The sequence below is a fragment of the Elephas maximus genome, chromosome 27 (assembly GCF_024166365.1).
Source record: "Elephas maximus indicus isolate mEleMax1 chromosome 27, mEleMax1 primary haplotype, whole genome shotgun sequence".
Taxonomy (NCBI): Eukaryota; Metazoa; Chordata; class Mammalia; order Proboscidea; family Elephantidae; genus Elephas; species Elephas maximus.
In genome coordinates, this window is record NC_064845.1 from 20,108 (window position 1) to 596,823 (window position 576,716).

Here is a 576,716-nt window from a genome sequence, read left to right on the forward strand (position 1 = left end):
CTGTTGTTTTTACTGCATCTGTAAGATACAACCTTCCTTCCTGTTATACAAAGCCTCCCAGTCCCTTTTTCCAGTGGGGCAGACAAGAGCCATCAGCCCTGTTCCCATGCTCTCAAATACCTGAGGTTTCCAGCCAGGCAGCTTTACCCCAAGTGCTGATTCCATCCTCTGACTAGTTTCAGTAAAACTGCAGAAATCCAGATATCCTTAATTATGCCCTTTTCCCCACTGTGTCGCTCAAAGACAGTACGAAAGGGCATGTAGTCTACTAAAGATGGGAGCCCTACGGGTGACGAGTCTAACCAGGTCTCGGGGTTCGTAAGCTGAAGGGAAGACAAGGGCTCCTCGCAAACTCCAAAGAAGGGAGATTACTCAAGGCTTTGATCCCATCTGACACAGGATCCCATACCTGACACATGAAGACCAAGAGCTTGATCTTTTGATCAGAAGGGGCCTTTTCTTCCCAGCTAGGAAGCCTCCCTCACCCGTCAACTTTCTTTGTACAATAAATCTCATCTTAACAGATAATTTTTCTCTGGCCACTAGCTTAGCTCTCGACAGATGTATTCAGACAACATTTTAACGTACATATTAATGTAACTTTCTGCTTTACAATTTCCATGGCACCCTTCAATTAGAGGTATAATTACAACACGTTATGGGTAGAAAAGCAGGGGTTTCTAAGTAAGTTGAAGATTATCCCAAACGTCTTGATCTTTGTGATAAAATTACATCGTTATCTACCAAATTTGACACTATATTCTGTTATACTCACCTTTTATAGTCTATCTTTCTTGACTACAGGTAAGACGGAGTGGAAAAAGGAACAGAACCTATTACTTAGGACCCTGAAGAGGCAAACTCCGTAGGAGCTGTTTTGCTTTTTCCAAAAGCAGCAGCATCAGAATACAGGGAAGGACTTAGCTGGTAGAGAACGTAGTCACCCAAGTGATGGACACCATCGTTAGCTCACTGCATTAAGCTAAAGAGGACACAGTTACGGATGCCCTTCTTTACCCTGGCTAAATGGTTTTATCGGCTTGTGTAACTGAGCAAATAACTAACGTTCAGTAAGAAACGGAAGCCTGGTACACAAGAAAATGAGCTGCAGGCACCTCATTATTACGAACTACAAGTCACGTTACTACTTTTTCTCCACGTATTGTCAGCCATGGCTCTCCATCCGCTTCCCTCTGGTGAAACACGTACCAAAACCCACGGTACAGTGAATGTGGCTTTTTTATCTGGAAGCCCTGGGCTGGCACTCCAACTCTGACACTTTCTAGCACTTCTAGGGAAGTTAACCTGAACTCCAGTATATGTGAGATGGTGATAACACCTACCAGCACTAGGCAGGGCAGTTCCCGTAACTAAATTAAATACATTTTATACTAGGAGCCCAGTGTAATTACCTGGCACTTAGGGACAGATTTATGTTGGCAACACAGTAACAATCAATAAAACACAAAAAACAACTCTCTGCTAATAGTGAAGCTTAGACACACTCCTTAAAAATTAAACATGACATTCTGACACATTTGATGACAAGTTTTAGTTGGACTGCGAGGAGCAGCGGCTCTGGCTGAGTTTCTTTCTTGCTTCTATTCTTTTTAGTCAGTAAGTGAAGAACACAGGCCACTCAAGTGTACATATAACACAGGGTCTATCTTTGGGTTTACCAGCAGCTAAAGCAACTCAGAAAGAATACTTTGCAGACTGAGAATTCCAATCATGAAATACAAAACATGTACGTATATGTAACTTGCTTAGACTTGAGAGCATAACTGCTCAAAAAAGGATGCAGTTTTTTTTTTTATTGTTAAGCTGCAACATACATGGTTTAATACAACAAAAAAAACATTTAATCAAGTGAAAACTAAAACTGAACAATAAACACTCAAAACAAAATCTTTTCCATTGGAAACATGTTAAGATGAATACGGGGTTTTGTTACCATCTTACTGCAATTTTCTTATGTGTTACTAGCCTACATACCCCGTGTCTTCTGTAATCATGCAGATGTGAATGCAAGCTTGAATGATTAAATAAATGAAAAGTCCGTTTACTGCAGAGAATCATTTCACAAGGCAGCCAAACTAGGTTTAGAGAACAAAATTATTCAAGAAATTCTCCACGTGTTTAGGTTCGTTTTAGAATCCATGAACCTTAAGCTGTTCCTCCTTGACAATGCCAACCTGCAAAATAAAACCTAATTTAGCAAAATCACTCAGAGAAATAAATAAATTCATCCTTAAGACAGCACAGAGGAGTTGTTAAAAAGAATCCTTGTTCCTAACATATTCCAACACTTAGTACTTGGGGCATACGCTATTAATGACAATTCCGCACACATCTGAGAACCTTTACCTGCCAAGAAACACCCTGCACAGACATAGGAACTATCAGGTCATTCTAATGATGCAGAAAAAAACTGGATTAAAGTCTTTCTGCCTTCAAATTAAATACTATTATTTTATTTAGCTGATTCACGTCAATCACACGTTCTTTACAAAGTAGGAAATTATTAACGTTGCCTTTAAATACAACTTTAGAAGAAATCTCCAGGTTGCACATAAAGCGCCCCATCACTTACCTCCAAGAGAAACTGGCAAATATTTTTTCTTTGGTCGCCTTGAAGCTGAATGACCTCCCCGTACTCAGGATGTTCAATCACAGTACCGTTACAGGCAAACTTCTGGAGACGTACATAAATTGGACCAGATACAGTAAGTTCCACCATAAAACTAAAATTAACTATTTCAGTATGTTTGTTTTTATACACTTAATAAGCAGGTCTCGTCCCTGTAGTTCTGAAGCCCTCTAATTAACTTAAAAACAAATTGGCAGGTCACATAAAACTCTAACCGATTTATATGAAACATTAAGAACTAAATATTTCACACTGTATAAAGTTTTACTGCTTACTTAAAAGTCAGGTAAATCTCATTTTAAGATGGGACTCCCATTCTGGGAGAATAACCAAATATCTGGTTGTCAATTTCAAGAGTGAACAAAGCTTTCTTGGGTCCAGTCATTTCATACACACTGATATACTGAACTAAATATGAGAGCCGTATCCAATTCAGAGGTCTGCATCAATAACTAAATTTGTGTCTTTTTCTCTCCAACACCCTTACCTTTTTGAAAGCCTTCACCAGTTTCTTTTTGTCGTAATCATCTGCGATGCCCTGAACAGTCGTCAGTGTCTTCCTGCCGTTCCGCTGCTGGATTCTTATGTGGATGTAATCTTCAGTCCCTGCCGGGAGTAAGTCGTCACCCTTAGTTGCATCAGCAAAGGGGTCTACAAAGGGATACGAAAAAATCCAAAGCAGAAACATATCGTTTAGTGCTTTCCAGAAACAGAGTACGGTACAAATCCAGTCAGTAAGCAAGGCAGGTTCTGGTGTCTATGCTTTTTTGCAGGGGGTCTGGGGAAGAACAGAAATTCCGTTGCTGTCGAGTCCATCCCGACTCACAGCGACCCTGTATGGGAGTGGGGTATTGTCATAACCTCCCAGGTACCCCATCGCAAAGGACAGAAAAAAACAAGGAGATATACCCGTTGTAACGTGAACAGAAATAGTTATAGGTACGTGGTCCTCTAAGGAGGATAAAGAGATGTTAAAACCTTAATTCTATATGCACTATAAAAACATGCGTCATCTCGATTACATTCTCGTGTCACCAGAAAACATCCAAATGTGCCCACTGTAGTCATTTCACCCTAACTACGCCCTGGCCGCCCAGATACAGGTGGGTGGGTGTTAGACGTCCACACTTCGACCCCACAAACCACCAGACAAGCAAAGCAGACCGGACCACTGAGCCCCGCGACGGGCCAGGGGCCTGGGATCTGCATCTCGGTGACCCCAAGGCCGCTCAAACACGGCGCCCACCGCTGGTGGGGGCGCATCCCCGGGCCCCGCGGACGGGAGTCGCCGAGGCCTCCAGGGACCGGGGTCACGGGGGTCGCGGGGTCACGGGCGGCGGGGAGCCGGGGTCGCGGGGTCGCGGGCGGCAGGCGGCCGGGGTCCACGCAGCGTGGTCGGGGGGCCGGTCATTCGGTGGGGGGCCGGGGTCGCGGGGTCACGGCGGCGGGCGTCCACGGAGCAGCGTCGGGGAGCAGCGGCGGCGGCCGTTCCTGGAGCCGGTCGCCGGGGCCCCGTCGCCATCTTCCGGGCACCGAGACAAAGCCCACTCGGGGGCGGGAGGGCGGAGGCGGCCCTCGGGTGCTGCCCCGGCGGCGGCCCGGGGAGGGCGGGCGGGGGCGGCCGGACGGCCGGGCGCGCGGAGAAGGCGAGGGGCGCGGCGGCGGGGGCCCTTACCGAAAGATTGGAGGTTCTGGATAGTGGACATGCGACACTAGTGTGAGGCCGGTGAGGGGATAAAACGCCCGCGGGGCCCGCCCGGATCACCGTGTCAGGAGGCTGCAGGGGCGAGGAAACGGAAATGAGTGCGGAAAAGCTTCGCCTCGGGCTCGGACTCGGCTGCAGCGTCTGCGGCGGCGGAAGCCGGGAGGAGGCAGGAAGAGGCGAAGGAGGAGGCGGAGGAAGAGGCGGCGGCGGCGACGGAGGGAACGACGCGAGAGAAGAGGCGGCGCTGCGGCTTCTCCCACAAAATGGCCGATTGGAGACTATTTAGTCGCGCCCGCCGCCCCTCCCACGTGACCCACTGGCGCCAGGAATCTTGGGATTTGTAGTTTTCCGGAGGCGAGAGAGCCAGGAAAGCCTGCAGCCCTCGGGACTTCCGGGACCGCAATTCCCGTCAGGGAGCGCGCCCGCTGGTACCGGGCGGCCTGGGGGCTCCTGGCCGGCGGTAAAGGTCATGGCGGCTGCAGGTGCGGCCGGAACCGCAGCCTTGGCGCCGGGCTTCGTGCCCGCGCTCGGGTCCTCCCTCCGGTCCCTGTTCCTCTCCGGCGGCACAGTGGCGGCACGGAGGGGTGGGAGCTGGAGAGATAACGGCCATCCGTCGCCCTCGAAACCGCGGGTGATGCAAGTAAAATCGAGGTGTCTGGCAGGCGCAAAACAAGCCCCTGACTCGACGGCCGCCCCTCAGCACCTGCTGCCTCGAAATTTGAGCTCCCGGTTCAGGTCAGGAGCCGTGCTGGCCTCCGTTAAAGTTCGCGGTGGGAGTCTCCGCCCTCGTCGTGCTGACCTCTGGTTCCCTAGCGCAGAGGTTCTCAAACTTCAGCTGCGTCTGTTTACCGAGGCTTGATGCTGAGCCTTAACCCCCGAGTTCCAGAAGGTCCGGGGTGTGGGCTGGAAATTTGCAGTTCTAACAAGCCACCAGGTGAGGTTGACGCCGCAGTTCTAACAAGCCAGGTGAGGTTGATGCTGCAGCGCTAACAAACCACCAGGTGAGGTTGATACCGCAGTTCTAAAAAGCCACCAGGTGAGGTTGATGCCGCAGCGCTAACAAGCCACCAGGTGAGGTTGATGCCGCAGTTCTAACAAGCCGCCAGGTGAGGTTGATGCCGCAGCACTAACAAGCCACCAGGTGAGGTTGATGCCGCAGTTCTAACAAGCCACCAGGTGAGGTTGATGCCGCAGTTCTAACAAGCCACCAAGTGAGGTTGATGCCGCAGTTCTAACAAGCCAGGTGAGGTTGATGCTGCAGCGCTAACAAGCCACCAGGTGAGGTTGATGCTGCAGCGCTAACAAGCCACCAGGGTGAGGTTGATGCCGCAGTTCTAACAAGCCAGGTGAGGTTGATGCCGCAGTGCTAACAAGCCACCAGATGAGGTTGATACCGCAGTTCTAACAAGCCAGGTGAGGCTGATGCTGCAGTTCTAACAAGCCACCAGGTGAAGTTGATGCCGCAGTGCTGACAAGCCACCAGGTGAAGTTGATGCCCCTGATCAGGGATCAAGCTTGAGAACCACTGCCAGCTGGTGGGGGTCAGGCCTGTCTCAACTGAATCATACCAGAAAACTAGCCTGTCGCCTAATCTTGTGTTCCTTATATGCTTGAACACAGAGCCTTGAACTGGTTAGGTGTCAGGTATATCTAGAAGGTGACCTCAGGAAATAGGTTAATTGATAAAGAGACAGGTACTGATACTGAGGTGTCTTCATCTCAAGTCAAATGTGCTCCAACTGAGAAGAAACAAACCCAGACTTTAGGAATGGGCTCACCTAGGCAGGTACTCAACTATCAAACTTGGTTAGCTTTCTGGAAGCAAAGAAATAGACTGAAATTTAAAGATTCTTAAATTTTTTTTTTTTTTTTGCCTAGCAGTATTGTGAAGACTATGAACCCCTTTCTGTGAATGTTTTTAAGTGAATAAAATAACAGGTTTATAAAGGAAACCAATTATATTGAAATTAAAAACAACACATCTATCATATCACAATAAGTGCTTTATTAATGCATTAGTAAGATATAGCAGGTCTAAAAACTAATATCAAAAAGGTGATAAACATGAAAGATAATTTGAGATGTCTGCACCAGAAATGTAATATAAAATATCTGTGACTTTTATTGGTGCAAAGTGAGGGGTTTTTCTAATACTACTGTGATGTTGCTTACGTTCGTAATGGAAAGAAATGTTAAATTTTACTTAGAGGCTAATGAAAATGCAGAGGTAATTTTTTTTCCCATCCAGCTTTAGGAATCCCCCTCACGTTTCACCCATGGGCCAAGGGATCTGCAGGCTCCAGGTTAAACATACCTGGATCTGGTAGTCTTTTGTGTTTGCAGTGATGATATGTGCCATTTACTGTGCTTAGTATTTGCCTGTTACAGGGCTTGTTTATAATATTCATCTTCATAGCTGTTCTGTGAAGTAGATGTTTTAACTCCATTTACCAGATGTGGAAACGGAGGCTTCGCTAGGCTAAATAACCTGCCTTAAAAAACCAGACTCATAACTCTCACTAATCTAGGTACATTTTTGGTCGTCTGGTCCTGATTTAAATGAAAAACACTTTTCTTATCCAAACTAAGGTATAAGGTTCTAGAGGTGGTTCCAAAACAAGGAAAGTCAGAAGTTTTTTGTTGTCCATGTGTTGATCATGATTGCTCTGTCTCTGCTCCTTGGTCTCTCACCTTCACGTGAGTCTGAGAGTGATTTCTGATACTACTCTAGATGACGTGCAGAATTAAGTGCTTCTCTATTTTTTCATACTAGATATTCATAAGCATTTTGCATTATATTCTTAGTAGGAGCCAAAGGTGATCTAGTGAAGAAAAATAACAAACAGAGAAGTTTTTTTAAAAAATCCCAAAATTCTAGAGTTCTCACAGTTGTTATCCATGTCAGGAGAATTCATCCTTTCTTAGGGCTAGTGTTTACATCAGAAAACCCCGGAAGTTCAGAAATGTTCCACCAAAACCAATTATACATCCAGGTTAGACACAATTGTGATTACATCGTAAAGGCTGTTCTGGGTCTGTGGTCCCTCATAGCCTTTGTGTTCAGACCTGCACTGTCCGACATTGAAGCCAGTAGCCACGTGTGGCCAGTGAGCACTTGGAGTGTGGCTAGTACAAATGAGATGACCTTCCGAAGAATTAAATTGTCTTCCTTTCACCTGTTTCTTTTTACTCTTTGAAAACTTATATGTAGCTCTCATTCTGTTTCTATTAGCGCCAGTTTACAGTGAACGGATTTGAACTACGTATGAAATTATAATAAATATGAATATAAAATTATTATAAAAAGAACAAACTAAAGCATTTAAAATCTGATATTTTGGGTTCTAAATGGTACCAGGCTAGTTTAAGAAGATTATTTCTTATTTCAGAAAGTTTAGATCACTTGCAGAGAATAGTACTATTGACTGAAGGAATCAGGAAAGATAAAAGAATAGTTTAAAAAGAAAAGCCTCAAAAACGAGAGATAGACTCCAGATCTGCCTCTGAACTTCAGAGCGGTTAAAGGAAAATAATCTAGAAAATCCATATGCCTACAAGATAAAAACATACCAGTTAGGCAGGATGAATAGCTTTGCCCGGCTCTGAGCCATGAGAGATGCTTTTCTTGGACCCTCACAAAGGGGACACTGTGATGTAGTACACTACGTCCCTCGCAGTTGGCTTACAGTGACCATGATGTGGGTTCTGTGCAGCTGTTTCTTACATCTGCTAATGAACGTGCTAGCTGGTTAGAACCTGGGGTCCTCATCCATCCATAACATGAAAATGTGCCACTCAAATCTCCTGCTTCAGCTCCTGTAATTGACTGACAGCTTCAGCTGCTATACTTGGAATTTAATGCTGTGTCCTGCTGAGGCCGCACTTCCCACAGGCTGCTCCCGGGCAGTGACTGAAAGCAAGAAGGATACAAATGCAGGCCTGTTCCTGAGAGATGTGGGACTTCTCTGATGCGTGACTTTATCTCAAGGACTTGCTGTTGGCCTGCTTGAACTTTCTCACGTTTGTGCTGCAGTCTGAAATTCTTAGTCAACCTTCTTCTTTCCCTCTCCCTTTCACAGGGTCACCGTGCCTGGCTCCCTCCTCTTTCCCTCACAGGTATTTTCCCCAGTAGGTCTCTTTCACATCTCATCCTGTCTTGATGTCTGCTTTTCAAAGGACCGTGGTTTCAGGGGACATCTAAGTCAATTGGCATAATAAAATCTATTAAGAAAACATTCTGCATCCCACTTTGGAGAGTGGCATCTGGGGTCTTAAATGCTAGCAAGCAGCCATCTAAGATGCATCAATGGTCTCAACCCACAGAAAGGGCCACATAAACCAGAGACTGCATCAGCCTGAGACCAGAAGAACTAGATGGCGCCTGGCTACAACTGATGACTGCCCTGACAGGGAACACAACAGAGAACCCCTGAGGGAGCAGAAGAGCAGTGGCATGTACACCCCAAATTCTAATAAAAAGACCAGACTTAATACTCTGACGAGACTAGAAGGACCCTGGTGGTCATGGTCCCCAGACCTTCTGTTAGCCCAAGATAGGAACTGTTCCCAAAGCCAACTTTTCAAACAGGGGTTGGACTGGACGGTGGGATACAAAATGATACTGGTGAGGAATGAGCTCTTGGATCAGTTAGACACATGAGGCTATGTTGGCATCTCCTATCTGGAGGGGAGATGAGAGGGCAGAGGGGGTCAGAAGCTGGTGGAATGGAAACGAAAAGACAGCGTGGAGGAAAGGAGTATGCTGTCTCATTAGGGGGAGAGCAATTAGGAGTATATAGCAAGGTGTGTATAAATTTTTGGATGAGATACTGACTTGATATGTAAACTTTCACTTAAAGCACAATAAAAATTTAAAAATAAAAAGGTCATGCACATGGATATGTCTCACTTTTTCTTCTCTTTTCTCAAGTGACTAGGAGTGACAAGGCAGACCCAGCCAGCCTCCTGCTCCCTTTTCTCTCATGTGTCCTTGAGCCTTTTCATCTCTTCAGTTGCCTACCTCCTGTACAGCCCGTGGGTCCTATGAATTGAGTTTGGGGTCAAGGGGAGGAGTTGACCCCATAGGCCTCCACTCCTTGATTTTACGTTCCAGACCAGCTTACCTAATAGCTCTGCCTTGGGTTTCAGTCACAAGCTGGGGCTACAAGAATATTTTTTCTGACCCTTGAGAATAAATCTCCCTTGTGGGATTCTGGGGGGGAGGGGGGTGCCTTATAACTGAGTGTATGATTTAAATATACCTCGATCCAATGGATTATTATGATGTAGCATTCAAAGAGTCTGGACTAAGACTTAGATCTGGGATCATATCCCTGTTCGGCCATTACTAGCTATGTGAACATCACTTCTCTAAGTCTCAGTTTTCTCTTCTTTGAAAAGGGTACAATGTTCCTATCTCAGAGTTTTGTACTTATTGGATCAGAAAATGTATAAAAAACACTTAGTATAGTGCCAGGTACAGAAATTGAAGCTTTATTTATCCAAAGTCTTTTCCAGTAGCTGTACAATGAGAATGCTTGGAAGTAATTCCTGATATGAGATTGAGGTAGCTGATAGAGTATCACACATTGTCCTGCAGAATCTATATATGTTTCTCTCTTCATTTCCTACAGTCCTGTGCTCTTGTGAAATCGGATTTACAACCACAGTCACTTTGGTTCATTATAATCAAATTTGGTTTGGAACAATGGAAGTCCAGTTATGCAACCTGATTATACTGGGACAGAGCATGTCCGGTGCCTGTATTTACAGAAATAAAACCTCTTTGCTGTCATGAGATTTATATATACTTAAACCTTAGGAAAGGGACAAGCGTGAAAGGTACCTGAGGCAGAAAGGCCCACCCTTGACCACTCCTCATCTCTGCTCATACATCCTTCTGCTCTAGGGAGATGCTGGGCAGCATATTCTTTTTCCCCCCCCCAAGGTTAAATTGTGCATATTTCTCAATCAGACATGACCTTGACATTACCAGATCCGTTCCTGGCATTATATTTAACTCTCCATTTAAAAATAGATGCTCCTGCAATCATATCTGTCTAAATGGAAATAATTTAAATCTTTTGATTGAAACAAGCTTAGAAAGTGTTTGAATATTACTAATTGTAAGGATTTCTATGAATGAACATTGGGACTGCTGATTTGGGCTTGATTGTAATCTCAGTTGACCTGGACGTGGCTTATATGTAACAATATGCCTATCTACAGGCATACATTTCTTTAACCTTCAAACAAAGCTGCATCTTCTCCATTGCCAACGTGGGACTGAAATATTTAAGAGATGGTGTTAGGGATTGGGTTCTGTCCCTCACAAAGAAATGTGGTGTTACTAAGCCCTGAACCTGTAAATAGAACCCTGTTTGGAAATGGGAGTTTTGTTTTATGTTAACGAGCCCATAACAAAGTAAGGTGGTCCTAATCACTTCTGAGTGGTGGTTTATAAAAAGAGCAGAGTGGACACAGAGACACATGCACACAAGGGAAATATACCAAACGAAGACAGATACGTGCAGCAGATGCATATACAAGCCCACGAATGCCAAGGATTGCCAGAAGCTACTAGAAGCTGAAACAGACAAGGAAGGACTTTCCCCCTAGATCCATGCCCTGAATTCAGACTTCTAGCTTCTTGAATTATGAAAAAATAAATTTCTGTTCCTTAAAGTACCCACTTATGGTATTTTTTATTATGGCTGTGCTGGGTAACAGACAGTTGGTCACTTTAAACAAGATGCCCTACCCCACAATTTCTTTGCGAGTCACGTCAAGCAAAAAATTGATTAAGCTTCCTGAGAGAGACGAGGAGATAAACTCCTCAAGGAAAGGGATTAAGTTGTTCTAATCATTGTAACTAGTGCCCAACAATGGCTGTCCACAGCATGTGTTCAGCACATGTATTTTTTGTACCACTTTATGTGTAGTGGGGCCCTGGTGGCACCGTGGTTAAAAGCTCGGCTGCTAACCAAAAGGTCAGCAGTTGGAATCCCCTAGCTGCTCTTTGGAAACCATATGGGTCAGTTCTACTCCATCCGATAGGTTTGCTGTGAGTCTACAGGATGACAACAGGTTTATGTATAATAAGTGATATGGCCAGATACATCCATTTCTTCCCTCCCAGTCTTTGTGTTATTGTTATCATACATTTTACTTTTCTACTATTTTGTTCTTATTTTTGTTTAAAACAGCCAATTATATTTTAAGAGGTTTAAATGATAAGAAAAATATCTTGTATGTTTATCCATGGTAGTTACCATTGCCAGGGCTCTTCATTCCTCTGTGTAGATCCATGTTTTCATCTGGTATTATTTTCTTTCTGCCTAAACTGCTTCTTTTAACATTTCTTGTGTGAGTTAACTAGTGATAATTTCAATTTTTGTATGTCTATAGTGTCTTTATTTCACTTTAATTTTTTTAAAGATTATTTTTGTTACATATTAGAATTCTAGATTGGCTTCTTTCTTTCAGCACTTTAAAGATATTGTTCCAGTGTCAGCTTGTCTGCATTGTTCCCAGTGAGAAATTGCTGTCATCCTTACCTTTGTCCCCCATATGTAACTTTTTTTTTCCCCTTCTGGCTGCTTTTAAGATTTTACCTTTAAAACTAGTTTTGAGCAATTTGATTATCATGTGGCTTGATATAGGTTTCATTATGGTTCTTTTGTTTGAGGTCCACTGAGCTTCTTTGATCTGTGGGGTTGTTAAAAATTTCATTAAATTTGGACAATTTTTCATTATTTCTTCAAATATTTTTTCTATCCTACCCTTCTTCCTTTTAGCAACTCCAACTACCCATATTATTAGGCTGCTTGAATTCGTCCATGGCTCACTGATGCTCGGTTCATTTTTTCCTTTTTTCTCTCTGTGTGATGGCTTTATAATGTGTCAACTTAGCTAGACTGAACCATGTTTACCAGGATTTCCTTTCGTGTATGCTTCTGGTTTGGGTGGGACACAAGGGAGATTCTAGTGAGATTTGGAAGCTAGAAGGCATGAAGCAGCCATTTTGTAGTTGATTTCAGATCATTGGCATAAAGTAGCAACTGGGCCTAAAATTGTTCTAACATTGCCTGGATTCTGCTTTATTTTTATTTCTTTTTTACTCGCAAACCACATCTGTGTTTAGCTCCATGAAAAAGAGCTCCGGAGTCTGCAAAACACCCTTATACCAAGGTCATGGGCAGAAAGAACAGTCATAGGTTTCAGTCCATCCTTATGGGTTTCCAGCTCATGTTTGTAGGGTTCCAGCCTAATTGTCATCTTCCCTTCGAGACTTCCACTTCCTGACTTCCTGCCGTGTGGACTTCAGGTCCCAGTACTGGGTGCAGAGATTGCTTAACCAGCCCCACAATTGTGTAAGCCAATTTTGGTAACAGATTTCTTTCTATGTGTATGTGATTATATCTCTCCTACTGGTCTCTCTTCTCTGGTTGAATCCTGACTATTTTAGATAGTTTCTATTGCTCCGCCATCTCCAGAAGTTCAGTTTGGTTCTTTTTTATATCTTCCATACCTCTACTTAAGTTTTTAAACATACAGAATACAGTTACAACTTTTAATGTCCTTATCTGTTTATTCTGACATCTGTGTCAGTTCTGGGTTGCTTTAGATTGATTTTGCTTTTCATTATAGGTCATATTTTTCTGCATCTCTGCATTCCTGGTAATTTTTGCTTGGCTGTCAGACCTTGTGAATTTCATCTTGTTGGATTAAGTTCTAGTCCTGCCTAAGAAATCTTAAAGCAAGACCCAAAGGGGTGAAATAGTTTCCTAAGTAATTTAACTGTATCCCATAATAAAGCTCAAGAATATTTATAAACCCTTTTTGGGGAGAAAGTTTATAAATATCCTTGAGCTTTATTATGGAATACAGTTAAATTACTTAGAAACCATTTCACCCCTTTGAGTCTTGCTTTAAGATTTCTTAGGCAGGACTAGAGCTGTGTTTAGCCTACAACTAATTATTTTCCACTACTGAGGCAAGACCTTTCTGAGTACTCTACCCAATATTCTATGAATTATGAGGTTTTCTAGTCTGGTTGATAGGAACAGGCACTATTCCAGGCCCTGTGTGAATATTGGGTACTGTTCCCCCTAATCCTTTTGGGTAGTTCCCTCCTAGGCTTCACATACTTCCTTAAACATACGCCTTGATCAGAAATCTGCTAAATATTTGAGTGGACCAAAGAGCCTCCAGAGTACTCTTTCTTTCTCTTTGAAGCTCTCTCTTCTCCAGTATTCTGTCTGCATACTCTAGCTGCCTTGATGTCCTTGACCCTGAGCTTTTGCTACTCAAATTAGGGAGTCTGCTGGGCTCTGCTTGTGTTTTCCTTCCTGTGTTCCCTTGCCCCTTGCTATGGCCTGGAAACTCAAGGCAGTAAGATGGGGCAATCACAGGACTCACCTCATTTGTTTCCCATCTCTCAGGGATCACTGTTCTTCTTTGCCTGATGTACTATGTCTTGAAAAACTGTTTAATATGTTTTTGTTGTTTCAGGCAGCAGAGTAAATTCAGTCACTTTTACACCATCTTGGTTGAAACAAAGTCCAATACATGTGTTTCGAATGAATGAGTGAGGTTCTCCTTGGCATCTGTCATTGAATTAAACCTTGAAGTATAAATGTGTCCGACACTTAGGAAGGGAAAATTACCTTCTTCAGGGTGATGCTCCTTTATGCACCAGGGGTGTAAATGTGTGTGTATGTGTGTAAATTTTTTACCCACTGGTGGTGTAAATTCTTTTGGTACTAAAAGCCTGGACTTCAGCAGAGTTTTAGAAATGTATATTCTGTAGATATTACACATTTCTTTAGGTTGTTTTATGGCAGGGAGACAAACCAACCTGTATATTTTGTAATCGAGTTTCTGTTATATGACCATTTTAAAATTGAGACCTTGGAATTTTTAATTTTCTTAATATTTCCAAGTATTGTGTGGAGAGCTAAATATACTATGAATACTTGATAAATATGAATTGGACTACTTTTAGTTAAAAAGAAGAAAAATTCTGAACAAATTCATAACTAAGCAAAGGGAGTCATTACTAACATTCCATGTCTTCTGCTATAGGCCAGGAAATGGGCAAAGTGCTTTATATATTTACTCTTCATAACAATTTTGTGAAGTGTTTATTATTCTTGTTTTACAGGTGAGGGAAATGAGGCCCCAAGAAGTTTATCACTTGCTCAAGGACATACGTCAATAAGTGGCATAGCCAGGATTTGAACCCAAGTTTGTCTGCCTCCAAATTCCACATTCTTTCTCCAGTATTCTTACTCTTTTATGGAGGTTAAACACACAATTTGAGCCATGCTATATTTTAATGGTGGTTTCACAGGGGAAGAATAAGCAAGTTAGGCCAACTGGTGAGACGTGTAAGACTTGGACCAGTGAAATACAGATATAGCTTCAGTGATTAATGTTGTTTAAAAAAGTTGCTAAAATTTCTTGAAGTGTGCATTAAGCTACTTTTTCAAAATCACAGGGTTTTAGTTGATAAAAACCAAACCCGTTGCCGTCGAGTCGATGCCTACTCATAGTGACCCTATAGCACTGCCCCATAGAGTTTCCAAGGAACACCTGGTGGACTCAAGCTACCAACCTTTTGGTTTGCAGGTTTAGCTCTTAACCACTATGCCGCTAGGGTTTCTTTTTAGTTGATAAGTAATTATAAGACCATAGTGTTTTAATTTATTAAAAAATAGATTGGGTCTCCCTCATCAACATTATAGCTAAAGTAGTATTAACCTTACCCAAGCTCTGAAACACTCCAGAAATTCCTCCCTAAGTGAAGCATGAGTAAGTCCATTGACTTAGCTGTAGCATCATTCAAACTTTATTGAGTGCCTACAGTGTGCTGTGACAAGGTCATGTAATAATCCAATATATGCTATGGATCGAAGGTTGCAAATAGAGGCCTCCCAATGTTTTTAAAAAGGAAAACTAACTGCCATGTTTTACATGAAAATCTAGATCTCTCTCTTCTCTTGGGGGAAAAAAAAAACCTGAATTTCCAGCTTATCTTTAAAAAAACAGAGGAGCTTGTAGCAATGGCTCTACCTTAGATGAGGGACAGGTTCTTGAATTTGTCATAACACTTAGCATTTTCTATTGTCTCTCTAACACATAGGCTGAGTGTCACGTGCCATTGTCAGTTGTCTAGAACACCAGCTGGCTGACTAGCTGCTGATAGCATTTGGTTTGTAACATCTTGCTTTAGCTTTAGGGAAGGCATTATGATGTTTTTATGCATTTTCTTGAGCTCAGAGCTTCCTGAAAATCAAGAGAAAAAGAAACAGGAAAAAGAAATGTGATGGATTTTAGAATGTAGGACTGACTTTGGTAGAGAACCTATAGTTGGATATTAAAATTAGGTGTTGAGAGGGCAGTGCTGGTAAGGGGGATTTCACAAATCTGTAGGAGGACAGAAGGATAGTAGAAAGAAAATTAGTTAAGTTAGTAAAGATGGATAGATGGATGATAGATTCGAACTGCCAACCTTTTGGTTAGCAGCTGAGTTCTTAACCACTATGCCACTATGGCTCCAAATGAAGTGGAGGAAGGAAGAAAGGAAGGAAAGAAGAAAGAGGAAGACAGGGAGAAAAGGAAGGGCTTTCTGTGGGAAATACCGCGTCCACATGACAACAAAAGTAAGGTAGGCCAAGAGCACAGTGGACATTTAACCACATAGAGTTTGGGGCTTGGTCAGGGCTAGTCTGTAGATACTTCTTCACTCCTGATTGCCCAGGAAGTGGGTTTCCCCCCTTATATAAGGGAATTATGACAAGACAAACTACCAATGAATTAAGTAAACAGCAGTTAGAGGTAGAACCAAATGTGGCCTAGTTTGTTCCTCTTTATAGGGTGTCTTGGGAGGTTAGTGCCAAGTCAGAGGGTAAAGTCATGAAAGAAAGATTTGACTTTTGTATAAAAAAGTTAATTTGTACCTTCTTGTACTAGAGAGTGCACCTGGTGCTGCACAACTTTTGGTTCACCCCTGACTTGGATTAGGTTGGTGTAGGTAATAAATCATGTAGTTGCTGTTCTTGGTTGTGTTGCTATTCTCTGGAATTTGTGGCAGAGATTGCTAGTTGCTACCTAATATCCACCCTCCTCTGCTTTCTGAGTAAGACAGAGTCCCCATTTTATTCTTGGTTGCAGTATGCCCAGCTAAAGGCTGTTTGTACTACCTTTCCCAGCTTTTCTTACTAGATGTGGTCAGTGATACAAAGGCAGAAGTGTTAGGTGGGTTTTCTAAAAAGAGTGCTTAAAGGAAGCTGACTCAGGTGGGAAAGGTTGCTTTTCTTTCTTCTTTCTTCCTGCTCTGTGGAATGCAGATAAGATGCTGGAAGTCCAACAGCCATCTTTGGTCGTGAGTTGACCATGCCATATGGCTATGCTGCAGCGGGTGGGGCAAAATGATAGAGAAGCCTGGGGCCTTGGACTGCCTGTTCCTGGACTTGTTATGTGTGAGGGAAGAAACCCCAAATGTTTAGCCATCTGGTATTTTGGGTTTTCATTTAAATGAAGCTGAATCTCACTCTAGCCTGAAGACGATTGCTGTCTGAATGGAAACCCAGGATCCTGAGAAGGTGGGCCTGTCCTCTTTTAGTGCCCTGTGTTCGAGTAGTCTGTGGCTTGGATTATACTCCCTATCCTAACCGTCACCCAGGAGAGTGGGACCAGATCAATGTGGCCAGTAGGAGGACACATTAGAAATCAACAGATTTAGGACATTGTGTCTCCGCAGACGCCAGAGGCCACATGGCAGGGCAGAGGTCCATTAACTGTCTCGTGCACATCACAGCTCTTCAATAAACCATGGTGACAGTATCCTACAAGAGTCTTAAAGAAAGACAAGAATTAACCAAATTTAAAATTGTTCATTGTCTACCTTACAAACAAGGCATCACAACTCTCACCATGAAACTAGCAGTGGAGTTCATAAAACGAGTTTAAAAAGCTTCAAATCAAATAAGCATTCTCTGGCTTTTTGTAATGTGGTTAAGTACTGAAGATAGACAGGACTGACATCCAACAGGTATACAGTATTGTATCCACACCAGTTGTTAAATTATTAAAATACTTTCATACTCTGGCAAGTAGCCATAGCCCAACCTCCCCAACACCCTGACTTCTCCCTGTGGATCTCCCAGACGACTACAAGAACCGGAAACTAGAAGGTCAATGCCTGGCAGCAGGGACCCTTCTGGATTCAGTCGCTACTCATTTGCAAAATTAGGCATCTGAGCCCACAGTATTCATTTTCCGAGCCATGTGTTCATTGCTGCCCAATATTTGCCAATAGATCGATTTTAATATTCCAAAGTCCACTCCTGGATCAAATTGAATCAGCAAAGGAAGTGAGAATGTGGTGGTGGTGTTAGGTGCCGTCGAGTTGGCTCCGACTCATAGCGACCCTGTGCACAACAGAACGAAACACTGCCCGGTCCTGCGCCAGAGAACGTGTACTGCGTTTCAGTTAGCCCCTGCTGGCCTCCCACATTCTTGAGAACTGGTTTTGCTGAATCGTGTTTTGGAGCGATGTCATCAGCCTGTGCTGACACACAGGGAAGGGAACAGCAAAAATGACACTCATCACTAGTCTGTCTTATAGGGATGTTGTCACAGGTGTTTACTATATCACAGCTTCTACTTATAAGGATCCTCAGATAAATGCCTAACTGGTTTTAGCACCAAGAACAGTTGCATTACTCCTGAGAAACTGTTACCTTTTTAATCATATAAACCTGTTTATAACTGTCCAGTTTTCCATTCTTCCTGTCTTTGTAAGTGGACTTAAACCCACTTTAGAATGAAGCAGGAATAAGTCAAAGAATAAATAAAATGAAATATATGACATTTAAATAAAGTTATGAAAAATCAAAGTACCTGATTTATATTTTACTTCCTCAGTGGCATTTAAATATTAACTTATCACAGATTTATAAAGTAATAATTATGAAAATCAATTTTCAAAGCTCTGAAAAACACTAATTGAAGAGGATGTTCTCTGTAATTTTACATCTTCCCAGACTTCTAAAGTCTTTGTTTTACAACCATGGATTTATACAAATAAACACAGTTAAGACCTTGTGCAGTGCAATTTGGGAGCGTTGGTTTAATTCTAAGGTGGTGGTGGTGGTAGGTGCTGTCCAGTTGGCTGCCACTCATAGCAACCCCATGTGCAACAGAATGAAACACGGCTTGATCCTATGCCATCCTAACAATCCTTGCTATGTTTGAGCACATTTTTGCAACCACTGTGTCGGTCCATCTCATTGAAGGTCTTCCTCTTTTTTGCTGACCCTCTATTTTACCAAGCATGATGTCCTTCTCCAGGGACTGGGCCCATCCTTGCTTCTAAAGAGCATTCTAGCTGTACTTCTTCCAAGGCAGATTTTTTCATTCTTCTGGCAGTCCGTGGTATATTCAATATTATTTGCCAATACAATAATTCAAAGGCATCAGTTCTTTTTCGGTCTTCCTCATTCATTGTCCAGCTTTCACATGCATATGAGGCGATTGAAAATTCCATGGCTTGGGTCAGGCGCACCTTAGTCCTCAAAGTGACATCTTTGCTTTTCTACGGTAGATACAGAACAAGGGGATACTGATTGGTTTAAAGTCAGGAAAGGTGTGCGTCAGGGTTGTATTCTTTCACCATACCTATTTAATCTGTATGCTGAACAAATAATACAAGAAGCTGGACTATATGAAGAACAATGGGGCATCAGGATTGGAGGAAGACTCGTTAACAACCTGCATTATGCAGATGACACAACCTTGCTTGCTGAAAGTGAAGAGGACTTGAAGCACTTACTAATGAAGTTCAAAGACCACAGCCTTCAGTATGGATTACACCTCAACATAAAGAAAACAAAAATCCTCACAACTGGACCAATGAGCAACATCATGATAAACGGAGAAAAGATTGAAGTTGTCAAGGATTTCATTTGACTTGGATCCACAATCAACAGCCATGGAAGCAGTAGTCAAGAAATCAAAAGACACATTGCATTGGGCAAATCTGCTGCAAAGGACCTCTTCAAAGTGTTGAGTAAAGATGTCACCCTGAAGACTAAGGTGCGCCTGACCCAAGCCATGGTATTTTCAATTGCATCATATGCATGTGAAAGCTGAACAATGAATAAGGAAGACCGAAGAAGAATTGATGCCTTTGAATTGTGGTGTTGGTGAAGAATATTGAATATACCACGGACTGCCAAAAGAACGAACAAATCTGTCTTGGAAGAAGTGCGGCCAGAATGCTCCTTAGAGGCAAGGATGGTGAGACTGCGTCTTACATACTTTGGACATGTTGTCAGGAGGGATCAGTCCCTGGAGAAGGACATCATGCTTGGCAGAATGCAGGGTCAGTGGAAAAGAAGAAGACCCTCAACGAGTTGGATTGACACAGTGGCTGCAACAATGAGCTCAAGCATAACAACGATTGTAAGGATGGCGCAGTACCAGGCAGTGTTTCGTTCTGTTTTGCATAGGGTTGCTACGAGTCGGAACCAACTCGACAGCACCTAACAACAACAACATGAAACAGGACCTATACCTCACACCATACACAAAAACTAAGTAAAAAAGGGGTCAAAGACCTAAATACAAAACCTAAAACACTAAAAATCATGGAGAAAAAAATTAGGGACAATGCTAGAGGTCCTAATATATGGTGTAAATAGAGTACCAAACGTAACTATAATTGTACACACAACATAAAGGTTAACTAGATAAATGGGACCTCCTAAAAATTAGACACTATGCTCAACAAAAAACTTCTCCAAAAGAGCCAAAAGAGAACCTACAGACTGGGAAAAATTTTTTGGCATATCTGACAAGAGACTAGTCTCTAAATTTTATAGGAAACTTCAACATTCTCAACAATAAAAAGACAAACAATCTAATTAAGAAATGGGCAAAGGATATGAACAGATAGCTCACTAAAGAAGACATTCAGGTGTCTAACAAAAGTGTGAGGAAATGCTCATATCACTAGCTATTAAAAAAATGCAAATCACAATGAAATACCATCTCACCTTGACATTACTGGCACTAATCAAAAAAAAAAAGAACATAACAAATGTTAGTGAGGTTGTGGGGAGACTGGACTCTTATACACTGTTGGTGGGAATGTAAAATGATATAACCAATGTGGAAAATGGTATGGTGCTTCCTCAAAAAGCTAGAAATAGAAATACCTTGGGATTCAGCAATCCTATTCCTAGGTCTGACTCTAAAAAAAATAAGGGCCATGACGTGAATAGACATGCACACCCATGTTCATTGCAGCATTATTTGCAATAGCAAAAAGATGAACACAACCTAAGTGGCCATCAACAGATGAATGGATTCAGAAACTGTGGCACATACACACGATGGAATACTACACAAAAATAAAGAATAATGATTAATCTGTGAGACATGTCACAACGTGGATGAATTTGGATGACATTATGCTGAGTGAAATAAGTCCATCAGAAAAGGACAAATATTGTATGAGGCTACGAGACCACTATTATAACGTAACAACAAAAGGTTTACACTAGGAAAAAAGAAAAAGAAAAAAAATTCTTTGATGGTTACTAGGACAGGAGGTGGAGGGAGGGAAAATTACCAATTAGAAGAAACAAGTTAATATTGGTGAAGTGGAAGTCAATACATATTATGGGGGAAGTCGGCACAACATGACAAAAGCAAGAATATATGCGTATATATTCTGTATACAGAATATATAAGGAGCTCTTACAACTCAATAATAAAAGACAACCGAATTAAAAAATGGCAAAGGACCTAATAGAATATTCTCTAAAGAAGATTAAAAATGGCCATAAAAATAAGCTCCACATCATTAGTCATTAGGGAAATGCAAATCAAAACCTCAGTGAGATACCACTTCATATCCACTAGGATGGCTAGCATTAAAAAATCAGATAATAACAAATGTTAGGGAAGATGTGAAGTAATAAAAACCCTTGTACAGTGCTGGTTGTTGTTGTTATTGTCATCGCTGGGTGCCATTGAGTCAGTTCTGACTCATAGTGACCCTATGTACAACAGAACGAAACACTGCCAGGTCCTACACCATCCTCACAATCGTTGTTACGCTTAAGCCTGTTGTTGCAGCCACTGTGTCGATCCATCTCATTGAGCGTCTTCCTCTTCTTCTCTGACCCCCTACTTTACCAAGCATGATGTCCTTCTCCAGGGGCTGGTCCCTCCTGATAACATGTCCAAAGTATGTGAGACGGTCTTGCTATCCTTGCTTCTAAGGAGCATTCTGATTGTACTTCTTCCAAGACAGATTTGTTGGTTCTTTTGGCAGTCCACGGTGTGTTCAATATTATTTCTCAACACCACAGTTCAAAGGCATCACTTCTTTGGTCTTTCTTATTCATTGTCCAGCTTTGCATGCATATGAGGCGATTGAAAACACCATGGCTTGGGTCAGGTGCACCTTAGTCTTCACGGTGACATCTTTGCTTTTTAACACTTAAATCCTGGCAGTTCCTCAAGTGATTTGATATAGAGTTACCTTATGACCCAGATGTTCCATTTCATATGTCCTCAACAAAAACTTGTATGCGAATGTTCATAATAACCCAATAAAAACCCAGTGCACTCAAATCAATTCCAACTCATAGCTACCCTATAAAAAAAAAAAAACTTCTATAGGATAGCATTATTCATAATAGCAAAAAAGTGGAAACAAATGTCTATCAACAGATGAATGGGTAAAATGTAATGTATCCATACACTGAAATATTGTTTGGCAAATGAAGTACTAACACATGCTACAACACGGATGAACTTTGAAAACATTATGCTAAGTGAAAGGAGTCAATGACAAAAAACCACATATTGTATGATTTCATTTATGTGAAATGTGCAGAATAGGCAAATCTATAGAGACAATGCACTGAGGGCATTGGCAAAGAACAAGGCTCCAGGAATTGACAGAATACCAATTGAGATGTTTCAACAAGTGGAGGCAGTGCTGGAAGTGATCACTTGTCTATGCCAATAAATTTGGAAGACAGCTGCTGGGCCAACCAACTGGAAGAGATCCATATTTATGCCTATTCCCAAGAAAGGTGATCCAACCAAATGTGGAAATTACCAAACAATATCATTAATTTCACACACAAGCAAAATTTCACTGAAGATCATTCAAAAGTGGCTGCAGCAGTATATTGACAGGGAACTGCCAGAAATTCAAGCTGAATTCAGAAGAGGATGGGGAACCAGGGATATCATTGCTGATGTCAGGTGGATCCTGGCTAAAAGCAGAGAATACCAGAAAGATGTTTACCTGTGTTTTATTGACTATGCTAATGCATTCAACTTTATGGATCGTACCAAATTATGGATAACATTGCAGAGAATGGAAACTCTAGAACAGTTAATTGTGCTCATGAGGAATCTGTATATGGATCAAGAGGCAGTCTTCAAATAGAACAAGGGAATACTGCACAGTTTAAAGTCAAGAAAGGTCTACGTCTGGGTTGCATCCTATCACCATACCTATTCAATCTGTATGCTGAGAAAATAATTCGAGAAGCTGGACTATATGAAGAATGGGGCATCAGGATTGGAGAAGGACTCATTTACAACCTGTATTCATTATGCAGATGACACAACGTTGCTTGCTGAAAGTGAAGAGGACTTGAAGCACTTAATGATGAAGATCAAAGACCACAGCCTTCTGTATGGATCACACCTCAACATAAACAAAAATCCTCACAACTGGATCGATGAGCAACATCAGGATAAAGGGAGAGGAGACTGAGGTTGTCAAGGATTTTATTTTACTTAGTTCCACAATCAACACCCATGGACGCAGCAGTCAAGAAATCAAAAGACCCATTTCATCGGGCAAATCAGCTGCAAAAGGCCTCTTTAAAGGGTTGGAAAGCAAGGATGTCACCTTGAGGACTAAGGTGCACCTGACCCAAGCCATGGTGTTTTCAATCACCTCATATGCATGCCAAAGCTGGACGATGAATAAGGAAGACCGAAGAAGAAGTAATGCCTTTGAATTGTGGTGTTGAGGAAGAATTTCTTAGGCCATTGGGTCAATATTTTCAAGACTTTTGAATTTGATCTTACTTTTTGGAAACAATTTCTGTGTTTAATGAATTTACAATGTCAGAAAAGCAACTTCACCAAGATTTTTTTTCTGGAGGTGGGGGGAACAGGAGTGGATCTCATCTGAGCAAACAATATAGAAATATTCTGTAGCAAAATAATAATAGCTCACCTTTACTGAATGTGCGGTAGGAACCAGGTCAGGGCTAAGTGCTTTATGCCCATGATTTCTATTATCACTACCTAGCATTTTAAACTTGGGACCACAGAGCTCAACTGGGCAGTGAGTGGGGCACTTCCTACTGCACTTCTAGGTTGTCCTTTTCTCACTCTCCACAGTGATGATTTCATACATCTCTCTCCTGAAAGCCCCAACCCCTTCCCCTATCTTCACTCTCTGCTGATGACCTTGTTCATATTTTATTGAGAAAATAGAAGCAACCAGGTGGGAACACATCATCTAACCACCACATTTCCCAGACTCTCTGCGTTTGTACTCTTGCTCTCTGCTTTGTTACCTGCTAAAGCAGATGAAGTATCACTGTTTTCCTCTTCGGCCTGCTCAAGGAGTTGCTTCTACAAGTATCTCTTCTCTATATATAGCGTTAGTTCCACCTGGATGCAAATATTCTCTAGAATATCCCATCTTAAAAAACAAAACCAAAAATTTCGCTCGACCTTATATTCTTTTCTAGCTGGTAACCATTTCTCTGCTCTTCTTCCCAAGAATTATGTATAGTTGCTGTCTCCACTTGCCCCTCAACCCCATTACGAGACCATTCTTGCCCAAGTCTCCTTAATCTCCGTATTGCCAATCCAATGCCATTTCACTATTCTTATTTTACTTGATCCTCTCCACATCATTTGGCTTCTATGACACCACTTTCCTCTAGTTTTCTTCAATATCATTGGTCACACTATTTCCAAGTCCTTTGCTGACTCCTATTCAACCTCTGCCAGAGTGATCACTGAGACAGGAGGAAAACCAGCAGAGGGTGATGTCATTACAGCCAAGGGAAGGAAGTGTTTGTATCCCAGAGGGTGGGTTTAGGAGTGGCAGTCATCAGCAGAGGACAGTGGCAATGGCTTGGCAGCCTCACAGTTGCCCTCAATGGCATCTTGGTGTCAGGATAAGGTGTAGAAGAGGTAACTATTTCCAAGCATTCATGAGACAGAGAGAGTCTCAGACCGTTACCATCTGGGTTACATTGTTTGCATTAAGCCCCCAGCAAGAAGGAAATGTATTAGAATTTCCCCTTGAGCTAAAGAAAAATATAGGTGGAGGGGAAGCTATCCTGCATCAAAGACATCGATAGGGGAGACAGGAGGACAATTATAGAATATAATTCCAAAATAAATAATAGGTAATATAACAGACAATATCCTCAATAGCATTTTTCACAGTCAGCACAAAAAAGGATTTCGTGTGCCTTTTTCTTATGGATGAAAAAGAGTCAAGTCCTTCACTCTCTTAGAAACAGTTGTGCATCTGTCAAAATTACCCAATCACAAAAACCAAATCTGGCTTTTCAAAGTAAACACATTATTTTCTATGTAATTGCTGTAATTAGCTGTGGGGACGTCACTGACCCATCAGCAGGAAAAACAGATGGAATGAGATTTGTCTTCATGCATGAGCTAAGATGTGAAAATACTATAAATTGTTAGCCATAAACTCAGCCACCATGCTGTATAGCTAGGGCGCTAAGTTATAAGTAGTGGTGGAAATGGTACCACCAGTCCATGACTTAGGTTAGTTACTCAGAATGATAATTTTAGGTGTCTCTTGGGGTAGCTAATTAAAAAGCATGGAGATTGCAGAACGATTTCAAGCAAAAGTTTGAGCAAACTACGATTCCTGCAGTCTGTTGCCCTGTTTCAGCTAATGGAGCTACCACTGATCCAGCAACACTGGCAGGAACCCGTGGGACCTTTCCACACCCTCTTCCCCCCTCATCATTCTTTCTGTTTGGTCTCTGAGTCTGCTTCTAACTCCTAAACATTTACCTTCAGCACCCCCTCTCCCCCATTGCCCTGGGCCTGAGAGGAGGAAGAAAGGAAACAGGATTGGGTGAAATATTGGAATTTTGGAAGAGGAGTCCAGGCTGGCATGTGTATTCTTACTCTCCTACCCCCACACAGTTAAGAACCTTAGGTTATAACACAGAACTTCAATATAGAAGGGAATACAAGATCTTTCATAGCAGGAATAGACTTTCCAAGCCCCCAAATGTATCATGCAAGAGAGATAAAGGAAAAGACAGAGAAAAGCCACTATAAAGGAGACATGAAAGAACGTAGTGCAAGACAGAGATGGAATTTGAAATATTTATTACAGATCTCTGATCGCTGTTATGGATTGAATTGTGCCCCCCCAAAAGATATGTTGACATCCTAACTCCTGTACTGGTGAATATGACCTTGTTTGGAAGCAGGTTCTTTCCTTGAAGATGTTATCAGTTAACTAGGTCATACAGAAGTTGGGTGGGTCCTAATCCCTTTTGAGTGGTGTCTTATAAAAGGGGAGAATGAAGACAGAGTCACACAGCGGGGAAGACAGACACCATGGGAAGATGCATCTAAAAGCCAAGGAATTTCAAGAAATGTCTGAGACCACCAGAAGCTGGAAGGGACAGAAAGGATATTCCCCAAGAGGAGACAGGGAAAGCATCATTCTGCCGATGCCCTGTATTTGGACTTCTAGCCTCCAGAACTGTGAGACAATAAATTTCTGTTAAGGCCACTCACTTTGTGGTAACTTTTTATAGCAGCCCTAAGAAACTAAGACAACTCTGGAGCCTTTCTCTGGGCAATGTGACTGTGCGCCGTCCCGTGTATCCTCTTCTTTAGAGGACATGTGAACATTTAATTCTGAATTGTGAATTCAGTGAATGAATATTTTTTATCTGCAAATGGATATCTCTATGAACACATTCCAGAAGCTCCTTAAATGGAACATGACCTCAAGATTGATCTTGTTACCTAGATCCTACTCAATCTTGTGCTTCCACTTCTCTTATTGGATGGTGGAATCCAGCCACACAATCAGAGTCCTTGATTTTTTCAGCCTTCTATATTCACATTTTTCCTTCTTAAGCTCCTTTGTTTCCTGAAACATTATTCTCCTCTAGTTTTTCTTCTACCTTTCTGACTACCCTTCCTCTGCCAATATAGTTCCCCAGGTCCACGGCCTTCAGGCCTTTTCTTATTTTATGTGTTCCTTCAGTGATGTCATCCACATGTACTGTCCAAGGTTCATCCATTTTCTAACAACTCTCAGGTCTCTAACTCCAGCTGTGGCCTCTCTAAATATAGATCCACCTGACCTCTAGACCTGGTCACCTGGCCAGTATATCAAATTGAGCATATCAAAAAAGGAATTTGTCTTCCTTCATTATGTCCCAACTCAGTGAATAGAACCAGTGTTTTCCCTAATGTTCTGGCCAGAGACCTGAGAGCATCCTTCATACCTCAATCTTTCTCAACACCTATATCCAACCAATACCCACATCCTGCTTTTATCTTCAAATTGTCTCTTGGATCCATCAAAATTCTCCTTCCCCACTGCACTAGTCTAAGCTGTATTGATTCCTTCCTGGGCTGTATAGCAAGTCTCCTAATTAGTCTACCCGCAATCACTTTCCCCTGCTCCAGTATATTCCTTACACTAAAAATTCATAGTGGTTAAAAACAAAAACAAACAAAAAACCCTCCAAGTCTGGTCAAATCATTCCCCTCTGAACTTTTCAATGGTTTACCATTAATCAGAGATTAAAAAGTACAGTTTGTCAATCTAGACATACACAAAAATAATAAAATAAATAAATAAAACAATATACTGTGATAAATGGGATGATGATGGGTGGGCATATAAAATGTTCTCTTGGATAAGGAGATGTATCCAGCTAGGTGGAAAATGTTAACAGTGGGTCCCAGCACTCTGCTCTAGTGGAAGACTGTCTCTGGGTAAATGCCTTGGTAAGTGGTTGGGATAGAAAGTGGCATGCCAGTGCTCTGAGTTTTCACTGGGGCCAAGGCTTCAGGGAGGCCAGTGAAGTTCACCAGGGAATTCCGGAGATCAGAGACTAGGAGGCAGGGCATAGCAGGAGACTGGTGTTGTCTGCAGAACCCGTTACTGGGAGACCAAAAAAGATTTTTGAGGAACAGGAATGTCTAAATCGGATTTTCAGCTGTTAAGTGATACGCTAGTCCATCCCCTCATCCCCATCACAACCATTCCTCTGCTTTCACTAGCTCCTGCCTGTAAATCAGCTCTTCAGTGAGGTCACTACTAGGGGTGGTTGATTGTTTTCTTTGTTACTGTTTTAGTCAAGGTGGTGAAGGGGTTGAATTTCCTGTCTCAACTGATATGGTGCAAAGCAGAGGCTACACACAGAAAGCAAAAGACCAGAAATTTTGATATCATAAGCAGAAATTCACAGGTTTTTCAGAAAGGCTTTGGGTTTCACAGGGATTAGAGTTAGGGCTTTGAATTAGTGTAGGTTCGAACCTAGATTTTGAGTAGTATAGAGCCTCACCCCATCCCCAGTCATCTGGGTTACACGAGGATTCTCCTGGACTAGGGAGCGGTAAGCCACAGTCACAGAAGAGGTGATATTTGAGCTGAGTCTTCTTAAAAGATAGGGATTTTTATAGTCAGAGGGAAGCATTCCAGGGGACTGAGTGTAACGTGGGAAGGTGACAGGGTTGAGAAAGACCCTAGCTTGAATAGTTTGTGACCCGTGGTGGGTAAACGGAACTTTGTCAGGAGGTTTACAGCTCAGCTCTGACAATGCATGGAACAGGCTTTCTGAGCACATTTACATTTGCCTTTCTAGCATTGGCCAAGAAACCCATTTTTCCCTGTAATTAAGGACAGACACAGTGAAGAGCAAGGAGAGCAAAATCATAACAGTTTCAAGTCAAGAAGGAATGACTTACTCCTTTGTCATCAGACAATTCAACAAATCAATGGTCACCAGCTGATGTCTGGCTGAGTGACATCAGCAGAACTATTGTGCCTCAGACAGTCAGCATTTCAGCGCTCATGGTCAACAGGAAGAATTGTTGCTGGACATAGAGAAGATAACAGCAGTGTCATGTAAAGACAAAGAAGAACCTCATTCCTGCTAGAATGAGGACAGCATCCCATTCATCACCAGGATGATTTTACAAAGACTCAAAGTTACAAATGAGGTGGAAACACTCATTGATAGAGCTGTCCTCAGGGAAGCTTTCATTGCACTTGGTCTACATTTATCAGGTAAAGATGTTTCCATGGTCTTACTTTTTCAAAATTTGACCTTCCCGGAATACGAACATCTTTCTCTGACTTCCCAGTGGGTTTGTCATGAAAATGAATGAAATAGTAGAGAAAGATAAATCAGAAAGGACAAACTCTGAAAGTGCAAATTATTGTCATTACCAGGAAGCAGGAAAGGGCATGTTGAAGAGAGAAGTGCAAGAGAAAACATTTAATACCACTACTGCCTGCAAATCGCCCGTTTATCTTCAGTTAAGTAATTACTGAGGTACTTGGCGTATGGAGACAGCAATTACATGCCTTCTCATCTTGTCACCTCACTGCTTAACGCTTCGTGGTTGTGGCACATCATGACTCTGGGCCAGTACTACGCTTTGTCATTTGATGCGCACTAGGGGTGGTTGATGTTTTTCTTGTTATTTTAGAGAAAATGGTGAAGGGGTTGAATTTCACATCTGGACTGATATGGTGCAAAGCAGAGTCTGCACACAAGGAAGCAAAAGACCGGAAACTTTAAAAAAAAAAAAAATTTATTGTGCTTTAAGTGAAAGCTTACAAATCTAGTCAGTCTCTCATACAAAAATGTATACACCCCTTGATGTATACTCCTAATTGCTCTCCCCCTAATGAGACAGAACACGCCTTCCCTCCACTCTCTCTTTTCTAGTCCATTCAGCCAGCTTCTGACCCTCTCCGCTCCCCCATCTCCTCTCCAGACAGGAGGTGCCAACATAGTCTCATGTGTCTACTTGATCTAAGAAGCTCACTCTTCACCAGTATCATTTTCTATCCCATTGTCCAGTCCAATCCCTGTCTGAAGAGTTGGCTTAGGGAATGGTTGCTGTCTTGGGCTAATAGAAGGTCTGAGAACCATGACCACTGGGGTCCTTCTAGTCTCAATCAGACCATTAAGTCTAAAAGACCAGAAACTTTTGATATCCATAAGCAGAAAAGTCACAGGCTTTTCAGAAAGGCTTTGTGTTTCACAGGGAATAGAATTAGGACTTTAAATTAGTGTAGGTTCAAACGTAGACTTTGAATAGTATGGATCCTCCCCCAATTCCCAATCATCTGGGTTACACTAGGATTCTCCTGGACTGGGAAGGGGTAAGGGACAGTCACAGAGGAGGTGACATTTGAGCTGAGCCTTCTTAAAGTCTCATAGAGAAGGAGGCGACTCTAACAGTGTTGAGGCCATCAGGTTCCCAGTTCTGCCTCCTCAAACCTCCCTGAGCAAACACAAGGTTGAAAACTGGGCAAATTTGGTGAATCCCTGGGTGCTGTAAACAGTTAATGTGTTTAGCTATTAACTGAAAGGTTGGAGGTTCTAGTCCACCCAGAGGTGCCTTAGAAGAAAGACCTGGTGATCTACTTCCCCAAAATTAGCCACTGAAAACCCTACGCAGCACAGTTCTACTTTGACACACATGGGATCGTCATGCTTTGGGATCGTCATGCTTTAGAATCGACTCTGCAGCAGCTGGTCTTTGTGGCAGAGTGCTAAACCCACACTCACGGAAGGCCTTAATAGTTGACGGTGGGTGGGGCTCGGTGTACTTTTCCTACACAAGTAGACTCCACAGCGGGTCTCAGGTTGTTGGGCTTGTAAACTGGTGCTGTGTTTGACTGGTGGATTTGGGCCCCATGAACATGGAGGGAGGCAGAGATGGAGGCAACAGGAAGCTTTTACCTGGTTCATTTGGCTCATGATGCCATATGGCTCTTAGCTTTACTAGCAAGAGATTTAATTTTTGCCCACCTCAAAGAGCCACAAGGAAACCCAGTTGGAAATCCCTACACCTCAAGGCAGCCTGTTTGGTTGTTTGTGGGCCACAGTAATCTTACGTCCTTCAGAACTTTGGTTAAGATAGTAGAGTAGTAAGTAAACATCCCTCTCTGGGTTGGGAGGAAAGCGGGGAAGACAGATGAGACTGAAAGAAAGCTTTGCCCTGAAGGGATGGAAAAACATTCATTCCAGGGCCCTATGCCTTCTGCTAGGGCCACCAACCAGGCTGAGGCTCTCTGGATTAACTCCCAGCTCCATCCTTTTATCAGCTGCCCTTTCAGCACTGAGTCAGGCCTAGACAGTTAGCATCATCCCTGACAGGGGTGGGGTTGGGGATAAGCTAGCTAAACAGGGAATTTGAGTTAATGAGACGCTAGCTAGGTTTTCTGCCTGGTAGATGGTTTCCGAACTCTTTTGATCACATGTTAGTAAAGACTGTTTTACCGCACACCCCTAAAATATGTATATTCATTCATAAATTTTCTACATAACTGTCGTTTATCCATATAGTTAATATTGCTGAAGTCTACTTTCAGATTTAAAAACATAATTTTTTTTTAATCTTCACCTGCCCCCAATTTAACATTTTGTATATCCCATGTGTGGCCTCTACCCAACTTTGGAAACTATTGATCTAATCTTTGGGCTCCCTGTGTTCCAGCTTTTTTAGGGAAGGAGGAAGGGGAGGGCTTCACTCAGAGAAAAGATGGATTGTGGCTTGACATACGAGTTGTATTAAAAAAAATCAACAATAACAATCACCAACTTTATATGGAAAGGAAAGAGGCCCTGAATAGCCAAAGCAATATTGAAGAAGCACAAAGCAGGGGGCCTCATGCTTCCCAATCTCAAAACATATTACACACTCACAGTAATCGAAACAGGCTGGTACTGGTACAGTGACAGACACTGTGATGGTTAAGGTTGTGTGTCAGCTTTGCTGGGCCATGATTCTCAGTGGTTTGGCAGTTATGTAATGATGTAATTTGGCAGATATGTATGATGTAGTTATCCTCCATTTTGTGATATAATGTAGTCACCTCCATGATGTGATCTGATGTGATCAGCAAATCAGTTGTAAAGGGAGTTTCCTTGGGGGTGTGGCCTGAATCTGGTATGTATGGACATTCTGGCAAATCTCACTGGCTTTTGCTCACTCTGGACCCTGCATCCAGCTCATCATTGTCTGATCTGCGGTTCTTGGGACTTGAGCCAGCAGGCTGCTGTGTCACCTGCTGATCTTGGGATTCGTTGGCCTCTGCAGCCTGTGAGCCAGCGGCCTGTTGTGTCACCTGCTGATCTTGGGTTCGTCAGCCCTTGCAGCTATGTGAGTCAGGAGAGACCTCCACCCTTGTGCCTGATCTATGGACTTGGGACTTGACAACCTCTATATCCACATGAGCCATCTGCTTGAGATGAATCTCTCTCTGTATATATATATATATGCTTCACTGGGTTTGCTTCTCCAGAGAACCCAGCCTAAGACAGACACATAGACCAACGGAACAGAATTGAGAGCCCACAAGTAAATCCATCCATCTGTGGGGGTCAAAGTCCATTCAATGGGGAAGAAACAGTCTCTTTAACAAATGGTGCTGGAAAAACTGGATATCTATTTGCAGAAAAATGAAAAAGGATCCATACCTCACATTATATACACACATATGAAAAAAAACTCCAAATGGATCAAAGACCTAAATATTAAAGCTAAAACTATAAAGTTCCTGAAAGATAACATAGGGACAAAACTATGGGACCTAATTTCTTACAAAACAGGCTATCAAACACAACTATAATTGAACAAACATAAGACAAATTAGATAACTGGGACCTCCTAAAAATTAAATACTTAGGCTTATCAAAAGAGTAAAAAGAGAACCTACAGACAAGGAAAAAAATCTTTGGGAATGACATATCTGATAAGAGTCTAATCTCCAAAATATATAGAAAACTTTAACAACTAAACAATAAAGAGAAAAATAATCCCATCAAAAAATGGGCAAAGGATTGGACTGGACACTGGGTTGGAGAGGGATGCTGGTGAGGAGTAAGCTTCTTGGATCAGGTGGACACTTGAGACTATGTTGGCATCTCCTGCCTGGAGGGGAGATGAGAGGGTGGAGGGGATTAGAAGCTGGCAAAAAGGACATGAAAAGAGAGAGTGGAGGGAGAGAGCGGGCTGTCTCATTAGGGGGAGAGTAATTGGGAGTGTGTAGCAAGGTGTATATGGGTTTTTGTGTGAGAGACTGACTTGATTTGTAAACTTTCACTTAAAACACAATAAAAATTATTAAAAAAAAAAAAAGTGCCCGAATCATAAGGTCAGTGAATTTTCACAAAATGAACACATCTGAGTAGCCAGCATCCAGATGAGCAAATGAGCCCTTACGTGTCCCTTCCAAGTCATTAACCTGTTCCTCCCAAGGGGTGACATTATCCTGACTTCTAACAACTGCAGGAAACCCTGGTGGCATAGTGGTTAAGTGCTACAGCTGCTAACCAAGAGGTCAGCAGTTCAAATCAGCTGCTAACCAAGAGGTCAGCAGTTCAAATCCACCAGGCGCTCTATGGGGCAGCTCTACTCTGTCCTGTAGGGTTGCTATGAGTCGGAATTGACTCGATGGCAATGGGTTTGGTTTTATGGGTTAACAACCGCAGACTATGTTTGCCAGCTTTTGAACATTCTACAAATGGAATCATACGGTTTGCACTCTTTTTGTCTGACTTCTTTTGCTTCGTAGTATTTTTGTGAGATTCATTCTCTGTCTTAGTCAGTAGAAACCATTCATTTTCACTGCTGTATAGTGCTCCATTTTGGGAATGTGCCACAATTTACTCATTCTACTTTTGATGGGCATTTCAGTGGTGTCATAGATTAAATTGTGTCCCACCAAAAATACATGTTGTGAGTCCAAACCCCTATACCTGTGGTTATAACCCCTTTGGGAATAGGTTTTCTTTATTAGGTTAATGAGGCAGTCTTAGTGTAGCATTGGGTGTGTCTTATGCCAAATGATTTTTTGGACAAAAAGAGTTGATCAGGCACAGAAGAAGCAAGCAGAGATGGGAGAAGATAGATGCCATACTACGTGAAGATTGCCAATTTACTGAGGAATAAAGCTGAAGAGACACAAGGACCTTCCCCCAGAGCGAACAGGAGAGAGAGAGCAAGACTTCCCCTAGTGCCAGCACCCTGAATTTGGACTTCTAACCTCCTAAACTGTGAGAAAGTAAATTTCTGTTTGTTAAAGCCAAACAATAAATAAATAAAATGGGCAAAGGACATGAACAGACCTTTCTCCAAAGAGAACATTCAGGCAGCTAACACACGAAAAGATGCTCACCATAATTAAAAACAAAAAACAAACCTGTTGCCATCGAGTCGAATCTGGCTTATAATGACCCTATAGGACAGAGTAGAACTGCACCATAGAGTTTCCAAGGATTCCTGGTGGATTAGAACTGCAGACCTCTTGGTTAGCAGCTATAGCTCTTAACCACTGTGTCACCAAGGCTCCAGAGAGAGGCAAATCAAAACTACAAAGAGATACCATCTCACTCCTGCAAAAATGTCACTGATCTAAAAAACAGAAAACAAGAAATGCTGTTGAGGTTGTGGGGAGATTAGAACTCTTGCACACTGGTGGTGGGATAGTAAAATGGTACAGCCACATGGAGAGTGGTATGGTGGTTCCTCAAAGAGTTCGAAATAGAAATACCTTATGATCCAGCCACTTCTAGGTATATACCTTAGAGATATAATAGCAGTGACATGAATAGACACATGCATACTATCTTAGTTATCTAGTGCTGCCATAACAGAAATACCACAAGTGGATGGCTTTAACAAAGAGAAATTTATTGTCTCAGAGTCTAGTAGGTTACAAGTCCAAATTTAAGGTGTCGGCTCCAGGCGAAGGCTTTCTCTCTCTGTGGGATCTGGAGGAAGATTCCTTGTCATCAATCTTCCCCTGGTCAAGACACAACTCAGGCGCAGGGACCCCAGGTCCAAAGGACACGCTCTGCTCCTGTCACTGCTTTCATGGTGGTATGAGGTCCCCAACTCTCTGCTGGCCTCCTTTCCTCTTATCTCTTTAGAGATAAAAAGTGGTGCAGGCCACAACCCAGGGAAACTCCCTTTACCTTGGATCAGGGAGGTGACCTTAGTAAGGGTGGTGTTACAATCCCACCCTAATCCTGTCAACATAAAATTACAATCACAAAGTGGAGAACAACTACACAATGCTGGGAATCATGGCCTAACCAAGTTGATACACACATTTTGGAGGGGACATAATTCAATCCATGACACATACCTATGTTCACTGCAGCGTTATTTACGACAGCAAAAAGTTGGAAACAACCTAAGTACCTATCAACAGATGAATGGATAAACAAATTGCGGTACATATACAGTGGATACTAGACAGCTATAAAGAATAATGATGGGTTCCTGAAAGATTATAACCGGATGAATCTGCAGGACATTATGCTGACTGAAATAAATCAATTACAAAAGGACCAATACTGCATAGTCTCACTTTTATAAAAGACAAGATTAGGTATACACACAGAAAGCAACATTCCGTGATGGTCACTAGGGGTGGGAGGGGGAATCACTTTCTAGATAGTTGACACTGGCTATTTTTGTTGATGGGAAAGGCAATACCCAAAATAGGTGAAGTCTATACAACTTGACCAAGGTAAGTGATGACAGTAAGAAATACACAAGAATAAGGGACAATTTTGGTAAACGCTATAACATATACAATCTTGCAACAAATAAAAAACTTGTGTGTGGCTACATAAGTAGATATGTATGCATGTATGTGTATAGGAAGGCACATGTGAGCATATGGATGGGCAATACAGGTATATCTGCAGGCTGTGCTGCATATGTATTCATATATGTAATAAACAGGCACAATTGCAGATACTTCCTTGATATAACAAAACATCTTCTGGGATTGGTTTACTGGATTTGAAGGCTTAGGACCATAATCTCGGGGCACAACTCAGTCAATTGGCATAACCTAGTTCGTAAAGATATTGTTCTATAATCTAGTTTGGTGAATAGCATCTAGGGTCTTAAAAGCTTATAAGCAGCCATCTAAGATACAACTATTGGTCTATACTCGTCTGGAGTAAAAGAGAAAGAAGGAAACCAAAGACTCAAAGAAGAAGCTAGTTTACAGGACTAATAGCTCACGTGAACCATGGCCTCATCTATCCTGAGACCAGAAGAACTAGATGGTGTCTGGCTACCACCAACAACCATTCTGACCAGGGACACAATAGTTGGTCCCAGATTAAATGGAGAAGAATGTAGAAAAAACCCTCAAATTCCTAAAAAGAAAAGGTCAGACTTACTGGACCGGTAGAAACTAGAGGATCCCCCAAGACTATTGCCCTGAGATACCCTTTAAACTTGGAACTGAAGCAACTCCCAGAGGCCACCTTTCAACCAAATAATAGAGTGGCTCATAAAATAAATATCTCCCGTGAATACTGCACTCCTTTAAATAATCATCTATATGAGACCAACAGTGGTCAATATTTATCCTAAAGCAAAGATGAGAAGGTAAGGGGGAGGGGGCGCAGAGAAGCTAGATAAACGGAAACAGAACAACCAGAATGGAAATACTCATTGTGAAAAATGTAACCAACATCACCGTACAATATTTATAGAAATTGTTAAATGGGCATCTGATTTGCTGTGTAAACTTCTACCAGAAATACAATAAAGATTCAACAATAAAAGTGAATATACCAAGCTCTTCCCTGGCTTATGAATGGTGGCAGGAGTGGGTGATAGCATCTAAGAACTCTGTGTTAACACTTGTTCAGCCCAGAGACACCATTTTAGATAACACGGCTAAACTAAACCAACGTTGCTTAGCGATCAGGCTGGATTACCCAATAAGCAAGGTATGCAAGGACCCAATTTGTGCCTTCCCCCCACTCTGCAGTGCACAATTTCATCTGTCCCCCATCATGTCAAAGATGTAGTGAAAGCCGTGTGAATTCCTTGCCACAGATTAAATACAATTAAGCCCATCTATTTTATATTTTATACCTTGCTCAATGTGAGCCAGTAAATTTTTTTTTTTTTTAATATTTTATACCTTGCTCAATGCGAGCCAGTGCATTCTGTGCTTAATGGTTAATCTGCCCCTGTTAGGGACACACAAAGTGACAAAATGTGTCTCACTGGGACCATTGGGCCATAAAAACATGTGGGTACAGGGACTTGTGCTTCTGGACCAGGTGCCTGTACCGTTCATTACCACACAGTTTTCCCTACTCTTTCTGGAAGAGAGGGAGAGTAGGGTGGAGGTTTGGTGGAGCCCTCTACTCCTCCAACTTGGTGTTGGGATTCCTGCCATATATTTCAGTATTTATTAGGTGATGCTCACCCCTAACCCTGGTATGTGCATGAGAGGGATTGCTCCCCCTTTTTAAATTATCTTCAGGTCAGCCACATGGTCCTGGAGCAACCACATTCTAGAGCTAGGACCACCACTGTCACCCTATGTGAACGAAAACAGGTTTCCAGCACCTGCTCTGTGCCAGTCTCTGTGAGGGACAAATGTAACCCAGTTCCTCAAGAAGCTTTCAGGCAGTGTAGGAGAAAGATACACAAACCCGTACATGCAGTGCAGTCGGTATCTCAAAAAAGCAGACCCTGAGGCAAGTAGTTTATCTGGGAGGTGATCCCAGGATATACACTGGGAATGGGGATGTATAGAGTGAGAGAGTCAAGGCAGGAAAAACCACAAAAGAGCCATCAGTTAGCACGTTTCCATCATGAGTAGCTGGGCCTCAACCCCACAGGGGACCCCGTGAGAGACTGCTGAACCTTGCTACTACAAGTACGATCCTGCAACATCGGCATCACCTGGGAGCTTGTTAAGCCCCACCCAGACCTGCTGAATCAGAGCTAAAGTTTGAGACCCACTGCCTTAAATTTCTCATCTTTACCCAACGTGACATCTTTGGCTTAAAACATATTCTTGTATATTTTCGCATTTGGTTCTATCAGACTGGATCCTTCTGCAACACATCTTTGAGGTTTCTGATGTTTGAAGTGGACATTGAAATTCTTCAGCCCCTAGGAAGCTTTTTAAAATGCAGCTCCATTTACCTGTACTTTATCATAATTACAACTCAATTGCAGAGACAGAAGGCTCACTCAACCAATTGTTCTATAAAATGCTAATTTTGTACGGGAAATACTTCTCCTGGAGAAAATAGAACGGCTGTCATGCAAGAAGCTATTTTTGAAGGAGCACACCAAATGCCTCCTATGCGTTAATACTTTAGCAAAACTTTCATTGAATAAAAGACCCTTAATGAAGGGTCAACACACATGCACATTAAGGGAGAGATATCTTCCCAAATATATTGCAGAAGCTTCACATATAAACAGTGAAATGTCAAAAGCAAGTACCGGATAGTTTGCTAGTACAACCTTTATATTGACAAATATAAATTTATATTGATAAATATTGATACATCCTTTAAATTGACTTTGTTTTTGTTATCCACTAATCTTCATTTTGAAAGAAAGGCCTAGCGACCTACTCCTGAAAATCAGCCAACGAAACCTTATGAATCTCAACAGTCCGATCCTATTGTGCATGGGGTCATGATGAGTCAGAGGTCAACTGGTCAGCAGCTAACAACGATAACAACAATCTTCATTTTACCCCTAACATAAGGCTAAATCGAATTTTTCGGGTAGTTTATCAGTTAACTATTGCCACAGAGTTGCTGCATGATAAAGCACTCCAAAACGTAGTAGTTAAAAACAGCAATCATTTATTCCTCTTTGGCCGGGGTGGCTCTGCTGGTTTGGGCTGGGCTTAGCTGAGCTTGGCTGCAAATTGCTTGTTGGGTCTGGATCTGTTCCTTGGGCCAGAGGTCCACTTGTGCCATGTTCTTAGAGTGAACGCCAAAGTGTAAGAAGACAAGCCCAACTCAATAAACACATTCAAGCCTCTATGTATCTCTTTTGTTAACGTCTCATTGGCCAAAGCAAGTCACACAGCCAAGCCCAATTTCAGGTGCACTCCTTCCACAGAATTGGGGAGCAACGGGAGTGAATATCTGCTGAACGACAGTGTCTTCTGCCATGAGTAAGAATACTGATGCTGGGTACTTTGCTTAATAAGCCATGATGCTGATATTTGAATGACTTCCTCATTATAAGGGAAAAAGGAAACAAGCATTGAGAACTTATAATTAACAAGCATTCTGCTAAGGTTTTTCTCATGTGTTAGTTCATTTAACCTTTTAACTACATGAGGAAGACATCTGTAAGCCCATTTTAACAGATGAGGTGACAAGCCCCAGAGCTGGTAAATGGCAAATCTAAGAGTTGAGCCTAGTTTTTTTCTGGCAGTCAGTCTTCAAATACTTTGAATATTTTGTTGTTAGTTGCTGTCTTGAATATTGAGTCACTGTTTTTGTCACGGCAAACTTATTTCTTAGGGGAAACTATAATCTTCACACAGTCCCTATTTACTCCAGAAGCTGTAAGTTGAGCTGCCCATCACCCCCTCTTCTCTTGATACTGTTGATGCAAATGGGTTGCTCAACACATGCTTTGTGGGTTCCTGGGCTGTGGAGGCTGCGGGCTCCTGTGATATGGGTGTGACAGGATCCCAGTTACTGCCTTACATGTCTTGCCATCCTATGGAGGCATGGGGTAGGAGGATGGAGACGCTGCCTAGAGAAGACTTCAGAATGGTCTACTGATGTTCCCTTAACTCCCCTTCCCACCCCCAAAATGCCCCATCCATCTCTATGCTGGCTTGTTTATTATCAATGTTTATTATTGCATATCCTCTCCGTCAGGCACGTTACAGGTAGGGTAGAGAAAGGTAGACTTGGAGGATGGGATTTGGCTCATGAATCTTGTTTTCCCATAAGGAAAGTAAAATCTCCAGAAAGGAGAGATTACTGGGAATAAGAGGAGCCATTAGGGGGAAGTTTCCCTGATCTGACTGAGAGTTTATGTTAGGGAATAGGTTCAATAGAGGCCGAGGATGTTGGGATGGGGGCTTGGCAATTTCTCTTCTAGCAGCAATGGGGGCGTGGAAGCCCTGAGGTTTGTGATAGAATTAGAGTTTGGAGGTAGGGAAAAAGAGTTGAGAAAAAATCCCAGAGAAGCTAGAAAGTGTTCATCAAGAGGTGATATTTTGCAGGTCCAGGGGTGGGGTAGGGGTGGTGTGGCTCACATCATACAGGACCCTACCACATTTGGGGGATAGTCCAGGAATTCAATTCACATAGATTTAATGAGGTTTGCTGGTTGCTGGGGACACAGATTAATTGCTGAAGGTCCCTCCCTGCCTTGGGGCTAGGTGAGGAAGGTGCAGGGCTATAATGAAGATTACACCTAAAATAATTTTTTTTTTTTTTTAATACTGAGGTGAAAATGAAGAAGGTGGTGTTTCGTGGGGGAGAGGAAGGCGGAAGCATTATAGCCCAACTTAGGAAAACTACACCTACTTTGTGGCTTTCCTTCACATCTCCTTCTACTAGGAAAGCTAGCAGAACAACAGTTCATCTGAAATACCTACCAATCTGATATGCAGGCTCCTGGGAGACCCCCTTGCATATGGGGAGGAAGCCCCAGGCTGCTATGGACTAGAGAGAGGTGAGAGCTCTAGGCCCAGGTCAGCCAATTACCTTTCCAGTTGCTCAATTGATTTAAAGGTCCCTGAGAACAGGGGCTAGGTTTTTTAAGATAGAGTCATGCGAGCTATAAATGTTTAATTTTTCCTGATGTTGACCACAATAACAGTAACCAGGTTTTCACTAATTCATCTTATCTAGCTAGTGAATGAATGTCTTTCTTTAAATGCCACTGGTTAAATGCAACAGCAGTGATCCCTTCTTGTTGGTTTGTAGAAAACCAACCCCTCATATTACATCCAGCCCACCAGCCTCTGTCTTAAAGGAAGGAGGAGGTGTGTTACTAGCCAACGTCAGGGGTCAACTCCTCTGGTGTCACAGAGCATTTGCTCTCTCCAGATTCATTCTAATAGAAGGGCTCACAGTTTTTAACAAATGATTAGCTGAGTGATAAAGAGGCTCTTTTCATGTGAGACCATGTCAAGCCCTGCAAGGAGCAGCTAAGGCTTTTGGTACGCTCTTTGACTATTAACTGAACATACTGTGACTAGAGTAAGAGAATGGACTAACTAGGCAAACATATTATCAATTAATTCTTTCGATTCTCATTCTTTGGGAGAGGTCTGTAAGGGAAGAGGTGCAGTAGGTGAGGACTAAAATGTCACCTTCAGGCTATTCGTTCCTGAGCTTTGTGTATGTCCAGTGTCTTAGGGTTTATAAAACACTGCTGAGTGCTTATTTCATTAGCTCCTCACAGCAACCCTTACACTTCACTGGAGAAGCAGACCATTTGAGAGAGATGGTATTAATCTCCAGTATAAAAATATTCATTTACTTCATAGCCAATTCACTGTACAACTGCTAGAGCAGACACAGTGGGAACAGAGAAGCAAATAAGACAGACAGGCTCCTGATGCCCTGATGGACTACAGTCTGGTGGGTCAGGCAGACATTGAACAGATGTCATGGGCAATACAAAAAAGAGAAAGCAAGGGCATTTTGAGGGTGCGTATGTGTGTGAGGCACTCGGGGAAGACCCTTAACCATGGTGGGAGCTGCTTGAAGTGAGGGGGGTATGGCAAATCACCCTCAACCCCCATCACTGATGGGTCTCCAGGAATAACATTAGATGGTTGCTATACTCCATTAGAAAGGTCAGTAGTTCAAACCTACCAGCTGCTCCGTGGGAGACATATATGTCAGTCTACTTCTGTAAAGATTTACAGCCTTGGAAACCCTATGGGGCAGGATCACTATGAGCTGAAATCAACTCAATGGCAGTGGGTTTTGGGTTAATGGGGATTAATAGGTTTTGAATAGGTAGTAGGTTCCTATGGGTCAAAATTAAAATGGTACAAAAGTTACACATTTTCAGTTACACGTTTTCCTGTATATATAACCAAAAAAAAAAAAAAAAAAACCCCAAAACCAAACCTAATGCCATCAAGTTGACTCCAACTCACAGCGACCCTATAGGACACAGTAGAACTGCCCCACAGGATTTCCAAGTAGTGCATGGTGGATTTGAACTGCAGACCTTTTGGTTAGCAGCTGAACTCTTAACCACTGTGCTACCAGGGCACCCAAAACCCCCGTTGCTGTAGAGTTGACTCCGACTCGTAGCGATCTCATGCTCCGGAGTAGAGCTGCTCCGCAGGGTTCTCTGGGCTGTGATCTTTACTGAGCAGATTGCTTGCTTTCTTCTGTGGTGCTGCTGAGTGGGTTTGCACCCGTCAGCCAACCTTTAGGTGAGTAGTCAAATGTAAACTGTGCCACCCTGGGAACTGTATAACTTGTATATACATACATATATATCAAGGAGCCCTGGCGGCGCAGTAGGTAAAGCGCTCAGCTGCTAAACGAAAGGTCAGCAGTTCGAACTCACCAGCTGCTTCAAGGGAGAAAGTGTGGCAGTCGGCTTCCTTAAAGATTACACCCTCAGAAACCCTACAGGAATAGTTCTACTGTGGCCTGTAAGGTTGCTATGAGTCGAAATCAACTTGACAGCAACAGGTTATACATGTGTCGTGGATTATCAAAAGAATGAACAAATCAGTCTTAGAAGAAACACAACCAGAATGTTCCTTAGAAGCAAGGATGGCATGACTTTGGAAATGTCATCGGGAAAGACCAATTGCTGGAAGATGACATCATGTTTGGTAAAGCAGAGGGCCTGCAAAAATGAGAAAACCCTCAATGAGATGGATTGGCACAAGAGCCACAACACTGAACGCAAACATACCAACAATCATGAAGACGGGACAGTGCTGGGCAATGTTTTGATCTACTGAGTGAGATCACCGTGAGTCAGAGCCGACTCGATGGAGACTAAGATCTCCTTCCCACTACCAGTGTCTTTCTCCGGAGGCAGCCACTACATGTGGTTTTCTTTTTTTGGGGGGGGGGGCATAATCTTAGAATTTTTCTTTATATTAAATTGTGTTAAACAAAGTCCCATTTCAACCAGACATGGAAAAGACTGTGCTATTCACTAGCTCCATCTGGGGCCTCAGTTTTTTCAGGTGTTAAATGGGGCTGCTGAGACCTGCCTTGGAGAGCTGTATAAACGAGTTGATGTCTAAGGATGCAGCAGTGCCTAGCACTTGGCTGGTGTTTGGTAACTGAGATTGCCTTCCCTTGTCTTGTTATAAAATGGAATATTTTTCCAGCTTTGTCCTGGGTTTCTAATTTGAATCACAAAACTAGGGGCTCCAGCAGCCACTGGGGTTTCTGCATCTGTCTCCTGATATTCAGCCAGCAAGCTGCCCTGAGCGGGCAGAGCCCCTCAGGTATTGAGCCTGCACGCTGCACTGCTTGCCTGCAGCGAGGTCTGCAGCATGAGTTTTTATAAGTGAACATTTTCTATTACATCCTATTACTGCCCCCCTACCTTTAAAAAATATTTTTACCTTGTGCTGTGTGACATTGCTGGCTATGGTTGTCCTCAGGGAAAGACACATTCTCTCAAATTTCTTCCCCCAGCAGCACAGTGAGAGGCAGCCCTTATTTGAGGAGGAGGAAAGGGCTCTGGAGTCTGACAGCTTGGTGAGTCCCAGATCTCCTGCTCCCTAGCTGTGTGGCCAGGGACAAGTCACTCAGCTTCTCCAAGCATCCGCTGCTTTATCTGATACGTGGAATAGGATAAGTGGACTTCGCATACAGGAGAGGGTAGTTTGCTACTTTTCACTGTGTGGAATATCCCAGGTGCAGGTGGAAGTTCTTCAAATAAGTTGGCTCCCTCCCCCTTTCTCCTAGGTCGGAAGTTCTCAAAGTGTGGTCCCTGGATCAGCCATATCCACTTCACCTGAGAGCTTGTTAGACGTGTAAATTCTTGGGTCCCATTCCAGACCCACTGAATGAGATACTCTGCGGTGAGCCCCAGCAACTGCACTTTAACAAGCCCTCCAGGTGATTCTGAGGCATGCTCAAGTTGAGAACTGTGCTAGGCCAGGAGGCAGAGCAGGCTCTTGGCTTCTGTTAGTATTATTTCCTTTCACTCACGCATTTCAGGTTAGTGGGCAGTTCCTACTACTATTCGAGAATGGCAGGGGCCCGCGTCTTGCTTGGGTGCCCTGGGCAGGCCAGCCTCAGAGGCCCAACCGCTCCACTGAGGCCGCAAGACGCTGGAGGTCACAGTCCTGCTTCCTGCTCACCTATACAGTCCCCACAGAGGTGGACAGCGGCTTCTCCATGATGTCCAGGTTTACCTCCAGGGTCTAGGGTTTTCCACCCGGCACTGCTGACATTACGGGCCAGATAATTCTTGCAAATTGTTGTAGGGCTGTCCCGTGCACTGTAGGATGTGCAGCAGCACCCCGGTCCCTATCTGCTAGATGCCAGCGGCATCCCGAGAACCACTGGTCTCACCTGAGTGAAGGTACACGTACCTGCTGCTGTTGAGTGGATTCGGACTCATGGAGATCCCATGGGTTACAGGGTAAAACTGCTCCACAGGGTTTTCTTGGTTGTAGTCTTTATAGAAGCAGGTTGCCAGGGCTTCCTTCCTTGGCACTGCTGGGTGGGTTTAAACTGCCAACCTTTAGATTAGCAGCACAGTGGAAACCGTTCGCGCCACCTTGGAACATTTGAGTGGAGGTTGTTGTTTGGTGCTGTTGATTCTATTCTGACTCACAGCAACCCCACGTGACAGAGTAGAACTACTGGTACAGCAGTTAAAAGTTTACAGAGCAAATTAATTCCCCATTTGAAAGTTTATACATGAAGTATTCCACAACATTGGCCCCACTCCCCACAATGTGTCAGCACTTTCCCATCTCTGTCCTAGTTTCCCTACTTTCTTTCATCCTGATTTTCTACCCCTTCCTGCCTTTTCATCTTTGCTTTTGGGCAGATGTTGCCCTTTTGAACTTATATAATTGATTGTTCTGAGGAGTACACTCCTCCTGGATGTCATTGTTCACTTTATGGGCCTGTCTATGGTTTGGCAGAAAGGTGGTCTATGGGAATGACTTCAGTTCCAGTTCAGAAGGGTGTCTTAGGACCATAGTCTTGGGGGTTCCTCCAGTCTGTATCTGACCAGTAAGTCTGTTCTTTTTTGTAAATTAGGTTTTTTGTTCTACAATTTTTCTCCCGCTCTGTCCGGTACCCTCTGTTGTGATCCCAGTCAGAGCGGTCGGTAGTGGTAGCTGGGCACCATCTAGTTCTTCTGGTCTCGGGGTCATGTAGGCTGTGATTCGTGTGGTCCATTAGTCCTTTGGACTAATTACTCTCTGGAGCCTGGTTTTCTTCACTCTCCTTTGCTCCAGATGGGAAGACACCAATAGTTGTGTCTTAGATGGCAGCTCCCAAGCTTTTAATATCCCAGATGCTACTCACCCACCAAAGTAGGGTGCAGAGCTTTGTCTTTACGAACTATGTTGTGCCAGTTGAGGTAGATGTCCCCCCGAGCCTATGGTCCTTCACCTTCAAGCCTAGGAACTTCATCCTGTGAGGTGTTTGGCTATGTCTGGGAAGTTCCCCTGGCTGTGGCCCTTGTGTGCTCTATTGTCTATGTTGCTATGTAAGCAACACCTACATTCTAATGTGTTCTTATCATGTTGTTGTTGGTTTCCGTCAAGTTGATTCAGATTCGTGGTGACCCCATGTGTGCAGGGTAGAACTGTCCCATAGGTTTTTTTTTTTAATTATTCTTTAATGATTTTTTATTTATATATATATATCAGTTATTTTCTTAATGGTTGCTCTAGGGCTTACAATACACATCTTTTTTTTTAATTTTATTGTGTTTTAAGTGAAAGTTTACAAATCAAGTCAGTCTCTCATACAAAAATTTATACACATCTTGCTGTATACTCCTAATTGCTCTCCCCCTAATGAGACAGCACACTCCTTCCCTCCACTCTTTCTTTTCGTGTCCATTCGGCCAGCTTCTAACCCCCTCTGCCCTATTATCTCCCCTCCAGATAGGAGATGCCAACAGTCTCATGTGTCTACTTGATCCAAGAAGCTCATTCTTCACCAGTATCATTTTCTATCCCATTGTCCAGTCCAATCCCTGTCTGAAGAGTTGGCTTTGGGAATGGTTCCTGTGCTGGTATAAGAGAAGATCTGGGGACCATGAGCCCTGGGGTCCTTCTAGTCTCAGTCAGACCATTAAGTCTAGTCTTTTTATGAGAATTTGGGATCTGCATCCCACTGCTCTCCTGCTCCCTCAGGGGTTCTCTGTTGTGTTCCCTGTCAGTTGTAGCCGGGCACCATCTAGTTCTTCTGGTCTCAGGCTGATGTAGTCTCTGGTTTATGTGGCCCATTCCATTTCTTGGGCTCATAATTACCTTGTGTCTTTGGTGTTCTTCATTCTCCTTTGCTCCAGGTGGGTTGAGACCAATTGATGCACCTTAGATGGCCACTTGCTAGCATTTAAGATCCCAGATGCCACTCTCCAAAGTGGGGTGCAGAATGATTTATTCATAGATTTTATTATGCCGATTGACTTAGATGTCCCCTGAAACCATGGCCCCCAAACCCCCGCCCCTGCTATGCTTGCCTTTGAAGTGTTCAGTCTATTCAGAAAACTGCTTTGCTTTTGGTTTAGTCCAATTGTGCTGACCTCTTCTGTACTGTGTTGTCTTTCCCTTCACCTAAAATAGTAAAATAGTTCTTATCTACTTTCTAATTAGTGAAAAACACTCTCCCTCCCTCCCTCTCTCTCATAACCATCAAAGAATATTTTCTTCTCTGTTTATTTCTCAAGTTCTTACAGTAGTGGCCTTATACAATATTTGTCCTTTTGCAACTGACTAATTTCACTCAGCATAAGACCTTACAGATTCCTCCATGTTATGAAATGTTTCACAGTTTCATCATTGTTCTTTATCAATGTGTAGTATTCCACTGTGTGAATATAGCATAATTTATTTATCCATTCATCTGTTGATGGGCACCTTGGTTGCTTCCATCTTTTTGCTATTGTAAACAGTGCTGCAGTGAACATGGGTGTGCATATATCTGTTCGTGTAAAGGCTCTTATTTCTCTAGGATATATTCCAAGGAGTGGGACTGCTGGATCATATCATAGTTCTATTTCTAGCTTTTTAAGGAAGTGCCACATTGATTTCCAAAGTGATTTTTCCATTTTACATTCCCACCAGCAGTGTATAAGTGTTCCAGACTCTCCACATCCTCTCCAACATTAATTATTTTCTGTTTTTTGGATTAATGCCAGCATTGTTGGAGTAAGATGGAATCTCATTGTAGTTTTCATTTGCATTTCTCTAATGGCTAATGATTGTGAACATTTCTTCATGTATCTGTTAGCTACCTGAATGTCCTTTTTAGTGAAGTGCCTGTTCATATCTTTTGCCCATTTTTTAATTGGGTTGTTTGCCTATTTGCAGTTGAGTTTTTGCCATATCATGTAGCTATTAGAGATCAGGCGCTGATTGGAAATGTCATAGCTAAAAACTTTTTCCCAGTCTGTAGGTAATCTTTTTACTGTTTTCGCAAAGTCTTTGGATGAGTATAGGTGTTTAATTTTTAGGAGCTCCCAGTTATCTAGTTTCTCTTCTGGTGTTTGTGCATTGTTGGTAATGTTTTCTATACTTTTTATGCCATTTATTAGAGCTCCTAGCCTTGTCCCTATTTTTTCTTCTATGATCTTTACCGTTTTAGATTTGGTATTTAGGCCTTTGATCCATTTTGAGTTCATTTTTGTGCGTGGTGTGAGGTATGGGTCTTGTTTCATTTTTTTGCAGATGGATATCCAGTTATGCCAGCACCATTTGTTAAAAAGACTGTCTTTTCCCCATTTAACTCACTTTGGGCCTTTGTCAAATAACAACTGCTCATATGTGGATGGATTTATGTCTGGATTTTAATTCTGTTCCACTGGTCTATGTATCTGTTGTTGTAACAGTACCAGGCTGTTTTGACTACTGTGGCAGTATAATAGGTTCTAAAATCAGGTAGAGTGAGGCCTCCCACATTGTTCTTCTTTTTCAGTAATGCTTACCCGGGGCCTCTTTCCCTTCCATATGAAGTTGGTGATTTGTTTCTCCAACTCATTAAAAAATGTCATTAGAATTTGAATGGGAATTGCATTGTATCTGTAGATCTCTTTTGGTAGAATAGACATGTTTACAATGTTAAGTCTTCCTATCCATGAGCAAGGTATGTTTTTCCACTTATGTAGGTCTCTTTTGCTTTCTTGCAGTAGTGTCTTGTAGTTTTCTTTGTATAGGTCTTTTATGTTTCTGGTAAGATTTATTCCTAAGTGTTTTATCTTCTTGGGGGCTACTGTAAATGGTATTGATTTGGTGATTTCCTCTTTGATGTTCTTTTTGTTGGTGTAGAGAAATCCAACTGATTTTTGTAAGTTTATCTTGTATCCTGATACTCTGCTGAACTCTTCTATCAGTTTCAGTAGTTTTCTGGAGGATTCCTTAGGGTTTTCTGTGTACAAGATAATGTCATCTGCAAATAGAGATACTTTTACTTCTTCCTTGCCAATCTGGATGCCCTTTCTTTCTTTATCTACCCTAATTGCTCTGGCTAGGACCTCCAGCACAATGTTGAATAAGAGTGGTGATAAAGGGCATCCTTGTCTTGTTTCCATTCTCAAGGGGAATGCTTTCAGACTCTATACAATTAGGGTGATGGCTGTTGGCTTTGTGTAAATGCCCTTTATTATGTTGAGGAATTTTCCTTCTATTCCTATTTTGCTGAGAGTTTTTATCATGAATGGGTGTTGAACTTGGTCAAATGCCTTTTCTGCATCAATTGGTAAAATCATGTGATTCTTGTCTTTTATTTATATGATGGATTACATGAATTGTTTTTCTAATGTCGAACCATCCCTGCATACCTGGTGTGAATCCCACTTGGTCATGGTGAATTATTTTTTTGATATATTGTTGAGTTCTATTGGCTAGAATTTTGTTGAGGATTTTTACATCTAAGTTTATGAGAGATATAGGTCTGTAATTTTCTTTTTTTTTTGTGGTGTCTTTATGTGGTTTTGGTATCAGGGATATGCTGGTTTCATAGAATGAGTTTGGGAGTATTCCATCCCTTTTCTATGCTCTGAAATACCTTTACCAGTAGTGGTGTTAATTCTTCTCTGAAAGTTTGGTAGAACTCTGCAATGAAGCCGTCTGGACCAGGGCTTTTTTTTTTTTGTTGTTGGGAGTTTTTTGATTACCTTTTCAGTTTCTTCTTTCGTTATGGGTCTATTTAGTTGTTCTACCTCTGTTTGTGTTAATTTAGGTAGTCAGTGTGTTTCTAGGAAATAATCCATTTCTTCTAGGTTTTCAATTTTGTTGGAGTACAATTTTTCATAGTAATCTGATATGATTCTTTTCATTTCAGTTGGGTCTGTTGTAATATCACCCATCTCACTTCTTATTTGGGTTATTTGCTTCCTCTCCTGTTTTTCTTTGTCATTTTGGCCAATGGTTTATCAGTTTTGTTAATTTTCTCTAAGAACCAGCTTTTGGTCTTGTTAATTCTTTTGTTTGTTTTCTATTTCATTTGATTCTGCTCTAATTTTTGTTATTTGCTTTCTTCTGGTGCCTGAGAGTTTCTTTTGTTGCTCTCTTCTTATTCGTTCAAGTTGTAGGGATAATTCTTTGATTTTGGCCCTTTTTTCTTTTTGGATGTGTGCATTTATTGATGTAAATTGACCTCTGAGCACTGCTTTTGCTGTGTCCCAAAGGTTCTGATAGGATGTGTTTTCATTCTCATTGGTTTCTATGAGTTTCTTTATTCCATCCTTAATGTCTTCTATAATCCAGTCTTTTCTGAGGGGGACATTGTGTGGTTTCCAACTGTTTCTTTTCCCTGCTTTTTCTGTTATTGATTTCTACTTTTATGGCCTTATGGTCAGAGAAGATGCTTTGTAATATTTCAATGTTTTGGATTCTGCTAAGGCTTGCTTTGTCACCTAATATGTGGTCTCTTCTAGAGAATGTTCCATGTGCACTGGAAAAGAAAGTATACTTGGCTGCTGTTGGGTGGAGTGTTCTGTATATGTCTATAAGGTCAAATTGGTTGATTGTGGCATTTAGATCTTCCGTGTCTTTCTTGAGCTTCTTTCTGGATGTCCTGTCCTTCACCGAAAGTGTGTTGAAGTCTCCTACTATAATTGTGGAGCTATCTCACTTTTCAATGCTGTTAGTTTTTTTTTATATATCTTGCAGCCCTGTCACTGGACATATAAATATTTAATACGGTTATATCCTCCTGGTATATTGTCCCTTTAGTCATTATATGGTGTCCTTCCTTATCCTTTGTGGTGGATTTAACTTTAAAGTCTATTTTGTCAGAAATTAATATCGCCACTCTTGCTCTTTTTTGTTGTTTGCTTGATAATTTTTTTTTCCATTCTTTGAGTTTTATTTCATTTCTCTAAGTGTGTCTCTTGTAGGCAATGTATAGATGGATCATGTTTTTTTATCCATTCTGCCACTCTCTGTCTCTTTATTGGTGCATTTAGTCCATTTACATTCAGCGTAATTATGGATGGGTACGAATTTAGTGCTGTCATTTTTTGTGTGTTGTTGACTTTTTGTCCCACTTAATTTTTTGTGCTGAATAGTTTATATATTGTCTTTTCCTCTTATTTGTTGTTGTTGATTTATTTTCTGCTAAGTCTCTATTTTTTTCTTGTATTTTATTTTGTTGTGTAGGTTAGTTAGTCTCCTTTGTGGTTACCTTGATATTTACCCATATTTTTCTAAGTTGAAATCTAACTTTTATTTCTTTATATTGCCTTGTCTGCCTCTCCATATGAAAGATCTATGACTACATTTCTTAGTCCTTCTTTATTGTTTTAATGTTGTCTTCTTTTACATAATAACATTGCTGTTTCCCTGTTTTGAGTGTTTTTTTTTATCTTGATTTATTTCTGTGATTTCCCTGTCTGGGTTGACATCTGATTGCTGTGTCCAGTGTTCTAGTCTTGGGTTGATATCTGATATGATTGATTTTCTAACCAAAGAACTCCCTGTAGTATTTCTTGTAGTTTTGGTTTTGTTTTTATGAATTCCCTAAACTTCTGTTTATCTGGAAATGTCCTAATTTCACCTTCATATTTGAGAGACAGTTTTGCTGGATATATGATTCTTGGCTGGCAATTTTTTTCTATCAATGCTTTATATGTCATCCCATTACCTTCTTGCCTGCATGGTTTCTGCTGAGTAGTCCGAGCTTATTCTTACTGACTCTCCTTTGTAGGTGACTTTTCATTTATCCCTAGCTGCTCTTAAAATTCTTTATCTTTGGTTTTGGCAAGTTTGATTATAATATGTCTTGGTGACTTTCTTTTAAAATCTACCTTATATGGGGTCTGATGAGCATCTTGGATAGATATCTTCTCATCTTTCATAGTATCAGGGAAGTTTTCTGCCAACAAATCTTCACTAATCCTCTCTGTATTTTCTGTTATCCCTCCCTGTTCTGGCCCTCCAATCACTCGTACATTATTTCTCTTGATAGAGTCCCACATGATTCTTAAGGTTTCTTCATTTTTTTTTAATTCTTTTATCTGAGTTTTCTTCAAATATATTGGTGCCAAGTACTTTATCTTCAAGCTCATCAATTCTGCCTTCCACTTGCTCATTTCTGCTCCTCTGAATTGTTATTAAAAAAAGAGTTGTCTAATTCTGTAATTTTATTGTTAATCTGAATTTCTGATTGCTGTCTGTGGATTCTTGCAGCTTATTAAATTTTTATGTTCTTGCATAACCTTTCTAATTTCTTCAGCTGCTTTATCTGTGTGTTCCTTGGCTTGTTCTGCATATTGCCTGATCTCCTTCCTGATGTCTTGAAGCGTTCTATACGTTAATCTTTTGTATTCTGCATCTGGTAATCCCAGGAAGGCACTTTCATCTAGAAGATCCCTTCTTTGAGAGCTTGTTGAAGCAATTATGGTCTGTTTCTTTCTGTGATTTGATATTGACTGTTGTCTCCAAGCCATCTATAAATTATTATATTTTATATTTGCTTACTGTATCCTAGCTTCTGGCTTTGTTTTGATATGCCCAAATGGGTTGAGTGAGCTAGCTTATTTTCACCTTTGAAGCTCTGATGTCCTGTCACCAGATGGCTAGAGATGTTATCAGGTATATCAGTCTAGGAGTCCATTCACTTTTCTTGCATGGGTTCAACTCGGGTGTCCAGGTAGCTGCTCATCAAATGTGTGGTACAGGCTCTGTCCTACAGTCTTAGAGGGGCAGGGGTGATTGGTGTAGGTACCCGTATTTGGTTGCAGCAGGGGGTCACACTCTGAATAAGGCAGGGGGCTGAGAATCGTCCCCCAAGTGTCTCTGAGGAAAGTGTATCCCTCTTCCCTAGAGCGTACAGGTGGGTGGGTTCTGCAGATGGGCCATGGGCACCTGATGCTTTTGGCTATGAGGACTGGGAGGTAGCAGTTATTCTTAGACCCCTGTCACGGGTGGCTGGGTGGCCTGAGTGGTGCCACTAGCCCTTAGGCCCCTGATGTGGGTAGGTGAGGACCCTGTTTAATAGGCAAAGCGGTGTCAAACATCAAACACCCACCTCTTCACCGCACAGCTGAAACAGTTGCAGTCTGCCAACGAGGGCCTATTGTCCTGAAATAGGCCCACATAGGTGCATGCATGGGGGGGGGGGGAGGATATTTAAAGTCCATGGACCATTTACGCCTGGACAGGGGCCACTTCTGTCCGGAGCTCCCCAGGTTAGTAGAACTGGCAAATTATCTGTTCCCCCAATTGTGAATTTGTTCCTTTTCCAAGGCCGGGAGAATGGCTCCCGGCGCTCAACAGGGCCTATCTCAGGCCCAGGGAAATCAACAGCCTCTGAAGCCGGCTTTGGGGTGGGGGCATGGTACAATATATGCAAGTACTTAGTTTTTGCCAAGAGCATCGTTCTCTGGTTCTGGAGGTGTGAGTAGGCTGTGTGGCTGACTGCTTCTCCCTGTGGAAATTGCGGTTGAACGCTACTAGCAGCCTGCCACACTCGCTCCCAGGAATGGTACTTGAGGGATCCCTGCGATTCAGGTCCAGCAACTCCTCTCCACTTCTGAACTGTCTCTCCCTCCCCCTGACGCTCAGTCTGTTTTCTAACTTTGCCTTTGATGTTCAGGGCTCCTAGCTTGTCATAAATATGTTTCACTTGTTTTTGGGGGGTCTTTGTTGTAAGAGGGATCACCGGAAGCATCTGGCTATTCCACCATCTTGGCCCCACCTCCCATACAGTTTACTTGACTGTAATCTTTATGGGAGTGATTGCCAGGTCTTTCCCTGATGAAGCCATTGGGTGGGCTCAAACCACCAAACTTTTGCTTAGCATCAGAATGCTGAACTGTTTGTGTCACCAGGGCTCTGCTGAGTGGAGGTCCCACCCACTGATGTTGAGTTGATTCCGACTTGCAGTGACCCTACAGGACAGAGTAGAACTGCCCATAGGGTTTCCATGCTGGTAAATCTTTACGGAAGCAGACTACCACATCTTTCTACTGCAGAGCAGTTGGTGGGTTTGAATCACTAACCTTTTGATTAGCAGCAAAATGCTTTAATCACTGTGCCACCAGAGCTCCATGGAGCGGAGGTAATCACTGGGAAATTCTGGGTTTCGGGAGCAATGCAGTGGAGTGGTGAGGGGTGTGACCAGAAGGAATGTGAGTGGTGGACGTAGCAGTGGCTTTGAGTCTGGGCCCTCCAGTTACTAGCCATGTGACCTCCTTCTCTATCCCCTCCTCACTCTCAGTCTTCTCTAGGCAAAAACTCACATACCCACACACCATATTTTCATAAATGATTTTTACTTCTTTATCTTTTCTCTTGACAGTAATTCTTGGCAATGTGCATTAATATCAAGGCAAGCATAACTTTCAGAAGTCATCAAAGATATGGTTCTATTGTCTTCATTTTCTTAAACCATTAAAATATTTTCATTTATAAAAATTAATCTAAATATAAATATTGACACTAAAGATCAAAATCACTTGATGACAAAATAATTCCTCTGGAGCTATAACATATGCTTATGGTTTTTAATAGTACATTAAATCTTTGCACTTATTTGGCACAAGGAAACCTTTATAAAAATTCAAATGCCACAGAGCAGGCTTTTTTTTTCGCAAGGCTTACACAGTACACATTTTTGTCAAAGAAAATGAATATTTTAACACTGTAACACAACAATAGTTGCTTTTCATGCCTCTTAAAACGTTCTATTTGGAACTCAGAACTTTTTTTGTTGTGTTTTTTAAAAATTTGTTTTTATTTTGCTTTGAATTACACCAACAGAAAAAAAGTCAAAGATTTACTTGATTTCAAATGAGTCACTTCTGTTGGATAACACACACACAGCATAAGCAGGGAGTATTATTGGAAGACAGGTAGTCCCCGTCAGGAGTGGATCATAACACACCTGTTTTGGCAGCAACTCAAGTCTGGAAATGTGCGTAGCAGGAAAAGAACACAGAGGTCAAAAACAACACCAGGCGATGCTTTGTGAGGCAATCCAGTTATAACTAGCTTAAAGGTGTGACTTTTGACAAATTAATCTCTCTGGTTCCCAGTTTCCATATCTGAAAATGGGGATACGTACTAAGTAGGGTTGCTATAAGGATTGAAATGAGAATGGTGCCTCCGCCAGCTCAAACACCCCGCAAAGGCAGTCACACCATTCCCCTTCCTCCCACCTTTGCCTTCCTTCCTCAAATCCAGGAAATCTCACAGCAAGTATGAAAAAATGTTGCTAATGCCCAATGAAGATGGCAAAATTCCAGTTTCATTTGCTTTTATAAACACACTCTAAATAGTCATGCATTTGAAACAGACCACAGAGTTCATGTCAACTCTTGTGTCCATTACATTCATAGTTTGTCCTCACTTTGTTCACACCTGTAAGTTTTCTAAGGCTATTCCGTAGACATTGTTATTTTTAATGGCATTTGCTACTTTGCTGAGTATTTCTTGGGAAATAAATTTTGGAGGACAAATATTTTCTTATGTGGTTACCTTCTGCAATAACCCACTCACCTAGACCTAACAGATATAAACGTTGCTAAATGGCAGGATGCTGTTTTGGGACTATGTCCTAAAGGTGAACCAATGGCAGCCTTTCTCAAGCTCCTTTCCCCTTTAGGATGGGGATACTCTCAGGAACTCCCTGGAAAAACCTTAATTTCTCAACGAGCTATTGTTTCAGATAGACCTAAGGTCAGGGGAGAGGACATGGTAGATTTTAGGCATGGCATGGTGAAGTCATGGTTCTCCATTCTGTGGGTTGTGACTGCAAAACAATGGAAATGGCTGGTAGTGTGGTGGGCTAGGGGGTTAGCAGGAAGGAAGTGGCTGGAGACAGACCTGCATCCTTGATTGTTGAGGACTTTCCAAATTGGACTGTCCCTAGTCTTGCTACTAGTCTTGCTACAGGGTTTTTGTTTTTTTTTTTTAAATAAGTATTTGCAAGACAATGATGCTCATGAGTGATTAGCAAACACTGATGAATGAAAGGATAATCCTCATCTCCCCCTAGCCCTCAACAATTTCCTTTGGACAAATTGTTGACATGTAATTCTAGTTGAATCAAAGGGATTAGAAAAAAAATAAAAGATCTTAAAGACAACACACAATGGCAAAGCGAACAGGCAAAAAGATGCATCTTTCAAATATGGAGCTCTGTTGTTGGAAGCCAGCGTCTTGGTTTTCTGTCTTGGATTCCCCTGGGAGCCCTAAGGCAGAGAGCGGGCAACACTGAAATTCTGAAGTCTGGGCTGCCTTCTGGGTGAGGTATCAGGACGGCCCTGTGCAAAGGCGCACTGTGGCTTCCCCAGGCCCTCTCCTCAGGTGGAAATCCATACAGTATTCCATGGCTGTTGGGTCAAGGCACTGTCGTGTACGGCTGGAGGCAGTGGGTCACTGGCAGTGGAGTTCCATGGCATTAATACATCGCAGCAGACTCCAGAGTAGGCTCCTGAGGGGACAGACGGAGCATGCTGTGTCAGCCACTTGGCAAAGGCAAGACTGGGCAGTTACAATGTTTACTGCTTTTTATATCATAAAAGCAATGTGTGCTCACTGACCATTTATATATTTCACAACACTTAAAAGTGATGTCTTTTTTACATATATTTCTTAATTCTTCTGAAATTTGTTTTGGTATGTGGCATAAGGTAATTATTTGATTCCCTTCTACCAGTAGGCCAATTTTCCCAGTATTTTTTTTTAATAATATGTAATACACTAATGTGTAATGCTTTATAAAAAATTCATGACATGTTCTCATATCTGCTTGTATCTATTTCTGTGCCTTCTTTTGTAATCCATTAATCCATCAATTTCTTTACAGCATTTACCTTATTTTAAAATAGGTCAGGAAAATAATTTTGCAAAATGCTTTTATCTATTTTTTCCTATTTATTCTTATATGAACTTCAGTTCAACAGAAAATTCCATGGAGATTTTGATGAGAATTGGATAAAACTATAAATTAATTTGGAAAGAAATCATTTATTCATGTGATTTGTTAATCAATATTACAGCCTTGGAAACCCTATGAGGCAGTTCTACTCTGTTCTGTAAGGTTGCTATGAGTTGGAATTGAAGTTACAGAAATGAGTTTGGTTTTTCTGGTTATCCCAGTATCGAGGGTATCGTTGCATTCTTATAAAATCTACCTGATAACTTATTATTTAATGTTCTGCTAAGTTTAATTTGCTCATATTTTATTTAGTACGTTCTATCTCTCTGAACAACGGGTGTGGTTTGTATGTGTTGTGGTTTGGGTGTGTCTGCTTGTGCCTGTGTGTGTGAGTGGGCTCGGGGTCACACCAGGTTTTGGTGGCTGGGATTACAATAGCTTCACAACATGAATTTTCAGTTTTCAATTTTTTTACGTGTGGAAAATTTTCTGTGGAATGAGAATTAACTGTTCCTTAAAATCAGCAAAACCATCTGGTCCACCAGAATCTTTTTTTGTTTGTCTAAAAAAATTTGCAGTTTCTTATTTCTAAGTCTATTTTTAATAATATTCTTATTTGCTCATAATTTTACTAGAATTAATATTTTAAAATTTATTAGCATAGTCATACATCATATTATATATAAATAAATATTTTTGTATCTTTATTATAATCTCTTATTTTTATTTTTCTTGATTTGATTTATAAGGAAATTTTGATTTTATTTTTTTCCAAATAAATAACCTTGTATTTATTATCATTTTTATAGTCTTTCTGTTTTTAATTGGTTTTTGCATGTATCTTTAATGTCTTGAATTCAATGCGTAGTTCATTTGCTTTTCTTCTTCCCTGTTTAATACAAAAAGAAATGTAATACTATGAATTTGACTCAGTATAGTTTTATGTGTATCCCATTTGTTTTCTTACATATAATGTTCTCATTTTCTAAGTATACCGTGGATTCGCTTTTCTCTTGGCAACGTGAGTGTTAGAATGTGTAAATCCACAGACTGCTCAGAAAATGAAAATACCACATATATCAAAACCAATGGGATGTGATATTTAAATTTAAAATTAAGTAAAATTTAGAAATCATTTCTTTCAACCCAGTAGCCACATTTCAAGTGTTAAATAGCCACACATAGCTAGCGGCCACCATTCTCGGAATTGTGGATACAGAACATTTCCGTCACTGCAGAAAGTTCTATTGAACATTGCTGTTCTAGATTATTTTTGGCATTTTGCTCAAAGAGGGTAGTTTTTTGGAATTTGAGGTTTTCTTTGTGAGCTGGCATGAAATCAATTTTTATAAAAGATCCATTGATGCTTGTAAGAAAGTCAACCTTCTGCAAAGTATAAATTAGATAAACATTTCAATGAATGTTTAATAACCACACTATTCAAATTCTCTAATTGGTATTATTTCTGGTCTCCTTGGGCTGACAAAGGCTGACAAGGGAGTTTTAAAGTAACCTACCATGGCATGGTGGTATAGTGGTTAAGAGCTACAGCTGCCAGCTAAAACGTTGGCAGTTCGAATCTACCAGGTGCTCCCTGGAAACTCTATGGGGTGGTTCTACTCTGTCCCATAGGGTCACTATGAGTTGGAATTGACTCGATGGCAATGGGTTTGGTTTTGGTTTGCCATGGCATGATAACAACTGTGTTGCTCTATTGTTTGCCAAATCAAGAAAAGCTCATGACTTACCTATCTTCATTTCGTCAGCATTACAACATCCCCTTTCCCTGTGTTCACTCAATGCCTCTTGTTTTGCATTCAATTTTTTTTTAAAATAATATTTTTTCTACCTTCTCTTTTTTGTTTGTATTTTTTAAATAAATACTGTCCATTCTTTCATTTTTAACCTTTCTGTGTTACTTAAAGGTAATTTATCTTTGACTCTCTGTTTATAACAGATTCCTTCCCTGGCCCTAGTGGTCTGCCTTTTTAGTTTGATAATGCCTCTTTTCAGCTCTCTGAAGTAATGGCCAGGAGCAAAATAATTAGATTTTGAAAGGCCAGGGGTAATGGCTTACTAACGAAGGAGAAGTTGTCAAAAAGATATGTAAACCTGCTGCCACCAAGTCGATTTGGACTCATAGTGACACTAAAGGACAGAGTAGAACTGCCCCATAGAGTTTCGAGCACCTGGTGGATTTGAACTGCTGACCTTTTGGTTAGTAGCCATAGCACTTCACCACTGCACCACCAGGGTTTCCGAAAGAGATGTCGTAATCTGTAACTCAACAGTGCATGCCCACCTTTATCTAGTGCTTCTGTGCTCATGACAGAGACAACGGGGGGTGAGGGTGGGGAAGGAGGAATGAGTGATGCACAGAAGGCAACAGAATACATTTACCCGTGCTTAGAACTTGTCACTACAGACATGGGCTGCTCTTAGCGTAACCCGTATCACTAAGATCACCACTTCCTAGGTAAGCAGCATCAAGCATTTGCCAATCTTCTGTAGCGTATGTTGGTGTTTCAGCAAACAGTCCATTAGCCCTCTCTCTATGATCTCCAGAAACCCAGTGCCATCGAGTCGATTTGGACTCATAGTGACTCTACAGGACAGAGTAGAACTGCCCCATAGGGTTTCCATGGAGCACCTGGAGGATTCAAACTGCCCACCCTTTGGTTAGCAGCTGTAGCACTTAACCACTATGCCACCAGAGTTTCCTATGATCTCCAGAGTTTGTCCAAATTGTCTGCAGCCCCTTCCTTTGCTACATTTAGGGGCTGCTGCTGACTTTGTTTAGAAATATCGCACATAATCTATGGCTAAATAAGACATTTAAAGAAGAGTGAATATGGATCGAAACAGAATAAAAACTTACACTTCAACCGGGTCTTACACTCCGTGTACACATTTGTATTTCTCTTACATCGAGCCTGGTTTCTACAAGGAGGTGGAGATATAATAGAGTGGGTGTACCCAGACATCGAAGGGGCTGGCAATGGCAAGCAGGGGGTGAGCCACCTCCCTCAGAAGCCTCCCACCCCCAATCCGATAGATGCTTTTTTAGTTCTGCTGGCGGAGTAACATAAGAAAACCCAAAACCCAAACCCAGTGCTGTCGAGTCGATCCCGACTCATAGCGACCCTATAGGGCAGAGTAGAACTGCTCCACAGAGTTTCCAAGGAGCACCTGGCAGATTCGAACCGCCAACCCTTTGGTTAGCAGCCGTAGCACTTAACCACTACACCACCAGGGTTTCCTGAAGGGCTACCAAATGGAGGTACAACCAACAGTGACAGTGAGGTCATTAAGACAGAGATGACACTTACCATCAAATCCTTGGAGGTGCTTTTCCTTTCTTTAGTCCTGTTTGTTGAGGAGCCTTGGAGAAGGAAGTTGTGGTTAAATGTTTTAATGGTGGTCATTGAAGATGCCTCATTTTTTTCAGCTAAAAGGAAAGAAATGGCAATGAGTGTTACCCAGAAGCTAGGCTGATTATTGAGGATAAAAGACTAGGCGGCCAAATTGCCTAGAGTTTTGTGCTAGATTTGGCATCTCATTCCTGTGCGTAGGTCTGACTGTTGAACATTTTTATTCTGTATTTATTTTTACGATGGACCAAATAAGTCAAGGCATTGTTGGTGGCTTTCTGGGAAAAGGGTAGCTCAGAGATCATCCAAGACAGTCCATTACACCTTATTTGCAATCCTGATGTGTGAAAGGCCCTAAAAACTGCCAATTTTCATAACTTTGGAGCCAAACGTCATCTGATGGCAAAACTTGACCTGAACCATCATGTGGCTTTTTAAAGTCTGTGCGCGAGTGAGTGTGAACACTGCTGTCCTTTGCTGCAGGGATATTAACATGTTGATTATCAGATCCTACCTGCTATGGGCTGAATTGCGTCCCCCCAAAATATGTGTTGGAGCCCTAACCCCTACACCTGTTATGCTAATGACCCCGTATCAGCGCAGGGTGCGTCTGAAGCCACTAGCTTCTGAGATATAAAAGAAGCAGATTAGGCACAGAAGCAGGCAAGCACAAATGGGAAGATAGGTGCCAACTGGAGATCTCTAAGGAACTCTGAGACGAATGCTAGGGAGGCTGAAAAACCACTTCCCCCAAGCAGAGAGCCTTCTCCTAAAGCTGGAGCCCTCAATTCAGATCTCTAGCCTACTAAACTGTGAGGAAATAAATTTCCGTTTGTTAAAGCCACCAACCATTCCTGAAGCAGCTCGGAGATCAGCAGGACTGTTGGAAGCACAGGAAGCAGGGCTCTCTCAGTTTCAAAGGGCAGGGCCATGGTCTCTGGGATCTCAAAGGGTGGGGCAGACACTTCCTAGGAACCGACTTGGCTCCAGAGTGTGGGGCTGCAGTTAGGGTGTGCCAAGGGCATAGGGCTGCTGCCCAAAGTTGAAGAGATGGGGCTGCCACGTCCAAGCGGCAGAAGAATAGAGCCTGCCGGGGCCAAGGGGGTGGGGTCGCCACTCAGATGGACTGGGAGAACGGGGCCACCTAAAGCCAAGGGAGCACAGTTGCCATCCCAGAGGGCTTGGAAGGTAGAGCTGAAGACCAGAGCCAAGGGGCCTCCACCCAAAATCCAGACAGCATGGCCAACTCCCGGAGTCTGGAGGGCAGGGCTGTTGCCCAGGTAGTCTCAGAGAACAGAGGATTGTTTTCAAACCTTGAGAGCTAATGTAAATTGTTCTGCTGAGTTTTGGACTTGCCTGGTGCCTGTTATCCCTTCTTTCGCTCCAATTTCTCCCATTTGTAATGGAAATGTCTACTGTGTGCCTGTTCCATCATTATACTCTGGAAACAGATAACTTGTAATCTAGATTTCACAGGCTCATAGGTGAAAAGGAATTCTATCCCAGGATAGAATATGCCTGAAGTCTCACTCATATTTGGTTTAAATGATTCAGAAGATGAGATTTTGGACTTGGAGTTGATTTAGGACTTTTGGGATGATGTGATGGGGTGAATGTGCTTTCAATGTGGCTAGGACATGAATTTTGGGGGGCCAAAGGGTAGAATGTTATGGGTAGAATTGTATCCCCCAAAATATGTGTTGTAAATCCTAACCTCTATGCCTGTGGTTATAACCCCATTTGGGAATGGGTTGTCTTTTTTACGTATTGAGGCAGGATTAGTGTAGGGTGTGCTTTGAGTCAATTTCTTTTGAGATATAAAAGTGATTAAACAAGCAATCAGAGATGGAGTAAGACAGATGGCCAAAGCTACATGGAGATCTCCAAGGAACCAGGAAGCAGAAGCTGAAGAGACAAGGACCTTCCTTCAGAGCTAACAGGGAAAGTGTTCCCCTTAAGCCAGTGTTCTGGACTCAGACTTCTAGCCTCCTAAACTGTGAGAAGATAAATTTCTGTTTGTTCAAGCCACCCACTTGTGGTATTTCTGTTATAGCAGCACTAGGTAACTAAGATAGGAGGCTTTCAAGGAATGGCAGAACCAAGACTCAAATTCCCATCTTCTGACTCTTTATTACACAAATTTGTAAATCTAGATTTCTAGTTTGGCATCACCGTATGTGGCTTCTGAATCCAGGGGAACTGTTGAAAAATGTCCAGCAGATAAGAGTTACATGACTGGTATAGTTGGATTCCCTTCCAGGTTGGACACTGGCAGATGCTTTTGCTGCCCTGCCCACATGTGCCCTAATAGTCACCATTCCAGCACACGCTGCCAGTAGCCTACTACAAGCCCTGCTACTCTCTGTTCCATGTTTCTCTTGGCCTATGCATGGGACAGGTCAGAAGTACCAGGGAGTCAATGCCCCTGGGATTAAGCCTTGGCCAATGATGGACAGGAGTTGGATAAATACCCCAGCTTCTTACCCTTTGGGCAGGAACTCTGAGGTCCAGTCAACACATTCACTCAGAGGTTCCCCAGCAGGATTTAGCCTTGGTTGCCCACGGAACTAATCTATTAATTAAAGAACCCTGTATTGACTTAATTTCCTTCCCTGAATCATTTCTCTCCTTCCCTACCAGTGTGTTCTGGAATCACCTCCTGAATAAACTATTCACATTCACATCTTTGTCCCAGGATCTACTTCTGGGAACCCAAATCAAGATAGACTACCCACAATAGCAACTCTGGGTGAAACCTTCCCATGTGATCAGACTCAGACCTTTGGGTTACTCAAAGTAAATGAATTCTTTGGTGGCTTTTGATTTTCATTTAAACATACCTTTCACTGGTGGAGCAGGCAGTTTCCTCCTCTGCTGCCTTGATGTGTCTATGGTTTGTACCTACAAATAGAACACAGTCGTCAATACCCCTTCACAAAGCCAAAAGATATTTTACCTTCTGGACTTTCCAGGTTGCTTAGTATACCAACAGTGGGAGCGAGGGACAAACACACCTGGTTCCTTTGCTTCTGATCCCGTTTTCTTATGAGGTGCACACATGGTGCTATGTTTAATCCTGCAATGGTCAGGGCTGAAATCCGGCTCTCGATATCAGAAATCTTAATGAAGCAGAAAGTTAGGATTGGTGGGAAGAAAGTACAGAAGGGGAGAATCTTCATTAAATGTCTTATGAATCTATACAGAACAAATGCTTTGATATATGCTCACTCCATCCATCCATCCATCCATCCATCCATCCATCCATCCATCCATCCATCCATCCATCCATCCATCCATCCATCCATCCATCCATCCATCCACCCACCCACCCACCTTGTATCAGATACTTCTCTAGCTATTAAAATTGCTTCCAGGAAAGAACAATACATCTTCTATCAGGTACTTCTCTAGCTATTAAAATTGCTTCCAGGAAAGAATGTGGGCATCTAATACACACAGTTGTAAATGACTGATGAAAGATTAGCCTGCAACCTTTCTCAGAGGCTGGTGCAATCCATTGGTCTATAAAATAAAATACTTTCTTTGTAAGTGTATAGTTTGTACAGAGCATGTTGACAACCCTGTCAGACTATACCTAGTGATAAATGAAAGCCTGGGGCACCATGGGAACTTATTTCCAGGTCGCCTGACTCAGCGTGGGGGTGAAAGGAGTGGTCGGGGCGGCTTCCATAGCAAGCAACACTTGGATTGAGGTTTTTAGGGTGTCTTAGTTATCTAGTACTGTTATAACAGAAATACTGCATGTAATTGACTTTAACAAAGAGAAATTTACCCTCTCTCAGTCTAGGAGCCTAGAAGTCCAAATTCAGGGGGCCTGCTCCATGGGAAGGCTTTTTCTCTGTCAATTCGGGGAGGTCCTTGTCATCAATCTTCCCCTGGTCTAGGAGCTTCTGAGTGCAGGGGCCCAGGATTCAAAGGATGCACTCTGCTCCCGGTGGTTCTTTCTTGGTGGTGTGAGGTCCCTCTCCTCTCTGCCAGATTTTCTCTTTTATATCTCAAAAGATATTGACTCAAGATACAAACTAATCCTGTTTGAGTTCTGCCTCATTGACGAAATTGTCTCTAATCCTGCCTCATTAACACAGCCAAAACCCAACCGTGTTGCCGTTGAGTCGATTCTGACTCATAGCAACCTTCTAGGACAGAGTAGAGCTGCCCCATAGGGTTTCTAAGGAGTGCCTGGTGGAATCGAACTGCTGACCTTTTGGTTAGTAGTTGAACTCTTGACCACTGCACCACCAGGGTTTCCAAATAACATCATAGAGGTTAGGATTTACAACACATGGGATAATCATATCAGATCACAAAATGGAAGACAAACACACAATACTGGAAATCATGGCCTAGCCAAGTTGATACATATTTTTCGGGGACACAATCCAATCCATGACACAGGGCAAATAGGATTTATAGGTGCTGCTCCCTTCTTCTATGACTCCACTAATTCAAAACCACAGCACCAGGATTTAGGAGGGAGGTCTAGCAGCCCCCATTTCAAATCTATCGCTGCCATTAAGAGGCCAGTGGCCTCGAGAAACCCTCTCCCGTCTCCTGGCATCAGTTTCCTCATCTGTAACACAGGAAGGTCAGAGCAGAGCTCAGATTTCTTCCCAGCAGTCTGAAGGCAGATATAGAGAGCAAGAGCCTGCTCTGTGCCAGGAAAGAACCCTGTTCCCTCCTCTGTCTCTAGGGATGAGGAAGACACTGCTCTCAGAAGAGGGCCAAGCACAGAGCTAAGTGTTTTAAATATGCACACTCATTCGTGCCTCAAAATAACCCAATGAAGTAGGTACCCTCCTCTTGGTTTTGCAGATGAGGAAACTGTGGCTCAGGGGGTTAGTAATACACCCTTCTTACATCTCACATCTGTCCATCTGTGGCAGAGCTTGGCATTAACTCCAGTGCCCTTGCTCTTGCAATACTGCCACATCCTCAGAGGTCTGGACAGGGCATAGCATAAGGGACACTGGAAGGGGCAGGAAAAGGTTAGCACAGTTAAAGGGGAAAGGTGGGGTTCACAGCCATCCTCCTGAGATGGCAAACCTGAGTGTTGCTGGGCACCAAACATGTAACCTGAAGATGGGCCTAGCAGCCAATCTGTGTGTCCTCCCAACACCACCACTGGGGTCTACGTGCCTCCTCTATCCCTCCCTCAACTATATTGTGCTGCTTAGACAAGTTCTGCTGTTATTTACTGAGGGCTTCTTTGGACAAAGCCTACCGGGGTAGGTGCTATAGGGGATGCAGAGAGAAGGGAGTTGAAGGGTTATCAGATATGTGAGATGTCCCCCCACACTCCTCCTTAGAAACGGAAGGGGGTAATTGAAGGCCAAGTTGGTGGCATCTGGTGAAAGAACACAGGCTAAAGCTGCTTGGCAGCTGGCCCTCAGAAGGGGCCACTGTGCAGAGCCCCTGCCCCTTACTGGCCCCCAGATGCCTTCCTGTTCTTGACTCCTTGAGTTTCACATTGAGAGTTGCATTCCTTTAGTTTATCGACCAATGAATTGTACAAGCCTCTGAGAAAGGTTGCAGGCTGAGCTTCCATCAGTCATTTGCAACTGTGTGGATTAGCTGCCCATGTTCTTTCCTGGAAGAAAGTTTAATGGCAGGCCTTGCTCAGAGGGCCCTGGGAGACAGGCCAACGGAAAGCAAGCTGCTGACCTTCTGATTTCACTGACTGACAGGCCCTGGAATAAGAAGGGGTTAATATTTCAAAGTTCTCGCCCATAGGGCAAAGGACAAAAAAAGAGGAAAGGAAACTACAGGGGGCTGATGTTGCCCATATTTTTTGTCAATATGTGCAATTTTGTCCCACCTCATTCCTAAGACTACATGTTCAATGGCCTGTACACTTGCTGGAAGGGGATGGCTGACTTGGCTGAGTTTGGGAGCCAAAGCAAAGAGATCGAGTGAGTGTAGGACTCTATGTCTGTAAGATAAAGACTAAGTGTTCAGAAGAATAGCTTTTCCTACATGAAGAGTTAAGAGAGCCTGGAAAGCTCCTAAGAGACAACCCTGCATGATGCAGTGGACAGCATCCTTAGCGCTCTCCCCATGGGTCATCTTGCAATCTCCTTCAGCACTGGGCAATGGCATTCTGTCTGAAGGGTAAACTCCAAGTTCATAGTGCTCCTAGATCCTGGTTTCATCCAAGTCCACAATTCAGTGCATCTACCCTCCTCAGTGGGTAACTCCTACCATCCTGCAGGAAACTTCCTGTGAGATCTTTTGTGAGACTAAGCTTTGGGTAAGAACAGGCAACAGGCAACAGGCAGTCTGAGCCTTCATTCTCTGGCAGGATCTGGCAGTATGGAGGGGGGTATTCATGTTGATAAAGGTCCCCCTGTTAAGGCAATCAGGAGCCCTAGTGGCACAGTGGTTAAGCATTCGGCTGCTAACCGAAAGATCAGCAGTTGGAATTCACCAGCTGCTCCTTGGAAACCCTATGGGGCAGTTCTCTGTCCTATAGGGTCACTATGAGTTGGAATTGACACGACAGCAACAGGTTTGGTTGTCTAGTTTTAGGTGGAGGCAATCCACAAAGCTGAGAGGCTGGGTTGACAACCTTCCATGCAAATCAAGATGTCTTAAGAAGGTGAGAGTTTGAGAACCAAAGGCTTAGCCTACAGTCAATTCTGAGCCAGAGAGTCAGATGCCAAGTGAAGATCCATAAAAACTGCAAACACGTGTCTTCACAAAATTATAGAGAATAATCAGTTCTGAAATAGCCAGACTTAAATCCTGCCTGCTCTTCATGTAAAATATTGACCTGAGAAATCTAGACTTCTAATTTCATTCACTCATTCACCTCATTTTTATTGAGTGCCAAACCTGTGTCAGGTATTGTGTTAGTCACAGCTAGAGAAATACAGTCCTGTTCTTGTGGAGCTTTCAGTCTATAGTAGGGAAAAGTGACATCAAAGAAGTCGGCAACAGTGTGGTAAGGGTTGGGGAAGGATGGTCTGGGGGCAGAACTGGGGACCTAGCTAGCAGGGAAACCTACCAAGGGGTCAGGGAGGAAAGTGACACAAGGCTTTAAGGGAAGTCTGATATCCTAGCAAGACTGTAATTTTGGGGAGAAGTGCGTTGCATCTTAAAAAAGGGGAGGTTAGCTGGAATTCACCTGGAAAGACCATATCAATATAAATACATTTGAAGCAGTTCTTGTGGAAACTGGGGCTCCCTCTTCTTTTGCCCTGTGGGCCCCTATCTGAGCAGAGAGGAAGGTTCTCACCTGAACCTCAGCATGGTGAACTTGGGCTGCAGCTGTGGCTACCTGGTCCTCCAGCTCTGCCAGTTCAGTCTCATCAGTGCCACTGTGGATGGAGCGGACAGCATCCTCCAGCTCATTCAGCTGACCCTCTAGTCCATACACGGTACCTGCCGCCAGGTATACCTGCAGAGAAGAGTGCAGCCTTGGGATAGGTGTCTGTGGATCCAGTACTCGTGGGACCCCTTCAGGGGACCCTGGTAACTCAGGGGAGTGAGAGAGAACTGGCTCAACACTGGGAGAAAAAGATGAGGGTCACCCTTCCCTACTGATAAATTTTCTTTGCACTTAAACGGTAATATGAGGTCTTGCCACCCGCTATCAATCACACCCTTATCTGCAAGGAAAAAAACCATAAAATAGTACAAAATCCATGGTATCAGCTACGTAAATTGTGAGTTTTATTTATCCAGTGACTATAAAAATCACAATATCAAGACAGAAGAAACAAGGGGGAGAAAAAAAAAAAAGATTGGTTTTTTGCAATAAAAATTTCAGTTGGCATTTAGTAACTGAAAAAAATTCAGAAAATATGAAAGAGGTGAAATTAAGTTAAAATAATTACTAATTTTGAGTGAATTATTTCTGATTAATTACCTTCTGCTTGACTCAAGTAAGAGAATTAAAATGAACTTGAAGTTTGTAGTGGAAACAGTGTGAGGTTAAGAGAAGCATGTCAAATCCATTTCTGTCACTTAGGCCATTTTATTTTGAGAGCTATTGAAAATCAGGCAGCAACTCAGATAAAGGGGGAATTTGAGATAAAGGAAAAGAAATATTTTGACATATAAGTTTGTAAGGTAATTCCCATGAAAGATGGCACACAAAGTAAAGTTAGTGGAATGATTCAGACTAAGGGATGCTGGACAAGGTGAATGAAACAAACGCTTCCTTGGTTTAATCGATAACGTGATAAAAACCCGACAACACAAGGAACAAGACATATCTAAAAAAGGCAATTAACTTAAAGAGAAGTTCTTGAGGTTTAACCTATGTGTGTACAGTGGTAAACGTGTAATCGCAGCAATGCTGAGTTATCTGAATGAAATGCACGGCCAGGCCTTTAACAGTTCCTTTAACTAGAGTTAAAACCGTAACAGAGTTGAGAATGAGCCAAAGCTCATGCACCTAGGTCCTGCACGTCTTCTGCACTGAGCGACACTGAGCATCGGTGAGGAGTGGAAGGAACCCTGGGACACCCCTACTCTGTCCATCCCTTGGCACGGTGCATGTATCTGCATTAAAACTGGCAGTTTTGTGGCCTCCATGAACTACTACCTCCTCTACCATGAGACCAGAAGAAATGGATGGTGTCTGGCTGCCTTTACTGAACATTTTGATCAGGGAACCAGTAGCTGGATCTTGATCAAAAGGAGGAAAATTGAGGAACAGAACTTAAGATTTTTATTGGCAACTGACTTACTGGACGCAATGAGACTAGATGAGCCCCCAAATCTATTGTCTGGAAACAACTTTTAAACCTTGAAGTGAAACTATCCCATGACGTCATGTCTAAACTACAGTTTAGCTCAATAAATAATGTCTGCCTTGAGCACTGCACCCTTTTAAAGAATTAAATATATGAGATTAAAATCAGTATGGTCAGTGACAGTGAGAACAGTGACACAACGTGAAGAATGTAACCATTGTCAATGAACTGTACACGTAAAGACTATTGACTGGGTGTATGTTTTTTTGCGTATATTTTCACACACATACAAAATAAACACATCAATTTTACAAAACATTTCTAAGTGGAGCAAAGGCAGGTGCAGAAAGCTATATGGTCTGATGCAAATAAACCTGACTGTGGCTCACCAGGAACAATTAGTTGGGTGGTGGGAGCCTCCAGAGTGACTGACATGCTAGAAGTCACTTTAAACAATTCATCGATCGCACAGGGGCCTGGGGTCAAACCTTTGCTGGCAATGGCCATATTCCAGTTTGCCTTTTGTTTTGTATTTCTTTATTATATGCTGAGAATTACAGAAGTTCTGTTTCTAAAAATTTTCACAGTTATAGCCAGTTATTTGTTGTCTTCAAAATAAGAAACAGTTCTTTGTCATATGAAAGAAATGGTGAACATTTCAAAGCTATTCAAGTAGAGAAATTATTCCCCCGCCCCAAAAAAAATCTCTGAAGCTTTTGAAGTTGAAAAACTTCTCTTCAGGAAAGAAAAGCTGAGGTGGGAGGAAGAGCGATAAAGAGAGAGAAATAGAGAAAGGCAGTTTAGATATTACACTTCTCAGCCACACCAAAAAGGAAAAAAAAAAGGTAAAATTATTTTGATAATTTTAAATACAAACTTATAGTTTTTCATAATGAAACAAAATTTGGAATTACTATTTAAGTGAATAAGTGCGTCAATGGTTAAACATAAATTGACATCATTTTGACTTTAGAATCTTGCTTTTATCAGAAACACACAAAGTTCAGTATCATCACACCCTGATTGTATTAACCTAACAGCACCTTGCTGCTCACACTTTCAACAGGGTCATCTGCTAATGTTTCTTGCTTTTTTCTGCTAAGACAAAGCACTGTGAAATAGCTCCAAGCCCCCAGTGAGGCCAGAATGCTCATTTTACTTTGTGTTCCCTAAAAACCTACTTTCCTGGCAACAGAGGGAAGGGGAGGTTCAGTGGTTTGGCACCGACACTCGCTGAATAGGGAATACGGCCAAACAAATGGCTCCTAAAGGACTGGAGGAGGAGGGTGCTGGGTGGTGATGATGATGGTCAAGAGGGTATTTACTGAGCCAGGCCCTGAGCCAAGGGTTTTATGTGACTCATCTCATTGAAGGCTCATGGCAACCCTTGAGATAAGTACTATTAGCATCACTATGCTAAGGATAAGAACGTTATGACCTGGGCAAACTAAGTAACTGTCCCAGATTTCACAACTGGGAAGTAGTAGAGCCTGGATTTGGGCTCCCAGGGCTGATGCCAGATCCTTTTATCCACTCTGCCCTGTGATGTCATGATTCTTAACCTCAGCTGGAATGTATGATGTTTTACATTTCAAACTTTTAACTTAAGGGACTAGAATCGTTATAGATGCTCATGATATTGGCCCTGTCGTTGAGTTGAAATAACCAAAATTAACACGCTATTTAATGAAAATCTTAATCTCACCTTAAAAAAAGCGACCCATTTAAAAATGTTAACCTGGAATTGCTTGCTTAGTTAAGGTCCACTTTTGGAGAGACCTATGGTGATCATGTCTGAATAATCTGTGTCTTCCCCAGACTCTGGTCATCAATGACCATGATCCCATTGACTGGCTTCTGTTTCAACAAGTCTTTCTCAAAGTGGTTCAAGGAATAACAAGAGCTGTTTCCTTAAGAAAAGACTTTGTGGCCAAAAAGATTTCTTAACTATAGGTCTTCTTGGCACCTTTAATGTGTTAATAAGTATCTCAATTTTCCTAGAAACAGCAGATAGACATCCCAAACTTATTTGACCTTGGAGCATCTCGTTGAACTTGGGTTCCATGAAATGTACTTTAGGGGATGAAGGTTAGACAATAGCTGATAGTCTTTCTTTTCCTGCCCTCTGAGGGCTGAGAACCACCTGAGTAACCATGACCACATCCACGGGTTCTAGTGCCACTTCCCCTCCTGTGCTGTGGGGCTTGTATGAGAGCCTTGAGAAAGAGGACAAATGTCCTGTGCCAGGTCCTAGATTCTGTGGCAGAGCCCGGCTCCCCATGAGCCAGTTCCATTGTGTCTACTGGGTTGTGTACTGTGGACAAACATTTGGTGTTGCCTAGAGCTATGCGGTAGAGCTAAAAGAACTGGGACAGTCTCTCCACTGCCTCCAAAGGTGGCGATCAGGGGTACAGCAGGCTGCTTCTGTCATTTAGCAAAGATGAGAATGAGGCTGTCTTCAGAAGGAGGTCGGGAGGGAGAGGAAGCCGACTTATCCCTCCCACTCACAACCTTGTATACCCACCCGGTATTCTACCCCAGGTCTGAGAATGGTCATGCCACTTGTTCTCCATTGACCCAGGCCCACTTTCCACCTTTTCTTCCCTACTCTGTTCCCTGTGAATCTGGTCTGTATGAACTTCATCACCAGAACCCCCTTGCTGTCTGGATTCGGTGTGGCCAATGGGAGGCAGCAACAGGAGATCAAAGGCAGGAGAAGACAGAAGATAGAGTATTTGTTCCTTTGCTCTCTCCCTGCGTGGGCACCAGGGTTCTGATGGTGGCTCTACTCCCATGATTGTGGCTCCTGCTGGGTGGCCCTCTTCCAGGCTCCTGCTCTTCCTGGGCTCTGGTGCTACCCCCTAGGGCTGGTAACGGCTTCCTGCTATTACTACTCTCTGGCACTGCAGCGTCCCTTATTAACCTTGCCTACCAATGAACCAACCAACCAGCCGCTGCTATTGAGTCAACTCCAACCCACTGCAACCCCATGTGTGTTAGGGTAGGACTGTGCTTCATAGGGTTTTTCATGGCTGGTTTTTCAGAAATAGATTGCCAGGTCTTTCTTCCAAGGTGCCTCTGGGTGGACTCAAACTTCCAGGGACTTCTTAACCTTACCTACACCTCAGCCTCCAATTGCACCAGTTGCAGTTGATTCCAACTCACCTTAGCCTACACCTCAGTAATCAGTCCCTTCATGAAACAGTCTGAGCCCCACAGGTACAAGACAGCTCTGTTTCACAGCAAGAGCTTAAAATTCCCAGAGACCCAGACACTGATTCAGTCTGTAGAACTGAGCCCCCATTATGCATGGCTTGCCTCTAGCCTCGATGGGGGCTGGGATTGGCCCAGGTACTTGCTGCCTTTAGGGGAGACAAGAGCTGATTTCAAGGTGCTCACACCAAGTGGCAGGTGAGAAGTGCCAAAGCTGAGAGACAGAGGGAATTCTCAAATTCCCACACCCTCTGCTAATTAGTGGATTAACGAAGCGGTTTATGAAAACAGAAGATCAGTGTATGAATGTAACATTTCTTTATCTTGCGTAGCTCTGAAACCTTCAGAAGCATTTTTGGAGGTGAACATTCTCAATCAATGTTCTCTTTTATCTCACAGTCGTGGTCTATGGTACCTAATGTTCAGAGGGTGAGAATAAGTGTCATCATTTCTATTTCTGACAGTCCCTAGGTTTCCTGCACAAAGGAGAAAGGCAGCCAAGCAGTGAAGGAGAGCTCTTTACAACACAGACCAACAAAAGGCACGCTTTAATTAAATCAGCTGCCACCAGAGCCCCACCCTTCTCTCACGGTTCATCTGGACTTGCCTGGCTCTGTGAATTTGTAAATGAAAGAGAGGAAGAGAAAAGTCTTTCTTTTCTGACTCAAAAAGCCCATTGAATTCAAGGCCCTAGGAATACAGACTGAGTTCCTTCTGAGGTTAAATTGGAAAAGGTGGGGCTGGGGCAGGGATGGAGGAGGGAGCAGGCAGTTAACCCTTTGGGAACAGGAGAGGCAGGAGAGGATGGCCAGGGGAGCAGAAAAGTACAACACCCTGGCCTTTCGGCCCCACATCCCTGCTGGGGCTTCTGACCTCTGGAATAGGTGGGTAGGTAGATGTGTTTAGAACTGAAAGTGTTATTGAACCCAAGCAAAGAAACAGAATTTACAGTAAAAGGACCTTATAAAATGAAAACCCCAACAAGGCCACCACGTTTTTCAATTTGCTCCTGGAGGCAGAAAACACAAGATGTCTGCTTTGTTACGTGTGCTAGCAGCACTGACCACTGTCATTTAAATCTGAGCGTTTCACTCAGGAGCTTACGTTGTAAGCTTTTTGATACCATACTTTGTAAAAAATGCACTCTTATCCTGGTGAATCATATCTTACTTTAACCTTTGAATTCCGTTGTCCAGGATTAGGGCCATCTTTGGATCATCAGGAGTCCCTGGGTGAATCAAATGCCTAAGCGCTTGACTACTAACTGAAAGGTTGGCCGTCTGAACCCAGGCAGAGACGCCTTGGAAGAAACAGCTGGCGATCTGCTTCTGAAAGCTCACAGCCTTGAAAACGCTACGGAGCACCATTCTATTCCACATGCATTGGGTCTCCATGAGCCGGAATCAACTCAATGGCAACTGTTTTTTGTTTGTTTTTCGGCCATCAATGTTGAAAGAGCTGCGTTACACACACATTTAAAGAACAGAAATCCTGTACATCAGAAGTAAAACATTTCTTCTTTTAAAAGGGGCTGTATTCATCTGATGTAACCATGTAAACATTCGCTGAAGGACTCCTTTGTGTCAGGCCCTGGGTCAAGGGCTGGGGCTGCAGAGATGAAAGAGAAGGAGCCCGGTTCTGCAGGGATGTAGACACCTGTTGCAGGAGCTCTCAACCTGGAGGTGATTTTGCACTCCTGTGACCCTAATACTCCCCAACATGTTTTCTCCTTTTCCAAACAGGTGACTGACAGCTTGACATAACTAATGCCATGATGAACCTGTAAGTTTTTCTCCTTCCTCTGCCAGCCTTCTCCTCCTTCACGCACCTTTGTTAATGACTTTGTTTTGATCTAATTAATGCTAATAACTTTGTTTTGTGCTATCCAGCCACCTGTGCCTTCAACCCCCCCCTCCATGGAGATTAGAGCCCAAGGTGTCTGACAGGTATATCCTCAGCCTGATAAGGAGATGTCCAGCATGTATCTCTTTAGTCTGATAAAGAGTCTTTTGTCACTATCTTGTAATGAATAACTCCTCTGGCCATGCCGTCCGTGGGCTACAAAGACACTTGTAACCCTTGTAAAAATTCTATATAAGCTCTAACGTAAAACTGCTCCTTGAGACTCCATAGAGATAATCTGTGTTGCTGTCGGGTTCCCGGTGGTGTGCATCTCCTAAATAAACCTTCTCACTCTTTCTGAATTGGAGCCTGTTTCATTGGCTCAACTGCTCCAGGGCTGGGACCCTAATGGGCTTCCCTGTCTGCAGGTGGTGCAAATGGTTAACATGTTTGCTCCTAAACTAAAGGTTGGAGGTTCAAGTGCACCAACCCCAGAGGAAAGGCCTGGTGATCTACTTTCAAAAAATTAGCTATGGGATCCCCTATTGAGCACAGTTCAACTCTAATGCACATGGGGTCACCATGAATCAGAATCAACTCCATGGGCACTGGTCAGTCCCTGTCCCCAGGAAACATCTGACAATGTCTGGAGGATTTCTGATTGTCATGACCTGAGGGGTGCTACTGGCATCTAGTGGGTAGAGGCCAGAGATGCTGCTAAACGCCCTACAATGGACAGGATAGTCCCTGCAACAAAGAATTATCCAGTCCAAAACGTCTACAGTGTTGAGGCCGAGACGAGTGAACAGAAAGGAGAGCGTGTGAGGTAGGTGGTCAGACAGAGACATGTTTAAGTTTTATGGAATCCCAAGGGAGAGGGTCTTCAACTGCTTAAGCAAAAGAAATACTGACATTTTCACCGTGAGTCATCTTGATTTTTGTTGTTGTTTCAACTTTTAGCACAATGTACCTCCAATAATAGTTCCTGATTTCTGCGAACAGCAAGCTATGCTGCCATCATCAGAGTACCTCAAAATTAGGGCTGACTCTGTTGGTCTGGAAGGTTGGAATCACCTGGCTCCATCTGTCAGCAGCTTTATGGGCAGAACTTTGCCAAGTGGTGATGTTGACTCTGGTTCTAAAGCTCTCTTAGTGCCACTACTGGTATGTAGTATTGGAAAATTCTCATTGGTAATTTATGAAAATACTCAACAATGTACACATAAGATTCTATTATTTTCTTTCCTCACAACTCGGAAGGATAGGTCGATTACCAGCAGACACGTCTGTTAAGCCAAACACTTGCATACACCTCTTCAATGGAGAAACGAGGGCTTCCCCCCAACTCTGAAGTTACCAGTCAGGACAGCATCCTCTCTGCCCTCTCATCCATGCCTCCTCCTGGCCAGATTCTTACTGGGCAGCCAAGACGTTTTTCTTTGAATGAAAGGGAAACAACAAAATTCCTTAACATAAACAACCGTGTCTGCAAACACCTTTTGAGTCTAAACTACATGAAATTGAATTTTAAGAAGAATAAATGTAAGCGCTACTTTTTTTTTTTAAGTAAAATCTGCAAAAACTGGAACCTGTGTAAGGTGGAAACCTGTCAGAGAAGGAATACTCAAATATTTTCCACTAAACAGAAAGCGGAAGAAAAGCGGTGACTGCACCCTGTCAAAGGCAGAAAACTTCTGAGTCCCAGAAAAACAAGGCTGTCCCTTGGAGTTCTGGCTTTCACAGGCTTCACTGTACATTAATTTGATTTTGCTTTCCAAGATGTATACGTTTCCATCGGGAACCAGCTGAGTTGGCCGATGGCCTTTAACCTTCCTGAAATGTCCGCATCTGGGTTTTCTGGGAGGGTAGGTTTGAAACAGGTCTTGAGCGCCTTCCTCTGCACCATTTTCCTCCTTCTCCAGAAAACTTGGAGATTCTACCTCCTTTCCCTGTGGCCTGACTCTCAGACAAAAACCCAAATCGAACCAAACACACTGCCATCAAGTCTGACTCATGGCAACCCCATGTGTGACAGAGTAGAAGTGCCCCACAAGGTTTTCTTGGCTGCTTTACAGAACCAAATCCTCAGGCCTTTCTTCGGTGGTACTGCTGGGTGGGATCGAACTGCCAGCCTTTAGGTTAGGAGCCAAGTGTAAACCTTTGTGCTGCCAAGGAGACTCTCAGACAGGCTTCCTTGAAGCAATAAAGGCCCAGCTCCACGGAAGGCCCAGCAGCCAGGGTCAGGGGGCTCAGAAAGGGCATCAAGCAAAACCAGGGCTGAACAAGGTACGTGAGGCTTTGGAACCACCCTGCCCACACCTCAGGGAAAACGGACGGTTTCCAGGCACTCGTAACCACCAACAGGGCTTATTTTATTTCCTTTCTTTCTCAAGTATCATTTTCTTGAGAGCAGCAGATGCAGACCTGTTACAGGATGAGAGGAGCTGGGAATGTTTCTGCTGTTGTCCAGGTCAGACCCGTTTTCAACAACTCACTCTTTACTGTGTTTCAGTGGGGTTGTGTTAGGAGTTGGGTGATGAGATGTCTGTCAAATACTAATGAGAACATCTAAGGTTCACTGCGCACTGATTTTGTGCCTGGCATTGTGCGAAATGCTTTACATGCAAAGAAGAAATACACTTTTAAATATACTTGATGTTAGGTATTCCCTCTTGATCAGCTGTACCCAGTAGCCGTGCTAGTTAGCATCCTTGTGGGGAGAGCGGGTAGGGATGTGGGGGAGGAGATGAGTACTGGCAGAGTCTGAGGTTTAAATGTGGTCACAAGGCAATGCAGTAGGCTCTTACTCAGTTCCCAGAGGGCCTGGACAGTTCTGGGGCTGGGGTGTGGAAGCCTCAGGAGAGAGGTGATGGCTTCCTCCTGCTAAGTGCAGGTGGAGGCTTGGAGACTCATTGGAAACATAAAAGAGATGCGACTGTGTTGGTATTGTACATCGGCAAAGCAGGGCAGGCCAGTTTAAGTAATCTATGTTCTCTGTGCAACCACGCTCATTCTCTGTAGCAGCACTGGCAAGGCTCAGCTTAGATCTCTTGGATCCCTTTCACCATTCTACATACTGCCTCCCCTCACCAAGCTTCAGTTCGCTTTTGCTACAAACAGCTCAGATCCATACTGAGGACCACCTTTGCCTACTGGAGACACTTTGCATGCATGCAAGAGAGACTGAAGTGTCTGCTGGCTATAGGGAGGGCCAGTTCCCTGGTCTCAAATCAGGAAACTCTGAGATGCAACTTTTACTCCAGAGCTCCCTGGGGGACCAGGCTGAAGCTACACTTGGGCTAAGATCACACTCTTGCTTGGCTTCTTCCCCTTCCCTGATATTCCCCCTCCTTTACAGTCTTTGAGGCCTAAGGGGCACCTGACCCAAGCCATGGTGTTTTCAATTGCCTCATACGCATGCGACAGCTGGACAGTGAATAAGGAAGACCAAAGAAGAATTGATGCCTTTGAATTTCGGTGCTGGCGAAGAATATTGAACATACCATGGACTTTTGGAAGAACAAATCTATCTTAGAAGAAGTACAGCCAGAATGCTCCTTAGAAGCAAGGATGACAAGACTTTGTCTTACGTACTTTGGGCATGTAATCAGGAAGGACCAGTCCCCGGAGAAAGACATCATGCTTGATAAAGTAGAAGGTCAGGGAAAAGAGGAAGACCGTCAATGAGATAGACTGACACAGTGGCTGTAACAACGGGATCAAACATAGAAACAAATGTGAGGATGGCGCAGGATCAGGCAGCGTTTCATTCTGTCGTACATAGGGTCGCTATGCGCTGGAACTGACTTGATGACACCTAAGAACAACAACTTTCTAGTCTCCCCAGGAGGAGGTCTCAAATAAAACTGTTGTTGTTGTTGGGTGCTGTGGAGTAGATTCCAGCTCATGGTGACCTCATGTGTGCAGCGTAGAGCGCTCCATAGGGTTTTCAAGGCTGTGATCTTTTGAGGCAGATCACCAGGCCTATCTTTCGAGTCACCTCTGGGTGGGTTCTAACTGCCAACTTCTTGGCCCGTAGCTGAGAGCTTAACCATTTAGGCCACTACATACATTACATCTACATCTCAGGGTCTGTTTCTGGGGAAACCAACCTAAGATCCTTTTTGAGAATGGTGGTGTGTGTGTGTCCTTGCAGCCTCTGTGACGAGCTACAACTTCCCCAGCTTGTTTGCACACATTCACCCTAGTCAGTGCACACTCCCCCCCTCCACCCCTTACATTTTCTTCCAGGGAAGTCAGCTGCTCATCCAGTCTCACTTGGTCTGTCCCAAGAGGAAACGTCCCCTTCACCCTGTCAGGAGGGACTGGTGGGAACTCCTGGGGCCCTGTAGACTCTGCTATCAACTCCTCTGTGGCGTTGATGACTTTCAGGACTTCTGTGGAGATGTTGCAGAGAGAAACGGCAGAATACTTCTGTTTGATCCAATAACAGAAGGGGACAGAAGACAAGAACAGCACATTAACAAGGACATGGAAATTATACGTCATCGTGGTGCTCGTCATCATAACACACACAAACACTGATGTGCTGAAGACTGAGAAGATCAACAATCTACATGGTAGGAGGGAACTTGGAAGAGGTCTGATTTGCCTAGGCCTATCTCCTGTGACTCAGTGAAGTTTTTCACATCCTTACAGACAGAGGAACGGGAGCTCAGTGGGAACCAGTGTGACCACTGATAGTTTTACAGCTGGTACCTCATTAACCAGATAATAGTCTATTCCCTCAACACAACTTCATTCACAGATTCTGTCAAAATATGGTAGTTTGGTGCAGTAGATAGCTTTTTTCCTTTTCTTGTGGCAAATATATATGTAAAAAATTGTTTGCCATTCCAACATCCATGTGTACAATCCAATGACGTTAGTTACATTTATCATGTTGTTCAACCATTTCCACTATCCTTTTCCAAAATTTCCCATCACTTCTAAAAGAGGCCCAGTATCCAATGGATAGCTTTGTGGACTGGGCTCTATATCTGGCCCGAACCTCATTTAGTCATGGGACCTTGGAGAAGTTACTTCTCATTTCTGGAGCTCAGTTTTATCACATGTTCAATAAGAGTGTTAGAAAAAATTTTCTCTGCAGTCTCTTGGGAGGCACTGTGTGTTAGCTTACAAACACTATTCTCAACCCAGTCTCCCTTGCTTTCGTCTGCCATAAAGGATGAGCAGATAAATACTCTGTTTCCTAGTCCCCCTTGCAAGTAGCAGGTAGCCATGGGGCATAGTTTTGACCAGTGAACCCCAAGAGGAAGCTTATTGTGGGGGTTTCTAGAGAAGCTTTTGTTTTCCTAATTGGGGTAAGGAATGCAGCTGATGCCACCCTTGCCCACTTCTTTTTGCCTTGAACACAGATGTGCAGCTATGAGCCAGTGAGAGTGAGGATGAATGCCAAGACTAAGATGGAGCAGAAAGAGCCGAGGGCCAGATAGCACTCCATCAGCTGAACCACTGTGAGTCTCCACTATCCTTTGTATATCTTGCTGCATGAGAAAAATAAACTCCTGTTTGTTGAAGCCACTGTTGGCCAGGTTTTCTGTTACTTGCAGCTGAATATTTTCCTTACACAGATCACATCCAGCTTTTACATTCATGGTTCAAAATGACAGTCAGCTCAGGTTTGGGCCAAGGTCATTAATGGAGCAGAGGCACTTAAAAACAAAGAATTATCTGCACCTCAGAGTAGGTATGGACATACCACACCAAAGCAATAAGTTGGGGATCAGTGTTTGGCAGTCATTGTTTCCATCTGTAAATGATTTTGTTTATTTCATCACAGAGATTGTAAATTAGAAGTCAAATATTGCCCATAAGCATGTTTTTTTTGACCAGTAAAATGTGGTAAGAAAACTTGGAATTTTAATGCCTTTGGTGGGGTATGTCCTTCTAAGGTACCTATCTGACTCATATCCTGGCCAAAATACTAATGATGCCTATGGCTTAATTTTGCAAAGTTTGTTCCTCTGAGTGGGTTCTACTGCAGGTTTTGTCTCACCAGAAGGGGTTTTAAATAACCCTTCCACTTCACTAGAGAATCAGAAGGGAGGATGTGGCAAAGGGATGAGTTAGTGGCTGAGTCCACAGTCTAGAAGCCGACTCTGGGCTTCCACATGAAGGAACATGATTTGTCAGCCCATCCTTGGGTTAGGGCACATATGCTGAGAGGGCTCTTCCTTAGACTGTCTTTTCCATATTAGCTGCTTAACTGACCCAACAGACATGATCTTTTTGATCCAAGAGACTTTACTACATATCAAAAAAGTTGGGTCCTGGGTGTCAGGCGAGTTGGATGAAGGGAAGGTGATGTAGACCCACTAGAATAACGGCAGTGTCCAAGGGAGCAGCCAGAGCCAACTCTTCACCTTTGGAAAAGCCCAAAGGGGCTGTCCCTCCACTCTCCAGGACCCTGTAACTTGGTATGGCTGATTCTGGGGACAAATTGGGCTCAAAATGACTTTAGGATGAACCAGATATCACTGTTCGCTTAAGTCCATTTTAGAAAAGGAAACTTTGTACATATGAAAGCATATTTGTTACCCTTCTCTTAGTAAATAAAGCATGTATTTAGAAAGTCTGGCTCTTATTTGATAGAAGAGGTGCTTTTGTATGTATTTTCGCAAGAGAGACATATGACTAAAGGGTTCAGGAAAAAGGGTTACACGAAAGCACTATGGAAGAGAAGGTATGAAAATTCACACAAAGCTCCAATCAGTCCAGGGTCATTAATGGGCTAAGGGCAATAAGGGGAAAGACTTAAGTGCTTAAACAGGAAGAATTATCTGCATCCTGACTCCAGCTGAACATATAACATCAAAGAAGTTGGACATCACTGTTGCTTGGCCGCCATTGTTCCATTCCATCTGCAAACAGCCTTGTATATTCAATCACAGGAGTTGCAAGCTGGAAGACAAACACTGCCCATAAACCCCAAAAACCCACTGCTGTCAAGTCGATTCTGACTCATTGAGACTCTATAGGACAGAGCAGAGCTGCCCCACTGGTTTCCAAGGAACAACTGGTGGATTCAAACTGCTGACCTTTTCGTTAGCAGCCAAGCTCTTAACCACTTCGCCACCAGGGCTTTTGTGAGATATGTACTTCCTAGTTTTCTACTTTCTCTCCCATGTATTCACCATATTTCACTGAGGGCCTATGGTGTGCCGGGGAGGCCCCCTAATCCCCGAGCACTTAGCTGCTAACCAAAAGGTTGAAGGTTCGGTCCTCCCAGAAGCACTTTAGAAGAAAGGGCTGGAAATCTACTTCTGAAAAATCTGCCACTGAAAACCCCACGGAGCACAGATCTCCTCTGACACACACAGGGTCACCCTTCCATGGCAACTGGTCTGGGTGTTTTGTTTTTATAGTGTTCCAGGGTCTGTCTGCTCCAGGTGCTGGGAGAAAGCAGGGAACTACATGAATGAAGTCCCTGCCCTCAAGGCACACCTTTGGCCCTGCCCCAGCCACCTGGCACTTTGACACACTTTCCTGGCCCCTGAAGGCATCCGTAGCAGGTGAGCTGAGGAGAGCACCACAGCTTCACCTGGAAGGTATGCGTTCTGGTTAAAGACCTGGACCCCTTCAGGAGGGAACTTGTCCCTCACTGGAGGAAGTGACTAAGAGAAAGTGGACAATATCTGTTTTGCTGGTGTCCCGGTGTTGCCCTCTACTTAAAAACACAAACAATTTCCTACTTAGGGAATCAAGTGTTTCTTGTCTGTTATACAGGCGTGGGTGTGTGCTCGGACAGTGTACGCCCTGGAGGTTAGGATAACTCGGATTTAACTAGCAGTATGACACCATACAGGGCACTCAGCCTCTCCCTGTCCCTGAGTTTACTCCTTGGCCAATAAAAGATTTAGAGGAGGTGATCCATCACAGGGTAACACTGGCTTGTCATATAAAATGTCCTTTTCTGCCCAGCCTAGACTTAAAAGTAGACAGTACCTTCTACAGCTACGTTAAATAAAACTCTAATTAGCACTGGACAGAGTTTTGTTCAGATCAAAAGCTGGTGGAGATTCAGGGATGGCTGGTGGGGAGCCCTGTGTGTGGGAGAAATGAAAAGCTATAGAATCCTTTCTGCTTCTGTTGCTTACAGCCCCAGCGGGAAAAGCTGAACAGCACAAAGAAAGTGTGATTCGAGACCCCAGAGGGAGCATGCCATTACAGGTGCTGACATGATTCCTGAAATTAATTATATGATGGATCAAGTGTGATAGCTTCATGGCAGCAAATACGGTAGCTGTGAAAGCATGCAGAAAATCAGCTGATAGATAGACCAGGAGGCCATCGTGGAACAGGAAGGTTGGTCTCAAAGACACGTTTTTTGGCCACGGGATCAAAAGTGATGGAATGAAGATGGCCAGAAAACCCATGTAATAAAATTCAACCTTCTAGTGATCAAGGAAATGCAAATTAAATAAGAAATTTATTAAGTGCCAGATACATAGATGATTCCCTTTAAAAAGGCCAAGTGTATGCCAATATTGGATTCCCTGGATGGTGCAAATGGTCAATGTTATTGGCTGCTAACTGAAAGGCTGGAGGTTTGAGTCCACCCAGGGGCAGCCTACTTCCAAAAGAATCAGCCATTGAAAACCCTATGGGCCACAGCTAAAGAGGTGAAACACTTGCTCAAGCAGGGCAGAGGCCCAGAGAAGGGCCTGTTGGCTGGCACGTGAAGAAGCTTGCAGGCACAGCCAAGAAGAAGCTGAGAGCTGTCTTGGTTGCAAGCTGTCCTGACTGAAGAACTATATCCTTTCTCCTAAGTTGTATCCTGTTACTTCCAAGTTGATCCTGTTCCCAAGTGGTAGCCTGTTACTTCCCTAATAAACCACACAACTGTGGGGAAAAAAAGAAAACCCTATGGAGCACAGCTCCATCTGACACACATGGGGTTGCTATGAGTGGAGCCAACTCTGTAGCAACGGTAATGCCAATATTATCTACTGCAGGTGGGGTATACACTTCACTTCACGGTTGGTCCACCGGGATGTGGTGTTTGCTCTGACGTACCCACATTCTCCCATCTGGCTGCTCAGTGACGGGTGGTCACCTCTGAGAGCTTGAGTGTCCACCTTTAGGGTTCAAATGCCACAGCCCATGTGGAACATCAAATCTTTAATGTCAACATCACAAACACCAGGGCCCAAATAAACAGCCCATGCCTTGGGGTGCGGAATGTGATGGGAAGTATTCTAGTGTTGACCACTCACAACAGAACTGTGTCCTCAGAGGGACAGAAAGGCCAGGTGCTCTGACTCCTGCCGGCCAAAGGCCAGTTCCGTCAATCACTCATCAATGAGGTAGTGAGATGACATCGACTGTAATAAAGACTCACACTTCCTGTCTGACTCATAATTGGCAACAGGACCACTGCAGACCTTTAAGAAGGTGACTCGCCACTCCAAGGTTGGGGCCCAGCCACGGTGGCTATTTCAGTGAACTCAAGAAAGAAAACAACCATGTCAGGACCCATGTCCTACACTGCAGCTATGTGTGTTTTCTCTCCAGGGACTGCAGGGCAGAGAAAGACTTCCTTCCTTTTTGTCTCACTGCCCACAACTTGAGTCTTAGCAATCTCTCTATCCTGACCCTGCACACGTTCTCTGCATAGAACACATGCGGCTACAGACAGAAATGCTTCCTCCATTCACTAAAAAAAAAAAAAAATAAACTGTTTCCCAAAGACTTACAGGATGCGAGGTGCTACCAAGAGCAGATTCTGAACCTGCAGACTTCTGATGAAGAAAACATTTTCATCTTAAACGCTAGATATACCTGCTTATTAGCAATCCTTGCAAATTTCCCTGAGGTTTTTCCAGTGTTATCATTCATCCTAAAGCTTCGTGTTGGACAAAGAAATGTTAAACTCATTTTGAGTTAATAAAGGGGAATGTTCCTTACAAGAACACCTCCAGCCTGTGAACATGTGGGCAGTTCAAGCATACTCTGAACATTGGACTCCTAGCTTAAGAGAAAGAACCACTTTGGAATCCAAGAGGACTGATTCCACCCCAGTTCAACCCTTGAGCATGGACATGCATGTGTGTTTGTTGGTCTCAGCTGGGCCAAAGCTGAGATTCAGTGTCTGGCTGTGTGTTGTGATGAACTTGGACTGCCCCAGAGGGCCCAGGTAAATATTATGTGACTTGATACAGTGTTGGAAAAGAAGCTTCGAGGATTACATGATGTTGGCAGAAGAGAGAGAAAAGGATTTTGGTAGCTCTACCTTGGGGACTGTATCAACACCTTTAACAAGGGCAAAAAGGCAAAAAGATAGAAGCAGCTCAAGGGGCATTGACATCAGGGTTTCTGTGAGACACAGAAGCTAGCTGCAGCTTCGGGGCCTGTGGGGCCATCTGTGACTCAACAGGGTCACTTCGGCAGTGTCTTGCAAAGGGTCTCCTTACTCATCAGGTACAGCAGACACAGGGCCTATGGGCCATCATAGTTTTAGGTGCCCAAGAAAATGTTTTAATTTCTTTAAAAATCAGAAACCACCACCCATCTGTCAGTTTGTCATGCTGTAATGGCTTGCATATTGGTATGCTGCTGAAAGCTATGTCAACAGTTATTTCAAATACCAGCAGGGTCACCTATGGTGAACAGGTTTCAGCGGAACTTCTAGACTAAGACAGAGTAGGAAGAAAGGCTTGGCGATCTCCTTCTGAAAATTAGCCAATGAAAACCTCCTGGGTTACAACAGAATATTATCTGATATAGGGCTGTAAGGTGAGTCACAACAATGGACTCAAACATACCAATGATCTTGGAGATGTGGCAGGACTGGGCAACATTTTGTTCTGTTGTACATATGGTGTCCATAAAAGCAGCAGTCGAGAAATCAAGTGATGCATTGCATTGAGAAAATCTGACACAAAAGACCTCTTTAAAGTTTTAAAAAGCAAAGATATCACTTTGATAACTAAGGTGTGCCTGACCCAAACCATGGTCTTTCCAATAGCCTCATATACATGTGAAATCTGGACAATGAAAAAGGAAGACAAAAGAAGAATCGATGCATTTGAACTGTGGTGTTGGCAAAGAAATCTGAATGTACTATGGACTTCCAGAAGAATGAACAAATCAGTCTTAAAAGAAATACAACCAGAATGACCCTTAGAAGACTTTGACTCACTCACTTTGGACATGCCATTGGGAAAAACCAATTGCCGGGAAAGGACATCGCGGTTGGTAAAGTAGAGGGTCAGGGGAAAGGAAGGAAACCCTCCATAGATGGACTGAGACAATAACCACAACAATGGACCCAAACACACCAATGATCATGAAGGCAGCAGAGCACAAGGCAATGTTTCATTCTCTTATACATCAAGCTGCCGTGACTTGGAGCTGATTCCACAGCCACCAATAACAACAAAATCCGAAAACAAACAAGACAACACTAGCAGGCTGGAGAACACGCCCTAATATATAACATTACTACATTCGTCTTTATACCAACATGACTGTAAAACATGTTTTAAGATTTTTTTTCGGGAGGAAGGGACCCATGAAGACAAAAGTGCCTGAGCCCATAAAGGTCATCAAGTAGCCCTCTCTGTAAGAAGGCACCTGGGGCAGCCCCAGCTCCCATGATGGATCTGGGCAGCAGCTCTCTGGTGAGGTTCATCCTCCAGGGGCTGTGATGGTCCCAGACATTGGTGAGGTCCCTGGACGGCCTCTACAAGAGGGCTGTTTATGAGTACGAAGACCCTCTCCCTTACCCCTAAGGTTTCAAGTTGGGGACTGATGCTAATGCCATCTCTTGTTTCGGATGCACAGGCCCACAAGGCCTGGGAAATTCCCTTTACACTGTCTGTGTGACTTTTAATAAATAACTTTAACTCTTCGAGTGTCAGCTGCGAAAGGGAGATAACACCGCCTAGCTCAAGGGTTTCTGAGAAGATTAAAGTAGACAGCACGGGTTAAATTCCCACACAATGTCTGGGCCCAGAGTTGTTGGCCCTCCCCAAACCCCTCCAACTTGCCCTGTAGGCTGTGTCCTGGCTCAAGGTGGTGATGGCCTGCTGGCTTAGAAGCCTCTCATCATGTTCAGTGCTCCTGAAATATTTCTCCTTGCCTACTTGGTGTTCTAAAAAATGCTTTTTACTACCCCAAAACAAAACAAAACAAAAAAAACTTTAACTTTGCTGTGAACTCTGCTTCCCAGTTTTAATGACAGTAACCAGAAAGAGACAAAGGACCCTGTGTTTCTTTTTCACAGAAGCAGACTAAACTATGCATACCGATACATAATATAAGAACGTTGTTGCCTAGCTGGGAAACTGAACAAACCCAGCCCTCAGACATTATCAGCTGTTTCCCATCATCAACTTCATTCAATTTAACGCAAGCCCTTGGGAAGCATCCCGTCTATGACAGGCAGTACACTGGGCCTTGTGAGGGATGCAGAGATGAGGAAGCCATGGTCCCTGTCCCTAGAGAGCCTTGGCCTGGGGAGATGGGCAGGAAGGCACCAGCAGGTAGCAGAAGAGAGCCCCACCCTGCACTGTAGCAGTAGGCTGTGGACTACAGAGGGGACAACCACGTTCTGCTAAGCACGTGACTTTAGGTTTAGGTCTTGGAGCACAAGGAGAATGCTGAGAACCAGAGAAGATGCAGAAAGGGTCATTGAGGGTAAAGGATACAAGGAGAAAGGCCTTGGAGGTGTGACAGCACGGTGTGCAAAAAGCATGGCCCTACAGCCCAGGGCACACAGTGGGAGACAGATGGACCAGGGAGGCAGGAGCAGGGTCTTAAGAGTGCCCTAACTCTGGGCCTGGGAGTTTCGGTTTAGTACTGCTGGCAGTGAGGCACCACTGCAGGTTCTTGTTGCTGTTATCAAAAGCTGTCATTTGCTGAGAGCTTACTATGTGCCAGGATGTAGGCAGGCAATGCATTTGTGTGGCCTCATTTACCTCTGGGCTCTGAAACTTGCTCTAAGACCCTGAAACTTGCTCTTGAACTTAGGGTAGCTAAAGTGAATGGAAGATATGATCATGTAAAAGAGCTGTACAGAAGATTTCAAAGGACGGCTCAAGGAGACAAAGTATTATAATGAAATGCACAAAGTCCTGGAGTTAGAAAACCAAAAGGGAAGAACCAAAAAAACAAACGTGTTGCCATCGAGTTGATTCCGACTCATAGCAACCCTATAGGACAGAGTAGAACTGCCCCATAGGGTTTCCAAGGAGCGCCTGGTGGATTGGAACTGCTGACCTTTTGGTTAGCAGACGTAGCTCTTAACCACTCTGCCACCAGGGTCTCCTCTAAAGCGAAGAACATGCTTGGCATTTCTCAAGCTGAGAGAACTGAAGAAAATACTCAAGCCTCGAGTTGCAGTATTGAAGGAGTCTACTGGGAAAATATTCAACGATGCAGGAAACATCAAAAGAGGATGGAATACACAGAGTCACTACACCAAAAAGAATTGGTCGACATTCAGCCACTTAAGAAGGTAGCATATGATCAAGAACTGATGGGACTGAAGGAAAAAGTCCAAGCCGCACTGGAAATATTGGTGAAAAAAAAGGCTCCAGGGACTGACAAAGCGCCAATTGAGATGTTTCGACAGATGGATGCAGCGCTGCAGGTGTTCACATGTCTACGCCAAGAAACTTGGGAGACAGCTACCTGGCCAACTGACTGCAAGAGATCCATATTTGTGCCCATTTGGAAGAAAGTGATCCAACAGAATGCAGAAATGATCAAACGATATCGTTAATGTCACACAAGTAAAATCTTGCTGAAGATGATTCAGAAGCAGCTGCGGCCGCGCACTGGCAGGGAGCTGCCCGGAATTCACGCCGGATTCAGACGAGGGTGCGGAACGAGGGGTATTCAGACGAGGGTGCGGAACGAGGGTATTGTTACTGATGCAGACGGATCTTGGCTGAAAGCAAAGAGTACAAGAAAGATGTTTACCTGCGGTTCACTGACTTTGCAAAGGCATGCGACTGTGTGGATCATAACAAAGCACGAATAACATTGCAAAGAATGGGAATTCCAGAACACGTAATTGTGTTCATGAGGAACCTGCACATGGACGAAGAGGCAGTCGTTTGAACAGAACAAGAGGACACTGCATGGTTTAAAGTCAGGAAAGGGTTGTAACCCTTCACCATGTTTATTCAATCTGTATGTTAAGCAAATTATCCCAGAAGCTGGACTATGTGAAGAATAGGGCATCAGGATTGGAGAAAGCCTCATTAACAACCTGCGATATGCAGATGACACAACCTGGATTGCTAAAAGTGAAGAGGACTTGAAGCGCTGACTGATGAAGATTAAAGACTACAGCCTTCAGTATGGATTACACCTCAACATAAAACACAAATCCTGACAACTGGAACAATAGGCAATATCACAATAAACGAAGAAAATATTGAAGTTGTAAAGGATTTCACTTTACTTGGATCCACAATCATTACCTGTCATGGACTGAATTGTGCCCCCCAAAATAACTGTGTGTCAACTTGGCTAGTCCATGATTCCCAATATTGTGTGACTCTCTACCATTTTGTCATCTAATGTGATTTTCCTATGTGTTGTAAATCTGATCTCCATGATGTTAATAAAGTGGGATTTGCAGCAATTATGTTAATGAGGCAGGACTCAATCTACAAGATTAGGTTGTGTTTTAAATCCATCTCTTTTGAGATATAAAAGAGAGAAGTGAACAGTGAGACATGGAGGCCTCATACCACCAAGAAACAAGAGCCAGGAAAATAGTGCGTCCTTTGGATCCGGACAGTGCCTGCGCTGAGAAGTTCCTTGACTGGGAAAGATTGATGACAAGGACCTTCCCCCAGAGCCCCAGAGAAGGAAAGCCTTCCCCTGTTCCTGGCACCCTGAATTCAGAATTCTAGCCTCCTAAACTGGGAGAGAATAAATTTCTCTTTGTTACAGCCATCCATCTGTGGTATTTCTGCTATAGCGGCACTAGATGACTAAGACAACACCCATGGAAGCGGCAGTTAAGAAATCAAATGATGCATTGCATTGGCAAATCTGCTGCAAGAGACCTCTTTAAAGTTTTAAAAAGCAAAGATGTGACCTTGAAGACTAAGGTACCCCTGACCCAAGCCATGGTATTTTCAATCAGCTCATATGCATGTGAAAGATGGCCAATGAATAAGGAAGATGGAAGAATTGACGCCTTTGAACTATGGTGTTGGCAAAGAGTATTTGAATAAACCATGGACTGCCAGAAGAATGAACAAATCTATCTTCGGAGAATGCTCCTCAGAAGCAAGGATGTCGAGACTACTTTGTCTCACATGCTTTGCACATATCAGGAGGGATCAGTCCCTGGAGAAGGAGATCGTACTTGGTAAACTAGATCAGTGAAAAAGAGGGAGACTTTCAATGAGATCGATTGACACAGTGGCTGCAACAATGGGCTCAAGCATAGCAACAATTGTGAGGATGGAGTGGTACGTGGCAGTGTTTAATTCGGTTGTGCATGGGGCGCTGTAAGTCAGAACCGACTGTGGCACCTAGTAACAACGACAGTAATTTACCTCTCATCACCACTCTGTGATGGAGGCACTATGACCTCATTTTACAGATGAGGAACTGAGGCCTTGAGAGGTAGCGCGATGTGTCCTCAGGGAGCAGGGATTTGCATCCAGATCTGTCTAGTTTCAGTCCAGGTCCTGAATGTGCTCACCCGAGAGGCTTATACTTCAGAAAGGTGATTCTGGCCACCCTAGGAGGAACAGGGTGGCGTAGCGGTTAAGTGCTACAGCTGCTAACCAAGAGGTCGGCAGTTTGAATCAGCCAGGCGCTCCTTGGAAACTCTATGGGGCAGTTCTACTCTGTCCTGCAGGGTCGCTATGAGTCAGAATTGACTTGACGGCAGTGGGTTAGGAGGAACAGATTTAGGGATGGAGAAAACTGGAGACAGAGAGAAAGTGTAGGAGACTGTTAACCTCAGCTCAAAGCAAAGGCCTTCAGCGGCACCACAGTAGTGGGGGTAAAAGGTGCAAGGTGCAATATTCTGAGATGGTAACTGAGAGAACGCTGTGGTTTAGAGTGAAGAGGAGAGAGATGGCAAGACGCTGCTGTGCCTTCTGGCTGGGGGATCTGCAAGAAACTTATTAGAGGATCAGGAGGGAAAGGAGGCTTATGAAACATGGAAAAAAGTCATATTTCAAAGCCTCTTTTCTCATAACTTGAGTCTGAGTCATTACAAATGCCAAAATGGAATAAACTCCAAGTCATTTGTTTAGTCTTTATTTTAAATTCATTATTTCCAATGTCAAATTTCCTGCGTGGGTGTTGGGTCGGGGCACAATTTTCATAGTTGGCTTTAGTAAAAATGAGAAATCGGTGAATATGTGGGGCCTTCCAGTACTCCTTATAGCCCTGTGCTAATGGGGAGCAGTGGACATCCATTCCACTCCGGGTAACAGAAAAAATGTTACCAGAAGTGGAATGATTGAATCATGTTCCCCCAAAATATGTGTCAGCTTGGTTAGGCCGTGAGTCCCAGTATTGTGTGTTTGTCCTCCATTTTGTGATTTCCCTATGTGTTATAAATCATAATCTCTGCCTGTGGTTAAAGAGGATTAGGGTGGGACGTAACACCCTTGCTCAGGTCACATCCCTGATCCAATATAAAAGGATATTCCCTGGGGTGTGGCCTGCACCACCTTTTATTTTACAAGAGATAAAACGAAACGGAAGCAAGTGGAGAGTTGGGGACCCCATACCACCAAGAAAGCAGCACTGGGAGCAGAGCGTGTCCTTTGGACCTGGTGTTCCTGCACAGAGAAGCTCCTAGTCCAGGGGAAGATTGATGAGAATGACCTTCCTCCAGAGACGACAGAGAGAGAAAGCCTTCCCCTGGAGATGATGCCCTGAATTTGGACTTCAAGCCTACTAGACTGTGAGGAAATAAATTTCTCTTTGTTAAAGCCATCCACTTGTGGTATTTCTGTTATAGCAGCATGAGCTGACTAAGACAAGGGGTCTTCTAAAGACACGTTAGAACACAAAGGGTGGCTCTCATGGAGGAATTACAGGCAGAAGAGAAAGGCCTTTCAATAGCTCAGTGAATATGGGACAACAATTTCTCCCCTTGCCGAATGCTGTTCCTGGAAGACTCCTTCAAGGAGCAAAACAAAGAGCAAAGGAAGGAGGTGAGCCCATAGTTAATGTGGGTCCACTTGTGCCAAGCATGTTTCAGGCTTCGCATTGTTTCATTTAACCCTCACAACAACCATGCGCGGCTGATATTTTAATTCTGCCTTCAGAGACGAAGATGTAGAGCTGAGATTTCAGCCCACAGACTCTGGGATCCAAGGCCCATGTTCCTTCCTGCATTTCACACCACCTGTCCCACGTGCCTAATTCCCTGGATCCAAAGGACTGTAGACAGAAATGGTGGAACAGAAGTTAAGTCGACAATCAGACCAATAAACAAGACATTGAAAAGTGCAGGGCGAAAATACAGAGAGCCCTCGGGCCATTCTGCAGCTTCCACCAGTTGGCATCAACTGGAAAAAACCCACAGATTCGGCACCCCGTAGACCAAGCATGAAGTTCCTAGGCACTGCAAATAGGTAACATGCTTGGCTGCTAACCGAAAGATTGGAGGTTCGAGTCCACCCAGATGTGCTCTGGAAGAAGAACCTGGCAATCTCCTTCCCAAAAATCAGTCACTGACAGTTTTGCTTTCATACACATAGGGTCACTATGTGCCAGAGTCGGCTCAATGGCAACTGGTTAGCCGGCTAGACCAAGCCACAGCGACAGAGCCGGGAGATTACTGAGGGACAAGCACCCGTCTGGGCCTTCCAGAGTCCGCTTAGGATGGAGCATCCAAGGATGATCAGCGCAAAAAAGAATGCGCTTCGTAAGAAAATCTGTTCTAAGTGTAATTCAGACTTCAGAGACCCTCTTACTAGTTTTCTGTCCCCATGTTACAGATACCATCTTGGCTTTATGAAATGCTTCCATCAAACTACCAGAACAAGCAAGCAAATTTTTCTAAATGCCCTGATTTTATGTATTTTTCTGCTTTTCACTGGTAAGAAAAGACACTCCATATGTCCTCCTAAATAGTTGACAGGAATCTGCTAGGAAAATTCAATGCAAATATGTGTCAGTTCTCACAAAACAGAAGGCACTCCGGCGATGCATCTAAAGCCCGTCAAAATACATTTTCCACGAACAGACTCAGGCCATGACAAATGATTCCATGAAAGACAGTGGCTCAGAATTACGGAAAGAAATTGGAGCATGAACCTAATAAATTAGCATATGTAATAAACTGAAACAATTAAACAGAAGCTATATAGTGACCTCTAGGAGGGTTGAGTTCTTAAATTACCCAAGTATTGATGGATGGCCAAGGACATTTATGGAAGAAACAAGATTTTCTTTTTTTTAAATGATGACTATAGAAACGAATTTTTAAAAACATTACTATCTGCAGTTTAGTTCCAGAATTAAACCAAATGATCTATGTGTTTCCCTAAAGTCATTTTCTTGCCCTTCCTTGGTTGGGTCCACTGTTGTTTGATGTATGCCACATAAGTGTGGCCAATTCAGGATCTGTCCAGAGCATGATGGGGAGGTGGAGATGGGGGCTGTTACCTTTGATCAAAAGTCACCCTGACATGTGTAAAGGAGGCAGGAGTTCTTTTCCCGGAGGAGAAGGTGATCGTGGTCTTCAACTTTTTTATGTTGTTTTTTCTTAAGAAAGAAATTCCTGATACGATCAGAAACATTTCTCTACTGTTGGCAGTGCCAGGGCACCATCGGGCCATGTGCTCGGCTCTGAAGAAGCCCAAAGAGACATGAAGTCATTGTCCAAGTTCACTTGGAAAGAGGTGATGCATGGCAGCCAGAGTGATCTTGCTAAAAGTATAGGCCTCCTTGTTACTTTCTCACTTAAATCTTTGCAGGGGCTTCCTATCTCACCCAGAATAAAACCCAAAAGTTCTCTGCGTGGCCCACAAGGCTTTGCTTGCTCTGGCTCCTGCCCTTACTGCTCCCATCATGCTCTAGCCACCCCAGCTCTTTATCTGTTCTGAAACTTATCAAGGTCATTTCCAGCTTATGGCTTTGCATGTGTTCCTCTTCCAGGAAAGGCCTTCTTTAGGTATCTGCCTGACTTTCCTCTTCTTGTCCTTCAGGTCTCAGCCCAAAAGATATCTCATCAGAGAGGTCCTGACCATCCAGGACTCCTCATCCTTCCAAAACGCTCCCACCACTACCTTGCTGAATCTTCTTCTTAGCTCTTATCCCTATTTGAAATTTCCACCTTTTTGTGTTTACATGTTTATCCATTGTCTTCTCCCATAGAAGGTAAGCTCCATGAAAGCCGAGAACTGTCCTCTTGTATGACTAGTGTATTGCTGCTCTCAGGACACCTCAATAAATGTTTGTTGAATGAATGTTGAATGAACTGGGATTCTGTGATAGGCCACCCTCCAAATGCATTACTTCCAGTGATCTTTTCAGTTGGTTTTATTGTTTTAATTCAGAAATAAAAAGTCAGTAATATACCATGGTAATTTTGTTTTCTGCTATCCAGTACTAGTGATTTTAATTTCTTTTCTTATTGTATTGATGAGGATTCCAGAACAATGTTGAATATAAAGTAACAGGAGGTATCCTGTCTTCTTCCTGTCATTCATAGGGTCTATGATGGGCTTCAAGGGGTCTTCAGTTCTATGCCCCAAATTTTCATTCTTTACACTTTTATGGAGAGAAGGTTCATAGCTTTCATGAAATTCCTAAAGGGGTCTTTACCCTTCTGTTTTAGGCCGGGTTCTCTAGAGAAGCAAAACGAGTGAGTGAGTGAGTCAGTGAGTGAGTGAGTGAGTGAGTGGAGAGAGGGAGAGAGAGATTTATATTAAGGAAATGGCTCACTTGGTTGTAGAGGCTGGAGAGTCCCAAGTCTGTGGTTCGGCTGGAGGCTTCTGACCCACATAGCTGCAGGGGCTGACGAACCAAAGATTGGCAGGTAAGCTGCTGCTCAAGTCCCAAGAACTGCAGGTCAGTTGAACAGGAGCCAGATGCAGGATCCAGAGCAGAGCAAAAGCCAGCAAGCTTTGCCAAAAAGTTATTATATATATATTGGATGCGGACCACACCCCCAAGGAAATTCCCTTTCAACTGACTGGCTGCTCATAGCAGATCTCATCATGGAGGCGATGACTTCGTTACATAACTGCCAAACTACATCGTAACTGCCAAACCACTGAGAATCAGGCCTAGCCAAGCTGACACACAGCCTTAACCATGATGCCCTCAAAAGGCTAATCAATGTTGTTGTTAGGTGCCACTGAGTTGGTTCTGACTCATAGTGACCACATGTACTGCAGAACAAAACAATGCCTGGTCTGGAGCCATCCTTACAATCATTTTGAGCCCATTGTTGCAGCTACCGTGTCAGTCCATCTCTTTGAGGGTCTTTCTCTTTTTCACTGACCCTCTACTTTACCAAGCATGATGTCCCTCTCCAGTGACTGGCCCCTGCTGGTAACATGTCCCAAGTATGTAACACGAAGCCTTGCCATCCTCCCTTCTAAAGAGCATTCAGGCTGTACATCTTCCAAGACAGGTCTGTTCTTTTCTTCTGGCAGTCTACAGTATATTCAATATTGTTCACAAACAGCACAATTCGAAGGCATCAATTCTTCTTCAGTCTTCCTTATTCATTTTCCAGATTTTGCATGCATATGAGCCGACTGAAAAGCCCATGGCTTGGGTCAGGCACGCCTTAGTCCTCAAAGTGACTTCTTTGCTTTTGAACACTTTAAAGAGGTCTTTTGCAGCAGATTTTCCCAGTGCAATATGTCATTTGATTTCTTGACTGCTACTTCTATGGGCATTGATTGTGGATCCAAGTAAAATGAAATCACTGGCTACTTCAATATTTTTTTCCATTTATCGTGCTGCTTATTGGCCCAGTTGTGAGGATTTTTGCTTTCTCTATGTTGAAGTGTAGTCCATACTGAAGGCTGCAGTCTTTGATCTTCCTCAGTGTTTCAAGTCCTCTTTGTTTTCAGATATGCAGATATGCTCATCTGCATATTGCAGATTGTTAAAGAGTCTTCCTCCAATCTTGATGCCTCCTTCTTCATATAGTCCAGCTTCTTGGATTATGTGCTCAGCATACAAACTAAGTGTGGTTAAAGGATACAACTCTGATGCACACCTTTTCTGATTTAAAACTGCTCAGTATCCCCTTGTTCTGTTTGAATGACTGCCTCTTGGTCTATGTGCAGGTTCCGTGTGAGCACAGTTAAGTGTTCTAGAATTCTCATTGTTCGCTATCTTATCCACAGTTTGTTACGGTCTATGTGCAGGTTCCGTGTGAGCACAGTTAAGTGTTCTAGAATTCTCATTGTTCGCTATCTTATCCACAGTTTGTTACGATCCACGCAGTTACATGCCTTTGAGTAGTCAATAAAATGCAGGTAAACATCTTTCTGGTATTCTCTGCTTTCAGCCAAGATCCATATGACATCAGCAATGATATTCCTCATTCCATGTCCTCTTCTGAATCTGGCTTGGATTTCTGGCAGTTCCCTGTTGATGTATTGCTGCAATTGTTTTTGAATTATCTTCAGTAAAATTTTACTTGCGTGTGATATTAATAATATCGTTTGATAATGTCTGCATTCTGTTGGATCACCTTCCTTTGGAATGGGCAAAGATATGGATATTTTCCAGTAAAGTCCTCCAGGTAGCTATCTTCCAAATTTCTTGGCTTAATGAGTAAGCACTTCCAGCATTGCATCCATTTGCTGAAACATCTCAGCTGGTATTCTGTCAACTCCTAGAGCCTTGTTTCTTTGCCAACGTCTTCAGTGCAGCTTGGACTTCTTCCTTCAGTACTATCAGTTCTTGATCGTATGCTACTTCGTGAAGACTAGACAAATTGTGGGATGACACTAAGGACATCATGTATGAAGAAAGAAAAAGCTCATTAAAAAGACAGGAAAGAAAGAAAACACCAAAATGGATGTCAGAAGAGACTCTGAAACTTACTCATAAATGTAGAGTGGCTAAAGTGAAAGGACGAAATGTTCTCGTATGAGAGATGAACGTAAGATTTCAAAGGGCAGCTCGAGAATGCAAAGTAAAGTATTATAATGAAATGCGCAAAGACCTTGGGTTAGAAAACCAAAAGGGAAGAACACATTCGGCATTTCTCAAACTGAAAGAACCCAAGAGAAAATTCAAACCTCAAGTTGCAATATTGAAGGATTCTATGGGGAAAACAAATATTGAAGAATTCTATGTGGAAAATATTGAATGATGCAGCATCAAAAGAAGATGGAAGGAATACACAGAGTCACTGTACTAAAAAGAATTGGTTGATGTTCAACCATTTCAGGAGGTAGCATATGATCAGGAATAAACATTACTGTGGAGTTTTTATCTTCTTATTTTATCAGGAATGGTTGTTTCACCATACCAGCTGTTGTTTGGAATTCATTCTTTGTTTAGCAAATATTCATGAGTGCCTATTATATGTCAGCTATCAAGTTTTTTTTTTTTTTATCAAGTTAGAAATTTAATTTTTTTAATTAATATTGCAAGATAATATTTTTTTCCCCTGACTGGCAAGTATAATGAAATATGTTAATAGATTTCCTAAAATGATAATACATTCCTAGCTGAAATCCAACTTGGCATTTAGAAATTATTATTTTAATATGTATTTGGAAACAAGTTGTTAACACATTGAAGATTTTCAAATATTTATTCATCAGTGAACTGTATGTAAAATTTGGGGGAGGCTATGATTTTTGGGTCAGATTTGGACCAAAGTTTTAAATAAATAAAATGAATTTGAATACTTTCTGGTTTTTTTATGCTCGAAAGTAGTTTTATGGTATAGGAATAATCAGTACCATGAAACTCATAAACTTTATTGGGATTAGCTAGGAGTATCTTCTTCCTATTGAATAAATCTTCGACCATTTTGCCAATTTCTTCCATGATCTGTTTAGGTTTTATAAGCTTTCTAGAATCAGTTTTGCTCATTTACTTTTTTGGAGAACAGTCAGTGTTTTTTAAATAATTACAAATTATTGAAATAATTTATAAACAATTAAAAATCTTAAGGCCACATACTATTTTTCAAATGTACGTGAATACTATTTTGAGTAACAACATACGTATTTATGTGAAAGCATTTCCAAATTCATAACTCTTTGTCATGTATTACTCTGACGTTCAAAATGTTCTCCACTCCAAAAAGAAATTCTCTAGGTTTTCACTGTGGTACGTTGAGATGGGTATTCTTCATCATGTTACAGAATTATCTTTCTATCCTGTGTCCACTGAGACTTTTTATTTCTCTTTAATAAATTTACTGAGTGCTTCCAAGGGCTATTTTGGCATCTGTTGAGATTATCACATGCTTTTAAAAAACAGTACTTACTAAATGACCTAGGTTTCCCCCTGCTATTAGTTACGGCATGTGATTTTCTCAATATTGAAAAATTTAGTTTGCTAGTATTTTATTTAGGATTTTAGTATTTGTGTTTGTGGGTGAGATTGGCATATATGTATTCTTGTTCTTTTTATTTATATTGTCTCTTCCCAGGAATGTTCTTGTTTATTCTGTAGAGCTTAATACATCTGGTATCTTCCCTGTCTCCTCTCTTACCACCTCCCATGATCCTTTTTCCCCAGGGAATCTTACTTTTGAGTTTCTGTGGGGCCAGAGCTCTAAGTCAGTGCCTTGTTTTCTAGACTTTTTTATTCACAACCTTACAGGGCAACTCTGCCTTTCTCTCATCAAACCATATCTGTCCTACTCTCATTCTACTGCTGTGGCTAAGACATCTGTTTCCCTTAATAGTGGCCTTTCAGATAGTACCTGCATTTTAACAGAGGCTTCAAGTCATCTTTTCACTGGAAATCTGGGTGGTCTTTCCCTAGCACTCAGTTCATCTTTTGCCTAGAGAGGAAGATGTATGCTGAAGCCCCAGTGATCCAGCAGAGAACGTGGAGCTCTTGTCTTCCACTCAGGCAGGCCCTTCCCTGCATATACCTGGGACCCGAGCTGTGGGAATGATAATGCCAGTGACAATATGAGTGGAATGAAACCTCCTCACCTGCTCAGGTGCTGTGGATAAGAGCTGAAGCTAGAGCTTCCAGTTTTTCCTAGGACAGCAGTTAAATGGAAAGTTAGAAAAGAGGTATTAATTCCTAAACAGGCACAGGCCTGCTGGGATCACTGCAGCCTATAGGACACAAGTCAGTATCCGACACTGTATTTGCTCTAGCACCAAGTGAAGATGAAGACAATCTTCTGAGAATAAGTGCTACCTGGTAGGAAGGACACTGTATCCTCACATGAATGGTGATTATTTTATGAGGGTGAGGTACGACAACAACAATACTGGATTTTATGTTACTATGACATCAACAAAAAACGTGTCCCAGGCACATTTGAAAAAAAAAAAATTCAAGGGTCTGGGTTTTCTCAGTCAACAGTCAATGATTCTATCTCTAGGACCATTGACCAGTATTGTACCTCCACATGGCCTGACTTTTAAAAACAGGAAAACTATCAGACGATGCACAAACTGGCATCTTGTTTGGGGAAAAAGGTATTTATTAGCTTAAGGAAGTCTCAGTTCTTTGACGAAAATTATTTTACGAAAACATAAATACAGGAAAGGATCCTCGTGGTGCAATGGCTCGACTGCTAATTGAAAGGTGAGGTGGAACCCACACTCAGCGGCTCCACAAGAGAAATGACCTGATGATTTGCTCCTGTAAAAATTAGAGCCTAGGAAACCCCATGGAGCAGTTTTACTCTGTCATAGAGGGTTGCTATGAGTCTGAATCGACTTGACGGCACACAGCAACAACAATGTAAGTAGTGGAGGAGTCTGCTGGTCTGTGGCTCCCTTGTGAAAATACAGCAGACTGACTCATTTACTTAGGATAATAATAAAAAAAGACATTATAAATAAAAATGCTTTCAGGACATCAGATATACAAACTTGACTATAACACAGGAATTAACTAGTTTGGGCCTTCAGCACACGCTGGTGTTCCACAAGTTTGGTATGTAGAACATTTTCTGTCATACAAGCAATGTTATATAGGATACTTATGCCAGGAAACAAAAATCTGTTTAATCCATTACATACCAAGAACCACAGAGTTTTAGAGCCAGAAGGGATCTTGGGGATCAATGTTCCACGCCTGGAAAGATTAGGGGGGTCTGTGGGCTACTCAGTCCTTGAATGTACTAGTCTCCAAACTCTAGGCCAGTAGTTTGTGGCCCTTCTTTGCATGCCTGGAGGCAAAGTGGTTCTAAGAGCCACTTCAGCCAGGACTTTCTTCTAGAACCCCTGGCACAGCCCCCTTCCCAGTGGAAGTAGAGAAGCAAGTGCTCACTCTCAGGCTCTGAGGACCATGTGGTTTGGGAGTCTAATGGGAACTTTGATGGGAACCAAGCTGTTACTTAAAGAAGGAGCATGATCTTTGGAAACCCAGTTCCCAAGAGGTTTTTGGCCTGGCCCTAAGGTCGACCAGCTTGTTTGTCAGCCAGATAAAATTCAGATGGCAATGACCATTCTGGAATCATCACACTGAGTCCCAACAGCCAGTCAAAGTGAGGCATTTAACCCAAATGTAGGAACAAGTCAGTCCACAGCAAAAGGCTGACACCAATCAGGAAAAACTGTGTCTCTAAAGAGGTTCCACTGCTGCTGGTTAGGATTCAAGGGCTTCAGTTCCTAGATGAGATGCCATATTGATGTCACTGAGCTGCCTCTTAGGTCACTGTGTCTGCCGAAATGTGCACACTCCTCTGCTTGGGCTCCCGGCGAACGAGGTCAGTGGTGGAGGCAGGAGGGACCCGTGGAGTTTGATTAAGCTCTACTGGTATAAGGCAAGGCTCCTCTTGGCAAGGTAAGGGGAATTAGCAGTCACTGGCACTTGGATCTCCTCACTGCTTATTCACAACACTGAAGTGACTATTGGTGAACTGAGAACTTTACATTTGCTCCTATTTGGGTACTGCCTTAGTCTGATTACCCCCAGAAGCAGATCCCAAGACATGAGTTTCAGTGCAGGGCATTTATTTGGGAGGTTATCCCAAGACACAGTGTAGAGGGTGGGGAAGCGAGAGGGAAGGGAACAGAGTCAATAAAGACTGTCTTATCAAGCAATTTATCACTGTGGGTGCCTAGGGCTAAATCTGGAGTCAGTATACAGCTTAAGCCTCAGACCTACCCCACTCCTCCAGGACAAAGGACCTGTAGTGTTTATAAACTCTTCCCATCAGTCACTGAGGACTGCTCCTAACCAAACTAAAAAATTGCATTGTTGTTGAGTCAATTGCAACTCATAGCGACCCTACAAGACACAGTAGAACTTCCCCATAGGGTTTCCAAGGGGCGGCTGGTAGATTCAAACTGCTGACCTTTTGGTTAGCAGCTGAGCTCTTAACCACTACACCACCAGGGCTCCAAGTACTGCTCCTGAGGGGTGTTATTTCTTGAGTACTTCTAGCCTGCCTTTGGTATAGAATGTGGAGATCTTCCTCTCACAGCAAGCCTTCAGGCAACTGGATTTCTGGTCAATGTGCACTGCCAAGAGTTAAGGAGAACCATGGACAACTTCTAGAACAGTTACCTTAGTCCAGATGCACTTGCCAAGCACGCTGTGTGTTTGCAAATTGCATGGTTGTGTCTCAAACTCAGTCTAATCCTGAAACCTATCTCTATACTGCTCCATCTCTAAGTAATATTCAATATACAAAGCTGTATTTCTGTGTGTGTTGTGCGAACTAATTATGGTTGGATCACAGGGGAAGTCACGGCTACTCTGATCCTAAAGATGGGAGCTTGGGGGGTCTGACGCAGCGTTTTTCCCACTTAGTCTGCATCACATGAAGAAGCACCAAATGTGGCCACCCATCTACAGACTGACACTGCAAGTGTCGACTGGAAATAGGGACTAAGCTGTTGCCTTGGTGCCAAGAGATGTTATTTCATGAATGTGAAGTTTATCTTCTGTGAGACTGTTAAAAGGGATGTGATCATTAATATTTGCTGGGTTCCTGCTATGTGCTAAACCATATGCTGCACAATTCAATCTTCGCAACTCCATAATGGGGTATGATTATCCCATTTTACAGATGAGACCAAGATGTGTTTATTCTAACCAATGAGAAGACCTGGCTGGGTCCTAGGAATCAATGAAAAAACAATATCAATGCGGGCCTGCTGACATGCTGGGGGTGAGTACAGGGACTGCAGAGCAGCTTGCGCTACAGGGTGGAGAAAGGATTGGAGGGGTCAAAAGGGGCCTGGGGGAGCACAGAGACCAGTTAGGAGGTGGTGCATAGTGAACAGGCAAGAAACGACATTGGCTTGTTCTAAGTAGTGGCAGTGAGTTAAAAACTAACCAACGTTGACAGAGTTTGCAAATTGCATGGCTGTGTTTCAAACTCAGTCTAATCCTGACGCCTATCTCTATACTCTTCTGTCTCTAAATATAAAAAAAAAATATATAGTCAATATATAAACCTATATTTCTGTTCACCTTTAACCAGAGTAGCCCATGCCTGACAAATATATATTACTTATCTTTTTTGTTTCTATATAAATTTTTACATGTAAAGGGTGATGTCCGTTTGAATATTTAATTCATTGATTCATGGTAGACTGGGCTCAAAGGACTAGAACTCTGAGGAACTGACACATGTGCGGGTTTGAGTAGAAGTGACTTTCCTAATTTCCTGCTCAGTGAGGACACGGAGCAGGATGGGGAGCTTGTTCAAGTCCCCAGGACACCCCCCCTCCCCCCGGTGTTTCTTCCTTTCCCTGTTCACATTGTGCCAGGAAAGTACAGTTCAAGTTGGCACTGTGTCTCCTGAAGGCGAGGCCTGTGAGTGTTGACCCCTTGTGGCCTGGCATGCCCTGGGACCATGGGGCAGCAAAGCCAGTCAGAGACAGGGCCATTGTAAGACATAACGTGATGTTCTTAGTGACCAGGTGACTCTGGGCTCCAGCAGACAACGTGACTGTTCTGTGGCTCCAGTTCAAGAAACAGAGGATCAGAGCCCTTTACCACTGGTGAAGCAACAGGTGAGGGGCTGGAGAGGGCTGCCTACGGAAGCCAATCTCAGCTCTCTAGCCCACAGACACACCAGGTTAAAGATGTGTGTTGTCCTCACATAGAAGGCCCAGCAGATTTACGGGTGAGGACTTGATGGAGGGCCATGGGAATGAGTGAAACTCCAGGGTGTTGGAAAGTTCAGGGGCTCAGCCATGGGGACGGTCTCTACTTCACTCTGGGGCTACTCTTGGCCACCTGTGGTCCCTCCCCATTTGCACGGCTCCTCACAGTATCCCAGCTCTGCGGCCATGCAGATGAGAGGCTCATTCACCCATGTGTGGGGGCCACCAGCAACTTGTTAGCTTATATAGCATAGCCTCAGAATAAAGAAAAATCCTGGGAGATTTTTCTCTACCAGAATCATCACTCTAAAGGTGAAATGGAATCTTTAGTACTGAGTGTACCACGTGTGCAAAGAACTCTGGATGTTACAGACAAAACTTTATCTGAGTTACAGGAGAAGCAGAGAATACTAAAGATAGGAAGAAGCCTATGGCTTGAGGCCAAGCAGCTTTGCGTTCCAACCCTAGCTCTGAAACTTGCTAGGTGTAGGCCTTGGGCACATACATTAATGACTCAGCCTCAGTATCCTCATCTGCAAAAGGGGCTTCATCTACTTCAAAGGATTGAGGTCTTATCAAATGAGCTAACATATGGAAAGCACCAGGCATATAGGAGGTCCTCAATAGTAAGTGTCTTCCTCTTCCATCGTAGGCAAGCAGGGATATCCTGACTCTAAAGTGGCCACGTCTAGCATGAATGTGCTTTGAAAAGCTGTAGAAGAAACCCAGGAACGTGCTGGAAGACAGAGGGCAGGGCACTGACCTGGGAGGGAGGGAGGGAGTCTGGGATGCCTCTCTGCCAGGAACTGACTGAGGGGCCGGGTCTAGCTTATGTGGTTTCCAAACTGTATCCCTTTGTACTCAGGGGCTGGCTCTGAAGGAGGAGGGTGGGACTGAAGATCAAGTGTTTGGGGCATTGGGGATCCTAAGGGCAGCAATATTTTTATCTGTTTGTCACATCATGATTCCATATAGGTCATGTTTGAAAAAGGATTCTGGGGCTAAAACTAACAAACAAAAGTCTGAAAGCTCCAAAGATAAATGATCCGGAAGGCCATCTTTAACACAAAGACTCTCTATCAAGGAATGATCCTTCATCATGGGTTAAATGAAGGGTAGGCTACATGATCTCAGCCCATGGCCAGAAATCCTCAAGGAGAGGGTGGAGTGGGAAATAACGCTGCTTTTTCAACCAGTGAGAGAACCCATGGGTGCTAACTATAGAACTGAAATGGAAGGGCCGTCTTGACAAAGGATCTTGGAGACGAGAAGCCTTGGGAGACATCTGTAGGACCCTGCTGTTTCCCCAGCTGTATCACCCGGCACTAATCAAGAAGAGTTTTCTTGGGCACTCCCAAGTACAGATGGATGCGCATTTTAGAGAAAGTCTCTGACACTCAGCACATCTCTGCACAAATATAGAGCCTTTCCTCACCAGCCCAGCTACAGAAGCTTGAGCTGTATGTGGGTGATTTCACAGCTCTTACCTTCTTCAGCTCATCCTGGACACTCTGGCTGTTGTCTTCAGAGGACAGACTTTCCTTCTGGTTCTCAGATTCTGTCTTGGGCTCGGACTCCTGATCCTCCCCTGAAGAAGTCTCTTTTTCACTCATTTTCATTGCTAACTCATACAACCTGTTTCTCAGTTTCTCTTCCGTGGTGTTTGTGCTGGTCCTGGGGTGCTGAGCCTCACTGCTAATGTCAGTTTCGGATGAATCACCCAACACCTACATGAAAGTCAGAACAATGAGATACAGACCCCTCAGTTACAGTCATGCTGTTTCTTGTCCCTAATAACCTAAGTGAAAGAAGAGACAGTCCAGGAAAGTCACAGCTCTCCCACCTGATCTGTGTTCTACAGACAGGCTTTTACTTGTTACTTTTATTTTGTCAATCGTGTGCATCTTTAAACACACATATGAGCAAAACCAAACCCACTGCGGTTGAGTTGATTCAGACTCATGACAACCCCATAGGACAGAGCAGAAGTGCCCAAGGGTTTCCACGGCTGTAATCTTTATGGAAAGAGATTGCCACATCTTTCTTCCATGGAGCAGCTGGTGGGTTCAAAGTGCCAAACTTTCGGTTAGCAGCCAAGTGCTTAACCACTGCACCACCAGGGCTCCTTGTGTGCATTTTAGCATTGTGTTAATGGATTCAGGCAGGGGAGCATCTGTACTCAGAAAACTGTTTGAATTCAATCAGGTTTTTCATTCACAAAATACTTATTGAGTGCCCACCATGGGCAGCTCTGTGCTGGTGTTGATGATGCAATGCTGAGCAAAACTGGCCAGTCCCTGCCCCTGTGGCTCTTAGGGTCTAGTGGAGGAGACACATACTCATATAGAGCTTTATGAACTGTCGTGGTGGTAAATGGAGAGAAGTCAGGGGCTTCTATCAGCCCATAAAGGGATACTTTGATCAAAGGAGTTGGGGATTGGGGAAGACTTTCCCATGGAAGTGATATTTGAGCTGGGATTCACTGTGAGTAATAGTGACCCAGCTAAAAGGGAGAGGGAGAGGACAGTATTCTGGGTAAAGGGCAAAGACTTTGAGATGGTACAAGGTCCTTGTACATATGTAATGGATGCTATGTGACAGTCCCTTAATAATTACAATTCCAGCTTACGAATTACATCCACTGTTCCTATTATCCATTCAGTGAGTATGTCCAAAGTTTATCCTATGAACAAGGTCATTGCCAGGCCTGGGAAGCTCTGGAAAGACACAGAGACTGTGATTCTTCCTCTATTCTTGACCTTAAGTTGGACAGATGTATACGGAATTTTACCAAGGCCACCTCTGGTGCACCGTCAGGGTCCACTGGACCCAATTTTAGTTTTCTCTTTGACTTGTTCTATTTGTAAGGCTTGCTGCTTCATGGCTTTTATTCTTTCTTAGAGATATCCCAAAGAACAAAGAGAAAATTTGCTTATTTTTAAAACAGAATAAAACTTCTCCACTGCAATTACCATACGGGTTCATTTGACCCTTTTATAAATTGAAGATTCAGGATGGGATCTTTGTAATCTTATTTTTCCTTTCTCTTGACACATTTTGCTATTTCATCATCCTGGGAACGATTTTATCATTAAAACCAAAACCGAAACCAAACCCATTGCCATCAAGTCGATTCCAACTCATAGTGACCCTATAGGACAGAGTAGAACTGTCCCACAGGGTTTCCAAGGAGCATCTGGTGGATTCGAGCTGCCGACCTTTTGGTTAGCCACTGAGCTCTATACCACTGCATCACCATTACTCATCAATTATTCCCAACCATGCTGAAAGAGACCAATGCAACAAGAAAACAGAAGAATGATGGAATTGCCTAGAAGGATGATTCAATAGTAAAATAAATTATTGCTATTTTGAGTCTGTTTTTAGCTTTCATTGCACACACTGGAGAATTAAAAGCTTTTTATGATGGCAAAAATAAGAAAGCTGACAGGGAACAATGTTTCAGGATTATTAGATGACTCAGAAGATGGATGCCAAACAAAGGAGAGCAGCCCTCTAGACTCTAACAATGAGACTGATTATAAAAGTGAAATCTCAGACTGAGCATCTTCGGATCACAGTGTCCTAGATGAAACTTCTCATAACTCATGAATCAATGACTGAACAACATATTGCCAAGGACAAAAAGGAAATATGGCATTTCATCCAGTTAGTCATTCAACATTTTACCACATAAGGACACGTGACTGCATTCTTCCATCATTTATCATGTTTGTGCATCAAGTTTACTTGATATGGTTTGTAAGTAGACAAATGCTGAACGTAGATGTCCACAGAAAGGTTATTAGAAGGAAATAGATGACATAGGAATGAAAAAAAAAATCCCTGGATTGATAAAAGAAAAAGCGTCCACTGGACCCAGAAGGTAAAAAGGGAAATGGCTATTTTTTCTGGTTCTCATTGAGGATCAACGATGAGGGCCTCATGAGAAGTGCCTGGTGCCCCCAACATGCTTGAGAAAGAGGAATTCCCTCACAGGCGGGTACTGGTAAGCTCCCCAGGAAGAATGGCCTCTGAGCAGGCTCTTGGAAGATGAGGGAAATTTTAATATATGAAGATGAGGCCAGGCATTCTTGATGAGGAAGCAGCAAGACCAATAAAACCCAGGACACGAGACTGCTTGGCATAGTTACAGGAATAAGTGGAGCTAGAAGAAGAAGAAGCTCAGATGTGGAGTGTGAGGTGCTTGAGAAACAGGCCTGGATAAGGCTGCAGAGGGTTAAATATTAGCCTAAGGAACTGGGATTTATTTATCAAGCATTTTTGCTGCTACTGCTGAAGTATGCTCTAAATTAGCCAGAAAACAAGCAACTGGCTATAAACTCTTACTGGAAACTTTCCCTTATCATTTCTGCTTAGCAGATTTAACACACTAAACTTGTCAGTTCATCTTAACTATGGTTTGTTTTCTTTGTTATTGTTAGCCGCCATCAGGTTGGACCTGACTCATTTCAATGCCATGCACAGTGGAACAGAATGACGCCTGGTCTTACATCATCCCCATGACTGGTTGAGATTGGACTGTTGTGATCCATACAATTTTCATTGGCTAATTTTCAGAAATAGATCACCAGGCCTTTCTTTCTAGCCTGTCTTAGTCTGGACACCCGGATGAAATCTGTTCAGCATCACAGCAACATGCAAGCCTCCAGTGACAGACAAGTGGTGACTGCTCATGCATTGTACTGGCTGGGACCCAAACCTCGGTTCCCCTCATGGAATGTGGGAATTCTACCACTGAGCCACAATTGCCTTCACTGCTTTTCTTTAGCTTTGGCCTAATTAATCATTCCTTGGACATGTTGCTGTTGTTAGGCACTGTTGAGTCAGTTCTGATTCAAAGCAACCCTGTGTACAACAGAATGAAACACTGCCCGTACTGTGCCATGCCCACAACCGTTGTTACGCTTGAGCCCATTGTTGCAGCCACTGTGTCAATCCACCTCGTTGAGGGTCTTCCTCTTTTCTGCTGACCCAGTACTTTACCAAGCATGCTGTCCTTCTCCAGGGACTGATCCCATCTGACAACATGTCTAAAGTATGTAAGACACAGTCTCGCCATCCTTGCTTCTAAGGGGCATTCTGGTTGTACTTCTTCCAAGACAGATTACTTCATTCTTTTGGCAGTCCATGGTATATTCAATATTCTTTGCCAACTCCACAATTCAGAGGCGTCAATTCTTCTGTCCTCCTTATTCACTGTCCAACTTTGACATGCATGTGATGCGACTGAAAATACCCTGGCTTGGGTCAGGAGCATCTTGGTCTTCAAGGTGACATCTTTGCTCTTCAACACTTTAAAGAGGTCTTTAGGAGCAGAGTTGCCCAATGCAACACGTCTTTTGATTTCTTACTGCTGCTTTCACGGGTGTCGATTGTGGATTCAAATAAAATGAAATCTTTCACAACTTCAATCTTCTCTCCACTTATCATCATGTTGCCTATTGGTACAGTCCTGAGGATTTTAGTTTTCTTTATATTGACGTGCAATCCATACTGAAGGCTGTGGTCTTTGGTCTTCATCAGTCAGTGCTTCAAGTCCTCTTCACTTTCAGCAAGCAAGGCTGTGTCATCTGCATAAGGCAGGTTCATAATAAGTCTTCCACCAATCCTGATGCCTCATTCTTCTTCATATAGTCCAGCTTCTCGGATTATTTGCTCAGCATACAGATTGAGTAGGTATGGTGAAAGGATACAACCCTGACACATACCTTTCCTGACTTTAAACCATGCAGTACCCCTTGTTCTGTCTGAACAACTGCCTCTTGATCTATGTCCCGGTTCCTCATGAGCACAGTTAAGAGTTCTGGAATTCCCCTTCTTCACAATGTTATCCATAGTTTGTTATGATCCACACAGTCGAATGCCTTTGCATAGTCAATAAAACACAGCTAAACATCCTTCAGGTATTCTCTGCTTTCAGCCAGGATCCATCCGACATCAGCAATGATATCCCTGGTTCCAGGTCCTTTTCTGAAACCAGCCTGAATTTCTGGCAGTTTCCTGTCGATATCCTGCTGCAGCTGCTTTTGCATGATCTTCAGCAAAATTTTACTTGCGCGTGATATTAATGATATTGTTTGATAATTTCTGCTTTCAGTTGGATCACCTTTCTTGGGAATAGGCATAAATATGGATCTCTTCCAGCTGGTTGGCCAGGTAGCTGTCTTCCAAATTTCTTGGCATAGACGAGTGGTATTTCCAGTGCTGCATCCGTTTGTTGAAACATCTCAATTGATATTCTGTCAATTCCTCGAGCCTTGTTTTTCGCCAGTGCCTTCAGTGCAGCTTGGGCTTCTGTCTTCAGTACCATCGGTTCCTGATCATATGCTACCTCTTGAAATGGTTGAACATTGACCAATTCTTCCTTGGACATAGAGACTGTGAAATGCTTATTTGCAAGGCTAAAATAGTTAATCCAAAAGATGAGGCCTGCTTAACGCGATGAGTCTGGGTTTCACGCCTGTATATTTACCAGAGACATCACAGAACTTTTGAAGAACTAGTCAATTGTGATTTAGTCCACATTCAGCACACAAGTATTGAGTGCCTACTGTGTTCTGGGCCTGCTGATGGGCCACAGGGGCTCAGCGGTGAGTGTGCCACTATCCTTACCCTGGTGGAGTTCATGGTGTGGTTGGGAGAGGAACACCTGACCAGGTAATTGCAACATGGCAGAGGAACAACATACATACGTGTGTGGTTGATGAGAGCTCAGAGGAGGGCCCCTTACTCGGTTAATTAAGATGGCTATCGACAGGGGAAGGAAAATTGGAAGAAGGGATACTTGATGCAGAATCTTAAAGAATGGAACCCTAAAGGTTATCAAGATATACCTCAAGTTTTAGTTGAGCTCCAAGAATCATAACAATGCTAAGTTATGGCCCCAGAGTTCACAGAAGGCCCTGAATCATATGCACGTGGACCTGACACCCAGGTGACACAATACATGACTGTCATTATCAAAAGCCACCACGGCTTCAGATATAACTTAGTAATATTTGGCCATATAATATTTATTAAGTAGATCAAGGGATATTTTCATTGCCAAGAAAAAATAGGTACGTATTTTCAATCTGCAAAGGGTTAGTAAATTCCTGCCCTGTGTTGTAAGCTTACATGATTTTTCCCTCATGTGCTGATTTTAATACCACTCTCATCTCTATGATGGCTGGGACAATAAATGCTAAGTTTGGGTTTTAGCTGACACAGGGTCTGTGGATAGGCCTCGGTGGACTCCTGATATCTGATATACACTCACGTTTTTCTAGAGAGAGGGTTACTGGCTTTCTTCAGGTTTTCACAGGGTTAAGGAACACTGATAAGAGTAAATCTTGTTGTTGTTCTTGTTAGTTGTCATTGTGTTGGCTCTGACTTGTGGCAACCTTATGTATAACCAGATGATATGTTGCCCAGTTTGTTGTACTGTGGTGGTTTGGTGTTGCTATGATTCTGGAAGCTGTGCCACTAGTATTTCATTTACCAGGAGGGTCACCCATGTTGGACAGGTTCTAGCAGTGCTTCCAGACTAAGAGAGACTAGAAAGGGAGGCCTGACAATCTTCTGAAAATTAGTCAATGAAAACTTTGAAAAACAACAGAATAAATCTACTTTCTAGAAAAAAAAAAAAAAATCAAACCAAACTGATTGCTGTCTAATTGATTCCAACTCACAGTGACCCTACAGGACAGAGTAGAACTGCCCCATAGGGTTCACAAAGCTGTAATCTTTACAGAAGTAGACTGCCATATCTTTGTTGCTGTTGTTGTTGTTAGGTGCTGTAGAGTCAGTTCCAACTCATAGTGACCCTATGTACAATAGAACAAAGCACTGCCTGGTCCTGCGACATCCTCACAATTGTTGCTATGTTTGAGCCCATTGTTACAGCCTGTATGTCGATCCATCTCATTGAGGGTCTTTCTTTTTTTCCCTGACCCTCTACTTTACCAAGGATGATGTCCTTCTCCAGGGACTGGTCCCTTCTGATAACATGTCCAAAGTAAGTGAGACAAAGTCTTGCCATTCTCGCTTCTAAGGAGCATTCTGGTCGTACTTCTTCCAAGACAGATGTTTGTACTTCCAGCAGTCCATGGTATATTCAATATTTTTGCCAACACCATAATTCAAGTGCATAAACTCTTCTTTGGACTTCCTTATTCATTGTCCAGCTTTTGTATGCATATGAGCTGACTGAAAATACCATGGTTTGGGTCAGGCGCACCTTAGTCCTCAAGGTGACTGTCTTAGTTATCTAGTGGTGCTATAACAGAAATACCACAAGTGGACGGCTTCCACAAACAGAAATTTATTCTCTCATAGTCTAGTAGGCTAGAAGTCCAAATTCAGGACATCAGCTCCAACAGAAAGCTTTCTCTTTCTGTTGGCTCTGCAGGAAGGTACTTGTCATCAATCTTCCCCTGACTAGGAGCGTCTCAGCACAGGGACCCTGGGGCCCAAAGGACACAGTCTTCTCCTGGCACTGCTTTCTTGTGGTATGAGGTCCCCGTGTCTCTCTGCTCACTTCTGTCTTTTAGATTTCAAAAGAGATTGGCTTAGGACACAATATAATTGTGTAGATTGAGTCCTTCCTCATTAACTGGTGATAATCCCATCTCATCACGTCATAGAGATCGGATTTACAAAACAGGAAAATCACATCAGATGACAAAATGGTAGACAATTCACACAATACTGGGAATCATGGCCTAGCCAGATTGACAGATACTTTGGGGTGACACAATTCAATCCACAACAGTGACTTCTTTGCTTTTTAACACTTTAAAGGTCTTTTTGCAGCAGAATTGCCCAATGCAATGCATCTTTACTTCCTAGTAAAGCCAACAGTAAATAAATGCACGTTACCTGAATAGGAAATGGGAAGCTCCCTGCTGAATTTGGGGGAAGAGGAGGAGGGAAGTTGGTTTCTACAGCCTGTGGGGAACCTGGACTTGGCATTTAGAAATGAGTAGGCTGCCTGAAGAATACGTTCTTCTACTTCAAAGAGACCTTGAATATCAAAGCAACTTCACCCAAATACCAAATATACCCAGTGACTCAAAAAGATTATTGAGAAAATGATGAAATCAGTGGAGAATTCTGAGAAACTTTTGTAACTTGAAAAAAATTATAGAATGGAATTTCTTATAGGCAAACTAGATAACTATTGCAATACACGCATCTGGGCATAATGTATTTTAAGTAATCTGTTGGAAATCAGAATTGCTTTTCCACGGGTGCTTTGCCTCCAGCCCTCCACCCTGCAGACTGCCTTTTGTATGTGTCATGGGGACATTACTTTGAAAATAAGAAAGATTTATTCCCAAATCTTCCTTTGCATCTTCAGTTTCTTAGGTTGAGCTGTAAGGGTTTTGTCCCAAGGAAAAAAATAGATCCAGAACCAAAAGATCATTGATTAGCAGACTCCATGACCTCATTAGCATGTCACCAGTCTTGAAAGCCAGATGTCATGGGAAGAGAGAAGGGATTTCTAGAGGCTAAAACTCCACATTCAAAAGCCAGTTTTTTGTGAGTAAGGTCTCCACCAGAAGGGAAGATGGAACTGGAAGCTTGGCTCTCCTGTCAGCAAGAAGGTGAGAGGACAAAGGGTGCCCAGAAAGAAGACACAGTTAGATGTATATTTTAAGGCTTCTCATTCCCCTTCCAAGTTCTAATCCCAAGGTGGAGTGGGGAGGGGGTAGGAAGGGTATTGGATCAGTTGAGGAGAAAGCTGGATTTTGCTTGTTTCTCAGTTGGAATCCAGGAGAAAAAGACTCATGGGCTGCCTGTAGCCCCTGCCCCCATAAGCCTCTGATAATATGTGGCAGCCACTCACAGGAGTGGCTTCAGAAGGAGGCCTGAGGGGCTCCAGGGGCTCTGGGCCTCTAGAAGCAGGGTCAAGAAAAATGACTGATGATGCTGGCAAGTGAACTTACCAGGGGTATCTATTGTGGGAATGAAGTAGCTGCCCTGGGGCTGGATTTTGGGGACCAGTGATCTAATGGAAGTGAGAGCCAAGGTGACGCCTGAGGGAAAGGTACTGGGTTCCGACTGAGCAGACAGGGAGTAGTCTACCAGTTCTCAGCCCTTAGACATTGGTTGTGGAACCCACAGGGAGAGAAATGACCTGATAAACAGGGGGCCCACAAGGAAAGACCCAGAGGACACTGCTCGGCTCTAAAACATCCCTGCAGCCATGATGACACAAGAAGCTTCCCTATATACTTCCAAGATGGCAATAGGTGAGACGGCCAAGAGGCTGGATGGCTGATTTTTACCTGGAAAAAAACTGTTTTGAACTGAAAGGAAACTGTTTGAACTACAAGAGGCTAAGCATCTCTTGGACTGGCTAGTTTACACTCTTAGCACATTCTGGTGTCCCTGTAGTTCCTGCTCTATTGATGAGGACTCTGAAGTTGAGTAGGCTGTCCAAGGTTATGTTGATTGATGAGGGGCTGAGCTGATGATGGTCTGACCTTGAGGGCCAAGCTCTTTCCTTCTACCAAGACATGGCTGGAGGCACCAAATCAAACTGTGCTCGTTAAAAAGAAGACACGTATCAGAACCACAGAGTAGAGGGAAAACCCAACAAAGGATTTAACCTCTTATCTCACAAAGGGAGATGTTTAAAGGAGTGAGAAGATAATTTTTCTATAAATGTTCTGGAGATGGATGCCCTCAGATTTCCTTAGAGGGTTGTCTTTACCTTTAGTCACCGTGGTGGTCTCTCTCTCTGCACCCTGAAATTCTGCCTGCTTTAATTTAAAACAATTTTTCTCTTTTTTAGCCTTGTCATCTTCCTTATAAAAATTCTTTACATATTTAAAGGAGGCAATGTCAATATCTTCTATAGGCTAAGCAACCCCAGTCCTATAAACACTAAAAAAAAAAAAAAAAAAAAAGTGCTGAAAATATACATAAGAAAGCATATGTCATCTCAACAATTTCTTTATGTACAATTCAGTGACGCTGATTACGTTCTTTGAGCTGTGGAACCATTCTCACTACCCTTTTCTAAATCATTCCACCACCATTAGTGTAAACGCGATGCCCCCTAAGCAAAAACTTCCCTTTCCCCCTCCCTCCTACTCCTGGTAACCAGTAATAATCTTTGGTTTCTATATATTTCATACAAGTGAGATCATACAGTACTTGTTCTTTCGTGAGCAAATAATTTTGCTCAGCATGATGTTTTCAAGGTTCACCCATGTTGTGGCATGCATCAGGACTTCACTTCTTTTTATGGCTGAGCAATATTCCATTCTTTGTACATATACCACATTTTCCCTATAAACACTTTTCACAGAGCCTGTATTTCATCTGCCAGGTCATTTGAGGGGCTTTGGATTTTCTCCACATTTTTAAAAAGAGCCCAGCTCAAAGATTACTTCCAAGTGTTGCATGTCAACATTTGTTGAATATATCCTAGTGTCTTGGTGTTTCTTCCTACTCCTCATGTTGAAACACACTGAGCCTGACCTAAAAATTAAAGTTTCTACAGCTTGCTTTTAGATTTTACTTTAGTGAATTTCAGAGCAAAGCCCTGATTTACAGGTTAAAAAACCCTGGGGCACTGTATATGGCAAACGTATGGACTTTCACTTACAAATTCCCAGCACAGCTATCCTGAAGCTACAGAAGGGCAGGATGAGACAGGGGCTGGCTGACTTCTCTGCTTCTGAAGACTGGGAAAATTCCTGTCATTGGTGCCTTAAGGTACAGGTTTGTCTTCTCCCAACGAATTGTCACTAACCTAAAACTAGTTTTGTTTACATGCTGTATCCTGGTGAATAAGACGTTTATTGTCCATTTAAAGGAAACCCTGCTGGTATAGTTGTTAAGTGCTACAGCTGCTAACCAAAAGGTCAGCAGTTAGAATCCACCAGGTGCTCCTTGGAAACTCTATGGGGCAGTTCTACTCTGTCCTATAGGGTCGCTATGAGTTGGAATCCACTCGACGGTAAAGAGTTTGGTTTTTATTTTTTGATTTGTCCATTTAAATGGTGTGAAAATAATAGCCAGATGCCATCGCAGATCCTTACACACTCACAAAGCTCTTAGGCTTGGAAATTGGTCATCTTGGAAGTGGGAAGACACTACCTGGGATAATGTTTTTGCTTTGACTCTGGACTGGGATTGGGCTTTGACTAAAGGTCCTTGGATGGTGATGGTGATTCAGAATGTGGAACTTAATGCCAGTGTGAGAGTCAGAATCAGTAGGAATGTTCTCCTGAACATCAAATTATGTATCTTTATTGCCTCAAGGAAAACCCCTCCACGTGGAAGGACCTGGTTTAGTCAGTGGAATTGCACAAAAGCAGATATGGCCGTCACATAACTGGGGAGGAATTTGGTGAAGGAAGTTATGGAAACTTAGCACTTGGATGTCATCGAGGAAGCTTATTTTTAGCTTTTATAATTACAGGTCAGTTACCCTGGCTTGGGTCCCAAGATGCTTTCTGAGTCCCTTATATTATAAAGTTGATTTAAAAAATGCAAACAAACAAATCCTTAATATAAATGGAGTCCCTGGGCACATATCCCTCTCCTGGAACCAAAGACCCCTCTGACTGATGGGCTTCAATCCTCATCTATGTGTTTTTTCCCTTCATAATCTCCTGACAGAATTAGACTGCCATTTGTTGAAAGGGTAACCATTTATCCCTTCAAAATTATGACAATCCCATATAATCCTGCACAAAATTAAAAAAATTTCATACTGACTACAATTGGGCTTATTGCCTCATGTAGAAATCTGTTAGGGATACAGGAACATTAACAGTAGGTTTCATCATGTTTTTCCTTTCACTCTGGGTTGGGATTGAGTGTAGACTCATGGCTCTTGGATGGTGATGGTGTTTCAGGATGTGGACCTTTATGCCTTTGTGAAAGTCAGAATCAGAAGGAAGGTTCTCCTGGACAATCAGGTGGTGACTCTCAGGTCAGGGGCTGGGGTGGAGGAACTGAGTTGTGTTCCAGACTCCCTTCTTTTCATTCGTCCCTAGTGACTTGTTATCCATTATAATGAGCTGGGTTTGGGGTGTCTGCCATCTGGGATAGAGAGCTCAACATTCTCTTCTATGGAGCTGACATGGCTTCATTACCACAAATAAGTAAAGGCCTTAATTGGTAGCTAGACACACTATTTAATATTTGCTCAAATGAAGGGCTATTTATAGCTTTACTATTGTAAAACTAAAGTCATCATTTTGGGTGGATGACTCTTAATATTCAAAGATTCCTGGTTAAAAATCCTACAGAGCAGGGCTTCTAACCCAGAGTCTGTGGAGACTCAGAGAGGCTCCACAGGCAACAAAGACTCCCTTAAATTGATTGTAAAACCTTGTGTGCTTGTGTGCATGTATGTGTGTACTGTTTTTGTTCGGTGCTGTCGAGTTGATTCCAAATCATAGTGACCTTATGTACAAAAGAATGGAACACTGCCTGGTCCTGCGCCATCCTCACAACTGTTGTTATGTTTGAGCCCATTGCTGCAGCTGCTTGTCAATCCACCTCATTGAGGGTCTTCCTCTTTTTCACTGACTCTCTACTTTATCAAGCGTGACGTCCTTCTCCAGGGACTGGTCCGTTCTGATAACATGCCCAAAGTACATGAAACAAAGTCTTGACCTCTTTGCTCCTAAAGATCATTCTGGCCACTCTTCTTCCAAGACAGATTTTTTGGGTCTTCTTGGTTTTTTCAGCAGTCCATGGTATATTTGATATTCTTCACCAACAGCATAATTCAAAGACATCAATTCTTTAGTCTTCCTTATTCATTGTCCAGCTTTATCATGCATATAAGACGACTGAAAACACCATGGCTTGGGTCAGGCACACCTTAGTATTCAAAGTGACATCTTTGCTTTTTAACACTTTAAAGAGGTCTTTTGCAGTAGATTTGCCCAATGCAATGTGTCATTTGATTTCTTGACTGCTGCTTCCATAGGCATTGATTGTGGATCCAAGTAAAATGAAATCCTAGACAACTTCAGTACTTTCTCCATTTATCAATATGTTGTTTATTGGTCCAGTTGAGGATTTTTGTTTTATGTTGAGATGCAATCCGTATATATTTATCCTCCTCCCCCGGAGAGAAGACTCCAAGAGTATTCATCAGATTATCAAAGGGGCCTATGACACAAAATGTTAAAGACGACTGATATTCAGCAAGTATCCTGCTGTTTTCTAGACATATCTTTGTACCAATTTATCTTGGAGGGGGCACCAAGGATCTCTCATGCTCAAGGGGAATCACTTGATGCTTGACTTTCTTCTGTTGAGGTTCTGTTGGGTCATAACTGCTCCAAAGTGCTTCTAGGTTTTTATTTGTACTTGCTCAGGGCACTGTGGGAGTGGGGGTAAAGGGTATATAGAGAGCGAAGCCTTGCCTGTTAGAGCAGTTCTGCTTTCAGCCATATTATTGTCTTCTGTTTAAGAAAGGTTCTGTGCCAAAAAAGACCTGAAAACTAATGGCGGAGAGTTGGAGGCCTTTCACTTTTTGTCTGTATGAGAGAAAATTCAAATGTAACTTTGAGTAGCATTCAGGCAATGCTTGAAGATATTATCTTGGCACATTTCAGAGATAGGTGTACCAGTTGGGTGCCTCAGTGTTCACAGGGAGGTGTTACTACCACCTCCAATTCAGCTGGCTGCCTACATGCACGGTCTTGCCCAGAGGAGCTGCCTCTAGGGACTTACCAGAGAGCATCACCTTGTAGGTAGACCTGCACAGTCCTCATGAAATAGGCCTTGAGGAGGCAGCCATCTACTCCTCTGCATATCCCAAAACCCAATCTGGGGTCAACCAGCACCAGCAGGGGTCAGTGTACCGGGATTATTCTTTTGGCTTCCTTAGACCTGAATTCAGGAGTCCCTGAGTGGTACAAACAGTTAATATGCTCAGCTGCTAACTGAAAGGTTGGAGGTTTAAATCTACCCAGAGGTGCTCTGGAAGAAATGGCTAGGCTAGCTATCTACTGCTGAAAACTCAGCCACTGAAAACACTATGGAGCATAGTTCTACTCTGACAAACACGGGGTTGCCATGAGTTGGAATCAATTCAAAAGCAACTGGTTTTCAGACCTGAATTTACTGAACTGTCCTTGTCATAACTAAGTGACAATATAAGCAGTCCCCCAGAACATGTGTTCCTTTGTAGAGTGGAGGGTGGTGTATACTCTATACCCTTTCCACAAGGACTCATGAGATCAATTTTTCTTGGATCTCAGCTCCAGGGGCAGAATTCTTTCAGGAATGGATTTATTGTTCTACCATGGCCTCCATGAATCAGGAAACTATTTCGTATTACCCTCTTTCTGTTGTCTTCTGGAAATCTCAGAGCCGAATTTTTTGAATCTCTAGCCTATGATTAAGGTGTCATTGCTTTCGTTTTGTAAACTAACATCACTCATGGCTTCACCTTTTCTTTCCTAGCCTGAATTTTTCTTTGTCCTACTTTTTTCATCCTTATATTTTTGTTTTTTCTTCTTTATATTTATGTAAGACATTTCAAGTTCTTTCTGAAGCAAGGCATAAACACGTTAAATAAAGAAACACAGATTTTTAGTTATAAAGAATTGGTAGCTTCTCGGTGTGGCAAGATTTTTAACATATCTTTTAAGAATTAGGAACTAGCATGCTAGACAGAGGACAGATTTATCCCAAGGAAATAAGTTTCATTAATGAGTACAACCAAAAAAGAAACACTGGAAGAAACTGAAATTGTTGTTAGGTGCCGTCGAGTCAGTTCCAACTCATAGCGACCCTATGCACAACAGAATGAAACACTGCTTGGTCCTGAGCCATCCTCACAATCGTTGTTATGCTTCAGCTCATTGTTGCAGCCACTGTGTCAATCCACCTTGTTGAGGGTCTTCCTCTTTTCCGCTGACCCTGTACTCTGCCAAGCATGATGTCCTTCTCCAGGGACTGATCCCTCCTGACAACATGTCCAAAGTATGTAACACGCAGTCTCGCCATCCTTGCCTCTAAGGAGCATTCTGGCCGCATTTCTTCCAAGACAGATTTGTTCGTTCTTTTGGCAGTCCATGGTATATTCAATATTCTTCGCCAACACCACAATTCAAAGGCGTCAACTCTTCTTCGGTCTTCCTCATTCATTGTCCAGCTTTCACATGCATATGATGCGACTGAAAATACCATGGCTTGGGTCAGGTGCACCTTAGTCTTCAGGGTGACATCTTTGCTCTTCAACACTTTGAAGAGGTCCTTTGCAGCAGATTTGCCCAATGCAATGCATTTTTGATTTCTTGGCTGCTGCTTCCATGGCTGTTGATTGTGGATCCAAGTCAAATGAAATCCTTGACAACTTCAACCGTTTCTCCATTTATCATGATGTTGCTCATTGGTCCAGTTGTGAGGATTTTTGTTTTATGTTGAGGTATAATCCATACTGAAGGCTGTGGTCTTTGATTTTCATTAGTAAGTACTTCAAGTCCTCTTTACTTTCAGCAAGCGAGGTTGTGCCATCGGCATAACGCAGGTTGTTAATGAGTCTTCCTCCAATCCTGATGCCCCATTCTTCTCCATATAGTCCAGCTTCTCGGATTATTTGTTCAGCATACAGATTAAATAGGTATGGTGAAAGAATACAACCCTGACGCACACCTTTCCTGACTTTAAACCAATCAGTATCCCCTTGTTCTGTCCAAACAACTGCCTCTTGATCTATGTAAAGGTTACTCATGAGCACAATTAAGTGTTCTGGAATGCCCATTCTTCGCAGTGTTATCCATAGTTTGTTGTGATCCACACAGTCGAATGCCTTTGCATAGTCAATAAAACACATGTAAACATCCTCTGGTATTCTCTGCTTTTGGCCAGGATCCATCTGATATCAGCAATGATATCCCTGGTTCCACGTCCTCTTCTGAAACTGGCCTGAATTTCTGGCACTTCCCTGTTGATATACTGCTGCAGCTGTTTTTGAATGATCTTCAGCAAAATTTTGTTTGATATTGTTCTATAATTTCCACATTCGGTTCAATCACCTTTCTTGGTTTCTTTTCATTTTGAGCCGTGCCACATCAGCAAATGAAGGTCCCGAAAGCTTTACTCAATCCACCGTCATTAAGGTCGACTCCACTTTGAGGAGGCAGCTCTTCCCCAGTCATATTCTGAGTGCCTTCCAACCTGGGGAGCTCATCTTCCAGCACTATATCAGACAATGTTCCACTGCTATTCATAAGGTTTTCCCTGGCTAATGCCTTTCAGAAGTAGACTGCCGGGTCCTTCTTCCTAGTCTGTCTTAGTCTGGAAGCTCAGCTGAAACCTGTCCTCCATGGGTGACCCTGCTGGTATCTGAATACCGGTGGCATAGCTTCCAGCATCACAACAACACACAAGCCCCCACAGTACGACAAACTGACAGACACATGGGGGGAAACTGAAATAGCCCCCTGCAATCTTAAAGGCTCACTCAACAAAAAATTAATCAGCAGGTTTCCAGTTTTAAATGGCATCTGGCAAACATCTCTCATACAGCTGCTCCAAATTTTCTACCAAACTTGTATGGAAAGATGCAGAAAAAAGATGAAAAACCACAAAACTAAAAAGTATTGGAGAGAGACTGGAGGGAGGGAGCAGGCTGACTGATTAGGGGGAGAGTAAATGGGAGTATGTAGTAAGGTGTATATAGGCTTATGTGTGACAGACTGACTTGATTTGTAAACTTTCACTTAAAGCACAATAAATATTATTAAAAAAAAAAGTAATGGAAGTCAGCTTGTTGCTAGCCAATGAATGGGGAAATATTTTCACTAAATGTAAGGACTGTGGAACTGGAATGGGGGAAAAAATGTATTTGGAAACCTATCCACTTTATTCCCCTTCTGAGTATCAGAATAACTATTGACCCACCACCCCAGTATTCTCTCAACCTCAAACCCTGCTCCAGAAATATAAGGTGAAATGCTCACCATAAAACAAACAAAAACACAACAGCTGAGTCTTTTATTGCAGTGAGGGGTCTTTTAAAGCATCCAAGGCAAAGCTCTACACCCAATACCTCCCTATTTTACAGCCACTTGGAAAATATACCTTCCCAAACACACTGAGGTGGGTAGAGGGAAGAACTAGGGGTGGTACTAGGTCGCATCCTGAGAGGTGAGGTCATGAAAGGCCTTGGTGAAGAAACTACATTTGCTATTATTCATACGTTCATTCACAGTTAATTCATTCATTCAACACGTTTATTCAGTACTATGAATAGGTTCTTACCATCAAGTCAATTCCGGTTCATGATGACCCTATGTGTGTCAGAGTAGAACTGTGCTCCACAGGGTTTTTAATGGCTGACTTTTTGGAAGCAGACCACCAGGCCAGCCTTTTTTCTAAGGCACCTCTGGGTGGACTCAAAAATACAGTCTTTTGGTTAGCAGCTGAGTGTGTTAATAATTTGCATCCCTAAGGACTGCTACATTAAGCTAGCAGAGTGGTAATGATTAGACTATGCTAAATACTGGCAAACAAAGGGGTAAGGATAGGATTACCTTCATTAAAGAAGTACTTATCAACAGAAAAAGTTAACATGGAATCCATGGAAAAATACTGCAGAGCAAAAGAAACGAAAGTTAACCTGAAGGCTTCAAGTGATTTTTACTAAGAACCAGGACACAATGTTGGATAGTGGTTTTGCATTCTTTTTTTTTTTTTTCTTTTATTATTGTGCTTTAAGTGAAAGTTTACAGTTCAAGTCAGTTTCTCATATAAAAACAAACACACATTGTTATGTGACCCTAGTTGCTCTGCCTATAATGTGACAGCACACTTCTCTTCTCCACCTTCCATTTCCCGTGTCCATTCAACCAGCTCCTGTCCTCCCCTGCCTTCTCATCTCACCTCCAGACAGGAGCTGCCCACATAGTGGCATGTGTCTACTTGAGCTAAGAAGCACACTCCTCACCAGCATCATTTTATGCCTTATAGTCCAGTCTAATCTTTGTCTGAAGAGTTGGCTTCAGGAATGGTTTTAGTTTTAGGCTAACAGGGAGTCTGGAGGCCATGTCCTCTGGGGTCCTTCCAGTCTCAGTCAGACCACTGAGTCCCATCTTTGTACTTGAATTTGAGTTCTGCATCCTACTTTTCTCCCACTCCATCAGGGATTCTCTGTTGTGTTCCCTGTCAGGGCAGTCATTGGTGGTAGCCGGGCACCATCTAGTTCTTCTGGTCTCAGGCTGATAGAGTCTTTGGTTTATGTGGCCCTTTCTGTCTCTTGGGCTCATATTTTCCTTGTTTCTTTGCTGTTCATTCTCCTTTGCCCCAGGTGGGTCAAGACCAATTGATGCATCTTAGATGGCCACTTGCTAGCTTTTAAGATCCCAGAAGTCACTCACCAAAGTGGGATGTAGAACGTTTTCTTAATACACTTTGTTATGCCAATTGACCTAGATGTCCCTTGAAACCATGGTCCCTAGACCCCCACCCCTGCTACTCTGTCCTTCAAAGTGTTTGGTTGTATTCAGGAAACTTCTTAGTTTTTGGTTTAGTACAGTTGTGCTGACTTCTCCCATATTGTGTGATGTCCTTCCCTTTACCTAATTCTTGTCTACTATTTTTTTAATCTAGTTAGGGAATATCCCTCTCCCTCCCTCCCCACCCTTGTAACCATCAAAGAATGTTTTCTTCTGTGTTTAAACCTTTTCTTGAGTTCTTATAATAGTGGTCTCATACAATATTTGTCCTTTTTCAACTAATTTCACTCAGCATAATGCCTTCCAGATTCATCCATGTTATGTTTCACAGATTCTTTGCTGTTCTTTATAGTTGTGTAATATTCCATTGTGCGAATATACCATAATTTGTTTATTCATTCATCCGTTGATTAGCACCTTGGTTGTTTCCATTTTTTGCTATTGTAAACAGTGCTGCAATGAACATGGCTGTGCATATATTTGTGTGAGGGCTCTTATTTCTCTAGGATATATTCCAAGGAGTAGGATTACTGGTTCGTATGCTAGTTCTATTTCTAGCTTTATAAGGAAGTGTCAAATCAATTTCCAAAGTGGTTGTACCATTTTACATTCCCACCAGCAGTGTATAGGTGTTCCAGTCTCTCCATAAACTCTCCAACATTATTTTGTTTTTTGGATTAATGCTAGCCTTTTTGGAGTGAGATAGCATCTCACTGTAATTTTGATTTGCATTTCTCTAATGGCTAGTGATCGTGAGCATTTCCTCACGCGTCTGTTAGCCATGTGAATGTCTTTTTTGGTGAAGTGCCTGTTCATATACTTTGCCCACTTTTTAATTGGGTTATTTGTCTTTTTATTGTTGAGGCTTTCCACTATCTTATAGATTTTACAGATTAGACACTGATTGGATTTGTTGTAGCCAAAATTTTCTCCCCAGTCTGTAGGTTGTCTTTTTACTCTTTTTGTGAAGTCTTTGGATGAGCATAAGTGTTTGATTTTTAGGAGCTCCCAGTTATGTAGCTTCTCTTCTACTGTTTGTGCATTGTTAGGTTTTGTATACTGTTTATGCCATGTATTAGGGGTCCTAGCATTGTCCCTATTTTTTCTTCCATGATCTTTATCATTTTAGATTTTATATTCGGGTCTTTGATCCATTTTGAGTTAGTTTTTGTACATGGTGTGCGGTATGGGTCTTGTTTCATGTTTTTGCAGATGAATATCTTTTTATCCAGTTATGCCAGCACCATTTGTTAAACAGACTGTCTTTTCCCCATTTAACTGACTTTGGGCCTTGTCAAATATCAGCTGCTCATAAGTGGATGAATTTACATCTGGATTCTCAATTCTGTTCCATCGGTCTATGTATCTGTTTTTGTACCAGTACAAGGCTGTTTTGACTACTGCGGCAGTATAAAAAAATAGTAGGTTCTAAAATCAGGTAGTGTGAGGCCTCCCACTTTGTTCTTCTTTTTCAGTAATGCTTTAGTTACCCGAGGCCTCTTTCCCTTCCATATGAAGTTGGTGATTTGTTTCTCCATCTCATTAAAAAATCCCATTGGAATTTGGATTGGGATTGCATTGTATCTATAGATCACTTTGGGTAGAATAGATGTTTTCACAATGTTGAGTCTTCCTATCCATGAGCAAGGTATGTTTTTCCACTTATGTAGGTCTCTTTTGCTTTCTTGCAGTAGTGTCTTGTAGTTTTCTTTGTATAGGTCTTTTATGTCTCTGGTTAGATTTATTCCTAAGTATTTTATCTTCTTGGGGGCTACTGTAAATGGTATTGATTTGATTTCCTCTTCAATGTTCTCTTTGTTGGTGTAGAGAAATCCAACTGATTTTTGCATGTTTTTCTTGAATCCTGATACTTTGCTGAACTTTTCTATTAATTCCAGTAGTTTTCTTGTGGATTCTTTAGGGTTTTCGGTGTATAAAATCATATCATCTGCAGATAGAGATACTTTTACTTCTTCTTTGCCAATATGGATGCCCTTTCTTTCTTTTCCTAGCCTAATTGTTCTGGATAGGACTTCCATCACAATGTTGAATAAGAGTGGTGGTAAAGGAAATCCTCGTCTGGTTCCCGTTCTCAAGGGGAATGCTTTCAGACTCTCTCCATTTAGGATGATGCTGGCTGTTGGCTTTGTGTAAATGCTGTTTATTATGTTGAGGAATTTCCCTCCTATTCCTATTTTGCTCAGAATTTTTATCATGAATGGGTGTTGGATTTTGTCAAATGCCTTTTCTTCATCAATTGATAAGATCATGTGGTTCTTGTCTTTTGTTTTATTTATGTGATGGATTACACTGATTGTTTTTCTAATGTTAAATCCTCCTGCATACCTTGTACGAATCCCACTTGGTCATGGTGAGTTTTTTTGACATGTTGTTGAGTTCTATTGGCTAGAATTTTGTTGAGGATTTTTGCGTTTAAGTTCATGAGGGATATAGGTCTGTAATTTACTTTTCTTGTGGTGTCTTCACCTGGTTTTGGTATCAGGGATATGCTGGCTTCATAGAAAGAGTTTGGGAGTATTCCATCCTTTTCTATGCTCTGAAATACCTTTAGTAGTAGTGGTGTTAACTCTTCTCTGAAAGTTCAGTAGAATTCTCCAGTGAAGCTCTTAGGGCCTGGGGTTTTTTTTTGGGGGGGGGAGTTTTTTAACTACCTTTTCAATCTCTTCTTTTGTGATAAGTTTATTTAGTTGTTCTACCTCCGTTTGTGTTAATTTAGGTAGGTAGTGTGTTTCTAGAAATTTGTCCATTTCCTCTACGTTTTCAAATTTGTTAGAGTACACTTTTTCATAGTATTCTGATATGATTCTTTTAATTTCAGTTGGGTCTGTTGTGATATTGCCCATCTCATTTCTTATTCGGGTTATTTGCTTCCTCTCCTGTTTTTCTTTTGTCAGCTTGGCCAGTGGTTTATCGATTTTGTTGATCTTTTCAAGGAAGCAGCTTTTGGTCTTGTTAACTCTTTCAATTGTTTTTCTGTTCTTTATTTCATTTAATTCTGCTCTAATTTTTATTATTTGCTTTCCTGTGGTGCTCGAGTGCTTCTTTTGCTGCTCTCTGAGTTGTAGGGATAATTCTTTTATTTTGGACCTTTCTTCTTTTTGGATGTGTGCGTCTATTGATATAAATTGACCTCTAAGCACTGCTTTTGCTATGTCCCAAAGGTTTTGGTAGGAAGTGTTTTCATTCTTATTTGATTCTATGAATTTCTTTATTCCATCCTTAATTTCTTCTATAATCCAGTCATTTTTGAGCAAGGTGTTGTTCAGATTCCACGTGTTACTTTTTTCCTTGCTTTTTCTGTTATTGATTTCTACTTTTATGGCTTTATGGTCAGAAAAGATGCTTTGTAATATTTTGATGTTTTGGATTATGTTAAGGCTTGCTTTATGGCCTAATAGGTGGCCTATTCCAGAGAATGTTCCATGTGCATTGGAAAAGAAAGTATACTTTGCTGCTGTTGGGTGGAGTGTTCTGTATGTCTATGAGGTTAAATTGGTTGATTGTGGCATTTAGATCTTCTGTATCTCTATTGAGCTTCTTTCTGGATGCTTTGTCCTTCACCAAAAGTGGTGGGTTGAAGTCTCCTACTATTAGTGTGGAGCTGTCTATCTCTCTTTTCAATGCTGTTAGTTTTACATATTTTGGAGCCATGTCATTGGGTGTGTAAATATTTATTATGGGTATATCCCCTGGTATATTGACCTTTTCATCATTATATAGTGTCCTTCCTTATCCTTTGTGGTGGATTTACAACACATATTTTGAGGGGACATAATTCATTCCATAACAGATGAGGAAATATGTATAAATAATAGATAGGAAAGATAAGGATGTCATTACTGTAAATACATATGATTATCCTCCTGGGCAAGAAAATTGTATAAGAACTTTAAAAATCCAGGTGCTTGGCATAGGTAGAGCTTCTATCCAGAGTGTAGGCCTAGCCCCATTTTGTTATTTATTGCTCATGTTAGCCTGGTCCCAGATATCACAATATATGCTGTTACAAGAAACTTATGTTGAAAACTGTGACTGCCAGTCTTGCTTAAAGGTCAGCCTATCAAAAGTAAAAACAATCTATGATATAAATGTGGTTTTTTATAGCAATCTAATAGCATATTCATGGCTTTTACTGTAACTGATAGCATACACATAGCTCTCTCTGTAAGTGCTATGTATATTCATAGGCTTTACTGGAATTGATCGTATGTTCATGATTTTTACTGTAACTGATTGTCATATAGCCAATTGGATGACTTTATTGTAATATTTCCAGAAAATGTTTAGCATACAGCCAGTCAGAAGAATTCACTGCTAATTCCTCAAACACATGTACTTAAACACGTAACTGACTGTCCCTCATTGGAACTCTGGTTTTACTTTTGTGCTAGATGTTCCCTGATTTAAATCATATTCTGTCAATAAATTTCCTTTGAATTTAATGGAGTCTGGTTTACTCCTTGACATTTCTTGGTACAGTCAGCAGGATGTGAAGGAGTCTTACTGGTGGTGACCCTGAGGAGCTGAGAACTCAGAGTGTTAGCGTCTGCATGAGTCCTTTGAGCTAGTTACACCTGTATACACTAGTTACATATATAAGCTCGTACCCAATGCCACTACTTTTTTCTGTGCCATAGCCAAGAGAGCCATCTGCATCAAGCTGTGGCATCATGATTGTCCTACTAAGCCCTTAGTGGCTTGCTTTTGGCTCACCTGTATTTGGACAAGGGTCTGCAGTGATTTATGCTAATGGATGCCCTATTCCTTTTGTTGAAAACAACTTATATTTGACAATGCTGATAAGCTCTTGCCATGCAAATAATCAACAACACCAGTTTGTCCACTCTTTAGAAAACCCTTAGAATTAGAAAGGTTATTTTCAATGAATCTCTTACTGAAAACTGGCTTATAAAAGCAAACCAATCCTTCCCTCTCCTTAATAATCGAATGTGAACAGGAATGCTTTGTGCATTCCAAGGATATTTATTTTTATGTGGAGGATCATCTTATCTGAGAAAAAAGGGCCAGGCTGAACCTGTCACTTGGACCTTGCATTGCCAAGATGGATGGAATGTGGGTAGTAAATGCACTCTGGGAACTCCTGGAGTCCCTTTAGGCATCCACTCTTATGATGAAAGCCTACATTGGGATGATAACCTAAACTTTCCAACCTGGTATAAAAGAGATGCATTTGATCATCATATGAAATACCACAACCCTATAGCTGATCAACCCAGATTTAGATTTGTATTTCTCTGAGCCTTTTTACCCTGGGTTGGTGTTCAACTTGAAAAAGCTATTCACAACCTGTCTGCTATTGTATCTAAAATTCATGATGATCTTGCAGATGCCATAAAAGCCCAACAACAATCTTTCCATTCCTTTGCTAAGGTTGTATTGGACTACTGAATAGCTCTTGATTTCATTCTTGCACAATAAGGTGCTGTGCCATTGCCAATAACGCTTGTAATAACTTTAAAAATCCAGGTGCTTGGCATAGGTAGAGCTTCTATCCAGGGTGCAGGCCTAGCCCCATTTTGTTATTTACTGCTCATGTTAGCCTAGTCTCAAAAATCACATGATATGCTGTGTTATAAGAAGCTTACGTTGAAAACTACAACTGTCTGTCTTGCTTAAAGGTCAACCAATCAAAAGTAAGAACAATCTATGATAAAAGGATTGGTGAATAACTGTGGTTTTTCCAGCAATCTAATACCAAATTCATGGTTTTTACTGCAGCCAATAACATATTCAGTTGTCATTGTAAGTGCTATGCATATTCATGATTTTTACTGTAACTGATTAAGATATAGCCAGTTAGAAGACTTCATTGTAATATTTCCAGTAAATGTTTAGGATACAGCCAACTGGAAGAATTCACTGCTAGTTCCCCAAATGCATGTACTTAAATTCTTCACTGACTGACTCTCATTAAAATTCTGGTTTTTCTTTTGTGGGCTAGACAGTCCTCGATTTAAATTGTATTCTGTCAATAAATTCTCTTTATTTGAACTTTACAGACAGTCTGGTTTACTCTTTGACAGAATCATCTGAAAGATTATTAGAATTAATAAGAGAATCCATGAAGATAGGAAGTTAAAAGATAACAACCATAACATCAATAGTGTTCTCTACTCCAGTGAAAACCAATTAGAATATGTAATACATGAAGAGATTTCATTAACAACATCAACAAAAAAATAACATACTTTACAAAAAATATCTAACAAGAAAAGTGTAAGAGCTTTGATGAAAACTAGAAAGCTTTAATAACAGTAAATGGAGACACGTACCACATTCTATTATAAAGATATCTGACCCAAGACATAGTGTTTTCAATAGCCTCGTATGCATGCAAAAGCTGGACAATGAATAAGGAAGACTGTAGAAGAATTGATGCCTTTGAATTATGGTGCTGCCGAAGAATACTGAATATACCATGGACTGCCAAAAGAACAAACAAATCTGTCTTGGAAGAAGTACAGCCAGAATGTTCCTTAGGAACAAGAATGGTGAGACTTCATCTCACATACTTTGGACATGTTATCAGGAGGGATTGGTCCCTAGAGAAGGATGCCATGTTTGGTAAAGTAGAGGGTCATCAAAAAAGAGGAATACCTTCAATGAGATGGACTGACACAGTGGATGCAATAATGGGCTCAAGCATAACAATGATCAGGAGGAATGGTGCAGGACCAGGCAGTGTTTTGTTCTGTTGTACACAGGGTCATTAGGAGTTGGAACTGACTCTACAGCACCTAACAACAACTAAAAACATGGGCAAAAAATTGAACGATGCAGGAAGCATCAAGAGAAGATGGAAGGAATTTACAGAGCAACTATATCAAAAAGAAGTGGTCAACATTCAACCGTTTCAGGAAGTAGCATATGATCAAGATAGTACTGAAGAAGTCCAAGCTGCACTGAGGCATTGACAAAAGACAAGGCTGCAAAAATTGACAGAAAACCAGTTGAAATGTTTCAGCAAACAGATGCAATGCCAGAAGAGCTCATTCATCAATGCCAAGAAATTCGGAAGACAGCTACCTGGTCAACTGACTAGAAGAGATTCATATTCATGCCTATTACAAAGTAAGGGGATCCAACAGAATGCAGAAATTATAAGACAACATCACATGTAAGTAAAATCATGCTGAAGATAATTAAAAAATGGTTGCAGCAGTACACTGACAGGGAACTGCCAGAAATTCAAGCAGGTTTCAGAAGAGGTTGTGGGACCAGTAATATCATTGCTGATGTCAGATGGGTCTTGGCTGAAAGCAGAGAATACCAGAAAGATGTTTGCCTATATTTTAGTGACCACGGGAAGGCATTCAACTGTATGGATCCTAACTAATTACGGATAATACTGTGAAGAATGGGAATTCCAGAACACTTAATGGTGCTCATATGGAACCTGTACATAGACCAAGAGGCAGTCAGTTGTTCACACAGAACAAGGGGTTACTGCATCGTTAAAAATCAGGCAAAGTGTGCATCAGGGTTGTATACTTTCACTGCCCTCATTCCATCAATATGCTGAGCAAATAATCTAAGAAGCTAGACTATATGAAGAATGTGGCATCAGGATTGGAGGAAGGCTCATTAACAACCTAGGATATGCAGATGATACAACCTTGCTTGCTGAAAGCAAAGAGGACTTGAAGCCCTTACTGATGAAGATCAAAGACTACAGGCTTCAGTACAGATTATATCTTAACATAAAGAAAACAAAAATCCTCACAATTCTCACACCATGATAGAGAAATTATTGAAGTTGTCAAGTATTTCATTTTACTTGGATCCACAATCAACAGTCAAGAAATCAAATGACGTATTTCACTGGGCAAATCTGCTGCAAAAGACCTCTTTAAGGTTTTAAAAAGCAAAGATGTCATCTTGAGGATGAAGGTGCACCTGACCCAAGCCATGGTGTTTTTAATCACCACATATGCATGGGAAAGCTGAACAATGAATAAGGAAAACCAAAGAAAAATTGATGCCTTTAAATTATGGTGTTGGAGAAGAATACTGAATATACCGTGGACTGCCAGAAGAACGAACAAATCTGTCTTGGAAGATGTGTAACTAGAATGTTCCTTAGAAGCAGGGATAGTGAGACTTTGTCTTCCTTACTCTGGAAATGTTATCAGGAGGGATGAGTCCCTGGAGAAGGACATCATGCTTGGTAAAGTAGAGGGTCAATGAAAAAGAAGAAGACCCTCAATGAGATGGATTGACACAGGGGCTGCAACAACGGGCTCAAATATAGCAACAATTGTGATGATGGTGCAGAACCGGGCTGTGTTTTGTTCTATTGTGCACAGGGTCTCTATGAGTTGGAACTGACTTCAGAGCACCTCAAAACAGCAACAGCAAGCTTTATGGCCGTATCTTTCTCTTGTAGAGCAGCTGGTAGGTTTCAACTGCGAACATTTTGGTTAGCAGCCGAGCGCCTAACCACTGTGCCACCATGGCTTCTCAGCCTCAGTAGTAAACATAAAAATATTAACTAAAAAAATTAGTTTTTCTCACATAAAATTGGCAAAAATTTAGCAGACTGACAACTCTAAGTATTGCTGACAATATGGGAAAACATTTATAGAACTACTTCTAATGTATTAGACGTATATGAATGCACCAAGATCTGGATGGATTCGCACCAAATGCAAGTAGTCATTTTGGGGGAGATGACAGGGACTTATGGTTGTGGTCGGGGGGACTTTACTGCACGTTTTATTATTATTATTTTTACATTATATTCATTTATTTATATAATTAAGAAGGAAGTAAACTATATGTTTGTTTATTTTTAAAGAGAATTGCTATAGTAAATTAAATAGAAGACATCTGGGTTTTGAAGTCTGTAAAGGGCAATGCTATCTCCCTCTAGTTGGGAGCAGAGGGCACTGCCATTTGCTCAAAGTCACTCCCAGCAAGGCAGAGGCAACTTGGAGTCCGTCGTCTTTCTGTTGGCTTGTGCCTTCTCCCTACTGATGGCGCGCAAAGATTACAGCCAGATGACAATTTCCAGGCTACTTCAGCATAAATAAGAAGCTTCAGGGACCCAGTCATGGTGGAAATGTGACATTTTATATCTGCAAAGGAATCAGGCAGATAGCCCTCTAGAATATTCCTTGAGGCAAGTCACCCAAAGAAACTGGACAACAGTCTCCACTTGAGCTAGGCAATAATGATTCACAGTTGAACAGAACTTTATAGTTTTATTCTATGATGACAACATCACTACAATGTAAATTTTTAATAACCGTCCTATTCACAGATGAGGAAAATGAGGGTTTGGACCAAATAAGGGACTTGTTCTAGGCAACACATGAGCGGGTCAGCCCGGAGTGATGCCAAACTCTATGTTCTGAGAATCTCTGAGTCCACAACAAGCTCAGTGGGGGCCCCAGGATCAGGGACTTGGCTGACATACTCAAAGAAGGTCATTGGAGGAGACATTGATGACTTCCTGGGCCATATGCCCTGGACCCACGATTCCCCTGCAACAGTGGAGGGCAGTTTCTGGCTCACTGATAGCTTCCCACCTCAAACCTGGGTCTCTCTTTTTCTCTGCCTGTGGAATTTCTCAGGCTCCCTCCATACAAACCTCGCTGGGTATGGAGTTAATACCCACTCTGGGTGGGGGCAACCCCTCACCAAGGGGAGATGTGGATAAACGCTCCAGTCTCCTTATGCTCTGCAGAGTTCTGAGGATCCCCAGGGAGACTGAGACTTGGTTGCCTACAGTGAACCTTAATCAGTCTTTCTCACCTCCCTATCTTGGCCTTGTGCTTCCTGGGATCACTTCCCATATAAACAGTTGTTACCTGCCGTTGAGTTGACCCTAACTCATGATGAAGCCATGCACAATGAGACTGGACCATGGTGATTCATACGGTTTTCATTGGCTGATTTTTCCGAAGTGGACTTCCAGGTCTTTCTTTCTGGTCTGTCATAGTTTAGAAGCTCCACCGAAACCTGTTCTGCATCATAGCAACACACGAGTGTCTACTGACAGACAAGTGGTGGCTGTGACTGAGGTATACTGGCTGAGAACCCAGACCTCCTCCATGGAAGGTGAGAGTTCTACCACTGAATTACCACGGCCTTCCCCGACCCCCGTAAACTGCTGTTGTATGCCACTGTGTCGACTACAACTCTTAGTGACCCAATATGAGAGCAGAACTGCTTCACAGGCTATAATCTTTACAGGAGCAGATCGCAGGGTCTTTTCTCCCACGGAGCCACCGGTGGGTTCAACCATCGACCTTTCAGTTAGCAGCTGAGCACTTAACCATTGCACCACCAGGGTTTCTTCCACATGAGCTACCTGCATCCAGATCCTTCACTTGGTGTCTGCTTTTGGCAGAACCTAAACTAAGAGTGCAAGGCATGCAGCTGGGTACTATGGGAGGTGTCATGAAGTCCAAGGTAAAAAGTCAGGTTCATGGAAATTTGACAAGTGATTATGTGCCTAAAGAAGGCAGTGACAACATAACTAGATTTTGCTTATAACTCTCAAATACTGCAACCCACTGCTTGCATGAGGTCATTTAAAAGTTCCAGAACACGTGTCTCTTTCGAGTTTAGAAAATATTGCTAGAGAGAGGCTGGAATGGGATGTACCAGGTTGGGTGTTTGGTCCACAGAGATGCATCGGGCTTCATCGGGAAGAGAAGGGCAGGGCAACGGCATGATCAAAGGGAGCCGGGAATGACAGGGTGTACTTAAAATATAAAATTAATCTGGCTGGGGGTCTGTGAACTCCGAGACTGTAAGCAAAATATGTGTGTGTGTATGTGTTTACAGGGGCATTTTTCTCGGGAGTGAGTCCATAGCTTTAATCACGTTCTCAAAGGGGCTTCATGACTTAAAACACGTGGGCCAAGCCACTGAAGATGCTGCTATGTCAATAAACTACACCTGAATTATTATATTGAAATAATATTTACTGAGCCCTCAGGCTGTGTCTAGGACAGAGCTTAGCATTTTATAAACATTATCTCAGTCAATTGTCACAACCATTTTTTTGAGGTGGGTCCTAGTACTATCTCCGTTTTGCGGGAAATAAAGATGAGCAAGTGGACACCTTGAGAGATGTCTTGCCCAAGGTCACACAGCTGGACTTGACCCCAGGCAGGCTGACTCTAACCTCACACCCTTAACCCTGAGCCAGTGCTCTCAAACTCTGATGCAGAATCACCAGGAGGGCTGGTTAAAACAGAGGGCTGAGTCCAGCCCCACAGTTTCTAATTTATCAGGTCTGGGTGAGGCCTGAGAATATGCATTTTAACTAATTTCCAGGTGGTGCTGATGCTGCTGGTCACACTTTGTGAGCCACACTTTGAATTCTAAACTATTCTCCAGAGAGGAGGATGCAGAGCCCCAGAGAGTCCATGTAACCTGTCCAGGGTCCCTCAGCTACTTAGCAGAAAAACCAAGATTAGAACCTGGGCCTGTGGCTTCCACACCTGAGACTCCCTAAGCCACTATCCTTGGAGGAGGACACATCCTACCTGGAAAGTGTGTGTATCTGCATACGGGCTTGCACACATGCAGTTCTGTTACCTGATGCGAGTCCAGATCCTGGGGATGGGCGTTGGGGGAAGACGGTTCCTTGCTTGGCTCTTCTGAGCCCACCCGGGCTCTTCTCCACCTCCGGGCCCGCCGATCTGTGGTATGAGGGGCCTCCTCAGGCTCGCTGCTGTCTGAGGTCTCCCCACTGGCTGCCTGGGGGTTGAAGTTCACGTCCAGCTCTCCCTGAAGGCGCATCTTCTCTGCTGTGGGGTTCCTAGGGGGCTTCCTCTGCAGCCAGGACAATCTGGCCTGGTGCCCAGCTTCCCGGGAAGAGCCCGCTGAGGAGGTCTCGGAGTCTGAGCACATACCCTCAGGGTTGGGGGAGAGCACGGAGGAGAGGGAGGCAGCTGAAGGGCCTTGGTCAGGGCCTCCGGCCTGTGTGAGCTGAGGTTGGGGGTTTCGGAGCAGGCCCTGGGGTCCTGGGCACAGCTTACGCAAGGCCTCGCTCCAATCAAAGTCCTCCTCACTGTCAGAGCCCATCTCTTCGTAGGCAGACACCACGCTAGATGTGGCCTCCAGGGCCTCGAATGTTCCACTCTTAGGTTTAGATAACAGGCGGGTGGGAGGTGGAGTGCCATCCTTCAGGGTCATCCAGTTCCCGTCAGGGCTCTGCAAAACTGGGGCCAGGTCTGTGGTGGGAGAAACCAGAAAGGGTTTGTTATCACCTTAGGGCAAGGTGGGCTTCCACCTGCCTCCTTCCCTATGACTGGCTTGTGGGGTGTTAGGGAGCAGCTGCCTGTAGGAAGACCAGAAAGACACACCTAATGGGAGGTTAGAGTTTAAAGGGCCCCAAGAAGTTTCTTAAGGCCTCACAGGTCCCCCAGAGCTTCACAGATGGAGAGGAACTTGGATACCCAGCTATTATTTCATGTCCACCTGGGCAGATGGCCACCTCAGTCTCCTCAAAACCATCTCACTCTAGGCTGGCTTCGATGGAGAAGACAGGTCTGCAGTTGGCAGCTCTAGGTTCTAGTTCTTTAATCGTGGGCGATGGTTTTGTCTCTTGGATTCTCAGTTACCCTTCTTTGGACAGGAGATAACTTTACTACCTGCCTAGCCTACCTCAAAGGGCTGTGGTTTGTAGGCAAGGATGTTAAAAAATCCTGCCCTTGGGCATTTTACAGATCTCACAACAGCCTTGCGAAATGGGTATGTAAGTTTATTTTTAGCTCAAGGCATATACCTCCATTTGGAAAGGATGTGAGGCAGAAAGAGGCTGGTACTTCCAATCTCACTTTACAGATGAGGGAACAAAGATAACAAAGTTAAGTAACTTGTCAAAGGTCACAGCCTGTAACTGGTAAAGCTGGGACGGGGCACATTCTCTCTCTGACTCCGAGGCAGCTCTTGGTCATGGGCTGTCCCGTGAAAGTCCCCGGCCAACCACGCAGCACGGTGCCAGGGCAGCCCAGAGCGAATCTCAGTCTGCAGTCACGGCTCTGGGCTGGCCTGAACTGGACACAGGTCTGCCCAGGGCATCTGTGCTGGCTGGTGGCCCCAAGGGCTGACCTACATGCAGCGTGACAGTTGCTTTACCTTGTTTTTGCTTAAGGCAAACAAGAAAATGTTTTGTGCCCATGCGCTGGCAGGGGAGTAAGACACGTGGTGTCTCCTTTAGCAATGGGTACTTGGCTCAGCCCTGTGGCCTCAGGCATAGCAGTTGCCAGCAGAAGCTGTTGTTCTGTTTAATTTTTAAATTTCCTAACCAGAAATACTGCAGGGCTGCTTTGGGTTGAGTACTGGGGGCCCAGGGCTTGGAAGGGACCATTTCCTCCCCTACGTGTGGACAACTCTAGGTGAGCAACTTGAGGGCAGGGACTGGGTCTAAACTGATCTTTATTTCCCCAGCTGTCATACAGTGAGTGCACAATCAAGTTCTGTAAAGTGAAAAGGTGTTTTGGGAAAGCCCATTAACTGTCCCAGATGCTGTCAAGACCGAAAGTGGAGTTGCTGTAGTTTACCTGACCCACCATGTCCCTAAGGCTGACCACACTGTGGACTCAACCTTTCCCCTGAGGCACAAACAGAGCTGTTACAAAGAGCCCAGTGGACATCAACCTTCTAAGACGATCTCCATCTCTGGTCTCCTCTGCTGTATGTTTTTGCTCTGCTGAGGCTGAGGAACACTCCCAGGAGTAATTTGTTTCCTGTGAAACATACCAGAGACACACAGGGCGACCCCACGTGTTGCAGAGTAGACCTGTGTCATGAGTCGGAATGGACTTGTAGCCAGCTAGTTTGGTCTTTTTTGGAAATGTACCAGGCATCCCTCAAGACCTCTGGTTGGCACAGGCACGTTAGCAGGTCCAGGACTGAGCGTTCCTCAGAAAACCCGCGGTTTTCTACATGTGTGCTTTTTGTTTGTTTCAATCTGCATCCTCAGGGATGCGTCCAGTCTTTCTTGTGATGCTGTTGGGCAGTTTTATGTTTACAGGCAATTGATAAATTACACAGGCATGCTTAGTTTTCCATAAAATTGTTCACAAAACCGTGTTTTGAAGACCAAAATCCTTTGCAAATTCATGGAATGCTTATAATCCAGTGGGGAAATATTTCATGAAATGGAGTATCTTTTAGAAGTTTGTGTGATACCCTCCAAATGTAACAGTTTGTAAGTCTAAACTTTGATTTTTTTTTTTTTTTACGGTGGGAGAACATTTATTTTCATGCAGAATTGGAGTTGTGATGTCATGATGTTTGGATTTGCGGACCAGGTCTGTTCATGTTAGCTATGGCATCTTGGACAAGTCACTGGACCTCTCTGCCTGCTCTTACCTGCCAAACAAGATAACGGCAGTGCTTAGCAACCCTGTTGGAGAATAAATGAAACGGTGAAGCATAGATGAAGTGACTTGAAAAAGCTGGTTATTATTGTTTATTGAAGACCTGTTATGCGATACTCTCATATGTCCTGTGGAATCTAAGAGGCCCTTTCGTGTGGGACTTTGCAATCCAGGGAGACAGAAAAAGAGAGATGGAGGGATAGAGAGATAAAATGGATGGATGGATATAAATACGCTGGGCAGCAGGGGGAAAGAAAGCCATGCCTAGAAAGGAAGAATGCACTTTAAAAACCAAAACCATAAAAATAAATAAATAAATAAAAATTTCATCTGCTCACAGCGCCTCTGCAATGTCATGGACGGTGGTTTCCACTGATAGACAATAAAATGTCAACACGGAAATGATCTTTTCTGGAAAATCTTCAGAAGGACTTCTTAAAAAAACTTGATGTTTTTTGATTATACTGTGATAATAACGGATTCTGTTTACGTAGCTGTTGGTTAAGTCTTTTCCCTTACAGAATAGAGATGATGCACAGTCTTTACAAGCATATTTCTAAGTGTGGATGCTTTACTGTTAATCTGTGGTTGTTGCTGTCTAGATCTGACACGTAACAGGGACTGAGAACGCTGTTAATGACGTCTTCATGTGAGGACAAACGCACCCAGCTTCCATTAGACAGTATGTGCATCCGGGCGGGGAGAGAACCAGGCCTGGACTGGGGGTCCGGGTGGGGGTCTGGGTGGGGGTGGGCAGCTGTACTTCTCAGTCATGGGTTCCTGGACTACAAGGACTCAAGCTCTCAGTCCACCTTAAACTGGCAGCTGGCGTGGGGCTGTGGAGCTGAGGGATTGTAATACCCTGCCCAGAACCCCACTGCCCGAGCGTTCTCAGCAGAGCACAGGGAACACCGAGGACATGTCAAGAGCTTTAATTTCTCCTCTGCAACGAGGCAAACTTCCCAGGCACAAAACACGACCACATTATAACACCGTGTGCTGTGCTAGAGGCCATGTGACTCAGTGGCTCAGCTGCCCCAAGTGGGCACATACCAATTCTGACATATGGGAGGAAGAGCTGACCAGCCAAGCAATAGCCAAGAAGCCTCTGGACAGCACTGTGAACCCACAGACCTACTAGGCGCTGCATAAAACAGTTACTTGTTTCGTCCAGCCTGTCCATGCTCTTCCAGCTGGACAAGGCGGGCTCCTCCCTCGGGTGCTGGCTCTGTTTCCACAGCTGCCGCCAGGCCCCCTCCTGGAAAGGGGTCTTCAGGGCATCTTCTCCGGTGAGCAGGCAGGCAGACTGGGACCGCTGTGGAAATGAAAGGGGGAAAGGAGTTAACTCAAAAGGCACAATCACTGGGAAGAATGCCTTCAGCTTTTGGGGTGGACACTGTGGGGTGTAGAGAAAACATGTTTAATGGGCTCACGCTTCTCACGTGGACACTTAAAAGCTGCAAATCAGTACATAACAAATTGTAAGGACACAGATGGCCCCCTGCTAATTCCACAGCAAGCTGGCCAGGCCTGCTAGAAACAGTGCAGTGGAGTCTGACAGTAGCCAGCTCTCATGGGGCTCCTACTCACCCAGCCACTCACCCAGACAGATTTATTTTTTTTGGCTCTTTAAAAAATTTTTTTTTATTATGCTTTAGGTGAAAGTTTCAGCTCAAGTTAGTTTCTCGTACCAAAATTTATATGCACCATGTTATGTGACCCTAAAAGGCTATCAATATAACATGACAACACTCCCCCTTTCCACCCTGCATTTCCTGTGTCCATTCAACCAGCTCCTGTCCCTTTGTGCCTTCTCATCTCGGCTCCAGACAGAAGCTGCCCGTTTAGTCTTGTGTATCTACTTGAACTAAGAAGCACACTCTTCACGAGTATTATTTTATGTTTTATAGTCCAGTCTAATCTTTGCCTGAAGAGTTGGCTTCGGGAATGGTTTTAGTTCTGGGTTACAGAAGGTCCAGGGGCCACGTCTTCTGGGTTCCTCTAGTATCATTCAGACCATTAAGTCTGATCTTTTTACGTGCATTTGAGTTCTGCATCCCACTTTTCTCCTGCTCTGTCAGGGACTGTGTTGTGTTCCCTGTCAGGGCGGTCGTTGGTGGTAGCTGGGCACCGCCTAGTTCTTCCGGCCTCAGGCTGATGGGTCTCTGGTTTATGTGTCTTTTTTGTCTCTTGGGCTAATATCTTCCTTGTGTCTTTGCTGTTCTTCCTTCTCCTTTGCTCCAGAGGTGGGTTGGGACCAATTGATGCATCTTAGATGGACACTTGGTAGCTTTTAAGACCCCAGATGCCACTCACCAAAGTGGGATACAGAACATTTTCTTAGTAAACTTTGTTATGCCAATTGACCTAGATGTTCCCTGACCAGCCAGTATTTTTTACGGGCCAACTGTGTGTGATAAACTGTTCTAGGGGATGCAAAAATACAAGCCTTCCCCTTAGAGACCTGCAGATGGGAGAGTTTTAGCAGTGTAAATAGGAAGCTATGACACAACTTGAGTGCTATAAGAGATAGGTGAGTCAAATATGCCCCATCTGCAAACCTAGAACTATTACAACGTATTCCAGTTTAGCCCCTGCATTAAAGGAAGGGGAGGGGGGGCTCAAACCCAAGGAGTAGTAGTAGAAATGGGGATTCAGATGACTGACAGAAAACATATCTGAGTTGTATCTTATTACGAAGCACAAATGTGACATACAGAGAATTTTATCCAACGGGGAGAGTCTAATTTTTCCCTTTGTCACTTAATAAAATTATCTTTTTCTTTTTTTTTTTTTTGCTGAATTACCTATTTTTTCTTTTTTTATTGTAAAAATATATACAACATTCGTCTATTCAACAATGAAATTATCTTGTACTGGTTATTTATTTTGCTCTTTTTATATCGATAAACTGAAGAGCGGAAAAGTATATTCACAAAGCCACTGAAGGCATCTGTGACTCTAAAATACTAAGCAAAATGCTGCTGTATTTAACTCAGGTTCCCCAGGCAATCCACCTCCACCTGCAGGCCAAGCTCTAAGCTAACAGCCCCATGCCTTCTGTCCCACTGAGAAATGCACTCATCTCTGCAACTTTCTTCCTGGCCCACCATAGGTACTTAGGATCAGAGATAACAGGAGAGCTCTCGCCAGCCTCTGTGGACAGGACAGGAGTGGTTTGGAGCTGGATTCAGGAGTCCAGCTGTACTTGGGCTTCAATACCACCTCTTCTACCAAACCTTGGGCTAATATGGCCCAATGGTCAATTCTTCCAATGTACTGGTCACAGGCGAACATGGCCCAATGGTCAACCCTTCCAACGTACTGGTCACAGGCTAACGTGGACCAGTGGTCAACCCTTCCAATGTACTGGTCACAGGCTAATGCAGACCAGTGGTCAATCCTTCCAATGTACTGGTCACAGGCTAATGCAGACCAGTGGTCAATACTTCCAATGTACTTGTCACAGGCGAACATGGCCCAATGGTCAATCCTTCTAATGTACTGGTCACAGGCTAACATGGCCCAATGGTCAACCCTTCCAACGTACTGGTCACAGGCTAATGCAGACCAGTGGTTAATCCTTCCAACGTACTGGTCACAGGCTAACGTGGGCCAGTGGTCAATCCTTCCAATATACTGGTCACAGGCTAACACGGCCCAATGGTCAATCCTTCCAATGTACTGGTCACAGGCTAACGCGGAACAATGGTCAACCCTTCCAACGTACTGGTCACAGGCTAACACAGACCAGTGGTCAACCCTTCCAACGTACTGGTCACAGGCTAACACAGACCAGTGGTCAATCCTTCCAATGTACTGGTCACAGGCTAACGTGGCCCAATGGTCAAACCTTCCAATGTACTGGTCACAGGCTAACGTGGACCAGTGGTCAACCCTTTCAATGTACTTGTCACAGGCGAACATGGCCCAATGGTCAATCCTTCTAATGTACTGGTCACAGGCTAACATGGCCCAATGGTCAACCCTTCCAACGTACTGGTCACAGGCTAATGCAGACCAGTGGTTAATCCTTCCAACGTACTGGTCACAGGCTAACGTGGGCCAGTGGTCAATCCTTCCAATATACTGGTCACAGGCTAACACGGCCCAATGGTCAATCCTTCCAACGTACTGGTCACAGGCTAACGCGGAACAATGGTCAACCCTTCCAACGTACTGGTCACAGGCTAACACAGACCAGTGGTCAACCCTTCCAACGTACTGGTCACAGGCTAACACAGACCAGTGGTCAATCCTTCCAATGTACTGGTCACAGGCTAACGTGGCCCAATGGTCAAACCTTCCAATGTACTGGTCACAGGCTAACGTGGACCAGTGGTCAACCCTTCCAATGTACTTGTCACAGGCGAACATGGCCCAATGGTCAATCCTTCTAATGTACTGGTCACAGGCTAACATGGCCCAATGGTCAACCCTTCCAACGTACTGGTCACAGGCTAATGCAGACCAGTGGTTAATCCTTCCAACGTACTGGTCACAGGCTAACGTGGGCCAGTGGTCAATCCTTCCAATATACTGGTCACAGGCTGACACAGCCCAATGGTCAATCCTTCCAATGTACTGGTCACAGGCTAACGCGGAACAATGGTCAACCCTTCCAACGTACTGGTCACAGGCTAACACAGACCAGTGGTCAATCCTTCCAATGTACTGGTCACAGGCTAACGTGGCCCAATGGTCAAACCTTCCAATGTACTGGTCACAGGCTAACGTGGACCAGTGGTCAACCCTTCCAATGTACTGGTCACAGGCGAACATGGCCCAATGGTCAATCCTTCTAATGTACTGGTCACAGGCTAACATGGCCCAATGGTCAAACCTTCCAATGTACTGGTCACAGGCTAACGTGGCCCAATGGTCAATCCTTCCAATGTACTGGTCACAGGCTAACGTGGACCAGTGGTCAACCCTTCCAATGTACTTGTCACAGGCGAACATGGCCCAATGGTCAATCCTTCTAATGTACTGGTCACAGGCTAACATGGCCCAATGGTCAACCCTTCCAATGTACTGGTCACAGGCTAATGCAGACCAGTGGTTAATCCTTCCAACGTACTGGTCACAGGCTAACGTGCGCCAGTGGTCAATCCTTCCAATGTACTGGTCACAGGCTAACGCGGAACAATGGTTAACCCTTCCAACGTACTGGTCACAGGCTAACGCAGACCAGTGGTCAATCCTTCCAATGTACTGGTCACAGGCTAATGTGGCCCAATGGTCAAGCCTTCTAATGTACTGGTCACAGGCTAACGTGGCCCAATGGTCAATCCTTCCAATGTACTGGTCACAGGCTAACGTGGGCCAGTGGTCAATCCTTCCAGTGTACTGGTCACAGGCTAACACGGCCCAATGGTCAATCCTTCCAATGTACTGGTCACAGGCTGATGTGGCCCAATGGTCAATCCTTCCAATGTACTGGTCACAGGCTAACATGGACCAGCGGTCAACCCTTCCAATGTACTGGTCACAGTCTAACGTGGACCAGTGGTCAACCCTTCCAATGTACTGGTCACAGGCTAACGCGGAACAATGGTCAACCCTTCCAATGTACTGGTCACAGGCTAACGCGGACCAGTGGTCAATCTTTTCAATGTACTGGTCACAGGCTAATGCAGCCCAACCATGAGCAAGCTCTCCCCATCTTAACCTCCTGCCATCAAGTCGACTCTGACTTATAGCGACCCTATAAGACAGAGTAGAACTGTACCATAGGGTTTCTAAGACTGTAAACCTTTACAGAAGGAGACTGCCATATCTTTCTCCTGTGGGGTGGCTGAAAAGCTCACTGATTGCCCCTACCCAGGCTGGGCTTGGGGTTCTAGGCTTCCCCTATGCTCATTTGTGCTTCCCTGAACTCTATAGCAAACACTTTTCTTCTTGCCCAATGTCCCCACTAGACTCTGAGCAACTGAGGGCAGGGATGATATCCTGTTAATGGTGACACACTAGCCCCTGGCACAGTAACTGGTACAGTATTGAAAATCAACAGAAGTTTGCTGTGGCATTGAATGTGATTCGGGGTTGGTTACAGGATGGATTTTCAGAAGTGCTTCAATTTTTTTTTTTTTTAAAAGCCTCTTGGATAAAACTGGGGGGCAAGAGAAAGAAACAAAAATCAGCCCGCCCAGCTTACATCATGGAGGGTAAGGTCACACTTGGAGGAGAGGAAGCTAACACACATGGCCAAGTGCTTCCAGCCGAGTGTGGCTTCCTTCACTCAGTGGGCACAGCAAGCACGGATCCGGCCCCTAGTCCTGAGACGCTCTCATGATGCAGCTTGACAAAAACCAAGGTCATCTAAATCCTTAATGGATAATGAATGGTTATCAGAGAGGTCAGAGGTCACAGCTGATGGCCTATTGGCAAGTGAAATGATCAAAAATGAAGGAAAAAAATCATTCTATGAAAATCTCCCATGTATTAAGCAGGACATACCGTTGGTACTCCTCCCACCCTGGTCTGGGTGAGGTTCCCCTCTGTGTGATCACAGGGGTCTTTCCGTGCTCTGGTATGGTTATACACTGACTGGTCAACTCTACCATGGACTGTGATCTTCCTGAAGGCAGGGATGACTTTTTAGGTCCCAAGTTTGTGGTTGAATTTGCAGGACTTAAAACACAGTTTTGGCCTATAGTGAGCCGACAGCCCAGTTGCTCTGCTAGATGTAGTATTATTGCAGCCTCATATAAGCCATTTTCTATCCCCTGGTTTTCCTTTTCATATTTACATGCTTCTCACTATAAATAACTAAATTCCTGTTTTAAAAAGGGAATAAACAATATTTAATATTTAATTTTCCACTGGCTCAAACAATATTTTATGTGTGTATATGTGTGTCTGTAGAAGATGTCTGGGGGCCATTTCTATGGGAGAAAAATGTTTCTCTCACCACCTACAAAATCTAAGACCAACACATGAAAACCCCTCTCCTGTCCCAACAGGGAAGACAAGGTCTGTGTTTTTCATGAGAGTTGGGGGTGTCAGTAAACTACTGCTTCGTACTAAAAACTACAACCTGAAAGTCATAAAAGGTCCAACAAAACTGTCTCCAAAAGGTTTCAGGACATTGCCTGCCCGTTTCCAGACATGGCAGAAAAGCCACAGTTCTGGGACCCAGACTTGGTTTTGCCACAAATTCATTGCGATGATCATGGAGCCCAGCAGATGGTGCCACAACAATGCTTTTACTCACCCAAAACCAAAAAACCAAACCCACTGCCGTTGAGCCGATTCCGACTCATAGCAACCCTATAAGACAGAGTAGAACTGCCCCATAGGGTTTCCAAGGAGCGCCCGGCGGATTCGAACTGCCGACCTTTTGGTTAGCAGCTATAGCACTTAACCACTACACCGCCAGGGTTTACTCACCAGCTAGTCCAATCTTATTTGGCTCCTGGAAAGTGACAGGATTACTTGAGCACATTGTTTGCTCATGACTTTGGATGGACCCTGTATGCCCACCCTTTCTTCCCAATCTACAGTCTTTGCTTTCCTTCTCTCCCTCTTAGCCACCCGAGGGACCTAGGAAGCAGCAGGGCCAGTGACGTCTGGAAGGGCTGGCCTAAGTTAACGGTGGCTGCACCTCTATGCACATGGTCTGGGAATGGCTGATGGAGTCCACGGGTCGAGATGTTAGCATGCCAGCAAAGCCTTGTAAAGATCGACTTGGGAATCTGAGCTTCCAAACTGGTGTGGCATCTTACCTCTTCAGGTACTGACTAACGGAAGATGCGTTAGGTGTCGGGTCGATGCCAGCTCCTCCTCTGGCTGCCTGTGGGACCTAAGCCTCAGTTTCCTCATGTAAAGGGGTAGTATCATGGCACACAGAAAGCACTCAATGAATATTAACCACTGTAATACAATGGCATTTATTCAGCCCAGATCCCTGGGTGGCACTGATGGTTTGCAGTTGACTATTAACCCTGGTAGCACAGTGGTTAAGAGCTCGGCTGCTAACCAAAAGGTTGGCTGTTCGAACCCACCAGCTGCTCCTGGAACCCCTACAGGGCAGATCTACTCTATCCCATAGGGTTGCTATGAATCAGAATCGACTCGACCGCGACGGGTTTGGTTTTGGTTTTATTAACCTAAAGGTTGGCTGTTTGAATCTACCCATGCCACAAAAGAAAGGCTGGGTGATCTGCTTCGGTAAAGATCACAGCCAAGAAAACCCTATGGTAGTTCCAGTCCATAACACATGGCCAGGAGATGGAATTGAGTGGATGGTAACTTCTTTTTGTTGTTTGTTATCACTGCTTCAGTGCAATGTATCCACTCTCATAATCTGAGTGGGTACAGACGACTAAAAGGAGGCCCAGAAGGGTTAATAACTTGCCCAAAGCACAGTGGTCAGGTAGAGGCGGGGTGTGAGCTTGGGTCTGAGTGGCCGTAGTCAATGCCCTCTTGGTGCTGAAGCTGACAGCCACTGCTGACAGCCAGGGAACAATGCGCTCCTGGCTAGCGGTACTCCAACCAGCAGGGACTGTCCTGCGAACCAGCTGGCTCTGAAGCTTTGGGCGTAACGTTACCTTTGTCATACCTTCCTTTGCAGTCCTGCACCCTCCACGTTGGCAGCAGCCACGTGTTCTACCCATACCTCTTGGCACGGCTCGCTGAGGCACTGACCATGGCTTTGAGATAGGGTCTTTGCTCTCAAAGAGCCCACAATATGAAACAGGGAGATAAGAACGTTTTTAAGTATCAAGGTTTTTTGGGCAAAGGGTTCAATATTAGAGGGCTGTGTGAACAGACAAGGAGCCTTGGTGGCACAATGATCAAGTGCTCGGCTTCTAACCAAAAAGTTGGTGGTTTGAACCCATCAGCTGCTCTGTGGGAGAAAGATGTGGCAGTCTGCTTCTGTAAAGATTTATAGCCGTATAAACCCTATGGGGCAGTTCTACTTTGTCCTATAGGGTCACTATTACTTGGAATCAACTTGCTGGCAACAAGTTTGGTTTTGATTTATGAATAGACAACTAAGACATGGCTATGCTTTGTATTTTTAGGATCACACCCAAACCCCCTACTGCTGTCCAGTCCATTCCGACTCATAGTGACCCTACAGGACAGAGGAGAGCTTCCCCATATGGTTTCCAAGGTTGTAAATCTTTTTACAGAAGCAGACGGTCACATCTGTCTCCCACGGACCTGTTGGTAAGTTCGAACTGCTGACCTTTCAGTTGGCAGCCAAGCACTTTAACCCCTGCGCCACCAGGGTTCCTTAAGGATCAGATACAGCCGTTAAATTCAACCCAACAATTACAACAATAAAAAAAAAAAACTTTATTTCTGTGTATAGGCATTTCAGAGAGAGAGAGAGAAACAAAAGAGAGAGACGAGAAAGAGGTGGGAGAGACGGAAGAGAGAGAGGAGAGACAGAGAGACGAGAGAGGAGAGTGGGAGAGAAGAGAGAGAGAGGGGAGAGAGACAGAGACGGAGAGAGAGAGAAGGAGAGAGAGAGGAGAGATAGACGAGAGGGGAAATGTGAGGGAGGAAACAACAAAGAGAAGGCAGGCAGAGGGAAACGGAGAAGGGCCAAGGGCAGGAGGGACTCAGTGGTCAGCAGGGCGTCAGCGTCTGAGCTCTGCTGTCACTGTTCTTATCCGCAGCAGCATCGCCACATTACCACGGAGATGGCTTTTTATGTGCATGTGCCAAGAGAGGCAGGTTTTAAATGAATAACCACCCCTGTGCTGAGGGCTTTGAAAGCTGGCTGCACTGACCTCCTCCACCTTACTGGCAGAAAGCCACACAGTAAGGGAGGAAATTAAAAAGAGAACAACTGGACTTTCTTTTAAGAGACTGGACGGGAAACTGTCTGCATGGGGATGGATATTTGGGTTTGGGTTTTGTGATCAAGCCCAAGTAGTGGGGCCTGCAGGGTTCTGAGACCCTGTATAAGGTGCCGAAGGTGTCCAGGCCATTGGAGAACTAAAGAGAAAAAAGGGGGATGCATTGCCAGGAGACCACAGGGTTGGGGCCCCCCATGGTCTGTAGGTCAGCGAGACCCTGGTGGCATAGTGGTTAAGAGTTTGGCTGCTAACCAAAAAGTCGGCAGTTTGAATCCACCACGTGCTACTTGGAAACTCTATGGGGGAGTTCTACTCTGCCCTATAGGGCTGCTGTAAGTTGGAATAGACTTGATGGCAATTTTTTTTTTTTTACTACAATAAAAAATTTTACTAAAAAAACGCAGCCTATGGGCATTTTTGTTTTTCCTAAATTTGTCTCTGTGTAAATACCCAGCTCCACAGCCTTCAGTAGTCCGTATGTCCTGTGTTTATTCTCTCACTGCTCCCTGCCCCGCTCACACACACACCCTTCTCTCAGTCTCCCCTGCCCTTTAGGAAACTTTATGCTGCCCAGTGGCAGGTGAGTCCACCACAGATGGGTGACCACGGTGTCCCCATGAGACCAGCTCTGACCTGCGCACATGCAGGACATCTGAGCGGGGTGGGCCAGTGTTGCTCGGGACTCACCCAGAGGGTGGTGGACGCTCGCTGGCCTCCTGGGAAAGCTGTGGTCCCCTCATCAGCTGCCTTCATACTGCAGCTCCGGGGCCGTGGCCACTCCGGCTCTTCTTCCGCTTGCTGCTCACTTTTGCTCTTCTGTTTCCTTATGATCTGTCGAGGGGGCAGGTGACAAAGGTATGTTATTAAAGAGGCCCCTGGGGCTAGGTGGAGTAGCTGGGACCATCACTGGGACTCTTCCACTTAGAGTTTAGTTTTAATGGGCTACCAGCCCGTTTCAGATCTGCCTGATAAAACAATACGACCAGGGCCTCAAACATTGCTACAGCGCTTCCGTTGTGTTGGTGCTGTTCAGGTGACTCTGACTCATGGCGACCCCACGTGTGCAGAGTAGAACTGCTCCTTAGGATTCTGAAGGCTGTGACCTTTTGGAAGCAGATTACCAGGCCTGTCTTCCGCGGTGTCTCTGGGTGGGTTTAAGCTGCCAACCTTTAGGCTAGTAGTCTAGCACTTAACTATTTGCACCATACAGAGACTCCCCCGTGGCACTTCACATTTTGTAAATAATCCTCACTTTTATGATGTTAACGTCTTCTACTTATTAAATGCCTACTGCATGTCAGATTCTGTTCTAGGTGTCCTCAAGACGATTCTAACAGTTACACGCTAGAGTTCTCCCCACTTGACAGGTGAGGGTACAGGCACAGAGAGGTTAAGATACCATGAAGGTCACACGGCTCATAAACAATAGGCCTGGATCTCAAACCCGGAGTCTCTGGCTCCAAATCTGACGTTAGGAAGAATCTGGAAACCCAAGAGTCACCAGGGATATTAAGGTCGTTTGCATCACTTGTCGGCCATGGCTGTTTGGACTTAGTGAGTCTGTTTTCCTAGGTCTCTGGCCTCCCAAGTTCCTACAGGCAGAAAGCAGCTGAGAAAACGCTGAACCACCAGGAAGCGCACGCTCTTCAGTGTTGTTTTAGACCAGACTGGAAGATGAAAAGGAAGGCCAGGAGCTGAGGAGAGCACTGACCTGAGATGCCCACCTAGCAACAGGGCTGGGGTCTAATCAAGCATGTCCCCACCTCCAAAGCAAGGACCTGGCACATTTGCCCAGTGGGATTTTGGACTACCATGGACCAGTGACCACCTCTGCCTCCTATTCCCCTTTGCCAGTAGGTGGGTTTCATGCTCTCTCCCTGTCCCTATTCCAACCTTGTATGTTGGGTATGTGGGGCAGACAATGTGTTTGTCTAGTTGACAGGTCTCCAGCAGGAAGGGAGCTGGATCTGGAGAGAACACACTTGGGACTATGACTGGATGAGACACCTGGGGGTCTTTAGATAGGGTGGACGTGTTTGGCACATGAAAGGGGTGTGAATTACTGTGGCTAATAGGGATGACTGTTGTAGACAGGATAATGGGCCCCACTTTGTCAACACAACCTGTACCTAGCCCTTTGCCATGTGACTGGGCCATCCCACCCAGCACAGGGGGAGTAGTCTCTCCCGCCCCTGGGCTTTGAGCTCAACCATGTGGTTTGCTTTGGCCAATGAAATGTGAGGAGGAAGTAGGTAACTGTGTCGGGGCCAAGCCAAGGTGAGGGAGTAGGTAACTGTGTCGGGGCCGAGCCGAGGCCTTAGGGGAGCTTCTTCCTGCTCCCTTGTGCTTCTTCCATGACAAAATATCTGATGCACCCCCGTTTAGGCCCTAAACGAACACGCTGCAGCACACCTGATCCCAACCACAGCTCAAAGCAGATCCTCCTGCCAGGTCCCAGCCTAGATCAGCTGCACAGATGCATGAGTGAGAAAAAAATGATCCTTGTTTAAAGCCATGGAGTTTTGGAGTGGCTGTTTACTCACAGCAACGAACTGATACACCATTTAAAGGCACAGCTTGGGGCATGGAGGTAGTGGGGTGACTGTCAAGCCTCTTCAGTAAGAGACTGTTTAGGAAGTGTGGGAAGGGAATACCATCCAACAGATGCATGCATGTGTGTGCGTGCATGCGTATATACACATACACACACACACACACACACACACACACACACACACACAGAGCCCAAGAGACCTAGGGAACAGGAAGCCAATAAGTAACCAGGTTTGTGCTGAGCTCCCGATTCCTTGCCCACTAGCTCAATCCCTAAAGGCAATTAGTTCATACTGCTTAGAAACAGCCCGCAGAGCACAAAAGACAAAAAGGAGAAGGCACAGAAGAAATGGTGCCTGAGACCTTTCCCGTATCTGCTCGTTAGCTCATCTGGGCCAGGGTGATAAACTACAGCCCCCGGACCACCAGGGCCTCCTACCTTTTGCAGAATAGTTGTGGCCAGCTCCTCTGTCAGCTCTTCTTTGTGGTCCCGCAGGTAACTGGCCTCGTTCTGCTTATCCTGCAGAGGGAACAGAATGGCCGTGTGCTGTGGGTGGGTCGGGGAGACTCAGCAGTCACTCTTAGGGCCAGTCATGTTCTCCTGACCATAAATGCAGCGACAGGTGGGCATTGCTCTATTCAAGCACGGCTGCTGTGACACTGACTTCCTACAACCTGAACTTTCTCCTGGAAGCACGATCCTGAACCACACCCCCCACCCCCAGAGAGAAGTGGAGGGCCATACCAGGCTGTCCCCATAGGCTTCTGCTTTGCAGATTGCTTCTTCGATGGCCTCTTCAGCTACTCGTAAGGCAACAGCCAAGGTGTCCATCATGCTATGTCCTAGACAGGAAATAGAACACAGGCCACTTCTGGAAAGGAGGTGACAAGTAAAATGGCTGCTCCACATCAAGCTCCTCTGCTTATACCCCTCAGTGGCTCCAGGATAAATTCCAAGCCTGGCACACAAGCCCTTCTCACCTGCCTGCTGCCTCCCCCTCGCCATTCATACCCCATGCCCAGCCCAGCCACAAGGACTTATCTGCAATTCTTTCAAAGCTACCATGTCTACCCATGACTCCGTTACCAAGCTGGTTCCTGGGACCCCAAGCCTTGGCCCAAGGGTTCCTCCTCTGAAAAACCTCAGCTCCACCCCCCCACCTTGCTCCTACTCCCTCCCACCCCTGGCTTGATGCCCACCTAAGGTGCTCCCACAGCTAATTGGCTTGTTCACACAGGAGCCAGAGGGGTGCCATCTGCATCCCTTGCCCCAACAGTCACTCTCAGAGAGCAAGGCTTGATCATATTCATTATCGTATCCTAACCCCAAGCACAGCTCCAGGCACCCAGATGTCTGAACAAAAAAAAACTTAATATAAGGAGTTATCACGTTCTTCATCTACTTTCTCGGGTTGTGTTTTATCTATGTGCTTATAACATATAATCGTGATCAAACGTCCTAAAGGTCCCTGGCTGTGCACATGGTTTAATATAAATACAAAATCCATCCGAAGAATTTTTTTAGACTCTAAATCAGTAGTATTGGTAATAACAACACCGGCCAACCTCACTGAGCTCAACTGTGTGCCGGGCCCCAGGCTGAGAGTTTCACATCACTATCACAGTTAGTCCTTTCGACAGTCCAGTGAGTAGGTACCACCATGGATATCCTTTTACAGATGAGAGAATTGCCCAAGGTTACACGGCGAGACTGTCAGAGAGCTGAGACTTGAACTGAGGACTTTTTGTCCCCAAAGACCGTGATTTTAACCATTGAAGTGAGATAAATACAAGCTAACTTGATTTTTTAAAAAAGCACCATCATATTTTTGGTGAATGCATTTTTTTTTTTTTTAAATTTTTATTAAGCTTCAAGTGAACATTTACCATTCCAATCAGTCTGTCACATGTAGGTTTACATACATCTTACTCCCTTCTCCCACTTGCTCTCCCCCTATTGAGTCAGCCCTTACAGTCTCTCGTTTCGTGCCAATTTTACCTTCTTCCCTCTCTCTCTATCTTCCCATCCCCCCTCCAGTCAAGAGTTGCCAACACACTCTCCTGTGTCCACCTGATTTAATTAGCTCACTCTTCATCAGTATCTCTCTCCCCTCCACTGACCAGTCCTTTTCATGCCTGATGATTTGTCTTCGGGGATGGTTCCTGTCCTGTGCCATCAGAAGTTCTGGGGAGCATTGTCTCTGGGATTCCTCTAGTCGCAATCATACCATTAGGTGTGGTCTTTTAATGAGAATTTGGGGTCTGCATCCCATTGGTCTCCTGCTCCCTCAGGAGTTGTCTGTTGTGTTCCCTGACAGGGCAGACATCGATTGTGGCCGGGCACCAACTAGTTCTTCTGGTCTCAGGATATTGTAGGTCTCTGGTTCAAGTGGCCCTTTCTGTCTCTTGGGTTCTTAGTTGTCGTGTGACCTTGGTGTTCTTCCTTTGCCTTTGCTCCCGGTGGGTTGAGACCAATTAATGTATTTTAGATGGCTGCTTGTTGGCATTTAGGACCCCAGGTGCCACAATTCAAAGTGGGATGTAGAGTGTTTTCATAATAGAATTGTTTTGCCCATTGATTTAGAAGTCCTCTCAAACCAAGTTCCCCAGACCCCAGCCCCTGCTTCGCTATCCTTTGAAGCTTTCATTTTATCTCGGAAACCTCTTTACTTTTAATCCTGTCCAATTAGGCTGACCTTCCATGTTTTGAGTGTTGTCTTTCCCTTCACCCAAAGCAGTTCCCATCTACAGATTGATCAATAAAAAGCCCTCTCCCTCCCTCCCTCCCTCCCTCCCTCCCCCCTTTGTAACCACAAAAGTATGTGTTCTTTTCCGTTTTTTCTATTTCTCAAGATCTTATAATAGTGGTCTTATACAATATTTGTCCTTTTGCAACTGACTCATTTCGCTCAGCATAATGCCTTCCAGATTCCTCCATGTTATGAAGTGTTTCAGAGATTCGTCACTGTTCTTTATCGATGCGTAGTATTCCATTGTGTGAATATACCACAATTTATTTACCCATTCGTCCGTTGATGGACATCTTGTTTGCTTCCAGCTTTTTGCTATTGTAAACAGAGCTGCAATAAACATGGGTGTGCATATATCTGTTTGTGTGAAGGGTCTTGTATGTTTAGGGTATATTCCGAGGAGTGGGATTTCTGGGTTGTATGGTAGTTCTATTTCTAACTGTTTAAGATAACGCCAGATGGATTTCCAAAGTGGTTGTACCATTTTACAACCCCACCAGCAGTGTATGAGAGTTCCAGTCTCTCCGCAGCCTCTCCAACATTTATTATTTTGTGTTTTTTGAATTAATGCCAGTCTAGTTGGTGTCAGATGGAATCTCATCGTAGTTTTAATTTGCATTTCTCTAATGGCTAATGATCGAGAGCATTTTCTCATGTATCTGTTGGCTGCCTGAATATCTTCCTTAGTGAAATGTGTGTTCATATCCTTTGCCCACTTCTTGATTGGGTTGTTTGTCTTTTTGTGGTTGAGTTTTGACAGAATCATGTAGATTTTAGAGATCAGGCGCTGGTCTGAGATGTCATAGCTGAATATTCTTTCCCAGTCTGTAGGTGGTCTTTTTACTCTTTTGGTGAAGTCTTTAGATGTGCATAGGTGTTTGATTTTTAGGAGCTCCCAGTTATCTGGTTTCTCTTCATCATTTTTGGCAATGTTTTGTATTCTGTTTATGCCCTGTATTAGGGCTCCTAGGGTAGATCCTATTTTTTCTTCCATGATTTTTATCGTTTTAGTCTTTATGTTTAGGTCTTTGATCCACTTGGAGTTAGTTTTTGTGCATGGTGTGAGGTATGGGTCCTGTTTCATTCTTTTGCAAATGGATATCCAGGTATGCCAGCACCATTTGTTAAAAAGACTATTATTTCCCCAATTGACTGACACTGGTCCTTTGTCAAATATCAGCTGCTCATAAATGGATGGATTTATATCTGGATTCTCAATTCTGTTCCATTGGTCTATGTGCCTGTTGTTGTACCAGTACCAGGCTGTTTTGACTACTGTAGCTATATAATAGGTTCTGAAATCAGGTAGAGTGAGGCCTCCCACTTTCTTCTTCTTTTTCAGTAATGTTTTGCTTATCCGGGGGTTCTTTCCTTTCCATATGAAATTAGTGATTTGTTTCTCTATTCCCTTAAAGTATGACATTGGTATTTGGATTGGAAGTGCGTTGTATGTATAAATGGCTTTTGGTAGAATAGACATTTTTACTATGTTAAGTCTTCCTATCCATGAGCAGGGTATGTTTTTCCATTTAAGTGTGTCCTTTTGAATTTCTTGTAGCAGAGTTTTATAGTTTTCTTTGTATAGGTCTTTTACATCCTTGGTAAGATTTATTCCTAAGTATTTTATCTTCTTGGGGGCTACTGTGAATGGTATTGATTTGGTGATTTCCTCTTCGGTGTTCTTTTTGTTGATGTAGAGGAATCCAAGTGATTTTTGTATGTTTATTTTATATCCTGAGACTCTTCCAAACTCTTCTATTAGTTTCAGTAGTTTTCTGGAGGATTTCTTAGGGTTTTCCATGTATACGATCATGTCATCTGCAAATAGTGATAGCTTTACTTCCTCCTTACCAATCTGGATACCCTTTATTTCTTTGTCTAGCCTAATTGCTCTGGCTAGGACTTCAAGTACGATGTTGAATAAGAGTGGTGATAAAGGGCATCCTTGTCTGGTTCCCGTTCTCAAGGGAAATGCTTTCAGGTTCTCTCCATTTAGAGTGATATTGGCCGTCGGCTTTGCATATATGCCCTTTATTATGTTGAGGAATTTTCCTTCAATTCCTATTTTGGTGAGAGTTTTTATCATAAATGGGTGTTGGACTTTGTCAAATGCCTTTTCTGCATCAATTGATAAGATCATGTGGTTTTTGTCTTTTGTTTTATTTATGTGATGGATTACATTAATGGTTTTTCTGATATTAAACCAGCCTTGCATACCTGGTATAAATCCCACTTGATCAGGGTGAATTATTTTTTTGATGTGTTGTTGGATTCTATTGGCTAGAATTTTATTAAGGATTTTTGCATCTATGTTCATGAGGGATATAGGTCTAAAATTTTCTTTTTTTGTAATGTCTTTACCTGGTTTTGGTATCAGGGAGATGGTAGCTTCATAGAATGAGTTGGGTAGTATTCCGTCTTTTTCTATACTTTGAAATACCTTCAATAGTAATGGTGTTAAGTCTTCCCTGAAGGTTTGGTAGAACTCTGCAGTGAAGCCATCTGGGCCAGGACTTTTTTTTGTTGGGAGTTTTTTGATTACCGTTTCAATCTCTTTTTTTGTTATGGGTCTATTTAGTTGTTCTACTTCTGAATGTGTTAGTTTAGGTAAGTAGTATTGTTCCAAGAATTTATCCATTTCTTCTAGGTTTTCAAATTTGTTAGAGTACAATTTTATGTAGTAATCTGATATGATTCTTTTGATTTCATTTGGTTCTGTTGTGATGTGGTCCTTCTCGTTTCTTATTCGGGTTATTTGTTTCCTTTCCTGTTTTTCTTTAGTCAGTCTAGCCAATGGTTTATCAATTTTGTTAATTTTTTCAAAGAACCAGCTTTTGGCTTTGTTAATTCTTTCAATTGTTTTTCTGTTCTCTAATTCATTTAGTTCAGCTCTAATTTTTATTATTTGTTTTCTTCGGGTGCCTGATGGATTCTTTTGTTGCTCACTTTCTATTTGCTCAAGTTGTCGGGACAGTTCTCTGATTTTGTCTCTTTCTTCTTTTTGTATGTGTGCATTTATCGATATAAATTGGCCTCTGAGCACTGCTTTTGCTGTGTCCCAGAGGTTTTGATAGGAGGTATTTTCATTCTCGTTGCTTTCTAAGAATTTCCTTATTCCCTCCTTGATGTCTTCTATAACCCAGTCTTTTTTCAGGAGGGTATTGTTCATTTTCCAAGTATTTGATTTCTTTTCCCTAGTTTTTCTGTTATTGATTTCTAGCTTCATTGCCTTGTGGTCTGAGAAGATGCTTTGTAATATTTCGATGTTTTGGATTCTGGAAAGATTTGTTTTATGCCCTAATGTGTGGTCTATTCTAGAGAATGTTCCATGTGCGCTAGAAAAAAAAGTATATTTTGCAGCAGTTGGGTGGAGAGTTCTGTATAAGTCAATGAGGTCAAGTTGGTTGATTGTTGTAATTAGATCTTCCGTGTCCCTGTTGAGCTTCTTACTGGATGTCCTGTCCTTCTCCGAAAGTGGTGTGTTGAAGTCTCCTACTATATATGTGGAGGTGTCTATCTCACTTTTCAATTCTGTTAAAATTTGATTTATGTATCTTGCAGCCCTGTCATTAGGTGCGTAAATATTTAATATGGTTATGTCTTCCTGATCAATTGTCCCTTTTATCATTATATAGTGTCCTTCTTTATCCTTTGTGGTGGATTTAAGTCTAAAGTCTATTTTGTCAGAAATTAATATTGCTACTCCTCTTCTTTTTTGCTTATTGTTTGCTTGATATATTTTTTTCCATCCTTTGAGTTTTAGTTTGTTTGTGTCTCTAAGTCTAAGGTGTGTCTCTTGTAGGCAGCATATAGATGGATCGTGTTTTTTTATCCAGTCCGTGACTCTCTGTCTCTTTATTGGTGCATTTAGTCCATTTACATTCAGCGTAATTATAGATAAGTAAGTTTTTAGTGCTGTCATTTTGATGCCTTTTCATGTGTGTTGTTGGCCATTTCATTTTTCCACATGCTTTTTTGTGCTGAGACGTTTTTCTTAGTAGCTTGTGAGATCCTCATTTTCATAATGTTTAACTTTGTGTTTATTGAGTCGTTACGTTTTTCTTGGCTTTTTTCTTGAGTTATGGAATTGATATTCCTTTTTGTGGTTACCTTTTTATTTACCCCTATTTTTCTAAGTAAAAACCTAACTTGTATCCTTCTATTTCGCCTTGTATCACTCTCCATCTGGCAGTTCAATGTCTCCTATATTTAGTCCCTCTTTTTGATTATTTTGATCGTTTATCTATTGATTTCCATGATTTCCTGTTGTGTGTATTATTTTGTTTATTTATTTATTTTTTAGAATTCGTCTTAATTTGTTTGTTTTTGTGCTTTCCCTGTTTGAGTTGCGTTGATATCAGGACGTTCTGTTTTGTGACCTTGTATTGTGCTGGTAGCTGATATTATTGGTCATCCGGCCAAACAATCTCCTTTAGCATTTCTTGCAGTCTTGGTTTAGTTTTTGCAAATTCTCTAAACTTGTGTTTATCTGTAAATATCTTAATTTCTCCTTCATATTTCAGAGAGAGTTTTGCTGGATATATGATCCTTGGTTGGCAGTTTTTCTCGTTTAGTGCTCTGTATATGTCGTCCCATTCCCTTCTTGCCTGCATGGTTTCTGCTGAGTAGTCTGAACTTATTCTTATTGATTCTCCCTTGAAGGAAACCTTTCTTTTCTCCCTGGCTGCTTTTAAAATTTTCTGTTTGTCTTTGGTTTTGGCAAGTTTGATGATGATATGTCTTGGTGTTTTTCTTTTTGGATCAATCTTAAATGGGGTTCGATGAGCATCTTGGATAGATATCCTTTCTTCTTTCATGATGTCAGGGAAGTTTTGTGTCAGGAGTTCTTCAACTATTTTCTCTGTGTTTTCTGTCCCCCCTCCCTGTTCTGGGACTCCAATTACTCGCAAGTTATCCTTCTTGATAGAGTCCCACATGATTCTTAGGGTTTCTTCATTTTTTTTAATTCTTTTATCTGATTTTTTTTCAGCTATGTTGGTGTTGTTTCCCTGGTCCTCCAGAAGTCCCAGTCTACATTCTAATTGCTCGAGTCTGCTCCTCTGACTTTCTACTGCGTTGTCAAATTCTGTAATTTTATTGTTAATCTTTTGGATTTCTACATGCTGTCTCTCTATGGATTCTTGCAACTTGTTAATTTTTCCACTATGTTCTTGAATAATCTTTTTGAGTTCTTCAACAGTTTTATCAGTGTGTTCCTTGGCTTTTTCTGCATTTATCCTAATTTCATTTGTGATATCTTTAAGCATTCTGTAAATTAGTTTTTTATATTCTGTATCTGATAATTCCAGGATTGTATCTTCATTTGGGAAAGATTTTGATTCTTTTGTTTGGGGGGTTGGAGAAGCTGTCATGGTCTGTTTCTTTATGTGGTTTGATATGGACTGCTGTCTCCGAGCCATCACTGGGAAACTAGATTTTCCAAGTAGTCAGCTGGTGCGCTGGCTCCTAGTTCTGAAAACAGTCGCTGTCTGCCCGTATTTGTTCGTTTTCCGTCTCTAAGTCTGTGCTTGTTGTTCAGAGTTCGTAGATTGTTATGTATGTGATCGATTCCCTTGTTTTTCCGAGTCTTTGTTGCAAGAGGGATCCGCGGTAGCGTCCACCTAGTCCGCCATCTTGGCCCCCGCCTCTGGTGAATGCATTTTTTAATATGGCAAAAAACAGGAGGAGGGATCCCCAATCAGAGGACTTCCACAGGTAACAAATTCTCTTTGGAGCTAAGTTCTAAGAAGAATTCTACTTCCTTTTAGGCACCAGATATTTGCTTCTTATTCGTAAATGAGAACTTCTATCATCTTCTCTTAGTTTGCCCAAGAAGCCAACTTATGTCAGGAACAGGGATGTAGGTCTACGGGGCTACGTGCCTGGGTCTCCATTTCCCCAGTATCCATCTCCTGTTTCCATTTATAATCTCCTAGTCATACACTGTTTAACACATGTAATCTCCTGTAATCTGCCTCAAATTCTTTGTGGAGTGAGACAGGGTTTAAGAATATTAATTCATTAATCGATCATTTAATGAAAAATATAAATTCAAGCTTCTTAGACACCTAAAGATGCAAATGTGGACAGGAGGTGGCATTTGGAAAACACAAAAACATCAACACAGTTAAGGTCACAGCGCTATGCCAGCATAAGTATGTCACAGGCTGGCTATGACAGTCGTGGTAAAGCTGTGCAGAGGCACCCCGGCCCAGGGCTCTGCGTACCGTGGGGGAGCTGACCGAACACACAGTTTTCCCACTGTAAAAGATAATAGGTTTTTCAACAACCTGAGACTATAAAAGTTATGCTGTTATCACGTCTTAGGCTGGATTCCCTGGAGAAGTGAAACCAGTGAAGTGTATATATGTAGATGTACATGTATATATATATATACACATAGATACACAGAGAGAAGGAGAGAGAGAGAAAGAGAGAAATTTATCTCCAAGGAAACGGTTCACGCATTTGTAGAGGCTGATTAAGACCCCTGACTGTTGGTCAGGCATCAGGCTGGAGGCTTCTCCTGACCCACATAGCAGCAGGGGCTGATGAATCCAAGGTCGACAGGTAAGATGGCAGGCTGTTGGCTCATGGACCGCCTCTGAGAATGGCAGGTAAGACGGCAGGCTACTGGCTTACAGGCTGCGGACGCCAATGATTCCCAAGATCAGCAAGCAATGTGGCAGGCCACTGGCTCAAGTCCCAAGAACCAGAGGTCAGATCATGACAAGCCAGATGCAAGATCCAGAGTGAGTACAAGCCATCAAGTTTTGCCAGAATGTCCATATATACTGGATGCAGGCCACACCCCTGAGGAAACTCCCAACTTACAGTTGATTGGCTAATCACACCAGATCATGTTATAGAAGTGATTATAACACAAAATGGAGGATGAACACATCATTATGTAACTGTTAAATTATATCATTACATAATGCCAAACCACTGAGAATCATGGCCCAGCCAAGTTGTCATACAACCTTAACCATCATATTACACCAAGTGCTTCCTGGAGATACACACTGGATCTCCCATCTCGCTTCTTCAAGACACCCATCATTGTATTTGTCACAGGAAAGCTCCCCACAAATCCTTGATGAATCAAAGAAAAGTTTTCCAAGTAGCTCCTGCATTCTAGGCTTTGTGGAGGGCCCCAGGGAGGTCCCAATGAACAAACTGAGCCCATGCTCTCAAGTACTTTCCAAACTATTGGTGGGCCAGATACATAAAGTCACTGCTACAAGGCAGAGCAGTAGATCCTGTAATGGGGATGGTTATCAAGTTCCACAAATCCCTAGAAACAAGAGCCTGGAGCTAAAGCCAGAAGGGTTTTGGATGCCATCCTTATGTTTACGAGTTTTGGATGACGGCAACGTGAAACACTGAAGATACTTCTGCTGAAAAGTGAAGGCTCAGGCTGGTGTTTCAGAGAGAAAAACTGGCAAGGTTTACGAACGAAGGATGAGCAGGCTCAAAGACTAACAGAAGACCAGTTAGGTGGTCGCAGAGATTAAAACAGGGCAGTAGTGGGTGGAGATGCTCAGACCATGGACCTCAGAACAGAAAGGAGGGGATAGAATTGGAAATAGATGTGATAGGAACTTGGGTGACTGGGTGGAAGTGAGAAGGGAGTTCGAAGGAATGATAGCTCTTGCTGGTTGTCATGGATTGAATTGTGTTCCCCCAAAATATGTGTCAACTTGTTTAGGCTATGATTCCCAGTATTGTATGGTTGTCCTCCATTTTGTGATTATAAATTTATGTTAAAGAGGATTAGGGTGGGATTGTAACACCCCTACTAAGGTCAGATCCCTGATCCGATGTAAAGGGAGTTTCCTGGAGTGTGGCCTGCACCACCTTTTATCTTACAAGAGATAAAAGGAAAGGGAAGCAAGTAGAGAGTGGGGACCTCATACCAACAAGAAAGCAGTGTTGGGAGCAGAGCGCGTCTTTTGGACCTAGGGTTCCTGAACAGAGAAGCTCCTCCTCCAGGGGAAGATTGAAGAGAAGGACCTTCCTCCAGAGCCAACAGAGAGAGAGAAAGCCTTCCCCTGGAGGTGATGCCCTGAATTTGGACTTGCAGCCTACTAGACTGTGAGAAAATAAATTTCTCTTTGTTAAAGGCACCCTCTTGTGGTATTTCTGTTACAGCAGCACTATATAACTAAGACATTGGTGCACTGAAGATGCTGAGGAGCTTGATTAAAACACCCCGAGGTTAAGGTCTCTGTGGGATCTTCAGGTCCTGAAGAGCAAGAATAGAAATCTGAGTTGGGAACTCTGCTCCAAGATCAGGACTGAGCATTTCCAGATCAGCAGCAAATGGAGGTGCCTGGAGGCCATATGATGGTCTGAGGTCACCCATGGAGAAGGTGCAGACAGCAAGGATGACGGGGATGGAAACATCATGAGAAGAACTCCAAAGAAAACAGTACAGAGTGTAGAAGAGACAGAGAGTGGGGGCCATGAGAGGAGGGAGACTCAGGAGGCACTGGTTATCAATTTCCAGTCCTTCAGAGAAGGAGCTAAAGTGATGGAAAAGTTTTAATTTGAAATTGAATATTTGTTTTGATTTTAACCCCTGTTATAAGTGGACTATTATACTGGTATAAAGAAAGTAGAAGCTAATCAGTAAATGATATATTCTTTATAATACTTTAATACAAGATGTACAAGTAAGTAGACTGGTTGTTACATTGCAATTATGGAAAAACCTTGGGTAGTTGACTGCAAAGTATCAAGTGTTTGGGGGTAGTGAACCCACCTGTGGATCACATCTTGATATATATATACTCACCTATTTTGATGATAGGATCACACAAATGGCAATGACAAGACCTGTGGAGAATCTCACAGAGCAAGAAATAGCTGCATCCAGGGGTTACGATGCAACTGGGAGACCTGACAAAATCTGAAGGTGTTTCTATTCCTCCAACACCTTATTAGCTGCAACTGTTAAGCAGCCTTACCTTCTGATTGCCTATAGAATGTTGAATCACTGCCTGAAATGCTTTCGTTTTCCAAGTTTGCCTCCAAAAAGCTTCCTCCTAAAGAAAAGAGAGGGAGAGAGAAAAATGAATCTCAAAGCTCTTCAGTGAGCCCTGGTTCACTGTGCCACAAATTGACAAACCATCATCATCTACCTGGGCTGAGTTAGTTTTGCAAAGAGTGTTCGAAATCACTGGGTCCCACAACAATGCCACAACTTTTGACCCGCAGCATTTTCCTCTCACAGTGGCCCTTGCAGTAGCACTGCGCCCACCTCCAACCTTCTTTTGATACCTTCTCTGGAGGCAATATGGAGTGAAAGACAGAACAAGGGATCGAAGTCTGGGGATGTGGGTTCAGTTCCCAGCCCTGCAGATTATGACTTATGTGACCTTGAGCAAGCTACTTAACCTCTCTGAGTCTCAGTTCCCTTATTAGGAAAACAAGAATAACAAGAGAACTCTCTCCTCAAGTGTGATGGGACTTTGTGTGTCTGGTGTTTAGCTACTGTCCATGGCATAAATCCACACAGATGCCTTTAGCTAATGATCTATCGTCACCACTCCCTTCCAGAGAAGACAGTCCACATACAAGGAACCAGAGGGAGGCAAGGTAAGTCATGGCATTCAATCCTTAAAGGTCAATGGCTCTTCTCTGGTCTCCTCCAGATTAAACATACAATGCCGATCTTAGTTCCAGGCCTGGGAAGAGCAGTTGGATAAGCAAAAATAGCTTTAAGTGCTTTTTAAGTTGTGGGTTTTTACAATCTCTGTCGGCATATTAATTCATCAAATGAGATCCTTGAAGGTGGGGAGGGTGACTTTAAAAAAAAAATCATTGTATTCCGAGTGCCCAAGATCAAGCCTACACAGAGAGTGTAGCTTGAAAAAAATTACTGAATTAGATGCTGGTTAAAATGCTATTTGACTGAACTCAGGAGATAAACATGGGGTATGTGTCTTAGCTCAAACAGGGGCACATGTCATGATGCTAAGTCAAACTCAGCAACAGGCCTTCAATACATACAACACACTCTATGCTTTCTTGTAAGGGCCGTCGTGGGGCTCCCATGTGGGAACTCCCGAGGTATTTGCTGTAGGTATTTGTAGGTGTTCAGTAGACTAAGGCATTCATGAAGTAAGCTGTTGATGTGGTAATTCCATGGTAAGTAATCCTGACCGCAAGCCATCCTGGGAGGAGTGCACTCTCTGTTTGTGTTTTCTGACTAGGCTGTCAGAAGGCCTGGTGCCCACTTATTCTAGCTATCGGATCGTTATGAGTTGAAATCGATTCCGCAGCAACAGGTCTGGTTTTTGGTTTCTGTAAGCAGAATAGCTCTGTAGGTAGTTTCCCCAATTATGCAGCTTTAGGATATGACAAAGGAGCCCTGGCTACGCGCTCAGTTGCTAACCAAAAAGTTGGAGAAAGGACCTGGCAATCTGTTCCTATGAAGACTACAGCCCAGGAAACTCTATGGGGACAGTTTTACTCTGCTATAGGGTGACTATGAGTCATAATCGACTTAATGGTACACAACAACAATGGGATATGACATCTTCTCAATTCCCAGCCCTTACATCTAATGTCAATATTTCACATTGGCACAGCTACACCCAGCATGCATCCATTCATCCATCCAAGTATTCCATGAACACCTACCATGTGCCTGGCCCTGGGCTAGCTGTTGAGGGTACTTTGGTGAGCAAAGCCTGAAACCACCCCTGCCCTGACAAACTTGATAGTCCAGCGGGGGAGAATTCATTAATCAAAGATTTACTTATATAAATATGAAGTTATAGGTATGTTATATGAAAGTGGGGTGGGGAGGTGGGAGAGCATTCAGGGCTGAGGAAACGGCCCACACAGCAAGTGGCAGTGGGGCCAGCAGGCTGCCTCTGAGGCCCTGCGGCTGGGCTTCAGACAGGAGAAGCATGGGAGGAGATGGCCCTGGAGACACCAACGCTCAGGTTGCCATGGCCAAATCAGTGTTTGGATCTTTATCCATCCACCCTGTGAAGCCATTACAGGTGTCACAGAGGTGATCTGGTCAGATTTGTGCTTCTAAACGTGTACGCTGACTGATGTAAGGAGAACAGCCTGGAAGGATAAGGAAGGACAGGAGATGGAAGCTGGGAGTGCAGCCTGCTTTCTGGAATTTACCTGTGATAGGGAAGAGAACGGCAGGATGATAAGGGGAGAGAAAGGTATGTGGGAGGTATTGGGGTGTGTTTATAAACACTAGGAAGGAACCAGCAAAGATGGTTGAAGGGGTAAGAAGGAAACGAGCTTGAGGCTTTTCAGGAAGGTGGACAGGGATTAGATGCAAAGAACAAGGTGGGGGCAGGCCACAGAGTTGGGGGCAGCACCTCCACTGTAGCAGCGTGGAGCTGTGAATGGCCACATAGAGAGCTAGGCTTGTCTATCTGCTAGGAGCAAGGTGAGCCAGTCCCTGCTTGGTGCACACTATCTGTCCTGTGAAGGAGGAAGTCAGGTCGTCTGCTGAGAGAATGAGGGTAGCGGGGAATATGAGGAGAGTAGAGAAGTTCTGGAAAAAAAAAAGAGCTCTAGGGTACTGAGCTGACCAAAGGAAAAGCTCTGGTTTTGCACGACTGCAATTTTTTTAGTCCAACACCTCCCTCTGTTGTCCTTTAAATGTATAGGTGATAGCTTCAGGGTCATTTGGGAAGACATGATTTTGCCAAGGGCAGAAAGCGATTGAATTGTTCCAGAAAGCACTAGGGCAGCAGCCAGACATCAAGTCACGATTGTTCATGAGTTGAAAGAACCTCTGATTTCAGGTGGCTCAGCATCTTCAAAAGATCATACTTGTCAATCAAATTCCGGATGAGAGACCTTTTCAAGAATCATGTCAAAAATATACATGTGGTGATAATAAATAAAAGCAGGGTTTATTTTTCTCATTTATCTAATAATAAATAAAAACACACATGATTTATCCAAATGTCCAGAGATTCAGTGTATAAAATAACAGCTACTTTGATATTCTCATGCAGTGCTTTTTAGGATAAATGTTAAAATTGTTATGCCGCGTCTGTCAGATAAGCCAGTTGCGCACTCGTTACCCTCTGACAATATACAGCAGCTGAGCTCCTAACCACTGTGCCACCAGGGCTCCGGCAGTATATTATTTATAAATTTATTTAGTTATTTATCTGATGTCACTGGAATGCCGGCTCTGACACAGCAGGGTCTAGCCTGTCTTGTCACCATCGTGTCCCTGACTCTTAAGCCAGGTGGGCACACAGTAGGTATTCAATAAATACTTACTGAAGGAATAGATAACTCTTAGATATAGCTGATAAGGCAAATGGGTCTCACTTTTGGTCTAACCTGGCCACCTGACACAAGCTGCAGGAGAAGGAGTAAGGCTGGTTTGCGAGGGCTGAGGTGGGCCTGATGAGCAGGCAATGAGTGACCCACAGGATTCTGGGAACTAAATAAATTGTCAATGGACTGAATATTTTTATGGAAACTACACTGGCCCATGCAGTGTAGATGTTTTGTAGCTGAAAGGCGTTTTACACTGAGGGTCCTGGTGCACAGGACATGCCCTGCCCACTGTAGGTGGTGCATACTAAATTCTGAACATAAGTTCCCTTAGTTGGAGTTGATGGGGGCAGTGGTGGTTCACTGGTAGAATTCTAAACTCTATGGGGCAGTTCTACTCTGTCTATAGGGTCGCTATGAGTCAGAATCAACTCGACGGAACTGGGTTTGGTTTGTTTTACATGGGAGACCCGAGTTCAGTTCCCAGCTAATGTACCTGATGCACAGCCACCAGCTGTCTGTTAGTCGAGGCTTGCGTGGTGCTATGATGTAGAACAGGTTTCAACAGAGCTTCTAGACTAAGACAGACTAGAAAGGGAGGACTGGCAATGAAAAGGCAAGGGCCAATGAAAACCCCATGGATCACAATGGTCCAATCTAAGACAGGGAACAGAGGGGCCCCCAAATCTGCAAACAAAGTACAGGAAATGAGCCAGGGCGCAGAAGCAAACCCACTTCCCAGAACAATGGGGCAGGGTATCAGAAAATAGCCCACAAACTTCTTTAAAGTTGTCTTTCAGAAGCAGCTGGATAAAATCAGCCCCAGGGACATGCATAGAACATCTGCCTGTGACCACTGTGTGACCTTCCACCAGGGGCAGTGAGGGGCTGCAGCAGCAGCCGGGGAATCAAACTCGAGCAGTGAGAGACTGCCCAGGCACGACACCCCATAATTCTGCTATGAATCCCAGAGGCCTCCGGGAAAGGAGCCATCTTAGAAAGCTGTTGTATGCTCACCGTACTTAACATATCCCCGCCTATGCCTATGAATAAACATGAATCTTTTCCCACCTAAGAACTTTTAAAAACCCAGGCAAGTCCTTTGTTCTGTGAGACGGGGGTATGCGTTGCCTTAGGCCCTCCTCACCTCCGCTTGCAAGCCTCTTCAATAAAGCTTTGCTCATGTGGAAAATTCTGCGTGCCTTACCTGTTCATTCTTGACCAGTGAGAGGCAAGAACCTTACTTGATTTGGGCAACAAATCCACAAATGATCATGGTGATGGCACATGACCTGGCAGTGTTCTGTTTTGTTGTGTGAGGGGTCACCATGACTCCATGACACCCGTGCCAGCTTGACAGTTCATAACAACAACAACAGTGGGAGTTGAAGATAGAACCATCTTATTCAGAACTCTGCTGAACTAATTATAGGAAAGTTTCAGCTGAGGTTCCCAGCCTTGGCTGTACCTTAAAATAACCCATGGAGATTAAAAAATATCTATACTGGGTCCCAGAAGTAACTGGGTGGGGCTGGAGGATGGTCTTTGGCACAGGATTTTTTAATGAAGGTCTCCAGGTGATTCTAATGTGCAGCCATGATTGAGGATAACAGGTGACAACCTTAAAAAGAGTGTTAGCTCTAAATGGAGAGAACCTGAAAGCATTTCCCCTGAGAACGGGAACCAGACAAGGATGCCCTTTATCACCACTCTTGTTCAACATCGTACTTGAAGTCCTAGCCAGGGCAATTAGGCTAGACAAAGAAATAAAGGGTATCCAGATTGGCAAGGAGGAAGTAAAGCTATCACTATTTGCAGATGACATGATCGTATACATGGAAAACCCTAAAGAATCCTCCAGAAAACTACTGAAACTAATAGAAGAGTTTGGAAGAGTCTCAGGTTATAAAATAAACATACAAAAATCACTTGGATTCCTCTACATCAACAAAAAGAACACCAAAGAGGAAATCACCAAATCAATACCATTCACAGTAGCCCCCAAGAAGATAAAATACTTAGGAATAAATCTTACCAAGGATGTAAAAGCCCTATACAAAGAAAACTATAAAACTCTGCTACAAGAAATTCAAAAGGACATACTTAAGTGGAAGAACATACCCTGCTCATGGATAGGAAGACTTAACATAGTAAAAATGTCTATTCTACCAAAAGCCATCTGTACATATAACGCACTTCCAATCCAAATACCAATGTCATATTTTAAGGGGATAGAGAAACAAATCACCAAGTTCATATAGAAGGGAAAGAACCCCCGGATAAGCAAAGCATTACTGAAAAATAAGAAGAAAGTGGGAGGCCTCACTCTACCTGATTTCAGAACCTATTATACAGCCACAGTAGTCAAAACAGCCTGGTACTGGTACAACAACAGACACATAGACCAATGGAACAGAATTGAGAACCCAGATATAAACCCATCCATGTATGAGCAGCTGATATTTGACAAAGGACCAGTGTCAGTCAACTGGGGAAATGATAGTCTTTTTAACAAATGGTGCTGGCATAACTGGATATCCATTTGCAAAAGAATGAAACAGGACCCATACCTCACACCATGCACAAAAACTAACTCCAAGTGGATCAAAGACCTAAACATAAAGACTAAAACGATAAAGATCATGGAAGAAAAAATAGGGACAACCCTAGGAGCCCTAATACAAGGCATAAACAGAATACAAAACATTACCAAAAATGATGAAGAGAAACCAGATAACTGGGAGCTCCTAAAAATCAAACACCTATGCTCATCTAAAGACTTCACCAAAAGAGTAAAAAGACCACCTACAGACTGGGAAAGAATATTCAGCTATGACATCTCAGACCAGCGCCTGATCTCTAAAATCTACATGATTCTGTCAAAACTCAACCACAAAAAGACAAGCAACCCAATCAAGAAGTGGGCAAAGGATATGAACACACATTTCACTAAAGAAGATATTCAGGGAGCCAACAGATACATGAGAAAATGCTCCCGATCATTAGCCATTAGAGAAATGCAAATTAAAACTATGATGAGATTCCATCTCACACCAACTAGACTGGCATTAATCCAAAAAACACAAAATAATAAATGTTGGAGAGGCTGCGGAGAGATTGGAACTCTCATACACTGCTGGTGGGATTGTAAAATGGTACAACCACTTTGGAAATCCATCTGGCGTTATCTTAAACAGTTAGAAATAGAACTACCATACAACCCAGAAGTCCCACTCCTCGGAATATACCCTAGAGATACAAGAGCCTTCACACAAACAGATATATGCACACCCATGTTTATTGCAGCTCTGTTTACAGTAGCAAAAAGCTGGAAGCAACCAAGATGTCCGTCAACGGATGAATGGGTAAATAAATTGTGGTATATTCACACAGTGGAATACTACGCATCGATAAAGAACAGTGACGAATCTCTGAAACATTTCATAACATGGAGGAATCTGGAAGACATTATGCTGAGCGAAATGAGTCAGAGGCAAAAGGACAAATATTGTATAAGACCGCTATTATAAGATCTTGAGAAATAGAAAAAACGGAGAAGAACACATACTTTTGTGGTTACAAAGGGGGAGGGAGGGAGGGAGGGAGGGAGAGGGTTTTTTATTGATCAATCAGTAGATAAGATCTGCTTTGGGTGAAGGGAAAGACAACACACAATACAAGGAAGGTCAGCCTAATTGGACTGGACTAAAAGCAAAGAGGTTTCCGGGATAAAATGAAAGCTTCAAAGGTCAGCGGAGCAGGGGCTGGGGTCTGGGGAACATGGTTTGAGGAGACTTCTAAGTCAACGGGCAAAATAATTCTATTATGAAAACATTCTGCATCCCACTTTGAATTGTGGCGCCTGGGGTCCTAAATGCCAACAAGCGGCCATCTAAGATACGTCAACTGGTCTCAACCTACCTGGAGCAAAGGCAAAGGAAGAACACCAAGCCCACATGACATCTAAGAACCCAAGAGACAGAAAGGGCCACATGAACCAGAGACCTACATTATCCTGAGACCAGAAGAACTAGTTGGTGCCTGGCCACAATCGATGTCTGCCCTGCTAGGGAGCACAACAGACAACTCCTGAGGGAGCAGGAGGCCAATGGGATACAGACCCCAAATTCTCATAAAAAGACCATACCTAATGATATGAATGCGACTAGAGGAATCCCAGAGACAATGCTCCCCAGAACTTCTGATGGCACAGGACAGGAACCATCCCCGAAGACAACTCATCAGGCATGAAAAGGACTGGTCAGCGGGGGGGGGAGAGAGATGCTGATGAAGAGTGAGCCAATTAAATTAGGTGGACACTGGAGAGTGTGTTGGCAACTCTTGACTGGAGGGGGGATGGGAAGATAGACAGAGAGGGAAGATGGCAAACTTGGCACGAAACAAGAGACTGAAAGGGCTGACTCAATAGGGGGAGAGCAAGTGGGAGAAGGGAGTATGATGTATGTAAACCTACATGTGGCAGACTGATTGGAATGGTAAATGTTCACTTGAAGCTTAATAAAAATTAATTAAAAAAAAAAAAAGGGTGTTAGGTGGTGGGTAAAACTAATGAACTCCTCAGTCATCTAACACAACTAGGAGGCCGTTTGAGCACTGGAACATTGAGCCACACTTGAGGTGTAGTCTAAATTTCCTAGGTGATTTGTAGAATGAATCTCATTGTCTTATGATTACAACTTTGAGAACCATCTCAAAAACTGTCTCCTGTCTGCTTGTCTTCATGTTTATCCAAAGGAAATTTTAGTTTAAATGGAGATCATATTGAAATCACATTTTAACTGATCTAAGTATTTTATGAAGTGTTTTGGTACCCATAAAAGGCTTTTCAGATCGAGCTAACACATTGAGACCTAAGATGTGGCAGGCATTGAGCTTTGGGAATACAGAGATGAGGAAGCCATCACTCCGTATCACCGTCTTGTAAACCATCCTGAGTGCAGTGTGGTAAGTGCTGTGATGGAGGTTCGGGGGAAAGATGTGGGGAATCACAGAGCGCTCTGCACCTAAATCGGCTTCAATCATGGCAGATACTTATTCTGAGCAAGCAAGTCTCCTTTGAAAATGACACTTGTAAATTTCAAAGCCCTAAGCTGGTCCCCTTGGGAGTCAGGTCTGCCTTTTCTAACCGTGGGGCCTTGGGGCGAAAGGGAGGGAAGTCGGAATTGTGTTCTGTTCTCTCGGGTCCTCCACCTGTGTTTGCTTTTTTCCTCAATTTGGATTAAGCAGCAGAGAATTGAATTTGGTGACATTTAAAGGGGTACATGAAGCAAACCCAAAGATGTACAAGGAAGGAAATGATGGGGTACAAACGAATGAGCCACGTTCACTCTGGAACCTTCTTGGTCTGTCTCCTTGGGTTGAAAAACTATTGCTAACAGCATTATTTTTAAGGTTTATTTCTTTTTAGACTCCATTCCTAGAGAATTTATTTTTTAGAAAACTCGGTAAGGAAAAGGTAAAAATAATGTATGGAAACCTTCAGCAGTGCTCTTAGCTACAGACTTCCTGCGTAGTTTGAAAGACAGTTTCTAACCACTACCACAAAAGGCACTAATGATTCCCTCTGTTTAAGGTTTCCATCCTATTTTCCCTGTCTAAGTGGCTGACATATTTTTAGATAAGACAACCAAAGACTTTATTGAGAATACAACAATATAAAATAATGATGGTGAAAAAACTCCAAATGAGATGGAAGAGAGATTTTTTTTTCTTCCCTGTTTCTTCTGAATAAAAAGCATTTACCTGTGTCAGCAAAGTGATGAAAAAAAAAAAAATCTGCCTCTAGACAGAATAAACAGACAGGCTGTTCATATTCTGACAACCACTTCTTTCTAGAGCTCAATATAATGTCTCATGTTAATTAACTTGGTTGTCTAAAATGTATAAAATCAGGACAGGTGAAATTCACCCTTCAAGCTTCCCGGGAAGAAGCTGACAATCTTCTGCCTCTCCCAGTACACCAAACTCTGGGCCCGATAAGAACAGAATTCTGGAGGAGGTAGAACGTGTGTGTGTGGCCGGGGGGGTGGCGCGGGCAGGCCCAGATCCTGTGACCACAACCAGGTGAAGACGACATGACATTCCTACATTTAATTGCTAGGGGATGATCAAGAATCTTTTTAGCTTATTGTCGTTAGGAGCGTTGAGTCAGTACCTGCTCCTAGTAACCCCACGTGACAGAGCTGAACTGTCCCATGGAGTTTTCTAGACTGTAATCTTTTCAGCTTATTGTCGTTAGGAGTGTTGAGTCAGTACCTGCTCCTAGTAACCCCACGTGACAGAGCTGAACTGTCCCATGGAGTTTTCTAGACTGTAATCTTTTCAGCTTATTGTCGTTAGGAGCGTTGAGTCAGTACCTGCTCCTAGTGACCCCACGTGACAGGGCTGAACTGCCCCATGGAGTTTTCTAGACTGTAATCTTTTCAGCTTATTGTCGTTAGGGACGTTGAGTCAGTACCTGCTCCTAGTAACCCCACGTGACAGAGCTGAACTGCCCCATGGAGTTTTCTAGACTGTAATCTTTTCAGCTTATTGTCGTTAGGAGCGTTGAGTCAGTACCTGCTCCTAGCGACCCCACGTTGACAGAGCTGAACTGCCCCATGGAGTTTTCTAGACTGTAATCTTTTCAGCTTATTGTCGTTAGGAGCGTTGAGTCAGTACCTGCTGCTAGCGACCCCACGTGACAGAGCTGAACTGCCCCATGGAGTTTTCTAGACTGTGATCTTTTCAGCTTATTGTCGTTAGGAGCGTTGAGTCAGTACCTGCTCCTAGCGACCCCACGTTGACAGAGCTGAACTGCCCCATGGAGTTTTCTAGACTGTAATCTTTTCAGCTTATTGTCGTTAGGAGCGTTGAGTCAGTACCTGCTGCTAGCGACCCCACGTGACAGAGCTGAACTGCCCCATGGAGTTTTCTAGACTGTGATCTTTTCAGCTTATTGTCGTTAGGAGCGTTGAGTCAGTACCTGCTCCTAGTAACCCCACGTGACAGAGCTGAACTGTCCCATGGAGTTTTCTAGACTGCAATCTTTTCAGCTTATTGTCGTTAGGAGCGTTGAGTCAGTACTTGCTCCTAGCGACCCCACGTGACAGAGCTGAACTGTCCCATGGAGTTTTCTAGACTGTAATCTTTTCAGCTTATTGTCGTTAGGAGCGTTGAGTCAGTACCTGCTCCTAGCGACCCCACGTTGACAGAGCTGAACTGCCCCATGGAGTTTTCTAGACTGTAATCTTTTCAGCTTATTGTCGTTAGGAGCGTTGAGTCAGTACCTGCTGCTAGCGACCCCACGTGACAGAGCTGAACTGCCCCATGGAGTTTTCTAGACTGTGATCTTTTCAGCTTATTGTCGTTAGGAGCGTTGAGTCAGTACCTGCTCCTAGTAACCCCACGTGACAGAGCTGAACTGTCCCATGGAGTTTTCTAGACTGCAATCTTTTCAGCTTATTGTCGTTAGGAGCGTTGAGTCAGTACTTGCTCCTAGCGACCCCACGTGACAGAGCTGAACTGCCCCATGGAGTTTTCTAGACTGTAATCTTTATGGAGGCAGATCACCAGGTCTTTCTCCTATGAAACCACTGGATGGGTTGGAACCGCCAACCTTTTGATTAGCAGCTGAGTGTTTCTAGGTAATTAGAATTAAAATGTTCACAATCTGTGGAGAATATTGGTCTCTCAGCTCCTAACATATCAGCCCTAGTCAAGTGAGGGTGTTGGAATGAAGAGTCTAAACTTAATGGAGTGTCTGGCATCTGTCCTTCTATTTCTGCTCCACACTAGAGCCAGGCAGTTAAGCCTTTTTTTTTTTTCTGTCCCAGGTGAGTGTGCCCCAGTGTGCTGGGCCTCGAAGCCAGGACTTCTACCCCATCAGCCCACCAAAGACCCCCAGAACGGCAGGCAGGCAGAGTACCTAGAATGTCGAAGCATGCGCCACTCTCCAGCCTGTGTTTCCTGTACAGGTTCTTCAGGACCTTGGCACTGCCAAAGCGTTTGAAGCGGCTCTTCACATTATTGTAGAACCATTCCAGAGACTGGGTCTTTAGAAGCCTGAGGAAAACAGAGATGTGGAAAACCAATCAAAAAAAAACCCTTAAAAAGAGTAAATGGTGGATTGTGGAAGTGGCTACAATACTTTGCAGCAGCTCCTCCCATGAAGAGGTGGGGTTTATTTCCCTATCCCCTGACTGGGAATAGCCTTGGGTTTTGCTCTAACCATAGAAAATGGCAGAAGTGATGGTCTGTGAGACCTGAGCCTGGGCATCAAGAGATGTTACAGCTTCCTCTCTTGCTGTACTTGAGAATCTACAACCCATTATCATGTGAAGAAGCCCAGGCTAGCTCGCTGGATGATGAGAGACACTTGGCCCAATTACTCCTATTTCCCAGCCAACAGCCAGCCAACCACCAGAAATGTGAGTGAGGATATCAACTACCAGTTAACTATAAACCTGTGAGTGGCTTCAGCCAAGATCCGCAGAGGAACCATCTACCTGAATCCAGCCCAAAGACCATGATCCAGAAATTGCAAGCTAGGAAGTGGTTGCCATTTTAAGCCACTAAGTTTTGGGGTGGATTATTATGCAGCAAAAGCTAACGATACAGCTATTTAACAGCAGTCTTTATATTTGACAACCTTAATACACTAGCAATATTTCTATTTTCAGCCTGGGAAAATAAAGAGCATAAGAGAGACAATGGACTCCAAGGAAAAATTCTCTAGTCTCAATTCAACAAAATTCTCCTCCTCATTCAGTCTGAAGTACTGTGGAAAAGCAATTCCTAGTCAGTGCTATAACAGTTGGGAAAATACACTGACAAGGGTCTTCCCTTTTATGTCTGATAAGAACATATTTCTAAAGCCAATTTAAGAATAGTTTTTACTCTTATTTGTTATTATGAATGTAATAATACTCATTTTAGAAAATTCAGAACAGAAAAATGAATATAAAGGTAGGATACACACACACTTAGCTGCTCTCCCTCCCCAGATCAAAGCGAAATGTGAGAAGGCAATCAAAGAGGAAGAAATCTATAAAAATGAATAAAGGGGTGAGAGCAGAATCAGAGATTTTGACCAGCTTTGGAAAATGGAAAGTAAATGATAGCACAAAGGTATCAGACAGAAAGTTGTCCTTCAAAACAGGCAGAAGAACTGGGACTCTTTTAACTGAAAGGTCCAATCTGGGTTTGGTTGGCACAGACAGCAGGATTGGATTATGAGATAATATTCAGAAACCAATTAAATGGTTGTGTAGACAAAGGTAGGCTCAAGAAGACAAAGTAAAGTGTTATAATGAAATGTGCAAAGATCTGGAGTTAAAAAATGAAAAGGGAAGAACATGCTTGGCATTTTTCAAGCTGAAAGAACTGAAGGAAAAATTCAAGTCTTGAGTTGTAATACCGAAGGATTCTACAGGCAAAATATTGAGCAACACAGGAAGCATCAAAAGAAGATGGAAGGAATACACAGAGTCACTGTACCAAAAAGAACTGGTCGATGTTCAACCATTTCAGGAGGCAGCACATGATCAAGGACCAATGGTACTGAAAAAAGAAGTCCAAGCTTTACCGAAGATATTGGTGAAAAACAAGGCTCCAGGAGCCGACCAAATACCAAGTGAGATATTTCAACAAATGGGTGCAGTGCTGGAGGTGCTCACTCGTCTATGCCAAGAAATTTGGAAGACAGCTACCTGGCTAACTGACTAGAAGAGATTCATATCTGTGCTCATTCTAAAGAAAGGTGATCCAACAGAACGCAGAAATTACCAAACGATATCATTAGTATCGCCCGTAAGTAAAATTTTGCTGAAGATCATTCAAAAGCGGTTGCAGCAGGACATTTATAGGGAACCGTCAGCAGTTCAAGCCAGATTTAAAGAGGACGTGGAACCAGGGACTTCACTGCTGATGTTAAATGAACCTTGGCCAAAAGCAGAGAAGGCCAGAAAGATGTTTACCTGTGTTTTATTGACTGTGCAAAGGCATCTGACTGTGTGAATCAAAACAAATTATGGATAACGTTGCAAAGAATGGGAATTCCAGAACACTTAACTGTGCTCACGCGGAACCTGTACAGAAGACCAAGAGGCAGTCATTCAAACAGAACATGGAGATGCCGCATGTTTTAAAAGCAGAAAAGATGTGTGTCAGGGTTGTACATTTCGCCATAGTTACACCATCTGTATGCTGAGCAAATAATCCAAGAAGCTGGAGTATATGAAGAATGCGGCATGAGGATTGGAGGAAGACTCATTAACAACCTACAATAGATAAATGACATAACCTTGCTTGCAGAAATCGAAGAGGTCTTAAAGCACTTACTGATGAAGATCAGAGACTATAGCCTTCAGTATGGATTACAACTCAACATAAAGAAAACAAAAATCCTCACAAATGGACCAATAAGCAGCATCATGGTAAGCAGACAAAAGACTGAAGTTGACAAGGGTTTCATTTAACTTGAACCAACAATCAATGCCCATGGAAGCAGCAGTTAAGAAATCGAATGACGTTTGAAATGACAACGAAATTTGCATTGGGCAAATTTGCTGCAAAAGGCCTCTTTGAAGTGTTAAAAGCAAAGATGTCACTTTGAGGGCTAAAGTGCGTCTGACCCAAGCCATGGTATGTTCAATTGCCTCACATGCATGCAAAAGCTGGACAATGAATAAGGAAAATCAAAGAAGAATTGATGCCTTTGAATTTTGTTGTTGGTGAAGAATATTGAATAGACCATGGACTGTCAGAAGAATGAACTCTATGTTGGAAGAAGTACAGCCAGAATGCTCCTTAGAAGCAAGGATGGGGAAACGTCATCTCACATACTTTGGACATGTTATCAGAAGAGACCAGTCCCTGGAGAAGGATATAATGCTTCGTAAAGTAGAGGGTCAGTGAAAGAGAGGAAGACCCTCAATGAGATAGACTGACACAGTGGCTGCAACAATGGCTCAAGCACAAGGATTGTGAGGATGGCACAGGAAAGGGCAGTGTTTTGTTCTGTTGTACACCGGGTTGCTATGAATTAGAACTGACTCAACAGCACCTAACAGTGACAAAAAAGGAACAGTGGGGCTTCCTGGCCACCAGCTTCACTCTGAAACAAACAGGCAATCTGTTCAAGAATAATTTCTCCTAGGTCAAAAATAGAAATCAGTTCTTTAATGAAATTAAACAACCTACTTGAGATGGACTAGGACTTCAACATGGTGTTAACACCTTGCAGTGAAGCCCTCCTTTTTTGGTATTAGGGGAGCCTACACTTACTTGCCCAACAGATCCCACCCACGTACCCCAAAACAAAGCCTACCAGTTGCCTGACTGGCCCACAAACTTGGAGCTCTCAGTTGTCCCCCACCCCCTTTCAAAGGAGAGGTCTACTGGGAATACTAATCTACTCACTGGAATTACTAATCTACTCGATAGCAGAGAAATTCTACACTGATCATCTTTATTAACCAACCAAGTCCTTTGTTAAAAATATATATATAGACAGCCCGGGATTGCCAACATTTGAAATAATCCAGTGGCATGAGAAAGACCAAGATAAACTAAAGGCAATAAAAAAAGGGGGAAATAAAGATAACCCAGGGTACCATGAAAAGAGCTTAAACATTTCTAATTAATACCAATAGAGTGATTTGAGATGATACTGCACTCATACAAGGTGAGGGTGATATGAAAAATAAACGATCAGATGGCAAGTAACAGTTCTTAGAAATAGAAAACATGATTGGTGAGAAAAATTTAATAGAAGATAAAAACTTAAAATCAATGTAAATTTTCCAGAATGTAGACGAAGGAGTCAAAAAGGTGGGAGATGAGAGAAGAGAGACATGGAGGATCAATCCAGGAGGTTCAGCATCTAGCAGCATTCCAAAAAGAGAAAATGGAGGAGAGGAAAAAAATTAAAGACATAACAGAAGAAAACTGTCCCAAGCTAAGAAAGGCAAAAGTGTTTAGGCTAAAAAGGTCTACGACTGCCAAGTAGAATATATCAAAAACAAAAAACAAAATAAAGCAGACAAACCTACCTAGACACATTCCCAAGAAAACTTAGATCCTCAAAGGTAAGGAGACCTTACGGCCTCCTGACAGAAAAAACGGGATTTTGCAAAGGAACAAAAACACTAATGGCACTAAAAATTTTTAATCAGTAGCAATGAATGCCAGAAGACAGTGGAGCAAGGATTTTCAAAGCCCAGAGATGAAATGACATGAAATTAGAATTCTATATTCAGCCAAACTGTCATCAGAGAAGAGCAAAATAAAGACCCCTTCAGACATGTAAGGTCTCAGAAAGTTCATATGCACTCTGGGAAAAAAAAAATTCTTAAGGTGTATTTAAGAACAAAGAAACCATTCAAGAAGAGGAATTATGGGACTCCAGAAAGAAGATAATTGGCCCAGGAGGAGAATAGAGAGAAGTACCAGGGGGCATCTGTGCAGATCTGGAAGGCAGGAAGCCCAAATGGGTGTCCAGTAAACATAAGAAAAAGAAATGGGGAAGAAGCCAGCACCTCTGTCTTTTATCAACAACAACAACAAAAAGATAATTAGAAACGCTAGGAAAAATTAAAAAAAAAAAAAAGCAACTCAAGAAAGTTATGACCTAAATATGAAGCAAATTAAAAGTTATAAGATCTTGTCAACTAATGGAGTGGAAGAAGAGAGTTTGATGGCCCATCACCAAGGATTGAATTTCCTTCTTTCTGTGGATTTCATCTCATCGCTCTGGCCCATTCCAAAAAATATTTATATAATTAAAATGCTATTTATTTTTAAGACTTTTTTTTTTTTATTTATAGGCAAAGAACCTCCATTATCAAAACATTTACCTTTTTTTTTTTTTTTGCTGAAAGCAAAATTAAAAGTCATAGAATAGCCTGATAAAAAGCTTGGATGCAGAGAAGGAGGAGTGATGAGAGTTATTTAAAGATACTGATTCTCGTTTTACAGAACGGAGTCAGGACAGACTGCCTAAAGTATATACATCAGGGATAGCAGTTTAAACATGTTATTTAAAGTTGGAGACATCACTAGCGTATAAAAAAGACTTCAGGTGAACTTGGAGGGGAGAGGAAAAAGGAAGGGAGAGAGGTGAGCTATTCTTCAATGTCTAAAGTTGACAAACCAAGAAATGGCAAGATAAACACGTTATTTAGAATTATAGGGGTGACACCAGAAATGTTTAAAAGTGGTTTCCGGGGGCAATGGGAGTTGGCATGGGGTGAAAGCATGATACCCTTTTAATTTAGTTATCATTTCATATTATTTGAATTCCTTTTAACCGAATGCAGGCATTGTTGTAAAGCACTAAAATAAAACTAAGAGGATTAAAAAAAAAAAAAATCGCCCAAAGTTCCACCATTGAAACTTTACATTCAATGACTGTTCTTCAGGCTGCTATGCAGGGTGGTCCCTAATCTGCCTACACAGAGGTTGGGAGGGCTGCAGGGATCCAGGAACCTGGCAGGGACATCTGTGTACATGTGGACAAGGGATAAGGCAGGACCCAGGGGTCAGTCTCACATCTGTTGGGTCGTTCTGAAAAAGGCCCCAGGGCAGTGCTGCTCTGAGACATCATGTTTTTCAAGAGAAAGGATGCTCTCCCCCTTCCCACAAAGTGGTTCAGTGGACAAAGGCAGCCATAAGCTGCCTGGAGTGGCCAGAAAGCAGTGGCGGTGGCAGTGGGGAAGTGCTCCTCCCAGATGGTAAGTGGCTTCAATGAAGAGGAGAAGCCATGAGTCGGCTTGTTTCTGAGCACACGTGAGTGACTTCCTGTACATGTAACATACACCCTAGCTTTCACGTGATAATCCTGGCTTTGATCTCCCTCTTCTCTCTGCCTGTAACACTCACCCCGATAGTCTAATGGCTCAATCTGTCACTTTACTCCAGTCTCTGTGCACACAGCACCCCCTTGGGGGGACTTGTCTGACCACTGCTGCTAAAATACCACCACCAGTCCAACACCTTTTCTATTCTCTCATTTTCTCTCCCCATATTTCCATAGAGTACTTTTCCATGAAAAAATAAACCAAACCCATAGCCATTGAGTCAATTCTGACTCATAGCGACCCTATAGGACAGAGTAGAACTGCCCCATTGGGCTTCCAAGGCTATAAACCTTTATGGAAGCAGACTGCCATATCTTTCTCCCTTGGAGCAGCTGGTGGGTTTGAAATGCCAACCTTTTGGTTAGCAGCTGAGCACATGACTCTGTGCCACCAGGGTTCCTGATATTTAATTATATATTATATATAATTTAACTATATATTATCAGTGATTTAGATAATTTATTATATTTGTTATTTTATACAGACAAAAAGAATTGTTAATTAATTTGTTTAGTATCTATTTCCCCTTCCCCAGTAGAAATTAAGGTCAAGGAAGACAGTTTTTCTCCCACTCCTGCATCCCATGTGTCTAGATGTGCAGTGCACATTAAAAAAACCCATTGCCATCGAGTCGATTCCAACTCATAGTGACCCTATAGGACAGAGTAGAAGTGCTCCATAGGGTTTCCAAGAAGGACCTGGTGGATTAGAGCTGCCAACCTTTTGGTTAGCAGCCATAGCTCTTAACGACTGCTCCATTAAAATCAGGTAAGTGATGGATAAACACTGTTTAATAATCTGTTTTTCTCATGTAATATTCATGAGTGACTTTAACGCTGTGAAATATTCTTCCCACAGGCCCAGCATTCTCCAAGACATGAATGCAGAGTGCTTTTTTAACTGGGTTTTTCCATTTCTTTTGCTATTAAAAACAGTTCTGCGATGTGTACGTTGGCAGCTAAATGATATCGTACATCCAGGATTGTAGCTCTGAAGTAGAATTGTTGGGTTGAAGGGTGCGAATCCTTCAGAAAACCTGTACCAACTTGCACTCCCCACTGTAGTGTGAGGTTCTCAAGCTTTGTCAAAAGGTCTCACACTGAAGAAGCTCCACCCCTACCCCGGGAGAAGTGGCCAACTGCTCCACGGCAAAGCCTACTTTTGGTACCCAAATGAAGGTTGAGAAGGAAGATGAAAGGGAGAAGGTAAGCAATGTCTCGTCCCCATTGGTTTGGTAGATGGAATTTAGGGGCTCATCCTTTTCAGTGAGGGAGAAAAGTGGCTATAAAGCAAAATGTACAAAATGCATTATCCCCATGATATAAAATTGTATTATCTAACCAGTATCACGGAAACTCCGGTGGCACAGTGGTTAAATGCTATGGCTGCTAACCAAGAGGTCGGCAGCTTGAATCCACCAGGCACTCCTTGGAAACTCTATGGGGCAGTTCTACTCTGTCCTATAGGGTCGCTATAAGTCGGAATTGACTCGACAGCAGCGGGTTTGGTTTTGGTTAACCATTATCACTACTATTTCAGGAGCCCTGGTTGCATAATGGCTAAACCCTGGGTTGCTAACTGAAGAGCTAGCCGTTCAAACCCACAAGCTGCTCCAGGGGAGAAAGATTACAGCCTGGGAAACCCAATGGGGAAGTTCTACTCTGTCCTAGAGGGTCACTATGCATTGGAATCGACTTGATGCAACAGGTTTGTTCTTTTTGTTTTGTTTTGTTTTTGTTTTAGATCACTACTATTAATAAAAACGCACACTTTTTTTTTTTTTTTTTTAGTGCTTGTTTTCTTAGTCACTGTGCTGAAAGCTTTACTTGAATTACATAATCCTCATTGGATACAGAGCAGTAAGTAAGAACATGGGTGCTGGAGTTTGTTGGGACTATTTAAGCCCAGGCCGTGGCATTTACTGCTTGTGTGGTTTTGACTGTGTTACTTAATCCCTCTAAGCCTCAGTTTCTCATCTATAAAATGAGGACGATGACAGTTAACCACCTTATAAGGCTGTTTTGAGGATTAAATGATACAACAAGCAATAAGGTGTGTGACACAATGTAAGGGCTCAATGATTGCTCCTAACGATCCTACGATGATGAGTCCCATCATTTTAGATGAGTGAAGTGAGATGGAGACTGAGTGCCTTGCCAAAAGAACAAGTGCTCAAGCAGGGATCAAAAACAGGAGCCCTCGACCGTGCACCAGGGCAGGAAATATGGGCGCCCAGTCTGGACAGCGGTCAGCTCTCCTCAGCCTATCTTCCTACAGTGTTTTATTAGAATACGCATGTGCCATTTTTTTTAAATAAAAAAGTTATAAAGCTACTTTCAGAATTTAGAATACAGCATTATGCAAAAAAAAAAAAAAACAACACACGTGTTATACGTTTATTTGCCAACCACACAAGCCCCTCATGCATTATTTTCCTAGGTGTGCTCTGTGTGTTATATGCGTGAGCGTGTTATTTATATAAGCACATTATTTGTGAAAAAGTACAATAATAGAGCAGAAAAAAAATACAGAAGACCTTGTCCTTGAGAATCATAACCTCTGGGAATAAATAAAGATTTATTTGAATCTTTACAAGTACAAAAGAAATTCAAGTCCAGAAAATAACCAGTCTCCAGGCTGCCTCCTCTCTGGCACTGCCCTGCTTTCTGAGCAGCTGACCACCAGTTGAGCTGGTGGGCTCAGCTCTGCCACCAAGAGGGTCCACAATGGTATTGGTGGAGACAGCTGTTACTGCATCCCTCATTTTTCTGACAAAAGCGCCAAAAACAAAGCCCATTGCCATCGAGCTGATTCCAACTCATGGCGGCCTGGCGTAAACGTCTTGCACTTGGTGGTGGTTTGAACCCGCCCAGCAGAGCCGTGGGAGAAAGTCCCGGTGATCTGCTTCCAGAAAGATTATAGCCAAGAAAACCTTTTGGAGATCATTTCTACTCTGTAACAATGGGGTCACTATACTTCTGAAAACGAACACTTATTTTCCTTTTGGGGTACTCTACTCCCCCCAACTTAGTCTATGTGATCCTGGAAGGGCTGGCCCTGCTCCCTGGAACCAGAGGCGGGGGCTGTCAAATGACTGAGACCTACCAATCAGGGCCAAGGTGGGGCTTTTTTATTGTGTTTTCAGTGAAAGTTTACAAATCAAGTCAGTCTCTCACACAAAAACTTACACACACCTTGCTACACACTCCCAATTGCTCTCCCCCTAATGAGACAGCCCGCTCCCTCCCTCCACTCTCTCTTTTGTGTCCATTTCGCCAGCTTCTAACCCCCTCTACCCTCTCATCTCCCCTCCAGGGAGGACATGCCAACACAGTCTCACGTGTCCAAGGTGGGGGCTTTTACTGGAGCTCTTGAAAGAGGTGCTCTCTTTCTGCTGAGCTGACTCCGTGGAGAATGAACGCCTGAAGCTCCTGGGGCCATCTTCATCATCACTGGCAGGATATTCAAGGTTTCCTGAACAAAAGCAGATCTGACAGCGGGAAGGGACAGGCCACTGCTGCTGTACTCTGAGCGTCTGGACTTACTCGTGCCTGGGGTCAACCTTGGACTCTTCCATTACCTGAGCCAGTAAATTCTCTTTTGTTTAAGGCACTTTGAGTTTGGTTTCTATTATCTGCAATCAAGAGTCCTAATGATGTTTTCTAAGTTCTAGACAGGCCTAAAAGGCTTCAAGTACATCATCGGATGAGGTCTCCATTCACTGGTTAAACCAGAATTCTGAGGCATTTAGAAGACCTTTAATGAACTCTAAACTCAAGTCACTAAGGGAAATCCCAGCAGCATCGTGGGGGTAGGAAGAGGGCACTGAATCCTTGGGGAGCGACTGGCAAAGCCACAGTCCAATTTGGACACCTGAAAACTATTCCCTGAAAAGTGATGTGTTTTATATCATATTTTGAATTAGAGTTAATGTGGAGAGCTTTTCTGGAATCCCCAGGGAAGGCTCAGCCATGATTACCTGTATTCGATATTGCTGCTTTTATTTCACTAATTTTAAAATTCATGGCTCAGAGGAAACTCAAAGAGTGTGTGTGGTTTGTGGGGCTGAGGCACGGGGAGAGGGCAGAGGGCTATGGGGGTCCCAGCAGCGTGGTGTACTGGCTGATCAAGTTCAGGGCTCCCCTGGTCCACCCTCGGCTCTCTAGCTTCCAAATGAAGATGTATGACTTCAGGCAAGAGTAGGGGAGAAGACTGAGCCTTTGTATCAGGACCCTATTGGAACAGACGGCACAGAAGAACGTTGTGTCTGCACACAGGTTCATTTATTCGCTCACTCATTCATTCCTTCATTCCCTCACTATTTACTGATTGCCTACTGTGTGCCAGGCACTGGGCTAAGGATACTAAAAAAAAAAAAAAAAAACAGTGGGTGACAAAACAGGCCCGGTCCTTCAGTGCCGACAGACAAAGCAGGCCAGGTGGGTCATGAGGTGGACTCAAAAGTGAAGCCAACAGCATCTTGGGATGGTGGGCAGTCTGTGTCCCCCAGGCCCTGGGTTCTGGATCATTTCCACAGACATGTGAGGAATCTGAACCAGCCTGCTTGTCAGTCTCAGGCATTTTCTTCAATGACGTCCAAACTGCTGCTTCTCAGAGGAAGCAAACATGCAGGAGAGGCGACTTGGGAAGGATTTGGGGCCACACTCCTGGTGGTGACCCTTGTGGTGAAAAGCTTTCTGACTTGGAACTGTCCCTCAGAGGCATCCTGCTCCACTTCTCTGAGCTTATTTTTTAAACGTTTCCAATTTATCCCTAAGAATGCTCACAGGTAGTTTCACAGTTTCAAGCACAGTAAGTTCTTTAAATTCTAAAGCTTTTAAAAAATGAAGAATTTCTTTAAATTCTAAAGCTTTAAAAAAACGACATCCTGGTATGTGCTACACATGCATAAACCTTGAAAACATCACGCTGAGTGAAATAAGTCAGTCATAAAAGGACAAATATTGCATGATCCCACTTAACATGAAATGTCTAGAGCAGGCAAATGTAGACAGACCTAAAGTTACTGGTGGTTGCCAGGGGCAGCAGGAGGAAAGGGGGTTCCTTGCTGAGGACACAGCGAGCTTCTGTTAAGGGCAATGGAAAAGGCTGAACAAGGACAATGGTGATGGTTATCCAACACGAACACCATCAGTGTCACTGAGCTGCACCTGAGAAGAACGCTGAAATACCAGCTGTTCTGTCACATATGTATTTACCACAACAAGAAAATCAATGGCAAACCTTCAAAATTCATAAATCACACCATAGTCAGAATTGACTACTTTTAGTCTTTGGAGCTACAGTTTCCTCATCTGTAAAATGGGATAATAACTTGTGCCTTACAGAGCTGGGAAAGTGTGGATGAGAGAACTCAGCTGCAGGTGCCTAGAGAAAGGCCAGCCCCTCGGTGCCTACTGGGGATCCAGCTGAACGTGCAGGTGAGTGAACACGTCTTTCCTGCACCAAATGCTGAAACCAGTGATTCTCAGTGTGCTGTGTGCGTCCTTTCGGGGCCGCCATACAAGCTCTTGGCGGGGGGGCTCTTCCCCAAACATACATGCTCTTGGAGAGTCTGGTAAGACTTCTTCGTGGCACCCTCGTCTTCTCTGCCTTACTCCTCTCTGGAGAATAAATGCTGCAATGAGGGATACTGTTAAAGGGTGCTTGGGAGGTAGAAAACAAGCCTGGGAAAGACTGACAACTTGGATGATGTAAATAAATAGATGAGTAGACGTTTGACCAGATCTGTCCCCAGGAGCTCACACTGTTGCCAGGACAACAAGAAGTGCTCTAAGGGCAGGAGGCAGGAGGCTGATGTGGAGCCTTCTACCACTGAAGCCTCCCCCAGAGGAGGGAGGGAGTGATGGGTCCCAGAACTGGCAGCACAGGCCCCCTGGAATTATGCTGTGAACGCAGAACCCCAGACAAAGCCGAGGCTCAGGGCACAGGGAGGAAAAGAGTTCCAATCCTAGCTCTCTGGCTTTCCTGAAGTACCACGGTTACTCCACCTTTGATGCCTCATTCTCCTCTGCAAATGGGAATAAGAACAGCTTCTACTCTTAGAAAATGGTCATGGAGGTCACATGACAGAATATGGGCATACGGCAGAGTCTGGCACAAAACCACGGCTCAGGCTGAAGTACACGTTATCAGTACAAACACCATCTTCATACAGGCTCTGGGCCTGGGTTCCCATCCCAGCTCTGCTACTTGTTAGCTGTGTGGCCTTGGACAAGTCACTTAACCTCTCTGCCTCCATTCTGTCACTTGTAAATCAAGGATAATAATAGCACCATAGAGTTTTATGATGGGAAAATCTGAAAAAAGTGCTCAGCTCTGATACAATGGAAATAATCACTATTCTCAGCCACCTTGAGAATGTTTTGAAGACGTTTATGTAGATAGTATCTAAGGAAGCAGGTGACAGGAGAGCTAGGGTATAACACTGAGGTGGGGTCTGGGTGGGCAGGCAGGTGAGGGGCCCTGGCCCAGACTGGACAGACAGGAGGGTGTGGGGTTGCACGCCATCTCACGTTGGAGTAAGCATACTTATCCCATCTGCACAGGTTGAAATCCCTACCTCCCTTCTTCTCTGTATGGAGATGGGCACTTTGCCAGGAGGTACACATTCCCTGTTGCTGTTGTCAGGTGCTGTCAAGTCAGCTCTGACTCACAGCAACCCTGCATACGACATAACGAATCGCTGCCTGGTCCTGCACCACCCTCACAATAGTGGGTATGTTTGAGCCCACTGTTGCAGCCACAGTGTCAATCCACCTCGTTGAGGGTCTTCCTCTTTTTTGCTGACCCTCTACTTTACCAGCATGATATCCTTCTCCAGGGACTGGTCCCTCCTGATAACATGTCCAAAGTAAGTAAGATGAAGTCTTACCATCCTTGCTTCCAAGGAGCATTCTGGCTCATTCTTGTAATCCCCCCAAAGAAGTCCTCATGCATTTCCCCAATGGGCTCAAACGTACCTACTGTTATGCCCTGCTTATAACAGAAAAAATGCAAACAATCTTTGTTCACCTATTCATATGCATTCATTCATTCACTCACTTATTGTTAGCTCACTCATTCATTCATCAAAATATACTGAGTATCCACTATGCAACAGGTGCTGATACGGGCACTGAGTGGACAAAACAGACACGGTCCTCGCCTTGTGGTGTTTACATTCCAGTGCGAGAGGCAGGAGGCAGACCAACAAATAACTAGGTATATATAGTCCAGGTGTAGTAAGTGCCTGAGAATAAATACAGCAGGATAAGGGGAGAGCTATTTTATGCAGGTTGCTCAGGGAAGGCCTCTCTGATAAGGTGAGAGAGTGAGCCACGTGGAATCTAGGGCAAGAACATTCCAAACTGAGGGAACAGCCAGTGCAAAGGCCCTGAGGCAGGCGCTCGTTTTGCACATTTGAGGAACAAGAACAAAGTGGCTGGTGTGGGGGAGTGGTGTGGACAAGGTGGGGAGCTCACCCATAAGAGAATGGGTGATTTATCCATTCAATAAAAGATTACACAAAGGTATTAAATGACTAAACTAGATCCACCCTTAGCAACATGCTTAACCTAAAACACAACCTTCAGAACCCCACACAGGCACGATGTCATTGACGTAAATTAAAAACATCACACAAAGCTACACTATTTTGTTTAGTAAAATCCATTAACTTCAATTTCAGGGAGAAAAGGGACGGGGGTTGGTGAGGAGCCCATGATGGGGATTTGGCGACATGCGATAATGTTTCCCCTTAAAATCTTCCGCGGTGTGTCAACGGGAGTGGTTAAATCTGGGTGACAGGTCCATGGGTGTCATTACAGCTGGGAACTTGGGAGCACGCTTGAGACATTCCACCGTGAAAACAAAGCCAGACCTAACAAAATCCAGAACACAACCTCTTCCTACCTATTGTCCTCATTCTTCTCTGTAAAGCCTCGTCCAACTTCCTCACCTCTTCTCTGAGGATAAACCTTTTTGGGAGCACTCAACAGTACTGTTTTAACGAATTATTTCGGTACCTGTCTTTGCTGCTAGGTGAAGTGTCCATCAAGAACAGTGACCGCATGACCCCACTTACGTCAAATATCCAGGACAGGCAAGGACATAGAGACACAGTTTATTAGAGGCTACAGGGCAGTGTGTGGGAGGGGCAAGGGAGGGTCACTGCTTAGAGAACTGAGCTTCTGAAAGGCTGATGGAAAAATGTGGAAATGGGTCATGGCGATGGCTGCACAGCGTGACGGATATAACTAATGTAACTGAACTGTGTGAAGAATGTTGAAATGGCCAATGTTTTGTCACATATTTATTTGCCACAAAATAAAAAGAGAGAGAGGGAGAAGGGCCCGTGAACGGTCCCTGCGTTCTGTGGACGTATTTCTACAGTGTGGCACTGGGTGGTCTGGGTACTATTACTTCACATCCTTAGGCTCGTCTCCGCATGGAGAACAAGATTATACTCTTTGATTTTTTAAAATCCAAAACATAGCCACCTCTTAAGCTCTTACGTTCCCGGGGTACACAGGGGGTTTTAGTCTGCAGAGTGTAAAGCTTTATTTTCATGGCTGACTCGATAGACCTAATTTTCCTTAAAACCCTTTCCTGCCCAGCACTTCTTTTTCACACTGACTATCCTCCCTCACAGGTTCCTTCCATGAGCCCCACATAGTGCAGCCTTTTGCAATCTTCTTGGCCCTGAGTGTCGTGTGGGGCTCCACCGTGGGCTCTCACCACTTACAGCCCGTCCGTTTTCTGTTAATTAGCACCATGAACCAGTGAGCATGGTGTGAACACCACCACAGCAATGTGCTGGCTTCAACAACAGCAATCTGCTGCAAGACACTGGGAAGGAGGGCTGGGACTGTCCAAGTCTGGGCTGGGCCTCTAGCACGTGCTGTGTGATTTTGGTGGGCTCAGCTGTGGGACACCATCTGCCTCTCTGTACTGCCCTGGTACACTGTGGGGCCAGGCGAAGGCTGCACCATCCTGGAGAGAGCATGTTGGTGAGGCAACCCTCTGGGCAGCCAATGTCCGTACCAGAGAGAAAGGGCTGGAGGGCAACCTGACGCTCACAGGGTAGAGCCTCCTGACAAGTCCTGCCTTGTGTCAGATTCACTGAGTGGTCAAAACCCCAAGGGAACCCAGGACTCCACCGGTCTACCTCTGGGAGCTGGACAATACGTATGCGTGGGCTTGCTCTTCTCACACCCTTGGCTCTCAGACTTCTCAGGGAGCGCTCAGCTCCTGGGATGGTAAAATGTGACCACGCCTAGTTTTAGGGGCCACAAGTGGGCACGGAGAAGGGCTGGGAAAAGCAGCTTCAGGCAAAGCAAAGTGTTTCTTGTCCCACGGCTGTAAGGCTGATCTGCTCAGTTTGCAGAGTAGGAGGAGGGAATAACATTTGTTTGGGAACTCTGTGCGTGGCGACGGGGGATGCTTTGGGGTAAAGTTCTCTTCTGCAGCTACAGTCCAATGACAAAAAAGGGACGCTTCTGTAACTATGGAGAATCAGCGTCATGTTTTCTAAATTCTCTGAGGCTTTTTCCCTCTCAGCCTCGTGTTGTGTCTTCATCAAGTCCCAGCTCAGGAAAGGCGTTTGGAAGAAAACAGACGATTCCATCAGCAACTGACTTGTTGCCCAAGACAGGAACCATTCCCAAAGCCAACTCTTCAGATAGGGATTGGACTGGACTATGGGATAGAAAGCGATACTGCTGAGGAGTGAACTTCTTGGATCAAGTAGACACATGAGACTATGTGGGCAGCTCCTGTCTGGAGGGGAGATGAGAGGGCAGAGGGGGGCAGAGCTGGCTGAATGGACATGAAAATAGAGAGTGGAGGGAAGGAGTGTGCTGTCTCATCAGGGGGAGAGCAACTAGGAGTATATAGCAAGGTGTATATAAATTTTTGTATGAGAGACTGACTTGATATGTAAACTTTCACTTAAAGCATAATAAAAATTAAAAAAAAAACTGACTTCTTAAAAGATGTTGTAAGCACACCTTGGGTTCCCTGCACCATCAGTTACTGACAGCTTCCTCAAACTGGGTTTCTCCAAACAGTCTTTCCTGCATAGAGAACCCCTGCTTCTGTGTCTACGAATCTGGAATGGGCCCTGTCACAAGGCAGAAGGGGACTGATAGGAGTTCTCATTTTTAAAAATTCGGGAGACTTTAAGAGGTCTCTGCGTGGCGCAGGTCTGCACTCGACTGCTTTGTGTGCCCGTGAAGATTATAGCCTGAGAAGCTTGTGGAGCAGTTCCACTGTGTCTTATAGTAGACGTGAGCTGGGACTGACGTGACGGCACACAACACCACCACCTAACCTAAAGGCCGGCAGTAGGAGCCTGCCCAGCAGCACCAAGAACAAAGGCCTGGCGGTCTGCTCCTGTAAAGATTACAGCCAAGAAAGCCCTAGGGGTGCAGTTTTACTCTGTAACACACGGGTTGCCATGAGTTGGAACTGACTTGATGGCGATGGCCCTTTTTTTTTTTTTTTTAGCTAAGAGAAGTTTTAAAAAGGAAAATATATGTGGGAGAGGGGAAACTTGTCCTATCAAATAGTAAAACAAATTATAAATGGATAATAATTAAAACAGTATGCCATATTTAAAAACTTGGAAGGAAATATTCTAAAATGTAACCTGTGATCTCTCTGGATAGTGGTATTATGGGTAACTTTAAATTTTCAAATAATATTAACAAACATATAATATTTTATAAACAGAAAAAGTTGATGCTGCATCTTTGATGCCATTTTCCAAAGAAGAGGAAAAAAGATTATATTTCCCCAAAGTGTATGAGGAATACCTTGTGGCCACAGGCAGAGGGGGCTGGTGTGATGTCGGGAAGGGAAGCCACCTCCTCGGGTGTGATGTCGGGAAGGGAAGTCACCTCCTCGGGTGTGATGTCGGGAAGGAAAGTCACCTCCTCGGGTGTGATGTCGGGAAGGAAAGTCACCTCCTCGGGTGTGATGTCGGGAAGGAAAGTCACCTCCTCGGGTGTGATGTTGGGAAGGAAAGTCACTTACTCGTGTTTGATGTCAGGAAGGAAAGCCATTTACTCTCCTTGGACCTCCGTATCCTCGTTTAAAATGGTGTTTACAAAAACGCAGCTCACAGGTTGTGAAAGTGAAGATGGTGCCATAAAGCACCTATCAGAACGGTACATAAGAGGGAGGGAGACAGACTACAGAAACACGGTAAGAAAAGAAACCAATAAAATAATACATAGACAGCTACAGGTAACAGTTGATGCAGAATACAAAAATAAGGATTTAAAAAGTAACAAGCTTTGGTCATATGGATTTTAGATACACGGGAGTTTATTTTATGACCTGCCAGCAGAAGCCACTGACAGAAAATTTATATCCACTCTTTTTTTTTTGGCAGGGCGGGGCAGGGGGGTAAGAGGGGGAAGAAGTTAGGAAAAGACTGCAATTCTTCACAAGGATTATTTTTCAAAATTCTCAGGAATAATTCCTAAGATGTTTATGGAGCTTAATTTAATTCAGGCACTTTTTTTTTTTTTTTTAGCTTTTTGCTGTTTCAAGTCCAGTATAAGGTACTGGGTTACAAAGGTGAATAAGACACAATTTAGTGTAACACAAAACAACACCTTCATGCATGGATGAGAGGGATGGGATGGTCATACAGCGAACCAGGATGAAAAATACGGGAAGAGAACCAGGTTTGGAGGGAAGGTAGTGAGTTCAGCCCAAACGCCTGTGCCTGCACTGCACGCCGCATTCCCAGGTGGCAATGGCTGGTGGACATTTAGATATACTGGTCTGGGGCTTAGGATAGAGAGCTGGACTAGAAGTTTAGATCTGGGAGTCCTGGGTCTGCAGGTAGTATTATCACTGATAACTGGTCTGTTGGAGGCATAAATCATCATTATCCCTATACTGCTGAGGAAAGATAGGAATCAAGGTAAGCAGTGTGCCTGACACGTCACTGACTGAACCAGAAGGAAATTTGGGAACAGACTGTAGACCTCATTCTTGGGTCAGTGCCTCGATGTCTAGGCAGGCCGCTTTCCTTCCAGAAATTCTAGTTAGAGTTCTTATTGTAAATTAGGGTTCTTGATTCAAAGTTTAGGCAAATAGAAAGCCCACAAGTCAAGGAACATCTAAGATATTTCTAAAATCATTGTGCTGTTTCCTTAAAAATAAAAAACCTGCTTTAACATGAAAACATGAATCACTTGAAGACACCTGTTGTATAGTTTTCAAATTTTTTCTACGGCGTGAGTAAATTTGTCAACATGGTACATTCTCACTAGAAGACAGATGGAATTACAATCACATTAAAGCTTTGCCCAGGAAGGCCAGACTGATTTTGGTTCCTTAGGCTAAAACAGCACTCTCTGAGAAGGAAGGCCCTGTCTACATGGTTCCTGAGGCTGAAACAATGCACTCTGAGAAGGAAGGCCCTGCCTACATGGTTCCTCAGGCTAAAACAATGCACTCTGAGAAGGAAGGACCTGTCTACATGGTTCCTCAGGCTAAAACAATGCACTCTGAGAAGGAAGGCCCTGCCTACATGGTTCCTCAGGCTAAAACAATGCACTCTGAGAAGGAAGGACCTGTCTACATGGTTCCTCAGGCCGAAACAATGCACTCTGAGAAGGAAGGACCTGTCTACATGGTTCCTCAGGCCGAAACAATGCACTCTGAGAAGGAAGGACCTGTCTACATGGTTCCTCAGGCTGAAACAGTACACTCCGAGAAGGAAGGACCTGTCTACATGGTTCCTCAGGCTAAAACAATGCACTCTGAGAAGGAAGGCCCTGCCTACATGGTTCCTCAGGCTAAAACAATGCACTCTGAGAAGGAAGGACCTGTCTACATGGTTCCTCAGGCCGAAACAATGCACTCTGAGAAGGAAGGACCTGTCTACATGGTTCCTCAGGCTGAAACAGTACACTCCGAGAAGGAAGGACCTGTCTACATGGTTCCTCAGGCTGAAACAGTACACTCCGAGAAGGAAGGACCTGTCTACATGGTTCCTCAGGCTGGAACAGTACACTCCGAGAAGGAAGGACCTGTCTACATGGTTCCTCAGGCTGGAACAGTACACTCCGAGAAGGAAGGACCTGTCTACATGGTTCCTCAGGCTGAAACAGTACACTCCGAGAAGGAAGGATCTGTCTACATGGTTCTTCAGGCTGAAACAATGCACTTTGAGAAGGAAGGTCCTGCCTACATCAAGAACTGCTCAGATCCAGGCTGCTAGTGGCAAAGCAAGAATTCTCTAGGCCATTGCCCCAAATGGCAGGCATTGTGCAAACTAGGAGTTCACTATGGGGGAGAGACCACATGAGGTACTAGAGATTATCATAATGCCCAGCATGGTCCTCGTACCAGCAGCAGGGGCACCACCTGGAAGCTTGATAACTTCTTGGCGGCGAGTGGATTCGGACTCATAGTGACCCTACAGGGCAGAGTGGAACTGCCCTATAGGGTTTCCACAGCTGTAAATCTTCATGGGAGCAGGCTGCCACATCTTTCTCCTGTGGAGCGGCTGGTGGGTTTGTACCACTGACCTTTGGGTAGCAGCCAAGTACATGCCCACTGTGGGCTCCTGGAAGCCTGTTAGAAATGCATTATTTGAGCAGCGCCCCCCCCGCCAGACCTGAGTCAGAATCTGCATTTCAACAAGAACTCCAGAGTATTCCCATGTGTTCAAAGCTTGGTAAGCGCTGGCCCAGCAAAATACGCGGGGTGGTTTCTGAGGCAGCATGACTTTGTTTCTTTCCCCAACTTCTGACCACAATCTACTCGAGTAGGATGAGTGGCACTGCAGCTGACTTGCCTCACTCTTGCCACTTTCCAAGAAAAAGAACTGGACTGGGTGATAAAAAGATTTGAAAAGGAATACAATAATTGAAACGGCCAAATTCAGGTGTGTTAGTTACAAGAAAATAAATGCCTAAAGTACTGTTGATACAAATTCAAACCAGTATAAGCAGCAGGGTTCACCAAACAATCCACAATGAGCTAAACTGAAAATGATGAAGCTAAACTAACATTAATTTGTTCATAAAAATTAACAAAAGCAGCAGTTAAAATCCGTAACTAACGTAAGATGACCCTGATCATGTATGGATAACAACAACGGCCCTACAGGTCAGGTCCTGCAGAGGAATGAAACGTTCCGTGTCCTGCCTGACAGTATACAGGCAGAACGAGGCAGAGCCTTCGGTGCAGCTTGGACTCCTCCTTCAATACCATCGTATTGAAGTATATTTCTTAAGATTATTCTTTTTTGGAAGGATGTGGATAAGACAAGGTTCCAGTCACCACTGACTAATAGATAAACCTAAACTAAATAAATTGCAAAAACTAAACTTGGCAGGAAACATTTTTAATTATTAACTTCATCCTAACCAGAAAGTAAGACTTGTGGGTTAAGACAGCTCTTAACCCTCCAAAAAAAAAAAAAAAACAGTTGCTGTCAAGTTGATTCTGAATCACGGTGAGCCCGCTGCGTACAGGGTAGACCTGCGCCCCACTGAACCACGGTGAGCCCGCTGCGTACAGGGTAGACCTGCGCCCCACTGAATCACAGTGAGCCCGTTGTGTACAGGGTAGATTTGCGCTCCACTGAATCACGGTGAGCCCATTGTGTACAGGGTAGACCTGAGCCCCACTGAATCATGGTGAGCCCATTGTGTACAGGGTAGACCTGCGCCTCACTGAATCACGGTGAGCCCGTTGTATACAGGGTAGACCTGTGCCTCGCTGAATCATGGTGAGCCCATTGTGTACAGCATAGATTTGCGCTACACTGAATCATGGTGAGCCCGTTGTGTACGGGGTAGACCTGTGCCCCACTGAATCATGGTGAGCCCGTTGTGTACAGGGTAGACCTGTGCCCCACAGGATTTTCAAGGCTGTGACTTTTCAGGAGCAGGCCACCAGGCCTTTATTCCCAGGCGCCTCTGGGTGAATTCAAACTTTTAATCTTTGGATTAGCAGCTGAGCAGTCACCCAGGGACTCCTCTTAACCATCAGTGGTTCTTAAACTTGACTGTGCATCATACCACCGGCAGGGTTGTGAAAACCCAGCTTGCTAGGCCCACCGAGTTTGATTCTGTAGGTGTGGGTGGGGCCTGAGAACTGGCATTTCTCACAGGTTCCCGGTGATCCTCCTGGTGAACTACTCAGTGAACTGAGTTCAAGGTGAGATTTGACCATGCTGCGAAGAGCCCATGAGGCATTATCACCAGTTCAGAGCCCTGGGGATAATAACAGAATGACATTCAGGTGTTTGGAAAATAAATCTCCTTTAGTCCTGACAGCATGAAGGCCCTTGAGCATCAAGTCAGAGCAATCAGTATTGAAAAGTCAAGAGAAACTGAGAGATTGGATGGAAAAGAACAGCCCTCATGCCGGGACCCCTGAGTGTGTCACTGGGAATTTGCAGACAGACAGAGCCAGGAGGCTGGAAGTGTCATGCTCAGTTGATACGTGACAACTGCCATTAATGTGAAGTATCTTGCTAAGGGTGAGCCGTGGGAGTTGACAAATAACACAAAGGAAGACAAGGCTGGAAGAGAAGCAAGGAGAGGTCTATGTAACATACTCGCAGCTGCTCTCTTTTGTGGGACATCTGCTCTGTACCACGTACAGTACTGGGCCCTCCATGCACATTTCTCTAATCCTTGAAGTAGTTAGAAGTGGACGGATGAGGAAAGTGAGGCTGAAGGAGGCTCAAGATGTCCAAGATCACTCAGCTAGTGAGTGGCAGGGCTGGGATTTGAACCCAGCTCTGTCTGGCTGCAAATCTGCTGTCTTTCTACTGGACCACACTCATAACGGGTATAATGTGGTAGCACCATGCCGCACTTCCTGTGTGCCGGGCACTGTTCTAAGCCCTAACAGGTTGTTGTTGTTAGTTGTTGAGTCAGCTCCAACTCATGGTGACCTTATGTATAGGACAATGAAACGTTGCGTGGTCCTGTGCCATCTACATAATCTTTGATATGTTTGGGCCCACTGTTGTGGCTATGTGCCCGTCTACCTCACTGAGGGTTTCCCTCATTTTTGGTGGCCCTCTACCACACAGGACGTCCTTTTCCAGTGATTGGTCTTTCCTGATCATGAGCCCAAAGTAAGTGAGCAGAAGTCTCACCATCCATGCTTCTAAGAAGCATTCTGGTTGTATTTCTTCTAAGACTAATTTATTCTTTCTTCTGGCAGTCCACGTATATTCAATATTGTTTGCCAAGACCACAATTCAAATGCATCAATTCTTCTTTCTTTTTCATTGTCCAATTTTTGCATGCATATTAGGTGACTGAAAAGACCATGGCTTGGAACCCAATAACAAGTTAAAACCCCGAAACCAAACCCATTGCCATCAAGTTGATTCCGATGCATAGTGACCCTATAGTACAGAGTAAAATTGCATCATAGGATTTCCGAGAAGTGGCTGGTGGATTCAAACTGCTGACCTTTTGGTTAGCAGCTGAGCTCTTAACCACTGCACCACTAGGGCTCCATAACAAGTTAGGTCCTGTTACTAATCCCCATTTCACAGAGGAACCAGATTTTCTATAACATGCCTGATGACACGTAGCCAGAAGAGGCAGAGCCAGGATTCAGCCTGGCAGTCCAGCTCAAGTCCGTGCGCCCACTGCAGAGCACTGCGTGTCCTGCAGAGACGGGAAATGAACCAGGCAGAGGCACGTGTTTGTCCAACGTTATGGAGGAGATGAGGAACCAGCTGCTACAGGCTCCTTTGCTGGCAGAGCTGCTGTGCCTTGAAGGGCCGAGTCAAGCTGGGGGTCTTGTGCACAGATCCCAGCTGCCCCCTCCCAGGTGTGTTCCACTGATCTGACTGGGCTCCTCTTCTCTGGATCCACCCAAACTCCCCCCACCCACAACTTCTGTGGAACATCCCTGCCAGCCATGCATCAGCCGCAAACAACCCCTTTGTACCAGCCTGTCTCTCCAGGATTGAGCTTCCCTGAGAAACCCCCAGGAGGAAATCAAAAGTGAAGGCAGGGAGAAGGGTGTGGGCTGCACAGGACCCCCGGGAGGCAGTGCGCAGCCACCGCTGACTCCTCTGAGCCCAGCTTCTGGTCGGTCCCCTGGCTGCCCCTGCTCTCCTCTCCCTCAGTGACTGTCACCTCCAGCACCAGCCCTGAGCACAACTGAAGGCCAGTCCAGCTTCTTCTCCGTACAAACCCACCAAGTTTGGAACCTCCTTCTTGCTTTGACAGGGCCATTCAAGCTTTGAAATAAAAAGATGCAAAGCTACTGAAACTCACACAAAGGGCTCCTGGTGTAACGGAAGACCTTGAACTACGTGAATCTGTGACTTGGTTGTGTCCACGTCTGGCACTGAGATCTCTGAGCTTCTAGAGGCTGTGGAGTCAAGCTATAACACAAGTGTCGTCCCATCAGAACGGGGCGGAATAAAGACGGCCAGGATTTTTTTGCTACTCCTCCCCTTCAGAGTCTAAATTCCCCGTCTCCTTGACTAGGTGCTCACCTTAGCGATTTGCCTGACACAAGGACATGGAAGAAATGACGCATGGAGCTTCCGAGGCTAGGTCATGAGAAGTCTGCAGGACTCTGACAACATCTTCACATTCACATCAATTCCTTTTTGGTTAGCTCTTCGATTTGACTAATGCCGACATTATGCTATACAGGGAGGTATTCTCTCTGCTTAAATTAGGTTCTCGTTGGTCGTTTGAACAAGGAGAAGATGGTCTGATTACTGTTAACGTTGGTCAACTGAAGACGTTAACTATAACATACACACGATACCCTACTGTGAAAATGACGGTTGTAGTTAAAAGTGCGCTGTGAGTCCACAGTAAAGCACTGGGATCGGAGTTTAGGGACCGCAGTGTAATTAGCAGTATCGGCCATTTCCTGAATGTCCACTAGGTGCTGCCATTGAGCCAGGTCCAGCGACAGTCCCCTCCCCAAAGGGAAACACTGTTACCAGGTTCCGGGGCACCTGTGCACATACAAGGAAACCCTCATAGAAATACTCCCCTCCCCCTTCTTCCTAAACAAATGGCACCGTGCTGCGCACACTGGTCTGCACTTTGCTGTTTTCACAAGAACCCATCCTGCAGATCGCTCGTCATTTAATAAACAGCTTCCTCACTCCTGTTTCGAGGTGCACAGGTGGCTCACTTTACAGCCAGACCACCATTTACTTCACCTGCATCCTACCGACTGGCATCTAGGTGGTTTCCTAATTTGCTATTACGTCAAGGCCGCAAGGGATAACCCTTGTTAATGCCCACTGACTTGGCCCCAACTCTTGGGACCCCAAACACAATAGGACAAAACGCTGCCTGGTCGTGTGCCATCCTCATGGTCAGTTGCAGGATAAACTGCTGTGATTCATGGATTTTCACTGGCTGATTTTAGGAAGTAGATTGCCAGGTCTTTCTTCCTGCTCTGTCTTGGTCTAGAAGCCCCACTGAAACCTGTTCAGTGTCTTGGCAACATGCAAGCCTCCACTGACAGATGGGTGGTGGCCGCACACGAGGCGTACCAGCTGGGAACTGAACTCAGTTCTCACGTGTGGAAGGTAAGAATTCCACCACTGAGCCAACAGTGACTGGTGTCCCCTTGTATACATACCTGGAAGATAAATTCCTAGAGGTGGAATGGTAGGGTTGAAAGATACACCTGTCTGTAATTTGACAGACCTTGCAAAGTTGTGTTCCATAGGGTTATCCCAGTGTATAGTCCCACCAGCAGCGTGAGTTCCTGCATCCTCGCCAACACAGCGTATTCGCAAGTTTTTCAATTTTGCTGATCCAGTAGGTGACCACTGGCATGCCACTCAGTTTTAGCTTGCATTTATCACATTACCAGAAAGGATAAACATTGTTCCATCTGTTTAAGAGCAATTTGTTTCATTTTCTGAAAACCTCTCTTCACTTTCCTTGCCCCTTAATCTACTGAACTGTTGAGCTTTTTCGTTTGAACTTGATGGAGTCTTTATATGTTAGGGAAATCAGCTTCTGTGATAAAAATTACAAATAATTCCTTGACTTTGTCATTTGTCTTTTGACTTAGTTAATGGCAGTTTTTGCCATTCAGAGATTTTTAATTTTCCTGGAGCTTCTGGTTTGGGCTATACTTAGTAAGCACCTCCCCCCACCCCCCATGATTTCTTCTTCTTCTCTGTTGGTTTTTCTTTTCTTTTTTACATGAAAATCTTTGGTGTGTTTATTTTGATGTCAGGTAGAGGGTTGTGGTTGTTGTTAGGTGCTGTCGAGTTGATTTTGATTTACAGCAACCCCACGTGACAGGACAGAACTGCCCCACAGGGTTTTCTAGGCTGTGATCTTCATGGAAGCAGATCGCCAGGTCTTCCTCCCACGGAGATTCTGGGTGGGTTCGAACTGCCAACCTTTTTGTTAGCAGCCGAGCACTCTCAGGACTCCTTAGGTAGAAGGTGAGGATCAACATTTTTGTTTTCTCAGATGGAGCTAAGAGTTGAACCCATGTCTGGCTGTAAAGCTGCCTCCAGTTACACCCTAAGGCCTCCTGTTACTCTTCCTCCTCTACTCTGACAGGCAGGACCAGGGAATTAACACACTCTGCTGACGGTAACAGATGACTCACTCTTCAGATATGCCAGTGTTACCTTCAGGGGAGAAAAGAAGCCAAGGTGCAAGGTCCACTGGATATGGACACAAAACAAAAGGCATCTCATTGCAGAAATCTGAAAGCTAAGCACACAGAAGTGGGCCTAATCTGGAAAGGAGAACACAGGAGAACAGAAGCAAACCAGGTAAAGGTTACCTCACGCAGTGCAGGATAACAGATAAGAAAGGGTAGACAGACACGAGGTAGCTTTGGTGAAAGCCCAGTTTGTAGTCTGAGGCTCTCAGCTGTTTCTGATTTTCAGTGCCCAGAATCGTTGCTATTATTCCTTTTCTGCTTTTGTGTATCATGTGTCTTTCCAGTCGCTCAGAGAAACACATTTAGACTAAGTATATGTTTCATTAATTTAATGATCAAATTTCCCTAAACTGACCATCGAAAGGTGATGCATTTAGCTACAAATTCCTAAATAATTAACTTTGATTTTATAAAGAAAAAAAACAAAACAAGAAAGAAGGGCACAGCTACAGAAATGTTGGCAGCAGGCTGCAAAGAGGCCCCGGCTACAGACTCAAGTACATGCAGGACTGTGAGACGCAGCTGAGAGAGAAAGGAGGACGTAGTAAGAGAGAGTGTTGAGCACAACCCTGACTTACACACGTTCTAAACTGATGAAACTGTGGAAGGGGCAACGGGTCGACATGTAATTTGGTATGATTCATGAGAAAAGGACTTCACAGGGAAAATAATAATTTAACCGAGACTGCAGAGAAATGCTTTAACTTCTTCAAGGACTCAATCCACAAGATTAGATTGTATTTTGTGTCAATCTCTCTTGAAACATAAAAGAGAGAAACAAACAGAGAGACATAGGGACCTCATTACCACCAAGCAAGAAGCACCAGGAGCACGTGTCCTTTGAACCCTCGGGGAAGGAAAAAAAAACAAAGATGCTCTTCTGCAGTTTATTTGGGGGAAGGGGGTGCAGTCTCCTTAGAGTAGGGGCCTGACTTCCATCTAGAAGTTTCTGAAGATGGCAGTACCAGAGATGTATCCTGTGCTACCAGGTGGAGGGGAGGGCAGTATAAGCGGCTTCTTGGGGAATTTGAGACAACCCAAGCTTTCCCAGGGTCTACAGATGGCGTGGAGAGGTGTGACTGTTGGCTGAAAGGTAAGGGTGCCAGGAGACCCCAGCTCAGTGGCAAGAGGATACACATCAGAGAGACATGACTATGCCTCCAGGGGCAGCTGAAAGATGGGCTGGAGACCCAGAGGGATGTGGCCAGCCCCAGGGAGCCAGGTGGGGGCCAGGTGAACACTGCTGCCAAGTTTTTTAATATTAATTTTTTCTCCTGTTTCACAGAACTGTGTTCATGCTGTGGGATTATTGTTACCTGCACTGTGTCTCAGTTATCTAGTGCTGCTGTAACAGAAATACCACAAGCGGATGGCCTCAACAAACAAACATTCATTCTCTCACCGCCTGGGAGGCTGGAAGTCCGAATTCAGGGCGCTGGCCCCAGGGGAAGGCTTTCTCTCTGTGGGCTATGAAGGAAGGTCCTTGTCATCAATCTTCCTCTGGTCTAGGAGCTTCTCAGCACAGGGACCCCGGGTCCCTCTGCTCCTGGCACAACTTTCTTGGTGGTATGGGCTTCCCCTGTTTCTTGGCTCATTTTTTATACCTCAAAAGAGTTTCATTCAAAACACAACCTAATCTTGCATTAACATAACTGCCTCTAATCCTGCCTCATTAACATCATGGAGATAGGATTTACCACACACAGGAAAATCACATCAGATCACGAAATGTTGGCAATCACTCAATACTGGGAATCATGGCCTAGCCAAATTGACACACGCTTTTGGGGGACACAATTCAATCCATAACAACTGGCATGGGCAGTCTCCACGGCAGAGTGAAGGGGGAAGGAGGAGGAGGATGTGGGCCTCAGAACCCACTTCTGGTGTTCTATATAGGCTCTCTCAAGGATGCCCACTTGGAAAAGCTGATGTTTTTGTTAGTGGTGGCTGAGTCAGCTCTGACTCATGGCAACCCCATGCATAACAGGACAAAATGCTGTCTGGTCCTGCCCCATCCCCGTGATTAGCTGCAGAATGGACCAGTGTGATCTACAGGGTTTTCGCTGGCTGATTTTTGGAGGTAGATGACCAAGTCTTTCTTCTTCGTTTTAGTCTGGAAGCTCCACCGAAACCTTTTTAGTATCATTGCAACCCTTTAGCTTCTGATGACAAATGGGTGGTGGCTGCACAAGGTACATTGGTTGGCAATTGATACTCCTGTGAAATAATTCCTACAGCCAAATAAATTCTACAGTAAACAGCATCACGTAGAAGAAATCATGAACAGTGGATTATGAAGTCTCACTCTGAGTTTGCTCCCAAGTCTAACTTGTCCAGTGACCTCAGGTTCTTTTTGTGTCAACCAAAAGCGTGGACGTACAAGCTCTTCAAGATATATTTCAGCTCAGTTTTTAGACAGGAACTCTGGGTATACAGTTTAAAATGCTAATTTTACTTTTAAATTAAAAATGTAATATGTGCACATAGTAAGTAGGAAGGAAACATTTGCCTCCTTCCTTCTTCAGGGCCCAATCTCACATCAAGGACAACCACTTTCTCTTGGAATTCCAAAAAATTTCTAGGCATGGATAGATACATTATCATATTGATATTTCCATGTCAGCACACATGGAAACACCTCATTCTCTTCTTTTCATCACTGTAGCATATTCTATGGAGGTGTGTACCATACTTTATTTACAGCACTGAATGAGGGACGTTTAGACTGCTTCCTCCTGCTCCACTATTACAAACAACATCGCAGTGAGTATTGATAATTCCTAGAAATAGAATTATTAGCTCAGAGGTTACGGGCATTTGTAATCTTGGTAGCTGCTGCCAAAGTGCCTCCAAAAAGAGAAGCTGTACTGATTTACCTGCCCACCGACATGGCCAGCTTTAGAGCACGGCTTCCCCACAACCTGTTAACACCGTACTAGCAAAGCTCTTGGTCTTTGCTAATCTGATAAAATTTGTGGTTTTAATTTGCATTTACTTACGAGCAAGGTTAAGTATCTTTTCAGATGTTCCTTTTTCTCTGAAATTTGCTCTTTTTCCTTTTGTTTTTTATGAGAATTCTTAATTCACTAAGTACATGAGCCTTTTGACGTTATACATAGCTAGCCCATACTGGTTACACTGCAAATCCCCTCCCCGTGTTTTATCATTTGTCTTTTGACGTTGTTTACGGTATATTTGCCTTGCAGAAAATATTGAATTTTATGTTGTCAAAATGATTGCCACTTTTTTTTTTGTTTGTTTAAGTTTTATGGGCTTTATGTGTTCCCTAGAAAGCTGCTTCTACTAAGATTATACAAGTAAATCCTCCCATGCATTTTTCTAACAATTTTGTATTTTTACTTTTTAAAACTGCAATTACTCAACCATCTGGAATTTATTTTGACATAAGCTGAGATTTAACTTTATTTTTTCCAAATGGGTAACAAGTTGTCCTGACATTATTTATTAAATAATCATTCCATATGGCTCTCAAAAGTCAACATGGATTGGGGTCTGTTTTTAGACTCTTTTTTTCCCCATTGTTCTTAAGGTCCATTTATATGACAGAACCCAGCTGTTTTCATGACTAGAGCTTTATAACAGATTTCGATATCTGGTAGAGCTACTAATACTTGATATCAGAAGAAAAGGTCTGCTCTCAGGCTGGTACAACAGACATAAAAGTGGCCTTATAGCTTGTGAGGCCACCTGTGACGGTTCATGTTATGTGTCAGCTCGGCTAGGCTGTGATCCTCATGGTTTGGCCAGATTCTAGACTGGTCACTGTGCCCGATATGATGTGATGTGATCATCTCCCATGCTGTGACCCAACAACTAATCAAAAGGGGGAGTTTCCTTAGGGCTGCGGTCTACCTCCAGAATATGAATGGACATTCTGGCAGAGCTCACTCCCTGTTTTGATCCTGCGTTCTTCTTATCATCTGACTTACGGATTTTGGGCCAGAAACCTGCAGAAGTTTCTAGCCTGCCCCCTGTCCTATGGATTTTGGATCTGCCAGCCCAACAACTGAAGTAAATCTCTCTCTTCATATATGTATATAGATAGATACAGATATACATATCTCACTGATTTTGCTCCTCTGGAGAACTCAAACTAAGATACCACCTAAACAGAGAGGGCACTGCTTAGAACTTGCTGTCAATCAGCCGCGCTCACATTTTTAACATTCACTTTAAGGCCATGCATTTACCTCTGTTGTCTCCAAACTCCCATTAAAATACAAAAGCCACAACTGCTACAGGGGCCACAGCAATGACATCTGGGAAACGGAAAGCAGACAAAGCAGAAGTCAGTGACTCAGCATCATGGAGAGGCTGAACCCTGAGGCTGCAGTGGGGAAGCCCAACTCACACACTAGGACCCATCAAGGCTCAGTTACCTCTGCAAGTGGGCATGCAGGTGGCTGAAGGTGATCCGCCTTTACACTGCTCTGCCAGGCAACTGCCACTTACCCGTCTCTGCAGAAGACTCGAGGTTTACTCCCTATGCAATACCATCGGGTCAGTTACAACTCACGGTGACCCCAAGTGTGCAGAATAGAGCTGCTCCATAGGGTTTTCAAAGCTGGCACCTTTCAGAAACAGATTGCCAGGCCTTTCTCCTAAGGTACCTCTGGGTGGGTTTGAACTACCAGCCTTCTGGTTAGTAGTCAAGGGCTTAACCATTTGTACCACCCAGAGACTCCTTTTTTACTCTCTAGAAAGGCTGATGTACATGGACTCTGGGGTCAGGGTTCCAGGCATATCAAGGCAAAGAAACCACAAAAAAAGACAGGTCCAGTGAAAGTCCCCATGCTGAATGCTGAGTCTTGCTCTGACCCCCCTCTCCCCCAGGCTCCTCTAAGTGGCAATAATTAGACCTACTTCCCCAGTAGGACACTGGACAGTTCTTCTCTGGAGAAACTGACCAATTCCAGAGAAGAGACCTACTGACAGCTAGATCACCCTCAATGAGATGGACGCACACAGTGGTTGCAACAATGGGCTCGAGCATAACAAGGACTGTGAGGATGGTGCAGGACCAGGCAGTGTTTCATTCTGTTGTACACAGGGTCACTATGAGTCAGAATCAACTTGAAAGCACCTAATGACAATAACAGATCACCCTAGCCCAATCAGCATGCCCCACTCAGGCCCACTGAGCCTAGAATCAGCTTTCAGTACATTACCCTTAAAGATGAACTGACCATTCAGGGTTATCAGATACTAGAGCAAAGTTTCTATTGTTAAAGATAAAGATCAAAACAAACAGAATAAACAAACTCAAAGGGAAAGAAAACTTTAAAAAATATTAATAAGGAAATCTATTGCAGCTATGAAGCAGCACTACACTCTGTGGTGTGATATCACTTTTGTGTGGCTTTTCTTGCCGTGGTCTTGTAACTCACACACAGTGATTGGGTAGGACCATGCAAATAAGGTCTATGGAACCCTAAAAAAGGGATTGGTCAGTTTCGCCATTCCACTAGGCTTTAAAAAAAAAAAAAAAGCCAATTCTGGAGCAGGAGCGGATCTCATCACAACCAAGGAAGAATTGTCAAGAATGGAACACGTCCTTTGAACTCGGGATCCCTGTACCGAGAAGCTCCTGGAACCATGAGACAGAGAGAGAGAGAGCTGTAACACTGAAGACAGTGAGAAGAGGTGGCAGAGAAATGGCAGGAGACTGGCAGGAGGAGACGGTGCGGTGGCCTTACTGGCCCACAGAGTGAGAAAGCTGAATGCCTTTGGGCCAAGCCTTACTGGCGGAATGGGGTGCCTCTGGGCACTTATGGACTTATGGCAGAGCTAAAAGAGCTTTGTGACACTTGCCTGAGCAGGGCAGAGGCCCACGGGCTAAAAAAGCCTGGTAACACTTGTGTGAGCCCAGGGGTCAGAGACAGGCATGCCTGCAGCCTGGCTGAGAAGAGACTGTCCTGATGGAAGAACTGTATCTAAGCATTCCTGAACTTAAGCTGTAACCTGTTACTTCCCTAATAAACCCATAATCATGAGTATTGTCTGTGAGTCCTGTATGGCCACTGCAATGAATTATTGAACTCTGCAGGGAAGTGAAGAGTGCCACGGGAGGGACAGTTGGTGCTAGAATTGGTAAAGATGGCGGAGACAGGAGGCATGTCTGACTTCTGCCTCGTAGGGATCAGCCTTGGGCTGTTGATCTTGATTCTCTTTCCCCTTGTGAAGTTAGAGGAGGTCAGACGACGTCTCTACGCCATTCTTACACACTCTAAAAGGAACAGAGAACAAAAAACCTCTTAGAAAAAAAATTACCATGGAAATTAAAAACCTAATAGGATGGACGATAAGGTTGAGGGTATCTTCTAGAAAACAGAACAAAAGGGCAAAGAGATAATTCAGGAGAGAAAACTAGAGAAATTTTAATCTGTGCTCCAAAAGGAACAAAGAAAATGGAAGGAAGGAAACAATCAAAGAATCGACTCAAGAAAATGTCTCATGCCTGAAAGAGCTGAGTTTCCAGTGTAAAATAATTCCTTAAGGGCCCAGTACAATGGAAGAAGAAAAACAAAACAAATAAAAGACATCCTTTTGAAATTTTATAACATTGGAACCAAACAGAAAGTCTTATAAACTTTCAGGATCCAAAGGATCAAATATCAGGGTGACTTTGGATCAAATACCAGGGTGACTAATAGCAACAATAAAGCTATTTTTCATAGCCATAATAACACTGAAAATCTTAAAAATAAATTTAATAATGAAACACTGGAAATTCATCTAACAAAAATGTTACAACATACCAGGAGGGAAATGGGATGTATGTGTGTTGGGGAGCATGTTGAAGGTATCAGAGAATAAAACCTTTTCACAGTACGAAATGAAGAGATAAAATCTAAAAAAAAAAAAATAAATGTAGCAGTGCAAGCAGTTGTTTAGCAATATGGAGGAAATGCCCAAGGGAGCTAATGGCTGAAAATGGCTGCATTTAGGAAGTGGGAGGGTGAAGTGGTGGGGCGAGGTACTACTGCGTTTTGTAATAAATCAACAGAACTACCTGACATTTAAGTATATACATATATGACTTTGATAAAAATAAAATAAATAAATGAGGAAAAGATCCGAGGGTTTCATCCTCAGCTTTAGGGCCTGAGCCCTCCCTTAGTCCCCCTTCTGGATGATGGGCACAGCATCTTGTATTGGATGCCCTGTGAAAACTGAAGCTTAAACAGTGAAAAAACTGAGAACATACATGTCTCATCAGTTGCTGCTCAAAACACATACATGTCAGGTTATTCCAACCTAACTGTACACATATTCCAACCATCCCCGTTAGGCTGGAATAAGCCAATGTCCTCCGACTCAGCTGTGACTCCCCCACGCCGCACAGAAATAAACTAAGGAGTCCAGCCCCGGATTCAGAGACGGCACGTCTGCAGTGAAGGCTCTGCAGCCCCAACGCTCTCACCACATCAGGCTTTTATCAGCAGGAGAGTAAAGTTCTACCTGCTTTTGTAAAGCTGTCAACAAAGAGAAAAAACATTTCTTTTCAGATTTTCAAAATGGAATCAGTAGTTCAAAATGACCTTATAATTCGTTTCTTAATGTTTGCACAGACATCTGTATGCAAAATGTCAAACACTTAGGCACCAGACAGGACAAAAGAAAAAGACACACTTCTGCTGGAAATCATCAATAACAACAACCAGGTAGCCTATAATAGAGGATTTTTGTTTTGGTTTATAATCAATAATAAATAGTAAACTGTGGAAAAAAATGGACATTGTTTAATTATTAAAATTACCAGAACCAGTAGTTTTCTTTCTGCCAAGTTCTTCCAGCCTGATGTAGCTCAGATGTGTTGAGAAAGAATTAAATTCTGGGATACAGGTGAGGGAGCCCCAAAATCTCTTGGTGTCCTCATGGCCAGGAAACACAAAGGTAGAGGGTAGACCGGGAATCCTTGTTGGGAAAGGATGCCGGCTTTGGGCAGAACATGGCTGCAGGGTGAAGCAGTGCTCGCTGCTTGCTTCTCTTACAGCTTCAGAAGGGTGGTGACGGGGCTGTGAAATCTCAGACGGCCAAGCTGAAAAAGCCACAGCTCTTTTAAAGCTGCCCAGTTTAATAAAACTTCGTGAAGGAGATGTCACGTGCATTTTTACATTTATTTTTTTCACTTTCTTGCTTTGCAAATTCAAGATCCTGCGAGATAGAAAAACCTAAGACGTAGTTTCATCCTGCTTTCTTGTCAGTCACAGACCATTGGGTTTGCTTTGCTAAATGTTCTCAAGACAAGTATGCTTCCCTTGGTGGCAGAAGGACAAACGAGAAGGAAGGGTTGGAAGTGAAATCTCGGGGGATCTTTTTGGGAAGGGTAACCGGGTACACCTTCCTGTGATGCAGAGAAAACACACAAGAGTGTGTGCACACGTTTTGATGACGTGGACATGACCACTCGCTAGCTCTCTGACCACAGGCAAATTATTTTGCTTCTTTGAGTCTCAACAACCTCAGCTGTAAAACAGCTATCATCCTCCGCCCTTGTCCCAGTCTCCCAAGTTTGCTGAAAGGATCAGAACAGGTCATGTTTGTAATGTGCCACCTCACAGGGCTTGGCATACAGCAGTACTCGTTTTTGGAAACAAATTTATATTCCGCAAGTAAAACATGAAGGGAGAGCATTTTTGTTCAAATGAAAATCTCAAAAAAGGGGTGCTGTTGTTTGGCTTTAAAAACAAGTGGAAATAATGGCGTAGTCTTTGGCATGGCCAAACACAAGTCATCTGACCTGCTAACCTATTTCAACATTCCATTTTGATGGGGAAAGTGCTAAGAGCTCTGACTTACAGGGAGTACCGTAACAGACTCAGTCAGATCAGAGACTCCGCAGTTGCCCTAGCAAATGAGAAGCACCTGAATTCCATAACACCCTTCCAGGTGAATTCCTGTAGCAACAGCTCCGTACCCTGTACATTGGCCATGCTCATCTTTGGCAAGGTCTGCGCCACTCCTCTTGCCCATGTCATCACAGAAAGGAACACAAATCCCCCTTCCAATGGTCAGGTCATCTGAACAAAAAAGACCTCCAAAGGGATTGTGCAACGTGTCCAGCCCGCTGCAGATTTCTCCCTACAGAGGAACTCAGGAGCCCCTGAGCTCCGGGATCCAGGCTGCAGGACACTTCTGCAGGGGTGGAGATCGTGCACACTTGCTTCTACTTCCCACCTCCAGAGCAGGAGCCTAACTGAAGAGCTCGTGTGTGTAGGTGGATGGGGAGGCACGTATGTGTATTTTAGTGTTATCCACCATGGTGGACTTCAGGGCTTTGGGTAGAAAGATTTACTCCATCTGTATACAGCCAAAAATATCTCCCAAGAGAAGCCTGGAATAAATTTCTTTGAAAGGGGGCTTTTTTATTTTCTTTTCACCAAAATTGAAACCACCTACCAGGATTCAACACAACAGCCCAGGACTCATCCTTCAGAAAGGCTGCAGATGTCTGAGCTCTCGAAAGCATCATAGTGTAGACAGTAAGAACGCCAACGCTGGAGCCAGCCTGCCTGGATGCAAATCCTGACTTCTCCACTTTTTCACTGTGAGACCCTGGGCAAGTTACCTGACTTCTCTTTCCTTAGTTTCCTCATCTGTAAAATGGGTATAAGTACACCTGCCTCGTGGGATTGTTATGAGGGTAAATGAGTGCTTAGAGCAAAAAAACAAAACAAGAACAAAAACCCATTGCCGTGGAGTCGATTCTGACTCATAGTGACCCTATGGGACACAGTAGAACTGCCCCATAGGGTTTCCAAGGCTGTAACTCTTTAGGGAAGCAGACTGCCACATCTTTCTCCTGCACTGCAGCTGGTGGGTTTGAACCACTGACCTTTCTGTTAGCAGCTGAGCACTTAACCACTGTGCCACCAAGGCTCCTTCTTAGAAAAGTACTTAGTACAGAATAAACTCTCAACAATATTTCCTATTATAAAGAAAAGTAATTTTCCATTCCTATAGGATTCTCCCCCCAACCCCCTTGGTGGTGGTGGAGATCTATTTGTAAAGGCAGCGATTCAAGGCCCAGGCTCTGAAGCAGCTGAAAGCATCCATGGCAACAGATGAGCCTTTTCCTGGGATGCTGGCAGGGCCGCTGGTGTCAAGGCACGCTGACGCAGAACGCAAGGAGTCAGCATGACGGGTGGAGCGTTTTGCTTCATGCAAACAGTAAACCAGGGGCTTTTGCCAAGCAGCGCAGACGCTGCATCTCAGAGTGCTCAGCGTTTTCTTACAGTTGTCATTTTCTCTGGGAAAGAGCGCTTTCACCACGTCAAAGATGCTGATGCCTTTGCCCAGGGCCTCATTCGTGCCTTGCTCTCTGCCCTGCTGCTCTGAGGGAGGGCTGGGGGACCTGCGGGGCTAAGCCTTGTTACCCGAGCTGCTCCTGCCCTGCTGCTCTGAGGGAGGGCTGGGGGACCTGCGGGGCTAAGCCTTGTTACCCGAGCTGCTCCTGCCCTGCTGCTCTGAGGGAGGGCTGGGGGACCTGCGGGGCTAAGCCTTGTTACCCGAGCTGCTCCTGCCCTGCTGCTCTGAGGGAGGGCTGGGGGACCTGCGGGGCTAAGCCTTGTTACCCGAGCTGCTCCTGCCCTGCTGCTCTGAGGGAGGGCTGGGGGACCTGCGGGGCTAAGCCTTGTTACCCGAGCTGCTCCTGCCCTGCTGCTCTGAGGGAGGGCTGGGGGACCTGCGGGGCTAAGCCTTGTTACCCGAGCTGCTCCTGCCCTGCTGCTCTGAGGGAGGGCTGCGGGACCTGTGGGGCTAAGCCTCGTTATCCGAGCTGCTCCGCAGCAGCTCACCCAGGACTGGTCTAGACACCCTGCGGGGCGGTCTGTCAGCCTGAGACCCTGCAGAAATTCTGGCCTGGGATGGCCGTCCTGTGGCCAGAGTTGAGACGGATGCTTTAAAAACGATTGCTTTCTTCAGTCATTTGAGTGAAGGTTTTGTTGGAGGAGAGTTAAACTCATGGACCCAAATCACTCGGAACAGAGGTCCCTCCACCGATTTATCACCTCTGTCATGTGCTAAACATGGCCTCAACCTCACAGTGTCTCCCTTATTACAGCGAAGACTCAGGAACAGGAGATGGCTCTGAGCTGGGAAATGCCAGCTTCGAGGCCCAGACAGCTGGGTTCCACCCCCTCTGACACAGAGTAGCCCTGTGGCCCTGCTCAGACCACTCCCTTCTCTGACCCTAGGCTCCTCCTCTGTGGCACTCCATGAGGGCAAGAGTCCAGCCTTTGGAGCCAGAGCATCAGTTAGGATTTGTCTGCCATTCGGGGTACATCTGGAGGTAGGTGGACCTCAGAACGCCCATGGAGGCCAGCCTCTGAAGGAACAAGGACTAGGTCTGAGGGCCTGTGGTTGGGGTGTGTGTGTGTGTGTGTGTGTGTGTGTGTGTGTGTGTGTGTGTGTGTGTGTGTGTGTGTGTGTGTGTGTGTGTGTGTGTGTGTGTGTGTGTGTGTGTGTGTGTGTGTGTGTGTGTGTGTGTGTGTGTGTGTGTGTGTGTGTGTGTGTGTGTGTGTGTGTGTGTGTGTGTGTGTGTGTGTGTGTATTGGGGATCGAGGGAGAGGGAGGGGAGTGTGATGTTGGACAGACTGTGTGAGAAAAAAACGGAGTGTGTGTGTGTGAGAGAGCGCAAGAGAGAGAAGGGAGCTTGGGATACTGTGTCTACCGTGTGTGTGTGTGTGTGTGTGTGTGTGCGAGAGCAAGAGAGAGAAAGGGGAGAGTGGCAAACTGTGCCTACCACATACCCGTGTGTGAAGGAAAGGAGTGGGAGGAGGAGGAGAAAAGGGGAGAGGGAGGAGAGAAAGAGAAGAGGGACCATAGAGAATGTGAGAAAGACACTGTGTGAGAGTATGTGTGTGTGTCAGAGCAAGGGAGGAGGGAAGAGGGAGAGGGAGACACAGGGAGAGGAAGGAAGGGGGAGAACAGAAGGAAGACGGGAAGGAGGGAGGCAGGAAGGGTATTTGTGGTGTGCACGTGAGCACGTGTGTGTTTGTGTGAGAGACAGAGAGTGTGTGAGAACATATCTGTGTTTGTGTTCCGTGTGTGTGAGAGTCTCTGTGTGAGAACATGTCTGTGTTTGTGTTGTGTGTGTGTGAGTCTGTGAGAACATGTCTGTCTGTGTTCTGTGTGTGTCTCTGTGAGAACATGTCTGTGTGCTTGGGTCTCTGTGTGTGTGTGTCTGTGTGAGAATGTGTCTGTCTGTATTCTGCGTGTGTGTGTGTTTGTGAGTCTCTGTGAGAACATGTCTGTGTGTGTTGTGTGTGTGTGTGAGTCTCTGTGAGAACGTGTCTGTGTGTTTGTGTGAGTCTCTGTGAGAACATGTCCATGTGTTTGGGTCTCTGTGTGTGTGAGTCTCTGTGTGAGAATGTGTCTGTCTGTGTTCTGCATGTGTGTGTGAGTCTCTGTGAGAATGTGTCTATGAGTTTGTGTTCTCTGTGTGAGAACGTGTCTGTGTGTGTGCATGTGTGTGTGGGTATACATGAGCTATAACGAGGGGCTGGTGTGGTACATACAGGCCCTGCCCACATCTTTCTCAAAAACCTCCTTGGAAAAGCAGAGTCAGGGCCTTTGGCGAATTCTAAAGCAAGGCTGGATTCTCTGAGCCTGAAGGTGTAGTGATAGGCGTCAGCGGAGGAGATGTCTAAACACAAGGCTCCTGACTCTGGGGGACTTCTAGTCACCAGAGAAGACAGGCGTCTGAACAAGAAACCAAAGTCCCGGCAACAGAAGTCTGTGTTACAAAGAAGAGGAAGGTGGACAGCACTGGTCAAGAAGCTAAGATGGGGGCGCTGACGTGAGGCTGAGCTGAAGCCCATTAACAGACCACACTACGTTAGCAGAAGAGAAGTCTGTCTTCAGAGCTGGTGGTGACACCTCCTGCCCCAGGTAGGCAGAGCAGGGCGCTGGAAGGATGACAGCTTTCAGAGTCAGATACCGAGTGCTGCCTGTGACTTGGGGCAGCTTACTAAACTCTCTCAGCTTGTCTCCTGCGTACACTGGGAATACTAACTACCTTGTAGGGGTTTTTAAAAGGACTTGGTGAGTAAACATACACAGGAGACACGCCATGAATTTCCGTTCCCTGCTTCCCTTCATAGGGTTGCTACGAGTCAGAATCGACTCAACGGCAGTGGGTTGGTGCTTCCCTTCACGGGGTTGTGGGTGGCCAACTTGAGTCACACGTGAGAAGAGGGAACCAAGAAGGTCCAGGCACCACTGAAAGCTCCCAGAGTAAAGCCCCGGATGGTTCAGGAATGCTCCTCTGCCACCTTAAGGATTTCCTCATGAAAATAAAACTCACCTGGGAGAGGGACTGGGGGTCTTACCCGTCCCTACGTCCCTACCGTGTGGTGTGAATGCTTTCACAGCCCTTCCTGACAGCTGGCCGTGACCACGGGAAAAGGGAGAGAGAGAGCTGGAGGGGAGCAAACAGCCCAGGGAGGCGTCACTAGCAGTTTCAAAACCTGAAGGGAGGAGAACTGAGCCCAGGGGCATCCCCCTTGCGGCCACCCGGGTAAGCTGGTCCTATGTCCTTGGAATGAGCACGAAGCCCTTCAGCACAGACTGGCAGACCAGGAGAGGGAATGGTGGACACACACTCACAGACGATATTTCAGGGATGGAGTCCATCCCAGGCTTGCAGAGCCTCAGATGAGCAATTTATAGCTTCTGAAATGCATTCTAACGTGTCTTTGCAGTGTCATCTCTTTCCATGCAAATCCAATGCTTGGCACCATTACTCAGGGTGAGAGTAGAAGGTGAAGACTAGTACGAAATGTTCCTTCTGAGAGATTCAGGGAGGACACAGAGACGATCAGAACAGAGCCTTTATCTTGTCTTGAATTGCACCTACCCTGTCCAGCCCTTAAGGCAGCTCAGACAAGAATTCTGCCATCTAATTTGTAGATTAAGGTTGTTATCAAATGTGAGACTGGAAGTGACAAGCAGAACGCCCCACACCATGGTGCTGATACTCATCAAACTCATTCTTGTTTATTATTTCAGATAAATTACAAGCTAAGAACACACTTAGTAATTGTTAAAAATCTGTGATTTAAACCAGAAAACAAACGGAAGTCTGGGCTGTCCTTGATTTGTCATATGGCTATTAAAATTTCTGTTGCAGAGAAATACCATATGCTTTAATTTTTAAAGAGGTGCCTGGCATCGGAAGGAGAAGCTTTCCTGGGATGAAGCATCTAGACCAGGAAGCCCAGACTCTGGAGCTGAGGGGTCTCATAACCAGACCTCCCCTCTTGGTTAATGACTGACTCCCTTCAGTGGCCCACCTTGAGGGATTTGTGGGAGCCAAGGCCAGCAGGTTTAACCAAGACTTGTATTAAGGCTCGAGCCATATGTGAAAGTTGAACACAGACGGGCCCTTTGGCTGAACAAACCCTTTGATGAACATTGGCCTGCTTCCTGCTAAGGACTGCCAGTGTCCCTGTGGCAGGTGCCATGGGCGCTCTGCTTACAGCTGGGTGCACACACACAGACCTCCTGGCCTCATGAAATACACACTCCAGAAGCCATGATTCAAACAAAGAGGAATCCCCTTCGCTGCTTCCTCAAGACGGACCTCTGATCCACCTGTGTGTCTGAAGACCTGGTTTTTATGTGGCATCTACTCAAGGTTCGCAGCCCACCATGCTAGAATATAATGCAACATTGTATGTCCCCGATAGTCATGCCAGAAACACGTACACCAAGTAGAAGCAGGACACTACGGTGAGGAAAGAAAGACACAGATACACGTGCTGCCTAAATGTCACCCTACGGCCTTTTATTTCTGGAAAGACATTTCTCTGAAATGGCCCTGGAGAGAGAAACGCACAAGCCAGCAGGTTTGATAGACAATGAGTTAAACAGGAATAAACCTGGCCAGCTGAGTTAGGTTTTCCTTTCCTAAAACTGAAACCCTATCCTGGAGCGCTTTCAGTTGCAGAAGGAGGTCCAGCTGGTCAACAGGAGTGAGAGGTTCTCCAAGGACTTCAGACCCACACCACACACAAGTGGGTCATTCCTGCCACATTCAAAGGCCAGTTCCTCTGCTGTCCCTTCCCTTCTTCTTGTGCCCAAACATCTTGGGGAGTTACGCTGCTCTCCAATTCCAAGTGTGCCCCACTGCCTGAACACAACCACCGCCCTTTAGAACATCGGTAAATCTCATCAAAGAGCATCTGTTTGATTCCTCATTTGGCCAGCACTGAGCACTCTCTGTCATGGGGCCCCTAATCAATTGTCACCTTTACATGGGAGATCTAGAAAGGTCAGGGATTTTTACAAGATGTCAAAGCATACCAAGCAAGAAAGGAGTCCAACTGGCAATCAAAGTGAATGTATTGATTTTTCTTGATGAAATTCTGAATGCAACAAGTATTCACAGAATGTTTTTCAGCACCCAGTAACATCATGCTAGGTACTTACTAATAAATTCTGAGAGAGATTTTCCCAAGGTCAAAAACAAAAGGATCGAAAGAACCATTTTTATGTTATTATTAAAGGTGCACGCAGTGTAGGGGTGTGACTTTCCTTGGCCTTTATCCACTGAACGAGATTCACAGGCTCTCTCACATCCACATACCCCTTGGCCTGAAGATCTGTATGTAACTTTAGAAAACAGAAATCTACGTTTAAGTGGTTTTTAGGGAAGCAAATGCAACTCTCCGTAAATCATCCATTGCCAAGGCCATCACAACACAGTAAACAATCCATTGCCAAGGCCAACAAAACACAGTAAACAATCCATTGCCAAGGCCAACAAAACACAGTAAACGATCCATTGCCAAGGCCATCACAACACAGTAAACAATCCATTGCCAAGGCCAACAAAACACAGTAAACAATCCATTGCCAAGGCCATCACAACACAGTAAACAATCCATTGGCAAGGCCATTACAACACAGAAAGTCAGCAGCATCCAACAAAGAGAGGCACTTGCCTTGGTGCTAACGTATAAAGGCTTCATGATGACCTGAAAGCCGCAGAAAAACGTTCTGTAAATGCTTGCGCTCCCATTTAGTTTTTGTTTTCAGCTCCTTTTAGAGTTGAATTTTTTGAGCCACGGACAAGTCTAACAATCACGCCTAGGGTCTAGACATACTCCTACTAGGACCAAGATTTTACCCCTATCTCATACCCAGGAGGGCACCTTGGTGCCTTAAGACCCTGCATGGAAGTTACCAAGCTCCAAGATGGCTTTGCTGGTTGTAAATGAAATAGGATGGCATGTGAACAATCTAAGTAAGCGTTAATTTTTTCAGCTACAAAATTGGAATATTGGGCCCATGTATCTGGCTGGATGGTCAAGAGGTTAAAACAACATAATTCAAGCAAACATAAAGGAACAATACTTCTTAAATTTAAGTGCTAAGTAAGGCATGGCTACATATTTCTTAATGCTCTCGAGTCCAGTTTTGGATGCTGGAATTAAGACCATGACTATTATTTATTCTGTGTTCCCTGGCCCACCCTTTCTCCTAGACCTCAATGGATGTCTAAAAACAAAACAAACAAAGCAACAACCATGAGAGCATTCGGACTCATGGCCACCCCATGTGTTTCTGAGTAGAACCGTGCACAGGGCTTTCAATGGCTGTGGCCTTTCAGAAGTAGATCACCAGGTGGACCTGGGTGTTTCTGGGCAGCTGACCTTTCAGTAAATACCTGGACACTCACTTGCGCCACCCAGGGACTCCAGTGGATGTCCACACTGCGTGACCATGGGTCTCACACTCACATTTCACCCTCCCTGCAAGCTGCTGTGGTACAGTGGTTACAGCACCCGGCTGCTAACTGAAAGGTCACCAGTTTGAACTCACCAGCTGCTCTGCAGGAGGAAGATGTGGCAATCTGCTTCCATAAAGAATACAACCTTGGAAACCCTCTGGGGCAGTACTATAGGGTCGCTATGATTCTGAATCTACTCGATGGCAACAGGTTTGGCTCTGCAAGCTGCTTCTCCCCCGGTGGCCTCTCTGGGAATGATACCAGCGGCTAGTCCATCCAGGTGCCTGAGCCGAGCTAAACACCACAGCTTCACTTGGCCTCCAGCCTCTCCCTTTGGTCCACATGGAACCACCGCCTAGATCTCCGTGTTTCCATTCCCATGCCACCATCCCCCACCATGGATGACTGCAGCACCCTCCTCACTGTCTTCCTGCCTCCCACTGCACCCTCCTCCATATGACCCACAGAATCTGAGCACGCAGCGTCTCTGCCCAGAACATCTCATGGCCGTTATTTGCCCTCAGGATAAACGTAAGCTCCTTAAAGCAGCTGAGAAGGCCCTGTGGAGGCTGAGCTCTGCACTCCCCCCAGCCAACCCCTCCCCTCTGTTGCAAATGTTCCAGCCACAGGGATGCCTTCTGGCGCCCTTGCTCACCCTCTGGGCCTCTGCACTGCCTTTCGAGTCCTCTCCAGGACCAACACTAACTCCTCACGGTCACGCCCGTCCTTTCCCGTCTCCTGTACTAGGCTGAGTTCCTGGAGCCAGAGGTCTCATCAGCTCAGGCCTGTGTCTCCAGCTCACACACAGTGCCTGGCACAAAGCAGGCAGAGCCAGTACTGGCTAACATTCAGAATGTATTAGGGAAGCAATTCCTGGTTTTCAGGTCACAGCAGTCCCACCTCTGTCACCCATAGCTGTGTTCACTGACGTCCTTCAGCCTGTGTTTTCAGTGCTGACCCAGGTCTGAAGGAGCTCTGACCACATGAGGAGTTCAATTTATTGGCAGCCACAACCGCCTGAGCAACAGGGGAACAATTCTGAGGCTGGAAATCCCACGGCCAGGTGAGGGCTGTTTGCTTCAACATCTGTCCTTGGTCCCCCCGCCACACATTCGCTTGCTGCCACCTAAGCCCAAGTGCTGACACTCCTGGGAGCCACTGGGGTCTGCCCCACCCAGCTTTACTCCCTACTTTCTCCAGGTCCACTGGCCCCTTAGCCTGGGCCTCGCTCTCGGCAGCCTGCCAAGAGCCCAGCTATTTCAGGTCCACCAGCCCCTGAGCCTGGGCTTCGCTGTCAGTGGCTGGCCCACCAGGAGCCCAGCTATTTCAGGTCCACCAACCCCTTGTCCTGGGCCTCACTCTCAGTGGCTGGCCCGCCAGGAGCCCAGTTATTTCTGCATAGGGCCTAAGGCTTCTGCCAGTCTCCTTCCCGAGGGCTGGGTCCTGCTTCCTCTACCTTTCACAGTGCAAGGGTCCTGCTTGCCCCCACTTACAAATAACCACAAGACCACTGTACCTCAGTACAGGCATCTCAGAACGCCCTAGCAGAGGCACCCTGCCTGCTAGCTGCTCACAGAAACACACACACAAGCAACAACAACAATAAAACAAGTCCCCAGTGCAGTTTCCCATCTAAATCTTTTCTGTTTTTCTTCAAAACACCCTATTCCACCCCAGTCAACGGTGTGCTGTAGCCAGCTCATTCTGGCTCAGGAGCGCTGACTGCATACATCTCCTTCCAATTCTGCTTTTAGTGATGACCCGTTGGTAGCTTGAGAATGCATGCTGGTGGGAGTATTCACACCCTGGAAAATGGGCAACTTGACAAACCAAGCCCTTTTTCTATTTTTCCCTCCCTGGAGAGCTGGTTTACCTTTTTCATTTACCATTTACCTTTTCCACTTTTAAATATAATTGTCTTGAGTATCAGATGGGGTGATAATTTTGTTTCAATCATCAAATACGATTTATGAAACTCATGAAAAGGACAGTCCATTGTATATACCCAATATCTGCTCTTTCCATGTTTCTTCTTCTTTCTTGATGCCCCAAGATCCCTTCTTTTATCATTTCCTTTCTGTTTAAGGAACTCCTTTAGCCAATCTTTAAGGGCGTATCTGCGAAGTACAAATTCTTTTAGCTTTCCTTCTAAGGATGTCTTGATTGCCCTTTCATTCCTGAAGGATGTTTTCACTGGATACAGAATTAATGGTTGAAAGTTTTTTTTCTTTTAGCCTTTGAAAAATGCTCCACTGCCTTCCAGCCTCCATGGTCTTAGGTGAGAAGCTGCTGCCACTCAAATTGATCTTCCCCGTCAAGTGATATATTATTTCTCTCTGGGTGCTTTAAAGATTTTTTCTTTATTTTTCAAAAGTTTAATTATTATGTGTCTTGGTGTGGATCTGACTGTATTTGCTTTTCCAAGTTCTGTATTTACTTTTCAGGGTGACAAGGTCACAATATGGAATTATTTTCAATGTGTGACCTTTTTCCTCTTAAAAATCAGCCAGTGAATTTGGCTTTCATTTCCCTTGAATATCACCAATAAGCCTTATTCAGGGATTCCTAATTTTCTCCACTCATGCTTAGAAAGCCTTTTACTATGTTGAGAAGCGTAGCTGAGACACCTTCAGGGACTTAGCACATTTTTCTGGCCATACCACCAGAACTGGAGCCATGACAGCGAGGAGTTCTGGGCTGCATACCCTCACAGGGAAAAAAGGCAAAGTGCTTATCGTGGGTGACTCATAACTACATGACAGGTGCCACGCTGAGCATGATTCATCCTTTCTCTAATCAATCTTATAATCCACAGATCATTTATTTCCATTTTACAGATGAGAAAAATAACCAGAGATGCTCAGCAAGTGGCCAATAGCCACAGAGCTGTTAAGTGACAGAGTCAGGGTAAATGTCCCAATAAATTTTACTTAAAATACTAATTTTTCCCAAGACCAGAAGAACTAGATGGTGCCCAGCTACCACCACCGACTGCTCTGACAGGGATCACAACAGAGAGTCCTGTAGAGAGGAGGAGAAAAATATAGGATAGAATTCAAATTCATGAAAAGACCAGACTTAACGGTCTGACAGAACCCCTGAGACTATGACCCCCAGACACTCTGCTAACCCAGAACTGAAACCATTCCTGGAGCCCACTTTTCAGACAAAGATTAGACAGGCCTATAAAACAAAAAATACGTGTGAGGAATACGCTTCTTAGTTCAATCAAATTTATGAGATCAAATGGGCAACTGCTGTCCAAAAGCAAGATGAGAAGGCAGGAAGGGACAGGAATTGGATGAATGGACCCAGGGAACCCGGAGTGGGAAGGGGGAGCATGCTGTCACATTGTGGGAATTGCAACCAATGTCACAAAACAATATGTGTATCAATTTTTGAATGAGAAAAAAGTATGTAATGTAAAAACAATTAATTTTATTGAGGCACAGTTCGCCAATAGCAAAGCCCACTGATCTTAAGTGTCACACTCAGTGAATTTTTGCATATATATATACACCTGTAGAAGTTCCTGGACGGTGCGAATGGTTACACTTGGCTGCTGAACAATAGGTTAGAGGTTTGAGTCCACCCAGAGGTACCTCAGAAGAAAGGCCTGGCAATCTACTTCCCAAAAAATCAGTCACTGGAAACCCTCTGGAGCACAGTTCCACTCTGACACACGAGGGGTCGCCATGAGTTGGAATCGAGTCAGTGGCACCTGGACTGGATACACCTGTAGGTCTACCATCTAGGTTAAAATATGGAACATTTTCATCATTCCAGGAGGCTCTCTAATCCCGCCTCCCATTCATCAACCCCTTTTCCCTCCAGGAGCAGTCACTATTCTGATTTCTTTCACCATAGATGAGTTCTGTCCATTTTTGAAACATACACAAATGGAATTACACAGTATGTTCCCCTCTGTGTCTGGCCTCTTTGGCTCACTCAGCATTACGTCTGCGAGATTCATCCGAGTTGCTGCCTACATCTTTAGTTCCTTGTTTTTCGTTGCTATACAGTATTTCCTTATATTAGTACACCACCATGGACTTTTGGGCTGGTACAGACACCTGTGTGCATCCTTTTTCTAAACATACGCAAAATATACACGACAAACACACACACTCATACCTCCCCGTGCTCTGCATCGGTTCAATCTCTGTATTGCTCTACACATCCCTGCATTTCTGCACCATCCACATCTGCCCCACATCCTGTTAGCCGTTCACCCCGTGCCTCAGCCACACCAGTTCCGTTCCTCCCAAAGATGACACACTTTTCATGACCCTTTATCTCACCTTATTCCCTCTTCTCTGCTGGACTCCATCCCTCTTCCAAATCCTGACTCGAACATTACGCTGCGTGCAAAGCCTTCCCTTCTCTATTTTGCAAGTGGACAGAACTGCTTTTTGTAAGTTGGTGGGACATAAATACTAATAAACCTAATACACAAATACACATCACCTCCCCACACACACTTTTATTTATATGAGAATATGCAACACATTTTTGTTCCCTGAAGACACAATTTTTAAGCATAAAGGACACAATTTAATACACAAGGGAATTAAAAATAAGGTAAGAAGTAAATAACTTCTATTTGATAATACACAGACAAGGGCTTCTCACTGGAAGGCTCATTATTTTCCCCAAAGTTAGAGGCACAAGCTAAACTGATTAGAAGTGATGAAAAAAAAATTAGCACATTATGACTGTATCTGAAAGGCACGGCTGCCCCCCAAACGTGTTTACAGTTATTCAGCTTACTTGGAATTTGTCACACTTCATGCGTTTACAAGGTGTCTCCTAGACTTCTCTTGAGAGGTCCCATTTGAGAGGCTGGGGTGAGAGCCCCCCTCAGCTTGAACAAATCACCTGAGGACACAGGCTGCAGCAATGAAGGTGTTTCACTTGGATGTGGTTGAGGGTCTGGATGCCACTTGACTGGGGAGCTGGGATTCCTGGTACAATTCTTTAGAATAAATTAAACCCTCTTTTCTTAATGACCTCACAGCCTGACTTCCACTGTTGTAAACTACAAGTCTCTTTGTTTTTGTCCTTACCAATTCCTAAGTACTCCCCTGCTAGTACTGGCTTGGAATTGCACACAATGTAATACAGGAGCCCCCTGCCCCCTTTATTCACGGTTTTGCTTTCCATAGTTTTAGTTACCCGAGGTCAACCGTGATTTGAAAATGTTAAATAAGTACACAGCATTATGAAATCTCTGCTGTCATTCACATGCCTTTTATTACAGTATGCTGTTATAGTTGTCCTATTTCATTACTAGTTATTGTTGTTAATCTCTTACTGTGCCTAATTTATACATTAAACTTAATCATGGGTAGTATGTATGGGACAAATCTTAGTGTACGTAGGGTTCGGTACTATCTGAGGCCTAAGCATCCACGGGAGCTCTTGGAACAGAGCCCACAGATAACAGAGGACTGCCGTGTTCTCCACTCCCTTTATGACAATTCCGAGAGCATTCACACCTCTGACAGATAACAGAGGACTGCTGTGTTCTCCATTCCCTTTATGGCGAATCTGAGAGCATTCACACCTCCGACAGCAGAGGACTGCCTGTTTTCCACTGCCTTTATGGCGAGTCAGAGCATTCACACCTCCAACAGATAACAGAGGACTGCCGTGTTCTCCGCTGCCTTTATGGTGATTCTGAGAGCATTTACACCTCCGACAGATAATGGAGGACTGCCGTGTTCTACTGTCTTTATGGCGATTCTGAGAGCATTTACACCTCCGACAGATAATGGAGGACTGCCATGTTCTACTGTCTTTATGGCGATTCCGAGAGCATTTACACCTCCGACAGATAATGGAGGACTGCCATGTTCTACTGTCTTTATGGCGATTCCGAGAGCATTTACACCTCCGACAGATAATGGAGGACTGCCATGTTCTACTGTCTTTATGGCGATTCCGAGAGCATTTACACCTCCGACAGATAATGGAGGACTGCCATGTTCTACTGTCTTTATGGCGATTCCGAGAGCATTTACACCTCCGACAGATAATGGAGGACTGCCGTGTTCTCCACTGCCTTTACGGTGATTCTGAGAGCATTCACACCTCTGGCAGGATTCCCAGAAGAGCACAGGCTGAAACAGCCCACTTACACAGCAAACGTCAATGTATTCGCCCCAGTAAGCAATGCTGAATCAACGTTTGCCTTCTTTAAGCCACTCTTTCCTCCTTTCAAAGGAGAATTCGAGAAATTTTAAAATCATTATGCAGTGAGCTTTTGGTCTTGATTTTAAGAGCTGTTTGTAGTCCTAAGAATGAATACAGAATTATCTTCTATATTTGTTCCTGCTGAACATAGCTGTCTTCATGCTGAATATGCCTTATCCAAATTAGGCCTCATTTCTCCAGGATTTACATTTTTAAGGTATCTTTCTAAACTGAAATAGGTGTCACCTACTGCACAGGCCCTTCTTACATGGGGTATCAAATCCTTGTTTTCATTTCTTAAATTGGACCCTTTGAGGAAGACTCAATTTTTTATTTCCAAGGCTCATCCTAGACTCTCTTCCCTCACTTTATAACTCATCTTAGGAGCTCCTTTAGCGCTAGGTTCCATCTATGCACTTATGCGCCTCAGAGCTCCAGCCGGCTCCTTATTTGACCCACCACTTGGAAGACTCAAAGGTACCTTGAGTTCAACACATACAAAATCAAATTTGTTACCTGCATGCTGTCCTCAACCACGGGACTTAACTTCTATTCCCTAACCCCAAAGATGAGACCACACGTCCTCCCAGAGCACAAGGCAGGAACCCAGGTGTCATCTTTGATCCCTCCCTCATTTCTCTCATGGCCAATCCATTCCTCCAACAAACAATTACTTACTAAGTATCTGCTGAGCACCAGACACTGAGCCAGGTGCTTGGAACATATCAGTGAGCATAAAGAGACATGCCCTGCACTCCTGGAGTCTGCAGTCTAGGGAAGAAGACAAAAATACTAAGCAAATAACCAGATGATGAATGTATAGTTATGAACTGTGAGGTGTAATAGCACGCAGTCAGAGCTATGGGAACACACAGCAAAGGAGCCTCGTGGGGACAGAGAAAGTCTCAATCAGGAGAAGACAGCCCCAGCTCTCTCTCCAATCCGTTCACTTCTCTCCCCTGGATCCCCCACTGTCACCCCTAACTTGGGCCACTGCAGCAGCCTCCAGATAAGACTCATTCCTGGACTATAAACACCACAAGGGGAGGGACCCTGCTACTTGTTCTGGAGAACTCCCAGAGCCTAGAACAAGGCTTGACACATAGTAGGTGATCAATAAATATCTGCTGAATTAAATGGCTGAATTTCCTGACCACAGCCCAGATCACAGCCTTGTCCACCTTCTGTCCTCACCCCTTCCCACTCTCTTCCCCACTCTCTGGGCTCCAGCCACCCTGGCCTCTCAGTTCTCTAAGCAGGCTTCCACTTACCTCAGGGCCTTTGCATATGCTGTTCCCTCTGGGGCCTTCTCTTCTCCACTCCTCATCCTCTTTGCCTTGTTGATACCTACTAACCCTTTAGATCTCAGCTTAAACACTGGGCAAACCTGGTCTGACCTCCATCCCAGACCAGGTCTTCTTCCTGAAGGTTCTCACACACCTTTGTGAGCTTCTACACAGCCCTTGTCACTGCTCGGAAGTATTCATTCACTCTGTGGTTCTATGATAGATGCCTCTTTCTCCCACGATGCTGTGAAGGGGAACGAAGAAGGAGCTGCATCTAATCTGACAACACTGTATCCCCAGATTCTAGCACAGTGATTGGCAGATAGTAAACCCATTGCCGTCAAGTCAACTTCTAACTCACAGCAACCCTCTAGGACAGAGCAGAGCTGCCCCATAGGGTTTCCAAGCAGACTGCCACATCCTTCTCCCACGGAGCGTCTGGTGGGTTCAAATTGCCAACCTTCCAGTTAGCAGCTGAGTGCCTTAACCACTGTACCACCTGGGATCCTCTGGGCACATAGCAGGTGCCTAGTAAATATATGTATGTTAAATGTAAGTAACCCATGTTTTAAAAGCATGAGGTGTGGCAATAAGATGAAATAAAAACAGGCCCAAACTGCCAGAATGAAGATAAAAAAACCCAACAAAATGGAGGACGTGCCTTTGCTGAGCAGGGGCTCTAGGCGCCCCAATTCAGGCCCATCCTGAGTGAGCTAATGCAACTTCGGATTCTAGGTCACTGTCTGCTTTCTCCAATCAGCTGAGACACGCTTCAAACGTGGCCACTTCTTAAACTCATCCTCTTGCTTCTCATTTCAGATTAAAATCATCTTTCCAAAGCATCTGGAGGCTGATTCTCTGATACAACTCCTGTATTCACAAGGCCGGGAGGATGGGGGCTCTGAGGGGTGATTCCTTTCGTCAGTTCTGGGTCCTCAGACCAGTGTTGAAGCTGGGGCTTTGAGGGATGAAACTGGGCTGATTTAGGTGTCCAGTGCCCCATGGTCCCTGGTATCATGCCTGGCATAGGGCAGGGACAGAATAATGATTACAGAATAAATGGAAGAAGGAAAACAATCCCACAGTTTTCTGCTAGGGCATTCTGATTCTCTCTAGTCACATTTGTGTTTTTGGCTCCCTGTTTCTCTGGCGGTTGACAGATGGTGCTTCGTGGCTGTACTTTTACAGCAAAGAGTAACAGGGCACTATGATTACAGCATTGCTCTGCTGTCTCAAGATGAGATGTGAGGTCCCACTGCAGAGCAGCAGCCAGATAATGGTGACTGGAGACGGATAACAGAAGGAACCTACCTGTGATGGACACTAGGCACTTCTTTAAAACCTTCTTTAATCTTCACTACGACCCTAAGTGGTAGGTTTTATTATCCTTATTTCACAGATGAGAAAACTGGGGGACAGTGATGAGAAGGAACGGGTTGGAGGACACACAGTTGGAAACTGATAAAATTAAAAGTCAAACCTAAATTTCCCTGAAGTTAAAGTCTGTGTTGGAGGCGAAAGGAAGAGCAGAGATTCCTCACGGCGGAAAGGACCCTTCTACGCACAGGAAGAGCAGAGATTCCTCACGGTGGAAAGGACCCTTCTAGGCACAGGCTGCGGGAGCAGAGATCCCTCAAGGCGGAAAGGACCCTTCTAGGCACAGGCTGCGGGAGCAGAGATCCCTCAAGGCGGAAAGGACCCTTCTAGGCACAGGCTGCGGGAGCAGAGATCCCTCAAGGCGGAAAGGACCCTTCTAGGCACAGGCTGCGGGAGCAGAGATCCCTCAAGGCGGAAAGGACCCTTCTAGGCACAGGCTGCGGGAGCAGAGATCCCTCAAGGCGGAAAGGACCCTTCTAGGCACAGGCTGCGGGAGCAGAGATCCCTCAAGGCGGAAAGGACCCTTCTAGGCACAGGCTGCGGGAGCAGAGATCCCTCACGGTGGAAAGGACCCTTCTAGGCACAGGAAGAGCAGAGATCCCTCACGGTGGAAAGGACCCTTCTAGGCACAGGAAGAGCAGAGATCCCTCACGGCGGAAAGGACCCTTCTAGTCACAGGCTGCGGGAGCCAAAAAAGATAGAAGAAAATTTTAGAAGTGACTGCTTCCTTGGAGGTTTCTCTCCTGGCTATACTTTGAACCCTGGTCTCTTCCTCTCTTCTCCTCCAGCTCAGAAAAGCCCTCATTTGTTTTTTTTTAGTAGCAAATAATTAAAAAATAAAATCAAAGAAATTTCAATTTATAATAGTATAAAAAGCATATAATAGGAATAAATTTAGCAAAAGATGTTCAACTGTTTTATGCTGAAACTTATAAAGCATTGCTGAGAGAAATTAAAGAAGAAATAAAGAAATGGACAGTTATACCATGTTCACGGATTGGCAGACTCAGTATTGTTGAGATGTTAGTTCTCCTCAAATTGACCTATGAATTCAACACAATCCTATTCAAAATCTCAGCAGGTGTTTTGTAGAAACTGGCAGGATGAGTTAAAATTTATCTGGAAATTCAAAGGACATAGAATAATCGAGGCACACCTGAAAAGGAAGAAAAAAGTTGGAGAATGTACATTACCTGCCTTCAAGCTTTACTATATAGATACAGTAACGAAGACATGTGGTACTGTCATAAAAATCAATAAACAGATCAATGAAACAGAACAGCAAACACTGAAATAGACCCACACTTCATGGTTGTATGATGCTTAAGAAGGGCACCAAAGCTGGTGGGGGTGGGGGGGGGATGTGAATGAACACCTTTCAACAAATGGTGCTGAAATAATTTACTATTCATATTAAATCTGATCTGATTTTCTTCTAGAAATACTATCCAGGCCAGAAGTGGTGCACCGGAGAAGTCACAAGGCCTGGAGAGGTAGCTCTTGGGCGTGGGTTCTGTGCGGGCAGACAGGAAGGCCTGGATGCTCAGCTGAGCTTGTGTGTGTGGCCAGTGAAGAAGCAAAGCCATAGTCAAGAGAACTGCCAAGGTAGTACCCAGAAAGGCAGAGCATGGCCCTGCCCAGAAGCCAGGTAGGGTCACAACCAGGGGGCAAGGCTGGAAGAAATGAGAAAAAAGGGGGATTGTGGAAGGCTTGCTTCTTTATAAAGTACCCTGAAGGAGGCAGTATCTCTGCCCTGGCCTCCAAGGTCTCAGCCAGGTCCAGTATCTAGGGAACCCCAAATGCAGGATCTCTTTTCTAACACTTCAGTACCTCTTCTCCCTTTGCCTTTGACCAAATCCACTATGCTTTATTATTGCTATGGATGGAAACTAAGATAAAGAGAAAGGGAAATGGAAGAAGGAGAAACAAGAAGGAAATAATCTGGGCTACATCTGGTCCTCCTTGGAACATGCTTCCTCCTTGACTTACCTCCCACTGCCCAATCTGCCTTCTGACCCCTTCCCAACAGCCTTCACGAGATGCGGAAATGCCATACCCCTGGCCCCCACAGTCTAGATAAGGACCCATTCTCAGCACTCAATCTTCCACTTCGGTACTTACCCTGATTAGAATCACCCTGTAATTTGCCTACTTATTTTCTAGGCTATGAGCTCCACGAATGTAGGGCTTGTGTTTGCTCAGTTCACTTCTGAATCCACAAAACTAGAACAGAGTGCCTTGGACGTAGTAAAACCAAAATCCAAGCCAGTTGCCCATATGTCATTTCTGACTCATGGTAACCCCAAGTGTTGCAGAGTAAAACTGTGCTCCAGAGGGTTTTCACGGCTGTGACCTTTTGGAAGGAGATCACCAGCCATCTCTGGTTAGGTTCGAACTGCCAACTTTTATCAGTTGAGCACTTAACCATGTATGTAGGTCCTGAATGCGTGACTAAATCCCTGCCAGTTACCTCATGAGCTAGCAAGAGATTTTGTTTTCTAATCTTGGCAAAAAGACAAAAAAAAAAAATCTATTAAATGAAAGGTAATGCTCAACTTCTTCAAACTGGGTTTGTCATCCAAAAGGAACTATTTTGTGGGTAGACACTTTGATTTTAATCTAACTTTAATTTCATTAAGTGTTTTATTGTATAATGAGTTTGGGGACTAACTCCCTTAATATTTCTGCAAAAGAAATGCAGTTGATTTCTTGAGAGTCAAGATGGAGAACAAATGTGTCCACTACATGTATATCCTTTCCCCTTATGAGGAAGTGGCCATGATCCAAGGAGCTGTGTAAGGAGGGCAAAAAAACTGTTTTTGCTCAACCACTATAATTGGCAATAAGATTCATGATTTAAATAAGCCTGTAGCTGGGCTCTATTAGAAATATAGGGTTCCCAAACCCTATGCCAAATGATCACAAGGACAGCACTAAATGCTAGAGAGATGAACTGTGGTACATACACACACACACACATATATACACACATGCACACTGGCTTATATATATATATATATATATATATATATATATACACATACATATATAGGAGCCCTGGTGGCGCAATGATTAAGCACTTAGCTGCTAACCAAAAGGTCCAGCAGTTCGAATCCACCAGCCACACCTTGGAAAACCTATGGGGCAGTTCTACTCTGTCCTTTAGGGTCGCTATGAGTCAGGATCTATTTGACAGCTATGGGTTTGGTTTTTGTTTTGTTTTTAAATATAAACTGAGTCAATCATTAAAGAAAAAAGTACACAAGAGACTACTGTTGTTGTTCTTAGGTGTCATCGAGTCAGTTCTGACTCATAGCAACCCTATGTACAACAGAATGAAACACTGCCTGGTCCTGCACCATCCTCACAATGGTTTTCTATGTTTGAGCCCATTGTTGCAGGCACTGTGTCAATCCATCTCATTGAGGTTCTTCCTCTTTTTCAATGACTTTCTACCCTACCAAGTATGCTGTCCTTCTCTAGGGACTGGTTCCTCTCGATAACATGTCCAAAGTACATGACATGAAGTCTCGTTATCCTTGCTCCCAAGGAGCACTCTGGCTATACTTCCTTCAAGGCAGACTTGTTCCTTCTTCTGGCAGTCCATGGTATATTCAATATTCTTCACCAACACCATAATTCAAAGGCATCGATTCTTCTTCAGTCTTCCTTACTCATCATCCAGCTTTTGTATACATATGAGGTGATTGAAAATATTGTGGCTTGGGTCAGGTACACTTCAGTCCTCAAAATGACATCTCTGCTTTTCAACATCTGAAAGTGGTCTTCTGTAGCAGATTTGCCCAATGCAGTACATTATTTGATTTTTAGTACATTATTTGATTTCTTGACTGCTGCGTCCATGGGCATTGATTGTGGATCCAAGTAAAATGAAATCCTTGACAACTTCAATATTTTCTCTGTTTTTTTTATGATGATGTGGCTTATTGGTCCAGTTGCGAGGGTTTTTGTTGAGGTGGAATCCATACTGAAGGCTGTAGTCTTTGATCTTCATCAGTAATTGCTTCAAGTTCTCTTTGCTTTCAGCAAGCAAGGTTGTGTCATCTGCATATCACAGGTTGTTAATGAGCCTTCCTCCAATCCTGATGCCCCGTTCTTCTTTACATAGTCCAGCTTCTCCAATTATTTGCTCAGCCTACAGATTCACTAAGTATGGTGAAAGGATACAATCCTGACACACACTTTCCTGACTTTAAATCACGCAGTATCCCCTTGTTCTGTTCGAACGACTGCTTCTTGATCTATGGTTCCTCATGAACACAATTAAGTGTTCCGGAATTCCCACCCTTCACAACATTATCCATAATTTGCTATATCCACACGGTCAAATGCCTTTGCACGATCAAAAAAACACAGGTAAACATGTTACTGATATTCTCTGCTTTCAGCCAGGATCCATCTGACATCAGCAATGATATCCCTGGTTCCATGTTTTCTGAATCTGGCTTGAATTTCTAGCAGTTCCCTGTCAACATACTGCTGCAGCCGCTTTTGAATGATCTTTGGCAAAATTTTACTACATTATATGTGATATTGATGATTTTTTCAATAATTTCTGCATTCTGTTGGATCGCCTTTCTTTGGAACAGGCATAAATACAGATCTCTTACGGTCATTTGGCCAGGGAGCTGTCTTCCAAACTGGTTGGCATAGATGAATGAGTGCTTGCAGTCATCCGTTTGTTGAAACATCTTAGTTGACATTCCATCAATTCCTAGAGCCTTGTTTTTTGCCAGTGTCTTCAGTGCAACTGGGTTTTGCCAGTGTCTTCAGTGCAACTGGGAATTCTTCCTTCAATACTATTGGTTCTTGATCATAGGGTATCTCCTGAAATGGCTGAACATCGACCAATTCTTTTTGTTACAGTGACTCTGTGTGTTCCTGCCATCTTCTTTTGATGCTTCCTGCATCGTTCGATACTCGCCCATAGAATCCTTCACTATCGCAACTCGAGGCTTGAAATTTTTTCTTCAGTTCTTTTGGCTTCAGAAATGCTGAGCGTGTTCTTCCCTTTTGGTTTTCTATCTCCAGGTCTTTGCGCATGTCATTATAATACTTTACTTTGTCTTCTCAAGCTTCCCTTTGAAATATTCTTTTTAGCTCTTTTACTTCATTTCTTCCATTTGCTTTAGCTACTTGATGTTCAAGAGCAAGTTTCAAAGCCTCTTCTGACATCTATTCTGGTCTTTTCTTTCTTTCCTGTCTTTTTAGTGACCTTTTGCTTTCTTCCTATATGGTACCCTTGATGTCATCCCACAACTTGTCTGGTCCTTGGTCATTAGTGTTCAGTGCATCAAATTTATTCTTGAGATGGTCTCTAAATTCAAGTGGGATTTTTTTATACTCAAGGTAGTACCTTGGTTCTCATAGGCTTGTTCTAATTTTCTTCAGCCTGAACTTGCATAAGAGCCACTGACGGTCTGTTCTATAGTCGACCCCCGGCCTTGTTTTGACTGATAATATTGAGCTTCCTCGTTGTCTCTTTCCACAGATGTGGGTGATTTTATTCCTGTGTATTCCATCCGGTGAGGTCCAAGTGTATAGTCGCTGTTTATTTTTTGAATAAAGCTATTTGCAATGAGTAAGTTGTTGGTCTTCTAAAATTCTATCATTTCAGCATATGGTGAATAATTTATTAACGTTACACAATAATCCTGGATTATCTGGGTGAGCCCAGTGTAATCACAAGGCCCCGTAAGAGGGAGGCAGGAGAGTCAGAGTCAGAGAAAGATGTAATGATGGAAGCAGAGGTTGACAGTCAGAGAAATATCTGAAGATGCCACTGTGGCTCTGAAGATGGAAGAAGAAGTCAAGGAGTGCAGGCTGCTTCTACAAGCAGGAAAAGGAAGGAAACAAATTTTCCCTGAGCACCTCTGGAGGGTGCTCTTGACATCCCTGCCTTGATTTCTACTTACCCACTGCCCTCGAGTCGATTCTGACTCATATTGACCCTATAGGACAGAGTAGAACTGCCCCAGAGAGTTTCCAAGGAGCACCTGGTGGATTCGAACCACCTGCCTTTTGGTTAGCAGCCGTAGCACTTAACCACTATGCCACCAGGGTTCCCACTAGTACAACCTATTTCAGACTTCTGACCTCCACGACTGTAAGATAAAAAATGTGTGTTATTTTAAGTGACTGAATTTGTGGTAATTTGTTATAGAAACAATAAGAAATTAATACTTAGAGCTTAGGGCAAAAGTTTGTTAACAATATAAGGTTTTTTTGTCACTACATGGTAATTTGGAGCACTGGTGGTACAGTGGTTAAGAGCTCAAATCTACCAGCCGCTCCTGGAAAACCCTATGAGGCAGTTCTACCCTGTCCTATAGGGTCACTATAAGATGCTATATGAATTGGAATTGACTCGATGGCAACGGTACATAATAATTTACCAGAAATTTACCAAGAATACATGTTGTTGTTGTGTGCCATCGAGTCGATTCCAGCTCATAGTGACCCTAAAGGACAGAGTAGAACTGCCCCATAGGGTTTGCAAGGAGCAGCTGGTGGGTTCGAACTGTTAACCTTTCGGTTAGCAGCCTGAGCTCTTAACCACTTTGCCACCAGGGCTCCAAGAATACATAGCAATTCTAAACCTATAGGTACCTGACTTAGTTATCCAGTTATCTAGTGCTACTATAACAGAGGAAACCCTGGTGGCGTAGTGGTTAAGTGCGATAGCCACCAACCCAAAAGACTGGCAGTTCAAATCCACCAGGTGCTCCTTGGAAACTCTGTAGGGCAGTTCTACTCTGTCCTACAGGGTCGCTATGAGTTGGAATCGTCTTGACGGCAATGGGTTTTGGTTTTGGACTATAACAGAAATACAAGTGGATTCCTTTAACAAACATAAATTTATTTTCTCACAGTTACGAGGCTAGAAGTCTGAATTCAGGGTGCCTGCTCTAGTGGAAGGCTTTCTCTCTGTTGGCTCTGGAGGAAGGTTCTTGTCTCTTCTGCGCTCCTGCTCCTGGGTGACCTTCGCGTGGTTTGGCATCTCTCTTCCCCTGTCTCTGCTTGCTTGCTTGTTCAATCTTTTATATCTCAAAAGAGACTGACTCAAAATACACCCTACACTAATCCTTCCTCATTAACGTGACAAAGATAGCCCATTCCCAAACGGGATTATAACCACAGGCATACAGGTTAGGATTCACAGCACATATTTTTGGGGGGACAAAATTCAATCTATAACAGTACCTAATAACATAATCTAACAATACGTGAAACATAAATTGACAGAATTATGAGGGGAAATAGACAAATCTATCATTGCAGTGGAAACCCTGGTGGTGTAGTGGTGAAGAGCTACAGCTGCTAACCAAAAGGTCGGCAGTTTGAATCCACCAGACCCTCCCTGGAAACTCTGCGGGGCAGTTCTCTCTGTCCTCTAGGGTCGCTATGAGTCGGAATCAACTCGATGGCAACGGGGTTTTTGGCAGCGGGGTTTTTTTTTTTTTAATCATTGTGGTAGGAGTCCCTGGGTGGAAGAAGCAGGAAAGCACTCAGTTACCAACAGAGCGATTGGTGGTTTGAATCCACCCAGAGCTCCTCAGAAGAAAGTCCCGGCAATCTACGAAAAATCAGCCACTGAAAACCCTACGGAGCTCTGTTCTGACACGCTCGGGGTGGCCGGGACACGCGCGGGGCGGCCGGGACACGGGCGGGGCGATCGTGAGCTGGGACCAACTGGATGGCAACAACTTATTATTATTATTGGGACAGATTTTGAAATGTCTCTTAGTAACTGATAGGTCAAGCAGGCAAAAAAAAAGCAGGAATATAGACGATTTGAATATCACAATATAAAGGTTGCTCGAATGGTTGTACATAGAACACATAACAGCTTATGAGTATACACTCTTCAACCACCCACGGAATATTCAGAGAAATTGGCCACGACGTGGGCGAGCCTCAGCACACCCCAAAGGACTGGTTATACGCATGGCCCACGGTCTCTGGGCACGATGCAATTAAGCTTGGAATCAGTAACTAAAACACAATTATAAAGCCCTTATATAAAAATGTACTTTTTAATATAGAACACATGGGTCAGAGGAAAAATCAAAGAAATTTAAAATACTACTTGGAATTGAATGATAAAAGACTATATATCAAAACTTGTGGGGTGTAGTTACAATGGCACATGGAGAAGTATTTATGTGAGAAACGAAGAAAGGCTGAAAACAAATAAGCTAAGTATCCAACTTCAGAAATTAGACACAGAACATTAGAAAAGACCCACGTAAAACAGAAGCAAGAAGAATGTGAGAAGAAACAAATAAATGAGAAGAGAAATATTCAATAGAGAGAATCTAGCAAGTCAGAAGCTGGTTTTAAAAAGAAGATAACCCACTGTCAAGATTAAAAAATGAAGGAAATAAGGTACAAATAGCAATAGGCCTGATGCTACAGGTGCACGCAAAGATTAGAGAATGATATTTTTTTATTATAAAGTATATAAACAAACTGGAAACTTAAATGGAGAAGGCAAATTCCTAGACTATAAGCCACTCAAAACCAATTTAAGATACAATAGAAAACATAACTAATTCTACACTCATTAAAGACATTGAGTCAGCAGTAAAAATTTTTTCCCAAAAATAAATGACCAGTCCCAAGCAAGCAAGTTCTATTACAAATTAAGGAACAAATAATTTAATTTTAATTTATAGAACTGTCTACTTTTTTGGGTAGCAGTTAGAACCCACAGTGGCTTCACGGGAGACCTGGCTGTCTGCTTCATAAAGATTACAGCCTAGAAAACCCTATGAGGCAGTTTGGCTTTGTCACATGGGGCTGCTATGAGCTGGAATCAATTCAGTGGCAGCTATCAACAACAACAACAACGATAACTTTACTTATACTTTATGTTCCCTTGGTCAGGGCACTCTGAAACTTGCTAACAAATACAAATTCAGATCTCAGCTTGGCCAGCACACACGCATTCCAAGATCCTATGTTGGTTTTGCAAAGGCTTTTGGAACGAAAGGTTCTAGAATCCCATAAAATGAGAGAACGCCTAGCAAATGCATGGTACCTACGTAGCCGTTGCTCCAGCTTAAGTACAACCAGAAAAAATCCCGATTGTTTCGGCACTCTTATATTTGAAATTTAAATGCACACCGTTTTAAGGTCAGGGTCTGGGCTGTCCCTGATAGAGGTGTGAAGCTACCAGCAGGGGTCTCTAGCCCAGGTGCGTTTTGTGTGGCAACTCTCTTCTGCTGGAGCCGAATAGCCCCTACTCAGCATCACAGCTGTACGCTGGCCTGCTGGATGCTGAAAAGTTAGAAACACAGATCAAGGATGGGTCTTCTATGCCTTGAAAAGAGCCATCTAATTAGCCATCATTTGTCCAGAATAGCCCCAGTTTATGTTGATCATCCTGGTGTAATTAAACGAACTCACTTTTACTCTCAAAAGGGTCCCAGCAGGCTTAAAGGTTAATTATGTGATATCACACATAGTCAACTTCTAGATGGATTTTGAATCCCTTTATCTCAACTGCCAACTATAATGAAGTGAGAGCTCTTTCACCTGCTACCTTCCATCTACTCTTTCTGGGTTTTTCACTGCTCAGTTAGGAAATTTAGCCCTTTCCCCTTCTAATAATCCTTTCACATTGCCTGACTTCATCTCTAAGGTTAAAGAGTTGCTGCTGACACGGAAATGAAGTACAACTGTAAACTGAGAGGTTGTCACAGAAGGTGGGTTCTGGGTTTCTGAGTGTTCTCTATCGAAGAAACTCCAAACTGTGTTTTGACAGGTGGAAGTCCCAGCCAGGGGTGGAAAGCCCAATAAGCAAGGCTTACTCATGTTTCCTTGTAAGATGTGGTGAAACCCACATGAAATTGTTTACTACAGATTAGTAAGCAAGCACAAGTAAGCCCGTGCTTACCTAAATGGGGTGAAATCCACGTCAAACTGTTCATTACAGGTTAGTAAGTACAAGTCAGCCCGTGTTTACCTTGCTTACTGGGTCATCTACCCTGTCAGGGATTGTAAATTTGAAAAGAGGCCTTGATTCTATAGGAAGGTGCTGTGGGGTTGGGAGAGACAGATGCCAGCCACACCTAAGAGCAGAACCTTTGATGTGAAAAAATGTGCAACTGTTCACTGCAGACGATCTGGTAAGCAAGGTGAGCACCGTGCTTACCTTGTCTATTGGTAAGCACCCCGTCTTCACTTTCAGTGCAATGGACAGTCCATAGCGTATCTTAAAATAGGGCTTTTCTCTCCACAGCACAAGTCAGTTCTTGGAAGGAGACCCTGCCTGCTGCAGCGTAAGAAGCGATTTCCCAAGTGCTAATCTGGGAGGCTTGGGGGCGAGGAAGGGAGAGGACACCGCTGAAGACTTCTTACAGCAGCGAGGAGCCCTGTCTATGTATGAACTCCCAGAGGAGGAAGAGGGCCTTGAATTCAGCTCTATCTTGGGACAGAGGCTACTTAAATTTCTAAACTGCACTATAAAATGTGGCCCCAAAATCGCTACGGAAAAGGCTTGCAGTTTTGTTTTGCCCTAATTGAAATGAGAGCCGTCCCATAGTGCACTGTCAGCTGGTCACGTGATGTAGAAGGCGTGTCTATACTAATACCATCGGGCTCAGTGTCCGCTGCGTTATTTCACTGGCTGACAAGACGCCATCTCCGTATTTGTTCGTTATCAGTGGCTCGGTTTTGAACATCACTAAAGGCTGCTGTCTTCAAGTACATTTACTTCATACTTCATTTTCGTAACAGCTGAGTATTTACTTCACAAAACTCAAAAGAAAACACAATGTTTCTCTTTTCCAGGTTAAAACAGAACTTAGATTTTATGAAATGTAGAAAAGTATAAAGAAAAAATTCTACCCTCTAGATAATCTTTTTATTTTTTTGCGGGGGGGGGGGGTGGGTTGGATAATTTCACATGGTTTATGTCATGGAGACTGTTGGCTGGTCACCAAAACCCCTTGTCCCCTTCTGCCCTGGTTACAGAATTTGAGTCAGGCAGCCCCTCCGGAGCTAAGTGTGTTTGTGTGATTATAGAAAAGGAGCATAAACAGTGCCTGCTCTTTTGGGCCAGGCCCTTCCAACCTCTTCCAACCACTGACTGCTCTATCCCACATCTCTAATTCCTGCCCTCTCTCGGACGTCCCACATTCTGACCTCACCAGCATCCTTGGGCTGAGGGCCCTGAAGGGCTTGTGCATCCAAGAAACGACAGAGGACGAGTCGGGTCAGAAGAACTGGGAGACGGCTCCTACCGCAGGATTGCTGTTGATACGTGTTGTCGAGTTGCTTTCTACTCACATCAGCCCCGTGTGACAGGGCAGAACTACTCCCACAGGGTTTCCTAGGCTGCGATCTTTAAGGAGCAGATAAGCAGGTCTTTCTCCCATGGAGCCACTGGATGGGTCTGAAATGCCAACCTTTCTGTTAGCAGCTGAGCGCTTAACCACTGTGCCACCAGGGCTCCTCACTGTAGGGTTTCAAAGTCTGAATAGCTCTCTTCCTCCTGGGCTCTTAGAGATATTAAAGGTCACAGAGCCTAGATTACTAGCCCCTGAATCAGGTCTGGTCGTCTAAAGCACTCGGCTGAGGTTCGTAATCTCATTGAGGGTAAGAGCTACATCTCATTTGCTTCTGTAGGCCCTGTGCTCCTAGGTGACTCGTAAAACATTCATTAAACAACTATATGAATAACACTGTCAATTTGGCTTCACCTTTTTTTAAAGGACCTTCAGAGTTCTTCCGTGGAGTTACGCTACACTAGAGGATCAGGATGGAGCAGCGGTCATGAAATGCTATATGACTATTATTGAGGACATGGTCCCCATAGCAATGCTTCCTGCAAAGAGGGAAGAGGAGAAGTGCCTTCCAGAGCTGAAGTGCCCAGAAACATTTGCTTTGCCTGGAAACTGTTTATTTTCTCCCTGAGAACTATGTAGCTGATGGAGTTTTATTTTCTGCTTTGGCCATTGAGAAACCCAGATACAAACGTGTGCTCCAACACTAGGCATTGTGTCCTTCACTGTTACATGTTTCCATTATCGTTAATTTACATTTTCCTGGCCCTAATGTTAAATTTGGGAGTACTTGGGTGGGGCAAATGGTTAAGTGCCCCACTACTAGCCAAAAGGTTGGTGGCTCAAACCCACCCAGAGGCACCTTGGAAGACAGGCCTGGTGATCTGTCACAGCCTTGAAAACCCTGTGGAGCACGGCTCTACCCTGCACACGTGGGCAGGGCTTGATGGCCACTAACAACAGCAGCAACGTTTTAAAATTGATTTCTATTTTAGTGATGTCTTTTTGTAAAAGACCGCAAACCACTTTGAGCATAAGCTGCGGTAAAATGTAAAAGCTTAAAAAGGTATCTTGCGAAATTTGGGCTTGGAGTTTGTGTTTAGATGAAACGAGCAAGTGAAAACTGCCTGAAGGGTCACAATAACTGTAATGGCAGTGAAGATGAAAAGTGGGTGGCAGTGGGCGGCTTCTGTCAAACACTGCCAGGGCATGAGGGCAAGGAGATACCCAGGTGTACCCCTAAAATGTGTGATGATGTTTTGCTTCTCCAGGGGAGCTGTGTCGCTCAACTTACTCATCTGTTTCATATTATGGGTGAAAAACCAGTTGCCATCCAGTTGACCCCGACTTATGGTGACCCCATGTGTGCCAGCTACCCATAGAGTCATCGATTTAGAATGCTAAGACTATGTTACTCCGACATACACAGGCTTTGTGTCTCAGTTTTTTCTTCTTTTTAAATTTAACAAGGGGGTGGGATGGCGGTGGGGCTGTGCCCTGCTCTTGCAGCTGGTGACACCGAGCACTGGGCTTCAAATCTACAAACACCGATGCATGTGAAGCCCTCCTGATGGTGGACCGTGGAAATGGACATTCCATCCCGCTCCTGTCAATACAAGCCTGGGCGGTTCTCTCCACACGAAATGTAAAGACCACATGCTAAAACATGAATGAAAAACCAGCACCGAAGCCAGAGATGACAGACTTGTTCCTGTTCTTTACCCCTGGCCACCCAAGGAGGCCGAGGTGGGGAGGGGAGGGAATCTTTCCTACTGTCTTGTTGTAATAACTCGAATGTCATGTCCTAGATCGATACGTATTTGATCCCACTTCATGTTTCCCAAGGCGGTGAAAGGATTAATGAACACAGTATTTTGTACAGAGCTGCTGTCTGGCTTTCAGGGCTAAATAATCTTGCTGGGAGAAAACTCTACAATATGTCCTCAGTAGTAACCCTGGTTTCAGCTTTACAAACGTGACACTGTATTCCCACCCATCTCAAGAGGCTAAGAGAGCCTTTTAAGGAAACCAGAGGAAAACAGCCAAAGCCCTTGATATATTTAACTGCCCTACAGCAAAGCACTGTTTTACTTCCACCCAAAGTAGGAAAAAAAAAAAAAAAAGAACCTAAAAAATGAGAGAGCCTGACATAGGTCGGCTTGTGCTGAAACTGATGTTTACTGCTGGCGGCGAAGTAAGTTTGTAAGATTCTGTGAGAACCAATACGGTGCTATTTAAGAAGAGTCAAATTATAGACAGTCTTCGAACCCAAAGTTCTACTCCTCAGATATGTTAGAAGCAAAAGGACATGTATTCAGATATTCATGGGGACACTGGATACAATGAAATAATGACAGAAAAGCACAGAGGATCAGTCCTACAGCATATTTCACTCAATACAGGCCAATCATGCTAGAAGTGACATTTTGGATAAGGAGCACAACATGGTTTGTTTACTCTTAAATTAGTTACTTTTTAACAGTTTAGGATTTTGATATACCGAGACCACTCTTCTTCAAATATAAAAATCTGGTAGGATTAAAGGAGAGGATATAGAAAGAGAGGACTCAATACAGTTTTCTTATTCTTCATAAAATGGTCGTCTAATGGGATTTCATAACACCCGGATTTATTCACATAAGATTATCTCACTCTTCTTTGACAACTTAACCACTCAGTATGTATTTTCATAATTTTCCTTAGTATTATACCCATGTTAAACTTTTACACGTTTGTGAAAATATTTCTAAGGAGGACATATTTCCTTCTCAGCATTTTCCGTGTTCTGTGAATCCAGAGCCACACGCACACATACGCAAAGGCAGTCTATCTCCTGTCTATCACGATGAGATCTAAGGTGTGAATTTCCTGTCCTTTGACTCCTCATGAGGCCCTCATCCATGCTGACTTCTGGAAGCCCTACAAGGAAAAAGGACGCTGTGTGGAATGAGAGCGATTGTTTTCATGAAAAAAATGCTTTATTAAACTTTGTATTTGATTTCCAGGACTGCTCCAACAAAGTACCACAAAGCTGGTGGCTTGTAAGAACAGAAGTTGATTCTCTCTCACTTCTGGAGGCTAGTGGTCCAAATCCAGGGCAGAGCCATCTCTGTCTTCTCTGGGGCAGGATCCCTCCTTGTTTCTCCAGCTTCTGTAGCCCAGACGTCTCTGGCCTTATAAGTACATTCACACACACGACCCTTCCCCTTTGTGTCTGTCTCTGCCTCTTCTCTCTCCTAAGGACCCCAGTCATATAGGGTTAGGATCCGCCCTGCTTCAGCATGACTTCACGTTAACTGATAACATCTTCAAGGACCCTATTTCTAGACAAGGTCACAGTCACAGGTACGGGGTTTAGGACTTCAACATATAATTTTTAGAGGCAAAATTTAATCAATAAAAAACTTTAACAAATTTTAACCAAATATCAGTAAAAACGCTCATTTTCTAGGACTTGGCTCTAAATAGTGAACTCACAACTGCTTACTGACCATTCACAGGGTAAAATGGAAAACAGGTAAGAGACAGTCATAGCACAGGGGTGAAGATCTGACTGGCTTTGCCTCCTGGCTCACTAGCTGTGTGCCATCTGTCGGGTTACTCACTGTCTCTGTTCCTCAGTTCCTCATTTTAAGATGAGGACGTTAACAACAGCACCTCCTTCACTCCTGTTGATGACAATTAAATGAGATGATCCATGTAAAGGGCTTAGCACTACGCGGACACCTAGTAAATCAAAAATCCAGTTGCCACTGTGACCTCACGTGTGTCAGAGTGGAACTGCGGCCCACTGTGTTTTTATTGGTTACTTTTCTGGAAGCAGATTACCAGGGCTTCCATCTCAGGTGCCTCTGAATGGGCTTAAACCTGCAATCTTTTGGTTAGCAGCTGAGCACATTAACTGTCTGTACCTCTCAGGAACTCTGACATATGGTAAATACTCCATAAATGTCAGCAGCTGACTTTGTTAGTACTGATATTGTTATCACCATCTCTTATGCCTCATTTCAGGGTGATCTAGGAAATGCCTGGAAGAAGAAAAGTTAGGTTTAATGGGGACCATCCCCCTTCACAATGGCAGTTCAGAACAGGAGACCTCGGTTTGATTCTCAGCCAATGTACAGCTGTCTGTCAGTGGGGGCTTGCGTGTTGCTATAATGCTGAACAGGTTTCAGGGGAGCTTCCAGGCTAAGATGGACTAGGAACGAAGTCCTGGCAATCTACTTCCAAAAATCAGCCAGTGAAAACCCTATGGATCACAACAGTCCAATCCCATTGCACGGAGCCCCCATAAGTCAGGGGCCAACTCGACTGCTGTTAACAACAACAAAAACAACAGTGCTCTTCACAATGGAGGAAGAGCTAACTAGGTCTCTCTGGGTAGAAACGAACGTTGTTATTCCTTCTGAGTGCAATGCTCAGCCTGACGGGGGAGATTCTCACCCTCCTCTCTGCTTGGAGAAACCCAGTCAGTATGGTCTTGGATATTCTCTTTTGACATGCTCACACTCACTACACTCTACGGTTGATTTTGACAGGATAAGGAATTAAGTCACACTTTGTGTCCAATCTGTTCATAAACAAGGTCAACAAATACCTTTGTGGGGCTGTAGTAGCCATTGCTAATTAAGTCAAAGAAACAAACCATTAGTTCAAGAATAGAAGCCCCAACGTGACTCAAGGTTTCAAAGCCTCTACAGTTTGAGGATATCAGTAGACCTCTCTGGGGAGAAGTACAGCCAGAATGCTCCTCGGAAGATGGCGAGCCTTCGTCCCACCTACTTTGGACATGTTATCAAGGGGACCAATCCCTGGAGAAGGACATTGTCATGGATTGAATTGTGTCCCCCCCAAAATATGTGTATCAATTGACTAGGCCATGATTCCCAGGATTGTGTAATTGTCCACCATTTTCTCATCTGATGTGATTTCCGTATATGTTGGAAATCCTATCTCTATGATATTGATGAGATGGTATTAATGGCAATTATGTTAATGGGGCAGGACTCAATCTACAAGACTGGATTGTGTCTCGAACCAATCTCTTTTTGAGACATAAAAGAGAGAAGCGAGCAGAGAGACTTGGGGACCTCACACCACCAAGAAACAAGAGCCAGGAGAATAGCGCACCCTTTGGACCCGGGGTTCCTGCACTGAGAAGTTCCTCAACTAGGGAAGATTGATGACAAGGACCTTCCTTCAGAGCCAAGGCAGAGAGAAAGGCTTTCCCTAGAGCTGATGCCCTGAATTTGTACCTGTAGCCTACTAGACTGTGAAAGAATAAACTTCTGTTTGTTAAAGCAATCTACTTGTAGTATTTCTGTTACAGCAGCACTAGGTAACTAAGACAGACATCATGCTTGGTAGTGCAGAAGGTCAGTGAAAAAGAGGAAGACCCTCAATGAGATGGACTGACACAGTGGCTGCAACGATGGGCTCAGATATAACAAGAATTGTGAGGATGGTGCATGACTGGACAGTGTTGTTTCTGTCGTACACAGGGTCACTATGAATTGGAACTGACTTGACGGCACCTAACAACAACAACAACAATAATCTTTATGGAACAGACTGCCACATCTTTCTTCCGTGGAGTGGCTGGTGGGTTCGAACCACTGATCCTTCTGTTCGCAGCTGTGCGCTTAACTACTGTGCCACCAGGGCTCCTTCTATTCAGGGTAGGACAGACTTTAATATACTAACTCCCAGATATCAGCTGGTTTAAAACCACAAGAGATTATTTTTTGCTCTCATTACCTGTCCAGTGTAGGTTGGCAGGTTGCTCTACACCACACAGTCACTTAGACACCCAGGCTAATGAAAAGTTCACCGTATTATAGCTGTACAATCTGAACACAAGTCCTTTAAGGTCGGTGTCAAAGGCAAAGAGAGAGAAAAGCACCCCAGTTAGTTACCTTGACTTTGACAAAATACATGGCATTTCTGCTCAGAGTCCATTGTCAAGCATCAATCCCAAGGCCCCAACCCACTTGGGCATACAGGGGAGGGCATGGGATATTTGTTGAGCACTGTCTCTGCACATAGGGTTGCTATGAGTTGGAACTGACTTGATGGCAATGGGTTTGGTTTTTGGGGGGGTCTCTGCCATATAAGTGAACTATACATTCAACATGGATAAATATCATGACAAAGTTGAACAAAGAAATCAAGCTACAGAAAAATATAGAGAGTATAATACCAATTATATAAAGATAACAAACAGGCAAAATAATACTATGCATTGTTTAGGGATTTGTACTTTCCTACCAAAGAAATGAATGGATACAATGAATATTATTTCCAAAACAGCAGTTACCTCTGGGGAAAGGGAGAAAAACGTAATTAAAGAAGGGTACTCGGGAACTTCCACTGGATGGGTAATGTTTTAGTTAAAAATCTGGGTGATGGATCCATGAGTGTTTGCCATATCAGGAGTAATTTTTTTTACACCTTTATTTTTACATAGAAAATTAAGAAACAATGGCTATTAAAGATGACGTTCATGCTGCCAAGTTAAAATATCAGCTGTATATTACCTTACGATGACTACAAATCGTGAGTGGAAAAAAATGAAATGTACATTGTGATACAGCATAATTTCCATCTGATATCTGCATTGAAGATACTGTCTGCTGTGTGTATTTTAGTTCCTCCAAACCAAACCATTGCCATCAAGTCAATTCTGACTCATAGCAACCCTACAGGAAAGAGCAGAACTGCCCCAGCAGGGTTTCCAAGGAGCGACTGGTGGACTCGGACGGCCGGCCTTTGGTTAGCAGCCATGCTCTTAACCACTGAGCCATCAGGGCTCTTTCAGTTCCTAGGAACACTAAAATTTAAAGTAATACACACATAAAATTACTAGATGATCATGTGTGTCTTAATAACCCAGTGCCATCGAGTCGATTCCGACTCATAGCGACCCTCAAATATTCACTAGTGATCCTGTGAAATCTTGCAGAAGGTAGAGTCTTCTCATTTGTTGATTCCCAAGTGGTGATAGCTTTAGTTGCCTGAGGTCAATGCTGGCTGAAAACTATGGAATTATAAAAATTATTTTTGTGGAGCTAAATAAGTACTACGAAATGAGAAAATGGCTTCATGTTCAAAGGCAATAATACTGTGCTTAATATTTTATGAAGTAAAGAAAATATCAATTAAGCAACCTCAAAATGAAAACAATATAATAACGCCAACCTCTTGCTGTAGCTCAGGCGTTGCTAAGTGAGTTACATGCATTATCTCTTGTTTTCTCTATAATAACCTTTTGAGGAAAGTATTATCACTCCCAAACTCAGAAAGGTTGACTAACTTGCCCAGGATCACACGGCAAATAAGTGGCTGATCCAGGATCCGAAGCCGCATCTGTATGATGCAGAATACATGGAATTAAGGTGTAGGATAGAAAAGAACCCCCAAGAGGCCACCAAACCCAACCCCTTTCTTTCTTTAGAAGGCACTGTCAACGGAGAAAAATTCTGGACTTTCCATTAATACAAGTCTCCAGTGAGGAACTGTTATGTTTTTATAACATGCTTTAGGCTCCATCACTCCATGTGTGCATCACTGTGAATTCTGGGATAATTCTGGGATGGGGTGGTCTGAGAACAGCCACTGGGGTCCCTGAGCAGGACAAGGCTCACTGGGACTCTCCAGGATGCTCAGTGCCTGTGCTACAGGTCAGCATCTTTCTCTTAGCAAGGAGCCATGGGCCCGTCTAGATGAACACATGCAGCTGCTCATCACTGTTCTATTCCACTCAAGGGCTCTGCTGTGCTGGAAGAGGGACACTTCAATTATCCTTCTGTAAACTTCAGTCCCTTTGAAAGGCCAGCTGCCTTAGCCCAAAAATGCAATTCCAGTAACAAGCCTATTGGGATGAAGTCAGGCCCAAGGAAAATGTAAAGGACACACTGGCTTGAGGTAGCCTTTGCCAGAGGTCTGTTTAGGCTTCTCTGAAATCCAGAGCTTCCCAGAATCCAGTAGGTAAGAAGGTGAGCATTGAGGGTGGGGAGAGAACAGGTGAAGTGGTTAGTGGGGGCTGGGTGGGTCACTACCAGTGTGGTCCATGAGGACCAAGTGGGCTGCCGTTTAGTGTCCCCATAGCAACACTACGATCATGAGTCAGCCACAGCAGTAACAATAGCGGTAACTGAGATTCACTGGACACCTAAGTGTCGGGACTGAAGTAGGTCCCTCCGTTTGGTTCTCTGAACACCAGCAGTGGATATTATCATCCCTACGCTCTGAACAACAAGCAGCAATTTGACTTCAAGTACGTAATTCTGGAGCCCATGTTATTTCCAACACACAGCACAAACTAATTGATTTCAGTAAAGTACCCAAACTGCTTAATATTACGGTGCTTTTTTTTTTTCTTTTTCAGCCAATCCAATCCCATCTATTGAACAAAGCTGTTTAATGAAACGTAATCTATTTAACCTAAGTTACTTAACCTCTCCACATCTCAGTTTTCCTATATGTAAATTTGTTATTTTGTTGCTGTGTACTATTGAGTTGATTTCAACCCATAGTGACCCTATAGGACAGAGAACTGCCCCACATGGTTTTCCAGGTTGGTGCTTGGTTGACCTAGCCTCTGCCTCCTGTGACATTCCTTCCCTTGACTCTCCTACTAGCAACCTGAACTTCAGTTATACTGAATCACCTTGGACCCTAGTTATACTGAATCACCTACGGTTTCCTCAACTCCTTAACGGGCTTCTAGTTGCCTTCCTCGCCCCCCACCCACCATATAGCACACCAATGAGCTACCTACAGTCTTACCAGCTTGGGGAAAGGGCCAAGACCCAATTTAAGACCCGAGAAGCCAAAACTATGGTTAGTTGCCACTGAGTTGGCTGCGACTCACGGCCGCCTTATATATAACAGAACGAGGCACTGCCTGGTGCTCTGTTATCTTCATGATTACTGGTGGTTTGAGTTCATGGTTGTGACTACTGTGTCAATCCATCTCAGGAAGGATTTACTTCATTTTTTCTAACCCTCTACTTTATCAACTATGATGTCCTTTTCTAGCAACTGGTCTTTCCTAATCATGTGTCCAAAGTAAGCTAGCCAAAGTCTTGCCATCCTCACTTCTAAGGAGCACCCTGGTTGTACTTCTTCTAAGACTGATTCGTTCATTCTTTCGGTAGTCCATGGTATACAGTCAATATTCTTCGCCAACACCACAGTCTGAATGCATCAATTCTTCTTGTCTTCCTTTTTCATTATCCAACTTTCACATGCTTATGAGGCTACTGAAAAACCACGGCTTGGGTCAGAGGCACCTTAGCCATAAAAGTGACATCTTTGTTTTAAAATTTTAAACAGGTCTTTTGTAGCAGATTTACCCCCCACTCAAAGAAAAAAAAAAAAAAAAACGGAAACCCATTGCTGTTAATTCCAACTCACAGTGACCCTATAAGACAGAGTAGAACTGCCCTATAGGGTTTCCAAGGAGCGGCTGGTAGACTTGAACTACGGAGCTTTTGGACAGCAGCCATAGCTCTCTGTAGCTCTTAACAACTGCACCACCAGGGCTCTGAGAAAGCCTTTCCCAGGTAGCCACTTGCTCCCAGGATTGAGGCTGGAACCACCACACACTCCTGGTCATAACACAGAGTCTGAGGACTACACTACACACAGCTGGGGTGGTGGTGTAGAAAGTTCAAAAGGCTCTGCCATGCTCCCACCCCCTCTCTGGAGAAGGAGTGCCCAATAAAATGTCTTTTCAGCCATTTCACAATCAGTGGGACTGTGACTAAACAGGAAGGCATTTGTTCACAGAGTATTTAACACCCCACTCTCACTACCCTGCCCATTGTGCTTCCATGTTCTCCATCTCCCTTTCAGATACTCTTCCACCCAAGTGGCTGCTGTTTTCTTTCCTGGCCTGTAGCTGGGGCTATAGGACTTATGTGTTGCTCTATCTCTAAATCCTTCAGAGTCCTCTCCCTGGCACCACTAGGTCTTCCTTATACGCCCAAAACAGGTCTAGTGCCAAAGCACTGCAGTCAGACAGTGCTACTCAGACCTCTAATATGGTCTCTGATATGGTAGCCACAACCCCATCCCAAACCCGTAAAAAAATGAAGAAAAGAGCACCTTTAGTTAGAGGGCAATAATAAGACATTACTTTTCTTTATGGAAAATCCAATTTAAAATAAATGACCTATAGATACGCTTGCTGTCCCCTGGTTAGCGCTCACGCACAGACAGTAGATTCACTGTGGCTTAGAACATCCTCCCCTGCACGCCATCCAGTCTTTCTGGTTGTCTTCTTGTCGTTGGAGAGCATCTTCGAGTGTCCCGATCGCTGCAGAGATTAGAAGACTCCTAAAGCCAGAGCTGATGGCTTTTTCCTGTCTCTAACCATACACCTTTTATATGCGAATTCTAGCACTTATATAATTATATTGTAATTATATGTTTACGAGTTTTCATCCCCTGTGCCCCACTCTAATTACTCAACTGTGAACTCCTTGAGGTCAAAAACTAGGTATTATTATTTTTATAAAAACAGTGCTTGGAGAAAACAGTGGATATTTAGTATATGTGTTTGGAATGAATGTTTTTGAAAGGAAATTCCCAAATGTTAACTCTTCTTATCTATCTAATTTTCACGTATTCTTAAGGCTCCTCCAATAACTATAGTTAATCCTTCATTGTCTCACTCCCAGTGATGTCACTTCCAAAGAAAACTAACCTCTGACTGGCAAAACGGTAGCTTGGCAAAGAGCACTGGTTGGTGGATTCTGGGGTTCAAGGGCTGAGTTTCTATTCTTTCCTGATTTCAACCACCACCAACTGATAGCCTATCACATGCCAAGAACCAAACCCTGTGCTGGACCCTGGGAGCACAGAGATACCAAACAACTCCCGGTTTGTAGGGACTCACAGTGGCTGCGGAGCATTGCCCTACCCCCCAGCAAGTATATAAACTTGGGTGGGCCCCCCAACTCTCTTGACCATAATCAGTCTGTCTTAGTTACCTAGTGTTGCCATAACAAAAAATACCACAAGTGAGTGCCTTTAAAGAGCAGGAATGTATTGTCTCACAGTTCCGGAGACTAGGAGTCCCAGTCCTAAGCCCTGGCAGGGACAGGCTCTCTCGCTCGCTCTCTCTGGGGGCTGTAGGGAAAGATCCTTGTCTCCTTCAGCTTCTGTAGCTCTGGGCATTTCTTGGTGTTTCTTGGCTGCTTATAGATATATTTTCACCTGGCTGCTGTCTTCTCCCGTGTTTGTGTTTCTCTGTTTTCCCTTTTGTAGGTCCACGGCTGGCGCCAACAGTTCTCTCTTGACTACTAACCTAAGGACTGGAAGCTTGGACCCATCTGGCAGCACTGTCCACAGAAAGGCCTGGTGATCTGCTGCCATAGAAATGACAGCCAAGAAAACCCTACGGAGCAGTTCCACTCATGAGTCAGAATCAACTCAACGAGAACAGGTTTGATTTGGTTTTGCAAAGAGACCACTCAGAAGGGATTAGGCTTAGGACACACCCAACTCTGGTGGGATCTCACTAACATAACAAAAGGAAAACCCTATTACCAAACAGGGTCACATTCACAGGTACAGGGGTTAGGACTTCAACGTCTCTTGGGGGGACACAATTCAATACCCAACACTCCTCACTTATAAAATGTGAAATAACGTTTTCTGCCTATTTCTGCCAGGATCAAATAAGATAATGCATTTCCAATTTCACTTGCACTAGAAGCTGTTTACTTCCCTTAAAAAAAGTTTAAGCTTAAAGGTCCGATGCTCGTGGGAAGTAAAAAATACTGGGTGCTTATGGCAAGCCTGCAGCAGAGAGCACAGAACGCATTTTCAGGGATTGGTGGGATCAAGTCACAGGGATGCGGGCAAGCTTGGGATTCACTCAACTGTAAAATCTGTTCTACGGTTTACTGCAGCGGGACTGAGGTCTTTCAAACATTATGAAAATCCTGGAATGAAGAAACAATCATTCTCGCGCAGGGCGGCGAGGGCTGGGGGAAAGCCTGAGAACCACAGTGATGAATGGTAACAGAGGGATGCTTCTTTGAAGTCCTCAGGCCAGGCTTCAGCACCTTCTTAGTGGAGAGAAATCAGAAGTTAACATCAGAACTCCAAGAGATCCCGAGTTGTAACCTATCACTACCCTAATAAACCCATAGTCAGTGAGTATGGTCTCTGAATTCTGTGTGGCCATTGCAGTAAACTATTGAACCCAGCAGAGAAGCAGACAGTGCTATGAGGGAGGGGGGTGGTGTCAGAATTGGTAAAAAGGTTGAAGAGTAGGGGTGCGTGCGACCATCGCCTCAGAGAAATCGACTTTGGGCTGATGGAGATTCTCACCTCTCCCCCTGAAGTTAGATGAGGATCACTGATCACCAGGTTTCAATTTGCTGAAATATGATTATGTCTGTTTAATGCTAATACACCATACATAGTTTAGTCATTGTCGGTCAATTCTTTTCTATCTACTATCAATTAAAGAGAACCTCCAGCTAATGTTAACCCTGGAATCTCTTCCGAGGAACTTCCAGTTGATACCTGCTGCCTAAAACCTGATCCAGGACTGGCCTGAGCAGGGAAGCTATTTCTCTCAGGAAAAAGATTTTTTTAATTATAGTAATATAAACGTAACGAATCATTTGCATTTTCATCATTCTTCACATGTACAGTTCAGAAGCATTAGTTACGTTTATCACGTTGTTCAACCATTACCATTATCCTTTTCAGAATTCCCCATCACCCTGAGAAGAAGCTCTGTGTCCCCTGAGCAGTAAGTCTACCTTCTCCCCTCCCTTCTTCTCACCCCTTATAACCACTAATAAATTTTGGTCTCTGTCCACTTGCTGGGAGCCCTGGTAGTGCAGTGTTTGAGAGCTATGACTGCTAACCAAAAGGTCATGTGGCTGTAGAGGCTAGAGAGTCCCAAGTCCATGGGTCAGATATCAGACTGGAGGCTTCTCCTAACTCACGTAGCTGCAGCGGTTGACGAACCCAAGACCAGGAGGTCAGACAGCAGGCTGCTGACTCATGGGCTATGGAGGCTGATGAGTCCAAGATTAGCAGGTAAGATAGCAGGCTGCTGCCTCACAGACTGGAGGCTGATGAACACCAAGACTGGCCGGCAACACGGCAAGCCGCTGGCTCAAGTCCAAGAATCAGAGGTCAGAAGAAGATGAGTTGGATGCAGGATCCAGAGAGAGCAAAAGCCTGGGATCTCTGCCAGAAAGTCCATGTGTGTTGGATACAGGCCACATCCCCATGGAAACGCCCTTTCAACTGACTGGCCGCTTATAGCAGATCTCACCACAGAGGTGATTACATGGTATCCGATGTCATCATGGGGGCAATAACGTTCCTATATAACTGCCAAACTATATCGTAACTGCCAAACCACTGAGGATCATGGCACAGCCAAGTTGACACACAATCTTAACCATCACATGTGTTAACCTGTGGATGTCTTTAACCCACAGTGATAACTGTTTGAAATATTTTCTTATTAAGGGATATTACAAAGATGTTGGGCTTTCTCTGAAATGTGCAGTAGGGTTTATGTCAAAGGGATAGTATGATATTCTATAAATTATGGGGGCTTTTTGAATACCAGGAGTCCTGGTGGTGCAGCAGGGTTAAAAGCTCAGCTGCTAACCAAAAGGTCAGCAGTTTGAATCCACCAGCCCCCTCTTGGAAACCTTATGGGGCATTTCTACTCCCAGGTTAACTATGAGTCAGAATCGACTCAACGGCAATGGGTTTGGTTTATCTAGTGTGTGAACACCAAGTAATAAATGATCAAACAGAAGTAAAGGATATTAAATTCCTAGTGAAATGAAATGAGGCTTTAAGTTTTTTCGGAATAACCAAAGCAAATGCCTCAGGCGTAATGAGGAGTTGTTTTGATTTCGGTCCTAAGGATAATTTTTTTCTCTTATTCCCTGAAAACAATCTTCTAAATTGGCCTGTAATAAAGGTAATAGTACAAAACGACAAAATTCAGAGAGAACATTTTTCATAATGAAATAAAGAGTTAGAAAGCCAATTTGTTCCCAAGGAAGTCGGAACTGTTCTTGAACCATTTCAGCCCCAGATGATCGTGGCTGACACCTACGGGCTCGGTGCGCTCTGAAACGTTGTTTCCCGCAGAAGGCCTTAACTGGTAACGACTTCATGTGCTTATCTACAAGGGCGGACTGAATCTACGTAAGAAATTGCCATAAGATAAACACATACTGTAAAAAACGACAGCATGAGCGATTTAGTGGTACTCCGTTTGCTATACAACTTCCAGAATAAGCAATCCGTCATTCAGTGTATAATAAATTCATCTGATGATTGTTAATCTCTCCAAGTTAAAAATTTTAAACTAACACTGACAAGATAAATACATACGAATGCAAAATTTGTGAAGCAAAAGAACTAATGAAGAACTAACCATGTCATCGTAATTATAGCTAAGGCTGATAAATGGCAATTTTCATTTAAAATTATTTACTGAACTAAACAATCAAACAGAACGCTATGACACGTAGAATCATTTTCTTTAGTGAGAATATTGAGACGGAAAAGAAGAACGCTGAAGTTACAGGTCACCATCGGAGTCCTCTCCCAACGAACCCCACATTTCTAACCTGAGTCACCCCCTTAGAACTACAGCCTAGACAGGCCCAGGTGCCTGACATGGTCTTTAGCACCGACGATATTCGTTAACATTGCTGCATGAATATCCACCCTCCACTCCTAGCTCCTTAAGTTTTTCTGAATAAAAGTATTCACAAAGGTTATCATTATAATTACTGATGGCCCCAGAAAATTTCAAAAAGCACGCAGTAGCTACTGGACATTAAACCAATGCAACAAAATGTGATTAACTTAGGTAAGGAAAGGGAAAGTAGGTGATGGGCAGCAGGGAGTGAAATATGGGTCTGACGTGGTCCTCAAAGAAGTGGTCACATAATTCCACAGAGCTGCTATCAACCACTTTGCTGAGATCTCCTTAATTTAAAAAAGAGTGTTCTTCACGGAACCTGGCAAGTCCAATATTTCAAAAACACAATGGCTTGAACACAAACACGCTGGAAGAATGCTGCAAAGACTAACGTCTAAGATACACCAATTCTAACCCGATGGGGGAATTTCAGAGCAGAGGAAGGGCTGAGAAGCAGAGGGGCAGAGTGAACTTCAGAACAAAATGCTCCAGCACCTGCCAGGGCAGAATCTGTATTTGTAGTCTAAACGAATGTTAGAAACTATTTTTCAGTTTCAAAAAATTTAGCAGGTTTTAAAAGTTATTCATCTGAAATTTTCTGTACTTCATTCCAGTCAAAATATGCCTTAAATGCTTCGCATGATGAATTTGGCTGTGACTGTTACATAACTCTGAAGGATTCTACAGCTTGTAACTATATAAATAAAATAAACTTCAAAAAATGTGAGCATGATCGAGGTACAATGTAAAAGGTCATCAGCTGACAGGCCACATGTCTGAAGTACTTTGATCCAAGACACACTTCTCTCAAATTGAGTCTTAGAGAACTTTCAAGAGGCAAAAACCTGCCACACAGCCCATGGACTTCTTGCCTGGACAGGTTCCTGGTGATCGGCTTCAGCAATACGGAAAAAAGGGAATGAGCCCAACCTCTTCGTCTTTTCCAGTTTGAGTCAGCAATAATTCCAAAATCCCTGGAGACATCGTCACAAGACTTCACTTGAGATTTAAACTCGAAAATTCCAGCCTCTCCCCCACCCAGCATCCCTCTTCTGCCATCTGATTAAACGAGCTCGGATGGCCTCTGCGCTAGATACACTGAGCGCAGAAGACTTCTCAGTAACCCTCCTCTCTCTTTAAAATAAACAGAACAAACGCGCACCAGCTTTCCGGATGTCTTTTTAGGTGTCCTTCTGTGAACGGTCCTTTATTTTCTGATGTTTTGCTTCTGACACTCAGGGAGCTGTCACGCTATGTTGACATGGAGATGATGTCAAATTAAATTAAGTGGGATTACCAAAGCCTCCGGCTTCCTCATTAACTTGTCGCAAATGTGAAATGGAAATTTAAAGCATAAGCTTAGCAGCCATTCGCTGCTCCCTTTTTACAACTTACATTTCAATATCTGGCAAGAGCTATTAAACACGTCTCCTGGAGACAGTCGGTATAATGGAAACAGCAAAGGACTGGAATCAGAAGGGAAACCCTGGTGACATAGTGCGTAAGTGCTACAGCTGCTAACCAAAAGGCTGGCTGTTCAAATCCACCAGGCACTCCTTGGAAACTCTACGGGGCAGCTCTACTCTGTCCTGTAAGGTCCCTATGAGTCAGAATTGACTCGACAGCAATGAGTTTTGTTTGTTTCTTTTGGAATCAGAAGAACTGGCTTTTGAGGCCAGGTTCTCTCATTTCCAACTGATGTTATTTTGAGGTAACGTAGTACACACACTCTTCACTTAGCGACTAATTCATTATCTGACAGCTTGCATTTATGACAACAGTAAAAAACCTACTATCCAACTACTTTCACATGTTAACAATGTACGTCTAGCAGTAGCAAACACTGACTGTGAGGTGAGAGTAGAAGAAACTGACCATCTACCTTCCTCATGTGTACGGGGTAGCTGAATGTGGCTGGAGAAAATGTACAATGGCTGACGGGAAGCATACAAACTCATGGTAAGTTACTAGAACCTGCTCGAAAGCTTCCATCTCCAACTCCCCTGATTATAACGTCAAACCTACCCTGATCGCCCCAATCTCCAACTCTGGTTCTCAGGCCTTGATCTTATCCCAAATTTGCTAAGAAAGGGAAGGCATGAGATGAACCTCTTTCTATCTACCACCCCCCCCAACACACATTTATCTACAACTAAAGCCTCCTCCTTCCCTTCTGTGGCCACATGGCTTCTCTCCTCCTATCACAATGCCTTGTGTCTTGGATGGTTCCTTGCCCTGGAAGTCAGGTACAGGAGCTGTCGACAAACCACTTACTCCTTCAGTTGATGTCTCTGGGCTACTTTGCTTTTTACAGCCCACAGGCTGATTCCTTGGTGACTCCAAGGTCTTCAAGCAGCCGTCCCCATTACATAGTTCTAAGGGAAAATGCTAGGGCTGGATGTGTCAAATGATATAAGTGAATAAACAAACAGGGAAGGAGGAGGAAAGAGGAGAAACAAAGGGAAAGATGAGCTCCTGAGCTTGGGCTCTCAGGAACCAGCCGGTCACAGTGTTGCTACTGGAATAGAGGCATTATGGAAGAAGGCAAGACACATGGATCATAACATGCTACCTGATGCTAGCATCAGCAAAGATTCAATCATTCCACGTAACAAATACCAGACACTAGCTCACCAAACTCATCAATTTCCAAATAATGTATTAAAAAACAAACAACAACAACAAAAACATGACCTGTCAGCCACAGAGGGAGAATGTGAACACGTATCTCTGTGAACCTCCGAGCTCTCTAGTCCTTTCTTTCACGTGGAATTGGCAAGTTCCCTTCCACATGATTAACTCTCTTTGACCTTTGACAATACTGCTTTTGGTTTCCTCCTCCAGGAAGCTTTCTCCAATTCCCCGACGAACAGCCAGTGGCTCCTTGCTCAGTCAATGGATGAACTGGTTAGGGCACACATCCCAGGTACCAGGATCAACACTCACACACCCCGTCACCCCCTAAGTCTGTGAGCTGCACGCAATCTGCCCAATTCACCATCGTATTTCCACGTTCAGCCTAATTCCTGAGAATTCAACAATGTTCGTGGAATGAACGAATGAAGGTTGATCACCAGATGCAAAATGTCCAAAGGACAGATGAAGCATGCAGGGAGCTTTACTTTCAATTCTAAGACTGCCCACACCTCTCCTTCCCACTCACACCCAGGTGCTTCCTCGCAGACCCCGTCTCCCTCTCACGAAGGTCAGCAGGTACCCAACGTCTCACCTCGGCGATCTCGTTACCGCAGACAACACTCTCTGCTGGTCAATCGACCACAGCCAGTCCTACCTGGCTGAGGAAAGCGGCAGGTGCTTCAGCTGAGACCGCACAGGGTGCCTGGCCACTCACCTGGCTTGCTGGCAGACACAGCAGACCCAGACCTTCTCCAGCTTCTGGTAGGAGCAGCAGCCCTTGCAGACGTTGAACTTGCAGTCCCCACAGCGGCGCTTGGTGTTGACGAGGAAGGTGAAGGGCGAGCAGCAGCGCATACAGCAGTGATCCATGAACTTCCGGTGTCTGGAGAGGATGCCGCACTTGCTGCCTTCCTCATCCAGCTTCTGCTTCATCTCACTGCAGGGTCAGGGGTCAGGAGGAGACAAAGAGCAGGTCAGGTCAGGGGCCAGGAGAAGACCAAGAGCAGGTCAGGTCAGGTCAGGGGTCAGGAGGAGACCAAGAGCAGGTCAGGTCAGGGGCCAGGAGGAGACCAAGAGCAGGTCAGGTCAGGTCAGGGGTCAGGAGGAGACAAAGAGCAGGTCAGGGGTCAGGAGGAGAAAAAGAGTAGGTCAGGTCAGGGGTCAGAAGGAGACAAATAGCAGGTCAGGTCAGGGGCCAGGAGAAGACCAAGAGCAGGTCAGGTCAGGTCAGGGGTCAGGAGGAGACCAAGAGCAGGTCAGGTCAGGGGCCAGGAGGAGACCAAGAGCAGGTCAGGTCAGGTCAGGGGTCAGGAGGAGACAAAGAGCAGGTCAGGGGTCAGGAGGAGAAAAAGAGTAGGTCAGGTCAGGGGTCAGAAGGAGACAAATAGCAGGTCAGGTCAGGGGCCAGGAGAAGACCAAGAGCAGGTCAGGTCAGGTCAGGGGTCAGGAGGAGACCAAGAGCAGGTCAGGTCAGGGGCCAGGAGGAGACCAAGAGCAGGTCAGGTCAGGTCAGGGGTCAGGAGGAGACAAAGAGCAGGTCAGGTCAGGGGCCAGGAGGAGACCAAGAGCAGGCCAGGTCAGGGGTCAGAAGGAGACAAAGAGCAGGTCAGGGGTCAGGAGGAGAAAAAGAGTAGGTCAGGTCAGGGGTCAGAAGGAGACAAATAGCAGGTCAGGTCAGGGGTCAGGAGGAGACAAAGAACAGGTCAGGTCAGGGGCCAGGAGAAGACCAAGAGCAGGTCAGGTCAGGTCAGGGGTCAGGAGGAGACAAAGAGTAGGTCAGGGGCCAGGAGGAGACAAAGAGCATGACAGGGCAGGGTCAGGAGGAAAGAAAGAGGAGGTCAGGGGTCAGCAGGAGACAAAGAGCAGATCAGGTCAAGGGTCAGGAGGAGACAAAGAGCAAGTCAGGCCAGGGGCACCCGGAACCCGCCCTGTCCCTCCCTACCTTGGAGTATGTTCCTACAGCAAAACTCGGGAAGCTCAGCTGCTGGACATACCCAGAGAGAAACCATAATGGCGGGTTAATTTTGTGTATTTCTAAAAATTGTATGTTCTGTGAGGAAGCATGGCAAACCTTGTTATTTATATTTCACAGACTAGATTGAGATACAAATTACTACGAAACTAAGTACATCTTTGGCAAATAAAACCCTTAACTTAGTTAATGCCTTCTCAAAGGAGCAGAGATCATTTATGTTAAAACATTAATTCTCACAGCAGCCCTGCTGGGGATATGACAACTGTAGTCCTGGCCCTATTTAACATCCCTGGAAGCTAAAGCACCCAGGGATTTCAAAGGCTTTCAAATCAATGTGAGTCAGTACAGATTCTGTGGGTGATGGGCAGATCCAAGGCACTGGTGACTCAGAGTTGGATGAGACAACCCCTTCCTCCTAGGAGCTCACGGCTGTATGGGGCACGGCCAGCCGTATTAACACACAACACGGAGTTCCATACACTTCTCTCTGCACTCAGTGAGACGAGATACATCCCAGAGAGACCAGTTACCTGGGAAAAAACTAACTGGAAGTAACCACGTTAACCTGAATCGGCGAGTTTGAGTTGTTTTTTCTGCCTCCACGTGGGGCCCACAGAAGTAAGAGAAACGGAATTTACTTTTCCAGTCTGATATTGTGCAATTCCTACTGGGTGCATCCATGAAGCATGTGGCAAATATTTTGTCCCAGTCTGCACTTGTCTTCACACTTTGCTTACTGTGTCTTTCTTTATTTAGAAGTGTTTGGTTTGTCTGCACAGGCAGGCCCTGGGTTACAAACAAGTTCCGTTCCTAAATCTGTCTTTAAGTCGCATTTATATGTAAGTCGAACAGTCAGGTATGGTTCGTATCTAACATCAGTTAGTCAAATGTTTGTCTTAGTATATAATATGTAGTATATATTTCTATGCATAAAAAACATTAAAGAAACACTTCCAGACACAACAAAATGCCTTTAACATAATAATACAGTAATAAAATAATGTTTTGATGTATTGCAAAGCAGCACCCACTTGTTACTACGAACCATCATATGTACCTTGAATTTTTAACATAATAGGCTCTACAGGGGTTGGTTCTTAACTAAGAGTTGTACATGAAGTCAGATGTTTGTAACCTGGGGTCTGCTGTCATTAAATCTGTAGGTTTTTTTCTTTTATGGCTTCTGGGTTTTATATCTTGCTTAGCAAGGCCTAAGCAGTTTGTGTACATACTCAAACAGCTCCCATAAAAAAAAACGCTAAACAAAACTTCCCTCAATACTACAGCCTCATTTAATTACCAGTCTATAAGCCTCCTCCCTCCTAGAGCGAAAATCTTAAAAGAGCTGTCCCTGCTGGTATTCACTCCTGGGACCACTCCCACATCTGGTTTCTGTTCTTTCTCTTAAAGGAAGCAGACGTTCCACTCAAGCTCTCTAGTGACTTCCATGTTGCTAAATGCAAAGAGAACGTTCTGCTCCTCACCCCAGTCAATCATACCCCATTCTCAAAACACTCTCTTCTCTTCCCAAGAACACCATATTGGTTTTCCTCATTCCTTCTCTGGCTCCTTTGCAAACTCTTCCTCCTATTTAGGGCCCTTAAATGTTAGACATGTTTTTAAAAGCATGACACAAATGTTTATTCACTGATGAAGATTACTTTCAACATTTCATGCGAACCTTTTACTGAGTATTAGGTTGCTTGAGACATGGCCACTATGTGCTTAGAGGAGGTCGTCCCCAAGCACCGGAAAATCACTTCTGTGTTCACCGAAACGGCCATCTCAAGGTGTGGTAGGTGACATGTTTAACACCATGGTTTAAGGGTATGTGACGGCGATGGGAGGGGATCCTAGCTTCAGACAGAACAGAAAATAGCTTTAAGTGAAGCACTAGCCTTCAGGGCAACTCAAATCCCTCAGCCATCTCCACCGTTGGGGTTCTTCACGAGGCCCTGTCACTGGCCACATTGCTGCCTTATCTCTGCCCATCCTGACTCCCTCCTGCCTTCTCTTGTCTCTTCCCAGGGCCGTCCAAGGCCCCAGTCAGAGGAAAATTCTCAGTATCCAAGACCTAAATAGTAAACACCAGCTACATAAGTAGGAATCATGCTTGCCTGACACACTAGGCATGAGAGTAAATTAATCAGGTCGCAGTTAAGCAAAAGGGAAAAAGATCACAATTATGCGAATTTCTGCTACTCAGAGTTACGTATCTATCCTCCTTCTCTCTCTTGCCTCTTTCCTCTCTCTCTCCTTTCTTTCTCTTCCTCTCCTGTGCTATATTTAAAAAATGGGACCCAACTATATATACTGTCTTGATTTTGAAGTCTAAGAAACTGTCTATTTTTATTTAGGTTTCAAGTGTGTTGGCATAAAGTGGTTCACATTTTTCTCCCATGATTTTAATATTTGTGCCGTGTCTGTAAGTATGTCCCCCTTTTCTTTCAGAGGAACCCCTGGGTATCACAAATGATTAAGCACATAGCTGCTAATCAAAAGGTCAGTGGTTCAAACCCACCCAGGGATGCCTCGATACAAAGGCCTGGCAATGATGTAATTTGGCAGTCACGTTCCTCTAAGCGTCATTTTCTTTATTTGAAAAAGAAGGTTACCAGAAGCTACTTGACAGGTGTGTTACAAAGTTAAAAGAGAAAATCTATGAACATTGCCCAGCAGATACGTAGGAAGTAAAAGCAATTCCATGGAGGTCTGCTATTATTTCAGTTCAAACCAGCTAAGTTTCTGCTCCACAGCAGGTGCTCAGAAAGGCTCAAACCTCCCCACTGAATCTTTGGGAATATTTGGTCAAAAGCCATTTGTCAGGAAGCAGTTTAGCAAATATCAGGTTAGTTGACTAGGTAATTTGATTGAAAGAATAGTTCGGTTAAGAATTAATATTTCTGATTGCTTTTTTTTTTTTGAGGATTGGTGATTTTTTCTTTTTTTTGTCTCTCAGGGGAATGGGGTGGTTACAATCCTTTTCATATCTTGAAACACTTTGCTAGTTTTTCTTTTTGTTTTAACATCTCATATAAGAAGAACATGATGGAAAAATCTTAGGACACCGAAGAGAGTCAAGGATTATACCTAATGTGTTCAAACTATTATCTATGAAGGAATGTACAATCACAATCCAGAAAAAAGGGTTTCAGAATGAACACACCTTTATATAAACCACCTCTCTGGAACTGACTGAAATAAACAAAAAGAAGAAGAAGAAAACAGAAGCAAACTCCATGTTGAATAAAACTAAAGAATTTCTATACCCTCCCTTCTCCTCCAGATAGACTGTGAAAGACGTTTAGTGACATATGGACACTTGGAGAGAAGATACTAATATCAGACATACATCTATCCTGACCTTGAGCAGGTTGGAGAGTTTTAAAAAAACAACTGAGGGCATTCTAGGGGAATCGCAATTCTTTTCTTAGAAAGAGGAGGAACTGCCAAGTCACAGATGAAACTGGGACTTTCACACTGTAGACTCATTTCAATATCACAGAATATCAGAGATTTGTAGTAAACCCAGACTGTGGCCAGGAGCATGGGAAAAAGAAGAGCCAAAGTGCATCTAGCCTACAAGGAGGACATGTTTCCAAGTCAGTAGGCTCATCAGTGGGAAAGTGTCTAGAGACATCCCACCCGAAGCTCCTTCCCATCCCAGCTCACTCTGCAGTCACCTCCAGCACTGACCCCATCCAGCCCCAGCCATCTTTGTTTCCCTAATCTCGTGGTAACTTTAGGACGACCCCTCCTGAGAGCCCTGTGGTTTCACAAATCACAAAGTCAACCACTGTTGCTGTTGTTGTTAATTGCTGTCGAGTCCACTCCAACTCACAGTGACCCCATGTACAACAGAATGAAATGTTGCCCAGTTCTGAACCATCTTCACAACTGTTTGTATGTTTCAGTCCACTGCTGTGACCACTGTGTATTTTGAGTGCCTTCCAACCTGAGGGGCTCATCTTACAGCACCATATTGGATAATATTCTGCTGTGATCCATAGGGTTTTTGTTGGCTAATTTTCGGAAGTAGATTGCCAGATCTTTCTTCCTAGTTTGTCTTAACCTGGAAGCTCTGCTAAAACCTGTCCACCATGAGTGATCCTGATGGTATTTGAAATACTGGTGGTATAACTCCCAACATCACAGTGGCACACACTCACTACAGGTTTTGTTTTCTCTTCACAACTCTGGGAAGTAGAAGGGTCAATCATATTTTTCACCTCCTCAATCAGCCACAGTACATAAAACAGAACAGCGTCTTTCATTTAAGAGCTATGAATGACTTCATTTGAGCAGTAGCCAAAGAGGAATGGAGGTGTTGGGGCCATGAATAAAGGATACACACACACTCATTGCCACTGAGTCCATTCTGACTCACAGCGACCCTATAGGATAGAGTAGAACTGTCCCATAGGGTTTCCAAGGGGCAGCTGGTGGATTCAAACTGCCGACCTATTGGTTAACAGCCGAGTTCTTAACCACTGTGCCACGAGGGCTTCAAGAACCAACGATGCTGACAGAGAATGTCCCAGATACAGGTAAAGGAAGCTTCCTTTGCCGCAAAATCAAAGCTTCAAATACGTCTTCAGCAAGGCGGTACCCAACTTCCTCCTCCACCACCCACCCCCCACGTGCAGCTCAGTTCTTCTTTGTCCTTATTCCGACAGAAGATGTATTATGCTCAGAGAAAGTAAAACTGTCCTCTAAAGCTTCACTGATCATCACAGCAGTAACGTAGAAGCTGTCGTGAAAGGCATGACTTATTAATAAACCTATGACATCCAATATGTCTTGTGAAAATCAGCACGTTACACACCAGAATTTTAATAAGAGAATAACAGCAGCCAGTATGGAAAAACAACTGTCTTAGTCCTCTCCCCCAGACACGATTGTTGGGACACAAAGGCTCTTTTCTGCTCTTCTGTGGTCTCCTCTGCCCCAGGCTTGCCTGTGACCTTCCCTCCACGTGTCATGCCCTCTCCCCTTTCCTTCCTAGAAAACGTCTCTTTTCCCTCCAACACCTACTTCAAGTGTCACCTTCCCTGCCGACTTTCCCAGTTGTGCCACGCATAGTTGGCACTTTGTACCTAACAGACACAGCAGAGTTTTTAGTTAATCCTCTAAGACTTTCTGACCTCTAACTGCTAATACCTGTTACCCATTGCCGTCGAGTTGATTCTGACTCATAGCAACCCTATACAACAGAGTAAAACTGCCCCATAGAGTTTCCAAGGAGTGCCTGGTGGATGTGAACTGCCGACCTTTAGATTAGCAGCCATAGCACTTAACCATTATGCCACCAGGGTTTCCAACTGCTAATAATGTACCTGAAATAAGGTACTATAGAAAAGTTCAAATAAAATATTCAAATATACAATGGGGAAAACCTGGCCAAGAAGTAAGATTTGTCTCTTTTGTTTCCAGATAAGAGATCAGTGTAATATTTCAGAATTTAAAACGTTGCTATTCCTCAATCACAAACTAATATATACAAATAAAATTTTCTAGAGTCCAAACCTGTGGGCAAGTAGAGGCACCACCTCTAGAGCTGGTCCAAGCCTGCATCCCATGGCTTCCACAGGACAGACGCTTTTGCCCTAGAGATCTTCTTCCTGTTGTTGGGCTAACTGATGTAGATCTGACCTTGGTACGAAGGCTATCTCCCCCAAGGAAACGCAGCTGCCGTTGCTCTCCAGGTTGTTATAAACAGGTAGAAGTGGTCCAGCCTGCATCCCATGGCTTCCACAGGACAGACGCTTTTGCCCTAGAGATTTTCTTCCTGTTGCTGGGCTAACTGATGTAGATCTGACCTTGGTACGAAGGCTATCTCCCCCAAGGAAACGCAGCTGCCGTTGCTCTCCAGGTTGTTATAAACGGGTAGAAGTGGTCCAGCCTGCATCCTCTCACTCACCTGGGATGAACACTGGCTCAGAGACTATCTACAGCTCAGGTCATCACGTATCTTCTGACATTTAATGCATCATGAGTTGCATGTGAACTCCGACTTTAATTCTGTTAATATATGATGTCCCCATGTAGAAGAGGTCAACGTAACCTGTGGAGAGATGTGCATTTCTGCTGGGACTCCGGCTGCTAAGGCAGTTACTCCTCTGAAGCCCATCCACACTGACCCTCCGGACCTGGAACTGCCCACCCCCCTTCATACCGGCTAGTAAGACACTTTCTCCAAATGTGGGTACAGAAAAGACGCAACTGAAAAACCTAGAGAACATTTTTTTAAAGCATCTTAAAATATTGTATTTCTTTAATATCTTCTTTACCAGAACAAAAAAGGGGTAAAGACTTTCTTTCTCACTTACACTTTCATAAGAAGGAACGGAAATCACATTCATGGGATGAGGCAGAGGTTTCGCCCTCCTCGTACAGAAGAGTCGTGGAGACCACAAACACGCCTAGGGTCACCAGACAGCAAGGGAAGACGCCGAGACTGAGGCCCAGATCTGGGCAACTTCAAAAGCCCAAGCGTTTCCATTCTGCACCATCACGTCGTGCTGTTTCCATTCTGCACCATCACGTCGTGCTGTTTCCATTCTGCACCATCACGTCGTGCTGCGCCCCTCAGCACTGGGAGGACTCTCGAAGCCAACAGAGTGCTGATTCTGCTACTAAGTTTTCATCTAACTTCTTAATTGTCTTCCTTTATTATTTTTTCCTTTTTTATTGTGGTGAAAATATGCACACCAAAACATCTGCCGACACAGCACCTTCCACACTTATGATTCAATGACGTCAATTACGTTTTTCATGTTGCGCCACCATCCTCGCTCTCCGTTTCCAAAACATCCCGCCACAGTGAAGAAACTCAACACCCCAAAGGAAAGTCCCCCTTTCCCCTCCCTCCCACACCTGGTAACCACTAACAATCTTTGGTTCCTATATATTGTCTTATTTCATATAAGGGAGATCATAGAGTATTTGTCCTTTTGTGATGGACTTATTTCGCTCAGCATAATGTTTTCAATAAAGAACAATATCATTAATATCACACGCAAGCAAAATTTTGCTGAAGATCATTCAAAAACGGCTGCAGCAGTACATCCACAGGGAACTGCCAGAAATTCAGGCCAGATTCAGAAGAGGACGTGGAACCAGGGATATCATTGCTGATGTCAGATGGATCCTGGCTGAAAGCAGAGAATACCAGAAAGATGTTAACCTGGGTTTTATTGACTATGCAAAGGCATTCGACTCTGTGGATCCTAACAAACTATGGATAACATTGCGGAGAATGGGAATTCCAGAACACTTAATTGTGCTCATGAGGAACCTTTACATAGATCAAGAGGTGGTTGTTCGGACAGAACAAGGGGATACTGATTGGTTTAAAGTCAGGAAAGATGTGTGTCAGGGTTGTATCCTTTCACCATACCTATTCAATCTGTATGCTGAGCAGATAATCCGAGAAACTGGACTATATGAAGAAGAACGGGGCATCAGGATTGGAGGAAGACTCATTAACAACCTGCGTTATGCAGATGACACAACCTTGCTTGCTGAAAGTGAAGAGGACTTGAAGCCTTCAGTATAGATTGCACCTCAACATAAAGAAAACATAAAGAAAGCAACATCATGATAAACGGAGAAAAGATTCAAGTTGTCAAGGATTTCATTTGACTTGGATCCACAATCAACAGCCATGGAAGCAGCAGTCAAGAAATCAAAAGATGCATTGCATTGGGTAAATCTGCTGCAAAGACCTCTTCAAAGTGTTGAAGAGCAAAGATGTCACCCTGAAGACTAAGGTGCACCTGACCCAAGCCATGGTATTTTTCAATTGCATCATACGCATGTGAAAGCTGGACAATGAATAAGGAAGACTGAAGAAGAATTGATGCCTTTGAATTGTGGTGTTGGTGAAGAATATTGAATACACCATGGACTGCCAAAAGAACAAACAAATCTGTCTTGGAAGAAGTACAACCAGAATGCTCCTTAGGAGCAAGGATGGCGAGACTGCGTCTTACATACTTTGGACATGTTATCAGGAGGGATCAGTCCCTGGAGAAGGACGTCATGCTTGGCAGAGTATAGGGTCAGCGGAAAAGAGGAAGACCCTCAACGAGGTGGAATGACACAATGACTGCAACAATGAGCTCAAGCATAACAGTGATTGTAAGGATGGCGCAGGACCGGGCAGTGTTTCGTTCTGTCGTGCACAGGGTTGCCATGAGTCGGAACCGACTGGACGGCACCTAACAACAACAATACCGTTTTCAAGGTTCGTCCATGTTGTGGCATATATCAGGGCTTCATTTCTCTTTACGGCTGCATAATATTCCAATGTATGTACACACTGCACTTTGCTTATCCATTCATGTGTCGATGGACATTTCGGTTGTTTCCACCTTTTGGCTATTGTGAAAAGTGCTGCAATGAACGTTGGTGTATACCCACTGCCGTCGAGTCAATTCCAACTCATAGCGACCCTATAGAACAGAGTAGAACTGCCCCATAGAGTTTCCAAAGGAGCGCCTGGAGGATTTGAACTGCCGACCTTTAGGTTAGCAGCCGTAGCACCTACCCACTACGCCACCGGGGTTTCCATCGTTCATGTATAGGTTTCACTTAATTTTTATACAGATTTTTCTATTTGTTTGGCTCCTACACAAGTCAACCATAACTCTTACCAAATCCACAGTTCCTTAGGAGGGAAACACACTGCCCACAGGCCCTGAGGTTCGGGGGCATGTGGATTAGGCAGTCAGGTTTTGTGCAACACGACCCCATCTTTCCAATGCCCATACCTGACTAGACCAGGTGTGGCCAGAAACCAGTAGCCTTCCCTGGTTCAAAGAGTTTTGTCTCCAGGTAGGAGCTGAGATAACCAGACCCCTCCTCCTCTCTGGTAAGGTTGTCAGAATTAGCAAACAAAAATACGGGACACTCAGTTAAATCTGAATTTCAGATAAACGAAGATTAATTTTTTGCTACAAGTATGTTCCAAACAGGAGGCCCTGGGTGGTGCAAACAGTTAAGATCTCAACTACCAGCCAAAAGGTGGGTGGTTCAAACCCACCCAGAAACACCTCGGAAAGCAGATCTGGGGTCTCCTTCTAAAAGGTCACAGCCTAGAAACCCTACGGAGCACAGTCCTACTCTACACATGGGGTCACCTTGAGTCAGAATCAACTCGATGGCAACTAACAACATGTTCTAAATACTTGTACTAAAAAAAAAAAAATTATTGTTTACTTGAAATTTAAATTTAACTGAGCGTCCTGTATTTTATCAGGCAACTAACTCTACTCTCTAAGGAGTCTGACAGGGGAACTCGGGAAATCATAAGCCTGGCAGAGAGAAAACAGAAGAGACATGCAGAGGACAGGCTCTCAAAGGTCCCGCTATGATGAGCAGTGCTACCTTGGGTCCCAGACTGCTTTTCGTCTGTCTCTGCACCCTCAGCACAACAGCCATTCCTCCTGCCCTTCCCTCCATGTGGGCCCTGAGCATAACTTCCTGTTACCTGAGGCCATTTGACTGAGTCTTGGTTCTCACAAGGAAAACAGCCAGTGTGCCATCAGCCGTCATCTGCTGTCAAGGAGCCTGAAGCAGCCAGGCGCTGTACTAGCTGTTGGAGCAGTTGCCCAATATTAAGAAATGTCTAAATCCCAAGGAACCTGGCATGGCCAATTTCAGGATGGTCTTAGGTATTTTCCTCTCATTTTGTAGGGTATCTGCATTTGGGGAGCCCCCGTGGATTAGGAATACTATATGTTCATTTAATCTCAGTGAACTTCAGCACATACTATGTGCTCGGTATCATTAGGAAGACGGATACAAGGAACACTTATTTTCTTCCCCCTCAGAAGGTCATAAGCCTGCGGGACGAGGAGGGGCTCCCTCACTTCTCAGCTTGCTTTCTGGAGGACGTTCACACAAGGCTGCAGTCTCTATTTAGATGAAGAGTGGCCAGAAAGCATGGGTGGAATCCCTCTGAATGTACAGCACCCAAAACTTCAGGTGTTCAGGTGAGCACTGGGTAACACCGTGCTGGCTACAACGCGGTTGCAGAGGTAAACATGCAACCAGCTTTGAGAACACAAAGTACAATTATCAAAATTATAACTGAGAAAAATCAGAGGGGCCCAGGAGAGTGATGATACACGTTACACATTAAGTATATAATCTGATATACTCACGGCTTTTCCTGAATGCGGCTACCATAGTTACAACTGATACTCTGCACCAGAAAGTCTGAAGTCCAGGAAGACCTTACGGTTCCCTAGCACAGCCCTTCCCATCCCACAGACAAGTTAACAGGCGCAAAATAACATGCACGAGATCACACAGCTGGTGCCTGTCTGCTCATTTAAAAAAAAAAATTTGTTATTGTTGTTGAGAATGTAACACAGCAACTCCCCCACCAAGGGGGAAAAAAAAAAACAAAAACATTGCCATCAAGTGGATTCTGACTCATAGCGACCCTAGAGAACACAGCAGAACTGCCCCATAGGGTTTCCAAGGAGCAGCTGCTGGATTCGAACTGTCCACCTTTTGGTCAGCAGCTGAGCTCTTAACCACTGTGCCATCAGGGCTCCTATACACAGCAAAACATACCCCAACTTAACAGTTTCTACACGTACAGTTCAGTGACATCAATTACTTCTTCGAGCTGTCCAATCTTCTCACCTTCCTCTTGAGTTCTTCCCCCTCATTAACATAAATTCACTGACGCCCCCCTCCCCAAGGTTCCTACCTCATCCTTCTAGTTGCTGTTCTCAATTTGATACCACTAGACAGCTCTTAAAAGAGCATAAATGCTCAAGGCAGATACTTTTTACTAATTAAGTTAAACTGTTGTATGTTTTTAAGAAGACTTCAGTAGATATTATTGGTTTAGGTTTAAAGATTATGTCAGGGCAATAGTTCAAGGGGTTCATTCGGCCTCCATGGCTCCAGGAAGTCTGGAGTCCATAAGAATTTAAAATTCAGTTCTGCATTTTCCCCCTTTTGATCAGGATTCTTCTACAGAATCTTTGATGAAAATGTTCAGTAACGGTAGCTGGCACCATCCAGTTCTTCTGCTCTCATGGCAAAGGAGGCAGTTATTCATGGAGGCAATTAGCCACACACTCCGTATCCTCCTCCTGTGACCCTAATACCTTGCAACATGTTTTCTCCTATTCAAAATGGGATTGAGAGCTTGACATAACTAGCGCCATGATGGTGCTCTAAGTCATCTATAAGCATCTTTTACTGCACCAGCTGCACTGGTCTCTTTCAAAGGGGTGTGAAGCCCTCTTGGCTCCTGGGGCCTTGGTCTCTCTCCTCTTCTTTGTTCTCTTGAGAAATGGCCTTCAGCCTGCAGGATGGCAGCTAGGACGGCTGCCTGGAGCTTTTGGTCTGCAACTTTCTTTCTTGCTCCTTATCTCAGTCAGAGTGGACTTGGCAGGCCAGTTCCACAAGCCAAGAGATTCTTATGTAATTTTTTTCCCAGCCTGTTACAAACATACAGATTAGAGTCCAGAGGTCTGGCGTGCATATCTTTAGTTTAATAAAGAGTTTCTTGTAGTTGTTTTGTCATGTATATGACCATCTGTGGACTACAAGTGCTTAAAAACATTAGGTAATGCTTGCCTAAATGATATATAAGCTCTGATGTAAAAATTGCTTTTTGGGGGACTCCATAAAGGTCAGCCTGTGTTGCTGTCGGGGCCCCTTCATTGGTGTCCCCTCCTAAGAAACTTTCTCTCCCTTTCACTTGGAGTACATTTCTCATTGGCTCGACTGCTCCAGGGCAGGGACCCCAAATGGGTAGCACTCCTATTCCTGACTCTCCTTCTTCCTCTGTTGCTCCCGATGGAAAGCAACACTGTGTCTTGAACGGCCACTTGTAAGCTCTAAAGACCCCAGGTACTATGCAAAGAACTAGGAGGCAGGACTGAAACAGTAAACACAATAGTAGGCCAATTACCTGGGATGTCCCATGAAACCATGACCCTAAACCTCCAAACCAAGGACCCAAACCCCATGAGGTGTTTGGTTGTATACAAGCAGCCTAAGCAGCTACTTTTTTTTCGTCATTGTTGTAAATATATCTATCACACAACTGTTGCCAATTCAGCTTTTTGCAGGTGCACAACTTAGTGACAGCAATTACAACAATCAGCTGTGCAACCCTACCCTTAATCGATGCTATTGTTTCCATCACCATTAGCCCCCTTTTTCTCCTCCCCGGTAACCACTAATGAACTTTGGTCTCTACACATTTGCCTTTTCTTGTCTTTTTATACAAGTGAGGTCATACAGTATTTGTCCTTTCGCGATTGACTTTTTCACTCAGCATGATGTCTTCAAGCTCCATCCATGCTGTAGCATGTATCAAGACTTCATTTCTCCTACTGGCTGGGTCATATGCTCAGGTCTTCAATGTCCATCTTTACTTGAAATTGGACCATGGTCTGGTAGGAACTGTCACACAAGGACAGTCATTAATGACAGGTGGCTTGGACCAAAGGCAAGACTGAGTCACAAAACCCAAAAAGTATAGATAATGATTTTTAAAAATAAATTCAGTAATTTTAAACAACTACAACTATTTGATGGCTATCATGTGTCTGGAGGTTAATAAAAAAAAATAATAGAATAATAAATTGATGTTAAACACAATTAAACATATGGATTCAAATATGAAAGCAACTTTTAAAAAAATTTTAAAAGATGTCAGTTTAAAATAGGTGTCCTTATCACCTATCAGGGAAACCCTGGTGGTGTCGTGGTTAAGAGCTAACCAAAAGGTCGGCAGTTCAAATCCACCAGGTGTTCCTTGGAAACCCTATAGGGCAGTGCTACTCCGTTCCTATAGGGTCGCTATGAGTCAGAATTGACTCTACAACAATGGATTTGCTTTTTGGTTTTATTACCTATCAGAGATATTAATTGTTGCCTTAACTGTTTAACAGAAACCCTGGTGGCGTAGTGGTTAAGTGCTATGGCTGCGACCCAAAGGGTTAGCAGCTCGAATGTGCCAGATGCTCCTTGGAAACTCTATGGGGCAGATCTACTCTGTCCTATATTGATGGCACTGGGTTTGGTTTTAACTGTTTAACATCATTTGAAAGTTTACATAACACTTCTGCTAACTTATACTCTAAAAAACCACTGTACCTGTATTCTCTAACCAAAAAGAAAGCATTGAATTGGTTCCTTTATTCTGGAAACATTCATTCGTTTATTCATTCGTCCAACTTTACCAAGCTCCTCTGATGTGCCAGGCTCTCTGTCAGGCTTTGCAGACGTAAAGCTGAACAAGTTACAGCTCACAGCACATGAGAGGAGACAAACCTGTAAAGACGTAGCTACAATGTCTGAGGTGTGACAGGCGGGACATCAGGAAGGGGAGGAGTGCCCTTTACAAAAGCAGTGGTGTTGGAACTCGGCTTGGAAGGATACGTGGGAGTCTACGGGCCAAAGAACAGAGGAAGATAGTGCTGGTAAGGAGGTTGTTTAGGGCAAAAATGAAGATCCATAATTGAACATGTTGTGTTTGAGAACGGATGAGTAATTGGTTTAGTGGTTGGAGTCTAAGAAACAGAGGGGAATAAGCCAGGGGACAAGATTTGTGGCTGTCCTAAAGGGTTTTGTGTGCTATGCTAAGAATGCGCCTTTTTAAGTTAATGAGGGGAAGACAATGAAGGTCTTCAGGAGGGCAATGACATCATCACACCTGTTTTCATAAAGGGAATCCCTGTAACCAGACAGCGGATTACAAGGAGCTAGCCAGTCCAGAGGAGGAACGCTGGTTAAGGCTTTTTGTAACAGTCATGGTTACTGATACTAAGATTATACAGGAAGGCTGGGACAACGGAAATGAAGAGGAAGAAGATGAGGAACTGATTTGAAAACTTTTTTTTTTTAAAGTAAGCGTAAAACAATATTTGAATTATTGGGGTGAGAAGTCCAAGATGGCAGTGGGGTTCCTGGCATGGGCCATTACGTGGGTGAGGTGTATTATTTAAGATCCTTTCCTTCCAGTCTTTTTCTCATGCTTATTTTTGCAAGATTGAGGTTTTGTATCTTGCTTTTTACAGCTGGCATATGGCATCTTCCAACACCTTTTTTGGCTTTTGCTTTTAGAATATTAATTAATTAACCATCAAGTTTTTTAACTTTTTATTTTGAAATAATATATTCACAGGAAGGTGCAAAGATAGTATCTGTTACTCAGTTTCCCCAAGTGGTTACAATTTCAAATCCAGGAATTGGACAATGGTAAGAAATGTATGCATAGTTCTGTCATTTATCACACGTGTAGCTCTGTATAACCACCACTGCAGTCAAGGTACAGAACTGCCCCATCACCAGAGACCTGCCTGTACTTCACTTGACAGTCCACCCATACCCTGCACCCCATTATCCTTAATCTTAGGCAACCACTAATCTGTCTTCTATCACTGTATTTTGTCATTTCGAGAACATTACATTAATGCAATCATGTGACCATTTAAGATTGGCTTTTTATCACTCAGCATAATTCCTCTGAAATCCATCCAAGTCCTTTGGCTAGAGAGCAAGCTTTTCATGTTTTTTGTTTTGATCTGGGCTTATTGGCATTTTGGGGTTGCTGGTTTCATCAGCTCCAATTCTGAGATACATGAGGCAAAAAGGAAACCTAAGAACTCACCACAGTGTTATTCTTTGGATCCTAAGGTTCCTAGCCAGTCTACCTTCTACTCTTCACTTTTAAGAGTCTTATGTTTGCTTTGTTTTTTTAATTCTGTTGAAAATATATACAACAAAACATACGCCAATTCAACAACTTCTACAATTCAGTGACATTCCTTACATTATTCAAGTTGGTCAACCATTCTCGCCATCCTTTTCCCAATCACTCCACCACATTAACATAAACTCAGTGTTCCTAAACAAACCTCTCCTTTCCCCCTCCCTCCAGAGCCTGGTTTAATAATCTTTGGTTTCTATATATTTACTCATTTCATATACGGAGAGCATACGGTATTTGTCCTTTTGTGACTGAGCTACTTCGCTCAGCATGATGTTTTCAAGGTTCATCCATGTTGTAGCATCAGGACTTCATTTCTCTTTATGTATGAGAAGTATCCATTTGTGTATATACCACATTTTGTTTATCCATTCATCTGTTGATGGATGTTTGTTTTACTGCCCAGGATTTTTAGTTGTCCTCAATGGGAGAAGTAGGAAGTTTGTCTACTCCATCTTCCCAAAAGCAGGTAATTCCAACATCTTTTTAAAGCATCGTTTTTGATGGGAGCCCAGTATTTGACTGTACCACAACATTAAAGACATTGCACATGTAAGCGACCTCTTCTTGGAAGACTGATGTGCAAGAAATCCCTGAATTGCTATGATTCCAGGCCTGTAGGAGGCGTGAGAGCCGGGAGAGGAGGCTAGAGGCTCCGTTCGGCCAAGGCTGCACCAGTGACATTGTGACGAAAGCATCTGAGAGGACTTGGGGCCTACAGTGTTGGGACACAGCAAATGGGGGAGCCAAGGACCACTGGTGTCTTCAGTTTGCCTGACTCATTTGATAAAAGGATCATACTGAGGACAGGAAGAATAGGGTCAGAATGTGGAGAAGGTGAGCATACAGTGAGTTTAGGTCTGACGCTACTTAAAGTAGTGAATGGAATGCAAAGTGAACAGCAGATGAGAGCCCTGGAGAGAGATGCAGGCATCAGATTTCCATCATGGCGTCATCTTTATAAAAGTGGAATATGAGGTTCTGTAAGTGAATAAATTTCTGAGATGAAATAACAGAGTGCTAAGGACAGAACAGTGGGGGATACCAACAGTAAGGGAGCAAAGTAAGAATACACAGACGCTGGCGAAACGAAGAACTCTGTTGGAACGTGGAGAAGACCAAGGTCAGGCAGTAATATGGCAGCCAAGAAAAGGGTGTCTTCAAGAAGTGTCACGAAGCAGTAATCCTCGTACACCCTGCTTGGCTATGATTGGTATATTTCATATTAAATATATGAAAGCTTCTAGTTTGAAGTTCATATAGATCTCAATTCTCTTAGGACTCATCTGCATGAGAAATTCTTTTCTGCCTGTTCCTATGTAGCTCTACTGTTTGGCCAATGAAAATGCAGAGTAATACCCAGCTACAAACAAAGGGTCAAAAATTAGCAATAGACAAATGAACAAAAAAGTTTCAAAACGGTGATTACTCTTCAGGCTACGTGGCGAGAAAAGGGGAAGCATTCACATTAAATATCTAAAATTTTAACCTGCTAAATTTAAAACCAAGTCGACTGTTCTTCCAAAAACTCACTATCAGGCACCCCAAGCACAACTGGAATTGCCAGAGTAAATCATTTCCTTGTCCAACCCTGCTCCCATTTAAAAAAAAAGTGAATAATTTCTCAGATTCTCTGTCTTTTCCCAGGTATCTGCCTAATGAAATAGACTTGGGAAACTGCAAGATTTCCTTAAGCATCTGTCAGTAAAACTTCTATTGATGCTAAGTTTTCAAACAAAGATGACAGAGATACAAACATGTATACCAGATGGTCAAAAGAATCCAGAATCAGTAGTAGGTAGGGCTGGGTTTGAGAACTGGCTTGTCCCTTAACAGGCTGCCTCACCCTGGGCGAGTCATCTAACTTAGTGAGAACTCAGCTTGTTCAGGTGTTAAGTAAAGGGACTGAACCTGATCAGGGTTTATGAATAGGTTAGATGGACAGACAGACAGACAGATAGGGAGGGAGGGAGGGAAGTAGGTGCATACACACTCATGGGTTGGTAGTGATCGTCTGAAGAACTGTATTAAGAGGGACCCTGAGGCCACAGCTCGGCACACCAGGACGGAGTGGCTCGGTTAGAGATCACCATCAGTGATGTCTGCTCTGGACAACTGCTCTGCTCTTGGATGTGTAAGGAGTGGGACCACATGGGATTTGTGTATCATGGAGTCCCTGGGTAGTACAAACACTGACGCACTCGCGGCTGCTAACCGAAAGGCTGGAGGTTTGAGTCCACCCAGAGGTGCCTCCGAGAAAGACCTGGCGATCTACTTCCCAAAAATTAGCCACTGAAAATCCTAGGAGTGAGGTTCTACCCTGAAACACATGGTGTTGCCGTGAGCTGGAGTTGCCTCAATGACAAGTGGTGGTTGTGGCTGCTTATATGATCCATATGCTCCCTTCTAGCTTAAAATTTTATATTCTATGAATACATGCCAAACATTTTAAAGTTGTTTTTGATAGTAAGCTCCAAAAGACAGAAATCACATTTTTGTAAAGATACCAACGAAGAGAAGTGCGCTTGGAATTCAAGGACCCGTTACAACATCTTCTTTGCTTGTACCCTCAGATCTCATTTTCCCACCTGGAGGAAAATGTAATACCTGACACTGTCCACCAACTGGGTCAGCTCTTCAGAAGAAACCTCACAGGGCTATGGAATATAATCATTGGTAACCTGACTGGGACACAGATTTCAACTGGGTGTACTCAAGGTTTGTGCGTGTTGAGACACTCTGTGAGGGAGTAGGAGACATTTAGGTTCCAGATATAGTAATTTCCAGGTGTCAATATGACATTTGGCTCACAAGTTCTAGAAGCAGAGCCTGAGATGGGGGTCCTCTTAAAAGTGATTCGCTCAGGAGAGGGGACGTAGGGAAGCAGTGGGACAAGTCTCCCATGGGCAGGGCTGGCTCCTTTCCACAGCTCCATGTTATCCTCGGAATACTAACGGGAGCAACCATTCTGTTCCCAAGATCACAAGAATTTTCTGCTGAATGCAGGAATGCTTGCAAGAGGAAAAAAAAAAAAAAAACAGCATGGTGGGGGGTCAAAGAAACAAAACTATCATTTCTGTTAATTCTGTAAAGTGCTTCATGTTAAAAACATTGATTTAGTTATTTATTTTAGATATATTTGGCATGTGGATAAAATTCAAATAAATAAACTATACCAAAGGAACATTCTAAGACAATATTTTGATCTTAGGGATTATGGAGATGTTTACAAATCACTCAATTTTCCTCTTATGGGCAAATATGGCAAAAGATATATTTAATTAAATAAGAATCTTAAAGCATCACACAGCTCCTTATAAATATTCTCCCAAACATCAGCATCTACAGAACGCCCTAAGAGGTCTGTGTTTTCTCCTCTTTATGAAAATGAGGTTATGGTTATGATCAAATTTAGTGCTCACATTACATCAACATTCTAGCGCTTCTCGCACTGGGGTCAGAGACAAAATGAGCTGTGCTCAGAATATGATGCAGACGGGGATGAACAAATGGGTGAGAGTTAAAACATCTTTTATGTTTTAAGGTACTGCTCAATGGCTCTCAGATTTGCCCACCTGCCTAAAATTATAATTTGTAACCTCCATAGATTACCGAGAACTTCCAGAGATGCTGACTGGGTTTAGCTGCACAGAAGCCACGTGTGGCAGAGGAAGGCAGCTCCCTTCTCCTCATTTTATAGACCAAGAAACTGAGGCACCGAGAGGTTAAGAAACTTGTTCGGTCTCACAAAGCTAATGAGTGGTGGAGCCTGGGCTTGAATCTAGGAACCCCACCTAGAACCCCACAGCAGGCCATCTCCGTGGTTGGTGAGATGCCACCGAAAACGGTGAGGTCTTTCTTTCCTAACGAGTTGCTGGACAAAGACCCAGATTCTAATCTCAAGGGTAGATTTCAGACAAATCAGAATGAGAACCTTTCAGTCTTGAACCTGCAAGTCAGCACACAGCTCAAACTCCTAAGTGCTGGGTGTTCCGTTTTATAAAATGCATCCACTGCCTCTCTTTCTTCACTGATTTCAAAGAGTTATGCTCATGAAAATGGCTTCATTGTATTGTTTAATTGGCTGAATTTATAGGTAAATATTATATGCTTGAACGTATAAATTTATGGAAATCAAATACTACTTTTATACCTTTTACGTACTGGGAATTGGCCTAAGGTTTTATTCTTAAGATGAGCTCCTCTATTTAGATTGAAAGTCACTGCACTAGGATGCCCTGAGGCTGTGAACTTTTGAGCATTTTAATTTTGTGTACTTATATCCTTTTTTTTTTTTTCCTAAAAGAGCTCCTTAAGCTAGAGTGGGGATTGTTTATCTTTTATATCCCCGGGATTGCTACTTTCCTGCATCTGTCTGCAAAGGCTGGTTCATTAAATGTAAAAGGAGGAAGGATTCAGGACAGACACTGCACCTGTGTTCAGCTGCTGTAGTGCTTTGCCTCCCCAGAACTTAACGACAAAGTGGCAGGTGTTAGGCCCACATAAGGGGCTTCAGTGAACACAGTGGGAAGTAACACTGCCCCTGGAAGAAGAGCGACAAGCTCAAAGCCCAGCTAGGATCTTGGTACTAAGTTAAGGGGGTTGTTGTTGTATGCCGTTGAGTCAATTTCCGACTCACAGAGATCTATATGACTGAGTAGAACTGCCCCATAGGGTTTCCTAGGCTGAAATCTTTACAAGAGCCAATCGCCAAGTCTTTTCTTTAGTAGAGCCACTGGTAGGTTCAAACCGTCAACCTTTCAGTGAGTAGCTGAGCACTTAACCACTGCACTACCAGGGCCTCTTAAGTTCAAGTTAGACATATGTCAATATTTCTCCATATGTGGACAGCCTAAGACCCTGATCCCAGAAGGAAAACCCAAAACATGAATGAGGGTGAGCCTAGGACATTTGCAGAGGAGGAGGGACAGGAGAAAGGAAGGAAAAATACCCATTCTTCTTTTTTTCCTTAATGACAGAACCTTGATCTTTAGATGGGTTGTTGATCCACAGAGGAAAGGCCATACTTCCCAGCATCCCTTGCAGCTAGGTGAGGCCATGTGACTATGTGATGGCCAATGAGATAAAAGTGGAAGTAATGTGTGGGATGTAGGATGCTTAGAGGGAGCTCACTCAGCTAGGAGGGCAATCTCTTTTGTCTTTCCGCTTTTTCTCCCCCATCTCACTCTGCTCATGATGACTCAAGCTCTGGCTACCATCCTGATCTATGATTTGACCCTGGAAGTTGTGTGGATCAGAAAGATAGGGGCTTGGTTCCTCAATGACATGGGGAGGCCACCACACTTGAATTTCTTTTATGTGAGAAATAAAACTTCCATCCTGTTTAAGCTACTGCTATCTTAAAAGCCAGTGGGTTTCTTTCTCACATGCACATTCCCCTAACCCTGAGACAGGAGGGCAGTGCTGAGTGACAAGGAGAGCGAGAACAAGGTGAGGATGGAAAGGGGGCTGAGCAACAAGGCAGCCAGGCTTCAGAGCGAAGTGGAGAGGAAAGGGGGCAAGGGAGGCACAAGCATCCAGAGCTAAGACTGCACATCCCAAGAGGCTGCTGAGGTCCCTTTTAATGTGGTGTCTTTAATGTAGGAGAACCAGAGGGAAGCAAGTAGGTCCAAGTATCAGGAACCCTCTTTACACAGACCAGCAGGGTCTGGAAATGGTCACTACCAATTGTCATATCTTTGGCTCCCTGATACCAGAATACCCAGGGTGTCCAGGGATCCTCTGCCCTTTCTTCTCCCCTCCAGGCACTGGAAGCCTATCCCCTCATCTGCTACTTCCAGATGCCAGCTTTCCATGAGTTCCCAGGGGCGCAATTCCTCAAGTCTTGGCACGGCTCTTTCTCCTTGGCATCCAGCAGAATTCTCAGAAACGTCCTGGCTCTGTGCTTCAGAAGGAGCCCTCGTGGTGCAGCGGTTAAGAGCTCGGCTGCTAACCAAAAGGTCAGCAGTTCAAATCCACCAGCTGCTCCTTAGAAACCCTATGGGTCAGTTCTACTCTGTCCTATAGGGCTGCTATGAGTCAGAATCGGTTTGATGGCAATGGGTTTGGTTTTGGGTTCTGCTTGTTTGTTTGTTTTCCTGCTAAGAGCCAGACACTGTTCAAAGCAAAAAAGACAGTGTATCTGGCCTCAGGAAGTTTAAAAAACAGATGAAAAGCGAAAGAATAAACATGTAAGCAAATCAGAAAGTATATAAATACCAATAAGTGTCCCAAAGAAATAAAACAAGGTTGGCAAACTGTAGCCCACCAGGCAAATCTAGCCTGTTTAGGTCTGCAAGCTAAGAATGGTTTTATATTTTTAAAGGATTGCCAAGAAAAAAAAGGATATGCAACACAGACCATATGTGGCCCACAGGTACTATCTGACTCTTTACAGAAAAGGTTGCTGACTCCCGAAATAATGCATTGTGGTAAGGAAGGACGGGGAGGTGCTAACCAGGACAGTGAAGGCCCCACAGTGGGAAGAGGCTGCTGTGTGTAAGCTGCAGAAAGTCGGAAGTGAGTGGGACGTGGAGCGAGGCACAGCCACAGCAGGACACAGGGGTCAGATCAGGAAGCGCTGTGTCAGTCAGAGTGAGGAGTTTGGGTTTGGTTTTGATGAAATGGGAAGACACTGAGGGGTAAGCGAGGGAGCGGCACAGTATGACTTTTGGTGTGTAAGGCCCCGGTGGTTGCTGGCTTAAGGGGTGCAAAAACGATAGGCCCCAGGATGTCACACAGAGTGAAGAAATAACCCAAATCACATTAGAACAAGATGTGTGGACAATCCAATATCCCGACAGAACTGCAGGCAAGAGCAGACACAAGTGAGAACCTGAAATACACGGAAGAGAAGCTTGAGGTAACACAGTGAACGCAGAGGGGGAGACAAAGGGCAAAGCACGCAGAAAAGAGGGAAGGGCCTTTGGTGTCTCTAAAATTAGAAAACTGAATAAACAGGAGGATAAAATTACTCAAAGATATAATAAAGTAAAAGTTTCCTGATATGAAGAAATTATTCTGCAGATTGAATATTTCCTCAGACACAAAACAGGCAAGTGAATGAAACATGTCTTAGGCAACTGAGGTTTAGGGCCAAAGCTTGGATGGCCTTCCATTACTGGAATGAGCACGCTGACATTAATGCAAAGCCTTTGCTTTCGTACCCCCAAGCAAGATTGGCAGGTAAGCCCCATCCAGGCTAATAATGTATTGATGCCCTTACTGTGAAAGGGTTCATTTTGCAGAATTTTGTAGTTAGCGCACTGATAATTCGCTTGGAACAACTCTCAGAATTCTCAAGAACTACAGAATTGTAGCCAGGAGAATGTGAGCCGTGAGACAGTGGTGCCAACTGGTAACATGGGCTAGTTTAAAAGTGCTTGTTCAGACTATAAATACATACGTGAAGGCTGAGGTATGTATGAGGGGTCTTGAGGCATGGACCTGGATGGGGTGGTGGTGGAGGAGGAAGCAGGAGAGGAAGGGAGGAAAAGAAGGCCAACAGCCAACAATCACAGAGCACTCACTATAGGTCAGGCAAGCATCGGAACTCAAAACATGAATTAATTCATATCATCTCCACAGCAAACTTCTGAGGAAGTACTACTATGTTCCCATTTTACAGATGAGAAAAATGAAAAGAAATACAAAACCAGCAAGATGCAGAGCCTCTTGGACCCAGCATCTTCTCTCTTAACCATGACTCTATCCTGCCTCTAACCTGGGAGACAGAACACAGGCAGCAAAGGAGGGTCTGATAGGCCCGTGAGAATGTCTTTACAGGAGGTGGCAGAGTGCTGAGTTTAAGGACGTGGGCTGTGGCTGGAGAAACCCCTGGATTTGAACCCTCACGTACCATGCACAAGTCCTATGGCTTGTATCTCTAGGCCTCAGTTATATTAACTAAAGCAGGGTGATAAAAATAGTAGCTACAGAGAGTATCCATAGAGACGTTGGGGAAACTTGCTGAGGTAATTCTTCAAAAGCACCCAGCACAGTACCTGGCACACAACGATCACTCGACAGGATTCATATTCACTCTAACAATAAATACTAAAAGCAGAGACTTGGCCATGGGTGCTCAGTTGACATGTTCTTAACATTAATGACATAGAGAGAGAGAGAGCTCTCCTCCTGAAGGATGGTCTTAACGGCCTCTCCCAGCACCAGAACAGCCAGCATGACTCAGATTTGCTCAGCTTTTAGCATTTCCTCTCCAAAAGTCAACTGGAGAAGTTTTTAGTGGAACCGTATTTTTCGTTATGTCACAGGAGACAACGGGAAATTAAGGCATGCTTTAAAGAGTTTTGCTTTATCAGCCTGTTTTGAAAAATTTGCTTATTTTCAAAAGAGATGCTCATATTTTCGTACCTTAGGCTGCTGGAGGCTTCCCTCCCTGCAAGGAATGGAGGGACTTTCTCTGCTAAGGCGTTTACCAGTTGCCATCAAGTCAATTCCGCCTCGTGGCAACCCCACGTGTGTCAGAAGACAACTGAGCTTCGCAGGGTTTTTAAAGGCTGATTTTTCAGAAGTAGACTGCCAGGCCTCTCTGCCGATATGCTCCTGGGTGGACTTGAACCGCCAACCTTTCAGTTAGCAGCTGAACGTGTTAACTGATTGCACCACCCAGAGACTTCCTTCTAAGACAAGGTTGGGCCTTATCACTAACTGAATTGCACTTTGCTCCCTCTTCCCTGATTCCCGTTTGCACGTTTGCCCAGTTCCTCTGTATTCTCCCACTATGATTCAGTGGTAATATTAACTTCAAAAGAAGTTTGCAGGATAACCTGACAGTTCTGGGTAAGCAGTCCTGAGTTTCCTGAAGATAAATGCTGTACACAGATCACCGGATACAGTCAATTGCTCAGGCTCACACACACATGAGCATACGCGCACACGCACACACATGTATTAACCTGCAACTGTGTTTTAATGATCTTCAGTGAAATTTTACTTGCATGTGGTATTAATGACATTGTGCGATAATTTCCGCATTCTGTTGGATCGTCTTTCTTTGGAACGGGCACAATTATGAATCTCTTCCAGTTGGTTGGCCAGGTAGCTGTCCTAAAAGTTCCTGGCATAGACGAGTGAGCACTTCCAGCGCTGCATCCATTTGTTGAAACATCTCAGTTGGTATCCCAACAATTCCTGGAGCCCTGTTTTTCACCAGTGCCTCTTCCTTCAGTACCATCAATTCTTGATTATATGCTACCTCCTGAAATGGCTGAACATCAACCAATTCTTTTTGGTACGGTGACTCTGTGTACTCCTTCCATTTTCTTTTGATGCTGCCGGTGTCATTCAAAATCTTGCCATAGAATCCTTCAATATTGCAACTTGAGGCTTTAATTTTTTCTGCAGTTCATTTGGCTTGAGAAATGCCAAGCGTGTTCTTCCCTTTTGGTTTTCTAACTTCAGGTCTTTGTACATTCCATTATAGTACTTTGTCTTCTTGAGCCACCCTCTGAAATCTTCTGTTCAGCTCTTTTACTTCATCACTTCTTCCATTCGTTTTAGCTACTCTACATTTGAGCGCAAGTTTCAGAGTTTCTTTTGACATACATTTTGGTCTTTTCTTTCTTTCCTGTCTTTTTAATGAGTTTTTGCTTTCTTCTTGTATGATGCCCTTGATTTCATTCCACAACTCATCTGGTCTTCAGTCATTAGCATTCAACTCATCAAATCTATTCTCGAGATGGTCTCTACATTCAGATGGGATATGCTCAAGGTCATACTTTGGCTCTCATGGACTTGTTTCAGTTTTTTTTGAGTTTCAACTTGAACTTGGATATAAGCAGTTGATGGTCTGTTCTGCAGTTGGCCTCTGGCCTTTTTCTGACTGATAATATTGAGCTTCTTCATCGTCTCGTTCCACAGACATAGTTGATTTGATTCCTGTATATTTGATTTGGTGAGGTCTGTGTGTATAGTCACCATTTATGTTGTTGATAAAAGGTATTTGCAATAAATAAGTCGTTGGCCTTTCAAATTTCTATCACATGGTATGTGGCATCATTTCTATCACTAAGGCCATATTTTCCAACTACCAATCCTTCTCTGTTTCCATCTTTCACATTCTAATCACCAGTAATTGTCAATGCATCTTGACTGCATGTTTGATCAATTTCAGACCAGGGAAGTTGGTAAAAATCTTCAATTTCTTCTTCTTTGGCCTTAATGGTTGGTGCATAAATTTGAATAGCAGTCATATTAACTTGTCTTCCTTGTAGGAGTATGGGTATTATCCTATCACTAGCAGTGTTGTACTTTAGGACAAATCTTGAGGTGTCTTTTTGATGAGTGTGAGGCTGTCCCTTTCGATTTGTCTTTCCCCAAATGGCAGCCCATGTGATTGTCCAATTCAAAATGGCCAATCCCAGTCCCTTTCAGCTCACCAGTGCCTAAGATACCAATCTTTATGCATTCCATTTTATTTTTGACGATTTCTAGTTTTTCTACAGTTATACTTTGTACATTCCAGGTTCCGATAATTAGTGGATGTTTGCAGCTGTTTCTTCTCATTTTGAGTCATGCCACATGAGCAAATGAAGGTCCCAAAGATTGACTCCATCCACACCATTAAGGTAGACTCTACTTTGAGGAGGCACCTCTTCTCAGTCATATTTTGAGTCCCTTCTAACCTGGCAGGCTCATCTTCCGGGACTGTATCAGACAATGTTAAATAAAAGACTGAATTCTCCTACCATTTTGTTACGTGACAGAGCCCCACAGAAGAGTAAAACAAGCCCCACTCTACACGGGTCGTATCACTGTCAGCTGCACTTTCCAGCTGGAGGAACTTGGGGACCTGAGAAAAGCAATCTCTCCATACGGGAGTGTGCTGGGTTGTCCCTTGTTTTGTGGCGCTCTCTAAAAGTTCTTGCACCCTTTGGCATTAAAGAAACTCTGTCTGTTGGCCCATGCCCATCGCTGTGACTCTGCAGAAAACCACTTCCGCAGATTTTGCCATGTGTACTCTATGGAGGAAGTGGTGGTTCAGTGGTAGAATTCTCACCTTCCATGTGGGAGAGCTGGGTTCGATTCCTGGCCCGTGCACCTCATGTGCAGCCACTGTCCGTCTGTCAGTGGAGGCCGACACGCTGCTGTGATGCTGAACAGGTTTCAGCAGAGCTTCCAGACTAAAACAGGCGAGGAAGAAAGGCCTGGTGATCTTCTTCCAAAAATCAGCCAATAAAAACCCTATTGCAGTGGTCCAATTGTCAACCAATCAGGGGGACGGAGCAGGACTGGGCAGTGTTCTCTTTCGTTGTGCGTGAGGTTGCCACGTGTCAGGGACCAACTCAACGGCAGCTAACACCATGTATCTACTCTACTATTTAATATTTTTTGTTTTAATCAACTTACTTTAAAAATTTTCCATCTTTTTTCTTATTCTAAATATTTATATCTGTGCAATACTGAACTAGATGCTTTTGCTATATTTTTACTAATAAGCATTAAAACAAAAACACGCCTATTATTATTTTAAAAATTCACTTGTGCACCACTTGGATTCATCTGATCAACCAGCAGGGGTCTCCACGTGTCATCCTTTGGGAACAATGCTAACACGGATTTATGAAAATTACAGTGGAAATCCAGAAGCTTTTAACGTTTTCCTGTATTCATATCCAGGGTGGGAGAACCCAATTTCTAAACTGAGACATCATTAAAAAAAATGAACAACCTATGTAATTATCATTTGTAAAACCTCCCAGGAGACCACAGTCACCTCAGCTGTGGGCTGCCCAGGGCTGTCTGTGCGGATGACCAGCCACATGGGTGGGACTTCACGGCAGACTAACCAGCTTTCTTGGCTTACAGGCTGGCCTTTACTTCACATAATAAAGACTCACAAAAAACTAGGGACGACAAAGAAACTAACTCACAGGTAGGTCATCAAGTTCAAGTACCTTCAGTACTCCTGGGTGTGAGCTGGTATATTTTCCTGTGAAATGGTCGGGAAACTGGCTCTGGACTTTTTGAGAGGTGGTATAGCTCTTCAGGGTTGATTTAAGGAATTTTAGGGGCCGTCTGTACAAGTCTGCCATGCCACGGGAAGAGACCAGGAAGAGCAGCTACTGCTTGGAGCACAACCCCTCCATTCCCAGTTGTGTTGTACAGCGAAATGTTGGAGTAATTTGCTTGGAAACACTCAAAACTGTCTTTATGGATGATAGTATTTTAAACTGCAGTAAACAAAGAGTACATATTCACTATAACATTTCTAAGTTTACAAGTTCTTTATATATATACATTAGATCTGTGCCTTTGGGACCTGCTTTGTCTGAAAAGAAACCTTTACACTTTGTTATTTAGCAAGCAAATTGAAAATAGGCAGACACATGATTGAAGATGTCGTTACTTAACTGAAATCATGGTAAAGATGGTAACTGGAAGGTTGGCAGCTGTGGAAGGGTTAGGTATTTCATTCGGAAGCCCCCAGTGAAAGTCTTATAAACTGAAGGCACCAGGCCTGCTGTGCTCATCCCTCTCAGACCCCGAAAAGCTAGATGACTATGGCTGCCCACGATGGGGCATTGCTGCCCCTGGGTAACATCTACTCATCTGCTCTAATGAGACAAAGACAGAGCAGTAGACTCCATGGTGGGAAGAGAAGACAGTTGGCTTCTGATTGCTTTCATTTTCTCAGCGAGTTAAGGGGTGAAGAGGGTTGAAGAAAGAGGAGAAGGTGTGAAAAATACACACCTCGGAGAGTGGGAAAAGGATTAACTATGGAAATGACGTAAGATTGCCAGGCAGGGCTCCAGGCCCCCTGACTTCTGTGGTCATAAGTTGAAAGTAGAACCAGTCAGCATGGTGGTACATTTCCCTCCATCCACACTCAGGTGCTCAGGAGCAAGGAGAGGCTGGGGTGAACCAGGGTTGTCATTTCTCGGCTGAGTGTGGCTGAAGTAGTAGAGAAAAAAGGGCTGAAGGTGAGTGCAAAGGAAGAAACATATGGGTCATGGCATCCAAGCTAAGGATGAAGTCAGGGAAAGATGGGGTCCCTAACATAAAAAGTGGGAGTCACTGCATTGTGGAAATGAAGAATTACCGGAGTGGGGCCAACAGAAGACAGTGGTCAGAGAGTCAGATGCTTGAGGTCAAGAATTTGGAAGCTGGGCATTGTTGAGGATGACAAGGACTAGAGAAGGACCATGGAGGAGATTAATAGAAGGCAAGGAACTGAGGGACTAAGATGCTGGATGGGTCACTGCAGGATGGCTGAAGTCACGAAAGAGAAGTAGAAGAGTCACAACAATAGTGGGGGAGACTAAGACAGTGAGACCCCAGTGATAAAATGTTCTGTGCATGAGGGGAGCTGGCGACAAGGCTCAGAGATGGCTAGAAGGGTGGCGGGTAGTGTGGTCAGATGGCAAGTGCTACAAAAGACCTGGGGTTCTGGTCTGGAGCACCAATGAGGCCCAGGGTTATAACGGAGTGAAGATGAAATAGCCGCCATTTGAAAACGCTGCAGGATAGTGGTGTCCTTGGAGAAGAAACAGACTTCAGAGCAAGACTGATGACAACTCTCAGAAAAGGGGCTGATGATGGTAAGCTCCAGGGGGCAAAGAGGAAGGGCCTGGGGGTGGCAGTCAGGGTGGTGGAGATGGAGCCAGAGTTGAGGCTGAACTGCCCTGCATGGGGACAGGAGTCCAGGCATGGAGCAGGCTTGGACTAGTGGGGATGAATGGGGCAAAGGGGACTGAGAGGCTTGGTGGGATGGGTCCTGATGTAGACAAGGCGTTCTAATTACACCTTCCTGATGAGCCTGTTCTCTTGGACCAATCACAATGGTGACACTGGGTGACAGGCACTACTAATGCAGCAGTAGCATGATCTTTCATGGGGCACGGGGCATCTGTTCAACCTCTTCTCAGCCTTCACAGTGAGCTGTACTTTGTACTTGCACACTGGAGCACATGGGCCCTTCCATTAGGGAACACACTGTTTTAGAAGTTTAATTAATTAGATACTTACTGAACCTCTATTGTGTGTTCTGTACTGTTTTAGGCACATGGACTATGTCAGTGAACAAAACAGATGAAGACTCTGATCTCCGGGCAGTTACACCATCATATTACATAACAAAGAAGTAAATGATACGGTATGATACAAGGTGTTAAGCATTATGGAGAAAATAAAAGAAAAAGTAGAGCAGGGCAAGGGAGATCTGGAATGCTGGTGGTGGGGGCCTACAATATTAAATAGAGTTGGTCAGAGTGAGGAGGCGACACATGACCAAGATGTGAAGGTGGTGAGGGGAAGTGTATGCCAGGCAGAGGCAACAGTGCAAAGGTCCTGGGGTGGGCACCTTGCTTATTGTGCTGGAGAAACAGTAAGAGGCTAGCGTGGCTAGGGCAGCATAAGTGAGTGAAGGGGAGAGTAGTATGAAGGTAGTAAAATATTCAGAAATACTTGTGATTAAGCAAATGTGAACTATTCACAGAGAAAGCATCTGAGTCCACATGGACAGCAGCACAGCACAAAAAACAGTTCTGAGTTGGAATCCGGGGCCCATGCAGGATTAGAATTCAGGTCTCCTTGTTCACTGTGGGACAGTGAACAAGTCCTGAGCTCTGCATTTTCCTCTGGAAATGAGAAGTTGGCACAGATCTAAGTTTCCATCTAGTTTCAAAACTCAAGCCTCAAGAGAATAGGGACATGTGTTCTAAGGACAGCTGTTTGTCCCTGAAGACAATGAGTATTGAGGGTGCTAAATGTCTCCAGAGACAAGACAGATGTCAATTAACATTTATTCGGAGTTCACTAGGGAATAGCCCTGCATTTAGAAACTTTAGAAAAGGACAAAGTCCACCACTTAGCAGTGGGAATGTGTGTCATCTACCGAGCCACGATGACTAGCACAATCAGACTCAATAACAAGACACTCTGAATGGATTTTAATAAGATTTTAGTTTTACAATATCTCTGTAGACATGGGGCAAGGTCTAACATAACAACAGTAAGTACCATCTCTTGAATGCTTTTCTGGATACTATAAATAGTTTTCTTTAAGCCTCAAAATAATTGTATGAGTGATTAATTATATTCACTTTATGGATAACAAAACAGAGGTCCAAAAACATAGCCTGAGACAGGGATTCCTGTGCACACGATTTGGAGGGAGTGCTCTCTCTCAGGAGACTGGGAGTAAAGGAACCAGGACAGGAAAGGGGAAGGAGCTAAGCAAGGATGTGGTCCCTGCTTCAGCTTGATCCATGGAGAGTTGGGCAGCACAAACTGTACCAGAGTTGGGCCCAGCTTGAGGGGCTCCTTATGAGTTAGTCAACAAACAACAAATCTTCCCCTGCTATACCACATCACCGTGACACTTAACTTATTTTATTTATCCAACAAGCAGCTGAATGCCTGCTACTGGATGCTATGGAAGGGCTAGGGATGCAGTGGTGAACCATTGAGCCAAGGCCTCTGCCCTTCTAGAATCAACACTCTAATGGAGGAGACATAACAAGTGAACAAATTGATAGATATATAAAACCATTAGTTACAGGTTGTGATAAGGGCTGGGAGGGAAATAAACAGAGCTCCAGATGGATATTAATGGGGATGCATTCTTGGTGAAATAATGGAAGACATTAGCCTTTATGTCACTTGATTCCCTATACATGCGCCCACACGAGAAATTTAATTTAGAATCAGATGCCGGGAAAAGATGCATCCTATGAGGAACTAGCGAGCTTCCTTCCTTCATTGAGAAACTGAAAGGTATGTAATTTACTACTTTTCCCTTTCTTGCTCTGGCTACCAGCAGTCTCAGAGAAAATTCTGAAGCCCTGTGAAAGCTGTAGAGGGTCTCTTCTGGCTAGTCTATCTGTACAGCAGACGAGCTAAACACCACCCTACCTCCTATCCCAGGGGTGGGCTTGTAGAACCGTCAATGGTTCGGGGGAAGCCCAGGGCTAAGTGGAGAAGAGATTTTTCAGGCCAAAGCAGAGACCTTTGTTTGCTTGTTTGTTTAATAATATTTTATTGTGTTTTCAGTGAGAGCTTACCCAGAAAATTAGGTTCCCATTTGACAATTTCTACACAAGTTGTTCAGTGTTAAGCAGGGATTTCGGAAGAGGAGTTTTTAAAAGGCTATTTTATCCTTTTATCTCTGCTCTTTATTAATTCTGTTCCTGGCTTATTGGTTTTATTTTATATTTATACATTTATGTATGAGAACACTGATGAAAACTACAAACAAATCTCTTAACTTCCCTGAGAACCTAAGGTGTGACAGGCAAACAGACCTGCGTTTAAATCCTTGCTCTGATGCCTGTGAGCACTATGCTTGGACAAGGTGCATGGGAGTGGACGCGGTGGTGTCCTGAGCAGATCCCTCTAGCAGGCCAGTGTACCCGTATCCTAGTGCCTCTGAGTGCTGGCTGCTGCTGGCTCACAGCTGCTCCTGTCTCAGCAGAGTTTTCCTCCCTGGAGATTACAACCCTCTTGGGTGGGAGAGAGAGATTTCCCACAGATGTGACTGACTCATTGTTGTTAGGTGCCATTGAGTTGGCTCCGACTCATAGTGATTCTGTGTACAACAGAACAAAACACTGCCCAGTCCTGTGCCATCCTTATAACTGTTGCTATGTTTGAGCCCATTGTTGAAGCCACTGTGTTAATCCGTCTCGTTGAGGGCCTTCCTCTTTTTTGATGATCCTCCATTTTACGAAGCATGAAGTCCTTCTCCAGGGATTGGTCTCTCCTGATAACATGTCCAAAGTACATGAGATGAAGGCTCACCGTCCTCGCTTCCAAGGAGCATTTCAGCTGTACTTCCTCCAAGACAGATTTGTCCATTTTTCTGGCAGTCCATGGTATATTCAATGTTCTTCATCCATACATAATTCAAAGGCATCAATTCTTTGGTTTTCCTTATTTACTGTCCAATTTTCGCATGCATATGAGATTTAGGAGCCCAAATTACAAAGGTCAAAATAATACTGCATACCAACTAAAGCCTAGTAATTTGTCATGAGAAATATTTCTAATCGATAACTCAAATTTCTGAGACTTTAGGGTTAAGAAGGCTTAAGTACACGTGCTCATACAGCTGGCACTCAAAGGAGACAGTCTGACCAAGGAAGCAGTACTAGGTTCTGTTTTGTTTTGAGATTTGCTTTCTTCTCTCGCACTAGTGCCGCACACGCTCCTGACTTGGTGCCGAGCTCAGTGCCCTGTACACACGGGCCTGGCAGGGATGGAGGAACCGGATCACATAAAGGCCGAAAGGTAATCCAGGCCCACCTTTTCAAATACTGGAAACCTGTATTTCAGGTTTATATTTGGCAATGATATTTGGTTATGGATTAAGCCTTGTCAAAAGTAAAATTGCAAAAACATTTCTGAAGAAGTACATTTCCATGACTGCTTTATGTTTTCAGTACTTCTATCTGTGATATACCAAAATTAATATTATTCTAGACAACTCAAACTTGTAGAAAAGGGAGTTGGCATATTACCTTATCTATGAATTTGACTTTACTGGGTAAATAACACTGGATGAACTTTTGCCAATACTTCAGAGAACAGAAAGTGTTTTCAAAATGCAATTTTCAGGGGAAACATAGCCTCGTAATTAGGACCATGATTTACGAATCCATGGAGCAGATACTGAAAAGACCCCTCCCCTTTTAATAAAATTTTTTTTTTTTTAACATTAACAATGGGCACTGGTTAGCATTTCCTACAAGACATTTTATGATGTTGAAGTTACTAATTTTGTTTTGAAAATATTTTGTGTAGTTCCCAAGAGACTTGGCAGGCCCTGGGCTTCTGACACACAGTGATTAGCAATTATTGTTATTTAATACAATCAAGGCCATCAGGCATTTGTAAATAATGTTTTAAAAGCAGCTTGTAAGTGGTTCCTTTTGCAATTTCCTTTGGTAATAAAACTGGCAATCCCATTACCAAAAATGTCAGGCAACATTAGGGGATTAAACATATCCACAGGGTCCAACTTCTCATCCTGCGTAAATGTGCCCGGTGCTGCTAACAGGTAGGGCTGTTGTGGCTGACACAGACTGAGGGGGTAGGCCCAGGAAGCCCTCTCAGCTCTCACTTCCACTGCTACGTTCTCCTGGCTGCAGCTGCCCACCCAGCACCATCCACAGAGCCAGCTGCTCTCCTTCTGTCCTGTACATCTCTACCCAGTGGCTCTCTGACACTGCTGTTCACCCTTCTGTGATGCATGCAGTATCTCAATACTCTCGAAAACCCAGTAAAACAGGTCTTGTCCCTAGTTTATGGATAAGGAAGTTGAGGCAAACTGCAGTTTACATAACCGTGTGTTTGCAGGTCTACTTCCCTTTCTAGTATTTTGGGTCTTCTTGACCATGTTTTGACTATCTTTGTGTTCTACAAACCAAGTCAGTTCACTTTTTTTTTCATAATTGACATTTTATTGGTTATTTTACAAATCAGTACAGTATGACCAATTTGTATACAATTCTTAATGTACGTACCAAAAATCTAAAAAGCCAGTTCACTTTTACTCACCTCCATGTACTTCCTGAGCTCTTCGGTGTCAGAGGCTCCCCGCTGGCTAGGGGGCAGTTGTCCCTAGCTGTTGCAGAGTCGTCTCCCAACTCATGGTGACCCCACATACAACAAAGCAAAACGTTCCCCGTCCAGCACCATCCCCGTGATGGGTTGCAGGCTGGACCGTTATGATTCATATGGTTCCCACTGGCGGATTTTCTAACGTAGATCACCAGGCCTTTCTTCCCAGTTTGTGTTAGTCTGGGAGCCCTGCTGAAACCTGTTCAGCATCACAGCAACACATAAGCCTCCAATGACAGGCGGGTGGTGGTTGTGCGTGAGGTCCACTGGCCTGGAACCGGGCCCGTGTCTCCCGTATGGAAGGTGGGAATTCCACCCCTAAACCACCACTGCCCCCTGGCACACAGTGGACCCTCCATACACACTTGCTGATGTGTCCTAACACCCAATGTTAAATTAGCTCTTTAGGTGTGTCTCATAAGTAACCTATGTTCCTACACCTGGGAGAAATTTGTCAGATAGAATTGTCTCTTCTGGAACTTGGCAGCGTTTCAGATCTAGCTGCCACACAACAATGAAAACAATTCAAAACATCTCAAAAAAAGAGATCACAATGTCACCAGCAGAGGGCCTGTCTGTACCAAGACCCCAACAACGTGAAGAAAAACCAAAAAAAACCAAACCCAGTGCCGATGAGTCGATTCCAACTCATAGCGACCCTACAGGACAGAGTAGAACTGCTCCACAGAGTTTCCAAGGAGTGCCTGGTGGATTCAAACTGCCAATCCTTTGTAGTCGTAGCACTTAACCACTACGCCACCAGGGTTTCCAACATGAAGAAGGAGTAATGGTTTTTCAAAGCACTCACCCCTGCAGGAGGCAGCCTATTATTTTGACAAAAGGACCAGATCTTGACGAGCTTCCCTGATTTGCTAACATAGAACTCAGAAGGGTGAAGAATGCAAGGAGAAAAAAACTGCTACCAAATAATAAAAAGTATTAATTTTGAGAAAATATTATGAAAAAAGCCCAGAGAGCAGAGATCTGAGACAAGCTAAATGGAAATGAAGACGCTGTAACAGCTAGGTAACCTCGATAAGGAAGCCTACTGAAGATCACAGTCTTTTTGTGTGAAATTAAAAATAAAATTTTTGCTTCAGAGTATCTCTCTCTTTTCTTCAGTCTTCAGCTCCGAGCCAATTTCAAATGGACACAGTAATTTTGGTCATGTTTGGTGAAGGAAGAAAGATTTCTCTAGAGCCAAAAAAGTCATACCATATGTGAAATGATATATCAGTTTTTAACTTAAAATTTGAGCTAAATGACTCACATTTAAAATTAACTTAAAATGTCAAATTTTAACTTAAAGCAACATTTCTTTGGGATAAAAATGTAAGACAACAATGCTAAGTGCCTCGACACATACTAATGAAATGAGAAATAACTGACTGACTTGCCTAGGGGTACAAAAGGCTGGCCCCTTGCCTTAAGGTTGGATGAATTCTGTGGTCACTCCTGCTCCAGAACTCCCTATGGGGTCAGGCTGAAACTCAGCCCAGCGGAGACCACATCCTTCTCCTGCCTCACCGGGATTCTGACACCCCCTTCTCCTGAGTGTTGTCACCCAGTAAGTCACCTGTATCCAAAGCCCTGACTCAGGCTCTGCTTCTAGGGAACCTGACCTAAGATGGCATCGTGGCCCTTCTTCATAACCCGCTGTTATTGTTGTTCACTGCTGTCGAGTCAGCTGCGACTCACAGTGACCTTACACGTAACATAAAATGCTGCCTGGTCCTGTGCCACCCTCGCAATTGTGGGATCCACGTTCTGATCACTAACGGACATTTCCAGCTGTTACTTTTCATTTTGAGTTGTGCCAGGTCAGTCAGCAAACGAAGGTCCCAAAGGCTTTACTCCACCCGAGTCGTTAAGGTCGGATCTAGCAGGAGGAAGTAGCTCTTCCCCAGTTGTATTTTGAGTGCCTTCTCATCTTCCAGCACCATACTGGACAATTTCTGTTGTGGTTCATATAAGGTTTTCACTGGCTAATTTTGGAAGCAGATCACCAGGTCTGTCTTCCTAGTCTGTCTTAGCCGGGAAGCTCCGCTGAAACCTGTCCACCATGAGTGACCTTACTGGTATTTAAAACACAGGTGACATAGCTTCCAGCGTCACAGCAGCACGCAGGCCCCCACAGTGCTGTAAACACAGTTGTAATTTTGCGTTTATTTCTGTGATTCTCTAATTTCTGCCCCCCCCACCCCACCCCTGGCGTGGGAAGTCCTGTGCTCAGCTTCATTTCCTCAGCACCAGCCACAGTAACCAGCATTCGTCGAATTCCTTAAACAGAGCATGTAAAAATCTTTTCACCACTGCCTAACTTTTCATTCATATCACGCTGAGGCTAATTAAAGGTGACAAAAGTATTTATGCGGTGACTTTATTCATTTGAAAATATAATCAATTCCCAATTCACCTGTGATTTTAAAATTACCTAATAAGTGCCATGAAATCAAATGCTGCCTGCATCCTTCAGCATTCAGCTGACCATATTTGGCAAGCTCGCTGCCTCGTTTTAATCACTAGACATTGCAAATCCCCAAAGGGACAAACACATTAAAAATCTGGGCTGAGTGCCCCACAAAGCTGTAGTGCACGAAAACTTAGACCTCAGCATCCTGCAGCTACCGAGTTTGTGGTTTTCACCCGGCAGTCAACGCTCGGGTACGATGAAACCACCAGCTGTTTCTACAGAAGGATCCCCGTCTCCTGGCATAATTTATGCTTTCCTATTTCAAAGCACTTTTTCTCAAAAGTGGGATAATACGCAACTCCTACATCAAATATCATGGTCAAAGAGGGGAAAGGCCACAACTTGGAACACAAAAGATACAAGGATCCATGTCGCATGCGTGCTGATGCCTGTAATGTTTTTGGAAAATCAATAAAACACAGATGAGTTATGAAGCTCTCTGCTTCCAAATAATGTTTTTAACAAGATTAAGGAGCTATCTACCTAAATATTAGAGCATTCGATTTAAATTCAATGATCTGATCAAGCTGCAGTCTGAATTGATTTCTTAATGATCTCTAGGAAGTCCTATTCCCAGTTGGCATGTGGCCAGACTTGGGTGAAACTTCTGGGAAGACTGTTTATATCAACACAAACACACAGCATCAAGGAATGAGAACCCTAGGCGGAAGAGAGTCCACTGCTGTGTGAGAGAGACAGGATGCATTTAGCCAGGGAGGGGCGGTAACTCACTGTGCATGGTCCCAAGGTCACAGACTGAGGACAGGTAGATGAAAGGCTGCCCCTCGACACACCAGCAAAACGCCACCGTGCAGCCGCCTACCTGTCCACAGTGCTCGTCACCCACTGACAACCTTAGCGTCCAAAACCGAGATGCTACCTGTTCTGCGGCTTTATACCAACGTATTTTTACTATCCTGGGAAAACAGCACCTGCAGTGACACCTGGGTCTGATATAATCCAATGCACAAAAGACAACTTGACTGTGTTTCTCTTTTTATAGTTGAGGACTAGGACCAAAAAAAAAAAAAACCAACCAACCAAACGAAAAACCATTGCCATCTAGTTGGTCTGACTCGTGGCGACCCCATGTGTTTCAGAGTAGAACTGTGCTCCCTAGGGTTTTCAAGGCTGTGGCTTTCCGGAAGCAGAGCACCAGGCCTTTCTTCTGGGCTGCTCCTGGGTGGGTTAGAACCGCTAACCTTTCAGTCAGTAGTCGAGCGCACAACCACTCACGCAGCCTGGAACCCCACCCTTTGCTAAGTTCACGGATGTATTTATGCCACACCAGGTACTGGTTCAAGGTCATCAATCAGCAGCAGCCTCCTCGGTGGCAACCTGGTATCATACCTGGGTCGAAAGCCACACCTGGAAGACCAGGTTAATAGTTCTAACAACACAGTGAACTCATCCCTCAGCGGACTTACTGAGGTGGGGGCTGGAAAGCCTTTTTGTTAAGCAATGGAGGTGTCCTTTATGGCTCCATGAGGACATCTATCCTGCCCAGGACCTGGGACGTACACAATAGGGCTCCACAGACTTTGATGAGAGAATGCAAGAATCCCCGTGCAAACACAAAGGAGGGAATGCCGCCCCCTGTGTCAGAGGCAATGGCCAGCACTGAGCCTCTGGGACGGAGGAGGGCAGGACGGTTATACCAGAGAGCTGTAAGGTTGTTTCCATTAGCAGTCAACACTCAGGTACAACGAACCCATCAGTCGTCTCTACAGAATTTATGCTTTCCTTCTCCTCTATGCCACTCTTCAACAGTGAGGTAGTAAGCAACTCCTACATCAAATATCAGGGGAAAATGCTACAACTTAGAACAGGAAGAAAGCCCAAAGAAAGAGGTCAGAAGGGGCAAAGGAAAGCAGGATATAAGTTGACCTGAATATTAAACAGCCTTAAGGTTTGTGGGTTTTATTCCCTGTGCTTTATGGGAACATTTTACAAGGCTAGCCTTAACCCCATCATGTTCAGCCAACCGTCTCTGTGCCAATCACTTTAACGGAGACAGGTACACCCTCTTGAGAAGATAGATGCTAAAGGTGGCCAGCCTGAGAGAGGGAAGCCTGCCCTGGCTCTGTGTTTGTACTGAGCATATGTGGGGGCAGGATCTAGTGGGGAGAGGACGCACCAGTCACGTCAACAGGGCATCCCCATCCAAGAGGTGGTAACGGTCCCATCCTCAACTGGGGGCCATGTGCCCCGACTCACCTGTCAGTTTCTGGGAGCCTGGTTGAGTCCATGTGTTACAGAGTAGAACTGCTCCACAGGGTTTTCTTGGCTGTAATCTTTACAGAAACAGATAGCCAGGCTTTTCTCCAATGGTGCTGCTGGGTAGGTTTGAGCTCCCAACCATTATTTAGTTTAGCAGCTGATCACAAACTGTGTGCACCACCCGGGGACTTTAAAGTCAACACCCACATATACATGTATACACATTCCTTGTTTATTTACAAACTGTGGCTTTTACTATATATGCATTTTACTAGCTTTACTTTCAAAATGCAAAGACAATCCAATAAACAGAATCACACGTTCAAGTCAGTTGGGTGGAAAGATAAAATCAAAACCTTCAGGGCTTGGATATTTTTCTGATCCAACGGAGATGCTCACCAAGAGAACCCTCTCATTTCAGAAGAGAAAACTGAGGGGAGCGGGGAGAGGTGACTGGCAGGTCAGCGGGGAGCCCCGAGGGACTGGGTGTCTGAGGTTCGGACCTCACTCCTCTCTGATTCCCTAATCCATTTATGTGAGATTTCCATCTGCCAAAGAGTAATGAGAACATGTCCCTAGGTCACAAAATGTTGAGAGAGAATGTTCAAAACAAAAGCAACGAAAATCTGATTGGGGTTTGATACTTTTTGAAGTATATTTTCTTATTTCATCCAGCATGATCAGATGTCTTTTATGAGTTTTGAAAGTAACTCAGAATCATTAAGAATTAAAATTTAACTCCATGTCAAAATCATTTTGTGTCAGATGCTTCAAAATCATACCACTTTGCTAACATCATACTATTTTCACCCAATAAAAAGTTAAACCAGCCAATAATTGCATGCAGGTAAAGGCAGAGGGGTAATAGCATCACCTCTCCCGTACACTCTGAGTAAGAACTAAACTGCCAGAAATTACTACCTCGGAAGAAACCAATGTTGTTAATAATTATTGCCATTGAAAGACAAAATTCCAGGGTGAATATCCGTATTTATTCTAAGTTGTCTTTGTGAGTCAGTATTTAAGTCTTGCTCATGCGAATATAAGGCAGTTTAACACGTTGCCATGTTTTGTAGCTAACAGCACAGAAATACAGATACCTGCTCCTGTGCTTCGAGGTGACTAATGCTTAGAAACAGCAAAGACCCGTAACTGTCAGTTATATTTTCACTGGCATTTTATTGCTCAGGAAGGTTGTAAACGCCGATGCTGCTTTACTCGGGGAAGTGGAAACCATGTATTTATTAGGATTCCTTAACTGGCTTTATGGTCAACAGATGGCGCGTGAACCATGCACAGGTGTGATACGGTAAACCCCAGCAAACCTCCAACCTGGTTTTACTCTCAACCAGGAACCTCGTTTATGCAGAAGGCATCGAGTGCTTGTCCTAAGGAACGAGTAAGAATTTCTTTGAAAGTAAGTATGACATTGCTGTAGTCCCCAGGGCCTTGAAGGTGCAGACTCCTTTCTTGCAAAGACAATGAACACTCTTCGAACCTTCGTGGGGATGAATTTTTCAAAAAGTGTTGCCATTTGGCTTTCTATTCTACTGGTGATCTAAACCATACTTTTAAGTACAGTATATAACCTATACTACCTACATCTATACTATTACGTGTTACATATATATCCATAGATGCTTGCTTTTAATCCAAAATATAAATTAAAGGAGCCCTGGTGGCATAACAGTTAAGCCTTCAGCTGCTAACTGAAAGGTGGGTGGCTCGAACCCACCAGCTGCTCCTTGGGAGAAAAGACCTGGCAATCTGCACCTGTAAAAATAATATTCCCTCCAGAACTTTTAAAAATCAATATACCCCGTTGTCGCTGAGGAAACCTTATGGGAAAGTTCTACTGAGTCACATGGGGTCAGTATGAAGTGGAACTGACTCCATGGCACCTAACATAATTCTAAGTATCACAGAGAAGAAAAACCACAGATGTAGGCACATTTATTACATTACAAGGTTATTAACTGCCTAACACTCAGTTTTTATGAAAACAAATCAAATTGTAGTATTTTTTAATGGTATATATATCAAATTATACTAATAGTGTACATAACAATAATATATACATTCATTAACGTAAGATAGTGAGATGCCAGGGTTATTCTAAAAGAATTTAAATGCTTCTTGAATCTGTTACATTTTTCCCTACTGGCATGTGAACCTCATATCCATGTTATGAATTCGTTAACAATGGTGGTGGCAATTATAATAAAAACACCACCAGCTACTATATTAAATGCCACCTGTTGTTAAAGGTGGTCTTACATAGACTATCTGCTCCTATTACAAAGCAGACAGATAACTGTGATTACCCCACTTTACAGATGACAAAACTGAGGCTCAGAGAAATTACCTAATTTGTCCCAGTTCACATGCCTCACAAGAGCTGTCTAGGACATTAATGGAGTGCTTACTGAATCCTCTCTCCACTGTCCCTCCAAGGGGGCTGACTTGGAGAGGCCATATCAGCAGACCCCTTGGGCAATTCTGATGGGTTCTGGCCAGTGACCAGTGGGAGAGAGGGAGGTGTATTCTCAGGGTCAGGATCTTTATTTTACCGCTACTCCATCTCCAAAGCCGGGTTCACCCCTTAACCAAAGGTCACAGGACCTACCAGGGCAGCTTTTTTCCAGACTTTCTCTTCTGACTTCCAGTAACCTCTGCCTTCACTAATCCCCGCACTGGGATGATACCGGCTACAGGGTATTGCAAGGTTTCCCTAGAGCCTGCTCACATCTTTGTAAATAGGCCTCTTTATTAACCCCTCTTTGAATTACACTAATTTCCTGCTAGGACTCTAACTGATACTTAGGCTATTCACTGACTTGCTCTGGGGACACAGAGACAGTCTGCGCCTTTGAGACTCTTTTAGACTTGGAGGCAAAGACGCAAACACACGCTGTGGTCGTCCAGCGTTCTCAAATGCCCGGCATCTGCCACCCCCCTCCTGACAATTTTTGGGGAATCACTTCCCCAACACTGTAGATATTCTCTTGGCAAAGTTCAGGGTACCCTGCTCTAGCTTCCAAAGGTACTGGACTTAAGCCTGGCTGTTTTGAGTAACTGGCCACAGTCAACACTCTCTCTCTACTTATTAGAGCCCTTCAGAGAAGCTAGTTCTGAGGAGCTGGAGAGAGGACATCACATGCTGGGGTAGATTTACCTTTACTTGGCCACCTGCTGCCTTGGCTGCAGGGCAGAGAGATTCAGCCACAGCAACGCAGGCCCCTCTCCAAGGGCCTCCGCCTCAGCCAGGACGGAGGGCCTCCGCCTCAGCCAGGACAGAGGGACTTGAGTATTTACTTCCTAATAAGGTGCATTTCACTGCAGCACCTTAGAAAGAAAAACAGGACTGAACTGAAGTCAAACAGTTACGCACAAATCTGTATCATTTTTACTGAATTTGAAATTTTTTGTATTTAAATTTGGTGTGGTTAGTTTATGTGTCAAGTTGGTTAGGTTATGGTCCCTGTTTATTCAAACACTAAGTGTTTCTGTGACGGTATCTCTTGGATGTGATTTAAGCCAACTTAAAGTCAGCTGGTTAGCGGTGGGCCTGATTCAAGCAGTTGAAAGGCCTTAAAGGCAGGAACGAGGCTTCCCTGAAGAAATTCCTCTTGTGGACTGCAGCTTCAGCTCCCACCTGAGAGCTTCCAGCCTGCCCTTCCTGATGGCCTTCCCTAGGAACCTTGGACTTGTTTTTCTAACCTCTACAATTGCATACGACAACTCCTTGCAATGAATTCCTTAATACAGACCTTCAACTAGTTCTGTCAGTCTGTCGTACTGTGGGGGCTTGTGTGTTGCTGTGACGCTGGAAGCTATGCCACCGATATTCAGATACCAGCAGGGTCACTCATGGAGGACAGGTTTCAGCTGAGCTTCCAGACTAAGACAGACTAGGAAGAAGGACCCAGCAGTCTACTTCTGAAAAGCATTAGCCAGTGAAAACCTGATGAATAGCAGTGGAACATTGTCTGATATAGTGCTGGAAGATGAGCCCCCCAGGTTGGAAGGCACTCAAAGGATGACTGGGGAAGAGTTACCTCCTCAAAGTAGAGTCGACCTTAATGACGTGGATGGAGTAAAGCTTTCGGGACCTTCATTTGCTGATGTGGCACGACTCAAAATGAGAAGAAATAGCTGCAAACATCCATTAATAATCGGAACCTGGAATGTACGAAGCATGAATCTAGGAAAATTGGAAATCATCAAAAATTAAGTGGAATGTATAAACATCGATATCCTAGGTATTAGTGTGCTGAAATGGACTGGTAATGGCCATTTTGAATCAGACAATCATAAGGTCTACTATGCTGGGAATGACAACTCAAAGAGGAATGGCATTGCAGTCACTGTCAAAAAGAACATTTCAAGATCCACCCGGAAGTACAACGCCGTCAGTGATAGGATAATATCCATATGCCTAGAAGGAAGACCAGTTAATATGACTATTACTTAAATTTACACACAAATCACTAAGGCCCAAGATAAAGAAACTGAAGATTTTTTTTACCAACTTCTGCAGTCTGAAATTGACTGAACATGCAATCAAGATGCATTGATAATTACTGGTGATTGGAATGTGAAAGCTGGAAACAAAGAAGAAGGATTAGTAGCTGGAAAATATGGCCTTGGTAATAGAAACAATGCCAGAGATTGCATGATACAATTTTGCAAGACCAATGACTTCTTCATTGCAAATACTTTTTTCCCCAGTATAAACAGTGAATATACATGTGGACCTTACCAGATGGAATACACAAGAATCAAATCGACTACATCTGTGGAGAGAGATAATAGAAAAGCTCAATATCATCAGTCAGAACAAAGCCGGCGTCAACTGCAGAACAGACCATCAATTGCTCATAAGCAAGCTGCAGCTGAAGCTGAAGAAAATCAGAGCAAGTCCATGAGAGTCAAAGTACAGCCTTGAGTATATCCCACCTGAATGTAGAGACCATCTCAAGAACAGATTGGACACGTTGAACACTAATGACCAAAGACAAGACAAGTTGTGGAATGACATCAAGGACATCATACATGAAGAGGTCATTAAAAAGACAGGAAAGACAGGAAAGAAAGAAAGACCAAAACGGATGTCAAAAAAGACTCTGTAACTTGCTCTTGAAGGACCAGTAGCTAAAGCAAAAGGAAGAAATGATGAAACAAAAGAGCTGAACAGAGGATTTCAAAATGCAGCTTGAGAAGACAAGGTAAAGTATTATGATGACATGTGCAAAGACCCGGACATAGAAAACAAAAAGGGAAGAGCACGTTCGCATTTCTCAAGCTGAAAGAACTGAAGAAAAAATTCAAGCCTTGAGTTGCAATAGTGAAGGATTCTATAGGGAAAATATTAAATGACGCAGGAAGCATCAAAAGAAGATGGAAGGAATACACAGTCACTACACCAAAAAGAATTGGTTGACATTCAACCATTTCAGGAGGTAGCATATGATCAGGAACTGATGGGTACTGAAGGAAGAGGTCCAAGCTGTACTGAAGGCATTGGTCAAAAACAAGGCTCCAGGAGTTGGTGGGATACCAACTGAGATGTTTCAACAAATGAATGGATCAAGGGAAGGGCTCACTCATCTATGTCAAGAAATTTAGAAAACAGCTACCTGGTCAACCAACTGGAAGATATTCATATTTATGCCTATTCCAAAGAAAGGTGATCCAACTGAATGTGGAAATTATTGAACAGTATCATTAATATCACACGCAAGTAAAATTTTGTTGAAGGCCACTCAAAAGAGGCTGCAGCAGTATATTGACAGGGAACTGCCAGAAATTCAAGCCAGATTCAGAAAAGGACATGGAACCAGGGATATTATTGCTGATGTCAGATGGATCCTGGCTGAAAGCAGAAAACACCAGAAAGATGCTTACCTGTGTTTTATTGACTATGCAAAGGCATTCAACTGTGTGGATCATAACAAATTATGGATAATGTTTTGAAAAATGGGAATTCCAGACCACTTAATTGTGCTCGTGAGGAAAACGTACATAGGCTAAGAGGCAGTCATTTGAACAGAACAAGGGGATACTGTGTGGTTTAAAGTCAGGAAAGGTGTCAGTCAGGGTTGTATTCTTTCACCATACCTATTCAGTCTGTATGCTGAGCAAATAGTCTGAGAAGCTGGACTGTATGAACAAGAATGGGGCATCAGAATTGGAGGAAGACTCATTAAGAACCTGCATTATGCAGATGACACAACCTTGCTTGCTGAAAGTGAAGAGGACTTGAAAGCACTTAGAGATGAAGATCAAAGACCACAGCCTTCAGTATGGATTGCACCTCAACATAAAGAAAACAAAAAATCCTCGCAACTGGACCAATGAGCAACATCACAATAAACGGAAAAGACTGAAGTTGTCAAGGATTTTATTTTGCTTGGATCCACAATCAAAGGCCACGGAAGCAGCAGTCAAGAAATCAAAAGACACATTGCATTGGGCAAATCTGCTACAACAGACTTCTTTAAAGTGTGGCTCCAAATAAGAAGAATGCAAAGTTAAAAATGAGAGACATCACATTTACTTCTATAAAAGGCTTTTATAATATATATATGATAATGCAGTTCAGAGTCACATGACAACCAGAAACTGGTCTTAAGGAGTATATAAGAAATCATCCAAATAAGTGCACTTGGAGGCTTCGGGGAATCACCAAACCAAAACAAGCCAAACTCATTATTGCTGAGTCAAGTCCGATTCACAGCAACTCCAGAGGGGAGAGTAGAACTGCCCCAGAGGGTTTCCAGGGAGCGGCTGGTGGATTTGAACTGCCAGCCTTTTGGTTAGCAGTGGCGCCCTTAACCACTCGCACTAGGGCTCACGGTGTACACACGAGCCACCCAGTTGCTGCCCAGTCAGCTCCAGCTCGCGTGACCCCGTGTATGTCAGAGGAAAGCTGAGCGCCATGGGTTTTCTGATGCCTGATTTTTCAGAAGCAGGTCTCCAGGTCTTTCTTCCAAGGCGCCTCTGACTGGATTCAAACCTCCAAACTTTCAGTTAGCAGCAGAACATGTTAACTGTTTACACCACCGAAGGACTCCAAATATGTACGTAAAATAAGGTAACTCCAATTATGGTATAATATTAACCAATGCAGTAAAACAAAATTTAATATATCGCATGTCTACTTAGATGATTTATGGGAAGACATGAAGAAAAAATTATAAGGAATAGTTTCTGCTAAGTTTGTAGTTGTACTTAAAATAGTCCATCAAATTACTACTCTGTGCTGTGCCTCAGACTTAATTGAAAACATGAATTTCATTATAAATTTGAAGTCTACAGTGTTTCAAAGGATATGATGTTAAAACATTGTGAGTTTTTTAACTTGCTTTTTATTAGTCTACAGGAAGTACAGGTCCTTTTTTCCTCTCAAAATCAGATAATGTTTATATCAAAATGACCCAAGATATTTACTCTTGCTGTGATTCTCCAAGTAGCTATAATGAGCCAATGGCTACACATGGTAAAGAGAGATTATAGGGAAAGTTTCACAGTGTCACCACCTCCCGTTAAACCCAAGACAAATCTCCTGCAGTCTATAGTGTGCTCCTGAACGGGATATAATTCTACCCTCTTCTTGCAGCAACGTTTCAAAAGGCCAGAGGCTCTTCTGGATGATGTTTTTCCTGGGGCCTGACTGAAGCAAGGGTTTCCTAAGCGGCACCACAGCCAAGCTTCAGAGGGACTTTGCCATCGGTGTAATATCTCCGCAAGGCTTCGCGGTGAGCAGAAACCAACCTGCATTCAGTTTTTAATGACAGGAATCAAAGGCCTTGGGAAGGCGTTAGGTATTTATCGATAACAACTTAATAAGGGACAGAAGAGGCTCTTAAGGAGCAGAGAAGTTCCTTCTTCTCGCTTCCAGGCTCTCGTAACCACCAGGGTTGTGAGGAGCGAGCGCCACGCTGCTGCTTCTCATAGAAGAGTCGCTCATTGAATAGTATCCTATCGCCTCTGAGTTTAGAATTCAAGCAGGCAATTTCGTCCTGCTACCGTGTATACCATTTAAAAATTCCTCATAATGCTTAGATGCTTTGGAAACAGCGAAAGAAAAAAAATTCCTGAAGAGAAACAAACACAATAAAATCCAAGTTGCTCTGAATGCTGAAAATTAATCAGGGAGAAAGATGCTGTAGAAAATGAAAATAAATATTTTGCCATTTAGAATGCACCAGGTGGCACTCTCGGGTGAAACGCCGGGCACTGACACAGAAGGGAATTTAAAACGCTTGTGGAAAAACACAGCTAAAGAAGAAATCTAAAACTTCAAGGGTGGCTCAGTCCCACGTCTGCCCCAGCTAGTGGAAGACAGAAAGCCATCTAATTTGATATTGAGTTTTAAAACTAACAATAGCAATGTAATTTCCTGGACATGCATTCCTTCCAGATCTATTCTCGATCTTAAACATAAACCTAAAATAACTGATCACACTGGTCTTTGGAGAACTAGATTTATAATATGTAATATGAAAATGCAGATTTCTTGGTAAAATAAGCAGTAAACAATGAGCAAATGAGCCAGATCACACGGAAAAATACTGCTTTTACTTCTAATAGATAAGTGATTAGTGTTACCATTAATATAAATATACACATGTGCACATTTACATAAATATTCTATTTTGGACATTGTAGAACATAAGTTTTCTTCCAGGATCTTGTATCTAGGACTAAGATGTGTACTTTTAATGGGATTTTCATATTTTAATATTTGAACACCAACACACAACACAATGCTTAAGGGAGCAAGGTGCCATCTGCGCACTCATCAACAAATTCACAATTGCAAACAAAATACCTGTGTCAGTGGTCTGCACACACCGCAAGATACTCAGTAAAAATGGGTTGAGTGAGAACGTGAATAAATACATGTACACATATATGAAGAAATAAAGGGAAGGGGGGAGGGAGGGAGGGATGGATGGTGGGAGGAGAAAGAGGCCAAATAGGCTCAATTGAAAACACAGTGGAAGTTACCTTGCTTCTAACACTCTAACGCTGACAAACTGCTCACAGCCCACTGCCTGCACCATCAAACACCCCACCTCTGGAGGGGAGAAGGGGTGGGAACCAACAGTTCACACACATCTCGTTTAATATTAATCGCACAACTGTTGGATCAGATAAGCACAGCCCCGTCCACCAGATAAGGAGACGGTCTGTCCCTGGTCACCCAGAAAGCACTGAAGGTGGATTCAAATCCAGGCCATTTATAACACAAGGTATGTGCTTTTTCTGCTTATCTAGATATTACAAGGCCTCGCTCATACACGAATTTATCCATTTATTTGCACATAATTTTATTAGTTTATCTTGGCTTTGTCTTATATATGCATATAAAGGTACGATAACTTCATAATAAAAAATTAAATCGAAATAAAATCAATCATCTGTAACTCTACTATTCTAACACAGAAAACTGTTTCCAAGTCAAGCAATTTTTAGCTTCTACCTCCAGCATCTTGGCCAGGAATGGGCTGGCAGGACTCTTCCAACTTCCTACGCAGTGATTCTAAGTCGCAGCCCCCACTCAGCAAGCTACAGCTCCAAAACAGGAGCCCCAATTCCCCAAGACCTAGGGATGCTGTGCCCCTCATCTGAAGACTGGAAAGCCCTGGGTGGGGGGAAGCTCTGGATCACTTCCCCCACAGGGGTAACTACACCAGAGTCTTTGAACGCCCTCCTTCTGGAGCACAGCGGAAGCCCTCCTAAGAGGGGACGTAACTTACCCGAGGCCTTACCACTACTGCATACGGAGTCGTAAGTCAAAGTATACAGATCTATTTTCTTAAAGGAAATTATCATTTAAAAAATGTAATACATTTTTATTTACTGAAGTGTGCTTGCTGAGAACAATTCATACTTAAAAGTGAGAATTTTAACAAATTAATGATGGTGGCAATAAGCTGATGGTATGTTTCAGCATCAACCTACTTTTCCAAACAGATTCTTCCTATAAGAAAATCTGTGCTTAAATTGTATCCGATTTTGCCATATGAAATAGAACTGCTTACACAGGTTAGCAATTACTAAAACACATAATTTTGCAAAAGCAACTTGAATGAATAATTTCTTAAAAAAATCCTGATACTCAATTTTTTTCCAAAGCGTAAATTTGAGTTTAGTTGACACAGTTGAACAAAGTGCTTCTCTTAACCATTTGGTGTAATAATAACCTAGGGGAATTTCAGAGATATTTGATCCAACGATTTTCTTCATTTGTTTTCTCTTTTAGCTACAGACCATTCTATCACCTTTCCTCCTTTATGGCCTCCTTTCTTTATGGAAGGCAACGGGAGGCTCCGTGGCGGCCCTCGAGGCCACACCACAAACAATACAAAAGCCATTAGTGAAGACAAAGACAAAAAAAAGACCAAACCTGTTGCCATCAAGTCAATTCTGACTCACAGCAACCCTATAGGACAGAATAGAGCTGCCTCATTGGGTTTCCAAGGAGCAACTGGTGGATTCCAACTGCTGACCTTGTGGTTAGCAGCCAAGCTTTCAACCATGGTGCCACAGTGGAGTCCAAAGTACATAAATTAAGTGTGCATGGTGGCATGGCAGCTTGTGGAAGAACCGGGATTCAGGTGTCTCTGGACAGCAAACTAGCGTCCTATGGCCGACAGAGAACCTTCACTAATGTGCCTGTGTGTCCTATGTGTCACCAAGTCACTACGTGTCAGGGGTTATGGCTCACAGAGAACCTTCACATTAAATTGGGGCTTTATAGATCCTCTGTTCCACGCCCAGAGGACATGTGGCCATTAGTGTTTCTGGGCCCTTCCCCATCTCCAAGTTACTTCCCAGCTGACTGACAGGCAATCTTATTCCTTTCAATAGTGACTTAGTTCCTCAGACAATGAGAACGCTGAGTCATAATACAATAGCAACAATAGTAGGTTCAGGAGTTTGACACGACAGCCACTGACACCTACTGAGGGATTACCACGCATCAGGTGATGCACTAAGATTGTTACCTGGGTGATTCTATTTAACCCTCATAACCACCCTGATACAGGCGATACTATTACAGCCATCTTACAGAAGGGCAAACTGAGGCTCAGAAACTAAGTCACTTGTTCAAGGCCATACAGATAGAAAATGGAGAGGTAAGTCTGCAGTTTGAACCCAGATGGATTACAGGGTTAGACATGAGGTGACTAAATTACCATATAACCCTGCTTACAACTGGCTTTGTGAAATATTTCAGGAAAATCAATATACGTTTCCATACTTGGTCATGACATCCTCTGGTCATGGAAAAGAATCAGATGATGATGACTTTAGCCCCACCATTCTATCCATGTAACTGGCCACCAAATGCGCTTATGCCCTGGGTCTACCTGGAATGCTTCCCTTAAATTTCCCACTTGTTGACCTAAACCCTCATTTTTTCTGATCATAAGACATGGGGCTGACTGCTGCAGAGAGAAGCAGATATCACATAGAAGAACAGGAAAACGTGCTTTGTTTAGAGAGCTAATTCCATAATTAGAAGAAGGCTATACATGATGGAATAGGACTGAAAGATGCAGGAGGGGTGGTCCCTCTGACATTCCCCACCTCAACCAGAAATGGGAGGGTGAGTCCAAAGCCCAAGTCTAGAATGAGTGAGTCCAGGAAATGTGGGCACTGTGGCTGACCTAGTCCTTCAAAGCCAATGCCTTACGCTTGAGCGTCAATCTTCCAAATCCAACACTTATCTTGGCTTAATCCAAACTTTCTTGCTTAGGCTTCTGGCACCTGTAACTCATTGCCATCGAGTCGATTCTGACTCATAGCAACCCTACAGGACACAGAAGAACTGCCCCTATAGAGTTTCCAAGGACCGTTTGGTGGATTTGAACTGCTGACCTTTTGGTTAGCAGCTGTAGCACTTAACCACTTGGCCACCAGGGTCCCCGTGGGCTTCCAGCACACCAGAGGAAAACAGGGCTGGACGGTAGGAATCTCCATGCTCCACTTCCGAGGAACATCAGTTGATCTCTTCTTGTTTCTCCCCGTTGCCTTTCCTCTTCCAGTTGAACTGTGGTGACATTACTACAGCAACCAGTTGCTGTTAACTCCGACTCATGGCGACCCCACGAGTGTCAGAGTAAAACTGTGCTCCACAGGGTGTTCAATGGCTGATTTGGGGGAAGCAAATCACCACGCCTTTCTTCTGAGGTGCCTCTAGGGGGACTTGCACCTCTAACCTTTTAGTTAGCAGCTGAGTGTGTTAACTGCACCATTCAAGGACTCCAGTTACATAAGAAAGCCACTTTACATCTTCTCTGAAGTAAGATGGAGAAATAAGTGAATAAAGTAATCACATTCAGGGAGATGTGTGGCCTCTTTGCTCTCTGGGCTTCCTGCTTGTCTTTTCCCCTCCATCTACAAGCAGCACTCCAGCTTCTTCAGCAAACAAAGCTGTCAGCCTGGAAAACAGCACGCATGGGAAACGTGGTCCTTGACTGCAACCCTGGACACAATGTTCTAAGATGTTTTTGAATGCTAGATTTCCTTCCAGAATTCAACTTGCACAGGTCTGCCAGATAAACATTTTAGATTCAAACAATGGTTAGGGAACCATCTAAATGCTTCAATTTAAACAAGAAGAGGAAACTGCTGTGGTTGCGAGATTAAAAAGTGCCGTTCCATCCAGCATGACATTAGAAGTGCGGCAAATACATGCTACAGTGTGGACGGAGTTTGAAGACATTACGACATTATGTGAAATAAGCCAGTCACAAAAGGACAAATATTGTATGACCTCACTTATATAAAAAGACAAGAAAAGACAAATATACAGAGACCAAAGTTTATTAGTGATTACCAGGGGTGGGAAGTAGGGGGAAAGGGGGGCTAACTGTAATGGAAAAATCTCATTGGTTAAGGGTAGGGTTGCACAGCTGATTATTGTAATTGCTGTCAATAAGTTGTACACCTGCAAAAAGCTGAATTGGCAAAAGTTGTGTGACAGATATATTTACAACAACGACCAAAAAAAGAGTAGTTGCTAAGGCTGCTTATGTACAACTAAACACCCCATGGGATTTTGTTCCTTGGTTTGGAGGTTTAGGGTCATGGTTTCATGGGACATCCCAGTTAACTGGCCTAATAATGTGTTTACTGCTTCATTTCCACCTCCTAGTTCATTGTGTAGTGTCTGGGGTCTTAAAAACTTACAACAGCCATCCAAGGCACAACAATTGGTCTCTATTTACCTAGAGCAACAGAGGAAGAAAGAGACTCAGGAATAGGGGAGGATATGGAATGTGTGGCTAATGGCCTCCATGAACAACTGCCTCCTTTGGCATGAGACCAGAAGAACTGGATGGTGCCCGACTACCATTACCGAACATTCACATCAAAGGTTCCATAGACAAATCCTGATCAAGATGGGGGAAAATGTAGAACTGAATTTCAAATTCTCATGGACTCTAGACTTCCTGGAGTCATGGAGGATGGATGAACCCCCAAAACTGTTACCTGAGATAATAAGTTTTAAACCATAAACCAAAAATATCCCCTGAAGTCATCTTAAAACTGAATAATTCTTTAGCTTAACTAGTAAAAAAAGGCCTGCCTTGAGCATTATGCTCTTTTGGGAACTATCTTTAGGGGATCAAATTGACAACAACTTGAAAGATGAGATAGGAACCTTAGCGGGCAGTGCGTTTATGTTAATGAGGAGAAACAGCTCAGAAAAGGAAGGTGAGAATGGCTGCACAACTCAAAGAATGTAATCAGTGTCACTAAATTCTACGTGTAGAAACTTAAATTGGTGTGTGTTTTGCTGTGTATATTCGTAGCAACAACAACAAAAATAAATAAAATTTAGGGAAAAAAAAGTACAGTAATAATCAAAACCACCTTTCTCCTCACCGTGAGGCTCCTGCCTGCACAACATACCCTCCATGAGGCGGAAGGCATTAATTTTCAGAAGATTCAGTTTACAACTTTCTTCCTAAAAAAATGCAATTGTTTAAAAATTGGCACTGACAGTCGTGGCTTACGTAAGCTTGCGTGTGAGGCAACGCGTGCCTCTGCCTCAGTTTCCTCATCAGAAACCGGTCACAGCTAAGTCACCACATGGTGCCACAGAATCAGCAACTTTTTTATTTAATTAATTTATTTATTGTGCTTTAAGTGAAACTTCACAAATCAAGTCAGTCTTTCATACAAAAACTCATACACACCTTGCTATGTACTCCTAGCTGCTCTCCCCCTAATGAGACAACACATTCCTCCTCTCCACCCTGTACTCCCCGTGTCCACTCAACCAGCTCCTGTCCCTCTCTTCCTTCTCATCTCCCCTCCAGACAGGAGCTGCCCACATAGTCCCATGTGTCTACTTCAGCCAAGAAGCTCACTCCTCACCAGTATCATTGTCTATCTTACAGGCCAGTCCAATCGCTGTCTGGAGAGTTGGCTTTGAGAATGGTTCCAATCTTGGGCTAACAAAGGGTCTGGGGACCATGTTCTCCATGGTCCCTCCAGTCTCAGCCAGACCCTTAAGCCTGGTCCTCTTACAAGAATTTGAGATCTGCATCCCACTGCTCTCCTGCTCCATCGGGTCAGCAACGTTTTTTAGTTGTAACTTTGAAGAAACACCCAACAAATATATGTGTTGCCAATAGCGTGACTCTGACACAGAAGCTAGTCGTTTAACTGAAGCTGCAGTGCTCTTTAGATGATATTGTTTCTCTGCAAAGCTGTATGGATTTCTTAAAGTTCTGTTTGGTGGGTGAGGGAAGACGATCAAGTCAGCCTGTTAAGGAACTATAAATGCTACGAATAAAGAAAATGGAAAAAGAACAATCTTATAATGGTCAGCAAGACTGAACGTAGAACCGTTTGCTTCATGGTATTACCAAACTTTGCCTCTAAGTAAAATTAAATAATTGCTCTATTAGCTGGGTTCATACGTTTAACAAGAGGGTCTTAGGAATAAATGATTCAGTAAGAATTGATAGAGGAAGAGCAGGAAAGAAAGAGTAGGAGAGGAACACCATAAGCAGACTGAACCCTGGTCATGAGACAGGACTACTGGATTTCCCTTCTCATTTATTTCAGAGGCCCACTGGTACCTACGATGTTTCCTGGACTAGCCACGGGACAGGTGCAGCAGGTCCCCGTCCCAGCTGCTGCTGGCCCCTCTCATGCCGCGGATAATGGCAAGAACAAGAGAACAGCCTGCCTTGGGGCTGGGAATGGAGAATGCCAGGAGGTATAAGAAGCTGATACCAGTTCCTTCTTTGTCCACTGTACCCAATAAACAGTCTTTTTTTCTTACATTTTTTGTTCCTGGCATCATGAGTGCTCAATTCAATCTGTCCACATGCGTGGATCAGGCAGGACCCAGACGAATTGCTCTTCACGACACTTGGTTCCTCTGGCTCACTCAGGACCTTCCCAGAGCAAGAACTAAATGTGTTATGAGGAAACCCCAAGCACTGGCGGTGGTGGAGAGAAGCACTACCACTCAGGAGGAAAAGCATTTCACACACAAATCTACTTAACTCTGCTCTCGGCTGTATTCAGAGTCCTTGGGTGGTACAAAGGGTTAACACTCAGCTGCTAACCGAAAGGTTGGCTGTTCTGAGGCTCCAGAGATGTCTCAGAAGAAAGGTCTAAGCAAACTACTTCTGAAAGATCACAGCCACTGAAAACTCTATGGAGCACAGTTCTATTCTGACATACATGGGGTTGTCATGAGTGGGAATCGACCCAACAGCAACGGCTTTGGTATCTGTGGCAAAACTAGCTTGTTTGTTATCTCCCTAAGAGAAGGGACCCATATGGCCACTGTTCCTCAGTCAGTGTTTCCAAAATACATTAGCTGAGTTTAGCACTAATACCCAATCTCTCTACGCCAAACCACTTCCCGAAGGAAGACCTCTGCTAAGAGCAGTAAACCTGACAACAAAAAGGTACAACTGGGAATAACACTGAGTGCCAAGATTTTACCTCTTTTGGATTTATGTATCAAATAGCTCAGTACAATCATAAATGGTTGGGTAAATAAGTGAAAGTGGATGCAAGGAGCATGTATGTTGGATTACGTATGGCCACAAGTTCTTTGCAGGCCCTCTCATCAAGAGCTGGAGTGTATTCGCTGACCCTGGGCTTCGATCTCCAGAGCCCTTGCAGCTTCTACTCAGGCTTTTCTTGAAATCCTGAGCTACCACACTCTGAAGGAGCTCAGGATGAAAGACCAAATGGAAATAGAGGCTCAGTCATTCCAGCTGTCCTAGCTGAGACCAGACAAGATTAAAAAAAAAAAAAAATCACTGTGATGCTGAAGTGACAGAAACCTTGAGAGAAAGTGATCACCTTGGAATTCATGAACAGCAAAAAAAAATAAAAAGCTGGACATAATCAGATGCAGAAAAGAACCTCAGGAAAATATGGAATACAATGATAGAATGAATGAAATACAATGCTAGAATGATGGAATACAATGCGAGAATGAATAGACTGAATAAAAAAAAAAACGATAATATAATTATGAATGACCTTTTTTTTTTCTGATAAAGAAATGGGAAACCATCTTAAGAAGCCAGTGTGGCCATATGGAAAATTCTCTGATTCACTCACTTGTTCATACAAATACGGAATGTCTACCGTGTGGTGCTGTGCTCTCTCTCATGAGATCATATACTTAAGAAGCACAAACTAAAGATGAAATAACTCATATCTTCAAAAAGTATAATACATGCTAAAGGTAAAACAAATAAAACTAAATGTCAGAGATCTATAAGAACATTTACAGAAAAGCTCAGAATGAGCTAAGGCAGTCAGAATAAATGGTGTCTGAAATTATGTCCCAGGGAAATAAGAATAAGAAAACATGGCACTGCTTGGGGCAGACAGTGTAATCATAGTTAACAAATGCTAGTGGGAAAATTAGGACCCTGCAGCATCTCTCTGTATTACATCTTCTCCACGGAAGAGAATATTTTCCATTTGAAATAAGAAACTAAAACCCAAGACAAGTGAGACAATTTGTTAAAGCAAACAGGCGCCTTGCCTTATACTGACTTCAAGTTGCCTGACTCAGTCAAATCACATCCCAGGACCCAGAAAGAACCTGTAAATGTGACTACGAACCACTGTCAATAGTCTGTGAGGACAGGTACCAAGAGCTCTGAATGACACCAACATTATCCCAATTTTCCAAAGAGAGAAAGGTGGGTTCTGTTAAAATAAAACTTGAAAGCAATGCTTGAGAAAATTCTAGGAAAACAGTTTATGAAACAGGTGGCTAATGAGTTCTTGGAGAAGATGCTGATTCTCAGGAGTTAAGAGGCACGGACACACATACCGATCAGTGTGCCATTTCAGGTATCAAAGGTTCTTCAGGTACAACATCTCCCATAATCTCGCGGCATCTCAGCGAAGTACATGACATCATTGCCACAATAGAGATGAAGACACTGAGGGTCCTAAACACTGAGTATGTCACGTCCAAAGTCACGGGGTAAGTGGCAGAGTACCAAGATCAACTCACAGCAGACTAACTTCATTTCTAACCAGGGACTGCCACAGGAAGTGTATGAGTAAATCCCAGTGAGGTATTTGACCAAGTTCCTTGTAATGTTTTTAGACGAGAGCGAAACGCGAGCTAGATGACAGGACGGTGAAGAAACCTCATCTCCTTTCGGATGTCTCAAAACCCAAACCCAAATCCACTGCTGTTGAGCCGATTCCAACTCATAGCGACCCTACAGGACAGAGTAGAGCTGCCCCATAGAGTTTCCGAGGAGCGCCTGGCGGATTCGAACTGCCGAGCTCCTGGTTAGCAGCCATAGCACTTAACCACTACGCTACCAGGGTTTCCTCAAAATCAGCTTGTCCAAAACTGAATCCGTCAGCTTCTTCAAACACGGCTCTCTTCCAGTATTTATCCTGGTGAGGGTACCCTGTGTATTCCAGGAATTTGATAGATATTCTTGAAATGACTCCTTCCTGATCCTGCGTCCACTTTGTCAGCAAAGCCTACCGATGTTACTCTGAAATACTTCATTTAAATGCTGCTGACAATCAAGTGTCAGTCTAGTTGTTACTCCTTTCAAGTAAACCTGTTATCTCTGGCTGCTTCTGAGGTCTGCGTGTGTCTCTGGCGTCCTGTAGGTCCACTAAGATGTCTCTAGATGTAGGTTTATTATCATCATTCTGCTTGGGAACTGCTTGGCCCACCCTGAAATCTGTTGATTGGAGGTGTTCATCAACCGTGGGAAATACTCAGCCGATATCGCTTCAAATATTGCCTCTAATTCATTCTTTCTCTCTTCTCTCCTTCTGGAACTCAGGTTTGTCCTCACTCCTTGTCTTTAAACCTCTCTTTCATATTATCATCTCTGTTTCTCTCTGCTGCATTCTAGATTTTTTAAAAAAAATTCATCTTAAAGTATAGTAATTCTCTCTTAAACTGTATTTAATATGCTATGTAATACATTGGTTAGAGTTTTAATTTAATTTAAACTATGTATTTCATTTTAATTAGTTCTTTTCGTTTGCTTTTAAACTGTTCTTTACTCACATTTTCACATTTGCCTGATTTCTTTAACATACTAAGCGTCTTAGTTATCTATTGCTTCTATAACAGAAAAACCATAAGCAGGTGGCTTTAAGAAAGAGAAATTTATTCTTTCATAGTCTATTAGGCTAGAAGTCCAAATTCAGGGCACCAGCTCCAGGGACAGGCTTTCTCTCTCTGTCAGCTCTGAGGGAAGGTCCTTGTTGTCAATCTTCCCCTGGCCTAAGCGCTTCTCAGGCATAGGGACCCTGGGTCCAAAGGATGTGTTCTGTTTCTGGCACTGCTTTCTTGGCAGTAAGAGATCCCCCATGTCCCTCTCTGATCACTTCTCTTTTATATCTCAAAAGAGATTGACTTAAGACAAAATCTACCTTGTAGATTGAGTCCTGCCTTATTAACTGCCGCTAATTCCACGTCATTAACATCATAGAAGTAGGGTTTACAACACATAAGAAAATCACATCAGATGACAAAATGGTGGATAATCACACAATCCTGGGAATCATGGTCTGGTCAAGGTGACACATTTTGGGGGAACACAATTCAATCCATAATGGTAAGCATAGATTTTTTTTTTTTTTTTTAATTCTATAGCTGTTAATTCTAGTATCTACATATATCTTAAGCCTGGTTCTGCTGCCTCTTCTGCTGGCTTTTGTTTACACAGCCTTATTTCCTATGTGATTAAAAAGTAATTATAAAATCCAAAAAAAAAAAAAAAAAAACAAAAAAACAAATTTGTTGCTGTCAAGTCAATTCCAACTCATAGCCACCCTACAGGACAAAGTAGAACTGCCCCATAGGGTTTCCAAGGAGCAGATGGTGGATTTGAACTGCCAACCATTTGGCTAGCAGCTCAAGCTCTCAACTACTGTGCCACCAGGGCTCCAATTATAAAACATGAACTGCTAAAATTAAGAAATTTCTCTCTAGGCATTTTATTTTATTTTTTTTAGGCTTAGAGTCAAGGTAGGTTCCTTCCACAAAGAATTTACATTGCCTTGTCTTAGCATACTTCCAGTCCCCAACTCCTTTAAATACTCAGCTTTGAGGGCTTGGGGGCCATAAAGGTGATGTAAATTTGGACTGCAAACACAAGAGCGGCTGCCTATGGTTAAGAATTCTCAGGATAGAATCTTTTCTCCCTTAGGTTCAAGATTGTAGAAATATTCTTTGCAATTCTATAGCAGTGGTGGTGGGAAGTTCTGATTCACCCTTACATAGAGGCTCTAATGCATTGGGTCTAAGCTTCATGAGGTACCTTATATCGGAAGCACCCTTGGATTTGTCTTTTGTCTCCTGGGCCCCAAGAGACCAAGAAAAAATGATTCTCAAGTTTTCAAATGCCCTCAAGAGGAAATGCTTACCTGTCTGCTCTGCCAATTTCATGCCAATTTGTGTTCCCACGATCGTAAGCAAATGGGGGAGAAGGTACCAGATATATATTATCTATAATCTAATATTCTAACCTAAGGTGATCTATCAAATGAAGAAATTATCAAACAATATCATTAATACCACACGCAAGTAAAATTTTGTTGAAGATCATTCAAAAGTGGCTGCAGCAGTATATCCACAGGGAACTGCCAGAAATTCAACCTGGATTCAGAAGAGGACGTGGAACCAGGAATATCACTGCTGATGTCAGACGGACCCTGGATGGAAGCAGAGAATACCAGAAAGATGTTTACCTGTGTTTTACTGACTATGCAAAGGCATTCGACTGTGTGCATCATAACGAATTATGGGTAACATTGCGAAGAATGGGAATTTCAGAACACTTAATTGTGCTCCTGAGAAGCCTGTACATAGATCAAGCAGCAGTTGTTCAGACAGAACAATTATATGCTGACCAAATAATTCAAGAAGCTAAACTATACGAAGAAGAATGGTGTATCCGAATTGGAGGAAGACTCATCAACAACTTGTATTACGCAAATGACACAACCTTGCTTGCTGAAAGTGAAGAGGACTTGAAACAGTTACTGATGAAGATCAAAGACCACAGCCTTCAGTATGGATTATACCTCAACATAAAGAAAACAAAAATCCTCACAACTAGACCGATATACATCATGATAAACAGAGGAAACAATGAAGTTGTCAAGGATTTCATTTTATTTGGATCCACAATCAACAGCCATGGAAGCAGCAGTCAAGAAATCAAAAGACGCATTGCATTGGGCAAATCTGCTGCAAAGGACCTCTTCAGAGTGTCAAAAAGGGAAGATGTGACCTTGAAGGCTAAGGTGCACCTGACCTAAACCACGGTGTTTTTAATCACCTCATATGCATGTGAAAGCTGGACAATGAATAAGGAAGACTGAAGAAGCATTGATGCCTTTGAATTATGGTGTTGGTGAAGAACATTGAATACCCCATGGACTGCCAGAAGAACAAACAAATCTCTTAGAAGAAGTACAACCAGAAAGCTCCTTAGAAGCAAGGGCCAGAAACATCAGACATCCAGGCGTGCATTTACGTTTGAGTACGTGCTCTTGATCAAACTCCTAGCTGTCTTCCTGCCCCTACGGGTTTGGGGCAGGAGGACAGGGGGGAGAAGGGAGGGGAGGCAAAATTAACTTCATTGATAACCTTTAGGGGGTGCTCTGGTACTGGGAGGACTTTAGGAAAACACAGGTTTCAAGACACCCTCTTGTGCTCAGGTGCTTTCCCACATGGAGGGAGCAGGGGCTTGGTCACTGGGCTCACACACAGGTAAACAGCAGCAGGATCAGCCACCACAAGGGTGTTGGCATTTCAGAGTCTCAGAACCATCTCTTGGCTCCTGCAGAAATTGTCAGCCCAGTTTAGGGATGAAGCGAGCACTGGAATCATCCTGACCCCAGAGACTGCTCCCCTATTTCGGAAATTCAAAGCTGCAAGGATCTTTTCTTGTGCTGAGTGTGCTGTGGGTCCCACAATCACTCAGCCTGAGAGCATCCTACAAACAAGACTGATTAAATCCTTCCCTAGAGTATCACCACATCCCACTTACTTTACAGGCTTGTGGACTGTTACCCATGTGCTCGTATCTTCTGCTGAGCATTTACTACTTTCAGTACTTAAATTGTTTTAATAAAAGAAGAAACTGAGGGCGTCTTGTATAACGCTGCTTGCTTTTATATACTTATAGATTATTCCTCTTTTAGATTAAAAAAGCGACTTCGTCCCATTTAATGCTTCCTGCCTTCAATTCCAATTTGCCTGGCATTATTAGTACCACCCTAACCTTCCTGAATACTGAATATACCATGGACTGCCAAAAGAACAAACAAATCTGTCTTGGAAGAAGTACAAACAGAATGCTCCTTAGAAGCAAGGACGGTGAGACTGCGTCTTACATACTTTGGTCGCGTTGTCAGGAGGGATCAGTCCCTGGAGAAGGACATCATGCTTGGCAAAGTACAGGGTCAGTGGAAAAAAGGAAGACCCTCAACGAGGTGGATTGACACAGTGGCTGCACAATGAGCTCAAGCGTAACAGTGATCTTAAGGATGGCGCAGGACCGGGCAGTGTTTCGTTCTGTTGTGCATAGGATCACTATGAGTCGAAACTGACTCGACGGCACCTAACCACAACCTTCCTGATTTCTTGAACAAATGAGTCTAAGAAGAAATACAATCAGAATGTGCCTTAGAATCGAGGATGGCGAGACTTTGACTGGCTTACTTGGGATACACCATCAGGAAAGACCAATCACTAGAAAAGAACAACACATTTGTTAAAGCAGAGGGTCGTCAAAAATGAGGGAAACCCTCAATGAGATGGATTGACATGGTAGGTACAACAATGACTCAAACTTACCCACAATCATGCAGGTGGCCTGGGACTGGGCAATGTTTCCTTCCATTACACATAAGGCCACCGTAAGTTAAAGCAGATTAGACGGCAACTAACTACAACAACCACCACCTTCTTATTTGGAATATATTGGTATATAGTATCTGTATTAGTTTTCTATTGATATGTAACAAATCACCACAAATTTATGGTTTGAAACAACACAAATTTATTCTCTCACAGTTTCTGGGGGTCAAGAATCTGGTATTTTTTAAATCAGGTCCTATGTTCAGGGTCTTATAAGGGTGAAATGAAGATATTAGTCAGTTGCGTCTTCATCTGGGAGGGGAATCGTGAAGGCCATCTTAGAATTTTGTCTACTACAACATTCATGCCTTTATTTTCTCTTTTCTATATCGCTTCGTTTTAGATGGGTCTCCAGTAACGGCTTCTTGTTTGATTTGCAGTTTTATTAAAGCTGAGGGTCTTTACTTTCTATTACATGAGTTTGACAAATTCGCATTTGTTGTTGCTGTTGTTTGGTGCCATCGAGTCGGCTCTGACTCATAGTGACCCTATGTACAACAGAACTAAACACTGCTTGGTCCTGCACCATCCTCACAATCCTTGTTATGCTTGAGCCCACTGCTGCAGCCACTGTGTCAGTTCATCTCGTTGAGAGTCTTCCTCTTTTTTGCTGATCCTCTACTTTACCAAGCATGATGTCCTTCTCCAGGTACTGACCCCTCCTGATAACGTGTCGAAAGTATGTGAGATGAAGTCTCGCCATCCTTGCTTCTAAGCAGCATTCTGGTTGTACTTCATTCAAGAGATTTATTGTTCTTCTGGCAATCCACGGTATACTCAGTTTTTTTCACCAACACCACGATTCGAAGGCATCAATTCTTCTTCAGTCTTCCTTATTCATTGCCCACTCATTGGCCAGCTTTCACATGAATATGAGGTGACTGAAAATGCCATGGCTTGGGTCAGGTGCGCCTTAGTTTTCAAAGTGATATCTTTGCTTTTTGATACTTTAAAAAGGTCATTTGCCAACTAAGAGCCCAAGAGACAGAAAGGGCCACATGAACCAGAGACCTATATCATCCTGAGACCAGAAGAACTAGTTGGTGCCTGGCCACAATCGATGACTGCTCCGACAGGGAGCACAACAGAGAACCCCTGAGGGAGCAGGAGATCAGTGGGATGCAGACCCCAAAATCTCATAAAAAGACCAAACTTAATGGTCTGACTGAGACTAGAGGAATCCCGGCGGCCATGCTCCCCAGACCTTCTGTTAGCACAGGACAGGAACCATCCCCGAAGACAACTCATCAGACATGAAAGGGACTGGTCAGCGGGTGGGAGAGTGACGCTGATGAAGAGTGAGCTAATTATATCAGGTGGACACTTGAGATTGTGTTGGCATTTCCTGTCTGGAGGGGGGATGGGAGGATAGAGAGAGTGGGAAGCTGGCAAAATTGTCACGAAAGGAGAGACTGGAAGGGCTGACTCATTAGGGGGAGAGCAAGTGGGAGTACGGAGTAAGATGTATGTAAACTTATATGTGACAGACTGACTTGATTTGTAAACGTTCACTTGAAGCTCAAAGAAGTTAATTAAAAAAAAAAAAGGTCATTTGAAGCAGACTTGCCCAATGCAATACGTCATTTCTTGATTGCTGCTTCCATGGGTGTGGATTGTGGATCTGAATAAAATGAAATCCTTGACAACTTCAATATTTTCTGCGTTTACCATGATGTTGCTTTTTGGTCTGGTTGTGAGGAATTTTGGTTTTTTTTTTATGTTGAGGTGTAATCCATCCTGAAGGCTGTAGTGCTTAATCCTCATCAGTAAGTGCGTCAAGGCTTCTTCGTGTTCAGAAAGCAAGGTTGTGTCATTTGCATATCGCAAGTTGTTAATGAGCCTTCCTCCAATCCTGATGCCATGTTCTTCTTCGTGTAGTCCAGCTTCTTGGATTATGTTTTCAACATACAAATTGAGTAAGTATGGTGAAAGGATACAATCGTGACACACACCCTTCCTGACTTTAAACCACGCAGTATCCATTTGATCTGTTCAAAGGCCTGCCTCTTGGTCCATGTACAGCTTCCTCATGAGCACAATTAGGTGTTCTGAAATTCCCATTCTTTGGAATGTTATCCATAATTTGTTAGGATCCACACAGTCAAATGACTTTGCAGAGTAAACAGAATACAGGCAAACATCTTTCTGGTATTCTTTGTCTTCAGCCATGATCAGCAATGATATTCCTTGTTCCACGTCCTCTTCTGAATCTGGCTTGAATTTCTGGCAGTTCCCTGTTGAGGTACTGCTGCAGCTACTTTTGGATGATCTTCAGCAAAATTTTGCCTGTATGTGACACTAATGATATTGTTCAACAATTTCTGCATTCTGTTGGATCACCTTTTCTGGGAACCAGCACAGGTATAGATCTCTTCCATCCAGTCGGTTGGCCAGGTAGCTGTCTTCTGAATTTTTTGGCATGTATGAGTGAGCACCTCCACTCTTGCATTCGTTTGTTCAAACATCTCAGCTGGTATTATTGGTATTCCATCAATTCCTGGAGCCTTGTTTTTCACCAATGTCTTCAGTGCAACTTGAGCTTGTTCCTTTAGTACCATCGGTTCTTGATCATATGCTACCTCCTGAAATGGCTGAATGTCGACCAGTTCTTTTGGTACAATGAGTCCTGGTCTGTCTTAGTCTGAAAGCTTCTTTGACACCTGTCCACCATGGCTGACCCTCCTGGTATTTGAAATACCGGTGGCATAACGTCCAGCATCACAGTGACACACAAGCCACCACGGCATGACAAACTGGCAGACGAGTGGTGGAATTCCACATTTACTGGGGTAATATATTTGATCTTCTCATGCCAATTTTGTGTCTTTTTGCTGCTCACTACCCCCCTCCCATCTTTTGCTCCAGGGATCAAAGCTTTCTCTAATCTTTTTTCTCTTTCTCTGGTTATTCAGAAGTAGGATGTATTGTCTTAAAATTTTTTTAAAACAATTACCCTCGTATTTTAAAACCATTTAATCCTATTTTCTATATTATTTAGAAAGAATAAAACAGTATCTAACGATAACCTTACATAACAGTTCCTCCTCCTTTAATTAGTCTTTGTTTTCAGGTTATTAACACGTTTCATATTTTCTTTTTTGCTCAAGAGTTACTACTTTTGACATATCAAATTACATAATTATATGAACAATTAGTTAACATTTCTAAACATTAACTCAAATTAAACCCTTCATTGCTATTTTATATCTCATTTCCCTTATCCTTAAGTCTCTCTTCTCTTCCCCATTAATTTTTTAATTGCCAGAACAATTTTAAGTAACTCTGAGTTCTTGGGTATCTAAGAATTCCTTTGGGTTAAGGACTGGAAGCGACTTCCCTGATTTCTGGCTTGTTGATGAAACTATTATTTATTTGGATGGCATTTTAAATGAAGTTAAATGCATGGGCATAAATGTGATTTTTCTTTTTTGGAGTTGAAAAGGCTTTCATTCTTTTTTTAACATAATTTTATTGCTGTTCTGGAGAATATACACAGCAAACATACACCAACTCAACAGTTTCTACATGTCCCATTTGACATTGATTCCATTCCTCCAGTTATGCAACCACTCTCACTCTCTTTTTCTGAGTTGTTCCTCCCCCATCAACATAGATTCCCTGCCCGCTAAGTTTCCTGTCTAATCTTTAGGGTTAGTGTTGTCAGTCTGATCCCATATAGATAGTTCTTAAAAGATCCTAAGGCTCGAGGCAGACATTTTTTATAGTTAAGCTAAACTGCTGTTTGGTTTTAAGACTTCAGAGGATATTTTTGGTTTAAGGTTCAAAGATTATCTCAGGGCATTAGTTTCTGGGGTTCACCCAATCTTTGTGGCTCCAGGAAAATCTGTGATTTCTCAAGGTAACCAAATGAAACATAAAACCAGCCAGGTAGCCCTGACTAGTTGCAGACCTTAAGCAAGTCCTACAACTTCACTGGACTGTCCCCTTCTTCATGAGAAAAATGGTCTCAACCAAACATTTCCAAGGCTCTTTCCAGGTATTCCAGTCAGAATTTTACAAAACTAATACCAACATCAATATTTTATCTACGTACTACCAAACAAAAGAGGAAGAATTGGGCTCCAAACTAATATCAACATATGTGTTTAACAAGGAGCCCTGGTGGCACAGTGGTTCAGCACTCGCTGCTAACTGAAAGGTTGGAGGTTCAAACTCACCAGCCGCTCCATGGGAGAAAGATGTGACGATCTGTCCTATAAAGACTTACAGCCTCGGAAACCCCATGGGGCAGTTCTACTCTGTCCTGTAGGGTTGCTATGAGTTGGAATCAACTCGATGGCAACAAGTTTTGGTTTTGTTTTTTTTTTAAACAGTGATGGATCAAAAACCAAACCCACTGCCATCAAGTCGATTCTGACTCATAGCAACCCTACAGGACAGAGTAGAGCTGCCCCCATAAGGTTTTCAAGGAGCAGCTGGTGGATCTGAACTGCTGACCTTTGGTTAGCAGCCGAGCTCTTAACTACTGTGCCACCAGTGATGGACAGTAAATATAAAAATGAACATTTCTCTCAACATCGTGGTTGGGAGTAAAAATGGAAACTCAAACAATACCTCTACCAAGGTATATTCAATTGCATTATTTTAAAGTCTAAGGAAAGGAAAGACACTTTAATATTCATCCAACTATATCACATGAACGATTATGGCACTTCTGCCTATGTTTAGGCTCCCGTTATAGATTTTTTCACCAGGTTTCACTGGTTCAAAATTCAGAAAGTATAAACGGGTTTCCAATAAAAGGTCTCCCCCCTTAATTTTGTCCTCTGTTGTGGCGTGCCGACGAGTCAATTCCGACTCATAGTGACCTAGTGTGACCCAGAAGAACTGGACCATACATTTTCTGAGGCTGTCATCTTTACAGGAACAGGTCATCAGGTCTTTTTTCCCATGGAGCTGCTGGTGGGTCTGAACCTCTGACCTTCTGATTAGCAGCTGAGTGCTTAACCACTGCACTACCAGGGCTCCAAGGTTAATTTTGTCCTCTAGCTACCTAGTTTTCCTCCCCACAGTCAAGCAAAGCTGTGTTTCACATTCACCCTTCTAGAGATATTTTATATAAAAAAAGAGTCCCTCCCTCCCTCCTTATTTCTCTCTGTGTGTATTTTTGTCTCTTTTAGAATAAATTGTAGCATTTCAGCACCATGAACCTTGCTTTTTCATTTAACATATCTTGGAGGTCTTTGTGTTAACAGTCTAAGGGCCTCCTTATTCTTTTCATAACTATATAGCATTCTGTTGTCTGGATATACAATAGGTCATTTACCCAATAACTTATGGGTATATATTTTAAATAACGATGCAATTGTAACCTCAAACACATGTGTAAAGGATATTTGTAGGATAATTCTTAGGGGTGAAATTGCTAGGTATAGGCTACTCACATTTGTAACTGAGACAGTTATAGCCAGACTGTTCTCCACGGGGTGGGGGATATGAGTTTATACTCCCACCCAGCCATGTATGAGCCTGCTACAGTAAGACTGTCAGAGTTCCAAGGCACACTCTATGGTGCTTTCAAATTCCTGTCCTTGGGTTCTTTTTTATTTGGTTTTGTGGGACTGGGTGAGATGAAAGTGTCAATAGTCAGGGACTGGTTTATGCCTCAAACTGGTTTATACCCTAACTACTGGTTCCTTGCTTTTTTCTCCAACACATACGAAGACCGTAATGCACACTGTTGTCACAGCCGTTACACATTTAAGACATATTGAAACAATCTGGGCCCAGAGTCCATTAAGCTTCAGGGTTTCTGAACAGCCCATCTAGATGCTAACCCGCCGCACCACAGCAGCTGCAGAAAGCTGGTTAACTCTTGGCCCCGATGAATCAATGTCTAACGAGAACTGATTTAACAGGGCTCTGAGAAACCTTATTGCTAAACAAAAAATCCCATCCAGCACTTTCCTATACTACCGAGACAATAAATAGGACTTATGATGATGATAAAGTGCCGGTAAGAGTTAATTACAGGGTAGAATCAGGGGAAAGTCCTGATCTCAGAGGACACTGGTCTTCTGGATAACTTAAGGAGACAGGAAAGGAGCCATCACAAGTCAAGCCTCACAACACAGAGTTATGGTGCCCCAAGGCCACCCTGGGTCAGCTGTCATCAGCTGAGCACTTTCTCCCAAAACGGAAAGGATGCACACTTCCACCTCCACCCTAAAGACCTGCTCTATACATGGGATCTGCTCACACGAAACAAGTGTGAAGTGTCTTCCATTTGTTTTTCCCCGTTGGGTGAAGCCACCATAAAAGTTCAATAATATTAAACAGAAACCAGTTGCCATCCAGTAGATTCAAACTCAAGGAGATATGATATGTGTCAGAGTGGAACTGTGCTCCACAGGGTTTTCAATGGTTATAATCTTTCAGAAGAAGATTGCTAGGCCTTTCTTCCAAGGCGCCACTGGGTGGATTCGAATCTCTAACCTTGTGGTTGGTAGGTAAGTGCTTAATTGTTTGTATTACCCAGGACTCCTTATTAAAGAGATGGATAAGGTTTATAAAAATGTAGAGCAGAAGAAATTGTCATAAATGATGTCAGCCATCTAGGAAACTGCTCTCAAAAAAGCTTAATGAGCTATAGCTCTTCCAAATCAGAAAGAATTTCTAGAGCATTGAGATCACCTCATATCCCTAAACATGGTCTCAATCACAGGTGTTCTAGAAGGTCAGTGAGGGTCAAGGTCATCAGAACTAAAAGTGTGCTCAAATGCTTACTCACTAACCATGTCCACAGCCGAAAAGCTGTTCCAAGGCAAACAAGGATCTCATTTAAAAAAAAAAAAGTATCTTTGTTGATTAAATTGATGTTTCTAAAACTACTACTTCTACAGAATGCAAAGATTTGACATGTCAGGACTACAAGATTAATGCTAATTCCTAGAAGATACATGAAACGCATGGGGCTGAGCAAGGGCTCATAATTAACAAAATTTTTATTCTGGCACAAAGTTTCAAGGGCATATTTTTTCTTAGAAGGTTAGCTGTGTTCCTTATTGACTTCCACGTCTGGGACACAGTGAAATCGGAGGCCCGTTCTGTTCTTCTACCTGCATGTAACACTTATTTCCTATTCCAAGTTCAAGAAGGGGTGCTGAGTCCACTGGTCTGCTAACATTGTTAGGACGTACAGGGAACTCGGCTCTGTCTATGTGCTCAGTCAATGGTAAACTGAGAGCCCTTGTCACCTAGCAAGCGAGAAGGAGAACTCAACTCAGGGCGTGTCCATCTTGGACGCTGTCCAAAAGGTTTTGGCAACGGAAGTTTCAGGAAATGTTTTGCCAACAAGCAAACACACAGCCGGCGGATGGGTCAGCTGGGGCAGACCTCTGCAAAACAACTCAGTGGTGAATCTCAGTAGCCTGGGAAAGTTCTACTTCACACATTGGAGCCAGTAATTCTATTTTTAGAAATTACTTTTAAGTACAAAAGATTGGAGATGACAAAATTTCATGATATACAAGGATATTTATTCTTGTGTATCGGTATTCTTTACACTGTAAAAATAGTAAACTGCCCAAATACCCAACGATTAAGGAATTGCTTAATAGATTAAGATACACACACATGACATGATATGACATGGTATTGTAACAGGGTATTATGTACAAGTAATGACATAAAACCCGTTGCCGTCAAGTCAACTCACAGCGACCCTACAGGACAGAGTAGAAGTGCCCCATAGGGTTTCCAAGGAGCAGCCAGTGGATTCAAACTGCCGACCTTTTGGTTAGCAGCCAAACACTTAACCGCTGCACTACAGGGCCCTTGTAATGACACAAACCAAACCCAAAAACCAAACCTACTGCCGTCAAGTTGATTCCGACTCACGGAACACTGCTTAATATACTATTAAGTGGGGGGAAACTATAGTTTTTGCTTAAAAATCCATCTACTGCGCACACACACACACACAGAGTTCCCCCAATATGGCGTCCCTCACACTAGACCACAGCACTCGTCTGTCTTGCCTTCTGCTCCCTCCCTTCCACTTTACACCTGATCACCACATCCCACGCTGTGCACACATAGTGACACCCACCAGGCAGGAAGCTGTGGGTGAGCAGGGTCTCCTTTACCCTGCTACAAAGTTTCTTCAGAGCACAGCGACGCACACCATGGGGCTAGGTAAATACTCGTTGGTGATGCTGTTGTTACCTGATGCAGAATGCCCACTGGACGAAATGCTGCACACCATGGTGCTAGGTAAATACTCCTTGGTGATGCTATTGTTACCTGATGCAGAATGCCCAACGGAACGAAATGCTTCCCGGTCCTTCACCATTCCCACGGCCAGCTACACATCAGGCCACTGTGACCCACAGAGTTTTCACTGGCTGATTTCCCAAAGTAGGTCTCCAGGCCTTTCCACCTACTCTGTCTTAGTCTGGAAGTTTGGCTGAGGCCTGTTCAGCATCGTGGTAACATGCAAGCCACCACTGACAGACAGGCGGGTAATTGGTAATAAATACTGAATATTCATAAGGAAACTCATCGCTGTCTTCACAGTGGTCATTTCTAAGTGTATGATTATGCGTAATTTTTATTTTCTTTACACTGCTAAGTCCCTTTTGCAGCCTTCCTCATTGTCACATGCATATAATCAGAAAATATCTTTTAAAGAGATAAAATTTTAACAAATCAAATTATGCTTACTTGCATTCATATGAATTCTTATCCCACTGTTCAGTTTAACAAATACGCACAAGCAGTGAAGCAGAGTGGAACATCTGAGCATGAACAAGTCATCACGTACCATTGAAAAAACTAAATCATTAATTTTGTCTGTTAGAAAAAAACAAAGAAGTGGAACTATTAAATCCAAAAATCTAACAGAAAACAAAACACACCAAGGAAAAGAGAACAAAACCAGAGACATGTTCTCTTCACTAGCAAAAGATCCAGGACCCAGGACAGCATTCAAAATTCCTGCACTAGATCGTCCGTTTGAAAACAGTTGTGGTCTGAACAACCCACCCAACGTTCCTTTGGAAAATAAAGGACAGAATCTTTCTACAAGGCTTCCTTTCCCTTCTCGGCATCTACTGGCGGAAAGTCAGCCATCGAAGGCCATCTGGGGCACAGATCCATTCTGATACGCTGGATCTGAACCTGGATCCTTACGCCTTATAAGGGGCCTCACAAAAGGGACTTTATGCTTTGTATTTCACTAAAACACTAGCATGTGTTCATCATAAAAAAAAAAAAAAACTCTGCAAGTAAGTACAATAAAGTAAAAGGAAAATTAATTCTTCATGATACTATCATTCTGGTATGTTTCCATGCAGATTTACAGGTTTGGATTCAATCGTGTTAATACGCAAAATGTGCACTTTAACATATATATATGTAAAGTTGTTATATATTTAATATCCACACAGCTATCTATACAAATACTATACACATATCCTATTTTACTTCCCAGTTTTCTAGAATCCCTGCCCATCCTTCACACATACACACACTCACGGAGATGACACTTCCCTTCTTTAATTCTGCTCTTTTACTAACAGACTCATCTCTTACTGAGACGCTGCTGCTGCCTGCGTTCATTTCACTGTATTACTCTGTCATTAAACATTATATTATGGTCTCGGGAGTTTTAAACACGGTAACTCCAGAGCTTCAAAACAACTCCAATTCTAAGTTATTTTCTCCCCAAATATAGGCAACAAAAACACGAAAAGAAAAGCATCTTTTTAGAAATGTCAAATTTGATTTTTTTTCTCTTTACAAAACTAATGTAGGAGCTTTTCAAAAATTCTGCAAATACGAAAGCAGCTCTAAACACACCCATTATCCTATCGACCTAAGATAATCACTACGGGGTCTCTGCTTTTCCTTTCTAACCTATTTCCTACTCCTATTTGTGTGTGTGTTTTCATAGATGTAGTTCCAGTGGTCAGAACACTTTAAATTCTGCTTTTTTTTTTTTTTTAAAACTCACTACTTCCCCTTGACCTTTCTCCCACATAGCTACACAGTCTCCGTGAGCATCCCTCCCAGGGCTTCAGCACGACCGAGTCATCTAGAAGGCTGCCCACTCTGGCTGTTCTCCTGCTGGAAGGCTTCCCCGTGTAGCCCTTCTTTCCCCTCTGTCTGCAGAACTGGCCTCCTCCCTCAGAGGCTGGCCAGAGAAGTACAAACAGAAGAAACAGAAACGAGCTGATTTTGTGGCTCATTGGGAAATTCATTAATGAGATTTGAAAGCCAAAGTGCTTACTCTGGGCAGCCTGCTGAGACGACATTTTAAACGTGACTCAACATTGAATGGCTGACATTTGAGGTTTTCTTAAAGTATCTGACACAGGTGCCCACAAAGGCTGACTGAGCTATCCGTGGGGTGGACGGAGGCATGGACATTTTTCAGTAAGAATCATATACCAGTCATAGGCACACCCTTGTTATTGTCCTGGCAAGCAAGCATCTTGCCCTCAAATATTCTGTCTTTGGAAGATGTACACACTGGAGTCAGACTGCTGATATCAAGGACGCTGTCAGATCCATGCATCCGACCTTAAATCTCCGAATGAATAAAGCACACAGCAGCACGGTGTCAGGAGGTGGACTCTTCAGTGTGGCTGCACCGAACACCAATCTCAGTCAATCACTGCAGGCTGCAATCTGACAGAAAAAGGGCAGGAAAGAAGGGCGGCCTGGTCTGCAATAACTTTCTCAAGCGATCTGTTGGTCCCTTAAGCTAAACTGTCCGTTCTTAAAGGGGAAAGTTAAAAGCCAAGAGAAGAGCACCGTGTGTTGACAGAAAAATCCTCAAGGCTCTAGTTTCTCCTTTATCTTGACCTTGGGCAAAGCTTATGCACAATGCTAACGTCTTAAACAGCTCATCTCCAACACGGGGTAGAAACGTCCCACCCATAGAAGGACAGGGATGGCCCCATACCACCTCCTGAGGCCCTTTCACTTCTAGAAGCTAACACTCAATGAGCTGAAGCACTAAATGGTTTCCCCTGAGTGAAGCATGGTAGCCGAGTGTCCAGGCTTGGAGGGCAGGCAGGTCTGGCTGGAGCACCAGGTCTGCCTGTGGAGCTCAGGAGCTCTGGGTCAAAACCATTCACCACCAAGGCAATTCTGACTCAGGGCAACCCCATGTGCTGCAGAGTTGAGCTGCACTCCACAGGGTTTCCAGGGCAGCGTCCTTTTGGGAACAGATGGCCAGGCCCTGCTTCCGAACCTCCGCTGGGTGGATTCAAACTTCCAAACTTTTGGTTAGTGGCTGGGTGCTTAATCACTTATGACACTCAAGGAGGGGTGTGTGTGGGGGGGTGTGGGTGTGGGTGTGTGTGTGGGTGTGTGTGTGTGTGTGTGTGTTTATGGAGCCCTGGTGGCACAGAGGTTAAGACCAAGGCTGCCAACCAAAAGGTCAGCAGTTTGAATCCATCAGCGGCTCCTTGGAAACCCTATGTGGCAGTTCTGCTCTGTCCTGAGTTGGAATTGGCCTGACAGCAACAGGTTTAGTTTAGTTTTTTTTTTAAATGTGTATTTATATAGTATATATAATATAAACGTATATAACATAAAACCAAAACCAACAGGAGCCATTGTTCCTATTTTCCTGTGGAATTCTTCCCAGCATTACTCGGGAAATTTTCATTTTCCCGAATTCCATATCCCAAGAAAAGTCAGCAGAGACATCATGAAAACGCAGTGTAACTTCTCCGTGGGGATTCATGCTTTAAACAGCATAGAGATGTTATTGGTTGAGGGAATCCACTGATGTCAGACAAAAGCAGGAACGGGAAATCCTGGCACATGGAGCGGAAGGTCAAGGTCAGCGTTTCTGGAACCAGGACAGGAGCACTTAGCGAGAGAAGAGGCCAGGACACGGTCTTCCTTGGTTATGGCTGTCGCCATGTTGTAAGTGTGTATTTATGGCCCCATCTGCTGCCACTGTGAGTCACTTTTGCAAACAAGATAAATACTAACAAGTCTGTAGGCATAGTATACTTTACACGGATCCCATGAGTGGCGTTCCAGGATATAACAAGTTTTGGAAGCAAAATAAGCTGTAGCTGGTCTGCCTTCTCTCCACCTCTCAGAGTCACTGAGTTTGTTTTTACACCTAACGTCTTGGCTTTAAAAACTGTGCTTAGTGGGAAGAAGTGGGAACATGTGTAGACTCCATCTTCTTGGAAGCAGAAGTCGGCAGGCTACTGGCATTTTAGGATGCACCTAGAGCTGAGCTGTAACACGCTGCCTGAATATATGTAAATATCATAATTCAGATGTAAATTCATTCTCAATTTCCAAGATTCAAACCCAAAATAGCAAATTTACTGTAAATGATGTTATTTGAATTTAAGCAATAGAGTGGGCTTAAATATCTACTTGAAAACAGTTGAAATGGGAGAAAAAGCAAATTCCTACATATTGAGCGAATGCCTAAGTACGCAGGAAAACAAAAACCAAACGAGACAGACTGTTAGAGTCGAGGACGAGACTTCCAGCTCTCACACGCTGTGTCACTTAGTACCTGCTGAACTGGGCGCTTGGAGTCCTCATTTATAAAATGAGCAGACTATACTTCTAAGTTCCACTTTACCCCTCAAATTCCGTTGTTTATTCTGGAATACTCTCCATTTCAGAGAGGAAACTCAGGTTTGACAGTGTAAATTCTAGGAAAAGGTTTACTTCTCACAGCTAGGGGGTGGGGGGAAGATGAAGTTCACTTAGAGCTTCTGCCACCGGAGGCGTCCTTCGTGGCTACCAATGCTGCCAACAGCTGACCAGAACCACCTGTGTCAGGTGATCTTTTGAGCACACCAACAATGCTAAGGCCTTAAGGACGTATCAGAGCAGAGCTCCTTCACCATAAAGGGACCAGAGGACGAGGAATGGCCAGCGTGACTCACGGAGAACCCGCGTAGGAGGAAGGCTCTACCTGACTGTGGAGCTAAAACACGGGAGCCTCTGGAAAAGGGCTTCAAGGCGGAGATATTTCTCCAGGAGAAACCAAACCTCTCGGTGGCTGCATCGCAGGCCAGTGAGTCCTGAGGGGCTGCCTGCACGTGCTCTGAGCTTTCACTTCTCCCCTCCCCTATTTAAGCATCAAAGGAGAAAGCGCAATTTTCTCAGAAACTCCCTCTTCACTTGCCCATTGACACCCTTTTCTATTTCATAGAGAAATCCCTGGTTTCTACAATCAGAAAGAAAACAGGCTACTGGACAGTTCCTACAGAAGGCACTCGGGGAAACAGAAAAGCATGGAAAAACCTCCCTAATTAAGGTGCCGGAGTCTCCACACCTGGCGGCTAGGTCTCTGGCCGCAGCAGGTCAGAACGTGAGTGAGCGTACCAAGCCAGGAGACACGGACGGTGCGAGAAATTAAGGTTTGCTGTAAAGACAACACCAGCATTTCTTTCTGCCTGTAGAGATTCATCTAATAACAACCAGTGTGTACCTTGCCTTAAGGAAAGCCAAATCATAAAAATATTTGAATATGCTAAAGAATATGCAAATTTAAATGTGACTACAATTATTTACTCCAGGTACCAGATAAAGCAGTCAGGAGCAAACCACCGACAGTCTTCACCCTGAGTTCTTAGGAGTCCTGTGTCCCAGGGGTTGTCCAAGGAGCAGCCTACATCTGTGTTGATTCGTTTAATGCTCACAACACAAGTCAGGCGCCACCACCATCCTTGTTATTCTTCAGGGGGAGAAGCAGAGGCTCCAAAACTTAAACACGTCCAAGGACACACACATCAGGTGAGGATCCCCTGGCCACAGACCAACCAGCATCAGTGAACCCCTTTGCCGTTACCGTTGCTGTTAGCTGCCATCGGGCTGGCTCTGACTTATGGTGACACGACCCACATACCACAGAATGAAACATGCTTGGCCTGCACCGTCTTCATGAATGTTGGTGTGCTGGAGTTCACGGCGGCAGACACCGTGTGTTTTCAGTGCCTTCCAGGTTAGGAGGCTCATCTTCCAGAACGGCCTCAGACAATTTTCTGCTGTACTCCAGAGAGTTTCCACTGGCCAATTTTCAGACATAGGGTGCCAGGCCTTTCTTCCTGGTCTTAGTCTGGAAGCTCTGCTGAACTTCTCCACCATGGGTGACCCCTGCTGGTATTTGAAATACCAGTGGCACAGATTTTAGCACTGTATCAACATGCAAGCCACCACAGTACAACAAACCGATAGGTGGTGAATGAATCCCTTAGTTGTCAGACCTTCAGCAAGACAGGTTATGCAACCAAGCATCTGACATTAAATGCCGCCCTGTGCCTTTGCACTGAGGCTCAAGTGAAATGAATAAACACTGGATCAAGGAAGTAGGATTACAGTCAACAACGCATTTTAGTTTCTCTCTCTCTCGTTCATTCATACATACACCCACCCACCCACCCACGCACAGACATTCACATGCACGCACAGCCCAAAGCACCTCTGAGGGTGGAGGCCATCATGGCCCTACTATAGGACCACACAAAGCTGTGTGTGCCGTCACAGCAATACAGACAGCTGGAACCTTCGAGGACCTGGTTCTGAACCTAACCAGTTGATTAAACCTGGTGCCAGGGAGCTTATCCAAGAGAGGACGAATGAGGACACAGGAAGAGAAGGAGTGGCAGGAGGACAGGACGGGACTAGGCCACATGGCAAAGGCTCAGGGCCTGAGGAAATACAGGTGCCCGGAGCCTGCCACCTCCTCTCAGGGCCCCAGAAACAGCACAGAGAGGGAGACAAGCCACAGGCCCTGAGCGGTCTGACCTGGGACCTTGCCACCTTGATTCAGAGCAGGGCAAGGAGCCAGCAGGAGCACTTCAGATGACCTCGAGGTAAGGAGGGCAGAGGGGTAGGAGGCAATTTAGACGGGATCCTGGGCAACATGAAATCATGTCCCTCGAACCAGGGCCAGGACCAGCCTTGGGAAATGATGAAGTCAAGGCTCCAGGCACGTCACTGACATGGAGTGGGCAAAGGCACCGCTCAGGCCGTCTTACGCTGGAGGAGGAAGGGGGCCTTGGAGGCTGCGATGCTCCATCTGGAAGATGTGAGAGGCAAGCTAAGTGTCGCAAGGTAGGAGGGACGGGAAAATGGTCACAACTACAGGAGCTGACCACGTGGCAGAAAGCTAAGCAGTTATACCACTCCAGCACCATTTCCAGGGGTGGTCAGAACCAAATGCCCTGCCAACCCACTGGGCTAGTCACCACATCTGGAAACCCAGACCCAGGCAGGAGTCAGGTACTGCCGACTCTGACCTGAAACCAGGGGATAAGGGTCAGCCAGGGAAGGGGGCCTGATTCAGGCCAACACCCCTCAACAGAGGAAAAGAAGCTGATGCAGAATGGGAGCCTTGAGTCAGGCCAGCAGTGGGGGGACTGTGTAGGGCTGGGGCTCAGGACACACCCAGGCCAGGCTCTTCTGGAAACTTCAGGTCTCAATCCTATTTGCAGCAATCTCTAGGCTGGGGCAGGAACCTCCCCATCTGGGAGAAGGAGCTCCCTCTCAGTCATCCTGAGGACAGGGAGAGACTGTTAACGCATTTCCTTCTGTAGGTAACAGCTTAGGGACAGACCAGGGGATGGGCCTGCAGGCTACCTCAGCTGGGTAAGGAGGGAAAATGGGTCCTGGGGCTGAGATAGGGGCCTGTTTCCAGGACCTGAAGAAGCTCCTGGGAACAAGGAAGCTGCACTCAGACAGCACTGACGAGGGGCGAGGAGGAAGGTGACACTTCCATTCTGCACCCTGCCCGGCTGTGATCCCCTCCTCCGTGCTTTCAGACCACTTCTGGCTAAAAGAGCGTGAGCACGCCTGAATCACTGTAGCTGAAGAAAGCCGCTGTAACGTGGCTGTGGAGCGTTTCCTCCTGACCCCCTTTCAAGTCCTGAATTCTATTCACACATAACGAAAACAAAAAAACCGCATTTTGCGGCCAGAGGAAGGATGGTCAGGCCAAGCACCAGCACCACACGGGCGCTTTATCAGAAGCCAGCAGGGCAGGGCCTGTGGCATTCGAAAGGGAAAAATAAATAAGCTCAGGAACTTAGAACCACAAAGGAAACCTCGCAGAAAGTATTAAAGAATATGGGATGATGGGGATAAAGTATTCAGAATCTACAAAGTGGTCGCTGTACACCTTTGAAGGGCTACAACCTGAAACGTGAACCGAAGCATTAGTCCACTCGCCTTTTCTACACGACACCCACATCTGTGGCACCCCGCTCTCCTGGCTGCACCTACAGGCAGGGATGAGGCAAACGTGTCACACTTACAGCCTGATAGTGTAAAGGACATCCTACCAATTATGAACGAGAACAAGCCATTCGAAAGCATCTCAGAGGTCATGATACGTCCTGTTTGTTGTTGTTGCTGTGTACCGATGAGTTGATTCTGACTCAGAGACCCCATGTGACAGAGTAAATCTGCCTCACAGAGTTTCCTAGGCTGTAATCTTTATGGGAGCAGGTGGCCAAGTCTTTCTCCCGCGGAGCCACTGAGTGGGTTGGAACCACTAACCTTTTGGTTAGCAGCCAAGCGCTTAACCATTGTGCCACCAGGGCTCCTTAGTGGCATACTACTGACATCTCCCCAAAAAAACTCAAACCCGTTGCCATCAAGTTGATTTCCACTCATAGCGACCCTATAGGACAGAGTAGAACTGCCCCTTAAGGTTTCCAAAGAGCAGCTGGTGGATTCTAACTGCCGACCTTTTGGTAAGCAGCCAGGCCCTTAACCACTGCACCACCAGGGCTGCTCTAATCGATATTGGGAAGAAAGTTTACTTTGAGTTCTATAAAGTCCAAAGTGTTTAACCTAGCTTTCCAGATCAGCACTTGCCCCCCAAAATAACACGAGCCACAACTGTAATTTATTTTCTAGTAGCCACATTTTTAAAAAAAGTAAAAAGAAACAGGTGGCATTAATTTTAATATTTCAATCCAACATGTCCAAAATATAATTTTACATCTATTTCTATGTATAATCAATATAAAAATACAGTATTTTATATCTGTTCTCCATCCTAGGTCTCTGAAATCTAGCCTGCATTTTAGACTCAGGGCACATCTCAGTTTGGACTGGTCACATTTGACGTGCTCAGTGCCACATATGGCTAAGGGCTACCTGTTCCCCAAATCCTGACTTAAACCCTACTGCTTTCCCATCCCTGAACACACCCTGGTTCTAGCAAGCATGGGTGCCAGGTTTTGCAGGACGGCCCTAATCTCACCCATCCTGTCCCATTTGCCCCCGACTGCCCTTGTTCTCAGCACTGGGGGCGTGTGCCGTCCTGATTTCCGGCCTCGGCTCTGGATCTAGAATGCCTGGGCTCCAAGCCAGCCCCAACTACGTGCCGCCTGGGCAAGTCATTTAAAATCTTTTTATAGCCTCAGTTTCCCCATTTTGAGAATTGATAAGAAGAGTGTTTTTTCCAAGGAAGCTGTGAATGAGATGAGCTGACGTTTCTGGACACCACACACCCCGGTCAACATTGCTGCAACAGTGGAGGACGAACTATGGGCAGAGCGTCTCTTCCTGCCCATCCCACCACGTGCTCTGGTTTGGGCTTGAGAAAATATGTTCCCTTTCAAATCCTTTCTACTTCATCAGGATGCCTCCTGCCCCTCAGACCTTTGTTTTAATCCACTAAAACATCCTGCCCATCTTCAAGGACTCAGATCAAATGCCACCTCTCCGTCATGAATTTCTTCCCTTATCCTACCTCTGAGATGGGGGTATTCCCATGGCATTTCACAGCTCTGCCTTAATGTCTTTCTTTCTTACACTCTATAGCATCATACCAAGGAGCCCTGGTGGTGCAGTGGTTAAGTGCTCGGCTGTTAACCGAAAGGTCAGCAGTTTGAACCCAGCAGTGGCTCCACGGGAGAAAGACCTGATGAACTGCTCCCGTAAAGACTACGGCCGAGGAAACCCTGTGGGGCAGTTCTACTGTCACACAGGGTCACTGAGTCAGGATTAGCTCAGTGGTACACAACAACAACGCCACAGCATCATACCACCACCCATCGGTCAGTCGTCACACCGCGGTGGCTTGTGCGTTGCTGTGATGCTGGAAGCTACGTCACCAGTATTTCAAACACCAGCAGCGTCATCCACTGTGGACAGGTTTCAGTGGAGCTTCCAGACTAAGACAGACTAGGAAGAAGGGCCTGGTGATCTCCTTATAGAAATCAGCCAATGAAAACTGTATGGATCACAATCGAATATAGTGTAATCTAGTGCTGGAAGATGAGCCCCCAGGTCAGAAGGCACTCAAAACACACAACGGCCACAACCATGGACTCAGGCGTACCAGTGATCACGAAGATGGCATAAGGCTCCACGACGTCCCATTCTGTTGTACGCTGCATGCTGTATGTTGTACGGGGTAGCCATGACCCAGAGCTGACTCGACACCAACCACCACCACCACCACGGCATCATAATTATTCACACTGGACTGAGTTCACCTTCTGGACTCTCTAAAGGGGTAAGGCCCTCCGCTCCTCCCCTGCCTTTTCACCACCTCCCCTTCCCCCAGGAGGCTCCTGACTTTCAGTATATAATTTTGGAGCAAATGAATAAATATCCAAGACCTTTGATTTATTATATTTGACCTTTTTGTTATTAATAAAAATGCCAATAGTAAGTAAAAAGGAGATTTAAAATAAATCATGTGGGGTTTCCCCAACCTCCTCTCCCAGAGGTCCCCACATCTGTCCTCCACTAGTCTCCAGGCTTTCGTCCAGTGTCTCCTGGTTCTGTCACTTGCTGGGCCTCCCCTCATCACACAGTAACTCAAAGAGAGCTGTACAGACCTCCCACCCCACCATAAAGTGCACCTGCTCTGGGCTCTGCTATTTTAGGCTGGCTGGCCTGATTTAATGCACACAAAGTTTACCACTCTGAGACAGCAGGTTCACTCCTGGGCTGGTTAAGGCCACAGGGCTGGTGTGGGATCTCAGTAGCTACTAAACACCGGTGAGGCCTGCTGGACAGGTGCACTCTCATACATAACCAACCAGCTACCATCGAGTCCCCTCGGGCTCATGGCAGCCCCATGTGCGTCAGAGTAGAACTGCTATCCACAGGGTTTCCAATGGCTGTGACCTTTTGGAAGCAGACTGCCGGGCCTTATTTCTAAGGTGAACTTGGGTAGACCCAAACCTCCAACCTCTGGATTAGCAGCCGAGCACGTTAACTGTTTGCACCACCAGGGACTCGTGCATACATAGCGATTTCATAAACCAAAGGCATATTTATTCCAGCTGAGTGAAGACAAGGCAATCCAACTCCCAGCTTCAGAGATGAACACAACCGGGGTGTCTGCTAATTCAGGAGATCAAGTTAAGCATCCAAATAAAAGACACTGAGAACGAGAGTTTTACTTTTCGAAATTAACACTTCTTGAAAAATTAAGTTCTTCTAACAAAATTTTAATTTGCTTAAAATGAAAGTGAATTTTGAATGAAGAAAGATCACTAACTCATTTTATTAAAACCACTGTGTACTTTCTACTTTAAAATACAGTTAGTTGAGGCGGGGGCCAAGATGGCGGACTAGGTGGACGCTACCGCGGATCCCTCTTGCAACAAAGACTCGGAAAAACAAGGGAATCGATCACATACATAACAATCTACGAACTCTGAACAACAAGCACAGACTTAGAGACGGAAAACGAACAAATACGGGCAGACAGCGACTGTTTTCAGAACTAGGAGCCAGCGCACCAGCTGACTACTTGGAAAATCTAGTTTCCCAGTGATGGCTCGGAGACAGCAGTCCATATCAAACCACATAAAGAAACAGACCATGACAGCTTCTCCAACCCCCCAAACAAAAGAATCAAAATCTTTCCCAAATGAAGATACAATCCTGGAATTATCAGATACAGAATATAAAAAACTAATTTACAGAATGCTTAAAGATATCACAAATGAAATTAGGATAAATGCAGAAAAAGCCAAGGAACACACTGATAAAACTGTTGAAGAACTCAAAAAGATTATTCAAGAACATAGTGGAAAAATTAACAAGTTGCAAGAATCCATAGAGAGACAGCATGTAGAAATCCAAAAGATTAACAATAAAATTACAGAATTTGACAACGCAATAGAAAGTCAGAGAAGCAGACTCGAGCAATTAGAATGTAGACTGGGACTTCTGGAAGACCAGGGAAACAACACCAACATAGCTGAAAAAAAATCAGATAAAAGAATTAAAAAAAATGAAGAAACCCTAAGAATCATGTGGGACTCTATCAAGAAGGATAACTTGCAAGTAATTGGAGTCCCAGAACAGGGAGGGGGGACAGAAAACACAGAGAAAATAGTTGAAGAACTCCTGACACAAAACTTCCCTGACATCATGAAAGAAGAAAGGATATCTATCCAAGATGCTCATCGAACCCCATTTAAGATTGATCCAAAAAGAAAAACACCAAGACATATCATCATCAAACTTGCCAAAACCAAAGACAAACAGAAAATTTTAAAAGCAGCCAGGGAGAAAAGAAAGGTTTCCTTCAAGGGAGAATCAATAAGAATAAGTTCAGACTACTCAGCAGAAACCATGCAGGCAAGAAGGGAATGGGACGACATATACAGAGCACTAAACGAGAAAAACTGCCAACCAAGGATCATATATCCAGCAAAACTCTCTCTGAAATATGAAGGAGAAATTAAGATATTTACAGATAAACACAAGTTTAGAGAATTTGCAAAAACTAAACCAAGACTGCAAGAAATGCTAAAGGAGATTGTTTGGCCGGATGACCAATAATATCAGCTACCAGCACAATACAAGGTCACAAAACAGAACGTCCTGATATCAACGCAACTCAAACAGGGAAAGCACAAAAACAAACAAATTAAGACGAATTCTAAAAAATAAATAAATAAACAAAATAATACACACAACAGGAAATCATGGAAATCAATAGATAATCGATCAAAATAATCAAAAAGAGGGACTAAATATAGGAAACATTGAACTGCCAGATGGAGAGTGATACAAGGCGAAATAGAAGGATACAAGTTAGGTTTTTACTTAGAAAAATAGGGGTAAATAAAAAGGTAACCACAAAAAGGAATATCAATTCCATAACTCAAGAAAAAAGCCAAGAAAAACGTAACGACTCAATAAACACAAAGTTAAACATTATGAAAATGAGGATCTCACAAGCTACTAAGGAAAACGTCTCAGCACAAAAAAGCATGTGGAAAAATGAAATGGCCAACAACACACATGAAAAGGCATCAAAATGACAGCACTAAAAACTTACTTATCTATAATTACGCTGAATGTAAATGGACTAAATGCACCAATAAAGAGACAGAGAGTCACGGACTGGATAAAAAAACACGATCCATCTATATGCTGCCTACAAGAGACACACCTTAGACTTAGAGACACAAACAAACTAAAACTCAAAGGATGGAAAAAAATATATCAAGCAAACAATAAGCAAAAAAGAAGAGGAGTAGCAATATTAATTTCTGACAAAATAGACTTTAGACTTAAATCCACCACAAAGGATAAAGAAGGACACTATATAATGATAAAAGGGACAATTGATCAGGAAGACATAACCATATTAAATATTTACGCACCTAATGACAGGGCTGCAAGATACATAAATCAAATTTTAACAGAATTGAAAAGTGAGATAGACACCTCCACATATATAGTAGGAGACTTCAACACACCACTTTCGGAGAAGGACAGGACATCCAGTAAGAAGCTCAATAGAGACACGGAAGACCTACTTACAACAATCAACCAACTTGACCTCATTGACTTATACAGAACTCTCCACCCAACTGCTGCAAAATATACTTTTTTTTCTAGCGCACATGGAACATTCTCTAGAATAGACCACATATTAGGGCATAAAACAAATCTTTCCAGAATCCAAAACATTGAAATATTACAAAGCATCTTCTCAGACCAAAAGGCAATGAAGCTAGAAATCAATAACAGAAAAACTAGGGAAAAGAAATCAAATACTTGGAAAATGAACAATACCCTCCTGAAAAAAGACTGGGTGATAGAAGACATCAAGGAGGGAATAAGGAAATTCTTAGAAAGCAACGAGAATGAAAATACTTCCTATCAAAACCTCTGGGACACAGCAAAAGCAGTGCTCAGAGGCCAATTTATATCGATAAATGCACACATACAAAAAGAAGAAAGAGACAAAATCAGAGAACTGTCCCGACAACTTGAGCAAATAGAAAGTGAGCAACAAAAGAATCCATCAGGCACCCGAAGAAAACAAATAATAAAAATTAGAGCTGAACTAAATGAATTAGAGAACAGAAAAACAATTGAAAGAATTAACAAAGCCAAAAGCTGGTTCTTTGAAAAAATTAACAAAATTGATAAACCATTGGCTAGACTGACTAAAGAAAAACAGGAAAGGAAACAAATAACCTGAATAAGAAACGAGAAGGACCACATCACAACAGAACCAAATGAAATCAAAAGAATCATATCAGATTACTACATAAAATTGTACTCTAACAAATTTGAAAACCTAGAAGAAATGGATAAATTCTTGGAACAATACTACTTACCTAAACTAACACATTCAGAAGTAGAACAACTAAATAGACCCATAACAAAAAAAGAGATTGAAACGGTAATCAAAAAACTCCCAACAAAAAAAAGTCCTGGCCCAGATGGCTTCACTGCAGAGTTCTACCAAACCTTCAGGGAAGACTTAACACCATTACTATTGAAGGTATTTCAAAGTATAGAAAAAGACGGAATACTACCCAACTCATTCTATGAAGCTACCATCTCCCTGATACCAAAACCAGGTAAAGACATTACAAAAAAAGAAAATTTTAGACCTATATCCCTCATGAACATAGATGCAAAAATCCTTAATAAAATTCTAGCCAATAGAATCCAACAACACATCAAAAAAATAATTCACCCTGATCAAGTGGGATTTATACCAGGTATGCAAGGCTGGTTTAATATCAGAAAAACCATTAATGTAATCCATCACATAAATAAAACAAAAGACAAAAACCACATGATCTTATCAATTGATGCAGAAAAGGCATTTGACAAAGTCCAACACCCATTTATGATAAAAACTCTCACCAAAATAGGAATTGAAGGAAAATTCCTCAACATAATAAAGGGCATATATGCAAAGCCGACGGCCAATATCACTCTAAATGGAGAGAACCTGAAAGCATTTCCCTTGAGAACGGGAACCAGACAAGGATGCCCTTTATCACCACTCTTATTCAACATCGTACTTGAAGTCCTAGCCAGAGCAATTAGGCTAGACAAAGAAATAAAGGGTATCCAGATTGGTAAGGAGGAAGTAAAGCTATCACTATTTGCAGATGACATGATCGTATACATGGAAAACCCTAAGAAATCCTCCAGAAAACTACTGAAACTAATAGAAGAGTTTGGAAGAGTCTCAGGATATAAAATAAACATACAAAAATCACTTGGATTCCTCTACATCAACAAAAAGAACACCGAAGAGGAAATCACCAAATCAATACCATTCACAGTAGCCCCCAAGAAGATAAAATACTTAGGAATAAATCTTACCAAGGATGTAAAAGACCTATACAAAGAAAACTATAAAACTCTGCTACAAGAAATTCAAAAGGACACACTTAAATGGAAAAACATACCCTGCTCATGGATAGGAAGACTTAACATAGTAAAAATGTCTATTCTACCAAAAGCCATTTATACATACAACGCACTTCCAATCCAAATACCAATGTCATACTTTAAGGGAATAGAGAAACAAATCACTAATTTCATATGGAAAGGAAAGAACCCCCGGATAAGCAAAACATTACTGAAAAAGAAGAAGAAAGTGGGAGGCCTCACTCTACCTGATTTCAGAACCTATTATATAGCTACAGTAGTCAAAACAGCCTGGTACTGGTACAACAACAGGCACATAGACCAATGGAACAGAATTGAGAATCCAGATATAAATCCATCCATTTATGAGCAGCTGATATTTGACAAAGGACCAGTGTCAGTCAATTGGGGAAATAATAGTCTTTTTAACAAATGGTGCTGGCATACCTGGATATCCATTTGCAAAAGAATGAAACAGGACCCATACCTCACACCATGCACAAAAACTAACTCCAAGTGGATCAAAGACCTAAACATAAAGACTAAAACGATAAAAATCATGGAAGAAAAAATAGGATCTACCCTAGGAGCCCTAATACAGGGCATAAACAGAATACAAAACATTGCCAAAAATGATGAAGAGAAACCAGATAACTGGGAGCTCCTAAAAATCAAACACCTATGCACATCTAAAGACTTCACCAAAAGAGTAAAAAGACCACCTACAGACTGGGAAAGAATATTCAGCTATGACATCTCAGACCAGCGCCTGATCTCTAAAATCTACATGATTCTGTCAAAACTCAACCACAAAAAGACAAACAACCCAATCAAGAAGTGGGCAAAGGATATGAACACACATTTCACTAAGGAAGATATTCAGGCAGCCAACAGATACATGAGAAAATGCTCTCGATCATTAGTCATTAGAGAAATGCAAATTAAAACTACGATGAGATTCCATCTGACACCAACTAGACTGGCATTAATTCAAAAAACACAAAATAATAAATGTTGGAGAGGCTGCGGAGAGACTGGAACTCTCATACACTGCTGGTGGGGTTGTAAAATGGTACAACCACTTTGGAAATCCATCTGGCGTTATCTTAAACAGTTAGAAATAGAACTACCATACAACCCAGAAATCCCACTCCTCGGAATATACCCTAAACATACAAGACCCTTCACACAAACAGATATATGCACACCCATGTTTATTGCAGCTCTGTTTACAATAGCAAAAAGCTGGAAGCAAACAAGATGTCCATCAACGGACGAATGGGTAAATAAATTGTGGTATATTCACACAATGGAATACTACGCATCGATAAAGAACAGTGACGAATCTCTGAAACACTTCATAACATGGAGGAATCTGGAAGGCATTATGCTGAGCGAAATGAGTCAGTTGCAAAAGGACAAATATTGTATAAGACCACTATTATAAGATCTTGAGAAATAGAAAAAACGGAAAAGAACACATACTTTTGTGGTTACAAAGGGGGGAGGGAGGGAGGGAGAGGGCTTTTTATTGATCAATCTGTAGATGGGAACTGCTTTGGGTGAAGGGAAAGACAACACTCAAAACATGGAAGGTCAGCCTAATTGGACAGGATTAAAAGTAAAGAGGTTTCCGAGATAAAATGAAAGCTTCAAAGGATAGCGAAGCAGGGGCTGGGGTCTGGGGAACTTGGTTTGAGAGGACTTCTAAATCAATGGGCAAAACAATTCTATTATGAAAACACTCTGCATCCCACTTTGAATTGTGGCACCTGGGGTCCTAAATGCCAACAAGCAGCCATCTAAAATACATTAATTGGTCTCAACCCACCGGGAGCAAAGGCAAAGGAAGAACACCAAGGTCACACGACAACTAAGAACCCAAGAGACAGAAAGGGCCACTTGAACCAGAGACCTACAATATCCTGAGACCAGAAGAACTAGTTGGTGCCCGGCCACAATCGATGTCTGCCTTGTCAGGGAACACAACAGACAACTCCTGAGGGAGCAGGAGACCAATGGGATGCAGACCCCAAATTCTCATTAAAAGACCACACCTAATGGTATGATTGAGACTAGAGGAATCCCAGAGACAATGCTCCCCAGAACTTCTGATGGCACAGGACAGGAACCATCCCCGAAGACAAATCATCAGGCATGAAAAGGACTGGTCAGTGGGGGGGAGAGAGATACTGATGAAGAGTGAGCTAATTAAATCAGGTGGACACAGGAGAGTGTGTTGGCAACTCTTGACTGGAGGGGGGATGGGAAGATAGAGAGAGAGGGAAGAAGGTAAAATTGGCACGAAACGAGAGACTGTAAGGGCTGACTCAATAGGGGGAGAGCAAGTGGGAGAAGGGAGTAAGATGTATGTAAACCTACATGTGACAGACTGATTGGAATGGTAAATGTTCACTTGAAGCTTAATAAAAATTAAAAAAAAAAAAAATGTGCCTATTTGCCAAATAAATTATCTCCCCAGGAAAAAAAAAAAAATATACAGTTAGTCATCCTCAAAGCCCTTTCTGCACGACAGACTAGAAACACAGGTTATTCTGACTTTGAGAGCGGCTTTGCTTCCCGCAGGGGTTTTTCCAGGTTCCCTGCAGTTTTTCTTCATTTCCTCACAACACTGAGACCCAACCAACATGAGAGGGGGTGGTGGGGAAGGGTGGGAGGCTGCTCCGAGCAAGTGTAACTGATGCCGTTACGGACATCAGAAACAGATCTCCAAGTACATTTATTTTTCCTTCCGTAACACAGGCAAACGGGGAGGTATTCAGACACTACAGGCTGGTGGTTGTGGCAATCAGGCGTCTCGACAGAGACCAGGCAGGACATGCTCTCCACCACCCCCTTCCTTCCCTAGCCCTTGCTGAGTGAGCCACCCGGCAGTCCTGGGCATGGGTACCTGTACTGTCAGCTCAGCAAACTCCAACAATGAACGGCTGGCTGCGGTTACGGGAAACAATCTCATCAAATCTAACTCTAACCCCACAGACCAATCCCACTAGAGCACCAGCAAATCTTCAGAAGTCACCCACAGGATAACCAGCATCCAGCAAGCACATATTAAATAAGAAATTTTAAAGGCTGGGGCTATCTCATCGATGTCTCCAAGACTCAATTTGAACACGAGAGGATTGTGTAATTAACAGTCATTTTTAAAACTACTTTGTAAATGGGACTGACGATATATAGTTTATACCCACTGCTGTCGAGTCAATTCCGACTCATAGCAACCCTGTAGGATGGAGTAGAGCTGTCCCATAGAGTTTCCAAGGGGCACCCCGCAGATTCGAACTGCTGACCGCTTGGTTAGCAGCCGTAGCACTTAACCACTACACCACCAGGATTTCCATATAGTTTATATCATATGTATAAACTATGACTCCAGTGTAAGTCTGGAGATCTTTGCACAGGTGTCTTCCACTGAGTGAGAGGCAGGGTAGAGCAGACAGGGAGCCCTGGCCTCAGGGACCTCAAGTCCAGGCCACTAACTGGCTGCATATCCTCCAAGCCTGTTTCTTCATCTGCAAAGTCAAGGTTTGGGGTATAATGAGTACTTAGGTGTCTCAGTGCTCACAAATTACATTAGTCAGAATGACAGTGGGTCATGCTGTTGTAACAAATAAACCCCAAAGCCCCAGGTTTGTGTTTTATGCACACACAGTCCCTCGATGGTCATGGGAAACTCCCCTCCATTGATGTCTCAGGGATCAGGCTCCCTCCATCTAGTTTTGCTGTGTCTCAACATGAGGCCCCCAAAGCCACCACGGCGGGCAGAGAGAGATGGGGGAGGCACAGCAGCTTTTAAGTGCCTTGGCCTGGAAGTGATGCAGGCCCTTCCTCTCACAGTGTATTGGCCAGACCTAGTCACACAGCCCCAACTTTACCACAATGGAGGCTGGGAAACGTGCAAGTGCACATGAACTATTTGGTAGATTTGAACCGCCAACTTTTTGGTTAGCAGCCAAGCTCTTAATCACTGCGCCACCAGGGTGCCATTCACTTCTGCCACACAGATGACATTCTATTTACTTATTTATACCCTTTATTTATCTGAACAAATATTAACAACACATGCTATACTGCAGAAGTCAAGAAAAAGACGTTCTTAAAATTAAATCTGCCAGATGTACAGAAAGGCAGATGGGGAGGAAGGAGCATGGCCTTTGAGGATGAAGACCAAGCCAAATTCCCAACACCCAAGCAAACAGTCCATGAGGTACTTAGCAGAAGGAAGAGCATGAAGCCAGAGGCCGTGCTCCCCATGAGTCCCTGTGGAGACTGCTGTGCTCAACTGGGCGCCAGGCCTCCCATGTCCGTGTCACAACAGGGAGCACCTGGAGTCCAACAGAGGAAAAGGAGGCTTAGCTCCCAGCCTGTTCACACTGCACAGCAATGCTGCTGCTCCTCGGAGACAGCCTGCTGTTACTAGCTGCCGTCAAGGTGCCCCCAACTCATGGTGACCCCACATACAACAGGATCAGGCCATTGTGATCCACACGGTTTTCACTGGATCATTTTTTGAAAGTAGATCACCTGGGCTTTCTTGCCAATCCATCTTAGTCTGGCAGCTCCGCGGAAACTATACAGCCATCATAGTAACACTCGAGCCTCCATCGACAGGTGGTGACTGCACACAAGGTGCACTGGCCAGGAATCAGACCTGGGCCTCCTGCATGGAAGGTGAGAATTACCACCACTGAACTACCACTGCCCCATGTTTACAGTCTAGGAAGCTATATTCAGCACTTCCTCTCCGTCTCCTTCTCTAAGACTTTATTCCTGCCATGAACCATGTCATCAAAAACCTGCTTGGCCAAAAGCTGCCCACAGCTGTGTGGTGCCAGACTCATAGCTGACACAGTTACCACACCAATCCCAGCAGAGGTTTCTACGTGCCCACCATCCCACAGAAACTCAAATTCTAGAGGAAATGTGGTAGTGGGGTGAGACTTATGGAACATCATGGCCTTAAACGTGGCATACAGGTCTAGGTTATTTTTCTCTACTATATGAAGACTTTGCAAGAGTTGTATGACTGATTGAGAGAAGAAAGGGATGGAGAAGCTTCATATGCTGACAACAAATCCCATTACTGGGAGAACCAACCACTGCAGGTAGAATTGAAGATACTGTATTGTCATACTCATGTATTATTCTCACTGAATCCCATTTGTTGTTGTGTGCTGTCAAGTCAATTCTGACTTATAGCAACCAGTGCGACAGAGCAGAATTGCCCCATAGGGTTTGCTAGGCTATAATATGGATGGGACCAGATCATCAGGTCTTTCATCCCACTGACAGGCTGGTAAGTCTGAATCGCCAACCCTTCAGTTAGCAGCCAAGTGCTTAACCATTTGCCATGAGGGTTCCTCTGACTCCCATTTAGACACTCATAATATATTTAGCCCTCTTTTCCCTCTTAATAGGAGCCCTGGTGGCACAATTGTTAAAGCTCTTGGCTGCTAACCGAAAGGTTGGCTGTTGGAACCCACAAGCCGCTCTACAGGGGAAAGATGTGGCAGTCTGCTTCCGTAAAGATTACAGCCTCAGAAACCCTATGGGGCTGTTCTACTCTGTCCTATAGGGTCACTAGCAGTCAGAATCAACTAGATGGCAATGAGTTTGGTTTTACTGTCTTAATGGGACCAACATTAGAAGCAGAAAGGGCAATCTAAGCAAAGAAAAATGCAGAAACCTGAAAATTCATGAAGATATGTGCCTCTCAGTGGGTATCACCGACAAGCCTGGAGACATGGAACCTGGCACGGATCTGTAGCAGAGAGAAGGGCGCCTACGGCATGGGCTGCCTCTGCCCTCAGAGCTCCAACAAGAGAGGTGATGTGAAAATCAGGGCAGAGTTTCTAGAAATACCAACTTTCCCAAGGAAAAGACAGTGCCAATGTACAGCAATTCCTGACCCAGCCTTCCCTGGAATCGTTCTGACCTCTGAGGCTCAGCGGGTAGGTATCCAGACCAAGGTAGTAAGTGGTAGAAGAAGGATTCATAACCAAGGCCGCCTGTTTCCAGAGCCGCGCTGTGTCCGTGCTGCATGCTGGGAAGGCTCTGCGTGGTCTCCAGGATCCCGCCTGGCCTGACATGCGAGTCACTGCAGCATCCAGGTTCAAGATGGCAGACTAAGCCAACGCTGTGGCTCCCCTCCCTCCCAAGATGTCTTTAAAATGACAGCAAAGAAATAAAAGCAAAATTAGCTCACAATAAAAAAGAGAAAAGGAGGAGAATAAGCAGCCACCTGCAGATTCCAATAAAGTTCTGAAAAGAAGAAGGGGTGCAGGAAATACTATTTTCAATTATAAATATTTAAGGGCTGCTTGTTGGTTTTCAACACTTAAAATCAACCTACTAGCAAAATGGACTCCTGGTGGCACAGTGGTTAAGAGGTCAGCTGCTAACCAAAAGTTCGACAGTTCGAATCCACCTTGGAAACCCTATGGGGCAGTTCTGCTCTGTCCTACAGGGTCACTATGAGTCAGAATTGACTTGATGGCCAACAGGTTTGGTTTTTGGCTTTGGATGAGCAAAACAGGAGAGACTCAAATACAGTTACAGAACAGATTGTGAATTGCCTCAATCTTGAATGTTTAAGAGTCAAGGTGTCTCAGGAGGAAACATGAAATAAGGAAAGTGAAAGGAAGGTAGGGACGCTATATACACTGTCCAAATTAAGAAGTCAAGGTGAAAGTCAATGGAACGAGACCCAGAAGCTTTTGTACGTTATTTAAGCTTGAAAGATGTCTGATAGAAACTCGAACAAAAATAAAAACATAACTTTTATAACAATATAAAATATGTCAAGAAGCAAAAGGCAGAGATAGTATAAGTAAGCTAAATCCCCATCATTTAGAACAGAGAATGAATGCGATGTCTAAAACTGACACATCAAGAAACAGCAAAATCAGCATATTTTTAACTTAAAATGCCCAGGAAGACTAAAGGACTAAGAACACAAATAATTCAACATGGAGCAGAAGGCTTATGGTTTTCATTATCAGGTCTTCTTTATACCATTTTATTCTTTACTATCTGCATGAAATCACCTGACAAGAAAGAAAACAATAAAATCAAGCAAGTACAATGTGTGTTTTCTACACATTTACCTGATCCGATTAGACCCAAAGTCCCTGCAGGCAGAAGCAGGACTGAGCATGCCTTGTGTTCCCTGGCATCCGCCATCCTTAGCTTTAACGCTGTTGTGTCTTGCAGGAACTCATCACTCACTCGCTCTATTGAAACGTGTACATAAGCCCCTCTCTCCATCTGGTATTGCACGCCTCCTGTTCCCAGGCCTGTCCAGTCCTCCGTCTTCCCCCTAACTGTCTATATCAGTTTCCTAAGGATGCCATAACAAATTACCACAAGCTGGGGGGGCTCAAAACAACAGAAATTTCTTCTCACAGTTCTGGAGGCTTCAAGTCTCAAGTCAAGGTGTTGGTAGGGCCGTGCTCCCTCTGAAGGCTCCATTCAGGAATCTTTCCTAGCCTCTCCTAGTTTCTGGTGGTTGCCAGCATTCCTTGGCTTCCCTTAGCTTGTAGAAGGGACCCCTGATCTCTGCCTCTCTTCACAGGGCATTCTCCCTGTGTGTAAATGCATCCAAACCCCTTCTCCTTTCTCTTAGGAACACACGTCACTGGATATAGGGACCACCCTACCCCTGTCCAGCCTCATCTTAAACTGATTTCATCTATGAAGGCCCTATTTCCAGATAGGGCCACATTTACAGGCACCAGGGGTCAGGAATTCTACCTATTTGGGGGGAGACACAATTCAACCCATCACACAGCACCATTATGCTTACAGCCTTTAATAGGATTAAACATTCAAGGTCCCACATCCTCAGCACTGGGAAAGCACATAATCTTACAGATACGGGGTCAAAAAAAAAAACCAAAACCAAACTCACTGCTGTCTAGTCGATTCCGACTCACAGCGACCCCACAGGAAGAACTGTCCCATAGAGATTCCAAGGAGCAGCTGGTGAATTCCAATTGCCAGCCTTTTGGTTAGCTGCCATAGCTCTTAACCACTGTGCCACCAGGACTCCGCAGGGTCAACAGCACCACTTTACATAGTAAGACCTATGACTATGCATATTTGCAGAAGCTGGTATGTACACACCAACTGTGAAGTGACTACGCCCATTATGAGCTGGGGTGCAGGTAGGGACTGGAGTCTGCTACCTGCACACTGGGGGTCCTGGGAAGAACGGAGACCACAATGTGCCCTGTGGTGCCCTCTCCACTCACCTGCTATGGCCTCTCTATCACCTGCGGTGGCCTCTCCACTGACCTGCTATGGCCAGGGCAATTGTGCTGCCCCCTTCTACGTGTGTTAAAACATCACACTCATTCTAAAGACTTAATCTCTGGAAATAAAGGAACATTTAAAAAAAAAAAGGAAAAGGAACACTTAGCTGTGGGTAAATTAAAATAAATAAAGAGATTGGGAGAGAGATCCAAATGCCAAAAAAGGGCCTTCTTAAAAGTTAGGAAAATTACAACAAAAATAAGATCCAGCTCTATCTCAGCCTAACCACGAGAACAATAAATTAAAACTATTTCCAGAAATATTCAATGCTACTCTTGACTTCTGATTTAAGTCAGAAATGATGACAAAATTAAAATAGACTTTCGGCTCAAAACAACAAAATTAATGAGTGAAACTTTGTTTGGATTCTGATTTGAACGTACTGTAAAAAGACACTTTAAAAGACAGATAAATTTATAAGCTGTTAGGTGATATAAGGGAATTATTTTAGTTTTGCCAGCTGTAAAAATGCATGTGTCATGTAAGAAAATGCTTTTTCTAACTCACTGGTTAGGGGCAGGGCTGTACAGCCAATTATTCTAATTGCTGTCAGGAAGTTGCACACCTGTTGAACTGGCAAAAGTTTTGTGCTAGATATATTTAAAACAATGACCAAAAAAAAAAAAAAGATTAGCTGCTGAGGCTGCTTATATACAGACAAACACCTCATGGGATTTGCTTGGTTTGGAGGTTTAGGGTCATGGTTTCGTGGGACAGCCCAGTTAATTGGCCTAATAACATGTTTAGCGCTTCTGTTCTACCTCCTAGTTTATTGCACAGTGCCTGGGGTCCTAAATGCCAGCAAGCAGCCATCCAGGGCATGACAATCAGTCTCTATTTGCCTGGAACAACCGGGGAAGAAGGAGAATCAGGAACAGAAAAAGGACACGAATTGTGTGGGTGGTCACCTCCATGAACAACTGCCTCCTTTGCCATGAGACCAGAAGAACTGGATGGTGCCAGCTACCGTTACTGACCATTTTCATCAAAGATTCTACAGAACAATCCTGATCAAAAGAGGGAAAATGCAGAACAGAATTTCAAATTCTCACGGACTCCAGACTTTCTGAAGCCAAGGGGGCAGAATGAACCCCTGAAACTATTGCCCTGAGGTAATCTTTAAATCTTAAACCAAAAATATCCCCTGCAGTCTCCTTAAAACCAAACAATAGTTTAGCTTAACTAGTAAAAAAAAGTCTGCCTTAAGCATTATGCTCTTTTAAGGTCTATCTATATGGAATCAGATTGACAACAGCAAATATTAGATAGGAACCTTAGGGGGCAGTGAGTTTATGGTAACGAGGGAGGAACAACTCAGAAAAGGAAGGTGAGAATGGTTGTACAACTCAAAGAACGCAACCAATGTCACTGAATTGTACATGTAGAAACAGTTGGACTGACATGTTTTGCTGCGTATATCCTCAACAACAACAAAATAAAATAAAAAGAAAATGCCTTTTCTGAGACGCAGACTGAGGTACTCAGAGATGAAAAGCACAATGTCTGAGACTGGCTTTAGAATGTTGGTAGCTGCTACAACTAGGTGATGGATACACAGGGGCTTTGTGTCCTCTCTACTTCTGTGTATCGCTCTAAAATCCAGAAATTCTACTTCTAAGTACTTGCCTAAGAAAATGAAAGCATAGTCCACACAACGTCTTGTACAAGAATGCTTTGTTGTTGTTGTTAGTTGCTGTCCCGTCAGCTCCAACTCATGATGACCTCATGCGTATAACAGAACAAAACGTTGCCTGGTGCTGTACCATCTTCACAGTTGTTGGTAAGTTTGAATCCACTGTGGGCCTAGTGTGTCAATCCATCTCATTGAGAGTTTCCTTTATTTTAGCTGACCCTCTATTTTACCAAACATGATGTCCTTTTCCAGCAATTGGTCTCTCCTGATGGCATGTACAAAGTAAGTAAGCCAAAGTCTCGACATCCTCCTCTTCTAAGGGCCATTCTAGTCGTATTTCTTCTAAGACTGATTTGTTCATTCTGTTCGCAGTCCACGGTATATTTAATACTCTTCACCAGCACCACACTTTGAATGCATCAATTCTTCTTCTGTCTTCCTTTTTCACTGTCTAGCTTTCGCATGCGTAAGTGCTTACAGACACTTTATTCCTAACAGCTAAAAACTGGAAATAACACAACCATCTATCAACAGGAGAAGGGATAAGCAGAGTGTGGCAGATCATACCATGGAATACTCCTCAGCGATAGAAAGGAGCAGGGTATTGATGCATGCAGCAACGTGGATGGATCCCAGATGCACAATGCTGAGGGAAAGAAGCCAGATACTAAACAGTACCTACTGCAGACAGAAATCAAAGGAGTGGAAGTTGACTGGAGCAGGGAAATTTGGGGGTGATGGAAGTGTTCTATCTTGATTGGGGTGTTGATTACACAGGTATATACATTTGTCAAAATTCACTTATGCTTAAGACAGTGTTTTTAACTTTATGTAAGTTTTACCTTCAAAGAGAAAAAAGTAATTACATACAAGAAATACAAGGATGACAGTCGATTTGAGTACTCAGTTGAAAATAAAAAAAAATCAAGCCTGACTCTATGTTCCTCACAACTCAGGCTGACTCGAGAATGATTTCACTCTGTACTTCTGGAGAGGACAGTCACCAATGGCTCACATATGCCTTAAAGCTAGTGAGAAGCAGACAGTTTGGGTGTGGAAAACAAGGTCCCCTGCTGTATACGTCTCCTGGGGCTACCTAACAAAGCACCACACACTGGGCGGCTTAAAGCAACAGAAATTTATTCCTCCATAGCTCTGGGGGCCAGGAGTTTGAAATCGAGGTGTTGGCAGGTCCGTGCTCTCTCTGAAGGTTCTAGGGGAGAACCTGTTCTGTGCCTCTCTCTCAGCTTCTGGTGTTGCCAGCAGTCCTTGGCTTGTAGACATGTCACTCCAATCCCTGCCTCTGTCGTCACATGGCACTGTCCCTTGTGTGTCTGTGTATCTGTGTCTCTTCTCATCTTGTAAGGACACCAGATGTTTGGATTAGGGCCCAGCCTATTGACATCTTAATTGTATCTGTAAAGACCCTGTTTTCAAATAAGGTCACATTCACTGGTACCAAGGATTAGGACGACAACATATTTTTGGGGGGGACATGATTCAACCCATAACACGTGCCAATGGAAAGGCATAGGTGATGCACATGCAAGCCAGAAACATTTATGGGTATTAACGTGTGTTTGTTAATCCCGTACTTCAGAGATTTTGCAGGGTAGGAAATAGAAGCTTCTGGAAATCAGACATATGTTTCATAAATTCCAAACTCACTCACTCACACTGCTTGGGGGATCAGAAGACAGCCAAAGGGGAGGACAGCCACAGAGGGCAGCAAGCAGGGAGGAAGGGAGGTTTCCACTGGACCATGAAGGGACCAGAAGTGAGAAGGCCTTGTGTGGTGGAGACCAGCCCACCACAGAGGATACCTGGACTGGAAGCAGCAACAGGGCAGCCCAACCAACAGGATCATGTGGACAGGATAACGGGGATCAAAGAGGAAACCTGTATGAACAGGTGACCAGAGATGCTCCCCTAATATTTTAGGACCATACAGAAACCCAGTAGCTTTGCACAATCTTGGGGGACATGGAACCCTAATAAAGACTGAGTTCACCACCACCGCATCAGGGTGGGGCTTAGGGTTGAATCTGACTTCATTTAAAGAAAATGAAGAAATGCGCACCAGTTAGTTTGGGGACCAAGATAAGATTCACAATTAGTACACACACAGGTAACCTGAAGATTTATGATTACGTTACTGTACTTACGTGTCGTTAGTCAAAGAGCTTCTCTCCCTCTCCCACAATCCCTGTTGTTGTTGTTACCCATAGGTGCCATCAATTCCAACTCATAGTGACCCCATGTGACAAAGCAGAACTGTCCCATAAGGTTTTCTTGGCATAATCTCTATGGAAGCAGATAGCCAGGTCTTTCTCCTGAGGAGCCGCTGGGTGGGTTCAAATCACTAACCTTTTGGTCAGCAGCGGAGCACTTGACCACTGCACCATCAGGGCTCCTTTCACAGGGTCCTTGGGAAACAGAATCAAGGAAGCACCCAATCCTCGGCGACGTGGTTCAGCGGGGTCTAGGCAGTAGGTTCTGTAGCACTAGGCCAGCAACCACTCAGGAGGCCTGCCACCCCTCCACACATCCCACTTCTATACTCCTCCCCAACCCCATTCTTGTGACCAAGCTGCTCTATGTTCCAGAATGTACCATCCTGCTACCCAAGGTGGGGAAGGGGGAGCCTCGGAGGATGTGACCCTGAGTGTACACCCCAAAGCTGCCCCTAAGAGCTCCATCCACCTCTATACCTGGCTCGTTCCTGATCCTCCCTCAGGACGCAGCATGAATGTGACTTCCCCGTGGGTGTCTTCTACGGCCCTCCATATCTAACCATTTCTTCTGCTGACACATTCACAAAGCACCTTGCAATTTCCCTCTTGAGCACTTTTTACGATTGAAGTTATAAAGACACTTGTAGAATTATTAGCTTAATATCGGTCTTTTCCCTCTATCCCCAGACAGGGCAGAAGCTGCAGTTGTGTTGCTGACTTTCTGCACTCAGCATCTACCACATCTGGCCACAGCAGGCGTCCAACAAAGGAGCCCTGGGGGTGCAAAAGTTAAAGTGCTGGGCTGCTAACCGAAAGGCTGGTGGTTCAAACCCATCCAGTGACTCCATGAGAGAAAGGCCTGGTGACCCGCTTCTGTAAAGACGACAGCCTAGAAAACCCTACAGGACGATTCTGCTCCAACACATGGGGTGGCCATGAGTCGAAACCAACTTGACCTAATAGTGAAATCAGGCATTCAGTGCCACTTCCCACAGGCAGCTTTACCTGCAGGATCCCAAAATCCTGCAGAAATCTTCCCCCAACTCCTGCCGAGAGCCTCCAGGAGCCCCAGAGCCTGCCTGGTAATAATCTCAGAATCTACCCATAATTTTCACTTGAGTAGAAAAGTCTGTCCAGAGCACATGAAACCACAGGGGACCTGCTGGGTTTGCCTGCAGGATCCCAAAGCCCTGCAGAGATCTGCCCCGACTCCAGCCGAGAGCCTCCAGGAGCCCCGGAGCCTGCAGGACTGCACAGTCAGGCCAGTGCCCACCGCCCCCCACCAGGTTTGGGTGAGGGGGCGCTGCCACCATGGAAGAGGGCACCATCCGGACACACGGCGTGAGATGCCTGTGAGATGTCCAATACAGCCGGCCCAAAAGCTCAGGCTCCCATCCTCCATGGTCTACATGACAAGCCTGGACTCAGGAGGAAGGTCCTGGCTGGAGGCACAGGCTGGGGCAAAGCCCTACCCGCCCCTCCCTCTGGAATGCCTGTGCTGGCTCTACATCCTGTAAGGCCGTCTTACAGCTCCATGCTTCCAGCCACAGGTCCACATTTTCCCCACATCTGTGTCAACTACGGCCATTTGCCCTCCAGTCTTTAACAGTTTATAAGCACTTCCAGAGACATCACTTATTTTAGTATTTACCTAATGAAATAGAAACAGCAGACAATGTTTGCCCCATTTTACACCAGAAAAAAAAAAAAAAAAAAAAAAAACCCATTGCCATAGAGTCAATTCTGACTTACAGCAATCCCATGTGACAGAGCAGAACTGCCCCACCAGGTTTTCAAGGCTATAAACTTTATGGAAGCAGGTGGCCACACCTTTCTCCCACAGTGCCTCTAGGTGAGATCAAACCACCAACATTTAGGTTAACAGCTGAGCACAGACCATTTACACCAACCAGGGACCTTCTTTCCCACTTTACAGAGGAGAGAAATATGCTAAAGAGTAAATGATTTGCCTAAGTTTGGAGCTTGTACTAAGACCTAAACTCACATTTTCAGACTCTAAAATCAGGGCTGTCTCCACTACCGATGCCTAGCTTTCTGTTAAACAAAGTCCTAACTACCAGAAAAAGAAGACAGTTTGGAAAAGGCTTGAGCCAGTCTACATAAATGAGAGGGCTGGGGAAACAGAATCCCAGCTCCTTCTCAACCAGCTGTGTGACCCTTTACAGTGTTTTAATCGCTCCGTGCTTAGGTACTGTCACGGACTGAACTGTGTTCCCCAAAAATGTGTACCAACTCGACTGGGCCACGATTCCCAGTATTGTGTGATTGTCCACCATTTTGTCATCTGTTGCAATTTTCCTATGTGTTGTAAATCCTACCTCTATGATGTTAATGAGGTGGGATTAGCGGCAGTTATGTTAATGAGGTAAGACTCAATCTATAAGATTAGGTTGTGCTTAAGTCAATCTCTTTTGAGATATAAAAGGCAGAAGTGAGCAGAGACACATGGGGACCTCATACCATCGAGGATACGGCGCAGGGAGCAGAGCACGTCCTTTGGACCCGGGGTCCCTGCACTGAGATACTCCTTGACCAGGGGAAGACTGATGACAAAGACCTTCCTCAGAACGTTTAGAGAGGGAAAGCCTTCCTGTAGGGCTGACACCCTGAATTTGGACTTCTAGCCTCCTAAACCATGAGAGAATAAATTTCTCTGTTTCTCTGTCCATGAATTCATTTTAATGGCCTGGTTGTACTGAATTCTTCAGCCTTCCTCTCTCTCCTTAGCCTGACAAATTCTGAAGACATTTAATTCACACTTCAACCACCTACTTATTCACTAAACTTCACGTCAGCACTAAGAACAGATCATTATAAACACCAGGTAACATCCTCACTAAGATCTCCAGAGAGATCTTATTTACTAAGAGCAGTTGGTAAGGAGAAAAAATTCAGTTGGAAACTGTAAAATAAGAATCTTCCATTCTGAGTTTTGCATTCATTAAAGCAAATATTAAAGAACTCAAAATATTTTTCTATAGCACAGCTTCCTGGACTCTTCCACATGCCCTAAATGCAGGCAGTGCAGAAGAGCAAGGCAGACGTCTGACTATTTCACTGCCGTTGAGATGGCAGCGTTCCAATCTCTTATCCAACAATAAGGTCCTTTGCTGACATCACCCAGTGTCACTGCATTGCCAGCACCTGCTGAAGCAGGTCAACTGTGCCATGGGGAGAAGGGCGATAGTGATGGTGTCTGCAGAGAAAAGACATCTAATCCCACGACCACAAGAGGTGGTGTGGCCTCTCTGGCCACTGATGGTTTCGAGCAGCACTTTTTCTTTTTTTTTTTGCTGCATGTTATGTACTGAACCGAATGCCTAGAGCATAGAATGTGTTTTGTAAATATCAGTTCCTTTCTTCTCTTTCTCTCCATTAGAAGAGGAGCTAGGGTGCAAGGTGGAGTGGATCATGAGGAAGGAGACGTGACGCCAGCCGTTAGAACCCCACAGGGTCTGTGGAGACTGTTTCCTTCCTTAAGGGTCCATTCCCTGAAGGCAGGCCAGGCACAAGGACCACTCTAGCAGGTACCCCGGGAAATCTCCGGAAGGGAAAATGGGGCCCGTTTCACCAACTTCGACCTCTCCACACCTCACCTGCACACTACTACCTCACTCACTCCTCCCGCACGCAGGCTGGCACTAATTGCAGTGGAGTCTCAACCACCAGAAGAGCCACCAGACGAGGCCTTGGCGAACTCACATTTGAGTTTCCAGGAGACGAAGCATGGTACACAGATGGTCTTCACGATTCAGAGAAAATACTAAGACCAATCCATCAAGCCACACGTGAAGCTGACTGTTTGGAATGACAACTTGAACTTATCCATCCATTCCACAGATATTTGGGGCACACCCACTACGTACCAAGCCCTGTGCCCGGCATTTGGGGCACAAAACTGAGTGAGACATTGTTCTCATCCTTGTGAACCTGTGGTCCAGTGGAGGAGAGAAGCTGAAAGATGCAGGAGAAACAAACGGTCTCAATGGAAACCAGTGACCACAAACTTCAAGGAGGTCTTGGTGTCGCCCTGCATTTGTGCTCAGTTTCCCTGGTACACCTACTCTGCTACTCGTCCAGGGGACAGTCTCCATCATAAAACTTTTATCTCCAGCTTGGATCTCCCACCTGAATCTAGATCCCTGTATACAAATGCCAATCTGACATCTCTGCTTGGACGTCTAATAAACCGTGGCCATTGAACTGATTCTGAGCCATGGTGAACCCGTGTGTGTCAAAGCAGAACTGTGCCCCAAAGGGCTCTCAGTGGCTTATTTTCCAGAAGTAGACCAAGAGGCCTTTCTTCTGAGGCATCTCTGGGTGGACTCAAACCTCCAACCTTAGTTTAGTTGCTCAGTTAGAAGCCAAGTGTGGTGGCCATTTGCACCACCCAGGGATTGGGTGTCTAATAACCATCTCAAGTTTAAGATGCCTAAGAGAACTTTCAATTTCACCTGACAATCACCAACCCTGCTCTTCTCTGTCTTCATTTTTCCAGTCACCCAAGCCAAAACACCAGAGTCCTCCTTGACTCTGTTCTCTTACATGTCATATCCAGATATGGAAATGCAAATCCTATGAGCTCTACTCTACTACTCATCACCTCCACTGGCCCACCCTGCTCTGAGGCAGCACTGCCTTCCACCTAAACTGCTGGAATAGCCTCTTGACTTGTTTCTCTGCTTCTTCTCCTGCCTTTCTACAGTTACTTCCCCACGGAACAGCCAGAGTGACCCACTAAAATCAACATCAGAGCACGTCACTCCTGTGCTCAAAACCTCCCACCGGTTCCCCATCTCAGAGTAAGGTGCGGAGGCTTTACCATGGATTTGCTACTACGTGATTTGGGCTCAGGCTATGCTTGGACTTCATTCTTCTGCTACACTCCCCACTGCTCACTCCCTCCTTGGGCCTCTGGGGACTCATGGGGCATGTCCTTGAGTCAGGGACTTGCTGTTGCTGCCCCCGCGCTTTGGTTTATTTTGCCCCACACAGCAGCACAGTTCCTTCCCTTTCTTCAGTTAGGTCTCTGCTCATATCTCAGCCTTCCTGGAGCAGCTGACGTGGAAAACAGCACTCCTCTCCCCAGCCAGACTCACACACAGAACAATCTGTTAGGACTCTTAGCTACCACAGACAGGGAAAGAGCTCTACCCCCTTCCTGCTTTGTTTTTCTTTACAGCTCTCACCACCACCTAATATATATATTTTTATTTGTTCATTTACTGTCTCCTCTTTACAGACAGTACTGTCCAACAGAAATATAATGTGAGCCACAGACGCAATTTCAAATTTCCTACTGGCCATACTAAAAAAGGTAAGAACAAGAAAAATTCTAATAATATTTTTTTTCAACCTTGTATGTCCAAAATATTAGCATTTTGACCGGAAATCAGTATAAAAATTATTAGTGAGATACTTTACATGTGTTCTCACCCTTTAAATGTGGTGTGTATTTTACACTTCCATGGCATGTCAACAAGGATAGGCCACATTTCAAGCACTCAGTAGTCACACATAGCTGGTGGCTGTGGTATTGGGTCAGCAGAGCTCAGAATACGAGCTACATTGGCAAAGGGTAGTTTTGCTTCCTTTATATACCCAACAGTCAGATCAGTGCCTGGCACCTGGTTTTTTAAATCAATTAATTTTTTAATTAACAGATTTCTTGTCTTCCACAAAGAAGTACATACTGAATATCTACTATATGAGGGGGAAAGAAAAAACATGGTGGAAATAAGATGATAGGGTGCTTACAGTCTAATAAAGAAGATAATATTACAAAGAAACAAACTCCTAGTATCCACCCCCCAAGGGGTGGGGGGAACCCATTGCCATCGAGTTGATACCGACTCATAGCAACCCTACAGGGAAAACCAACCTATTATTGGAGGTGGGAAAGATTTTCCAGCTTTAAGCAGAGTGGACAAGGGCGTGATTAGGGCTGAGAGGTGGCATTGCACCTGACATGGGCAGGCTACTTGCAGGAGTGGCAGCAGAGCGGAGGCAGGAAGATCATAAAAAATATAACTGCAATGCCTGGGTTGGAAACCAATGACAGCTGGACTGGGGCGCAGGTGGGGAGGAATGTCAAGGGGGCAGAACCAGCAGGGCTTGGCACCACCCTAGACATGAGGACCAAGGCAAAACCAAAAAACCAAACCCACTGCCGTTGAGTCAATGCTGACTCATAGTGACTCTACAGGACAGAGTAGAACTGCCCAGTAGAGTTTCCAAGGAGTGCCTGGCAGATTAGAACTGCCGACCTCTTGGTTCGCAGCTGTAGCACTTAACCACTACACCACCAGGGTTTCCGGACCAAGGTAAGGAGGAGGTATAAAGTCTCTGAGGTTTTGTGCCTAGTGTCTAGGAGGAAGATGGTAACATGAATAAAGCTATGGGATCCCAAAGACTAACAGGTTTAGGGACAAAGGGAAGGAGGTAATAATGACTTCCTATAGGGCTCGAAGTCACTAGGCCCGACACGTGACCTCACTTCTATCACTCTGACTTCTTCCAAATTTAGGCATTTCTGCCCAGCTGAGCTGCAACAGTATACCCAAGAGCATTCCACAGTGGAAATACCAACTGCAAGGGGGTCCGGAGGCTCCCTCTCTGGGCCTGTTTCCTCCTTTGTATTAAGCTAGAAAGCCTTTCTAAGAAGGACAGGACATTCATCTCTTAAACCTAAGAACAAGTTCACATGACCTAACACATGTCCTAAAGATGTCCTCACCCAGGCCAACCACCAGGGAACACTCTCAGGAAGCCTGTCTCACCCGTCCACGTAGGGTTCCCACTACCTGGCTGGACACAGGAGAATCTTACCTGAGTCGCTCTTCCTCTTTTTTGCGAAGATTGAAGTCTCGCTGAACCACCTGGAGAACATGCTCCGTCTCATCGTCGGTCAAACCAGACAGGTCCAGCTTCCTCCCCATGATTTAACAGAAACACAGGCGAAGGGGAGAGTCCTGAGAAATCAAAACAAGACCACAGATTGAGAACAAGATAAAAGCTCTGTACAAAACTAACCTATTCAGTCACTAAAACAGAACTAAACACATACATTTATACATATTTATATAATGTATCTTTTTCTGCTGTCATACCCAGCAAATATTTACAGAAGACGTCAGCAAAACTGCACAACACACAAAAAGAATGTAGCTGATCAACTGACATTTTTGTTCATTTCAATTCTTAAAAAAAATTTTTTTCAACAAAATGAATCATTCACAAAACCCAATGCATATTTATACGAAAGGCAATATCCAAAAGGTCTAGATTTCTGTGGGTTTAAGTTTTAAATTCTAAATACTAGATGTAATTGCAAAATAAATTATGGCACTTTCTTTGAAAAGCAATATCCTACGTACATGACACCACATCATCCCTTAAAGTTTCACGTGACTACAGAATACAAACTGTACGTCAATAAACTCTTCTGTAAAAGCAAACAAAGGTGATCTGTCCTTTTAGTTTCCAATTAGAAGCAATAAATGTAGAGAACAGACTTGTTTCTGTCCTTAAAGAGTTTTGTTAAATTATTTAAAACCTTATGACTGTATGACACAAACTAATCTCAAGGTTTAACCAGGAAATCATAAGAGGAATTCTGGCTATTAAGGGGAAAAAAGAGAGAATTTTTACTCCAGTCACATTATTTGTCAAAAATAAAACTCTGGTCTGCTTGGCTCAGATGATGGTGTGGAAGTAGAGAGAACCCAGTTCACCTGGTGACGGGCAGAAGTGGAGAGAACCTAGTTCACCTGGTGACGGGCAGAAGTAGAGAGAACCTAGTTCACCTGGTGACGGGCAGAAGTGGAGAGAACCTAGTTCACCTGGTGACGGGCAGAAGTGGAGAGAACCTAGTTCACCTGGTGGTGGGCAGAAGTGGAGAGAACCTAGTTCACCTGGTGACAGGCAGAAGTGGAAAGAACCTAGTTTACTTGGTGACAGGCAGAAGCAGTAAACTGAAGTCAGACTCCACACCAAGGCTGCAAAGATAAGGGGAAGCTTCATAAACTGTGGTTTTCTAGATTCCTGACGAACAGAAGAAACATATTTGAGGGCATGGTGGAAACACAGCCTGGTTTCTTCCTTTAATGCCCCATTAGAGGTGATAATGGCACTTTGGAGTTTCCTAGAAGGTGACAGGTCTTTCCCCCTCCCTTCACAGAATTTTGGTTTCCTAGAATTCTAAATGTGACTGTAAAATGCTCAGTTAGTGAAAGACAGAAGTGGCAGCTTTGATCATATCGAATCTAAAAAGAATGATCAGGACTCAAGAGGAAAGGCTTCTGTAAAGAAATAAATACAGTAGCTCTAAGTGGGTAAGACAGAGAATAATGAAATATGAAATACTGAAACACTGGGAAAGAGTAAAAGCTTCCTTTTTCTGTAAGAAGCATAATTAGATTCCCTGCGCAATGCGAGAGAGAACTCTAGAGTCCTGGAGCTGGAGAAGCCTCAGAGTCCATGAGTCAGGGATCCACGTTAGTGAGACCCTCTCACTTTGAGATGAGAACATGCCAGCTCAGAAGAGGGAGGGAGGCCGTTTCCAGGGGAGGCAGAGCCAGCTGAAGTGCTCCTGACCCCCAGGCCACTACTCCTGGCCCTTGATTTCTCTGGCTGACAGCCAATCAAGGTGGCAACACACATTTTAAAAACATTTTAAAAATCAGTAAAGAGCGTTACCTTAAACAGAAACAGAACTACCATACAACCCAGAAATCCCACTCCTCGGAATATACCCTAGAGAAATAAGAGCCTTCACATGAACAGATATATGCACACCCATGTTTACTGCAGCTCTGTTTACAATAGCAAAAAGCTGGAAGCAACCAAGGTGTCTGTCAATGGATGAATGGTTAAATAAATTGTGGTATATTCACACAATGGAATACTACACATCGATAAAGAACAGTGACGAATCTGTGAAACATTTCATAACATGGAGGAACCTGGAAGGCATTATGCTGAGTGAAATTAGTCAGTTGCAAAAGGACAAATATTGTATAAGACCACTATTATAAGATCTTGAGAAATAGTATAAACTGAGAAGAACACATACTTTTGTGGTTACGAGGGGGGGAGGGAGGGAGGATGGGAGAGGGTTTTTTACTGCTTAGTTAGTAGATAAGAACTACTTTAGGTGAAGGGAAGGACAATACTCAATACATGGAAGGTCAGCTCAACTGGACTGGACCAAAAGCAAAGAAGTTTCCTGAATAAACTGAATGCTTCAAAGGTCAGTGGTGCAAGGGTGGGGGTTTGGGGACTATGGTTTAAGGGGACTTCTAAGTCAATTGGCAAAATAATTCTATTATGAAAACATTCTGCATCCCACTTTGAAATGTGGCGTCTGGGGTCTTAAATGCTAACAAGCAGCCATCTAAGATGCATCAATCGGTCTCAACCCACCTGGATCAAAGGAAAATGAAGAACACCAAGGTCACACAGTAACTATGAGCCCAAGAGACAGAAAGGGCCACATGAACCAGAGACCTACATCATCCTGAGACCAGAAGAACTAGTTGGTGCCAGGCCACAACCGATGACTGCCCTGACAGGGAGCACAACAGACAACCCCTGAGGGAGCAGGAGATCAGTGGGATGCAGACCCCAAATTCTCACAAAAAGACCATACTTAATGGTCTGACTGAGACTAGACGAATCCTGGCGGTCATGGTCCCCAAACCTTCTGTTGACCCAGGACAGGAACCATTCCCAAAGACACAACTCATCAGACATGGAAGGGACTGGACAATGGGTAGGAGAGAGATGCTGATGAAGAGTGAGTTACTTGTATCAGGTGGACACTTGAGACTGTGTTGGCATCTCCTGCCTGGAGGGGGGATGGGAGGGTAGAGAGAGTTGGAAGCTGGCAAAATTGTCACGAAAGGAGAGACTGGAAGGGCTGACTCATTAGGGGGAGAGCAAGTGGGAGTATGGAGTAAGGTGTATATAAACTTATATGTGACAGACTGACTTGATTTGTAAACGTTCACTTGAAGCTCAATAAGAATTAAAAAAAAAAATCAGTAAAGAGAAAATTAATGCCGCTTTGACATTGAATTACGTCACCATTTTCCCTAAGACGTGTTTCTTGGGTTACTGTTCCCACAAGTGTTCTGAGAAAGGGGGCTCTGTGGTGAAATGAACTTGAGAAATGCTTCGATCTCATTGCCGTCCTGAGGATGCACAATGCCTGTTGGCTTATCAGAGCCTCTAACAAGTCTTCCAGGAGAGAACCAGTCTGTCTTTGTTTAACCTCCCATTTCTCAAATGTATCTGCCTGCAGACCCTCTTTAATAACATTTGTCCCTTCTCCACATGTTCCCCTGCTATTCATAAGGTTTTTGCTGGCTAATGCTTTTCAGAAGTAGACTGCCGGGTCCTTCTTCCTAGTCTGTCTTAGTCTGGAAGCTCGGCTGAAACCTGTCCTCCATGGGTGACCTTGCTGCTATCTGAATACTGGTGGCATAGCTTCCAACATCACCACACATGCCCCCAGAGTATGACAAACTGACAACTTCTTCACATCCAAAGAATGACTCTGGGAAAGTCAGTCCAATGATGACAAATTCCAGTAGCTATTCTAACATAATTACTGATTTGATTTAGCTGGGATCTTAAGATTTAATTATCATAGGAAGCTACAAAGTTTAGTGGAACTTTAGAAGAAGCTGATGTATAAAACACCATGCAAACAAAAGGGAAAAAACTTCAGGGGTGTCATACCTGCCATGAACTGCCCTCTACTCTGAGACTCACCCTAACCAACGCACAGGAGCGGCCCGGAGCAGACAAGGTTACACCACCAAGGCACAGCCGACTGAACTAGGGGTGTCACCTGACCCAATCGGACACTAGCAGTCAGCGGGGTGTGTTAGTCCCGATGGCCCACTGCACTACTGCCTGAAAACACCACCCAGTTCCCCTGCATCTTTGTAACAATTATTCCATTTGCTTGCTTCTTTTTATCACTTCAGTTTTTCAAACTCACCAACAAATGGTCCTTAGACATTTCACAAAACTAGCCGTGGTTGGCCAACTCTCCCAATGCCATTTATTGACAAGTCCTTCCTTTCTCCTCTGACTTGGTCCATGAACGTAACAGATACATGAATCCTTCTCATGGCTTTCTATCCTGACCTGGTGATCGGCTAGCTGATTCTCACGCCATTGCCCAAACCCACTGCCGTCAAGTCAATTCCAACTCATAGCGACCCCACAGGACAGAATAGAGCTGCCCCATAGGGTTTCCAAGGCTGTAAATTTTTACGGAAGCAGACTGCCACATCTTTCTCCCATGGAGTGGCTAGTGGGCTCAAACTGCAGACCTTTCAGTTAGTAGCCGAGCACTTTAACCGCTGCACCACCAGGGCTCCTTCTCACGGGGTTCGTGCACTTTAAACCTGACCATGCAAGTCATCCCTTGTTATTTTTCTTTTTAAAACTGTCCATTTATGGCCCCAGATGACCTTCAAAATCATTTTATGAAATTAGGATTAAAAATTAAAATGGATTTTTATTGATTGAGAAATTTATCAGCTAATTTGGGGAAGAGCTGCCATCTTTACAATATCAGGTTTTCTCACAAAGGAAGTGGGAAAAAACAGGTAGAAATTTATACAAACTTAACAGATCACCTAAAAATAACACTCAATATTTTACTGCATAAAAACAAGTACATAGAGGAAAAACAATATGAATAAAGTTAAATATACAACTCTCTAAAATATAAAATAACACAAAGCTTATAAAAAACAATTCACCAAATACCATTGTCTAAAACATGTTTAATAAAGTATTCCACTTCACTGGTTACCAGAGCTCTATTTATAATAATAGTTGCAATTTTTCATCTCATAAGATCCTGGGAACACAGGAACTCATACGTACTACTGGGGGAATACGGATATATACCGATAAGTGTAAATGTTTAGGCGGAAATCTGGCAGAAATTATCAGATGCGCCTAAACGTTGACTCAGTCGTTTCATCTCAGAATTTTCTTCAATGAATTGGAAACATGTGCAAAGATGTACAAGAAAATTCATCTTAGTGTTTATTATAGAAAAATATTGGAAATAAACTAAAAGTCTAAAAGTAGGATTAAATTATGTACAACCATACAATGAAATGTTGTTGTTAGGTGCCATCGAGACGGTTGACTCATAGCAACCCCATGTACAACAGAACAAAGCACTGCCCAGTCCTGTGCCATCCTCACAATTGTTCTGCTTCAGCCCCTTGCTGTAGCCACTGTGTCAATCCATCTCACTTTAGAGTCTTCCTTTTTTCACTGACCCTCTTCTTTACCAAGCATGATGTCCTTCTCCAAGGACTGATCCGTGTCCAAGTCTTGCCAACCTTACTTCTAAGGAGTATTCTAGCTGTACTTTTTCCAAGACAGATTTGTTTGTTCTTTTGGCAGTCCACGGTATATTTGATATTCTTCACCAACACCGTGATTCAAAGGCATAAATTTTTCTTTGATCTTCCGTATTCACTGTCCAGCTTTCATATGCACATGAGGCAACTGAAAACATCATGGCCTGGGTCAGGCCCTCCTTAGTCTTTAAAGTGACAACTTTGCTTTTCAACACTTTAAAGAGGTCTTTTGTAGCAGATTTGCCCAATGAAATGCATCATTTGATTTCTTGACTGCTGCTTCTATGGGTGTTGATTGTGGATCCAACTAAAATGAAATCCTTGACAACTTCAATATTTTCTCCATTTATCATGATGTTGCTTATTGGTCCAGTTGTGAGGATTTGTGTTTTCTTTATGCTGAGGTGTAATTCATACTGAAGGCTGTAGTCTTTGATCTTCATCAGTAAGTGCCTCAAGTCTTCTTCACCTTCAGCAAGCAAGGCTGTCATCTGCGTAACGCAGATTGTTAATAAGTCTTCCTCCAAACCTGATGCCCCATTCTTCTTCATATAGCTCAGCTTCTCAGATTATTTGCTCAGCATATAGATTGAATAAGAATGGTGAAAAGATACAACCCTGATGCACACCTTTCCTGACTTTAAATCACACAGTATCCCCTTGTTCTGTTTGAAAGACTGCCTCTTGATTCATGAACAGGTTCCCTCGTGAGCACAATTAAATGTTCTGGAATTCCCGTTCTTCACAATGTTATCCATAATTTGTTATGATCCACACAGCTGAATGCCTTTACATAGTCAATAAAATACAGGTGAACGCCTTCTGGTATTCTCTGCTTTCAGCCAGGATCCATCTGACATCAGCAATGATACCCCTGGTTCCACATCCTCTTCTGAATTCAGCTTGAATTTCTGGCAGTTCCTTGCTGATGTACTGCTGCAACCACTTTTGAATGATCTTCAGGAAAATTTTACTTGAGTGTGATATTAATTACATTGATAATTTCCATGTTTGGTTGGATCACTTTCTATGCAATAGGCATAAATATGGATCTCTTTCAGTCAGCTGGCCAGGTAGCTCTCTTCCGAGCTTCTTCGCATACAGGAGTGAGCACTTCCAGTGCTGCATCCATTTGTTGAAACATCTCAATTGGTGTTCCGTCAATTCCTGGAGCCTTGTTTTTTTACCAGTGTCTTCAGTGCAGCTTGGGCTTCTTCCTTCAGTACCATCAGTTATTGATCATATGCTACCTCCTGAAATGACATCTTTTTGGTACAGTGGTTCTTTGTATTCCTTCCATCTTCTTTTGATGCTTCCCGAGTTGTTCACTATTTTGCCCACAGAATCCTTCAGTATTGCAACTTGAGGCTTGAACTTTTTCTTCAGTTCTTTCAGCTTGAGAAATGCTGAGCATGTTCTTTCCTTTTGGTATTCTAACTCCAGGTCTTTGCACACGTCCTTGTAACACCTTACTTTGTCTTCTTGAGCCGCCCTTTGAAATCTTCTGTTCAGCTCTTTTACTTCATCATTTCTTCCTTTAGCTACTCTACATTCCAGAGAAAGTTTCAGAGTCTCTTCTGACATCTGTTTTGGTCTCTTCTTTCTTTCCTGTCTTTTCAATGACCTCTTGCTTTCTTCAAGTATGATGTCCTTGATATTATTCCACAACTAGCCTGGTCTTCGGTCATTTAGTGTTCAAGTTGAAGCTGAAGAAAATTAGAAAAAGTCCATGAGAGCCAAAGTACAACTCTGAGTATATCCCACCTGAATTTAGAGACCATCTCAAGAAAAGATTTGATGCACTGAGCACTAATGACAGAAGACCAGATGAATTGTGGAATGATGTCAAGGACAATGAAATATTATGTATACATAAAAATGTATTAAAAGACATTTATTACACACTAACAAGGGAATCAAAGGAAAAACACAGTGTGTAGTTCACATAAAGCATGTGTTAATACAAGGATGTGATAACAACACCATTAATAACAGACCCAAACTGGAAAATATGCAAATATTCATCAACAGAAGAATAGATAAATTGTGGCGTAGTCACACACTGGAATACTAAACAGCAATAAGCGTGGATAAAATACAATTACATATAATAGGACAGGTAAAATTCACAAATACCATGTTGAGCAAAATAAGTCAGACACAATATGTACATACCGTATGGTAGAAGGGGCTGGGCTGGTGGGGGGAAATCCCTGGGTACTGGGGAATGCTGTTTCCTGATCTGGGTGCTAGTTACACAGATGTGCTCAGCTTGTGAAAGTTCGCTGAGCTGTACACTTATGATTTGTGCACTTTAAGTGTGATATAGTTCAACAGAAAATACAGCATGAATCATATCCTGTGTAAACAGATCTTGAAATGATCTTTTGGACGAAGCACGTGGCGCCATTTATCTTCAGTTTGTCATTCAAGCATAGCAGACCATACAATTATCCCCATACAAAATGGCCAATACCAGTCCATTTCAGCTCACTTCTGCCTAGATACCAACCTTTATGCATTCCATTTCATTTTTTACCACTTACCAATTTTCCTAAATTCACACCGAATGCTCTCCACGTTCTGATGATTAATGCATGCTTGCAACCGTTTCTTCTCATTTTGAGTCGTGCCACATCGGCAAATGAAGGTCCCAAAATCTTGACTCCGTCCATATCTTTAAGGTCGACTCTACTTTGAGGAGGTAGCTCTTTCTGAGCTGGCATGAGTGCCTTCAAACCCCAGGGGCTTATCTTCCAGCACTATATCAGACAGTGTTCTGCTGCTCTTCATAAGGTTTTCACTGGCCAGTTTTTTTTTTTTTCCAGAAGTAGACCGCCGGGTCCTTCTTCCTCGTCTGTCTTGGTCTGGAAGCTCCGCTGAAACCTGTCTACTGTGGGTGAGCCTGCTGGCATCACAGCAACAGGCAAGCCACCATAGAACAACAAACTGACAGATGAGTGGTATAACATGTCAGTGATAGGATAATATCCATACACCTACAAGGAAGACCAGTTAATACGACTATTATTCAGATTAAAGCACCACCAGGAAGGCCATAGATGAAGAAATTGAAGATTTTTACCAACTTCTGGTGTCTGGAATTGAACAAATATGCAATCAAGATACACTGATAATTACTGGTGATTGGAATGCTAAAGGTGGAAACAAAGACGAAGGATCAGTAGTTGGAAAATACGGCCTTGGAAACAGAAACAACCCTGGAGATCACCTGATAGAATTTTACTAGACCAAGGACTTATTCACTGCAAATACCTTTTTCAACAACATAAATGGTGACTATACACGTGCATCTTGCCAGATGGAATACACAGGAATCGTATCGACCACATCTGTGGAAAGAAACGATGGAAAAGTTCAATATCATCAGTCAGAAAAAGGACAGGGGTCAACTGCGGAACAGATCATCAATTGCTCATAAGCAAGTTCAAGCTGAAGCTGAGGAGGATTTAAATGAGTCCATGAAAGCCAAAGTACGACTCTGAGTAGATACCACCTGAATCCAGAGACCATCTCAAGAACAGATTTGATGCAGTGAACACTAAAGACCAAAGACCAGGGGAGTTATAGTGTGATATTGAGAACTTCATACATGAAGAAAGCAAAAGGTCATTGAAAAGACAGGAAAGAAAGAAAAGACCAAAATGGATGTCAGAAGAGACTATGAAACTTGCTCTGAAACACAGAGTAGCTAAAGCGAATGGAAGAATGATGAAGTGAAAGCTAAACAGAAGATTTCAAAGACAAAGAAAGGTATTATAAGGACATGTGCAAAGACCTGCAGTTAGAAAAAAAAAAGACAAGAACACTCGGCATTTCTCAGGCTGAAAGAACTCAAGAAAAAATTCAAGTCTAAAATTGCAATATTGAAGGATTCTACGGGCAAAATATTGAACAATGTTGGAAGCATCAAAAGAAAATGGAAGGAATACGGAGTCTCTGTACCAAAAAGACTTGGTAAACAGGAGGTAGCATATGATTGAGAACTGAAGGTACTGAAGGGTGAAGCCCAAGCTGCACTGAAGGCACTGGTGAAAAACAAGGCTCCAGGAATTGACAAAACGCCAGCTGAGACGTTTCAACAAAAGGATACGACACTGCGAGCAGTTGCTCATCTAGGCCAAGAAGTCTGGAAGACAGTTCCCTGACCACCCCCGGAAGGGATTCGTATTTGTGCCCATTCCAAAGAACAATGATTGTCTTGGTCATCTAGTGCTGCTGTAACAGAAATACCACGAGCAGATGGCTTTAAAAAAGAGAAATTTTTCTCTCAGTCTAGTTGGCTAAAAGTTCAAATTCAGGGCGTCAGCTCCGCGGGAAGGCCTTTCCTCTCTGTCAGCTCTGGAAGAAGGTCCTTCTTGTCAACCCTTCTGGCTAAGAGCTTCTCCAAGCAGGGACCCTGGGTCCAAAGGACATGCTCTGCTCCCAGGGCTTCTTCCTTGGTGGTATGAGGGCCCCCTCTCTCTCTGCTTGCTTCTCTCCTTTATATCTCAAAGATCTCATTAATATAACTGCCACTAATCCATTTTGTTATATCATAGTGATAGGATTTACAACAAAGGGAAATCTCATCAATGACAAAACGGCAGACAATGATACAATATTGGGAATCATGACCTAGTCAAGTTGACAGATATTTTGGGGGGACACAATTCAATCTATGACAGTGATCCAACAGAATACAGAAATTATCGAATTCATATCATTAATATCACATGCAAGAAAATTTTGCTGAAGACAATTCAAAAACAGCTGCCAGCAGTACACTGACAGAGAACTGCCAGAAATTCAAGCCGGATTCAGACGAGGACGTGGAACGAGAGATACCATCGCTGATGTCAGATGGATCCTGGCTGAGAGCAGACAACACCAAAAAGATGTTTATCTGTACTTTATTGACTATGCAAAGGCATTTGACTGTGTGGAGCATAACAAACTAAGGGTAACATTGCAAAGAATGGGAATTCCAGAACACTTAACTGTGCTCATGAGGTACCTGTACCTAGACCAAGAGGCAGTCGTTCAAACAGAAAAAGGGGATACTGCATGGTTTAAAATTAGGAAAGGTGTGTGTGGGGGTTGTATCCTTTCAACATACCTATTCAATCTGTATGCTGAGCAAATAATCCAAGAAACTGGACTATATGAAGAACAACAAAGCATCAAGATAGAAGATTTGTTAACAATCTGCAATATGAAGATGGCACAGCCTTGCCTGCTGAAACACTACAGCCTTCAGTATGAATTACACCTCAACATAAAGAAAACACAAATCCTCACAACTGGACCAATACGCGACATCATCATAAATGGAGAAAAGACTGACACTGTCAAGGATTTCATTTTACTTGGATCCACAATCAACACCCATGGATGCAGCAATCAAGAAATCAAACAATGCATTGCACTGGGCAAATCTGCTGCAAGAGACCTCTTTAAAGTGTTAAAAACACAGATGTCACACTTTGAGGGCTAATGGGCACCTGACCCAAGCCATTGCATTTTCAATTGTTTCCTGTTCATGTGAAAGCTGGACGATGAATAAGGAAGACCAAAGAAGAACTGATGTATTTGAATCATTGTGGTGATAAAGAATACTCAATATACCATGGACTGCCAGAAGAACGAACAAATCTGTCTTGGAAGAAGGACAGCTGGAATGCTCCTTGGAAGCAAGGATGGTGAGACTTCATCTCATATACTTTGGACATATTATTAGGAGGGACCAGTCCCAGGAGAAGGACATCATGCTTGGTGAAGCAGAGGGTCAGATAAAAAGAGGGAGACCCTGAAGAGATGGGCTGACACAGTGGCTGCATCAGTGGGCTCGAACAGCAATGATTGTGAGGATGGCACGGGACTGGGCGGTGTTTCACTCTGTTGTACACAGAGGATCACTACGAGTCGGAACCTACACGATGGCACCTAACAACAATAACGTAAATAGATAAGATACAAACGTACTGAAAGATAATCACAAAAAAATGTATATATATGGTTATCTTTGTGTAATAAAACTTCACAGGATGTGACTTCTTTAGGTTGGTATTTGCGTACATTTTTCCTCCCTTCTACAACAAACATTATTTGAATAATTAAGGAATAAAAAATTATCGAGGTTATGTATAAAGGCATTTATCTTGGCATTGTTGAAAGCAAGTTGTTTAAGTAAATGTCTAACGAATGCGCGTTGATTAAATACGCTGATACATCTTTAAGACAGGATGCTACAGTGCTATAAAACAATGATGTTATTATCGACAGTTCAAAACAAACGAGTGAAAACTACAGATTAAAAAATATACAAAATTATCTCCATTTTTCACTTTTCTCAAAATGTGTGTGGTTCACATTGAAAAAAAAAAAATCATATGCCAATTGCCCACCCTGATCATCCCTAGGTGGTAGGATTCCTTGTAATTTTAAATTATTATTTTTTGCTTATTTATGTTTTCTGGTTTTCCCACAGTGAGAATGCATTATTTACTTATAAATAAAATAAAAAGAAATTTTATTTTGAATACTAATAAATGCTGGCAATAATTGTTAACAAGAAGAACTGAAGATTATAACACAATAAATGGTCTTGGCATTTCAACAGAGAACCACAATAGGTCATTGAAAGAGAAGCCTAATTATAACACATTACAGGAAGCCACCTACAAACTGGTCACTACTGAATTACACTTGATTTTGCATCGATTTATAGCTGCAGCTACCATAAAACAGGAAGAGTTACAATACAAGCTGCTAAAAATCCCTGTTTTATGCCCAAGGGCTTGAAATACTGCCTAATGGATATCCTATCTTTATTAGTATCAACTGGTATACAAAGTAGTATCAACTCAGCTTCCTATTATGTTCCCCAGAACCAAAGAATATTTGTATTTCCAGACGTTGACATTTTTCAAAAATTTGGGGATGAGCAAAGGATAATTTGAGATTCAGTGTAATGAACGCAAAGATGGGTAAGGTCTTCCAATCTGAATAGGTCAAGGAACCCAACACATTCAGCCTGAGGCCATCTGTAAAACTCAATCATTTGGAGAACAGGAAACCCAGGTATAAAAGAATTTTGGTTTTGTTTGTTTTTTAATTTATGAAGCCTCACAACACTTAAGACTAAATTGTGCTTGATTCCACGTGTTTGGTCACGTTTTGTTATATCAGCTGAGGCAGGAACCAAAACAAACTTACCACACTCAGCTCTCCAGAAGCCTCTCAAAACACAAAGGGGAAAGGGTCCAATTTGCAGGTTTGCGCTAAGACACAAGCGGCGGCAGCGCGCTCACCTCATTTATTTACGTGAGAGGCATTTAACTGCAAGTGCTAGAGAAAAGCTATCCTTGTCCTCCGCCCTAACAGGCTAAGCAGGAGGCAGGGTATGACAAAGCGGTGGTTGCTTGAGAGCGATCTGTTCATGAGTCACTTTTCTTCTATTTTCCAAGTTCTCGGTAACATGATTACATTAATTCTACAATTTAAAAAGTCATGCTTGAAGCTATTTAAATTACCACTCTTCACATATGATTATTCCACTTTCAGGTCATGTTACAATTTACTTCTCTAACTTAACAGAAGAAAAAATTCATACTCTTTGAAGCATTCTGCTCACCAGCAAGTGCCAGGCTAAATTACATAAAATCTAAATTTCTAGCAATGCACTTATGTAAGATGCTTATTCAGTCCCATACTCAGTCTACAACTAAACTTACATGTGCTTATCTCCTTGGGCCCTTGTTTTAGGGACCAGCAACTCTGGCCACCTAATCCCCAAGATGGCCTCATTCTCCTTCCTCTCACACCCCCAGGCGATCGGCCCTCCGTTACTAAGAGATTCCACCTCCAACTGCGTCTGCCATTCCCACCCTCACCAGCCCACTATCTCTGCCAGGTATCAGGCTATCTCCAGGTTTCACCTGGGCTGGGCAAGGGCGTACCTAGTTTCCTTGTATTCTGAATCCTTACCCTACAATCACCACTCACTGAGCCAGGGTAATGATCTCTATCAAGTGGGCTACAGATCTAAATTTTTTTTTAAAATACTAAAAATATTATAATAGTTTTTATTAATATTTGTATAGATTTAGGGAGCCTTGTAAGGGAAACTTCTAGAGGAAGATAAAAACCCATTGCCATTGAGTTGATTCCAACTCATAGCAAGCCCACAGGACAGAGTAGAACTGCCCCATAAGGCTCCCACGGCTGTCATCTTTATGGAAGCAGACTGTCACATCTTTCCCCCGCAGAGCGGCTGGTGGGTCTGAGCCACTGATCTTTCCAGTTAACAGGCCAGCGGTTTCACCACTGCGCCACCAGTGTTCAAAGGAGGATAGGAAATCCATAAATGCAAAGAGAGGTGTATTTGTCTATATAGAAATTTAAAATGGTATAACTAATGACATCATAAAGTAAAAAGTCAGACATTATACATAAGATCAAAAGGATAAAATAGAAAAGGTATGTGTAACTTGTAAGAGGAAACCCTGGTAGCATAGTGGTTAAAAGGTACTGCTGCTAGCCAAAAGGTCAGCAGTTCAAATCCACCAGCTGCTCCTTAGAAACCCTATGGGGCAGTTCTACTCTGTCCTATAGGGCTGGTATGAGTCGGAATTGACTCGACGGCAACAGGTTTGGTTTTTTTGGTTTAACTTGTAAGAAAAATGGCTCATAGTCACGATATTCAAAGGAACCTCTATAAAATGATAAGACAATGACAATTAAAAATTGAAAAAGTGTATAAGGAAGGTGCTTAACCTCATCAATGGTCAGGTTTAATTAACTATTTATTGTTCTCCCCTTGAATTAGCAAAATACAGTAAGACTGGTAACTCCACTGAGGATGTGAGGAAATCAGCCTTCATCCATTGCTAGTGGGAAGACGAACAGATATAACTGTTGGAAAAGTAGACTGCAATTTTTTTTAATGAAATACCTTTGATGCAGCAATACCAATTTTGGAGAGTGATCTTTGAAAAATCAAAGCACCTTAGTGTAAAGGTGTGTGTAAATCAATGTTTACTGCAACACTGTTTATAGCTGCAAAAACCTGGAAATAATCTGAAAGTCTACCAGCAGGTGTGGTTGAATAAAATGTGTTACACCCATGCCCTGTAACAGTAAGTGGCTATTTATTGTAAAAAACGAGTTAGATCTATTTTCACTAATTACAGAGAGATGTTCAAATACATAGAGAAAACAATAAAAATAACTGCTGAGTAATGTGAATACCACAAACGTTTTACACAATAAAACCTATACATGTGAGTTTATACAATAAAACCTATACTTGACATATACGTGCCTTTGCATATATTTTTATAAAAACAGAGAACTATGTTAATACAAACATACCAAATGTTAATAGTGGATATCCCAAGAAGACAGTCTCGAGCTGGTCAAGACAAGATGATGAAAATTTTCTTCATGCCACTCTGCATTGACTTGTTAAAAGAAATGCCTATTATTGGGCTTTTTGCAGCTTAAAAAAAAACCTAGGTTGATTTCTAGCTTGAACTTGGTGGTATGAAGTCACTCCGGAAATCTGGAAATCATCCAAATAGCAATAAGAAAAATGAAAAAAAAATGCAAATTTCATTTCTGGCTAACTCAGGAGGCAATTAAAGCCACAGAGCCCAAATAGAAGTGAAACGTCATTTAAGACAGGGGAAGAGGAGCGGGAGGAAGAGGAGAGAAGAGGGTCGCAGGGGGAATTTCTGCAGCAGCAGGGCAGGCCTCAGCGAGCACCAGTAAGATCGTTCTTCTCAAAGGCCAGAGGCCACCTGAGCTTCTAGCCTCAGCGGGAAACGGTGGGTATGAGGGTAGACCAGCTATCTAAATGAGCTCGTATAGACCTAAAGGTTTCTTTTTTTAAAACAAACAAAAAGGCAACAATTTATAATGAATCACACAGAGAGATGATATGTTTACAGAAGCAGTCAGCATTTTTCTGCAGCAGAGGAAAAGGCAAGCATTTCATTAAAGAAAACCTTCCTTTCTCCATTGTCTTTGATGAAATAAATGCCAATCATAAGAAAAATTCCAGCTAGCCAGACCACTCCTCCAACTCCCATGACCCTTCTTCAGATAGGTATTCAGGAAAAAACTCAACTCTTAATGATGAGTAATAAAAAAGAAAGAAACTAGGCTTAAACAGCATAACAGAAGATAAAAAATTAAATGAGCAAGAAAGGCAAACGGCAGGTAAAGATCTCTTATTATAAGACAATGAAGCAAGTCAGGTGGCCAAATATTTTCTAAGGAAATAAAATTTCAATAATATAATGACATCCATGATACAAGAAACAAAGGAAAATTCAAAGCAATAAGAAATGATAAAATATGAGTTGGTAGAGTTCAGCAAAGGACTGGAACAAAAAATAACCATTGTAGGAATTATGACAAAAAAGGCATAAAAGGGAGCCAAAAAAACTACCGGAACAAAGTAAGAGACATGGGGGACAGATACGACCAAAAGAACAAAATGAAATGGACATAAAAAAGTTAAAAACACTGAGGAGAAGATTACAGATATGGAGGAAAAATAGAGGGGACTCCAAAAGAAAGAAATGGAAACACTAGAATAAGTAAACAATTCATTAAAAAAATTTGAGACTACATTGTGTCCTAAGGAAAACTGATTTAAAAAAAAAAAAAATTTTTTTTCTTTATGAATGAAAGCAATGAGCAACATACCTATACCTCACACCAAAAGAATTCCAAAACGGAATCAATAACTTCAAGTGAAGCCATAAAGGTAATACGAGGAAAACACAAGATGATTCTTTTATAATCGCAGAGTAGGTAAATATGACACAAAATTAAGAAACCGTTAAAAACACTCCACCCAAAATCCAGTAAAAACACTAGATAACATAAAATTTTAAATGCCTGCATAACTTCAGTAAAACCACTATATGGAAAGTCAAAAGAAAAATGGGGAAAAACCATTTTTCATAACAAAACAAAAAGATAATTTCCACCAATATAATAACAACTTCAACGAATGAATTTAAAAAGAGAGAGAAAGAGCAACAAACCTAACAGAAATGGGTACAGAGAGGAAAAAAAGGCAAGGGATATGAAGTTCTCAAAAAGAAATATAAAGGCACACACACAAAAAGATGTGTTGGTAAATGCTATGTTATATACAATCTTGCAACAACAACCAAAATACGTGTGTGTGTATATATGTATACACACACACATAGAGTAAAACCTTCGAAAGCTAGAACCTGTGTAAGGCGGAAACCTGCCAGGGAAGGAAAACGCCAATATTTTCCACTAATAGAGAGTGACAGAAAAGTGGTAAGACTGCGCCTTGTCAAAAGTGGAAGACTTTCGAGGCCTGGAAAAACAAGTTAGCCCCATCAAGGTCTGGCTCTCACAGGCTTCTCTGTATGTAATAAAACAAATAAGGGTCACAGTTACAGAAACTGATACTTCTTAGACATAACCAGTTACCTCACAGGATGTATTCTCTTGGTTTAAAGACTTAGGGTCATAGTCTCACAGGAAAACTCGGTCAACTGATATAATATAGTTTATAAAGTTTATGTCCTACATCCTAGTCTGGTGAGTAGTGTCTGGGGTTTTAAAAGCTTGTGAGCGGCCATCTAAGCTACAACTATTGGTCTCTACTGGTCTGGAGCAAAAGAAAAAAGAAGGAAACCCAAGGCTCACAGAAGGAAATCAGTACACGGGACTGACTGTCTACATGAACCATGGCCTCCGCTTCCCTGAGACGAGAAGAACTAGATGGTGCCCTGCTACCAGTACTGTAAATACTGATCAGGATGACAATACATGGGTCCCGAGAAAAAGAGGGAATAATGTAGAACAGAATATCGAATTTTCAAAAAATCCAGACTTACTGGGCCCACTGAGCAGGGATGGATTACCCAATAAGCAAGGTACACATGGGCTTACTTACTAACCTGCAATGCAATGTCACCTGTTTTTCACAGATTAGTAACACAATTAAGTCCATGCATACCTTGCTTACTGGTTAATCCGCCCCGCCACTGAGACAGGAGGAATCCTAAGACTACTGCCCTGAGACATTGTTTTTAAGCCTTGAATCAAAACTATCCCCTCAAGCCACCTTTAGCTAAATAGCAGGTTAGTTCATAAAGTGATGACTATCACCCGAGTACTGCGCTTTTTTAAAAAACCACCTGTATGAGACCAAAAGGCCAACAAATGCTCTAGAGGATAGATGAGAAGGCTGAGGGACTAGGTTAATGGGAATGGAACATGGAGATTGGTGATAATGTGAAGAACGTAACCCATGTCTCTGAACGACGTGCAGAAACTGAACAGGAACCCGTTTTGCTGTGTACACTTCCACCAAAAATACAATATTTATAAAAAATAAACATAAATGACTCATAGACCTATCCCAACATATGAAAAGAGAAATGCACATTAGAAAAACACTTTTTCACCTATCAAATTTGCAAAGATTCAAATCTTAGTACCATATCGTGCCAATAAGTCTGTGAGTGAATGAGATATCACTGTTACAGCTGTAAATTTAAACCACCTTGTGGAGGGTGAAGTCCCTGGGTGGTGGAAAGGCTAACACTCCTTTAGCTGCTAACTGAAAGGTTAGATGTTCCAGTCTACCCAGAGGCACCTCAAAAGAAATGCCTGGAGATCTCCTCCTGAAAAATCAGCCAGTGAAAACCCTACGGATACAATGGTCCAATCTTCAACTGATCACGCAGATGGCACAGGACCGGACAGAGCTTAGTTCCATTGTGCACAGGGTCACCATGAGTCGGGGACCAACTCGATGGCAGCTACAGCGACAGAGAGGATTCGTGTTTATTTCTGTCAGGTGCCTGTAGCACCAGCAAGCTGGGACTGCTTTATCAATTTCAGGGACTGAAACAATTCGCAGCTGAGCTGCAGTCTCTGCACAGGCCTTCTGCATCTGGTTCACCCTCCTAAGGTGGAACCTTCTGGGATCTCAAGCGAGGAGGTTTCAGTGGGGCCCCTCCTCTTGTCAGCCTCTGGCCTCTAATTCCGTCTCTCTAGTCTCAAGAGAGAGCCTTGGTGCTGCAGAGGTTAAGTGGTAGGAAATGTCCGCAGTTTGAACCCACCAGCCATTCCAAGGGGGAAAAGGCCTGGCAAACTGCTCCCGTAAAGATTACAGCCTAGGAAACCTATAGGCCACTTCTTCTATCCTATAGGGTCACTATGAGTTGGAATTGACTTGAGGGCACTCAACAACAGCCTCGAAGGACTGTCAAAAGTGTTGTTCAGCTCCACAAATTGTCAGGTGTCCCAGGGAAAAGAAGGCCCCAAATGCTGGGCTCACCTGCCTGGGCCACTGTTCCCCACAGGTTCTGGCCCACTGATTCTTCACTATTTTGTTAGGTTTCTAATACCTTTAAGCAGATGTGTTTTATTGTTTTTTTCCCACATATTTTATTCAGCTTTTCTTGTTGCCCTCACTGGGAATGTAAGTCCCGATTGTCTGGTCTACCATTAACAGACATGCTCTTCAATGATCATGAACGGAAAAAAACAATTATACAATTATGGTGCCTGGACTGCCTGACCTTGTATTCCTGATTCAAACTACATAATAGGAAACATTTACACCACAATTATGAGAAGCCAGGAACTGTTTTAAGTGCTTTGATAAATTTATTCCTCACAACATTAACAAGTGGGTACCATTATTATTCCCACTTTACAGATAAAAAAAGTGAGGCAAAGAGAAAGTAAATAACTTCCCCAAGGTCACCCACATTGTCACCGGCTCCAGAGTCTGTGCCCCACCCTGTCTCTCCTAGTTCAAATTACTCAGAATCATATTAATTAACTAGCCATAAATAATGCATAATTTAATTCTAGCATAAGAACAGAAAAATTAGAATAATATTTAAAATAACTGTAAATGTCCTTTTGGAGCCCCTGGTCTCTGGTTTGATATCTACCATATTAAGTGTATCTTGCAACCTATCTTAAAACTAGTCATAGGCTTTAATGTGTCCACCTGGGCCCGCGCTTTCAAAGTAGACCAAAGCCAGACCTACTATAGGCTTTTATGGTCACAAAAAGGAAGGACACTTCTGGAGAGCATCAGATCTGCTCTGAGCATCTAAACTGAAACTGGGGCCACAGGGAGAAAGACTAACATGCAAAATGCCAATCATTTCCACCTCTGTGAAATGGAAATGCTTCTAACTGGGCACAAACCCAGGAGCTTTCAAAATCTAAAGAACTTCAATGCATCACTCATGATGTGACGCTCACTGAAAAAGAGCTAATGAGAACCAAGAAGAATGTTCAGTTACTATGTTCAATATTTATAAATTAAAAAAAAAAAACCACTGCCATCGAGTTGATTCCAACACATAGCAACCCTACAAGACAGAGTAGAACTGCTCCATAGGGTTTCCAAGGAGCACCTGGTAAATTCGAACTGCTGACATTTTGGTTAGCAGCCTGAACTCTTAACCAGTGTGCCCCAAACCTACTGCTGTCGAGTCGATTCTGACTCATAGTGACCCTGTAGACATTATAAAATACCAGGGATTAAATTTAATAAGAATGCATCTAGCCAAAACACATACCGGGCTGAGAACATTCATATTCTATGCTGTCTCCCGACACTCTACTAAAACGACAAAAAAGGACCTTAAAAGAAGATGTAAAGAAAATACAAGAAAGGAGATGACACACACGAGAGACGTCAATGGGATTTGGGGAGATGGGAAGTGCATGGATAAGAAAATCCAGGCTCACAGAGGGAAACGGCAGCATGAAGAATGCTGATTTGTTCCACAGACTTGAAAAGGTTAAAAAAAAAAAAAATCAGAGGGCACCAAACACCTTCGAAAATGCGGTGGGCCGGGGGGGTGGGCGGCTGACTGCAGAAGAAGGGCAGCTTTCTCTCATACTGAGCTACAGACACTCTGGATTTGGAGACTCTAGGCATAGCTGATGGTATGAGGTAAAACCAAAAAAAAAAAAAACCCATTGCCACTGAGATGATTCCAACTCGTAGTGACCCTGTAGGACACAGCAGAACTGCCCCATAGAGTTTCCAAGGAGCGCCTGGTAGATCCGAACCGCCAGCATTTTGGTTAGCAGCTGTAGCTCTTAACCACTACACCACCAGGGTTTCCAGTATGAGGTAAAGCCACACTAAAAACAGGAAGATTCATTAAAAATCTACATAAAGAACATTGAGGCCTCTGGTCCACTTTACTTGGTTCTAGCCTTGTTCCTGAGAAGGACGTTAGAAGACTCCTCTTCAGGGAAACTGATGTGCTCACACGGAGAGCCCTGAGGTACTAACTTTGGAGATTCCCCCAACTGGGCACCTGCAGGGAAACAGCTCAGGTGAAGCCTGTCAGTAAGCAAAGACCCCCACACATATGGACCTTCCAGTCGGCATTCTACTGCTTTCTCTTAAATATGAGTAAACAGCTCAGGATGACCATATATTTGAGAAAACTTCCAACAGAAAAGATAAGGAGCAAAACTAACAAAAATAGTAACTCAGAAGAAACACACTTAGTCATCTAGTGCTGCTGTAACAGAAATACTATAAGCAGATGGCTTTAACAAACACAAGTTTATTTTCTCACAGTCTAGTAGGCTAGAAGTCCAAATTCAGGGCATCAGCTCCAGGGGAAGGCTTTCCCTGTCAGCTCTGGAGGAAGGTCCTTGTCATCAATCTTCCCCTGGACTATGGGCTTCTCCGTGCAGGAACCCTGGGTACAAAGGACATACTCTGCTTCCGGCACTGCTTTCTTGGAGGTATGAGGTCCCTCTCTCTGCTTGCTTCCCTTTCCTTTTATCTCTTGTGAGATAAAAGGTGGTGCAGGCCACACCCCAGGGAAGCTCCCTTTACACTGGATCAGGGCTGTGACCTTAGTAAGGGTGTCACAACCCCACCCTAACCTCTTTAACATAAATTAAAATCACAGTGGAGGACAACCACGCAATACTGGGAAACAGGGCCTAATCAAATTGACACATATTTTGGGGGGACACAATTCAATCCATGACACAGATATAATGCTCAGAGCTGAAAAAAAACAAAACAAAACACTATAATATCTTCCAAGATGGGAAGAGATACTGATTTAATCCATGGGGAAAAAAAAAAGATACTAAATTAAAAATAAACACTTGGTAAATAAGAATAAACTTAATGGGAAAATCTGATGGCAAAAATCAAAGCAAGTTGTTGTTGTTAGATGTTGTCAAGTCAGTTCCAACTCACAGCGACCCCATGTACAACAGAATGAAACACTGCCTGGTCCTGTACCATCCTCACAATTGTTGCCATGTTCGAGCCCATCACTGCAGCCACTGTGTCAATCCATCTCATTGAAGGTCTTCTTCTCTTTCACTGGCCCTCACTTTACCAAGCCTAATGTCCTTCTCCAGGGACTGATCTCTCCTAATAGCGTGCCCAAAGTATGTGAGATGTAGTCTCGCCATCCTTGCTTTTAAGGAGCATTCTGGCTGTACTTCTTCCAAGACAGATTTGTTCATTCTTTTGGCAGTCTGTGTTATATTCAATACTCTTTGCCAACACAATTCAAAAGCGTCAATTCTTCTTCTGTCTTCCCTATTCATTGTCCAGCTTTCACATGCACATGAGGCAACTGAAAACACCATGGCTTGGGTCAGGTTTACCTTGGTCTTCAAGGTGACATTTTTGCTTTTCAGCACTTTAAAGAGGACTTTTGCAGCAGATTTGCCCAATGCGATGCATCTATTGACTTCTTGACTGCTGCTTCCATGGGTGTTGATTGTGGATCCGAGTAAAATGAAATCCTTGACAACTTCAATCTCTTCTCCACTTATCATGATGTGGCTTAGTGGTCCAGTTGTGAGAATTTCTGTTTTCTTTACATTGGAGTGTAATCCATACTGAAGGCTGTGGTCTTTGATTTTCATCTCTAAGTGTTTCAAGTCCTCTTCACTTTCAGCAAGCAAGGTTGTGTCATCTGCATAATGCAGGTTGTTAATGAGTCTTCCTCCAATCCTGATGCCCTGTTCTTCTTCATATAGTCTGGCTTCTCAGATTATTTGCTCAGCATACACACTGAATAGGTATGGTGAAAGGACACAACCCGAAGCCCATGCTTCCTGACTTTAATTCACGCGGTATCTCCTTGTTCTGTTCGAATGACTGCCTCTTGATCTATGTATAGGTTAGAAGCTTAGAAGATAAAATTGAGGCAATTTCCCAGAAAGCAGAAGAGATATAAAGTTGAAAAGAAAGAAAATTAGAGGCAATACAAAAGGAGATAACAGAGAAAATAGAGAATAAATGATCAAAAGCTTTTGCAAAAAAATATCTGAGGGGTATTCATTTTCAGATTAAAAGGACACACTGAGTATCCAAAATAATGAATGAAAAATGACCTACATCAAGATACTGTTGTTGTTGTTGTTAGGTGCCATCGAGTCAAATTCAACTGATAGGAACCCTATGTACAACAGAATGAAACACTGCACCATCCTCATAACCATAGCTATGCTTGAACCCACTGCTGCAGCAACTGTGTCAATCCATCTCATTGAGGGTCTTCCCAACTTATGTTAAGAGAAAGTATTACCTTGATACCAAAACCAGACAAAGACATCACAAGGAAAGGAAACTGCAAAACAATATCCCTTATGACTATAGACATAAAAATCATTAACAAAATATTAGTAACAAATCCAGCAACATATAAAAATAATTATATACAGTATAAGAAAGTGTGATTTATCCCAAATATGCAGTTGGTTGAACATGTGAATATCAATCAATATAAAACAGCATATTAATGGAATAAAGTGGAAAAAAACACATGATCATCTCAAAAGACACAGAGAATGCATTTGACAAAATCAAATACCCTTTCATGATAAAAATACTCAACAAACTACAAATAGATAGGAACCTCCTCAATCTGATTAAGGCCATCTACAAAAAACCCATAGCTAACATCATACTAAATGGTAAAAGACTGGATGTTTTTCCCAAATATCAGGAACAGGACAAGATTTTGTCACTCTCACCACTTTTATTTAGCAGTGTGCTAGAGGCTCTAACCAGGACAATCTGTCAAGAAAATGAAATAAAAGGTGCCAAGATTGGAGAAGACAAAGTAAAACTAATTCTTTTCACTGAAAATAGGATCTCATATATAGAAAACCCTACGAAATACAAACACATGAATTACTAGAACTAATTAACGACTTCAGCAAGGTCACAGGATACAAGATCAATATACACAAATCAATTGTATTTCTATACACTTGCAATGAACAATCCAAACATGAAATTAAGAAAAGAATTCCATCTGCATTACCATCAAAATAAGCAAAACAGGAATAAATTTAGTAAAAGAAGTTCAAGACTTGTACACTGAAAACTACAAAACATCACTGAATAAAACTAAAGAAGACCTAAATAAATAGACCGACATCCCATGTTCATGGATCAGAAGACTTAATATGGCAATATCAACACGATCTACATATTCAATGTAATCTCTATCAAAACCCCAGTCCTTTTTAAAGAAATTGACAAGCTGATCCTAGAATTCATACGGATATGCAAGGAACCAAGAATAGCCAAAACAATCTTGAAAAAGAACAATTTCTGACTCACTCTTCATAATTTCAAAACCTATTACAAAGCTATAGTAATAAAAATGGTGGTACTGGCATAAGGATAGAAATGTAGATCAATTATAAAACAAAATATAATGAAATTGGGGGTGCAGAAATAAATTCTTACATTTAGGATCAACTGATTTTCAACATGGATGTCAAGGTCGTTCAATACAAGAAAGTACACATAAGATTCAACAAATAGAGCTGGGATAAGTGGATATTCACATGCAAAAGAATATAGTTGGGTCTCTATCTCACACCATATACCAAAATTAACTGAAAATGGATCATAGATTTAAATATAAAGCTAAAATTATAAAATTTTAAAAGCGGAGTAAATTTTTGTGACCTTGAGTTTGGCAATGGTTTCTTAGACATGACCCCAAAATTTCAAGTGACAAAAGAAAAAATAAATTGGAATTCATCAAAATAAAAAATGTTGTACTTCAAAGGACATCATCAAGGAAATTAAGACAACCCACAGAATGGGAAAAATACTTGAAAATCATGTATCTGGTAAGGGACTTGTATCCAGAACGATAACGTGGGTCAACCTTGAAAACATTAAGTGAAAGAAGCCAGACACAATAGGTCACATGTTGTATGATTCTATTTACATAGAATGTCCAGAATATGCAAATCTGTAGAGAAAGTAGAGTGGCAGTTATGAGCGGCTGGGGATAAGAGAAAATGGGGAGTAACTGCCAATGGGTAGAAGTTTCTTTTTGGGGGTGATAAAATGTTCTGAAATTAGACAGAAATGGTGTAAAACTCTGTGACTATACTATAAACCACTGAATTGTACACTTTAATAGGTGATCTTTATGCCTTTTGAATTTTATCTCAATAAAGCTGTTATTAAAACATTTTTTTTAATTCAATAGGAGTATCTATATAAAGACCTAAAGACATCTGTGTAAAAACTCTCAAGCAAACTCAGAGAGCCCTACATCTCAGAAGCTCAGTCCCTTATTCAACAAAACCAAGAAGGGCACCTGGTAGGTGTGACGAGAGAGAAGGAAAACCTGATGGAAGCTACACCCAGCAGCCTCAGGGGATGGCCTCAGAAATTCTCCTTTGGAAACCCTTGGTATGAGAAGACCCCCACAAAAAGCCAGCTAGAGTGTTCTTTTAAAGGACGTGTAGGATCCAAGAAGTGCCTGGCATAAGACACCACGGTTACAGGTCTCTCACCTGTTACCTGGCCCAGTACTTGAACAGAAGAACAGGGTCATTGCTTTCTACCCCCCACTCTCAGGCACTGTCCCTACGACTGCCCCCAGCCAGCAGCGCACAGGGCCCAAGAGGGTAGGCTATGTCATGGCTCCAGGCCTTATAGCCAGGGTCCCTCCTCGCCTTAGAGTGTTCCCCTGACCTAAACACACACCTGCTCAGAGAGAGAGAGCCCTCTACTTCTTTGTGAGGGAAGTCTCACCTCAGGTCAAGTCCTCACTTTGAAGAGCCCTCCAACCCCGACCACTCCTTCCTCCTTTGTGGCCCCACCAGGAAAACTAAGAACCTTGTATATGTAATTCTAGCAGAGCACCTGAATCACTTCCTTCATTTTATTGTTTCAAATATCCATCTCCTGAAATATTCAGTCCTCAGAACTTTGTTCAATGCCTAGCTCATAGTAGGTCGTGACTAAATGGCTGATTTCTAAATGAGTGAAAAAATGAACAAAGAGTTCCCTTCTGGCTCCAGGAGCGCTCTGGTCCATGACAGACTGTCCCCAGACACACTCTGCAGACCAGCATTCCACCAGGGATCACTGCACTGCACAGGACCTGACCAACTCCAAGCCCAGCTGTGTAGAAAACCCACTGTGTCCTACAGTCTGAACACCATCACCCTCGTACCACCAGGCACCAGCTCCCACAGGCCCTGTGACCTCCATCTGAACCCCCATCTGACCCCTCCCTGAGACCCCATAGAGGCTCCAAGCTCATGCAGTTAGGCAAAACTTCCTCCCCCATTAAACAGAAGTGACGCTATTATTTTATTTCTGGCAAAGAAGAACAGGTCTGGAAGTTGAAAACTGGTGGGGTGATCTCATTATCTTATCCTTACGGGATGTGATTAAATTTTCTACCTATTAGATCCTGGAGGAGCCCCCTTCAGAAGTGAGGACGGTGAAGGGAGACCTGCTCCTGTGGTGTCTGCTGGCAGCGTTTGGTTTCAGACAGCATTAGACAAGCACCCCGCACAGCCTGGGGACAAAGTGGCTGCAGTTAGCGAGAGTATGGAGGTGGAGAGCTGTGACTTCCCTCAGTGACAACCACGGTTTGAACCAGCAGTTCTCAATCAGGGGCTAAGCTGCCACCCAGGGGACACCTGGCCACATCTGGAGACATTTTTGATTGGGAGTATCCTAGTGGCACCCAATGGGTAGGGCTAGAGATGCTGCAAGACACCCTACAAGGCACAGGACAGCCCCTCAACAAAGAATCATGTGCTCCAAGATGTCGACAGTGCTGAGGCTGAGAAACACTGACTCAAACAGAAAGGCTTACAAACCATGTGGGACTCTGCTCTGTGTCTCTCCAGCACCAACAGACACCCCAGCAGAGGACACGTGGGGTTCACTGCTGCCACTACACAGCGAGGGCAAGGACTAGGGTCACTGCAGACTCTGCACACACACACATCACACACGTATACACACATCTCACATGCATACATACACATACAGAGGGAGGACAAGGGCTAGGGTCACTGCAGACTCTGCACACACACACATCACACACATATACACATCTCACGTGCATACATACATATACAGAGGGAGGGCAAGGGTCACTGCAGATTCTGCACACACACACAGCACACACACATACACACATCACACATAAGCACGTCACACACACAGCACACATACACACGGAGGGCAAGGACTAGGGTCACTGCAGACTCTGCACACACACACATCACACACATATACACACATCTCACATGCATACATACACATACAGAGGGAGGGCAAGGGTCACTGCAGATTCTGCACACACACATCACACACGCATACACATCACACATACACACATCACGCACCACACATACAGGGAGGACAAGGGCTAGGGTCACTGTAGACTCTGCACATGCATGTTACACACAACACACGCACATCACATAGAAAACATACACATCACACACAGCACACACATACACAGCACACATACACGTCACCCATACACACGTCACATATGCAACAGACACATTACACACACATCACACAGCACACACACAGCTCGCGCACAGCACACAACACACAGCACACAACGCACAGCACACACACAGCTCACGCACAGCACACGCACAGCTCACGCACAGCACACGCACAGCACACGCACAGCTCACGCACAGCACGCACAGCTCGCAGCACACAGCTCGCAGCACACTGCTCGCAGCACACTGCTCGCAGCACACTGCTCGCAGCACACTGCTCGCAGCACACAGCACGCACACAGCTCACACGCAGCACACACGCAGCTCACAGCACACACAGCTTGCAGCACATGGCATGCACACGGCACGCACAAGCTCACACACAGCACACGCACAGTGCCCATGCACAGCACGCACGCACACAGACAGCACAGACAGCACACAGACAGCAGACAGCACACACACGCATCACACAGCACGGCACACACAGCACGCACACAGCACGCACACAGCACACACACACACAGAGCACACGTTAAAAAAAAGAAAAGAGCACACATTACTGGTGAATAAATGGCCTGGTTTATAAACCCTGATTTCATTTCTCTGGCTTTACCCCCAAAGACTGGCTTTACAGGAAACTAAAAAGCCCAGGGTCTATATTAGAGCCTAGCACCTTTCCCTGTGGTCTGGGCACTGGAGCCATGCTGAAATTCTCTGCCTTTGTTTCTGGACCCTGTGGGCACAGTGAAGTCCCTCCGTGAAGCTCCCCTGCCTTTTGATTTCTTCTTTGTCTGTCTCCTATGCTTGGGATGTTTCACTGTTGATCCGCTGCCCAGAGGGCCACTAACGGACACTATAAAAATGCAGCTCTTCAGCCCACTGAGAGCTTCCCCTTTAGTCTCAGCAGGGTAACGATGGTTTTGTTTCACTGGGTAAAGGCCGGGTACATTTCTTCTGTCTGTAATAAAAGTGCTGGGGCATCAATACAGGAGCTGGCAGAGGGCTGCTTTTGGAACAAGATCATGTAATTATACTAGCGAACGTAAGACCGCGAAGAGATCTACATTAAAACCTCCCTAATTCAGACTTCACCAGTTCCGGATTTGTGATCAAACATGGGAGGCTAAAATCTGCCATTGTGTTTGTTCTCAAAATAAAGGGAATAAGACAACTAATAGTAGGTGAGAAAAGGAGAAGATTGACACCCAAAGACAGCAAATTATTAGCAGGTACCTCCAGAAGTATCCCTTTACATGTAACCACCACCATTAAAGCGTAAGCAAACAACAGCTGCAGAGCCTGGGCTTTTAATATGCAAACCTCAGAGGGTCCTCCTGGATTCAGGGACACTGGTGCTTACTTACCCAGGATGCAAGTGAGTCCTGTTCGTTGACATTGTCACTGAGTAGAGCCCAGGACAGCTGGTGATAAGGGACCATAAGGCACAGCATAGGAAGGGCTGCCTGAGGGCACATGGCCGGCGCTAGGGGAGGCGGGAGGAGGGCAGGGGCCAGAGATGGGAGGCTTCCTGGGGGAGCAGCAGCACTGCAGGTGACAGGCAGAGGGAAGAACACATGGGAAAGTGTGCCTTAACCCGTTGTTGCCTTGTTGCCGTGGAGCTGATTCCAACTCATAGCAGTCCTATAGGACAGAGTAGAACTGCCCCGTAGTCATAGCAGCCCTATAGGACAGAGTAGAACTGCCCCGTAGTCATAGCAGCCCTATAGGACAGAGTAGAACTGCCCCATAGGATTTCCAAGGAGCAGCTGGTGGAATCGAACCCAACCTTCTGGCTAGCAGCCAAGCTCTCAAAGAAACACAAGTGAAGGTGATCCCTGGAGAACTGCTCATCACAATGCAGTGTGTCTGCTGCACAGTGGGGAGGGAGCACGTTAAGCCAAGTTAAAGGGCTTGGGCTTCATCCTGAGCCCCTGGGAGCCACTGCAGGGCTTTCAACAGGACATCTAAGACTCTGCAGTGATGGAAGAGCTGAGAAAATGACTCAAACCTCCCTCCTCCTGGAAAATGGTCTAAGTTCAACTCCCCAAAGGGGTGCTGCATCTCTCCCTGCTCTGTCCCAAGATGCACGGGAAGGCTTTACTGCTCGCAAGGCGAGGCACTGAAGGACAAGGTGGCCAGCCCATGTGGAGTCTCTCTGGCTGCTCTGCCACAGGGGTTGAGGGGCTGGTGTCTGGACCCCCACGTATGAAAGACTAACCGGTCACATTTGTTCTTTGTTACGAATACTTGGCAGCTAACGGCTGACCCCGTTGTGGCCTCTGATCACTGAGGTCCCTGCTCTTGGCGGCCTCCCCTCTGAACTGCAGGCTTTGGCAGGTCCAGTTCTCCTCATGGTGCCTCAACATGCCCTCATCAGGGCCCAGGGAAACTCCTGCCTTCATGCCTCCCATGCTCAGGATATGGGGCCATGCTCCACAGCCGTTCCTGGCTACAGTGGATGTGCTCACAAACAGGCCTCCTGGAGAACCCTGAACTTCCCCAGACTAGTCCTTTTTACAATGTTCTCAGGCTCCCCTGTGCCTTCTGCTCAGTTTTCTACTTGACCCCCTTAAGACACACAATCACACCCTTCGCTGACCTGCTCCCAGAAGAGAAAGTCAGGACACACACTCCTGACTGCCTTGCCTTCCCTCTCTCTCCTCCTTCCCACACTTCTTGGGTCAAAAGGCTCAGGTTTTCTTCTTTTCATCCCCCCACATTTCAGCCTCCTGGATCTCACAGCTCAGTCTTCATGGTGGAGAAACTCATCCGAGTCAGCCATCCTGGCTGCTGCCTGGAGCTGCAGGAAAATTGAGCACTAGGCACTGCCAAGAGCTAAAAACCTTTGGTTTGCTGTCCCCAAAACATCTCCCCAAATGACTAAGAAACTTCCCAGCCTATCTGTTATCAGCGAGATCTCCACCACACCTGCAGCTGCAGCTGGACCTGACACCCCCACCCATCACCACCTTCCACACGCTCAAGGAAACCCTCGCCAGTATTACCCTAGCACATTTTTCAAATGGCTGATTAATTTAAAATACCTCATACAAATTTAGTTGTTTTGATGGCTTCAGTTTCTAGACTCAGAAATAAATGATAAGTTCAAAGGTGGTTTTTATCTACTTATACCCAACTTCTGACCACCCAAAGCATGCTGGGAAAATCCCTTTCCTTCTCCCAGCATCCTTTGGGCATCAACTTCAGGACTGGAGTGGTATTAAGCATATGCTCAAAGAGCAGAAAGCAAACTGCAGACAATAATCTTGGAGCCTGTCCTCTCCTTCTGTCCTTTCAATGCTGTGGTTTATATACAAAGTTCCCTCAACACCCTAGGAACGTGTTCACCGAGGAATGTGTTCCTAGAATAAAAATTCTTCCACAGATTCACAGAACTGGAAGAATGCATACTTAAAAATGACGGTTTCCTTCTTTGACAATACATCTTGTATGTGTTTGACAGAGAGTGTCCCCTGGCCACGTCCTTCCTTCATCTGCCCTTTCCCTTTTCAACATCTTCCTGCCGCAGAGCCATAAATTCTCATTAACAGCCGCAATGACTCCCTCTTTCTTGGCATAAAAATTTAGCAATACTTTTAGTGAAGAGATGGTATTAACTGGGAATTGAAATTTTCACAGATGACTTCAAGAAAGTGTCCAGTAGTCAAGATACTGGTGACTTTGAAGGATGGGAAATGAATGTCAAGTGTATAGTCTGTTCACAAATTTTACCCTAAAATATTTACTTTCTGAATATGGAAGAAAAGAGCTCTTAAATATGTAACCTTCTACCTTACATGTGAGAAAGGAGATGTTCTTTAAAGTTAGTAACTTAATAAAACGTGGTGGAAAACTTTGGTAAACTTGTAAAATGTGAGGCTTTTGTTCTCTCCAATCCAAAGAAAAAATACCTTTCCATGTTTGAGGAAATACAGTACAGTCACCCAATGTCATATCTCAAAAACCAAAACCGACTGTCGTCCAGTCAATTCCAACTCATAGCGACCCTACAGGACAGAGTGGAACTGCCCCATACGGTGTCCAATGAGCAGCTAGTGGATTCCGGCTGCCAATCTTTTGGTTAGCAGTCATACCTTTTAACTACTGCATCACCAGGGTTATTAAATTAGGCAGCCATTACTAGACGTATTAATATTATTATGTTATTAGGCAGCCATTAAAGACAGCATTTATAATGAGCTTGTAATGGCATGAGAAAACATTTGTGACGTTAAGTGGGAAAGGCAGGTCTCTACATGCTGTAGGACTTTGGTAATGCAGAGAAAGTTATCTGCCGAGCCTGAGCTGGGACTCACAGTCTGGCAGTTTACAACACTGGAATGCTGCTAATTTGTCCGTCCCACTGCACACCTAGTTAGCAAGGAGAAATGGTAAAATGGAGGGGATGAAAGGGCCTCTGGTCTTAACAGAACTCCCACCACCACCCATGGCAGGCCCACTGGGCTCCAGCAACACCAGGAGATTGGAGGGGCCTCCCACAGCACCCCACGGCCCTCAAGGGTCTCATAACTCTGGGAGACAGGCAGGTGCTTGGCATGGGCAAGGCTGGGTCTGGTGGGCACCAAGAATGGCTCCCCAGGGCACTGTGGGATTGCTGTAGCCTCCAGTGAATGACTCAAAGGAAGACTCTGGGCACTCAGGGAAAATCCCAGAGATAATAGGGGGCATGGTCCTGAGGAGAACCTACTGAGGCAGCAAAGACTACTGTAAGCTCTTGCCAGAGAGGTCCGGGGGTGGTGCCTGTGAAAGCATTCTACAAAAGAATGAAAGGGTTTCCAGCAATACAGCTGACGGGGACAAAGTCACTAGAGAGAGGAAGCCAGGGGAGCAAGAGGACAGGGCTTTAGAAGGACCATCTCTGTAGGTATCAAAAGCACTGATGACTAGCTCAGAAGCAGTGTCAATGAGAGTGGGTGGGAGCCACATGCTCAGATCTTAAAGGAATTAAGAAGAAAGGGCTCAGGGTCAGCAGTGGAGGGCAGCGAGGAGGGTAGCGGGTGCTAGGGTCTGATGATACAGGCTTTTGTCTGTTTGCTTTTTTTAAGAGAGGTGGCAGCCAGAGCAACCTCGGAGCAGCAATGAGGAGCATGGAGGACATCTCCACCACCTGCAGGCCCAGCAGTGGCTGGAGGACAGGAGAGAAAAAGGGCCACAAGGGAAGACAGTGAAGGGTACATCAGAGAAGATGGTGACAGGGGATCCGCTGATGACTGACCATCAGAGAGAACCTTCATGGGATGGGAGGTGGGAGGCAGGGCCGGAAGAGGGAACATATCGAGCTGAGTGGGGATCACAGTCCAAAGGATGCACAAGGATCCAGGAGACCAGGGCTTCATGTGGGGACTGATGAACTGGGATTAAGGGGATGATATTGGTCCCAATGGCTTCAAGGCAGACAGTGGGACATGAGGGATGATGGATGGAATGGGAGCGAGGGAATGTGGCTTTGCCAAGAGCAGGCAGAGTTCTAGAGACCCCCCCACCCTTGACTTCTGCTGAGCACTGAGGGACACTTTCTGCTTCTGGGCTAGTTGTAGCCCATGTTATCATTTTAGATATTTCCAAATGAATTTTTCCAAACTGTCCACACACTTTCCTTGTATTTGATCTGCATGTTTTAAAGTCATTCCAGGACTACAGGAAGGGTCTCTTGTTTTGTAGTGAATTTAAGTCATTTAAGTCTGACCTCAGCTTTTTAATTTGTTCATTCTGACTCAGATGACTACGGGAAGTTCTGTGCAATGGACCTAGTGCTGCAGGGTACCTGTTCACAGGGCGGACTGACAAGGGCCTGGCTGGAACAGAGCTTCTGGGTGAAGAAGCCATGACAGTGACAATATGCTCAGTACTAGGGAGACAAGAAGCCTCCCTCTCCACTCAGTTCCCTGTGGATTGGTAGCATTTGTTTGCTGACCGATTGATTTGAGAACAGGCAATTACAGGATGAAAGGGCAAGAGCAGAGCACAAAAAGGCCTCATGTGGGGCTGATTAAAAGGAACTCTTGTCAAATTTCAGCAAATCCTGCCACGAGGGCTGTTACTAAGACAATGCTGACTGTTCTATAACAAATAAGACAATCTAAAATGTCTAAAAGTGCTTAAAACTCAATACATATGACTTTAAAACTCAGAGATAGTCTATACATAACCAGAAAAGAAAATGATCCTAAGAACAAGCCTCATTAAGCTAAAGAAACACAGAAATATGGGTAACAATCTTAGAAAATTAAAGGTACAGAAATAGTAAATGTTCAAATGAGGGATACTCTTCAAATAGGTGATAAAAAGTCAAATTCTAAACCAGCTTCTATGGTACTTCAAGTATTTCAAGAGCAAACATCTGTGTCCAACAGAAATGCCCTCCTGCAGTCAGCCCAGTGGTGCCTCACCCCACCCTGTAACAAGACAGAGGAGTCCAGCTGCATCCTCAGCCGCCACCACCAGTTCAGTCCACTGTTTGTCTGGTGGGCTGTCCCAGATCATCCAGGGCTGTGGTTTTCATTGTTATTCTAATCATCATCATCATCGTTTAGCCTTCCAGTAAAAAAAGGGCCAAAGCTTGGTGGGTTTTTTGGATTTTGGAAACGACGTGTACCATACGTGATTATGCTGGTCTGGCCCATTTACCAAGTAAACTGTAAGGAAGCCAGTTCTGAGTGGGGCCCAGAGAAAAAGAAAGGCTCCGCAGCAAGTCCAAGCTGCCATGCAAGCCGCTCTGTCCCTTGGATAATGCGTGACCAGGCATAACCAATGATGTGCAAAGTGTCCATAACAGAAGGTGCCGTACGGACCTCTGGGAAGCTCCAGGAGAAGCCCACAAAAGCCTCCGGAGTGTTGGAGCAGCCATACCCTCTCCTACAGATAACTATTCTCCTTTTGAGAAAGAGCCCTTGCTTGCTATCAGGCCCTAGTACAGAATCCCTGGCTATGGGACATGAAGTGACCACGTGACCAGCTAGGTATCACCTGACCCACCTAGCACTGACCCTCTTTTTAGATGAGGTGTGTGCAGGAGGTACCCACAGTCAAGTGGAAATGGTGTATAAGAAATCAGGCTCAAGCAGCTCAGAAGGTGTAAGCTGCACGAGCAGGTGACGTGAACTGCTGTCACCTATACTTCCTGTTCTGTCTCCTGTCCCTCAAACCACACCTACATATTCGTGGAAAGAGGAAAAAACTTAGGGTTGATTTATAGGTGATTCAGTGAGATCTAAGTGGTAGAAACCAGAAACGGACAGCTGCAGCGTTACAACCCCACTCAGGGGTGGCTCTGAAGAACAGAACTGAAAGGAGATCTTGTTGGTGGGCAGAATTTCAGGCAGTATATTTGATTTCTACATTGTCTGGACCGAGAGATATCCAGGAAGATGGAGCTACATCAGTTCATAGGCAGTAACTGACAGTATGGCAGGGTGGGGAAGAACAGGATGGGAAGATGAGTGACAAAAGGCCTGGGGAAGAAGTACATGGATGGATCTACCAGAGTAGATACAGCGTGATGACATTCAAACATCTATGTGAATCCTCAAACACCCCCACTGCAGAGGACGATCTCAATCACCAGGTGGGCAAGATGACATGATCTGTAGATGTCAGTCAACCTCTCCTCCCAGTGCTTAATCAGTAAGCCCTGGTTCAAAGTGGACATGGCAACAGGCCCCAGCAACATGGACCCATGGGATCAACAACATCGCTATGCGTGGGTCATACCTCAGGAACCTCCCCTCCCCAGGTCTAATCTGGCTATCGCTACTACTGACAGTCTGTCTTTCCAGTAGCAGAGAACAAAGCTGAGCCCCTCCACGGGTGTAGAGAAAGAGGAAACCAGTCAACCACCTGATGGTAGAGTGACTACCCTAAACCCCTTCTGTCCTGGAGGGGGCAGTGATTTCTCCATGGAATGTTGTTGTTGTCCTCTGCCGTCGAGTCAGTTCCACCTCATAGTGACCCCTTGTACAACAGAACAAAACACCACTGGGTCCCGCACCATCCTCACAATCATTGTTATGCTTCAGCCCATTGCTGCAGCCACTGTGTCAGTCCATCTCTTGAGGGTCTTCCTCTTTTTTTGCTGACCCTGTACTTTACCAACGATGACGTCCTTCTCCAGGGACAGGCCCCAACTGATAACATGTCCAAAGTATATGAAATGAAGTCTCACCATCCTTGCTTCTAATGGGCATCCTGGCTATACTTCCCCCAAGACACACTTGTTCCTTCTTCTGCCAGTCCCTGGCGTGTTCAATATTCTTCACCAACACCATAATTCAAAGGCATCAATTCTTCTTCAGTCTCCCTTATTCATTGTCCAGCTTATGAGGTGACTGAAAACACCATGGCTTGGGTCAGGTGCACCTTAATTCTTAAAATGACATCTTTGCTTTTTAACACTTGAAAGAGGTCTCAGGTCCCATGCACTAGATTTGCCAAATTCAGTACATCATTTGATTTCTTGACTGCTGCTTCCATGGGTGTGGATTGTGGATCCAAGTAAAATGAAATCCATGGAACAGACACCCATAAATCTACCACCTCTGCCTGTACTGCCAGCTCCATTACCTCCACTTACACAAGACTTCATTCACAGCCATGGTTTCCCTACCACATTGTGTCTGGCCAGGAACTCATCTTACAGCAAAAGAAGCCTGTCCAGGGACTCATGTCCATGGCATTCACAAGTCTCACCGATGTGCCATGTCACCTGCAAAGAGCAAGCCTGGCGAAACAGTGGGATGGCCTACAACCTCTCGGTCCACCAGATTTCTACCTCTGGACCAGATGATTTCTGGTCTGATCCTTTTTAACGCTGTGGTTTGTTCAATGACGCTAGGCCCGTGTGCAATAAATAGGTTTCTTTCATCATTTTTGAAGCCTCAATACAGTGAAAGTGGAAATAATATTTAAACTAGACTGGAGTGTGCATTTCCAAAAGAAAAACAGTTTCAAATAGAAGGGCTTACAGTGCTCAGCTAGGCCTTTCAAACTGTGGTTATAGTCAAAGATATATAAGCAATAATACAAAGAGATTTGATCCTAGGTAATATGCTGGGGATAATAACAAAGAAGAAAGTAAAGATGCTTTAGGCAATAAAAAAGAAATCTCCAGTTCAGCACCGTGGCAGGAGGGAAGTTGTCTAACCATCTCTAACAGCAGCCTGAACCACTGCAGGTTTCACAAGCCCACCCCTACTTCACTCACAGACACCCCTACTTCACTCACAGACACCCCTACTTCACTCACAGACACCCCTACTTCACTCACAGACACCCCTACTTCACTCACAGACACCCCTACTTCACTCACAGACGAGCTCCATCATCAGGAGGTTCAGAAACACACGCTTTAATCAAAGTTAGCTACTTCAAGGGCAATTAAAGGTGCTACAGAATTCTGCTGCTGAGCACTCCTAAGCACAACCTAACCAAAACAGCTGTGGGCTTTATTCTGAATTAAGTAGTTCATCACTGTGAGGGGGACTAACGAAGGCAGCCCAGTGGGTAAGCCTCTAGCCGCTAACTAAAAGGTTAGTTGTTCGAACTCGCCAGCGGCTCCACAGGAGAACGATGTGGCAGTCTGCTTCTGTAAAGATTAAAAACAGCCTTGGAAATCCTGAGGGGCGGTTCTACTCTGTCCTATAGAGTTGCTATCAGTCAGAATCACTCGACGGCAATGGGTTTGTCTGTTTGGTTTGTTTTAAGAAGGCTGGGACATTAGTGTTTCAGCGGTAGAATGCTCACCTTCCATGCAGGAGACCCGGGTTCGATTTCCAGCCAATGCACCTCATTGTGTGGCCACCGCCCGTCTGTCAACGGTGGTTTGTGTTGCTATGATGCTGAACAGGTTGCAGTGTAGCTTGCAGACTAAGGTGGGCTAGAAAGGAAGTCCTGGTGATTTACTTCCAAAAATCAGCCAGCGAAACCCTACAGATCACAAGAGTCCAATCCATAACCAATCCTTGGGATGGCACGGCACCAGGCAGCATCTCATTCCACTGTGCACGGGGTTGCCGCGAGCTGGGGCCAACTCAATGGCAGCTAACAACCACACCGGAGGCTTGGGGAGGTGCTTCTGAGTAGCAGTGCCCATGGGTATTTAACTGAAAATGGGTGTAAATGGAAAAAAATTTTTTTTTCTTTTTTTTCAAAACCCAGAAGTAAAACCCTAAAAGCCTAAGTATCGCATAATGTAGCCAGTGGAATTTGATCCAGTCCCTCGCCGCTTGCTCAAAATTCAGTCAGCACTAGTGGAGCGCCTACCTGCACTTTGCACCGTCAGACACTAGAGAACCCAGACATGAAGCCCCAGGTCCTGCCTCTGAATAACCAGACATTATGGGTGGGAGGAAATCCCCCAGCAACGTTTCCCCCCATCTGGCCCAACTGGGTCACTCTTCCTATCCCATCGCTTCACCATCTCTTTCTTCTGGAGTCAGTTTTACAAAAACAGTTGTCAAAGGGGAACATGTGCCCAGAGCCCCTCACCAGAAGAAGCCTCCAGCAGGTCTCTGTCCCCTCTCATCCTTTTGAGCTTTCTTTTTAGAGCATTTATGGGGTTTTCAATATCCCCATAATGCCAATTTAAGAAATTTTTAAAGATATAAATATGCATAAGAGAAAATCAATCACCCTGAAACTATCAAACACTGCTAAAACAGTGGTTCACATAACCCTCGTTTCTCCTATTTTGCCTGTTGTTGTCCAACTATACACAGAACTGTGTGTCCTTTTTTCCCTAAACACTTTACCTCAAGCTATTTTCCATGTCACTGAAATCACTTCTAAACTTCGCTTTTCATGGCTGCATTATACTCCATCAAGCGGATGTAACATAATCGACTGACCTACCTCCTGGAGTTCCACGTCTGGGTTGATTCCGACTTTCTGCTATTTCATAGGGTACTACGATAAACATTTTTGTGCATAAAGAGTTTCCACACTAAGGATTTTCCCCCCTTTGTCCACAGTCCCAGAAATAAAATGACTGGATCCAAGGTTAAGAATATTAAGACTCTTTAGACACATTTTCGGGCATTTGTCTGAAAAAGAACCTAGAAACAGTGAAGCCATCTAAAAGGGTAAAATTGACATGGATGACGGTACGCCTATTGCTGACCCGTCTGATCTGATCTCTGCAGCGAGGTCTCTGCTTCCATGCTGAACCACAAACCATTTTATAGAGCCCTAGAAAAACTAAAAATCCGTTTTTACTGCTAACTAGATTTTTAGTAAGTCCCTAGTTGAGAAACTAGTAGTATATGTTTCAAACTCCTCATGGCATTTTATTAAAAATGTTCTCTTTTATCAGATTTACCTGCTGTAAGTATTGAATACCTGTCCTCCCAAGTCCCAAAAGCTTATCTGTCAGACCCATTTCAGAATAACGAGTGTAAAGGGGGTAAGAAATACAAGACCTTAGCCTCTGTCCATGGTTAAGTGAATTTCACATTTTAACAAGGAGAATGGAAACATGGCAAGACGTCTACTTCCAGTGGAGAGAGAAATCATCTGAGGAGTGCTTCCGCAAAATCTGGAGAAGAATCTCTCGAAGAAATTAATGCCAAGGGGTGGCAACCATGTTCTGGTGTAATCCAGGATTCCTCCTTCTACAGGAAGCCACACAAACACAAAGCCGTGCACCCATGCTACGGGGAATGAACACCAGTGGGGGACGGGGTACACAAGGAGCAGGAAGAGAGAGATCTGCTTATTGTTTCCTACCTTCCAATATTTCTCCTACTCCCAAATTTACAGAAGTAAGAGCCTTCCAGACAAAATTCTTGACTTCCCTCTGACCAACAGAGTGCCAGGTCCTAGGTAAAGCAACTTTAACTTTTTCTCTTGACGCAGCTGTGAATATTGAATTGTAGGTTACCTTTTCTTCACATATACAAATAAGAGACTTGAAGCTTCTAAACACAAACAAGCCCACAGGGTAATCTAACTAGCGTTACCCAGTGTGGCTGCCACCATCCATGTGTGGCTACTGAGGATATGAGATGGGGTCGGTGCATCTGATGTGAAAATGAATCTCTCATTTTATTTCATTTTAACTAAATTTTAAAACAATGCTCAATTCAGTTATTGGAAAACTTTTAAGTATGTTTGAAACAACTTGCATATGTTGATATACTGTTTTAACTATAAATTTCATGAAATCTAAATGTAAATAAAGTAATTCTGGTGAAAATTTAGCAAGCATATTGATATGTGCATTAATTAGAAAATACAGATCAGACTTCAAAGAATTAGTAAAAAAAAAAGGTAAAATATGACATCAATAACTTTTATATGGATTATTTGTTGAACTGCTAATGTTTTAGATATACTGGGTTAAATAAAGTGTTAAATTAATTTCACGTTGTTTTCCTGGGAACCCTGGTGGTATAGTGGTTAAGAACTATGGCTGCTAACCAAAGGGTCGGCAGTTCAAATCTTGGAAACCCTATGGGGCAGTATTACTCTGTCCTGTAGGGTCACTAGGAGTTGGAATTGACTTGACAGCAATGGGTTTGGTTTTTTGGGTTTTGTTTTCCTGTGGCTATCTATCAGAAAATTTAAAATTACATATGTGGCTTGTGTTATATGTCTATTGGATAGAAACAGCCTATACAAATAGAATGGGTGGGTCAATGGAGGAGGTAAAAGGGAGCAATTAAATTAATCCAGAATATTGTTCTATGAGTACTCTCACATCAGATTAATACTATACATGGAATGGTTATAAGGTAGAGGCTAAAGTTAAAAATATCACCAAAGAGTGAAAAATCTAAGAAAAAAGGGCAAGGGGGGTCCTGGCTAAATTTATTTGGTTAGCCAGCATAGTTTATAAAAACTGGAATATTTTCCACAAAAATCAGTTCAGCCACTCTGGGCCTGCATCCTGAATACAACAATCACCTAGAGGTGAGTGGCAGCTGTCCTCAGAGAGTGTGTATTGTCTCCAGTTTGCCACAGTCCCCACCATCCTCTAATGTTCTAAACACACCCTGCTTCAATAATCCATCTGCCTGGCCCCTGTAGGCACCTGAAATTATGGCCCTGATTCTGTTAGATGTATTATTTTACTCATTCTACAATTATTTAATGAATACCTAGTATATACCATATGCTGTTCTGGGTGCTTGAAACAACTTAGTGAACGAAACAGATTCCAAAAATTCCTGCCCTCATAGAGTTTACATCCCAGTAAGTTATACAGTATGTTAGAAGGTGATAAATGCTACAACGGAAAAAAAAAAAAAAATGAGTAACTGGGACTGTCAATTTTAAACACAGTGAATAGATCTATTGAAATGGTGATATTTGAAGCAAAAACTGAAAGAAGTGATAGAGTTAACCACGTGCATATCTGAGGTATAAACTCTCTAAGCCAAGTGTCTTAGGCTAGATTCTCTAAACAAGTAAAACCAGTGAAGCATATAAATACATATAAAGAGAGATTTATATCCAGGAAATGGCTCACACGGTTGTAGAGGCTGGAAAGTCCCAAGTGTGTGAGTCAGGCTAAAAGCTTCTCCTGACTCACTTAGCTGCAGAGGCTGGCAAACCTAAGATCAGCAGGTCAGACAGCAGGCCTCTATTTCACAGGCTGCAGAGGCCAACAAATTCCAATATCAGCAGGTAAGCTGCTGGCTCAAGTCCCAAGAACCAGAGGTCAGATGAACAGGAGCCAGACGCAGGATTCAGAACGAGCAAAAGTTTTGCCCAGAAAGTCCACCTATATTAGATGCAGGTCACACACCCAAGAAAACTCCCTTTTGATTGACAGGCTGCTCACATGGTTCTCATCATGGAGGTGATTACATTATATCAGCTCTCATCATGGAAGTGATTACATCATTACATAGCTGCCAAACTACATCATAACTGCCTAACTCCCGAGAATCACGCCCAGCCAAGCTGACACACAACCTTAACCATCGCACCAAGAAAACAGCCAGTGAAAAGACACCGAGGCTGAAATGAGCCTGGAATGCTGAAGGAACAGCAAGGGCAGCACTGGGGCTAAAGTGGAGTGAACAAGGATGAAAGCATCGGAGACGAAGTCAGAGAGGTACAGGCGGTTCCCAGGTTACGAACGTCCAGCTTACGTACAACCCATAGTTACAAACCAAACCCAGTAAAGATTAAAAATCTGAGGTACACACAATGGTTTATAATAACAAACGGGTGCTACTTTGCCACGTGCATCAAATCATAATTATTATTACTGCATTATTATGTTAAAGGTGTTTTAGCGTATCTAGAAGTGTTTCTTTAATGTTTTTTATGCGTAGAAAGGTACACTACATACTATACGCTAAGACAAACATTTGACTAACTGACGCTACATACAAACCATACCTAACTATTCCCACTAATGTACAAATTCAACTTAAAGACAGATTTAGGGATGGAACTCGTTCGTAATGGGGACTGCCTGTACTATGCAGCCTGATCTTGCAGGACCTTGTAGGCCATTGGAGAGGCTTTGTCTTTTGCTTTGAATGAGATGAGAAGCTGTAGGTGCTTTGGGTGTGATTCTGAATGAGATGGAAGGCCCTGGGTGGGCTTTCAGCAGAGGAGTGACATAATCTGACTTTTGCTTTAAAAGCATAACTCTACTAGCTGTGTGGAAAAGAGACTGTAGGGGGACGAGGGCAGAAGTAGAGAGACTAGGTGGGCATCAATCGCAGTAGAAATGATGAAAAGCAGTCACATTCTGGGTCTGCTTTGAAGATAAAGCAAGCAGCATTTCCCAACAGATTGGATCTGTGATGTGCAAGGAGAAGCGTCAAGTATGATTCCAAAGGCTTGGCACCTAATTATCGAAGAGAAGAAAGCTGCAGGTGGAACAGGTTTTAAGGATAAGCTCGGTTTTCAGAAAGCTAATTTGGAAATGTTTATTACACATTCAAGGGTTGATGCTAAGTAGGTGATTTAAAGAGTTCAGGAAAGAGGTGTGGCCTACAGATAGAGGTCTGGAGATCATTGGCACAAGTGGTATAAAGCTGCCATGAAACACAATGAGGTCAATAAGGAGGAAATATAGACTAAAAAGCAAAGAGGATTAAAGATTGAGCGCTGGGCACTGCAGGTCTCTTTAGAGGCCAAGCTAAAGAAGAGGAAATACCAAGACAGACCGGGAAAGAGCTACCAGGGAGTTACATGGAAAACCAAGACGGTGCATCCTTGAGGCCAAGTGAAGAAAGTGTATGGAAGAGGGATTGAAAGGCTGAACCAAACACTGCTGGACAGATTTTTATGGATTGAACTGCATTTCCCAAAAATGTGTGTCAACTTGGCCATGCCGTGACTCCCACTATCGTGTGACTGTCTACCACTTCGTCATCTGACGGGATTTTCCCATGTGTTATAAATCCTATCTCTATGATGTTAATGAGACAGGATTAAAGGCAGTTATGTTAATGAGGCAGGACTCAATCTACAAGATTAGGTTGTACCTTGAATCAATCTCTTGAGATATAAAAGAAAAGCAAGCAGACAGAAATGGGGGCTTCATATCACCAAGAAAGCAGTGCCAGGAGCAAAGCACATCCTTTGGACCTGGGGTTCCTGCTCTGAGAAGCTCCTAGACAAGGACCTTCCTCCAGAGCCCACAGACAGAGAAAGCCTTCCCCTGGAGCTGGCACCCTGAATTCAGACTTCCAGCCTACTAGACAGTGAGAGAATAAATTTCTGTTTGTTAAAGCCATTCATTTGTGGTATTTCTGTTATAGCAGCACTTGATAACTAAGATAGAGGTCAAGGAGGATGAGGACTGAGAATCAACTATTGCATTCAGTAAGATGGTACCAAAAAACGAAACCAAACCCGCTGCCATCGAGTCAATTCTGACTCATAGCGACCCTATAGAGCAGAGTAGAACTGCCCCATAGAGTTTCCAAGGGGCACCTGGCGGATTCAAACTGCTGGCCTCTTGGTTAACAGCCATAGCATTTAACCACTATGCCACCAGGATTTCCAGTAAGATGGTAGTCATTGGTAATCTTGATTGTTGTGAGTAGTGGGAGGCAAAAGCCCAACTGGGTGAATTTAAGAGAAAATGCTCAAATTTGTCTATTTTTTTTCTTTTATTGCCTTTGCTTTTGTTGTCATGTCTAAGAATCCACTGCCACATCAAAGGTCATGAACCTTTTCCCTTATGTTTTATTCTAAGAGTTTTATAGTTTCAGCTCTTAGATTCAGATTTTCGATCTATTTTTAGTTGACTTTTATATCTGGTGTAATGAACACAGTGAATGCACTTAATGTCACTGACCTGCCCACTTAAAAATGGTTAAAATGGCATTTTGATAAAAGATTCTACAGAAGAACCCTGATCAAAAGGGGGAAATGCAGAACAGAATGTCAAATTCTCAGGGACTCCAGAGTTAATGAAGGCATTAAGGCTGGACGAACCCCTGAAACTACTACCCTGAAATAATATTTAAATCTCAAACCAAAAATATCCCCTGAAGCCTTCTTTAAATCAAACAATAAAAAAAAAAAAAATAGTTTAGCTTAATTAGTAAAGAATGTCTGCCTTGAGCATTGTGCTTTCCAAAGAACTAACTATATGGGGTCAAACTGACAACAGCAACTAGAAATGTTAGATAGAAAACTCGGGGAGCAGTGAGCTTATGTTAATGGAGGAGAAACAATTCAGAAGAGGAGGGTGAGAATGGTTACACAACTTGATGAACGTAATCAATGTCACTGAATTGTACATGTAGAAATTGTTGCATTGGTGTGTTTCTGCTGTGTATATTTTCAACAATGGAAAAAAAATTTTTTAATTTTATGGTTACAATGGTAAATTCTATGTTATGCATATTTTACCACAATGAAAGAATTTTTAAAATAGAAAGAATGGGAGGAGAGGGTTTTAAGACAGTGAGTCCAGAGAGCTCCTTTTAGTAGTTTTTGGTATACAGGCAAGCAGAGAAATGGAGCCAAAGCTGGTGGTGGAACTGAGGTGAAGGGGCAGTGTTTTCTAAGAAGGGAGAAATAACATGTTTGTACACCAGTAAGAATTATCTGGTAAAGGGAGGGGGAAACTGATAATACAGAGGACAGATAGGAGAATCACTGGAGTGATATCCTTGAATATTCAAAGAAGATGGGCTCCAGGGCCTGAGTGGAGGGAGAAGCATAAGATACAAGCACAGAGAACACACGTTTAGCCACACAATAGAAAGCAGAGGATATGGGGACAGATGCAAGCAGGTGGGCAGATGGCTGGAGCGAGTCTGTGGAAGTTCCCCTCTGATGGCTTCAGTTTTCTCGGTGAAAGATGGAGCAAAGACAGTGTGTAAGAGTGAGGATAGAGAGAAAGTATGAAGGCCTGAGGAGATGGAAGAAAGTGTGAAATAATGGAGAGAACAGGAGAGTGAAAGGACCAGAGAAAGGACCAGGCATCACTAAGGGTCCACCTGAGGTTTGGATCCTGTGAGACCAGTTAACCAGCCACATTACGCAGCACAAACGCAGATGAGATGTAGGCAGAGATTAAGATTTAATAAGTGTTGGGGCTCTGCCAAGTGTGTAGAATAATGCCAGGGACAGATAAGTGAACTGAGGGTGTACTCAAAGGACTCATTGTAGGGAAAACCTTGATATATGAACTGGAGAAGCAGGAACAGAAGACCACAAGTGTCAGGGTTCATGGACTGGAAGTTGGGGGCACTGAGAGATTGTTAGAGTTGTAATATGAAAGGGAGAGGGTTGAAAGAAAGAAGGTAGACGTCAGAGAACATGGTGCATGAAACAGGTTAAGGAGGGTCAGCAGTTACTGGGAATAAAATGTCCAGGCTATGACTGTGGAAGTGAATGGGAACATAGGGTGGAGGACAGAAAACTGGAGCAGAGGAGGCAAAAGAGTTAAAAGGACGAGATATCAGAAGGATCACCTACGTGTGTACCGAAACTGCCAAGACTAACGCGGGAGTAATGCTGGCAACAGTGACAGGAGCCTGGTGTTAAAGTCATCAAGAAATGAGAGCAAGAGGCGGGCCCAAGATGGCGGACTAGGTGGACGCTACCGCAGATCCCTCTTGCAACTAAGACTCGGAAAAACAAGTGAATCGATCACATATATAACAATCTATGAACTCTGAACAACAAACACAGACTTAGAGACGGAGAACGAACAAATACGGGCAGACAGCGATCGTTTTCAGAACTAAGAGCCAGCGTACCAGGCAGGTGACCTTCAGAGCCCGGGCTGGGGCAGAGCCCAGGGGGGCAGACGGCACAGACAAGGGGCCCAGCCCTAACCCCCCCCGAACCCATCCCGAGAGGGAGTCTAGCTGGTTGGCGTGGGCGGCGTAGCGGCACAGCCGGCGGGAGAAGCACCCGGGAGGCAGTGACTGATCTTGGAGCGGGGAGAGCAGCGGCCCAGCCGGGGAGCCGTCCCGCCGGGAGTTTGGCAGGAGGCGGGCAAGGCGCGAGCGTGGGGGTCACCTATATTTCCCTAAAGTGACCGGGGCAGGGGGGGCGCCCAGACGTTCGTGAGGGCCACGCCCACCCAGTTCGCGCGAGCGGTGCGGCGCGCCGGAGGGAGAAATCCCCGGGAGGAAGTGACTGGTCTTGGAGCGGGGAGAGCAGCGTCCCAGCGGGGGAGCCCTCCCGCTGGGATCTTGGCGAGAGCGGGCGGGGTGTAAGCGCATTCCCCTGAATAGACCCCGGCGGCGGGTTCAGCTGTTCGTGAGGGCCACGCCCACTCAGTTCGCGAGAGCGGTGCAGCGCACCGGAGGGAGAAATCCCCGGGAGGAAGTGACTGATCTTGGAGCGGGGAGAGTAGCATCCCAGCCGGGGAGCTGTCCTGCCGGGATTCTGGCGGACGGGGGCGGAGCGTGAACACGGGGATCAGCTCTATATTCTGTGGTGCTACACGCCTAGCTCTCTGATCCCTTCCCCCACCCTCCCCAGGTGGCTCCATTAACATCCAAATACCCTGAGCCAGAAGGAGAATTCAGATAGGGATCTGACTGCATTTTTTTTTTAGCTGATTACCTGGAAAATCTAGTTTCCCAGTGATGGCTCGGAGACAGCAGTCCATATCAAACCACATAAAGAAACAGACCATGACAGCTTCTCCAACCCCCCAAACAAAAGAATCAAAATCTTTCCCAAATGAAGATACTATCCTGGAATTATCAGATACAGAATATAAAAAACTAATTTACAGAATGCTTAAAGATATCACAAATGAAATTAGGATAACTGCAGAAAAAGCCAAGGAACACACTGATAAAACTGTTGAAGAACTCAAAAAGGTTATTCAAGAACATAGTGAAAAAATTAATAAGTTGCAAGAATCCATACAGAGACAGCATGTAGAAATCCAAAAGATTAACAATAAAATTACAGAATCAGACAACGCAATAGAAAGTCAGAGGAGCAGACTCGAGCAATTAGAATGTAGACTGGGACTTCTGGAAGACCAGGGAATCAACTCCAACATAGCTGAAAAAAAATCAGATAAAAGAATTAAAAAAATGAAGAAACCCTAAGAATCATGTGGGACTCTATCAAGAAGGATAACTTGTGAGTGACTGGAGTCCCAGAACAGGGAGGGGAGACAGAAAACACAGAGAAAATAGTTGAAGAACTCCTGACACAAAACTTCCCTGACATCATGAAAGACGAAAGGATATCTATCCAAGATGCTCATCGAACCCCATTTAAGATTGATCCAAAAAGAAAAACACCAAGACATATTATCATCAAACTCACCAAAACCAAAGACAAACAGAAAATTTTAAAAGCAGCCAGAGAGAAAAGAAAGGTTTCCTTCAAGGGAGAAACAATAAGTTCAGACTACTCAGCAGAAACCATGCAAGGAAGAAGGGAATGGGACGACGTATACAGAGCACTGAAGGAGAAAAACTGCCAGCCAAGGATCATATATCCAGCAAAACTCTCTCTGAAATATGAAGGAGAAATTAAGATATTTACAGATAAACACAAGTTTAGAGAATTTGCAAAAACTAAACCAAGACTGCAAGAAATGCTTAAGGAGATTGTTTGGCCTGATGACCAATAATATCAGGTACCAGCACAATACAAGGTCACAAAACAGAACGTCCTGATATCAACGCAACTCAAATAGGGAAAGCACGAAAACAAACAAAGTAAGAGTAATTCTAAAAAATAAATAAATAAACAAAATAACACACATAACAGGAAATCATGGAAATCAATAGATAAACGATCACAATAATCAAAAAGAGGGACTAAATATAGGAGGCATTGAACTGCCAGATGGAGAGTGATACAAGGCGATATAGAATGATACAAGATAGGTTTTTACTTAGAAAAATAGGGGTAAATAATAAGGTAACCACAAAAAGGAATATCAATTCCATAACTCAAGAAAAACGTAATGACTCAACAAACATAAAGTTAAACATTATGAAAATGAGGATCTCACAATCTACTAAGAAAAACGTCTCAGCACAAAAAAGTATGTGGAAAAATGAAAAGGCCAACAACACACATGAAAAGGCATCAAAATGACAGCACTAAAAACTTATTTATCTATAATTACGCTGAATGTAAATGGACTAAATGCACCAATAAAGAGACAGAGAGTCACAGACTGGATAAAGAAACACGATCCATCTATATGCTGCCTACAAGAGACACACCTTAGACTTAGAGACACAAACAAACTAAAACTCAAAGGATGGAAAAAAATATATCAAGCAAATAATAAGCAAAAAAGAAGAGGAGCAGCAATATTAATTTCTGACAAAATAGACTTTAGACTTAAAGCCGCCACAAAGGATAAAGAAGGACACTATATAATGATAAAAGGGACAATTGATCAGGAAGATATAACCATATTAAATATTTACGCACCCAATGACAGGGCTTCAAGATACATAAATCAAATTTTAACAGAATTGAAAAGCGAGATAGACACCTCCACATTTATAGTAGGGGACTTCAACACACCACTTTCGGAGAAGGACAGGACATCCAGTAAGAAGCTCAATAGAGACACGGAAGACCTACTTACAACAATCAACCCACTTGACCTCATTGACTTATACAGAACTCTCCACCCAACTGCTGCAAAATATACTTTTTTTTCTAGTGCACATGGAACATTCTCTAGAATAGACCACATATTAGGTCACAAAACAAACCCTTCCAGAATCCAAAACATCGAAATATTACAAAGCATCTTCTCAGACCACAAGGCAATGAAGCTAGAAATCAGTAACAGAAAAACTAGGGAAAAGAAATCAAATACTTGGAAAATGAACAATACCCTCCTGAAAAAAGACTGGGTTATAGAAGACATCAAGGAGGGAATAAGGAAATTCTTAGAAAGCAACGAGAATGAAAATACTTCCTATCAAAACCTCTGGGACACAGCAAAAGCAGTTCTCAGAGGCCAATTTATATCGATAAATGCACACATACAAAAAGAAGAAAGAGACAAAATCAGAGAACTGTCCCGACAACTTGAACAAATAGAAAGTGAGCAACAAAAGAATCCATCAGGCACCAGTAGAAAACAAATAATAAAAATTAGAGCTGAACTAAATGAATTAGAGAACAGAAAAACAATTGAAAAAATTAACAAAGCCAAAAGCTGGTTTTTTGAAAAAATTAACAAAATTGATAAACCATTGGCTAGACTGACTAAAGAAAAACAGGAAACAAATAACCTGGATAAGAAACGAGATGGACCACATCACAACAGACAGAGCCAAATGAAATTAAAAGAATCATTTCAGATTACTACGTAAAATTGTACTCTAACAAATTTGAAAACCTAGAAGAAATGGATAAATTCTTGGAAAAATACTACCTACCTAAACTAACACATTCAGAAGTAGAACAACTAAATAGACCCATAACAAAAAAAGAGATTGAAACGGTAATCAAAAAACTTCCAACAAAAAAAAGTCCTGGCCCAGACGGCTTCCCTGCAGAGTTCTACCAAACCTTCAGAGAAGACTTAACACCACTACTACTGAAGGTATTTCAAAGCATAGAACAAGACAGAATACTACCCAACTCATTCTATGAAGCTACCATCTCCCTGATACCAAAACCAGGTAAAGACATTACAAAAAAAGAAAATTTTAGACCTATATCCCTCATGAACATAGATGCAAAAATCCTCAACAAAATTCTAGCCAACAGAATCCAACAACACATCAAAAAAATAATTCACCCTGATCAAGTGGGATTTATACCAGGTATGCAAGGCTGGTTTAATATCAGAAAAACCATTAATGTAATCCATCACATAAATAAAACAAAAGATAAAAACCACATGATCTTATCAATAGATGCAGAAAAGGCATTTGACAAAGTTCAACACCCATTTATGATAAAAACTCTCACCAAAATAGGAATTGAAGGAAAATTCCTCAACATAATAAAGGGCATCTATGCAAAGCCAACAGCCAATATCACTCTAAATGGAGAGAACCTGAAAGCATTTCCCTTGAGAACGGGAACCAGACAAGGATGCCCTTTATCACCACTTTTATTCAACATCGTACTTGAAGTCCTAGCCAGGGCAATTAGGCTAGACAAAGAAATAAAGGGTATCCAGATTGGCAAGGAGGAAGTAAAGCTATCACTATTTGCAGATGACATGATCGTATACATGGAAAACCCTAAGGAATCCTCCAGAGAACTACTGAAACTAATAGAAGAGTTTGGAAGAGTCTCAGGTTATAACATAAACATACAAAAATCACTTGGATTCCTCTACATCAACAAAAAGAACACCAAAGAGGAAATCACCAAATCAATACCATTCACAGTAGCCCCCAAGAAGATAAAATACTTAGGAATAAATCTTACCAAGGATGTAAAAGACCTATACAAAGAAAACTATAAAACTCTGCTACAAGAAATTCAAAAGGACATACTTAAGTGGAAGAACATACCCTGCTCATGGATAGGAAGACTTAACATAGTAAAAATGTCTATTCTACCAAAAGCCATCTATACATATAACGCACTTCCAATCCAAATACCAATGTCATATTTTAAGGGGATAGAGAAACAAATCACTAAATTCATATGGAAGGGAAAGAATCCCCGGATAAGCAAAGCATTACTGAAAAAGAAGAAGAAAGTGGGAGGCCTCACTCTACCTGATTTCAGAACCTATTATACAGCCACAGTAGTCAAAACAGCCTGGTACTGGTACAACAACAGGCACATAGACCAATGGAACAGAACTGAGAACCCAGATATAAACCCATCCATGTATGAGCAGCTGATATTTGACAAAGGACCAGTGTCAGTCAACTGGGGAAATGATAGTCTTTTTAACAAATGGTGCTGGCATAACTGGATATCCATTTGCAAAAGAATGAAACAGGACCCATACCTCACACCATGCACAAAAACTAACTCCAAGTGGATCAAAGACCTAAACACAAAGACTAAAACGATAAAGATCATGGAAGAAAAAATAGGGACAACCCTAGGAGCCCTAACACAAGGCATAAACAGAATACAAAACATTACCAAAAATGATGAAGAGAAACCAGATAACTGGGAGCTCCTAAAAATCAAACACCTATGCTCATCTAAAGACTTCACCAAAAGAGTAAAAAGACCACCTACAGACTGGGAAAGAATATTCAGCTATGACATCTCAGACCAGCGCCTGATCTCTAAAATCTACATGATTCTGTCAAAACTCAACCACAAAAAGACAAACAACCCAATCAAGAAGTGGGCAAAGGATATGAACACACATTTCACTAAGGAAGATATTCAGGCAGCCAACAGATACATGAGAAAATGCTCCCGATCATTAGCCATTAGAGAAATGCAAATTAAAACTACGATGAGATTCCATCTCACACCAACTAGACTGGCATTAATCCAAAAAACACAAAATAATAAATGTTGGAGAGGCTGCGGAGAGATTGGAACTCTCATACACTGCTGGTGGGATTGTAAAATGGTACAACCACTTTGGAAATCCATCTGGCGTTATCTTAAACAGTTAGAAATAGAACTACCATACAACCCATAAATCCCACTCCTCGGAATATACCCTAGAGATACAAGAGCCTTCACACAAACAGACATATGCACACCCATGTTTATTGCAGCTCTGTTTACAATAGCAAAAAGCTGGAAGCAACCAAGATGTCCGTCAACGGATGAGTGGGTAAATAAATTGTGGTATATTCACACAATGGAATACTACGCATCGATAAAGAACAGTGACGAATCTCTGAAACGTTTCATAACATGGAGGAATCTGGAAGGCATTATGCTGAGCGAAATGAGTCAGAGGCAAAAGGACAAATATTGTATAAGACCACTATTATAAGATCTTGAGAAATAGAAAAAACAGAGAAGAACACATACTTTTGTGGTTACAAAGAGGGGAGGAAGGGAGGGAGGGAGGGAGAGGGTTTTTTATTGATCAATCAGTAGATAAGAACTGCTTTGGGTGAAGGGAAAGACAACACACAATACAAGGAAGGTCAGCCTAACTGGACTGCACTAAAAGCAAAGAGGTTTCCGGGATAAAATGAAAGCTTCAAAGGTCAGCGGAGCAGGGGCTGGGGTCTGGGGAACATGGTTTGAGGAGACTTCTAAGTCAACGGGCAAAATAATTCTATTATGAAAACATTCTGCATCCCACTTTGAATTGTGGCACCTGGGGTCCTAAATGCCAACAAGCGGCCATCTAAGATACGTCAATTGGTCTCAACCTACCTGGAGCAAAGGCAAAGGAAGAACACCAAGCCCACACGACAACTAAGAACTCAAGAGACAGAAAGGGCCACATGAACCAGAGACCTACATTATCCTGAGACCAGAAGAACTAGTTGGTACCCAGCCACAATCAATGTCTGCCCTGCCAGGGAGCACAACAGACAACTCCTGAGGGAGCAGGAGGCCCCCCGAAGACAACTCATCAGGCATGAAAAGGACTGGTCAGCGGGGGGGAGAGAGATGCTGATGAAGAGTGAGCCAATTAAATTAGGTGGACACTGGAGAGTGTGTTGGCAACTCTTGACTGGAGCGGGGATGGGAAGATAGAGAGAGAGGGAAGATGGCAAAAATGGCACAAAACGAGAGACTGAAAGGGCTGACTCAATAGGGGGAGAGCAAGTGGGAGAAGGGAGTAAGATGTATGTAAACCTACATGTGACAGACTGATTGGAATGGTAAATGTTCACTTGAAGCTTAATAAAAATTAATTAAAAAAAAAAAAAGAAATGAGAGCAAGTTGCCTGGGGGACTGACAAACAGGGATAAATGACATGAATTCTGGCCCACTCCAGGTACGGCGCTGGTGCAGTCATGAGCAGGAAGAAGGAAGGATGGGCGTCTTGGATGTCCTCTTGACCCTGTCAATGTAGAACAGAAGGCCAGAATACATGGATCTTTAACTCAGTGTGAAGAAATGCTTTGACTTTTACTGGGGAGGGTCAGACTAACTCCAAGTGAGCAGGGTACTCCTTAGCCCTTACTAATGGGGCTGAGAGTATCTGAGGAAGCCTAGTGTTACTCAAGCTCACAAACACCTCTTGCCCTTTATGATGAAAGTGGGTAAAGGTCTGGGTAGGAGTGGTCTTAGTCCCAGTACTTCAGCCCTTACCTGACCCTTGTTTGTTTTCTTGCTTTATCCAAAATCAATAAAGAACCTAGAACCAGACTGGCTTGTCTTCTCTGAATTCTAAATTCCTGTAGATAATTAAATCACTTATATAAAATGTCAAACGTATATGCTTAATGTAGCTAAGGAAATTAGAGTTTATCAAAATACAACTAATGAACAAGAAATTATAAAAATGAACACTCAGTCACTGATGACATGACCTATGCATAAAAAATCTCAGAGACATCACAAGAAAGTTAATGGAACCAATAGAAGGATTCGGCAAAGCAGCAGGGTACAAGATCAACACAAAAAAATCAGTTAGATTCCTCTACACTAAAAAGGAGGACTCTGGAAAAAAAAAATCAAGAAAACAATACCATTTACAATAGCCTCCAAAAGGATAAGATACCTGGGAATAAACCTAACCAGGGATGTTTAAGACTTATACAAGTAAAATTATAAAACACTACTGCAAGAAACTAGAAGACATCTACATAAATGGAAAAACATTCCATGCTCACGGATTGGAAGACTTAACATTGTAAAAAAAAGTCAATACTATCAAAAACAATCTATAGATATAATACAATCCTGATCCAAATCCCAACAACATTTTTTAATGAAATGGAAAAACTGATCTCTAACTTTCCCATGGCAAGGAAAGAGGCCCTGAATATCTAAAGCAATATTGAAGAAGAACAAAGTAGGAGGCCTCACACTTCCTGATCTCAGAACTTACTATACAGCCATAATAATCAAAACAGCCTGGTACTGTGTCAATAACAAGACACACAGAAAATGGAATACATTTGAGAATCCAGATGTAAATCCATCCATTTATGGGTAGCTGATCTTTGACAAAGGGCCAAAGTCCCCATTCAATGGGGGAAGAAACTGTCTCTTTAAAAAAATGGTGCTGGAAAACTGGATATTCATTAGTGGAAAAATGAAACAAGATCTATACCTCACACCACACACAAAAACTAAATCAAAATGGATCAACAACCTAAACGTTAAAATGAAAACTATAAAGTCCCTGAAAGATAACATAGGGACAGAACTAGGGGACCTAATTTTCAGCATGAATAGCCTATAAAACACAACTAAAAACACACAAATGACAGAAGATGCATTAGATAACTGGGACCTACTAAAAATTAAATATGCTCATCAAAAGATCTTACCAAGAGAGTAAAAAGAGAACCTACAGACTGGGAAAAAAATCTTTGGCAACGACGTATCTAATAAGGGTCTAATCTCTAAAATATAAAGAAAACTTCAACTCAACAACAAAAAGACAAACAATCCAATCAAAAAGTGGGCAAAGGACATAAGCAGACCCTTCACCACTCAGGCAGCTAACAATGAAGAGATGCTCACAAGCATTAGCCATTAGACAGATGCAAATCAAAACTACAACGAGATACCATCTCACCTCTGCAAAAACAGTAATGATCAGAAAAACAGAATATAACAAAAGCTGGCAAGGTTATGGGGAGACTAGAACTTTTATACACTGCTGGTGGTACTGAAAAATGGTACAACCACTATGGAAACCGGAATGGCGCTTCCTCAAAAAGCCAGAAGTAGAAATACCTTATGATCCAGCAATCCCACTCTAAGGTATATATCCCAGAGATATAAGAGCAGTGACACGAATAGATATACACACACCTACGTTCACTGGGCATTATTCACAACAGCAAAAATAAGTGCCCATCAATGGATGAACAGACAAACAAATTGTGGCACATACATACAACAGAATACTACGGAACTATAAAGAATAATGAGGAGTCCAGGAAACCTCTTATAACATGGATGAAACTGGAAGATACTATGCTCAGTGAAATGTCAATCACAAAATGACAAATATTATATAGTCCCACTATTACGAAAAGTCAAGAATATACACACAAAAAGCAATGTGCTTTGACGGTTACCAGATATGGGAAGGAGGAGGTGAGTCACTTTCTAGATAAGTAGACGCTTATTTTCGGTGATGGGAAAGGCAATACCAAATACGGGTGAAGTCAGCACAATTTGACGAAGGTAAGCAAAGACACTAAGGAGTACACAAGAAAAAGGAACAATTTCAGTAAATGCTATGAGATACACAATTTTGCAACAATAGTAACAACAACCAAAAAACGTGTAGTTACATAGGAAGAAAAGTATGCATGTGCGTGTATAGGAGACATACATGAGTAAATGTACCTGCACGTATAGGTGTATCTGTTGTTGTTTTTAGGTGCCCTTGAGTTGGTTCCAACTTATAACAACCCTACGTACAACAGGACAAAAGATTGCCTGGTCCTGTGCCATCTTCACAATCATTGCTTTGTTTGAGCCCGTTGCAGCAGCCACTGTGTCACTTTATCTCTTAACGGTCTTCATCATTTTTGCTGATCAGCTATTTTACCAAGCACGATGTCCTTCTCCAGGGACTGGTCCCTACTGATAACATGTCCAAAGTATGTGAGACAAAGTCTCCCCATCCTTGCTTCTAAGGAACATTCTGGCTGTACTTCTTCCAAGACAAATTTGTTCATTCTTCTGGCAGCCCATGGTATATTCAATATTCTTCACCAACACAGTAAGTCAAATGCATCAATTCTTCTTTGTTCTTCTTTATTCATTGTCCAGCTTTCAAATGTACAGGAGGCAACCGAAAACACCATGGCCCGGGTCAGGCACACCTTAGTCCTCAAAGTAGTATCTTCGCTTTTTAACACTTTAAAGAGCTCTTTTGCAGCAGATCTGCCCAGTGCAATATGTCCTTTGACTTCCTGACAGCTGCTTTCATGAGCATTGGTTGTGGATCCAAGTAATATGAAATCCTTGACAACTTCAAAATTTTCTCCGTTTACCACGAGGTTCCTTATGGGTCCAGGTGTGAGGATTTTTGTTTTCTTTACATTGAGGTGTAATCCATACTGAAGGGTGTAGTCTTGGAGCTTCATCAGTAAATTCTTCAAGACCTCTTCACTTTCAGCAAGCAGTGTTATACCATCTGCATATCGCAGGTTGTTAGTGAGTATTCCTCCAATTCTGATACCCCATTCTCCTTCATACAGTCCGGCTTCTTGGATTATTTGCTCAGCATACAAACTGAATAGGTACAGTGAAAGGATACAACCCTGATGTACACCCTTCCTGATTTTAAACCACGCAGAATCCCCTGTTCTATTCAAACAACTGCCTCTTGGTCTATGTACGTATTCCTCATGATCACAATTAAGTGCCTGGAATTCTCATTCTTCACAATGTTATCCATAATTTGTTATGATCCACGTAGTTGAATGTCTTCGCATAGTCAATAAATCACAGGCAAACATCTTTCTGGTGTTCTCTGCATTCAGCTAAAATCCATCTGATATCAGCAATGATATCCTTCATTCCACATCCTCTTTTAAACCTGGCTTGAATTTCTGGCAGTTCCCTGTCAACGTACTGCCGCAACAGTTTTTTAATTATCTTCAGCAGAATTTTACTTGCATGTGATATTACTGATACTGTTCAATAATTTCTGCATTCTCTTGGACCTTTCTTTGGAATGGCCACAAATATGGATCTATCCAGTCAGTTGGCCAGGTAGCTGTCTTCCAAAATTTTGGCATAGACGATTGAGCGCCTGCAGCACAGCATCCCTTTGTTGAAATATGTCAACTGGTGTTCCGTCAATTCCTAGAGCCTTGTTTTTTGCCAAAGCCTTCAGTGCAGCTTGGACTTCTTCCTTCAGTATCATGGATTCTTGATCATATGCTACCTCCTGAAATGGTTTAACGTCAACCTATTCTTTTCGGTACAATTACTCTAAGTATTCCTCCCATCTTCTTTTGATGGTTCCTGCATCAGTCAATATTTTGCCCATAGAATCCTTCAACATTGCAATTTTAGGCTTAACTTTTTTCTTCAGTTCTTTCAGCTTAAGAAATGCCAGGCATGTTCTTCCTTTTTGGTTTTCTAACTCCAGGTCTTTGCATATTTCATCATACTTTGTCTTCTCAAGCCGCCCTTTGAGATCTTCTGTTCGACTCTTTTACTTCATCACCTCTTCCTTTTGCTTTAGCTATGCTATGTTCAAGAACAAGTTTCAGATACTCTTCTGACATCAATTTTGGTCTTTTCTTTCTTTCCTGTTCTTTTAATGACCTTTTGCTTTCTTCATGTATGACATCCTTGATGTCATTCCACAACTTGTCTGGTCTTCGATCATTAGTGTTCAATGTGTCAAATCTACTCCTGAGATGGTCTCTAAATTCAGGTGGAATATACTCAAGGTCATTCTTTGGCTCTCATGGAGTTGTTTTAGTTTTCTTCAGCTTCGACCTGAACTTCCATATGAGCAGCTGATGGTGTGTTCCGCAGTCAGCTCCTGTCCTTGTTCTGACTGATGATATTGAGCTTCTCCATTGTCTCTTTCCATAGATGTAGTCAATTTGATTCCTGTGTATTCCATCTGGTGAGGTCCACATGTACAGTCACCATTTATGTTATTGAAAAAAGGTATTCGTAGTGAAGAAGTCACTGGTCTTGTAAAGTTCTATCATGCGATCTCCAGCATCGTTTCTACCACCAAGGCTATATTTCCCAACTACTGATTCTTCTTTTTGTTTCCAACTTTCTCATTCAAATGCATCTTGATTGCATGTTTGAGCACTTTCAGACTGCAAGCTGGTAAAAATCTTCAATTTCTTCATCTTTAGCCCTAGTAGTTGGTGTGTTAATTTGAATAATAGTCATATTAACTTGTCTTCCTTGTAGGCGTATGGATATTATCCTATCACTGTCAGTGTTGTACTTCAGGATAGATCTTGAAGTGTTCTTTTTGACAATGAATGTGACACCATTCCTCCTCATGCTGTCATTCCTGGCATAGTAGATCATATGATTGTCTGATTCAAAATGGCCAATACCAGTCCAGTTCAGCTCACTAATGCCTAGGATATCGATCTTCATTCCTTCCTTTTCATTTTTGACAACTTCCAACTTTCCTAGACTCATACTTCGTACATTCCACATTCCGATTATTAATGGTTTTCTGCAGCTATTTCTTCTCATTTTGAGTCATGCCACCTCAGCAAATGAAGGTCCTGAAAGCTTCACTCCATCCACACCATTAAGGTCGACTCTATTTTGAGAAGACAGCTCTTCCCCAGTCGTATTTTGTCTGCCAACCTCAGGCCTCATCATCCAAGCACTGTATCGGACCATGTTCCAATGCTATTCATTTTATGCATATACAGAAAAGATGAAAAGCTGCAAGTTAATGAATTCATCATTTAAGAGATTAGAAAGAATAAAGCCAAAGAAAATGCTGAAGAAGGGAAATAAAAATGAGAACAGAGATTAATAAAACAAAAAAAGAACGAATCTTGGAAGCATCTCACAACATGGATGAATCTGGAAGGCATTATGCTGAGTAAAACAAGTCGATCACAAAAGGACAAATATTGTATGAGACCGCTATTACAAAAATTCATGAAAAGGTTTACACACGAAAAGAAACAATCTTTGATGGCTACAAGGGGGCATGGGGATGGAAGACAGTACACCATACTGGGGAAGCCAGCACAACTTGTACAAGGCAAGGTTGGGGTAGCTCCACAGACACATCCGAATTACTGGGCTGAGGGCTGTGGGGACCGTAGTCTCAGGGAACATCTAGCTCAAGTGGCGTAATGTAGTTTATACAGAAAATGTTCTACATCCTACTTTGGTGAGTAGTGCCTGGGGTCTTAAAAGCTTGTGAGCAGCCATCTAAGATACTCTACTGGTCTTACCCCTGTGGGGGCAAGGGAGAAAGAAGAAAACTAAAGACACAAGGAGAAGGTTTGTCCAAGGGACTAATGGACCACAACTACCACAGCCTCCACCAGACCAAATCCAGTACAATGAGATGGTGCCCGGCTACCACCACTGACTGCTCTGACGGGGATCACAATACAGGGTCCAGACAGCTAGAGAAAAATGTAGAACAAAATTCTAACTCACGAAAAAAAGATCAGACTTGCTGGCCTGATAGAGACTGGAGAAACCCTCAGAGTATGGCCCCTGGATACCTTTTCAGCTCAGTAATGAAGTCATTCCTGAGGTTCACCCTTCAGTCAACAATCAGAGAAGCCCAAAGACAAACCAAGACTAAAGGGGCATACCAGCCCAGGGGCAAGGAATGGAAGGCAGGAGGGGACAGGAAAACTGGTAAGAGGGAACCTAAGGTCAAGAAGGGAGAGCATTGGCACGTTGTGAGGTTGGTAACCAATATCACAAAACAATATGTGTACTAACTGCTCATGGAGATGCCAGTTTGTTCTATAAACCTTCATTTATAGTACAATAATAAAAATAAATAATAAATAAAAAAGGGTGATACAACAGAGAAGATAAAACCAAAAGTTGGTACTCTGGAAGGCCTAAAAAGAACCCATAACAACCCTGGTGAGATTAATCAGTAGAAAAAGAGAGAAGGCACTTGACTGGGGTGAAAGTGCGTGGTGTCTCTGCAGGCTTTCTTATCTTGCTGTGACCTGGAAGGGACTTGGTTTTGCACCCCAAGGAGAGTGCTTGCCTTTGAGAAGTAGTCTCTGTGCCTCCCCCCACACACATCCACTTGATCTCACTTCTTCAGAAAGCCCTTCCATTTTTTTTTTTTTGAAAGCATTTTTAACCATTTCCCACATTTGCCAAAAATGGTTTGGTTTTTAGCTTCTCATTCTCCTTTCTGCTTTTGAACCATTTATAAAGAGAACGGGTAAACATCTGTTACATGGTCGTCCACCAACAGCAGCAGCCTGAGGACACAGGAACGTAGACAAAAAGTGGCTCACGGTGGCAGTGGAAAAGCAGGCATCAGGTATCCGGAACCCGTGGGAGGAAGAACGCAGACCTGGGACCACAAACGTCTCGCAGGGGATCTCAGCAGCATTCAGCCACCAGGTCACAAGATCTGCAGTCCTGGCACAGGCACTTGACCTTTACTGGACCACACAGCTGAAAACAGACTGGCAGATTTCTAAAAGACTTTACACAAGGGTTCAACTAAAATAGCGCTTCTGGTTTTTCTTCTAGTTAGCCATAAAAGGAGATTAATCTAAAATATTCTGCTCACGTGCCATTCCAGCAAGTTGAAGTACCTAATGATTAATAAACTGTTTTAAAAAACCAAAACAATAAAACAACTTTTATATAACAAAAACAGAAGCAGCGCCTGCCATATTTTCTGAGCCTGGGGCTACAAAGATAAAGCACAGCGAAGCGTCAGACGGTGACTTTCCGGAGCACTGCTTCCACAGATTGGGTTATCTTCAGAAAAACACACAGTGCGGAGAGACTTGGGATTTCTTCTTCCCCGGTGACTGCAACAGGACACAAACATCCAGATTTCCAAGCCTAGAAAATGACCCAGCGTACTCTGAGGTAGGTAAGTCTCACAGCAAAAACGGGAGCCAGAGACTATGAGATAGTTTTCTGAGCCCCACAAGTCAGTGTCACACGATTATTTTAAGAAATTATTTTTTTATTATCATTGCAACTATTTGCATCTATATCTTGTATGTGTGTGCTTTAGAAGACGCACGTCCTCTTTCGTTCTTTTCCCAAGTGTCTGCTCAGTCGGATTAAATCGTGTGTCCCAGCTGCAGATCGCACACCTGTCGTGTCAGTGGGATTACACTGCAAGTCACAGCCACAAAATGACTTTCTATCGCGTCTTCTTGCCCCAGCTAATGATATACAAATACACACAAAAAAGGGAACTCATAATTACCTATAGGAGGTAATGGAGGAAAATCACACATGGTTTAAATTAAAAAAAAAAACTGAAATAACTTTCAAAAAACATTTAGACACTCGGTTTCAAAAAGCTCTTTTAGGATTGATTCTCAGGGCATCTAGACCATCCCCTAACCAAGTCTATCTCTCAGCCTTCTCTTCAGGGGCTTTCTGGCGGCTTCACGCTGCCCTGTCCTGTCACCAGCGGTTGATCACATAAACTCATTCACACTAGGGTGTTAAAGACACACGGCTCCATCAGAGTCACTCCAACCAAGGTCTCCTAAATTTTAAAAGAGGAGACGAGGAAAAGAATAATTCTCCAGTAGGGAATCCCACGCTCTGGGACAGAGAGGCACAGAGCTGGGCAGAGGTGCTTTCTTGGTTCAACTTAACGGGCACAGTCTGTTCTCTTCTCAGTCTGCCCTGATTAAAATAAAACAAAGAAACCCAAACCTTCTGCCATCAAGCCAATCCAAGTCATGGTGGCCCCACGTGTCACAGCAGAACTGTGTCCTAACGGGCTTTCAGTGGCTGATTGTTACACAATAGATCCCCAGGCCTTCATTCTGAGGCACCTCTGGGTGGACTTTCAGCACCAACCTTTCAGTTAGTGGTCAAATGCTTCACCGCTGAAGGCACCCCTGAATAGCTAAACACTTACCAACTGTTCCAAGCTAGGTATGTATTTCAGTAATGTTTATTATTTATATTTATGTGTAAATATTTATAGTACTCAAGATCCAAAGGAAAAGGTCAAAACCTCTGAGCTTTCTAAATGAATTTTAGAGTGTTTATACGCATCCTGGAAACCCTGGTGGCGTAGCGGTTAAGTGCTACGGCTGCTAACCAAAGGGTCGGCAGTTCGAATCCACTAGGCGCTCCTTGGAAACCCTATGGGGCAGTTCTACTGTCCTATAGGGTCGCTATGAGTCGGAATCAACTTGACGGCACTGAGTTTCGTTTTTGGTTTATATGCATACTAGCATATATAAATGTATATTTTTTTCCTTTAACACCTTTGTCATCCGTTATATGCCATTACTGGAGCCCTGGTGGTATGGTGGTTAAGAGCTTGGCTGCTAACCAAAAGGTTAGCAGTTCAAATCCACCAGCTGCTCCTCGGAAATCCTATGGGGCAGTTCTGCTCTGTCCTTTCGGGTCGCTATAAGTTGGAATCAGCTCGATGGCAACGGATTTTTTGTTTTTGGTTTTATGTGCTATTAGTATTTCCTTAATGTGACAGACACTACTCTCATACACTGCTGTGGGAGCTTAAACTAGTACAGCCACTTGAATAATTTGGCGCCAGGTGTCAAAAACGTTAAGTGTGTATAAAATATGACCCAGTGGTTTCACTTCTAGGTGTGTATCTTCAAGAATTTCCTGTACATGTACATACATACATTTCAAGGATGTTTACTGCACGCATCTAAAAACCAAAAAATACATAGAAACCATTTAAAGTCCGTACAGAGGAACAGATAATAAAATGTGGCATTTGTATCTGGTGGAATGGTATTCAGCAGTTCAAAAGAATGAAATGCTCCGTATAAACCGACCTGACAGTTCTCTCAAAAATACTGAGTAATAAATTCAAAAAGCAGCTGAGAAGTAAAATAGAAACAACCCCTGTGGACACCTCCTGGTGAAGTCTGGCTGTAAAGAGCCAATGAATACGAAGATATGTTCTGCCTGACCAGTAAGGAAAAACAAAGTAGAACACAAGCTTCTGCGTTTTTTTTACTTTTGTCTATGAAATTGAACACAGAACTATAATTGAACACAGAAATAATATAATCTTTATATTGACTGTATGTTGAAAATATATGGGATTAAATAAGATATATTATTAAAATTAATATCGCTTACTTTTTACTTTTTTAATGTGCCTGCTAGAAGGTTTTAAATTACATGTACAATGCCTGGCCTTATATTTCTACTGGACAGAGATATCTCAGAGTGAATTAAGCTTTCACATTTGGGGCACAATTTTCCCAGCAAAGTTAGAGATGAGCACAAAATAGCCATCAATGAGCGCTTGAAATTTTTGACAAGGTCAAGAAGAGCATCATTTTGCGTAAAATTATTTGAGGGTGGGCATCACAAGAGCCTCTCCCTGATTGCCAACCCGTTCTCCTGGAGTAACACAGCGACGTCACCCAGCTATCGTCTTTCTTCTTCAGTCGTTACTCGGTCTAAGGCTGCAAGGAACCCGCTTGTTCGACAGTCACCGTGTGTTTTCTGCAGGCTGCCAACCCTGTTCCATCAATGTCATGAGGTCCTCTGTCCTTGTGCAAGATTAGCAATCCTGCTCTGCGATGGGTTTGCACTATCATGTCCAATAAAATCCTATAACCGGGCAGCAAGTGATCCATAAAGAAAATGATGCTTCGGTGGACAGACACCCATTAGGTTGAGACATCAGAATGGGGACAGATATTCATGTGAGGATACCTAGTATTCCCTCTGAAGACACATAACTAGTGGGACTCATGGAATGAGTATCTCAAAAGCTATGTATATATGTACATAATAGCTAATGACTCTGGGAAAAAAGTACACAAAAGTGTCTGAGTGGCGAAAATACAGGTGATTTTTATTTTCTTCCTTATATTTGTCTACAGTCTTTATATTTGTGTGTAGCTCTATAATTAAAACTAAATTAGATCAAATCTAACTTCACAGATCAGCTCAAGTTCCACATCCTCCATGGGACACCCTCTATGACCCCATTTGGACAGTCCTGCACCCAGTGAAGCCCATCTTTCTGACTCCAAATCAACACCCTTTGATAACTGATTACTAACTGCACTGTATAATTATAATAGCTAACAAGTATGGGCCAGGCACTGTTTAGAGTCCTTTTCATGTATTAACCCTTGTAAACTCTCCAACGAGTTTAAACTTTCTTCAAGTCATTGATCCTCAAGTAGGCAAAGAAGGGAAAATACCTCTCTGAAAAGGGAGAGTATGGAGGGAAAGGGGTGTCAGTATAATTTGAAAAAGCAAATATTAAAATTTTATACTTGGAAATATATGTAGAATGTTCCAATAATACAAACTTTGAAAGGAAATCTCAAAGTGGATTCATATTATATCTAATGATAGTTCAGCTTTAATAGATTAAAGGAGACATAGAAAAGGAATTTGATAAAATTTAACACAAGCATAATTTAAAAGCAAACCCTGGTGGCTTAGTGTTTAAGAGCTATGGCTACTAACCAAAAGGTTGGCAGTTCAAATCCACCAGCTGTTCCTTGGAAGCCCCATGGGGCAGTTCTACTCTGTCCTATAGAGTCTCTATGAGTTGGAATTGACTTGACGGCAATGGGTTTGACGACTCGACAGCGCTGGGTTATATATATATATAATTTAAAAAACAAACTATTAGAAAATTGGAAATACAAAATTACTCAACATATTAAAAGAGATCTACCTCAAACCTAAAGCAACCATCATAACCCTCGTGAAGACTTTAGACGCAGTATCAGACACCAGACTGAAAGGTCCACTACAGCCATTATTACTCAACACGATACTGCAAGGTCTACCAAAACAAAAACCAAACCCACTGCCGCCAAGCTGATTCCAACTCATAGTGACCTGACAAGTACAATACGGCAAGAAAATGACATGAATAATTTTAAAACAAAAGAAGAAAATCGTTATCTGTGGTAGATACAGCTTTCTACAGAATACACAGACAGCCTACAAACCAACAAAGATGCTAGTACAGAAAGTTATCATACAAAAAACAGTCCCATAATATACACTGGTAACAACCAATTAAAAAAAAAGTAAATGGAGAAAAATAGATCCCATTCACAAGAGCAATTAAAACTGTAAGCAACTCATGAATGGGTAAATAAAATTGGTATGTCCATACAATGGGATAAACCAATGAAAAGGGTAGACGTAATGATACAGGCTATAACATTGATTAATCTTGAAAACATGCTTAGTGAAAGACCACACAGTGTATTATTGTATGATTCCATTTATACGAAATGTCCAGAATGGGCAAACTGACAGGGACAGAAAGCAGGTTGGCAGTTGCCTAGTGGTGGGGGTAGAGGTCAGAATGGGAGTGACTGCTAACAGGTATGAGGTTTTCTGGGGCGGGGGGGTTGAGGAGGGACAAAAATATTTCAAAATTAAATTTTGTTGACTGTTATCACCCCGTGAATTTATTTAAAAACACTGAGTTGTACACTCTCAACAGTTGAATTGTATGTTAATTATATCACAATAAAACTGTTAGAATATTTAAAAAATAGCAAAAAGGAGGGTGAGAATGGTTGAATAATCTGAAAAATGTATCAATGTCACTGAATTGTACATACAGAAATTGCTGAATTGGTATATGTTCTGCTGTGTATATTCTCAACAAAAAATAAATTATAAAATAATAATAGCAACAAAAACAAAAACCTGTACAGTACCTAATAGAAGTGCCAGACCTTTATGGAGAACATTATAAAACTTTATAGAATGATCTAAAAGTAGATTTAATAAAGATAGACCATGTCCATGGATGAGATGACAGTACAGAGATGAAAAGTCTCCCCAAATTCATTTATGGATTCCACGTACATTATAAGAGGACTTCCTATGGGAATGGATAAATCCTAAAATTCATATCGAAGCCTAAAGTGTCAAGAAGAGCCAAAATAACAGTGAAGAAAAAGGAAGGGAAGATTTATTATAAAGCTTTAATAATTAAATGAAATGGTATTAGCTCATGAATCACAAGGAGATGAAAGAACAGAACAAAGATCAAGAAACTATAACATAATCTGGTATACGACAGGGACGGCACCAAAATAAATGAGAAAACGATAAACTACTTATTAAATGATGGGATAAATGGTTTTCTATATGGAAAACGATTAGATTCCTGCCTCACGCAATACAGAAATATGAATTCCAGATGGATTTAAAGACCTAAATATGAAAACTAAAACTTCGAGTAAAAAATGTCAATTGACAGGAAAGAAAACTGAATCACCAAAATATATTAAAAATATAATGTCTCGGGGAAATGCAAAGTAAAAGAGCAATGAAATGCATTCATGACAATCAAATAAACCAAATTTTTTTTAATTAAAATTAAAACATCTAATTAATACCAGGCACAAAGATACGGAGACACAAGGACTTCCCACAAACTGCCAGAGGAACGGTAAGCTGGTACAGCTACATCAGAGAGCAATCTGCCTCATTTTAAAGGTCCAGCTCCCTCACCTATAAAATGGGAGAGCCACGCCCTCCTGCCGCAGAGATTTAATTGGTATACACACAGTCCAGCACGCGGCAAACACATGGCAAACACAACACGCTGAGCCATCGTAAGCACGGCAGTCAGCCAGGACACAATCTTCTAAGCAGCACCTCTGATGGCCCGCTCAGCCCTCTCTACAGCTGGATCCTACATCCGTCTCCCTGTGGCTTCCCCTTGTCACTGGCCTCCACCCCGCAGGATGCATGGGACATGTCTTCCAGGTTGGCTAGACCCAGGCCTATCTATCCTCTGCCATGGACAGTGCTCTGTGAAAGAACCTACCTGCCTCAGGAAGGCAACTTTCTCTTCACACCTTTGGGGGGATTCTGGGGTGAGATGAAGCTACGACCACTATCAGCTGCCATTGAATCTACCCCGACTCATGGAAACCCCATGCGTGTCAGAGTAGGAAACTCAGTTCTATAAGGTTTTCAGTGGCTGATTTTTTCACAAGTAGATCTTCTCTGCAGCCTCTGGGTGGACCTGGACCACCAATCTTCTGGTTAGCAGCCAAGCATGTTAACCATTGGCAAACCCTGGAACTCTACCAAAAAAAAAAACAACACTGTTGCTGCCAAGTCAATTCGGACTCACAGCGACAATGTAGGACAAAGTAGAACTGCCCCATACAGTTTCCACCGCGCCTGATTCAAACTGCCAACCATTTGGTTAACAGCTGTAGGGCTTAATCACTACGCCACCAGGGACTCCAAGGTGAGGCCAAAAAGACCATTAACACCTAACTATTAACACCTAAGTAAACTTCTCGGTGACCCTCTTTGAAATCCCAAGGACATACCACAGCTCCATATTGCTAAGGAGGAGCCATCTGTGGCCCCCTCCCCAAACACACATATATGGTTCCGAGCCACAAGCAGCCTTTCTAAAGAGCTGAGATAAAGTTCTATCCAGGGAGCAAGAGCCAGAGATGAGTGGAAATCACTTCTGGAGACGCTGAACTGCTGAATTTTATTTCTAGAATTCCTTCCTGAGGGTTTGGGAGAGGACAGTGGTTATGTCTGTTCTTCAGCAAATGTGGCACCACCATGTGGCAACAACACAAAAAAAATAAATCAGCCAAAAGCTTTGAAATTCTGTGACTCTACTAATTTTTAACTTTGAGGAATTCAAAATATCTCAATTTTTATGCTTCAAATGAGATTTCACTCATATTTTTCCTTCATTCATATTTAAATATCATACTATTTCAGATTTGCTTTATTCAAATTCACACTATGATAAAGCCCTTTGGGGAATAACCCAACGTCAGCTCTGTAATTCCTGGGGTTGGGCTTGTCACACGGCCAGAGAACTGACCGTCAGCGTGTGGTGGGGTCAGCCAGCTCATTCTCCACCCAGGACTTCCGGCCAAATTCCTTCTCATAGCTTTCTGGACTGGCCGGGTATAACTACCCCTGGTTTGCATTCGTTAAAAAAAAAAAAAAAATTGCCATCGAGTCAATTCCGACCCATAGTGACCCTACAGGACAGAGGAGAACCGCCCCATAGAGTTTCCAAGGATCAGCTGGTAGATTTGAACTGCTGACCTTTCAGCTAGCAACCGTAGGGCTTAACCACTGTGCCACCAGAGCCCCTCATTAAAAAAAAGGAGGTCAGAAATCATCAAGAAGGCTCGTTTTAGCTTAGAAACTAAAAAGGTAGAATAAACAAACAACAAAAAAAAGAAACCCATTGCAGTCAAGTCAATTTCAACTGATAGTGACCCTACAGGACAGAGTAGAACTTCTCCATAGTTTCCAAGGAGTTCCTGGTGGATTCCAACTACCGACCTTCTGGTTAGCAGCCACGGCTCTTAACCACTGAGCAACCAGGGTTTCCAAACAGTATCAGTACATTTAAAAACTCGCCTGACAAAACTAAGCATGTATGAGGAGGCTGGTATAACCCAGGTTTTGTTCTGGGCACTGGTTACACAGATATGTTCAAGTCTTGAAATTCCATTGAAGGTACACTTTAGACCTGAAGTTTTCCATGGTTATATTACATAATAACATATAAAATGTTAAATTCACCAGAGTGTGACCAGTCGTTCCTCCTAAACTTGCTGAGACAAGAGGCTGTGCAAACACGAGAGTGACCAGAAATGCAAAAAGAGGGAATGCCCAGTCTCTGCCGGGCACTTTCTGCCCGTGTGAATCAAGGGCTCCAAAGGCCAAGGTCAAGGTGAGCTCTCTTCTGGGCAGAACGCAGCCTCTAGGACTGCTGGCTTAAGTTACGGAATGTGGCTAACACCTTGCTCTCTCAAAAGTGAGCTGACTCTAGAGCCAGACAACACCCTTTCGCTCACCACACACACAAAACCCAGACCACAGAGAGTATGCTATCACAAAGAGACACACACTGTCTCCACCAGGACACCCCCAGCCCCACAGAGATGCCCACAAATGGATGGGAGAGGTAATTAAAAGGCTTGTAGCTGCCCATGGCCACAAAAGGAACACCAACAGGAAAATGGAAAGAAGTATTTTCAAAGTTTTAGCAAACTAAAATTCTCCAGAAAGAAGGATTTTAGGTCTCGGATGCTGCTCTAAAATTCATTAAATCATGTCCATCTCCAACCACAGCTCCAATCCTCTTGGATCACCCTCCTTCTACTTCCAAACATAAAGCCCTCTGAACCCCAACTGCTGTGGGACGACTGTAAAGCAGGGATTATCCCATTTTACAAGCGAAAAAGTTGAGGCTCGAAGACGCTTGCCAGAGTCACAAGACGGAGCAGTCGTCTCACCGCTGAGTCTCGGAGTCCAGCCAGGGGACCGAGGCGGAGGCGCAGGGCAATCATGGCAGCAAGAAGGCGCGACCCTCTCCGCGGCCCAGCGCTCCAGGAGCCGCCCACGGAAGCCACAGGCCCGCGGAAGCCGCCTCCAAGGACCCAAGGGTCTGGAGTACACGGCTCACATCTGGTGGTGTTTACACACCCTGGAGCCGGACCCCACCCTTCCCCGGAAAAGTGTGAAGCAAATCAACAACCCAGACGCGGGGGCGGGGGAGGTCAGAACTCAAGGTATTTTCTAGGAGCGGATGGCAGCCAACCCTACACGGGACCCGCTTTTCTTAGGACGTTCCCAGCCCTAACCGGTGTCCACACGCAGAGTCTCCCCGGTACTTACCCTCGGGAACAGGGCTTATCTGGGGGGCGCGAGGGGGGTTCAGAGCAGGAACCTAGCAAATTCCCCGACCCTGCCAACCAAACCAAACCCACCGCCGCGGAGTCGATTCCGACTCATAGCGACCCTACAGGTCAGAGCAGAACTGCCCCATAGAGTTTCCAAGGAGCGCCTGGCGGATTCGAGCTGCCGACCCTTTGGTTAGCTGCCGTGGCACTTAACCACCAGGCCACCAGGGTTTCCTGACCCTGCCAAGACGTTAGTAAATTCAGAGAAGGAGGCGCCCCTCAGGTCCAAGGGTTCCCACCACGGAACCGCGGGGCCAGCCGCTGCGTTCCGCGCTCCCTCCGAAGGTCCCCCGCGGTCACCCCCAAACCTTTCCACGATCCCTTGGGACTGGCTTTGGGGGACAGGGGGTATGAGGAGGAGACGGGGAATACAGCTGAGAGGGCCCCAACAGCGCGCCCCGCCCCAGGCAGCCGGGGCCAGATGCGACCCACCTGGGCTCTAAGTCAGCATGCCGGCCTTGACCTTGACCGAGCCCCTGATTAGCCCATTTTACAGAAATTTTGGAGACCGACAGAGTCAAGCCCGCCGCGCCGGGCTGCTGCGACGCTTACCGATGCTCCGAGCGCCGGGAGATGCGTCCGCGGCGTCGCAGGTGCGCGGTGAACCGCAGCGCAACCGCTACGTGGCCAGCAGGGACCCCAAAACGCGGGGGAAAAGCAGAGACGGGCTGCAGCCCCGGCAGCAGGAGAAGGGGGCGGTTCCGACTCTAGGACGACCGGGCAAGGTCCAGTCCCCCCACGCCCTCCGCAGAGGGCGCCGGCCGTGCCCGGGGACCTGGCTCAGGACGCGCCCCGGGGCGCAGGGGGACGTGAGCGACACCTCCACACACCCACCCCGAGGCTGCGGCAGCGTGGAGGGGAGGCTGGCGCAGAGCCGGCCGAGCGCGGAGGCGGGTCCTCGCGCGGAGTGGCCGGGCTGCAGCAGGTCCGCGCCGGGGTCATCGGTGGAGGCCGGGCTCAGGACCCCGCGCCTCGGACGCCGCAGCGCGACGCCTGGGTCAGGAGGCGCCGGTCAGTCGCGCCCGAGCTGGGCTGCAGGGCGGCGGGGGCTCGGCCGCCAGAACCGCAGCCGCAGGGGGAGCCCGGCGGAGGCCGAGCGCGGCGACCGCAGCGGCTGTCAGGGAGGCGCCCGCGCCGCAGGCAGCCAGGCCCGGCCTGGCCGCAGCCGCCGCCGCCACCTGCGGGCCCGGCCGGCGGCCAATCATCAGAGGCTCGCCGGGGCGGGGGCGCGCGCCGAGCGCCCAGCGGGTGGGGCGGTGCTCGCTCGCGCCTGCGCCGGGGCCGGGGCGGCTGCTGGGCGGGCTGGGCGCGGGCTGGGCGCGGGCTGGGCTGGGCTGGGCCTGGCTCGGGCTCCCCGGGCGGCAGGTGTCTACCCGGCGGACTGGGCCCGGGCTCCCCGGGCGGCAGGCACCGGGAGGGGTGGACAGCACGGGGAGGAGGAGGGCCCCGCGCCCCTGCCGCGCACTGCGCACTGGGTTGGGGCTGCAGCGGGGAGCCCCGGGCGCGACTTCGGGGCGTTTCCAGTTTTGCAGCCCGGTTTTTCCTGGGCCCCGGGGCCCGCCCCGGGCCTGACCCGGAACGAGGGGTCACCCGAACCCCGGGCTGGCCAGGCTCTGCGAACACCACCTCCGGCGCGGTCGTGTGGGCGCTCGCCAGTCGGAGCCTCGCCAAGACTGACGCTGCGCTTCTCAGCCGACAGCTCTTGCACACTTCACAGTTCCTGGGTGTTGAAAGTGACCGTGCTGACCTCTCCTCTGACCTAGACTCCTTTAATTCTCCCGGGAATTAGCTGTGCTACAGACGCTCACTCAACATACGTGGACTGGGCTCGCCCTGGGCGCAGGGAGCTGTCCCAGGCCAACGAGCACCAAGTCTCCCAAAGACCCCACCGCCGCGCACCGCCGGGTTAGGGAGCCCTCGCTGTCAGTGGACGCCCAAAGGTTGCCGCAAGTGAGGAACGCACACGGATTCACGCCAGGAAGTCCAGGTCCTGGAAGGATGACAGGGTTCAGAGGTTTCGCTCCAGGTCAGGGCTTGCTCCGTCGCGCGCTCGCCTCCATCGGGCACGGGGCCGGGAATTAGCAGCCGCCCTCCTGAAACGGGCTGCCTCGGTCCCAGCAACTTAGCTGTGCCAACCCATTGCCCATTTTAGCTGCAGGGTGGTGGTCACTCCATCAGAATAAAGCCTTTGTGGAGCTACTCTGGTGGTTTCTAAAACCCTAGGAGTACTTTCTCTGGCTGGCAGGTTGAGCATTGGCATTCTCCTGGTGCAAAACCTAAAAAGTGCAAATGAGTAGGCAGTTAAAAACACTCCCTCCTGCCTCCCAGCCCTCAGTTCCTCTCCCTGGAGGCAACCAGTGCTGTCAAAATATACACAGAAAATCTACCATATAGGAGAAAACACATGTGTCTACATATGTTCTTATTTTTTTACCTTTCCTTACACAAAATGGTCGCAGTTGTTATAAAAGCTATGCACAATGGTCTGCACCTGGATCATATGGAATCATTCCACGTAGTTAAAGTTTCGTGCTCTCTTACACCTGTGTGGTATTCCATTAAATGGGATATGTCGTAGTTTACGTAAGAGGCCCCAGTGATGGTCACTTAAATTGTCTGCAGTCTGCCACTGTTAATAACAGTGCTGTAATGAGTAATTTTGTCCTTATATAACTACGCACATTATTGTTGTTAGTTGCCATCGGGTCAGCTCCGTCTCATGGTGACTCATGTTTATCAGAATAAGCCATTGCTAGTCCTGCGGTGACCCATCTTTTTTCAGTCCTGCGGTGACCCATCTTTTTTCAGTCCTGCGGTGACCCATCTTCAAGATCTGTATGTTTGAGTCCGTTGTTGAGGCCCTTGTGTCCATCCACGTCATTGAGGGTGTCTCTCTCTTTCTCTGGCTTTCTACCAATGGGAGTACTCCTAGAATTGGAGCTGTGGAGTCAAAGGCTCTGTGCATTTATAATTTGGATACTGTCAAAATGCCCTTTACAGAGCTGTCAACTCGGCAGGTATGAGATTGCCTGTACACACACACACACCCACCCTCTGGTGGTTCTGAACCCACTTCCCCTCAGGTCCATTCCTAGCCCTTCCTGCCCTGCTTTGTGGCAGGACTGATACCTACAGGCTGCTTTCAGGCTCCCCTCTGTGCTGGCTTCTTTTGCTTCTGTCCAATGGGAGGAAGCATATAAAGGGTGGGAGGAAGGGCGAAGCCAGGGTATTTCACCCTCTACCCCTTCTGCCTATTCAGCGGGGATGTCTAGGGCAGCAGTTGCTCCTCTCTGCTGGCTCCAAGTCCTGTAGGACAGGCCCACCAGCTCCCTGGGCTCTGGCAATACCACCTCTGTCCTTTGTCCCTCCAGAGGAGAGGTGAGAGAGCCATCTCCCACAGCTGCTAACTTCCAGTGGGCTCACTGTCTTCTGGGAGCCTCTCAGCATCATCTGTGCCACAATTCCATATTTTACATTGCCTCAATTTTAAATAATCAAACTGGCTTCTGTTTTTCCAGTAGAACCCTAATGATGCCTTCCCTAACTCAGTATGTTATCAGACTTTCCGATCGTCGCCAACCTGATAGGTGGAAAATGGTCTCAGTAGTTTAACCTGCATTTATCTTACTAAAAGCAAGGTAGAACATTTTCATATATGCTTAAAAGCCATGGGAATTTCCTTTTTATCTTAACTGTATGTTCATATCTGTTGCCTGTTTTTTGTTCACTTTTGTCAGGCCAATACATTCTTAGTGGAGAACATAAGACCTGCCAGTGAAATGTTTCATGAAAATATATGTTTGAAATTAAAGAGGTTTTTACCCCGGGAGCAGTGTCCAGTCAAGAACCGGTACCGAGGGCACGTTGACTGCTATGGCAGAGAGAAGAAAACAGAATGAGAGGATTCGGGTTTTTGTAATCCACCTGGACAGACAAAATAAACTTACGTTAAATGATGTACATTACTTTGTATTATTCTAGTCAACAAGTGTAAATAATAATAACGTAAGCTGAGTGGTCTTTTCCCTAAAGAATATATCACGAAGTCATTGTCTATCATTACAAAGGAAGTTTCTTTTTTTCTTTAGTTATGTCTTTGTATTTTCTCTCTTTTTTTATAGTTGTATGGTATTCCATTCAATAGGATATAATTTATTAACCAGCCCCAAGGACGTTTTTAGTTGCAAGTGGAAGAAACCCAGCTCAAATACTCAATGGACTTAGGCATAAAAATAAATGTGTAGACTCACTTAAAGTCTAGGTGCAGGTTTAACTTCAGGCACACCTGGATTTTAGGGACAAAGTGATGTCCGTGGAAGTAGAACTAGGGCTTCTTTCTCTGTCTCTCACATCTCTGCTTTCACCTGTCATCTTCATTGTTAGTCTGTCTGGCTTCACATGGTGGCACCTGGCAGTTCCAAGATTGTCTTCTCCTTAATAGTCAGGCTCCAAGAAAGATGCGAGTCTTCTCTTTCACGGAGTGCACGCTAAGCCCCCCCAAGAAAACTCACTTGCCCTGCTCCAATCATGAGTCCGCCCCTTGGACAATCTAGGGAAGGGGTGGTCTTACGATCAAGCCTGGGTTTGTGGATGACCAACAACGATGGGACGGACACAGTGGTTGGAGTAAATCAGCTGAAATATTTACGGTGGTTCGTGGACTCTCTCCTAGGCATTCCTCCTGACTGTTCAGCAATAAGCCACAAGTAACCATGTGGCCGGTTATGTCCAGACCTTGTGAAGATCTCAGCTTCTGCAGCTGACTCCAAGGCCAACAGAGGGAAGGTTTGAAGGTAGAATGCAAAAGGGCTACTTTCCACACGTGGCTGACAGTGGCTGCATCCTGACAATAATCAGGGCTGAGATCAAAGGCTTTTTGACTTTATGCAATGTGTTTGCAGATGCTGACTTAGCGTGTAACTCCCCCTCTTTACAGAGTCTTCAGAATCAAGAGCCTAACAACTCGTAAAAGTTGTAAACATTTTCAAACAAAAATAAATAAAGAATAAAATTTGGGCAAGGTCCAAATAAAACAGGAAGAACTACAGATGGAAATAGGTATGTGAAGGAAAAAGTGCCCACTCTCCTTATTTGAGTACCTGGGTGGCACAAACGGCTGAGTACTCAACTACTAGCCAAAGGCACCTTGGAAATAAGACGCACTGATCTACTTCTGAAAGGTCAGCCTCAAACACGCTACGGAACACAGTTCTACTCTGCACACATAGGGCTGCCATGAGTCAGAACTGACTTGATGGCATCTGGGTTTGTTTTTTTTTCTCCGTCTCTAGTCCTTTAGGTACATCTTCAGTTCTTCAACCAGAGCAATTAATGATTTTTTTAACATTCCCCATGAAAAGTTTGACATCTGAAGATGGTTTGGGTAACTGAGCCGGCAAGTAGATGACCTAAAACGCCACATCCTTGACCATCCCACCCTAAAAACTTAGCTGAATTCCAGCAATGTTCCTCCCGTCCTTGCCCCTCATGACTCACAGGCAGCAGTAGCTTTTCCATTTTCTGCATGATCTTGACCACGGTGAGAGTTTTAATGGATTCTTTATCAAGAGAGGGCCTTTGACTTGTGGGCACAAGGAAATGTATCACCTCTTTTAAAATGCAGATCAGACGGTCCGTTTCTTAGCCAGAAGATTGATGAGCTTGTACCGGCAGGAAAAGGACATATCTGGGAAAGACTCTGGGTAGAATTAAAATAACATTAATCGCAAGACTTGGGTGCCAGTTTGGGCTCATCAGTTCCTGGCTGTGTGACCTTGGGTAAGTTACTTACCTTCTCTGTGTCTTACTGCCTAAACATAAAATGTAGTGTAACGTGCAATATTCTCCACCTCCTTGTGGGGTTGTTGTTAATTCATATGATGTACGCGAACACGCTTGGCACATAATGAGGTTTATTACGTGATAGTTACCTAAAAATGATAATTTTTACCTGGAACAGATGAGTTTATACAGGAAGTTTTGTGCCATGCTGTGGCATAGAAGTGATGAAATAAAACCTTCATTCATTATTCCCCATCAGCCAAAGTGACATCTGACTTTCAAAGAAATGTATCTCTGCCTCTTCCAAGCCCCTCAGTCCTTGCTATGTAACATCAGCTACCTGGGTGCATTTCTAATCCCCACTGCTGAGCAGCACGGTCCTTGAAGCTGAGGCCATGTCACGTCTTTGATTCCTACAGGGTGCCTAGAACATTTTCTTGATAGTTGTAGATATTCAATAATTATTTGTTGAATAAAAATGAGTGAAAGGAAAAATTGATACATCGGACCTGATCAAAATTGCTTTCAAAAGACCCCGTTAAAGGGAAGAAAAGACAAATTATACACTGAGAGAAAATATTTTAAAATCACATATCCAACAAATGACTTGTATATCAAATATATAAAGAACTCGTGGTATTTGTCAATAAAAAAAAAAAAGTTCAATTAGAAAATGGAAAAAAAACATGAGATATTTCACCAAAGAATATATACACCTGGCAAATAAGCATATGACAAAATGCAACATTGTAAGCCATTAGAAACCAAAGCCAAACCTGTTATTGTCGAGTCGATTCTGACCCATAGCGACCCTGTAGGACAGAATAGACTGCCCCATAGGGTTTCCGAGGAGTGGCTGGTGGATTCGAACTGCTGACCTTTTGGTTAGCAGTCGAGCTCTTAACCACTGTGCCGCTACCATAATGAGATACCACTGCATGTCTGTCAGAATGGTTACAATAAACAATAGCGACAACTCCAAACGCTGGTGAGGAGGCAGAGAGAGTGGCGTCTCCTACATCGCTAGTGGGAACGCGAAATGGCCCGGCTGCTCTGGAAAATCGCTGGGCAGCTTCTCTTAGAACTAAGCTTAGATTTATCATGTGACCCAGCGAATGAGCTCTGGGGCATTTATCCTGGATAAATGAAAACTCAGATTCATGAACAAACTTTTACAGGCATTTTCATAGGAGCTTTATTCGTAACAGGCAGAAACTGGGAACTACATCCTTCAACGGGTGAGTAGTTAAACAAAATAAGGAATATCCACACTGTGGAATACTACTGGAGGTAGAAAGGAATAAATTATCAATATATGCAACAGCTTAATGGAATTTAAGGGCATCGTGCTGAGTGGAAAAAAAATTTCATAACGTTACATACTCTATGATCACATTTATATGACATTCTTTTTTTATTATTTTATTGTGGTTTCAGAGAAAGTTTACAGTGCAAATTAGTTTTGCATTCAAAAATTTTACACTAATTGTTTTGTGACATTGGTTGCAATTCCCACAATGTGTCGGCACTCTCCTCCTTTCCAGCCCGGTTCCCTGTGTCCATTCGTCCAGGTTTGCTGTCCCTTCCTGCCTTCTTGTCTTTGCTTTTGGGCAGGTGTTGCCCATTTGGTCTTGTGTACTTGACTGAACTAAGAAGCACATTTCTCACGTGTTTTATTGTTTGTTTTATAGACTTGTCTAGGCCTTGGCTGAAAGGTAGACTTCAGGAGTGGTTGCAGTTCTGAGTTAGCAGGGTGACTGAGGCCATAGTGTCTGGGGTACATGACATTCTTGAGATAGCAAACTTACAGAGATGGAGAAGAGATCAGTTCCCAGGGACTAGGGACAGGCAGGGGCAGGGGGGTGGCAAAGGAAGGAGGCAGTAGGTGTGGTTATAAAAGGGCAGCCTGAGGAAGCCTTGTGGTGATGGTACAGTTTTGTGTCTTGATTGTGGTGGTAGTTAAATAAAGGTACACATATAATAAAATTATAGAAAACTACATACACACACACTGATGAGGGCAGGGATAACTGTTGAGAACTGAATAAACTGGATTGTACCCGAGTCAATTTCCTGGTTTTGATATTGTCCTATAGTTACACAAGATGTTAACACTGGGGGAGATTAAGTGAAGGGCACATGGAACCTTGCTGTACATTTCTTTGCAATTTGTTGTGAATCTATAATTATTTCAAAATAAAAAGCATTTGAGTGAGTAAATGAGTGAATAAATTTCTCCACTCTAAATTAGAACAGGAATATCAGCATTATAACAATACGGCATATTGTATATTTTATAATATAATACTCAAGTCCATAGTTTGGAACTGCCTTTAGAGTAGGCAAAGTTTTCAACTGATGGTTGTGGAAGAAGATATTTCAGGTACTGAAGCCGTATCAAGTACGTATGAAGAAGTGTGTCATGCACGAGAATACCTGTTCATATTGTGACAAGCGTGATATAGTGAGGACTGGATATGAGATCTGTATTTTTTTGTCCCCCAAACACAGACAAGTTCTTGAGTTCAGAGAGCATCGCAGGCCTGTGGTTCCTGATGTCCTCCTGGGCAGGCTACCCTCCTGACTACCATTTTAAGCCTCTGTAAGATTCCCGCAAGTCACAAATCACATGGTCTTGCAGATCTTAGCTAAGATTTAGGCCATATATAACCTCAACGTGACATCCTGTCATGGTTTTTTATATGTAAATCTATTTCTGTTCTTTAATGAGGCTGGATAATTAAGCTGGCACAACTGAAACATTAGATTTTTCATACAAGCCTACCATTCTGTAAAAAAAAAAAAAATGTTTTTAGGATTGCTCTGAAATTAGCATGTCCTGCTTTCTCTGGATTTTGCACACAAAGCAGTGGTTGTTGACTTTCAGATGCTGCTCTGAGCCGTGCATTTATATCACTGCCTGTTTTAGGTCAGGTTCCCTCAAAGTAGAATCTGAGACAGGCATTCTGGGATGTGTGATTTATTGAGGAAGTGCTCAAAGGAGAAAAGGTGGGAGGGAAGCATTATGGAGTATGGGGGAAGGAGCTAAGCAAGAACTGGTCTGAGATGGAGACCAGCTTCAGCCTGATCCCATGCAGAGCTCTGGAGCACAGCATCATCTCACCCTGAGGCCAGGGTGCTGGCCTTTGAAACCCCAGGTCAGCCAGTAATGGGCTGCAGGCTGCCCCTGTGGGTACATATCCTCCCATACAAGGTGGCTTTTGTACTGAGCCAAAAATGGTACTTCTAGCACAAGGCACAAGATGTTTGCAGATGGCCTTTTCAGTATAAAACCAAAGAATTAGACATATCCTCAAGTTTATGAATTGGCAACAGGTTAAAATAAGAAATTCCATTCAGTCATGGGAAAGAACAAGGTAAATTACACATACTGACATGGAAAGTTGGCCACACTTGAGTGTAACTTGATGGGGTTAGGAGGCTTGGAGGGGCAAATTATAAACAGCATAGAATACTACAAGGTCATGTTTGAGAGTAAAATAAAATTGTATGTGTTTGGTGTGTGTGTGTGTGTGTGTGTGTTGTAACAAAACAAAATACGTAGCAAGGCATATTTATTCTTTTTTCTTTTTTTTAAGGGAATAATGTCTCTTGAAAGGATCAGAGAGAAAAATTCACCCTGAAGCAGATTAGAGTTTTCGCTCTGACACCTGGCTAGGAGATGTCCTCAGTTACTGTTCTAGGTCAGATCCCTGAGACCTGGCTAGGAGACATCCTCAGTTACCGCTCCGGGTCAGATCCCTGAGACCTGGCTAGGAGACGTCCTCAGTTACCGCCCCGGGTCAGATCCCTGAGACCTGGCTAGGAGACGTCCTCAGTTACCGCTCCGGGTCAGATCCCTGAGACCTGGCTAGGAGACGTCCTCAGTTACCGCTCCGGGTCAGATCCCTGAGACCTGACTAGGAGACGTCCTCAGTTACCGCCCCGGGTCAGATCCCTGAGACCTGGCTAGGAGACGTCCTCAGTTACCGCCCCGGGTCAGATCCCTGAGACCTGGCTAGGAGACGTCCTCAGTTACCGCTCCGGGTCAGATCCCTGAGACCTGGCTAGGAGACGTCCTCAGTTACCGCCCCGGGTCAGATCCCTGAGACCTGGCTAGGAGGCGTCCTCAGTTACCGCCCCGGGTCAGATCCCTGAGACCTGGCTAGGAGGCGTCCTCAGTTACCGCCCCGGGTCAGATCCCTGAGACCTGGCTAGGAGGCGTCCTCAGTTACCGCCCCGGGTCAGATCCCTGAGACCTGGCTAGGAGGCGTCCTCAGTTACTGCCCCGGGTCAGATCCCTGAGACCTGGCTAGGAGGCGTCCTCAGTTACCGCCCCGGGTCAGATCCCTGAGACCTGGCTAGGAGGCGTCCTCAGTTACCGCCCCGGGTCAGATCCCTGAGACCTGGCTAGGAGGCGTCCTCAGTTACCGCCCCGGGTCAGATCCCTGAGACCTGGCTAGGAGGCGTCCTCAGTTACCGCCCCGGGTCAGATCCCTGAGACCTGGCTAGGAGGCGTCCTCAGTTACTGCCCCGGGTCAGATCCCTGAGACCTGGCTAGGAGGCGTCCTCAGTTACTGCCCCGGGTCAGATCCCTGAGACCTGGCTAGGAGGCGTCCTCAGTTACTGCCCCGGGTCAGATCCCTGAGACCTGGCTAGGAGACGTCCTCAGTTACTGCTCCGGGTCAGATCCCTGAGACCCGGCTAGGAGACGTCCTCAGTTACTGCTCCCGGTCAGATCCCTGAGAAGCAGAGCCTGGGACGAGGATTCACTTGCTCAAGATTCACCGAATGGGTGATCTCAGGAGAAGGGGGTGAGGGAAGCAGGGTGGGGCAGGGGAGGGCTAAGCAGCGATGTGGCCTCGGCTGGGTTGGCTTCAACCTGGTCCCACAGAGAACTCTGGAGCATGAATTGTACCACAGAACCAATTCCATCTTAAAGCAAGGAGAGCACACCTTAAAGCAAGGAGATCCCATCTTAAAGCAAGGAGATCCCATCTTAAAGCAAGGAGATCCCATCTTAAAGCAAGAAGATCAGCCTTTTTCCATTGGCTGCGTCTGGAGCAGGGGGAGGGGGCAGGATGAGTACCTCCTGGACCAAGTAGTCCCCAGAGGGTAATTCCTCAATGAAGGGGGTCACTGAGAGCCATTAGCAGCCAATAGTCTAAGGGATGGGTGCACTGCCTGATTAGGCGCCATTAACAAACTGTACCAAAAAAAAAAAAAAACCTGTTGCCGTGTAGTCCATTCCGACTCATAGCGAGTATAGGACAGAGTAGAACTGCCCCCTAGGGTTTCCAAGGAGCATCTGGTGGATTCGAACAGCCGACCTTTTGGTTAGCAGCCATGGCTCTTAACCACTAAAAACCAAACCAAGCCAGTTACCAATCAAGTCAATTGTAACTCATGTCGCCCTCACATGTTTTACAGTAGAACTGTGTTCCATAGGGTTTCCAATGACTCTAGTCTATTGGAAGTAGAGCACCAGGTCTTTATTCTGCAGTTCAGCTGGGTGGATTTGAATCTTCAACCTTTCCATTAGTAAAACCCAAAAAACCAAACCCATTGCCAACAAGAACATTCTGACTCATAGCAACCCTATAGAACAGAGTAGAACTGCCCCATGGGGTCTTCAAGAATCATCTGATGGATTCGAACTGCCAACCTTTTGGTTAGCAGCTGAGCTCTTAACCACTGTGCCACTAGGGCTCCACTGGACCACCTCAAACCAAAAAAAAAAAAAAAAAAAAAAGCTGCTGTCCAGTGGATTCCATCTGATAGCGACCCTATAAAAAAAAAATTTTTTTTTTTTTTTTTAATACTTGGGTGCAAATCATTTGCGCCACCTAGGAACCTTTAGCAAACACTGCAATCATATAAAAATAAGATGAATAGGCGCTCACTGTGTCTGGCTCTTGTGGTTGGGGGTAAACATGAACCTTTGTGACCAGATTGAGGTCTTCCCACCCTCCGATTTGAAGACTGGTCCCTGACAAGGAGACAGGTAGATAGCCTAACTTTTGCTATAAATAGAATAAGGCAAATATTTGCTACAAATAGAATAAAGTTAGGAAGACCAGCTGGGAAGAGCAAGATGACTCCAGTTAGGGAGCCCACCAGCACTTCTTGATGAGTTGGTGCTAATTCACCCTCTGGGTGATATATTAGAAAATGGTGAGCTTAACCTAAGACAATGGCATGACAAGTGGAGGGCGGGCTGGATTCCAGCCTTCACTTGTCCCCCAGGTGGACATTTTTATGCAGTATACAGCTACAGACACAACTGGACAGAGTGGCCCCAACAAAGGTCCAGTGCAGGGAGGGGCAAGGAGGTCACTAAAATGAAGTTACTTGGAGAAACAGGAGGCTAAGCTTGTGAATAGGCTCAACCTGAGTATTTAAGTGTTTGTAGTTGGAGTAGGAAGCATGGGAGGCAGCCCAGAACCTGTGGCTATAGCTGAACATCCCCCAAGAACAATGGTTGAGCATGCGGTTGTGAACAAGCAGATCTGCAACCTTGGCTTTCAGCACAGGGATCCTCTGTGGTCTGGACTAACTGGAGCTTGCAGGTAGTGGAGAGAACGCTCTGAAGACAAACCACAGCACCAATCCTCAACAACTCCACCATGAGGCAGCAAGATGGCAAGACTTCGAGGGAGCAACAAACCCAGGCCAAGTCACCCAGCTCGCTTCATGACAACAAACCCAGGCCAAGTCACCCAGCTCGCTTCATGACAACAAACCCAGGCCAAGTCACCCAGCTCGCTTCATGACAACAAACCCAGGCCAATTCGCCCAGCTCGCTTCATGACAACAAACCCAGGCCAATTCGCCCAGCTCGCTTCATGACAACAAACCCAGGCCAATTCGCCCAGCTCGCTTCATGAAGACACAGGATGGACCTGGCTGGAGTCAGTCAGTCCTCATGTGTTTGGACAACTCACGAAAGTAGGAGAGTTCGAAACGGAAATTTTGAATTTCCTGCTCTTGAGCAGTAATTAATCAGAAAAACAAAAGACACATGGCCTTATGTGAAGCAGATCATACTGGACTAAATATAAATAGAAATGCAAAGAAAAAATTGTTGTTTCTGGTAAGTACAATATTTTTCTCTGAGATGTTTTCTATAGCAATTAATATTTTATTATACAGCTATTCATTCCTACTAAATAATGGCTTTTAAAAAGCTTTGCAGCTTTCTTTTGTAAATTCGGTTCTGTCTTGGAAAAACAATGCAGAAAGAATAATGGAATCTTTTCATTCCCTGATTAGGGTATCCAGTAAGATCCCTGATGCTGCTGGGAGATGCTGATAATTGCAACATTATTTTACAGAACAGATGATTCGGAAACCCTGGTGGCTCAGTGGTTAAGAACTACGGCTGCTAACCAAAAGGCCAGCAGTTCGAATCTGCCAGGCGCTCCTTGGAAAGTCTACAGGGCAGTTCTACTCTGTCCTATAGGGTCGCTATGAGTCGGAATCGACTCGATGGCAGTGGGTTTTTTGATTTCCACAGACGACTACTGACTTGATTTCTGAATCTCTCCTTTTACAAACTTCTCTTACTGTAAATCAAGCCCTCACAGTAGAGCCCGGACTGGTGTTAGTAGCCTCCATAGCCAATGCCAGGCAATTCCTGGGGGGTGTAAAAGCTGAAGTAGTCAGCTGCTAACTGAAAGGTTAGAGACTTGAGTCCACCCAGAGGCATCTTGGAAAAAACACCTGATAATCTACTTCTGAAAAATCAGTCACCGAACACCCTATGAAGCACAATTCTACTCCGATACACATGGGGTCGCCATTAGCTGGAATGAGCTCAATGGCAACTGGTTTTCCATCGGTTTTGGCCAAATCAGATAGAAAGCTCCCCTGCATCCTGAACCAACAGGCGACAGAGAAGAGATTCGAGCTGAGATCCATGGTGACTGACTCAGCCTGCAGCTGTGTTGAGAATTAACAAAATTAGCAGTAATGCCCGGAAACTTCACCAGGGCTCCGTGTGTGAGTGCACATCTCTGCCATAACAGTCCTCAAACCCTGTGGGATTGTTTAATTGCTATGGTCTTATTCACTGAGGCCTAGCAATAAGGTTGCTATTGAAATGGAAAAACCAGGCACCACCAAAAAAAAAAAAGCATGAGAAAGCTGGACAATGAATAAGGAAGACTGGAGAAGAGTTGCTGCCTTTGAATTGTGGTGTTGGTGAAGAATATTGACCAAAAGAATGAACAAATCTGTCTTGGAAGAAGTGCAACCAGAAAGCTCCTTAGAAGCAAGAATGGCGAGACTGCATCTCACATACATTGGACATGTTATCAGGAGGAATCAGTCCCTGGAGAAGGACATCATGCTTGGCAAAATAGAGGGTAAGCAGAAAAGAGGAAGACCCTCATTGAGATGGATTGACACAGTGGCTGCAACAATGGGCTCAAGCATAACAATTGTGAGGATGGCATAGGACTGGGCAGCGTTTCATTCTGTGGTACATAGGGTCGCTATGAGTCAAAAACAACTCGACGGCACCTAACAACAACGAAGGGGACAGATGAACGTGCCCTCTGTCCTGTGTCTCCCTATCTTCCTACCCTGATCTATATTTTCTCCATTCAATAGCACTTGTCACCCTTTAACACACTGTACGCTTACTTATTCTATTTGTTTTTTGTCTTCCCCACTAGAATGTAAGTTGCATGAGGGCAGGGATCTTTGTTCACCGATATCTCCAGGTGCTTTGAACTGAGCCCAACACAAAGTAAGAGCTCAGTAAATACTTGTTGACTGAACGAAGGCACCGGAGACTCTGCTCATCCACCAACATTTACAAGTTAAAGAGGCTCAGGGGCTCTCATGCACACCAAACAGCCACACTGATGTTACTTTAGTCAGATGGCCCGAATCTTCATGTATCCTAAAGTTGTTGGAGAAGTGAAGAAATCGCTTTGCTTGCTGCAGTCTTACCACTTGACTGAGGATATTTCTCCTCTCAGTAATCCCCCTCCACCACCACCACCATCACCACCTTCATGAGGCAGGACAAGAGGCTTATGACTCCAGAACCCAGAACCTGAAAACCCCAGAGCAGGGAGTAACGGGGCTATAATGTGAGGAAAACTCGTACTGTACAGGAAAAGAGAGAGAGAAGCACTCTCTGTTCCAGGAGGCCAAGAGAAAGATTGGAAAGGAATGTGAATGGAAAAGGACAGCCCTTGGTTCTCCCTCGGATCCAGAGCTGAACCCTTAGTTCCCAGGAGACCAGGATAGGAAATGTGGGGGCGGGGGGTGGTGAGAAGATGGAGACCACGTGGTTTGAGATGGACACTGAATGCAGAGGGGGCTAGTAGAGCCAAGCCCCCCTGAGAACGAACAGATGAATGGACAGTGGCCAAACTGTATGTGACCAGAAGGATGCCCGAAAGTCTGAACATACAAACAGGCAGCAACCAGGTCATCTGTGACGACAGAGCTCTGACTCACAACCTCTGCAGTAACCAGGCTGGGAAGCCAAACGTCAACCTCTGCAGCAGCTAGCACAGAACAATCAGCGCTTGGTCAGCGACTGCCCGCTTCCCTATATTTTGTCCCCGCTTTTTTTTCAATTCAGGACAAACCAGAGACAGCCAAATATGGCCCTGAACCAATCACATTTAAGAGGCCTGCTTCTTAACCTGCATCCAGGTTTCCTACACCCACAACCTTCAGTTAGAGCATGTCTGTACCCTCCTTTTTTTTTTTTTTTTAATTATAAAGCTTTCCTACTTACATGTCTGCCTTTGAGTCTCTGCCAAATCCAAGTGATGGTGAGTGATTCTCTTGCTATAGCAGGATCTGAATAAATAGCCTCTTTTTTTTTTTTAATTTTTATTTGGGTGATTTTTATATATTTCCACACCCCATTTGGAACTCCAGAAGGAGACAGTCTCATGTGGTTCCCATGTGGCAACATGGAACAGCTATAGCCAAGGAAAAATGGAATTAGGAGAGATTTAAGCTGAGAAAGAGTGAGAGATGACAAGCTGATACTCCCTTGATAAATACACCCTGATACTCCTGATACGCAGTGTAGAAGGAGTCCATAAATCCCAAGTATTCCCTGTGAAAGAATGTGGAAGGTACCAAGAGCTGAGAGTCAGCAAGGCCGCAGGGGCCACTGCTGGAAGGGACAAAGAGATATGGTTGCCGAGGGTGTGAAGTGGTTTGCCAAGCCCGGGGACTGGATGCAGGATCAGCTGAAATTCACAGGCTGTGCTAAGACGTTAAAAGCCAAAGTGAAGACAAGTCCACGAAAAGACTCCAGAACCCTACCATTCCAAGAACACTGTATCAGTCTGGTTTTGGTGTATAACAAATCACCTTAAAACTGTATTTATTTAGTTCATGATCCTGTGGGTTAGCTGGTGGTTCTTCTGTACTGGGCTGGCTCAGCTGATCCTGCTGGGCAATTCAAGCATGTGCATTCAGGTAGTGGGTTGGCCAGTAGCTGGAGGATCTAGGATGGCCTTGCTCACCTGAATAAAATGGGTTGTAAGTCAGAGGTCATCTAAAAGCAATTTAATTCAGTGATTTTCTGTCCCATTTCCACCATTCTGAGAACAAGCCATAGTTGAAATTTCAAGATGGTCACAAAAGTGCTTTTGAATATTTATCAGTTGATTTATCAGCAAGCACAGTGACGCTCCTAGTAATTTACCTGGCAGTCTCCTCCTAACATGAATTTTCAACGTCTTTCCTTCATGACCTTACATCTCAACCAAAGGTCATACTCTCTAATCTTTTTTAAGATGAACACGTCAGCACTGACTTTGAGATACGTGAAGGACTCTCATTTCTTTGCTGTGTGAAAAACAAGTTTAGCATCATTCCCCATAATATGGATTGAATTGTGTTCCCCCAAAAAGTGTGTCAACTTGGCTAGGCTATGATTCCCAGTATTGTGTGCTTGGCCTCCATTTTGTAATCTGATGTAATGATCCTATGTGTTATAAATCCCAACCTCTATGAGGTTAATAAGGCAGGACTAAAAGCAGTTATCTTAATGAGGCAGGACACAATCCACAGGATTAGATTGTATCTTGAGTCAATCTCTTTTGAGATATAAAAGACAGAACCGAGCAGAGAAGACAGGGACCTTATTACCATCAAGCAAGAATAGCCAGGAGTGGAGCACATCCTTTGGACCCAGGTTCCCTGTGCTGAGATGCTCCTAGACCAGGAGAAGATTTATGTTAAAGACCTTCACCCAGAGCTGATAGAGAAAGAAAGCCTTCCCCTGGAGCTGGTGCCCTGAATTTGGAGTTCTAGCCTCCTAAACTGTGAGACAATAAATTTCTCTTTGTTAAAGCCATTCACTTGTGGTATTTCTGTTATAGCAGCACTAGATGACTAAGACATCATGCCATAGCCATCATTTCTTTTAGACAAGCTCATCCATATGCCTATCTGGTAACTGTATCTATGATACAGGAAGTCCTGAAAGTCAAGAGTCTAAGTTTGACTAATATAAATAAAAAGAAACATTGCTTCTTTTACACCCCTGAAGGTTTACTTCAAGGAGAGAGAGCTTCTGGTGGACTGGGAGAATTTTTAGCGCACAATTCCTATTCCATCACCAAGATTTATTTTGTCCTGCGGACTCATGGCTACGTTTACCATGCTGGCCTTAGCAGGTTGCTACCCTCCCTCTAATAAACATGTCCAAACATGTTTATTAGAGAATCAAAACTTTTCATGTGTCTCCAGAGAACACCTGAGATAAGGTTGGGATGAAAAAATAATCACTGAAGACTAGGGAAAAGTGGAAGAGATATAGAACGTATTATTATTTGAGTGTTTCCCAAACTTTGTTTCCCAGAACATTAACATGGAAAGATACCATGAAAAAGATGTTTTGTGGTTAAACAAAGGTTTGAAAATGGTGCACACTATATCCACTTCACAGAAACTAAAACATACATGAGCGTAATGACGGCTCTGAGAAGTTCTGCAACAGACCAGCCTAACTTCATCTAGCCCAGTGATTCTCAGATTAAAGCACAGAGCCCTAGACTAATGGACCACATCTACCACGGCTTCCACCATACTCAGTCCAGTACAACTAGATGGTGCCCAGCTACCACCCCTGACTGCTCTGACAGGGGTCACAATACAGGGTCCTGTACAGAGCTAGAGAAAAATGTAGAACAGAATTCTAACTCAAAAAGAAAGACCAGACTTGCTGGCCTGACAGAGACTGGAGAAACCCTGAGAATATGGCCCCCGGACACCCTTTCATCTCAGTAATGAAGTCACTCCTGATGTTCAGCCTTCAGCCAAAGACTGGACAGGCCCATAAAACAAAATGAGACAGAGGCAAGGTCAAGAGGGCAGGAGGGGACAGGAAAGCTGGTAACAGGGAACCCAAGATCGGGAAGGGAGAATGTTGACGTGTTGTAGGGTTGTTAACTAATGTCAGAAAGCAGTATGTGTACTAACGATTTAATGAGAAGCTAGTTTGTTCTGTATACCTTCATCTAAAGCACAATAAAAGAAAGAAAGAAAGAAAGCACAGAGCCTTTAGTTTAAAACACAACCAGTATTTATGGACAAGCGTGTCCTGGAGAATCAGTTTGGTCACCTGAATTGTATTCTGCCTCTTACAAAAAAGGCCTCATAAGGCAGCGATCATGGTGGCTCTCTCCTCTCCCACTGCCCCTTCAATTTCTATGTTGACGCTTCCTCAAAGCTCAAGGCGAAGTCTTTCATGAACAAAGAGAAGGCGGTCAAGGCCTTCTGCTGCCTGCCTGGGCTCTGCACTCGCGCTTCTCCTACCCTCCTGAGGAGCTCTCTTTTCCCAGGCGAGTAACACCTGGAATGCCCTTTCTTTCAAGGTAGGAGAGAACTGTAGGATAGTTGTTGATAGTGGCAACTCTGGAGTCTGACTCCACCACATCTCAAATTCTCTGTGCCTCAATTTTCTCATCTGTAGAACGGAAATCAGTAGTGTCTAAGTCAACGGGTGCTGTGAGCACTGCGTGGGTTAGAACATGTAATTACTGACAGCAGGGGTGGCACAGGGAGTGCTCTGTAGACATCAGTCATCATTTAATTTAACTTAGATCTGAAAGCCCTCCACAAAAGATCCCCACTGGGCTGCAAAAACCGATTTCAAAACCCACACGGGAAGGACGAATCTTGGGAGTTAGGGAATTGGCTTTTTCTGTTAGCATGACTTTCTAAGCTGTACTACAACCATTACCTAGTATATTCTGCATTTTTATTTTTATTTTTGGTAGTTACAAAAGTAACACATTCTAGCTCTGGAAACCTCTAAAGCATAAAGAAGCCCTATGGAGAAAATACACGTAGATGGTATGTCTTTGTTGGAGACCTAGAGAAAACCATTGGTAATATTTTGTGATGTATACGCACATCCATATATAGAGAATTTATGAAAATTATGACATGATACATCGATAGAAATATTTTTCACTTAGCAAAATTTTATGTACACTTTTTCATGTTAATTAATATTCCTTAGGAACATTATTTTAACAGCTACGAATTATTCCAGCCCATGGATGTGTCAAAATTCCCTTCTTGATCCCAAGAGATTACTCGCTGGTGAATTGCCAAGCACAAACCCTGTGTTTTAGAGGAAGGAATGTGCACAGCCCCCATCTGCTGAAATACTGTTCACAGCTCTGTCAATTCTTCACACTGGGTTTCCCTCTCCTGCACTGTGTGTGCCTGCCTCTTGCTCTTCGTTATTTATGAGGATAAGTGAATTCGAGTCAAACGCACCCAGAAATCAGCCAGGCAGCCAGTAAAAATCAAAGGCTAGAAAACAGAGCTTATTAAAAAAGATTAAAGGAAGTATCATTCTCTTGTCCATTACCTGTCAATTCTGTGTTTCTTGCTCGAGCATTTAACAAGATCTCTTTCTTCTTTTGCTCAATGCCTTCGACTTTCCATAAAATAAGAGTGTTCACTGTAGTGTGTGTTGTGTCAGAAAGTGTCAGAGCATAAAACCGGCTGGCCCGTCCTCTCTCACCCCTCTGTCCTCTTCAGGAGGAAGAAGCTCTGGTATCCATCGAGCATAAAATATGGTAGAAAATAAGTTATCCAGAAACTTAAACGCTGAAGCATCCAGAATGCCACATTTATTCTAAACAGACTTTTTCCCTTGCGATTGTCCGTGTTTGGGATCACGTGAGTGGAATAACTGTGGATGATCTGCTCTGCTGTCTATGGCGATGGTGGGATCTACAAAGCAGTGAATAATCACCTAGTTGGAAACGTCACAGCAGCGAATTTTTACATTAGAGATGGAACATGCAGACCTTACCATGCACTGCCGACCAAACAACCAGTTGCCACCGAGTCGATTCCCATTCATGGTGTCAGAGTAGAACTGTGTTCCGTAGAGTTTTCAATGGCTAATTTTTCAGAGGTAGATTGCCAGGTGTTTTTCCAAGGTGCCTTGGGGTGGGCTTAAACCTCCAACCTTTTGGTTAGCAGCCAAGCTCATTAACTGTTTGTGCCAGCACGGGACCCCATATTATGCACTGGACATCTATTACATTTTGCCTTTTGGGGATCCTCACTTTCTCACAGTCCACCCCATCACTCCAGCTTCTAGGAAGGACCCAGTTGCAAACGCTAGAGCATCCAACCCCCCGGCCACAGCGACAGCTTCAGGGATTACTTGAGCTAGGTCACTGAAATTCAGTTCAGGAATTTTCGTTGAGTGTTTAAGAAAAAGAGGCTATTAGTAAACTGGACTTGGCCTGAATCAAATAAGTACTGGAGCTGCTTATAGCCAGCTTGCCTGAGAACAGAGCTCTACGCTGCATGAGAAAAACAAAAAACAAACTTGTCACCATTGAGTTGATTCTGACTCACGGGGAACCCTTGTGTCACAGAGTAGAACTCTACTCCATAGCGTTCTCTTGGCTGTAATCTTCATGGAAGCAGATCACCAGGTCTTTATCCCATGGTGCTGCTCGGTGGGTTGAATCACCAGTTTTTAGGTTAGTAGCCAAGCACATGCAAACGTACCTCATGCTGCATCAGAAATCACCCCAATTTTTTAGTTCATGATTTTGCAGGTTGCAGATATGTGCTGGGCTCTGCTGAGTGGCTTTCCTGGTCTTGACTGCACTCACTCCATACAACTCTGGTCAGCCCTGGATTAGCTGGGCCAGGCTGGTACAGGGTGGCCTCGCCTGGCATGCTTTTCTTGTCTCCTTGTGGCCGTTCATTGTCTAGCAGATGAGCTCAGGCGTATTCACACAGCAGGGGCAGGGCAGCAAGAAAGGGAGTGGAAGCATGCCCGGTCTCCTGGGGACCTGGCTCAGGAACACTTCCCTGCGTTCTGTTGGTCAATGCCAGCCCAAAGGTCAGTCCAGATGCAACAGGTGGGGAAACAGGCTCCACGTCCACATGAGAGGAGCCTCAAAGTTACATTGCACAGAGATCTAGATACAGGGAGGAAACAGTCATTTTCACAACATTCCGTGGTCCATCCTCTTACCACAACTGTGCACGTCCCTCCTATACTCAGAATACACTCACTTCTTCCCAAGACCTTCTCCCACCTGGTTGGAGTCCAGGATCTGGGACCCACAACATGCCACATGCAGCTTCCCTTGGTTGGAGGCCTATGAAGTAAAAAGACGAGTTGTGTGTCCCCAACAAACCCAACATACAAATGTGCAACAGGGACAGCAGAACCCAACAGACACTCCCATTCAACACCACTCTGTGTTGCTGTGAAAAAATCTTGCAAATTTCACGAGCCAAAAGGGCTCAGCATGGAGCAGGAATTGCCGCCCACCTGCAGACTGGACAGAAAGTCGCAGCAAGCGGCTGTGCAGGGTGCTGATGCATTTTTAAAGTAGCCTCTTTTTTGTTCTCTTCTTTGGTGTCTGCAGATGCTGACACAACAAATTCTGACTCTAAATTGACTTGACCACATTCCTGTCCACAAATCAAAGAGGATTTTCTGGTAAAGAAGACATTCATGCATTTTTTATTTGTGCGTGGTGCTTTTTTTCAAGTTGTTGTTACCCTTGTAAAGCTATGAATGTGCACCCTAAATCTTGGTATTCAGTACAAGATTTGGTGAGTGAAATATTCCACTGTGTTTTATCACTTATCGTTTGGTGTTTTCTATAATATGCTACTTCTCTCCCACTGTTCTACTAAGTCTAGATAGCTTGGGTCAATGTAAACAAATGGTAGCTTCTTAATACATCCTTTAATTGAACCCTAGTATATATTTTTATTAAAAAAAAACTGTCTAAAGAACAGGTTCAACATTAAAAAAAAAACATCTATTGAAGAATAATCTGAGAAGCCGGACTGCATAAAGAAGAATGTGGCATCAGGATTGGAGGAAGACTCATTAACGACCTGCATTATGCAGACAGCACAACCTTGCTTGCAGGAAGTGAAGAGGACTTGAAGCACTTACTGATGAAGATCAAAGACCACAGCCTTCAGTATGGGTTACATCTCAACATGAAAACAAAAATCCTCACAACTGGACCAATAAGTAACATCATGATAGAGAAAATATCGAAGTTGTCAAGGATTTCATTTTACTTGAATCCACAATCAACATCCATGGAAGCAGCAGTCAAGAAATCAAAAGACACATTGCAGCAAGCAAATCTGCTGCAAAAGATCTTTTTAAAGTGTTGAAAAGCAAAGATGTCATTCTGAGGACTAAGGTGTGCCTGACCCAAGCCATGATATTTTCAATTGCCTCATGCACGTGCAAAAGCTGGTCAATGAATAAGGAAGACCAGAGAAGAATTGATGCCTTTGAATTATGGTGTTGGCGAAGAATGTTGAGTACACCATGGACTGCCAGAAGAAGGAACAGGTCAGTCTTGGAAGAAGTACAGTCAGAGGGCTACTTGGAAGAGAGGATGGTGAGACTTCATCCCACGTACTTTGGACATGTTATCAGGAGGGACCAGTCCTGGAGAAGGACATCATCCTTGCTAAGGGAGAGGGTCAGTGAAAAAGAGGAAGACTCTCAATGAGATGGACTGACACAGTGGCTGCAACAACAGGCTGAAACAGCAATGATTGTGAGGATGGTGCTGGACTGGGCAGTGTTTCCCTCTGTTGTACATAAGGTCGCTGAGTCGGAGCTGGCACAGCAGCACCTAACAACAATTTATTGAAGCATAATATACACACAGAAAAGTAGACATAGCCTAGGTGTACAGCTTGATGAATTTTCCAGGGGAACACACTTGTATACCCAGCACAAGATCAAGAAACAGAATATTTCCCCGGAAGTTTCCACGTGTCACTTTCAGTCACTAGTCCTTTAGTGACTCGGCCTGGGCAAGGCTGACATTTTGGGCTGGATAATTCTTTGTGGCAGGAGACTGCCCTGTGCATTGTATTTCGCAGCATCCCTGGCCTCTACACGCTAGATACCGGTCACACCACGCCTCCCCAGTATGACATTGCCAAACGTCCCCTGGGCAAACCATGCCCAGCTGAGAACAACTGATTCTAGGATAACCACTATCCTAACTTCCAATACTATAGACTCTTTTGTAAACAGACTTTATATGCTAGAGTCTTTTGTATCTGGCTTCATTCCCTTGATATTATATTTGAAGATTCATTCATATTTTTGTGTGTAGTTATAGATTATTCATTCTTGTTGCTATATAGTACCCCACTGTGTGAATATACTACATTTATCCATTCAACTACTGAACGGTGTTTGGGTAACTGCCAGTTTTTGACTAATATGTATACAGGGAGTTCCTGACTTACCATAGTGTTCCATTCCAACAACTCCACTGTACGTTGGTTCTGACATAAGTCGAATACCTCACTTTTTTTTTTTTTTTTTAGTTTTCATTATTATTGCCTTTTATTATCAATGTCTTTATGAATCTGATCTTTGTCTTTGGGGATTGGAAACATTACATCTGAGAAAGATAAACCAGCAAATTATGGTTTTGCAACACTGTATATAGTCCATATTACTAACGATAAGATGTCCAAAAAAAAATAAAAAAGGACAGTCTAAGTACGCTTCGTGGCAACCTGAATGCATCCTAAGTCGTGAACTACCTATAGTTTTAAAACTCATTTATTTTGTATCACACCTTATATCCCAAATTGTAACCCTTCTGAAAAAATTTGTTTGGAGTTAAGGCATCTAAACTTTGAAAATTTCATTAACCTGGAACAAGTCACGTGCTAAGTGTTATGGGTAAAATATTTTTGTGGTAGCTTCATGAGAACATAATAAACCCACAGGGGGGGCCACTGACTTTGAGGATGAAGTTGAGAGGGGCCAGAGGAGCGGAGTCAAAGCTCAGTGCAACCAATACTTATTGAATGCCTATGACTGCCAGACACTGGTTCTGGCTCCGGAAACGTGAAGATGAAGGAGAGAAGTTCTGTGCCACGGGGAAATTTGCAGATGTCTTCCTCCTACCTCTGGTCAATTTTTCTTTCCTGGGGCTGATATGATCTAATGGTACCTCCTGCTGGGAAGGTCATCTCTGACAAGAAGACCTGGACAGAACCAGGGGAAGGGGTGCAGCTGTGTGGCTGCAGCTTCAAGAAGGATAAAAATGAGGGTCCTTGTGTTTGCCATGGTTGTAACCCAGCTCACCAGGGTAAGGACAAGGGAAGGGTTCAGAACACAAACATTGGCTGGGAATCGGCAGAGTGCAGACCACAGTGGGGGAGTGTGCCCTGTTCCCCAGTGACGTTAATCCCAGGAAAGAGTGGATGAGGCATAAGAGAAGAGCTTGCGGACACAGTCTGCAGGAAAACCAGCTAACAGAGAAGACAAACACTCAGTGATGCGCGGAGCATCGCTGTGTAACGGCGTCTGAGAAGTATATTTATATTCTGAGCACACATCCTTCCAGACAAAGGAGAATGTGAGCCTAGGGAGAGAATGACTGTGGGCTTCTGTTCTTTAAAAATAGGTTTATTTGGTCTTTAATAGAAATCCAGTAAATTGGGCAGCTGCCCTTTCATAAGAGTTTCAATACCAGCATTCTATAAAGCATTTCTGTCTCTTATCTTTGCTGTGCAAATACTTCACTAACCACCTAAGACTTTAGCACAAGGGAAAACAGTGGCCGTTGCAGCTGGTATCAGCCTTTCTGCTTGTTCATCTAAAGCTTCCGTTACTTGCTCTTCTTTTCCACAATTTGTCTTTTGCTTGAATTTCCATACGTTTTTTTAAAGTCAGTACTATTTAATTACTTTAACCAAACAATTATGTTAGGAGTTTATTTTAGAATTAGGCTTTTGGTTAAGGTCTCATTCCAATTTGTATCAAACTATAAATATCGAAAAATAACAAATTTCAATCTAATATGGGAAAGTTTCTGAATTTTCTCTTAAATAAATGGATAAAGGAGCCATGGCAGCACAATGGTTAAGCACTCGGCTGCTAACCTAAAGGTCAGGGGTTCGAACGCACCAGCCGTTCTCCAGGAGAAAGGTACGGCAGTCTGCTTCTCCAAAGATTTAGAGCCTTGGAAACCCTATGGGGCAGTTCTCCTCTGTCCTATGGGGTGGCTATGAGTTGGAATTGATTCTTTCCGCAATGGGTTTGTTTTTTTTGTAAATGCATAGGAATTAGAGAAATATTTTCATTTTTATTACCACGTGCATATTCATTGTTTAATGTTGTCATGTTACATGCCGTCAGTTGATTCCAACTCAGGGGAGCCCTGTGTGTTACATCGTTACAACAAGCTCACACCTTATTTCCAAGAAAATTTTAAATGATATTTGTGAAAGTGGTATTTCACTTTTTATTAAACATCTTGTCTAATGCATTAGAAAGACAACAGGCAAACAAAACAATACTCACAAAAGCTTTTCAACGGTCACATTAATGTACAAACAGGGACACATCCATCCACCCCAAAACACTCCCCCCAACCTACTGCCAACTGACCAATTCTAGAACAATGAGACATTGAGTCGCTGAATTTCAGATCCTTGATGTTTTAAAGCCAGCTTTTTTATTTTTGTTTCTTGTCTAGCAGGAAAATCCCTCAAGAACACATTTCTCACCGTATTTACCCATCACATGCTAAAATAACCCGAGAACAAATGTACAAAACTTCCATTGAATTTCTTGTGCTTTCTCGTTAATCTGCTTCAGGAAACTTCACTGCAAAGGATTTGTAAGTGGCTATCACATCATAATAAGTGTTTTTCCCCTTTAAGTTTTTTGCCCACTGATTTGTGAACCCCAATACTACAGGTTATTGTTTGTAAGTGTACTTATTGTTTAAAGGAAAGGAGCAGGCTTTTGGGAAGCAAAACGGATACTGTTATTTTTGTGTACCGTGGAATCGATCCCGACTCAGCCGCTCTACAGGACAGAGTAGACCTACGCACACGGCTTTCTCGGCTGTAATCTTTATGGAAGCAGATGGCCAGGTCTTTTCTCCCTTGGAGCTGCTGGTGGGCTCGAACCAACAACTTTTCAGTTAGCAGCCAAACACTTATTCATTGCACCACCAGGCCTCCTTACAATGTATATATGTTCTTTAAATCATTATCTACACACATACATATGTATGTGTTTGTACTCACACATAGCAGTACATACCTGTCCGTCTAGAGACACACATATTCACACACAGTGTGTGTAATATATATGTGTATGCACACACATACGTACTATTGGGGAAATGTAATTAAGAACAAAATCTACTCCCAACCCAGAATACTGCCCCACAAAAATGGAAAAAGAAATGCTTTATTATTGGGTAAGCATTAAACCAGAATGTGATATATCCCAGGCAATCGGCTAAAAAGACTGCAAAGACAGAAAGAAACCGGACCCCCTTTATATAGCTGAGTGGAAATAACCCATTACATTCATGTGTTCAAAGCAAAATTGCTAATTTCTAGTATCTTTATGGCAGGATACTAATCTCTCCAGAACATCTTTGATTTACATATTTGTCAAAGAGACAAAAGGAATTTACAATTACAGTTTTTTTTTTTTTTAACGTGAATTCTGGAAGAACAACAGAGCAGACGAACCCTCTTCCCTTCTTTTTTTAAAGCAAAAAACATTTTATTGTGTTTTAGGTAAAACTTTACACAGCAAATTAGTTTCCCATTCAACAATTCATCCACAAATTGTTTCTTGACATTGGTTGCTGTCCCTGCAATGTGTCAGCGCTCTCCCCATTTCCACCCTGCCTTCCCCGTTTCCATCCCTCCAGTTTCCCTTCCCCTCCTTGCCTTCTCATCTTTGCTTTTGGGCAAATGTTGCCTGTTTGGTCATATAGTTGATTGTTCTAAGGAGCACATTCTTTTACAGGTGGTGTTGTTTATTTTATAGGCGATTCCATTGTTTGGCTGAAAGGTGACCTCCAAGAGTGCCTTCAGTTCCAGGTGAAAAGGGTATTTTAGGGCAATAGTCTCGGGGGTCCCTCCAGTCTTTATCAGTCCAGTAAATCTGGCCTTTTTTTTTATGAATTTGAGCTTTGTTCTACATTTGAACATTGCTTTTTGTGTGTAAACCTACTCTAGACTTTTTGTAAAAGTGGTATCATAGAATATTTGTCGTTTTGTGCTTGACTTATTTCACTCAGCATGATGTCCTCCAGATTCATCCGTGTTATATTTCAAGGACTTATCATTATTCTTTATTGTGGCACAGTATTCCATTGTATGTATGTATCACATTTTGTTTATCTAGTCATCTGTCGATGGACACTTAGGTTGTTTTCATCTTTTTTGCTGTTGTGAATAGTGCTGCAGTGAACATGGCTGTGGTATGTCTGTTCGTGTCACTGCTCTTATTTCTCTGGGATATATACCTAGGGGTGGGGTTGCTGGATTATACGGTATTTCTATTTCTAGCTTTTTGAGGAAGTGCCATACCATTTTCCACAGTGGTTGTACCATTTTACAATCCAGCCAGCAGTGCATAAGAGTTCCAATCTTCCCACAACCTCATCAGAATTTGTTTGTTTGTTTGTTTTTGATCATTGCTTTTCTTGCAGAGGTGAGATGGTATCTCATTGTGGCTTTGGTTTCGATCTCTCTAATGGCTAATGGTCATGAGCATCTCTTCTGGTGTCTGTTAAAAAAACCCAGTGCCGTCAAGTCAATTCTGACTCATAGTGACCCTATAGGACAGAGTAGAACTGCCCCATAGAGTTCCAAAGAGCGCCTGGCGGATTCAAACTGCTGATCCTTCGGCTAGCTAGACAACTGAATGTCTTCTTTGGTGAAGTGTCTGTTCATATCCTTTGCCTGTTCTTTGATTGGATTGCCTTTCTTTGTTGAGGTGCTGAAGTTTTCTATGTATTTTAGAGATTAGGCCCTTGTAGATATGTCATTGCCATTTTTTTTTTTTCCTAGTCTGTAGATTCTCTTTTAACTCTTTTTGTGAAGTCTTTTGATGAGCATAAGTATCTAATTTTTAGGAGCTCCCTGTTATCTAGTCTATCTTCTGTTGTCTGTGCATTTTTAGTTATGTTTGACAGTGTATTTATGCCATAAATTAGGACCCCTAGCTTTGCCCTTATGTTATCTTGCGGGAACTTCATAGGTTTAGCTTTAACATTTAGGTCCTTGATCCATTTTGAGTTAATTTTTCATTTTTCTGAAAATGAATATCCAGTTTTGCCAACACCATTTGTTAAATGAGACTGTCTCTTCCCCATTGAATGGACTTTGACCTTTTGTTGAAGATCAGCTATCCATAGCCGGACGGATTTATTCCTGTGTCCTCAATTCTGTGTCCTCAATTCTGTTGCCTTGGTCTATGTGTCTGTTATTGCACCAGTACCAGGCTGTTTCAATTACCATGGCTGTAACTGGGATCGGGAATTCTGAGATTGGGAAGTGTGAGACCTCCTACTTTGTTCTTCTTCTTCAATATTGCTTTAGCTATTTGGGGCCTCTTCCCTTTCTATATAAATTTGGAAACCCTGGTGGCATAGTGGTTAAGAGCTACGGGTGCTAACCAAAATGTTGGCAGTTCGAATCCACCAGGTGCTCCTTGGAAACCCTATGTGGCAGTTCTACTCTGTCCTATAGGATCACTATGAGTTGGAGTCAACTGATAGAAACGGTTTTTTTTTTTTTTTTTTTTGGCGAAGGGGAGGCCTCTTCCCTTTCTATATAAAGTTGGAGATTAATTTTTCCATTTTGTTAAAAAATGTTGGGATTTGGGTTGGAATTGCGTTGTATCTATAGATCACTTTGGGTAGTATTGACATTTTCACAACCTTAAGACTTCCAATGCATGAGCATGGTATGTTTTTCCATTTGTGTAGGTCTCTTTTGGTTTCTTGCAATAGTATTTTGTAGTTTTCCCTGCATAAGTGTTTTATGTCCCTGGTTAGATTTATTCCTAGGTATAAAATAAAAAAATAAATAAATAAATTTTTTTTTTTATTTAATCCTTTTGGGGGGTGTTATAAATGGTATTGGTTTCTTGACTTACTTTTCAGAGTTCTCCTTCTTAGTGTAGAGGAATCCAGCTGATTTTTGTATGTTGCCCTCATACCCTGTCACTTTGCTGAATCTTTCTGTTAGTTCCAGTAACTTTCTTGTGGAATCTCTGGGATTTTCTATATATAAGATCACATCAGCAGCGAATAGGGATAGTTTTACTCCTTCCTTACCAATCTGAATGCCCTTTATTTCCCTTTCTTGCCTTATTGCTTTGGCTAAGACTCCCAGTACAATATTGAGTGGTGATGATGACCATCCTTGTCTCATTCTTGTTCTCAAGGGGAATGCTTCTCTCTCTGTTGAGAGTAATATTGGCTGTTGGTTTTGTATATATGCCCTTCATTATGCTGAGGAATTTTCCTTCTATTCCTATTTTGCTGAGTTTTTTATCAGAAAAAGTGTTGGATTTTATCAAATGTCTTTTCTGCATCAATTGAGGTGATCATGTGGTTCTTTTCCTTTGTTTTACTTATGTGGTAAATTATGTTGATTGATTTTCTAGCATTGAAACATCCTTGCATTCTGGTATGATATGAATCCCACCTGATCATGATGAATTGCTTTTGATACGCTGTTGTATTCTGTTGGCTACAATTTTGTTGAGAATTTTTGTGTCTATGTTCATGAGGGATATTGGTCTGTAATTTTCTTTTTTTTTTTTTTTTGGTATCTTTGCCTGGCTCTGGTATCAGCATTATGCTGGCTTCGTGGAATGAATTAGGGACTATTCTTGTTTTTCTGTGTTCTGGAATAGTTTGAGTAGCATTGGTGTCAACTCTTCTCTGAATGTTTCGTATAACTCTCCAGTGAAGCCATCTGGGCTGGGTTTTTTCTGTTGCTATTGGAAGTTTTGTTGTTTTTTTTTTTAATGACATCTTCGATTTCTTCTTTTGTTATGGGTCTATTTAGGTTTTCTACCTCTGTGTTACTTTGGTAGATAGTGTGTTTCTAGAAATTTGTGCATTTCTTCTAGGTTTTCAAATTTGTTAGAGTACAGTTTTTCCTAATAATCTGTTATGATCCTCTTTATCTCAGTTGTTCTGTTGTAATGCTGCCCATTCCATTTCTAATTACAGTTATTTGCATCTTCTCATTTTTTTTTCCTTTGTCAATTTGGTCAGTGGTTTGTCAATTTTACTGATCCTCTCAAAGAACCAACTTCTAGTTTTGTTGGTTCTATTTCATTTATTTCTGCACTGATCTTTATTATTTCCTTTCTTCTGATGACTGGATATCTTTCACTGTTTCTTTTCTATTTATTCAAGTTGTTGGGTTAAGTTATTGATTTTAGATCTTTCTTCTTTTTTGATGTGTGCATTTATTGTTGTAAATTTTCCTCTGAGCACTGCTTTTGCTATGTTCCAGAGGTTTTGGTATATTGTGTCATCATTCTCATTTGACTCTAAGAATTTTTTAATTTCATTTTTAATTTCTTCTATGACCCAGTAGTTTTTCAGTAAGGTGTTATTCGGTTTCCATGTATCTAATTTTTCCCTTGCTCTTTCTGTTATTGATTTCTAGTTTTATAGCATTATGTCAGAGAAGATGCTTTGTGTTATGTCGATGTTTTTGAATTTATTGAGGCTTCCTTTGTGTCCTAGAATATGGTCTATTCTGGAGAATGATTCATGTGCATTGGACAAGAGTGTGTACTGTGCTGCTGTTGGGTGGTGTGTTCTGTATATGTCTACGAGGTCAAGCTGGTGGATTGTGTTGTTTACGTCTTCTGTATCTTTACTGAATTTCTTTCTAGTTGTTTTGTCCATCACTGAAAGTGGCGTACTGAAGTCTCCTACTATTATTGTGGAACTGTCTGTTTATCTTTCAATTCTGTTAGAGTTTGTTTTATATATTTTGGAGCTCTTACATTGAGTGCATAAATCGTTATGTCTTCTTGGTGGATTGACCCTTTAATCATTAAATAATGCCCCTCTTTGTCTCTTATAATGGATTTTGACTTAAAGTCTACCTTATCCGAAATTATTATTGCTACTCCTGCTCTCTTTTGGACGCCGTTTGCTTGATATATTTTTTCCACCCTTTGATTTTTAACTTGTTTATGCCTTTGTGTCTAAGGTGTGTCTCTTGTAGGCAACATATTAATGAGTCCTGTTTTTTTAATCCATTCTGTCACTGTCTGTCTCTTGACTGGTGTATTTAATCCATTTATATTCAGTGTGATTAGATGATAGGTATGAATTCATTGTTGACATTTTCATATAATTTTTTTGAGTGTGTGGTGTTAATGATTTCTTTGTTCCTCTTAATTTTCTGTGCTGAGTTTTTTGTATTGTTTTGTATATGCTTTTTCTTTTCCAATCAATCCTTGTTGTTTTTGTGTTCAGTGAGTCTTTTTGGATTTCTTCTTTACTTCGGTGAAATATGTTACTTTTCTTTGTGGTTACCCTGAAGTTTACCTTAATCCTCCTAAAATTAAAACAGTGTGTGACCTCTTGAGATCGCCTTAACTTCCTCTCCGTGAGGAAGTTCTACAACTACATCTTTTATTCTCCATTTTTGTTTTGAAGTTGTTGTAGTTTACGGCTTAACTCCTATCAATCCCTATAGTCAGGTTTTTAGCTTTCTACTGCTTTTGTGAAGTCTTTTTCTGGGTTGGTATCTGGGTGATGTTCGGTTTCTTCTTCCAATTGGTGTTCAATTGATTCTTTACCCTTCCATCTGATGTTTTGGGTCCCAGGATTGTCATCTGTGTATATTTCACTTTGTTTCTTGAGTCTTTGCTGTAGGAGGACAACACAGTGTGTCTGACTAAGCTGCCATATTGGACCATCTCCCTCTTCCCTTATTTTCAACAGGGAGAATGAAGACCTAGTGGTTTGCCCTGGAGTATTAACCTGAAGGTTGGCGGTTTGAACTCACCTAGTGCTACCATAGAAGAAAGACCTGGCTCTCTGCTTCTTTTAAGATTAAAAAAAAAAAAAAATCTTTTAAGATTACAGCCTAGAAAACCCTATGGAGCAGTTCTACCCTGTAACATATGGGATCGCCATGAGCAGAATTGACTCAACAGCAACAGGTTTTGTTTTAGGTTTTATTTCCAATCTGTGTTTGTCCTTATAATACAGTACAAACTAATATTTCAGAGTGTGGACTCTGAAGTCAATAAAAAAAAAAAAAAAAATCTGTTGCTGTCGTGCTGATGCTGACTCATAGCGACCCTATATGCTTGGATTTAAATTCCAGACCCATACAGTGGCAAAGGCAAGTTACTAAATATCTGAGGCTGGAGGCCTGGTGGTGTGGTGGTTAAAGATTGTTTCCATTGAGTCAATTCCAACTCATAGTGACCCTATAGGACAGAGTAGAACTGCCCCATAGGATTTCCAAAGCTGTAATCTTTACAGATACAGCCTGCCACTTCTTTCTCTTTCAGAGCAGGTGATAAGTTTGAACTGCTGACTTTTTGGTTAGGAGCGGAGCTAAACCACTGTGCCACGAGGGCTCCTTAAGAAAAATCTAGTATACAAAAATTCACATTCATGAAATAGACACAGGAGAGGGTAACTATTTACAACTATAAACACAGATACACACAGAGTAATTACAGGTAGATATTTACATAGCATTTACCCTGGCCTGGAGACCTGGTGGCACAGTGGTTAAAAGCTTGGCTGCTAACCAAAACATCAGCAGTTCAAATCCACCAGCTGCTCCTTGGAAACTCTATGGGGCAGTTCTACTCTGTCCTATAGGGTCACCATGGGTCAGCATAGACTCAACATTAACAGGTAGATTTTTCTCAATGTGGGACGTATATATATGCTTATAGATAGAAAATTATTGAACTATATTTCTTCAGATTTAATAAACGTAACTTCTGGCTTTTGCTTTGTATGTTTTTACTGCAAATTCATTAATCTTTTCATCCACTCTTCTCTTGACTCTTCTCAAATTTTTCACATCTGTAGAGCTGTCAAACCTCGAAGTGTTAAACAGTGTTCTCATTGGGACATGATCACACGAGCATGGACTCCTCCATAGGCTGCGAGTTCTTCAAGGCTGAAACCAGCTCCAGCTCCCTGTCTCATCCGTGACACTGGGCATGAGGCTCCGCCCAGCACGTGCTCAGTCAGTGTTTCTCTGAGCTCAGCTCAAACAGACCAGAGGTTCACAACCTGGCTGCACGGGGGAACTTCTAAGAAATACCAATATTTAGGCTCAGAGCAATTAAATTGTGTCCCTGGGGGTATGACTGGACACTATTATTTCTTAAAACTCCCATGTGAGTCTGAAGTGCAGTCCAAGTTGCTAATTGGTACTTCAAAGAGAGGACTTGCCGTCACACCCTGAGGAACATCTTCTGATCCAACACCTGGCTCCAGGTTTCCATGCCTTCACTCTGCTGCAGGTAAGGTGCTAGCAGGGTGCAGTCCTCATTGAATGGGAGAGGCCATGTCTTCCCTACTTCTTCCCAAAAAAGGTCAGTGGACAGCTTTATGAGACCGTCCTCCTAGCCTTGTTACCAAATGACTCCAGACAGAAATACCTGCATAGTGAGGCTGGACACTGTGCTTAGAGCAAGTGCTCTCAAACTCTTCTCTTGTTTGTACTGTCTGATGGACCACATTCACATGTGTGACACTGTCCTGCTGTGGTACCAGGGGTGAGACTCAATTCCCAGAGGAAATTCTATTTAAGGAAGTATTTTCAAAATGCAAGTTAGAGACCCGTTAAACCCATTGCTGTCCAGTCAATTCCAACTCATAATGACCCTGTAGTGACAGTGACATTATTATAGGGAAAATTTGGGCTGTTTTATGCAAAGTAAATAATTTGCAAACGTAGGTACTTTAGTTACTATTTGTTTACTTGACAAATGTTTATAGAATGTTTACTGTCCAGGCACTGTTCTAGATGCTGGACATTCAGTAATTATTTTTTTTTTAAAAAAAGATGGATTTCTTGCTATCGTGGAAATTACGTTTTAGGATAATTACATTTTAGTGACAAGCTAAGACACTGAGCTACTAACTGAAAGTTTGGAGGCTCCGGTCCGCCCAGAGGCACTTCAGAAGAAAGGTGTGATAAGCTTCTTCTGAAAAATCAGCCGTAGAGAACTCTGTGGAGCACGTTTCTACCCTGACACACAGGCGTCGTTATGAGTTAGAGTTAACTGGACAGCAACTGGTAACGATTTAGTGAGGAGACAGGCAATAAACCAACAGACTGATAAACAAGTGTGTGCCTCTGTGCAAGTGTGTGTGTGTGCGTGAGTGCTTGTGTGTGTGCCTGTATGTGTGTGTGTGCGTGAGTGCATGTCTGTGATTAAGGGTAAAGAAAAGTAAAAGAGAAGAAGGAAAAGAGTGACCTGTGGATTATTTTTAACGGTAATCAGGAAAGACCTCCCCAAGTAGGTGATATTTGAGTACAAAGAGACGTGAAGGAAGTGAGAAAGCAAGTCTTCTGGACACCCGGGGAAGATTGGTCCAAACAGTTGCAAAGGCCTTGGTAGGGCGCCTGCTGTGTGTGTCCCAAGAACGTCATGGTTCAAAGTGGCTGGGGTGGAGAGAGGAAGTGGGAGAGTGGGAGGAGGTGAGGTCAGGTGAGGGCCGGAATCTGCAGGCCCCTGTAAGTCTCTGGATTTAATTCTTAGTGTGATGGGAGGCTGCTGGAGGGTCTTGAGCTGGGAAATGCCCTTTTTTGCTCTGTAAAAGGACCGCTCAGGCTGCTGTGTAGCGTGCATGCAGTAGTAGAGGGGCGATCTTGCAAGCAGGCCTGTCGTGTGGCTACCATGGCAGTCCAAAGCGAGGTGCACGTGACCCGCAAGAGCTGCAGTCCAGGTGGTAGAGAGAAGTGGTGACATTTTGGGTATGTTCTGGAAGTAAAGTTAACAGAATTTGTGGCTGAACTGGAAGTGGAATGTGAGAGAAAGAGCAGACGAATGGAGATGCCATTTACTGAGACGAAGCTCACTGGGAAAAGAGTAAAGTGTTAGAGTGAAAATCAAGACTTCATTTTGGGATATATTAAATTTGAGATGCATGTTAGACTTTCACGTGGAGAGGCTGAGCAGACAGATGGAGCTGGAGAGGTTGAGGCTGGTGATATCTATATGATAGTTTTTTTGGGTTTAGTTATAATTATGATATAAAATTATATATTTATCTCTATTTTTATCTTTTCTCCAACAATATGAGTTTCATGAGAGCAGAAAACTAATGTCTTATTCTTTATTATACCCCCATCTCCTAGAACATTGATTGGCGCATAGAAAGTACTAAAAAAAATTGTTAAATGCATAAAATTTCATGCCAGTTCAAGGCAGTCCAAACTTAAGCGAAAAAATAGTAGGATGTAATAAGTGCTAAAGGATGACACGGTACATGAGACTGAGGAGTGGTCAATGTGGGCTACGACAGTAAAAACCAAAAAACCTTCAGAGGAGGCTGGACACTGTTGGGTCCTAAAAAATGAGTAGGCTTATAGGGAAGAGGTGTCAGGCTTGGGGGAAAAGGCTGAATTTGGCTTACAATACGTTGAATTTGAGGTGAAAGAGGAATATTTGAATTCAATGGGAAGACATTTAAGTTAGTTCTTAAATGTCTTCCCATTGAGGTGACTGGAGATCTGGACTTGCAAAGAATAGTTGTTGGCTCTCCATCTTTCTGAAAATAGAACTTTAAAAAGCTATAGCTGGGCATTGAAATATAAATGTGTAGCAGAAAATTAAATTGGCAGTTTTGACTGAAACACCGAGGAACAGTTGAAAAGAGTTAGCGTAGAGCAGTGGTTCTTGAAATTTAATGTGAATATGTATCAGCTAGAGTCCTGGTAGTACAAAGGTTAGCTACTCAGCTGCTTACCAGAAGGTTGGTGGTTCAAACCCGCCCGGCAGCTCCAAAGGAGAAATACCTGGCAATTTGCTCCCGTAAAGATTATAGCCTAGAAAACCCTATGGGGAATTTCTACTCTACATAACCCTACATAGGGTCACTATGAATGGAAAATAAACTCCTTGACACCTAACAACAGTGTACACCAGCTGGAGATCTTATTAAAATGCAGAGTCTGACTCAGTGGGCCTGGGGTAGGCCTAAGATCCTGTGTATCTGACAAGCTCCCAGGCAATGCGGATGCTGCCTGCCGGTCCTTGGTCCACACTGTGAGTAGTGAGGAAAACCTTCAAATGAAAAACTAAAAACCAGTTAAATGATTCTTAAACCCCTCATCCACATTAAGGATTAGAGGGCTTTTTTTTTTTTATTTAATTTTTGTTGTTGTTGTTGAGAATAAACACAGCAGAACATACAACAATTCAACAGCTTCTACATGTACAATTCAGTGACATTGTCTATACTCTTCTAGTTGTACGACCATTCTCCCCCTCCTTTTCTGAATTGATCCTCCCCAATTAACCCAAACTCACTACCCAACTAAGTGACCTATCCAATCTTTCAAGTTGCTGTTGTCATTTTGATCCCATATAGATACTTCTTAAAACAGCACAGTGCTCAAGGCAGACACTCGTTACTAATTAAGCTGAACTATTGTTTGGTTTAAAGAAAACATCCGAGGATATTTTTGGTTTAACATTTAAAGATTAACTCAGGACAGTAGTTTTGGGGATTTATCCAGCCTCCAGGGATCCAAACTGTCTGGATTCCATGAAAAGTTGAAATTCTGTTCTGCATTTTCTCCCTTCTGATTAGGATTCTTCTATAGAATCTTTGATCAAAACCTTCAGAAACAGCGGTAGCTGGGCATCATCCAGTCCTTCTGGTCTCACGGCAAAGGAAGCAGCTGTTCATGAAGGCAATTAGCTACACATCCCATTTCCTCCTCCTGTTCCTGACTCTCCTTCTGGAGAAAGGCTATTTTTAAATGGAACTGATTTGTAGCATGTAATGTGGAGGATGCTTTCCCCTTCATCTCAAGTCCAGAGAAAGGATTTCAGTGGAATCTCAGATAACATAAATATCGCCTACACATGGAAGGACAAAGTGGATGATGTCTGCCGGCGAGATTCAAAGGGCAAGGTACAGGCTGGTCAGCTGCTGTCGGACAAGTTGAAAATGCGGCTGCTGTGTAATCAGACCCAGAATTTGTCAGGGGAAAGGAAATGTGATGGTTTTCCAAGGCCCAAATGCGGGCTACAAGGCAGAGAGAGCCAGAATGGAGTTGTATTAGGTGCTACGAATACTGCCATCTGGAGGGGCAACGAGACCTCATCAGACAGAAGCTGGAGGTAGAACACCATTTTCCTGAGGAAGGAGTAAGTGACCAGCTGGAGTCCAGATCCATTTAACAGTGTTACTGGAGCTCCAAACAGGGGCGTTCAAAGAATGGGTGAAAGTCCCGATGGGCTCGGGGAGTGCAAAGCTATCTTATGACCAAAACCAAAACCCGTTGCCACCAGGTCGATTCCGACTGATAGCAACCCTATAGGACAGAGTAGAACTGCCCTATAGGGTTTCCAAGGAGCACCTGGTGGATTCCAACTGCCAGTCTTCCTTCTCTCTTTACCTCTTCTGCTTCAAACCAAATAGATTACTAACCAGTAGTAGACAGGGGTAGAGAGAGAAAAGAGACTGCAGAAGGCTCCGGTGAGGAAACTGGTAAGAGTTAACTTTAAATCCAGTTTGGAGTCTAGATTATGGTATGGATCTAGAATTTTAATTTCTGAATGGAGATTCTGTTTTATTTAAAAATGACCATAGGATTAGCTATGAGCGATCAGGAAAGGAATTTACTGAGGAAGTTTTCATCCAGGGACAGAGAAAGAACTTTCCCCTCTGAGCAAACTTTAAAGGGACAGTGGGAGACAGTAGATTTATGGTCACACTTGCGAATTCTGTCATTCAATATTTTGGTGATAAGTGGGTTCAAGACTGAGTAGAGAAGTCAGCCTTCGATCTGAATATCAGCTACAATTTACCTTTTAATAATGTTCCTACTGAGTTTCTTTGTCTGTACCCGAAAGCATAATGAGATTATTTCCTAAGTGCTAATCCTCTCAGAAATCTTGGGCACCCCGTTGCTGCCAGTGCTGTCCTGTAGCTCAGCCCCACTGTGTCTGTGTGCTCAGGCTGTGGTGCATAATTAAAGCCTTCCCATTTGTACAAGAGACTTGCCAGTTCCAATTCCATTTGGTCAGACAACATCAGCAGAATTACCCCAGAAGCTACAACACTAACAGGTACTTTCACATCCTGTGCACATCAGAGTTAGGATGATGGCTGGCTTGGAGCACGTGTGTCTTGCACTGGCATCCATACCCCAAAAGGAGGCTGTGAAATGCAGATCTGATGAAACACGGGTAGTTCTTGGCCCAGCAGGGCACTTACACCCCTGAGACAAGCTGAGAGGATTTTGCTGGGTACCAGGCTTGAAACCCCAGAGTAATTGTAGGAGCTGGAGGAGTGGAAGGACCACTACCCTTGGCAATCTGCCCTTCCCAACTTACATTCCATGTACCAGCCACAATGAAATGTTTTGCAGCCCTGGGACATTATGACTTCCGGAGCTCTCTACCTCAACATCCTTTCTTCTCTGAGAACCTCCCTGGCTCTATCGCCTTCAGGTAAGTTTAGCCAAGTAAGCTAACCCTCTGACCCTCCACCAACACTTTGTACAAAACTCTATCAGGGATTCCCTCCCTGTGTGGTCATTCCTGGTGCAATGACTGGTGTGTGTGTCAATGAATGGCCTCCTGTTATTGGGTTGTTGTTTTTGTTAGTTGACATCGAGTCAACTCTGACTCACGGTGACCCCATATACAACAGAACAAAATGTTTCCCAGTCCTGTGCCATCTTTGTGATCATTGGTATGGTCAAGTCCACTGTTGCAGCCACTGTGCGTTTTGTTTTCTAACCTAGGGGGCTCACTTTCCAGCACTATATTAGACATTATTCTGTTGTGATCCATAGGGTTTTGACTGGCTAATTTCCAGACGTAGATTGTCAGGCATTTTTTCCTAGTCTGTCTTAGCCTGGAAGCTCTGCTGAAACCTGTCCACCATGGGTGACCCTGCTGGTATTTGAAATACTGGTGGCATAGCTTCCAGCATCATAGGAACACACAAGCCACTACTGTATGACAAACTGAGAGATGGGTGGTGGTAATTACTGGGTAGCTCTTCTTTTTTTGGATATTAGGTTCCTTATGTGGTTAAAATATTGTTAGATTTTTGTGATGACCTGAAGGCTAAGAGAACTCTGGCTAATGAGATCCTAGGGATGTAGCAGAGGATTGTGAAGGGGTTATGTTGCCTAAAAGCAGGCTGCTAACACGTAGGTTACGAGAAGAAGTCGGGAACTAGAAGACAGGAACCTAAGCAAGCTTCCTTCCAAATTTCTCTAGTCTGGAACGGCAGTATTTCGGTATGGGTAATCTGGAAGGGTCCCAAAGCTCTTGCACTCGCTTTGTTCATTTTGCTTTTGATTTCTCTTAGCATTTATTAGATTTTAATGTAACTCTTTATTCCTAATCAAAGGTAATACATACTTATGTTACTTAGAGTACCATACATACTTATAGCGCTATAGTACATGTTTCCTAGTTATAAAAGTAATAGACCTACTCCTCACTTATAGTTATCCAATACTTTGCATTTATGATAAGAGTGAAAAATCTACTATCTGACTATTGTGCACATTAACGACATACTGGCAGTAATGAACCCAAGCTGTGAGACGAGGGTAAGGCTGGCTGCGGTGGTTAAGGTTATGTGCCAACTTGGCTAGGCCATGATTCTCATTGGTTTGGCCGTTCTGAAATGATGTACCTTGGCATTTATTTTTACCCAGTGCTGATTTTCACATGACGACCTGGTCTTTGAAACCTAACCATGCAATAGGTGAGAAGTAGTGTACACACTTATGGTACTCATAGCGCCATACGCTCTTGTAGCACTAACGTACATGTTAGCTTATCTGGGACCATCCCTGTTGACACAGCTGTCCTGGTGTAAGTGTTAAATACACTGCTCTTCACTCTCAGAAGTCCCCTGTTTGAACAGTAACTGACAGTGCCACCCTCCTGATAATACAAGAGTTAGATGGCTTCTTGCAAATACACGTAAATGATGCCGTAAACACCATCATACACAAATCATCATGTGCACATCAGATTATTTCCTTAAGGTTAATGCATAAAAGTAGGATTTCCAAGTCAAAGATTATGAAGGTATATAAGCCTTTTAATTCTGTATATTAATGTATTTACATATTTGTATAGTAATGTATACATTTTACATATATTTATAAACGTGTATAAAAAGCAAAAAACCCAGTGCCGTCGAGTTGATTCCGACTCATAGCGACCCTATAGGACAGAGTAGAACTGCCCCACAGAGTTTCCAAGGAGCACCTGGAGGATTTGAACTGTGGACCCTTTGATTAACAGCCGCAGCACTTAAGCACTATGCCACCAGGGTTTCCATATATGTGTGTATATATATATAAAACATATCAGTATGTATTTATATATAATATACAGTAAAGCCTGAAAAAGCCAGAACCTATGTAAGGCCGAAATCTGTCACAGAAGGAAAACTCAAATATTTTCCACTAAAATGAGTGATAGAAATATAAGCACCCTGTCAAAGACAGAAAACACAGGAGACCTGGAAAAACAAGGCAGTCCCAACAAGTTCCGGGTCTCACAGGTTTCACTGTATTTCCATGAAGCCAGGACCCCCTGTGCCCTTTCATGCCACAGCTTCTTAGTTCATGGTCTCTTTTCCTTTTATTTCCTTCCCTTCTCCCTTCTTCCTCTTCCTCTCAGTAGACTGCATTGTACCTTGAAGTAAACTCTTTAGTTGGGGAACACTGGTATCAGATTTCCGGACATATTTGATCATGTTTTCCTCAGGGCTTCTACAACGGATGGCCTTGGTCAGGGCAGAGTCACACAGTTTTAGTTTTCTACCTAATCTGCCTAGAATGAATAGGGTGGAGCTCTCTGGGCAGCCAGGCTTTTGGTAAGCAGATCAATTTATAGGGAAAGAATTTACTGGAATCATACTGGAGCCCCACCTACTGTTTTTTTCCTATTCTTCTTGTTTCTCTAGACAAGGTACTACTTTGGTTGGAATTATGTTGGAATTATAAGAATTCTGTCATTTCAAATCTGGTCTTTTATTTTTACATTTTATTGTGTTTTAGGTAAAAGTTTACAGCACAAATTAGTTTTTCATTCAAAAATTTCATACACAAATTGTTTTGTGACATTGGTTGCAATCACCACAATGTGCCAGCACTTTTCCACTCTCCCTTTCCACCCTGGGTTCTCCGTGTCCATTCGTCCAGCTTTCCTATCCCTTCCTGCCTTGTCTTTGCTTTGGGGCAGGTATTGCCCATCTGGTCTTTTACACTTGATTGAACTAAGAAGCATGGTCCTCACCTGTGTTATTGTTTGTTTTATAGGCCTGTCTGATCTTTGGCTAAAAGGCGAACTTCGGTAGTGGCTTCAGTTCTGATTTAGCAGGGTATCCAGGAGCCATAGTCTCGGGGGTTCCTCCAGTCTCCATCAGACCAATAAATCTGGTCTTTTTTGTGAATATGAATTTTGTTCTACATTTTTCTCCTACTCTGTCTGGAACCATCTATTGTGATCCCTGTCAGAGCGGTTGGTGATAGTAGCCAGGAACCATCTAGTTGTTCTTGGCTCAGGCTGGTACAGTGACAGGCACATAGACCAAAGGAACAGAACTGAGAACCCAGATGTAAATTCATCCACCTATGGTCAGCTGACCTTTGACAAAGGATCAAGGTCCATTAAATAGGGAAAAGACACCCTTTTTAACAATGGTGCTGGCAAAACTGAATGTCCACCTGTAAAACAATGAAACAAGACCCATACCTCATACCATACAAAAAAGCTCACTTGAAATGGATCAAACACCATATAAAACCTAAAATGATAAAGATCATGGAAGAAAAAATAGGAACAACACTAGGGGCCCTAACACATGGCATAAAGAGAATATAAGCCATAACCAACAATGCACAAATACAGAAGGTAAACTAGTTAACTGGGAGGTCCTAAAAATTAAACATTTATGCCCATCGAAAGACTTCACCAAAACAGTAAAAAGAGAATCTATTGACTGGGAAAGAAATTTTGGCTGTGACATTTCCAACAAGGGTCTAATCTCTAAAATCTATAGAATATTTCAACACCTCAACAACAAAAAGACAAATAACTCGATTAAAAATTTGGCAAAGGATATGAACCACCCCTGTATTCCTGGAATAAAGCCCACTTGGTCATGGTGTATGGCTCCTTTAATATACTGTTGGATTCTGTTCGCTAGTATTTTGTTGAGTATTTTTGCATTTACATTCATAAGAGATATTAGCCTGTAGTTTTCTTTTTTTGTTTTGCCTTTGTCTGGTTTGGGTATCAGGGTTATGTTTGCTTCATAGAATGAATTAGGGAGTATTCCTTCCTCCTCTATCTTTTGGAAGAGTTTAAACAGCGTTGGTGTCAATTCTTTTCTAAATGTTTGGTAGAATTCCCCAGTGAAGCCATCTTGTCCAGGACTTATTTTTTGTTGGGAGATTTTTGATCACTGATTTGATCTCTTCACTTGTTATGAGTCTGTTTGGACTTTCTATTTCCTCTTGAGTCAGTTTGGGTAGGTTGTATGCTTCTAAGAATTTGTCCATCTTATCACTATGAGTTGGAATCGACTCAATGGCAATGGGTTGGCTTTATCCAGTTTGTTGTCATACAGTTGTTCATGATATTTTGTCATAATTCTCTTTATTTCTACTGGGTAAGTTGTAATGCCTCCCTTTCATTTTGGTTATTTGCATCTTTTCTCTTCTTTTCTTTGTCAGCCTAACTAAAGGTTTGTCAATTTTATTGATCTTTTCAAAGAACCAACTTCTGGTTTTATTGATTCTATTGGTTTTTTCTGATTTGTAGGGAGAACGGAATATTTTAAACTGAGACTGGCCTGGATAGTGTCTGTAGATATGGTGCGAGAACATTCTTCCTCTTTTACCATTGATAGATTTTGACATATATCTTCTCAAAAATAAATAAATAAATAATAAGAAGAAGAATGTTGCTATTTGGACAGAATTATTTGGCCAGAACAAATACATTCATATGTGAATACAGCTGTCATGGTTAGAGATATGAAACCAGGAAGAAAAGGACTGCAGAGAATTGTACAAATTCTTAGACAGGAGAGTACAGCACCTCTTTAAAACACATGCACACACATGCACTCACACTCACCACCCCCAAAGTCAAATAGACACACACACACACACACAATTAGTACACACATACACCCACAAACCAAACACACAAAAATATTAGCTTTCTTCCAGCATTTCTCAATCAGAACGCAGAGTATCCCGATTTCATTTAAGATGAGACTAATGAAGTTGTCAAGGATTTCATTTGACTTGGATCCACAATCAACAGCCATGGAAGCAGCAGTCAAGAAATCAGAAGACGCATTGCATTGGGCAAATCAGCTGCGAAAGACCTCTTTAAGGTGTTGAAGAGCAAAGATGTCACCCTGAAGACTAAGGTGCGCCTGACCCAAGCCATGGTATTTTCAATCACATCATATGCATGTGAAAGCTGGACAATGAATAAGGAAGACTGAAGAAGAGTTGATGCCTTTGAATTGTGGTGTTGGCAAAGAATATTGAATATACCATGGACTGCCAAAAGAATGAACAAATCTGTCTTGGAAGAAGTACGGCCAGAATGCTCCTTAGAGGCAAGGATGGCGAGACTGCATCTTACATACTTTGAACATGTTGTCAGGAGGGATCAGTCCCTGGAGAAGGACATCATGCTTGGCAGAGTACAGGGTCAGCGGAAAAGAGGAAGACCCTCAATGAGGTGGATTGACACAGTGGCTGCAACAATGGGCTCAAGCATAACAACAATTGTAAGAATGGCACAGGACTGGGCAGTGTTTCGTTCTGTTGTGCATAGGGTTGCTATGAGTCAGAACTGACTTGACGGCACCTAACAAGAACAACAACAACGATGATACACCGTTTACACTGCTCTTCTTGGAGTCAACAAGGTTCAGATGCTTCTAAAGGGTTATTTTTATGTACTAAACCCACCCAAAAACCCAGTGCTCAAAATAATAATCTTGGCCAAATAGATCAATCAGAAAATTAATATTATTCATATCACTCATCTCCCAAATTTCCCTTGTTGCCTCTATTTCTAAACTTACAGAAACAGTGATGACTTCAAAGGAAGAGAAGACGACAAACTCATACCTATCAATGGTCTACACATCCATCATCCACCCACCCCACCGATCAATCCGTCGGTCGGTCTGTGTGTCTATCATCTATCTTCTACCTATCTACCTACCCACCTGTCTGTCCATCTATCATCTGTCTTTATGTATCACTTCCCTCGTTTTAAGAGTTGCCTGGTTTTTCATATACTCATATACTTATTTATTTTAAATTCCCCTTTTTATGAACATTTAGACTGTTTTCAGTTTTTTGAACAATACTATGGACATTTAGATTGTTCACAATTTTCTAAACCATACTTCTAATTGGCATCTTTATACATATACTCTTGTACATGACTGAGCTCATTCTCTAGAACATATTTCCAAATCTTAAGTTATTGGATAAAAGACATTTCAAGTTAAAAATCTTGGTAAATGTTGCCAAATTGCCTTCCAAAAAGGTTGCCAATTTACATTCCCACGAGCTGTGAAAATGAGTTCCCATATGCCCCAGTCCACATCATCAGCATTCCTTTTAATTTTTTCTAACCTGGTGTTACCTTTTTTATGGCACTTTTCTGGTTATTAGTGATATTAAGAACTCACGTAGAAATATTGACCATAGGTATTTTGGAGTGTGCAGTTAACTTTACTAAAGGAATTTGGTCTTTGTACTTGGTCCTTGAGGGATAACCTCCAAACTCTCGGAGTTTCCCTAGTGATTAGAATCTTTGTTATGCTAACCACATGACTCTTGGATGGAGGTTGGCCATGCCAGAAAGACCCACTATATGATATGAGCCTGACATCAGGGGAGGTGGCTAAAGATTGTGTTCAGCCACATTCGATCAATCATGCCTATGTAATGAAACCCCAATAAAAACTCTGGACACTGAAGCACAGGTAAGCTTCCTGGTTGTTGAAAGACATCACTACTTGGAAGGGTGATGTGTCCCTTGGGACATGGAAACTTTGTGTTGGGGACCCTCCCAGACCTCGTCCTATGCTCTATGTGTCTCTTCATTTGTGTAAATAAATAAATAAAACTACAACAGTAAGTATAGCACGAAGTTATACACAAATCCCCCAATACTTTCACCCAATTCCCAGCTGCCTTCTTTAGGTAATCAACCTTATTAGGTCTTAGTTTGCCTTTTGTGTGTTTATTTTTTAAAAAAATAAACATATACGTAAGTATATTAATATATATAGTATCTTATTTTGTTATTTCTTCTATTTTTGGTTTTGGTTTTTTTTTTCCCCCAGAAGTAAATCCCAGCTTTGTTCAGAGAGGTTGATGCTATGTTTAACAGGAGTTTGGAATAACTCTAATATTTCCTCTTGTGGCAAAGCCTACTTTCAAATTTTTTTTTTTTTTTTTTTTTTGAGACTTGAAAATACTCTGCAAGATTATCTGCTTCCTTCCCATCCCACACGCCTTCTGTTTGTTCCTACTTAGGCTTCCCAGCTGAGATGCGTACTGCCTTCCACATCTTTATAATTTAATATACTAGAGTGTTGGCATTACCGCCAAAATCACAGCAACTGAAGCTATTGTATAGTTTCCTTCCCTTTTTTGTTTAGCAGTTAGAAAATTACGTTTTGGTTCTATCTACAGAAAAGGGCACATGTGGCAACCTTACAATTCACCAACATGCAATTGCACCTAAAATATCTATCAAGCACAGAAATAGTTTGAAAGAAGGAGCAGCGACCCAGCTAACTTATGGCTGTCACACCCACCTCCCAGCAGAATGATCCAGTTTCCTGCCGTGGAGCTCCTTTTCTATACTGCTTAGCCAAGACCCAGATATGACAACGTAAAGCTGCTGTAAATGTAAAGTTTATCTCTGGAATTAAAATATGACAACATGGTCCCACAAGAGTTCTGACAAAATTGTCCTTAACTCTCAATACTGGGCACAATGAAATAGTCCCTTATGAGAGTGAACCAACTAGGAAAACATGAAAAGGCTAGCAGTTCAAAAGAAGGCAGCATCAGAACAAAGGTCTCTTATGAATTTGACTTTCTTTAAGAAGCGTCTTTACTTCATATACTCCACAATATTCAAGATGAATATTGCGTGTAAGTTAAGGAAAATCTAAATAAGAAAATATTGCCTTCAATCAAAAAATGATTGTTGAATTTTGAAATACAATGGATTCTTTTAGAGTCTTGAGTGTACAACTGTGTCATCTGCCGGTAGTAATATTTTTGCCTATACCTTTTTAATATTCTAATATTTATATTTCTTGTTCTTTCTATTGTCTAATTGCATTGGGTCTTAGTTATATTGCATGTATTTGTTATATGACTGCAGTGATAATAAGGGTTTTTAAATTATTTTGTCTGTAATTTTTGTCAATATTTATTAAGAATATTGATCAACACATATTTTCCTTCTTTTCTTCCTTTCTCCCTTCTATCTTTTCTCTGTTTCTTCTTCTTTTCTTGCTTGCTTGCTTCTATCTTGCTTCTCTCTTTCCCTTTCAAGTTTCTTTTAAGATAAATCCTGTGCATTTGATCCCTGTCTCAGACTCTGCTCCTTGGCAACTCAATGTAAGAGAATAACGAAGGGGAGGAGCTCCTGTGGGCATGCATTTTGGCAGGCGTATGTTGAGCAAATAATCAGAGAAGCTGGACTATGTGAAGAAGAACGTGGCATAAAGATTAGAGGAAGGCTCGTTAACAACTTGCGATATGCAGATGAAACAACCTTGCTTTCTGAAAATGAAGTCAACTTGAAGCACGTACTGATGAAGGTAAAAGACTACAGACTTCAGTATGAATTATACCGGAACATGAAAAAAATTCTTACAACTGGGCCTATAAGCAACATCAGGATAAATGGTAAACAAATTGAAGTTATCAAGGATTTCTTTCTACTTAGACTAACAATTACCACCCCTGGAAGCAGCAGTCAAGAAATCGAACAACGTCCTGCATCAGACAAATATGTGGCAAAAGACCTCTTTAAAATCTTAAAAAGCAAAGATGTCACTTTGAGGACTAAGCTGCACCTGACCCAAGCCATGGTATTTTCAATCACCTCATTTGCATGTAAAAGCTGGACAATGAAAAAGGAAGACTGAAGAAGAATTGCTACATTTGAATCATGGAGCTGGTGAAGAATATTGAATGTACCATGGACTGCCAGAAGAACAAATAAATCAGTCTTGGAGAAAGTACAGCTAGAATGCTCCTTAAGAACAAGGATGGTGAGACTTCACTTTGCTTACTTTTGTCACCAAGTATGGCTTTGTATTTGTCTTTATTTAGAGATTGTCTATGGTTTAAGCAGATGAGTACAGGTGCCAAGTTGAAAAGAGGTGGAAAGTGATGGTTAAGATTGTGTGTCAGCTTGGCTGGGCTATGAATATCAGTGGTTTGGCAGTTATGTAATGATATAGCTATCCTCCATTTTGTGATATAATGTAATCATCTCCATGATGTAATCTGATGTGATCAACCAATCAGTTGTAAGGGGAATTTCCTCAAGGGGATACAATTAGTAAAATATGGCTCAATTTTAAGAATATTTAAAGTTAGGCAATAAAATAAAAAATTAGCTACAAAAAGCAGAGAAGCATTCACCTGATCATTTAGATTTTTCTCGTGTGGCAAAGTAACACAGAAAACCACTTAAAAAAAAACCCAAAATATGTAGATGAGCAAAGTTTATGGAATGTATTGAAAGAAGATCTCTCTTTTAAGAAATCAGGTACTAAAGCATGCAAGTGACTCAGGCATAAAAAGCTGGAGGCAGAAGCAGTCACGTTAACCATATTCCATTAAAAAGTTAGTTAGGGTTCAGGAATAAAATGACATCTAGTCAGGAGTCCCTGACTCAGACTTTCATATATTCCCAGTAACAAACCACACCCTTACCAATTTCCCAAACTAGACAGATTGCCAGGATCAAGTGATCTTTTGATAATTTTAAAGCCTCTGGGGAATAATCTGAGGAGCCCTCATAGCGCAGTTGTCACAGCGCTCGGCTGCTAATCTAAAGGTCTGTGGTTCAAATCCACCAGCCGCTCCACAGAAGAAAAATGTGGCAGTCTGCTTCCATAAAGATTACAGCCTTGGGAACCCTATGGGGCAGTTTCACTCTGTCCAATAGGGTTGTGCATGAGTTGGAATCAACTGGACAACACACAAAAACAACACAACAATACCTACTTACAGGTTACTAGTTTTGTAAAATAGACTTCTATTCCCAAGTTATTCCAATTTTATTCCTTATAATAAGCCTCTGTTATGGAAGATGCTGTCTCTGAATGTGCCCAGTTGTTACCTCGAAGAATGGCCATATCCATCTTGTCTCTCCCTGTGCAGGTTGTTGCATTGCTTTAATGGGTCTTTCTTTGGACTGAGAAGAGTTTAAGAATGACTAAACCTTCTTTGCAATTGTCATCTATTTGGACAGAAATATATTTATTCTGTTGCTGCTCAATTATATTAGAACACTTCCCAAGCCCCAGGGGTTCTTATTTTTAAGATCCTGATTATTGTCTCTTTCAATGAAAGCAGCCCAAATGGATTGGACTGAGAGGTATTAGTAGAAAGGAGGGGCCAGGAAAGCTTTGGCTTGTACCAATAATAAACTAGTACGCATACCTTGTGCTTAGTGTTGCCCTCGGTCCTGGGGATACAAACATGAGAGTTGGGAGTCCCAGCTCTCAAGAGCTCTTGTTCTCAATATGGAGAATGATACTTACAATAAAACATGTTAACACACCTGAGGGCTACAGCTGGGTATGAATACCTAGAGGAGGAAAAGTCAGCCAAGAATCCTGGGCCGCCCTGAAGAAAGGCCATAGAAGGAAAATGTCTCCTGCTTCCGAGTTTTACCTGCTACACGCACACATGGAGGAAGAAGCTCCTCGACCTGCTGAGTTCCTGTGGTGGACACTGTTGGTGCCCTGCCCAGATCCCCTTTATCTGGCAGGCGCACCCATCACCCAGCTGTTGTGAGTGTTGGAGAGCTGTTCCCTTCTCCTGACACATGCCCTTGGTCTACAGGGAATCACTTCCGGAAATGCTTGGGCTGTGAGGACCTTTCCATCAATGACCTCCAGCCAATTGCTGAGTGCTACAAGGTACAAAAGGTCACCCCCTTTGCCTTAAGGAAGGAACAACTGTGATGAGATTCATGCTTCAGAGCTCCCCAAGAGGTCGGGCTGAGGCTAGACCTCAGCTGAACTTACATCTTTGTCCAGCTTCTTTCCCTGTTTTACTTGCTTTCCTCACCCTCAATTCTCATAAACCCTTGCAAAAAAAACAAACAACTCAAGCTCTGCTTTTAGGAAAGCAACATAGACACTTCCCTATATGTACTCTCAGCTGTTGGTTGAATGGCTCTCAAAAAACAAGGTCAAGGACCTGGGAGAAGGTGGAAGGGAAAGAGCAGTGTCAGGAAATGATTTTATTGTGGCGAGTCTCAGCTCTCTTCTAAATGAAAAGAACTCTGTTTTAAGGAGGAAGCCTATGCCAAGAGAGGATGTGGGAGGGGGTGCATAAACAGAAGCCCAGTGTTACAGATTGAACTGTGTCCCCCCAAAATATGTGTTGGAGTCACAACCCCTATACCTATGGATGTAATCCTGTTTGGGAATAAGGCTTTCTTTGTTGTATTAATGAGTCCGTATCAATGTAGGGTGTGTCCTAAATCTAATCACTTTTGAGTTATAAAAACAGTAGGTTACACACACACACACACACACACACACACACACACAAGCATATACTGGGGAAGATAGATGCCACGTGAAGATTGCCAAGGAACAAAGGACTACAGAGGCTGAAAGAGAGAAGGACCTTCCCCATAGAGCCAACAGAGAGAAAACCTTCCCCTTCATCAGGTGCCTGCCCTGAATTCAGACCTCTAACCTCCTAAACTGTGAGAAAAGAAATTTCTGTTCTTTAAAGTCACCCCATGTGGTATTTCTGTTGCAGCAGCACTAGGTAACTAAGACACTCAGCCTCCTCAAAGACTCTTGGAGGCCCTCGGCCTATCTCAGAAGGTAAATGGAAAATTGATTAAAGTTTTAAGTATAGCCACTTGAGTGCTTGAGGTCCTGAAATTCCCCTCCATAGCAATTGTCTTAGTCATCTAGTGCTGCTATAACAGAAATACCACAAGAGGATGGCTTCAAGAAACATAAATTTGTTCTCTCACAGTCTAGTAGGCTAGAGTCCAAATTCACAGTGTCATCTCCAGGGAAAGGCTTTCTCTGTTGGCTCTGGAAGAAGGTCCTTGTCATCAATCTTCCCCTGGACCAGGTGCTCCTTTGCACAGGGAATCTGGGTCCAAAGGACACGCTCTGCTCCTGGCACTACTTTCTTGGTGGTATGAGGTCCCCATGTCTCTCTGCTTGCTTCTCTCTTTTATATCTTAAAAGAGTTTGGCTCGATCTCTATTTATGATCCTTGAGTAATCTCAATCACAATAAACACACTAACAAATAAATAAACACACTAACAAATAAAAAAAATTACCAATCAACACCCATAGTTACACAGTGAAGACCCACCAGAATAATCTTCATGAATAAACCCAATTTCTTCACTATTAAATTCAATTCTCCAAATTACTTGAAGCACAACCCGCCAACTCAATCCTGTAGATTGAGCCCTGTCTGATTAATTTAACTGCTGGTAATCCCATCTCATCAACATCATAGAGGTAGGATTTACAACACTTAGGAAAATCACATCAGATGAAGAAATGGTGGGCAGTCACGCAATCCTGGGAATCACAGCCTAGCCAGAGTGGTACGTATATTTTGGGGACACAACTCAATCCATGACAGCAATAAAAAAAAGTGCTGGGGGAAATTGAACTTGCGATCATTTTGCTTATGTTACCCCTAAGCTTTAACTTCTGACTTTGACGAAGTAACTGAATCAGCCTGGGAGGCCATCCCAGAATTCCACATAGTCCAAACCCTCCTTCACTGGGGCAGCTGAGGTCAGCCTTATCTCATGGGGAGCTCTGGAATGTGAATTATGTCACAGAGTTGTTCCTTCCTTGAGGCAAAGGGGGTGGCCTTTTACACCTTGTAGCAGTCAGTGTTTGGTTGAAGGCATTGATGGAAAGGGCCTAACATCCCAGGGATTTCCAGAAGTAGTTCACACCTGAAACAGGAATTGTGCTTTCTAAAGAACATCACAGCTACCTAGGCAGGCTATACAGAGAGCTTGAGCTCATTTAGGAGACATTTATCCAGAAGAGTCTCCGGGTCTCTGAGCCCAGGCCCTGGGGGAAGGCACTTTGAAGTTGTCTCAGATGAAGTGTTTTGTATGCATTAGTAGTCCACCATTAAGGAGATTGGAGCAATTGACAGGAGCTAGCTTTGTAATCTCTAATGCTTCTTCCTTCTTACTAGCAGGAAAGAATTTCAAATTGACTTAATGCAGCCCACAAGGCAGACTTTTATACAAAGCCGGGAAACGGGTGATGACTGCTTTTTAGTGACATGTATGGCAAAGTCAGAGCCCTGGTGATGCAGTGGTTAGGAACTCAGCTGCTAAACAAAAGGTTGGCAATTCACATCTACCAGTCAGTCCTTGGAAACCCTATGGGGCAGTCCTACCCTGTCCTATAGGGTCGCTATGAGTCGGAATCGACTCGAAGGCAGTGGGTTTGGGTTTTTTATGGCAAAGTCAGGTCTGATCAATTTGTGTGCAAGATAAAGTAAACAGAGCATAGAATTTAAGGGCATAGATCACAGACCTGAGTGCAAGTTCTAGCTTGACAGTCACCGAGGCTCAGTTTATTCATATGTGAAATAGGAATGGCTGTAACAACAACCGTGTAGCCATTCTAAACCCGAGGCTCTCACAACGAAGACCCCAGAGCAGCAACGTCAGTATCACCTGGGACATTGCTAGAAATGCAAATTAAGGGGCCTCACCTTAGACCAACTGAGTCAGAAATCCTGAAGGTGAAGCCCAGAAACCTGTTCTATCAAGCCCTCCGGGAGATTCTGATGCACGCTAAAGTTTGAGAACCATTGTTCTAAGCACTGGTCCTCAACCCTGGTTGTTCACTACAACCACCCAGTACGTTTTAAAATCCACTGGTGCTACATGTTCCATCCCCAAGAGAGTCTAATATAATGGATGGAGGGTGAGGCCCAGATGTCCTTGTTTACAACTCCCAGGGTGAATCTAATGTGCTACTCGGGTTGGGAACTATATTGCTCTCAAGATTAAATGGCTTGTACAGTGTGTAGCGGAGCCCTGGTGGTGCAGTGGGTAAGAGCTCGGCTGCTAACCAAAGGGCTGGCAGTTTGAATCTACCAGCTGCTCCTTGGAAGTCCTATGAGGCGATTCTACTCCGTCCTATAGGGTTGCTGTGGGTTGGTGTCAACTTGATGGCAACAGGTTTGGTTTTGGGTATCATGTATAGGAGAAGAAAGTCCTGCAGATTCAATTCCAAAAAACCAGCCACTGAAAACCCCGTGGAGCACAGTTCTACTCTGACACACATGGGGTTGCCATCATTTGGTGTCAATTCAAGGGCAGCCAGCGGTGGTGACGGATAGTGTATCACATATAGTAATTTCACTAGTGTTATTTATTTTTCAGTTACTAATAATGTAGATAAACAGGTGGTAGATGTACTTGGGTAGCTGCATTTATTAAGTTCTCCTCTTCTCTGTAGGGAGCTACACCCTACCCAGGGGCCTGCCTAGTATAATGCTTTTGTTAGATTGCAAAGTGGAACAAGTATTGGTTTGGGGGTAAGTCAGACTTAGATTTCAATCTGTGATTTGCTGCTGACCAGCTAAGTGGCCTTAGGAGGAGAGTCACTTAGCCTCTCTGTGCTTCGGGGACTTCGTCTCCGAATGAAGATGGCACCAACTCATGGGCTGAGCAGTGAGCGGCACTGTGATTCATCTCTATCCTTTCTTTCCATATTTTCCTTCCTCTTCTTCCTTCCTCTGTTCCTCCCTCCCTCTCTCTCTTGAGTCCCATGACAAGAGACACTCCAGTCGTCAGTGCGTTTTATCTTAGCTTTCTGACTTCCAACTGCCAGCATTGCATCCCTGGCAACTGGGGTCCTCTGCCTGTATGCAGAACAGGTCAGAAGTGCTCAAAAATTAACTAAACACCCTTCCTTCCTACAAGCCATCAGCGCCAAGTGGGATAGATCACTCAGCATGCTTGACACTGGCTTTCGGAATTCCCCAGTGGGATTGGGGTCCAGTTACCCGCAGCAGTCACTTCATGCTTGGTAAGAAGGTCTTTACAGGCTGCCTTTCCTTCCCTGCCTCACTTCCCACATCTCTCCCAGCATTTCCCGAGGTCGCCTCACAAGTGAACTACTTGCCTAAAATGCTAGTCTCTGGTCTGCTCCTGGAAACACAAGGTTGCACTGTGACCTCATGCTCCAGTCAGTAAGTCCAGTTACCCAAATGGGCCCTGATCTGCTGGACTTATCACCATTCCTTAAGTCTTAAACCTGGGGCTGAGAGAGTAGGAAAGCCTACTCTTTCTGCAACAGAAGGAGTTAATTTCTTTCTATTCTACAATTCTCCCATGGAGGCAAAACAAACTGAGCTCTTGGGACAGCCTGGCTCTTACAGTAGAGACAAATGTGTTATTATCCAGCGAGTTAGGATGGAAGTCAACTGCTTACACCTGCTTCTCTCAACCTCGGATCCAGAGTGAGGACCTATGTCCCAAGTGTCTTCCCTTAGGATGGACATGACTGACAATGGCTTAGACAGCAGTGGGTTCTGAAATTCCAAGTCTGGGGAAAACTGACAGGTAGAGGCAGTGCTATCAATCAGGACACTCACTCAGCTATGATGGGTGGTATGGAATGAGGGTTGGGATTTATTCTAGAAATTGGACATTACTGAATTGTGATAGGAGCTTGGGAAGTGAATTTCTAGAAGGCGGAGTCATTGGGCCAGAGAAGAATTCCTAACTAGACCTCCTGAAGCACTGCTGTTGGGCGGATAAGTCAGAGTTTGCAAGGAAACCTGAGAAACCGAGTGCATCCAGTTACCTAAGTGAGACTGTCATGGAGAAGAAGCTGTTGGCTCTGTGAGGCTGCCTCTTCTGTGTGTCCAAGGCCAAGCTTTTGGCGATGAGCTGTTGGACAAGGAGTGGAGGAGAATGGGGATAAGCTGGAGTCGGCCATGAACCTCGGCGTCTGTCCATCACTGTATCAGACTTCAAAGTCCTTCAGAGAGTAATGCTGCTTCACTTCTGTTCAAGTCTCATGCGTGTTCCCCCTTTCGCTAGTCCTATCTGGAGCCCCCCAGGGAAGGGGTTCTGGGAAACCTAGTTCCAGCTTAACCAAGCTGGTAGTAGAGTGACCCAGCAGTCAGGTGTCAGGAGGACATTGAGGCAGACAGAATTTAACACGCCAAATGCCCCCTCCTAAACTCTGACCAAGGCTAGGGCTGATTTTTTCACCTGTTTGTGTTCAGATATTCTCTCTTGACCTCAGAAGAAGGGGAATGTTTATTATTGGTTTATCTATCTGAAATACTACGTGATTCTAAGACAAATTCACTAAAACTGTGGTTCTCAATTGGGGATGATTTTGCCCCCAGGGGACATTTGGCAACGTCTAGAGACATGTTTGTTTGTCTGCTGACACGGCTTGGTGCTACTGGCATCTGGTGGGTAGAGGCCAGGGATGCTTCTAAACATGCTACAATGCACAGGACAGTCCCCCCAAACAAAGAATTATCAGACCTAAAATGCCTGCAGTACCTCTGTTGACAAATCCTGCGCTAAAAGTAGGAGCCTCCAAACCAAACACATTGCCGTCAAGTCAATTCCAGCTCATAGCAACCCTATAGGACAGAGTAGAACTGCCCCATCTAAACCAAGGGTGTATTTGAACTGCTGATCTTTTGGTTAGCAGCCGTGCTCTTAACCACTGCGCCACCAGGGCTCCAAAAGCATGCTTAAAAAAAAAAAAACAACACTAAAACAGAATAAGAAAGCACCTGTTGGTAGCCGCGGGGCCTTTTCTACTTTCCTTACCAAAAGCAATGCATTACAAATCTAAACTTGTGCAACAATTTCAATACCCTGACTTTGTCTTTTCCTAACTCAATATGATAGTGACATCACCTTTCAGTACACCTCCCCTGAGGTGTAAAGAAGGCTCCCTGGTACCATGTCAGTCACTTCCACAGCTTCTTGAGCCTTTCCTTTTCTTTATTTATCACAATGGCAATCAAACACTTACTGGTATAATCATGGCTACCACCATCCCCCAGTAGAACATAAACATTCTCTCATCTTGTCCAGACAACAGTCCTAAGAGGAACATATTCTTATCCCAAAGATGAAGAACCTGGGGCTCAGAGAGGTTGGGAGCTTTGTCTAAAATCACGCCCTCAGCATCCGGAGGAATTCGGTGTCTGCTATAGTAATACGTCTGCAAGCAGACAGAATAGTACCGCCACAAAAAAGCACAGATGAAATACCTGCTTGTTGCGCGTTTTCCCTCAAATATTTAAACGATAGCTCTGCCGAAATCCCTTCTGCCTGCAGGTCTGTGGATAGAAGCAGACCCTGTTCCCAGATTCATCAGCCAGCATATCTAAAGCCCTTCTCTAAATAGCTGTTAGTAAGAAAAATGCAAATGAGAAAGTCTAATTACAAATTATTCCAGCCCCACTTAAAAGGCTTCCTGTGGTGACTGAGCCAAAACTTCTGGGAGGCACACAGATGTGCTGGCTGCTCTCTTCTGGAGTGTGGCTGCCTACCCTGGCAGGGAACCGAGCCCACCACCGAATGATGCTGCTGGCCCACCACTGGGCACCCAAAGGTTGTGGCCCCTGCTGGAACCTGCCCATGGGGGCACAGCTGTACCCAGGAGGCCCTCCACGTCTGAGGAGAATGCAGGACCTAGGCTTTGGCTTCATTTCTACAATTGTTGGTTTCATCTTGAAGAGTAATCAGTAAAACAGATACCAAGACAAACATGTTTATGGGCACGCACGTTCACATAAACACAGGGGGATGGCTGATGACAGCGTGTATAGTGTGTGTTACAGATTCAACTGTCACCCCAAATGTATAATGAAGTCCTTGTGGATGAGATTCTGTTTGGAAATAAGGTTTCCTTGTGTTATGTGAATGAGGCCATCTCAGTGTACGGTGTGTCCTAAACCTAAGAACGGAATAGACACAGAGACACAGGGGGGTGGGGCGGGGTGAGGACAGACACCCAGGAATGCCAAGAACTCCCAGGGAACTTCTGGGGTTACTGACAAGGAAGGACCCTCCCCCAGAACTGATGCCCTAATTTGGACTTCTAGCCTCCAAAACTGTGAGGATATAAATACCTCTTCTTTGAAGCCACCCACTCTTGGTATTTTTTTTTTTTTTTATGGCAGCACCAGGTAACTAAGACAGGACACAGGTGGCTAGAATAGCTCAGAATGAAAGTACAGTGTCTGGAAGGTAACGGCTTTTCTTTCAAATTTCACCCACTGCAATTCAACAGTGCCTTCTGTCTTGGTGTCCTGTAGGGCTGTCCTATATTAGACTGAGCCCAACGAAATAGACATTTTTGTAGGCAAAAAGTATGAATAGCGTGATTTAATCTAACACGTAGTCGGCAACTGACAGGATGCTCAGAGGCAAAGATTTTTTCTCCAGTGAGCCTAGCAAGCATGGGCCCCAGAGTTAGAGGAAACGGGGAAGGTGGCAGGTCATGGAGGCAGGACCCCACAACTACAACTGGGGCAGAAAATGTAAAATAAATGTTGTCAAAAGATTCAAGCTGAGAACAGGCAGACAGCAGGTATAAGCAATGTTTCATTTCTAATTGCTGACCGAGGCCATTGGGCCGGAACCTGGATTGAGAGTCATTAAGCCACAGCTGCAGGAACATCTGGGATCCCTGGGGGTGCAAATGGTTAAATTGCTTAGCTGCTAGCCTAAAGGTTGGAGGTTCAAGTCCCCACAGAGATGCCTCGGAAGAAAGGTGTGGCAATCTACTTCCAAAAAAAATCACTCATAGGGCTGCCATGAGCAACTGATACTAGGGGCAGAAAGAGCTAAGCAGGCACAGGCCTGCAGGGGCAGCATCAGAAGAAGTGGCTACTCGCGGCCAAGGGCCAGAGAAATGTATCCAAAGGGCTGGAGAGCTATGGAGCAGGGACCCTCACCAAGGAGCACCTCCGCCCCCTACAGGCTGGAAATGGAAGTGATGGCAGCTGAGGACGGGAAAGTGGGGATTACAGGAAAAGGTAGACCAGATGCCGAACTCTTCCAGGAAGCAAGAGGGGGTGACCTCACGATAGTCCAGAGGAGCCAAGACAAACTCTCCTCTTCAGCGAGTACCACAGAAATAGCGGAAGGCAATAGGGAAACCTAGTCTCTTATTTCAGAACTTGCTTTATGGCTAGCTGTGTTCCTTGGCAGATTGCTCAAGTTCTCTGACCCTCAGTCTCTTCATCTATAAAATGGGAGCACAGCTCAATCTCTGGGTCAAGGTCCCCAACAGAGGGCTAATTGCTTGTCATAAAGTGGTCCTGCAGACACTGCCATCGTTGTTGCTAGGTGCTGTTGAGTCAGTTCCAACTCATAGTGACCCTACATACAACCGAACGAAACCCTGCCGGGTCCTGTGCCATCCTCACAGTCGTTGTCATGCTTAAGCCCACTGTTGCAGCCACTGTGTCAATCCATCTCGTGGAGGGGCTTCCTCTTTTTCACTGACCCTCTACTTTACCAAGCATGAATTCCTTCTCCAAGGATTGATTAATCCTGATAACATAGTTGGTGCTAAAAGTCAATTTCTAAGAGGCATTTATCTAATCTTGGATTTATGTGTACTAATAAGTTATTTTTTTTTAATAAGTTAAGGCCTAGAGTGATACATGGGAAAGCAAAATAAGGTCATCTGTATGCAAAAATCTCTTCATTTAGGAATTAAACTGCTCATAATTTTCAAAATATTTAAACATCGATATATAGTTCTATGGAGCCTTTTGGAGCCCTGGTGGCACAGTGGTTAAGAGCTCAGGCGGCTAACCAAAACGTCAGCAGTTCAAATCCACCAGCTGCTCCTTGGAAACCCTATGGGGCAGTTCTACTCTGTCCTGTAGGGCTGCAATGAGTTGGGATCCACTTGACAGCAGCCGCTTTTTATATAGTTATATATGCTCATAATTTTCCAGTTTACGAAAATACACATTTAATTCAGAAAGCTTAGGGAAACACCAATGAAAATGCAGCTCCTGGTTCTACCATCCAAAACCAAACGGCCAGCCCTGCTGAGGCCGAGCTGATTCAACTCCTGGCAACCCCGTGTGTCAGCACAGAACAGCTCCACAGGGCTTTCAACGGCTGGGACCTTTCACAACCGAGTCATCAGGCCTTCCTTCCAAGGTGCCTCTGGGTGGGTTCGAACTGTCAACATTTTGGCTAGCAGCCCAGCATTTAACTGTTTGTGCCACCCAGGGACTCTACCATCCAAAGTTAACCATTATTTAGACTTTTGGTATCTAAGCTTCTAGTCTTCCACTCATTCAGCAAATTTATTGAGTGACTACGACATGCTAGCCACTGTGCTGTGTGGTAAGGAGAAGGAAATGATACCAAAGGTTCCGTTTCTCTTCTGCTTTTCCCACACAGCTTTTTTCTGTGAGAGTTTGTACTGGACTAAGAGGCAACCCGGCATCGTGGAAAGAGACGGGTACTGGCGCCAGCCCAGCCTTCCAGATTTGTTGCAGAAATTACCATTAATACATGTAAAGACCCTGGCTCCATGCGTCCCACTTGGCAGGTGCTCAGTCAACAGTAGCCATTGTTACTTTTTATCATTGTTATTTTTATGTCAGGGCCCTTACTGCCAATTGTGCTAATTTTAGGTTTGCATTTTAAGTACTGAATCTTCGTCCCTCCGTTCTCTTCCTAAGGAGGCTTGTATCCTCCAACGCTGTCTCCTAAGCTCTTGCTGTCAGTTATTTATTTTTCCCCCAGAAATGGCTTTTCTTACCATTTCCAGGGGTTTTCAGCTTTTAGATTCTGTCTCCTGCTCAGCCAGTTGTATGTGCCTTCTACCCATAGTGGAGTGGAGAGTGGGAAGATGTTAAATGTCCCTTCTTTGGGAGGGAGAATGCCCAGTGGGTCATTCAGTTAAACTGTGAAGGATGTCCCCAGGGAAAGGAACAGTCTTTCTGATACTTCCTGCGTCCTGCTCAGCCTTTCCTAGTTTCAATAGCTCAGTAGTCTAACCACTTCAGTCAGTCAATGGTGGTGGGTAGCCCCGGGGAGAGGACATTTCCAGAATAGAGGTCCCCTTGGTCAAAATCAATTCTTCTCCAGAGAAGGAGGTGGCTGAGAGCCATTAACAGCCAAAACTCACAGCGGCTGGGGAGTGGGTGCACCAGCTCCATAAGGGGGATTTGGGACAGGCACCCTGCATCTACTATACCAGGCTAATACACAGCTTTCCTCCCCTCGGGAATGAACATAAAGGAGGACTCTGAATATTCCTAAACGTCACTTGTTGGAGGTGGTATAACTCCACTGTATACGCAACAATCATAGTAACAGTCATCTCCAGAGTTCTCCTTGGGGAACTGGATTTGCCTCGCGGAAGGAGGGGAGACCCAGGGATTTGGGTGTAGGCATAATTGTGCTACATTTAAAAAGTGGATAAATTTGATGTCGTTTTAGAAAAGGAGGGGATTAGAAAAAAAGAAAAAAAAAACCATGATTTTCATAGAACATCACCGGGTACCACAATCCCTTTTCCCAACGCCTCGAAGATTATTGGAAACATTGGATCAGCACTACTTAAATAACAACATACTGCATTACACGTTTACTGAACATTCGGCATGTAGATTGAAAACAAAAATCAGCTTGTACATCTCATCCGCCTCACCCACGTGGGACCCCAGCAGTGGGTGCTTCTTCCCCGTCTGGACCCTCACCTGCCTACGGGTACAGACTTAGATGGTGTCACTCAATTTAATTCTACCCAGACGAGCCCTTTTGGTGCAGTGGTTAAGCGCTCACTGCTAACCAAAACGTCTGCTATGTGGGAGAAAGATGTAGCAATCTGTTTTTATAAAGATTACAGTCTTGGAAACCCTGTAGGACAGTTCTACTCTGTCCTATAGGGATACTAGGATTTGGAATCGACTTGAGGGCAACGGTTTGTTTGTTTGTTTGTTTGTTTAATGACCCGGACACCTTTTTTTGTTACTATCCTTTCTCCCTAGGTTTTTGGTACAGTTGCTGCCTTTCCCAGTTCTATGGGTCCTTTGTCATGCAAGCTTCTTATCTGGCTTTCCTTCCATTTGTGATCCCATGCTGGTAGCCCCTTCCTGATTTTTTAAGAGAACTGGAGAGGAATTTAGTCAATTTCCCTGCCCCTTTACTCTTCATAGGTCAGGGGACTGCCTCTGGACACCATAAATACTCTTCATGCCACTGGTTCCTTAAAATAAGAGAAGACTTTTCTGTGTATTTGAACTGGGGTAACCACAACTCTGAGATTTCCTGGACCCTTTCCAGTTTCAAATGCTGAACCACTGTCCCCCAGCTTGCAGTTTGGGCTGATTTCTGATAGAGTCCCATTTAGCTTTTGGATTCTGAGTCTCTTAGAGATTGCTGTCTCTGTTATGGATGACTCAGAACATCAAAATAGTGTTTGCTGAGCCTGGCAACCAAATAATTAAATAAACCATTAGGATAGGAGCAAAAATGGTCAACGTTACTAATTTGCTTATTATTGTTACCCTGTAGACGCAGTAGTTGTCTAGCAACTGAAAAATGGAAGGTAAAATGTGTGGTAAGCCACCTGTGCAAAGATACACTGGGCATTTCAACCTAGTCACCCTAACTTTGGAATGTTATTCCACATGGCAAACAATTGTTGTTGTTGTTAGTTGTCATTGAGTAGATTCTGACTCATGGCGGCCCCAAGTGTGCAAAGTAGAACTGCCTCATGGGGTTTTCAATGGCTGTGACCTTTTGGAGGCAGATTCCCGGGCCTGTCTTCTGAGGCGCCCCTGGTGGGTTTGAACTACCAATCTTTTGGTTAGTAGTCCAGTGCTTAACTATTTGCGCCACACAGGGACTCCTGGCAAACAATCGGCAGATACTAAATGAACACAAGGAGCCTAGGTGCTGCAGTGGTTAAGCACTTGGCTGCTAACTGAAAGGTTGACAGTTGGAACTCGCCAGCCTCTTCACAGTAGAAATGTGTGGCAGTCTGCTTCCGTAAAGATTATAGCCTTGGAAACCCTATTGGGCAGTTCTACTCTGTCCTATAGGGTCTCTATGAGTCAGAATCAACTTGATGTCAGTGGGTTTGGCTCTTGATTTAGCCTATCTCTGGCTGTGTAAGTGTTGGCCTGATGAGAGGGTCCTTTACTGTTTTTTTACTCAGCCTTTAGAGTCTTTCACTTCCTCAAACCTGATGACACTATTCTGAGTTGTCCCAGAGATTTTTACATCAGGGACAATAATATACAACAGTAATTTTGTGGATGGGTAAGAGGTTGGCCTTTCTTTTACCCAGTTGGAAAGAGATGATTATTAAATGGGAGTTTAAAAAGGAGAATCGAGCAGACGGTTTTTAAGTAGCAGTACACACATCCAGGACCTAGGAATCGATTCTGTAAAACCATCTGTGCCTATTTAATTCCTTGGAAAATCTTTGTATATTCTTGAGGCGCATGTATCTTATATTGAAGACAGCTGGAATAGAATATTTATGAAATAATATTTCAAGACAACTATAAGGGTAGAATGATTTATATTTTTCTGCCGCTTTTAAATATCAATAAAAATTTGGCAGGATATAAAATTTGGGGGTTACTTTTTTTTTTTAACTTAAATTTTGTAGAGGTTGCCTCATTGTCCTTTGGGATTTGGTATTTCCAGAGAATTCTAAGCCCAGCCTGATTTCCATTCCTAGTTTTTTTTCCTTTACTCAATGCTTACAGAAAGCTTTTTCTGTGTCTCTTCCCTCTGCCTCATTTTCCTGTCTGTCTGTCTATCTGTCTATCTACGATCTATCTATCTACCCACCTATCTACCTACCTACCTGTCTACCTACCTACCTATCCACCTGTCATCTATCCATCTGTCTAACCATTCATCCATCCACCTACCTACACATCTATCTACCTACTTACCTACCTACCGACCTATCCATCTGTCCATCTATCTGTCATCTTTTTATCCATCCTTCCATCCATCCATCTACCTATCCACCCACCTACCTACCTATCTGTCTATCTACCTTTGATTTTTTTAAACACAGATTTTACCCAGCATGTGTTTAGGTGTTGATATGCTCACTAGGTGCTATTTTTAGTTCAGAAGTTTATTCTTCAACTATTAAATTGGCAAATACTTATTCATTGAGAAGTATGTGTCAAATACTGTGTGTTCGTGAATAAAACACGGTCACTTCCTTTTCATGATGTTAGCTTTCTCCTCTTGTTTCATAAAACACAACAGTTTTTAAAGTTTTCTTTTCTATAGCAAGTCATTTTTCCAAAGATTGCTCTTCCTTCTTGTCTTTAGGTGATGGGTCCCACACTGGCTGTAATTCTCATAGTAACGTATTAATTTTTAAAAATCTTACTTGTCTAAAATGGGGCGAGTTGGCAACTAAGTGCATTGTTGTTGTTGGGTGCCATTGAGTCATTTTCGACTCATAACAACCCCATGTGAGAGAGTAGAACTGCCTCATTGGTTTTCCTAGGCTGTAATCTTTACAGATGGCTAGGTCTCTCTCCCACTGAGCTGCTGGGCAGGTTTGGACAGCCAACCTTTTGGTTAGCAGCCAGGCTCTTAAACGTTGCACCATCCAGCCTCTGAGTGCATGAAGGAAGGCTTAGGCCGGTTAGGTTTATTCACAGAGCACAAGAGATGTAATAGCATGGTTAGGGCGGCTGCGAGTACTACTCCATTGTACATATGTGTGTATATGCATATATATATGATCAAATGAACTTTAACTTTGTTCATAGCAGCTTGGGCAAAATGTCTTTATGGAAGTGGGGAAGGAGATTGGCAGTATAAACAGTGTGTGTTAGGCAATTACTGCAGAGCAAGTGCTGAAAGCCATGTGACTACAAGGTTGGACTATCATTTGCTCTCCGCTGAGGTATTTGCACTCAATAAAAATATAGAATTGTCTCTGCTTCTGTAATGACTGCCGATATGATAAAAAAAAAAAAAAACCATCGAGTCGATATGATAGCATATATAAAATAAAACGACACAGCCATACGTCGTGGTCTACAAAGGGCTTGCATGTGCCCATTAGCTGAGCAGGTATTCATTTTGTAGACACGGCATTTCCTGTAGCTGATTATATTATTTTAATACTAAGTGAACAATAACAATTTCATTGGAAAATTCTGCCTTCTCCAAAGAGGAAACATATTATCTTGCGTAGCCTATTTTTGGAAGATAATGAAATCTGAAATAGACTGGGTGGCCCATTAAAAAACAAAAATCTCCTATGTCTCTCTCTTTCAATTCCATTTCATTGGCTACATGAAGGGACTAAGATTGGCTTTACTGCCTTGAGTGTTTTAATTAAAGTTTTATATTTGATCACGAAGAAAAGGAGATTTTTATATCCTTGAAAAGACGTGTACTTTTAAGAGCTCTTTGAATAATGAAAGTATAATTTATCGGTAAATGATTTTTCTGAGCAATTACTTTTGCCAAGATAATGAAAAGATCAAACCTGGCATGCGAATCATTGTTGGTTTATTGACCTAGAACCTGGGTATCGTTGGACTGAACCTAAAAAACTAGTATCTAAAACCCAAAATTTCTACTAAAAAATCAGCAAGACATTAAGAAATCTGCAGCCTAGAGAGGCAGGATTTTTTAGGTGGCTCAATGAATTTTCTCTACGTGAATGACTGCATCAGGACATATAAAAGGTGAAAGACCAAAGGGAAACCCTGGTGGCACAGTGGTTAAGAGCTACGGCTGCTAACCAAAAGCTTGGCAGCTGGAATCCACCGAGCATCATAGACCTAGTCATAGCCATAGGTACATTGTTTCATACAGTGAGCTTGAATCTAAGTCGTGTGTGTAGAGGGAGAGAGTTTTTCAACCAGTACACACTGGTGTACTTTTACTGTTTATACAGGGGGTCATTCTTTCTGGATGGTTTGTGCCTGAGCCATATCTCTCATTATAAATCTTGAATATCAATGTTGGGCACATTCATGTGTTCTGTATACTGTGCATTTTGCCTTATTTATTCAACCAAAATTTATTAACACTTAGAAAGTGTTGGTGAAATACCATATCTGATTGGGAGATGTAATTTAGAATTGAGGATAGATGTCTTACTTTTAGGGAAAGAGATGAATGGCAAAGACATCTAAAAGGTTCATGGACTGATGAGACAATAAAATTATAATTTCCCATCACTGTTCTGGTTTGTCCACAGATGTACAAATGGCTCCTGGTAGGTTAATCCCACTACACTATTTCACTCTGTGGTAGGAGGCTTCTTCTTAGATTGGATCAAGTTCAAGCTGCTATTTGGAAACCAGGTCAGAAAAACAGCCTGACCACATACTCTTCTTCCAGCCCCACCCCCATGGTTGAGCTATGGCCGCCAAAGGTGTTGTTGGCTTTCCCACAGTTCACCCATGTCTTCTGCCTTTAACTTTGAAACTTAGGGGAATATTAGTGGGTTTTACCAGAATCGCTTCCATTTATTTTCTATAACACATCACTTTCTAAGAACGGGAGTTTTGTGTTAGATTCTGTCATTTCCTTCAATTTGGAATAAATTTAGTCCTATCTGGTTGAAATTTATAACGTTGGTGGTGAAAGAGTGTGTCATTCATTCATTCAACAAGTATTTATCAAGCTCTTGTGAAGGACCATTCCCTGTTCTAGGTCATACTTGCACATCAGAAAAATAAATGATTTCTATAGCCCTGGTGGTGTAGTGGTTAAGGGTTCAGCTCTTAAGTGAAAGGTTGGCAGTTCAAATCCACCAGCCGCTCCTTGGAAACCCTGTAAGGCAGTTCTGCTCTGTCCTATAGTGTCTCTATGAGTCAGGATGACTCAACAGGAACGGGTTTGGGGTTTATTTTTGGTATAGCTTACATTCTGGGGGAAGAAAACACAGAAATAATCAAAACAAATGACTATATAGTAAGATCTATAGTGATTCCAGAAAAAAATCACAAACTTTTTTTTTTTTTGAGTTTTTTCTGCTATAGAAAACAAATAAAGCAGGGAAGCGGTGTGAGAAATTCTGAGAGTGATGTTATAATTTTAAATAGTGTTTCAGGGGAGGAATCACTGAAAAGGTAACTCTGGGTAACAATATGGAGGGCAGGGTACAGCGATGCTAATAACTGGAGGAAGAGCTTTCCAGGTACAGAGCCCAGCAAGTGCAAAGGCCCTGAGGCAGACACGTGCTTGGCATGTTTGAGGAGCAAAAAGTTCAGGGTGGCCAAAGCAGAGTGCCCAAGGGTGCATCCTAATAGGAAATGGTCAGAGAGTTAACAAGAGGTCCCAAGTGTAGGCCCTGTAGGCAATATGCTCATTAATAAGTATTTATGAGAAGGCTGTTGACCAAAGTAGTGGCATGACCCATATTACAGTGTGTGTTCTTTTTTTTTAGAGGGAAGCAAAATGATTTTTATTCACAAACAACATGACAGTCTTTACAATCTTAGAGTTAATAAAAAATCTAATAAGATTGCAAGATACAAGGCCAATATGAAAAAAATCTATTGTATTTCTGTATTACTAACAACCAACATATAGAAATTGAAATTATTTTAAAAACCATTTACGATAGCATCAAAAAATATGGAATACTGACGTGTAAATATAATAAAATCTATACACTGAAAACTACTAATCATTGCTGAGAGAAATTAAAGAAAACCTAAATAAATGGAAAGATAAACCACGTGAATGGGCCAGAAAGCTCAATATTATTAAAATGATACTTTTGCCAGATTGATCTATAGATCCGATATAATTCAAATCAAAATTTCACCAAGTTATTTCATAGAAATTGACGATTTGATACTAGTATCTACACAGAAATGCAAATGACTTATAATAACAAACAATTTCAAGAAAGAACAAAGTTTGAAGACATACTATTTGACTTCAAGGCTTATTATAAAGTTAAGTAATCAAAACTGTATATTGGCTTCAAGACGGACATGTAGGTCGGTAGGACAGAATAGAAAGTGCAGAAATATACCTCCATGTATATGCTTTCCTTTAAATAATGAAAATATGTTCTTGTATTTGTTTTAATGTCGCTGAAAATATAAACAGCAAAAATACACCAATTCAACAATTCTACAATACAGTGACACTGATTACATTCTCTCACAACAACCCAGTCCTACAACGTCGAGATTCACTGTGACATCCCAGTCCTGTGACATCTAGATTCACTGTGACATCCCAGTCCTGTGACATCTAGATTCACAGTGACATCCCAGTCCTGTGACATCTAGATTCACTGAGACATCCCAGTCCGGTGACATCTAGATTCACTGTGACATCCCAGTGCTATGACATCGAGATTCACTGTGACATCCCAGTCCTGCGACATCTAGATTCACTGTGACATCCCAGTGCTATGACATCGAGATTCACTGTGACATCCCAGTCCTGCGACATCTAGATTCACTGTGACATCCCAGTCCTATGACATCTAGATTCACTGTGACATCCCAGTCCTATGACATCTAGAATCACTGTGACATCCCAGTCCTGTGACATCTAGATTCACTGAGACATCCCAGTCCTGTGACATCTAGATTCACTGTGACATCCCAGTGCTATGACATCGAGATTCACTGTGACATCCCTGTCCTGTGACATCTAGATTCACTGTGACATCCCAGTCCTGTGACATCTAGATTCACTGTGACATCCCAGTCCTATGACATCTAGATTCACTGTGACATCCCAGTGCTATGACATCTAGATTCACTGTGACATCCCAGTGCTATGACATCTAGATTCACTGTGACATCCCAGTGCTATGACATCTAGATTCACTGTGACATCCCAGTCCTGTGACATCTAGATTCACTGTGACAAGCCAGTGCTATGACATCTAGATTCACTGTGACATCCCAGTCCTATGACATCTAGATTCACTGTGACATCCCAGTGCTAGGACATCTAGATTCACTGTGACATCCCAGTCCTACGACATCTAGATTCACTGTGACATCCCAGTCCTTCGACATCTCTATTCACTGTGACATCTAGATTCACTGTGACATCCCAGTCCTACGACATCTAGATTCACTGTGACATCCCAGTGCTATGACATCTAGATTCACTGTGACATCCCAGTCCTACGACATCTAGATTCACTGTGACATTCCAGTCCTATGACATCTAGATTCACTGTGACATCTAGATTCACTGTGACATCCCAGTCCTACGACATCTAGATTCACTGTGTCATCTAGATTCACTGTGACATCCCAGTCCTATGATATCCAAATTCACTGTGACATCCCAGTCCTATGACATCTAGATTCACTGTGACATCCCAGTGCTATGACATCGAGATTCACTGTGACATCCCAGTGCCTATGACATCTAGATTCACTGTGACATCCCAGTCCTGTGACATCTAGATTCAGTGTGACATCCCAGTCCTGTGACATCTAGATTCACTGTGACATCCCAGTCCTGTGACACCTAGATTCACTGTGACATCCCAGTCCTGTGACACCTAGATTCACTGTGACATCCCAGTGCTATGACATCTAGATTCACTGTGACATCCCAGTGCTATGACATCGAGATTCACTGTGCCATGCCAGTGCCTACGACATCTAGATTCACTGTGACATCCCAGTGCTATGACATCTAGATTCACTGTGACATCCCAGTCCTACAACGTCTAGATTCAGTGTGACATCCCAGTGCTATGACATCTAGATTCAGTGTGACATCCCAGTCCTGTGACATCCAGATTCACTGTGACATCCCAGTCCTACGACATCTAGATTCACTGTGACATCCCAGTGCTATGACATCTAGATTCACTGCGACATCCCAGTGCCTATGACATCTAGATTCACTGTGACATCCCACTGCTATGACATCTAGATTCACTGTGACATCCCAGTCCTGTGAAATCTAGATTCACTGTGACATCCCAGTCCTACGACATCTAGATTCACTGTGACATCCCAGTCCTACAACGTCTAGATTCACTGTGACATCCCAGTCCTATGACATCTAGATTCACTGTGACATCCCAGTCCTACGACATCTAGATTCACTGTGACTTCCCAGTCCTACGACATCTAGATTCACTGTGACATTCCAGTGCCTACGACATCTAGATTCACTGTGACATCCCAGTCCTACAACATTTAGATTCACTGTGACATCCCAGTGCTATGACATCTAGATTCACTGTGACATCCCAGTCCTACGACATCTAGATTCACTGTGACATCCCAGTGCTATGACATCTAGATTCACTGTGCGATCCCAGTCCTACGACATCTAGATTCACTGTGACATCCCAGTGCTATGACATCTAGATTCACTGTGACATCCCAGTCCTACAACATTTAGATTCACTGTGACATCCCAGTCCTGTGACTTCTAGATTCACTGTGACATCTCAGTGCCTACGACATCTAGATTCACTGTGACATCCCAGTGCTATGACATCTAGATTCACTGTGACATCCCAGTGCTATGACATCTAGATTCACTGTGCGATCCCAGTCCTACGACATCTAGATTCACTGTGACATCGCAGTCCTACAACATCTGGATTGGCTTGGAATTTTTCATTTGCCTCCTAGGTGATCCCTCTGCTTCCACATTTACCCCTGAACACAGTAACATGAGTGAACCTCTTAGTGTCAGGCCATACCTCTGCTAAAACCTTCCAATAACTTCCTTCTCACTTAGAGGAAAAGCCAAAGGACCCCACAAGGGCCTATGAACCCTATATAGACTCTTCATGGTCAGGACTCCCTGTAAATCCCTGATCTCATCTCCGCCGACTCTCGGTTTTGCTTTAGTCCCTTTTACCACATGGCCTCCTGGCTGTTCCTCAGTCATACCAGACATGTTTCTGCCTGAGGCCATTGCTTGTGTTGTTCCATCTGCTTGGAATGTCTTCTCCAAAACATCTGCAAGGCACACAACTTCACTGCCTTCAGCTATTCCCTCAAATGCCACCTGCTCGACCGGGGTCACTACGTTGTACGTGTTGTGCCCTGCATAAACTCAGAAGGCACTGTTCACACTGTAGTATAGAAGCAACACGTAACCGAGATAAGACCGGCAGTTACACTTGTTTAGGGAAGAAATACCTCCTTCTTCCAACCTTAAGTTGGCTAATTGTACACTCATTCCTCAAAGAGGTAGCATCCCTGGTGGTATAGTGGTTAAGAGTTCAGGCTGCCAACCTAAAGTTCATTGGTTCAAATCCACCAGCCACTTCTTGGAACCTTATGGGGCAGTTCTACTGTGAACCGTGAGTCAGAATCGATTCGATAGCACACAGCAACCTTGCAGAGTTACCATGGGGATCGAATGCCTTGATATTAGTAACAATAACTTTTACAAAGGATATTTATTGAGCAGTTACTTCAGGCCAGGCACTGTAGTAAAGCCTTTTCAGAGGTTATTACCTTAATCCTCACAAGAATACTATAAGTTAAGTATTTTTCTTATTATAAGCATGGCCCATTGTAAAATCACTCATCTGCATTCCAGTTACTTATATCTTCCTCACAATCCCCTGATGACTCAGTAGTTTGTTATCTACATTAAGACTTCCCGTAGAAATATTTTCATGAATTCTGAGGTGTCAATTGCAATAAGACACTATTTAAAGAGTGTTTCATCTGGTTTGCACAAGCACAGCCAGGGTTGAAATCGAGGGTTGGAGACACCCTAAGAATATAGGAAAGGGGCTTCCTCATATGTCCTTCAAAATAGAACATTGAAGGCAACGCCAACAGTATTCCAAAACGAATACGATAACATCTCCCTCATCTGTCACATCCTGTCTGCATGATTAATTCTTGTTAGATCTTGGGTCAGCTGTCTATATCACAAAGCTCCCTACTGTACTATAGGTGTCCCGGAAGGCCTGACTGAGGCCCTGGTGCTGTCTGACTACCACTGCTCGCAGCCGCAAGGCTAGCTTCTCTGGGAGACCTGTAACCATGAGCATGTTCCTGGTAGTATCAGTAGAGCATCTGGGGCAGTCCTTTCTACCAAAGCTCTGGCGTAGTCCTCCTTTGCTGTTACTTTTAGGAGACACAATGTCTGCCTGTAGCTTAAGGTCCTGTGTGGCAAGAACAGTTTGCTCTCTGCTACTACCCTGGAAGGTTCACGGTTCTAACCCTCCCAGGAATACTAAAGAAGAAAATCCTGGCAATCTGCTTCCTTTAAGATTGCAGCCAAGAAAACCCTACGGAGCAGTTCTGCTATTTAACACATGCGGTCACCACGAGTCAGAATTGAATCAACCACAACAGGTTTTTTTTTTTTTTAGCTTCTGATAGCCCTTCGGGCAAATCGAGGAGAGAGCAGAAACCACCTATTGATAACAAAACAAAAGGACTCTGCTTAACTTGTTACAGTAACAAAGGATAAAAACTGGTGGAGAGTAGAATCATTTAATGGTATCTAAAAAAAAAAAAAATTTTTTTTTTTTTTAAATATATTGTTTGTCACTGTTAGGTGTCATCGAGTTGGTTCCAAAAAATAGTGACCCCGTGTACAACAGAACGAAGCACTGCCCAGTCCTGTGCCATCCTCACAATCATTTTTATGCTTGGGCCCATTATTGCAGGCACTGTGTCAGTCCATTTCGTTGACAGTCTTCCTCTTTTCTGCTGACAGTCTACTTTACCAAGCGTAATGTCCTTCTCCAGGGACTGATCCCTCCTGACAACATGTCCAAAGTGTGTGAGATGTAGTCTCGTCATCCTTGCTTCATAAAGAGCATCCTGGTTGTACTTTTTCCAAGACAGATTTGTTCATTCTTTTGTCAGTCCGTGGTATATTCAATATTCTCCAACACCACAGTTCAAAGACATCAACTCTTCTTCAGTCTTCTTTATTCATTGTCCAGCTTTTGCATGCATATGAGGTGTTTGAAAACACCAAGGCTTGGGCCAGCCACACCTTAGTCTTCAAGGTGACATCTTTGCTTTTCAACACTTTAAAAAGGACTTTTGCAACAGATTTGCCCAATGCAATGTGTATTTTGACTTTTTTTTTCTAGGCTGTAATCTTTTTTTTTTTTTTTTTGTATTGTGCTTTAAGTGAACGTTTATAATTCAAGTCAGTTTCTCATATAAAAACTTATACATGCATTGTTATTTGACGCTAGTTGCTCTCCCTACAACGTGACAGCACACTCCTCCTCTCCACCCTGTATTACTGTGTCCATTCAACGAGCTCCTGTCCCTCTCTGCCTCCTCATCTCGCCTCCAGACAGGAGCTCCCCGTCTAGTCTCATGTATCTACTTGAGCTAAGAAGCACACTCCTCACCAGTATCATTTTATGTCTTATAGTCCAGTTTACTCTTTGCCTGAAGAGTTGGCTTTGGGCATGGTTTTAGTTCTGGGCTAACAGAGTCTGGGAGCAGTGTCTTCTGGGGTCCCTCCAGTCTCAGTCAGACCATCAAGTCTGGTCTTTTTGCTAGAATTTGGGTTCCTCACCCCGGTATTTTGGTTTCTTGACTGCTGCTTCCACGGGTGTTGATTGTGAATCCAAGTAAAATGAAATTCCTGACAACTTCAATCTCTTCTCCATCTGTCACGATGTGGCTTATTTGTCCAGTTGTGAGGATTTTTGTTTTCTTTGTGTTGAAGTGTAATCCACACTGAAGGCTGTGGTCTTTGATCTTCATCTCTAAGTGCTTCAAGTCGTCTTCATTTTCAGCAAGCAAGGTTGTGTCATCTGTATAATGCAGGTTGTTAATGAATCTTCCTCTAATCCTGGTGCCATGTTCTTCTTCATATAGTCCATTTTCTCAGATTACTTGCTCAGCATACAGATTGAATAGGTATGGTGAAAAGATACAATCCTGACACACACCTCTCCTGACTTTAAACTGAGCAGCATCCCCTTGTTCTATTCAAACGACTGCCTCTTGATCTCTGTACAGGTTACTCAGGAGCACAGTTAAGTGTTCTGGAATTCCCATTCTTCACAATGTTATCCATAATTTGTTACGATCCACACAGTCAAATGCTTTTCCATAGTCAATAAAACACAGGTAAACATCTTTCTGGTATTCTCTACTTTCAGCCAGGATCCATCTGATGTCAGCAATGATATCCATGGTTTAATTTATTTAATTTATATGTGCAAGTGTATGTATATGTATATATATATATATATATATATATGAGAGACTATTTTATACAGATTGGGTCAATTATTACCCTGAAGGTAAGAGATTTCATGGCTACTGAGAGCATTGACAAATCCCCAGGGTCTTCCAATTCAACGTATAAAGTGGTGTAACATTAAGAAATGGTTGTCAGAGGAGACTGGCCACTTGATTACAATAGGAGTATAAAAACCAAAACCAAACCCGCTGCTGTCAAGTCGATTCCAACCCATAACGACCCTGTAGGACAGAGCGCAGCTGCCCCATAGGGTTTCCAAGGAGCTGCTGGTGGATTCCAACTGCTGACCTTTTGGTTAGTAGCCAAACTCTTAGCCACTGTGCCACCAGGGGTAAAAAAAAAATAGAGGCCCGAAAATTAAAAATGCTTGTAGGTTGGCCTCTTTATTAATCAGAATGGCAATAAGATATTTTAAAATAAACATAGCAGTAGGTAACCTAGGGGCTTTATCTCTTTCAGGAGCAAGCCGTTTTTGCTGTTTGTTTGTAAAATAATTCAAGAGCATGACAAAAGTCAGCACAAAGATACGAAGAGTCCCCGAAAGGTGCAAACGGTTAACACGCTTAGCTGCTAACCAAAAGTTTGGTAGCTTGAGCCCACCTAGAAGGGCCTGGCGATATGCTCCTGAAAAATCTGCCATTGAAAACCCTGCGGAGCACAGTTCTGTTCTTGCACACAGGGTTGTCATGAATTGGAATCAACTCAGCAGCACCTAGCTTTCTGGTTTTGGAAACTCTGCTGTCTGGGGAGATTTCATAGAAAGAATGCAGAGAACAACTCTTTATAACGTCTTCTTAAGAGCAGATGGAATATTCAAGATCAGTTTTAAGCTACTCATACTCTCCTTTTCATCATCCGTACACTGCCTCTGTTCATTCATTATAATATACTTCAATTAAAAAAAAAAAAAACTTTAATACAAGTGCTTAAATAGATATGCAGAACAAGGGTTTAACCACTGCACCACCAGCGTTCCCTAAGCAAATAGATGACATTATTGAAAACTTTCAACTTAACTTTAAAAATAAAACAAACTTTATAAGCATATTATGAATCATGGCATATACACATCGATCTTAACATCTTAAATTACAAGGTTAAGTTAACCTTTACTTAGAAATTCAAAACTATTACTATGCTAATAACTTTAGAAATATCAAGGTAAAAAGAAACTCTCCTGCAGATATAAGTGGATTTTAGAAATTGAAACAAAGTTTGCAGCAATTTATGGAAATAAGAATCTATCACTGTAGCCTAGCACAAAATTTTGAGGGGAATGTTACCTCAGAAGCATCAGAAAACTAAGTTCGTGATGTGTTCATTAACTGGTATGCCTGAGGGCAGGAGGCTGACGGGCTGTAACTAACTCACAAAATATAAAAAATAGTCGAGTGGTAGTGAAATGTGCAATAACATAAGTATTTGTACGTATCTGCATTGATGACCACTAAATTTTCATCGCTTAGTCCAGGTCCGGCCCTCAGTAAAGCTTGGGTAGCTGAGCTGAGCTGGGTGTGGAAGTGTGGGTGGGTGGGGGAGTCATAAGGGAGAGCAGTCAAGCCTTGGGCTTGGGGGGTGGGGGGCAGTATTCCTTTCCAGGGATCAGGCCAAGACTAGATAATCTGAGACCTTACCCTTTCTCAGCTCTTTCTACTTCGTTGTCCTGCTTCCCTCCTTCACTGACAGGTTTTTCCCCAAAGAGTATTTCCTCAATAATCCTGTGAACTTGAGTCCCTGTCCCAGGCTCTGTTCTAGGGAACCCAACAGAAGACAGATGAGCACTTATTTGATAACATGGCCATGATATACTGATAGTAGGAGGCTTCCTAAGACTCCTCGCTCTATGGTTACTCAGAGGCTAACCCCCCTGGGTTCTTATCCCCCTTCCCTTCTGCAATACCTATCAGTCTCTATTAACTGCATAGTTATGGATTGGAGAGCTTCTCGTTGGGTCTACGGTCTTGGGTTTAACTATGCTGAAAGAGTATGTCTTCGTGTCCTACAGGTTATCACATACTTAAGGTCCTTTTCCCCCACAGCTGCAAAGCCTGGTCTGAGTTCTCACTGGCTTTGACCCCAGGAGCCACACCATAACACTTAATGCTACTAACTCAGGCTCTAGCTCTCAGGTGCTTGTCAGCCTTCTTTGCTCTGCCCTCTGTTCTTTCCAGTGAGAAGTCTCAGTATTCCTAGGTGGGTGGCCTAGTGAGCCTCAGGAAAACCAGGCAGAAGTATGCCCTATAAGGCATCATTCCCCATCAGTTGAGATTATGAAGTAGGTGAAGGAAACCAAGAGGCCATCTGGAGCCTGCCCTTGACGCAGTGGCTGCAGCTGAACCACACTGTGCAGAATGAGGATGGACAGGGTGACAAATGGGCAGGGTAACTGTAAGGGGCTGTGGAGACTCCCTGAGGCTCTGGAGCAACTGCATTTACTACAGACAGGTGCACGAGAGAATTAGGAGGCCACAGGTGTGCACCATCCACTTAAACGAGGCCACCCAGGCTGTATCCGGAGACAAATAGATGTTGATGCAAACACGTAATCACTGCTCTTCTCAAAGGGCTATGAGGCTGCCGGGAGACGGGGAAACGTGGGACAGAGACAGACCTTCCTCTGCAGCCAGTCAAGGGTATGTCAATCCAGAACTAAGGCTGAGGGGTAAGGACAAGAGGCAGGAGAGGGTTGGAGAAAACAACAAAAGTTGCCTCATGGACTCTCTCAATTCTTAGGGGGCCTCCCAGCCTGCCAAACCATTTTTGGCTCACACGTAACATCACCCCTCATCCTTCCCAATCCTTCTCCTACATTAGTTTCTACCGTAACCTCTCTCTGTATCACAGTGGTTATCAAATTTTAATTTGCATTAAAATCACCTACAGGAGTTTGTGAGAAATGTAGCTTCTCATGTTCTTACCCTGGGTCAAAGGGAGCAGATCTATCTGTCAGCCCTAGGACTCTTAGTAGCTAGCAGAAGGAACAATCTGTCTTGGGAGAAGTATAGTCAAAATGCTCCTTAGAAGCAAGGATGGCGAGGCTTCGTCTCACATACTTTGGACATGTTATCAGGAGGGACCCGTCCCTGGAGAAGACCATCATACCATACTTGGTAGAGGATCAGTGAAAAAGAGGAAGACCTTTGTCTTAGTCATCTAGTGCTGCTGTAACAGAAATACCACAAGTGGATGGCTTTAACAAACAGAAGTTTATTCTCGTGCAGTCTAGTAGGCTAGAAGTCCAAATTCAGGGCATCAGCTCCAGGGGAAGTCTTTTTCTCTGTCGCCTCTGGAGGAAGGTCCTTCTCATCAGTCTTTCCCTGAACTAGGAGCTTCTCTCATAGGAACCCCAGGTCCAAAGGACACACTCTGCTCCCAGCGCTGTTTTCTTGGGGGTATGAGGTCCCCTGTCTCTGTTGGCTTCTCTCTTTTATATCGCAAAAGAGATTGACTCAAGACACAATCCAATCTTGTAGACTGAGTCCTGCATCATTAACATAACTGCTGCCTATCCCACCTCATTAACATCATAGAGATAGAATTTACAACACACAGGGAAATCATGTCAGATGATAAAATGGTGGACAATCACACAATACTGGAAATCATGGCCTAACCAAATTGATACGCATATTTTTGGGCAACACAATTCAATCCATGACAACTCTCAATGAGATATATTGACACAATGACTCCAACAACGGGCTCAAGCATAACAACGATTATGAGGATGGCACAGGACCAGGCAGTGTTTCATTCTGTTGCACGTAGGGTCGCTATGAGTCGGAATGGACTCAATGGCACCTAACAACAACAGCAGAAAGAAAAGGCCAATGTTTGGACATAGAGTGGCTAGAATCCAGTACGTTCTTCCTACAAATTGTAGTTACTTCTCCATTGCAAATACAAAATCTTGAATTTTCACAGTCAGAGAACTGAGCCTTTTCTGTAATTCACTCAAGCTTAAACGTGAAGAGTAGTCTGTGGGTGGTACAACGTTTAACACATTCAGCAGCCAACCAAAAGCTGGAGGTTCTAGTCTACCCAGAAGCACCTCAGAAGAAAACCTTGTGGAGCACAGTTCTTCTCTGAGACACCTGGAGTTGCCAAGAGTTAGAGTCAACTCAATGGCAACTGGTTTAAAGGTAAAGAAGAGGAAGTAACTGGGAGGTTAGGAGGGAACATGGAAGGAGACAGCAGGGTGTTAGGAAGCTTATTATTCCTTCCATATTTTTGTACAACCCCCCCGCCCCCGAGAAGTTATCCTCTCATTACCAAGAAAATAAACTTGTTGCTGTCGAATCTATTCTGACTCGTAGTGACCCTAACGGACAGAGTAGAACTGCCCCCCCCCCATAGGGTTTGCAAGGAGTGCCTGGTGGATTTAAGTTGCTGACCTTTTTTTTTTGTTGTTAACAGCTGTAGCTCTTAACCATTGTTCCACTAGGGCTCCAGAAATCATTCTATCCCTCTCCAAATCAGCCATGGCAGGAAACTTTGTAGAAAAAGATACCAGAATATACGCCTGCAAGGATGGAGTACTTTGGCCCTGGTGCTCATTACTGTCTTTCTGCCAAATATCATAGGTCCTTGCTGGATATAAAGTCTTAATTGCTTAAAAGGTATTCTAGAAGCAAATGCAAGACTGACTTGTTTAGGCCAAGTTTGAGGCCTCTCCCACCACAGGTCTCGCCTATCCACCAGATCTCTGGGACTGGACACATGAATTCCGCTAGTCCTTTTTTTAGCCTCTGCAGATGAATGACCTGTGCAAGATCTTCTCCAATCTCCTCAAGTTGCAGGTGAGGAAGCCTCTCCAGGAACAAACGTTTCCATGAGAACTAAAGCCCTATTCATTCTAAAGACTTCAGAAGTGATTTTCTAAGAAACCTAAACTTCTCCTCCTCTGTTCTCCTGGACAAGATGGGTTTTAACTGACGGATCACTCTGCTCCCTTTCACATTAATTATTTATAACAACCTCATTGTCTTTTAAAATGGGTGGATGTTAAGAAATGAAGAATGGTTTGCTTTCTCAGCTCAAACAAAATCTTCATTCTCAGAAACAAAAGCCTTTGATTCACCAGAAAACACTGTCAGTGGTTTTGTGGAGGCATGTAAACTTGGATTTGGAAGCAAAGAGAGACCTAAATTGCTCCTGACATGACGCTGAGTAGCCTGGAAGGTTAGATGAACGGAGGGGAGAGAAGAGATCCTGTGGTTCAAGTCCAACGGTGAGACTTAGAAGACATACCTGAACTTTTTGGTGAAATACCCCCTGTTGTATAACATAAACTGCCTCCTCTGCCTTTCATACAAAGTCTTTAGTAAAATCTACATTTGTGGACAGGATTTTGTTTTGGGAGTGATGGAAAGTAATAAATGCTGTTGCAAGGTTGGCCTGGGGTGAGACCAGAGGCTGAGTGCCCGTGACGTATGGAAGTAGGAGCAGCAGCACATGGGTTACACTAAGTCTTAAAAATGAAAGGTCCTAGAATAGACACAAGTATATACCAGTGCTCATTGCAGCACTACTCACAACAGCCAAACGGTGGGAAGACCCAAAATGTCCATCAACAGATGAATGGGTAAACAAAACATGATGCATACATACAATGGGGTGCTACCCGGGCATAAAGAGAAATGAATTCCTGAAACATGCCACAACATGGATGAACTTAGAGGACATTATGCTGAGCGAAACAGGTCATACACAATAGGGCAAATACCGTATGACATCACTTGTATGAAATAAGCAATTATATAGAAATCATAAGTAATCAGTGGTTGCCGGGGCACGAAGAAGGGAGAAGGGGGTGGTTTGCTTAGAATGCACTGAACATATGTTAATGGTGGTTAGATAATTTGGAAAAAGATAGAGAGTGGTTGCACAACCTGAAAAATGTAATCAATGTCACTGAATTGTACATGGAGAAATTGATGAAACAGTGTTTTGTTATATGTATACTACAATAAAAAATCTTAAAAATTGAATTATCAGATATACCTGAGCAAACTACATTAGCTGGAAGACAATGAAAGGTGAGGATCAAATGCAATGAATTCTGTAATACACACTGATCATACGCAGGACTGGGGATGGCAAATTCTCCCTTACATGGGAGACCCTGCAGAGTGGTTAAAGAGTGTTGGTTCTGATGTCAGACACAACTGGGTTCAAATCTTGGCTGGCTCCAACTTTTCTCTAGCTTAGAAAGTCACTTTATTTATTCTCATTTTCCTTATGACAGTTATGTTATCCCAACTCCATGGCTTTTGAGAGTCCAATCAGCCCTCAGGTCTTTTTGGCTAATACAGCAGACAATTGAACTAGAAGGGTAGTTCGGTACCAGCCGAAAGTAAGTGAGGTGGACTATCGCATTCTAACCCATATTGATGACATCTCCTGGCCAACCCAAATATTTAGAACCCCTCCCCACTGTGACTATAGAGACCTTTCCAAGTCCTAATTTCTTCAACTGACATAGGCATTAGGTGAGCTGGTTTAAAATAAAAGTGGCTAAAGGAAGATTGAAGGGAGGGAAGAGGAAGACAAAGAGAGATTGAGAATGAGGCTGGTGGGAAATGGGGTCTCGTGACAATTTTGGGCTCAGTGGCAGATGAAGGAAGAAGACAAGAGCATTCTCTATAGCAGTGTATGGCAGGAACTGTTCACAGGCTGCCCATCTGGGGTGGGTACTTGAGGCTCTTGGTTCCTCAACTGAGTGTACTGTGACATGAAGAAAAGATGCTAAAATGGTGGGTATATTGTTCCATGGGGTCATCCTTTTGCATTCTGAGCTCCCAAATTGACAGTTCTTACAGATCTTATTTAACTACAGGAAATTTCTTTGGATACCGTTGTAGTCAATGTATCTCTCTGTCTTTCTGTCACCTCTCTTTCTTTCTCTCTCATTTGTCTTGAACACATAAACACATGGTCCATAGTTTGGACCATCTTTAAAAGCCATCTTAAAAAGAAAAAACCGAAAATCAACACACAAATTACACTCTGGTGACTTAGAAGGAATGTTCGTAAGACTCCAAAAGTGGAGTTATGTGGGAATGGAGAAGACCTTTGATGAGTAAAGATTAGAATCTTTTCAGCTTTCCCATGGGTATGATGTGAGATTTAAGTTGTTGTTGTTGTTAGATGCCGTCAAGTTGGTTCTGACTCATGGCAACCCTATGCACAACAGAATGAAACACTGCCCGGTCCTGAGCCATCCTCACAATCGTTGTTATGCTTGAGCTTATCGTTGCAGCCACTGTGTCAATCCACCTCATTGAGGGTCTTCCTCTCTTCCACTGACTCTGTACTCTGCCAAGCATGATGTCCTTCTCCAGGGACTGATCCCTCCTGAAAACATGTCCAAAGTGTGTAAGACAGTCTCGCCATCCTTGCCTCTAAGGAGCATTCTGGTTGTACTTCTTCCAAGACAGATTTGTTCGTTCTTTTGGCAGTCCATGGTATATTCAATATTCTTCACCATCACCACAATTCAAAGTCGTCAATTCTTCTTCCATCTTCCTTATTCATTGTCCAGCTTTCACATGCATATGATGTGATTGAAAATACCATGGCCTGGGTCAGGTGCACCTTAGTCTTCAAGGTGACATTTTTGCTCTTCAACACTTTAAAGAGGTCCTTTGCAGCAGATTTGCCCAATGCAATGTGTCTTTTGATTTCTTGACTGCTGCTTCCATGGCTGTTGATTGTGGATCCAAGTCAAATGAAATCCTTGAGAACTTCAATCTTTTCTCCATTTATCATGATGTTGCTCACTGGTCCAGGTGTAAAGATTTTTGTTTTCTTTATGTTGAGGTGCAATCTATACTGAAGGCTGTGGTCTTTGATCTTCATCAGTAAGTGCTTCCAGTCCTCTTCACTTTCAGCAAGCAAGGTTGTGTCATCTGCATAACTCAGGTTGTTAATGAGTCTTCCTCCAATCTTGATACCCTATTCTTCCTCATATAGTCCAGTTTCTCATATTAAGAATTTACTGTTGGCACCTGGTAAACGCTACATAAAAGGTAGTTATTGCTATCATTTTTACTGTTACTATTATAAAACAACAAATTCAAAAGCCTCACATGTGTTACCCAATAGGCTCCAGCTTGTTCCTGGACCTCAGCTCTGAGGGCCTGAGAGGGGAAGGAAGGGATGTCGAAGGCCTGAGTTTTGAGCCCAGAGGGAACACTGTGCCTGGGACAATTCTGCTCTCACCTGAACTCCTCCTCCACCATGACACTTTCAGAAAGTAAAGGAGGTACTCAAGATGGAGTCAAAAGGATCTCTGAGTGGTTTTAAATACGTCCCTTCTGTTTTTGGACTTCAAGCTTTTCCATTTTAGAGGCCTAGAATCAAAGAATTCAGGGAGAAAATCTAATCAGTATTTTATTTAAATATTATTCTTCCCCTAAATCTTCAACTCTGACTTCCAAATCATTCATAGACAATTTAGCAAACTAATAACAACAACAAAAAAACACTCTCCAAATGTCAAAACTTTATAGCCTAACATCAAGCGGCACTGACGCTCTTAGCTAAAAGGTTGATTAATCCTTTCTTGAACTTATTGATCTAGAGGGGTAATACTTTTTGTAATTGTCATATCAAAATGCCAGACGAGGGGAAGAAAATATGTTTAACTTAGTAATGTGACAAAGATTTCACTCTGTTTTCCTTTACTTTTTATATTATTTATAGCAAAGTTCTTTCTCCTGTTAGGAATATGGCAACACACCTATCATTTCCTTCCATCCAGAATGCTGATGTGGTAACAGCTCTACCCAATTCCTTTATTTATATAATTACACCTCCATCCTCTATAGATTCAGAACCAATTTAGAAAGAAAAGAAGAGTTTGGGTTGGAATTTAATCATAGACCCACTGTATTATTAGCTGGATTGTAGAATGTGACTGGGACCTGAGGTCAAACTCGGCTTTCAATGGCCTTTTTCCATCACAGCTCAAATCTAGAACTGGCCAGTACTAAAGGGGAGAGAGTTCTGTCCACAGAGGAGAATTCCCCAGACACACAGATAAAAGACATGGGTGTGTCTCAAATGCTGTCAAAGAAGATGAACAAGGGGCCCAGACCCAGGTGCCCTTACCACCTAGAAGGAGAGATCCAAGCCAAAATCCATTCAAATTTATGGAGACCCCATGTGTTTCAGAGTAGAACTACACATAAAGTTTCCAATGGCTGTGGCCTTTCAGAAGTAGACCATCAGGCCTTGCTTCCTCTGGGTGGATTTGAACTGCCAAACTTTTGGTTCATAGCTGAGCTCTTGACCATTTGTGCCACCTCAGGACTCCTACAGAAGGAGGGATAGAAGGAAGAAAATAACCTCTATGCTGACCAGCCAAAGTGAGAGTCACTTCTCCCAACCTTGTCCATCAGGTGAGTCACTTCTCCCATGGAAAGGGAAAGGGCAGAAGCTTTCTCCTAGCTCTTCCCAAGTGTTGGAAGAGTTGGCAGATTTTATTCCATGGATCAAATCAGGGATGTCCATATTAGGAATAGAAAGGTGCCCTCTACTCTACAAGCACATCGGCCGTGGGAAAAAAAGTTTCAAATGAAGACATAAAACTTATTCCAAGTTCAATTCTACCCCATTAAATAATTATGTATTTGGGGAGCCTGGACAATGGGAATTATTTGTCCTATCTCCCATCCTTTCTAAAGTACTAAACATCTAACGAAAACATTGCCAAGTACAAACTTCTAAGTTACCTCAAAGGTCTTGGGCATAAAGGCTTTTTTCTTACTTTTCATTTAGATAGAAGGAAAAATCATTGCTTTTTTTTTTTTTTTTACAGCTTTATTGAGATATAATTGACACAATAAAGTGCTTATATTTAAAGTATACAATTTTATGATATCCATAAAAAATCATCATACTCAAGGTAATCACCCCAAAGTTCTCTTGGGCCTCGTCATAATCCATCCCTCCCCCCCAGACGGATCCCCCAGTAACCACTCATCTGCTTTCTGTCAGCAGAGATTATTTCGTATTTTATAGTAATGTTATTATAATTTGTATTCTATTTTTGTCTGGCTTCTTTCACTCAGCGTAGTTATTCTTTATTCATCCATGTTGTGTTCATTCCTTTTTATTGTTGAGGAGCATTCTATTCAGAGTCAGAGTATCCAGCAGGTGAGGTAAGCACAATGCTTGCCTTGCTTACCAGATATCTGTAGTGAACAATTTCACACGGGTTTGATGTGGTAAAACCCATGTGAAATTGTTCACTACAGATTAGTAAATAAGCACAAGTAAGCCTGTGCTTACCTTGCTTATTGGGTAATCTGCCTCTGACTCTATTGTGTATATGTACCACAATTTGTTTATTCATTTGCCTGTTGATGGGAATTGGGCTGTTTCCAGTTTGTGGCTATTACAAATAAAGCTCTATGAACATTTGTGCCCAAGTCTTTGTGTGTACATAAGCTTTTGATTCTTCTGAATGAATACCCAGGAGTGGGATGGCTGGGTTGTACAGTAAGCATGTTTAACTTTTATAGAAACTGTCAAAGTATTTTCCAAATTGGTTTGCATTTTTTTCCTCTCCTCTCACCTAGAACATATTTGTCTTCATTGACCATAGGTCTTGTGATTTCGTGGAACTTTTTTTGTATTTATATCCTTGCCCTTCCACTGGCCTATTTCTCATCTGAAAAATGGGGATAATTCACCAACCTGTGGAATCTTAGACTCACAGAAGCTACATGTACCTAAATGGGGGCATTGGTGGTTCGGTGGTAGAATTCTAACCTTCTGTGTGGGAGCCCTTTGTTTAATCCCAGCCAACGCAGCTCATGTGCAGCCACTACCTGTCTGTCCGTGGAAGGTTGTGTGTGGCTATGACGCTGAATAGGTTTCAGCAGAGCTTCCAGGCTAAGAAGAACTAGGAAGAAAGGTCTGGCAATCTCCTTCCAAAAATCAGCCAGTGAAAACCCAATGGATCACAACCAACCATGGGGATGGTGCAGGGCCTGGCAGTGTTTTGTTCCACCATGCATGGGGTCACTACGAGTTGGGGGCTGACAGAGGGCAGTAACAACAGTGTGTACCTACATGTACATTAACTGGGCCTGGCAGTGTTTTGTTCCATTGTGCATGGGGTCACTACGAGTTGGGGGCTGACAGAGGGTAGTAACAACACTGTGTACCTACACATACATTAACAGGGCCTGGCAGTGTTTTGTTCCATTGTGCATGGGGTCACTATGAGTTGGGGGCCGACAGAGGGTAGTAACAAGAACGTGTACCTACATGTACCTTAAACCCTAAAGATTAATGGGAATTTCAGGAGATTTTCAAAAACTACCTCAGTTGTAGTGGACCTAACTTTGTGACTAGGAGCAGGCTGCGTGGGTTGAGAGTCAGTGATCATACCCTGGAGGGGGAAGAAAACAGAGCTTTTCACCTGCGTCATGATCTCCACTTCACCCCACCCACATTTGTTCCAAGGACTTTAGATGTCAAAAACAAGAAAATTTATTTTGCTCCTCAGAGCCCTCACTGACATGTAAGAAAAGAGAATATTTTTAAGAGCTTGAAAATGTTCCCATGAAACAGGGAAAGAACATTAGAGGATGAATCAGGAGCTGTAGCGCGGGACCCGAGACTCTGTGAGAAGCATGTGTCATGGAACCCTGGTTTCTGCAGACCCAGCTCAAGCCACTTGAAAGAAATTCGGTGGCTTCCTAAGAAGTTTAGCTTACTCTGCGGTTTCTGAGAAAATTTAGAACACGTATTCACCAAGAAGATGGATGTATGAATTACGAGCTTCAAACACAATCCCTTCGTCCCAGTGCTTTGACTGCCAGGAAGAAAAACTCATTAACCAAACCCTCCGAACTGTGAAGGCAAGCTTCAGGCCTGGCTCCCCGCTTGCCCTCTTCCTTCCAGGTCTCCAACAGGGTAGGCCTGATTGATAAAGCAAGCAAAATCAAGTGTGATGCCTGAAGTGTGAAGGGAGGCTGTCCAAAGCCTGGAGAGAACAGACAGCAACCAGGATCTGGGCCTGGAGCCTGAAGAGAAGTGGGTGTGGACAGCAGGCTGAGAGAGGAAGGAAAGACTTCCAACTGTCTCTCAGGATCAGTGACTGGAGCTGAGGAGAGAGACCAGGAGACAGAGCTCAGGCCAACCCTGTGGAGGTGAGTCACTTAACCCCTTAGAAGGCAGCTGGAAGCCTTCTTCCCTTGGCACCCCACTCTCCACAGCAGCCCTGTCCCTGCAAGCCAACCTCTCACAGCCTGCAGATGATCAGAAGTCTGGCTTCAACTGGCAGCATACTTTTGCCAAATTCATTCCACTTCTGTCCAATTATTTTGAAAAAAAATTTTCTAGTGTGGGCAAAAACCCCAAAAGGGTAAGCACAGAAGAAGCCCATTTGTTAATCTTAAGACATTTGCTCGTTGTTTGCCCACCCGCATCCATGACAACTACACCAATGACAGAAAAAATCCCCGTCTTCCCCATTTTCATTCTGATCCTTAGAGAAATTCTAATATTTATGTGATTTTGCAACTCCTGTTATCACTGCACGCATGTCACACCATGTTGTGTCTCCCCACTGGCATCGCCATTAGAGGTGGCAAGTAAATGAGGATGTCAATGAAGTATAAAGAAACATGTTTCCAGGTAACGATAATAGTCCATTATCTGATAGACCACAGTCTGCCTGGCCTAGGTTTGGGAATTTATTTCCAGGAGACACACATTTGTGCAAGAATGAACACTTCTGTATGACTCTCAATCTGTACACCTGTCTAGGTTAGATACAGATATTGTGGTGTGCACAATTCTAAGAGAACCTCCAAGAGTGCCCGCTCCCTGATGTACATACCCTGTATAATCCTCAGGACTAGGAATATGGTGGAATTTACTCCCATGATTAGGTTATCTTACATGACACAGTTGACTTTAGGAAAGAAATGCTTCAGCCACAAAGAGAAGTGAAGGTCTGAGGCACGCCACACCATGGAGGAATGTCAAAAATACTGTGCTGAGCGAAATAAGTCAGTCACAAAAGGACAAATACTGTATGATCTCACTTACATGAAATAAGCAAATATATAGAGCCCAAAGATTTGTGGTTACCAAGGCGGGGAGGAGGGGAAAGGGGAAGTTTTTACTTCGGGGTCAGTGCGTTTATGTTAACGGTGGTGGAAAAATCGGGAAAAGGACATCGAGGATGGTTGTAGAGCATAAGAATGTAATCAGTGTCGCTAAATTACATACGTAGAAATTGTCCCATTGCTCTATGGCCTGTTGTGCATATTTTCACCACAATAGAAAAAAAAAGTAAAAATAAAGTAAGATTATCCCGGTGGGCCTGACCTAATCACATAAACCCTTTAACCTGGGCCCAGGAGTCAGTGACAGAGATGTCAGAAAGATTCAAAGCGTGACAGGGATTTGATACTAAGGAGACTATCTGTTGAAGGTGAAGGGGGCCACATGGCAAGGAATGTGGGAGGCTGACAGCAAGGAAACCAGGGGCTGCAGGCCTACAACCACAAAGGACTGAATTCTGCCGCAACCTTGTGAGCTTGAAGACAGACTTTTCCTCAGAGTCTCCAGGGGAGATCCGAGCCTGGGTAGCACCTTAAATTCAGCCTTGAAATACCCTGAGCAGAGAACCCAGTTAAGCCACGCCAAACTTCTGACCTAAGTAAGAATGGCAGTAAATAAGCAGGTGTTATGTTTCAAGCCACTAAATTTGTGGTAATTTGTTATGCAGCAATAGAAACTAATATGGATATAAATTTTAATTTCAATTATTTTCCAGCTATATTATATATATATACATATATATAAACATGTTGTTATTAGGTGCTGTTGAGCCGATTTCAACCCACAGCAACCCATGTGACAGAGTAGAACTGCCACATAGGGTTTCCTAGGGTATAATCGTTACAGGAGCTGATTATCATGTCTTTCTCCTGTGGAGCCTCTGGGTGGGTTCCAACTGCCAACCTTTCAGATAGCAGACAAGTGCTTAACCATTGCCACACCAGGTTTCATATATATGTATATATGTATGTATATAACATATACACTTAATTTCCTAAAGTTAAAACAGTTCCATTTTCTCCTTAAGCCCACCAACATTACAATATCATTTATCATTTTATTTCTGTTGTTCAGTGGATGGACACTGGTGTTTATTGATAAGAAAACTCTGGGAAAAATCCTTGGGTAACATGACTGCTTGTATCCAATTGCTCTATTGCATTTTAAAATCCCTACTCATTAACTTGGCCTGAGAACCGCCATGATTTATTTCCGTGCATTTTTTAACTTCTTCTAATGCCATCTGTCTTAGGCTGGGTTCTCCACAGAAGCAAAACCAGTAAAATGCATAAATATTTATATAAAGAGATGTATATCAAGGAAATGGCTGACGCAGTTGTAGAGGCTGGAATGTCCCAAATCCACAAGTCAGCCTGGAGGCTTCTGATTCATGTAGCCGCAGGGTCTGGAGAACCCATGATTGGCTGGTCAGGTAGCAGGGCTCTTGCTCACAGGCTTTGAATACCAATGAACCCTAGAGCAGCAGGCAAGACCACAGGTAAGCTGCTAGCTCAAGTCCCAAAAACCAGAGGTCAGACAAATAGGAGCCAGCTGCAGGATCCAGAGCGAGCAAAAGCCCATGAGCCTTGCCAGAGCTGTTTTTGTTAGGTGCCATTGAGTTGATTCCAACTTATAGTGACCCTATGTACAACAGAATGAAACGCTGCCTGGTCCTGTGCCATCCTCACAATCATTGCTATGTTTCAGCCCGTTGTTGCAGCCACTGTGTCAATCCATCTCATTAAGGGTCTTCCTCTTTTTTGCTGACTCTCTATATTACCAAGCATGATGTCCTTCTCCAGGACTGGTCCCTCTTGATAACATGTCCAAAGTACGTGAGACAAAGTCTCGCCATCCTTGCTTCTAATGAGCATTCTGGCTGTACTTCTTCCAAGACGAATATGGCAGTCCACCCATATTCAGTGCAGGCCATACCCCCAAGGAAACTCCCCTTCAACTGTTTGGCTACTCACAGCAGATCTCATCATGTAGGTGATTGTATCAAATTTCATCATCATGCGACTGCCAAGTACATCATAATTGCCAAACCACTGAGAATCATGGCCCAGCCAAGTTGACACACAAGCATAATGATCACACCATCCTTCCTGTATCACTCAGGGTTCATTCAGAGAAGCAGAACCAGTAGGAGGTAGAGATAAAAAGATTTACTGCTAGGAATTGGCTTACTTGGTTGTAGGGGCTGGCTGAGGAGTGAGGAAAGAAAGACCTTGGTCAGGCTGGAACTTCACAGGTATAGGCTGAAGCTGCTGTCCCCAAGCAGAATGACTTTTCAACCTCAGTCCTGCATTTAAGGTCTTTCAACTGATTAAATAAGGCTGACCCAGGTTATTCAGGATAATCTCCCTTAGTTAAAAATCAACTGATTAGGGACTTTAATTACGTCTTCAAAAGTCCCTTTACAGCAACATCTGGATTAGTGTTTGATTGAATAACTCCTGGTTGTGTAGTGGTTAAGAGCTATAGCTGCTAACCAAAAGGTTGGCACTTCAAGTCCACCAGGAGCTCCTTGGAACCTCTGTGGGACAGTTCTACTCTGCCTTATAGGGTCGCTGTGAGACTTAATCTACTCAACGGTAGTGTGTTTGGCTTTTTTTTTTTTTTTTAATAGGGTCTCTATAAGTTGGAATCGACTGGACGGCAACAGATATAACCTAGCAAGAGAGGGCAGTGGTGGCTCTGTGGTAGCTTCTCGCCTTCTACACCAGGACCCAGGTTTGATTCCTGGCCAATGCACCTCAAGTGCAGCTACCATTCATCTGTCAGCGGAGGCTCACATGTTTCTGTCATGCCGAACAAGTTTCAGTAGAGCTTCCAGAGCTTCCAGACTAAGACAAGGAAGCCTGGTGATCTACTTTTGAAACTCAGCCGATGAAAACCCTCTGGATCATGGTCCAACCTCACTGTGCATGGGGTGGCCATGAGTCGAGGGCCCACTTAATGGCAGCTAACAACAACAACAACACAGCTCAGCAAATTAGACATATCACAGAAACTATCCCACTCCCTTAGCTCAGTTAGCTCCAGACTCTTGAATTTTATTTTTCTTTTCTTAAACAAGTATCCCCTGCTCTTCAAAAGTTTGCTTTATGCCACTTCACTTTTAGGAAGGACCTACATTAGTACCTGTTTTCGCTAACAAAAAAATCTGAAGAGGATTTTCACTTTTAAGAAAAACGGGGAAAAGCAGAAATGGTGTTCAGCGTTTGTTTTGCAGTGAGACATTAAAGAGACAGCACGCGGTTCAGCGAGAGCGGCTTCGCCAGGCTCCTTCCCTGGAAACCATACTCAGCATCAAGCCATCCTAACTTTGCACTGTGTCTGTGAGCATCTGTGCTTTATCTCGGTTTACTTTGTGCGTCCGTTAGCAAGATGTGTCCTAAGGTATCAGAAAAGCCTACGGGAGCTTGTAAGCGTTTTGTGTGTTGTTTGGTATGATTCTGTAGGTTATTTTTTGGTCTGGGAATGATCAAAAACTTCTCATATACATTAATGGCAACGGCTTCTTCGATTTACGCCACTTCAGCTTACGAAAAGTTTCACGGGGGGTTTCTGCTTTTGGATGGCGGGGGAAACCTGTGACGTTTTTGTTTGGTGGTGGTCTCAGGATAATGCTAGCCTCATAAAATGAGTTGGGAAGTGTTCTCTACTCTCTTATTTTCTGAAAGATCTTATGTAATATTGGTTTGTTGTTTGATAGAAGTTACTGATGAAGCTGAGTCGGGAGTTTTTTCTGTGAAAATTTTCTTTTAAATTTTGAATTTAGTTTCTTAAATCGATATAGGGATATTCAGACTTGTAATTTCTTTTTGTGTTAATATTGGTAATTATGTCTGTCAAGGAATTTGTCCTTTTCATCTAAGTCGCCAAATTTATTGACATAAACTAATTCATAGTATTAGTATTTCCTTCCCATAAACTTTGTAGTGTTTGTAGCAACAGACCCTCTTTTCTTTCTGATGTGGGTAACTTGCTCCTGGCGCGATGGCGTGTGACCTCGTCTTTACCTATTCGCAGTATACCTTCTGGTTAGCAGCCATAGCTGTTAACCACACCACAAAGGTTTCCTTCTTATGACTAGTGTTTGCATATTTTTAAGTACTTGCAGCATACCTGGATTTAATATTATAACCCTTCATGTCTAAGATATGAACCTTACAACAGGAAACTTCATCTACCCCTCCCAGTCCTTTGTGTTATTCTTGCCACGCATTTCTTCATAAGTTATACACCCCACTTGTGTTGTTATTATTCTTTGTCCTTTAAACATCATGAATGAGGGGAAAACCATTTCTGGCACCCTTGGTTCTCTTGGGTAAAGACAAGTTTCTGTCTGGTATTATTTTGTTATTTCCTTTCCTTCAAAATTTCTTTTAGTGCAGGTCTGCTGGTAATGAACTGACTCCCTCAGCAGTTGTTTCTCTGAAATGCCTGGACTCGGCCTTCAGTTCTCAAAGACGTTTATGCTAGATACGTAGATACATAGTTTTACGTTGACGGTTTTATTCTTTCAGCACTTTAAATGTATTGCTACACTGGCTTCTGGTTAGCATTGTTTGAAAAGAAACGAGGGGTCATTCTTATCATTGTTCCCTAAAAGTAATGTATATTTTTCTTCTGGCTTTTTTCAAGGCTTTATTTTTGGTTTTCATAAATTTGAATATGTTGTGCCTAGGTATGATTTTCTTTGTATTTGTTTGTTTGGGTTTGTTGAGCTTCATGGACCTCTGGATTAACATTTTTAAAATCAAATTTAGAATACTTTCAGACATTTCTTAAAATGTTTTTTCTGCCCCAATCTTTCTCCTCTCCTTGGGACTCCGATGACACTCACATCAGTCTACTCATGTTGTCTCTCACTGAGGATCTGTGCGTTTTAGTTTTTTTCTTTCTTTTCTCCAATTTGTATCTACTGACCTGTTTCCAGATTCACTGACTTTTTCCTTATGTTCAGTCTACTGTTAAGCTCATATAGTGAATTTTTAATTTCCAATATTGTGCTTTTCAGTTCTTGAATTTCCACTGAATTCTTTTTAAAAATAGTGCCATCTCTTTGCTAAGATTACCTATCTGCTGACTTATTCAGTCTGATTTTTCTTTAAATGTTTAAATGCCTAGATGTGTTCGTATAAACTTGTTAAATAATTCATATGTAAGTGTGTGTGTGGTGGGCGGGTTGGTGTGGGTGTGTGTATGTGTGTGTGTATAATCCCTACCGCCCACCCCCAGGTGCCTTTCTATTGACTTTTTTCTTCCTGGTTATAGGTCACATTTTCCTGCTTCTTGTATGTCATGAAAATTTCTGTTGTGTTCTGGACATTGTGGATCTATGTAGTTGGAAGTTTGCATTAGGATGTTTTCCTTTAAAACATGTTGTGTTTTGTTCTGTCAGATGATTACTTTACTGGTGACTTAGCTTGATCCTGCCAAGTCTTGATTTTAGCCTTTTTTGAAGTGGGTATACGGAGCCCTACTCTTAAGTTGTGGCCTTTGTGGGATCTCAGCTGAATCCCCAAGTGCTCAGTGAGGTCCCTCCACTCTGGCTGAGAAAACACTAAGCCTTACCCATGACTGTACCACCTCCACAATCTGTTCCTCTAATGGCCCAGCAGCCATTCTCTGCCAAGCCTTGGGGGGTCTCACCCTGCTTATGCACAGCTTAGTATCTGGCCAAATACTTAAGGGGCACCTATGCACATTTCTGGAGTTCCTTCTCTGTAGTGCTCCCTCTTCTCTGCCTCCCTGCTCTACAAATTCCTGTTGCCTCTGCAGCTCTGATCTTCAGTCTGTTTTCTTTGCTCAGGGAGATGGCTGCTCTCCGCCCGTGCTTCCTTTTCCTATGCCACCATTCGGGAAATGCCCTCAGCTGCCTCAGGCACCAGGGTGGAGTTTGCTCTGTTTTTTTCCCCTTTCTCTCAAGGCTCACAGGTCTGCACTATCTGTGAGCCAAAGCCTAAAATGTTTGTTCATATATTTGTGTTGAGCTTCAGGGCTGTTTATACAAGAAGTGCAAGTCTGATACCCATTATTCCAACATGGCCAGAATCAGAAGTTTTCTTTATTATTTTAAACATCTATGTATTGTTGGTTCAGGAGGTAGCATATGATCAAAAACTGGAAGAAGAAGCTCAAGCTGCACTGAAGACATTGGCAAAAAACACGGCACCAGGAATTGATGGAATACCAATTGAAATGTTTCAACAAACAGATGCAGCACTGGAAGCGCTTGCTTGTCTATGCCAAGAAATTTTGAAGACGGCTACCTGGTCAGCTGACTGGAAGAGATCCATATTCCAAAGAAGGGTGATCCAGCGGAATGTGGAAATTATCACACAATATCATCAATATCACATGCGAGTAAAATTATGCTGGAGATAGTATGAAAACAGTTGCAGCAGTACATTGACAGGGAACTGCCAGAAATTCAAGCCAGATTCAGAAGAGGTCATGTGACAAGGGATATCACTGCTGATGTTTGATGGATCTTGGCTGAAAGCAGAGAATACCGGAAAGGTGGTTACCTATGTTTTGACTATGCAAAGGCATTCAACTGTGTGAATCGTAACAAATTATGGATAACATTGTGAAGAATGGGAATATCAGAACACGTAATTGTGGTCAAGCAGAACCTGTACATAGACAAAGAGACAGTAATGCAAACAGAACAAGGGGATACCTCATGGTTTAACATCAGGAAAAGTGTGCATCAAGGTTGTATTCTTTCACCATACCTGTTCAATCTCTATGCTGACCAAATAATCAGATAAGCTAGACTATATGAAGAAGAATGTGGTATCAGGATTGGGGGAAGACTCATAAACAACCTGCAAAACACAAATGACACAACCTTGCTTGCTGAAAGTGAACAGGACTTGAAGCACTTACTGATGAAGATCAAAGACCACACTCTTCAGTGTGGATTACACATCAACATAAAGAAAACAAAAATCCTCAAAACTGGACCAATAAGCAATATCATGATAAATGGAGAAAAGATTGAGGTTGTCAAGGATTTCACTTTTTTTGGATCCACAATCATCCATGGAAGCAGCAGCCAAGAAATCAAATGACATATTGCATTGGGCAAATCTGCAGCAAAAGACCTCTTTAAACTCTTAAACGGCAAAGATATCACCTTGAGGACTAAGATGTGCCTGACCAAGCCATGGTATTTTCAATCACCTCATATGCATGGTAAAGCTGGACAATCAATAAGGAAGACCAAAAAAGAATTGATGCACTAGAATTATGGCGATGGCGAAGAACATACCAGAGGAATGAACAAATCTGTCTTGGAAGAAGTACAGCCAGAATGTTACTTAGAAGTGAGGATGGAGAGACTTTGTCTCACATGCTTTGGACATGTTATCAGGAGGGACCAGTCCCTGGAGAAGAACATCATGCCTGGTAAAGTGATGGTCAGTGAAAAAGAGGAAGACCCTCAACGAGATGGATTGACACAGGCTGCAACAATGGGCTCAAACATAGTAACGATTGTGAGGATGGCGCAGGCCAGGTCAATGTTTCATTCTGTTGTATGTAGGGTTGCCGTGAGTCAGAACCAGCTCAATAGCACCTAACAACAACATGTATCATATATGTAGTTCTTCTGTCGTGGTGAGTTATTTCCTCATATGTCTTATAACTTGAGACTGTGAACATATCATTAACGGAACTTTACCTGGAGAAATTCCATGCGCTATGGTTGAGGGCATATTCCTCCAGGATATTTTGTCCTCTTTTCTTCCTAGAGCCCCAGGAGCGTTCCTGGAATGATTTATACACTGATTTTATAAATATCATTTTTTTTTTAATTTAATCTCAAGTCCACGTAAGAGACAGGCCTATGTTTTCAGTCTTAATCGAGGGATTTTTCTCTTCTTCTTTTCTTCCTTCTCAGAGCTTGCAGAGTTTTGGTACTCTATGCTGGTGAATTGTTTTTGGTTTTTGTTTTTCTAGGTTTTCTTCTATATAGGGTACAGGCTATCAAAGATACTAGCTTTATTCTAGGATCTGAGTTCTGCCTCTTATGGGCCTAAATTGCTATTTTCTTTCCATTGAACCCAAGTCCACAGGGTAGTCCTTAGGCAGTTGGCAGGACCAACTACCATCTCTACTACCACACATCTATCGAAGCCACATAATAAACTCATGCACCTATATCTCTGGTATTTGGTTTTCTCAGTTTCTGATACTTGAGGATTTCTTAATAGCTCAGCAATATATTTAAAAGATTGTTATATTTTGCCACCATTTCTTGATGTTTTTAGTGGGAGAAGTTTTAGGTTTCTTATTCTAGAACATTACTGGAAACAGAAACTTTCTTTTATAGATTCTTTAAAAAATTAAAAATTAAAGAATCTATTTAAAAAATTGTTACTTTCAGGGTCTGAGAAATGTTAGTGATTTCACCCTACTCATTCCACTCTGGTTATTCAAATTACTGCTAATTACCTCCTTTCAAAATCAGTAATTTATTAACGTTTTGCCCAATCCAACTGAAGCCAGAGTGCTGTGATTATACGGTGTACACCATCACCCTGAACACGACCCAGCTGCAGCCTCGTTGCTTTGACAGACAGCGGACCTGGAAGACAGTGTCCATTTCATCCATTTAACAGGTGGCTGGAGTCACTGGTCTTGAATAATGAAACTAGGTATTATGAGACTAGAAATAATGAAAATAGGAATCTAAGAACATCAAAGAGTCATTTGTTTTTTCCTTCCCTATATTTAAGCAAGGAGTTCCTGGGAAACACAAAGAGTTAAGTACTGAGCTACTAGCCAAAAGGTTTGAACCAACCCAAAGTCCTGGCAGTCTGCTTCTGAAAGGGCACAGCCATAAAATCCCTAGAGAAGGTAATTTTACTTTGTAACATACGGGGTCACCACGAGTCAGAACTGACTTGACAACAGCCGGTGTTTTTTTGTTTGTTTGTTTGTTTTTGTTTCTTTCTTCCCTTTTTTTTTTTGTATTTAAGCAAAGCATGCCTTAAGTGAGTTCAGGAAGTTGAAACCTCCTCTCCATCGGCCACCATCACCGTGTTTTGATTATTAGTGTAACTTTTGGTAGAGATTAGATTTCTGGCACTTCTTTAGTAATTCGATATTTCACCGAAAATTTCATTTTAAAAGAATAATTTGTTTATTGTTTTGTATGTTTGTAATTATAAAATCAAAAAAGGAAAATTGGTCAATACAGGATAAAAAAAGAATAGATGAGGAAGTAAAACAGCTGGCGCTCCCATTTCTTGCTGCAGGGAATTGATCCTGTCATGTTACGTAATTATCTGGCACTCTCCAGAAAAGCTGAATGTCCACCCAGAAAGTGACTTAGCAGTTCTACTACCAGAGACGTACCCAAGACAAACAAACACATACGTCTACCAAAAGACAAAAGGGGGATAGCTAAATTGTGGTATATTCATATAAAATCACATACAGTAATGAGAATACACAGGTCCTGGGGTCCCACAAGGGTTTACAGTCAGCCATGAACCTAAAGGTTTATGGTTTGAACCCGGCCAGTGGTACTGCAGAAGCAAGCCTTGGCTATCTGCTTCCACTGAGGTTAGCAGGCCTTGCGGGGCAGCTCTGCCCTGTAACACACGGGGTTGCCATGAGTTGGAATCGACTCGATGGCAGCGGGTATGGTGTGGTTTAACGAGAACACATGAATCACCGCCACACGAAACAACACGGGTGACACTCAGAGAAGTAACACTGAGCGAAGAAGCCGGACACGAAAGAGCTCGTGCTGAGTGAGTCCGTTTTTATGACGTTGGGCTGCTAACTGAAACACTGGCAGTTTGAACCCACCCGGGGCTCCGCGGAAGAAGGACCTGATGGTCTCCTTCCGTAAAGATTGCAGCCGAGAAGACCTTACTGGGCAGTTCTCTCCGTCGCATGAGGTTGCCGTGAGTCAAAATCAGCTTGGTGGCACCTAACCATCACCAACACAGCAGTTACCTCCACGGCCACAGGTGAAGGCAGGAGAAGACCATAAAGGGGATGAGGAGGTCTGTCGGGGTACCAGAGATTTCTACGTTTCATCTGCACAGTGGTCACACAGATCTTTAAACACGCCAAAATTCATCCATCTGTGTGCGTGAGATGTATGCTAAACCTCAATGAAAATTTTTCAAGTAGGGATTATGTAGCAATCTCTGAGAAATAAAACCTACTTTAGTCCCTTGAAACATGAACTAAACCATCTTAATTTAACTTGGAATGTGAAACTGAAATGTTACTAAATTCCTCCTCACGCTGTTAATTAACGGATAAATCATCTCATAAAAACAAAGCAAAAACCAATTCCTTCAACAAAGCAGCCACAGTAGTTTTACGCCCCTCCTGAAATTTTATATTTAGGGCTTTGCAGGCTGCAGGAGCTACATTCAATTTCGTACCTGAGACTCCTTCTGCCGCCGGATGCAGGATCTGCCTGTTTGCCACTGATAGTTTAAAGGCGATCCATTCAGATACTTTCAAACTGTTTTTCTCTAGAGATCACCCTTCCTTCACTAGACAGGGCAGTTAATAATGCCCCTAGCCTCCAGATAGCAATGTGAACTTAAGGGGAGAAACGACATATTCGATGGGGTCACGGAAAGGGTGACTTTCACTCGGAATTGTGCTAGGTTTCATTCTTGCTAGACGGAAGATTCATTTTTGAGGTTTGCTGGAATCGGTGACATAAGATGGCATTTTACCTTTTTATTGTACACTATCTGGCATGATTCCAAAGACTTCTCAGTATAATTTTCAACAGTATCCATCCTTGAAAGTTTCTGCCTGTTTTTGTTGAATAGCAAAAAGAAAAAAAGCCAGAAGTTTTTTTTTTTCCCCCGATCAATCACGCCTAAAATAACTATCCAAGAGCCAGAATTAATCTTATAGGTAAACAGGGATGGTGACTCTTTGGCGCAGTGGATACCTGTCTTCAAAGCGTGCCGGTCCCCTGCTGCTGGGAACTGCTGCTCCGTCACTGAAGCCAGGCAGTTCCATCAATTTCTGCCCACGGCTCTACTCCCTGGCCACGTCTGCTTGCACCAGGAGTAGCCAGGCCAATCCTAGTCCTCTAGAACTTTTTTTTTTTTTTTACACTGGAACTGAGAAAGAGAATGGGTTTGTTCCCATTAACAGAATTTGTCATAAACACTGCTCAGGACATTGTTGGTGGCCGTATTTCCCAGCAAAGCTGAAACAAAAATGAGCACATGCCTGGGATCCTGGGACAGTCGTCCTTGTCAGGCCTCGAGGGCTTCTTGGCCATCTGCTACAGGCTAAGACTCTTGATCTGAGAACATGTGAGATGGTAAAGTGCCACCAGAGAGCAAGTACAGCCGTGCCTAGGCCACTCCCAACGTGCGTTACAACAAAGGAAGAGAGTGAATGAGTGAATGACATGTTCTCATGGTACCATAAATTTTTTCTTGATTTTACTTTGAAATACCTCTTTAGGGAGTAGATAAAGCTGCAAATGAGCAAGGAGAAGCTGGGAAGTGATGTCACCACCATCAGCCACCTTGGATATGAAAAAATGATGCAGTTTACTGTGGAGAAGAAGCGGTGTCCAATTTGGGCCAACAGTACCTGGTGATGGTTGAACCTAAGTGTGGGGGCCAGGGTGGTCTCCAGATATGATTGCCCCTTTGAAACAATTAAAGGACAGATACACTGTGATGTCCTGGTGATTCCCAGCAGAGAACTGAGAAACCTAGAGGGATGGGGGGTAACTTAAAATTTTACCCAGTGGTATCTTAAGTTGAAAGAGTATTGAATTTTGTCCAAAACACCTTCTGACTGATGTCTCTGAAATTCTAAACCTTCTCCTCATAACCTTTTTTAAAACGTTTTTTAAATTATTGTAAAAATATAGAGAACATCTTCATGTACGCAATCCAGTGAGGTCAATTACATCAATCATGTTGTGTAACTATCACCGATAAGCTTTGCCAAACTTTCCATCCCCTTTGACAGAAACTCAGTCCTTCCTGAAGAATAATTCCCTCTCCCCTTGTCTCCTACCCCATAATCATTATTAAGCTCTGATCCCCATATATTTGCCTGTACCAGGTATTTCGTATCAGTGAGATCATATGATATTTGCCCTTTTATGGTTGACTTATTTCACGCAGCACAATGTTTTCAAGGGTCATTCGTGCCGTGGCCTGTGTCAGGACTTCATTTCTCTTTATCTGTGTATGTACCACATTTTATTTATCATTTGTCCATTGAGAGACATTTGGGTTGTTTCCACCTTTTGGCGACTGTGTATAGTGCTACAACGAACACTGGTGTACACGTGTGTGTTTGAGTCCCTGTTTTCAAGACTCTTCCCAACCTTCTTAAAAGAGCCTGTTAGTTTATTTAGCACCCAGCAAAGAGAAAGGACTCTCTGATCTTCAGCCGAAATGTCCCCTAAAATATTCTGGTGTCATCTGCTAGAAGTCTGTGAGTGAATTCAGGATTCTCGCAGGTAGGCAACATGAAAAGGGAATGCGAATTGAATACTTGTGAGGCATGTGTGACTGTATGCTCACTCCTGAGTCCTGGCATCTGGTTCAGTGCCTGGTGTATTGTAGGTGCTTAGTATTTGTTGAATAGATGAATGAAAAGTTTCATGTTAAAATATGCCAACAGTAGTCTAGTTATTTAGTAGTTTTTCCATTTTCTTTCTTCCTCTTTTGGTGATCTGCACAAAATTTTAAAAAGTAGGTTGTTTTGAAAAGTTTTTCTAAAAATTATAGGGAGGGAGTCCACTTTGCCCATTAAATAGGAAAGATCTGAGGCATCCTTTAAAAAACCAAACCCATTGCCGTCAAGTCGATTCCGACTTATAGAGACCCTGTAGGACAGAGTAGAACTGCCCCATAGGGTTTCCAAGGAGCGGCTGGTGGATTTGAACTGTCGACCTCTTGGTTAGTAGCTGAACTCTTAACCACTACGCCACCAGGGCTCCATCCTTTAAGAGGACCCATAAATAACAATTCTTGCACCCCCTAATGGTGATTCATGGAATCAAACTTTGGAATTAGAAAGTAACCAAGTTGAAAATGAGACTCTATTTTCAAGAGGAAAGGTTGCCTGGTGACTGGACCCAGACAAGCACTCTTTGGCAGAATGTGTATATTTTGGCTACAGTTTTAAAGGACAGCCACCCAGAAGTGACAGACCATCTCAATTTCTGTACAAGTTCCCTAAATTTAAAGGTTGAGGTCAATGTTCACAACACAAATTAACAGCAGCAATCTTCCACAGTCCATCTCTAAAAATAGGGAAGTCTAGAAAGGCAGAAAACCCCACTCTAATGGAGTGGTGGCTTTTAGAAGAGCCCAATTAGTTTGATTCATGGAATGGGGAGATTGGGGCTGTCAGCCTCAGTGACCTCTCCAGGGCACCAGAGAAAGATGCAGTGGGAGAGGGTGGGAACCAGCTGGCCCCTTCTCAGCCCTGGTGGTCAAACGGTTTATGCCTGGCTGGTAACCGAAAGGTTGGCAGTTCAAACCCCCCCAGCCATGCCTCAAAAGAAAAGGCCTGGCAATCTGCAAAGATTACAGTCAAGAAAACCCCATGGAGCAGTTTTATGTTGTCACACGGGGTCACCATGAGTAGGAATCAACTCAACAACACAAGACAACAGTACGACTCCTCATCCCAGACTTTGCCCCTTCCATTCTCCCATTTTGGCTGAGGGTTTAAAAAAAAAAAAAAAGTGATGCATATCTCCTCCATAATCCGCCTCAATCCCTGGATAATTGCTACCGAGCTAGCAAGAAGCCAACAGAGAAAGGCCAGTTAGTAAACAGACAAAATTCTGAAAAGGCTGAACCCAAGCATTTATGTCTACTCCCTTCAGACTGCATGGAAGTGAGAGGTGGAGAACAGGAGACATTCGTTCATAGAACAAAGAAAACTGGAGGTCAGCCAAACAAAACCAGAGATGACACAAATGCCAGGAGTTTTGAAAGGCCGAAGGTGAAGTGGTTACATGCCGTCTGACTTAGCAAACCAGGTGAAGATGAAGTCCAGTGCTGCAGCTGAGGAAAGCAACAAAGAACAAGTCAGCTGCCACCAAGGAAATGAGGGAACGCCCAGGAATGAGGGGCGCCGGTTACCTTTAAGGTGAGCCTGTGGGGGAAGCTGGAGAGAGGTTTCCACAGTTTGAATGTGGAGCTGGTAGAACCCACCTACCAGATTGGCTCCCTGCTCCGCGAAGCCCAGTGACACCCTGGCAGGAGAGGGGGGTTTGCTCTCTGTAGAGCTTTATATGGCTTAGGATATGAGGTGAGACGCTGTACTGAGGAGTTATGTATTTATTCTAAATGATGACACTTCATGGACCTCGTTCTCTACCTGGTATCAAAACACTGGGTCACATGCATCTCAGGAAGGAGACAGGAGACTTCCCTGGACACGCTGGCCTTTAAATCTGTGTAAATGTATTACTTGGACTCAAATAAAACCAAAGTAAGGGGGAGGTGGAGCTGATACATGACTCACAGGAAGTCCAGCTGTAGTTACCATTTAGAGGGAGCCTCCTGGATCGTCTCCGTTGCTGTGGCTCATACAAGCCTAACTCCCCCTGAGTTAATGCTTGGGATAGTGAGAGTAAGGAAGTGTGACAGCCCCACCTTTGGAGTAAAGGGGATCAACTCTGTCATGGTAAACCCAAGAAGAAGGGGCTGAGCATTTACAAGGAAGTCTTCACATATGTACCCTCCACAGCAGACAGGGGCAGGGGCCCCCCTGGACTGCTTGATTGACATTTTAGTGACATGCAAGAAACTGGCCTCTTGTATTCTCTCAGAGATTTATGCCCCATTCTCTTAACAGAGGAGCCCTGCTGGAGTAGCGGTTAAGAGCTTGGCTGCTAACCAGAAGGCTGGCAGTCAAATCCACCAGCCACTCCTTGGAAGCCCTATGGGGTAGTTCTACTGTGTTCTGTAGGGTAACTATGAGTCAGAAATGGGCTTGGTGTTTTTGTCTTTGTTTTTTGTCTTTACAGATCTCACTGCAGAAGGGGCTAGGAGACCCTCTGATGCCCTCCCAAATCCTCTTTCCCCGTGGCACACCCATGCCCAGCTATAGCCAGTGCTGCAGCTAATGTCTTATACGTGTGACCTTCTCCCCAAGATTGCCCGTGGCAGGTGGGAGCTGCGTCCCCAACAGCCTGAGAGGTTAAATCTGGAGATGCTCTGTGTCTTTCCCCTTGAGAACACTTGGCGTTTTCTCTGGAGTTTTTAGATCGATCTTCCTTAAATGTAGAATGATTCAAAGGAGATGCTTGAAGGGAAACTTTTTAGTCTCCTAAGATTGATGGGCCTCTTACGTTGGTGTTCGCTCTTCCGCCTTGGTTTCCAGAGCTTTTAACTCTCCAAGCCGATGGTGTGCCACAGCTTTTTGCCCTGGTTGCTGTGGCTTCGGAGAGATTAACCCCAACCCGTGCTGAACTGGTCTTTTTTAATTTTAATTAACTAGTAGACTAATTGAGGAGCTGAGGTTTTGGCATTCCAAAACCTGTCAGCCAGTAGCATCACTGGAGGAGTGCAGGGGGTGCTGGCTGCACCGGGTGACGCTGTCAGAGGAGGTGACACCAAAATGACTATATAAAATTTTTGTGCAGTGTTTCAGCAGAAATTTATTATTTTTTATAAAAATATCCCTGTAGTTTTTTTATAACAACAAAAATATTTTTTGTAAACCCAGCTTACACGTATCAATATACCTACAAGGCTAAAACTCTATGCTAATTTACTTTTTGAACCTTCTAATATGATCGGGTCAGAGCTGTCACTATTACCCAGTCACAACCATGCTTCCAATCACGCGGTTTTGTCTGCTCGCGCTACAACCACTTGCTGTTGTTTTTATTATCGTCACTGATGTTGTCTAATTTTCTGGTGTTTTAGCTGCAATACTGTGGTAATTAGTATTTGTGAACCTAAATCAATAACTTTTTTGAGAATTAAGTGGTTATTAAAGGAAAAGATGGAGAAAAGAAAAAAGGGTTCTGCTCAGTTACTAATAATGTAATTCAAAGTAGAAAGATTTTACAAAACAATTTTGTTGTTAGTCAAGAAATACTACAGTTGAGCAATTTACAACTATATTTATCACATATTATTCTATGATTAAAATTGATAACAAACATTACTAAGGATTCTGTATAGTCTGGTACGGGAGGCTGTCCATGCGAGGGGGTGTGACACCACGAGTTACCATACCGGGTAGCACCAACCCTCGTGATGCCACTGTGTAAGCCCCAGACACTTTGTACAGAACAGGCAACTGGCACATGAACAGTACAAGAAAGTGACTGTTGAAGCCATTCTCTTTAGCTAAATCGCTGCACTTCGTCCTGCAGCCGCTCCCTAGAAGCAGAGCCTGAGTCAGGACTTTGGGTGCACGTGATTTATCGTGGATTTATCTTAAAGAGAGGGAGGAAGCAAGACGGGACAGGGGAAGTAGCCAGCCAAGGAAATGGTCCCAGGTAGAGTCTAGCCTTGGCCTGAACCACAGAGAGCTCCGGAGCAAATATTCCATCCTAGCGCTGCCCTACCTTGAGACAAGGGGACAGGGTTTCGTAGCCCCATTTAATCCCTTGTCCACCTGGGGTAAGGATAACCTCCTGGCATCTGCAAATGAGGAGGCTCTGCCAGCCAAGGGCAGTTCTGAGGAGAAGGTCTTAGAGAGCAAACACAAACCCTGAGAAGGGACGTAGGGGGAGTAGGGGGTCTGTGTGCCTGGAGTGTGGTGAGAAGAGAAAGCAGAGGCCGGATGATGTGGGGCCTGGTACGGCAGCATGTTGTTTTCTGTGAGATACGCAGACTTTGGGTGGCTGGGAACAGGTGAGATAAATGATCTGCTTCATATTTCAGAAAGTCCACGTCTGGGGCTGGTAGGAAGGAGAGTGCAGATGCAGGGAGCCCGCTGAAGTCTTCAGGAGGGAAACGACAGTAGTTGATATAGGATTGTGGACCATGAGAACTGGTTTGATTCTGGACACGTTTTGTAAAAAAGAACCAAGACCAATTTTGTTTGCTGTTGGATCGCATGATGGAGGAGTTAAGGTTGACTACAAGATTGTTGCTCTGAGCAAAATGGGGAATGGACATGTTCTTCAGGGAAAGGAGGGGAACAAGGAAGGAAGAGATTGGTTTTGGGTATCTCAGTCTCTCTTTTCTTTATTGCTGAGTTGTCTTCCATTGTACATAATTTATACCTTATGAGGAATAGAGGTCTTTGAATATTTTCATCAATGTTTTAAAGGGTATTTATTAACATATTTCTTTTTAAAACAGTTTTATTAAAACATAATTTACATATCATAGCTTTTACCCATTTAAGACGAACAAGTCAATGGTTTTAGTGTATTCAACGGTTGTGGAACTATCGTCATGATCAACTTCAGAACATTTCATCACCCTAAAAAAGAAACCTTACCCCAGGAGCAGTCAGTTCCTAACCCCCCACCTCAGTCCTTGACAATCGCTAATCTACTTTCTGTCTCTGTAGATTTGTCTATCCTGGAAATTTCAAATAAATGGAATCATAGAATAGGTGATCTTTGTGACTAGCTTCTTCACTTAATGTTTTCAAGGCTGAGCCATGTCGTAGCGTGTATCAGTACTTCATTCTTTTTTATGGCCAAATAATATTCCATTGTATAGATATAGCACATTTTATTTATTCTTTCATATATTGATGGGCTTTTGGTTATTTCCACATTTTGGCTATTATGAATAATATGCTATGAATATTCATGTACAAGTTTTTGTGTGGACACGTTTTCATTTCTCTGGGGTAGATACTTAGGAGTGAACTGCTGGTTCGTACGGTAGCTCCACATTAAAATCTTGAGGAACTGCCAAACTCTTTTCCAAAGTGTCTGCACCATTTTACATCCCTACCAGCAAAGTATGAGAGTTCCAGTTTCTCCAAATCCTCACTTGTTATTATCTGTCTTTTTTTATTATAGCCATTTTAGTGAGTGTGAAAGGGTATATCATTTTAGCTTTGATTTTCATTTCCCTAATGACTAATGATGTTGAGCATCTTTTCACATGCTTATTGGACATTTGTATGTATTGTTTAGAGAAATATCTGTTCAAATACTTCGCCCATTTTTATTTGTATTATTTGTCTTTCTAGTACTGAGTTGTAATAGTTACTTATATATTCTGGATACAAATTGCTTATCAGGTATATGATTTGCAACATATTTCTTTTAAAGATGTTTATAATTGATTGAGTTCAGAGGCATATGTGTCTGTGAGAGCCCGAATATCTTACTTTCCTGAAATTAGCTGTTAGTAGAGACAAAGAATTTTAAAAGTTTGTAAGCAATTTTACTAAAGTATAAGCTATCTAGTCTCTGAAGACTTATGTTTAATAATGAAACTTGCCATATTTCATTTCAGTAATTTGATTTTAATGAGGAATGACTTCATTTTTTCTCTGTTTCTAAGAAGAAGTTTTGTTAATAACGCACAGTCCCCACAGTAGGATAAAGGTTTTAGGAACTTTGAAGAAAATTTGACAATATATTCCATTTTATATAAGAATTTCATTGAGGCTACACTCTGGTGTTGTCTTTCTAGCCTAGGCCTCCATACAACAGACACATGTCAAAGATACGATACACAGGGTGACTTATAGCACACTGTACTGGGAGAAATCAACAAAAGGGCTGTAGCAGTAGTTCCTGGAGCAGATTCTCACACTCAGAACATTTCTTTACAGATTCGACAAATATCTGTCAAGAGCTGCTGCAGGCCAGGCACTGCTCTAGACTCTAGAGCGGCAATGGAGAGTGAAAGCAGATGCTGTCTCCACGTTCATGGGAAGACACATTAATGAAACAGCCATGTGTAGAATGTACTATTACCGTTGTGACAGTGCTGTGATACGCATGTTTAGAGGTAATCAAAGAGGGTTTCCTGGAGGCAACAGCATTTTAGCTTTTCTGAAGACTGGAGACTGAGCTAGAGTTAGACAGCAGGGAGGCTGAGAGCCCTCGCTGCACTGAGCTGGCCTTGAGAACTGGAGTGAGACTGGAATAAGGAGAAAGGCAGCCAGTGAGCTGAGGCTCTCCCTGAGCTGGTGTGCCAGGTGAGGCTGGGTGGCATGAGACAGGTCTGGTTCAGATCTCACTCCAGTCACCTCCAGCTGTGTGACCTTGGGCAAATCCATTAACCTCTCTGATCCTTTTAAATAGGAATCATTTCTACCTCACAGGATTGCTCAAAGGACATGCAGAAATAAGATGTCCCGTGAAGTGCCTGTCCTATAGTGTTGTTGTGTGTTGTCGAGTTGATTCTGACTCATAAAGACCCTATGGGACAGAGTAGAACTGCCCTCGTAGGATTTCCTAGGCTATCATCTTTACAGGAGCAGATCACCAGGGCTTTTCTGCCATGGAGCCACTGGTTGGTTCGAACCACTGACCTTTCAGTTAGCAGCTGAGAGCTTAACCACTGTGCCACAAGGGCTGTAGTAGTCACTCCGAATATTTGGGGAGGTCCCTACCAGGTAGGTGTGTAAAGCTTGGCATATCCTCTGTCATCACTGCAGGCTTTTGCTTATAGCACAGGACCTCCTGATAAAAGAAACACTATGCATGATCTCCTTGAGCTTTAGTGGCACCAGGACCTGTAAACATTCTGGTTTTAGCGCACACAATTCTTCCCTAACCATGACTCTTGGGGCAGTGGTGGCTCACTGGTGGAAGCCTCACCGTCCGTATGGGAGACCGGGGCTAGGTTCTCAGCCAACGCAGCTCGTGCGCAGCTACCACCTTCCTGTCGGTGGAGGCTTACGTTTGTCTGATGCTGAGCAGGTTTCAGTGAAGCTTCCAGGTTAAAACAGACTAGGAAGAAAGGCCTGGTGATGTTCTTCCAAAAAATCAGCCAGTGAAAACTCTGTGGATCAAAACGGTCCAATCCTGTTGTATGTAGAGTTGCCATGAGTTGGAAGCTGACTTGACTACACCTAACAACAGCTATGACCCCAGCATTCTGCCCCACCAGCCTTATAAAAGTGAGCTGGATCACATGTTCATACCCACTATACTCCAGATATTCAAAAAGATGTTGCTTCTTAATTTCCCCCTTAAGCCCTCACCCATTGGTTTGCAAGGAAAATATGATGCCTCAGTCTCTTCTGGTTTAAACCATCCCTTTGGGTCCCTGGGTCCTTTTGGGTAGAGATTCAGGGAATTTGAAGACCATTTCCCTATCACAGAAGTTCTCCCTCTATCTCCATCTCAACCTGGTTAATGGTGTAAGGGAAGCTTAGGGGTCTACCTGGCCATGGGCAAGGAGAAGCGGTTCTGAATCCTGTATTCTCGATTCTCATGGACCCCAGTAGAGGTGTGGAATCCTACTCGTCTCTGGGCAATAATAGCCTCTGGCCCTTCTGGAACCACTAATGATGTCACTGGTCCTAGCCAGCCTTTGGGCTGGTAAGGCAGTTTTTAAAATTCTTCAGGCACCAAGGCTCCTTCAAGCTTTCTCTTCTTCTATCCTAAAGAATAATCCAAGATGTCTGCCAGAGTTCTACTCTTTATGTCCACATTCCAATCTGTAGGAAGAAGAAACGGGAAGGGAAAGTGCAGGCCCCTCCCTTTAAGGATAGCTCCAGGAGTTACATATACCACTTCTGTTTACACCCCATTGGTCAGGACATAAGTCTCATGGCTACATCCAGGGCAAGTCAGACTAGCCAGGTAATAGTTATTCTGGGTGGACATGAGCCCAGGTAATATACAGAGGTTCTACTACAGAGAAAGAAGGGAAGCATGCCAAAGGTACCAGTATTCCGTTTTTCTACCTGTTAGAGGATAACGCAGCAGGTGTGCTCAAATGAATGAGAACTCATTTCTCTAGAATTCCATCTTGAAAGTTGTTGCTGGGACCACTCTTGATACCAAAAACTGTATCCATTAGGTCCTAAGGAATCACTCAGGCACTCTAGTGGCAGAATACTTAAGTGCTTAGCTGTTAACTAAAAGGTCGAACCCACTAGCAGCTCAAAACCTGGCGATCTGCTCCCGTAAAGATTTCAGCTAGGACAAATTCTATTCTGTCTCACAGGGTTGCTATGAATCAGAATCGACTCGATGGCATACTACAAGGAACTAATGTAGAAAATTGACTGTACAGGTGACGGGAAAGCTGAGAAGCCAAACATGGGAGAGTAAGGCAACCCAGAAATTAACCTCACCAGGAAGCTATTTCCAAACCATTTCATAGCTGAAAACGATCTCCCCTTGCTAATCAGAACCAATCACCCAAGCCAGTGGTGAGCCCCTGCTCTGCCTGTTGTTTCCATAGCTTGAGGAACCTAGCATGGCCAGAGGATAGCCTCTATCTCCAATTCAACGGGACCATTTTGTGTCTCCTGGTGGAAGTATTCCTGTCTTAGAGGTGAAGACTGTTAGATCAACAGAGCCCAAAGTTCTGGGAATAGGAAGCAGAAACTGCCCATGACTTATTAGGTGTAATGAGAGGGGTCACTACCACCACCGCCCCTTATTTTCAAGCTCTGGGTATCAGTTGCAGGTTGAAAATATATGCTGCATTCTGAGGGACAGCACCCCGACCTTGCAGGGCTTTGTTTCCCAGATGGTACCACAATCATTTTAAGGAGCCATCTCCTTCCCAGTGAAGGGTAGGTGCTAAGTCCAGTGAATTCCAGAAAGTGAGAGCTAAGTGCAGTAATTTTCGTGCAGTAAAACTGGTTCCTCAGTCAGAAGCTGAGTTGCGAGGGATACTGTGATATGTTATAAGGCATTCAGTAGATCCAGGGTGGTGTTGCCGACTGTCAGAGAAGACAAACCAGTTTCTGAACAGGAGCCTATTCCAGTGAGGACAAATCATTGCTCCTTCCACGATGAAACGGTCCAATATCATCAACTTGATGAACTTAGCAACCCCTACAGGACAGAGTAGAACTGCCCCACAGGGTTTCCAAGGAGCGGTTGGTGGATTCGAACTGTTGACTTTTTGGTTAGCAACCGAAAGAATGCTTAATCACTGTACCACCAGGGCTCCAACACACATGGGAATTTTAATATTAGTCGTTCATCAAAATCTGTGTGCATTACCATTCTGGAAGAAATAAATTCATCTCTGTGTGTGAATGCATGTGTGTGCTTATTTGCATCATTCTTTAAAGGAAGAAATATTTAAGAAAAAAAAATTCAATAACCTGGAAAATTAAAAAGAAAACAGGAAGTCCTAAAAAGCTGAAAGTCTTCAAAAAGATGCCTTGCTCAAATACAGAACAATTCCCTGTTCCCCAGCCCCCGCCCGCATGCCAAAGACAGCGAGCAGCCTAGTCCTTCCAGAAATACAATGTGGTGGTTTCATGGATTTTAAGTCTTGAGCCAGACGTTTAACATCATGTTGAAAGTACTGCTTGTCTTAGCAATGTCTTAGCTATGCTTGCATCAGGTGGCCTGCCTCTAAAAAGGGCATCAATCTATTTCAAGTAATTTTATGTCAGTGGAAGAGTTTATAAACCATAACAGAAACTTGGGAATTACATTTTCAAGGAGATAATAAAGTTAGAATTTTGTTTTTGCTATGTAAGGTCATTATATAAGGTATTCAACCATCCATGCAGAATCTGATGTTTGCCTGTTTGCTCTTTTTTAAGACAAGTTTTTCAAAAGCTTCAAATGCCTTGATTATTTCATCTTGATTTACATTTTGATTTTGTTTTTGTTTTCTCAGTCACATATTTTGCTCTTGTTTGACACATGTTTGCTGAAGATGGGTTTCTGAATAAGCATTACATATGACTGCTTGGCTCACAACTTTGTCTAGATTCTGAGTTGGTACTGGGAGCTGGAAAAGAACTTCCTTGGGCCAATTATTCAATCAAGAAATAAAGTATTGCATTTTGAGACCCATTTCCAGTAGAAGTGCCAGCTAAGGATTCCAACTGACTAGCCATTTAGGGGCTCATAATTTTTTATGGTAGATTCAGCTTTTGCCCAGCTCTGAGGTCCAACCCCCAGACTTTCAGTTCCAGAGATTCAGTGTTGTCAACATCCTAAAGATGAGCAGAGACGTCAGGGCTGTGGTAGTTCTGTACATGTAACTGTGAGCTCTGAGCAGGAATCTGAGCCCCGGAAGCCACTGGATTCTGCAGTCATTAACTAGCTATAGGATCCAAGGCAAGACACACTGTAGTGGGACTAGATGACCTAAAACCCATTTGATGACAATTCTAAATCTCCCAAATCTATTTCCAAATGTAGGACATACAAACTTATTTGATGTCAACATCTGATGTCAAGAAGTTGGTTGTAGAGAACAGCATAGAGAAGAATTTAAAACTAGGACAACAGCTGGCTTCACTTCAAGTGAAAATGGATTACACTTGAGAGAGAACATACGAACATGCTCAAATATCTTTTATCATAAGAAAAAACAAAACAAACACGCCCTTGGCTCCTTATCTAATGGCAGATATGGCCACATTTCTTACTCCCTTTAAAGCCTCACCACCTGGTCTCTCTCCTATCCACTCCAGTCTGGCTTTCGCCTGTCACTTTACTGAAATTTCTCGTCAAAAATCACAAACAACCTCCATGTCGCCATATACAATGGAGACCTCACAGTTGTTGTCTTGGCCTCTCAGTAATACCTAGTTTAGTTGACTTCTCTGTTTTTCATTGAACAGTCCCTTGTCTTGGGTTCATACATCATACACTTTTTTTTTTTTAGTAGCAGTCTTTTATTTCTTTGATCACATAAAGCCTATTTTTACATTTATAACTTATTTGTATCCTTTTCAACATTTCTAAGCACGCTTTTTCTTCCTCGGAAAGTGAGTATATTTTAAACCTCTAATTTAACCTCTATTACATATGGTATACACACTTATGATAAACTTGAGTTTTTGTTAAAAAGTTGAGAAATTATTAGCAAAATCATTAGTCATGATTAGCATTTATCCTACCTAAAATAATTTCTATTTCTGAAATTTCTTGGTTTATGTAATTCTCCATTATTCCTATAACTAAAAGGCTGAAAGTCTTTTAAAGACGGGGCTCCTGTGATCAAACGAAATAACACTAGTCAAATAGCACTTTATAAAGCATGTAAGATATTACATTTTAAATTTTATAATTGCATAAATTGCACTTATTTTACATTTTTGACACCACATATTGTTACCCCTGCTGATGATACCTTTTCCTACTGACTCCTTTCCCAGTTTCCCGGTACCCTTCCGGTTCCTCTAAGGGTTGGAATTTTTCAAATTTCATTTATCAGCCTTATTGTTTATCTTAACACTCTTCCCCTGGAAGGCAAGTTATTCAGTTTTCCAGCTTGAGTCATATGCCTACCCTGTAGGGAGTCATGATTAAAATCCCCACCAGAGGCACATGAAGTAGACAAAAAATTCCCCAAAAGAGTCAGAAGGGGAATGAGAGAGAGAGCTGCTGGGTGGGCAGCTTTCACCCAATGCCCTCAGATCCACTGAAAAATTGCTTATAGCCTCTCTTCCTGTTATGGATTGAATTGTGTCCCCCCAAAATGTGTGTCAACTTGGCTAGGCCATGATTCCCAGTATTGTATAATTGTCCACCATTTTGTGATCTGATGTGATTATCCTGTGTTTTGTAAATACTAACCTCTATGATTTTTTTTTTTGTTGTTGTTAACGAGGCAAGATTAGAGGCAGTATGTTAATAAGGCATGACTCAACCTACAGGATTATGTTGTATCTTGAGATTATATCCCTCTTGAGATATAAAAGAAGGAATCCAGAAGAAAGGAGAGGAACTTCCTACCATCAAGAAAGCAGAGCTGGGATCAGAGCCTATGCTTTGGACTTGGAGTCCCTGCACTGAGAAGCTCCTAGACCCGGGGAAGATTGATGACAAGGACCTTCCCCCAGAGCTGACAGAGAAAGGAAGGCTTCCCCTGGAGCTGGTGCCCTGAATCTGGACTTCTAGCCTCCTAGACTGTGAGAGAATAAATGTTTGTTGAAGCCATCCACTGCGGTATTTCTGTTATAACAGCACTAGATAGCTATGATACCTCCCATGGTGCCAAACCTAGGGAAAAGTGGCCCTAAATGGTGAGTTCACCTCTCTGCACTCTATTTTCCTTCCAGATCCTAGAAATATAATTCTTCACTGTCTTGTTTGTTCTCTGATGGCTTCAAAAAGATTCTTTTAAAATACTTTGTTCTATTTTCTAGTTGTTCTTGGTGAGAGGTTGATTTAATTACTTAGGCACTGTTTCTATAACAGAAAATTGTTAGGATGAAATCTTTGTCTTACAAAAACCCAAACATTCATTAGAGTTCCTGACTCTCTCATCTTGACGGTGTGTATGCTCTAGTCATTAAAAAAAAAAAAAAAAAAAGATGCCCTCTGGCTATAGCTTTGGAAACCACTGTTATTGACCAAAAGCTTTTTCTAGACTTCGTAGACACTTTGACAGAGGAGAAAAATGTTCTCTGTTCTGAATTAAAACTCACCTGACTCCAAGAACCTGGCTTGAGTGTCCTAATTTTCCAAAGGCAGTGTGGCATTTAATCTGTTAGCTAAAACTCATTCTTGATGAATCATAGCTTGAGTCAGGATCATGCACTAATGATTTATCCATTGATTTAAATAATTTTCAGAAGAAAACCTGTGACTCTCTGACATGTGGTCCTGTTTAACACCAAGAACTTGCTTGATTTGTTGGGTTTTTTTGATAACTACTGAAAACTCAGAGGGAGCACAAATGTTCTCATTTTGAAATAATTAGTTTAGCATCCGCTTGGGTGTGAATGCTATTTCTTTTGACCTAAGAAAGTCATCACGCTTTGCTTGGTTAGAGTGATCTTTGTGTCCAAGAGGCAATGCTTATTATCTTCTCATGGAGTTAATTTGGTTGTTTATTAATTCAGGTCGGAGAAGAGAGGCAGCCAGCATCAGGGGCTCGTAAGAGCTGATAGAAGCCTCTGTTCATAGCTCATGGTTGAAGTAGATGAGACCGTGTATGTTGTGGCTGCATCTATTCTAGTAAAGGCTACAGAAAAGAGAAGTGACCCTTTGTATGTCTCTACAATCATAGCCACTCATTGATGAACGTCTAAGATTCCTGCAGGCTCACACAGCCACTGTCCACCCCGTGTGGAGGAGAGGACACCACGAGACAAGATGTAACTGACAACAAATGCTGTCAGGCAGGTGACCCCACCAGATTAGACATTCCTAGGTGTTTCTGAACATCCTCAGGTCCAGTGAAGACCTTCTCACCTGATACAAACCCCTAGTCCTTGCAGTACGCTCTTCATATTTGCTGGAAAAGATGCTTGTCATCACCCCCTGAAAGTGGAGTTGCACAGAGTCTAAACTGGAGCTCATTAGTACATCTGTGCTGAGCTTCCAGGGATTCTGTCTTCCATATACCATATGGGATAACTTCCCCCAGACAGCTCTGCCAGTTCTTAGCTTGGAACCACTGTGGTTTAGAAGTTCTATTTCTGGTGTGGTGAAGTAGCCTCCTAACAGACTAAATTTCCCAAATTTAATGAAAGACATAAATTTAAAGATTCAAGAATCTCAGCAACCCTAAACAGGGCAAATAAAAAGGAAATTGTGCCTAGGCATGCATAATCAAACTGCTGAAATTCAGAGATAAAGAAAAAACCTTGAGAGCAGCCAGAGAACCAGAGAAAAATACCACATTCCCTACAAGAGAATGATCTGAAATATAGCAGACTTCTCATCAGAAACCACAGAGGCCAGAAAACATCTTTAAAGTGCTGAAAGAAAAGGGAGGAAACAACCACCTGTTAACCCAGAATTTTATATCCAGCAAAAATATTCTTCAAGAATTTAGGCAAAATGAAGACATATTCAGACAGACGAAAACTAAGAGAATTTGTCAGCAATAGCCATGCTCCGATAGAATTCTGCAAGACCAACGACTTCTTAATTGCAAATACCTTCTCTCACCAGCATAAACAGTGACTATACACATGGACCTCACCAGATGGAACACTCAGGAATCAAACTGACTACATCTGTGGAAAGAGATGATGGAAAAGCTCAATATCATCAGTCAGAACAAGGCCAGGGGCCGACTGTGGAGCAGACCATCAATTGCTCATATGTAAGTTCAAGCTGAAACTGAAGAAAATCAGAGCAAGTCCACGAGAGCCAAAATAAGACCTTGAGTATATTCCACCTGAATTTAGAGACCATCTCAAGAATAGATTTGACTCATTGAACACTAGTGACCGAAGACCAGACGAGTTGTGGAATGACATCAAGGATATCATACATGAAGAAAGCAAGAGGTCATTGAAAAGAAAGACAAGACCGAGATGGATGTCAGAGGAGACTCTGAAACTTGCTCTTGAACGTCAAGCAGCTAAAGCAAAAGGAAGAATTGATGAAGTAAAAGAACTGAACAGAAGATTTCAAAGGGCGTCTCAAGAAGACAAAGTAAAGTATTATAATGACATGCACAAAGAGCTGGAGATGGAAAGCCAAAAGGGAAGAACACGCTCAGCGTTTCTCAAGCTGAAAGAACTGAAGAAAAATTCAAGCCTCGAGTTGCAGTAGTGAAAGATTCTATGGGGGAAAATATTAAACGACACAGGAAGCATGAAAAGAAGAAGGAAGGAATGCACAGTCATTATACAAAAAAGAATTAGCCGATGTTCAACCATTTCAAGAGGTGGCATATGATCAGGAACCGATGGTACTGAAGGAAGAAGTCCAAGCTGCTCTGAAGGCACTGGTGAAAAACAAGACTCCAGGAATTGATGGAATATCTATTGAGATGTTTCAACAAACAGATGCAGCACTGGAGCTGCTCACTCGTCTATGTCAAGAAATATGGAAGACAGCTTCCTGGCCAACTGACTGGAAGAGATCCATATTTATGCCTATTCCCAAGAAAGGTGATCCAGCCCAATGTGGAAATTATAGAACAATATCATTAATATCACGCGCAAGCAAAATTTTGCTGAAGATCATTCAAAAACGGCTGCAGCAGTATATTGACAAGGAACTGCCAGAAATTCAGGCCGGTTTCAGAAGAGGACATGGAACCAGAGATATCATTGCTGTTGTCAGATGGATCCTGGCTGAAAGCAGAGAATACCAGTAAAGGATGTTTACTTGTGTTTTATTGATTATGCAAAGGGATTTGACTGTGTGGATCATATCAAGCTATGGATAACTCTGCGAAGAATGGGAATTCCAGAACACTTAATTGTGCTCCTGAGGAACCTTTACATAGATCAAGAGGCAGTTGTTCAGATAGAACAAGGGGGTACTGATTGGTTTAAAGTCAGGAAAGGTGTGCATCAGGTTGTATTCTTTCACCACACCTATTCAATCTGTATGCTGAGGAAATAATCTGAGAAGCTCGACTATATGAAGAAGAACAGGCCATCAGGATTGGAGGAAGACTCATTAACAACCTGCATTATGCAGATGACACAACCTTGCTTGCTGAAAGTGAAGAGGACTTGAAGCACTTACTGATGAAGATCAAAGACAGCCTTCAGTATGTATTGCACCTCAACATAAAGAAAACAAAAATCCTCACAACTGGACCAATGAGCAACATCATGATAAACGGAGAAAAGATTGAAGTTGTCAAGGATTTCATTTGACTTGGATCTACAATCAACAGCCATGGAAGCAGCAGTCAAGAAATCAAAAGATGCATTGCATTGGGCAAATCTGCTGCAAAGGACCTCTTTAAAGTGTTGAAGAGCAAAGATGTCACCCTGAAGACTAAGGTGTGCCTGACCCAAGCCATGGTATTTTCAATTGCATCATATGTGTGTGAAAGCTGGACAATGAATAAGGAAGACCGAAGAAGAATTGACACCTTCGAATTGTGGTGTTGGCGAAGAATATTGAATATACCATGGACTGCCAAAAGAACAAACAAATCTGTCTTGGAAGAAGTACAACCAGAATGCTCCTTAGGAGCAAGGATGGCGAGACTGCGTCTTACATACTTTGGACATGTTGTCAGGAGGGATCAGTCCCTGGAGAAGGACATCATGCTTGGCAGAGTATAGGGTCAGTGGAAAAGAGGAAGACCCCCAACAAGGGTCAAGCATAACAATGATTGTAAGGATGGCACAGGACCGGGCAGTGTTTCGTTCTGTTGTGCATAGGGTTGCTATGAGTCAGAACCGACTCGACGGCACCTAACAACAACAGCCATGCTCCAGAAGAAATGATAAAGAAATTTCTTTAGACTGAAGAAAAATGGTACCAGAGGGAAATTGAGACCTTCAGAAATGTAGGTTGAGCAATGTAAGTGGCAAATATTTGGGTAAATATAAAAACATTTTTTGTCTTAAGTTATTTTAAATGCATATGACCGCTTAAAGCAAACATAACACTACCTTGTTACGTTTATAATGCACGTAAATGTAATACATCTGACTATAGTATAAGGATCAATGGGGAATAAGTGAACCTATATTGCAAGGTTTCTATATTTCATATGACTTATAATATTAATTCTAAGTGGACTATGAATGTATATTATATGCTACATGGACACCAAAAAAAAAACCATTTTTGCCTGTTGCTGTCAAGCCAACTGTGACTCATGGCAACCTGATATGTTACAGAGTAAAACTGAGCTCCACGGGGTTTTCTCGGCTGTACTCTTTACAGAAGTAGATCGCTAGGACTTCCTTTCATGGCCGACTGGGTGGGTTTGAACTGCTACCCCTCCAGTTAGTAGTCAAGCACAAATAACAGTTGAAATGTTAGGGAATTTTCACAAATATTTTGATTCCAATCACCCTAAGGCAGAAAAGCTTCTATTAGCGCCTTCTTAAAAAAAAAAAAAAAAAGTCTGAGAGCCATTAAGCAATGAGTGTGAAGTAGTATGGCTAGAAAGAATACAGATCTAAATCCGGATTCTGGGGTCCAGCTAGTCCATGTTTCCTTTCATTTAACCTCCTCTTGGTTCAGGCTTATTATGGATTTTTCTATGATGTGATTCTATCACTAGAGCCTTGAGGTCTGTGGGTGAAGCTGTTAATCCTCATGTACGTCCATCACATCTTTGCAGTATTTGTGCACGCTGCCATCATCCCAAAAGAAGCCCTTGTGGTGCAACAGTTAAGCGCTTATCTGCTAACCTGAAGGTTTGTGATTCAAACCCACCCTCCAGTTCCATGGGAGAAAGACCTGGCGATTTACTCCGGTAAAGGTCACAGCCTAGATAACTCTACAGGGTAAGGAGCACATGGGACCACTATGAGTCAAAACTGACTCAATGGCGCCTAACAACAACCAAAAAAACCCATCATCTCACCACATCCTCTACTAAGTAGGCCAGGAAGCCATAGAGTTATGCTTGCTAAATTCATCTAAAAATACAGAGGCTACATAGACCCTGAGTGGGAACATGACAGACTAACTACAAGAAATTAGATTTAACTTTTTGTAAGAGAAGCAACAGGGGATGGGTACTGGGTGACAGATAGAGATGGTTTAGGTCTGGAGCAAGACTTTGTGACCACCTTTCAATCCCAGTCACTAACTAAGGCACAGTGGAGAGCAATCCAGTGTCTGGAATCCAACTTCTAATTTTCTTATCCTTTTTTGTAATGCAGAATCATTGCAATGACTTTCCTTCAAATACTTACTTTTTTTTTTTTAAGGAAATATTTAGAGATTGTCTAGAAAATAAAAGGCACACATCAGAAGTGGCAGATGTGAAAACTAAACTTGAAAATCAAAACCTTGGAGACGCAAGAAGGAAATGTCCCAAAAGATAGTTGTGTGGGTCACTTGGTTTTTCAGTTGAATTTCAAATGTATGTTGGCCCTAATCTCAGAACAGCTTTAATAAGGCATTTAGTCTGTCATTATATGGAGACTTAACTGAGCCCATATTAAAAAATCCAAACACGTTGCCATCAGGTCAATTCCAACTCATATTAACCCTATAGGACAGAGTAGACATGCCCCATAGAGTTTCCAAGGAGCACCTGGTGGATTCTAACTGTTGACCTTTGGTTAGCAGCCAAACTCTTAACCACTTCGCCACCAGGGTTTCCATACAGTCAATTCCTAATTAGATAAATTTTAACATACTGGCCACTGACTACTTTTGTAGCAGCTTCTTCCTGTGGTAACCATCAAAATAACTTTGAATTCCAACTGAGTTCAGTAACCAGGTCAGCTTTTACTGACTGCCACTGCTTCCAAAAATACTTTAAGCTGATGGAGTACCTGTCATCTCTGGCCTGCATGCTTTGAGAATAATTATCTTTAACATCTGTGAGGACTAGAAGCCCTTCCTCTTGATTAATGAGTTGGTAAAATGGTGGTACTAAGTTGCTCATCCCTAAACATAAGCATTTGGCAGATTTGAGAAAAAAGTCAGCAGCAAACATGTTTTGGACTTGCTATTTGCTCCATACTAGTTTTTTTTTTTTTCTTTTGACATGCAGTGCACTCATCCCAATCTGCTCTATTTCCTGTTCTAATCCCATCACTCCACATGACCTGCTTCCCAAATCCAAGGAGCTCTGGATCTGCCTAATGATGTATTGTGGTCATACTGGAAACCATATGGGAGCCGGGTAGGGTGCCTGACAGAGCCCTAGACTGAGTATCAAGAAATCCGGAATCCTAGTTCCTGCAAGAGCTTGGAGTGAAGTTTTAGGGTTGAGATCCCTCCTGTCCATGCAGTGAAGTTGGCCTATCTCAGCGAGTCTACTATTCTCCAAGCAGGCAGAAACCCAGTAGGCCTCCTATACACACACACACACACACACACATATGCACACATGCACACACACATCTTAGGCAGAAAAACTCCGCATTTTGTTCTTTAGGGGAAAAAATAGATTCCTATGTGGGATTGCTAGAAAATGTTCAATTTATGAAGAAATTTTTCAAAACCATAGATGCTGATGATCAAAAATCCCTTTGACTAAGGTTTCAGGTATGTTATGAGCCAGCTCTACTTATAGCCTAAAATATTCCCCTTGGATGGAGCACACTCATTGCCTCTTAAGGTTCCCCAAGGTGCCTGTTCTGGAGGGAATGACAATCTCCCCCTCACTTTGAAGGGACATTTTTTGAGCCCAGTGCGGTGGAGGGTTAGAGAGAAGAGTGTCTGCTGGGAGGAATGTCAGTATCCCTGCCCCTCCCCACATACATACTCTCTCCATACAAGGTGACTATTACCCTTGGAAGCAGGGCAAGACAGAGCTCTTAACTACTTTAAGTAATTATGAGCTTCATATGCTTTTTTTGAGATTGGGTTGGAGTTTTTTCATTCCTTCCAGGCCCACTTTCCACCTCTTCTGTTTTACTCTCTTCCCCAGGAAGCTGAGTCTGTGCATTATTTCAATGGATTCTCTTGTCTTCTGGCTTCTAGTTGGGTTTGATCAATGGGAATTCCCAGTGGTCAGAGGGAGGGGGGACAGATAATGCAGGGGAGCTGGGCCCGAGTCATATGATGCAGGGCCTTGTGGGCCATGAGAAAGACTTTGGATTTTAGAGTACTGTAATTTTTAAGCTGTGGCAGGGTTTCAAGCAAGGGAGCTAATGATCTCATTTACACTTGACAAAGATCACAGTAGTGCTAGACCTAACTAGAGGTGGGGGAGCCAATAACAGTGGTAGCAGTAGGTTGACAAGCCCCTTCTTCACAGTCTCCTTCTCCCTAATCCAGTAGTTGAACCTCCTACAAGAGAGAGTGAAAGCCCCTGGGCAGAGGTACCTTGAGGGTAGTGGTTACCTGAGACAGCTAGGAAGGATGCTGGCAAGGGTTAGTCAGGCCCAGAATCAACACCCAATCCTCTCCTCTCCATCCATTTCTTTATCAGCTAGAGTTGCTCAAGTTAAGGGTTAGTCTTACTATATTACCAGCTAACCTAATTCACAAAGCAAAATACCCAACACCGAAGAAATACAGCACTCTGAATAAACTATACTAACCAAACCAAAAAACCAAACCCGTTGCTGTTCAGTCAGTTCTGACCCATAACAACCCTACAGGACAGAGTAGAACTGCCCCATAGTGTTTCTAAGGAGCAGCTGGTGGATTCAAACTGCTGACCTTTTGGTTAACAACCAAGTTCTTAACCACTGTACCACCAAGGCTTACTAAAGGAGGCCAAATTAAAGGACCATACGAAATAAAAATTTGCAATAAGTTTAATATATACCCTCAGAACAATAAGAAACAATTTTTGAAACTCAAACAAGTTGTTATAAAAAAGAATCAATTAAAAATATTGGCTATGATAAAGAAAAATTGTCTCAAATCTGGTCTAAGACAACCATTTTATGTATTGTAATTAAAATTTTCCTTCAAGGAACAAATTAACATGCCCTACAAAATGCTTAAGCAGTTTTATTATAAACTTTAATGAGATTAAGACATCTTCTGGAAAACTGGGGATTCGTCCTCACTCCATGTGGGTATGCCACTTTGCATGCAGGGCCTCCATCAGCACCACTGTCTATGTAAGGCTTATAGAATGCCTGATCTGACCTGGTATCCCACACAACTTTGCCTCCGGTCAAGGCATCCATTTGACAGAAAGAAAGTAAAGCAGTGGGTACATGACCAGAGGACCCACTGGCCATAAGTAGTAATCTCCCAGAAGCAGGTTACCTAATGGAAAGACTCAACTAAGATGCCAGCTTAAAGATTCATCTCATGAGGTTAGGGGCATGTCTTCTGGGATATGTTATATGCACTGAATCAATGGATATTGGTCAATGGATAGAAAATATAGATCTGGGAACCAGTGGATGAAATTTGAACTGGCCCTTCTAACAATCCGTTCCAATTACCCCATCATGAAATATATGCTTCCCGCCCCCACAACCTTAAACTTTGCCTGAAAATGTCTGGTGCCCAGAGGGGAGGATGCTTCCTCCAGAGGTCATAAGCAAGAGTGTCACCAAACTGGAAGTGAAAAAGCAAAAAATGGAGTCACTGTACTGAGAGGCTTACCGAGCCTCTTTACTGTAAGGAGCTAGGCTGGCTACTACACAGTGGAAGCCAACAACAGAATGTTTAGAATCCAGGACACTCACTGGGTGTGGTATCTAGTGTCCAAAGATGTCTCGACCCGAAGAATCTTCCCCTCCAATTTCACACCCTTGCGTAGTCTCCTCCCATATTAAATATGGGCCACCCTGTGTAACAAATAGAATACGGTGGAAGTAATACTGTGTGATTTTCAAGAGTAGGTCGTAAGAAGCTTTACATCTAATTTGGTTTCCTGGAACAATTGTTCTTAGAGCCCTGAGCCTCCATGTAAGAAGCCTGACTAGCCTGCTGGAGAAACCACATGGCGGGGCCCTGGGACTACCTGGAGGAGAGGGGCCCAGTCCAGCCCAATATTTCTGATGTCCCCAAAAGGTACCACAACTGATAGTGAAGCATCTGGGTCATCTCCAGACCAGATTAACCACCAACTGAATACCACCAAGTGACCCCAGTTGACACCAAATGGAGAAGTCCCAGCCAGACAGTACCAATTTTTGACCCACAGATTCACTTGCAAAAAAAATTTTAAAGGTAATTTATGTTGTTTAAAGCATTAAGTTTTGGGATGGTTTGTTACGCAAATGAAAGAGAACATTTGAAGACTGATATCCTGGGTGTTAGTAAGCTGAAATGGATTGGTATCGGCCGTTTCGAATCAGATAATCGTATGGTCTGCTATGCTGGGAATGATAAATTGAACATGAATGGTATCATATTCATCATCAAAAAGAACATTTCAAGAAATGTCCTAAAACACAATGATGTCGGTGATAGGATAACATCCATACGCCTACAAGGAAGACCAGTTAATGTGACTATTATGTGCCAATTTATGCACCAACCACTAATGCCGGAGATGAAGCAATTGGAGATTTTTACCAACTTCTGTAGTCTGAAATTAGTCAAACATGCAATCAAGAGGTACCGGTAATTACTGGTGATTGGAATGTGAAAGCTGGAAGCAAACAAGAAGGATGGGTAGTTTGGAAAACATGGCCTTGGTGATAGAAACAACGTGGGAGATTACATGAGAGAATTCTACAAGACCAATGTCTTACTCATTGCAAATACCTTTTTGCAACAACATAAACTGTGACTACACATGTGGACCTCACCAGATGGAATACACAGGAATCAAATTGACTACATCTGTGGAAAGAGACGATGGAGAAACTCAATATCATCAGTCAGAACAAGGCCAAGGGCCAGCTGTTGAATAGACCATCAATCGCTCACATGCAAGTTCAAGTTGAAGATTTAGAATTATGGCGTTGGTGAAGAATGTTGAATATACAATGGACTTCTAGAAGAACAAACAAGTCTGTCTTGGAAGAAGTACAGCCAGAACACTCCTTAGAAGCAAGGATGGCAAGACTTCATCTCATGTACTTTGGACGTGTTACCAGGAAGTACCCACCCTGGAGAATAACATCATGCTTGGTAAAGTAGTTTTTGTTGTTGTTAGGTGCCATCAAGTCGGTTCTGACTCATAGTGATGCTACATACAACAGAGCAAAATACTGCCTGGTCCTGCACCACCCTCACAATTATTGTTATGCTTGAGCCCATTGTTGCAGCCACTGTCAGTCTACCTCATTGAGGGTCTTCCTCTCTTTCACTGACCATCTATCTACCTTACCAAGCATGATGAAGTAGAGGGTCAGCAAAAAAAAGGAAGACCCTCAACAAGATTGACATAGTGGCTGCAAAATGGGCTCAAACTTAGCAATGATTGTGAGGATGGTGCAGGATCAGGCAATGTTTCATTCTGTTGTATGTAGGGTTGCTATGAGTTGGAACTGACTCAACAGCACCCACAACAACAACAACAGCAATATTGTACAGCAATAGATAGCTGGGACACTGGGGAGTCAATGTTTCCGTTATTACCTGGAGAGTCACTTGATGTTTCCGTTATTACCCAGTGATGATAGTAAGTGGGAAGTTGTAGAAAGTACAACCCAGTTGCAACAATCATGACTTAGCAAGGGCAAGACAACCATAGATGAGATCATTCTGGGGTAAAGGTCTAGGTGACCCCATTCCACAAGCAGCCACATCAGTCCACATGCTGGCTGACAGTGAGGAAAATATAAACTGTGTCGTGAAGGAGAAGGAGGGTGAATATCAGTTACAACTGCTGGGCTAGTTGCCACAACAGGGAATATAACTTGTTTCACTAACCCTCTTCCCTTAAGTCTTTTTAGAGATTCTGGGTTGATTCCACCTTGAAGAAACTCTCAGAAGAACTGAACTCTGCCCCCCGCCTCCCCCATCAGGAAAGAAGTGAGGGAGGGCTTCTCACTTCTGTTTTATTCAAGGGGAGCAGGATACTATAGGAGATCACCAGAAGATCCAAGAAGCATGAAGAGCAAACTCTATCAGGTGCGTTCTAGGTACTGCTTCAGAACCCCTTGGCCTCATGTGTCTCCAAGGGAATTAGACACTTGTTTCAGGCTCTGTTTCCTTTGTGGGGACCAACTCTAGGTGAACTCTCATCAACTTAGAGTCTTTGCCTCATGCCCACGTTATCACCTCTTGCTTCCTACCATAGTGTGTCCGTGTTGGCATTGAAGCATGAAACATCACAGGCCCTGCTCAGTGCCCACACACACCAATCCAAAACAGCAGGGAAAATTGTGCCTAATAAATAACGGATAAGACATTTATGAATAACATTTAAAAAAATATTTTGAAACACAAAAAAGAAAATGGAAAGAAATATGTTAAAAGAATGACAATATAAACACATCAGGGTTTTCCAAATTAATCTCTAATTGCAATGCAATTTCACTTCAAATATTACTAGGAAAATTTTGGAAAACTGATAGTAAAATTGACAGAAAAAATAAAATGTTTACAAATAGCTACAACGATTTTCAAAAAGAAAAACAAGAACAGCAACAGGGTTGGGCCTTCTATTACAAAGATGTGTTATGAAGTAATGGTAAGAAAACAAATTTGGTATGGTAGAGAAACAGACTTGTTTTGTTATTGTTTCTATAGTGGCATCGGAAGCCACTATAGAAAAGCTAATTATTTAGATAATCGATGGACTTGGGAAAATTGATTCAATATGTGGAGAAATATAAAGGTGGAACCTTTTCTCACCCCAAATAGAAATATGAACTTGAAATAAAGAGCTAAATGTGAATGATAAAACTGTAAATCTAATAGAAGAACAACAGAATAATATCTTAATGACCTCAATGTGAGTAGGATTAATTAAATTTGTGTCCCTTAAATGCACAAAGCATTGGAGGAATGATTAGTAAATGTGACTTAATCTACTCCAAAGATTTTTGTTCAATAACGGATTCCACAATCTAAATATAATTATATGTTAAATATACATATGGATAAAGAGAACTACAGTGTCTAAAATCAACAAGGACAAAGAAACTCCTAAAAATCAGAAAGTAAGGTCTGGGAAACCCAATAGGAATGTGGGCAAAGGATATGAGCAGGCAATTCACAAAATAGATCTAAGTGGCTAATAAGCAGTGAGAAGATTCATTCAACACTATTCATTCTCCCTATTGCAGAAAATATAAATACTGTCAGATTGAATCCCTCTTCTGTGACTTTTTTAGTTTTTCTGATTTCTCACTTTCTTGAAAGGTTCTGCATAGGTTGAATTCTTTTCAGGGTGTAAGTCTTGTGTCTCTAATTCAATTGGAAGTTTGCTGATGATGAAGTGACACATATTGTAGCAGAAAGAGAAGCTATCAAAGAACAAATACGCCACGCTATATCATACATTTACTCTTCACAGTAAGTCCATGAAGTAGGCATTATTCATATGACAAAAAGCAAGAAACCAAGGCTAGGAATAATAGATTGCATTGTTATTGAAACAGATCATACATATATAGAAGTGGCCAAGTCAGAAGTGATGAATTACCAGGAAGAGGACACTTCCATTAAAAAGCACCCAAATCAAGAAATAGAATATTACCAGTATCCGAAAAGCCACTCTTACTTACCAGTCTCCTCTCCTTCACAGAAGTAATCAGGACTTGACGTCTCACACCATACAATAGTTTTGCCTGCTATTTTTTTTAATACAGTATATATTCTTTTGTGCCTATCTTCCCTGCATTTATGAGATTCAACCATGTTATGTCATGTGGCATTATTTCATTCATTTTTGTTGTTGTATATTATTCCATTATATACATATATCACAACTTATTTATGCACCTATTGTTGATGGTTGTTTTGTTGTTCTTAGGTGCCATCCATTCAGTTCCCCAGTACAACAGAATGAAACACTGCCCAGTCCTGTGCCATCCTCACAATCATTATGTTTGAGCCCATTGTTACAACCGCTGCGTCAATCCATCCTGTTGAGGGTCTTCCTCTTTTTCACTGTCCCTCCACTTTACCAAGCACGGTGTCCTTCACCAGGAACTGGTCCCCGCTGATAAAATATCCAAAGTACTTGAGACAACGTCTCGCCATCCTTGCTTCTAAAGAGCATTCTTGCTGTACTTCCTCCAAGACAGGTTTGTTCGTTCTTCTGGCAGTCCATATTATACTCAATATTGTTTGACAATGCCATAATTCAAAGGCATCAATTTTCCTTTGATCTTTCTTATTCATTGCCCAGCTTTCCCATGACTATGAGGGAACTGAAAATACCATGGCTTGGGTCAGGTGCACCTTAGTCCTCAAAGTGACATCCTTGCTTTTTTTTTTTTTTTAAACATTTTAAAGAGGTCTTTTGCAGATTTGTCCAATACACAATACATCATCTGATTTCTTGACTGCTGTTTCCGTCTGTATTGATTGTGGATCCAAGTAAAACAAAATCCTTGACAACTTCAGTATTATCTCCGTTTACCATGATGTTGCTTATTGGTCCAGTTGTGAAGATTTTTGTTTTCTTTATGTTGAGGTGCAATCCACACTGAACGCTGTAGGCTTTGATCTTCATCAGTAAGTGCTTCACATCCTCTTCATTTTTAGTGAGCAAGGTTGTGTCATCTGCACAACCCAGGTTGTTAATGAGTCTTCCTCTAATCCTGATACCCCATTCTTCATGTCGTCCAGCTTCTCTGATTATTTGCTCAGCATAAAAACTGAGTAACTACGGTGAAAGTATACAACCCTGACACACACCATTCCTGACTTTAAGTTTCCTCCTACTTGCCAGGCTCTCAATTTCAGTGTTTGCCCCACCAACTCCATGGGTCTGACAAAAGTTCTGCTCGGCATCTCAATGGCTGCTGCTGCTTTCTTCTCAGTTTCTCGGGCCCTCGGATGCTGCTTTCAAATCAACAAAAGTCCTGAGCAAATACACCAACATTTAGGGCAGCAAATGCCACGCACCAACGTGAGGCTTCCTCTAAGGGCTTCCTCTTGAGCCCTTACTAACTTTGCAGCTGTCCAGTGTCTTCATGAAGATCTTCATATTTTGTTCACATTTTCTATTTAGGCAGATGAGCCTGAAAACAAGTTAGACTGCCGTTGTACAACCAGATCTCTGTCCTGCTGTCTAAATTTGAAATATGTTACACATTTAGCTTATTTCCCCCTCCATTAACTTTTCTTAACTTAGCAATACATCATTAACACCTTTCTAACCTTTCTAAAAAAAAAAACCTTTCTAGAACACTATAAATTACAACATCAGTTTTGGTGACTATTTCTCTAAGGCGTCATAATAGAATTCTCTTTTATTGGACATTTGGGTTGTTGCAAAAAAAAATTGCCATTGTTAACAGTGCTGCTATTATCATCTTTTAGTCTAATCCTTTCACAGATGCTCATTGCAGCCTGTGATCTTTCTACTACACCATGTTGCCAAATGTGATTCTCACATATCTATGGTTCTATAGGTGCTAACAAGGAAATATGTTCAAGTCACAGCGTTAGTGATAAAAATGTTCTGCAGAACAGTACATATATTAAATCCCATGTCTGTTAAGATATATTTATATATCTTTACATAAGCATAGAATATTTTTGAAGTAACATAAGAAATGTTTCATATTGATTTCTTCTTGGGTATCCTTGTGAAAAAGTGGAAACTTCACTTCACTTGCTCTGCAGTTTTACTTTTACCGCTTGCATATATTACATTTATAACACTCACTCTGGAAACTACAGCGGTCATAAATAACAGTATTACTAGAAGCATCAACACCAGCAAAACATAGAATAAGAAGAATTAAAAAAACAACAGGCACAGGGCAACTGGTTCTCTTTTCCTTTCCCTAAGAGTTTTTTTTTTTTTTAATCTGTTATATCTCTGGCCTCTTGGCAGGAGTGCTCTCTCTCTTCAAGCTTGGGCTGCAGACCTAAATTACAGTATTCTGGCTGGAGGATATTCCCCTCCCCTTACCCCTGCCACCCCGTTGAGACCTGAAAAGACAGAAGATGAAACTATTACTAAAGCAACTTGTTGTTGTTGTTGTTAGGCGCCGTAGTGACCCCATGTGACAGAGTAGAACTGCCCCTTAAGGTTTTCTAGGCTATAGGGGAGCCCTGGTGGCACAGTGGTTAATGTACTCGGGCTGCAAACCAAAAGTCCAACAGTTCAAACCCACCAGCCGCTCTGTGGGAGAAAGATGTGGCAGTCTTGCTGCTGTAAAGATTTCAGCCTAAAAAACCCTATGAAACAGCTCTACTCTGTCCTATCGAGTGACTACAATTGGAATCCACTCGACGGCAATGGGATTTTTTTGGGGGGAGTCTTTATAGGAGTGGATTGTGGGAGCCCTTGGGTGGGTGGGTTCTAACCACCAACCTTTCAGTTAGCAACCGAGATTTAGCTGCTGTGCCACCAGGGCTCCTTAAACAGCATGTGGGATAAAGGAAATGTACTTTTTCCAATGTTGCATCATTAATTTTGTAGTTTCCTATCCCTCAGCCATATAGATTTAATCCATTCTAAAAGTTGGACCAGGTGCAGGGCTAACTGAGGGTGGAGAATGTAGGGTGATGCATTTGGGGCCATGTCCCCTCAAAGACGTAGGATCTGGTGTTTTCTGGCATGCCATTTCCAATGTCCTCTCATGGATTTTCTGCTGTGTTATCAAGATGCTCATTTATATTCAGCTGCTGTCTGGAGTTTCTTCTCATATCATCTTTACCAGCTTGGTCCCAGAAGGAGGAATCTAAAGTACTTCCTTCCCCTAGAGCTATGCTTTTTCCTTTGAATACTAGAAAGAAACCTGTTCTATCCACTGTGGCCTTAACCTGCAAGTTTGAGGTAACTATTTGATTTTCTATCCAAGAAGAGCATGGTAACCCTGGCAACAGACAGCATGGTACAGAACGGCAGGTCTAATATCCACAGGCTGTTTGATGGGACACTGATGCTGCAGGCAGAGCCGCTTACTTCATACTTCGACAGGACTTGAAACGGAGGTCAGTTCTGCAAAGAAAACCTTCCCCTTGCTGAACACAATGGGGTTGCCTGTGGTTTACCAGGTTTACCCACACTCCCCACCCCCTCACCTCTCACCTCTAGCTGGAGTTCACCCTTTGGTCCTTAGGTCACAGAATCCAGAGAGTTTGTATTCAAAAAACTAAGGATAACACACCTTGATTCCCTGAATCAAGACAGTGAACTGTGGGTGAGCTGGTCAAAGGTGCCAACTGCTGTGGTGAGGACACCTTTCCCTCCCTTATCAGTCCCACACGGGACTTAGAAATGTGGCCCAGTACTGAGGGGACCTGGGGTGGACTATCAGCCTGGCTGTGTGGGTGTGAGCATGTGGACAAAGCTCTCCAGCATTTGTGTATTACTGTATTTCATCAAGTATGAGATGGACTGTTAAAATGTGGACATATACGCATCTTAGGATGAAATAATACGGCAGGTAAAATAGGCTAAACCTCCATATCTCGGTAGTACACACAGTACAAGATTTCTTCTTCATGTGATGCAGCGAGTCAGGGTCTTTCCATCGTATGCCTCCAGCCTCATGCAGATCCTCAGACCGCACCCCGTGATATACCTAATTTCAGCTCACCTTCAGTTGGCCAGAGCTAGTCATGTGACCATCCAATTGCAAGGGAGTCTGGGAAATGTGGTCTCATTGAGTACTCTGGAGAAAAAGAAGACGTTTTGGTGAACAAGAGGTGGTCACGGCTGTAGTCTGGTACTCTATTAGTTATTACTGTTGTTATTAGGTGCTCTTGAGTTGATTCTGACTCATAGCGACCCTATGTACAAAGGAACGAAACACTGCCCGGTCCTGCGCCATCCTCATGATCGTTGTGATGCTTGAGCCCATTGTTGCAGCCACTGTGTCAATCCATCTCTTAAGGGTCTTCCTCTTTTTCATTGACCCTCTATTTTACAAAGCATGATGTCTTTCTCCAGAGACTGATTCCTCCTGATAACATGTCCAAAGCATGTGAGATGTACTCTCGTCATCCTTGCTTCTAAGGAGCATTAGTTAATACTAGTACCAATGATATGTGTTCTTCTTGCCACTTAGAGAACACCCTCAATCTGTTCTGCAAGAGAGACACCAAAGCCGTTGTGGCCCTGTACCCATCTCTAAGTTCGGAATCTCAGGATGATATGAAACCCTTTCTGTTAATTCCATTCTTTTAGGAATGAGGAACTTGACACCCACTGCAGTGAATCACTTGATTGTACTATAGAGAGCATTAGCTCATACTGGGTTCAAGTTCAATGTGAGACACCCAGACATCTTCCTTAAGAAGATTCAGAAGTTCCTGAGAAGAGGGAAGAAGCTTGGAAAGAGCTTGAATTCCTGGATATGCAACTGGCAGTTTTAAATAATTTAGCCATTAACATTCCCATGGCTTCAACAGTAGTCTCTTGAGGCCTTCAGATGTTCAGAAAATGTAATAAAAAATGAAAACCAAGAGAAAGTGGTCAAGTGAATTTGCAGAGGTCACATGGTATCATAGTCTGGGTTCTGTAGAGGAACAAAATCAATGAAGCATAAACAGATATATATAGAGAGAAAACTTTACTTCAAGGATACGGCGCACATAGTTGTGAGGCTGATAAGTCCCAAATCCATAGGTCTGGAGGCAGACTGGAGGCCTCTGCTGGCTCACATGGTTGAAGGGGCTGACGAACCCAAAATCTGCAAGTCAGGCAGCAGGATGCAGGCCTCCACTGGCTCACAACATTGCAGGGGTTGGTGAATCCAAAATCTGCAGGTCAGCTGGCAGCTATAGGCTTCTGCAGGCTCACATCCCAAGAACTGGAGGTCAGGCAACGAGAAGAGAGTAGAAGAAGAAAAAAAGAGCGAGCTTTGCCAGAACATCCACTTACATCCTGGAGGCAGGCCACACCCCCAAGAAAACTCTCCTTTAATCTGATTGGCTGTTCACATCAAATCACAAAATAAAAGGTGATTACATAGTGTCTACCAAACCACTGAGATACATAGCCTAGCCAAGTTAACACTGAACATTCATCACACGTGGCTAGGTAAAACCTTCAGGAATCCTTGCAACAACTCACATACCTATTTCTTTTTCTTCTTTTCTGTTTCTTTTCATTTTCATCAGCTGGTCACCCATCCTGTTCAGTAATTTCCTGAAGACTCACGTTCACCTTGCTGAGCAGATTGGATAGCAACAGGCTGTGAACATGCGTGGGAGCGTGCTTCAGTCCATAGGCTGTGAACATGCATGCGTGTGTGCTTCATTCCATAAGCTGTGAACATGTGTGGGAGTGTGTGCTTCATTACATGTTTCTATCGGGCTGACGTGGTGGCTGTGCCGTCTTTCAGCTTATGGCACCCTCTCTGCACCCACCTGCCCTCATACTGTCCTGAGGGGTGGGTCAATGCCTAGATTTGCCTACACCCAGCACTGGAACTATTTACAGGGGATTTCATGAAGAAGGGTCAGCAGAATCTCAGAAGGCAACGAGAGCCCTACCTCCCCAGAAATGGAGGGTTGGGGGTGTTCCCCAAATTTTGTGTGACCTTGAGAAATTCTCTTCTCCTCTCTGAGCCTTGGTTTTTACACTTGAAAAATGAGAGTTGGACACATTTTGAAGTATTTTTCAACTAGCATATACCTTGACCCTATAATTAAGTCCATCAGAGTCTTTAAAATGGGTCGGGTAATTATTTTCTTTATAATACTTGCACTTTGCATCTGGAAGCCTCCCCCCAGGCTTGTAGGTTTCAATTTCTACCTATAATTACATATCCATACCAACACACAGGATTCTCTGTGATCATTGCTCCTAACACAGATGCACACATGTGCACACACATGCATGCACACACACATATGCACACACACACGCACCCCACACACAGACACTCCTGTTGTCCTCTTGATTTGGCATGGCTGCCTTATGGTTTTTCACAAAACATTCTGAACCTACGTGAAAAATAAATAACGTTTTATTAAATGCCTGTTATGTACCAGGTGCTTTTCATTTTACCCCATTTAATCTGCCCAGTTTTCAAAGCTAGCCCTCATTATCTCTCTTGCTACATCTGAGCATACTGGCACTCAAGCTGCAGATTATTTTCCTTACCACCAACAAGGGGTAGAAGCAGTATTCTCCCCTCAGACTTTTCTGATTTCAAAGCCCCTCCACCTTCTGACAGTTTATGTTAAAACAGCCCTGTGGTCTCTCCCTCATTTGATCATGGAATGTATATTGGCTCAAAGAAAATTATCTTCCAGAAACACTGAGGTTGCCTTTGTTTCTTGTTCAGTTGAAACCATCCTTTAAATCCATAGGTACTTCCAGCAGCAGTGTGTGGCCTTGCAAGGTTTTACAAAGAAGAGTTACGTCACCTTTCAGCCCTCGGCTGTATCAGTGAGGCCTCTGTGAGAACGGATAAGAGGTTACTGTACAGGCCTGATCACCACAGAGCTTTCTGTCAGCGAGTGCTATGGAAACAGAGCCAGGCTGGACCTTCTTTTACTGGAATATTGTCATAGATCTGACGAGTGAGAGAGTGTGGCTCATGTAAAAATGTCACTGAGTAATAGGAGAGCTTTGCTGTTTTCACGGAGAAAGGAAAGATGAAGCTGTAGAAAATATTTGATTGAGAATATGAATTAGAGCCCAGACATGGAAACAAGTGCTCCTGTCCTTACAAACTCACCTTTTCGCCCACTCTGAATTAGTTGCTATTTGCTTATTTTGTCTGCAGGATGAGAATACCAAAATATCAAACAAGGTCCCTTCATTTTGCAGAAAAGTAAACTAAACCCACAAAGAATAATGGCTCGTTTACAAAATGTCTTACTGAGAAAACATTTGTGTTTGGGACGGATTAATCTGACTCCTTATATTCCTTTTCATAAACGCAATATGTCACTTTCTTTATGAAAATAATACATACATACTAAGTATAGTGGGAAAAAAAATTAAAAATCATCCATAAGCAACTATCCTTGACATTTTGGTTATTTTTTTCCTATGTATTCTTTTTTCTATTGTGTGAAGATTTTAAAAAATACTATATATATTTGTTCTGTGGAAATCCTGGTGGCACAGTGGTTAAGAGCTATGCCTGCTAACCAAAAGGTCAGCAGTTCAAATCCACCAGATGCTCCTTGGAAACCCTGTAGAGCAGTCTACTCTGTCCTATAGGGTCGCTGTGAGTCGGAATCAGCTAGACAGCAATGGGTTTGGTGTTTTTTGTTTTTTATTTATACCATAAATATATAATGCAATCACAGGATTTTTTTCCACATACTATTACATCATACATACGTGCCCAGGTTTTTACAATCTTTTTTTTTTTTACAATCTTGGTAAACATTTTTAAAAATAAAGAGTACCTTAGGAAAAAAAAATTTTTTAGATTAGTTTAGTATATTTAATTTTTTAAACTTATTTTTAAAACTTTTTACAGAGATACAATTTATATACAAAAAATACTCTATTGAGTGTACAGTTCTCAGTTTTGACAAATGCATAGACCATGTAACCATCATTACGATCAAAATATAGAAGTTTTATCATCAAAATAATTCCCTCGTGCCCCTCCTGTCCCTATAGTTTTGACTATTCCAGAATGTTATAGAAATGGAGTCATACAGTTTGTAGACTTTTGGGTACGGCCTCTTTTACCTAGACTAATGAATTTGAGATTCATCCATGTTGTTGTACATATCAGTATTCTTTTTCTTACTTTTTAATTATTGAACAGTATTCCAATATATGTCTGTACTACAATTTGTTTATCCATTCCCTAGTTGAAGGACACTGGGGTTGTTTCCAGTTCGGGAAGACTGTGAATAAAGCCACTATATACACGCATGTAGAGCTTGTTTTGTGAACATAAATATTCGCTCCTCTTGGGTGATGGGATTGCTGGGTCATATGGCAAGTATATGTTTAACTTTATAAGAAACTGTAAACTGTTCTCCAAAGTGGTTGTACCATGGGCATTCCCGCCTACAACATATGAGGGTACCAGCTAGTTGGCTTCTTCACCAGCTCTTGGAATTGCCAGTTTTTTGTTTGAAATCATTCAAATAGTGGTATCGTATTATGATATTACTTTGTATTTCCCTAATGACGGATAATATCGAGTACCATTTTGTATGGCACGTTTGAGTTTGTCAAGCACAACTATAGTCTTATAATCATTCCCAGGTTTTGACAATTGTTTATAATTTTCACTATTATAAACAGTGCTATGATGGATGTCTTTATAAATGGAACAAAAGATATATGACATTTTATCATGCTTGGATCCACTATGTAAATCCTTCTCATTGAGGGTCTTCCTCTTTTTCACCAAGCAGGATGTCCTTTTCCAGGGATTGGCCCCTCCTGATAACGTGTCCAAAGTAAGCAAGATGAAGTCTCACCATCCTTACTTCTAAAGAGCACTCTGGTGTACTTTTTCCAAGATGGATTTGTTGCTTCTTCTGGCAGAACATGTTGTTGTTGTTAGGTGCCGTCGAGTCAATTTTGACTCATAGCAACCCCATGTACAACAGAACGAAATGCTGCCCAGTCCTGTACCATCCTCACAATCATTGTTATGCTTAAGCCCATTGTTGCAGCCACTGTGTCAATCCACCTCATTAAGGGTCGTCCTCTTTTTCACTGACCCTCTACTTTACCAAGCATGATGTCCTTCTCCAGGAACTGACCCATCCTGATAACATGTCCAAAGTATGTGAGATGTAGTCTCACCATCCTTGCTTCGAAGGAGCACTCTGATGGTACATCCAAGACAGATTTGTTCATTCTTTTGGCAGTCCATGGTATATTCAATATTCTTCTCCAACACCACAATTCAAAGGCATCAATTCTTCTTCTGTCTTCCTTATTCATTGTCCAGCTTTCACATGCATATGATGTGATTGAAAACACCATGGCTTGGGTCAGGCGTACCTTAGTCTTCAAGGTGACGTCATTGCTTTTCAATACATTAAAGAAGTCCTTTGCAACAGATTTGCCCAATGCAATGTGTCTTTTGATTTCCTGACTGCTGCTTCTATGGGCATTGTTGATGGATCCAAGTAAAACGAAATCCATGACAACTTCAATAATTTCTCTGTTTCTTATGATGTTGCTTATTGGTCCAGTTGTGAGGATTTTTGTTTTCTTTATGTTGAGGTGTAATTCATACTGAAAGCTGTAGTCTTTGCTCTTCATCAGTGTTTCAAGTCCCCTTCACTTTCAGAAAGCAAGGTTGTCTCGTGCATGTTGCATATTGAGTCTTCCTCCAATCTTGATGGTGCATTCTTCTTCATACAGTCCATCCTCTCAGACTATTTGTCCAGCATAGAGATTGAACAAGTATGGTGAAAGGATACAATCCTGATGCACACCTTTTCTGATTTTAAACCCCATAGTACCCCCTTGTTCTGTCTGAATGACTGCCTCTTGATCTATGTACAGACTCTGCATGAGCACAATTAAGTGTTCCAGAATTCCCGTTCTTCACAATGTTATCCACGATTTCTTATACATGTTTGTTCAAAGAAAATTATCTTTCAAAAACACTTAGATTGTCCTTGTTTCTTTCAGTTCAAGCCATTCTTTAAATCCTATAGGTACTTCCAGAAGCACTGTGGGGCCTTGTGAGGTTATGCAAAGGAGAGTGAGAATATTCTTCAGGACTCAGCCATATCAGTGGATCCAAGTTAGGTGTATCAATTTTTATGCCCACTAACAATATACAAGAAAAGTAGAGTGTTGGTTTTGATAAACTAAAAAATGCTTTAATAGTTTTATTGAGAGATAATTCACACACCAACAATTCACCCATTTGAAATGCACAATTCAATGGCTTTTAGTGTAGCAGTCACAGAGCTGCGCATCCATCACAGTATTCAAATTTTTAACATTTGCGTCACCCCAAAAAGAAACACCGCACCCCTTAACCCTCATCCTTTCTTCCTTTTCTTTCTCCCTCCCACTTAGCCCCATATGTCATCTCCCCTTCCTTCCCAACAGCCCCCCAGGCCCACCTTGTTCCCACTCATCGACTCCCACCATGCTGCCATTTTTTGTCTTTCCTCCTTTTCTTTCTCCCTCCCGCTTAGCCTCATATGCCACCTCCCCACCTTCCCGCAGCTCCTGCCACTCTGCCGCAGCTAAATAGCTACCAGGACACTAGCCCGCCTCTGGCCCAGGACTGCCCCGCCACCACCTGCAGGCCCCTGCCACTCCGCCATTTTTTTCTTTTTCTTCCTATTCTATTTGTTCTTTCTCCCTCCCACCTAGCCCCACACATCACATCCCCACCCTTCCCACTGGCCCCTGGGTCCACCCCACCCCCACTTAAAAGCTTATGAATGGCCATCTAAGAAAGATCTATTCTTCTGGTTTTCTTCATTGAAATACTTGGTCATTCAAATCACATCTAAGTGGCGGCTAAGTACCTGGGCATGATTTCCAATATCTGTTAACAACTAAATGAAATTGAATTGCAGTCATCTTGGATGTGTGAGTCATCAATTTAAGGTTTGTAATATACATAGCAAAAGACAAAACAGGAAACAGACGTTGCAATAGCAATCAGCTATTAGATAATTTTATGGGTAAATTTAACATGTTTAACATGCAGATTTTAAAATAGTCTTTAATTTGGATTTGGTGTAAAACAAAAGGTTATAGTATTAGATTGTAGTTTGGGGATGGTTAACCTCCCAGGTGGCCTATCCTTTTTTGATGTGTGCATTTATTGCTACAAACTGCCTTCTGAGCACTGCTTTTGCTGTGTCCCAAAGGTTTTTTGCATGATATGTTTTCATTCTCACTTGATTCTAGGAACTTCTGACTCCGCCTTTGGTTTCTCCTGTTACCCAGTTAGTTTTAAGCAAGGTGCTATTCAGTTTCAATGTATTTGATTTTTTTCCCTTGTTCTTCCTGTTACTGATTTCTCCTTTTATGATTTTCTGATCAGAGAGAATGCTTTGTATTATTTTGATGTTTTGGATTTTATTGAGGGTTGCTTTGTGGCCTAACATATCTTCTAGGCTGGAGAATGTTACATGTGTGTTGAAAAAGAATGTGTATTTATCTGCTGTTGGGTGGAGTGTTCTATATATGTCTATGAGGTCAAGTTGCCTGATCGTGGCCTTTAGATCTTCGGTATCTTTGTTGTTTCTTTCTAGATGTTCTGTCCTTTACCAAAAGTGGTATGTTGAAGTCTCCTACTACTACTGTGGAACTGTCTAGTTGTCTTTTCAGTGCTTTTAGAGTTTGTTTTATATATTTTGGATCCCTGTTATTGGGTGTATAGGTATTTATTAGGGTTATGTTTTCTTGATAGATTGCCTTTTTAATCATTATATAATGTACTTCTTTGTCTTTTATGACTGATTTTGCCTTAAAGTATGTTTTGTCTGAGATTAGTATTTCCACTCCTCTTTTTTGGGTTACTGTTTGCTTATTTTTTCCATCCTTTGATTTTTAATATATTTATGTCTTTGTGTCTCAAGCGTGTCTCTTGTAGACAGCATATTGATGGATCTAGAGCAAAGAAGAGTAAAAAAAAACCCAAAGACACAAGGAAAATACCAGTCCAAAGGACTAATAGACCACAGGAACCACAGCCTCCACCAGCCTGAGCCTGGAAGAGCCAGATGAGTACCCAGCTACCATCACTCACTGCTCTGACAGGGATCACAATAAAGAGTCACAGATGGTGGGAGAAAAATGTAGAACAAAATTCAAATTCACGCACACAAAAAAAAAAAGACGAGGCTTACTGGCCTGGCAGATGCTGGAGAAACCCCCAAGAATGTGGCCTCTGGACACCCTGCTAACTCAAAATTGAAGCCACTCCCAAAGTCTATCTTTCAGCCAAAGATTAGACGTGCCTATAAAATAATGCATGTGAGGAACGTGCTTCTTAGTTCAATCAAGTATGCCAGAGCAAATGGGCAACAACTATCCAAAAGCAAAGACGCAAAGGCAGAAAGGGACAGGAATGGACAAACAGACGTGGAGAACCCAGGGAGGAAAGGCAAAGGGGGAGAGTACTGACACAATGTGGGGATTGCAACCAATGTCATAAAACAATTTGTGTATAAGTTTTTGAATGAGAAACTAATTTACGCTGAAACTTTCACCTAAAACACAATAAAAATTAAAAAAAAAAAAAATTTTTCTTAATGGCCTAGTAGTGGGGTATTGGTAGCAAAATCTTTAACTAGAGTGAGTATTACCACTGATTTTGTGTGCAAAGCTCCAGGCACATTCTAGGCACTCAAGAACAAGCAGCTTTTACTCCTGGTGGGCCTAATTAGAGGGTAAGAACATTTCTGAAGCAGGCTTCTCAGAAATGGAGGAAGGACAAAAAGAACGAAGCTTACAGCTCCCCTGAAATTCTTCCTCCACCTTCCCTAAAGCCTTGAAGGTCCTCCTTGGAATGCCCTTTCCGATTCTGCTTAGCAGCCACCATTACTTTAAAAAGTAAAACAACCATATTGATTTTTCCTGCCCTTCACCAGCAAACTCCTCCAGGCTCTGTTGACAGAGCAAAGCGCTCACTCTGCTTCTTTTGAGCTCTCTTCAAATGCAGTGCACCCGTCAGTTTCTAGACCTTGGTTTGGGGAGAAATCAAGGCGCAAACCCTGCAGGAGGTCTGCAGAGAACCTGTCAGTTCTTGGCACATGTGGGCAAGCCAGGATCGTGCAGGTTGGGGGTAGTTGGAACTGACTGGCGATCAGGCCCTGGAAAGACTTGTAGGCTCTTCTTTTTCATGCGAGAGAAAGGGAATCAGATGAAATTTAACAGCTCTAGCAGGTGTCCCTGGGTGATGCAAATGGCTAAGGACTCGGCTGCTAACTGAGAGGTTGTTAGTTTGAATCTACACAGAGATGCCTCCGAAGAAAGGCCTGGTAATCTGTTTCTGGAAGTTCTCAGCCATGAAAACCCCACGAGCCCCGTTCTACTCAGAAACATGTGAGGTCATCATGAGTGGGAACTGACTCCATGGCCACTGCTTTAGCTTGCTTTTCTTCGCCCTTCAGATATGAGTTGTGTTTCCTGTGCTCTGGCTGGTGGTTCTTGCTAAGACCATGCCCAGGAAGCTAAACACCAACACCTCAACTTCAGCTGGAATTCAGACACGGAGGTGGCATCGTGGCCCAGCAATGTATTATGAGGACTGAGCCAGGCCAATGCCTCCCTCTGCATGTCTGCTAGAAACACCTACCTACTGACCAACACCCACTGGGAGAGACAGAGAGAAAGAGGCTACACTCCAGTGCCCCCATAGATTTTAAATTCTTAGATTCTTTAGACTCTTTAACTTAAATAATTATATTACTTGTGAATAATATGTTTTATTTCATCATATCCAATCTGCATAACTTTTATTTCTTTTTCTTGCCCTGCAGCCTGGCAACGACCTCCAAACAGGATAGAACAGAAGCGACGATAGTAGGCAGCCTTGTTTTTCTATGATCTTGGTGAGAAAGCCTCATTACTTGACACTTGAGTGTTTTGTTTACTAAAGGTGAGTGGTAGAATCTGTCATAGATTTCATTCTATTCCTTGTTTTTATTCCTTGCTGCTGTATGAACTAATGCAGAATTATATTAAAATAATTTCTCCATCTTATTGAAATGGTTCTGTGATTTTTCCGTTTCATTATGTTAATATGGAGGATTTCATTGTTTGGTTTTCAAATGTTAAATTAACCATGCACTCCTGGAATAAAACCACTTTGGTCAATGTATATTGTTGTTGTTGTTAGGTCTTGCCCAGTTGTTCTGACTCATAGCGACCCTATGTACAACAGAACGAAACGCTGCCTGCTCCTGTGCCACCCTCACATTTGTTGTTATGCTTGAGCCCATTGTTGCAGCCACCATGTAAATCCGTGTCACTGAGGGTCTTTCTCTTTTTCGCTGATTCTCTACTTTACCAAGCACGATGTCCTTCTCCAGGGACTGGTCCCTCCTGATAACATGTCCAGATATGTGAGATGAAATCAATGCGTACTACACTTTTAAAATAATGCTGAATTCAGTATGCTAATATTTAGGATATTTGCTCTTTAGTTTTCTTTTTTGTAATACCCATATTTTTTTTTAATACCCATATTAGATTTTTGTATCAAGGTTATGCTGGCCAGTCACTCTTCATTATCTTGCTAGCTCTTCCGTGCCTTCAAGATTTTTTCCTTTAATTTTACACAAATTTTCTGTTAGCAGCTGAGCACTTAACCACCGTGCCACCAGGGCTCCTTTTGCCAGAGATACTACTCCAAGCTAAAAATAAACAATGTGCTTTATTGGCCGTTTTATAAACATGAGATTGGGTACCTGCCAGATGTGGCCTCCCCTGAGATCATCCTGCCCTCTGGACACAGTGCCCCAAAATGGAGACGGATAAGCCTTGCTTTAAATTCTAAACACACTGAGCTGTTGCATCATTCGTGGCAGGGTATTGGTGTCAGTGCCCTGCCATCTGGTCCACCAGCACCAACAATGACAAAAACCTGGTCACCAGCCTGGCCCTAGGTCAATTAGCTGAAACTCAATTTGTCATTAAAAAATAGTTTTTAATTACAGTCATAACGTCTGTTTGGACAACATCTGACTGCATACACATGCGTGGTCCCAGTCACTGCAAAGCCTAATACATAAAAATTTGAGGTCCATACAATGGTTGGTAATAACAGACAGGTGGTACTTTGTGACGTGCATCAAAACATATTATTACCATATCGTTACGTTTGTTAAAGATGTTTTAGTGTATCTGGAAGTGTTTAATGTTTTTATGCATAGAAATATACGTGATACACTACATACTAAGACAAATATTTGAATAACTGATGTCAGACACAAACCATACCTGACTGCTCTGACTTATGTACAAACTCGACTTAAAGGCAGGCTTAGAAACGGGACATGCTTGTGATCCAGGGACTGCCTGTATTAGTATTCAAGACAGATTTGTTTGTTTTTCTGGCAGTCCATGGTAGAGTCAATATTCTTCACCAACACCGTAATTTGAATGCATCATTCTTTCGTCTTCCTTATTCATTGTCCAGCTTTCAAACGCATATGAGAGGACTGAAAACACCACGACTTGGGTCAGGTGTATCTTAGTCTTCAAGGTGACGTCTTTGCTTTTTAACACTTTTAAACCCTTTCATGACAGGATTATTTTATGTTTGTAATTTTTTGGTTATGTAATTTTTTTTTTTAATGTTTTTTCGGTAGTGGAATGTATGCAAGAATCATTAAGTGTTGGTAAACTTTTGTTAGGTATGGTGGACTTTGACGAGTAGTGCCTGGGGCACATATGTCCCAGTGGTCGCTGGTAGTATTTGGAAAAACAGGAGGGGTGAGGCAGGGAAAAAACAGAGAAAAAAGCACGGCCTTTTCTCGATTATTTACAACAAATATATTTCACTTTACTAAGGAAGAGAGCACCCACTAGCTTGCCGCTTTCACTCTGATATTACAGACTTAGCTTGCAGGGAACAAAGATGGGAACAGGTGGGGCCTCTATGCTGCAAAACTGAAAAAAAAAAAAAAACTAAACATGTTGCCATCAAGTTGATTCCGACTCATAGCAACCCCACAGGACAGCATAGAACTGCTCCGTAGGGTTTCCAAGGAGCGGCTGGTGGATTTGAACTGCCGACTGTATGGTTAGCAGCAGAGCTCTTAACCACTGCACCCCAGGGTTCCAAAGACACGGTGCAAAGACAACTGCTAATAACTGACACCTGCTCCGTAACCATTACCCAGGTGCAATATTTAATTCTGCTGCCTCTGGGCTTTAGCTTTTCATTGGAAAGCAACCTTTGTGTAACTCTGTAAATCTTCTCCTTTCCCTGTGGTCCTCAGCCTGCGTACTTACACACCATTGTCTCCTGTTTGGGATCTGACATTTGCTAGGGAATTGTAGCTTCCAGTCTCTTTCAGGAAAAAGAAACCTATTACCTATGATAAATGTGGAGTTGGACAAAAATAAAATCATTTTATCTTAGCAGGTTTATTTTATGGAATGAAACTTTTGAAGTCACATAACACATAAAGGCACCCTGCACTGGCTGCATATAACCCGTTTGGCACCCTGCAGCTACCCATGATCCTGGCCCAAGGCCAGCATCTACTATAAAGGGGACACTAGCCTTCCAAGAAGCCCAGATATGAAAAGGTAACTGGGACTTGTATATCCGTGTGGTCATGCAGTCACTACAGCGTGTGCTTACAATGTCTTGTCACTGAAAACAAGTTATTCAAGTGACTATTACCTAATTCCAAAAATTGCAGCTTCCCAAGAACTCACAGCAAACAGTAAACGTACTTACCAGGCTTATCTTGCTGCACAGAAGCCAAAGAGGCAAAAGTTTGACACGAGCCCACCTACAAGATGCACCAGCTCAGACACTAACCTTTCCTCACAGTGACATGGTGCTGGATGAACGTTCCTTCTGGTTTACGCAGGTCTCTACACTCCTGCCCTGACCCAGCACGTACTAAGCATTGCAGAGGAGATTCCCATTAAACCCAAGAGGTAAAAAAAAACAACCGGGCCCACTCTGCCCTACAAGTCATTTTTGCAGCACATTTGCCCAACGCGATACATCATTTGATTTCTTGACTGCCGGTTCCACGGGCGCTGATTGTGGATCCAAGTAAAATGAAATCCTTGACAACTTCAATCTTTTCTCCATTTATCACGATGTTGCTTACTGGTCCAGTTGTGAGGATTTTTGTTTTCTTAATGTTGAGGTGTAATCCATTTAATCCATACTGAAGGCTGTGGTCTTTGATCATCAGTAAGTGCTTCATGTTCTCTTAGCTTTCTGCGAGCAAGGTTGTGTCATGTGCATATTGCAGATTGTTAATGAGTCTTCCTCCAATCCAGATACCATGTTCTTCTTTATACAGTCCAGTTTCTCAGATTATTTGTTCAGCATACAGACTGAATAAGCATGGAGGAATGATCCGGCCCTGATTCACACCTTTCCTGACCTTAAATCATGCAATATCCCCTTGTTCTGTTCAAACAGCTGCCTCTTTGTCTACGTACAGGCTCTGCATGAGTACAATTAAGTGTTCTGGAATTCCCATTCTTCACAATGTTATCCATAATTTGTTATGATCCACACAGTCGAATATACTGTATCAAAAATAATTGACCAACATTCAACCATTTTAGGAGGTAACATACAATCAAGAAATGATATTGAAGGAAGAAGTCCAAGATGCACTGAAGGCACTGATGAAAAACTAGGCTCCCAGAATTATGGGAATACAAATTGAGATGTTTCAACAAACAGAAGCAACACTGGAAGCACTCACTTATCTATGCCAAGAAATTTGGAAGACAGCTATCTGGAAGCCAAATGGAAGAGATCCATATTTGTGCCCATTCCAAAGAAAAATGATCCAGCAGAATATGTAAATTATTGAACAATGTCATTAACATCACACAGAAGTAAAATTTTGAAGAAGATATTTCAAAAATGGTTGTAGCAGTACATTGAGTGGGAGCTGCCAGAAATTCAAGCCAGATCAGAAAGGGGGCATGGAACAAGAGATATCATTGCTGATCTCAGATGGATCCTGGCTGAAAGCAGAGAATACCAGAAAGATGTCTACCTGTGTTTTATTGACTATGCTAAGATATTCAACTATGTGGATCATAAGAATATATGGCTAATATTAGGAAGAATTGTAATTCCAGAACACTTAATTGTGCTCATGAGGAACGTGTACATAGACCAAGAAGCAGTCATTCTAACAGAACAAGGGGATTTGTGTGGCTTAAAAGCAGGAAAGGTGTGCACCAGGGTTGTACCCTTTCATCATACCTATTCAATCTTTATGCTGAGCAAATAATCCAAGATGCTGGATTATACGAAGAAGAACACACATCAGGATTGGAGGAAGACTCACTAACAACCTGTGTTATGCAGATGACACAACCTTATTCACTGACAGTGAGAAGGACTTGAATCTCTTACTGATGAAGATCAAAGACCACAGCCCTCAGTGTGGATGACACCTCAACGGAAATTAAACAAAAACCCTCACAACTGGACCAATAAGCAACATCATGATAAACGGAGAAAATACTGAATTTGTCAAGGGTTTCCTTTTACTTGGATCCAAAATCAACACCCATGGAAACCGCAGTCAAGAAATCAAATGACATATTACATTTGGTAAATTTGCTGCAAAAGACCTCTTTAAAGTGTTAAAAAAGCAAAGATGTCACTTTGAGGACCAAGGTATGCCTGACCCAAGTCATGGTATTTCCAATCACCTCATAGGTATGTGGAAGCTGGACAATGAATAAGAAAGACTGAAGAAGTGAGGCATTTGAATTATGGTGTTAGCAAAGATTATTGAACACACCACGGGCTGCCAGAGGAACAAACAAATCTGTCTTGGAAGAAGTACAGCCAAAATGCTCCTTAGAAGGGAGGATGGTGAGACTTTGTCTTACATATATTGGCCACGTTATCAGGAGGAACCAGTCGGTGGAGGACATCATGCTTGATTAAGTAGAGGTCCAGTAGAAAAGAAGACTCTCAACGAGATGGATTGACACAGCGGCTGTAACAACAAGCTCAAACATAGCAACAATAGTGAGGATGGCACAGGACCACATGGTATTTTGTTCTTTTGTACATAGGGTCGCTACGAGTCGGAACCAACTCTATGGCACCTAACAACATAACAACATAACAGGTGCCAGGTATTTATACTTAACACCTAGAGGGAGGCTACAAAATACGATGATGAAAATATTGACACTGGAGCCAGAAGACCTAGGTTTGGAACCCAGCTCCACGAAATGCCAGACTATGACCTGTGGGAAGTTGCTTCGTCTCTTCAAGCCTTAGTCTTTACATGTAAAATAGGAATAATCAGAGTAATTGCTCATAGGGTTTCTGTAAACTTCATATTAAATCCTATAGCATGATGCTCGACACGAAGCAAGCATGCAATTCATGGTGGTGGTTATTATTTCCACTGCTGCTGCTATAATTACTACCTCTATTTGACCCTTTGGAAAGAGGATAAATGAATTTGCTGAGAGCAACTGAGCTCGCACTGTGGAGCGGGCGTGACAGGCAGCTCACTACTCCAGACACTCGCTTAGATGTGAGCTCTGTGTCATGGACATGGGTGCCATTGGTCTCTCTCCATCGACTGGTTCTAGTTTTTAAAAAGCATGCCTAACAGAAAGGGCTGTAAGCTATCCACAAGGATCCTCTGCTGAAGGTCTCACCCAGTACCTCCCAGGGCCTGTGTCTTCCCCCCACTTGCCTCTGAGCCCTCAGGCTGACCCCTAAGAGTCCTTGGTCTTTGTTACACCTGGCAATTGTTGCTGGAAGCCACACTGTCTTTCTTGACCTAGTACTCAGGACTGTGGTCTCTGGTGAATCAAGTCCTCTCCTATCTTTTCTCATGTGGCAACTGCAGAGGTAATGGGAGTTTGTTTTGTTTGTTTTTGGTGATAAAAATTTCAGTTGCTTTTATTATTACAAAAGTATACAAGCCTATGGAGAATTTAGAAAATACAGATGGACAAAAAGAAAGTAAAGTACCTATAAAGCAACCACCGAGAGATCATTACTATTAATATTCTGCTATATGTCATTTAAACCTTTAATATCTCTCTCTCTCTCACACACACACACAGCATTACACTATTTGTACTGTTTTGTAATTTTTTCATGCAATAATGTATTTCAACTATTCTTTCACCATGTTATATGTTCTTCTCTGAAACCATTATAAATAGCTGCTTAGTGTTTAGTTATGCTTATATCACTGCCTAGACTTATTTATCTAATTTTCTTATATTATATAATCAAGTTCTTTCCATTTTCTATGTTATTAACGGCATCATAAAGGACATTCTTGTTGCTATATTTTGGTGTGTATCTTCATTATGCAGACGCTGAAGACAAATAGGAGTAATATTGCCTATTGGCACTCCCACTAGCTATGTATGTAAGATGACGAGAAGAATTCCTTCCTGCTTGGAAATTGGTCTCACGTTTGTACATTTATACAGCACTTTCCCAAGCACCATCATCTAATGGGGCGATGTCATCTGATCACTTCCTGCCCCACTCATGTACATCGCTGTAATTCCCAGGAGTGTTGAAGATCAAACAAAACGATATAGGTGGTACTCCATATAGTAAGTGCTTACTGATGTTCCCTACCCATCTAGTTTTCTTGAACATGAGTATGTTCCTTGCCTGTACAGTCTTAGAAATGAGTATTTCCATTTTCACTATGAATTTCATGACTTCTGTCTTATACCAGTACAAATTTTTCCAGGGCTAGAGGGGCTTGGATTTCCAGAATTCACAAACGAGCCCATGTCTGTTTTTCATGCCTTTGGTGTTTCTGTAAAACTTCACTCTTCTTCTTCTCAGCCTTTTGCCTGTCCTGATAGAAACCCCCCGGCTTTGACTGGCTGCCCTATGGAGATCCAACTATCTCCTTAACCAAAGAAGGCTCCCTTCTCTGGTTCTGTTCTACTCTCTTGTTCCATATTGGCAACTCAAAAAGCAGAGGTCTGTCTGGCCCTCCTTGTCATATGTACAATCACCAACCAGAGTCAAACTGACTCATTGTTCTGCTAAGTCAGTGAGTCATAAGCCACTCGTGACTCAGTCTTTTTTCTTTTGTTGGTATGATGAGAACGTCTCTTCACAGAGCCACAGCATTCATTTTCAGAAAGAAAATCCACTGAGACTAGTTGATGGATGCACTTTTATTCATTATAGATAAAGGTCACATTAAACTGAAAAACAGAAAATCAGAAATTGTTTCACAGGTGATATTGGAGGAACTAAAATAGACCAACGTGTCCCTTTTGAGAACAACATTCTCTTCCCTCAAGTGAGATGTAAATGACTTTAGTGGTGGGTGAACTATTGAACTGAAAATGTGGCTAGATGGTATGAAAATAACTTAAAGCTATTAAATGTGATTTTAGTCTCTGCCATGCTAAGAGCAATGACTCCAAACATGAGTATATTAAGAATCTCACATTTTATAAAGTAGTCAGTCTCCTAGACCTGAATTGCTTATGAACAAAATCACCTTTTTGAATTTCAAACTTTGATAATCCATCATAAAACAATTTTTGGAGACTTAATATGAGAATGCAGCATTGTGTTAGGCACAAGGAAGACAAAATTTGGTGTTTTTTAAAAGCTCATAGTGGGTTAGGTTCAAAATTCTTGTATTCATATCTAGATTCAAATATTTCTTTGGTGTCTACCATGTACCAAGCACGTTGGGGTAAATCATGAGGGAGAGAACACATCCTGTGCCTTCCAGAGGCTCACAGTGGAATGGCCACTCATACCAAAGTCATGTGTTCAGTCACGTTATAGACACATTGATATAGCCCACCATGTGTCAAATGCTCTTTTACATGATCTCTCTTTTTTTCATTGTGATAAGCAAAGGCAGGTTATCCAATAAGCAAGATAAGAGTGGTGCTTACCTTGTTTACCAGATCTCTGTAGTGATCAATTTCACAATTTTTCACCACATCAAAGATTCACCTTCTAGGTATGGCTGGCATCTATCTCTCTCCCAACCCCACAGCACTTTTCTACAAAATCATAGCATCTTTTCAAATTTACCATCCCTGACAGGGGCAGTTGACCAGTAACCAAGGTAAACACTGGCTTACTTGTGCTTACTTTCTAGTCTATAATGAACAATTTCACAAATATGACCTTCAGTATATCCTACTTTAATTAAGAAACCATCTCAAGGATAGAATTGATGCACTGGAACACTAATGATCAAACACCAGACAAGTTGTGGGATGACATCACACATGAAGAAAGCAAAAAGTCATTAAAATGACAGGAAAGAAAGAAAAGACCAAAATAGATGTCAGAAGAAACTCTGAAACTTGCTCTTGAATGCAGAGTAGCTAAAGCAAATGGAAGAAATGATGAAGGAAAAGAGCCAAACAGAAAATTTTGAAGAACAGCTAGAGAAGACAAAGTATTATAATGAGACGTGCAAAGACCTGGAGTTAGAAAATTGAAAGAGAAGAACATGCTTGGCATTCAAGGTAAAAGAACTGAAGAAAAATTCAAGCCTCGAGTTACAACATAAAAGGATTCTATGTGCAAAATATTGAATGATGCAGGAAGCATCAAACGGAAATGGAAGGAATACAAAGAGTCACTGTACCAAAAAGAATTGATCAATGTTCAGCCATTTCAGGAGGTAGCATATGATCAAGAATTGATGGTATTGAAGGAAGAAGTCCAAGATACACTAAAGGCATTGACAAAAAACAAGGCTCCAGGAGCTGATGAAATACCAATTGAGATGTTTCAACAAACAGATGCAATGCTGGAAGCATGCACTCATTTATGCCAAGAAATTTGAAAGAAAGCTACCTGGCCAGCCAACTGGAAAAGATACACATTCCAAAGAAAAGTGATCCAACGGAATGCAGAAACTGTCGAACAATATCATTAGTACCACAAGCAAGTAAAATTTTGCTGAAGATGATTCCAAATTATTGCAGCAGTACTTTAACAGGGAACTGCCAGAAATCCAAGCCCAATTCAGAAGAGGACATGGAGCTAGGGAAATCATTGCTGATGTCAGATGGATCTTGGCTGAAAGCAGAGAATACCAGAAAGATGTTTATCTGTGTTTTATTGACAATGCAAAGGCATTCAACTGTGTGGATCATAACAAGCTATGGATTACATTACAAAGAAAAGGAATTCTAGGACACTTAACTGTGCTCTTGAGGAACCTGTGCATAGACCAAGAGGCAGTCGTTCAAACACAACAAAGGGATACTATGTGGTTTAAAGTCAGGAAAGGTGCGTATCAGTGTTGTATCTTTTCACCATATGTATTCAGTCTGTATGCTGAGCGAGTAATTTAAGAAACTGGACTATATGAAGAAGAACATGGTATCAGGATTGGAGGAAGATTCATTAACAACCTGTAATATGCAGATGACATCCTTGCTTGCTAAAGTGAAGAGGACTTGAAGCACTTATTGATGAAAATCAAAGACCACAGCCTTCAGTATGGATCACACCTCAACATAAAGAAAACAAAAATCATCACAACTGGACCAGTAAGCAACATCATAATAAATGCAGAAAATATTCGAGTTGTCAAAGATTTCTTTTCACTTGAATCCACAATCAACATCCATGGGAGCAGCAGTCAAGAAATCAAATGATATATTTTATTGGGCAAATCTGCTGCAAAAGACCTCTTTAAAGTGCTAAAAAGCAAAGAAGTCACTTTTAGGACTGACCCAAGCCATGGTATTTTCAATCACCTTAAATGCATCTGAATGCTAGACAATGAATAAGGAAGACTGACAAAGAATATTGAATATACCATGGACTGCCAGAAGAACAAACAAATCTTTCTTTGAAGAAGTACAGCCAGAATATTCCTTAGAAGTCAGGATGGCAAGACTTTGTCTTACGTATACTGGCCGTTTTATCAGGACAGATCAGTCCCCGGAGAAGAACATCATGCTTGGTAAAGTAGAGGGCCAGCAAAAAAAGAGGAAGACTGGAGGTGATCCAAGATAGTGGCGTAGTCAGACACCTCATGCTGAGACAAAGCAAGCAGTGCTGCCAGCCTAAGCCCCCATCACCTGGTGCAGCTCAGCAGGAGTGACCGCACCCATGTCCAGAACAGGCAGAAGTACTCCCCACCCTGTTAAGTGCACTCACCTCACCCACCGCACCCCCAAGCCTCCTGTACTGGGGCTGGGGTACCTGTGCTGTCTGCATCCTGTTCATTCACCCCCAACCCCGTACATGATTGAAGTCTGGTGACACCCACCACAGTCTCGCCCCCTAAGCTGGGGACCCAAGGACCAGCAGCACTGTCCCCTTCACTTAGCCACTTTCACTGGCAACCCGCAGACCAGCAGTACCCACCTCGTCACCTAGCCACCAGCACCCGCTTTTCTGCCTAGTCACCCACACTGGGGGCCTATGGACTGACAAGTCCCCTCTTCCACCCACCCACTGATGCCGGGGGTCCAGGTCCAGCAGTGCATCCTCCTCCATTCAACCACCCAAGATTGGGGCACACAGACAAGTCGTGCCCACTCATACCCAGCTACCCGAGCCAGGACTCACGGACTGACGTCATCTGCTTCTCCACCTGGTCGCTGGTGCCAGGGGCCTGGGAACTGGTGTTGTCCTCTCTTCCACCCACCCAACTGTACCGGGGGCCCACAGACTAGTGGCACTGACTGCTCCACTCAACCACTGGCACCAGGAGCCCACAAACTGAAGGTGCCCACTCCTATGTCCAGCCACCCACACCGGGGGCCCACAGACCAATGGCGCCTCCTACTCCCTCCAGCCACCTGCACTGGGGGGAGGGCACCAAGGGCTGGCAGAATACCCTCCCCCATGTCATGCTCTAGCATACAAGGGCTTGCCCTCCTAGTGGGCACCATGAATTGGCAGCATCCCCTTTGCTTCATCCCCCACATTGCCTCCTCCTGCAACCAGAGTTTGTGCCACCACCACATTCAGCCCTGCCTGCCCAGGACCATAGGGGATGTTTCTATACCACCCACCCGGTGACCGACCACCCAGCAACCGGCAGTTCACACACACAACACCCAATCCAGCAACCAGTGAGAACGTTTCCTGCACCCACACCCAGGTGACCAGCTGGACAAACACTGCCTCACAAGCAGCCCCAGCTACATCCTCAGCTGCTTCATAAGACCAGCGAACGGAAACCCACACTCATATACCCAGCCGCTGCTCCACTTACCCGGAGACAGGTGGAGAGAGCTCCAGTGTAGTCACCAGAGTAGCACACAAGCCCCACCTACTCAGGTATAGCAAAACACAAAATCAGAATGCAGCAAACATACGATAAATAAACAAATATCATTGCACCTAATGCCTTGGAGACAAAAGACAGTATCAAATCCCACAAAGAAACAGGACAAGATTGCTCCAGCAAGTGACCAAAACAAAGAACCAGAAAAGGTTCTGGAGAAAGAAACGGGAAGAGAACTACCTGATAAATTCTAAAGACAAATATATAGGGCTCTCAGAGACCAAGGAAAACACCGGGAGATTTTCTGAGCTTAGGACTAAGCTATCTTCTTCAGCGTTCCCATTCCCCATCACATAGTTCTCATTTTAAAATCGGGTGGTCCTTAGAAGTTATGGCTTTGTGTCTTTTCCCTCAAGATACATTCTGCTTCCTGGAGTTCTCTCCAGCTAGCCATTGCTTGATGAAAATTCTCCCTACCCTACCTCCAAGGTCCTCCTTGAAGACTGCCTGTTACAAAAACCCTTTCCCTAACTCCTAAGTTGAAGTGGTTGGTCAAAACTCCTTGAATCCCTATCACTTTTTCTCTGAATCACCACCCATGGCCCTGACGTTGCCCTGCTTCGTATTCTGACCGTTTCAATGCATGTCTTACTGGTGACAGTGCCCTGAACCTAGCACAGAGCCAGGCACACAAGCGAAAATGTTTAGGGCATCAAACTGCATCCATGGAGTTGACAAATCCACCTGCTCTTAGGGGATTACCTTCGGGGTTTCTACGAAAGGACAGATTGGTGACACCAAGTATCCTGACACAGGTAGGCAAGTGGTCAGGGTTTGTTGGAATTAAACCAGCATTTAACCCTCAAGGTCCAAAATCCTCCCCACTGTGGCTCTTCATTCTGATGATCTTTGGGGAATCCAGGGTTGATCCTCCATGTCTGTGCTTGCCAATAAGCTGGTTGTCTCTGCTGTTAGTTTGTTACTGAAACCAGGCTTTCCAGCATAGGCAGGCTCTTGTCACTAGGGCAACGAAGCTGGTCCTTCTCCTCTCCCCTCTGATGTTCAGACCACAAACTCAGGAAGCATCCTTTCCTCGTATTTCCTCACTCACCTCCTCCCATCTAATCAGACACTTGCCTCATTGACTCTTATTGCTGTGCCTGCAGGACAGAGTAGAACTACCCATGGGGTTCCCAAGGCTGTAATCTTTACAGAAGCAGGTTGCCAGGTCTTTCCTCCCACAGAGCTGCTGGTGGGTTCAAACTGCCAACATTTCAGTTAGCAGTCAATGCTTAACCACGGAGCCACCAGGACTGTCTTGACTGTTAATTGTCTCTTGGTTCTGTCCACTTCCCTCCAACCCCACTGGCACTGTCCTGGTGTAGGCCACCAGCACCTCTGGCTGGGATTCCTGCATAGCCCTCCCTCAACAGCTATCCTGCCCCCTCCCACCCCAAGACTAGTCCTTCCCCCTTTCCCCCCATTCTCAACCCACTCTCCACTCCACAGGTGCAGATAACTCACAGAAATAGAAATATGGTTATGTTGTGTGTGTGCTTAAAACTCACCACTGGCTCCATGTTCCTGTCACAATAAATCCAAATGGCCAGGCCTGGCAACAGTGACCTTCATGACATGGAAGAAACACAAGACATGTCTGAAAGGCAAAGATAAGCAAACCAGAGCTCTGGAATTTCTTCTGATTCCCTTTCACTTGCATGAAAAAAAAAACCTACAAGTCTCTCCAGGGCCTGACCTCCAGTCAGTTCCAATTATCCCCCAACCTGCACGATCCTGGCTTGCCCACATGCCCCAGGAATGGGCAGGTTCTCTGCAGATCTGCAGGATTCGCACCTTGATATCTCCCCAAACCAAGACCTAGAAGCTGACAGGTGCACTGTGTTTGAAGGGAGCTCGAAAGAAACAGAGTGAGTGCTTTGCTCTGTCAACAGAGCCTGGAGGAGTTTGCTGGTGAAGGGAAGGAAAAATCAATATGGTTGTTTTATTTTTTAACTTAATGGTGGCTGCTACGCAGAATCGGAAAGGGTATTCCAAGGAGGACCTTCAAGGGCTTGGAGGACATTATGCTCCATCCTTAGGAGGAGACGGAATGCTCAAAGTGGCAACATTTTCAGGGAAGATCAGATACTTCCCTGTTTGTCTTTCCTCCACTTCTTTTTTTAAAATAATATTTTATTGTGTTTAAGGTAAAAGTTTACACAGCAAATTAGGTTCCCATTTAACAGTTTCTACACAAATTTTTCCATGGTATTGGTTACATTTTTCACAGTATGTCATCATTCTCATTCATTCTGTTCTGGTTGTATCACTTCCAGTGTTCTGGTTTCCCTGCCCCTTTACCTTCTTATCTTTGATTTAAAGTAATTTTTGACCATCTGGTCTCCTATGGTTGATTTTTTTTTTTTAAAGGAGCTCATTACTCAGGGGTGATATTCTTTATTTTATGAGACAATCTTTTAGCTAAAAGGTGACCTTAAGGGATAATTTCAGTTTAAGTTTTAAAAAGTATCTCAGGGCAATAGTCTTGAGGAGTCCTCTAGTCACAACCAGTCTAGTAAGTCTAGACTTTTTAAGAATTTGAGCTGTGCTCCACATTTTTCTCCCGTTCTATCAGGGTCCATCTACTGAGTGTCTTTCCTCCACTTCAG

The 576,716-nt window shown here is 43.2% G+C and overlaps 3 protein-coding genes across 14 annotated transcripts in view; all 3 read right to left on the reverse strand.

The window, feature by feature from the left end:
* EIF1B (eukaryotic translation initiation factor 1B) overlaps window positions 1–4,617 on the reverse strand; it is a 6,947-nt gene extending 2,330 nt beyond the window's left edge. The window contains exons 1-4 of the mRNA XM_049870924.1: window positions 4,326–4,617; window positions 3,138–3,301; window positions 2,594–2,695; window positions 1–2,195 (exon numbers count right to left, since the gene is read on the reverse strand). The exon at window positions 1–2,195 is cut by the window's left edge and continues 2,330 nt beyond it. Coding sequence (XP_049726881.1) covers window positions 2,151–2,195; window positions 2,594–2,695; window positions 3,138–3,301; window positions 4,326–4,356 — 342 coding nt within the window. The 5' untranslated portion in view covers window positions 4,357–4,617 and the 3' untranslated portion in view covers window positions 1–2,150. The remainder of the gene's footprint in view (window positions 2,196–2,593; window positions 2,696–3,137; window positions 3,302–4,325) is intronic.
* Window positions 4,618–53,435: 48,818 nt separating this feature from the next.
* Window positions 53,436–425,984, reverse strand: MYRIP (myosin VIIA and Rab interacting protein). 11 transcript variants are annotated; one of them, XM_049870916.1, is made up of 18 exons: window positions 425,373–425,460; window positions 355,546–355,688; window positions 251,146–251,367; window positions 170,543–170,679; window positions 159,309–159,386; window positions 148,332–148,429; window positions 148,026–148,106; window positions 145,721–145,864; window positions 136,353–136,533; window positions 132,427–133,064; window positions 102,868–103,107; window positions 77,412–77,606; window positions 66,653–66,814; window positions 62,412–62,516; window positions 62,238–62,298; window positions 59,356–59,474; window positions 58,905–58,966; window positions 53,436–55,579 (listed from the first exon to the last, which is right to left on the reverse strand). In XM_049870916.1, exons 2-17 carry the CDS (start codon window positions 355,653–355,655, stop codon window positions 58,949–58,951), a joined length of 2,589 nt encoding a protein of 862 aa, XP_049726873.1. In that variant the 5' UTR covers window positions 355,656–355,688; window positions 425,373–425,460; the 3' UTR covers window positions 53,436–55,579; window positions 58,905–58,948. The 11 variants fall into 11 exon arrangements, with proteins under 11 accessions (XP_049726873.1, XP_049726877.1, XP_049726875.1 ...); XM_049870914.1 differs by lacking the exons at window positions 58,905–58,966; window positions 425,373–425,460 and adding exons at window positions 363,662–364,468; window positions 424,374–425,358 and having other exon boundaries at window positions 53,437–55,579; XM_049870913.1 differs by lacking the exons at window positions 58,905–58,966; window positions 425,373–425,460 and adding an exon at window positions 425,655–425,984 and having other exon boundaries at window positions 53,437–55,579.
* On the reverse strand, window positions 138,101–145,447 carry LOC126068422 (uncharacterized). Of its 2 annotated transcripts, none has more exons than XM_049870923.1 (2): window positions 139,522–145,447; window positions 138,101–138,891 (listed from the first exon to the last, which is right to left on the reverse strand). In XM_049870923.1, the coding sequence occupies exons 1-2, from the start codon at window positions 140,673–140,675 to the stop codon at window positions 138,300–138,302; spliced, it is 1,746 nt and encodes a 581-aa protein (XP_049726880.1). In that variant the 5' UTR covers window positions 140,676–145,447; the 3' UTR covers window positions 138,101–138,299. The 2 variants fall into 2 exon arrangements, with proteins under 2 accessions (XP_049726880.1, XP_049726879.1); XM_049870922.1 differs by having other exon boundaries at window positions 138,101–139,611; window positions 139,927–145,445.
* Window positions 425,985–576,716: the final 150,732 nt, after the last annotated feature.

What these genes read in the sequence shown, in the direction of transcription:
- LOC126068422 (XM_049870922.1), bottom strand. Translation starts at nt 140,675, where the DNA reads ATGTTAGCCTGTGACCAGTACATTGGAAGGATTGACCATTGGGCCACA. An exon ending in TGTGACCAGTACATTGGAAG is followed by an intron (nt 139,612 to 139,926) that starts GTTTGACCATTG and finishes GTACATTAGAAG; the next exon opens with GATTGACCATTGGGCCATGT.
- MYRIP (XM_049870913.1), bottom strand. Translation starts at nt 355,655, where the DNA reads ATGGGGAGGAAGCTGGACCTGTCTGGTTTGACCGACGATGAGACGGAG. An exon ending in ATTCTATAGGCAATCAGAAG is followed by an intron (nt 148,430 to 159,308) that starts GTAAGGCTGCTT and finishes TTTCCTGTCTAG; the next exon opens with GACATAGCATGATGGACACC. An exon ending in AAGCCTATGGGGACAGCCTG is followed by an intron (nt 148,107 to 148,331) that starts GTATGGCCCTCC and finishes TTCCCTCTGCAG; the next exon opens with GATAAGCAGAACGAGGCCAG.